The following is a 576,716-nucleotide window of genomic DNA, read 5'->3' as shown; positions in this document are numbered from 1 at the left end:
AAGAGTACTAATATTAAATTAAATTTTTTGTTCCTGCACAAATCTGATTCCTCATTCGTTCTGATATTTTTGACGTTACTTTCTCCTGAGAAACTCGTTGAAAGCACTGGACCCCACCGTGAGAAGGATGTAGTTTCAGATAGTTGGATGTAAATTTTGGCATTCATATTAATAATGTAATAATATTTAGGCCTGCTTAGAATACGCTGTATAGTTTTCGTTTCGGTATCAAAGTAATCCTTCTATAACCATCGAGTCAGTACCCAGTATCAGTCGTTTGATATATAGTACAAGTGGTGTAGTTGTTGTCAAATTAGTTTTTGTAACACCTCTCACTCCCTCTTTTTTTAAAGTCACCGAAACAGTTACACATATCTAAAAATAGCAATTTTTCTAACTTTTGTTCCTCATGAATAAATTTCTGAGCGGAGGGCCATGGGCAAAGAGTCCTCCGTGTACCCGTGTCACTTCTCCCCTTCCCCTGTCCCCGTCGAGTAGCGAATGGAGCGCGGGAGAACAGCTGTTGGCCGGCCACGGTCGTCTAGCGGTTCTAGGCGCGCTGTTCGGAACCGCGCGACTGGTACGGTCGCAGGTTCGAATCCTGCCTCGGGCATGGATGTGTGTGATGTCCTTAGATTAGTTAGGTTTAAGTAGTTCTAAGTTCTAGGGGACTGATGACCACAAATGTTAAGTCCCATAGTGCTCAGAGCCAATTGAATTTGAACAGCTGTTGATAAGTCTCTGAGTAACCTCGCATTTATTTTATTTATTTTTTTATTTATTTACTCGTTAAGTTCCGTAGCACCAAACTGAGGAGCAAATCTCCAAGGTCATGGAACGTGTCAGTACAAGAACTTACACCATAAAACTAATAACACACTGAAATAAATGTTCATTAACCTGAAAAAATGTCTGTCCATAAGTTTAAGTAAACGATATCAGCAATACAGTAAGAATCAACTTATTTTTTAAGGAACTCCTCGACGGAATAGAAGGAGTGACCCCTGAGGAATCTCTTCAGTATCGATTTGAAAGCGCGTGGATTGCTGCTAAGATTTTTGAATTCGAGTGGCAGCTTATTGAAAATGGATGCAGCAGTATATTGCACACCTTTTTGCAAAAGAGTTAAGGAAGTCCGATCCAAATGGAGGTTTGATTTCTGCCGAGTATTAACCGAGTGAAAACTGCTTATTCTTGGAAATAAACTAATATTGGTAACAAGGAACGACACTAAGGAATATACATATTGAGAGGCGAATGTCAAAATACCCAGACTCGTGAGCAGAGGTCGACAAGAGGTTCGTGAACTCACACCACTTATTGCCCGAACCGCCCGTTTCTGAGTCAAAAATATCCTTCTAGAATGGGAAGAGTTACCCCAAAACATAATACCATATAAGTGAATGAAAATAAGCAAAGTAGACTAATTTACTTGCCGAAGTATCACTTTATTTTGATACCGTTCGAATAATAAAAATGGCAGTATTAAGTCTTTGAACAAATTCCTGAACGTGGACTTTCCACGACAGCTTACTATCTATCTGATCACCTAGAAATTTGATTGTTCAGTTTCACTTATCATATGCCCGTTCTGTGAGATTAAAACGTCACGTTTTGTTGAATTGTGTGTTAGAAACTGTAAAAACTGAGTCTTACTGTGATTTATCGTTAGTTTATTTTCTACAAGCCATGAAACCGAGTCAATGTTGCACACAACATCCTTTACTACCAAGCTAGTGTCATCAGCAATCAGAAATATTTTACAGTTACCCATAATACAAGAGGGCATATCATTTATATAAATAAGAAACAGGAGCGGCCCCAATACTGATCCCTGAGGCACCCCGCCCCCCCCCCCCCCCCCCCACTTAACAGTACCCCACTCAGATCCCACATCACAGCCGTTATCAACATTGTGAATAATGACCTTATGGTGCCTGTTGCTAAAGTAAGAGGTGAACCAATTGTGAGCTACTCCCCTTATTCCGTAAATGTCCAACTTCTGGAGCAATACTGTGAGATCAACACAGTCAAATCTCTTAGTTAAATCAAAAAATACGCCAAGCGTTCGAAACTTTTTGTTTAGCCCATCCAGTACCTCACAGAGAAAAGAGAATATAGCATTTTCAGTCGTTAAACGACTTCTAAGGTCGAACTGCACATTTGATAGCAAATCGTGTGATATAAAATGATCAATTAACCTTTCATATACAGCCTTTTCGATAACTTTTGCAAGCACTGATGACATAGAAATAGGTCTCTCTAATTAACTTTAATTGTCTTTCCGCGAGATGTATATAGTTTGGAGAGACATGTTGTTCGGCTCCTCTAGGAACACGTGCTCTTGAACTTTTGACAGTAAACCACATCATGATGCATAACGCCTTTCTTGTAGCGTCTGCCACTCTAGATGAGTAGTATCTTCGCGACACTTTTCCACTTGTTAAGCGAACCAGGGACAAAACTCACCGCCCTTCTTCACGTCTTCTCTACGTCCTCCATAAACGGAACCTGGTAAGGAACCTGGAGTGAAGAGCAACTCCCAAGAATCGGCCGAACGAGGATTCTATAAGCTACCTTCTTCAGGTGTTCATACGTACTGAGGGTTCTGCCTCTCCTACGATTACTTTTATGCGGTTGTCACTGAGGCGACTAATATTGTATCGGACCTCCTTTTGCCTGACGTGGAGCAGCATTTCCGCGTGGCGTGGACTCCACAAGTCACTGCAAGTCCCTTACAGAAATACTGAGCCATGCTGACTCTATCCGTCCATAATTGCGAAAGTATAGTCGATGAAGGTTTTCTGTCGAAGCAACTTCTCGATTATGTTTCATACATGTCCGATGGGATCCATGTTGGCTGATATGGGTGGCCCAACCATTCGCTCGAATTGTCCAGAATGTCCTTCAAACCTGTCGCGAACAACTGTGGCCCACAGACAGGGCGCGTTCTGATCCATAAGAAAATCCCTTCGTTGTTTCGGAATACGAAGTCCATGAACGGCCGCAAATGGTCTCCAAGTAGCCGAACATAGCCTTTTCCAGTCACTGATCGGTTAACTTGGACAAACGAACCCGGCCCCCACCATTATGGAGACACCACCAGGTTGCACAGTGTCTTGTTGACAACTTGGGTCCGTGCGTTCGTGGGGTCTGCGACACACTCGAACCTCACCATCAGCTCTTACCAACTGAACTCGGGAAGCATCCGACCCGGCCACGTTCTTTCCAGTCGGCTAGGGTCTAACCGATATGATCACGACCCCAGGAGAGACGCTGCAGGCGATGTCGTGCTGTTAGCAAACGTACTCGGGTCGGCCGCCTGCTGGCGTAGCCGATCAAAGCTAAATTTTGCCGCATCATCCTAGTGGATACGTTCGTACGTCCACATTGATTTCTGCAGTTATTTCACGCAATGTTTCAGCACTGACAACCCTACGCAAACAACGCTGCTCTCGGTCGTTAAGTGAAAGCCACTACATAGTCCGTGCTGAGAGCTAATTCGTGAAATCTGGTATTGCCGGCACACTCTTGACGCTGTGGATCTCGGAATATTGGATTCCCTAACGATTTCCAAAACTGAATGACTTGTGCGACTGCCATCAACTACCATTCCGCTTACAAAGTCTGTTGATTCCCATTGTGCGGTCGTAATTACGTCGGAATTCAAATGATAGCCCCGACGGTGCTCTGGCCTTCTATCCCTTGTGCGCACGATACTACTGCCGACTGTATATGTGCATATCACTGTCCGATGTCTCTTGTCACCACCGAATGTTGCCAGATATTTAATATATATGGGCTATTATTCGGCGGTAGTGTAATCAATCAATAATTGCTCTTTCACGTAGGAATTTTTTAGGAGCAATTAGTTTTTTTTTCCTTTTTACGGTCGAATTTTGATCCCCGCACCAATCCTCGACCGTATAGGCCTTTTCCTGCACTTCGTTCCGATTTTCTAGAGTTGCGACTTCTCTAGAGACAACAGTAATTTCCGATAATAGCCTCATGGAGCTTCCGGCCTTACCCACTATGCCATTTATCTACAGGATGCATGACAGTTTTTTAAGAAAAGACGTTGACATGGGTGAAAGGATGGTGAAAGGATATGACAGTAAAAGCAAAAAACGTTCCGAATGTGTGGTTACTAGACACTACTCACTCCAGTATAAAACATTGTTCTAGTTGCTAGTTGGTACCGATGTGTGCGAAATGTAAATTTTTCATTTAAGTCACCACCAGTTCCGTTTCAGTCTGATGTGGTAGTTGAAGGCGGAAGAACGAAAGCCGAAGTTTTAAATTTCACGTTTAAGAACTCGTTCACACAGGAGAATCGTACAAGCAAACCGTCGTTTGCCTCTCGAACTGAGTCTCGTATGGACAACACAGTGATAAGCCACTGAAGGAGTTGAAAGAAAATAAATCACCAGGTCCGAATGGAATACCAATTCGATTCTTCAAAGAGTACTCTACGGCATTGATCCCTTATTTACCCTGCATTTCCGCGCGGTGTAGCCGCGCTGTCGGGACGCCTTGCTACGGTTCGCGCGGCTCTCCCCGTCGGAGGTTCCAGACCCCCGTCGGGCATGGATGTGTGTGTTGTCCATAGCCAAAGTTTAAGTTAGTTACGTAGTGTGTAAGCGTACGGACCGCTGACGTCAGCAAGTCGGTCCCATAGAAACTTACCGAAATTTTCCAAATTTTTTACCTTGCATTCAGCCGGCGGTGGTGGCCGAGCGGTTCTAGGCGCTTCAGTCCGGAACCGCTCGACTGCTACGGTCGCAGGTTCCGCCCACGGATCAGCACGCCTTTACTAAACATCGCTCTTGCGGAACTCAGCTGGCCCTTTTCTCACATGATATACTGAGAAATAAGGATGAACGCAACAGGCAGATTCTATATTTCTAGATTTACGGAAGGCATTCGACACCGTGCCCCATTGCAGACTGTCACAGAAGATTCGAGTACATTGGGTAGGTTCACAGCAATGTGAGTGGCTAGAAGACTTCCTAAGCAATGGAACCCAGTATGCTATCCTCGATGGCGAGTATCTGTCAGAGCCAAAGGTATCGTCAGGAGTTCCCTAGCGAAATGTGTCACACCGCTGTTTTTTCTCTGTATACATAAATGATTTGGCGAATAGGGTGGGCAACAATCTGCGGTTGTTTGGTGATGATGCTATGGTGTGCGGTAAGGTGTCGAAGTTGAGTGACTGTAGGAGCATAGCAGTTGACTTAGACAAAATTTCTAGTTGGTGTCTAGAGTGGCAGCTAGCTCTAAATGTAGGAATAAGTGAGTTAATGCGGATGAGTAGGAAAAACAAACCCGCAATGTTCGGATTCAGCATGAGTAACGCCCTGCTTGACCCACCACGTCGTTTAAATATCTGAGCGTAATGTTCCAGTGGGATATGAAATGAAACGAACCTGAGACGATTGTAGCAGGAAAGGCAAATGGTCGACTTCGGTTAATTGGGAGAATTTTAAAAAAGTATTGTTGCCCTGGAAAGGAAACAACATATAGGACACTAGCGTGACCTGCTCTTGAGTACTACTCGAGTGTTTGTGACAGGACCAGATCGGATTAAAGAAAGACATCGAAGCAATTCAGAAGGGGACATACTTTGGGAACTCAAATGGGAATCCCTGAAGGGAAACCGACAATTTTTTCGAGGTAACCTATTGGGAAAATTTAGAGAACCGGCATTTGAAGCTTTCTGCAGAAGGATTCTACTGCCGCCAACTTACATCGCGTAAGGACAACGAAGATAATATACGATAAAACAGAACTCATACGGAGGCATATAGATAGTCGATTTTCGCTGGATCTATTTGCATGTGGAACAGGAAAGGAAATAAGTAGTAGTGGTACAGAGTACCCTCCGCCACGCTCCGTACGTTGGATTGCGAAGTATCGAAGTAGATGTAAATGAGCTCCAACTTCACGCATGGCGTTCCTCTACAACAAATAAATACTGCATCAGCGTGTTCAAAAATTGTCCAAATGGCTCTGAGCACTATGAGACTTAACATCTGAGGTCATCAGGCCTCTAGAACTTAGAACTAGTTAAACGTAACTAACTTAAGGACATCACACACATTCATGCCCGAGGCAGGATTCGAACCTGCAACCGTAGCAGTCGCGCGGTTCCAGACTGTAGCGCCTACAACCGCTCGGCCACAACGGCCGGTCAACAGTGAGTGCCGTGTTACAATGTACAGTACGTAAGTACTCGTAACAGGTGATGGTCCACAAGTTTCCCTCGCATCCGGATGTAATACTGCACTCGACACTACAGTGTGTTACGAATATCGTCTCGTAACGTATAACTACAGTGTCCAGTTCATTGGTCCAGTTCTTCAACACCATCAGGTAGACAAAAAGATCCATTGAGGTCAAGCGATGTTGCAAGCCAAGCTACATGCTCTGATGGGGCCCATCCGTCTCGGTTCACAGTGGCGAATTAGATATCGCCTTATATCAGCAGTAAAGCGTACCAATGCTCCATTCTGCACGTACCACATACTCCATCGTTGCGTAAGAAGCGTGTGTGGAATTTGTCCCCAGTTAGGTGGGCACGCAGTGGTAAAGTTTACATTTTTAACATATTTCTACTGACCAGGACTGGCCTGGGCAAAGGGAAAGGAAGGCTGCAACCGTAGGCCGCTAGAGGAACGTAGTCACCTTGTTTGCTAGGAAATGCAGTTGTGTTAAATTAGATTTATGTTCCGCATCTGCAATATTATGGCACTTGTCGATGATAAAACTTAAAAGTTAAAAAGAGCGACACAAAAGCCTCTAAAAAGTAGAAAAAATATATATATCGCCTCTTTAAGTTTAATAGAAGTAGTAATATTCTCATCCACGTATAGTCGTGTCAGGAGACCCCTAAGTAAAGAAAAAGAAAAAGACGCCAAGAGCAGCTATCTTTTCTAGAACAGCAGACTTTCGTTACCGCTGGGTATAAGCCTGTTCTGTTTGGCGTCATCTCTTCCAGTCCTTCGCGTCCCGAGCCCACAGCTCAGAATAGCTAGTGAACTTATAGTTGCCTATTATACACGGAAGGGCCAAAGAAACTGGTACACAGTCCTAGTATCGTGTAGGACCCCCGCGAGCACGCAGAAGTACCGCAACACGACGTGGCACGCACTCGACTAATGTCTGAAGTAGTGCTGGAGGGGACTGGCGGTATAAATCCAGCAGGGTTGTCCACATGTCCGTAGGAGCACGAGGTCGTGGAGATCTCCTGTGAACATCACGTTGCAAGGCGTCCCAGATATGCTCAGTAACGATCATGTCTGGGGAGTATTTGAATCCGCATGCCTGTACCACTTTCTTTGGCGCTTCAGCGTACGTTGCCTAGGTAGCTGACTTGTATTTAAATTTCGTACCTTATCATTTTTAGATGTATTATGTGTTTATTTTATTTACTTAACGGTCCCCACATGCTACTACGCTGGGATCAAAATATTACTACTTTTATTAAAGAGGCGACATATGTTATTTTTGTCTTTAATGCTTTTTAAACTTCATATTTTACCAGTAGGCAGGGTACGATGGACACAGTATCCCTACATTCACACTGTGGTGCCACCGCCAGACACCACACTTGCTAGGTGGTAGCTTTAAATCGGCCGCGGTCCATTAGTACATGTCGGACCCGCGTGTCGCCACTGTGTGATCGCAGACCGAGCGCCACCACAAGGCAGGTCTCGAGATACGGACTAGCACTCGCCCCAGTTGTACGGACGACGTAGCTAGCAGCGACTATACTGACGAAGCCTCGCTCCTTTGCCGAGCAGATAGTTAGAATAGCCTTCAGCTAAGTCAATGGCTACGACCTAGCAAGGCGCCATTAGTAACATTGCATGTATCTAAGTTGGATGGATGGATTAAAGTTAAGTATTCCAGAAGCTACGTACTTTTCTTTATAGCATTCATAACGTATCCTGTTTCAGACCTCACGCACCCTGCTTTGGCTTAGCGCGTGCCTTTCGGCTTCCTCTCATTGTGTCTAGGCTGTCTTGTTTAGACACAACACTCACAAATACCTTCCGGGGCGAAACATGAAATTGCGACGCGTGATATTTTTTACTTATGCGATTTACGTGTTTTTTCTTTTGATTGACGTATATATTTTTTAGTATACGAGTATATTCAGCTACCTTAGCTAACATATGCAATGAGGAGTGGTGGTAACTCTAAAGCAAGTAGGAAGAACCGGCCGGAGTAGCCGAGCAGTTCTGGGCACTACAGTCTGGAACCGCGCAACCCCTACTGCCGTAGGCTCGAATCCTGCCTCGGGCATGGATGTGTGTGATGTCCTTAAGTTAGTTAGGTTTAACTAGTTCTAAGTTCTAGGGGACTGATGACCACAGCAGTTAAGTCCCATAATGCTAAGAGCCATTTGAACCATTTGAACCAAATCGGAAGAAAATGGCCTGCCGTAGCGTCCTCTTGTAATAGGCTGCCTGAGCTATTAAGGCCAAATCATTTGATATAGTACTGAACTATAGACCTCAAAAAGAACTACAAAAAAATTTGCGAGAGTATATGTTTATCTTCTACGGATGAGTCATAATGTTTCTTTTTCTGATTCGTACGTGTTGATACGAGCGACTTCTAAGGCCAAAAATTATCATTGTTGGTCAACCACAAAAGATAGGTCAACCACAGAAGATAATCATATCTTCTCTCGGACTTTTATTTTTTTTAAGTCTACCACGAGGTACTATGTAACTATATCTAGCTCATATATTTTACGTAGCATATATCGAGAGGGCGCGCTGGCGGATAAAAATTTCACTTAATTTAGCGGATAAAATTTAAACACCTGAACAGACATTAATGGAAAATAGCTAAGAACCATCCCTATTAAACCAGGTTTAAAATAAAAAGAACTGTATTAAAATCGAACCTTTCGTTTGGGAGCTACGATGCCACAGACATACACCCCTCTGTTAAAAAGATAAAGTGGTGAAGCCACATCTTAGAATGTGGAATAGAAATTGCTTTACTGTATATGTAAATTGAAGGTGGAGGTGGGGGGGGGGGGAGAAAGGGAAGGAAACGAAAGAGTCTATTGATGTCAGCTACATCGGGTCCGCCCCCCGGTAGCTGAGTGGTCAGCGTGATAGACTGTCCATCGTAAGGGCCCGGGTTCGATTCCCGGCTGGGTCGGAGATATTCTCCGCTCAGGGACTGGGTATTGTGTTGTCCTAATCATCATCATTTCATCCCCATCGACACGCAAGTCGCCGAAGCGGCGTCAAATCGAAAGACTTGCACCAGGCGAGCGGTCTGCCCGACGGGAGGCCCTCGTCACACGACATTATTTTAGCTACATCGGGATTTCACGCGGAATCAGCGGCGACCAGCGAAAATGTGTGGCAGACCAGGAGCCGAACTCGGGCTCTCTTTGCGTAAAACGCAGTTGCGTTAAGCGCTGCGCCACCCAGGCACAGCGTTTATCGTATCTGCGAGGACCATCCCGGCTCGCCCCCTCGGCCGACCCACACTCCCACCTGTGTCCGAAAGGGCAGACACCACGCGTTCATATATAATGGAATTGCTTTACTTTTCTATAGTTTGGATGTTATGCAAAGTGCTTAATTCGGCGTTGCACTATTACGAGCTGGAAAAACAGTCACTGGAACGTCATTACAACACCAAACACAAAGACGCACTATGCACTTGTCCTCTGAAGAACGGGGTGATGTTGGCTGAACTGAAGGTGTCCATTAGCAAAAAAGGCACGCAAGGATGAGTAGAGTAATGACAAAATCCTTTGGTCGACATCGCCAATTACATGAGTTTATTAAGTCTCTTAATGCAAATGGAGAATAATTTGTTAGCAGACATGACGAACAAGATTGATGCTATTAAATGCAAATGAATCCTACGGTAAAATCAGCTTGCACTTCATGACGTGCAACGTTTCCCGAAACTCAGGGCAGTTATTTGTGGACCATTAATTGAAACGTTAGACAACTTAATGTTAAATGCATGTATGAAAAGCTTTTTTGTAGTTTTCCTCGCCGTATTACAATATCTAATGTACTTGGGAAATTTATTGCTTTGGAAAAGAGAAAAGAGGTCATAATAAACGCTAGTGATAAAATACTTAGTATGAAAGTACGCTGGAACGTTCGCGTCTTAGACGCAGTCGCACTGTGTTGCAAACACGTCTTCGTTAGCTTCCCGCCTGCGTTGTCTCCAGCATACGCCCGTCTCGCCCACACACTAGGGATTGCGCTTGTCGCTGAAACAATCGGTTTTCGGTTATTTCTGTTTAGTTTAACACCAGTTTAACTTGACTGTCAAAGCCGTCCAAAGTAAGCGGTTTCTGTAATAACCGATTTTCGATTTTTCCCTATTATTACCCGCAATAATCGTAGAATAGATAATAAATTTTGACTCTCGCTGTTTCAAGATACATAGAATCAAAATATTAAATTAAAACGATAAATAGCCACGCGGGATTATCCGAGCGGCCTGGGGAGCTGCAGTCATGGACTGTGCGGCTGGTCCCGGCGGAGGTTCGAGTCCTGTCTCGGGCATGGCTGTGTGTGTTTGTCCTTAGGATAATTTAGGTTAAGTAGTGTGTAAGCTTAGGGACTGATGACCTTAGCAGTTAAGTCCCATAAGATTTCACACACATTTGAACATTTGAACCAGTCTCCTCCTTCTCCTACACGGTCTATACTGAAAAAAAGATTACTTCTTACAAGCAGATTTCCGGCGTATCTTTCTCATAACCATGGCATGAGCAGAAAAAAAAATGCCTGTAACCGACACCAAACAAAGACCGAAAAATAACGATTATTCAGAACTAACCGCTCTGTTTTTTCCCATTCTTACTACACACCCCTTTCGGTCTAGCTCAGTGATGGGGGGAGTGGAGCTCAACACGTTTAATGGGACTTTCTTTTACCTATTACAGCGTACTGTGACTGACATCAGTTTTCACGATTAATTATGAGTTGTAATCAGTAAAAGCCCTGTTAACTCCTCTAGGTTACGCCCGAAGCTCGTTTTACTTCTCAATATTTCTGTTCATTATTCAAAAGCGACATGCTTTCTTCTATTTGCCAGGATATAGTCAATTCTGTGGCAGAGATGACTTACGACAGGGCGTCTCATATAAAACCTGTACGTCTCACGCCCGAGATTCTAGTAACAATGAGCTGAATAAAAAAAAGATAATAGTAATGTTAAATAACATATGCTTACTTGTTTATAAGAGATGCTGGAAGTGGTGGCCTTGTACGTCCAGACATCACTGACTTCGTGTGCTGACGTTACCAGCATCTTGCTGCAATTCTGCAGGTGTGATGATGTTAATTTCTCTAGTAATGTTCCGTTTAAGATCGTCTACTCTGTGTGGATTGTCAGCATACACTTTGCTCTTTAGTGTGCCCCGCAAACAAAATCACATAATGTTAAGTCCGATGACTATGGGGGTCAAGTGTGTCTTTAGGGAATACGTTGCTGATGTCGTCGAAACTTTGATGGATGTCTGAGCGGTTGTTGGAATACTGCATACAGTTTCTCTGCACCCGTTAATCCTGTATAGAAAGAGTTAAAGATCTCAAGACATCTGGCATCTGCGAGGTCTAATTGAAAAATAAGGGGCCAATAATGCACATTCGAGAAACGCACACCAAACATGTTCTCTGAGTGTAAAATTCCTCCAGGCGGAATATCTGGGCTGTTCTGCGACCAGTAACTGTAATTCTAGGATTTCACATATCCTGAAAAGAAAAGCAGATCTCGTCTGACAAGAAGTAAAGCAAGGGGTCCAAGTAACAGTTAGGAGTTGGTGTTAACAACCAGTTATACTAACGAACTCTTTTTCCTGATCCTTAAATTTCAACTCTTGCACCACACTCACGCGATAGGCTTTTATAATAACATATCTTTTAGTACACAATAACACAACAGGTATGTATGGGGTACGCGAATCTACTGTGCTAACCACCCTACCAATTTATGGCGACTTCTCGTATGTCGACGCAAATTCTGTTTATATTTTGCGGGGTCCTCACTGTCAGTCGCCTATTCCACTGGACATTCCAAACGGATCCTACGGCCATCCATTTCTGATGTGTTGGTAAATGTGCCAACACCTTGTAGATAGAGGCGGCCTAAATGCACGCTATCTAACGCAGACGGGCGTGAATTCTGGAACAGCATAAGAAAAGTATGCAGCTCCTCGAATACTTATCTTTTATTCTTTGATGTGAATACATCGTTCTGATGAGACATTTCATACGATAACTGTCAGCTATGTAAGGCTAATGGCGCCTTGCTAGGTCGTAGCCATGGACTTAGCTGAAGGCTGTTCTAACAGTCTCTCGGCAAATGAGAGAAAGGCTTCGTCAGTGTAGTCGCTAGCAAAGTCGTCGTACAACTGGGGCGAGTGCTATATCGTATCTCGAAACCTGCCTTGTGGTGGCGCTCGGTCTGCGATCACACAGTGGCGACACGCGGGTCCGACATATACTAAATGGACCGCGGCCGATTTAAGCTACCACCTAGCAAGTGTGGTGTCTGGCGGTGACACCACATTTTCTAGTACAGATCTTGAATAGTGCTGGTCGTGGGGAGTTTCCTACCAGGATACGTCGCTTGCTATATTTCTTTACATTCCTTGATGGAACCTGTCGTTATGTACCTCACCACAATATCAATTCGCTGTTGTAATGCTAGCTGCTCCATTTCTGTAACAATTCATCCATAGGAGATTCTCACAACAACTGATGCACAAACACACAGCTGCATTTAATTTTCCGATAAAATGCAATGTAGCCACTTCACCACCAATTTGACTAGAGAGACGTGCAGGTTTAAGTGGGACGTGCGGTCCTAAGGCATCGCCTGCACACCGACCACCGCAGCGCTGCCAAATGGCTTAAAGAAGGCGCTGACCCGCGCGCCAGTGGAGAGAGCGGGCAGAGCCACACCTCCAGGCAGACAGAGCTCAGCGCCAGTTGTCAACGCTGACTTAACCAGCCGCCCGTCACTGGCCGGCCCAGTTCCTTTGCAGACTTCGAGAGCGTCGGTACTGAGTAACGGAAAGACGATAGTTCTCCTGTGTTCTGCAAGTGGTAATAGTGTTTAAAAGTAATAGCATGTACGGGGCACAGGAACTACATCCAGCCACCTCATAACGAGAAGTTATGTTCCTTCACTTTTTAAAAATTAAGTATTCTATTACTTTGCAAGTATTATGTACAGATCATTTTGGATTCGTGCTACCGGCCACCGCAACTTCTGCCCTTCCTCGTCTCTGTCGGTGCCGACTCCCAGTAGCCGATATAACTGTATTTCATACACTTGTATTATATGAATTGGGTGATCACGCAAAGCTGTTCCCCACACTCCGAAAGTGAACACGGCATTAATCGGGGCGACTCGTATCCAATGCTTTCTTTTGCTCTGTAGGTGATCTCCTTCAAATGAGGTGGTACCGCTAATGGAAGAGACATCTACATCTCCACTGATACACTGCAAATCACGCGTAAGTGCCTTGCAGAGGATTCATCGAACCACCTTCACAATAATTGTTCCAATCTCTAACAGGGCGCGGAAGAAACGAATATCTATATGTTGTGTACATAGTTCTGCGTAGTCAGCACGTACACAACTTTCCCATTAGAGCGCGCCCCGCTAAGCACAACAGCGCAGGCGCAGCGCTAGTCCGTCTCCGCACTACGAGATGGCGCTGCCTTAGAGATGGACCAAATTCTGCTTCCGCCGATCCGCGTATTAATATGAAACGCAGCCAATGGGATTGCTGCTAACGTACAACCTTTTCCCCTCGCGGATCAGACTCGTGCAGTGATACCAGAATGCACGAGGTCTTATAACGAGTGTACAGACCTCCAATTAGTCAGTCTGCATTAGTCTGCACCAGTCTCTCCAGTCTGCATTAGTCTGTACCAGTCTATAGTCAAGTTTCAGTCTGCACCTAAGAAGATTATCATATTCCTGTACATAACCATGAGGATAAATGAATAGACACTTTGTCAAGTATCAGAGATATGTGAGAATAAGATTAACGTACCAAGACCAATGGAACTTCAGATTGTCAATTGTAAACATCATCCAGAATCAAGTTATGTAATGTCTATGCTTTTTATTATTTTAATAAATGTGTCTGAAAATTAATCAAGTTCTGTTTAAAGTTGGTCACCGTCAATCTGGTACTCTAAGCGTTCAAGTGGCATTTCTATCGTCTGACCTAACGGCAGAAGATAAACACGCCACGATAAGACCACGAGACACATTGCTGACACTCGCCTACTTAGTTAGAGCGACAAGTCAAATAATCTGATTGTGTGTGTACCGAAGGTGTTACAGTACGCACACCACACTACATCTTCCCTTGCGAGCTCTGATTTCCTTTATTTTATTATGATGATGTTTTCTCCCTGAATAGCTCAGCATCAACAAATTATTTTCACATTTGGAGGAGGAAGTTGGTAGTTGAAATTTCGTAACAAGACACCGCCGCAACGAAAACACCTTTGCTTTAAAGGTGTCCATCCCTAATCCTGTACCATGTCCGTCACACTGTCAGCACTACTTGGCAGTAATATAAAATGTGCTCCCATTCTTTGAACTTTTTCGATGCACTCCGTTAACCCTATCTGGTAACGATCCCAGACTTCACAGCAGGCCTCCAAAAGAGGACGAATAAGCGTAGTGTAGTAGGCAGTCTCTTTAGTAAATCTGTTACGTTTTCTAAGCGTTCCGCCAATAAAAAGCAGTCTTTAGTTCGCCTTCCCCACAACATTTTCTGTGTGTTCTTTCCAATTTAAATTGTTCGTAATCGTAATTCCTAGGTATTTAGTTGAAACAACTGCCTCCAAATTATACTGATTTATCATGTAACAAATGGTTCAAATGGCTCTGAGCACTATGGGACTCAACTGCTGAGGTCATTAGTCCCCTAGAACTTAGAACTAGTTAAACCTAACTAACCTAAGGACATCACAAACATCCATGCCCGAGGCAGGATTCGAACCTGCGACCGTAGCGGTCTTGCGGTTCCAGACTGCAGCGCCTTTAACCGCACGGCCACTTCGGCCGGCAATCATGTAACAGAGTTTAATGGATTCCTTTTAGCACTCATGAGCACTTTTCATTATTTACGGTCAACTGCCAATTTTCGCACCAATCAGATATCTTTTTCTCATTTCGTTTTGCAATTTGTTTTTGATCTTCTGATGAGTTTACGAGACTATAAACGACAGCATCATCTGCTAACAAACTAAGACGGCTGCTCAGTTTGTCTCCTAAATCGTTCATGTCGATAAGGAACAGCAGAGGACCTGTAACATTATCCTGCGGAACGCCGGAAATTACTTATGTTTTAGTAATTTATTAGTTTAGTAACTTGATTGCAAACCCCTTGTGAGGTGCGCTGTCAAAAGCCTTTTGGAAATCTAGAAATACGGAATCAATTTAAAATCCTTTATAAATAGCACTCAACACTTCGTGTGTGTAGAAATAATAACAATGGCTGGTTCTAGGCGCTACAGTCCAAAACCACGCGACCGCTACGGTCCCGGGTTCGAGTCCTGCCTCGGGCGCGGATGTGTGTGATGTCCTTAGGTTAGTTAGGTTTAATTAGTTCTTTGTTCTAGGGGAGTGATGACCTCAGAATTTAAGTCCCATAGTGCTCAGAGCCATTTGAACCACTTGAACAATAACGATGTTCTCTTAATCGGTGTTGACTGTGTGTCAACAGATGCGTTTAGCACAATGTCAGATGATGTTCTATGCTTGCCTCTGGATTTAAACAGGTATTTTCGCCAACATATCGCAGGTAAATAATAGTCATCACCAATTATAATTGCATGAATTGGATACGTGTTTGAAATTGAACTTAAGTTTTCTTTGAACCTTTCAGTAATTGCATCATCTGAATACGGAGGTCGGTAAAAGAATTCCACTACTATTTTATTCTGGTTGCTAACAGTGGCCTCAGCCCATCCTAACTAACGTGAAGTACCTGTTTCAATTTCGCTACAAGATAAACTACTTCTAACAGCAACAAACACGCCACTGCCAAGTGTGTTTAGCCTATCCTTTCGGAACACAGGTTCTTCAAAAACTTTCAGTTGAACTTATATCCGGCTTTAGTCAACTTTCCGCGCCTACAACGAGTGGAACATCAGTGCTTTCTATCAGCGCTTGGAGCTCTGGTACTTTCTCAACACAGCTACGACAATTTACAACTGTTGTACCGATGGTTCCTGTATCTATGTTCCTCCTATGTTCGACCTGCATCCTTTGAGGCTGAAGCCCTTTTTGTATTTTCCCGAGACCCTCTAACCTAGACAATCGCCCAGTCCATGACACACAGCCCCTGATACCAGTGTAGCCGCCCCCTGTGTATAGCGGACTCCTGACCTATTCAGTGGAATCCGAACCCAAGCATCGTATGGTTCAGTTCGAGGAATCTGCAGCCTCCAAGGTCGCAGAACCGTCTTAGCCTCTGATTCAGACCCTTCACTCAGCTCTCTACCAAAGGCCCGCAATCGGTCCTGTCGACTATGCTGCAAATCACGATCTCTGTTTCCATCTTGCAACCAAGACAGGCAGCCTTTACCACTTCTATAGGTGCTTGAAACCACACAGAATCTCTTCCAATCGAATGTGGCACACATCACTGGTACCGACGTGAGCCACCACTTGTTGCTGGCTGCACCTTGTGCTCTACATGGCATCCAAAGGACCCTTTCCACTTTCGGGATGACTCCACTAATGTGCGCACAGAGTGCACATTAGATTTCTTCCCCTCCTTGGCAGCCCTGTCCCTAAGGGGTCTCTTAATGCGCCTAACATTGGAGCTCCCAACTACCAATAATCCCACCCTATGTGATTGACCGGATCTTGCAGCCTGAAGGTTCCCTCTGAATCAGGGCAAGCAACTGCATCTGGCTAAGAGAAAGTGAAAGCCACAGACAACACCTGGAACCTGTTTGTCAGACTAACTGGGGAGGCCTTTCGTGCGGCCCCTGGGAAGTCTTTCGTCGACTGCTCCGCCCCAAGGCGATCTCCCACTGAACCACAGGTGAGTGGTCAATCTCAGTGCGAGCAGTAACTGGTCTGACGAACGGTGAGGACCGATCGGCGGACTCAGATGTGCTGGACGTTCGGTCGATACCCACGGCCGGCCCACAACAGTGATGCCCATTCACTGTTCTGATAGGTGGCAGCACTATTCGTGGTCTTCAAGTTGGCGTATATAACGGAAAGTGCATTCTAAGCAGAGAGATCTCATTGAGTTTGTATTGGCAGGAACCAAAATAATCGCAGATACTCACAGACGCTTGCAGAAAGTCGACGGAAACCTGGCAATGAACAAAGATACGGTGAGTCGTAGGGTCAAGCATCTGTCATCATCGCGACAAGGTCGCGCTACAGAGGGCCGGTCAGAGACATCTCTGCATGAAGTCAGGATAGTAGTCGGGTACCTGTGAGGCGTCTCCGACACTACTAAAAGATTCTCGAAGTTCAACCATGTTTACAGTCGTCTTGGTCCACACCGGCATTGTAGTCGATGCCTCATGCAACTGCGTGTTGGGTTCCTGTTGAATGCTGACGATGGATTCCTGTTGACGCCTGCCGATTCAACTCCTCATCTGCAGGCATAGACGAAGAGTGAGTGACTTCATGCCGCGATGTGCAGCACGAATGGTCTTGTAATAGCTGCTGGAGTGTGCTCGTAGCCACTCCGAATTCTGTGTTCACCATCGATGACCCATCCGTGATGTGGTGTTGTCGACAGGCGTGTCCTACCGGCCAGGTAGGTTTTGAGCACTCAGAGGTGCCTAGGTGTTGAACAGGAACGTGGACCCCACGCGAAAGAACTTGCCCCCCTTCTAACAGCCGTGTACCGCAAGTCTCTAGAGGAACGGAAGGTTCCAAATGATTGGAAAAGAGCACAGGTAGTCCCAGTCTTCAAGAGGGGTCGTCGAGCAGATGCGCAAAACTATAGACCTATATCTCTGACGTCGATCGGTTGTAGAATTTTAGAACATGTTTTTTTGCTCGCGCATCATGTCATTTCTGGAAACTCAGAATCTACTCTGTAGGAATCAACATGGATTCCGGAAACAGCGATCGTGTGAGATCCAACTCGCTTTATTTGTTCATGAGACCCAGAAAATATTAGATACAGGCTCCCAGGTAGATGCCATTCTCCTTGACTTCCGGCAGGCGTTCGATACAGTTCCGCACTGTCGCCTGATAAACAAAGTAAGAGACTACTGAATATCAGACCAGCTGTGTGGCTGGATTGAAGAGTTTTTAGTAAACAGAACACAGCGTGTTGTTATCAATGAAGAGACGTCTACAGACGTTAAAGTAACCTCTGTCGTCCCACAGGAAATGTTATGGGACCATTGCTTTTCACAATATATATAAATGACCTAGTAGATAGTGTCGGAAGTTCCATGCGGCTTTTCGCGGATGATGCTGTAGTATACAGAGAAGTTGCTGCATTAGAAAATTGTAGCGAAATGCAGGAAGATCTGCAGCGGATAGGCACTTGGTGCAGGGAGTGGCAACTGACCCTTAACATAGACAAATATAATGTATTGCGAATACATAGAAAGAAGGATCCTTTATTGTATGATTATATGATAGCGGAACAAACACTGGTAGCAGTTACTTCTGTAAAATATCTGGGAGTATGCGTGCGGAACGATTTGAAGTGGAATGATAATATAAAATTAATTGTTGGTAAGGCGGGTACCAGGTTGAGATTCATTGGGAGAGTCCTTAGAAAATATAGTCCATCAACAAAGGAGGTGGCTTACAAAACACTCGTTCGACCTATACTTGAGTATTGCTCATCAGTGTGGGATCCGTACTAGATCGGGTTGACGGAGGAGATAGAGAAGATCCAAAGAAGAGCGGCGCGTTTCGTCACAGGGTTATTTGGTAACCGTGATAGCGTTACGGAGATGTTTAGCAAACTCAAGTGGCAGACTCTGCAAGAGAGGCGCTCTGCATCGCGGTGTAGCTTGCTCGCCAGGTTTCGAGAGGGTGCGTTTCTGGATGAGGTATCGAATATATTGCTTCCCCCTACTTATACCTCCCGAGGAGAGATTAGAGAGATTAGAGCGCGCACGGAGGCTTTCAGACAGTCGTTCTTGCCGCGAACCATACGCGACTGGAACAGAAAAGGGAGATAATGACAGTGGCACGTAAAGTGCCCTCCGCCACACACCGTTGGGTGGCTTGCGGAGTATAAATGTAGATGTAGATGTAGAACCCAGCTGCCGGCCTCTGCGCTGAAGTCCGGTGCTGTCAGAACTCCGCGATGTTGTGTTGTCGGCAGACAGTTAGCTTCTCCATCAGCTGTGGTAGGCTGCGAACAGTATGGAGTTCATCAGGCAAAGACCATCATGTCAGGTACATCTTCGGCTGGTTTTTAGTCTGTTCTAGAGTATCTAGGACACAGATCCGGTATGGTAATCATGGAATCGAGTGCTGTTATTGTGAACGACATAGAACACAACTTACGTGGCGAGCTCAAGTATTTAAAAGGAGCTAACGCGAGGCCAGGACGCGATGTTGCGTTCCTAATGACCGCGTGTGTTCTTCTTATTCTGCTATATTCGCTTAACAGGCTCTTAACAGCTGTGTAGGTTCTTTAATACCGGTTCTTATGAAACAGGTACAGTTTGTGTCGACACCTCTTACGAGCTAACGTGTGTAACGTTCCCGCTGGGTTTCTGTTCCATGCTATCTTCTGCTGATCTCGTTCTCTGTCTCGGTGCGGAGTGGTAATGTGCCCAGGCCTCACCCACTTGCAACACAGTGCTTATTTCCTCGTTCTGTCTCTGACTCTGGTGTGACTGCACTTTCCTTGTAGCAAGGTGAATCAGTTTTACTAAAATTTTCCGAGTATCAACCCGTTACTATTCTGCGCCGTAACACACCCTTCTTCTTTAACAAAATCCTTCCTGATTTTTCCCTGTTTTATTTATTACTACCTACAAGGGAACCTCCCCATCGCAGCTCCCTCAGATTTAGTTACAAGTTGGCACAGTGGATAGGCCTTGAAAAACTGAACACAGATCAGTCGATAAAACAGGAAGAAGTTGTGTGGAACTATGAAAAAAGTAAGCAAAATATACAAACTGAGTAGTCCATGCGCAAGATAAGACACATCAACGATAGTATGAGTTCAGGAGCGCCGTGGTCCTGTGGTTAGCGTGAGGAGTTGCGAAACAAAAGGTCTTTGGTTGAAGACTTCCCTCGAGTGAAAAGTTTACTTTCTTTATTTTCGCATTATGATCTGTCCGTTCGTTCATTGATGTCTCTGTTCACTGTAATAAGTTTAGTGTCTGTGTTTTGCGACCACACAGCAAAACCGTGCGATTAGTAGACGAAAGGACGTGCCTCTCCAATGGGAACCGAAAACATTTGATCGCAAGGTCATAGGTCAACCGATTCCTCCACAGGAAAACAAGTCTGATATATTCTATACGTCACTGGTGACGGCATGTGCATCACATGAGAGGAATATGTTGTCGACCCACCTAACTTGTACACTTGGCGAATGGGTAAAAACATTCTTCCACCTTCCCGATTTAGGTTTTCTTGTGGATGTGACAATCACTCCCAAAAAAGTGATTAAAACATGAGTTTGTCACATAATCTGCAACAAATGAATGAAACAGTTTCACAGTCGCACAGTTTCCCCTGAGCTCTGTCAAAACGTGTTTTTAACGTTTTCAAATTTTTCCATGTGTAGACAGTCAAATCCTGCATACTTCCAAGCAAATCTGAACATGTCCTGGAATTTTGGAGAGCGAAGTTGATTATGTGTCAGTGCCTGAACTTTGATAATTGTCCGAAAATAAAAAACGAAACTCTTCACTCGAGGAAAGACTTGAACGAAGGACCTCTCGTTTCGCAGCTGCTCACGCTAACCACTTTTTTTAAATTATTATTATTCTCATTTTGTCCGTTTTCGTTCGTTGTATGTGCTCGGGGTGGACGTCGTTCAAGTTCGTCTTTGATCGGTGAACTAAGTTTTTTTATTACAGAGGGCTGCTAACCCTCTGACCGAACACGCTGAGCTACCGTGCCGGCGACCACTGGACTACGGCGCTACTAAACTCATACTATCCTTGATGTTGCCTATATTGCACATCAACTCACTTTGTATATTTTGCTTATTTTTTTTCATAGTTCCACACAACTTCTACCTGTTTTCTCGATTGATCTGTGTTCAGTTTTTCAAGGCCTAACCACTGTGCCAACTTATAACTAAATCTGAGGGGGGGGGGGGGGGGCGATGGAGAGGTTCCCTTGTCAGATATACCAACCCTATATTTTAAAAAATTTGTTTACAACTGTCACCTGTATTGCTTCGCAAAGAAAGTATTGAATCTTAATTATCTAAATTTAGTCATATTGCCATGCTTAACTATGTTATTTACAGTTTCGTCTTCGATTACTTATTACTGATATGTATCCACTCTACAGGTATCTGATGATTGGTTGCCTTATTTGAATGAGATATCATGCACTTTATAGAAAAGTAAGTTACACAAATAAATACTATAACCGAGATTATGCCTATCGTTGATAAACTGTACGTGACTGTGTTTTGTCTGGGTTTCTTTTGATATTATTTGACGTGTTGCAATACTTGATTGACTGAAAATTGTCCTTTTTCTAAAGTTATTACTTCTTGTATTGATTCTAGCAAAGCTGAATCTAAGATATCGCTAGTAAAAGTTAGGTTTTTATTAGATATGCAGTGGTTGCTATGGCCAATATACTCGTAACTTTGGTTGGACACATCATTCACTATTGGGCATGTGATGGTAGCTGGAAGGTGAAATTGTCTTCTTGCTACCTCACACCTGGTTCATTAATTAACAATACATTCCCTTGTAATTCTAGTTTCACTTCCCAGGTTCGTTTACCTTTTCTGCAGTAAGTGAAGATTACTGTTTCTGGTGCAAATATAGACTAAAGCTAATTATCTCAAGTTTTCTGAAATCTTTTCTGAGACTCTAAGACATTTTCTCGCGCTCTCCTGCTTCCATTTTCCCCAAAAACAACTGTAGTTCACATGATTTGTTGTTCGTCTATATCACTCTTGTTGGGTAAATAATAACATTTTCTGTAATAAAGTCTTCGAAATCTGCTACAGATATGACGACGTGAGCGTCTCTCTGTCTAGAAGTTAACAATATTTCATGAGTTTGCATCTATATCCATTTCCGATGTGACCTCTTTCCATTGGATATGGATGTACCATGTAACATCGGTGCTGTGCGTTTATTCGTACTACCGGAAATATAGTTTTAATGTCTAGTCTAGCCTGATCAGTATCTACTCTTATATCAGGTATACGATAAAATAAAGATGTACTCTTACTTGTTATAGGTACGATGTGTTGTAGTCCCCTGGAAAGTCTCTATGGTTTCTGCAATGCCATCAGCACTTGATGTGGCTTTAATAACGTTGAACTCAATTGCCCATCAATAGCGTGATGTTTTGCTTCATGCAACATTTCGATCTCGATACTTGTGTCGTGTAATATATCTGCCAAAATTCGTAATTAATACTTTTTCATCTAGGCTGCGTAGCCGGGCTTGTATTTTTCTTCGATCACTGTTTAAGACATTCCTTGTGTTACGGGCATGTTGTTCTACTTCTAGTGTTTTGTTTCGTACATTGATTATTTCTTGCTCCATGTTTCCTGTCAGTGTTGTGAGCCAATCTGCTTTTGCTTCTTACCTTCTGCCGACTCCAATACATTTCCAGTTATACTGTGCTGATATCCTCGGTGTCCTCTGTTCCAAACTCAGATTTTAACAATTTCTCTCCAGCATTTAACCAACCAAGTTTTTACGTATTAATGTTTGTGGTATAGTTTCTGCGGTCTGCTGCAACTGGGTCCTCAGTTTCTCATACGAGAGTTTTAATTCCTGATACTCGTTCTGCCTACCTTGCAATACTCCTCCTTTTTCTACTTCCTTTCGTAACCTGAACCTAAATCTATTCTTGCAGTCTTCGTACATCATTTCTAACTTCCCTGATGTTAAATGTAAACGCGAATATCCATCTGCGACTCATTAGTAGAATATCTGATTGCCCAGCAAATAAAAATCCATTGCATAGCGGTTGATTCCGTATGATAACTCTTCTCTGCAACGGTATAGTAGCGCTATACTCAGAAAAGGGTTTCTCTTCAGTGCCTCGGCACGCCACCTGAGAGAAAGGGAAGCACCACCAATCACCGTCCTCCTATATGCAAGTAAATAAACACAGAACATTACAGGTACAGAAAATTAAGACTAACATAAGTCAAAAATGGCTCTGAGCACTATGGGACTCAACTGCTGTGGTCATAAGTCCCCTAGAACTTAGAACTACTTAAGCCTAACTAACCTAAGGACAGCACACAACACCCAGCCATCACGAGGCAGAGAAAATCCCTGACCCCGCCGGGAATCGAACCCGGGAACCCGGGCATGGGAAGCGAGAACGCTACCGCACGACCACGAGATGCGGGCACTAACATAAGTAACAAACAAATACGATACGTGCTTTGTGTCCCAGGACTTACGCTACTTACTTCTATATCTAAGTGCATAAAGTACGATTCTCTGAATTTGGTGGTAAGAGAGCCCCGTGGCCAACCCTTCAACAGCTGAACACAGATCAAGGCTTCAAACAGGTAGGTACATTGAATTGTGAATCAAAATAGAAAAATTTAATGATCCTAGAACAAGAATTCCAATTTCACTCCTGCCAAAACGTTTTTCTTTTCTTTCTGCTCTCCACTGTATTCATATTTGTGTCTTTGTCTTGGTGTAACATCCGTTTGCAACAGCAAGGTGTAAGGACGGGACCTATAATGTCAGTTGGCTCTGCACAGCTACTCTATTAGGTGGCTTTGGAAAGGGAACCACAAACGTTTGATGATGAGGTTACAAGTCATCCGAATCCTCCAACGGAAAACACGTCTGATGTGTCTTACACAGCATTAGTGACAGTGCGGGTGTCATATGATAAGAATCTCTTGCCGACGCACCTAATTCGGACGCCAGGTAAGTGAGTGAGATATGCCTCCTTGTCCGATTTAGGTGTTCGTATGAATGTGAATGTAATCACTCCGAAGGAAATGATGAAAAAATAATAGTTCGTCAAATAAGCTGCTACAAATGAACGCAACAGTTTCACAATCTTACAGTTTCTCTGTGCTCTGTCAAAACACATGTTTTTAACGTTTTTGAATCTGCGTTCCGTTTTCGAAGTTTTTGCTCTTCAATTCCTTTCTTGTAACATAGTTCACTCCCGTTTATTTGTTGTTTTCATTTCTGTCACACGTCTGTATGGTATTTCACCTGCTGTCACTATTCATCATATTTCCTTCCGACGATAACTTATTCTTACCACATGACTCATATTCTGTAACCATGGTACACTATGACAACAGCCAAGAGTACAGAAAGAGAATAAACATTTCAGTGATCGAACAGACCGACATTTCAATGATCGAACGGACAGCTCATAATGGTGTGAAAATAATAAAAATAAATATAAACGGCACGAACGAGTTTCAAACTCAGGTCGTGCTTTACAGTCCAAAACCGTGACCACTTAGCAAAGACACCACGGCTGATAATTTGCGGTCAATATTACACTTGTTAAGCTCGGACCGTTTACTGTTTTTATTTTGCTTCTTTTTCACAGTTCAGTACACTTTCTTCCTGTCTTCATGCATTATTTGTGTTCAGTTTTCTATGGGCTATACACTGGGCCACATTGCCACCAAACCTCGGGGGTTTAGCCGTTTCATAGTGTGATACGAATTTACAGCCTTGGTCCGTAATAATGACTTCTGGCAACCGAATTTTAATAACCAGTTGTTTACAATTGCCTGTGCTACCGTACCTAACAATGGGAATGGTTCCTCAGCTTCTGGTAGTCGTTGTAAATGAATTTTCTCATGACTAAAATCTGCTCGTTGTGGACGTAGAATGCAGTTCCTTGCATATTGTTGTACATTATTGCGACGTGTTTTCCGCCAAAATCTTTCAGCTACACGTCTATCAGTTGTCCGTTTGCCTTCGTGACCAAATAGTGCGTGGTCGTGCGCTTGACGTAATACTTCCACGCTCAGCGCTGCAGAGACTATAATGCGAGTTCCGAAATATGTAGATTTGCATAGCAAGTCTTCTTGCGCTTCAAACTGACGCTGCATTGGAAACAATTGACATTCACTGTCAGCAGCGTGTACCTTTATCCAGTCTCTCTAGCTTCCACCCTCTACTTGGAAAGCAGCTATCATTCTACTTAGAACATCACCATTTGTGCGTTTACCACATAATTGAGCTCACTCAATTTTAATGGCCGCTTGTTAATCGACTTGATGGGGCTTTTAACCCTAATAACCATTTTGAAGATGCGTGGTCTGTAACTACTTTGAATTTACGACTGTACAAATAGCAAGCAAAATTGGAGACTCCGTACATAACTGCCAACATTTCTTTTTCAGTGGTTGAATGATTAGTTTCAGCATTATTCAGTTGTCTGGAGGCATATTCCATCGGATGTTCTTTAATGTCAACATTTTGACTTGAGACACAGTCCAAAGCATCGTTGAATGCATCACACCCAAGTATGAACTACTGTTCAAAGCCATGTGATGTTAACACAGGATCTTATCTTAATATCTTCTTGCGTTTCTCAAACGCGTCTTGGCATTGTGATATCCACTGATAACTAACACCTTTTCGTAGTAACTTAGTTAATGGTCGTGCAGTTTCAGCGAATCCCTTCGCGAACTTGGGATAGTAATTGTATAGCCCAGTGAATGATTGTTGTTGTTTAGGAGCCTGTGGTGTCGAAAAACAACGTAAGGTTGAAGTAAGTCAAGGATCCATCCTCACTCCGTCTTGATGGATAATATACACAAGGTAAGTTATATGTGTCTGAGCAAAATGGCATTCCTTCACATTTAGTGTAAGGTGTGCTGCTTTCAATCTACTAAACACTTCATTCAGACGTTTAACATGACGTCCTATAGTTTTTGAATAGACGACTATATCATCAAAATATACCATACAGATTTTCGATCTTAATGCACAAAGTACACCATCTAATGGTCATTGGAAAGTGTCTAGAGCATTTTACAATCCAAATGGCATTCCTCGATATTGGTAATGACCTGAATTTGCTGTGAAAGCAGTTTTGTGTCTGTGTTCGGGAAACTCTTCCAGTTAGTGATAACTACAACTAATATTAGTCACTGAGAAATATTTACATTTTCGTTTGTAATATATCTGTTATGTTCAGTATTGGATATGTATCCGTCGCTGATCGTGCGTTGAAGTAACGACAGTCACAGAAAAATCGATATTTTCTGTTACTGTCAGCTGGTTATTTTGGGTACAAGGAAAATATTTGCCGACCAAGAGCTATAGCTGTATTGGGTAATATCATCATCACGCAATTGCTCATCTATAAATTCTTCTACTAGTGGCTGTAGGTGTTTCGCTCTCCTGTATGGTGTCCTGTAAACTGGTGGATTATTGCCTGTTGGTATACGCTGTTGTGTGATAGGTATTGCTGGTAGTAGACCATCAGAATTTAATACTTCTGAATATTCTAACAACAAAGCTTCCATGACTTCTGGTTCACTATGTTTCAAGTGACGAACCTTGTTACATGGCACAGACGCATTCACGGTGTAAGGTGGTGTGCTCTCATGACCTTCGTTTCTTACATACTCAGTCCTCACAATCGTATTCTCCACATCAAGACGCTTCATTCGAACCCAAACTCGATAAGGTACAATCAATTTTGTCTGGATTCATGTAAGTGATATGTAAATCTAGTAAGTAAATTGCAAGTGCACACCGAGACACCGAGGTTGAAAAAGTCAAGGCTGGCATACACAACATTACGGCCACAGGAATGTACATTCTAAAGGGGCAACCAGCCCGCTGGGAGGCCCGTCCCTTCAGAGGGGTGGGTCAGCGCACACGTACTTCGTCCAGAGCGACCGCCCAGAGGGAGGACAGCTTTTTCCAGAGTGGAGGGATAACGACCCCCGTGTTTGACTTAAAAGCAGATTCCGCTACATTGTGTGGGAGCGCCCAGAAGATGCATTTTTTGACAGACCGACTGTATAGTTACGGAGTTCTCACAGGAGGACAGTATACACCTAACGGAGATGCTACATATTTTCGCATTGGACGACTTAAACGAAACGTCATTCTCCCATTTAAAAGAGCAACGCTGATTGGCGGAATATTTGTGACACAAAGAGCCAGAGGAGTAAGGGAAGACAGCGAATGATATACCCTTGCAATTTTTCCAGGAAAAGGAGCCGTTCTGTAGTCGCTCCTGGAGCGGAAACATGTAACGAGAGCGAGTGCTCTCGTAAGTGTACACAAAGAGCGAGGAACAAAGTCTCTCCTCAGTACTTCACTGGGGAGCACCTCTGTCGATAGCGAATCGGACTGATATTCTATATTGAGTCGCTCACGATTAAGTGTTGTTCACTGTGTTGGCCGCCACACTTATTGTGCTCTGTGAACGTGGACTGAGTACTAGTTAAATGCCTGCGAGCGAATATTGAGTGGCATCCCAGTGGACTAGTTATCTGACTGGTGTACCCCGCCAATAGTTAGACTAGGGGTGGATAGGAGTCCTTGACTTCATCAAGGCGTAGGAAGAGTTTGATTGGGAAAGGTCAATCCACATAGAAAGAGATAGTTGTGTTATTTGTCAGCAGTGAGGGACGCAGGCAGCAGCCGTCGCAGCTCACAGTATTGTGTGCTACAGCGTATTTGAGCTCCATCTGTCCTCCATAACACTACACTCCATTACATTTCTCATGCGACAGCCTTGACCGTACATAGAAAAGTTATTCAAGTTGTTGCACGCGCGGCTCTCAGCCATTCTACTGAGTAAACAATATTCTTAAAGAAATGGGAGAAAATAACCTTTCCATACTTTGTGAAATAATAGCATTCCTATCCATAAGAGACAATCTACTGTTCCAAAAAGAACCATGAAATTTATTATTTTATAAGAAAAAGTTCCACTTGCTTTCTCAGAATTTTTTGCAATAAATAATATTTTTCGTTTGTTTAATGTTTTTCTTACACTAACTAGCAATACTCCAGTGCCCAAGTATTCCAATAGTTATATAAGAATATAGAATTTTTTGTATCTTTTCCTTACAGCAGACGACTCCAGAAGATATTTGTTGCTGAATATTTTTCAAGCAGTTCTTGTTGGTATATTAGGAGCGTCTGTCTGACTTCTGTAGTAGTGCGAGGTGGAAATTGTTTCTTGCAGGTTCAAAAATGGTTCAAATGGCTCTGAGCACTATGGGACTCAACTGCTGAGGTCATTAGTCCCCTAGAACTTAGAACTAGTTAAACGTAACTAACCTAAGGACATCACAAACATCCATGCCCGAGGCAGGATTCGAACTTGCGACCGTAGCCGTCTTGCGGTTCCAGACTGCAGCGCCTTTAACCGCACGGCCACTTCGGCCGGCTTTCTTGCAGGAGCCAAAGGGTACTTGTTGGATCAATCCATTGCGCAACTTGACAAAATAAAACCCACACACTCACAACGGTTTGTTTGATAATGTGATCACAGCTTGACCCTTCGATATCCTCGTCTTTGAGTATCTCTAAACACGCTGTAAATAATCATTTCGGAGACTCACTTCATTTGTCACGAAATTATCCAAGCTTACCAAATTCAGTAGTTCCCTTTAATGTTGTTATGCGCGGAACGCTTCTTTGTATAAAACAATGCACTTCATCTAATGCTTCATTGATCTACAATGGCTCAACCACATATCAGCTTATACAGATACCCAAACCAGGCCGGCCGCGGTGGTCTCGCGGTTAAGGCGCTCAGTCCGGAACCGCGCGACTGCTACGGTCGCAGGTTCGAATCCTGCCTCGGGCATGGATGTGTGTGATGTCCTTAGGTTAGTTAGGTTCAATTAGTTCTAAGTTCTAGGGGACTGATGACCACAGAAGTTAAGTCCCATAGTGCTCAGAGCCATTTGAACCATTTGAACCCAAACCAACTTCCCTATACCAACAGGTATTATGTCGTACATAATCATCTTTAATATACATGTAGGCAGTTCAGTTGGTGACATCTTAGCGGTCATGCACCTTGAGACACTGAAACATTTACAGCTGTTGGGCCCATTGAAAACAAACCCCCACCAAGTTCAGCTGCGCGCTGTGAAAGATTAATTTTAGCATAGTGCCTGTCCAGGAAATCGAGTGCAAGAATCGCCGAATACCCTTGTCCCACAGTTGGCAACACTTCTATATGGTTACGAAACTTTGTAGTTCCAATGCTAAAAATGAGCTGTGCTGTGCCCAATGACCCCAATTCATATAATTAATACGTTGGATTCCCTAGTCTCCTCCTGCCCACAAGGTATAGACTAATATCACAGATATATATTCAGACAACAGATTTATACTCTTAACATATACAAAGCCCATCAAACAACAGTCGATTTCTGTCTCAGTGACTGCAGTACTCTGACTTACTGGGAATGTTTTCCGACGGACGAAAGACTCCAGTTTATGTTTAACGTTTCCCTTTGACTATTTCCTTTACTTTGCTTGTAATTCCCACACATTTCCGCTTTGTGACCAAAACGCCCACATCTGTGGAACTGTAGTTGAATGAAGTGCATCTTCAAATGCCCTTTCTTCGCACAACGATGACAATTCCTTTCACAAAAAAAAGTCGCTTATCAGTGTGTATTAATATCTGTCTCCTGCGGAAGCCTGGCAATACGCAGTGCTGCAGCCAAATCCGCTGGCTTTTACAATCGGACTCTTCGTGAAAACTCCACAGTAATTCCCCGCAAAAGACATCGAGTGATATGTTTTGGGACTCCGTGAGTGTGGCGCCATCCGCGTCGGGATTTCCCGTCAACTCATGTGTCTGCGCCCTTATTTTACGGATTCTGTCTGAAAAAATCTTTACATCTCGTTTGCTTTCTGTATCAACCCGCTCAACTTTTTCTGAAAACACCTGGCACATTCTGCTTACGGTGTCTCTGACGCAGACCTTCCGGTAAATGCTCAAATGCACTTGCTTTGCTCAGTGTGTCATAATACTTCACGTACGTCTTCCCTTCACCTGTAAGGCGTAAATAGGCAATCCGCAGCGTAATTTCATCTGATAAATTACACATTCTGGCTGTAGCGAATACATCATTAATGAATACCGTGACGTCCTCTGCTGTTTTGCCAGAGGAGTTAGCTGTTGAAGAACCTACTGAAAAGTAAGGCATTGCTACTGACAAATTCACTCAAACCCGTCTCTGAATGTCCTCGCGCGACCCGCAAATATTCTAACTGTGCCGCCAATTCTTCATGGCGTAACCTTCTGCTGAGCGTTTTCCTCTAACAAAAATGGTTCAAATGGCTCTGAGCACTATGAGACTTAACTTCTGTGGTCATCAGTCCCCTAGAACTTAGAACTACTTAAACCTAACTAACCTAAGGACATCACACACATCCATGCCCGAGGCAGGATTCGAACCTGCGACCGTAGCAGTCGCGCGGTTCCGGACTGAGCGCCTTAACCGCGAGACCACCACGGCCGGCTTTCCTCTAACAGTTGTGGCAGTTGATCCATTAAAGCGGTTGTACCATCACTTGTAGTATCTGACCTTGTGCCTAGCGGATCTGTACAATTTACTCACTATCTTATATGTGTACCAAAATTATATGCGTCAACATATACCGGAGAGGAAAAATATGAGTTACACTGTACGAAACGAGACTCAGTTACTTCTTTTGCCTGATCATCACCCAGCGAAACTCAGTATACTCCTGTACATGACCATAACGTCTGCAAGTAGAGCAAGTTATCGGTACAAACTTAGTGCATAGTCCACTATAAACCATTAAATTACAAATAGGACATATCACTGGTACCAAGTACGTTTCCTTACAATTGCGTCTAATGTCTGGTAAATCAACGGGCTCCGTTGCTCTTACAAAAGATACATTTGATGTAGCACGTCCATCAGTACGCCTAACTTCAGCAATGCCACAAACAAAGAAAAATATTTTTTGTGTTCACCGTTTTGTGGTTGTTATTGCTGTGAACTATGGACTGTGGAAGCAGACCAATGCGTTAGAATTCCAGGCACAGTAGTCCAACACCTCCGATGCTGGTTTCTCTAATGATGGAGTCGGAGTGCACACTTCTGACATCAACTTACAAAGGGGCCGAGCGGAGGCACCCATGCTTAAAGTCAGGATAGCATTTGGCTACCGGTAAAGCGTCTCCGACGCTAATAAAACAGTGTCAAAGTTCAATTATTTATTTACCATGTTTAAAGTCGTCTTGTTCCATACCGGCCTTGTAGCCGATTCCTCATTCAGTTGCGTGTTGGATGACTGCCAAGTCAGGTCCTCGTCTGCAGGGCAAGACGAAGAGTGAGTGACCTCTCTCCGCGGGGTGCCGGCGCGACTATGGTCCAGCACGAATGTTCTGGTACTTGCCTGAAGAACCAAAGAAACTGGTACACCTGCCTTACATCGTGTAGAGCTCCTGCGAGCACGCAGAAGTACCGCAACACGACGTGGCATGGACTCGACTAATATCTGAAGAAGAGTGAGCGTGGGGTTGATCTGTTATTCTGTTATTCTGCGCATCGGATTAATCTGAGATGTCCCCTTTACCCTGTGGCTCCTGCAAGATGCGATTTCCACCCCCACACTACTACAGAATTCAGACAGACGCTCCTAACGTTCTAAAGAGAAATGCCGGAAAAACTTTCAGCAATAAATATCTTCTGGAGTAGTCCGCTGTAAGGAAATGACACAAAAATTCACAAAATTTCTTACGTAACTAGTGGGATACTTGGGTACTGGAGTAGTGCTAGTTAGCGTAGGAAAAACATGAAACTAACGAAAATTATTATTTATTTTGCAAATATTCTGAGAAATCACAATGGCACTTTTAATTATGAATTGAACAAGTTATATCCTGGTTGTTTTTGGAATGTGAAGCTACCTCTCAAGAATAGGATTCGCTAATGAAATTTCTATTCAAAGTTTAAGATTGTTATTGACTTGGCAGAATGGCTGAGAGGTGCGCCTACTCAACTTGAATAATTATCCTTTAGAATGCTGCTAGGTATAGTTGAGGATGTCGCGAGTGAAATGCAGTGAAGTGTACTGTTGTGGAGGAAATATGGGGCTCGCAATAGCTGTAGCTCACAACACCATAAGCTGCGATGACTGCTGTCTGCGCCGCTCGCTGCTGACAAATAAGATAATTCTCGTTCTATCTGGATTGACCTTCGACAGTCAAACTCTCCCTACGCCTTGTTGAAGTCAAGGATTCCTATTCGCCCCAAGTCTAACTATTGGCGTTTTACACCAGTCAGATAACCAGTCCACCGCGATGTCTCTCAATATTCGCTCGCAGGCGTCTAACTATAACTCTGTCCATTCACACCACACAATAAGTGTGTCGACCAGCGCAGTGAACAACGCTTAATCTCAAGGACTCAATATAGAGTCGCACTTCGATTCGCTCTCGACAGAGGTGGTCTCCCAGTGAAGTACTGAGGAGAGACTTGTTCCTTGCTCGAAGAGCGACAGCGGAAAGGCGCCTCTCCACACCAGACGTGAAGGGGTATATCTTTCAGTCTCTTCCATTACTCCTTCAGCTCAAGGCGTCAGAAATATCGTCTGCTAATCAGCATTGCTCTTCTAAAACGGGAGAATGACGTTTCGTTTAAGGTGACCAATCCGGAAATCTGTACTATCAGCGTTTGGCGTTTGCTGTCTCGATCTGAAAATCTCTGAAACTGTGTGCTATGTGTAAAGAATGCATAGGTTTGACGCTCCCACAGAACGTAGTGGAATTTGCTTTCAAGCCAAACACGGGTTCGTTCCCCCTTTCACTCGGGGACACAGTGTCTACTCCACGGGTGGCCGAGGTTGACTCGTCCTCTGAAGGGGCTGGCCTCCCGCTGTGTGGTTTGCCTCTCTAGAACTAAAAGCTCCCGTGAATGTCGTGTCTGGGATGTATGTGTGTACGCAAGCCTCGAGATTTTCAACCCCGGTGCGCACTTGTTATTTGCTTATCATTTACATGAATTCATACAACATTGACTTTATCTTATCGAGTTCGGGTTCGAATGAAGCGTCTTGATGTGCGGAATCTGATTGTGAGGGCGGAATATGTAAGCAATGAAGGTCAGGAGACCACGACGTCTTACAGTAGGGCTGGAGGGAATTGACACCATGAATTCTGCAGGATTGTCCATAAATCCATCAGTGTACGAGGGGATGGAATTCTCTTCTGAACCCACGTAGCAAGGCATCCAAGATATGCTAAATGATGTTCATGTCTGGGGAGTCTGGTGGTCAGCAGGTGTGTTTAAAGTCAGAAGGATGTTCCTGGAGCCACTCTGTAGCAATTCTTGACATGTGGAGTGTCGCATAGTCCTGCTGGAATTACCCAAGTCCGACATAATGCACAATGCACGTGATTGGATGCAGGTGATCAAACAGGATACTTACGTACGTGTCACCTGTCGGAATCGTATCTAGACGTATTAGACATCCCTTATCACTACAACAGCACATGCCCCACGCCATTACTGAGCCTCCACCAGCTTGAACAGTCCTCTGCTGACATGCAGGGTACATGGATTCATGAGGTTGTCTCTATGCCCATACATCCTCGATACAATTTGAAACGAGATACGTCCGACCAGGCAACATGTTTTCAGTCATTAACAGTCCAATATCGATGTTGACGGGCCCAGGCGAGGCGTAAAGCTTTGTGTCTTGCAGTCATCAAGGGTACACGAGTGGGCTTTCGGCTTCAAAAGCTCATATAGATGGTGTTTCATTGAATGGTTCGCACGCTGACACTTGTTATGGCCCAGCATTGAAATCTGCAGCAATTTGAAGAAGGGTTGCACTTCTGTCACGTTGAACGATTCTCTTCATTCGTCGTTGCTTCCTGTCTTGCAGGATCTTTTTAAGGCCGCAGTGGTATCGGAGATTTGGTGTTCCACTGACTCGGTACACTCGCAGCCACTTCATCACTACTTTGGAGATGCTGTGTCCGATAAACACTACGTTCAAACTCACTTAAATCTTGATAACCTGCCATTGTAGCAACAGTAGCCGATTTAACAACGTCGCCCTACACTGTATTTTGTTCTTTTGTTTTTTTTTTATATTGGCATTGCCGACCGCAGTGCCATATTCTGTCTGTTGACATGTCTCTGTATTTGAATACGCACACCTGTACCAGTTTCTTTGGCGCTTCAGTTTAGCTGCTGGAGTGTTTTCCATCCCGCTCCGAATTCTATGTTGACCCCTAATGACCCGTCCGTAATATGGTAGTGTCGGAAATCGTGTAGTCGTTCGACCTCCTTCCTACCGGCCATGTAGGTTTCAGCAACTGGAGGTGTCTATATGTTGAATAGGAACGTGGACCCGACGAGGCCCGCCGCGTAGATGGGCCGCATGGTTTGAGGCGCCATGTCACGGATTGCGCGACCGCTCTCACCTTTGAGTCCTCCCTCTGGCATGGGTGTGTGTGTTGGTCACAGCATTAGGTGGTTTAAGTTAGTTCAAAGTAGTGTGTAAGTCTAGGGACCAACGACCTCAGCAGATTGGTCCCGTATTAATTCACACACGTTTAACATTTTCCCAAGGGGTACAGCTGCCGGTTTCAGTGCTGAAGTGTCAGCACTCCGCGATGTGGTGTTCTCGGAAAACAGTCAACTTGTCCATCAGTAGTGCTAGGCGGCGAACAGTATGGAGTTCATCAGGCAAAGAGCATAATATCAGGAATATTTTCGGCTGGTTTGTAGAATGTTCTGGAGTATCTAGGACACAGATTAACTACAGTATCTCAATCATGGAAAAGAGAGTTATTACTGTGAACGACATCGTTCCCAATGATCAACTCTTTGGGAACTGGAGATCTCAAATATTTGAAGGGAGTTACCATGAGACTATGACGCAATGCTTGGTTCCTAGTGGCCGCATGTGTTCTTCTTATTCTGCTATATTCGCTTAACGGGCTCTAAACAGCTGTGTAGGTTCTCTGATACTGTTTCTTATGAAACACGTACAGTTTCTGTCGACATTTCTTATGAACTAACGAATAAGTGTGTAACGATTCTGTTGGTTTTCTGTCCCGTGTTATTTTCAGGTCCTCTCTCTCTCTCTCTCGATGCGGTGTGGCAACGTGCCCAGACCTGACCCACTTGCGACATACCGCTTGTATTCTGGTTTTGTCTCCGCCTCTGGCGTGACTGCAACTTGCTTGTAGCAAGGGGTATGAGTTACTATAATTTTCAAATTTACAACCCCTGCACCGTAAGAGCGTAAGCTTGTCCGATCTGCCGCGTTCCTGCCGGTCGCACTGAGCTGTGACTCCTGCAGTGTTGGAACGCGCGGACACTCTCACTGGAGGTGACAGGCGCTTCACAGTCTAACTCCTCTCCGTACAACTGGATGTCTCTGCTGGTAGCGTTGACACACCCTTCCACGCGCGACGGTACTTTTAGGTGTGTGTCCACTGGGTTATTCGCTAGAAGGGCATAAACAGCAGTGAAGAATCATGTGTGTGGCACTGCCTGCGCGTTACTAGGCTGATGGTGACAATTTTTTGTCGAACATCTTCATAGGCGGCGAAACATTGGGTTCATCACTTCGAACTGGAAACGGGAATTCACGGAATTTCTTGAAAGACATCATGTTTACTCCAGTGACTTAAAATTTTTATTTCCACTATTGCAATTTCGGCCTTAGGCCATTATCAAGTGCAGATGTTTTGGCTTTAAGCCCTGTCTACTTCATACAAGCTAACACATTTATATGTCGTCGTCATTTGCTGTTATACACATTCGTAACGCTGCTAAGTAGTACAAGCACACATGTCCATACAGCGTAAAACAGCACAGTCTGCTTTGTCTTAGTGCAAAAGTTACTTCTAATAGTGGAACGAACGTATATATGTATAGACTGTGATGTTTTACGATATATGGACATTGTTTACGTGCAAAGAGATTGTTTACGTGCAAAGATCTTCCAGAGTCCTTGACCGTGGCATTTTGCTATCTCAATAAGACGAAGAAATGCGAAGCAGGCTCTGCAGTGTGGAAAAACAAAAAATCAGTTCTAATAGCCTGTTCTCTATAGGAAAAAAAAGAATGATACGAATGAACAAGTTAGTTCTAGTCTCTCAAGAATTACAAGTGAACATAACGTGCTTCAAAGCAGTTTGTGAAAAGAAGGAAGATATTGCGTGACCATGAGAGTAACTGACACTCGCAGAAAAGGGGTGCGTGTGTGGCAAGCGTACCAAAATTGTGACAGAGTCGGTTTTCAGTGCAGAGACCGGTAGCACGTGGTGACGGCATTCGATTATCGAGTACACCTTCTCACGACACGACCGAGTTGTTGCCGGGATTGAACTCAGCACGTCCGACTCCAAACGTCCTTTCTATTTTTATGTAACCACCCACTTGCTTAGTTTAGTGTTCACGTGTTTACCTACAGTGGAGCGGGCCCGGCTTCGATTCCCGGCGGTGTCGGAGATTTTCACCGCTCGTGTACTGGATGTTGTTGTCCTCATCATCATTTCATCATCACGGACACGGAAGTCGCCCAATGTGGTGTCACCTGAAATAAGATTTCCAACACGGCGGCCGAACATCCCCTGATTGAGCCTTCCGGCCATCAATGCCATACTATCATCATTTGCTTTTCTTTTAACTGTCTAGGCCATTCTGGGGTTTCTTATTCAACAACATACTTTGCGCTTATCACAAATCTATTTTGATCGTATCAACCAATGATAGTATACTTTTGCAACACACCGTTGGTTTTAGAATGTAGAGAGTAATTGATTTAAGGGGAGCCGGAACGATCCATCTCCTCCATGTTAACTTTAGCAGATAGAAGGAACATTATTTCTAAAACCATTAAACATATTGTTCTGAAATTCGGGCTACATGTTCAGTGAATATTTTTATACAAAGTTATAATGCCATGTTAAGAAGTGTTTATTGTTTTTTGTTTTATAATTGTTTTAAACAGACGCTTATTTTTTCTATAAAACTTTGCACTTTTTCTTCTGTAGCTCTTGAATTATGCAATATTTTTTTTGTACTGTTTGTTATAAAAATGAAGGAAAAGAAGTAGACAATATTGTGTATAAATTTCATTGATATAATGTTAGCAGTTCTTCAGAAGATGTTCATAAATGATGAAAATTTTAAAGTTATGGGAAATGGCTTTCAAAGATTTTTACTACATTCCTGCCCCATATGACGGATTATCAGCATCCTATTCTTTTTCCAGTATTAGTTTCCTTTTCACTAGTCTTTTCTTCCCTTTTGCTGCATGTTGTCGGCTTTTGTTTCTTCTTCCTGCACCTCTTAGTCTATATTCATCAATTAGGTGCATTGTGGAAATGGTGTTGTGTTCTGGTTGGCCAGTTGCCACTGCATCATACACTCCAAAACGCAATGTTTTTATCTGTACAAACACTATTTTGGGAATCCTGATCCAAATTAAATTATTTACACTTCCATTTGGATTTTGTGTTTTCCCATGTAAACACTTTTCCAATAAACTTGGCTGTGATAAATCTCTGAATATGGGCTTAATTGCATCAGTTACAGCATTTGACAAACTGTTTTTATGGGAATACTCCTTTCCTGTGGGGCACAGTGCACGTTGTAGGTGCTCATTTGTTGATGCAGTATGAAAAAATAATGCACGTACTGCTCTCGTCATATGCTCAACGCTTCTTGTATTTTACCTGATTGCACACCCATAATATCTCTGCAATCTATCAATTGCTTCATCTGTCAATCTTCCTCTTACTCCAAGGGCCTTACCATCACTAAACTTCTGGGATCCTAATGTCTGCTTTAGTTTCCGCAAGCGAGTCTCCATGCACTTCAGCCCATGTCCAATGCACTTCTGTTTTTTAATGTGAATTTCATTGCCGTATGGTTTGAGTTCCTCTACAGCTTTATATCCCTTAGAATCACCATCTCCTAGATAGTTAGTGTATCGTACATTGTACTACACCTGTGATCTACTTCCATCGCCCCACTCGTGCCGTGAAAATTTGCTTCACAACTTTCACTATGCTCGTCCTTAGTATTGCCCTTACATCTACAATGATAGCAACAGCAATTACTTTGCAACTGTCTCCACTGATAGCCGTCACAACTCCATTTAGAGATTTATGACTTCTACGTTGCCATGATCCATCTAAAGCAACAGTTAAATCTCTACAATTACCATTATCTGTCACAGCTTCTTCAACTGCTTTCTTCGTTGTTGCTTGAGAATATCTTCAGTAGAAGATCCCACCAATTCACTATAAAATCCAAACTTGTATGGTGGATTTGGCAAGTTCATAATTCCAAATAACGTTGTCCCTGCAGCACTGCCCTTGCCAATGCAACGCAAGCCATGCACTAACCTAACATTTATATAACACACCTTCTTTCCCCTATTACCACTACGAGGAATATTGTTAGAATTAGAAAACGAAACTTCTACAGCATATTTGTGACACTTCAACAAAATTTTACATGGCAAACCAATGTGTTAAATTATTTTCAATTCCAGTCCTCTTTCTTTGCAAACTTGGTATAATACGTTACGTTTCAAAATATTAGAGAGCAAGGAAATGTTAATTATTTCATTCACATCATTACTGTCCCTTTTGTAGTTTTCAAATTTTTCTTTGCTGTCACAAACTTTCTTGCTGGAAGAAGTTCTATCACATTCATTTGGAGTAGTCGGTGAAGCAGTCTGAACAGCATCTCACTTCGAAACAACAAAAGATTTCTTCTTCCACTCATGGCGCATTTTCTTAAACACTCTGTTGCTAAAACGGGGCATATTGGTATCCACAAACCAAATACGTAAAACCGGTAGGAGCAAAACCATGAAATACGCAAAATTGAACAACTAAACAACACAAAGCAAACTCCACAAGACAACACATACGGTATAGCGTTTGTGTTTACCGATATGAACAGTCGCTTGTCACAGAGATGAAGCCATACAACGTTGGAAAACAAAACACTGTCTAATTCCACGAAGATAACCTGCTTGCAGCCAGCGAGCGGCGCCGTCAGAGATGACACACCAAGTCGCTACAACAGTTTACGCGGTGCGTCAACTTTGCAGCGATAAAAAACACACTTAGAATTCACTTAGAATGGTGAAACTTGATTTGTTTTATTCAGAAAAAAAAACAAAAAAAACACAATTTTGTCATTTTCAACGTTCCTGCTCCTCTTAACAGGGGAAATTTTCGTATTATGTTTTTCAACTCAATGTGCGCGCAATCGACCCTTGGTTTCCTGTCACAGCGCTGGTGATTTCTCCGTCTGATTGAACTTATAATAGGATTTGAAGCTAACATGTGCACTCTAACTTTATGTGGGCTGAACGTTGCGAATACTAATGTTTCACTACGTACGTGAGATGTACACTGGAGAGGTCTACGATTTATAATGTATTTATGATATGGCACTTACAGTTTTCCTATATTTTTCGTGCATAATGAAGTACAGAAATTTCCTTAGCTGTTGCGACCTTTATTTTAGCATTTCAATTCGAAGTCCTCATCGTGAACGTAACATCTAAACTGGTGGAATGAACTTGTTGCAAGTTATTAGGCTGGTGCGAAAGTTCGTAGAGTTTCTTTTTGCATGTTGGTATTGCGGATGCTATGAGTTTATTTATCGATTGTATTTCTTTTATTTGCAGTTCATTGCAGTTATTTGAGTTTACGAATTGTCATCTTGTCATTTGGAGATAGTGGGTGCAACTGTGGACGCTAGAAACTGGAGTGCCAAGTGGAGAAATTGGAACATTCCGACATATTCTTCCGTTTGAATCTAACAGAGGGGTGACAGCACCGGGGGCAATCAGAAACAGTTACGGTGTGTGTGTGGGTAATGTCAATGAACAGATGAGGACAAGAAAATGGTTTTCTCGTTTTGAGGGGGATCGTTTTGACATTAGTGACTCTTCACGTTCAGGAAGACCTTCGGTGTTTGATGAAGATCGTTTAAACACGTTAATAAACAATGACCCAGGCCAATGTACTCGAGAACTGGCAAGTGTGATGAGCTGGTGTCATTCCACAATAGTGCAGCATTTGTATGCAATGGGGAAAGTAAAAATCAGGTGTATGGGTACGCCATGGTGTAAGCCGAAAGCACAAAAATCTGTGGGTGGCCATATGTGCATCTCTGGTTGCTCGTCGTCAGTTGGCGGATGAGCAGCACCGACCACTCCTGTCCTGTATCACCGAGCGAGGTGGCGCAGTGGTTAGCGCACTGGACTCGCATTCGGGAGGACGACGGTTCAAACCCGTGTCCGGCCATCCTGATTTAGATTTTCCATGATTTCCCCAAATGGCTCCAAGCAAATGCCGGGATGGATCCTTCGAAAGGGCACCGCCGCTTTCCTTCCCCATCCTTCCCTAATCCGAGCTCGTGCTCCGTCTCTAATGACCTCGTTGTCGACGGGACGTTAAACACTAATCTCCTCCTGCTGCTATCTCGTATCGTCACTGGTGACGAGAAAAGGTGTTGTTATGTTATCGGAAGGAAAAGAAAGGAATCGTTGAGCCCAAACAAAGCAGCAACTCCCCGCTGCGGAACAGCGGCTGTGTACTGTACTATGAATAGCTCCCTGCGATACAACCATCACTGCTGACGTATATTGACGACAACTGAGACGTCTTGCCTAGTAGATCAAGAACAATGACTGTACTATAAGACTGATGAACACATCGTAACAGCATGTTCGATGCGATGCCTTCCTTCATATTTTTAGGTGGCCAGTGTAAGTAATACTTGCTGCACTTTCCACAAGAATACTACCAAACTGAACATTTTCTATCATGATCCATTTGTTAAACGTAACCTCACTTCTTGAAAAAGTTACGCTAACGCATTTTACGGACATTTAGTGGCAAGACTAGCATTCAAAAACGAGAGTTCCTCAGAGTCGTTATGCAAGAGAACACTAATTCAAGTCATTAAAATTTTGTGTTTTTAGTGATCCACAGCTTCCATTTGTTTAATAAATGTAAACATGGTCCGTAGTCGGCTGTAATAAGATATTACAGCTAACTAACCTAAGGAGATCGCGCACATCTTTGCCCGTGGCAGGATTCGAACCTGCGACCGTAGCAGCAGCGTAGTCCCGCACTGAAGCGCCTAGAACCGCTCGGTCACAGCGGCCGGCCATTGTCTCTATACATCGCCTTGTGTAAATAACACTTTAATCACTTCACGTCAAGATAAAACGTTACTGCACAAAGCCGGCCGGAGAGGCAGAGCGGTTCTAGGCGCTACAGTCGGGAACCGCGTGACCGCTACGGTCGCAGGTTCGAATCCTGGTTCGGGCATGGATGTGTGTGATGTCCTTAGGTTAGTTAGGTTTAAATTGTTCTAAGTTTTAGGGGACTGATGACCTGATAAGTTAAGTCCCATAGTGCTCAGAGCCATTTGAACCCTAACTGCACAAAATTTCTTATAATTACAAGGTAAATGACGGCAGCTGGTTGCTTGTTTTCACAGATTCACATTCATTCAAAGAGTTAAAGACCCCTGCTAGCACGTATCATAGGCATTTTACCTATATTGCTGGCGTGTCTGACATAGTTGATATACCTGTATATAGTCAACGACCGAAGAAAACAAATGGATATAAAATATTGTATACAATACATGGCATATCACTGGGGAAACTACATTATTTCAAACATAATATTAACAAATCTTGTCTTAATTTGAGGTGTGTAAAATGTTATTTATATATGGCGGTGTATGCAGACAATATAGTGCGTCTCCATTTTGGATTTACAGGTGCTTGAAATGACAAGAAGTCGAAATTAGCTAATGGCACTATTAAAAAAATGATATTACAGCCTACTAAGGACCATGTTTACGTTTATTATACTTCAAGTTGTTGACTCTTCATCCTTTGCTTGTTACGCAAATGTCGTATGGCATTGCTGACTGGGATATGGCATGGGCTGGATTCGGCCACCTGTCGGAACGGGTGTTCTTGTTCGGCACACATTGGCCCCTTTCCTTGTGAGAGTTGAGTCGTATGGTATTTGTAGAATATAGGTGAGTGTAATAGATGCGTGTATAATTTAGTGTTGTGTTTGCGTTGTATGAATACGATTAGAGAATGGAGGCGGTGAAACGGCGTGCCGGCACACCTGATAAGTTAAGTCCCATAGTGCTCAGAGCCATTTGAACCATAGCTCTCGAGTAGTACCAAGGGGACCATTGAGTTTTAACGTCCCCATTCGACGGACGGGTGACTAGAAACAGTGTCACACGGCCTCACTTCATTATAAACTGCAGAGATAACTGAAATTCATCCATGACATTGGCAAAAAGACAGGTGATCCGTCACTTCAAGCTACCACCTCTCCTGCTCCTGACGAAACAGTGGCGACGAAGATTTCATTCAGCACCAGGTTTCGAACCTGTTTACCTTTGCGGTGAACGCCGACGCACAGGCGTGCCGTAGCCTCCTCTGCAGCGGAGGGACACGTTGCATAAACGTTTCTTACCTCGATAGTTCATGTGTTAGGGATATTAGTAAAATATTCATATACAGTTACAAATTCCGTTTCCTTTTGTGAACGAAACCTACAAAGAGTGAATATTTCACTCGTCATTATTTGTAGTTTCACTTACAAAGTTATCATGAAAAAAGTAACCAGTCGTTTGTGTTTTTGTGGTTGAATACAGTTTTGCTTCACTTACAAAATTTTACTAATATGTAACTTATTATGTATATAGACTGAAGCGGCGAGTGAAAATTTGTGCCAGGGCCAGGAATCGTACCCGGGTGTCTTTTTACTGCTTACTTTTTTTTTTTTAAGAAATCTTATTTCGTTCGTCTTAGTTCGGTGCTCGGTGCATTTGTTAGGGGCGGACGTCCTGAGACACCCGTTTATATTCGTCGTTGATCCATTAACTCAGTTTTTCTTATTGCAGAGGGGAGCTAACCCTCTGATCGAACACGCTGAGCTGTCGTGCCGGCGCTAATCTTCTCTGTATCGTTCCAGTTTTAGTATACGTACCGCCGTGGTCTGTTGGATCGAACCCGTACCGGAGTGTGTCGCTTCGCGAGTGTCCAGCGGCGCCTGCAGCTGTTTATACTCTGCAATAGAAAAGGAACGTCATGGAAGATCAGCCACGGCGACGCACTTCACGTTTTGGATTTTCGTACGGATACCAGCGACCACAAGTTCACGAATTAGTCGATTGATTTTACGATGAACAGGGATTAAGAGATGAATAAGTTCTAGCATGCTCGTATGATTTCCTTGCGAAAGTGGTTTAGGTCAAGCAGATCAACGACGAACCGTGCATACGTGTGATTCCGCTAACACGGGGGTACTGCGGATTTCGTAAGTTCTGGGGGTGAAGTTTCCGTTGGTGATGCTGGCCTAGGTCTGCGCACGGTCCGCGTATTTCATTTGGCCTTTGAAATCAAATTAGAAAGAATCCGATAAACTCTCTCCGAGTATGGTAACATTCATGTCTAGAAGTGGACAAGTAATAACCATTTTAACGAGGATAATGGTGTCAGGAACGTGAAAATCGATCTTGAGAAGCACATCCAGTCCAGTGCCCCCGTCCTAGGATTCAGGGCTCTAGCGGTGTATGTAAGCCAACGATAACATTGTAACACTACCATCGATATTACCCATTTCTGTCTTATCCAACTTCTTTGTAAGTTTTTACTTAATGTGACTTCTGTATAGCCATGCTCTTTGATGTAAAATCTATGTAAATTTTCTATTTACGGTAAGAAGACACATCAAGTTCCAAACAGACACAGTTCAAAGTCATTCACAGGAAGCTTTCATTCACAGCCTTCACCAGTAAAAGAGAGGCACACACACACACACACACACACACACACACACACACACACCACAAGCATACATACCTCACACAAACACCACCGCCAACTCCAACACTTCGTCCTAAGCGACGATAAGGTTTGAAGAGTTCCACATATTTTTCATAAGAAGACAGTTAAAGATTCACCAATGTTCAGTTGCCAAGGAAAGATTTAAGATATTAAGCCTAATTATTGCTCTTTTTGAAATCTCTGTACAGCATTACAGGTACATCCAAAAGCGGTAATGATTCATAACAGGTATTGGCTACAAGATTTCGATAGCCCAGGTTGGAAGTAGCAGTATGTATAATTTCATGTGTATGTAGTTAAGAGCATTTCCATATTATGTTACGACTAAAATGTTCAGCATTGATCTAAGCCTACTGACGGATTAGTTTCTGGGTCCACTTGTTAATTGTTATGCAAGACTTAGGTTTCATAGTTCAATTACAGTGTTAATGAAGTGCTCTTGCCGCTCTCTAACATTTGTGTACTATAATGAGCAACTTGGTACAACCATTCAGACTATGCTAGATCCGGGTACCACATGTTCCATTTGAGCTAACTAGTGTAAAGAAGAGAATGCTCCTTGAGAGCAGAAATAATAATAAGAATAGAGAAAGTAATTGCCTGACAACCATTTCAAGTACAGTATTTTCAGTAATTAAGCTGATAAAAGAACTTCTTGTTCATGTCAATATTGCGCCATTAGTAATTATTTACTTACAATAATCGTTAACTTTCACCTTTTATATATACACTCCTGGAAATGGAAAAAAGAACACATTGACACCGGTGTGTCAGACCCACCATACTTGCTCCGGACACTGCGAGAGGGCTGTACAAGCAATGATCACACGCACGGCACAGCGGACACACCAGGAACCGCGGTGTTGGCCGTCGAATGGCGCTAGCTGCGCAGCATTTGTGCACCGCCGCCGTCAGTGTCCGCCAGTTTGCCGTGGCATACGGAGCTCCATCGCAGTCTTTAACACTGGTAGCATGCCGCGACAGCGTGGACGTGAACCGTATGTGCAGTTGACGGACTTTGAGCGAGGGCGTATAGTGGGCATGCGGGAGGCCGGGTGGACGTACCGCCGAATTGCTCAACACGTGGGGCGTGAGGTCTCCACAGTACATCGATGTTGTCGCCAGTGGTCGGCGGAAGGTGCACGTGCCCGTCGACCTGGGACCGGACCGCAGCGACGCACGGATGCACGCCAAGACCGTAGGATCCTACGCAGTGCCGTAGGGGACCGCACCGCCACTTCCCAGCAAATTAGGGACACTGTTGCTCCTGGGGTATCGGCGAGGACCATTCGCAACCGTCTCCATGAAGCTGGGCTACGGTCCCGCACACCGTTAGGCCGTCTTCCGCTCACGCCCCAACATCGTGCAGCCCGCCTCCAGTGGTGTCGCGACAGGCGTGAATGGAGGGACGAATGGAGACGTGTCGTCTTCAGCGATGAGAGTCGCTTCTGCCTTGGTGCCAATGATGGTCGTATGCGTGTTTGGCGCCGTGCAGGTGAGCGCCACAATCAGGACTGCATACGACCGAGGCACACAGGGCCAACACCCGGCATCATGGTGTGGGGAGCGATCTCCTACACTGGCCGTACACCACTGGTGATCGTCGAGGGGACACTGAATAGTGCACGGTACATCCAAACCGTCATCGAACCCATCGTTCTACCATTCCTAGACCGGCAAGGGAACTTGCTGTTCCAACAGGACAATGCACGTCCGCATGTATCCCGTGCCACCCAACGTGCTCTAGAAGGTGTAAGTCAACTACCCTGGCCAGCAAGATCTCCGGATCTGTCCCCCATTAAGCATGTTTGGGACTGGATGAAGCGTCGTCTCACGCGGTCTGCACGTCCAGCACGAACGCTGGTCCAACTGAGGCGCCAGGTGGAAATGGCATGGCAAGCCGTTCCACAGGACTACATCCAGCATCTCTACGATCGTCTCCATGGGAGAATAGCAGCCTGCATTGCTGCGAAAGGTGGATATACACTGTACTAGTGCCGACATTGTGCATGCTCTGTTGCCTGTGTCTATGTGCCTGTGGTTCTGTCAGTGTGATCATGTGATGTATCTGACCCCAGGAATGTGTCAATAAAGTTTCCCCTTCCTGGGACAATGAATTCACGGTGTTCTTATTTCAATTTCCAGGAGTGTAGATAGTAATTATTATTGAGAAGCAGTTGTTGAAAAACGATTCATTTCCCTTCTGTGTTGTTCATGGCGAATCACTGTTACATTCCTTCATAAATTTCGCTACTGTTTGGTATATATTTTTTATTAAACGTTAATTCAGTCTCAAGTAAAGCCAGCGGCAGCAGTCAACTTTTTTTAAGAATCGTGGTAGTGCTTGGTACAGTTACGCCTAATTAGGCCAGCGATCGTTTCCTTTAGCTTAATTGCAGTTTACTTTATTACTTGTAGGAACTTGGTATTCTACAACTGTTTCACTTCAGAATAAATCTTTAGAGAAACAAAAACAGTCCGATACCTTTCTATTATGCACGATCAAAGCACTAACATTACCAGTGTACTGCTAATTTAGTAGTAGCCGGCAGTGTTACAAAATGGCTCTGAGCACTATGGGACTCAACTTCTGAGGGCATCAGTCTCCTACAACTTTGAACTACTTAAACCTAACCAACATAAGGACATCACACATATCCATGCGCGAGGCAGGATTCGAATCTGCGACCGTAGCGGTCGCGCGGTTCCAGATTGTAGCGCCTAGAACCGCTCGGCCACTCCGGCCGGCCGCAGTGTTGCAACATGTGTCCATTGTCGTTCCGCCGGCCATTTGAAAACTGGCTGCCCTTGCGCCAAACCGGTCCCCAGAGGTTTACAAAAGCTTGTCTGACCTGCAGAAGCGTAGAACAGGTGCACTTACGCTCAGCGGAGAGACTGATATCCGTGACTGCGTGGGAAACATGGTTATAGCGGGTAGAAGAGAGTGTGCTGACCATCCCAGTACAGCGGTTTCACCGCGAGGTGTCAGCTGCTCCGCTTCTGACTCACGGAAGTACAAGTTACTGCGGAAGACGCAACACCCAAGCTCATCCATGACATGAAATGAAATGTGCGTGAATTTAATTAACTTTCTTCTATCAGTAAATATCAGTTGTCAGCTTGTTTAGATCGTTTCCGAATAATCTTGGACGTTTCTGAATACTTCGGCTCTCTCCGAATGTGTTAATGCCCGTGAAGCAAGGACGCCCATTCCGGTGGACAAGACGGTATGAGTCGTCATTCGTCTTCCAAAGTATTAAAAATAATTCATAGACCCTCATCGGTTTGCCTCCCCCCTCCCCCCCCCCCTGCAAATTGTCGTATGGGCGCTCTTGTCGTAAGAACAGGCATTTCATAATTATAATGAAAAATCAGCTTAGTAACGATGTCCATCACATGATCTCCTCAGCATCCAGTACAGTATGTAACCTAAAATATTTTATAAAATATTTCTGCCCCACGTTACGGAGTTTTATCGCGGTGACACTTTCCACCAGCATAAGAACATTGATGACACCTTTCGATGGGTACGTGAGCAATATCTTTCCTTTACAAGAACTACAATCTCTTATAGACGTAAGCAAAGACAGTGGCATGTCAGACGAATTCACAGGTAAAAGGCACAAACACGTAGGACATTTAAAGACTCTTCTTGCTTGAAGCATTGCGTAACCAGCTGGATGATAAACTAGACATTCTCATCAACTGATGACATGAAGTTTGTGAATGAGTATGGGAATGTTATGGTACTTTATTTGTAAATGCCCTCCTTGACGACATAGATTGTACATTTCACAATTACGGGTTTCGGCCGTTGCCATCTTCAGACCTGTTACGAATAGAAAAACAGTGGAGTAACTAACTAAATTCAATTCACTGAAGCCAAGGTTTCAATTATAGGTGTGACCTTATTTTTAAACATTTTGTTCTGGCTTTTACACACTTAAGTGATACTTACTTGCCAGACTAGTAGCTTTCTATTATTCACTCTACAGGTCTTATGTGAATTTTGAGTACGAGTTTTACTTTTACTAATGACGTAGCCACCGTCCACATGGTGGAGTCAGACGAAGGCTCTGTGAAGTTATGTGAGTCATACAGCGTTTTCTTAATTATGTCCTCCACCTACAAAACTCTGTTCATTTGCTGCGAATGTCTGTTTAATTTCCAAATTACCTACGACATCAACGAAAACACATTGTAACGTGTGTAAGTTGAGGAATTCTATTGTTGACTGATGTTAAGTGCAATACCGAAATGACGTCCAAGTGGATGCTGATTAAATTTTTCTGTCAGGACATAGCTGTGAAATCTTTTCCACATGTATTCAGATTTCCTTAGGTACTTTCGAAGGGCTACTCCTAGCAACTGAAGAGTTCTTTCGGTAGCAAAATTATTACATCGGACAGAACTCTTTTCCAGTTCATTAACGTTTTGTGAACCTGTGAGTTTTTGTGCAAAGCATTTTCATGAAACGAAGAGTTAAGTGCGTTTAGTAACTTATTCGTATATCTAACAAATGATACCTTTGATTGACTGCCTTCGAGCCCTATTGCTTTATTTTCTTTGAAAAATTTTATATCGTTGGCCTACTGAATTACTGCAGATGTGATCATATATCCATCGTTGAAATGACATCGGGTTCAAGTGAGTGAAAGTTACCTTGTGGCAAACTTTTAAGCAAGTGAATCCTGGAGAATAATCCTGTTTATAAACCTTTCGATAAAAATTATAGTTGATAATTTTATCGTTAAAAAGTACATCAGTTTAAGCACTGAAGTTATTTCTAACGCCCTTTATTACGTGAACAGCGTCTGAAAATTCCAGAATTCTTTTGATATCATCATCTGCATTTGACACAGAGGAAGTAACTTCTTTGTTTTATGCCACTAATTCCCAGACAATGCCATACCTCTCCGTTTGACTGGTTGCCGTCGGAAGTGTCGTAATTATTGTTCCGGCTTGCTCTAGCTGGATAATTACTTGAATCCATATCTGCGAGACGACGTCGCCAGGAATTGCGCTGCGGCTTGTATACACAGCAATAGGGTGAATAGAGTTATTCAGCTGTGGAACGAACAGAGCGCGATTTGCAAGTTTATTCTTACAATCATCTAAATTGACGAAACCATTTTCTTTCAGCGAAGTGCAAGTGAAATTCAATTTTTCTTGGTGCTGAACTTCATCGAAAGCCAGCACGCCTAGTCATTTGTCTCTATCTCGTTCTTCCGGAAAAAATTCTTAATTGCTCCTACAGCGTATGTATTACTCCGTTATGAGCATTTTGAGACCATATTTTAAATTTCTGAGATGTGTTTCGGAAGGAAGTGGCAAGAATCGATGCCTCAGACAAAGTCTGTATTGTGGGCCACTTCATTTTTAAGAGAACACTGCCCAGAAGAAACTCGTTACCACACCGCACTTATTTACTGTTTTTCAGTTGGCGTCTCTTCGATATAATGTCAACTATGATTTTTAGTTTGTTACTGAGTTTACAATGATCTAGAAGATTTGACTGAGGCGTCTACAATGATCTAGAAGGTTTGACTGAGGCGTCTTACGTTTTTTATCTGAGAGTTGCTTTCGCAGTAGTCTGACTTCGGCATTCGCTATTATTAATTTATTACGTAACAGCGTATCTTCCAATTCCTTACATTCTTTCTAAAGAAATTGCTGCTGCGTCCGCGACTCACTCGTTCCGTGCATTTTCCTCGACGGAATAAACACTGGGAGACACAGCAACGTCATTCTGCTCAACATCTTCTTTGTGGCAGCTTCTCTTTTCATAGTATTTTGCTGGCGATTTTCTTTGCTGTAATATTTCGACAGATGTTTCGGTAAATTGGGGAATAAATGAGGGACCGCTTCTGGTTTTAGATACCACCATTGTCTTGGAATTTCAGATTGTTTACCGTCAGTGGCACAGAACTCTCCTTTTGTAATAAGTTCGTCACCGAAAAGTGAATCACACACACAAAATACCTATGAATCTGATTCCTTTATTTCAGAGGAATTGCTCGCACCATTATGAAAATTCTATTTCGTGTTACCGAGGTTCAAAAAATGTTTACTTTGACTTTCTCGGTAGCTAGATCTGCATGTTGCAACGAAACTCATGGGCATTTTTCGTTCTTGTTCTTAACTATAGTTCTTAACACCACTTTTTCACCGTAGGCTTCAACTCTTCAACGTTCACTCACAAAACCGTAAACAATTTCACAAAATAAGCACACAAAATAGCTGCACACACCTTCCCGGTAAAGCGAAATCACACCAAATCGAATGTCAAGCGACTGCGCTGCTCGTAGGTAGCCGCCGACCACTTGTCCTAAGCTACCTGTGTCAATGCACGGGGAGTCGGTAGACTTTCCTTACGGTAGCTATGATACCGTTTCCGCGATTCACAGCCACAGTGACGTACATCCGCCACAGCGGATACGAATGATGAACTGACCCTAAAACCTCGACAGACTCAGAACAACGGAGACACGCCGCGAAGTTATGGGCCCCTTCATTTGCCGTCTCAACTGCATCAGTCTTCAGTCTCAGAAGGGACCTAAAACCAGCCTTCTGACAGGTAACGTAAATGGCACTGACAAAGATGCACGTCAAAAAAGGACGATAAAATCGAGGTGATCAACTCGAAAGCACGTTGAGGAAGAAAAATTGCCGAGAACAATAAAGCAGTGAGAGAAGCAACACAGAAGATAGAAGTCAGGTCGCGCGGGCATGCGTAGAAGGCCGACACCCCGGGACCTGAACCAATGGACACCACCCACCCGCATAGGCCGCACGAGACACCTTTGGCCGAGGACACTGAATATTGAAGTCCCTTCCTTACTACTTAATTTTTACTTTATAATTTATAAATAAAATTGTCGTATCGGCCGCCACAGCAGCCGTCAACTCGGCGCTGCGTGGTACAACACACGCGGCACACAGCGAGTACCGCTGGCGCCGCACACGATGTCAACAACTGGCGCAAGTGAACGCGTCGTCGTGGGGTTAGCGGCAGCGTACACACCACTATCGATGCGGATTACCTTGGCGGCCCTGCCATTGCTAGTGAGCAACCGTATAAGGGCGCCATCTACCAACACACTGATCCATTTCTGTTGTGTTCTGTCCGCACTATAACACAACAAATATTCCGTGATAACCAAATTTATTTGACCTTCTGTCCCTCAAAACAAAACTTAAGTTCGACTACACAACACTTCGCTGGCTGTAGCGCCAAGGAGAAAGCAGAGTCACTAGTAGAGAATACAAGTCCAAACCACTGCCAACCAGTCGATACCGACGCGTCGCAAGTTTCCAGCCAGGGAGGCCACAGTACGGTTCGGTCGTCGTGAATCCAACAGCCGGGTTGTAACACAGTCATCGGCGAAGATTGAACTGGTTAAACGGGATCCGTATCGATAGTGGTGTGTACGCTGCCGCTAACCCCGCGACGACGCGTTCACTTGCGCCAGTTGTGGACATCGTGTGCGGCGCCAGCGGTACTCGCTGTGTGCCGCGCGTGTTGTAGCACGCCGTGCCGAGTTGACGGCTGCTGTGCGGCAGCCGATACGACAACAATAAAATTCCTTACTACATAATGCAAGTTTGTTCAGCTGTGACTGTTAATATAAATAGAATAGAATCTAACTTAAAAATTAAATATTTATTTGTATTCCGCCGACATAGATATGGAGTTGATTCATGAGGCCGTGTCACCAAGGATAGGTAAAATAACGGGAATGATGCCATCGTAAAAATTGGCAATGAGGCTGGCGAAGTGCCAGTTCTGTTTAAAGTAGGTGTAGATTATAAACGTAAACGGAAACGGTATGGGGTATTGCCATGCAATTACTGGGTTAGCTTTTATTGAACATCGATGCTCCAACTGGGTACACTGGCAGAAAAGACAGGAATGACTTTTTTTCACAATGAAATTGTGAAATTATTAACGAAGGCTCGTTTGAAGATCATAATGGGTGGGAATTTTAACTGTGTTTTACACAAAGAGGACCGAAGACCGAATTTTATTTATTATCGAAAGCTGCAGAATGTAATTGAAGGATTGGACTTGAAAGATACCTTGTGTCATCTACGCCCACAGGTGAAAGGACGTACATATGTTTGTGCCCTTTCCGCAAGTCGTCTGCTGGGTTTTATGTGCCTCGAGATATTTCAAGAAATTCTAGTGACTGTGAGATATGGTCGCTTTGGTTTTAATAACTGTAACCTCCCCACTGTAATTGTTTCTGTATGAAATGTATCCCTACTTTACCTCCCACTCTATAAAAGTCTACGTATTACCGAAACTATGTCCCCGCATATCGTTATGCAACTTAAACTCGTATTCTAACCGTTGACTAAACTGAACCTAATTTGAAGTGAACCGCTACTTTTTTGAATGCATCTTGTTCTTATATTAAATGCGCGACTGAAGTAAAATAGTTATCTGGCCCTAAATAACATTTCCGCTTACCTCGCGCCTTGACAACATTGTTGCAGATTTCCCCAAATCACAACAGCAGACAGAAAGCAAGCAGTGGCTAAGCTAGATTTCTATTTCTAAATAAAATTTAAGAGTGTTGCATACCACGTGTGGTAATGTGTAATGACAAACAACGGGGTGGGGAGAGTAACTACTCCTATGAAATGATATTCCAAGACAACGATTTTAGACTGAAGTACGTATTCAAAAAGATAGAGTAAAGCTTTTGACCTTCGCTCATAATACAGGTCTAAATAGTATATTCTTAAACAAAGTTAACAATGATGTAAAGATGGTGCAATGTCAACAGAGAATGTATCTAAAAATCATACAGATTATTCAGTTAATATGTTAATGCATGACTCAGGGAAGTGGGGTGGGCTTTCTCTCAGCTCTGAGCAAGTGAACAAAGTTAATTAGCTCCCAGCAAAAATTTCTGCAAACTATCTGCGCAGTGGTTCAGTCATACCTCAAACTCCTTCCCTTCCAAAAATAATTATATTATTTAAAATTTATATTCCTTTCGCTTTCTAATACATACATCTTATTCATCCTTGCTGCCCTTTCAAATAAACCTTTCTTCATCTAACAGATACAATCACAATCCAAATCAGCGCTACAGAACACGTCAGTCACCTACCACACTCCAACTAAGAATAGATCAGGCTGCACAGATGCAAAGATTGCCACGAGAAGACCAAAGATTGTTAAACAGTAATGTAACTTATCCTCTTTCTCTGACGTGCACATCGATAACACACGAAAATCGAAATAACATGACCACCTAACATACGAGTAGTACTGTGCATACCATGTAACGGTTAGACACGTTCAAAAGAAAAGTTCTTTGGGGCGTGGTGTGTGGTAACTGAATGTGTCACTTCTGGACGACGCATAACTGAAACGAGATAATGTTGCTACGTGGCGGAAATGCTTCCAAAGGCAAACACGATACACGGACTGTATTGTTTGGTGGACGGAGCATGTGAAACCTCAAATTAAGAAATGTGTCTTTCAATTTTCCAGAGGCAAAGCTTGCTGGAGGCAACGAACTTCAGAATTTTATTTCGCCGGTCTCCACCAGTTGTATAACAACCCTTCTACGCTGTCAGACAGCCAGACCAGAAAAAAACTCACCAAAGCAAAAACTACTGAACACTGGCAAGTACACGAGTACGGGCGCGCACTTCCGTCTGTACCACGTCACAGCGTAAAACAGACGAGGCAAACTAGAACTTACTGAGTAACATAAATATAACGGAGAAAATGTATATGAAGAACAGGATGCGATTAAGACCTACGTTGTAAATCATTCTAGAAAACTTTACTCCGAACAGTGAATTGATGGGGGAGTTGGAGATGAATGCAACGGTGGATCAGGATGACAACGAAGAACTTTCAGTGGATAGAACTACTTCGAAAGTGAAATCAATCAACACATGCTCTCGACGAAAAAAGCCTCTGTGCCTAGACGGCTTTCGAATCGAATTTTATATTCACTAGTGGGGTGTGATCGGCGGAGAACTGACAAAAATGTGTAACGACTTGATATCCCCAGATCTTCGCGGGACGCATGGTCATTTTCGTACCCAAAGCGTTGCGACAGAATACATTCGATGACTTTCGGCCTATTACTTTTCAAAGCGCGGATTTCAAGATTTTTCCCTGGTTATCAGCACCGCACTGGAAATAGTTCTTAATAAAATGCTTGGATCCTACCAGGCAAGTGAGGCTAATAGACATTGTAACTGTTTTGTTCTGTGTTGTTTTTGTTGTTGTAAACTGCACTGACTTCCTACCCTTAAACTTTCATATGCGTCTCTGTTGTCATGTGAACTTGTCAATGCAAGTGGTGTGTTTACGTAAACGCTATCTACTAAAAAGAGTCACGAAATGTCTGAAATTATATAACTATTTTGCAATTGACTTTTTACAAAAATAGTTAGAAAACTTAAAACTGTACACTAAAGAATTTGTCCTCTGAATTTTTGTACCGTGCAGTCCAGTGAACAGTGCTATAATGTGTGACGTCATAGTACGAGACTTGCAATTGCAACACGCAAGACTAACACAATAAAAGTTCTACATGAAATTACTAAACAAATTTTGATTGAATAAATGTCCAAAATTCTGCTATACAAATTCCCTATAATTTTTCGTATGCAAACTGTCTAAAATTCCGAACATCAAATGATACACATGCGTCTGTAACACTACACTGTAAGAAAAAGAGTGTTTGGAAAAGTAAATAAGTTGTTGACTAAACATTACCTGAAATGAACCCCATAACAATTTTGAAATGCAAAGCTTAATTTAAATGGTGCTGTTGTGTCCTGACTGTAATGTTAAACTGGCCTTAACGTTTTTCATGGCTTACCTTGCGGAAACGAAAACTCGGTACTACTCGATAGTGGCGCAAATAAAAATACAGAGCAGCAGCAAACCAAATAAAGGAAAGAAACCTTGCCCAGTGCAGTGCAAGGAAAAACAACTGTGCCAACGACATCATGCTTTACTTTGAACGGCGGTGTTCCACTCATTGCAATGCGGCGACACACATTTACAACACAAAATTTTCGTGAGGAGACGATGGTAGAAACTTGACTTACTAAATTATTGAAAAGAGACTAGCATTCAAAAACTCTATTATAAATAATGAAATTCATTCCTTGACAATTACAACCACCTTCACAAAAATAACTTCTTATTGAATATTACTCAGCCGTATAATACATTTATCAAATGGTGAACAAGTGGCGAAACTATATCGTCTCGACAGTCAAACTAACTTAACAGAAAAACTAAAGAGAAAATCCTGACAATTTTCGTTTCACAAATTTATCATAAATTACGTGTGAGTCAGTAGTACAGCGACAACGTTACCTGAATGTCTTTACTCTTCTCAGATCAATCTTTACCAAATCACATTTCCAAAAACCAACATCCTCTGCATTTCTATCTCTGTGCTCTGCTAGTTATTTCAAGACTGCACAGCAGCGTAACCAGCACCTGACTCCCCCACTTAATTCTCACTGACTGATACTGGCAAATACAATGCTGCATACCGCCAAAGAGCAAACAGCTTGTTCTCAGAACCTCTGTGGTGTAACATTGCGACTATCAAAGACTTCTGTTTGAAAAATATCCAGTGTACAAATATGAAGTATGATACATCGATTAAAGAATGCATTCACAACACTTTCAATGAATGCTAAAAATAAGCTAGTAACGTTGTAACGTTCTATGTTAAACGTTCTATGTGAATATTGTGATAGCACACATCTTACCTGGATACGCAAAACCAAATTGGCGTTAGTATTTTTCGATGTTGATATGGCTTTTGACAGAATTAATGATGGATTGTTACTGAGCAAAATTACAAAAATGGGTTTTAACGATTGATTTAGACAACTTATAAATAAATGTATTTTGGTACATCTTCTCGCCTGAAGATTGTCAGTTCTTCCTTTTTCCCGTCGAACAGGCCATGCGACTTGCAGTGACCTTATTGCGATCGAGCCGTTACTAAAAAGTTGCACGCCACCTTAGTGGGCCTACAAAAGCTGAACACCAAAACGGTCTGACGTTCCTATGCTGACGATATCAGAGTGATTATCGACACAAATGAAGAGCTAGAGACAGTGCGGCATTTTGTGGAACAGTGTGCCAACGCCTGCGGTGCAATAACCGCACGTCAAAATTCTGCTACTAGGTCACCATACTAAACACACACTTCTTGGCTGGAGGAAATCGATGAGTTGCCGCATATTAGCTTGGTTGTTACACTACATCCATGGGAAATGGAAAATATGAATTGGGAACAGAAGCTCAATTTCTTACGTGCCGTAATCAAAGAACGCAATATGCGGACGTTACACAGGGTCCAGAGAGTATTACTCGTACATAGTTATGTTATTAGTGAGGCCTTTGATACTCCTACATTTCTGCCAATCCCCACCGACATAGTGAACAAAATTTTATCGTTGGCAAGGCGGCATGTCTGATGGGATATTACTTTTAATGTCTCCTTCGAAGCTACCTCGTTAGTTTGTTCGGAACAGAGATGGACTGGGCATCAAAGATGTTGATTCTCAACGTACAGCTATCTTTTTAACTTGTAAATCTAGAATAATACACAGCAACCGAAATGGTATTACTGGAAGTCTCTTCAAACTATTATGTCCTAATATTTATATGGTAAAGACATTGCTTTCCCCGAAAGTCGATAATAATTTTTTTCTTTTGTGCATTACCTTGTCATAGTACGTCTGTATAATTTATTTCAACTATTCCTTATTTTTTAATACGTCACATTGTTTCTTCATTCATTTTGCTACTGTTTTATATTTTACATTGCACGAATATGAATATTCTGGTTGTATATGCTTTGTAAATCTATGGTCAGGCTCGGAGAAGTATTGTGTCAGAGAGAGAGCGAACGAGTGTCGATAGAGAGCGTGCGAGTTGTTGTGGTACGCGGCCGGTTCGCGGGTGGAAAAACGTAAAAAGTTCGGCGTGAAAGATGGTGATACGGGGAAGAACAATTAATTACAGTGCGTCCGCTGTGTTAACAGGAAATCGTGCATTATTAAGTGAACAGTAAAATCTGAAAAGCATATCGAGTGTTTGCGGTGACGATTTTACATACTGTATGAACTTGTGACAATTAGCCATGAATCAGACACCATTGTCGTGTGGAGACACTAACTGTGAAAGTGGAACAAACCAAAATGTTAAGTAAAATAACAGTGCTGTAAATTGATCAAGAAAGACTTATTATATCGTCCAAACTGTCTTAAAGACGACGACGTAAATTGAACCGATGTTTAACGGACTGTTATAGTGAAAAACACAGGTAACTGTTTTCTTGTGACAACACGGTGAAAGAACTGTACGAAGTATTGGCATTAACCGGATATATATCTTAAACGCTAAAAACGTTGCATAATTCCGACCTACCCGCACCGCGTGATTAATAAACTTTTAATAATCAAACGTCGCCCGCTTAACGACAAGGCGCATACCGGAACTATTATTATCGCGCCAGTGCTGCCAGCTGATTCGACTACAACGGAGACGTGGACCACCGCTGTAACTGGAATGTTAATGAAACAGGAGGATCCATCATTATCCTCACGCCACGAACCAGGATTCACTTCACACATCGTCCGCAAAGACCACCGCTGACGTCATCGCACTGCCTAAGACATTAAAAGAAAATTATTACGCTCTCTCTCATTTCAAAATTAAAGACAACTGCAGTCAAATTAACTATTTAAAAAGTACTGTCACAGTTACTCAATTTCGTTTAGTCCCAATAAATATTCATTCCATTATTTCGTTTTGTTGACAGTGATTTTTTTTGACCAGCCAAAATTAAAGTTCAATTAATAATAACCTTTCAAAATTCTTCTCAGACATTTTGCTGCTCATTATAATTTTATTTTCATGTTTGTTTGTAACTTCTTTTGGAGGGAGTACATATTTTATTTTTTGTGTAGTAAAATTAGCTACCATAAAATTACGTATATTACAAGCTGATGCTGTCCGCCATTACTGCTTGAAAACTGCACCTATTTTCTCATTGGCTGTCAGCTTCAAAACAAAAGTACATATTTCGTGGGCATCTAGCAGATGCGCGATGTCTATGTAGGCCCCTACAATAATTTGTTTTTACTTTTGCATGATTACTGGAATTATATTGACTTTAATTGTTCATTTGGCCCCTGTTAAAGCGATTTATCGCATCTATATAATAATTCTACTGAATTACGTAATTAATTTTTTTATCGTGTAAACATTGGCATACCATATTTAGATTAAAATTGACGTCTTACTGGTCTCACATAAGATTCTGCACGTTCTGACAAAGACTATTCCAAATTTTTTTTTTTTCCATGACTAACAGGGGTAATCAGATTCCTTGTATAGGTCATGTTTTATTATTTGAGAGGGTTCTTTTTTTTTTAGAAGTAGAGAACCAGTTTGTGTGTGTGTGTGTGTGTGTGTGTGTGTGTGTGTGTGTGTGTGTGTGTGTGCCACATTTATCCCTACTGGGATAAGTCGATAGATATTACCGCTCAGTTATTTTCATGAACACCAGCGACACTTAAATACCACGGCAATCTATACGGAACCAACAAAATACAGCTGTACAACCCCACTGAGCAGAAATGCGTAGGTGATTGGTGGAAAAATAAATCGATGAATAGCGGCAATCCAATTCTTCTTTCAGTAGTTGTTTCAGCTTCATACGATGCTGTCAGTGATGCGATCCCAACGGTAGGGAGGCTATACAAAATCAGGCTACGGCCTATCCCACATTGTGACAGATGCAAGCTCATGGGAAAATTGACACACATATTTTATTGAAGAGATCAAACTCAGATATGGAACTGGACGAAAAGCAACAAGCTGTCATTAACAGAACGTTAGAATCTTCGATAAAATTTTAGGACGTACTGCAGCCGGACTGGCAGCTGTATCCAAGAATAAAGAATAACATCTATATCTGGCAAACTGACCAATACATGCTCAAGTATAAAACAGCAACGTTAGAATATTATCGGATGTATCTGATAGAGGAATGCCATTTGATCACGAAATTCAGAAATTACAGAGACATATTTCAGAATTTCTTATCCATAGCGTTACATGTAAGAGTTTAAATTTTATGAAACTATTTACAAGAAATTTCATTATTGTTATTAAAATTTTATTTTTATTATAACTGTTAATCTTATCAGTTTTTTGGTCTGTCATTACATCATAATATGTGGATTATTTGAGATATAGAAGGAACATGACTACAGGTCTCGACAACGCCCAAGGCTCCTCAGGGGTTTTGCATTGCTTTTTGGTCAATATATAGTTATCAAAGAAGGCATGCAAATTTGTGATTCAGTACAAATAGGTAACCTCGGAGAAGGATTTAGCTTATCAACACTTTTTATATCACTTTACAAGAGCTTTCTAGTTTTAGTATCCAAGAAGGCTTTTGTGGTGTCACCGCCAGACACCACACTTGCTAGGTGGTAGTTTTAAATCGGCCGCGGTCCATTAGTACATGTCGGACCCGCGTGTCGCCACTGTGTGATCGCAGACCGAGCGCCACCACAAGGCAGGTCTCGAGATACGGACTAGCACTCGCCCCAGTTGTACGGACGACTTTGCTAGCGAATACACTGACGAACCCTCGCTCATTTGCAGAGCAGATAGTTAGAATAGCCTTCAGCTAAGTCAATGGCTACGACCTAGCAAGGCGCCATTAGTAACATTGCATGTATCTAAAGAGTCTCACTTGTATCGCCACAATCTCCAGATGTACCAAAAGGATGGATTAAAGTTAAGTATTCCAGAAGCTACGTACTTTTCTTTATAGCATTCATTACGTATCCCGTTTCAGACCTCACGCCTTCCTGCTTTGGCTTAACGCGTGCCTTTCGGCTTCCTCTCATTGTGTCTAGGCTGTCTTGTCTAGACACAACAGCTTTAAGAGGAAAATTTATTTTTATTTTTGTCATACCTTCCCACTAATAACGAGAACACACAAGGTGCAAGGTTCTTCGATACTCTCATTGCGCAATGGTGCAACCAAACTGGGAGCGCGGCGGTTTCGGCGAGCGGCACTCTCAAAGTTGAGAGGTGCCGCATTCAGCAGACAAATTGTGGGAAACCGAAGCACAACAGAAATTACGAAAAGAAACAGAGGAAACTGGAAAGCGTAACTTCGAGAAGGCGAACATGAAGCCATGACTGGGTTGAGATTGCGTGGTGCGAAAATCAACTGGCTAACCTTGGAGATTAACATCTTTCCTTTGACAGAATAATAAAAAAAATTTTATTTTGCATTTATGGTCCCTGAAGTCGACGTCGATGAAGGCGATTTTTGCCGGAAAAGAAAGAAAGGTGGTTAGCATCACTGCCTCTAAATCGCAGGGTCACCGTTTCACGGCCGGTTCGGCGATTTTCCTCGCTCGAGTACTGGGTGTTCGTGTTTTTCTAATTACTTCGTCTCATCTCCGCAAATACTGGCAGGTCGCTTAAGTTGCGTTTAATAGAGAGACCTGAACCAGGCGGCCGAACAATCCCAGGAGGGGTCTGCGGGCTGATAGTCTGACATGATCATTTTTTTTTAAGTGATAGAAGTGAAAAACACTGCCACCGCAGAATCTCGCTTACATTCATCTGTACGACACGAAAACTAAATCTGGGCTTAACGTTCGCCGCGCTTGTCTGATTTTAACAATACTTTGCGGCTACCGCGAATAACAATTGACTGAACCCTCATGTCAAATAGCCACATTTCCAAGACTTGTGCGCATAAAAATGAAAGTTTCAGTTTACGTTTTGTTTTTAGATTTCAACATTTTTTTTCGTACAAAGACTTACTTACTGCGTATTTTGTGCCTAATTTTGTGTACGTACTTTACGTCTACGAGCTTGACTACTGAGGTCAGTCTTTCCAAAGTTAAGGCCACACGAGTAATTACCTTGAACTGGCAGCATGTTTAAATCGTAAAGACGACCATCAGTAAGGAAAAAAGTGTACATTGTCGTTTAATTACAATATACCTCAAAGGAATGCGTCAAGCGGAGACGTAATATCGTGAGATAGATGGTAAAAGTGATACGTCCCACCAGTCAAACGAGTCTTACACGTGTGCGTTGCCTCCAAGGAAAACGGCTTACGTTAACTAAAATATTTTGCCGTGTACGTCGTGCGTGCTACATCTTACAACGACACCGCTGTCACTATTCGAACCATCCGAGGTCACGACAGCACGCCCTCGCCGGGGGCGATCGATTCTAAGCTAGTCTGTTCGGATCCTGGTTACGAAAGGAATTTTCACCGCCAGTATTTGGCCGTCAAGGAAAGAAGAGGAGATGGCGTAAGGTTCCTGATCACACACTTAGTGCCGTGGGATGGGAACGAGATGTTCGGCGCCTCCTTTGGTGTTATTCTGGTGGAGCAGAAGCCAGGTTTCGTCGTCTCCCTTCTTTCATCACCTTACAAGAAAAACCTGACACCACACTATACGCGCCCATCGACGCAACAAATGCGTTAAATTTAAAGCGATGTACCAGCACAGCACTCCCGCTGTAGTTCAAGGAAACGGACTTTCCTTGAAAGCCGCTCCCAAAATAAAAGACTCTTATATCGGTTCACAACATATCACATACTCAAATGCGAACAGGCAAACCTTACGTGAATAGTGGCAAAGTCAGATTCCTATGAATCGCAAGTCCTAAAATTAGATTCAAGCTTAGTTCTTAGGATAATACGTATTTATATTTCTTTTGTTACATGTAACGTGTGTACCTAACGTGCGAGGGAAACTCTCCCACCAGCGATGATGAAAAGTTTTCTTCTCTGACAACGCAAAGTAGCGATCCAACTTCTCAAGGGATAAGCTTCATCTGGAGAAGAATAAATTTTAATTTACCTGTCAAATACCTAAATACTGAAAGCGTAAAAATCATAACAACTAGTGAGCAATGGAAGATGAACACGTGTAAGAAATTCCATGTGTGAGGTTTATATGTGTATAAAAAGATGAATGTCTGTGTGCTTTCTTTGAGGAGCAAAGAGCCTATGAACTCTGGACAAAAACTTGAGGCCACAAAGATGGCCCTTATGAACTCTGTAGAAAGGAATACAATGAGCATAATGTATAATCCCGATTGTAAACTTTGTAAATTTACTGTCTTAGTTTCTAACTTTTTCTGTGTATCTTTGCTTTAAGAATTCAGAATAAAAGCTCACCATATTTGTGTAACCTTAATAATCAAATGACAGAAATACTATGTTTGATCCATGTAAATCCGTAAAGTACTCAATCCCATAATGTTAACGGCGACATGTGAATCTTGATTTCCAAGATTCCCATTGAAGGCAATGTAACATTATGTGATTGCCATACCATTTTAAATGATTCACTAACCGAGCAGTCGCTCGGCAACAGCTACAGCTAGCAAATAAGGTTGCGAGAATGTACAAAATGAACGTCCTGTGGCGTGACGTATTTATTGTGGTAGCGCCGTCAGAAATGCAGTGAGCTATTGACTTTGAAAGCCGCTGCGCGAAAGGCGGACATAAGAAGAACGCTTTTACACATTCTTTTTATGTACGAGATATTCTCTATGAACAGTTACTAACTCTTTTGTCTCTTGTAATTAGTGTCGGACACGTATGTCTTGCCGGACGGAGTGGCCGTGCGGTTCTAGACACTGCAGTCTGGAACCGCGGGACCACTACGGTCGCAGGTTCGAATCCTGCCTCGGGCATGGATGTGTGTGATGTCCTTAGGTTTAACTAGTTCTAAGTTCTAGGGGACTAATGACGTCAGAAGTTGAGTCCCATAGTGCTCAGAGCCATTTGAACGTATGTCTTGCCACCATATTATTATTATTATTTAAAAATATTATTTTAGTGTAATATGAAAGTGCCATACTGCATAGCAGTAGATTTATGTGAGGAGCTATATTGTGCGACGTGTATCTAGACCTACACAGTAATGTAAGTTCGTTATCTATTGATTGCCATAAATTCAAAGTTAAATGGAACTCGTGTATGGACTATTTTTCTAGTATGGAACCTATGTCTCACTATTTAATGACCATATGTATCAGATTTTCATTTATGTTTCTGCAAAGTTTGATGGTTCACTGTCAGGAACTGTTTCTTTGAAATCGGACGGAAGTTGCACACCACGAAATATTTTCTCCGCATTTTATTCTACTGGTAAATGCATGATAAACTTCAGTCGCTTAAGAAATTCATGTTAAGCTATAAAAAAACAATTTTGTTTTCAATAGTCATTTACCCTCCTGTGCAAAGCAACTTCTGACAGATCAGACGATTCAACAAGAAACAGACGCACACAGTCGGGGTAAAATTCCTGACCAGTAAAGCTACTCAAAACCACTACAATAACGTGTCTATTGGCCTAAAATACAATATATATCGATATGTACATTTCTCTGCAAATATATTTCCACCACCGAGTATAGCTGTATGTTAATATATAAAAGTAATCATATTGTTATACGGTCAATATTGTGTACCAGTTACGTTCCTTCCAGGGTAGGCTGATACAATAGCCCCATACTGAACAACCATATACAACGATTCCCTCGACGAAATCTCCGTACCAAAAGACTGGAAAGTTGGACGGGTCAAACCAATATTCACCGAGCGAGTGGCGCAGTGGCTAGCACACTGGACTCGCATTCGGGAAGACGACGGTTCAGTCCCGCGTCCGGCCATCCTGATTTAGGTTTTCCGTGATTTCCCCAAATAGCTCCAGGCAAATGCTGGGATGGTTCCTTTGAAAGGGCATGGCCGACTTTCTTCCCCGTCCTTCCCCAATCCGATGAGACGGATAACCTCGCTGTCTGGTGTACTACCCCTAAACAACCCAACCCCAACACCAATATTCAAGAAAGGTAGTCAGAGCAATCGACTAAATTACAGGCTCATATCATCAACACTGATATGCAGCAGGATTTTGGAACATGTATTGTGTTCGAACACTAAGAATTACCTCGAAGAAAACGGTCTATTGAGTCACAGTCAACACGGATTTAAAAAATACTGTATTGTTCTCGTGAAACACGACTAGCCCTTTACTCGCACGAAGTGTTGAGTGCTATTGATAAGGGATTTCAAATTGATTCCGTATTTCTGGATCTCCGCAAGGCTTTTGACACTGTGAAACAGAAGGGGCTTGTAGTGAAATTTCCTGCTTATGGAATATCTTAACAGTTATGTGACTGGATTCGTGATCTCCTGTCAGAGAAGTCACAGTTCATAGTAACTGACCGAAAGTCATCGAGTAAAACAGGACGAACTTCCTGGTTTTCCCCGAGGTAGTATTATTCGACCTGTGCTGTTACTTACCTATATAAACGGTTTGGGAGACAATCTGAGCAGCCGTCTGAGGTTGTTTGCAGATTACCCTGTCAAACAAACAAACAAAAAATGTGGGTGAATTCCTAAGGGACCAAACTGCTGAGGTCATCGGTCGCTAGACTTACACACAACTTAAACTAACTTATGCTAAGAACAACACACACGCCCATGCCCGAGGGAGGATTCGAACCTCCGGCGGGAGGGGCCGCGCAGTCCGTGACGTGACGCCTGTAACCGCGCGGCTGTCACTGTCATTTATGCACTAGTAAAGTCTTCAGAAGATCAAAACAAATAGTAAGACGATTTTGAAAAGATATCTGTATGGTACGAAAGTTGTAAATTGATCCTAAATGACGAAAAATTGGAAGTCGTCCACATGAGTGCTAAAAGGAATCCTTTAAACTTCGGCTACACGATAAATCAATCAAATCTAAAGGCCGTAAATTCAAATAAATACCTACGAATTAAAATTACGAACAACCTAAATTGGAAGGAAGATATAGCAAATGTTGAGGAGAAGGCTAACCAAAGACTGCGTTTTATAGGCAGGACACTTAGAAAATGTAACAGATCTACTAAAAAGATCACCTACGCTACGCTTGTCCGTCCTCTTTTAGAAAACTGCTGCGCGATGTGGGATCCTTAAAAGACAGGACCGACGGAGTACATCGAAAAAGTTCGAAGAAGGGCAGCACGTTTTTTTTATTATCGGAAATATGGGAGAGAGTGTCACTGAAATGATACAGGATTTGGGGTGGACATCATTAAAACAAAGGCGTTTTTCGTTGCGGCGGAACCTTCTCACGAATAATCAATCACCAACTTTCTCCTCCGTGAAAATATTTTGTTGACGCCGACCTACATAGGGAAAAAATATCACCGTAATAAAATAAATTAAAGACCGCACGGAAAGATATAGGTGTTCGCTTTTTCCGCGCGCTATACAAGACTGGAATAATAGGCGGCCAAATATGATTTGCAGATGTAGATCTAGATGAACCTGACCTTCGGGATTTCCCAGCCGGCAACGCTTTACGGGTTTTCCATCCTTTATTGACACTTGATGCTTTCTCTGACGATCTCCTGAATAGGTAATTATCGGATCTGTCGCCGAACTATTGTACCAAATTAACTAGGCGAATCCAGCACCATATGATATTGTGCCACGTAATCGTTTCAGAATATGTGTCCATACTCTATTTTTACCCTGATGTTGTATTTTAATGAAGCGATTTTTTCCTCTCTCTAAATCTACACTTCCTGCGTAAGGCTATCCTTTACTATTAAATTCTCCACAGTATTAGTCTCTGGTCGCTGAAGAAATTTCGTTTTCGAGTCTCACTATTGTTTCGTCCTTCATCACTTTCCATGCTATTCTCCATAACAGGTCGACGTTTTATCCCGTAATTGCTTTCAGAAATATGCTGCAATTTCTTCTTGATAACAGATATTTAATTCATTATTTTAATTTCATTCGTTGTCGTATTTCTGTGCATAGCTCTTGGCATCCCTGGAACCGTTTTTAAATTTCTTTCTGCTTTAAATCTCCGCTGTTCGCTCTGGTTACCAGTCCGACTTACACAAATATTTATTCTGCCTCACTCTCATATTACGGTTCCCTCGCACTGTTCGTGACTTTTCTTGGCTTAACGCAACCAGTGGCTGTTAAGAGTCATGTCTCCTTCACAGTTGATGTTGCACAAATCTTTCAAATGGTTCAAATGGCTCTTAGCACTATCGGACATAACATCTGAGGTCATCAGTCCCCGTAGAACTAAGAACTACTTAAACCCAATTAACCTAAGGACATCACACACATCCATGCCCGAGGCAGGAATCGAACCTGCGACCATAGCAGTCGCGCGGATCCGGACTGAAGCGCCTAGAGCCGCTCGGCCACCGCGGCCGGGGCTCTAATGTTTCCATGGGCGCTTTTTTAGACTTATGATTTCTGTGATTACTGAAACTCCACCTAAGTTAACCGGATCAAATACTAGTCATTCTAGCGCTGTGGGTGCACGGAAGACGTATAGAAATGTTTCCACATGTAATGGATTAGGAACGAGATGTGGGCAGAACAGATCAAACTAGTGAACAGCCATAACGTTGATTTTATTACACTGAAGAACCAAAACTTGTACACCTGTCCAATAACGTGTAGGGCCACCGCGAGCACGCAGAAGTGACGTAACGCGACGTGGCGTGCACTCGACTAATGCCTGAAGCAGTGCCGGAGGAAACTGACACCATAAATCCTGCAGAGTCCTCCATAAATCCGTAAGAGTACGCGGGGGTTGAGATATCTTCTGACAGCACTTTGCAAGGCATTCCAAATTTGCGCAATGATGTTCATGTCTCGGGAGTTTGGTGGCCAGCGGAATAGTTTAAAGTCAAAAGAGTGTTCCCGGAGCCACTCAGTAGCAATTCTGCACGTGTGGGATGTCGCAATGTCCTGCTGGAATTGTCCCAGTCCGTTGGAATGCACAATAGACATGAATGGATGTAGGTGATCAGACAATATCCTTACGTACGTGTCACCTGTCAGAGTCGTATCTAGACGTATCAGGGGTCCCATATCAATCCACCTGCATACGCCCCGCACCATTACAGAGCCTCCACCAGCTTGAACAGTACCCTGCTGACATGAAGGGCCAATGGATTCATGAGGTTTTCCTCCAAACCTGCACACGTCCATCCGCTCGCTACAATTTGAAACGAGACTCGTCCGACCAGGCAACATGTTTCCAGTCATCAACAGTCAAATGGCGGTGTTGACTAGCCGAGGCGAGGCGTAACGCTGTGTGACGTGCTGTCATCAAGGGTACACGAGTGGGCCTTCGGCTCCGAAAGCCCATATCGATGATGTTTCGTTGTATAGTTCGCACACTAACACTTGTTGACGGCCCAGCATTGAAATCTGCAGCAATTTGCAGAAGGATAGCACTTCTGGCACTTTGAACTATTCTCTTCAGTCGTCGTTGGCCCCATTCTTGTAGGATCTTTTTCCGGCCGCATCGATGTCGGAGGGCTGATGTTTTACCGGATTCCTGATATTCACAGTACACTCGTGGAATGGTCGTCCGGGAAAATGTCCACGTATTCACCACTCTGGAGATACTGTGCCCCATCTCTCTTGCGCCGACTGTAACACCAACTGAAATCTTGACAACCTGCCATTTTAACGGCAGTAACCGATCTAACAACTGCGCCAGAGACTTGTTGTCTTATATAGGCGTAGCCGACCGCAGCACCGTATTCTGCCTGTGTACATATCTCTGTATTTGAATATGCAGGCCCATACCAGTTTCTTTGCGCTTCATTGTAGTAATCGCTGCTTACGCAATTTGTTCAACATGAGCATCGGAGACGCTGTCTAGATGTTGTACAGTGCCCGATTCGCATTTGGTAGTCATAATGGACGCATTTCGGGTTCCGCCGGACAGGTCAGGAGTCCACTACACGCAACAAGCGGCTACACGGGTAGCAGGGGTCGTGTGGCGTGGGCTGGGCGGTTTTTTAGGTTAGATGGCCTTGGGAAAGTACAGAAAGGGCAACAGCCTCAACGGGTGCGGGGCAAAGTCAGGACATGCGGGGACCAAGCAGCAATCGGTATTGTAATTGTCAACTGTCGAAGCTGCGTTGGTAAAGTACCAGAACTTCAAGCGCTGATTGAAAGCACCGAAGCTGAAATCGTTATAGATACAGAAAGCTGGCTTAAGCCAGAGATAAATTCTGCCGAAATTTTTACAAAGGTACAGACTGTGTTTAGAAAGGATAGATTGCATGCAACCGGTGGTGGAGTGTTCGTCACTGTTAGTAGTAGTTTATCCTGTAGTGAAGTAGAAGTGGATAGTTCCTGTGAATTATTATGGGTGGAGGTTACACTCAACAACCGAACTAGGTTCATAATTGGCTCCTTTTACCGACCTCCCGACTCAGCAGCATTAGTGGCAGAACAACTGAGAGAAAATTTGGAATACATTTCACATAAATTTTCTCAGCATGTTATAGTCTTAGGTGGAGATTTCAATTTACCAGATATAGACTGGGACACTCAGATGTCTAGGACGGGTGGTAGGGACAGAGCATCGAGTGGCATTATACTGAGTGCACTATCCGAAAATTACCTCGAGCAATTAAACAGAGAACCGACTCGTGGAGATAACATCTTGGACCTACTGATAACAAACAGACCCGAACTTTTCGACTCTATATGTACAGAACAGGGAATCAGTGATCATAAGGCCGTTGCAGCATCCCTGAATATGGAAGTTAATAGGAATATAAAAAAAGGGAGGAAGGTTTATCTGTTTAGCAAGAGTAATAGAAGGCAGATTTCAGACTACCTAACAGACCAAAACGAAAATTCCTGTTCCGACACTGACAATGTTGAGTGTTTATGGAAAAAGTTCAAGGCAATCGTAAAATGCGTTTTAGACAGGTACGTGCCGAGTAAAACTGTGAGGGACGGGAAAAACCCACCGTGGTACAACAACAAAGTTAGGAAACTACTGCGAAAGCAAAGAGAGCTCCACTCCAAGTTTAAACGCAGCCAAAACCTCTCAGACAAACAGAAGCTAAACGATGTCAAAGTTAGCGTAAGGAGGGCTATGCGTGAATCGTTCAGTGAATTCGAAAGTAAAATTCTATGTACCGACTTGACAGAAAATCCTAGGAAGTTCTGGTCTTATGTTAAATCAGTAAGTGGCTCAAAACAGCATATCCAGACACTCCGGGATGATGATGGCATTGAAACAGAGGATGACACGCGTAAAGCTGAAATACTAAACACCTTTTTCCAAAGCTTTTTCACAGAGGAAGACCGCACTGCAGTTCCTTCTCTAAATCCTCGCACAAACGAAAAAATGGCTGACATCGAAATAAGTGTCCAAGGAATAGAAAAGCAACTGGAATCACTCAATAGAGGAAAGTCCACTGGACCTGACGGGATACCAATTCGATTCTACACAGAGTACGCGAAAGAACTTGCCCCCCTTCTAACAGCCGTGTACTGCAAGTCTCTAGAGGAACGGAGGGTTCCAAATGATTGGAAAAGAGCACAGATAGTCCCAGTCTTCAAGAAGGGTCGTCGAGCAGATGCGCAAAACTATAGACCTATATCTCTGACGTCGATCTGTTGTAGAATTTTAGAACATGTTTTTTGCTCGAGTATCATGTCGTTTTTGGAAACCCAGAATCTACTCTGTAGGAATCAACATGGATTCCGGAAACAGCGATCGTGTGAGACCCAACTCGCTTTATTTGTTCATGAGACCCAGAAAATATTAGATACAGACTCCCAGGTAGATGCTATTTTTCTTGACTTCCGGAAGGCGTTCGATACAGTTCCGCACTGTCACCTGATAAACAATGTAAGAGCCTACGGAATATCAGACCAGCTGTGTGGCTGGATTGAAGAGTTTTTAGCAAACAGAACACAGCATGTTGTTATCAATGGAGAGACGTCTACAGACGTTAAAGTAACCTGTGGCGTGCCACAGGGGAGTGTTATGGGACCATTGCTTTTCACAATGTATATAAATGACCTAGTAGATAGTGTCGGAAGTTCCATGCGGCTTTTCGCGGATGATGCTGTAGTATACAGAGAAGTTGCAGCATTAGAAAATTGTAGCGAAATGCAGGAAGATCTGCAGCGGATAGGCACTTGGTGCAGGGAGTGGCAACTGACCCTTAACATAGACAAATGTAATGTATTGCGAATACATAGAAAGAAGGATCCTTTATTGTATGATTATATGACAGCGGAACAAACACTGGTAGCAGTTACTTCTGTAAAATATCTGGGAGTATGCGTGCGGAACGATTTGAAGTGTAATGATCATATAAAATTAATTGTTGGTAAGGCGGGTACCAGGTTGAGATTCATTGGGAGAGTCCTTAGAAAATGTAGTCCATCAACAAAGGAGGTGGCTTACAAAACACTCATTCGACCTATACTTGAGTATTGCTCATCAGTGTGGGATCCGTACCAGATCGGTTTGACGGAGGAGATAGAGAAGATCCAAAGAAGAGCGGCGCGTTTCGTCACAGGGTTATTTGGTAACCGTGATAGCGTTACGGAGATGTTTAATAAACTCAGGTGGCAGACTCTGCAAGAGAGGCGCTCTGCATCGCGGTGTAGCTTGCTCGCCAGGTTTCGAGAGGGTGCGTTTCTGGATGAGGTATCGAATATATTGCTTCCCCCTACTTATACCTCCCGAGGCGATCACGAATGTAAAATTAGAGAGATTAGAGCGCGCACGGAGGCTTTCAGACAGTCGTTCTTCCCGCGAACCATACGCGACTGGAACAGGAAATGGAGGTAATGACAGTGGCATGTAAAGTGCCCTCCGCCACTCACCGTTGGGTGGCTTGCGGAGTATAAATGTAGATGTAGATGTAGATTAGCACGCCTATCAAGTTTCGCTGCCATACGAAAGTTACAGTCAACACTGCACCCCGTGAATAGCTGCCCTTTAGTCATAAGCACCCGTTAAGTAGTGTAGTGCTGGTCCTGGGAGGTCATGGGAACTTCTACCGCTGGCTTAAGTCGCGGCAGTGAAGCGGTGTACATCTGCCTGATGTGACAGAGTGACAGAAAGGAGCTATTATGTTTGGATGTGCGCGTCACTACATCGTGAATGAAGCTGCCCGATTTGTTGGCGCATCAACGCGGACTGCCGAACGTGTCCACAAGTAATGGTGTACCACTCGCAGACATGTAACGTTGCGTAGAACAGTGGGCGAAGCCGACCGGATTTCCTGCTATAAATGAATGCAAATCTGCCTCACCAAGTTTCCGACGAAACATTACAAAGGGAACTGCAAGAATAGTCTTTTGGAGTCGGTTACCTCGCAAATGACCATTCTTCACAGTGGCACGTAAAGCTGCACCTCACCAGTGCAGCATACAGCGGAAAAACTGGATAGTGGCTGAGAGCAGACGGTTAGTGTGGTCTGCGTCGTTTCAAATGGTACAGGGCAATGAAATGCTTAACCGGCTGTGTGTGTGGAGGGTGTAATCAGGCTGGTGGTAGTTCTGTGATGTTATTTGGGTGTTTCTCTTGCCGTGATTAGGACCTACTCATTCAGGTGATCGTGAACCTGAGCCAGGATGTTTACTTCAGCTTTATCGGTGACCAATTAATGACCTCTCTTCTACATCTTCCCTTTTTCGTGCTGAGTATGCTGTAGAGGCTCTCGTCTTCCAGAATGGTAATTGCGATATACAGTACACAGAGCTGCGGGCGTAAGAACCCGATTTGACGAACAGTGGGCACGCTGACTCACTTAGAATGGCCCGTTAAACCAGCTGATTTTAGTCCCCCTGAGAAGCCTGTGACAGTTTGGAGCAGCGGGTGAAACGTGCCCAGCAGTGAGATTATTCCAGGGATGTGATCATCACTGAAAGGCCTCGTCTTGGTATTCCATAGCTGACGTAACTGCTGGACACTCTTCCTTGTGGAACTGAGACGGTGTTACACAGCATTAGTGTAACGCCTGCTGGGGTAACTGACCTGACAAAGTGATTTTAGATTATATAGTTTCGCCGAACAATCTGTATGGTGTCCTGCGCTGATAGCTTATCATCTGCAAACCAGACGATGTAAATGTGAATTTCGTTGGTGAGTTAGCACATCCCTTGATATTTTTTTTTTTAAACGTGATTTTGGTTTGGCAAATGTTTTGCGTATATATTTGTTATTACTCACGTTTTGTTGTGACTGATACTACTTCTTTTGCGTTCTGTGGGCACTGCACAAGCATATTAATGTCCTTTTGTCTAATTTCGTTTTTACAAACGCCTTTTCACTTTGCAAAACACGGTAGCATTGTTGTTTCCTAACCCCGTCGGCGTTCATTTGTTCTCGAGAGAGTTTGGCGCCGAATTTGAATTTTGTATACTCTGTCTCTCTCTCTCTCTCTCTCTCTCTTTGTGTGTGTGTGTGTGTGTGTGTGTGTGTGCGTGCGCGCGCGCGCGTGTGTGCGTGTGTGTGTGTGTGTGTGTGTGTGTGTGTGTGTGTGTGTGTGCATAAGCTCCTTTAGCTGTTTATGTTGCCTTTTCTGTATTCCTTTAAATTTGTTAAATAATGTGCCTTTACAGAGTGTAGTGATTTTATTTAAAACTTGTTTGCCTTCTGCTATTGTCTTCTTTATTTTATGTTCTCTTCTATTGTCAGTTTGTGGTACAGGCTGTGACTGGATTTCAGTATTTTTAAATCTGTTGCTATCGTAGTTCGGTGGTGGTTATGGACTATTAGGTGTATAAAATAAATAAAATAAATAAATGAAAATATATTGTTATTAGTTATTGATTATTCTATCTGTATGATGGTGATTGTGATTGCAATTGTATTTGCTTATCTGGAACGTGGACGTTTAATTATTCGATATCAGACGCTTGACAATGGCTTTTTCGTAAAGGCAATGTTACTCGTAGTTGACCGTGAAATAAAACTGAATAATCGGACTTCGTAATTAAATCGTTTCCAAAGACTGCTGAGGTAGGTGCGGACTCATAATCTAAATCTCAATATACGTCGTACAGAGGTGATTGTCTACTAAACATCAAAAAGTTACACAGTTAGTTAAATCAGATACATTCAATGAATAAGCCTACAGTTCATAATCCTACTTACTTTTATAAATATAAATTCTTTACAGAATCGAATGCCTAGTGTGGTTGCAACTCGCAGTATTCTTCTATAACATGAAATATGGCGGTGTGCCAGAAAATAAAAAGAAAATACGTGCTTCTCGCACCACTTCAACCAGAGCTCTCCCTTTCTTAATCAAACATAAGAGTAACGTAATTGTGCTTTTGTTTTATCAGCGACACAGCGCTGCAGTTGTGTGCCATAGGCTTTATTTATTTGTCACTGATTATTTATTTAATTAATATTTCGCGTTTCCGCGGAAACTCACGCTCGGCATGCAAATGTGCCTTTATATTGCCCCCTGAATTGCGAGGCGAAAGGACACACCTGCAGGCGAGCAATTCACCTAAAGGCACAAGAAAATCTAAGTTATCTACAACTATTTACATGACTTACATTACACATTATACACATTATATACAAAATTTGAAATACGCGGGTGCGCCGTAAAAGTTCTAATGTTGGCAGATAGAGTGTGCGCATGCGCAGAAGCGTCTGTGTAACTTCGGCACTGCCGTTATATCGTACAGTTAGATCACGCGGCACAGTATTGCAGTTCATATTGTTTGTGTGCGCGCGTTTTTCAGTCGTTGCACAAAGAAAATATTCAACCAAGATTACATATGAAGACTACATTCTATGACAGGTAACTTAGTTTTAAATTTACAATATTTGTTATAACACAATACAACTTAGATTGTTGAATGTTCTTAGTTACATAGTATTGTTTTGAAATACTTCAAAGAAAAATGTCCGTATTTTTCAGGTGCGTTGACCTATACACATCGTGTCGTTATTACAGTTCATATTCATCCGCTGCACAATAATTTTTTACAGGTTAGCATCGTCGTGGTAAAGTTTTTTGATCACAGTAACATCGTTGTATAACAAATTGATTAATACATAAGCGTGTCCATTTCTCATTTCCATTATAGTCGTAGTGATGCAGTTGGTTGTGACTAAAAGCATTGCTTATTACAGATCAGACGTGACCCGTCGAGTAATTGGTCTACGTGCAGTTCGTGTTTTACATTCCGTGGAAGCTTGGTTGCAGAACCTCGGACGGCACATAGCTGGCGTCGATCCTTGGACAGTCCAGGTAAGAGTGTCCGTCACATTTCGAGAACATTTCATTCCCTGAAGTTCCAACCAAAATTCTTCCACCCGTCATTGTTTTCTGGACAGGCACTTTGTGTCCATTTAATCCAGTTAACATCTTGAAGTTGGGTACTGTAGTAATATCACTAGACGATGCACGAATTATGCACTTCACATTTTCAGTTTTTTTTTGCTGAATATAGCTCACCTAAATGTTCGTAGTTATTAATCAAGGAAATCGTTCATCGCGTTTACATAGATACGCTGCATAATGAATGGCATTAACCGTTTCCTTCACATAGGTTTCTGCGTAGTTGCAGAGTTAGTAATGTTCGTTAATGTCCGTGAACAGTGGTTCACTATGCAATGTCTTTTTGGCACTCGTTTTGTTCAAATTTTTACATAGTAACAGTTACACTATACATCAGTTAAAAAAAAAGTAATTATACATACACACGTCACATACTTTCTTAGCATAAACATAATATAGTTGCACATAAACATGTTTACATCATCATTACATCGCTATAGGTTATTACATTGTGTCACATTTGATTACATGAATTGCAGATATTTACATCCTCTTTAGCGGTTTTGCTGGGATATTATCGATGTTTTTTGTGATGTCATCTGAAATTAAGATAGGTTAGACACAACATTCATTACATCAGTAGGCAAGACCAGGCGTTTTCACAACTCAATAAATATTCAAAATAGTAAGAGAGAGAAAATGTTCGATTCCTCGCGTTTTGTGCGTGTGTGTAGAGTGTCTGTGTGGCCTTGACTACTGATAGATGCTTTTCATGTTGAGAGATGTGCGTCTAATCTATTTCTCAAAGTAAAAGATCGCTTCACAGATGACGTCTGTCAGTTCGTCAGGTGTCACACCAAGTCAGTGGTACCTTCAGTAACAAATGTTCCGTGAAAAATTAATATGTCATCCACTGCTACGTAATCATAAATTTTACTTTAATATTCCGTCTTTCAGGTGGAGGCGCGCGCTGAAAGAAGAGTTCTTCTGTCTTCAACTGCGTCACTGGAACCGCTGAAATGAAAATTTCTATACTACTTGTTATCTGTGTTGTAACAACAGAGTTTTTCGAGTTGCTTAGCAATATTTTGATGGGTATGACTTTGACATTATTCAGCATGAAATGCTCTAAGATCTCGTTGTGCGTATAGCCCAATAATTTTGTTAGTTCTAGGATGTTGTAACAGATACGCACCAGGATACGGTATGTTAACAATTATATAAGGTCCTTCATATAGCAGACGCCACTTAGCGTTGCGTCGTTTGAGTGCTACAGATTTATGATGAGTACGAAGTAGTACAAGCATTCCTACCTCGAATTTTTGTTTTCTTTTTATTATGTTTCTGTGATGTTTGTTTCGTATTTGTGCGTGATGTGTCAATGTAGTCAATACTTCTTTTATTTTCTGTTCAGGTGTGATTTCCTTGTCTGACAACTTAGGTAATGGTTCTATCCACTGATCGTTCTGTTTGCAATTGAACATGATCTCGTTAGGTGTGTAATTTGTATCGTAAATATTTAAGTTATTGTGTACGTCTTCGAAAAGACTTAGGTAGGACACCCAATTAGTATGTTTTGATGAAATATAGGTCCTCATGAATCGATTTAATTCTCGGAAAAGTCTCTCAGTCGCGTTACATTGTGGACTAAACCTCGAAATAAATATACTTTTAATGTTATTGTCCTTCAAGAAATTTCTCCATTTGTACCCAGAGTAGTATGCTGCATTATCTGATAGAATTGCTTTAGGTTTTCCCACGTGCGTCAGGTAATCACTTGAGAATCTTCGTATTATAGCATTTGCAGTGGCGGATTTTAAAGCATAAAGTTTTACATGTTTAGAAAATATATTGTAAAAAGCTAAGATATATTTGACGCCTCCAGAGCTTGCTGGATGCGGTCCACTGATGTCAGTACACAGAATTTCCAGGGGTTTACTGGGTAAAATAGAATGTAAATCTGTTTTTGTGGATAAATTCTGAGGTTTTGATTTTTGATATATGACACATGTTTTTAGTTCCCTGTAAATTTTTCTTCTCGTATTGCTAAAATAACAGTATGTGCTGAGCTTTGCCAAACACTTTTTCGTCCCATAATGACCCCAAACTAAGTGTGTGTGCCAAATTAGATTACGTTCAGACTCTTTGGGAATGCATACACACCAGTTAGTAGCATTTGGATGTCGGCGGTAAAATAACACATCATTGTGTAACTTGTAATACTTAGTCAAAGGATGATTGTGTTTTTCTACCAGTAATGTTATTATCTTATACCAGTGAGGATCAGATTTTTGTAATTCAGCCATGTTTCTGCACATATCAATATAATATTGGTGATACTGCTTGTCTTGCATTAAGAGAATCCTGTAGTCATTTATATTTTCTAAGTCACTGTTGGTATCATTCATACCTTGTGGAAGTCTAGACAAAGTGTCAGCAATGGTGTTGTCCTTACCTCTTATGTACTTAATTTCAAAAGAGTAGTTCTGGAGTGTAACTGCCCATCGTGATAGTCTAGGATGTACAAGCTTACAAGTTAACAAAAATGTCAGGGCCTGGTGATCGGTGTAAATTACCGTATGTTTTCCAAATAAATAATAATTGAATTTCTTGAATGCCCATACTATGGAAAGTGTTTCTAACTCAGTAGTGGAGTATGTACGCTCACATTCAGTTAGAGTGATACTCGCAAACCCAATAATTCTTATCTGTTCCTCCTCTTTATTCTTTACAACTTGAAATAAGCAACAGCCCAAGCCAGTACGTGAAGCGTCACAAGTCATACAAAAATCTAAATTGAAATCTGGATGGCTCAATATGTTAGCATTCACTAAAGCATGTTTAATTGTATTAAAGTCATTCTGGCACTGTTCCGACCAGATCTAAACTTGATTCTTTCTGAGTAGATTTAGCAGATGTTTACTGTTCAAAAGTGGTTGTGGCAAAAAACGTCTGAAAAATGAACATAGCCCAAGGAATGATTTTAACTGCTTTTTAGTTCGAGGGCTAGGAAAGTTTCTGATAGCATCTAATTTACTGGGATCCGGACGTATGCCCTGTGAATTAATGATATGTCCTAAATACTTTATCTCACTGCAACCAAATTTTGATTTTCTTAGGTTGGCTGTGACTCCAGCTTGTGCAAATTTTTCTAAAATTCTTTGAAGAGTGTCAACTTGTTCATTCCAAGATTGTGTAGCTATCAGTATATCATCTACATAGCGTGTGACTGTCTCAACTAAATCGTCGCCAAGCACGGTATCCAGGGCTGTAATGAATACCCCAGAGCTGACATTCAGTCCGAAGGGTAGAACACAAAACTGATAGGTTCGCCCCCCGAACATAAACGCAGTATATTTCCGAGAATCAGGAGTGATACCCACCTGCCAAAACGAATTAGCGAGATCTATTGTGGAAAAATATTTTGCATCTAGAAATTTCTGTAATTGCTCTTCTAAATTTTCAGGTTTTGTGTGAACCGGTAAAATTATTTCATTAATAGCTCGTGCGTCTAACACTAACCTTATGCTTCCATTTGATTTTTTGACAACAACTAGAGGACTACAATAAGGTGAGGTGGATGGTTCAATGACCTTCCAGTCTAATATTTGTTTTAATTCTTGCCACACAGCAGGTCGTTGAGATAACGGTGCGTTATATGTCTTATGGTAGAAGATCTTGTGAGGCTTAACTTCAATCTTGTACACATACGTGTTGATAACACCTAATCGTTTGGTAAAACTTGTAAATATTTGGATAACACTTCCTGTAGTTTTATACGTTCATGTACACTGAGAGCTGTAGCTTCACTTATCTTATGATCAAGCAAAGTTTTCAAGTCCATTAGCTCTGTGTCAGATGAGTGTGTTTGCATGTCTTGAATGTCATTGTCAAGTACTAACTGAACCTTGTACCCTGTACAGTGTTTGTCATGCTTTAGAGTTCTCCTGTCCAAATCAATAATAATTACACTGCCTTTATCATTTAAAATACATTTACCTTTGGAGAAGTCTATAATGCAGTCCTTCTCGCTCATAATATCTACTCCTAATATGCAATTTGTCACAAGGTTTTGTACAACCAGGAATGGCCATTGTACGGTTCCATTACCTATTTTAACGTTTACAAAAACTTGCTTCGTAACCCTACATGACTTATTACCTAGTGCAGTAGTTATTTTACAGTTTTGGGCAGGAAACTCAGGCACAGGTTCCAATTCACACATCTTTTTATAGAAATTAAAAGACAAAACGCTCACAGCTGCACCTGTATCTAGGATAATAGTAGTTGGAATCCCACCTACTACACCAGTAGTAGATGCTAAAACAATTTCATTTGTGTTTAAACGACATTGTGTACTGTCTTGTAAAAGTTCATCTGATATATTGTTATTGTGGTTGTATCTTATAAATAAAACAGGTAGTTTTTGTTTAGAATTACTCGGCATATCATTATTCTGTTGTTCAAGTGTGGTGTCAAATAACTGATTAACATTGAAGTCGCCCCCCAAGAATTCTTCAGCCACGACCTGGGGCAAAGTAGTGACTGTTTCTAGTTTGTTAGATTAGCATTTGTACTAGGTACTGACACAGATTGAGGTTGTGCATCATGTGTCATTTCTATTATATTCACATTCGGATATTGCCTATTATGATCTCCAAACTTTTGCGGTTGTTGTTGCTGTTGCGCATTATAACTTACCTGTCGGTCGTAAGGTATGCTCCAATTTTGACCTGGTGGCTGCTGTGGTAAAGCAGAGTTTGAATGAAAGTACTGATCGTTACGAGTCCAACCTTGATGCTGTCTTGGCTCGTAGTTACTATTATTTCTATTTCTGTTTGTGTTTTTGTTATTACCTTTGTATCCGTTGTTACCGTTGTAGTTATTACCGCGGTGCCTTTTGTATGGATTGCCGCATGAAATGTTATTACTGTTGTAACTATTGTTTGTATTGGAATACGCGTGTTGATTTTGATTTCCGTACTGAGACGGCATGTGAGTTTGCTGTTTTTGTTGTACCGCGTATCCAACTGTGGGCGCGCCAGAATTGTGTTGGCAAGCCTGCATGTTTTGCATACCACTAGTGTAAACATTGTGGCTGCTGTTTTGCCGCGCGAAGCGCTGATCTTCAAGTAACATGTCAACCGAATCTAAAGCTGTTAAAAAATAATCTGAATCGTCATCCGGGATATGTAGAAGATTTTCCTTAATGTTGAAAGGCAATTTGGCCTTCAACGCTCGGAGTATATCACGCGTTGCGACTGGTTCGTCTAAAAAGTGTCCCATGTTCAAGTATTTTTCAAAATATCTGCGTAAGTTACCATTTTTACTGTTAAAAGTTTCAGGTTCTAAAATTTGTCTTCTGAGTCGCTCCTGGACGGATTGCGACCAGAATTTGTTCAGAAAAGCACGCTCAAACTCACTGTACGTGGTACACACGTCAGCTTGACTGTATGCCCAGACAGCTGCATCGCCTTGGATGTAACCGACAATATATGAAATCTTTTTCCGGTCACTCCAAGTGCGTGGAAATGCGTTACTAAAAGATTTAAGAAAAATCACCGGATGAATGGTTCGTTTTTCTGGGATAAAAATCTGAAATTGCCTGTGTTTCATTAAGCTTTCATCTTCCTTCGCATTGTGATATGGATTTATTCCACTGTAATTACTGGTATGTTCAGCTGGCGAGTAATTACGATAATGTTGCTGTGGTTTACCATGATAATAGCTTGTGTTTGTGTTTCCACATCGTGGTATGTGTTGTAGTCGTGGTGTGTTTTGTTCTTGTGTATTTGTCGTGTGCGGAATGTGTGTATCATACTCGAATGTATATTGGTTTCTGAACTGTACATTTTGACTGATATTTTCGTTACATTCAGACTGTAGTTGATCGGTGAATTGTCTCATGGGTGCAGTGACGGATTGTACTGCGTCACCGATCAGCTGTTTGTTATTAGTAATGTATTGCGCTACGGAGTCGTGCACAATTGTTGGTAAATTTTCACGTAAGCATCTATCAAAATGTTTGTCTTTGTTCTCAACCCAATCATGAAATTCTTTATTAATATTTTGAAAATGAGCTGTGGCATCTGATTGTAAGATGTCAGTCAGGTGTTGTTCAACATTGTCAAATTTATTCTGTACGTCAGTAATTCGTTTTTCAAGATTGTCATGTACTGAAGGATATGTTTGAATTTGTTCAGTAAGAACTTCACACGTGACATTAAGGTTTTTTACTTGTGTCTGTAAAAGTGCTACGTCAGTTGTAGTCTTTTCTTGTCTCGTATTGAGCTGGGAAAATTTAGTACTGAGTTCGGTCATCTATTTGGTCAGTGTGGCGTCTATAAGTTCCACACGCTTACATAAAGTGTCATTACCTATCTTGATTGCTATGAGATCAGATTTGATTTCGTCATTTTGTGTTTTTAACTGTTCATTTTGTGTCTCTAATTGTACCTTTAAGGTTGCCATGTTTTCGGCGTTTTGTTTCATTAGCATTTGTAACATGTCGGCAATGTTTACCGTTTGCAAGGTCTCTGCCCCCGCCGCGTCATTAGACGTGACGTCATGCATTAACATGGGCTCTGATTGAGATTTTGAAATTTTTGTAGTGGACGGCCTATTGTCAAAATTTTCGTCAACACTTGCGTCAATGTTTGATGAATCGTCACTACCGGTTGCTGTCGTAAAGTCATTTTCTAACACTTGTCTCACGTCCGAGTCGGATTGCGTCTGAATAGTACGTCCTTGATGTTCCATTTTTGCGTATTGTTTTCTAGTTATTACCATGCCACACGTGATATATGTTTCAAGAAAATTTTTGACACTGATTTTAAAATAAAATGTAGTTGAGTATGAATCGCTCGTAGCAACAATGGCTGTCTGTTAATTTAAAAATGTAAACTGAATTTGAGATTATTGGTAGTGGCTGCTGGCCATGTTACATGATATCGTACAGAAGTCGGCCATATTGTACACTCGTGTATTGGTATTGTTGCATACGTTATTGTTTAGGGAAAAGTACTGAGAATGAAATTTATCACTGAAACTGTTATGCGGAAAAGAAACACTACAGAATTTACTGAAAAGCTAATACACTGAATTATACGTCTGGTCAAGCCTGCTAATGCAAAGATGCTGCGTCTTACCTTATTTGGCTGGAAGTTTCATTGCGTCTTCCCGCAAAATTTCAAAATTGGAAAATATCTTCAGATTTTGTTATCTCTCATACATTGACGTCCAGGTCCAGAAAGTTGATTTTTTACATGAAACAAAGAGAACAATGTAACAAATGACAAAATAACAAGTCCGACACGCAGTCGCCAATATAAAATAAATAAAATAAATAAATGAAAATATATTGTTATTAGTTATTGATTATTCTATCTGTATGATGCTGATTGTGATTGCAATTGTATTTGCTTATCTGGAACGTGGACGTTTAATTATTCGATATCAGACGCTTGACAATGGCTTTTTCGTAAAGGCAATGTTACTCGTAGTTGACCGTGAAATAAAACTGAATAATCGGACTTCGTAATTAAATCGTTTCCAAAGACTGCTGAGGTAGGTGCGGACTCATAATCTAAATCTCAATATTACAATAATTTGCCAGCCATGCCAATACGTCGTACAGAGGTGATTGTCTACTAAACATAAAAAAGTTACACAGTTAGTTAAATCAGATATATTCAATGAATAAGCCTACAGTTCATAATCCTACTTACTTTTATAAATATAAATTCTTTACAGAATCGAGTGCCTAGTGTGGTTGCAACTCGCAGTATTCTTCTATAACATGAAATATGGCGGTGTGCCAGACAATAAAATGAAAATACGTGCTTCTCGCACCACTTCAACCAGAGCTCTCCCTTTCTTAATCAAACATAAGAGTAACGTAATTGTGCTTTTGTTTTATCAGCGACACAGCGCTGCAGTTGTGTGCCATAGGCTTTATTTATTTGTCACTGATTATTTATTTAATTAATATTTCGCGTTTCCGCGGAAACTCACGCTCGGCATGCAAATGTGCCTTTATAGGTGGTCGGCAAATGTGCTATGGGTGCTGTTACTTTTTAGGGCTCTGAGGTATTTGACGTATCTTGTTTTAAAATTCCTACATGTTTTTCCTACGTATACGATTGGAAAAGGTAGCTCCTGATCTCTTGAATTTATCTATGGGTGTCTTATGTTGTTTAAAATATCAAGGGATCTGTTAACTCGCCGATGAAATTCACACTTACAGATGACAAGCTATCAGTACAGGACGCCATACAGATGATCCTGTAAAACCATATAATAATAAAGTCACTGTAAGAAGAAAAACGAACAAGAACTTTCATTAGGTCTCACTTTGTTAGATCAGTTACAACCTAAAATTTGCTCACTTTTTACAGTTTTCAATAAACATCACCCACTGATTATGGCACAGGGGTGCCGGTACATGTTGGGATAACAAGAAAGAAACAGTGTTTTTGCATAAAAAGCGGAACCTGTATCTAATAATTTAACTGCAAAGACGGATAGAATGACAAGAGTCGCCGATCCAAAACGGAATAAACGCATGTGGTCTTTCCAGACGCCGCAATGTGGGTAGCACTGTGAGAACTTCTTCCACAGCTGGTAGACCTCCAGTACCACACTGAGATACATGTTTTTCATTTTAGTATGAACCAGAAACCACGATACTTTAACTAATCGAACGCCCTTGTATAAAAAAGCTTCAAACTTCTAAACACATTACAAATGAGCTAATGACGCAGTGGTTAGCACACTGGACTCGCATTCGGGAGGACGACTGTTCAATCCCGTCTCCGGCCATCCTGATTTAGTTTTTCCGTGATTTCCCTAAATGCTTTCAGGAAAATGCCGGAATCGTTCCTTCGAAAGTACACGGCCGATTTCCTTCCCCGTCCTTCCCTAACCCCAGCTTGCGCTCCGTCTCTAATGACCTCGTTGTCGACGGGACGTTAAACACTAATCTCCTCCTCCTCTTAAACTTCTGACATTAAGCACGTTAGCAAGAAAAAGTTCGGAAAAGAGATGAAATTATGTTCCAAGCTTGTTGGAAGCTGTACTTGCATAATGAAAGAGAGGGTGAGTGTATTCCGGGTAATTTGGGCTCTGTTTCCAGCTAGTTTTTCATGTTTATGACGGCATAGCTCCTCAAATATGCATCGTACGATATTATAGTTTAGGTGATACAATCAATGGTACATGCGGATGCTGTCTGCAAAAGTGTTGCTAATTGAGTAGTTAATAGTGAAGAAGTAATAGTGGGTGGTTGCTGTCGATGGGCCACCTAAAGTAAATGTGCAATAAAAGCCTCAGAAATTGTAATAATTATTTTATTTTCAAGGGTACCTAGAACATTGTCTTTTGCATTTCACTATGATAAACACGGGAGTCATAAATATTCACTGTTAATGTCAGATTTAAAAAATGAAAAGATGTCATCTGCCGCATTGGGCCAGGCAGTTCCCATGAATAGCCTATAGTGTAATACCTTTTAAATATTGCACACATATAAATAAGTAACATCTCATATTTTATTTGTGTAGGAGGTTTTTGTTACCATCCGAAAGCGAATAACATGTATTCGAAACAAGGAGGCTAAAACTAGATACGTCACCTCCGAAGGCTTGAAGATAATTGACTGTTATTAAAACACTTACAGAGTATTAGAACGCTCTTATTTAAATTTTCTTCATAGTGTCCTACGTAGGCTTAAGATTAAACAAAATTCGAAGTGGCTCATTGGAGGCGACTCGTTACGGCCTCGAGAAATAATACCTAGTCTCCGTGCACAGCACTTAATTTTATATTGTAAATATGACAAAATGGTGTGAATTGCTCGTATTTTTCAGCGGTGGCTGCAGAAATTTAATCACAATTACTGTATCACTACGACGTTTCTATCATTCATACTAGTCAACTGCGAGAAAGTAGTGCAAACCTGACCTTCTCTCAGAGTTGCCTTGTGCCTCCGTGGAGCAACTGACCACTATGGTGGCGAATCTTTGGCATCACGGGGTGCTCCTTAACGACATCTCGAATGCTCCCGTTGTGAACATCCACAGAGAAATCGAGCCATCCCATTGATGGAACCGGCCCATAGGCATTAACCTTAGACTAAATTGTAACGCCATGCTGATACGGCATTTTTACTGTGTGAACAGTGAAAACGTAGTGAGCGATCAAATTTTTTCCTTTCGTCATTTTGCCGCAGGTGTTCGTAGAAGTTTGAAACTGTGTGTAAGGCTTGTTGTAAGACACGAAGTGCTCGCCTTCTCAAATAATGCGTGCATATAGTCCGCGCCATTAGTTACGCTACTTCAATACATATATAACATTTCTATCCGTAATACTTCTCGCACTGTGTTGAACCTCTTAATTAGTAGATTGTGAAAGCATTTTTAATTTTTAAGTTCGGTCAATAATGAAATGTTGAAAATCAAATTTTTATCGCCTCTGCAACTCGGACCAAGTGACAGCGAACAGAATCATTGGTTTAGTAATACAGGTCTGCATGACTCTACGACTTGGAACGCTAGCCGATGCCTGGTGCCTTTGATATGGGTAAAAAAAAAAAATTGGAATATCAGACTTTCATATGCAGCAGGATTTTTTAACATATATTGTATTCCTATATTATGAATTACCTCTAAGAGAACGGTCAATTGACACAGTCAACACCGATTAAGAAAACATCGTTCTTGTGAAATACAGATAACCCATTACTAACTCGAAGTATTGAGTTCTATTGACAACGGATTTCAAATTGACTCCGTATTTCTAGGTTCTGAGAAGGCTTTGGCACTGTACATCAGAAGCGACTTGTGATCGAATTATGGAATATTGTATCTGAATTAAGCGACTGAATTCGTGATTTCCTGTCAGAGAGCTCACAGTTCGTAGTAATTGACAGAAAGTCATCGAGTAAAACAGAAGTGATTTCTGGCGTTCCCCAAGACAGTGCTGTAGGCCCTCTGCTGTTCTTTTCTGTATAAACGATTCAGGAGACAATCTGAGCATCAATTTCAGGTTGTTTGCAGATAATGCTGTCGTTTATCTTCTAGTAAAGTCATCCGTAGATCAAAACAAATTGCAAAACGATTTCGGAAAGATATCTGAATGGTGCGAAAATTGCCAGTTGCCCCTAAATAATGAGTGCTAAAAGGAATTCGTTAAACTCCGGTTACACGATAAGTCAATCAAATGTAACGGATGTAAATTCAACGAAATACCTACGAATTACAATTACGAACAACTTAAAGTGGAAAGAACACGCAGAAAATGTTGTGGGGAAGGAGAACCAGGGACTGTTTTTTATTGGCCGAACACTTAGAAAATGTAACAGATCTACCAAAGAGACTGCTACACTACGCTTGTCCGTCCTCTTTTGGAGTACTGCTGTGCGATGTGCGATCCTTACCAGATATGATTAACGAAATACATCGAGAAAGTTTCAAAGAAGAGCAGCACGTTTCGTATAATCGAGAAATAGGGCACAGGGCGTCACTGACATGATACTGGTTTTGAAGTGGAAATCATTAAAACAATGGCGGTTTTCGTTGCGACGGAATCTTCTCACGAAATTTCAATCACCAACATTCTCCTCCGAATGCAAAAATAGTTTGCTGACGCCGACCTACATAGGGAGATATGATCATTATAATAAAATAAGGAAAATCAGAGCTTGCACAGAAATATATAGGTGTTCGTTTTTTCCTTGTGCTGTTAGAGAGTGGAATATTGTGAAAGTGGTTCGATGGACCCTCTGCCAGTGTGATATGCAGAGTTTCCTTGTAGATGTAGATATGCCATTGTACTGTGTCCGGCATAAACCGTCGTCACAGCCTATCATGGACGGAGGACACGCTTGACGTTGTTGAGAGTGCTCTGCCTATGGAATGGGGCCGTTAAGTTGGGCTGCAGGCGTAACTACGATGCTGAGTTGGCTTGCTCCGCTTTGACCCGTCTCTCATTAGCAGCAAACAGACAGCGACTTCCCTCACCTTCACTTCCCTGTAGTGCAAAGCGGTCCAGTCCGTTTACGACCGCTTGCGCGCTTCGGTCGTTTGGGAATCCTAATGACGTGTGACTTCAGGAGCGGCGACGCAATGCAGTTACGCGTCTCCTGCTGCGGTTACAGCTATCTCGTTTCTCCCGATAAAGGAGGTGTCCGAACTTATATCGCCTGCACAGCTCCTACGTCTATATCCATATTCTGCAAGTCACTGTGAAGTGCGTGGTAAAGGGTACTTCCTACTGTACCAAACAATGAGTTTCCTTGAAACTTCCTGGCAGATTAAAAATTGCGGAGACATGGCTTAGCCACAGCCTGGGGGTTGTTTCTAGAATGAAATTTTCACTCTACACCGGAGTGTGCGCTGATATGCACGTGCCCGCGAAAGGCAAAGGTCCCGAGTTCCAGTCTCGGTCCGGCACATAGTTTTAATCTACCAGGAAGTTTCATATCAGCGCACACTCTGTTGTAGAGTGAATATTTCATTCTAATGAGTTTTCTCGACGTTCCATTAGCGTATAAAGCGGAAGAAGAATGAGTATTTAAATACCTCTGTGCTCTCCTCCGATCTCGCTTTCGCTGTCCCTAAGTTAGGGGTCGTAAAAGAACTGCACCATAATCCCTAGACTCTTCAACTAATGCTGGTTCTTGAAACTTTCGCCGAGTTATTACGTGTAATATTTTGTTTCGGGGAAACCATTGCTTTCTCGGCTTAAGTTTATTTTGTTATTTGCTTGTTTCATTGTCCTCTACTCGCCCCTTTCGTTTGTACCTATAATAGTCAAAAACCGTGTATAAGTCCAGGAGTGTAGTTGTCTGTTGGTGTGGAAAAACCGATCATGAATGTATACCAGGAAAAAAAGCGTCCGAAATTTAGAGCCCTGCTGACGAAGTCACGTGACAGTTCCCTACAAATGTTCAAATGTGTGTGAAATCTTATGGGACTTAACTCCTAAGATCATCAGTCCCTAAGCTTACACACTACTTAACCTAAATTATCCTAAGGACAAACACACACACCCATGTCCGAGGGAGGACTCGAACCTCCGCCGGGACCAGCCACACAGTCCACGACTGCAGCGCCTTAGACCGCACGGCTAATCGCGCGCGGCAATTCCCTAGAGGGAAGCTATTTCACGTCATGGCATTACCAGCCTTCCAGACTGTGACGAGATGGGACATTTTCACCTCTGGAGTTGGACACTTCCTTAATGTTCCACGTGGTCCTCTCTAGTCTCTACCGCTTCGTGCACTGAGGCGATGACGCCGGATCTAATGGCCTTTAGATGATGAGGAAAGATGCGATCGTAGAGTGGCTCTAATCTGACGTGGAACATTGTGCTGACTTTGCTAACAACAGATATGTTCGCAGACAGCATTATTAGCGCTCTTTAGTGTCTTTCTATGTGGCACGAATAAAGTATTATATAACAGGCGATACTACAAAGAAACTACCCTATACCAAACACTGCGCGTCGTCTAGGGTGACCTCTGACTCAAGACAAACACGTTTAGGTCTCTTCTTTCCAGACGAGTAAATCTGTTCTACGAAACCGAAAGAGTTGAAGCTGGACACATTAATTTACCGTATTTTATAGTTCTGATATACGTAAGAAATGCGTCGACATTCGAGACTGATAGCAAACGAACTTGCCCCTTGGGGGGAAAAGCGATAGGCCGAGTGCTTTAGATCAAACTGGACATTAACCGAGTTCGGGCAATATTTCTTCCAGTTTGCTATTGCTGAAATTCTGTTATCGAGAAGGAAACGTGATCTGAGCTATAGGCCTCGCTTCAGCCACATGCATCATTCCTTACTCTACAATTAACAGTAAAATTAGCATAATTAATAGGGATTAAAACACCGGTATTTATTACTCTGTCATTCGTTTGTTTATTGAAAGTAGAATAGGGCGGAAGTTCCTTCATAGGCAGACTTCCGAAGAAGGCGATAAAAATATAAATATATAAAAATATAAATATATAAAAATATAAATGAATAATTATCCTGTTGCTCAGAACTATATCGAGGTGCTTTGAAAGCTCTTGACAGAAAGCGTCCGATTAAGATTACATTTCTCTTATCATTTATAATTTTTTCTTCGTTGTAATTTCATGCCCCTCTTCACACACGGACGGAATGCAATATTTTAGTTGCAGAGTTGTCCATAGTAAAAAAAATTGTAATGACAATTTTTTGCCACATTGGATGTCATAATTTCGACTACAATATACTTTTGTTTTGTAATTTTCACTACTAAGAATTTCTGTTGTACAGTTGTTCTTAATATGTACTATAAACTGCATGCTGTTATACTAACCCAAATCTGATCGTCTGATATGTTGTATCATCACGTGAAATTGCGATGAGGTCGAAACTGTACATTAGTGAAAAAAGGTAAAAATGACATGATATTTAACCTATTATTATTGCTTTTTTTTTGTTTTAAGCCTACTGCAGTTAAAGAGTGGTATTTTTACCAGATTTGTTTAGCTTCCATTTCTTTCATCTGTGAAGCATCTTCTGTGATCATTCTGGATGACGGTATCGTATACATAGTACGTCTTCAGATTTTGGTATTTGCAGGATAAGAACACATGACAAACTTTCAGGGTATGAGATGACGTGAGCCCTGTGAACCACGCTTAGCCGGATGGTAACACTATCAGTCTGTGGATATAAATCTGTGCACACTGCCTTCCTACAAATGGCAGATCCCAACGTACCATCAGCCTTCCTTCTGACCAACACATCGAGGAACGATAGGCAACCATCCCTTTCGACTTCCACCCTAAAGCAAATATTCTGCTGGATTGCATTCAGCTTTAACTCTCACTTCCATGAGGCCAAGCAACAAAAGTATCGTCTACACACCTGATAAAACACGCAGGTTTCAATGCTGCCATTTCCAAGCCCTGGTCCTCGAAATTCCTTAAATAAATTGGCAATAACAGATGACAGTGGGCTCTCCATCAGAACTCTATCTATCTGTTTATAATACTGGTCACTGCATAAAAATTAAGTGGAAGTCAACACGTGTCGGAAGAGGTTCGTTAATTCAACATCAAACCTAGCCTCAGTTGACCGTAACAAATGAGACAGGCGAACCTGAGTGAAGAGAGAGAGAGATCACGTCAATACACTCTGAAATATAAACTTGAGAAATCAGCCGAGTTCTTAATGTGATGAAGAGTCCGAACTACCAGTGGGCTCAAAAGAATGACCCGTGACCTTAGAGATGGAGATCAAATTCTGCATGGAATCCTGCTGTCGAACATCAGCGTGATAAAGTTAATGTAACCTCACCTGTTGGTTACTAATTTTTGTAATCGGTAACTTCCGATGTTCGTCATCTTTGGTTGTATCATGGTGCTCGAATTTACAGTGCGATTGTGTGTTTGTGTGTGTGTGTGTGTGTGTGTGTGTGTGTGTGTGTGTGTGCGTCTTTTCTTTTCACGTATACTCAGCGTTGTTTCAAATTTCCTTAGACAGGCCCTAACTCATTGCATTTTTGCCTTGAAAATGACTGCATGTGCACACCTGTCGAAATATCGACGGTTGTCAAAGACTTCTGCTGGTTGGATTCCGATAAGTTATTTGAACATTTTGTTCGCCGAGAACAACTCAGCTTTCAGGAGGCTAGCACAGTTTCCAGGGCTGCGTCATTAGTACAAAGATACATAATAACAGCTTATAAATATTTAAAAATCTCTTTATTATGTGTGGGATTACTCAAAGAAAACAGAATGGCAGCAGTCGTGGAAAATTCTTCTTTCAAACGGCGTAGCTGTTGTAAAAACGATTGTCTCTGCCTCTCTCATTCTGCACATGCAAAGACAATGCGATTGACGTCAGCTTCTGTAGTGTTAATGTAGTCCCAAAATGTGGTCAGAGTATTTGTGGCGAACTGGTTGAAAGTTTACACTTCTTCTTTTTGTCACTCTTTTCAGTGTACAGCAATTTAACTGTCGCTTTTGTACGTAAAGTTTCTGTGTATTGTGTAAGACGGTAAGTTGGAGTGTGTTACAAGCCTGAGAAAGGCCCGTTAGTTTGTGTAAAGAAGAGTTATTTTAGTAGTGTGGGGCAAAGGTACGGTTTGGTGAATACTTTTTCATCATGATTTACACTGAGCACCAAGTCGAGATACGTTTCCCTGAGATAAAAGGCGAGCGAAAGACTTTTATCTTTGTTGATTCGTGTTAGTGACGAACTGTCGGTTAATCAGTACAAAGCTGTTAGTGACGAATGAAAATTTTACTGAAGTCATTCTGAACACCGAACTGTCGCTTAATCAGTACAAAGCTGTGTTTAAAAGAGTGAGGGCTAGTTTCCGCCCCTAGTTTTGAACTGAATAACAGTCCGTCGGCTACATATCTTAATACGTAGTTAAGGTGCCGTCATTGTTAAAGTGCAATGTGTATGTATCAGTTTCTAACTTTTAATGCACAGTCCCATATCCAGTCTGAAATACAACTAATTTCTTTTGTGAGTTATGCCGTTAATCGATGTGACGAGGCTGCCGTACCTTTCTATTTCAGCTTTGGTCATTACTTTAGTAATTATCAAGATGGCCACCGCCATCTTGCAGCAGACCAACAATCTTCGAAAACAGCAGAGCGTCGGATCCATAGTACGTCCTTCCCGGAGGTTATGACACAGGTTACCATGCAGGTTACACAAGCGAATACGTCTGACGTGAAGCCCGACACAATGTTTGTTTATATCACATAACAAGAATCGTCATCCTATTAACAGATAGAATGAGACGAATTGCATAGACAGTGATAGTGATTCTCTTAAGAAATAGGTAATAGTGTTAATTCGAATGTCAGCTGTATCAGTAGTACTTTTCTCTCGTAATGATAACTTTATAATCTGGTGATATTATCGTAATCGTATTTATCTCAGATTCTACACAATGAGTAATGTCTTCATACTTCCTCTCTGTCACGCCCTGACGCCACGAGAATTATTTATTGAAAATAATTTTTAGGGGGGAGTTACCAACAAAATTAAATATATAGTAATTTACTTAGGTAAATAAAATGAAAACTAGATCTTGTTGTGAAGCGTAACACAGGACGTTCGTGTGCTTAGCAGCTACTTTGAGTCTACATACAGTGGAGACATTAGTTCCCACTGCAATTAAGTTCTAGTCAGTATTACGATTAATTTAAATGCAGTTATGATTTAGATTGTCGTACGCTACTTATACGGGCACTAAGTGTCACTTCGTTATTACATCTGATCTGAAGTTTTGCAACATTAATATGCCAACACACGTCAGCAAATTTATTCAGTTCAGCTGTTCTCTGTATAATCATGGCAGAAAACGTGTCCGCGAAACTCCCGCACATCTACTTTGGTAATTTTAACTGGCAGCATCTATCCCTACAGAAGCAACTATATATCATACTTCGTGTATTTTATTAGTTATATGTTTTGTTGTATTCTTTGTCGTAAGTGTGTGTATGGTAGCTGTGATCATAGCAGTCAGGTGTAAGGATTTAAGCTCATTACAGTGAATACATCCTCTCAGGTTGGAAGCTTTTTGACTAAGTGGAATTTGACAGAAGAGACGTCGTATCTCGATTCATATTTAGGTAACAAACTGTTGAGGCGTGTTCATTCTGTGATGAGCTATTTCATGTTAATGGAACGATGAGTTCAGAGAATCTTAGTTTACATTAAATGTAGAAAGAGTTGTGGTTACGTATATTTTTGCTGATTATGTTTACGGACTCCACAAAATTTAATGAAACAGACCTAACCCGAAGGGTGGTATGAAACAGAGTGGCCAGAAACCAGTTGTAAGAGCGATGGGCCGATTTCACCTGTACCGGGAACCTGTTGTTCACGTGCAACTGTCGTGGGCGGCTCGAAGGTCAAAACGCAACTAACGGAATACCAAATTCTGTCCGCATTTTCAGAGTTCTCATGAACTCTGTAAGCACAGTCTGGTTTTGGAAGCTGGTTTGCGGTTCCACGTTTTCCTTAGTCTTTCGTTTTCATGCCTTTTAAGAAAATATAAGTGAATACAATAGGTATTATTTCCTAATATCGTTCCTATTATCACGATTTTGTAAGACTCTAAAACTGATTATATTAGTTATCAATAGTTACTTTTTCTGAATTAGTAGCGTTAGTGACGTGGAAGGTACAGGTTCCTCACACAGTCCACTCACTACACACATATGTTGTGTTTTGTCCTGTACAGCGCTGATGATAAAAGTGAGTCATAAACGTAACAGATTTTAAATATCTGAAGAAAATGTCTTCTCCAAGTTATAGATAGTACCTGCAGCAGTCGATAAATTGCTTCATTACTTGCTTGGATACGGGGTAACTGAATTACTTTACAGCACATCGCAATGGTAACTACACAAGGCCCGCTGTAATGCTCAGCACAGTATTATTATTCTTACTATTAGTTCCTGCGATCAGACACAAAGCATTAACACCCTGAAGTCTTCCAATTTCTCCCAGTTCAGAGGTAACAAGTGCTGCAATCAAGTGATTTACAACAGTAGGTATAGTGCACACATTTTCACTTTGTTGATTTTAAATAGGGTTGCAGTATTCAATGGAGAGGAGTAACGCAGGGGAAGTACGTTTTGTAGCAAGTGTCTACCCTTACTGTGAATAGTTAGCTTTCTTATATGAGAACGAGTTGCAATGCGCCACGAATTCTTTCTTCAATCATACTAACAAACCCTTGCACACACACACTTGCACACACACTCACACACAAACAAACTAACTAAATATCATTAATCTTTCATTATTCTAAAAATAAAAATGTTGTAGGAAACGTCTTTCATCCAACAGTTTAGTTAGGTACTAAGGTTGGTAGCTGGTCATAGTGTGTAGTGTGGATGAGGAGGGGAGCAACAGATGGCAGGGGTGGGCGGGGGGGGGGGGGGCTGAGCGAGGGCTGCGATGCTAGCTAATGTCTGATTGCAATCAGGGGTAATGATCTAACAAAGGTTGGGGACCACTGGTCTAGGCCCTCCAACCTGGGAAAACGTTCTCTACAGTTCCCGAAGCGAGAAGCGCTGACTGGAAGCGACGCTAACGTAAATGTTTCTTGACTCGTCCGACCCGCGCACCAAATACTATTTTATTTTCTGAGTGCTTTCCCATATGGAGCTCCTGCTTCTGACAATATCATTTCTGACCAGCCCATTATGACGAAATCGATGACGAATAGGTCGGGAGCCCTTTTAAGTACCACCGTAGGATGCGTGTAGTCTGGGTATTCCGGACACCTTTTCCGCAAAACCTAGCTTTTCACTCAACTCAGTGTTTATGACGTCATACCTCATGAAGTATGTATCGTACAATGATGTACACTGAAGAGCCGAAGAATCTGGTACACCTGCCTAACATCGTGTAGGGCCTCGGGGAGCACGTGGAAGTGCCGCAACACGAGCTGGCATGCACTCGACTAATGTATAAAGTAGTGCTGGAGGGAACTGACACCATGAATCCTGCCGGGCTGTCCATACATCCTTAAGAGTACGAGCGGGTGGATAACTCTTCTGAACAGCACGTTGCAAGCCATCAAAGATATGCTCAATAATGTTCGTGTATGGGGTGTTTGGTGGCCACCGGAGGTGTTGAAACGCAGAAGAATGTTCTTGGAGCCACTCTGTAGCGGTTCTGGAAGTGTGGGGTGTCGCATTGTTCTGCTGGAATTGCGGAAGTCCCTCGGAACGCACAATGGGCTTGAATGGATGCAAGTGATCAGACAGGATGCTTGCGTACGTGTCACCTGTCAAAGTCATATCTAGAGGTATCAGGGGTCCCATCTCACTTCAATTGCACGCGTCCCACACCATTACAGAGCATCCACCAGCCTGAACAGCCCCTGCTGACATGCAGGGTCCATGGATTCGTGAGGCTGTCTTCATAGCCGTACACGTCCATCCGCTCGCTACAATTTGAAACAAGACTCGTCCGACGAGGCAACATATCTCCGCCGGCCGGTGTGGCCGAGCGGTTCTAGGCGCTACAGTGTTGTACCGAGCGACCGCTACGGTCGCGGATTCGAATCCTGCCTCCGCATGGATGTGTGTGATGTCCTTAGGTTAGTTAGGTTTAAGTAGTTCTTAGTTCTAGGGGACTGATGACCTCACATGTTGTCCCATAGTGCTCAGAGCCATTTGAACCATTTTTTGAACATGTTTCCAACCATCAAAATTCCAATGTCGGTGTTGACGAGCCCAGGCGAGGCGTAAAGGATTGAAATCTGCATAAATTTGTGGAAGGGTTTCACTTCTGTCACGTTCAGCGATTCTCTTCACTCGTCGCTGGTCTCGTTTTTTCAAGATCTTTCCCGGCCGCAGCGATGTCGAAGATTTGGTGTTTTACCGGATTCCTGATATTCACGGTACGTTCGGAAGTGGTCGCACGGGAAAATCCCCACTTCATCTTCGGAAAATCCCCACTTCATCTCCACCTCAGCGATGCTGTGTGCCTTCGTTCGTGCGCCGACTATAACGCCACGTTCAAACTCACTTAAGCCTTGATAAACCGCCATTGTAGTAGCACTAACAAAAAAAGAAAAAAAAAGTGTGTGAAATCTTATGAGACTTAACTGCTAAGGTCATTAGTCCCTAAGCTTAGACATTACTTAACCTAAATTATCCTAAGGACAAACACACACACCCATGCCCGAGGGAGGACTCGAACCTCCGCCGGGACCAGCCACACAGTCCATGACTGCAGCGCTAGACCGCTCGGCTAATCCCGCGCAGCGGCAGTAACCTATCTAACAACTGCACGTGGAGTCTTATATAGGCGTTGCCGACCGCAGTGCCGTATTTTGCCCTTTTATATATCTCTGTATTTGAATATGCATGCCTTCAACCGCCTACCCCAACCCGACGACAAAATTCGCTATTCTCCCTTCCAGGTTTAACAGAACGCTCCAATATATACTCTGGATAAATGTGATATAAACAAACACAAACGCGATGACTGCTCTGAAGCCGTAGCAAACGTACTCTGGTGTTGTTAAGCTCTTGGAAGTAGGCCATACTTACGTATTAGATGCCTTATTGCTAAGTTACGTTAAGTGAAACTTTAAGATATTCCAGTGTATTAACAGCCATCAAACTTTTCCTCAATCATGCTTTAGCTATGAAGTTTTTATTTCAAAAATTGTGTACAGTCACAGTCTTTGTACTATTGTGCTCTGTCGAGCTGTTAATACGCGGTATGAAAATGGCCTAGTCTGCTTCCTGCTCCGTAGTGAAATACGCGTCTGGAACCAAAGGTTAAGAAGTCCCGAGAACTATGTTTCTCTTAATGTTCACGTAAATTTACAAAAAAAAATCGTCTTCGTAGTTTTCCGAGGGAGCGTATTTGATGGAGCTGAGATACACAAACGCCATCATCCAGGCGATTGCCTGATCGGAACGTGCACCGCGCCGCGGGCGCAGACTGGTGGAAACAGTATTATGCTCTGATACACATTTTCCTACGCTTTCATGGGGTCTGCGTGGAAATCGAAGACACCACGTCAGCTGCGGACCACCTGCATTTCATACTTGATGTCTTCCCAGACGACGATGTTACCTTTCAGCAGTATAACTGTCCGTGTCTCGAAGCCAGAGTCGTGCTATAGTGGTTATAGGAGCACGATAGTGAAATCACATTAACGTTTTGGCCACCACATTCGCTTGATGTGAATCCAATGGTTCCCATCTGGGTCGCCATCGGGCGTGACCAAAGTGTACACAAATCATTGGCCAGTTACTCATGGGAATCACGTGACTTGTGCGTAAATAACTGGTGCCACGTTGCTCCTCAAATCTACCGACAAACTGTAGAATCGAGGATGCGCGGGATCGTTGATGTATTCCGTTACAAAGATGGCCCAATCAACTATTAAGCAGGTGATAATAATGTTTCGGCTCATCAGTGTATACAGAAGATGGCAGTCAGTCCACCTTTCATATAATTTTGTGGTTTGTATATTGCTGTGGCTTTATCAAGGTCGGCAGTGTCTTTTCGGTGTCTGCATTTTCTCATATGTTTCCTTGCCTGGGGGGATGATCGCCGAGGGACCTGTGGTGTCACCGCCAGACACCACACTTGCTAGGTGGTAGCCTTTAAATCGGCCGCGGTCCGTTAGTATACGTCGGACCCGCGTGTCGCCACTATCAGTGATTGCAGACCGTGCGCCGCCACACAGCAGGTCTAGAGAGTCTTCCTAGCACTCGCCCCAGTTGTACAGCCGACTTTGCTAGCGATGGTTCACTGACAAATTACGCTCTCATTTGCCGAGACGATAGTTAGCATAGCCTTCAGCTACGTCATTTGCTACGACCTAGCAAGGGGCCATTACCAGTCACTATTGATGCTGTAAAACATGTACCGTCACGAGCGATGTTCACCAATTATGGATTAAAGTTAAGTATTCCAACAGATACGTACTCTTTTTGCTAGTCTCATATCCCTAACCTGTTCCAGACCTCACGCCAGCCTGCGTGAGCTAAAACGCGTGCCTTTCGGCTTCCTCATAGTGGCTTGGTTGTCTTGCCAAGCCACAACAGGACCCATAATTATAATGGGTTTTAGTCTCATGTTTATTACACTTTATATTCACCACACAATGTGTTTGTGATCAGCTGTGCTAAACATGGATGAATGTTGGGCTGAATGAATTTGGGCGTAAAGCAAATGCATGCAACTCGGTGAACTGAGGCGGACTTGCTTACTTTAGTTTTGCAGTATAGGCCTCTAAACAACATCTTAGTTCGGTTTCAAAAGCTGGCTTGCTAAGACGCTCGGGCGGCGCGCCGTGGCATTTATCTGCGCTTGTTTCCGTGCCGAGCGCCCGTGCGATTGGCCCTCTTAGAGCCACGCACTAGGGACGCGTTCGTTAGAATTTCAGACGTTCAACAGTGGGTAGTTACTACCCACCTTCCACACGGAGCACGTCCATATCTCGCCACTGACCTCTAGCATCAGCCGCCCGCAGTTAACGTCAACAAGTGTGTGGGCCTGATGATGACCCTGTTACAACGTTGAATGTAGTTGCCAAAATAAAATCGACACCTTCAATACAGCCGGAGGAACTTCTTCATTTTAATATAAATTTATGCCAGCTGACGTCCCACTGTCCTCCATTTCAGCTATGGATGTACGAAGATATTCTGTATTCTGATTGCAGGAGATACTTGGTACCATGAAAGAATTCGATTTGTTGATCGGTCGGTTCATCCCCTCCAGGTTTTTTCTGTCTCTATGCTCAGAGGCGAGGCACACTGTTCTGAGACAGAAGTTACTGCGTCGCGGAAGAGTCGATTCGGAGAGGACTCATTGTACTGGTGTGTATGATGGACCTCTCGCGTGCGCAGTTAAACTCTGATTTTGCATCGAAATTGCTTCAGAGTTCTCGTGTAGAGACTCTTGTGTAACTTCAAAGTCATTTATTAGCAGCACTATGGGGTTTGCTATCGTGCAACTAAATTCAGACGGGGCAGAACGTGCGCTTCACGCGATCACGACTGAGTTTGTGCACCGTGGTCTCATTATCTCTATTAGCTGCGACGCACAGGCTGCTTTAGACGACATAACATTGGCGATAAAATGGTGAATATTATTCTCAATAATTCTGGAAATGTCTCATATTTTGCTTGTGAGCGTATGTGCGTGAATGTTGCGCTCCCTGACGCACCCAATCAACAGTGATTACCAGTGGTTAACACAATCTGTTATTGCGGAACCATAGTGTTAGCATTTTATACATATTGCTTATTTAATGCAGTTCAGGAATACCCCCTAATTTTTAAATGAAGGCCTCTGAGTTTAAATTAAGTTCTTAAAACTTTGCACTAATGTGCATACCTGCACGCTGTCCTTGCTCCTGCGATCACTGACTTCCCTGTAAGACAGAATTACTAGAAAACATATAGGGAAATTCAGTCCCTGATTGGTCGACCTGAAGGACTGTTGTTGGATTTCCGTTGCGCGTTGTTTCTGTTGTGACTTGGCAAGACAGCCAAGTCACTATGCGAGGATGCCGAAAGGCACGCGTTAAGCTCACGCAGACTGGCGTGAGGTCTGGAACAGTTAAGGAATTTACAGTAGCAAATAAAGTACGTAGATGATGTAATACTTAACTTTAATCCATAATTGGAGATCATCGCTCTTGTTGATACATTAATAACAATCTCAATATAAACTGGTAATGGCGCCTTGCTAGGTCGTATCAAATGACGTAGCTGAAGGCTATGCTAACTATCGTCTCGGCAAATGAGAGCGTATTTGTCAGTGTAGCATCGCTAGCAAAGTCGGCTGTACAACTGGGCGAGTGCTAGGACGTCTCTCTAGACCTGCCGTGTGGAAGCGCTCGGTCTGCAACCACTGACAGTGGGGACACGCGGGTCCGACGTATACTAAAGGACCACGGCCGATTTAAAGGCTACCACCTAGCAAGTGTGGTGTCTGGCGGTGACACCACAGTTTCCTTGCGACAGGAGCTAAGGCTTAATTAAGTCAGTTAATATTTCGGGGGCTTCAGACTGCTACGCACTCAGGGTGAGGTAGACAATATTATGCTCGCAGCCACAGAAGGTCGCTGTTATGGGCGAAAGATCGCCCCACCAAAGAATTAAGATTAAATATTTAGTTGACTTAGACAGTCAGGGAACAGTGGGCGTCTTCCAGTAGCGCTAAACGGCTAATCTGGTTCACGCTTGTGGTTCACTGTGCACGATCCGAGTTGCAGGCTACCTATCAACGGCTTCCAGAGCCAAGAAAAATTTTATTTCCAGTATTTCATGTAATTATTGACCGAATTTAAAAGTTTAATATGCCGTCATCTGCTCATTATGAGGTGTAATCTTACGCTAAAGACTAAACAAAATAAGACAAGCATTAGAATTAGAAACTGTGTGTGGTTGTATGTGTTGAGGCAGCATAGCCCAATGCGTAGCAAATTACCCAGAATATATTCATCCAATATTACACTACTGACCATTAAAGCTGCTACACCAAGAAGATGATGTGCTACAGACGCGAAATTTAACCAACAGGAAGAAGATGCTATGATATGCAAATGATTAGCATTCACACAAGGTGGACATGAAAAAAGTTTCCAACCGATTTCTCATACACAAACAGCAGTTGACCGGCGTTGCCTGGTGAAAATCTGTTGTGATGCCTCGTGTAAGGAGGAGAAATGCGTACCATCACGTTTCCGACTTTGATAAAAGTCGGATTGTAGCCTATCGCGGTGGCGGTTCGTCGTATCGCGACATTGCTGCTAGCGTTAGTCGATATCCAATGACTGTTAGCTGAATTTGGAATCGGTGAATTCAGGGGGGTAATACGGATCCCTACGGCCTCGTATCACTAGCAGTCGAGGTGACAGGCATCCTATCCGCGTGGCTGTAAAGGATCGTGCAGCCACGTCTCGATCCCTGAGTCAACAGATGGGGACGTTTGCAAGACAACAACCATCTGCACGAACATTTTGACGACGTTTGCAGCAGCATGGAGTAGCAGCTCGGAGACGGTGGCTGCGGTTACCCTTGACGCTGCATCACAGACAGAAGCGCCTGCGTACTCAACGACGAACCTGGGTGCACGGATGGAAAAACGTCATCTTTTCGGATGACTCCAGTTTCTGTTTACAGCATCATGACGGTCGCATCGGTGTTTGGCGACATGGCGGTGAACGTACATTGGAAGCGTGTATTCGTCATCGCCATACTGGCGTTATCACCCGGCGTGATGGTATGGGGTGCTATTGGTTACGCATCTCGGTCACCTCTTGTTCTTATTGACGGCACTTTGAACAATGGACGTTACATTTCAGATGTGTTACGACCCGTCGCTCTACCCTTCATTCGATCCCTGCGAAACCCTACATTTCAGCAGGATAATGCACGACCGCACGTTGCAGGTCCTGTACGGGCCTTTCTGGATACAGAAAATGTTTGACTGCAGCCCTGGCCAGCAGATCCTCCAGATCTCTCACCAATTGAAAATGTCTGGTCAATGGTGGCCGAGCAACTGGCTCGTCACAGTACGCCAGTCACTACTCTTGATGAACTGTGGTATCGTATTGGAGCTGCATGGGCAGCTGTACCTGTACACGCCATCCATGCTCTGTTAGAAGACTTAATGCCCAGGCGTATCAAGGCCGTCATTACGGCGAGAGATGGTTGTTTTGGGTACTGATTTGTCAGGATCTATGGACCCAAATTGCGTAATGTAATCACATGTCAGTTCTACTAGTATAATATATTTGTCCAATGAATACCCGTTTATGATCTACATTTCTTCTTGGTGTAGCAATTTTAATGGCCAGTAGTGTATTTCTAATCTCTAGTAAACCGTTTCACGCTGTTACCGCCGCAGCGTGAAGAAAGAAAACAGGTTACCACTTACTACATTTTTGCTGTTATTGCTGTGTTTCTGCCGCATCAGGCAAACCTTCAGTTAAACCGTTTCTCGCTGTCACCGTCCGCAAAATAATGAGAGAAAAATACATTACCGCTTACTATATTTTAGCTGTCCCTGCAGTGCAATTGCCGCATCATGCATTGTTGCGTCACAGAGGTTGGGGTTGGGGGAGGCGGTTCGACTTTCGTTGGAGTAGCATGTGGCGAGCTGTGTAGGTGAACGGCTAGGTTGTCCTCATTGTACTCATCCAGGGAGCTTCGTAAGGAAGACCGCTATTATCACCGGGAAAATCGCTTTCTACCACCAGCACGGCGTCAGGGTCAGGGGGGGAAGGGGGGGGAGAGGGGTAGGGAACCGGCGTGGCGGCGGGCGGCTGCGCGGCTACCGCAGCAGCATGGCCTTGGCCGCCTTGTCCAATCCCGTCGCGGGTCCAGGCGCTATTTAGCAGCGCTGCACCACTCCGCCTGCTGCACGGCACACAAACGCCGTCACGCCGGCCCGGGACTCACTGGCAGGTAGGCGGCCGCTGCTAGCGTTGTGTCCCAGTGTGTCGCACCACTCGTAGTGCACACTACCACCTGTGCGACTACACCGAAAGACGCTATTTCATTTGTGATTTTTAAAATATTTTTCCAGTGTGCACATTTCTAGAGTGGACTTCCAAGGCCGCAATTTTTTTCCGACTCTAGAGTAGAAACGTCGGAAATTTATCACGGTGTATATAGGGTGTTCGGAAATTCTCGTTACCGACTTCTAGGACTTCTAAGGGGAATGAGTACATAATATTTTGAATAGGCAGTCCAGACCCACTTAACCAAAACTTTTTGAAAATTTCTTCTCGGTATTCGTCATTTAAATATTCCTCCTTGTAACACTCCTTCTGGTAACATCCCTTTCCACGTTCAAACGCGTTAGTTAGTATTACTTTAATCGAGGCACTAACGTATTATTTGCCTGTATTTCTTGCTGCTTTTGTATGTTCCTTAATCCAAGACTCTCTCCTTATCGGTTTTTTTCAACCACACTGGACCTGTTGTGCTGTAGGGCATTTGTATCTTTGTCACGAATATTCTAGAAAGTTACACAGGCTGATGTAACTTACTCCGACATTGGTTTTATCACTTCGTTTATGATAACAAAGCACCAAATTTTAAGTTGAAAGCTGCTGTAGGATACTTACCATCGTTAAGCAGCAATAATCAGCAATACAATGGTTTCATCAATCTGCTGTTCTGATCCCTACACTTAATTGATTGCATCAGAAACTGAAGAGTTTATAGACAAAACTATGGCGGATTATTTTAACCAATAAGACGAAAACCAGCACAAAAGCTGATGTGCCCCTTTTCCAGCCAACGCCTCAATTACTTTTCTCTTTTAATCTTGTATGTTCTACCTCTTGCCAGCACCAAATGTTTATTGAATATCATCATTCTCTCACGGTTTCGAGTGAGAATTTTTAAGTGTTTTCTACTATTTTTTTTTTTTACTTTAGTTTGGTCCAGTCGGTGCTGCCAACGTCCTAAATACTACTAGAAATTTTTATTTCAAATTTTTACTCAATACCTCGTCCAAACAAAACAAGAGAGAAAACAGTGTTTCGTAACGTAGTCATGTATGTCAGACGATATGAGTGGAGCGGATGGTTACTTTTCTCTTTTGGTGACTTGCTGATTTACGTGTTAAGTCCGTGGCTTAACAGCGCAGTTTTCTGCAGTGTGGGATAAGTTTATGGGTGTGATGTATTTTCCGGAAGGGATGTGACTTATCACAAGGAAATGAATGTTGCACGTGTTATAATTTATATGTAGCACCCACAAGTTGCATGTGACTGGCGGAGCTCCATCTTCGTTATGTTAGCTACAACTTGTAGCTTAATGTGAATCTGAAGTACTATGGCGAAATCATAGTACATTATCACCAGTGTGCTGCTAATAAATGATTACAGAAGAAGTCCGTTATTTCCCTTTCTGTGTTATCACAGTTAGCACGCTACTGCCACCATTTGTCCTGCAGTAGCGCAGCGCACAGGGGACATGGTTGTATCATGCCAGTAAAGTTACAACAGTTACACCAACATGGCGTCTTCATGCGATGTCGTTGTCCCAGCTAAGATGTAAGACGTAGTCTTGAGAGAGGTTGTGTAGAATTACTGTCAAACGCGCTATTATTATATGTCATCTAACTAATGAAGTCGGTAGTTTACAATGATTATTATAAACATATTCCATCAGATAAAATAGAAAACGGACTTGTACAACGCTACATAAAGATATATACGCCTATCAAGTTCACACGATCTATCAGTCAAAATTCAGCCTATATCTTTTTGTAAGTGAAGAATACATGCTATTAATGTCACAAGACGATTTAGACATCCCTAAATTCTAAATACAATCCTATTTGCTCTTAGATCGGCGAGTTTAACCTCACACATCTTACCAGCTTTCGGTTGACGCGATCTCTTCGTTCGGCCTTCACTGGCGACGATGCACCAGTTGATTCTTGTCTCCTTAGTATGTCAAGCGTTTATCCAAAATTAAGTGTAAAATGAAGGTCTACTCACGTCATAGCAGTGCAGTAGTGATAGCCTCATGCTGCTAGTTTGGAATATATTTGCAGATTAATTTGGCGCACGGACAAGATGATAATCCTCTCTAGTTTTTACTACAGAACCCAACTATAATGCAAGCAGTTTCCTGTTGGCGCAACTTCAAATGCTTTTTCATGCTAGCTAGCAGCATCTCTCTGTCGTGATTGCCCCATATCACCTTGTGACTTCTTATTCTGTTATTGCTCCCTCATTAAACTCAGACATAATCTGTAGGTATAATGCAAAGGCACAAAGAGCAAAAAAGCTACAGTGAATGTGTGTAACGAGTGGGGTTAAGCATTAGCGAAGTCTATACAGTTTCTCCGACTATACGTACATTTGCTTGGTTTTCCTTCCCTACGGTGTTTACCTGTAACTACTGGCGCGATGATGTAACTGAAATAAGTGGAAGGTATTTTTGTTCTGTCATTGCACCTACAAAAAAGCGTGATTTTTTTCACCAGACGTGTTTCGCTTTACTGAGGTAAAGCAATGTCAGTGGTCTGTAATTAAGTTATTTACATTTTGATTAGCTTTTAAATCGAAAAACAGTTCGTTAAGAATAAATTGATTTGTACTTACCGTGATTTTCGGTTTATTTCTCGCTTGCATCGGGGAATTCCGTCTGCTAGTATATCGTTGTTTTTCTGAGTCAGACACTGATAATTTCGGTCTAATTTTTAGATGTTCTGCTGGACTATGCATTTATTATGTTTTTCACAACAAACTTTTATGCACACCACTGTATTCTGTTTGTTTTAGTACTTCAAGTATGTGTGTGTGGTTTGTGTTTTGTAGTGTTGCCAACAAACCATTCCTCGATTTTGTGTTTGACCTACAAAATTTTTAAAAATTAGATTATTGCGTGTGTGTAATTCAATTTAATTATGTTTCTGTATATTTATGTACTGTATAACAGTAGAGATGGAATAACGATGGAGGTTTTTTTTGTAGGGGAGGGGGAAACTATAATGAGTGGACGTAAGTATATAGCAGCATGATGGAGTGTGAGCTACAGTAGAAGTTGGGGAACGAGAAGTGACATGAAACTATGAGTGAGGTGGAGGGGTGGGGTTGTGGGAGAGTGGTAGGGGGTGAAGGATGGAAAAGACTCTTTCCTTTCTCATGTAATTTCATCAATTATTCTACATGAATGACCAAATAAATATTGGAATCCACTCACAGTTTCTAGTCACTTCTCGCTCCTCACCTTCTCCTGTAACTCACACACCATCATACTTCATACTGCTATATGGTTTCCCCTACCCTACAAAAAGAAACCTTCCATCGCTATTCCAACTCTACTCTTACACAGTACATAAATACACAGAAACATAATTAAATAGAACTACACACATACAACAATCTAATTTTTTTTTAAATGTTGTAGGTCAAAGACAAAGTAGTGGAAAGGTTATGGTGGCAGCACTAAAAAACACAAACCACAACACATATTTGAAGTACTAAAACAGATAGAATACAGTGGTGTGCATATAAGTTTGTGGTGCAAAACATAAGAAATGCATAGTGCTGCAGAACATCTAAAAATTAGATCAAAATCATCTGTATCTAACGCAGAAAAACAGCGATGTGCTAGCAGACGGCGTTTCCCGATGTAAGCGAGAAATCAGCCGAAAATCAACGTAATTACAAATATATTTATTGTTAACGAACTGTTTTTCAATCTAAAAGCAAATCAGAATCTAAATAACTTAATTACAGACCACTGACGATGCTTTGCCTAAATAAAGCGAATCGCGTCTGGTGAAAAAATATCACGCGTTTTTGTAGTTTCAACTACGGACGATCCTCATTTTAACTTTCACTTTTCAGCATACATTCCGCTTTGATATGTACGAGGCAGATTGTATACTATAATTTTATCGTTAAACTATTGATGGGACTGCACATTATACTGTATGTCTGAAATGCAATTCTTTTCCTACACTAACTCTAACTCAGTGGGTATTTATAAAGGCGAGTTCAAAGTCCGCCTGAAACACTCTAGATGTTATTCAGGGACGGTTCCCAATCACACTCAGGCGACAAAAGTCGTGGAATACCTCCCAATATCGTGTCAGACCTCCTCTGCGTGGAGTGGTGCAACACCTCGACGTGACGTGGACTCGAGTCGTAGGAAGTCCGCTGCTGGAATACTGAGTCATGCTGGCTCTTTAGCAGCCCATAATTGCGAAAGTGTCGCCAGTGCAGGATGTTGTGCAGAACTGGCCTCTCCATTATGTCCCACAAACGTTCGACGGGATTCATGTCGGGAGATCTGGGTGGCCAAGTCATTCGCTCGGATTCTCCAGGATGTTCTTAAAATCAATAGCGAACAATTGTCGCCCAGTGACATGGCACATTGTCATAAACAAAAATTCCATCGATGTTTGGGAACATGAAGTTCGTGAATGGCTGCTAATGGTTTCCAAGCAGTCGAACATAACCATTTCCAGCCAGTGATCCCTGTAAACACAGCCCACACCATTATGGAGCCGCTGCCAGCTGCACAGTGTCTTGCTGTGAACTAGAGTCAATCGATTCGTGGACTCTGCGCCACATTCGAAACCTGTCATCAGCTCTTATCAACTGAAATCGGGGCTCATTTGACTGGGCGAGGGTTTTCCAGTCGTCTAAGGTCCAATCGACTAGGTCATAAGCCTAGGAGAGGCACTGCAGGCGATGTCGTGCTATTAGCAAAGGCCCTAGCGTCGATCGTCTGCCGCCATAGCCCATTAACACCAAATTTCGCCGCATTGTATTAATAAATAACTTCGTAGTACGTCCAACAATTATTTCTTTGGTCATTTCGTGTTGCTTGTCTGTTAGCACTAACAAATATGTAACGCCGCTGGTGTCGGTTGTTAAGTGAAGGTTGTCGACCACTTTGCTGGCCATGGTGAGATGTAATACCTGAAATTTGGTATTTTCGCTATACCCTTGACATTGTGGATCTCGGAATATTGAATTCTCTAACGGTTTCCAGAACAGAATGTTCCCTGTCTCTAGCTCTAACTACTATTCCGCGTTAAATTCTGTTAAACTCCAGCGTTCAACCACAATCAGTCAGAAATCTATTCACACGAATCACCTGAGTACAAGTGACAGGTCCGCCAAAGCACTGCCCTTTTATACCTTGTGTACGCGACACTACCGCCCTCTGTATATGTGCATATCGCTACCCGATGGTTTTTGTACATTTGTATAAGGGACCTATCCTCTCCGGTGGTTTGTTGCAGAGTGATAACGTAATTATAATTTACTCGGATTGTTAATCCATTTAAATCTGTATTAGTGAAAATATCTTGACAACAATGGAAAGGCTTGTAATATGCAATCACCAATGCGTAACACAAAACAGAGAAATGCGACAGTCCTCATACTAAACACGTGTGGTTGCCGTCGCTCCGCGAACAGCTCAGCATAGTATCGTTGTGTCTTCCATTACACTCAGTGAATCCGTACGCGACATATGCAGGATGAACAAAAATTCCAAACGAGTCAGTGTTCTGTTCCCAGCCTGGTCGGAGATTTTCTGCGGTCGAGGACTGGGTAGTCCTTATGTTACATCGTCCTAACTGGCAATAAAATCATCTCATATGCAATGTCGTATCGTCTTTCCATTAATGAGATAGCTGAATGGGCACGAACTGAAACCCAACAAATTGAAATGAAAAAAAAGTAAAAGAAAAATGGAACTCAACTGATAAACTTTTTTAAGGCGGTACTTTGAACAAAAACAAGAAAAAAGTCTAGTAAACAGTGGCTGTAAATTATATACCTAAAGAGCTATGAACAAATCTTCGCTATTGCAAAACGCGTCTCTTCTAAGAGTTCTTACGGTATGAATTTTAGAGTCCATTTTTGATGGACATATTTTCCTTGTCTTGGTCAATACTACCTCCTCACAAAATATGGAAAGCGAAGACCTTGCAGTAAAAGAGATGTGTTTTACATCAAGAAGATGAACAAGTGTTTGTAGCTATTGAGGCATGCATTTTAGTGCCAATGTTTACTAGAAAAAAATCAAATGGCTCCAAGCAGTATGTGACTTAACATCTGAGGTCATCAGTCCCCTAGACATAGAACTACTTAAACCTAACGAACCTAAGGACATCACACACATCTATGCCTGAGGCAGGATTCGATCCTGAGACCGCAGAAGCAGCGCGGTTCTGGACTGAAGCGCCTAGAACTGCTTGAACATAGCGGCCGGCAGCGTTTACTATACTTTTTCTTAATTTTTTTGCTTTCTACTATCTCTGAAAGTTTGTCGTCGCAGTTCTGGTTCACACTGTATATCGAACAACTATGCATTAGTAAACTTACCCACACTGCTGTGTACCATTGTCAACGTACAACTAGCACTGCCGGGAAAACAAACGTGAGAGAGAACCGAGCAGTGCTGAATGCATACTTGAATACGAACAGTCAAATGGGCATTACTGTTGTAAATAGCAAGTTCCGTAATTGAATGGAACAAGTTTCTTTCCAAACAAGTCACCCAGTGCATTCTGTCGGCGTCTGCACCGCTGTGTAGATACACCGAAGAGGCAAAACAGTGCGACCGCCCGTTTAATAGCATGTTGTCCATCTTGGGAACGCAGTACAACAGCGATTCTGCGTGGCATGGATTTGATAATTCATCGGGAGATACAAAGCCGAAGATCACGCAGTTACCCTAAGTTATTGACCAGGACTTCGTAGGACTAGAGCTGGCGCCCGATAGTGTGCAAGATATTTCCCAGTTGGGTACAGACCAGGTGAATTTGGTGACCAAAACGTCAATGTGAATTCATTTCCATGTTGGTCAAATCATTGTACCAAGAATCTGACCTTGCGATACTGGCAGTCATCAGCTTTATATACAAGGTGCAAGGGGTATAAGCGGAGATATTTTTACACTGAAGATCCAAAGAAACTGGTACACCTGCCTAATATCGTGTAGGGCCCACCTGAGCACGCAGAAGTGCCGCAACACGTCGTGGCATGGACTCGACTGATGTCTGAAATAGTGCTGGAGGGAATTGACACCATGAATTTTGTAGGGCTGTCCATAAATCCGTAAGGGTACGAGAGGTTGGAGAACTCTTCTGAACAGCACGTTGCAAGGCATCCCAGATGTACTCAATATTGGTCATGTCTGGGAAATTTAAATTCAGAAGAGTGTTGCTGAAGCCACTCAGTAGCAATTCTGGACGTGTAGGATGTCGCATTGTTCTGCTGGAATTGACCAAGTCCGTCGGAATGCACAATGGACATGAATGAATGCAGGTGATCATACAGGATGCTTACGTACGTTTCACCTGCCAGAGTCGTATCTAAAAGTATAAGGGGTCCCACATCACTCCAACTGCGCAGGCCCCATACCATTACAGAGACTCCACCAGCTTGAACACTCCCGTGCTGACATGCCGGGTCCATGGATTCATGACGTTGTGTCCATATCCGTACATGTTTCGTTGAATGGTTCGCACACTGACACTTGTTGTTGGACCAGCATTGAAATCTACGGTCGTACTGCAAAATTCCCACGTCATCGCTACCTCGAAGATGCTGTGTATCATCGCTCATACGCCGACTATATGTGTGTGTGGATTCCTAAGGGACCAAACTGCTGAGGTCTTCGGTCCCTAGACTTACACAATACTTAAACTAAACTTATGCTAAGAACAACACACAGAACCATGCCCGAGGGAGGACTCGAACCTCCGGCAAGAGGGGCCGCGCAATCTGTGACATAACGCCCCAAACCGCGCGGCAACTCCGACTATAACATCACATTCAAACTCACTTAAATTTTGACAACTTGCCATTGCAGCAGGGTTAAACGATCTAACAACTGCACCAGACACTTGTTAGCTTTTATAGGCGTTGTCGACAGCAGCTCCATATTCTGCCTGGTTACATATCTCTGTATTTGAACACTCATGCCCAAAGCAGTTTCTTTGGCGCTTCAGTCAACATGTGGCACCTGCATATCTGCACACATCAGTGTCTTGGTTGTTTTTTCTCTGCGTCGAACAGTCTTCCTACAAACACATAAATTATACGATCTGATGTTTTATGCATGGCCGTAAGTGGGCCGGGAAGTGAACGACGCCTGGCAGTACAGACTTCCCGTACTGCATCCATACGCCCACACGTCAGTATCTAACCCACTGTCGCGGGGAAAATGAAAATTTATTGCTTACCTGTACTAGCCAGCCTAAAACCAAGAGTTCTAATAGCTGTAATTGTTAGTCCGTAGTTGACGTAAATGCTGATGTAATGTTGTGCGGTACACCGTCATAAGTCACCAATAGAAATATCTGCACTTATACCCGTTACACCCTGAATACACAGGGTCCCTCTCCTATGGTCCACAGGCGCTGTTCCTCTCGTGTTTCTCCAGATATTTGCAATTTCTTTTTTGTAAGGTGAAGGTAGAGTCATCCCTAATATGCCTTTCATGCGATGCCCAGAGTCGATGGAAACCGCCGGTCGTTACCAGTTACAGACAAAATGACATTTAAAGCGGAATTTTACGCGCTCTTTCGATAGAGCTGTCCCATGTTACTCCAGTGCGTCATTCGTTTCATCGATTTGTGTTGAAAAGAACAGTAAAAGACGAAAAGTAAGCAGTACTCCAACAGCGACTACGCAGCGCCCTGGCCAGCGCTGAGTGCTACCGCTACTTGCCATTTGCATCATTCTAGCAATCTGTTATATGTATAAAGCAGAGTGTATACGTAGGCTCTCATCCAAAGCCAATGGGTTGATTTCAGGCAAATTTGGCTGCACCGTGGGGCTTATAACCTCCCAACTCCAATAAGACCAGAGATACGGGCAAAAACGCGCTTTTTCAGCTCCTGGTGTGTAGGCTGGCCGGAATGACTGGCATATTGTGTAAGAACAGTATTGGCCTGCCAAATTAACTTGCTTTGCAAGACAGCTCATATGTCAGTGGCAAGAAAGTTTTCTGGGCCCCAACATGTTCACTGCCCTGTATGCAAGGTGCGTTGTGTTGGAGTAGTATCAGCTTCCTTTATTGACTTCCTTTGCATGGCAGCCTGTACATCAGGGGCAAATAAATGATTTTCATGAGTCTGTTATGGAGCCAACCTGCATGACAGGTGTGTTGTGGGAGTAGTATCGGCCAGCTGTATTGCAGGGATGCATAACCTGATGAGCATGGATGGGGAAAGTGACAGAGTGAGGAGGAGAAGAAAATGAGCAGAGAGAGAGGTGGAGTGCATTAGATAGATGGAAGGTGTATAGGAACAGTAGGTGGATGGAAAATGAAGAGGGAGAGGCAGATATGGAAAGAGAAATGGAGAGGAGGATGTGGTAAGAGGCCAGGGGGAGTGAGATATAGTCAGTGTGGAGGAAATGGCCAATTAGAGGGGAGGAAGAGCTGAAGAGACAGAGAGCTTGGGTGTGAGAAGACAGACAGAGGTGGGTGGCTGAAGTGGAGAGACAGAGGAAGCAAAGAATACAGAGAGGGTTAGGAGGAGCCATGTTTAATATATCTGTCCTGCGCGTATGCGGACGAAGCAGCGGGGAAAAGGCTAGTAACCAATACAGATGACCTAGTCAAAACCAGGAAAAAAAATCTGCATCAAATTACCGTATCGCCGCAATGCGGTTACGTAAACGCTGTTGGCCAGGTTCACACACACAGCCTCACTACTCCATAAGACTGTATTGGTACCCAGAATGACGGCGACATGATTTTGTGCTACTGTGGACGTCGCAATGGGCCTGTTGTTGGTACCAGGGGCTTCAAGGAAAAGGCAAAGACTGGTCTCCACATCTGTAGCCACAAGGAAAACACAGAGGACGTGCTCTTCGGCACTTAACAAGGGCTTATGACGACTGCTATGTGGCAGCGCTCCGCTTTCGTTTCCAACAGACACTGTGACATCGTTAACGGCGGAGCTGAGCGTCCAGTGGTTCCACAGCGCCTGGACGAAGAACCCTGGTCTCGTAGTGAAGAACATCCGTGTGCTTTCTGACCCCTACCTCGTGCATCTGCCATACTGCAGTCAGAAAAAAAAATGTTGCGGTCAATCTGTACGTGTTTGAAGGCTGTTATACTAATTTCTGGTTATAAACCTTACGTCACTGACAAACTTGTGGCGGCTCCGTTTATAAAAATAATAAGGACTGAATCTCAAGCGTTAAATTTCTGAAAAAATTTAACTTAATACAGTTGGTCTCGGTTCAGCCATTGCTAAAAGGGGCCTAAAATTTAAAAAAAGAACTATGGAAACCTTAATTAACCAGTGTAAGTATCATAAGAGGGACCCTGGAATTCGCGTCTCATTGTTGTCAACTATTTTTCGTTGCTCCGAACGCTGAAAAATATCGGAGTACTAAACACACATGAAAGAGTGAGTAATTGTCTCAGCTTCACGTAGCAATAAAAAAATACACACTGTGCAAATTGATAGAAAATACAATAATCTCACTATCGCCTTAGTTCATTTTGTAAAGGTGATGATTGACTGGCTACTGTATTAACAACAACTTGTACATTCTTTCAATGGCAGTACATGCATTAAGTCTCGTAGTAATAACCTCCTAACAGCCTTCAATAAGGAATCCGATATAATGCAATCAATAGCTCTGGTATATATATATATATATATATATATATATATATATATATATATATATATATATATATATATATATATATATATATATTAAATTCCCAAGAGACAAGAATGATCGTGAAATAAATGTAGAAACAGACGAATCTCACTGGTTCCGTGACATAAGCTACAAATTATTCATGAAGAATTACTTTCGAATATAACTGCAGCCTACTCCGCTGAATATAATCACATATTCGTGCATGAAAGCATATGTTTCTGTTGTCGTCTGTTCTTATGATGACGGGCGCTTTGCTTAACAAGTAAAAATTTTTTATAGAGTCTAATAATTCACCCATTCTTCCAGTTCATTCACTTTCCTAATAGACGAGTATTTAATTGCAGAAAACCAGAAGTGAATGTGTTGCAGGTTCTTGCCGTTTGTGCCTCAGATGTAGCAAAAACTGTGGAAATGGTTTCTTTCGTAATGGGATATAGTTGTATTCCTATTGACGTTTTAGTGTGACATCTGTGTAGCTTCCCTTTCAGTACAGTTGTGGTGGTTTATTTGGAACATTAAAATAATGTGGATGCAGCGTACAAAAATTCGTGTTGTTTGGTGGATATACGACGTCTTTCTGCAAAAGGTCTGGTTGTCTGGTTTTCACTAGCAACATTTTGTTCTTAAAGGAAGGCGAGGTCTTCGGTAAATACCTGTATGTTATAAGAGAATCGTAAATAAGTGTCCTATAATGTACGTTTCATACTTCCCAGGAGCATTAGGAAACTAAAGAAAGACAATTGTGATGTCATTTTGTTTAGTTATTGTCGATTTTTTATGGCTCTATATGCACTCCCTATAGAAAAAACTATGTTACCAATCAATATAAAAAATACTATTCACACTCATATGATATCGAAATCACACCTGTAGTTTGGTGGTCGCTTCGACAGAGCCCATGCAAATGTTTTAATTTCATGATTTTGTTGGTTCTACTGTACAATCATTGTTTGTGAATTCCTGCCTCTGAGACATATTCATTGGCCTTTTGTGTGATGTATTTCCCGGCTCTCGAGCTCTGGAGGCTGGGATATTACGTTTACGTGAAACAAATATTTCGAAAAGTCATTAAAAAAACAATTTTCCCAACTTCTCGGTCTGCTCCCATCAGTACTTTCAAACTGATGTTTTGTTAGCTTTACAACTGAAGTAAATATCCTGCCGGGAAAAAATGTGTGTACGTTGACCCTTTACAGTCATTCTACGAAACAGGGACCTACCAGACCAGTACAAGATCGTAACACATCATTATATGACGTCCACATAATCAGACTAATTCCTCCCATCACATAAACTAAGAGTTATTTCATTTCGTTCGTGGTTTTTATCCTGCTGTTGGTACTAAAAAAACCGTGTGACTACCTTTTGAAATTGAAATTAGGAACGAGTATTTATTATGCATAATCTACAGGAAAATGACAAGCATTTGTAAAACTGCTCCAAAATCAATTACGTGTCAGGTTGGACAAGTATCTCTGCTGTCAAAATAGACTACATGTAGTGACGTAGCATCCAGAAGAAATTGCCGGATGTCACTTTAACTCTGTACATATACGCACCATCGGCGGATATACAAATGAGCAGAGTTGCAATTCCCTGTGACATGTTGAACGCCGACGACACTGCATCACTATTGTTCGTGTCTGTTTGGATATATCCCGAAGCGTTAAATAAACTGGTATAAACATGCGTATTCAAATACAGGGATATGTAAACAGGCAGAATACGGCGCTGCGGTCGGAAAAACCTATATAAGGCGACAAGTGGCTGGCGCAGTTGTTAGATCAATTATTGCTGCTACAACGGCTGGTAATCAAGACTTAGGTGGTGTTATAGACAGAGCACGAGCGATGAGACACAACATCTTCGAGGTAGCGATGAAGTGGTGATTTTCCCGTAAGACCATTTCACGAGTGTGAATATTAGGAATCCGATAAAACATTGAATCTCCGACATCGCAATGACCGGAAAAAAACATCCTACAAGAACAGGACCAATGACGACTGAAGAGAATCGTTCAGCAGACAGAAGTGTAACCCTTTCGCAAATTTCTGCAGATTTTAGTGCTGGGCTATCGACCAGTGTCAGCATGCGGACCATTCAACGAGACGTCACCGATGTGGGCATTCGGGGCCGAAGGCCCACTCGTCTACCCTTGATGACTGCTCGACACAAAGCTTTGCGCCTCACCTGGCCCAATCAACATTGGACTGGAAACACGTTGCCTGGTGGGACGAGTCTCGTTTCAAATTATATTGAGGGGTTGGAGGCGTACGGATATGGAGAGAACCTTATGAATTCAGGGGACTGTTCAAGCTGGTGGAGGCTCTGTAACGGTGTGGGGCGTGTGGAGCTGGATTGATATTGGACCCCTGATATGTATACACTCCTGGAAATTGAAATAAGAACACCGTGAATTCATTGTACCAGGAAGGGGAAACTTTATTGACACATTCCTGGGGTCAGATACATCACATGATCACACTGACAGAACCACAGGCACATAGACACAGGCAACAGAGCATGCACAATGTCGGCACTAGTACAGTGTATATCCACCTTTCGCAGCAATGCAGGCTGCTATTCTCCCATGGAGACGGTCGTAGAGATGCTGGATGTAGTCCTGTGGAACGGCTTGCCATGCCATTTCCACCTGGCGCCTCAGTTGGACCAGCGTTCGTGCTGGACGTGCAGACCGCGTGAGACGACGCTTCATCCAGTCCCAAACATGCTCAATGGGGGACAGATCCGGAGATCTTGCTGGCCAGGATAGTTGACTTACACCTTCTGGAGCACGTTGGGTGGCACGGGATACATGCGGACGTGCATTGTCCTGTTGGAACAGCAAGTTCCCTTGCCGGTCTAGGAATGGTAGAACGATGGGTTCGATGACGGTTTGGATGTACCGTGCACTATTCAGTGTCCCCTCGACGATCACCAGTGGTGTACGGCCAGTGTAGGAGATCGCTCGCCACACCATGATGCCGGGTGTTGGCCCTGTGTGCCTCGGTCGTATGCAGTCCTGATTGTGGCGCTCACCTGCACGGCGCCAAACACGCATACGACCATCATTGGCACCAAGGCAGAAGCGACTCTCATCGCTGAAGACGACACGTCTCCATTCGTCCCTCCATTCACGCCTGTCGCGACACCACTGGAGGCGGGCTGCACGATGTTGGGGCGTGAGCGGAAGACGGCCTAACGGTGTGCGGGACCGTAGCCCAGCTTCATGGAGGCGGTTGCGAATGGTCCTCGCCGATACCCCAGGAGCAACAGTGTCCCTAATTTGCTGGGAAGTGGCGGTGCGGTCCCCTACGGCACTGCGTAGGATCCTACGGTCTTGGCGTGCATCCGTGCGTCGCTTCGGTCCGGTCCCAGGTCGACGGGCACGTGCACCTTCCGCCGACCACTGGCGACAACATCGATGTACTGTGGAGACCTCACGCCCCACGTGTTGAGCAATTCGGCGGTACGTCCACCCGGCCAACACCGCGGTTCCTGGTGTGTCCGCTGTGCCGTGCGTGTGATCATTGCTTGTACAGCCCTCTCGCAGTGTCCGGAGCAAGTATGGTGGGTCTGACACACCGGTGTCAATGTGTTCTTTTTTCCATTTCCAGGAGTGTAGATACGACTATGTCACGTGACGCATACGTAAGATCCTGCCTGATCAGCTATATGCATTCATGTCCATTGTGCATTTCGACGGAATTGGGCAATTCCAACTGGACAGTGCGACACCCAACACGTCCAGAATTACTACAGAGTGGCTCCAGGAACACTTTTCCGCTGGCCAGCAAACTCCCCAGACTTGAAAGTTGTTGCGTCTATCTGGAGTGCCTTGCAAATTGCCATTCATAAGAGATTTTCACTTCCTCCTACTCTTACGAATTTATGGACAGCCCTGCAGGTTCAAGGTGTCAATTCCCTCCTGCGCTGCTTCAGACGTCAGTTCAGTCCATTGCGGCACTTCCGCGTGCTCGCGGGTTTATTGTCAGCCGTGGAGGATTCATGCTGTCAGTAGCCTCCAGCACTACATCAGACATTAGTCGAGTCCATGCTACGTCTTGTTGCGGCACTTCTGCGTCCTCGCTGTGGCCCTACACAATATTAGGTAGGTGTACCAATTTCTTTAGCTTTCAGCGTGTAACGGACTTGAATAACGCCAGATGTTGAGTGATAACTCCGACTGACACGGAATTGCCACGTATTCGTATGTGACAGTGATATCAGCAATTGACAGAGTTTGAAAGGGGCCTCATTGTGGATCAATATTTGACCGGCTGGTTGAATCATGCCCTATTCAGATTTGTGGAGAACCGGATGTGACAGTGGCCCGGTGATGGACTGTGTGGGAACGTGAAGGCAGGCATCCTCGGCGTCAATATTCCAACCGACCACGTCTGACCACCAGAAGGAAAGACCACGGAATAGCCCATCAGACACATCGTAACACCTACACATGTGTCTACCATTCCAGAACATGTAATCTACTTCCTGCAGACGCCGTCCCGCCTCGTTTGTGGGAGACTGTCACGAGCGGGCGTAGGAAATTAGGCTGCTGTTGACACCGCAACACAAACAGCTGTAGATGATAATTAATTATCATTTATTCTAGAGAAGCTGCACAGCCATCAATGGTATCTCTTCTTTCAGAACAGTTACTGTCTTCATATACAAACGGCTGTTTTGAAGCGGTGTCACAGAGCGACGTAGTGCTATGTGTGCGGCGCGGCACGTTACTTTTTTTTACCACCCTGCCAGTGTCCACACACGTAGCCAGTTTATGGTATGTACACCCGTTACCGAAGTTAATAGAGTTCACCAGATCGTTTAGTTATGAAAATGCTCGCTCAAATTTTGTGCACTCTGCTCTACAAGTAATACCTGTTTCAGTCTTAGATCGCACAACAAGCCACGCGGTTTTAACTAACAGTCCAAAGCAATAATTTTGATATTCCGTCCGAAATTCCACACGACTTCCTCTATACCGTTCGCTTAAATACACTTCGTACTACTTCGCGAACTCGTAATTAGCATTTTTCCGCGATTTTACGGTACTTTCGTCGGAGCTGCTTTCAATGAGATGTTACTAGTTCTAACCCTCAGCCCCGACCCCCCTAGATCACACCAAAGGCTTTGTTCCCGGCATAGATAGGCGTGAGCCTGCATTTTTCTGATTGGCTGATATCACAAACAGCAAATCAGGTTGCAGTATCATCCCGCGCTAACCTGCGCTTTACTTCAATGACCAATCATAGTAAAACATTTCTTTCTATGGCAATTGCTAAATAAACAAATTTTGGAAAGTATCAAATGTAAAATTACTCCTGAAATTGATTAGTTTGTGTTCTACTCACGATTTATTAGTACCATAAACTGACTGCACATTTAATTATAGTAAATCCCTTGTATAGTTTCACTGGTACTTCGTGAATAAACAAAACAAATTTCATTTACTTCTGTTCTTCTTCACTCATACAACACTCACACTGCTAATTACTACACATATAAAACAATTATAACTAAGGAAATACATCAAATATTAATCAAACATAACTTTACAACTTTATTTTGACTACGACTGCTAGCACTGTCCATCAACTGCTGACCTCTGCCGCCTACTAGTACAACTACGTGCAGCTCTGTAATTCAGGTCCATGTCAGCTGCTGACATTTGAGGATGACTCATGCCTATAACGTTATCGTCCTAACAAGTAACAGGAGCGATGCGAAGGCGCTACGCCTCATGTGGTTGGCACTGGACTCGCATTCGGAAGGACGATAGTTCGAATCCGTCACCCCCAGGCGGATTTAGAGTTTCCAACATTTCCCTGCATCTCTTGAGGCAAATGTTCTTCCTTTGAAAGGTCACGACCGATTGCCTTCCTTCCTTGGTCCTAGCTAATCTCCCTTTTTGCTTTTTGGTTGGTGCCATGATAGTGAAGCAAGGACTCCTTGTGAATGGCATCGCATTGTGTTCAGTGAAGAATCTCTGTTCTACACTACCCTGGAAGACTATTGTTGTCGAGTACATAGGCGACGTCGGAAGAGGCCCAATTCCAGTAAGGTGAGAGGCACAGTGGTATCACTCTTGACTTCATGGTGTAGGGTTTCATAACGTATGACTTCACGTAACGGCTGTTAGTGACTTAGCAAACTCTGAAAGCACAACGCCAAGCCACGGTCATCCTACGTCCTCATGTGTTAGCTCTCATGTGACAGTAGTGAGGTAACCGTTTTCAACAGGACACTGCTCGTCCGCACGTGGTACCTGTCCTTAGGAACTGCATGTTTGATGTAGAGATGCTCCTGTGGTCCCCAAAATCGCCAAATATCTTGTCAATAGAACGTGTGTGGGACTAGCCTGGACGTCCAACTGTGTCCCAGCGCCATTATCCAGGATAACAAGGGCTAGTTACAACAGTTGTGGGCTAACTTCTTTCAGAAGAGAAAACTACTGCTTCATGATAATCTTAGCAACCCAATCAGTGCATGTATCCAAGCCAGAGGTGGTGCAGTGCCATACTGATAAGAGGGCTTGTACTGCCAACTTCTTCGCAAATCTGAGTCGATTTGGTAACGACTTATCAACTCATGAAGTTTTATTTCGTTTCTCCTCCATTTCTGGGTGCTTCAGTTTCTTTTGTCAGCCTATATACAGATTGTAACGGGTACAAGTGGAGATATTTTTGCATGTGGTGTCTTTAATGTGTACACACGTCAGTATGGTGGTAGTATCTAATAGTCTTTTCGCAAACATGTCACATAATTTAGTAACTGATCGCCCACGTGTCAACACTTTAAACCTGACCTGCTGCCCAAGGTAAATTAAGCATTAATAGCTTGCTCTTGCCATATGTACTTGGAGATGTTAAAAAACCTAAAAGCATATTACTAATAATAGCTATAATTAGTAGTTTGAAAATTAGGTAAATACTGTTGTTATGTACAGCACACTGTTCGAAGTGACCAATAAAAGTATCTGCACTTATAGCTGTTATACCCTGTGTATATTTATAAAACACACACACACACCCACACACACACACACACACACACATATATATATATATATATATATATATATATATATATATATATATATATATATATACAGGGTTATCACAAATGATTGAAGCGATTTCACAGCTCTACAATAACTTTATTATTTGAGATATTTTCACAATGCTTTGCACACACATACAAAAACTCAAAAAGTTTTTTTAGGCATTCAAAAATGTTCGATATGTGCCCCTTTAGTGATTCGGCAGACATCAAGCCGATAATCAAGTTCCTCCCACACTCGGCGCAGCATGTCCCCATCAATGAGTTTGAAAGCATCGTTGATGCGAGCTCGCAGTTCTGGCATGTTTCTTGGTAGAGGAGGTTTAAACACTGAATCTTTCACATAACCCCACAGAAAGAAATCGCATGGGGTTAAGTCGGGAGAGCGTGGAGGCCATGACATGAATTGCTGATCATGATCTCCACCACGACCGATCCATCGGTTTTCCAATCTCCTGTTTAAGAAATGCCGAACATCATGATGGAAGTGCGGTGGAGCACCATCCTGTTGAAAGATGAAGTCGGCGCTGTCGGTCTCCAGTTGTGGCATGAGCCAATATTCCAGCATGTCCAGATACACGTGTCCTGTAACGTTTTTTTCGCAGAAGAAAAAGGGGCCGTAAACTTTAAACCGTGAGATTGCACAAAACACGTTAACTTTTGGTGAATTGCGAATTTGCTGCACGAATGCGTGAGGATTCTCTACCGCCCAGATTCGCACATTGTGTCTGTTCACTTCACCATTAAGAAAAAATGTTGCTTCATCACTGAAAACAAGTTTCGCACTGAACGCATCCTCTTCCATGAGCTGTTGCAACCGCGCCGAAAATTCGAAGCGTTTGACTTTGTCATCGGGTGTCAGGGCTTGTAGCAATTGTAATCGGTAAGGCTTCTGCTTTAGCCTTTTCCGTAAGATTTTCCAAACCGTCGGCTGTGGTACGTTTAGCTCCCTGCTTGCTTTATTCGTCGACTCCCGCGGGCTACGCGTGAAACTTGCCCGCACGCGTTTAACCGTTTCTTCGCTCACTGCAGGCCGACCCGTTGATTTCCCCTTACAGAGGCATCCAGAAGCTTTAAACTTCGCGTACCATGGCCGAATGGAGTTAGCAGTTGGTGGATCTTTGTTGAACTTCGTCCTGAAGTGTCGTTGCACTGTTATGACTGACTGATGTGAGTGCATTTCAAGCACGACATACGCTTTCTCTGCTCCTGTCGGCATTTTGTCTCACTGCGCTCTGGCGGCAGAAACCTGAAGTGCGGCTTCAGCCGAACAAAACTTTATGAGTTTTTCTACGTATCTGTAGTGTGTCGTGACCATATGTCAATGAATGGAGCTACAGTGAACTTATGAAATCGCTTCAATCATTTGTAATAGCCCTCTATATATGTTCTTTCAGACATGCGCACCATGCTACAACTCGTTCGGGAATCGGCGAAATGCCGCGACTAATGAGAATAATGGGCAATGGGCACTACATTAGTATTGTGTGGATAAGTTGAGAATTTGGGTCTGACGGGAGGCCGTGCAACTGCAATGACCACTGTGTCTTAGCGGCTCAGTGGTCAGAGCGTCTACCTAGCAAGAAGAAGTCTTGGGCTCGAATCCAAGTTCGGCTTACTTTCTCATTGATTTCAGTTAATGCTTGCTCGCAGTCAGTGTCTGTAATTCTTTGTGTTTTAATATATTTATAGGTTCTGCAAGCTGTTACGCGTTGTATCGGTGAGCGTGTAATCATATCCATATTATTGAATATAATCGATAGGTGACCCTTATCTGTCCTATTCTTTTCGCATACTGAACGAAGGAAATCGACGGTGTATGTACCTCTGTACGTGCTCTAATTTCTGTTAACTTACTCTCACGACCCATACGCCAGATTTACGATAATGGCACCATGATGGTCACTCCATCTACTTTGAACACATGTTTGTAGAATTTACCCAACAGTGCCCTGGGAAAACTAGGTCGTTTAGCTTCTATTGTTTAAGTTGGTCGAAGAAAATGTGTTATAAACCACAAAAGGAGAAATGTACCTAACTTTTTGAATTTTACTAACATCTTTGCTACAATGGAAAAGTATGTGCGTCCTGAGAACTTAGTAATAACCTTTTGGAATTATACCTAAGTCCTTCCTTTACTGACAGTTCTGTTTGATTCAAAGTTGGAATCCAATATCATTTTTGTAATGTCTAATCCAACAAACATGTCTTTTTTCAATTTTGATTCTGGTAGATTAGGAACTTTCTCACAGAGATCATTGAAATGTTCTGTATCTTTGCTTGAGGCCTTACAAGTTGTTTCATTACGCCCAACTTAATTTGTGGAGACAGCAATAGTAATTATATGCAACATTGTAGGATACATAGAGGAATCTGCGCCATATGTCTTAAAATGTTTATTTTATATTATAAGCAATTGTATTTATGCTCATATTGGAATTAAGAACACTAAAAACTACAAGAATAAGAAATTTCCATCAAAAATGTGTTTTCATTGTTGTGTTATGAATTATTTTAATTTAAGCCGGATGTCTTTCTGTCATCAGTTGCCCTGAGGGACGAAAGCGGAATGAACTATTTTTTGATAATCTTCTAAGATTTTTTTCTGAGTATTAGTAGGAGAGGCGTTCAAAAAGTAATGCGACATCGCTCTTTCTCAGAAAATTCGATAAAAAAAAATTCGGAATTTGTTGTGAGACGTCGTCGGATATTCCCGCTTCAGACTATGTACTTTCAAAAAGTTCCCATTGGTGACGGCGCTAGATATGGCATTCAAAATGGAGTCTGTAACGGATGTACGTTGCAAGCAGAGGGTCCTCATTTGGTTTCCTTTGGCGGAAAAGCAGAGCATCGCAAATATTCATCCATCGCAGATAATCATAGGCTTTTTCAGAATGCCTACGGTATCCTGCCATTAAACAAAAGTACGGCGAGTCGTTGGATGAGGTGTCTGTTAGCATCGCAACGAGGTCGACCTCCCGCGTGCCGGCCCGCCGCACAGAGCTGCGACTCCTGCAATGGTGGAACGTGCGGACACTCTCATTACAGATGTCGGACGAATCACAATCAAGCACCTCCCTGCTCAGCTGGAGGAATCTGCTGGTAGTGCCAACACACTCGTCCACAAATTAGGGTACTCTAAGGTGTGTGCCCGCCGGGAGCCTTGCCGCCTAACAGAAGACCATAAAGAGCAAAGAAGGACCATCTGTGCGGAATTGCTTGCGCGCTACGAGGCTCATCGCGACGATTTTTGTCGACGTGGTCACAGGCGATGGAGCATGTGTTCATCTCTACAAACTGGAAATAAATTGGCAATTCATGCAGAGGCGTCGTACCCTCTCCTCCAAACGAAAAGTTCAAACCCGCACCCTCAGACTCTGAAGGAGTTATTATGTTCGACGTCCTTCCGCATGGTGCAGCGATCAACCCTGAAGAGTCTTGTGTTACCTTTAGGAGACTGAAGAAACGACCTCGGCTTGTTCGTCGCCACAGTATAATGTACACGTGCTTCTCCTTTTCCATGACAATGCAAGCCCTCACACAAGTCTGCGCACGAGGTAGGAGCTGACGAAAACTTCGTTGGACTGTTCGTACTCGTCCACTCTACAACCCTGATCTCGCATCTTCGGACTACCATCTCCTTCGCTCAATGAAGGATGGACTCTACGGGAAGGGGTAGGTGGATGATTGGCGGGTTGTTGATGTAGCAAGACGTTTGATCCGCCGTCGACGAGAAGAGTGGTTAAACGCTGGCATGGAGGCCCTACCAGTAAGGTGGCGTAACGCTATCTCACTGAAATGAGGTTATATTGAAAAACTGGGTTTTATAGCCAAAATAGTGGTGGACAATGTCAATGTGATGTATTGGAGCCCAGTATAAAACAAACCTGCTTTCAGAAAAAAGAGTGGCGGAGGTGATGGTATAACTTGGCTTCTGTCAAGGCGAGTATTGGAAACCGTTTCAGACTACAGTCGTGGTGCCCGGTATATCAGGTTAAGGTTGAATAACGCCACGCGAATTCGATCCGTCCTTGATTCACAGCGCAGGACCCGCGCTGCGCCCGAAACAAGTGGAGCAGGCCGCGCTGCAACCCCTCTCGCTCCACTCAGGGACGGCGCGGCCGCTCCTGCTCGTGTTACATTCTGATACCAAGCCAGACATATCTTAGGCCACCATTTCAGTTGTTATAATTTGTATACAACATTGCCATAGATAATAGGCATGATGACTGCGGTAGTCCATCATCTCTGCCCGTCGTACGATTCTAAATTAATATACTTCCCTCTACAATTTTCACCCCCGCTGCTCTACCCACTCCCTCCCCCCCCCCCCCCACACACACACAGACACACACACTTTCCTCCCCTACTATAATGGTGATCTGTTGATGCCTCAGAATGTGTGCCCTCAACCGATCCCTTCATTTACTCAAGTTGTGTTGTGCCACAAATTTCTTGTCTTTTCAATTCTATTCATTTACGCGATCTACCCATCTAGTCTTCAGCATTTCAAAAGCCGCTATTCTATTCCCTCCTAAACTGTTAATCGTACATGTATTGCTTCCAAACATGGTTACAATCCAGAAAAATACTTTCAGAAAAGGGTTCCTACCACATAAATCTATATTCGACGTTAAAAAATTTATCTACTTCAGACAACCTTTTCTTGTCATTGACAGTCTACATTAAATGCTCTCTCTGTTTCCGTCATCATCAGTTATTTTGCTACCCAAATAGTAAAACTCAACTACTGTTGCCAGCTCTTTGGTTTCCATATATTTTGAGGAGGTAGTATCCACGAAAAAACTGTCAAGCTCTAAAACGTATACCCTAAGAACAGAAGGCATTTTTCAGTAGAAAAATGTTTTTCACAGTAGCGAGGATGAGCAAGGGCGTACACCTCTACAGGTATGCATTTTAACAGCCTATATTTACTAGACTTTTTTTCATTTTGGCCCATACTACCTCCTCAAAGTTACCTACCCTACAGACTGAGGAACAACGAAACCGATACAGAGATATCAGAACGATTTTCACATACAACCTTTGATTCAGTCCTTTCTGGACCAGGGTCCTTATCCAAAATGGATACATTTACCCTTTCCCATTATTCGTGATAGCTTGTAACATCTTCAGGGAATTACCCTATCTAACTATAACTACATATACTCACCAAACAAAATTTAAGTAAGTCTCGTAAAAGAGAACACCGCCCCGTCTGGAGCGCTGTAGGTGGTATAGAACAGGTACCAGGAAATCACGTGACCCACACACGCTGACACAATTCATGGAGGTGAAATGATGTTAATGTGTCACACAGCTGTTACGCAATCAGCGCTCTATTATCAGTCGACGTGGGACGTGACAGCATGACAGGAAGGACCTACCCTGTTCGGTCGTTGCCATGACCAAATCATAAATCAAGTTGCCCAAATTATTGGTATATCAATGTCCAACACGTCTTTGACGTATAATGTATCATGCTAAGACATGTGACACCATAAGAACAGTGGTCGCTGAAAGATCATGGCAGCGACTGGAGGCGAGTATCGCATCTTGTAATCACGATCGATTTCCGTCCCACCAGAAATTACTTACTTCTGTCTCTGTATGCGAGTCGATGTCAACAGGTTCCCGAGCGAAAGTGCAATGGACACTTACAGACTGCTACCTGGCTAAAGGCCATTTCTCACAACGGCACATGAAGCTGCCCGTCTTCACTGGGCGAAACGACTCATAAAATTGACAGCAGTTGATTCGGTGCGTGTTGTGTTGTACTAAGAGTCACGATTTTGCCCCTTTTCAATTGATGCAAGGTATCGACTGCATCGACGTCCCAATAACGCGTTTAACCTGCAGAGTGCGGAGGGCATAATTCAGGCCGTAAACAGTTCTGTGTTATTTTGGGGCGTTCTTCGTCCAGTGAGTTAGAAATATCCACTCAGGTTACTGTGCACATGAACCCAGCTGTTTATCTCAACATTTTCGATGGGCAAGTGTTGTGACGTGCTTCTTTTTATCTCCTCTAAACACTCTAAAACACTGTATATGTAGCTTTTTACACCGTGTGTAACATGGATGATCAGTTATGTTATGTCGACAACATAAAAGGTGGAAATAGTCGGAATGTGCTGTCCAGAGTCCAGGAAACAAACATGCGGTACTCGTAAACGTCCGCCCAAAATAAGTTACGATCAGCCGAAGTCCCATAAAGGAATCAGACAACTAATGGCTCATCGGTTTTGCTCACCTGTCTCACGTAACAGCACGTACCGTGTAGTAACGAAAGCTGTTCTAGTACTTGCTCTTCGAGAAATCAAGGTTCAAAATTCTACGAAACTGTTGAAGACCGTACGAGAGCGCCATCCGTCAAGCTGAGGTGTTTGCACGGCAGGATTAAGCGGCAGACCAAAAGACTGCCCGCACTGCGTTCGAGTCTTGCTCACTTTTATCCCTCCAACGGCGTTCAGGACGAGATATAATAGAGGTATTTTTGTGGACTGGCAAGACAGCCAATCCACTAGGACGGGAGGCCGAAGGGCACTCGTTTAAGCTCACGCAGGCTGGCGTGAGGTCTGGAACTGGACAATGTCTTGAGACTAGCAAAATAGGTACGTAGCTTCTGGAATACTTAACTTTAATCCATAAATGGTGAACGTCGGTCTTGCCGTTACATGCATCACAAGATAAATAGCAAATGATAATGGCGCCTTGCAGGGTCGTAGCAAATGACGTAGCTGAAGGCTATGCTAAATATCGTCTCGGCAAATGAGAGCGTAATTTGTCAGTGAACCATCGCTAGCAAAGTCGGCTGTACAACTGGGGCGAGTGCTAGGACGTCTCTCTAGACCTGCCGTGTGGCGGCGCTCGGTCTGCAATCACTGATAGTGGCGACACGCGGGTCCGACGTATACCAGCGGACCGCGGCCGATTTAAAGGCTACCACCTAGCAAGTGTGGTGTCTGGCGGTGACACCACAGGTATAATAAGGAAACGTGATGCAATAAACATTTGTTTATAAATACAATTAAGCGCGATATCGCTGATGTTATTCATAGCACCTGCAGCCCACTCTGACTTCGCTGCCATACGCTCCTGAATGCATCCATAGATAAATGTTTAGAAAAGAACAGAAAATGACGTGACTTGAAACCAGTACGAGGAGACTACTAGTCCACCGTCTCAGCCGCTGCTCGACTGCCGGCGCTCTCTTGCGATATTCAGTAGGTCTGAAGTAATATAAACAGCGATTTCTCGGAAACGATGGAGAATTACGTGGTATTAGATGATCGTTTGTTACACCTAAGCATGTTCTTCGATCTTGGAAAACTGAACAAAATCCGTATCTGGCTGTGTTTATCAACTGAAGGGAGCCTTTCTGAGACACAACGGGGGCAGACAATGCGGAGCGGTGAATGAGTCACTCCGCATTTAGTCACACCCCACGTGACTGTCTGGGCCGCGGCTGTGCCTCCAGAAACTGGTTTTTCGTGTTCTCCACTGGCCTACCTGTCCTGCTCCCAGTCCGGAATAAAATACACCTGAAAGAGAAGAGATATTCCTCAGAAGTGGAAGTAGTAGTCGGATTTTATGGAAAACAGACAGTGAACAACTCTGTACTTCACTTAAAGTAACACATGAGCGTTGTTGTTATGATCTTCATTCCAAGGGACAGCGGCTCGTGGCCTTTTGGTTAGCGTTGCAGATTCTCGATCATGCGGCCGCGTGTTCGATCACCGACCGGGTAGGGGATCTTCCCAGTTCGGAACTGAGTTTGCGTGTGTCCTCATTACCACTTCATCATGATCATTGACGCGCAATTCGCAGTAATAGCGTAAAATAAAAAGACCTTCACCAGGCTGCCGAATCATCCAGAATGCGGTCTTCCGGCCGTAATACCACACGCACATTTCATTCCAGTTCTAAGAGTAGTTTCCTGCAACTCCCCATGCTAGCCTATTCTGTGCAAGCCTGTTTATCTCTGTCTCACTGCTGCAGCCTACGCACCGATCTGTATCACGAAATGGCTTAAACTGTCACATGGTCCCAGATGCAGGTAGCCTATCTGACGGCCTTCAGAAACAAAAATAACCGATCAAATTAAAAAACAATTAAAAAGCGGTTATAATCTACTCATTAAGAGGAATAATCTTTTGTTAAAGGTTTAAAACAATAAGTCAAGTATGGAAGTTAGAAACTGTGAATATGTAGGCAGCGTAACTCATGGTGTGCAAATTACCCAGACTATAATCACACGAGGGGTGTTTAATAATTACGTAACGCACTACTTTTCTTAAAGCAGGTTGGTTTTATTTATGATCCTATTACACAATATTATTATTCCCCACTCTATGAATATTTGCGATGCCCTGGTTTTCCGCCAAAACAAACTCAATGACAACTCGCTGCTTGGAGCGCCCCTGCTATTTTGAATGCTACGTACAGCACCGCCACCTGTCGGAACACCATGAAACTATAGCGGCTGAAGCAGCAATATTACGCGAGGTTCCACAATAAATTATGAATTTCCTCAAAGAAAATTCGTCGAAACAAAACGTGTTGTATTACTTATTGAATGCCCCTCGTACATTATTTCATAATGACAGCACTTAGTAACTTCCGACAAACCTCACACGTAGGTTCAAACCTTTTCCAGAATTTTTGTCGCTGACATAACACACCCTTCCCACCCTCCCGCCACCCTCACCGATAAAACAATGAAAGTGAAACTGTCTCTATCATACTACTGTTTCGCTGTTCACGCAGTGAAACTTTAGCATCAGGTTTGGCGTTTTAATTTATTACTTCTTTACTACTGACTATTCTCAACACATTTTGCAGACACTCTCTACATATACCACTAAATGTATCTGTAAAATTATAGCCCGCATCTCGTGGCCGTGCGGTAGCGTTCTCGCTTCCCACGCCCGGGTTCCCGGGTTCGATTCCCGGCGGGGTCAGGGATTTTCTCTGCCTCGTGATGGCTGGGTGTTGTGTGCTGTCCTTAGGTTAGTTAGGTTTAAGTAGTTCTAAGTTCTAGGGGACTTATGACCACAGCAGTTGAGTCCCATAGTGCTCAGAGCCATTTGAACCATTTTTTTTGTAAAATTATATCATTGTACGACTCATAGTCCACAAGATATGTCGAAACACTGTGATGCGTGAAAAACTAGCTTTTCTTAAGGTGGCGCGCAAATTAACCACACTGTACTCATCCAGACTGAAGCTGTTTTATGCATGGGAGTTTGATTCTTTAGAGACCCGTGTGTGCGGAGAGTTACTGGTTTGACTGTAATTATTACAGTCAAGACTTCTTCTACAGTTTTTACTCGTTGCGCTTCGCTCCCTTACCAAGTTAACGATTCCTTCATATCTCAGAGCGTGTCCAACAGACCCTTCCTTTGAGTCGAGTTGTACCATAAATTTCCTTTTTCCCCTATTCGATTCGGTACCTCCTTATCAGTCATTCTTTCTACCCATCTACTCTTCAGCATTATTCTGTAACAATACACTTCAGTGGCAAGAATTTTGTTTTTGTCTTTAATCCCTACTGTCTACATTTGACTTCCCTACAAGATTCCATGCAAATAAATATCTGCTTGAAATACTTCCTTACAGACTCATATTGGACATTAACAAATTTAAGTAAGACCCGTCTACTGCTTTTAGTCTCTCACTTCCTAATCTAATTTATTTAGCTCTCCCTGATTTAACTCGACCACTGTTCGTTATCGTTGTTTGACTTTTGTTGATGCCCATATTACAACTTCTTTTAAAATCACCACCACAACTGCTCCCACAATGTCATTGGTTAGTTAGGTAGTTAGTACTTGCGTGTTCCATTGGTTATCTGAACGATTCTTTTGTTGAAGTAATGTGTAACGATTCAGTTTACAGGATACGTATACATGATTAATGTTAACAATGATTTTTAGTCCTACTGATGCAACCACAGTGGCTACCGGTTTCTGAGTAGAAATTCGTCAATGGAGTAAGAGCTATCCAGGAGAAATGATTTTAAATTAGATTTAAAACTTACTTCATTTCCTGTTAGACATTTTATGTCATTGGGCAACCCCTAAAGTTATAGTTGCGACATATAGTCTTTCCGAGCAGTCGCTGACAACTTAAGCAATAGATAATATACGTCATTTTTGCCTCTAGTATTCTGAGTATGAACATCACTGTTCTTCTCAAGATGTAATGGATTATTTACAACGAATTTAATTAGCGGATACATGTAACGTGACAGCGCAGTTCAAATGCCTAGCTCCTTGAAGAACTACTTACATAACGTCCGTGGGTGTACACCACATACACTCCTGGAAATGGAAAAAAGAACACATTGACACCGGTGTGTCAGACCCACCATACTTGCTCCGGACACTGCGAGAGGGCTTTACAAGCAATGATCACATGCACGGCACAGCGGACACACCAGGAACCGCGGTGTTGGCCGTCGAATGGCGCTAGCTGCGCAGCATTTGTGCACCGCCGCCGTCAGTGTCAGCCAGTTTGCCGTGGCATACGGAACTCCATCGCAGTCTTTAACACTGGTAGCATGCCGCGACAGCGTGGACGTGAACCGTATGTGCAGTTGACGGACTTTGAGCGAGGGCGTATAGTGGGCATGCGGGAGGCCGGGTGGACGTACCGCCGAATTGCTCAACACGTGGGGCGTGAGGTCTCCACAGTACATCGATGTTGTCGCCAGTGGTCGGCGGAAGGTGCACGTGCCCGTCGACCTGGGACCGGACCGGAGCGACGCACGGATGCACGCCAAGACCGTAGGATCCTACGCAGTGCCGTAGGTGACCGCACCGCCACTTCCCAGCAAATTAGGGACACTGTTGCTCCTGGGGTATCGGCGAGGACCATTCGCAACCGTCTCCATGAAGCTGAGCTACGGTCCCGCACACCGTTAGGCCGTCTTCCACTCACGCCCCAACATCGTGCAGCCCGCCTCCAGTGGTGTCGCGACAGGCGTGAATGGAGGGACGAATGGAGACGTGTTGTCTTCAGCGATGAGAGTCGCTTCTGCCTTGGTGCCAATGATGGTCGTATGCGTGTTTGGCGCCGTGCAGGTGAGCGCCACAATCAGGACTGCATACGACCGAGGCACACAGGGCCAACACCCGGCATCATGGTGTGGGGAGCGATCTCCTACACTGGCCGTACACCACTGGTGATCGTCTAGGGGACACTGAGTAGTGCACGGTACATCCAAACCGTCATCGAACCCATCGTTCTACCATTCCTAGACCGGCAAGGGAACTTGCTGTTCCAACAGGACAATGCACGTCCGCATGTATCCCGTGCCACCCAACGTGCTCTAGAAGGTGTAAGTCAATTACCCTGGCCAGCAAGATCTCCGGATCTGTCCCCCACTGAGCATGTTTGGGACTGGATGAAGCGTCGTCTCACGCGGTCTGCACGTCCAGCACGAATGCTGGTCCAACTGAGGCGCCAGGTGGAAATGGCATGGCAAGCCGTTCCACAGGACTACATCCAGCATCTCTACGATCGTCTCCATGGGAGAATAGCAGCCTGCATTGCTGCGAAAGGTGGATATACACTGTACTAGTGCCGACATTGTGCATGCTCTGTTGCCTGTGTCTATGTGCTGCCTGTGGTTCTGTCAGTGTGATCATGTGATGTATCTGACCCCAGGAATGTTCCCCTTCCTGGGACAATGAATTCACGGTGTTCTTATTTCAATTTCCAGGAGTGTATTATTCTTACTGCTCGATTTTGTGTAATCAATGCTTTCTTTCTAAATGGCAATTTACCTCAGAAAATTATTCCGCACGATATTATTGAGTGGGTTTTTTCAAAATTTAGAGAGAGCCCATTCCCAGAGGATCACTTGATAATTCGTTGGAAAATATCATTTAACAACTCCTCTGTTGCTTTCTCTCTAATGGAATTTATTATAACACCTGTATCGCCTGCTAAAAACGACAAGCAAATTATACGAAAAAATATAAAAACAATATTATTTCATTACTTCGCAGCGGACATGTTTTAATTCGCACTGTCTTTTGAAATTCCGATGTTTAGCAGCAATTTTCCGTTTAGTACTAACACCAGATTGAGGTAGAGACATGCGGAATACAAGAGACTTACGGCAGTTAATAATCGTTACATGAGACAGAAGTAAAATAATCTTTTAATAAAAACTAATACTTTCTTCAACAATAATTTAAATTAATGAGCATCTTGTACTCGGAAAACGGAATGTTCCATGTTAAGGTAAATCAAGCAAATGAAATCAAGCCAACCAGTTTTTATGATTGGCGATTGCTTTCACTATTGTAGGCAGCGCTGGACAAAAACTACAAATAAAAACCTTCCATAAGTCTTATCGATCTACGCCTTCGAAAGTAGGGATGAAAAAAAATTGAAATCTGCACACTCAACAGTCAGCGAATAGGGTTACTGAAACACTAGGTTTGCTGAATATCTATGTGTTTACAAAAAAGTTACATGTTTTGTGTGTCCCCGCCGCAAAATATATATTTTCTGGTCGGAAGTGCCCTGGCAGCTATTAGCGGACTTAAGTATGGGATGCTTCCACCATTTGCCTTTATGACGACTTAAACTTTGCTGGGGACACTTTCAATATGACGTCTGAATGTCTCTGAAGGAATGTCAGGCCACTACTCGTCGGGAGGCGAAAACAGTGAAGGTGTGACGTTGGACGCTGGGATAGAGAGCGAAGTCTACGTCCTCAATCATTCCAGATGTGTTCTGTTGGGTTCATCTCGGGATTCTGGGCACGACAGTCCATGTTACTGTCCGCAAGATATTGCGTCAAAAAATGGCTCTGAGCACTATGGGACTTAACTTCTGAGGTCATCAGTCCCCTAGAACTTAGAACTACGTAAACCTAACTAACCTAAGGACATCACACACATCTATGCCCGAGGCAGGATTCGAACCTGCGACCGTAGCGACCGCGCGGTTCCAGACTGTAGCGCCTAGAACCGCTCGGAAATTGCTGCTTTCTGACTGGGGTACATCGTGTCTGAATCGTTTCTCTAATGTACGCAGTACTCAATACTGTACATGTGTTCAGATTCTGCAATCAGCGTTTTCTTAAACGCGGTAAGGTGACCACACCCTAACCACGGAAAACACCCAGTTTCCGTAACACACCATCCTCTGTCCACTTTTGCTACTAAACACGATGGCAGGTAATGTTGTCCAGGAGTTCGTCAAATCCAATTTCTTTCCGCAGGTTTGCCACAGGGTATAGCGTGATTCATCATTCCAACCCAATCGTTTCCAGTCATCTGCTGTCCAGCAGTATCACTCTTCAAAATTGGTTCAGCATCACTTGGCATGAGCTACAGAAATGTGTGGCCCATGAGGACCTCCTCGACCATTGTACCTCATTGCTTTTAACGCCCTACGTACAATTACTGTACTAGATGGACTTCTGGTAGTACTCCAGAACTCGCGACTGATTCCTTTCGCTGATATAATGCGTATTTTAGATCCATCTTCTGCGATGCTCGACGCTCCCTGTTGGTATGTACGTGAGATCGGCCTTGGCCTGGTTTTCTGTGGTTGTTGCTTCGCGTTTACCCTTCACAGTCACATACTAAGAGTCAACTTGGAAAGCTTTAGAAATGTCCATGAAGGATTTGCTACTCAGGTGACGTCCAGTAAGTGGTCCATGTTTGAAGTCACTGAGCTCTTCAGACCGACCTACTCTGGTGTGGCTGCTTCCTTACTGACAACACTATACTCCCCGCCTCCTTTCATACCACTCGGTCACTCTCTCGGGACATCTATTGGTCAATTCCGTGTTAGAAAGGGGTGTCCGGATACTTTTGAGTAGATATTGTATTTTTCACAAGCCGCGAAATTTGCCACCGTTGCTGTGTACATAAGCGTGCTGACATCCTGGCACTTCCTTTATTCTTACAGGATACCAACAATGACACACGATCACAACTTCGTCCCTGCGACGCCTGAGCAGGTGGAGACCATCAGGAAGCAGCTGGGGACGGACGAGGAGGACATCAAGAAGACCATCGCGTCTCTGCGAGACTGGCTCAGAATGCAACCGCATCTGCCCGACGCGATAGGTCAGCCACCTTTCTCACTATTCTAGTTCACTCTTCTGAGATCCCCAGCAACAGATTCCAGTTCCGGAATTGGTTCTTTAAACTACTAATCGGCACTTCAGTTTGGGACGTAGCGCTTCTAAGCAATGTAGCTATTAAATTTGCTTTAATTCACGTCTATGGCAACAAATTTTTTTTGTCATACAGGTTTCGGTCTATAATGACGATTTTCAGATCTGTTTTAGAGAAACTTGTCCTAATATACTGGAATCGTGTTTCTATAAAACAGATCTGAAGACAGTCATTATAGACCGAAATCGGTTGTCTGATGACAAAAACATTTTGACAGTAGACATGAAGCAAAGGAAATTTCTTCTGTATTCGAGTCACTGTTCTATTCTCGACCATGAAGCATCTTGTGATTGTACACTATTGGCCATTACAATTGCTAAACCAAGAAGAAATGCAGGTGACAAACGGGTATTCATTAGACAAATATATTACACTAGATCTGACATGTGATTACACTTTCACGCAATTTGGGTGCATAGATCCTGAGAAATCGGTACCCAAAACAACCATCTCTGGCCGTAATAACGGCCTTGATACCCTTGGGCATCGAGTCAAACAGAGCTTGGATGGCCTGCACAAGTACAGCTGCCCATGCAGCTTCAACACGATACCACAGTTCATCAAGAGTAGTGACTGGCGTATTGTGACGAGCCAGTTGCTCGGCCACCATTGACCAGATGTTTTCAATTGGTGAGAGATCTGGAGAATGTGCTGGCCAGGGCAGAAGTCGAACATTTTCTGTATCCAGAAAGGCCCGTACAGGACCTGCAACATGCGGTCGTGCATTATCTTGCTGAAATGTAGGGTTTCACAGGGATCGAATGAAGGGCAGAGCCACGGGTCGTAACACATCTGAAATGTAACGTCCAATGTTCAAAGTGCCGTCAATGCGTACAAGAGGTGACAGAGACGTGTAACCAATTGCATCCAATAGCATCCGGGTGATACGCCAGTATGGCGATGACGAATATACGCTTCCAATGTGCGTTCACAACGATGCCGCCAATCACGGATGCGACAATCGTGATGCTGTAAACAGAACCTGGATTCATCCGAAAAAATGACATTTTGCCATTCGTGCACCCAGGTTCGTCGTTGAGTACACCATCGCAGGCGCTCCTGTCTGTGATGCTTCGACAAGGGTAACCGCAGCCATGGTCTCCGAGCTGATAGTCCATGCTGCTGCAAACGTCGTCGAACTGTTCGTGCAGATGGTTGTTGTCTTGCAAACGGCCCCATATGTTGACTCAGGGATCGAGACGTGGCTACAGCCATGCGGATAAGATGCCTGTCATTTCGACTGCTAGTGATACGAAGTCGTTGGGATCCAGCACGGCGTTCGGTATTACCCTCCTTAACCCACCGATTCCATATTTTGCTAACAATCATTGGACCTCGACCAACGCGAGCAGCAGTGTCGCGATACGATAAACCACAATCGCGATAGGCTACAATCCGACCGTTATCAAAGTCGGAAACGTGATGGTACGCATTTCTCCTCCTTACACGAGGTATCACAACAACCTTTCAACAGACAACGCCGGTCAGTTGCTGTTTTTGTATGAGAAATCGGTTGGAGACTTTCCTCATGTCAGCCCGTTGTAGCTGTCGCCACCGGCGCCAACCTTGTGTGAATGCTCTAAAAAGCTAATCATTTGCATATCACAGCATCTTCTTCCAGTCGGTTAAATTTCTCGTCTGTAGCACGTCATCTTCGTGGTGTAGGAATTTTAATGGCCAGTAGTGTAGCTATTGTAGTCGGGCCTATTGAGGAAGCCCGTACCTGGAAACCAATAGGTCGCGTGATCGAATACAGGACGGACTATGGAATATTTGCGTCTGCCTCCAACCTAGCTTTGCCCTTCGAGTGATGTGTAGATACGTAGGTCCGCAGCAGTGTTAGGATTGCCAGGGTTGGTTAGGGAACACAACTAGCCGGAGTGGTGTGGGACTGTAACAGTTGCACCAGGACGTTGACCAACACTGAGTTATTATTATTAGTATTATTTAGCTACTGCAGTGTACTAGAACATATTCTGAGCGCAAACATAAAGACGTGTATCGAACAGAATGGCCTCCTCAGTGCTAACCCACATGGATTCCGAAAACATCAGTCATTTGGAATCGAACTCGTGCTTTTCTCACATGAAGTTCTGAAAGTCGTGGGTAAAGGATGCAGCATTTCCTGACTTACTAAAAGCATTTGACTTGGTACCACGCCAATGTTTATTCATGAAATGAGTTATCAAACAAAGTGTGTAACTAGAAATTCGATTTCTTAATAGGGAGTATGCAGAACACTATAACGACCTGGAAAACAATGTTAATAATAACTTTATATTTTTCTAGATTATGTAGTTATCGATAATCAAGTATTTCCTGCAGAAAAACTGTTGTAATATCCAACTGATCACCGACGTTGAGTCTCTACAGCTTAAGTTTCATATGCACTTGATGATGGCCAGCAGTCGGATGCGTGACCGTGCAGTTGTCGAGCACTGTTAGCAAGCGGGGTGCTCTCAGGCCCCTGTCAGGCAAACTGAGAAGTAGCGGCTCCGGTCTCTTAAACAAACATACGGCCGGGAGAGCGGTGTGCTGACTACATGCCCCTTCATGTCGGCATCCAGTGACGCCTGTGGTTTGAGGATGACACGGCGGCCGGTCGGTACCGTTCGGCTTTCATGGCCTGTTTGGGTGGAGTTCTGTTTTTCTTTTTTTACAATGGCCTAAGATAAACGACGAAACCGGACTTGAGGGCTTAATAAAGTTCTCATTAAGCAACTGGAGCGGTTTTTCAGTAACTGAACAACAGCTGCAGAATCAGCATCCTCCAAACATACAAAAACTAATCATCATAGTACATGATCGTTTTGGTGGTCCAGGTATTATGGTGTGGGAGTGCTTAATGGTGCATGGACATATTGATCTCCACATCTTTGAGCATGGTAATCTCACTGGCCAAATTTACTGTGAGATTGTACTCCTTTCCCCCCCCCCCCCCCTCCCCCACGCAAGTTTTCAGGGGTTCATTCGGCAATGACTTCTTTTTTGTGGATAGCAGTGTGCAACCACGTCGAACAGCGCGGGAGGGAGAGGATATTCGGCGAATGGACTGACCTGTCCATCCCCCAGCTTAAATCACACTGAGCACCCATGGGAGGAGCGTTACAACACCTCCACCTGCACCATTGACCATGCAGTAATTGTCCACCTCCCTGAAAGAAATATGGAACCACCTGCACCAATGACCATGCAGTAGTTGTCCTACACCGTGATGGAGGTATGGAACCACATGCACCAATGACCATACAGCAACTGTCCACCACCCTGACGGAGATATGGAACCACTTGCACCAATGACCATGCAGTAGTTGTCCACCAACCTGATGGAGGTATGGAACCACATGCAGCAATGACCATGCAGCAGTTGTCCACCACCCTGATGGAAGCATAGAACCACGTGCACTGATGACCATGCAGTAGTTGTGCACCACTCTGATGGAGGTATGAAACCACCTGCACTAATGACCATGCAGTAATTGTCCACCAACCTGATGGAGGTATGGAACCACATACACCAATGACCATGTAGTAGTTGTCCACCAGTGTGATGGAGGTATGGAGCGCCTTATCACAAGAACTCCTTACTATCTCCGTACAGTGCCCAGCCTGTGAACACACTGCAGAGCATGGGTTGCTGTTCGCTGCATAACACACGCTGTTAAGAACCGTGACCCGCCTTTGCTAAAGTCTAGGAGACTATCGTATATCGCGGCGGCTCCAGCGTAATTATTATCTTTGAATAAAAGTGTTTTTTATGTTCGTCTTATTGTGTATTTCTTTCCGTTACAGTCTGCACTATGTTGTAGCAGTTCTTTCTATGTATGGCCCAAGTTTCATCGAGCTATGTTGCTTGGAAGTGACACATAACGTGAAAATTACTTCTGTCCTTAAGTTTGGCACACTGGTGCATTAACCTCAGCCTTTTTGCAGATTATACAGTTATCTATAATGAAGTACTATTTGGAAAAAGAAGCTCCGGAAAAAACCACTTGATAAAATTTCAGTGAGGCGCAAACTCACTTTAGATATCCAGAAATATGAAACTGTGCTTTATAAAAATTGCAGAAAAATGGTATCCTACGACTTCTATATCTGTGAGTCTCAACTGAAATTAGTCAACGCGTAGAAATATCCGGATGTAGCAACTTTGTAGAAATATGAAACTAAATTATCACGTAGGCACGATACTAGATAAACCAGACGGCAGATTCCAGTTCGACAGAAGGATAATGAGACAATTCAGTCACTCTACAGAGGAGACTGCTTATCTAAGCTAATTGGCACTAACAGGACGTACTGAATGTAAGCGAAGAACGACAAAGCGAATGGTCACAGGCTAGTTTTTACTCGTGGAAGAACACCACGGAAATTCTCATAAAACTGAAATGTCAGGGGTAAAGTATCCTGAGAGATGATAGTTACAGAATTTCCAGAATCAGTATTAAGGGCAGCACAGCGTAGTATGGCAGTGAAACATGGACTGTGGAAAAACCGGAAGAGAAGACAATCGAAGCCTCGAGATGTGGTGCTAGAGAAGAACTTTGAAAATTCGGTGGACTGATAAGGTAAGCAATGAGGAAGTTCTTCGCGGAATCGGTGAGGAAAGGAACATGTGGAAGACACCGACAAGAAGAAGCGACAGGATGATAGGACACCTGTTAAGACATCAGGGAATAACTTCCATGGTACTAGAGGGAGCTGTAGAGGGTAAAAACTGTAGCGGAACATGGAGACTAAAATACATCCAGCTAATAATTAGGGACGTAAGTTGCAACTGCTACTCTAAGATGAAGAGGTTGGCAGAGGAGAGCTATTCGTGCGGGCCGTATCAGACCAGTCAGAAGACTGATGACCTAAAATAATTAGTGGAGTAACTACAGGAATACACTCCAGGCCGCTACGTATCGCTGCCGTCAGAACCACAGGATTTGACGCAGAGAGAGGAACTGAAACAGTTAGTTTTCGTACGCTCCATACCCAACTGGAACAGGGAGATCTCTTGACATGTGGTACCGTGCCAAGTGTCCTCTGCCATGCACATCACAGTGTTTTGGAGAGTATGACTGTACTTACTGATGAAGTAAGTTCGAGCTGTCGTAGCACCAAATAAACCAAGCCAATCTTAATTCGAGGAGAGTTTTTATAAGCACCTTATGCGTCATATGAAACTGTTGCAGTAAGTCATCTGCTTCCATTGGGCTGACTGCGAGAGATTGGGTACCTAAAGCACGAGTAGCTGACTTTTGGGAAGGTTCCCAGCACCAGCTCTACAGTATAGTCCAGAATGTTAGGCGGTTTTCCATGATATCAACTAACTGTTCTCAGCACATCACTGTGTAAATAGTTATAACGAGAAGTTCCTCCAGGAGGCAGCCGCTAGCAGGGAAGCGTAGTTAGAAAATGAACAGGAAGCTACTACAGTGCATTTACTTCCTGAGGTAGAAGGTACTTTAACTATAAATACTAGAACGATGGTAGACAGATTTTGGAAGCTGATCAGGACAGCAGGGAAATGGACGAATTGAGGTTAAGAAGAATACATTACTTGATCAACAGTATTCCGAGAGCCCTATGTAAAGTGGAACTGACCACTAGATGCGACGGCAAGCTGACCTTATAGAGTAAAATTCAGTAGGGAATAATGTGTTATCAGTAGACGGCCAGTAACAACAGAATGGTAGGTCAACAGAGCTCATTGACTTCCAACGTGGTTTAATATTGGATGCCAAGTGAGTAATAAATTCATCGAGGAAAATTTTTCAAATCACTGTTGGTGATATTATTGTTAAGTGTAAACGCGGAGGAACAACCACAGGCCCGCCAGACCTCGTATAGTTTCGCCAGAGAGTATCAAGCACTGCAAAATGTTGTAAAAAAATCGCTTGAAATGAGGAACGGAATCACTCGCAGGTTCCAAAGTGCTATCAGCACTCCAGCTAGCAGAATGACTGTACGTAGCGAATTAAAAATAATAGGGTACAACGGTCGACCAACTCCTCATAAGCCAATTGGTGGTGTAGAGAGCCACGCTTCTGGACAGTGGATTACTGGAAATGAGTGTATCAGAGGGCTGATTTACGCTGTGGCAATCTGATGGAAGGGTTTGGGTTTGGCGAATGCTTTCAGAATGATACCTGCCATCACATTATTGCCATACAGCATTACAGCATTCTGGACTGCGTGCTGTAGAGGAAGAGTTTAGACACGATGATTACGTCAACATGACAATGCAACCTGCCGCACTGCAGCATCCGTGGGGCAATCGTTTATGGAGAATGACATTCCTGAAATGCACTGGCCTGGGCGGTGTCGCGACCTAAATCCAACTGAACGCCTTGAGTAGGAACGTCGCTCCACTGCATCCAACATGATTACTTTCTTTGATTTCGGCTCTTGAGGATGTGTGGGCTGCCATTCCTCCACAAACATTCAGACACCTCACTGAAAGTGTCCCCATCAGAGTTAAAGCCGTCATAAACGCGAAAGGTGGAGACAACCCATATTAGCTGTCGGTAATATGCGTCCAGTTACCTTTGACCAGATAATGTATGTAAGCTCCGTCCTTTATATTTTGCTGCTCGAATGTTTTCTGTGTACGAGAGCAACAAGCAGTCCGTCAAGGAGGATTTCACAAATATATATTAATTATAGTAATTTGTTTACCTCGTTTACCAAACGTGCCCCACTGATCAACAACTGTTCCCGTTGAAGCAACAACAAGTTTTACACATAATCATACTGTCGAATCAGTCTTGAGTCATATTTAAACATTAAATTGTAATTGAATTATCATAATGGAAGAGGATCAATGTGTTGTAACTGCGACCAGGACGGTCGCGGGGTAGCACTGACGGAAGACGCGGCGGGACCCGCGGAGAGGGCCGCGAACAGCAACACAACGGAAGAGGACGGACACGACCAACGTAGGACACAACGAATACGACGAGACCGAACAACAGAGTCACAAGGAAACAGACTAGTACACGAACCAGAAAGAAAGCAGTCTAGCGCAAGCGAGGTGTAAACCGACATAAGCGAAATCAGAGTGACTGGATTAGCGAGTGGCTGGCGCTTAAATACGCTCTCGGGGGCGCCGCTATTGGTAGCTGGGACCACGTGTTCCGCTGTGGCGCCCTCACTCTAAATGCGGGCTAGGAGGCGCGCGCCGCCACAGCTTACGGTGCAGAGGCCTCTAGGGGTCTTCGACATCCATGACGCCTGGCGCGGATTCAAATTCCGCGACACGCGGTACCAGACAATGGATGATAGCTAACTCGGTACTGTAGTGCCAAATTAAAGACAAGACAGAAGCACTAAGGAAACAGTTGTGAAGTGGTCTGAAGAAAGAGGAAAACTGAAAGAATAATGGAAGAAAAGCAAAAGCAAATGAGAGGGAACTGAACCTACCGATTGTTCCATGGGTTGCCAAACCAGAAGCGTAAAAAGCAGTTATATATTGTTAGTCACTGAAATGAAAAATAAAAAGCAGATACAACGTTTCAAGCATGTGGAGCTCTATACATACGAAATACACTCTAAAACATAAATTTAAAAAGGCTAAAAAGCGATGCAACACGAAAGTGTCATCTGAATGGGTAGGTGTGATGTATATGTACAGACAAACAAATTATTACAGTTCCAGAAAAGACGGATGATTTATTCAAGAGTAATAGCTTCACAAACTGAGCAAATCAAAACGTGTCGATCCACCTCATGCCCTTACGGAAATGATTTGTCCCAGGGAGAAACTCGTGTTCCCCCTCAGACCTGTTTCAATTTTTGGAAGGTCACATTCTCGGATTCCCCAGACTTTACACAAAAGGTGATGGCATAACTTTACTCTGAATTCCGCTGCTCCAGTTTCATAACTCACAACAAAAACATAACTTCACTGATGGCGCTCTCAAAAATCATGTGCTGGGTGTACGGAGCTACAACTTAGACAGGGTCTGAAAGCAATGAACACACTGCCTACACAAGTGGAACAACACAGCACTGTCAGATCCCTTGCAGTCTTGCTAATCTCATTACTTTTCTCACACACCTTGTAGACACTGCCGCCAGTCTTTGACTGCAGTATCTGTCTTCAGGTTCAAGCTATTAATGGAATTATGTTTTCTGCAATGACTGGCTAACCGTTTGTAATAAATATTATTTCCATTGGTTACAGATGACGCCCACATCGAAAGGATGTACATTCACTGCAAGTGTAGCACAGAGAAGGTTAAGAAAGGGTTGGATGCCTACTTCTCAATGAGGAACAGGTATCCAGAGATCCTTATGAATCGCGACCCTTTGGGGCCCGACATTAAACACACCATGAAACACATGTAAGTACCGACGAAATCCATATCTCATTTCAAAAGCATGAAAATTCTTTTACCATCAAATACTTATTACTGTGGTAACAGATTTTAAAATCCGTCTTTGCAGCGACTGAAAATGTTTGTTTATTTTACCATTTTTTGAGTCGTCAGTCTTCTGACAGGTTTGATGCAGCCTGCCACGAAATTCTCTCCTGTGCCAATCTCTTCATCTCGGAGTAACACTTGCTACCAGCGTCCTCAGTGATCTGCTGCATTTATTCCATCTCACTTTTTGCCCTCTACAGCTCCATCTGGTAGCACGGAAGTCATCCCTGATGTCTTAACAGATGTCCTACATACATACGTACATGTCCTACATACGTACATACATACTTCAAGAGATATGACGTCACAAACAGTGAGTTGCCTGAAAAACTAGGTTTTGCGGGAAAGTAGCGCAGAATACCCAGTGTTTCAGAATGATAGAACTTACAAGGGGACCGCGCCTATTCGTCGTCACCGATTTCGTCCAAATTTATGGTAGGCGCAGGGTTATCGAGAAATGAAAGTGTTGGATCCCAGATGGAAAAGTATTTACAGAAAAAGTAGCATTTAAAGCGCGGGTCGGACGAATCATGAACCATTTACGTCATCGTGGCTTCCAAAGAGCGGTTCTCTCTGCAGAAACAGTAGAGAATGGTTTCCGAGGGTCGTAGTGTCTAGACCCACCTTTGTTAGACAATCACCCCTGAGTGCAATCAGACATTGGCTAGTCCCCTCACCCTCGCCCCCCTCCCCCTCTATCTGTTTTCCCTCCTCCACCCCCACATTATCACCAACCTATTATTTTTATTTTTTTCTGCTGGTTTGAAGCGGCCCGCCACGAATTCCTCTCTACATCTCAGATTAGCAACCTATGTCCTCAATTATTTGCTGGATGTATTCCAATCTCTGTCTTCCTCTACAGTTTTTTGCCCTCTACAGCTCCCTCTAATACCATGAACGTCATTCCCTCATGTCTTAACAGATGTCCTATCATCCTGTCCCTTATCAGTGTTTTCCCCATGTTCCTTTCCTCATTCCTTACCTTATCAGTCCACCTAATTTTCAACATTCGTCCGTAGCACCACATCTCAAATGCTTAGATTCTCTTTTGTTCCGGTTTTCCCACAGTCTATGTTTCACTACCATACAATGCATTACTCCAGACGTACATTCTGAGAAATTTCTTCCTCAAATTAAGGCCAGTATTTGATATTAGTAGACTTCTCTGGGCCAGGAATGCCCTTTTTGCCATTGATAGTCCCTTTTTGATCTCCTCCTTGCTCCGTCCGCCATTGGTTGTTTTACTGCCTAGGTAGCAGAATTCGTTAACTTCATCTACTTCGTGACCCTCAATCCTGAAGTTAAGTTTCTCGCTGTTCTCATTTACTCTACTTCTCATTACCTTCGTCTTTCTTCGATTTACTCTCAATCCATATTCTGTACTCATTAGACTGTCCATTCCATTTCAAAGAAGCTTCTAAGAGAATTTCAAGGACATTACATGTATGGGACTTAACCAAACTGTACCAAGATAACAGCGCCACAAATCACTGTCCCGCCATGAAGAGGAGAGGTTCCAGAAACCCTTGCCGCAAAGTACACACGTAACTCAGGTACAGATAATATGTTTACATCACGGCTAACCAGTTGCTCGAAATGTTGACCTTAAGCACTGCTACACGCTGTAAAGTTGTTCTGAAGAAACAATATTGCACACTGAATTTCATGTGAAGTTGATGGCAGCAGAAGCCCTTAGTATAAGGCGTTTCATGCCTTCGGGAGCCATCAATTTTTGCTAATAAGGCTCTTGTTTTAATTTCCGATACAGGTAAAAGTCTGATAAGTGTGCAGACCATTTTGCGTTCCCTGCACGCCCGTTGCAATCCTCTCCAAATGATCTCTTTAGAGAGTCTGTCATTACGTGTGTAGAATGGGAGGGACATCCGTCATGATGGTATCACGCCGAGATATTTGAGCGCATTTAGATTTCATCAATAAATCTGGAAACAATAATGCACGCCGAGATATTTGAGCGCATTTAGATTTCATCAATAAATCTGGAAACAATAATGCATAAATAACACGTACCAAACTCTGATAGAAGAAGAGCGTTGTTTTCATCCACCTCTTTTAGTCAGCGTGGATTTTCAGCCGATAATTAGTACATATTGCGAAGATCACTTACCCGTGGTTTGAAAACGATGCTTCATCCTCAAACAAAATTTTCGTACTAACATTTGGAGAACAGTAATCAATTTTGGAAGTCATTGACTTGAAACTGTACACGCAGCGAAATGTGCAGAGAATAAAATGAGACGGAATGTAGTATTCGCAGAATGATCATTTGATTGGTCCCTCTTGCACTTCGGAGATGCCTCTTAGTGACACTTGCATTGTGTGGTACTGCTACTAAAATAATACTTTCAATTCCTACACGAGTTGCTCTTCTTTTTCCCTGGTGTATTGTATTCTGCGCACTTCCAGTTTCTAGAATTATTTCCTAATGTTTCCAAAGTGAGATCGTGAGTGTTTGCCACGATCTGGATACCTTTCAGCATACGACCGAACCGCTGGTATAATAGTTTGGCGGCATTTGCCATGGATGATATTCACCTTTACGACTGCCGTATATATTGCGACTGCCTCAATAGCTTTATGAGCAAGTTATCTGATTGCTACAACAGTAGAACATCGACTGACGGACTTCAAGCGCACAGGTAAACATTGGTACAATACCTAAGTTACGTGTTTGTTAACATTTGGTATAACAGCGCAGACGTTATTGGAACCTCTTGTCTTGACAAAGGGACAGTAGCCTGCGGCGCTGTTCTCTTTATACTACTTCATCAATTCCCATACATGTTATGCTGTTGAAATTATTTTAGAAGCTTCTTTAAAATGTCACAAAAAAAATACAAACTCGGTGTCGTAATTCGGCATCTATAAACGATAAAAATTACTTGCGAAAGTAAAAACATTTAGCATATTGTCCGCTATAACTGGACGAAAACCTCAGCCTTTTATATTTATTCATTCGTGATATATTATGGAGAGGGGGGGGGGGGGGCGGTCTGTCGTAGATGTCTCGCCCTGTATACAAAAATTTACTTTCTCCTGCCGCTCTCTTACTGGTTTGTTGACTTCCCCTCTCCCTTACTCTGCAACACTTCTAGCTGAGAACACCTGCAGGTTTCGTTCCTGATGCTACCTCTGCCACCGAGACAAGAACTTTCAAGTTAACTTTTATTGATCTGGATATAGTGGAAGAATGTTACAGTTAGGGCAGCAGATCCAGGAGACTCCATCAGTAGCATCCCACCATTTAATCTTGTAATCTGTTTGACGTAACTGTGTTGAGACTAACTTCGTTTACTGCAGATCTCTTAGGCTGCCAACTCAGTGGCGAACCGCCTATAAACAGCAAAAAAGCCGACAACAGTTAGCTTCCACAACGCTTTCGCAGTACCAAGGTTACCCGGCGGTGTTGGCGGAATGCTGACACGTAGCTAACTAGTTAAAGTAGCCCAGTTCAGGGCCGTTTACCCTATCGCCGCTCTCTAAGGAAGCACCGGTTCCGTGAAGCGGGAGCGCTGATATATACTGGTGTCATAACGACAAAGTGACTGGCAGTTAGTTGTGTACAGGCCAGTTACCACAGCAACAACCAATCAGAGCACGAGTGTGGTCGCACAGTTGTCATATCGCTCTGCTAAGACAGCTCCTGGTCGCCGGTCTGCTGCGGGCGACAATGACGGTCTTTCAACACAACTGTTGTGATTCGTTCTTTCATGCTGCAGGTTACGTCGCAGAAACAACTACCAGATACTAATCTGATCACGTATCTCTTCAACCAACTTTATTGTTTCTTGCTATTATCGGTTTCGAATGTTTTGTTGATCAGATGGTGGCATTGTAATTGCAGGACGAATTGTTGATCAGGTGCTCAGTGCGTTGAATGCAATCATGTCCTACAGCGAAAACATTTCAAACTTAAAATTTTTCAAATAGAAGTGAAAATCGGGGATAAATTCAGTTATAATTATACGGTAAACGTGGACAGTGCGTTCGTAATTTTGATTAAAAAACACGCAACACAGTGATAACAACATGTTTGTTCAAAGCAAAATTTTGTGTTACACAGAAAGTTGTTGGCATTCATAGTAACTAGGTAAGAAATATTTAACGTTTTAGTACATTTATCATACAATTCTATCTTAAACTTATTCTCAATTTTGGTTTCTTTTTAAAAAAAATTACTGGCTTGAAATTTTTTCATTGTAGGGCAACATGGCATTCGAAGTATTAAACAGCTGAATAACAGTACGTCCTCTAAACAAATTGCTGCCAACTAATGATGAACAAAATGTTCATCATGACTAACAGCAATAAATATGTGAAAGAAACATTTCTTCAATTTAGCTGCTTTTAAAATATATAATAGAGCCACAGAATCCGAATGACGTCATCTACTGGTGAAATACCTTTTATACTTTGTTTCTCTGCACCGTACGTTTATTTTACGGAGTATGTGAAACTATCTCCGTAATCACATAAGAAAGTGATAAAATTATTTGCATCCTGCAAAGCGGACTCAACACTACACGTTAACAGCGGAAGTGTGAACATAGCACGGAACAGCTCTGCTCCTGTGATCGGAGCCATATTGCACTTCCGCGCAGCGGTGAACCCATTGCTCTTCCGTGGTCTACTGTCACTCAACAATTTATTCTCATGCAGGCACAGAGTCTGGCGCAGAGCAGGTTTTTTTGTCCAGTCCATGAACCACTCAACGGCATGAAAGGAAGGCCAAGAACGACAAAATATTACTGCGCGATGTTTATGTCCGGGACGCGTCAGTTAGTATGGCTCTGAGCACTATTAGACTTAACTTCTGGAGTTATCAGTCTCCTGGAACTTAGAACTACTTAAACCTAAGAAACCTAAGGACATCACACACATCCATTCCCAAGTCAGGATTCGAACCTGCGACCGTAGCAGTCACGCGGTTCCGGACTGAAGCACCTAGAACCGCTCGGCCACCGCGGCGGCAGTGATGGACAAAGAGAGGGAGAAGAAGGAGAAGATGGACCGAGACAATGGTAGAAGGGGATTAGGGCGTATATCCATTTCCTGTATCAAGTAGAAACGTGCGCTTTCTCTTTTGCTACTATCACATTTAACCAGATTGAGCCACAACAATGTGTGGCCAGGAACAGCTAGCAGAAACATAATGACACTTAGTTTCCCTTCAAGGAAATACATTGCGCTTTTCCTTTCCAGTAAAAGGAAATTCAGATTTTGCACTTATGCAATGTATTGACCGCTGATGCAAACTTCTAATCAATTTATCGTATGTCTCACCTACCTTCATCCTCCGCACATGGACCATTTAGTGCTTTGGCAGTTTCTCACCAGTTTTATTTCCTTTATTTCGACATTTTTGCTGTGTGTCTCTTGGATCCTAGAAAAACCTATGATACCTATATTTGTTCTGTCGGCAACATTACGATCTGTTCAGAACACTCCACCACTCATGCAACCCCTGTTAACAACAGACGTGGGCCAGATGGCAAATGAAAGATTTCTGTAATGATAGTGTCGAAGCGGAGAAGATGCGAGCTTCCTTTGACGGTTTTCTAAAAGACCGACAAGCAGCTCAACACTAGTCAACACTAGCGAATCCGAACCGAACACAACAGACTTCATCTCGCTCGCGCTCGCCTACTGTCTATACGAGAGAAAATCGTCGTTCGCTGGTTGTCGTTCGCTCTGGGTAAGCCACACTTCGTGTTTTACACAGCTTCTGCCGCTGCCTGTTCCCTAGTGCGCCTTGCGTCCGTGAGCAACTTCACATAACCTACGGGGACAAATTATGACTCTTTGGTGTCGTACAGTTAATCATACCATGCCTCAATGGACTCTTATTTTGCCAATGATTCCACCCTACAAAATTCCGTTAATCTATGCTTGCCTTGCTAAATATGGGTATTAAGAAGAATGCACAGAAGAATCTGCAATAAATTTGTTGTTGTTGTTGCTGCTGCTGCTGCTGTTTTCAATTCTAAGACTGATATGTTGCAGCTCTCCGTGCTAGTTTATTCTGTGATAGCCTCTTCATCTCTGCATAACTACCGCAACCTACAGCCACGAGCCAAAACATTAAGACCACCTACTTAATGGCTTGTTTATCCATTTCTAGAACGAAATATGAATCGTGATTTATTTTCAAAGAATATTCTTAAGAATTTATTTTATTTACTAGCGATTCATCAAGAACATTAGCACATTTAATCACACCATGCAAGCATGGAAGTAGTTGCCAGGGAGTAACTGATGAAATCATAACCTAATTCCTTTTAACAAATGGGAATTCTATTCACTTAAATAGTGCCTCAAAGGATTTTTTTTTAAAGAAACAGATTTAAAATTATAATCAAAAAGCACCCTCTAAATATCAAAGTTACAATTTATTCAGGGGCAGAAAGAAACAAGTTTTGACTGTATGAGGTTTCGGGGAGAGACCTTGCCGCTCCCTTTTGACATGGCCGTAGTTACGACAGCTCACAACAGCCTCTGAAAGTCTACACTGATGCAAATCTTCAACACACCAATTGCTTTAAACTAAGAGTTTTAACAATTTACACAAGCACACAAACTATGCACCCCCCATAGGAGGAATGGAAACGGTACAAAACACTAAGAATTAAAATATTAACCTTGCCACCGAAGCTGCAACTTGATTTTAACTTCTAAGAAAATTCTTACGGTGAAAGGGTGGCAACTTTATATACTAAAATTGTCATTTAAATAAAAGTCCATGAAATGCAATCTTACATAAAATTCTACAAGGTTGGCCAAACAATAGTTAAGATGCTCTACAGTACACAGATACCACCTCTCAAGAACATAGGCAATAATATCAAAACATATTTCAGGTATTAGGCCGTTACCCTCCAAGCAATAAAGTCGTTTACACACTAAATCCAACAAACATGACAGAGGCAGCTACTAACCTACGGTAGATTGATAGGGAGATTACCGAACAACCTGAACCGCAGGTTTCTCTAACCCACCCCTACTCCACAAGGGAAAAACGGACCACCCAATTTATAAACAACTACCTTCCCGCGGGTGGGAAAACGGAGAAGAATGGTGGGTCGACCACAAAGCAAAACGGCTGGTGACCTTAGTAAGAAAACAAGTAGAATTTAACAAGAGTAAATCAAACAAGATATCACCAATCACTTCTAATAGATTGCGATTTCTCGATAAGGCCTGGCGCAGCACCCCCAAATCGCTCTTCCGAACCTTCCGCTGCCAGCCGCTTCAACGGACGCAGGAAGGTGCGCCGATCTCCCGTCTCACGGCGCCGCAGCTCGCACCGGCCAGACCGATGTCGTGGGTTGACTCCCGTTGCTCTCGTGTCGACCGCGAAGCCACTACCCCTCGTTGTACGCCGCGGCCCACTGGACTCACGTGGCGACCTCACATGCGCCGACGCTCAAGACCGACAAGTCATCTTGTGTCTCAGTGCGCGACCGACCAACCAATCGATCCAACCGCCAATCACCACTGCCTGAGCAGACTCGAGCAGACTGGCGGCATAACGCGCAGACTGAGATGCAGGAACTAAGCCCCGACCGAACGACCACTCGCTGAGTTCTCTTACTGGCGGAGAGGAAAGACTCTCATTTTGCCGCCTTTAAAGGTTGATCCGCACGACAAACATACTAGCACTCCGAACGACAGACAGACACTAACTGCCTAACAAATGCGGACGAGAGACAGACTAGCAAGCTGGGCACGAGAGACTGACCCAACCGACCGACTGGCGAGCTCATAGCGCCGCTTAAACGCACGTGAACAGGCAGCCTTTCCCCTTTCCCACCAGACACCAAAGCTGCGATTGCCACAGCGGCGCCACCGCCAGAAACGGAGGGCGACTGCTTCACACTACGCGCTGCGGCGCGCTCTTCAAAACAGCAGTTTTTACCACGGCTCAAAATACATCACTGGTTCTGCGTACGACGGATCCGACATTTTGTTGGTAGGTTTGTGGACGTATTTGGCGGTAGATGTGTACGCACAGGTCATGTATTCGTGTAGATAACGGGCAGCCAACTTGCGTACTCGATGATGGACTGAAGCATGGCTCTGCTCCGGAACACGAACAATTATACTGCTGAAAAATTACATCCCCGTCTGGGAAGACATCAAGTATGAATTGATGCAGGTGGCCCGCAGCCATCAGCATGTCTTCAAAATGGCTCTGAGCACTATGGGACTTAAGCATGCCTTCGACTACTTCGATAGGTACCATGCAAACATGTCTCCCATAGCATAATGGTGCTCCCACCAACCTGCATCCGTGGCGCACTGCACGTTTCGAGCCGCCGTTTACCTCGATGTCGGCGTTTGTGGACACGACCATAAACCTAATGTAGCAAAAATGTTTCACCCGAAGCTCCGATACATTTCCATTGATCGACGATCGAATGCCGATGGTCCTGTGTACATTGAAATTGACGATGTCATTGGATCAACATGTTAAAACGTAGAGGTGGTCTGCTGCGGAGCTCCATGTTCAACAACATATGATGGAAGGTGTGCTCCGAAATACTTGTGCAAGCACCAGTATTGTGTTCTTTCGGCAGAGATGCCACAGATCATCATCTACCCCACTTTACAGACCAGATAAGCCTCCAAACCCCGCCTTCCTGAGGAGTCATGGACTTCCAAACAATTATTGCCTAGTGGTACTTTCACAGTTTTTCTACGTCTTTCCGTAGATTCTCATGATAATAGCGCTTGAATATTCGACCAGCTTCGCCATTTTCGAGGTACTCGTCTACAGGCTTTGCGTAATAATAACCTACCCTCTGACAAATTCGCTTATCTCAATGGATTCCCAATTTTCAGCCCGTATTTTCGCTATCGTGATGCCCCATCCGTCTCTACTGCGCTTACACACTCTTCATAGCGCGTCAAGTGCCAGCAACGTCACCAGGGGGCATCCACCCTCCAGGTAGGCAGTGGTCGTAATGTTTTGGCTTACAGTGCACATCCGTTTGAGACTTGTTACTACGTTCAAGACTTGGTGTTCCTCTACAGTCCCCCCCAACACAAGCACGCACTCACGCACAGACACACACACACACACACACACACACACATACACACACATTTTCTTCCATTACCAAGTTATCAACTCCTTTATTGGGCAGGATGTGTACCGTCAACCGACTCCTTCTTTTAGTCGAGTTGTGTCATAAATTTCTTTTTCTGCAGTTCGATTCATTACCACCTCTTTTGTTAATCGATTTACCAATCTAATGTTGAGCATTCTTCTGTAGCACTCCATTTCAAAAATCCTCTTCTGTCTTCTTGTCTGAACTGCCTATTGTCGACATTTCACTTCAGAACTCTTGTTAAATATCATCAGACTTATATTGATATTCAAGCTGTAAAGCTCCACGTTCTGATGGGCTAATCGGGACCAACCGCCGTGTCATCCTCTACCAGTGGCGTCACTGGATGGAATATGGAGGGGGCGTGGTTTCAGCCGGTGTCGGCATTCTTGATCTTGGAGCCGTTACTTGTCACTTAAGTGAGATCTTCAGTTGGCCTCGTGAGGGTGAGTGCACCTGGTACTAGTTTTACGAACTAAGGAAAATCCTCGGCAGTACCTGGTAACGAAATCTCTCGTCTGAGACCACTCAGTTACAGGCATGCTAAATTGATATTAGATGTTAAGAAATTCCTTTTTTTTAAAAAAATAAATGCCTTTCTTGTTACTGCCAATCTAAATTTTATATCCTCTCCACTTCGGTCATCATCAGTTATTTTACTGCTTAAATTGCGAAACTCATCTACTACGAACTTAAGATTATCTTTTTCCAATCTAAGTATCTCTCTATTTAATTCTATTACTCTTCATTACCCTTTTGTCGGTGTTCTTTTTATCTCTTCTGAAGACATTGTATAATCCTTTCATCTATTCTTCCAAATTCTTTGCCGTCTCTGACAGAATTACAGTGTCAATGGAAAACTTCCAAGTTTTTATTACATCTCCATGAACTATAATTCCCTTTAAAACTTCACCTTCGTTCCCTACACTATATACTCAATGCAAAGATTAAATAACGTCGGGAAGAGGTTACAACGTTGTTCAAAAATGGCTCTGAGCACTATGGGACTTAACATCTGAGGTCATCAGTCCCCTAGAACTTAGAACCACTTAAACCTAACTAACCTAAGGACATCACATACATCCATGCCCGAGGCAGGATTCGAACCTGCGACCGTAGCGGTCTCGCGGTTCCAGACTGCAGCGCCTATTGAAGCGCCTAGAACCGCTCGGTCACACCGGCCGGCTACAACGTTGTCTCACTCCCTTTTCATCGATGCCTTACCTTTCATATCCATCGACTCAACAGCAGCCTGGTTTCTGTACAACTAATAGGTAACATGTTCCCCGAATTTTATCCCTGCTACCTCCAAAATTTGAGAGTGTAGTCCGATCAACATCGTCAAAAGCTTTCTCCTAATCTACAAATGCTATAATCGTAGATCTGCCCTTCTTCAGTATGTGCACTAGAATAAGTCGTATGGTCAGTATTGTATCACGTGTTCGTACTTTTCTCCAGAACCCACTCAGATCTTCCTCGAATTCGGCATCTGCTACTTTTTGTATTCCTCTGTAAATAATTTCAATCAATATTTTGAAACCATGATTAGCTATCCGGATGGTTTAGCAGTATTCACACCTGTCAGCACATACCATCTATAGAATTAGATGTCTGAGAGTATTTCGCCTGTCACATATCTTGCACACAAGATGGAATAATTTGTCATGGCTGGCTCTCCCGAAGACATCAATTATTCAGAACGAATTTCATCTATTCAGGGTTCTTGTTTCCACTCAGATCTCTCAGTGCTCTGTCAAATTCTTCTCACATTATAGTGTCTCCCAGGACATCTTCACCTGCTTCTTCTTCTATGATACTGTCCTAGAGTATATTTTTCCTTATATAAACACTATATGTATTCCTTCCAAGTTTCAGCCTTCTGTACTATACTTAGTACTCGCTTTCCATCTGAGCTCGTGATATTCATACAGCTGTTTCTCCGTCATCCAGTGTTCTCTTTGATTTTTCTTGTGTGACACCTACCATTCCCCTAGCTGTGCCTGCTTCTACAGCCTTGCATTTGTCTTCTAGTGAGTCCTGCTTTGCGGTTCTGCACTTCCTGTCAGTCTCATTCTTAGACACCCTTATTCATTTCCTTTGCTTCTTTTGTTGCATTTTTATATTTTCGCCTTTCGGCAATTAAGTTTGATAACTTATCTCCTATGGTATCTAAGGATTTCTGCAGGGCCGTGTCATTTTACCTATGTCGTCCACTGTTGCCTTCCTTATTTCATTTCTTAAGGCTAACCGCTTGCCTTGTCTTGCATTCCGTTCTCCGTTTGAGTCCAAGGGTGCTTGATGCTCCGTCTGAAACGTTCAATAACATGTGGTTCTTTCGATTTTTCCACGTCCCACCTTCTTAATTTTCTACTAATTTGCAATTTCGTAAATTTTATATTAAGTTCATAATTAATAAATTCTGGTCAGAGTGCACATATGCCCACTCCACTAAAATCTGGTTTCAAAATCTATGTCCTTCCGTTATATAATCAGTCTGAAACCTTCCAGCGTTCCCATGTCTCTTCCACATAATCAGTCTTCTTTCACACTTAAACCAAGTCTTAGCGGTGTTAAAATTATGCCCTTTGAAAAATTGTAACAAGGGGCTTTCACTGTCATTCCTTCCACTTAATATAAGTTCTCTTACTACACTCCTGGAAATGGAAAAAAGAACACATTGACACCGGTGTGTCAGACCCACCATACTTGCTCCGGACACTGCGAGAGGGCTGTACAAGCAATGATCACGCGCACGGCACAGCGGACACACCAGGAACCGCGGTGTTGGCCGTCGAATGGCGCTAGCTGCGCAGCATTTGTGCACCGCCGCCGTCAGTGTCAGCCAGTTTGCCGTGGCATACGGAGCTCCATCGCAGTCTTTAACACTGGTAGCATGCCGCGACAGCGTGGACGTGAACCGTATGTGCAGTTGACGGACTTTGAGCGAGGGCGTATAGTGGGCATGCGGGAGGCCAGGTGGACGTACCGCCGAATTGCTCAACACGTGGGGCGTGAGGTCTCCACAGTACATCGATGTTGTCGCCAGTGGTCGGCGGAAGGTGCACGTGCCCGTCGACCTGGGACCGGACCGCAGCGACGCACGGATGCACGCCAAGACCGTAGGATCCTACGCAGTGCCGTAGGGGACCGCACCGCCACTTCCCAGCAAATTAGGGACACTGTTGCTCCTGGGGTATCGGCGAGGACCATTCGCAACCGTCTCCATGAAGCTGGGCTACGGTCCCGCACACCGTTAGGCCGTCTTCCGCTCACGCCCCAAAATCGTGCAGCCCGCCTCCAGTGGTGTCACGACAGGCGTGAATGGAGGGACGAATGGAGACGTGTCGTCTTCAGCGATGAGAGTCGCTTCTGCCTTGGTGACAATGATGGTCGTATGCGTGTTTGGCGCCGTGCAGGTGAGCGCCACAATCAGGACTGCATACGACCGAGGCACACAGGGCCAAGACCCGGCATCATGGTGTGGGGAGCGATCTCCTACACTGGCCGTACACCACTGGTGATCGTCGAGGGGACACTGAATAGTGCACGGTACATCCAAACCGTCATCGAACCCATCGTTCTACCATTCCTAGACCGGCAAGGGAACTTGCTGCTCCAACAGCACAATGCACGTCCGCATGTATCCCGTGCCACCCAACGTGCTCTAGAAGGTGTAAATCAACTACCCTGGCCAGCAAGATCTCCGGATCTGTCCCCCATTGAGCATGTTTGGGACTGGATGAAGCGTCGTCTCACGCGGTCTGCACGTCCAGCACGAACGCTGGTCCAACTGAGGCGCCAGGTGGAAATGGCATGGCAAGCCGTTCCACAGGACTACATCCAGCATCTCTAAGATCGTCTCCATGGGAGAATAGCAGCCTGCATTGCTGCGAAAAGTGGATATACACTGTACTAGTGCCGACATTGCGCATGCTCTGTTGCCTGTGTCTATGTGCCTGTGGTTCTGTCAGTGTGATCATGTGATGTATCTGACCCCAGGAATGTGTCAATAAAGTTTCCCCTTCCGGGGACAATGAATTCACGGTGTTCTTATTTCAATTTCCAGGAGTGTATTTTTCCTTCTCTTTCTGTTCCTCCCATCTATTTCCAGTCACTCAATTAAATTTTCGCCTCCCTTAATCCTCTTAATGATGTCCTTTATCTCATCCACATTCTTTCATCTCTCCATCATCCACAGGTCTGGTTGGCGTATGAACTCGACCTACCGTGGCAAGTGTTGGCTTCCTGTCCATCGTGGCTACAACAATGCATTCACTATCCCTACTTGCATTCCTGTTTTCTTATTCATTATTAAACCTATAAAAATTTATAAATGTTCTAACATAGCCACGCGATTAAGGGATCCAACGTCCTGCACTCCAATCCGTAGAATGTCATTAGTCCTTCATTACTTGGATGAGTAAAGAACCAGTTATGTTTAAAAAAGTGGTGTTTTCCATATTGTTGCTGATTATATGTCAATAGTTTTCTTTGAGGTACCACATAACAATGGAACACAGTGTATTTTCCAAAGTCCTAGTACATATCGATATGAATGACATACCCTTATAGTGCAGCGGACTACCTCTGTTTCTTTTCCTGTGTATTACTGTGACCTATGAAAGTTTCCAGTCTTTAATCAAACGAACGATTGTTTATGGTGGAGCTTATTCATCAGCCTACTATGAAAGGAATGTAATTGGTATACAATCTGCTCTGAAACAGTTTGCTTCATTAAGTGACTCAAGTTGCTTCGCTACACCAAGAGTATGGCATGCAGTGGGGGTGTCCCTCTTTTATGTATAAGATTTGGGTCATTTCCACATGATGGGGAGGGGAGGTAGCGGCAGAGTGCATGCAGAATAACGTGGCGAGTAGGTGCACAGTCATTTGGGCATGCGTGGGGAGAGTGCCAGTGTTGAGGGTTGTGTGTTGACCATCCAAAAAGATCTACTGTCAACTTTGCTTCAGTTAATATCTAAAAATAATTCTGCAGAAATGTAACTAAGGCAGCGATTTATTTTCGGCTTTCTTCTTTACCATTTTTGTAACTTTTGGAGAAGCGTCAGGGGCGAATTTTTAGTAAAACCTACATTTCGCTTCTTACCATGTAAAAATTTCTTTCTTTTACCAAAACACAGCGGATATTACACAGGATCATCTCACTATCATGTTGTGCAGACTCAATTCTGAAAGAATTCTGAAACAGCAGTTCATTAATTTTAGGACTCGAAGATCCGAGAAAAAGTAAGGTCAACAGCTTATGAAAAAGCTCATCCACGGTACAAAAATAAATGTGTATGGCTTCATTTATTTTGTTCCAAAGCCCACTGCATTTCTCATTTCAACAGCTAATGATGGCCCCTTCAGAATTACATTCATTTGACAAGTCTGTTGTCAGTGGAATAACATGGTAGATAATGAAGTTTTGCATAGTAACCACATGGAAAATATTCTCCTCTTTGTGTGTTATAATTTGCCCAAATATGATTTCGGTAGCTCCATCCGTTTATGAAATATTAGGAATACTGTGGATATTTCATTCTGGCGTTTTCATTGGGACACGCGACCGCTGATGTGTGTGTGTTACATCGGATTAATTTTCTCGAGATTGGTGGCAGATAGAGACCTCCATACAATTCTAAAGACGTATTTCATAATATGGCCCAATCGTAAAATCACATCTACCCTTACTTTTCTTCACAAACTTTTTCGCGTAGTGTCTTACTTAAATGCAAATACCACAATAACTGTGACCAGTAACTAAATGTTGGGAACTTCACCATTAAGCTGAAATATAAAGCCGTAAGTAACACAAAAATGATTTTTTTTCGTGAATAGTTTCCGTGAAATAGTTTGAGAAAGATTGCAGGGCGCGCGCCTCGATTCTACCACCATGGTATGTCACCGACTGGCTGAAAGCAGGCAGACAATGTCAGCTTCAGCTTTCGAAGAAACGAATGAGTTTTCCCAACGATTTGGACGAAAACTGTTCACTGCGCATCGGCCACTGTATTGTTCACGGACTATAGTACTAGGGGTAGTGGTGGTTCTCGGACACTCAGACTATATCCACCATCCCAGGACATGTAAGCAGACATGAAGAGACTTGGGCTATGTCTGCCATGTTTCATTTTTTGTTGGAAGGGGTAGGGACAGGTTCTTATACAAATTATAAGGAAAAAATTGAAATGAAGTCCCATGCTTCTTGACAGAGCTTAGGGGAACGATGCAGGAGACCCACACCGCCGTACTAGGCAAGGTCCTAATAGAGGTAATGGGAATTAACGGTTCTTATGAGGACGACACGACAAGACCCAGTTACCTTGGGGCAGGTGGAAATCCCTGCGCCCGCCGGGAATCGAACCCAGGACCCTGTGCTCGGGAAACGAGAACGCTACCGCTAGACAACGATTGACGGCCAGTTACAAAAAGAAGTATTCCATATTTTGAGGGATGGCAGTGCTGACCAAAACAAGACAAAAGTGTCCAGTAAACATTTGCTCTAAAATGTATACCTTAAGAGCCATGAGGGCGTACTTATCTTCACTACTGTGATACACACCTCTTGTACCGAAAGTCCCTTGCTCTTAAGAACGACCTACACAATGCAGTAAACAAATGAGGACACATACTGCGTTATTTTCCATGAATACAATCTGGTACCGAGCGCCGTGCGTCTCGAATCCGCGCCAAACGGCATGGACCTCAGTTACCAGTAGAAGTCTCTGCAGCTGTCGCGCCGTAAGTCGTGGCTGCGCACGCTCGTGGCCCGCGTATAATGTAAAGGCGTCGGCACACGGACCGTGCTGTCGAACGTTAACGTTCAGCGTGCCAAGTTCAACGTGCTGCTGAACGCTCAGGAATGATGTGACTTGTGCATACGGTACGTGGACCCTGACGTGGTATACGCGATCGCAACGCACTCCAGGGGCAGTTGAAGGACGTTTCAAGCTCGTAAATCACAATGTTTGCTCAACGGGCGCGCGTAAAATTCCCACTTTAGCTCTATTAAAACGCACATTTCCTCCATCGTGCACGAAAAGGAAAGTACCATGTCCACTCAATAAGGACGCAGGGTTGTTAAAGTTCCATTACAAACAGTGCGGTACAAATTTGGAATACTTCTCCGCATAACAGAAACATTATTTCATCATTCCCACATTTTGGTAAAACCCCAAGGTCAGTGTTACTTGATCACTGTTCCTACCCAGTAGCAGACTCTTTGAAACTTGTGAATTACGAAACGTAAAAGAAAAAGCAGCAAAATATATTTATACAAGTAGCGCAAGCTGTCCTGTAGATTAAGCCAATCGAACAAAGTCACCCCTCAAAAAAGTGAACTTATATTTACATAACATCAAATATTATAGTATATACTTATATTAAACTAATAATAAAGTATCAGAACCTAATTACACCGCGAATGTTAGGAAAGAAATTTGGAAGTGGCAAAACGCGAACCCGCGCCCTCACTTACAGATCAGTTTTTGTTTTTTTTTTTAGTCTCGTTTTGTCCGCTTTTGTTCGTTGCATCTGCTCGGGGCGGACGTCGTAAGCCATCCGTTTAAGTTCGTTGTTGATCGATTAGCTCAGTTCTTTTATTACAGAGGGCTGCCAACCCTCTGACCGAGCACGCTGAGCTACCGTGCCGGCGAGTTCAAGCCACTGACGCTACCCATTACGCTAAACCAACATCACGCCCTGTGAATGTAATCAAATTGTTGTACCCTTGCTGAAAACCTTACTCGTAGCTATGCTACTATTTGGAATTTAATTATAACAAATTGACGAAGAACAGTGCGTTTTGGGTGGAACTTCAGTGTGTCGTTGCCTTCAAATAGCCTACTCTCATAGCACAAAAGTTGCAATAATTCTTTTGCCACGAATATGATGTTTCTCATTATTTTGTTGGAACGAATCACACAGTTAACAACGGGTTTTCCAGTGATTCTCAATTTGCTGGTGCTCAGAAACGGCATATATACATATAGGCTTGAAATGAATGCCAACTCTGTACCGAAGGCAGACGGCGTGCGTGTGACGTAGGTGGCGTTGTGCCATCTCATTGGTCAACGCTCAGACGCACGCTCAGGATATCTGACACGCCAGATATTGCTCTGCACGTTCGGAAAGACTCCCGAACGTGCTATTTCACGCTATGACGTCAGAAACTCGGCACGCTCAACGCTCAACGTTCGGATGCACGGTCCGTGTGCCGACGGCTTAAGGGCACCAATGTAGAGCACGTCGTCCCAGAAGCCAATAGCGACGTACCCTATCATGTATTTAATCACCTGCCTCTCTCTCAGCGAGGCCGTCTGATAGTCGCGTGAGTCTCTAGATATCTCGCTTACAGACATCGTGTTTACTTATTTCCGTGTACTAGTGGACGTTGTTGATTTCGTGAGGTTTTCGCTTGTGACCCCGTTACTTCCTGCTTGTTGCTGCTCTTGGTGTCTTGCTCAGTCGTCTGTCGTTGTGCATGTCCATCGTTTCGCGTTCGTCCATCTTCTTTGTTCGCTGGCAGCTCCCGTTCGGTCCCGCCGCGCTTTCGTTCACGGCCACCCCACCACTTTTACGGTCGCGGTTGCAACATACAGCACGCAGCGAATATCTGTTAGTGTTGTTACTGTAAACTGTGATCACCGTTCTGGGTAAGTACAGAGCATACCCCACAACGGAAGCAGTTTGGGGTTAGATACGTTTGTGACATATTTTTGCTTTACAGTGTTATCTTTGCACTCACGAGCATAATGAAAGCGTGTTATTCTACACGGGCAATGGCAAACGTAAGTTTGTCTTATGGTCTTGCAAATGGAAGCAACTCCCGTGCTCGTGTCCTGTATCTTGAAAAATGATACATTAGAATCTCTGCTGTTTCATCAGGAATGGGCAAATGATATTCTCGTTCTGACGGACTCGAGACTTTCCGATTCGCCATAGCATTCGATACATTATTAAGTATGTTCCAACAATTACGTGACATTTGAGTCAAGCGGCACGAGTGCGAGGGATATACAAGAAATTATGAAGTAGCCACAACAATAAGCTATAACATTACTTAAAATGTAACAGTTTCGTGAGCAAAGGAGGAAACTACATTAAATTTTACGCTGAACAAAGTCCTACTTCGTTTGAACAAATTTAGAATAGATTTCTCATAGACTACCGGTATGTATGTAAATATAAACATTTATGCTGATTTTTAAGTAAAGGTAACAGACAAAGACGAATATATCATATTATTAGTTTAAGAGAGGCGGTAATGGTTTACCGCGTACATTGCAAATGAGCATTTCAATCACTGTTCACTTACTAGAATAACAAATAAAAGCTTTAAAAAAAATTAAATCAGGTTTAAAACAAGATGGCAGGATTCAGATTAAACAATCAAGGTGATTAATCAAGAATTAAAATGCCGAACAAACGAAATGTGTCGTAATAAAATGATTCAGTTCTTATCGCGAGAAAGAATTATAGCGGCAAGAGCCATCATGGAGACAGAGCCAGCTGTCGACGCTTGATCGCGAGACGAGCGAAACCTCGACATTTGGAGAGAAATCGCTGTGTAGGACGATGTTGTTCGCGGTGTCTCTTAGCTGACTTTCGAACAAAAGAGTTTCCACTTAACTGATACTGCTGGCGAGCCCTCGACATCCGCTTCGTTAGTCTATGATCCTTGAGCATGTAGTCCAGTAATTGGTGTCGTCTTGCTGATTTCCTTGACCTTGAGCGCCAGTTGTGAATGTAACAGGTACGCTCTGTGTTTGCTGAATTAATTCCGATCTGTGCATCTGTGAAGAAAATAAAACACGCTGCTTTCCATTAGCGCGTGCCTTAACTTCATGTCATAATGTTTGTTACATGCTTTGGCAACAGTTTCCAGATTTGTGATACGCAATCGCGGCGCTTTTCACGGTATTGTGCAGTAAATCATTAGTACGTGGTTTAACCCGAACAATAAGTGCCTCGAGCAAATGTCTACGCAATTACTTCAATCACGTGGCGATCAGCACACCATACATTCGTAGTTAATGTTCTTCGTATAAATATATGACACGAAAATGTGTTCTCATATTTTCTGTTTCATTCCATAGTCTGTGGTATGCAATAAGCAGTTTACGCTGTCTAAAATCGAAAACAGTATCTTTACGGTGTGCACACGGCTTACCGGTCCGCACATCAAGGTTTTATGCTTAAGGAGTCATTTCGAAGTTCCGGCAAACGAGCAATAGGACAGGTAAAATCACTACTTCTGGAGTCGCGGTATATTCCAAGATCAAAAATATAACACTGTCCCAACACCGATATTTTTCACCTGCCACGAACACAATATTAGCAGCACATACGCGTGGCACGACAATCAACTCTACCTCCACTCTCTTCTTCTCGCTCCTGACTCTTTGTTGATATCATTCCTGTCGCTCTGTCGATACAGTTCTACGTATACACCTCGCTCCACGTAACACTTTCAAACATTCTCATTATATCGATTTACAGTTCTGTACAAAATCACAATTTCATATTGCTTTGTTCATAGAAAATGGTTTCAAGTAACATGTTAACAATATCGCAATAATTGAAATTGGCAATAAAATTCATAACAACTACATTATGTAAACACAAACATAATTATGCTGAGAATTAAATTTACAAAAGTCATTCTGAACTAACCTTTTGAATGTATGATGAAAACAAAGCAGGAACAATGTGAAAGGAAATGTAGTAAAAAGGGAAAAAATGTATATTAGCTGGTAGTGATATCTTCACAACTTACAGCACTGAGTTTATGTTGCATTTCCACATAACGTGTTAAATGTGGTTAGTACTGGTTCGAGAATTTGCAGGTAGCCCTGCCACTATCGTGCCTGTACTGTTTCGACAGGAAGTTCGCGGTGATGCCTCTCCTTACAAAGGAGCTGTACCGCGTGCACATCATCGGAGGCATAGACCCAGACCCCACGTGGGTCTCGTGGCCTAAGCACGGAAAAACCGCCTCCATAGCCATTGAGATGATGTACTTTGATGACTATTCCCTCGGAGACGTCATCATCTACGACATGACGAATCTGAATGCTGGACACATCTTACGTACAGATATCAATATTATACGGGCACTGGAAATCGGCTACAAGGTCAGTACCCTCATAATATTGCTTCACCTGTAGATTGTAGATATAATGCTACCTTCCTAGGAAGTTGTGATATGGTACCCTTTTCCTCACACATAACTGGCGCATAAGAGGAGAACGGCATTTTATCACTTGGAATTGTGTATCTGTTGATAAAATATATGTGCCCACAAATGATGTCTTCATATACAGATAATTTATAACTCATGATAAATTTTAGTTATAGACCACTAAAATGTGGATCCATAAAAATTTTAATTTGTTGAAGAAGTTCAGTTGGGAGCACAAAAATGCAGCGTATTTTCATAACGCATTGAACCCCTGTTGTCAGATCATCATAGGACAAAATCGCTCTAAATATCAATCTGTCATTCACTATCCCAGAAGGCGCTACCGCAGTACTAACTCACTACCGACCCAACTATATTCTTCAAGTACTTCACAGGCCCTTCCAACATACTCTCCAAAAGCAATGGTGATAAATACCTATTAGACAAATAACAGGAAGGCTTCATCATGTATCATAATACGACATCTCTCTTAGTATAAAAAACAGTTTGCAGTGGACATAAATCAGGCGACTATCACAATATTAATCATGATGGCTACAATTTACTAACTAGCCTAAATTTTTCTTTCATTGCGGTGTACTGTTCGCGCTCGTACTTGACGTTCCAGCACTGATGCCTAAAAACCTGTAACTAGAAAGTCTCAGAAAGGACAGGTGCTGTCTCTGGCACTTGTCTGGAATGGGTACTGGTTCACAGTTCACATTTCCACCGACAATTACATCTAATGAGAATGTAGTCACGTTCCCTCTCAATATCTTCTTTTATTCCTCAGCTTTCAGTAAACCAGGTGATTGTAACACGAAACGGAGGGCCTAAAGTAGACGACATTCCTCAGAATTACTGGTACCATTGGACAAACAAACCATAAAAAGCATGTTCTTACAGATTTGAATACTGTGGAACCATCAGTTTAGTTGCAAAATGTAAATTTTCACGGCCGGAAATATTACGATAATTGAAATATTTCGGGAAATTGTGCCGTGGTTGATGAGCAAGAAATTCATCCGACCACGGCGTTATAACCACGGACATTTTAATAACTGTAGTCATTAGTTTAACCAGTTGACTTTCGTGTCAGTCTTGTTTGAGCGTTATTAGTATTTCCCTGCTAGGTTACGACAGACAGATAAGGGAGTACCCCTTCTCTCTAAGCACCGTCCTAGTGGGACCATTAGATTTTTAGTCTGGAACATGGCTGTCACCTGCGCCTGATGTGGTGTTGTAAAGTGTGGCTGTCATTCCATGGTCATGTTAGACACATGTGACTCACATGTGGCAGGCGACTTTTTTCTATTTGCCTAGGAAGTAAGAACCTGAGTCGTCAGCAGACACCGCCTGTAGTGCCGCTCCTCTCTCGGCGACAATGAAGTTGGGCAAAGACTGCAGCTTCACTTTGTTTAGCATGTTTAAGTCCGTCTACGTCTACGTGGATACTCAACAAACCACACTTAAGTGTTTCATCGAACCACCTTCACAACAATTCTCTATTATTCCACTCTCGAACAGCGCGCGGAATAAGGAACATCTTTCCGCCCGAGGTCTGATTTCCATTTTATTACGATGATCGCTTCTGCCTATGCAGGCCTGCGACAGCAAAATATTTTCTTATTCTGAGAAAAAAGTTGGTTATTGACATTCCGTGAGAAATCTCGCTGCAACGAGAAAGGCCTTTGTTTTAACGATGTCCACCCCAAATCCTATATTATGTACGTGACACTCCCTCCCCTATTTCTCTATAATAGAAAACGTGCAGCTCTCCTCTGAACTTTCTCGATGTACTCCGTTGATCCTATCAGGTAGGGATCACACACACGCAACAGTACCCCAGAAGAGGACTGACAAGTGTAGTGTCTGCAGCCTCTTTAGTAGATCTGTTGCGTCTCGTAGGTGTTCTGGCATAAAACGCAGTCTTTGGTTCACCTTCCCCACATTTTCTTCGTGTTCTCTCCAATTTAAGTTATTCGTAATTCTAATTACTAGGTATTTAGTTGATTTTACAGCCTTTAGATTTGACTGATTTATTGTATAACCGAAGTTCTGCCAGACAGCTGCTGAACAGGCAATGCGTAGAATTCTAGAGTGCGAGAGTAAACAGAAGAAAGAAGAACGTAATGAGGAGCAGCAGGAAGTATTTTGTCAGTTCCACCTAAATCTACGTTAAATTTTATGCAGTTATCGCACATACCGCTTGTTTATGTCCACGTATATGTAATAATACAAAAATATAATAATTCAAAGAAGGTAATATCACGACACTTCCATAAGTTTCGCATCTACCGTAAAGTGTGTTGGTGAGTTGACTGGAAAAGTTCATTATGAATAGTCTTAAGATTTATGCTCTTGATGTTGAAATGTTCGTGAAAATGTTGTACGCTTCTTGGTGTCCAGCTCGTAAGTACTTGTTGAAAGACGTTTTGCTGTACACCATGAATTGCATGTAATACGTAATTTTATAATACTTAAAATTTACTTGTAGCTCATGGTGCACAGCAAGGTGTCTTTTACCAAACTGAAATATTTAATGTTGCAATGCCATTTATTCCCTGTAACTTAATGTCTTTTCCACAAGACTAAACAGGCAATAACAAACACAAAAGCATTAACTTGACTGATTTTTTGCAGACTGCCTACTGCCGAAGGCTGAAAGCATTCCACATTTTAAATGCGGACAAAATTATTGATTTTGTCATGAAAATTGTGAAGTCAGCTCTATCAGAAAAGTTGCAGAATAGGGTAAGATGTTCCTAGAAAATATAATTTCTTCAAAAAAAAAAAAAAAAAAAAAAAAAAGTGGTGTTGCTTTGCTTTAAATTTTATTACATACTGTTAGTATACTGATTCCTACAAATTTGGGAAAGTTGTGTAGTCAGCAATAGCTCAAAAGCAGTTGAGACAAAAGTTGACTGTATTGTTACACAGGAGCATGTGACAAAAACACCTTATAAAAGCAACAGGGGGCTCATAGATTTATGTAACTTTTGTTAATAAAAATTATAAAATTGTCCCTCATCAATTAATCAGATTTAAATGATGCTAGGTTCAATGTAGGTGCCACCACAAATTGTTAAAGTTCAGTGTAATGATTAATTTTCATTTACACAATAGGGAATGATGGCTGATGATTAATATCCATTATGTAGTTAAGTGAACTGAAGTTGGCTCGAGAACCCATGATAGTGGTCAGCAAACATACAATGTAATTAAAATAACAGAAAAGCAAATGTCCACTGTTAAAATTTTTCAGATTTAACACTATCACAACCAAATGTAATATTGATAAACAAGCGATGTTACGAGGATAAGTGTTGACCAAGAGTGAAATCAGCAGAGCCCTACTAACACTGAGTTAAATTTTGACTCAGAGCAAGTAATTCCAAGACCAATCTTGTTTAACTACCGATAAATATAAGTCCCACTGAACTATTCGCAGAATAAAATCTGAGTCTTGGACAGTGGTGATTTATCTAAACCCAGCTGAACTACTGCAGAATGTCTCTAAGTATTGAGATTGTCACCTTGGAAAAACTTCTAAGTCCAAAAAGAGAATGTCTATACAACCATCCAGATCGACAGACGTTTTGCCTCTACATCTTAATGTGTAACAGGCAAGATAACCAATGTTTAACTGCTACACTCCCTTCCCTGGGCGTTCACAGCATCTACGTCACTTCATGACTTAAAGCAGCTTTCAGCCCTATTTTACAATTTTTGTACAATAATGCAATTTTAAATCTGTGTGCACCATTAGATACACCATAGAAATCTGAACAAAATGACAAATCATTATCTATTCCACCTTAGGTATTTCCCCCACAAATTTTTGCTAAACAAATGTATTTTTATTCCAGTGTTAAAATTCAGTTTTTGCTCTCTATGTCTTGAATATGTATTGTGTATACATATATGGCATCTCTTTCATACACAAACTGACCTGTTCTTCCCATTGTTGCAAGCAGGGCATAACTATGCAGAATAATGAACATTAAATAGAAAATAAAATTAATGACAGATCTCTTACACTGAAGCGGTAAAGAAAATTACATAGGAATGCGTAATCAAATACAGAGATATGTACACAGGCAGAACATGGCCTATATAAGACAACAAGTGTTCAAATGGTTCAAGTGGCTCTAAGCAGTATGGGTCTTAACATCTGAGGTCATCAGTCCCCTAGACTTAGAACTACTTAAACCTAACTAACCTAAAGGATATCACACACATCCATGCCCGAGACAGGATTCGAACCTGCTACCGTAACAGCAGCGCGGTTCCAGATGAAGCGCCTAGAACAGATCGGCCACAGCGGTCGGCACAACAAGAGTCTGGTGCAGTTTTCAGACAGGTTGCTGCTGCTATAATGACAGGTTATCAAGATTTAAGGGAGTTTGGATGTGGTGTTACAGTCGGCGCACTAGCGATGGGACACAGCATCTCCGAGGTAGCGATGAAGTGGGAATTTTCCCTTACGACCATTTCACGATTGTACCGTGAATATCAGGAATCCGGAAAACTTCGAATCTCCGACATCGCTGCGGCCGGAAATAGATCCTGCAAGAACAGGACCAACAACGACTGAAGAGAATTGTTCAAGGTGATAAAAATGCAACCCTTCCGCAAATTGCTGCATATTTCAATGCTGGGCCATCAATAAGTGTCAGCGTGCTAACCATTCAACGAAACATCATCGATGTGGGCTTTCGGACCCGAAGGCGCAGTCCTGTACCCTTGATGACTGCATGACAGAAAGCTTAACCCCTCGCCCTGGCCCATCAACACCAACATTGGGCTGTTGATGACTGGGAACATGTTGGCCGGTTGGACGAGTCTCGTTTCAAACTGTATCGAAAGTATGGACGTGTACGGTTAAAGAGGCAGCCTCATGAATCCAAGGAGCCTGCATGTCAGCAAGGGACTGGTCATGCTGGTGGAGGCTCTGTAGTGGTGCAATTGGAGTGATATGGGGCCCCTAATACGTCTAGATACGATTTTGACAGGTGACACGAACGTAAGCATCCTGTATGATCACCTGCATCCATTCATGTCCATTGTACATTCCGACAAACTTGTACAATTCCAGCAGGACAATGCGACATCCCATACGTCCAGAACTGCTACAGAGTGGGTCCAGGAACACTGTTATGAGTTTAAATATCTCCAAGCTCGTCAGACGTGACCATTATTGAGGATATCTGGTGTGCCTTGCAACGTACTGTTCATAAGACTTCTCCACTTCTTCGAACTCTTACGGATTTATGTAAAGCCCTGCAGGATTCATGTTGTCAGTTCCCTCTAGTACTACACCAGACATTTGTAGGGTCCGTGCCACGTCGTGTTGCGGCACTTTTGCGTGTTCGTGGAGGCCCTACACGATATTAGGCAGGTGTACCAGTTTCTTTGGGTCACCAGTAGTGGTGATGTGGATTTATGTCTGCCCGCATATGCTGCCTTTGTGGTAGTGTAACTATACTGATTTATAAAAAATGCTGATTTCATTGAAATGTGCAATTAAAATGTCACTCAGTAGTAAATTATGTAAATAATATAATACGTAATTAGTTCAGCTGATGCACATCAATGAGTACAAATATTTCATAGGTTGTTCTCTTTTGGGCAGTAAAACTTACGAAGTTATTAATTATTTACTAAATTTCCATCAGAATATCCTTGACATGTTATCTTCATAGTGTATCTACTTATTGACAGGTTCGGCCTTTTTTCCTCTTTAATGTGGATATTCGTGCTTTGCTGTAGTAACAGTAGTTTGTCCCACACGTATACAAATGTGTACAAAGTCATTCGCGTCTTTGTGACCGCTGCCGGGCGGACCTGACGTCACATCCTTATAGCTCGCGGGTTTGACAGTTGCACATGGCGCCACCGACGCTGCTCCACGGTCATCACGGCCACCAGCCAGCCGCCAATGACGCACTAGCCTCCACGCCACACTGCTCGTAACGCAACTGCCGCTCTCGACCAAAACGATCACTTCAACTAGCATACAGAACGTTGCGTCAAAAGTGCTTTTTAAAATTTCCACATGCAAACCAGCAGCTTTCCAACCCATTTCTGGCATGGGTCTACAGCAGCTGACTGCATGTCTGATACTAGGAACGCTTTTGACGCTGTGCCAAAAAGAAAAAGACAGTCACAGTAAGAAGCATGGTTCAATATAAGAAAGGGCCCTAAGGCCCTAATTCGATCAGGTTAAATAATAAACATGGTTACATGGCGTGAAGACGCAATTTATCTGACGGTCTTCAGCGAAAGGCTAGATGCGTGGCTTTGTTGAAAAGTGATGCCTCTTAATTTTTTATTCTGCCCTCGATATTAGTTGATGTATTACGTGTCATGCATATTACCCGATCGACTTACCCGCTTCACTCACGTAGACTGCAGCCCTAGGTCGCTAGAGTGGTCCGAATTCTAGCGCTCGACGTGCTGATGTGTAACCATGTCGGTGAGTGAGAAACAGATTTCTGTAATCGAGTTTCGAATTGTACGAGTTTGTCCACACATGTATGACAACGCCATGCCACACACGAGCACTGCGACATCTGCAATAAACCGACGCCTTGGGTTCACTGTCATCGACCATCCTCCATGTAGTCTCTACCTGCCCCCATCCGATTTTCAACTCTTTCAGAACTTACAGAAAATCTTCGTGGTCTTTACTTTGATAGCGATGAAGAGCAGCAAGCAAATATGCCGTTGTCGTTAAGGTCAAAAAGTCAAACATTCTACAGTGACGGTATGGCTCAAATGGTTCAAATGGCTCTGAGCACTATGGGACTCAACTGCTGTGGTCATAAGTCCCCTAGAACTTAGAACTACTTAAACCTAACTAACCTAAGGACAGCACACAACACCCAGCCATCACGAGGCAGAGAAAATCCCTGACCCCGCCGGGAATCGAACCCGGGCGTGGGAAACGAGAACGCTACCGCACGACCACGAGATGCGGGCGTGACGGTATGAATAAACTCGACTCTCGTTGGGAGAAATGTGTTCGTCGCCAGGGCGACTATGCTGAGAAATAACTGACATGAAGAATAATGATGTAGAACTTTAATAACTTTTTGTTTTATTTAAAAAGCCTTAAGAGTTTTCACATAAAAAATTCGGAGCCCCTACTTTTCAGCGCGTCCTTGTAGAAGACTAAATACTCGTTTCTTTGTTTTCTTTTGCCTGTTTTAACAATTTTAAGTCAGTATCTCCAAAAATTTCACGTAAGATGATTATACGAAAGATCTTGCTCCTCGTCTACAAGTAATTTACCGTAGATCGCTTGAACAACGAAGGGTACCTAGCGACTGTTAGAAGGCGCGAGTCTTTCCCGCTTTTTAAGAAGGGCCGTAGGACAGAAGCACACAATTGTAGACCTGTATCGTTGACGTCAATTTGCTGTAGAATTATGGAACATGTTTTATACTCAAGAATTATGACTTCCTTGAAGAAGGAAAAACTACTCCATAAAAATCAATATGGATTCCACAAACAGAGATCCTGCGAAACTCAGCTCGCTCTGTTCCTCCATGAGATCCACGGTGCCGTAGGCAGTGGCGCTCAGGTTGACGTAGTGTTCCTTGACTTCACGAAGGCATTTGTCCCGTAACGCCGTTTACTGCAAAAATAGGAGCTTATAGAATATCGGAGCAGATTTGCGACTGGATTCAAGGCTTCCTGTCAGACATAACTCAACACGTCGCTCTTAAGGGAACAAAATCGACAGATGTAACTGCAATTTCCGGTGCACCCCAAGGAAGTGGGATTGGACCGTTACTGTTTACAATGGTTATAAATGATCTAGTAGAAAGCGTCGGATGCTATCTAAGGCTGTTTGCAGATGATGCGGTCGTCTATAACAAAGTAGCATCTCCAGAAGATAGTAAAAATTTGCAGAATGACCTCCAGAAAATTGACGAATAGTGCAGGCTCTGGCAGCTGACCCTGAACGTAAATAAATGTAATACATTGCACATACATAAGGAAGGAAATCCGCTACTGTATAGCTACACTACTAATGACAAATAGATGGAAACAGTACCTACCGTAAAATATCTAGGGAAACAATCTAGAGCGACCTTAAGTTGAATGATAACATGAAATAAGTAGTGGGAAAAGCAGATGCCAGACTCAAAGGGAGAATTTTAAGGAAATGTAACTCATCCGCGAAGGAAGTGGCTTATAAGGCGCTTGTTCGACCCATTATTATTGTTCATCTGTCTGGGATCCCTGCCAGATAGGACTGGTAACACAGATAGAGGAGATCCAACGAAGAGCGGCACGTTTCCTCACGGGATCGTTTAATTGGCACGAGATCGTTACGGAGATGCTCAACAAACTCCATTGGCAGACTTTCCAAGAGACGCGTTGTGCATCACGGAGAGATTTAATGTTGAAATTTCGAGAGAGCACTTTCCAGGAAGAATCGGACAACGTATTACTTCCCTCTACACACGTCTCGCGTAATGACTATTTGCGAGTGGAACAGGGTTGGAGGGATCAGTTAGTGATACAAAAAGTTCCCTCATGCCACACACCATTAGGTGGCTTGCGGAGTACGATGTAGATGTTGATTTTTCAAATTTGGTTATATTCCTACATATAATTATTCATATACAGTGGGCATTGAGCGTATTGGATCTTCTAGAATTAAAATAGCTAGGCAAAATGTACAATTATGTCCAATAGCATGTGTTCGTTAGCTTATAAAACGTGTTTTGCAGTGAGGTACGTATTCTGTATCGCTTTACACCGTCTATGCACCATTCTTTTTAAGATATTACACATTGTAAAACAAAACAGGTGACAAAGTCGCCTAATCACTACAGATATTTACATCTTCAGATGTGATAAAAATCTGCAATTAGTTTCGTCATGATGTATAAAACTAGCTATATGCAATCTGAATGCCATGAAAATGGAATAAAATGTGTCAGTAAAATATGCATCATGTCGTCACGCCGGTCGTTGTGGTCGAGCGGTTCTAGGCACTTCAGTCCGGAACCGCGCGACTGCTACGGTCGCACGGTAGAATCCTGACTCGAGCATGGATGTGTGTGATGTCCTTAGGTTAGTTAGGTTTAAGTGGTTCTAAGTTCTAGGGGACGGATGACCTCAGATGTTAAGTGCCATAGTGGTCAGAGCCATTTGAACCATGTCGTCACATGATAAAGGAGGCGAGTTTATTCAATAACCCCGGCGATGGATATGTGGTAGATGTTTGCACGTTGTCTAACTGTTTTAATATTTGGTGTTATTTACTGGGAGAGAAGACGCCACTTGTTTATAATCCTTGTCCGAGTACTGTGGTATTGAACTACTGTGCCATTTATTAATATTATCAAAACAAACTTAGCTCTGGAATTCCAGCAGTGAATGCCTCTAAAAGAAATATTGTCCTGTTCCAGGTACACGTCCATTTACCAGGATCAACGACGCTGTTTGACCACGTGCCAAAGGAGTATCTGCCGGATGAACTAGGAGGCACGGCCGGCCCTTTCGACAAATTTGCCTGTAAGTATACACAGGCTGAGATCGATTTACATGGAGAAAGAATATGAGAAAATCATACATTTATATCACATTATTTTTATAAGTTCAAGTATTTCATGTTAGACCCACAGTATTTCAGTTTTTTCCTCTTCTTCGGAGTGTGTGCCACAAATAATTTTAAATGAAGCCAACATTTCCCATCTAACTTAGTGAGATTTGTTAAGACCTCATTGTGGTCATGATACGTACCTCCAACTAGTTTCGCTTTATAGTGCTTACCTCTAACTTCAGATATCATGTCAGATACCACAAGTTACAAATTGCGTTTCTTACTGAACCACCTAGAGTTTAGGACTGATCGCGCAATAATAATTGTACTTATATATTCCAGAGTTAATACGGACGTCAAAAATTATGACTGACATTTAAGACCAGCTGTAACAGTGTGTATTATTATACAGTTCATAACAGTGGAAATCTGTAGAAAACACTTGACATCACCAACACGAAATGAGAATTTAACAGTGTGAATGTAAACTAGGGACAGGAGACAGTAGTGAATATGATATTGGATGCGGAACATGCTCGAGATATTCTGGACGAGTTACGCTTTTAACAATTTATTAAATAAAAGGAAATATGTCTAATATTTTTGTCCTAGCTACTAGAGCCGCTTTAAGCTGTTTAAATAGCACAAATTAACAAAGACAGAAATAAATCTCACAATACGAGAACGTAAATAATCGCGGTCATAGCTCGAGTCATTTGCCACCCACCCAAGACTGGTTTAATACAAACTCTAAATACACACTCTTAAGTTACATATTGAATGTTCTTCAAGACATATACGTATTTTTAAACTTTAATCGTTCTGAAATAACGGAAACCTGACTTTTTTTAAAAACAACAACAATCCATTTGCTTTGGGCCTTTGTCCCACTTCAACACACTACGGGTTTGACGATGTTAGTGTCAGAGGATCGCCAGATACCCTTCCTGTCACCTCCTCGGGCCCCCCGGGATGGAATCAATGTATCCCATCTGTCTGCGTCTAGTGTAGTGCGAACGTGTTGCAAATGTCTGTGAGACATGTAACTGAGGCGGGACATGGGGATTAGCCCGGCATTCACATAGAAGGATGTGTAAAACCGCCTAAAAGCCACATCCAGGTTGGCCAGCACATCCGCCTGCGGATTCGATCCGGGGCTGACGCGGAGCGCAGCCACGAATTTTCCAGAAACGAGGTAGGTAAGCAGATAACAGGACCGAATACTCCCAAACTGACACATTGTATGTCGTATTATTGACAATAATATAATTATTTCTGCCACGTTCCTTATCTCCTTCCCCTAGCCCTCACATGTTTTAAACAAAAGGCATTGATTCACTCATGCACGTTTTGTGCGTGACCTTGAGCGGGACTTAGTCGTTGGCGATGTGCCGGCTGATCTCAATAAGATAAAAGATAAAACTTTTAAACATACAATACACGCGAAAAAATTTTACATATTCTGCTGGAACTTTATATGCTTTCCTTTGCGTGCTTGGTGTATTCATAACATTTAGAAATGCTACCTGCTTCAAACGGGAGGATTCGGTCCCATCGTGTTTCAGACCCTTGCGGTCTTGGCAGGATTCGGTACCATTTTTCTGACCGCGGAAGGATTCGAGGCTGCTCCTCCTAATGTTTTGGAACATGACTAATACGTGTTTCTTTATTTCACATGCCTTTGAAATGTTTAACCATGTAGTAGCGTGATTAGGAGGCGAGCTATTGTCGTACACTGTAATTGTGAATCTGACCTCTGCAATAAGTTATCCGTATCCTCTCACTCTCTTGTGCTCTTCTGTACAACGAACTGATAAGACCAGAATCGTGCTGCAGTGGCTTGAGGAGCGTGGTAGTGAACACAATTCCATATCGTCCACCTAAAATGAACCCACTGCAACTCGATGCCGGACGCCCTCTCGTGGCCCGTAATTTATGGAAATTGCGTGACCTGTGCTTAGGCATCTGGTTCAACAAACCACCAGAAACGTATCAAGGGGTTGTCTTACCGATTCCAAGCACATTTAGTGATTTTACCTTTTGATACAATACAGTCTCACCAGTATTTCACAGTGTTGTAATTAGCTTTGAGCAATCTATGCTTGCATTGTATATTCTCGACAAAACATTGGGAATATTACGTCACCGCTTGCGACGTGAATCTTATGTCTGAAGGTGGCCAACAGCTGGTCGAAACAGGTTACGACATTCTGACATGAGCATATGCATAGTAAAAGCAGGATGTGAATTTTTTCTTCCTATTCCCATCAATTGAAACATTTACGCCGGGCGTGGCGGCTGAGCGGTTCTAGGCGCTTCAGTCTGGAACCGCGCGACCGCTACGGTCGCAGATTCTAATCCTGCCTCGGGCATGGATGTTTGTGATGTCCTTAGGTTAGTTAGGTTTAAGTAGTTCTAAGTTCTAGGGGACTGATGACGTCCGATGTTAAGTCCCATAGTGCTCAGAACCCTTTGAACCATTTTTGAAACATCTACACTTAGTGATAGAACATCCCATAATTGTAGGTAACTGACTGGAATTTCAGCGTTTCCTTTGAAATATCCTAATATCTTACCAGGTCACTTAGCTGGTTTTGCGTTCCTCTCTGTGGTTGGGTCTACATATTGGAGGTCCTGGCCGTGCTGATCAGTCTAGAGACATTTTAATAGTACAGTAAGCACAGAAAATTTAAGCTAGAGATTTACAACTATGTGTTAAGCTGCGGTCTGAATCCTCCCAGAAAAACTGATCGGATAGTTCATTCGGCAACCGTACGGGGCGCGAATATTCAGGTAGCAGACGGTTTAAGTAGAATGTTTGAATAGAAGACTGAGGAAGGTCACCGGAACACCTCGGTGTTGGGAAGTCAGCCCCAAAGCATGAACCTCATCCTACGCTACTTCCCAGCCTTTTCTTGGGGGAATTAACCGATACCAGGAACAGGGCGTGGCCATCTACAAAACAAGTAAATATGTAGCGGTGCGGTTTTTCCGACATAATAATCAACACATGAACTATGTCTGAGTTACGCGTTTTTGCTTACATTTGGTACAGTATAGCTTTGGGGCCTCCACTTCTAATGACGGGACGGTGATTGACGCGTTTATATCGTTCCTGTTTGATCAAGTTCTATATCGTTGGAGTCATTGTAGAGGAGTCTGTAGTAATAAATCTATTCTTTCCATTAACAAAGGAAATTGACGGGTTTATCCATTGTTCGCTATAGCTTTGTGAAACCTTACCTTTGTACATATTTAATTGTTCTAGATTTATATGGGGCGGCTTATCTTAATTGCTTCACCGGTATACTCCTGTTGAAAATTGCGAATACCGTATTATGTACAATTTGTGAGGTTACCAATGCTGCGTCTCGATCGATACGAGAACAAATATAGCCTTAGGTGCGACAACGCATGGTTAAGTGTGTCTGGTTTCAAGTATGAGTTTTACAGAGTTTTACGCCAAATAATAAGTGTCTTGTGTGGAAAAATACTATCGAACAACCGATGTTTGCAGCAAAAGAGAGAATTGGAACGCTTTGATGCACGAGCCGTAAACAGGCTGGTGTCCGCTTCATCGCGAAACACCGTCACTCACACAACACTGTTCGCTGTGCGGATCGCATTTAGGGGGAATGACAGGGTGACGGACGAAAATACTGCTCAAATTCAGGACTTTTTTTGTCTCAGTACAGGAATGTAGTAGACAAATGAGGTTCCCTGCAATGGATAAAGCATACATTGGAGTTTGTATTGGTTTTTTTTGTGAAAAATATTAATGTCTTCACTGTGTCATTCGTATTTTCCCGAACTAGCTCCGAAAGGAGGCAGATCGACGACTGTAGCTGTAACTCCAGTTTTGGTTATCTGAGAGTTGAAATTAACGTATCACACTGATCCTTGCAGACGTAATTTTAGTTGATCGTAGGGATTTGATTAAAAAACGGGCGAAATTATAGATATTTGACAGAAATAACCACTTTTGGACCCCTCTTTTCCGGCCGAAGGAGATACTAAAAATCAACATAAAATATAGACTACGTTGAACTGAAAAGAATTAAATTTGCTTCAAGGTAGACCAAAAAATCATTAAATTTGGATGGAAATTGTAGCGTGAGCGACGACAACATTTGTGAAAAACATGGTTTTGAGAAAAACATGTTTAAAGTTTGACAAGTATTTATCGTGTAAAAAAAGGGAGCAAGCTTGACTCTTAATGATTATCGTCGGTGTCTGGTCCATGGTAACTGTCGCCTCGGCTAGTGGATGGCCGCTTTCTGCTAATTTGACTTGATGATTGCTCATTTTCGTCCTCAAAGCCGTTTTAGACGCTGAGCGCATCGCCGCTGGTGTTTCTGTCTTCACAGAATCGTCGCACTTTACCGGCGATTTTGATTTGAAGGGCATTTGCCACGTGCATTAATGCTGTATGGCCTACATTGAGTAGACATACGGCCAAATTTTAAGCAATGTTGACAATTTGGCTTCAGCTGGATGTCATTTTTGGAGCGTATTTCAGTATGACACTATTGAAACTTTCATTCACATTTTGAGCAAAACAACCCAAACAACGTTCCAGTAGATCAGGGTTACTCAAACGGGTATAAATATGGAGCGTGACCGCGGAACCGGTTCTCTAACGCCGAGGCGTCCCGTGTACGCTCGGCTTAAAAGGCTCACAGAATCGTTACATTTCGGAGCTCGCACATAATACTTCTCCACTGTATATACATTCGAATTCCAAAGTAAAAAATTTCGAGTTTTTTCGACCGTCGCCCTGTCCTTCTCCCTTAAGCCTACGATTGACTTCCTTCGCTAAACTGTTGCGCGCGGCTGTTTCAAATAGTGTGAACGCACCTTAAAAGATTCAGACATGAATTAATGACAACCCTTGGGTGTATCCCCCACAGAGGTAGCTAGTAGAAAGAAAGCTTTGTTCGAGCGCATACAAACGCACTTGCAAAGACTTAAAAACACCGATAGAATTCCCAGTCTTTTTGCCCGGCACAACATGGAATTCTGGTTGCTCCACGCAACTGCATCGTACGATACACTGGGATGGAAATGTCAAGTCATCTGTTGTGCCTCAAAAATTTAGTTTCTCGATGAAACATTTACTTATCGCATAAAAAATTAAAACCATTATTTTGGAATCCACGTATATTTTCCGGTACCCAGATTTTGTCATTCGATTATGGGCGAACTATTCGGTAAAGGAAATGGTTTTCTGTGTGTCTTACAGTCTCATACAACAGTTTGGTAACGAATTGGTTTTGCTTTCGCAGTTGCCCATAGTTATAGTGATATTTCGAAATTAAGTGGAACACAGCGCATATTTTGAAAAGTTTGCTGTGAAAACTGTAGTAAACGTTTTTGGAAGCTGACTATTAACAGCCGACAAGTAATGTATAAAACGCATGTTTGACCATCAGCTGTTTTTTATTTATTTAAAACCCAAATATCGACCGGTTTCAGTCGGAGACTATCCTCACGAAGTATGGTTAACATAGTTTATGCCACAATATGACATCTGTGATTACTTAAATAATGACCACGTCTGAATGTACCGCATACCATTGATTCCAGCATGACACACACGACTTTTAAAGGCAAACATACTAATAACACGCGTAAACAGAGCAGAACAGATCAGAGAGTCCTGCTCTGTTTATGCATGTTATTAGTGTGTTTGCCTTTAAAAGTCCTATGTGTTATGCTGGAGCCGGCCGGGGTGGCCGAGCGCTTCTAGGCGCTACAGTCTGGAGCCGCGCGACCGCTACAGTCGCAGGTTCGAATCCTGCCTCGGGCATGCATTTTTGTGATGCTAGTAGGTTAGTTAAGTGTAAGTAGTTCTACGTTCTAGGGGACTGATGACCTCAGAAGTTAAGTCCCATAGTGCTCAGAGCCATGTGAACCATTTTTTTGTTATGCTGAAATTCATGGCATGCGCTACATACGGGGTATTGCCATAAGAGCGTGCAAAACTGTAACAGGACATAGAGAATACTCCGTTGAACGATTAGAGATAGGGAACCTGAGGTCGGAAAAGCCAGCTTCAGGATGTATGGAAGTAAACTTGTCTATCACTTCGACTAACATTAATGTTTTCCAGCTTATTTACGACTAACGCGTACTGTGCTGTTTATTTCCTGCAAGGAAGCAAGGAGGATGATCCTGATTACGAAGAAGTCATGATCCGGGTTTTGTTTACCTTTCTTGTCCATAAGATGGCTCTGTTGTATCGTATTTACAGTGTCCAGTGACAGAATGTGCTATGAATCAGCGACGGGCCCATTCCTCACTCAGCGTTATTCAGAGATGTACAATACACTGGACGAGTGGCGGAACAGTACTTCCTGGTTACTGGATTAGAAGGGGAAGTCCTATTCCACGAACTGCGAGGTCACCTGACCTGAATTCCTTTGATTATTTCCTAGGGGGACATCTAAAGACACTTGTGTATGAGGCCCCAGTGGAGAGGGAGAAGAAATTAGTTGCTAGAATTGTAGCTGTCTGTGACGTGATTCCAAACACGCGAGGGATATTTGTCAGGATGTGTCAGAATCTTCTTCACCGATGTCATGCTTACACTGTGGTTGATGGCCGTCAGTTTCTGCACATTTGTAAGACACAGTACAAATGGTACATTCATTGTTTCCATGATGATATTTGCAGTTAAGTAATGTAAGTAAGAAAAGTACGCAGTAATGTGAATTTATTCCCGTTGTCTCCTTAAGCTGGCTTCTCCGACCCCAGGCTCCCTGTCTCGAACTGTTCAGTGGAGCTTCCTCTACGTCCTGCTAAGTTTTTGGTCGCTCTTCCCGAAACACACTGTATGTTACGTGGCTATCATTTAAGTAATGGAAGATGTGATGTGGCTTAATCTGTTTTAACCCTAACCCGTGAAGATCGTACGTGACTGCAACAGATATTTGGGTTTTAAATAAAAAAGCAAGTGATGTTCAAACATGCATTTTATACAAAAACCGCTAGTTACTGGCCAGTTTTTACGTTTGGTGCATTTTAGGTTATGCAATACTTCGTACCAAATGGGGCTAAAAAAAAAAAAAAACTCCAAACAGGCCTTGAACGTACTGACCGGCCGCCTTGTCATCCTCAGCGGTCACCGAATGCGGATATTGAGAGTCATGTGGTCAGCGCACTGCTCTCCCGGCCGCTGTCAGTTTTTGTGACCCGTACCGCTACTGCTCAACCACGTAGCTGCTCACATTGCCCACGAGCACCCCGCTTGCCAACAGCGTTCGGCAGACCCAGACAGTAACCCATCCAAGTAACAGCCAGGCCGGAGGGCGCTTAACTTCGGTGATCTGACAGAAACCAGCGTCACCACTGCGGCAAGGCCGTCGGCCACCAAATGTATCCAAAATATCGAAATTGTTTTTAACGGTGAGAGGAGAGCGATATCTCTTTCCAGTCTCTAGTAAATATGTGATACATTTGGAACTTTCAAATAACTTCCGGGAATTCAGCCAGGTAACACTTTCAGCGACCGCCGATATTTCGGCGGGAGAACACCCCGCCATTTTCAAGGCAAACTGCAACGGACAGGCGACGTACATGCAAATTTAATACCTCGGTTCTCGGACCCAAGCAGGAAAGATAACACACACACACTGAACACTAGTGCCACCAAAGATGGCCAAAGTCAGAGCTATCGATAGTGAGACTATGAATTCGCAGGTGAGGTAGCATTGAGTCTGTCCCTCTGTTTCTTGACAAGGGAGAGAGCCAGATTCCAAACAGAGTTTAAACAGAAACCTCCATCCCTGTTAACAAGGTTGCTCGCTAATTTAATCTCAACTGCCTCCCGAATCACACTGTCCCAATAGCTGGACGTGCATGCCAATATCTCGGTGTTATTATATAACATGGAGTGACCAGTATCCAAGCAATGTTCGGCGATAGCAGATCTATTTGGCTGCTGTAATCGTGTGTGCCGTTTATGCTCAGTACATCTGTCCTCCACGGTCCTGATAGTTTGACCAATATATGCCATGCCGCAGCTACAAGGGACACGATATACACCCGCCTTACGCAGTCCAAGATCATCCTTAACGGAACTCAAAAGTGCTCTAATTTTAGATGGAGGTCGGAAAACACATTTCACATCGTATTTCCGTAAAATACGACCGATCTTATTGGACGTGTTTCCTACGTAAGGCAAGAAGGCAGTAGACTTAGGTGTTGACTCAGAATTATCATCAATCACCTGATGTACAGTTGGTCGATAGCGCAACGCACGTTCAATCTGTCTATCACTGTAACCATTTTGACGAAATGTAACTTCAAGATGGGACAGCTCAGCTGGCAAAGTCTCAGCGTCAGAAACGATATGTGCCCTGTGTACCAAGGTACGAAGTACCCCTTCACGCTGAGCCGAATGGTGACAACTATTAGCTTGTAAGTACAAGTCGGTGTGAGTACGTTTCCTGTAGACTGCATGTCCCAATGATCCATCATCCTTCCTCCTAACCAACACGTCGAGAAAGGGAAGGCAACCATCCTTTTCCACCTCCATCGTAAAACGAATGTTCGGGTGGATCGAGTTCAGATGTTCTAGAAAGACATTCAAATTTTCCCTACCGTGAGGCCAAACAACGAAGGTATCGTCAACGTATCTATAGAAACAGGCGGATTTTAAAGGCGCCGACTCCAATGCACGTTCCTCGAAGTCTTCCATAAACAAATTTGCGATCACAGGAGACAACGGACTACCCATCGCAACTCCATCTGTCTGCTCGTAATACTGGTCATTAAATAAAAAGTAAGTGGATGTCAACACATGCCTAAAGAGATTAGTTAAATCAGCACCAAACCTGGCTTCAATTAACCGCAACGAATCAGACAGAGGAACACGAGTGAAGAGAGAGACCATATCGAAACTCACTAAAATATCAGAGTCATTCAGCCTCAGTCCCTCCAAACGACGTAAAAAATCAGCTGAGTTCCTGATATGATGTTCACACCGTCCTACTTGTTGACTCAACAGAGACGCAAGATGCTTGGATACACGATATGTCGGGGCGCCGATGTTACTCACTATAGGACGGAAAGGAACCCCTTCCTTATGAACCTTTGGAAGGCCATATAACCTAGGGGGAACCGCACTATAGGTGTTAAGCCTCTTGATTGTGTCCTGCGACAAACCACTTTTCTTCAGGAGGCTGTTGGTCTTTCTCTCAACACTTTTCGTGGGGTCAGCATCGATTCTGCGATACGTTGAATCAGATAGTAAACGTTGCATCTTTTGTACATAATCATGTTTATTTAAAACAACGGTGGCATTGCCCTTGTCAGCAGGTAAAATAACAATACTGGGATCAACCTTGAGAGAGCGTAAAGCAGCCCTCTCTGCTGCTGTTACATTATTCTTGGGTGGACGAGCCCTAGTCAAAACACGGCATGTGTTTTCCGACCTCCATCTAAAATTAGAGCACTTTTGAGTTCCGTTAAGGATGATCTTGGACTGCGTAAGGCGGGTGTATATCGTGTCCCTTGTAGCTGCGGCATGGCATATATTGGTCAAACTATCAGGACCGTGGAGGACAGATGTACTGAGCATAAACGGCACACACAATTACAGCAGCCAAATAGATCTGCTATTGCCGAACATTGCTTGGATACTGGTCACTCCATGTTATATAATATCACCGAGATATTGGCATGCACGTCCAGCTATTGGGACAGTGTGATTCGGGAGGCAGTTGAGATTAAATTAGCGAGCAACCTTGTTAACAGGGATGGAGGTTTCTGTTTAAACTCTGTTTGGAATCCGGCTCTCTCCCTTGTCAAGAAACAGAGGGACAGACTCAATGCTACCTCACCTGCGAATTCATAGTCTCACTATTGATAGCTCTGACTTTGGCCATCTTTGGTGGCACTAGTGTTCAGTGTGTGTGTGTTATCTTTCCTGCTTGGATCCGAGAACCGAGGTATTAAATTTGCATGTACGTCGCCTGTCCGTTGCAGTTTGCCTTGAAAATGGCAGGGTGTTCTCCCGCCGAAATATCGGCGGTCGCTGAAAGTGTTACCTGGCTGAATTCCCGGAAGTTATTTGAAAGTTGTATACGCCAGGAGAAACTCAGGTCTCACATTGTTTACCTCTACGGGGAGGAAATGTATCGGTGTTTACGTAAGTTGGATAAACTTCGTAGCTGTCGAGTTAGACTGCAATGTGCTTTGTCGTTTTTATTGAGGTGTCGTGATGAAAATCATGTCCCAACATTTGCTAAGGTTGTGCACCATATTAATTCTCCTGCCGCCAACCGAATTAAGCAACGTGCTGGCTTGGCTCTTGTTCGCGAAAGGATTCGTTTTACTCGTCGACGTTTGGATTCTGTTTCCAAAGAATTGTATCGTTTTCATTTAATGGTTGCATCTGAAGTGTCTGATTTCACTTGGGATTGGTTGGACGGTGCCTCATGGACCCAAGCTGACTGGGAGTACAACTCCGTTACTGCCCGGCATTTGGCAAAGTTTGAACGTTTTCATCGCGCGGAGTCGGATGTTATATCTCGACGTTCTGTGATAAATCTCACAGAGAAATCTTTTGACGACGCAACCTTATCCGTGCTAGGGAAAGGATTAAATTTTGCACCCACTCCGAAGAATTTGCCGGTAGTTGATTTTATTAGTTCAATTGAACAGGCAGTTTGCAAACTACCTCCTGACGCTGCAGAGGAAGTTAGGAGGGAGGCATGCCGTGTTTTGACTAGGGCTCGTCCACCCAAGAGTAATGTAACAGCAGCAGAGAGGGCTGCTTTACGCTCTCTCAAGGTTGATCCCAGTATTTTTATTTTACCTGCTGACAAGGGCAATGCCACCGTTGTTTTAAATAAACATGATTATGTACAAAAGATGCAATGTTTACTATCTGATTCAACGTATCGCAGAATCGATGCTGACCCCACGAAAAGTGTTGAGAGAAAGACCAACAGCCTCCTGAAGAAAAGTGGTTTGTCGCAGGACACAATAAAGAGGCTTAACACCTATAGTGCGGTTCCCCCTAGGTTATATGGCCTTCCAAAGGTTCATAAGGAAGGGGTTCCTTTCCGTCCTATAGTGAGTAACATCGGCGCCCCGACATATCGTGTATCCAAGCATCTTGCGTCTCTGTTGAGTCCACAAGTAGGACGGTGTGAACATCATATCAGGAACTCAGCTGATTTTTTACGTCGTTTGGAGGGACTATGGCTGAATGACTCTGATATTTTAGTGAGTTTCGATGTGGTCTCTCTCTTCACTCGTGTTCCTCTGTCTGATTCGTTGCGGTTAATTGAAGCCAGGTTTGGTGCTGATTTAACCAATCTCTTTAGGCATGTGTTGACATCCACTTACTTTTTATTTAATGACCAGTATTACGAGCAGACAGATGGAGTTGCGATGGGTAGTCCGTTGTCTCCTGTGATCGCAAATTTGTTTATGGAAGACTTCGAGGAACGTGCATTGGAGTCGGCGCCTTTAAAACCCGCCTGTTTCTATAGATACGTTGACGATACCTTCGTTGTTTGGCCTCACGGTAGGGAAAATTTGAATGTCTTTCTAGAACATCTGAACTCGATCCACCCGAACATTCGTTTTACGATGGAGGTGGAAAAGGATGGTTGCCTTCCCTTTCTCGACGTGTTGGTTAGGAGGAAGGATGATGGATCATTGGGACATGCAGTCTACAGGAAACGTACTCACACCGACTTGTACTTACAAGCTAATAGTTGTCACCATTCGGCTCAGCGTGAAGGGGTACTTCGTACCTTGGTACACAGGGCACATATCGTTTCTGACGCTGAGACTTTGCCAGCTGAGCTGTCCCATCTTGAAGTTACATTTCGTCAAAATGGTTACAGTGATAGACAGATTGAACGTGCGTTGCGCTATCGACCAACTGTACATCAGGTGATTGATGATAATTCTGAGTCAACACCTAAGTCTACTGCCTTCTTGCCTTACGTAGGAAACACGTCCAATAAGATCGGTCGTATTTTACGGAAATACGATGTGAAATGTGTTTTCCGACCTCCATCTAAAATTAGAGCACTTTTGAGTTCCGTTAAGGATGATCTTGGACTGCGTAAGGCGGGTGTATATCGTGTCCCTTGTAGCTGCGGCATGGCATATATTGGTCAAACTATCAGGACCGTGGAGGACAGATGTACTGAGCATAAACGGCACACACGATTACAGCAGCCAAATAGATCTGCTATCGCCGAACATTGCTTGGATACTGGTCACTCCATGTTATATAATAACACCGAGATATTGGCATGCACGTCCAGCTATTGGGACAGTGTGATTCGGGAGGCAGTTGAGATTAAATTAGCGAGCAACCTTGTTAACAGGGATGGAGGTTTCTGTTTAAACTCTGTTTGGAATCCGGCGCTCTCCCTTGTCAAGAAACAGAGGGACAGACTCAATGCTACCTCACCTGCGAATTCATAGTCTCACTATCGATAGCTCTGACTTTGGCCATCTTTGGTGGCACTAGTGTTCAGTGTGTGTGTGTTATCTTTCCTGCTTGGGTCCGAGAACCGAGGTATTAAATTTGCATGTACGTCGCCTGTCCGTTGCAGTTTGCCTTGAAAATGGCGGGGTGTTCTCCCGCCGAAATATCGGCGGTCGCTGAAAGTGTTACCTGGCTGAATTCCCGGAAGTTATTTGAAAGTTGTATACGCCAGGAGAAACTCAGGTCTCATATTTGGAACTTGTCTGTGGCAACACGACTGTCGCATAGATAACCATTGAATCACGCGATATTTATTGCAATGTGACGTATAGCATATTTGGATCACCTTCTACATCTACATCTACATTTACACTCCGCAATCCACCGAACGGTGTGTGGCGGAGGGCACTTAACGTGCCACTGTCATTACCTCCCTTTCCTGTTCCAGTTGCGTATGGTTCGCAGGAAGAACGACTGCCGGAAAGCCTCCGTGCGCGCTCGAATCTCTCTAATTTTACATTCGTGATCTCTTTGGGAGCTGTAAGTAGGGGGAAGCAATATAGTCGATACCTCATCGAGAAACGTACCCTCTCGAAACCTGGACAGCAAGATACACCTCGATGCAGAGCGCCTCTCTTGCAGAGTCTGCCACTTGAGTTTGCTAAACATCTCCGTAACGCTATCACGCTTACCAAATAACACTGTGACGAAAAGCGCCGCTCTTCTTTGGATCTTCTCTATCTCCTCCGTCAACCCGATCTGGTACAGATCCCACACTGATGAGCAATACTCAAGTATAGGTCGAACGAGTGTTTTGTAAGCCACCTCCTTTGTTGATGGACTACATTTTCTAAGGACTCTCCCAATGAATCTCAACCTGGTACCCGCCTTATCAACAATTAATTTTATATGATCATTCCACTTCAAATCGTTCCTCACGCATACTCCCAGATATTTTACAGAAGTAACTGCTACCAGTGTTTGTTCCGCTATCATATAATCGTACAATAAAGGATCCTTCTTTCTATGTATTCGCAATACATTACATTTGTCTATGCTAGGGGTCAGTTGCCAGTCCCTGCCCCAAGTGCCTATCCGCTGCAGATCATCCTTCCTGCATTTCGCAGCAGTTTTCTAATGCTGCAACTTCTCTGTGTACTACAGCATCATCCGGGAAAAGCCGCATGGAACTTCCGACTCACCTTACAGGGAGTGTAGTTGCTACCTTCAAACATGTGGTTCGTAGACCTCCACACACACATACGGTTTGACAAAGGAGGATAATAATTCCACATTGGTTTCAGGTGTCTCTATGTGTCCACGCATTTTGTTTCTAAGTTACTTCATCCGTTTTTCTCAGTGCAGAAAGTAGCAACTGAGACACATTTATGATAACACAGGTACATGTGTAGACCACTCACTTGTAGCTATAAATTTTCTACGAGACTGAAAAATTAAATTTCCCTCTTTATTCCAGATGAATTCATCGGGAGAGCGGAGAAGAAGCGAGACTGGTTCGTGGAGCAGGACCGCTACACCTCGGACGAGAGCAAGAGGCCCCCAGACAACCACTACACCGACGACATGTACGGTGTGGCGGGCTCCTTCAAGAAGCTCTCAGTGGACTGACGCCGTCACAGTTCCTTTTTGTAGATTCTGTCACTTGTGATAGAAAATTGTGATATATACGTCTCACGAGAGGTCTTACTATAGATTACAGAGACCTCTGTTACCACACTGCACTTTCCGTGTAAAGCTTTCGTCGGCCTCTGTTTTGAAATGTGGATGAATTCGGAGAAAGTAATATTTTGTTCCATTTTTTGTTTTATATTCCTCTCTACATTGATGTTTATTCACATGCTACAAACAAACCATGTATACTTCGGAAGTGTATCCAACAATGCATCAAAATTTTATGTCATATGTTTCATACCCAAGACATCCGTAACAGTTCCATGGCATGAGTCAGTTTATATGCCATCATGACCAGTGACCTCCCTGATTCTTACACGGTGAGTGTTATTACCATTTCTTTTTGCACAGTTTCATCGACTTATGTGCTTCTTATCGTCAATAGTAGCAAAGCACATGTAACCCTTTTCACAGCTGACAACAAACTAAATATCCGATATGGTACTTTCAGACATGTTTACCAACCGAAGAACGAAAACCTGGAGCGAATTGGACTAACATAGCATATGAAAACGCAAAATTCACAGTTTTTTTCACACCTCGTACAGATATGAAAGGTTTGACTATATGGCATTCCCACCACCATGGGTATAGTTTATGGTTTCGACTATTGTAATATTACTAGCAAACCAGATAATGCTTCGCAATTGCTAAATATCTATGGGAAAATTATATATGTCCTAACCTGGGGTATACCTGGGAATAGCGTCACGACGCAAATTCGGATCCTCGTTGCAACTTCGTCCACTTTAATTTGAAAATATGCAACTTCGAGTTATAACAAGTTTTAGAGAATACGGCTTAAAGACCCAGTTGTCTTCTTTTTTTGTTTTTATTACTTCTAAGGAGCTGGTTTTCTGAACTGTAGTTCGTGAAATGGGAACATACACTTGTCACGTGAAAAATTAGTCCAATTCCTTAAATACGGTGTTAAAGTGGTTAAAGCTGAGTGTAGCGGAGAAAACAAAACTGCACATCTATCCTATTGTACCGGGTATCCCTCCTTGGCGTCGTCAGGCCCATGTCCTCTCCTATTTCGGCTGACATTTATGATTTAGTGTTTACAGGTTTCAGCTGGAGTCGGCCCAAACAAATACTGCTCGTCACGTCTTTTGTGTGACGTCGAGGGTCTATGGAAAGCGGCAACTTTTTTCCTGTTTCAAACAAAATGATTTTTAAAGAGGAGTTTTACCTGCCCTTTCGGCATAGCGGTCCCAGATTAAACTAGTCCGATGTCCGTTGTATAGATATGTATTAACACGGACAATAAGTCAGGAAGAATAACCAGCACTCAAACAGCAACTGAGCGATGCTATCGCATTGCAGTGGCAGCTAGCGCGCGCCATTGCTTTGCTGAGTATAGCCTATGTCCGTCACAATGTTTGAACGTCGTGTAGAAATTTGAACTACATCGTCAAGAACTTCTTGAGTTTTGGAAACAACTTTTCCCCTTTTTTATATTATTATACAAATATAGAGTCAGCAGTTCTGTCTGGCTCGATGTCAACTAAATGACAGTTAACTCTGCGTGCCAATTCATACTTGCAAAAACCTTGGGTCTCACGCTAATCAGGCAATTTCCCTCATAATTAAAAAATTAGCACTGTGACTGTCTGGTGCGTCAGATCCTCAACTTTTAGGTACTAAACGCGGATATGTTTTCCTTAAACAAGTTACAAACAAAGTGGCATGAAAATTCAACAATTTTCAAGAATTTATTTCATGAAATTGTACTTTTACGCTAGGCCCCAACATGTACAAAAACTGGAAAAGGAAGTTTTGTGTTTCATAAGTTATAAGTAACAGAAACATTTGTCGCAACCTCAGTGAGTGAAACAAGTAATTGAGAAACCGTGGAGTGCTATTGAAACAGAAAGTAATTTTTAGTTTTTATTTGAGCATGAATATCACACAAAGTTACTTTAAGTCTATTTTACAGTCAATGTTTTTTTTTTTTCTCAAAGCACCATTCACTTAATTTCTGTAACTGTTAAGTGCTATGTTGACAGATCCGTATACCCTGTTCTTCAGTATAAATCTTACAGTAAGGCTATTTAAACCGTGATGTTTAAGAATTAAATCATTTATTTACGAAGAAATAAATTTCCTACATGTCGAACTATTCTATTTGCAGAAACGTAAGTGAAGGTTACACAAAGCCTGTAACATCGCACATAGATAACATAAACAAGCCCTACCACTTGTATGTGTAAATCTCTTTATCGCGATCAAATTTTTTCTTTTGTCACAAAATATAGCACTATTCACATTCCGGGTTCACAACATACTGACATACTCGTTAGTCACTAATGCAATGAAGCAAATGCAAGTAATATATTTCAGATTTCCTTCTCATCCCGTTCATATCATACGACTGGACTGGGTTTGTCCAAATAGTTCATGCGCTTTTAAGCTGTGAGTTCTGCAAGCGTTGCCTACTATATTCGGTGTGTTCTCTTCTGCAGGAGAAGGTGGAAGATCGTAGGGGTCGTCAGGTGGCAGAGTAGGAACTGCATGTGCAAAATTACAAAGACTATTAAACTTTTGTGTTAATATTTTGAACAGCAATTTTATTTACAGTGTACAACTGAAAATGATCCTGGTAGTGAAAAAATTAACAGTTTTACCTAAGTTCACTAAGAAACTCACCTTTCTTCAGATGACGACAGTCAGGCAGCAGTGTAAACTTGTCCAGTTTTGGTGTCAGCGAAACACTCAATTTTGTCTATATCATGTGACTGAAATCGTAGCTCACGCATATATAAACGTAACAAGGAGGTTACTGTTTGTATCCTGAAGACTAACTGGACTTTATGTGAGTGTATGTTATGATTCTCAAGAATGCGGAGTAGTTTATCAGTAGAACAGTATCTGAAATAAGTGACAGTTCAACACGAAAAGTAGTCTACTTCGCATATTTTCATACGCTTATGTCATATGGTATTATTTTTTGGGGTAATTCTTCTGATTAAAAAAGGGTATTTTTGGCTCAAAAACGGGCTGTTCGAGCTATGTGTGGTGTAAGTTCGAGAACCTCTTGTCGACCCCTATTCAATAGTCTGGGAATTCTGACATTGCCCTCCCAGTATATATTTTCTTTAATGTCGTTTGTTGTCAGCAATATTAGCTTATACCCAAGAGTTAGCAGCTTTCACTCAGTTAATACTAGGCATAAATCAAATCTACGTGTGGAATGAACTTCCTTAACTCTTGTGCAGAAATGAGTGCAGTATTCTGCTGCATCCATTTTCAATAAGCTACCACAAGTACTCAAAAATCTTAGCAGTAGCCAAAACACTTTTAAGTCTAAACTGAAGAGTTTCCTCATGGCTCACTCCATCTATTCTGTCGAGGAGCTCCTGGAAGAACTGAAAAATTAAGCAAATTCTAGTGTTAACATTGTTGATTTTCTTTATTTAAACTTACGAATTGTCGCCTGAATATGTTACTTATATTTCATTTTATCTGTTTCTACTATCGTGTTATAATTTCATGTATTGACTCGTTCCATGACCGTGGAGACTTCTCCTTAAATTGGTCGCACGGAACAATAAATAAATAAATAAATAAATGAAAATAAATACAAAGGAAGAACGAATATCATTCACACTTATTCCGGGCCGTTTTGTGGGGATGATATTTACTCTGTTCACTGAGTACATCCACTTCACACGTTAACATCTTGTCAGACTTGAAATTGAATGTGCTGACCTTCGAACATGAGAGTTAACGGCCTTTACCAGCAGGAACGCGGTACTTCATGTTACCGCAATGTAACAGGGATATCTAACTGTTCTTACTAGTAACAGCCCACTGCCATACAGCAGTGTGGTATCAGACGTAGATACTGTCTTACTAGTGTCGCACAGTCGGTACTGGCAATGCAAGTTTGTGTTGGACGCCAATAGCGGCCGTGCGCGATCCAGCTGACTCAGTGGAGCACGCCTGCTTAACCGACACCTGCACTGGCTCTGGACAATGAGCGCCCTCCGCCGCCACAATGGTGCATGGTTGGTGGCAGCCACATCACCCATTTGCAACGAGGCACAGCCCAGTCGCAGCGGAGTCGCCAACGAGATGCAGCAAAGCGCCGCCCCGACCAACTTTCCTACGACGTCAGCTGCTGCACTACTCTGTAGCTCACCTCTCCTTACCGTTGTGTACGACGCAGTACACAGCAAGCAGTAACAGTTATAATAAGTGCAGAGGTGTGCAGGTTGAGTGTATATGAACTTATGACTGTACAATAATCAAAACTCTATAATTGTAAAATAGCGTTAAACGACAAAATTGACAGAATAAATTGCTGTTCGGCCTTCTTCCAGCGTATAGCACTTGGGAAGCAGTTATTGCCTTGTTTGAGAACATATGTACCAAACACCCTCATTCAGTAACTTTGAACACATCAGATCACTCAATGACGGGCCGAGTCATACAACAACTACAAAAGATGCATTACTCTGGTTCATCAGTTATTCTTTTACTGTTATGTCACCCCCTCGCTGCGTATGGATGGGGTGAGCTATCAGCAGCGCAGCATCCTGCTCTGTAGCCAAAAGCTTTTAAAAATATAAATAAAGATGGAATAAATGTGAAAATATACAGAAGGTTTTAAAATCTGTAAGAAGAATGAAGCTGTTGGTTTTTACACAAAAACATTAATTACGTTGCTTTTCTTTGTGGTTTAAATCGAAGGACTATAATAAAAGAACAAAAAAATATATATATATATTTAAAATATACTGCAGAAAAGGCGGCGATCTTCTAAAAGACAGCACTGCAGTTTCACTTAAATGTCGAAGGACCTGTAAAGAGAGAAAAATATTAGGCGAGGAGAAAATGTCTTCTATATAGTAGAAGGATGTGGGTAAAAATATATAGGCTCGTTGGGTAGGAAATAATCGAGATGAGCATAGACGTTGGGCTGGACATGGGAAGCTAAAGGGTGAGGTAGGCATCCATTGGGTAACAAATAGGGAGAGATGGAGAGAGAAGAGGGAGGGGAAGCCCTAGTGTGGAGCAGAACAGGTAGGGTAGAATGATATAGCTGGTAGGCTGGATAAATATTGGGGTAGATTTCATTGTTTTGGAGAGGGACTTGGTCGAAGTTGAGTTGGTATAGAATATAGAGCATGTTTAAATGCGAGGATGGTGGGACATGTTGCGTGGCAACATACATGGATTGATCAGCAGAGGTGAAACAATGGAGTTATTAGAATGAAGTTTGTGGATGGTAAAGAATATGAGGAGATGTTTAATTTGAGTGGGGAGGGGTGAGAATTTGAAGAGATGGTGCAGCATCCACGTGGCTAAGTGGATGCAGAGAGTAAAGCGAGTTCATACGTTCTGACTTACAGAAATTCGGTGGAGCAGATGTTCCTGCAACATTTGCATAGATTGGAATGGGTTGGATCAACTTATTGAAGGTGTGGAGGATACTGGAGAGGTGAGATCCTCAAGTTCGGCTACCAATAGCTTTAGTTAATTGTGAGCTTTCTGTTGGATGGTTAGTAGGTGGACATTCCATGTTAGTTGCCAGTCGAGACGTACGTGAAGAATTTTTAGCACTTTAGTTAACTGGAGTGGATGGTTGTAAAGCGTAAGGTAGAAATGAAGGTGGAAGCTATATGTGGCTCGTTGATGGGATCGTTGGGACTTATGAATTGGAGGGTAGAGGACGAGCAAAGTAGTGTCATTAGCATACTTAAAGAGTTGGACTGCTGGAAGTGGTCTGGACATATCGTCAGTGTAGAGGAGATACAGCAAAGGGTGGAGCCTTAGGTACAGCTGCAGAGGGATGGTATATATGTGCACTAGTGTTGTTAATAGTGAAACAAGTTTGGTGATTAGATAGGAAGGATGCAGTATGACAAATGTAGTTAATTGAAGTTGAAAAGGAGTTCAGAATTCCGTGCACATTCATACGCTTTCTCTAGGTCGAGGGAGATGAAAACAATATTGAACTGTGATGTAAGAGATGAGTGATGTACAACAACTGGCCTTCAGAGAGGAAGTTCGGATCGAAACTACACTGTAACAGGAAGGGGTGGTGTTGGTTCAAGTGATCGATACACTGGGAGAGGATACATTCAATAACGTCGCTAATCACTTAGGTGAGACTGATAAGAGTAGTTGTGCAGCTTGAGGAAGAGTGTAATTTGGAAATTTTCTGCAGTTCAGAATAGTAATCTGTAGAGAGGATCATATTACTAAGGGATACAGGTGTCTGTTCGTTTAGGAGTCGATAGTTAATGCCATCGTGAGTAGGAGCAGTGTTGCGTTTCTTGTGAATTACTTATTCATTTGCTGTGATTAGTTCATTAAATTCTGTTTGTGGACTGTTTTCCAAGTAGTAGTAACAGGGAGCCATAGGTAGGACAGTATTATTTGGGTGTTCATGACTATTGAAAATACGAAGTAATCAAAATAAGGGTCCTCAAGAGTGGAGATGACGTTTGAGAGCTACAATGCAAAGTGATCCGCTTTGTTCAGGTTTTCATGTGGGGGATGTTTATTGTGGAGGAGCAGATGGGGAGGGTTGGAACTACTGCCGTTGAGGAGGAGTTAATGCGGAGTGTAGCACTGAGCCTGGTGCATGTCCAGTGCCAGTCATAGCGTTTTATGCAGTTAACACGTTCGTCATTTGTCTTCTCATGTACAAATGGTGTTTGAGTGGATCTCAGTCATGAGTCCGTAGGAAGGAGTAGTATAAGGGATGGGATTCTATGAGGAGGAAGAGTAGGGTTTGTGGGGCGAGGGTGAGGCGACGAGGATAAATTATCTTGGCAGCAATTTGTGCAGAAATAGCGTCTGACGAGGTCTGCTGCAGGAAGGAAGTGGCACCAAGGATATCACGGTCTCTGGAAGATTAGTGGGTGGCTTCCAGTCTTGATATCTGTGGATTACCAGCAGGCATTCCAGTTGGTGCAAGACTAGACTTGAATAACTTTGGGATGGAGTTAGGGATAGGATGCATGCATGGGGATGAGGTTGTGAGTAAGGGATGGTAAACAGAACCGGTCATTTAAAGTTGCGTTGGGGACTGCCACAGTGAGGTGTCCAAGTAGGTTGGGAGAATCTAAGACGACAATGGAGTTCCTTTCAAGATCAGTGTACGGGGGGATGAGGAAAATGTCACTTTTTATTCTGTGAGCTGACGCCACTGATGGACTTCTGCAGGGGTTCTCTATTGGCTGTTAATGTTGGTAGCAATAACATAGACAGGGCATGCTAGATGTTGGTTAGATATACATGTTGGCACAGGTAATGTTCAAGATTTTGAAAAATAGGGTAAGATTAAGGAGTCCGGAGAGGGAACTATACATGGGTTGTGGCTGAACAGGAATGTTCTTATGGTGACTGTATGCAACACTGCCTCTGGCTACGGGAAGACAATTGTCTGTACGGTGATGGATATAGGGAGAGGTGCGGATAGTTGATAGTGTCGAAGGAACGATTCACTAATGGTGAAGGCATGGTCGTCGTATTGGGGCAGGGTATGTATGAAAAACGGCTTTTTGGTTCGAAGGGGATGGAAGTGTTGGTACAATGTGCTGTATAACTGTCGCCCCATGGTGAGAGAATAGTGAGTGGATTGTGCAAGCGGGGGGGGGGGGGGGTGTATAGCGTTTTACCGTTTAAACGAGTGTGTCGAGACAAGGGCAAATGCAAAGTGGAAGTGGTTTTATGAGTGGGTAATTTGAGTAGTGAGGTGAAATACAGATAGGGCTGCAAGAAAAATTTGTTGGAAAGTATGCGGTCGTTGGAAGGGTTAGACAGTCGACAATGAAGAATTAGATATCTTCGGCGGTGGTTGATGGGGAGAGGAGTTGTTAAGATGAATAATTTCGTATTTCTTCTTCTAATGTTGCTACTTCTGCTGAGACTGGCGAAAGAAACCTTGTGGCTGCTTTTCGCCAGTATAATCTCTTTCAACACCTTGGTTCACTTTAAATAATTAAGTGGCTTTATGAAGTAATGTGCACCACGATTTTGTATGTTGAAGATTTTGAAGAATAGAGCAAGAATATGGTGCCAAGTGAGAGTATTGTATAAGGGTTGTGACTCCACAGACGGCATTTGGTACGTCCTCTCTATTCCGAAGCTAACAGGCTGGTTCATTTATTTCGAAACAAGTGAAACTACGACAGCGGCAGAGACAAATTTCCTCAAGTAAGTGCCTAAACGATGAGATACGACGAAAACGATATCTATCACCACAAAGCCAAACAGAGTGAGTTCTGCCACATACAAGGAAATAGGGTATACCACAGGATCCCCATCTATGGTATAATTAAATCGGTTACAGATTTAAATACTGCCGTAAATCATTTTCACTTGGTTGCCTTATAGAATGAATGAGTGTTTGTGTGATTTGGCTAATATTTTTGTAGCTTTAAAGTAGCTTTCAAAATTTAACACGTTAAATGACTCTATTGAGCATTAATGTGAAATGATCTGGACTTTAAGAGGAAACTCTAATATACCTATTATAACAAATCTCCTACTAAACATAAAAGAACATTCTCATTCACCTATTCTAGCTCTTAATGAACTATTGTTTGCACCAGTAAATATGTTCCTGCACTTGTAGGCAACAATGAAGGAGAAAGGTAACCTTCCCATAATGTGTCACTACCCAGTAACACACTCGCTGAAATTTGGAACTGCTACAATATAGTATAGAAGATAGTTGAAAGGAATAACTAATGAGAAGAACCCCAATGACACATTCGTTCGAAGACAGTTATTACACTGAAGTCATCGCTATCAATGATAGTCGTGTAGCAATTATAAAATGCCCCACATGGTCCTTACTGCGGTGTGTGACCCTCATAGACGGTAATGCCTATTCCACAACGTGCTCCCATGCTGGCAACAGCGTTAATAAGGAGTGCTTGTGGTAGAGCGTTCCATTTCTCCACCCACGCGGTTGACAATTGGCGGATCTTCGCTGGTACATGTGGACATGCTCCAATACATCTACCCCATCGCATCCCTCACGTGCTGGATGGAATTTAAGTCAGAAGAACGGGTATGCCAGACCATCGCCAAATATTCTCTCGTTCCAAGGGCCCCTCGACCTGCGCTGTTCGATACGTTCACGCACTGTCGTCCAAAACTGTGTAGTTTGGGCCAAATGCAGCTCTTCAAGAACATACATGGGTAAGGAGTACAGTGTCACAATAACGTTGACCGTTGAGTGTATCAGGTTTAAAGATTAGGAAAACGGTACTCCCATGTAACCTTATGCATTCCCACACAAAAGCACCCTTAAAGATACTATGGTGCAACTGTCAATTAACAAATTCTCACCTACGCTCTGGGTAATCTCCAATACTGCAGTAGCTATAAAAGAATTTTTGCGAAAATCTGCTCCCCCAAAATTTGCTGCAATTTACTGAGTTCCTGAGAGTGTAGCTAATGGTTAGGCAATGCCGAGAGAAAATTCAAGAAAATCAGGTTGACTTCCACTGCGCTCTTTCAGAATTACATATTTATTGCGCAAAACTGTAACAAAACTAACTCACAAAAACCTGTTGGAAAACTGAGATCCTGATGGTTGATTCACCATTGTTCATATGCACTGCAGCGCCAAAGAAACTGGTATAGGCATTCATATTCAAATAGAGAGATATTTAAACAGGCTGAATACGGCGTTGGTGTCGGCAACGCCTAAAGACAATAAGTATCTCGCGCAGCTGTTAGATCGGTTACTGCTGCTACAATGGCAGGTTACCAAGATTTAAGCGAGTTTGAACGTTGTTTTAAAGTGGGCTCACGAGCGATGGGATACAGTACGTCTGAGGTAGTGTGAAGTGGAGATTTACCCATACGACCATTTCACGAGCGTACCGTGAACATCACGACTTTGGTAAAACATCAAATCTCCGACATTTCTGTTGCCGGAGAAAGATGCTGCAAGAACAGGACCATTGCAGCTCTTCTGCAAACTGCTGCAGGTTCCAGTGCTGGGCAAGCAACAAGTGTCAGTGTGCGAACCATTCAACGAAACATCATCGGTATGGGCTTTTGGAGCCGAAGGCCTACTCGTGTACCCTTGATGACTGCATGAGACAAACCTTTAGGCCTCGCCTAGTTCGTCAATATCGACATTGGACTGTTGATGATTGTAAACATGCAGCATGGTGGGACGAGCCTCGTTTCAAATTGTATCGAGTGGATGGACGTGTACGGGTATGGAGACAACCTCATGAATCAATGGAGTGTGCTTGTCACCAGGCAACTGTTCAAACTGGTGGAGGCTCTGTAATGGTGTGGGGCGTGTGCAGTAGGAGTGATATGGGACCCCTGATTCTTCTAGATACCACTCTGACAGGTGACATGTACGTAAGCATCCTGTCTGATCATCTGCATCCAGTCATGTCCATTGTGTATTCCGAAGAGCTTGGGCAGTTCCAGCGGAACAATGCGATACCCACATGTCCAGAATTGCTACAGAGTGGCTCCAGAAACAGTCTTCTTAGTTTAAACAATTCGTCTACTCACCAAACTCCCTAGGCATGAACATTATTGAGCATATCTGGGATGTCTTGCAACTTGCTATTCAGGAGAGGTCTCCAGCTTTGCAAGGTTCAGGGTTTCAATTACTTCCAGCACTACTTCAGCCACTACATGCCATGTCGTGTTGTGGCACTTCTGCATGCTTGCTGGGTCCCTGCACGATATTAGGCAGGTGAAACAGTGTCTTTGGCTCTTGAGTATGTATATAACTGCTTATGTCATCCATTATTAGAATCAAGAAATTTGTGGATAACAGTCAAAAACTTGTTTGTGTATACTGCCTGATCACATCCTGTTATGCTTTATGTTGCACATTGAAACATGAAGTTTTACATGGCTTTTAGGTTTCAACATTGAAATTCATAAAATATGTTCAGTAACAATGCTTTCTGTTAAGTTAGATCATAATGATAATTAGGTGGAAAATGTTCCTAATATTTGCATGAGTTTATTCCTTGCAGACTAATGTAAAGTTGGTTTTCTCATTATCTAAAAGGTATTCTGGAATGACAGAATAAGAATTATTTGTGTTTTATGTTCAAGTATCGATTAGAAAAAGTCCAAGGTCAAAACGAAATTAATGTCAGAATATGAACCTTGGTCCTACACTTTCTGTCGTACTTATACTATTGATCATATATTGGTACATTTCAACCCCGCCCCCCCCCCCCCCCCCAGCAAGAATATCGTGGACTAGGATCACACAGGGTACTGTATCAAAAATTAAACATTGATCAGTTGCCAGATACTTAGTATAAAATTCCACAAAAGTTCAGAGTCAGCACAGCATGAAGTTGACTTCTGTGAACATGAAATGTTATAGCGAGTGTACCAGATCAAATACGCAAAAATTATGGATACCTGTTCAAAGCACAGCTTGGCACAAAGATTCAAATATCAACATTGCCCATTTCCACATAATTTGAAAAAGAACTAAATAAATCAGTCACAGAAAACCACAAAAAACACACATTCTCTTGTATTATATGCTTGTTTCACTGGGTGGGAAGATTCCAGTCCATTTGTGACAGCACCTCCACACCTCCATCCTGATTCATTATGTTCTTCTGTTGCTCCCAGGCATACCGTCTATATGTTTAGTAATTTCGGCAAATACATACAATTGATCTTTAGTGACTATTTACCACTCCAAAATACAGAACATAGTGTATTAATAAACAGAACGGGAAGCAATTATATGCAATTGATGTTCAAATACTCAGATATTGTAATTGTTGTGAACACTCTAAAATTTGGTTACTATTACATAAAAATGGTTTCAAAAAGAGTAGCTTTATAACAAGATAAGTTTCGGTCAATTCATCTGCCAAATAGGGTGCATGACTTCTCAAATGGCATATGTGGATAACATGTGCACTCTCAAATACCAGCATTAAGTCAGAATGAAACTTAAAATAGTATGTAGATAGCATGATAATTAGTTCGTGTTTTCATTGACATAAGTATTATTCAGTTTCTTGACATTTTTGTATATTCATTTTGATATTACACTTGCTCTTTATGCAATGTATTCCGTAACTCATAAAACACAAAATATTAAGTAATAAAGATTTTTGGTAGGAAGGTAGAAAAACTGTGCAAGCACATGGTTTTATACTAGTGTCACTCCTGTGACAGCAACGTGATGTGTATATTATGAAGTGACAATATTAACAATTAAATAAATCCTTCCTTCAGCTTTTCAGTACTTTACAATTGTGGTTACCTAAGGTATCAAACACTATGCATGTACGTGCTTTTGTGCAAGTATTCCTCCCATTGATATGTAATACATCAATACATGGAGTGTGTAAATTATTCGACTGTCAATTATTAATTCATTCAGACATGTCTCTACAAGTGGTAGCTTCAACGAAATTTTTTTTCAGCCAACACTTTTTCTGATTCAATAAAGATACATTACAGTAGGCAACTCTTACTGTAGCTCATCCAAAGTAAAACATATTTCAGCTTCCCTTAAATGTACCATGTAAATGGCTCACATTGTACTTGTAATACAAATATTCTTTTGACATAACTTGCTGAAAGTACACTCATCATGATTCAATAATATCCTTACATTTCAACACTTTGTGATCTCCCACAAATTATTCACGAAGTTATACAGCTACACACCTCTCAAAGTGCAATAAAAGTGAAACTTGTATATACATATCAGTCCCTCAACAAAAAATAAACTCAAGTTTAAAACTTAGTGCAGTACAGTTAACGTCACTGGAAACATTCATTACCTTTTCCAGAATACTGTGTACACCAAAACATGCAACCAATGGACACTAATAACTCTACACGACTCCCAAAATGCTGCAGAGTATCAATAAATATGTACCACCTCATAATGAATTGCTATGCAGTTCAAAACTGGTAATGGGATGGTAAAAGATCTGAAGAATAAAACAAAAGGCGACTGATTGCAGTAATTTCATGAAACCTGAAATGAAGTATAAGTTTGTGAGTGTGCCACTGAGACAATGTGTCTTTACTATAGTAAAAGGTGAAATGGTAGTGCAGTAATTTTCCATAATATACAACAAAACTCTCCTATTATCCTGATCCCTGCCCATTGATCTTACAGTATGTGCATAGTGAACAACACATAAATACAAGAAAGTGTGAATTGATGTATCTGACAAGAATACAGACCAAATGGTTTCACAAATTGCTGTGACTCACATCACTCAATCTTTTCTGCGTATTATTCAATACATCTTTGCATAGATTCTGCATGTGCACTATAAAACACAGATAATTCATATTTTTTCAGTAAGATATTTCCAATAACATAACAGACCATGTACATTCAGTTCAGTTAAACTAGTGTGTGTAGTATAACAGTGTAAAACTGTATATTTGAGACATTTTATTGATAAACTGACTTCTTCCTAAAGTATACAGACACTCAGCAGCATGATGGCTAGATAAATAGTGAGAAGTACTATTGATCATAGTCACTGTGTACTACTAACTTCATTTTTCTTCTATTAGTAGCATAAAAATCATGTGAAATAGCATATAAAGTCAGTATGTATCTATAGGTAGCTTCAGCTGAAATATAAGTTTAATGTTTCACAGACTATTCACGTCCTTCTTCCTCATCTCAACTGAACTGTAAAATTATCCACAGGATGTACATAAAATATATGACTTAGATTCACAGCAATATCATTATAATAAGTACCTTGTACCAAAGTCATCCTCACACAGTAATTATTTAAACAAATTAGCTCCCTTGTGGCTCAACAGCTTAAAGAAATATTTCTTTTGATATCAACAGCAAGCCTTGTGTGTGGCTAATTGTTTTGAAGATTGCCACTGTGAGTGATTTCACCTATAAAATTCTGTGTGCACATTTAAATATTCATTTCAGGTCAACTCAGCACAGCTTAGTTTTAATGAACTCTCCAGTGTCAAGCAAAATGTGTCTCAGATATGTAATATTACTAGTGACATTACGTTCTGGGTATAGTTGAGTAGCTGACAAACTGACAAACTCACAGAATATGAATAAGATAAAATTAGTACAGAAAGCAAATAAAATTCCAGCAGACAGGTTGAGATTCTTTTCAAGACTGATATTTTCATAATCCTTTTCCTTCCAAATATGCAAAATGACAGTAATTCCACAGTATTAATCAAATCAAAATTGGCATTCACTGGTTCTGACATCAGCAGTGGGGATAGAGTAAATGGACAGTAAGAGAATAACTGTACCATCAGAAGGTTAAATTACAGGAGCAAAAGATTGAGAGCTGGATCTCTAGATCGATTTTTAATATGTGAAGAAAACACCTTTCCCTGAAGTTGTATTGACTTTATGAAAAAAAATTATACATCACCATGTATTCAAAAAATATCACATGACACTTCATTTTCTCTCTCCTTCTCTATAAGCTTTTAGTTGTCCTATATTCCATAAGCTAAACATTTTTCTTGTTTTAGTATAAATCAGTCTTAAGCATTTGGATAAGGATTTGATATCACTTCAAATTGCCTGATATATATGTCAAAAAGTTACTAGTTTCATTGCTAACAGCTCTATATCTTTCATTGGTTTCACGAGAACCATGTCCCCAATTCTGAACTGTGTAAATTACTTTTATGTCATGTCCCTGTTATAGTACATTGACATGTGGTTCCATGTCCTCATAACACTTTATTCCCTTTCCTGTACAGCTAAGCTTTTACATTCAGGGAACACCATTAACTCATACAAAATGTTGTCAGGGTTTCTGTTGCACATAATTTCATAAGGAGAAAATCCAGTACTGGAACGCTGTAAACTATTTAAAATGTCTTTAGAATCCCTCACATAATCTATCCATTCACAATGATTTTTCGTGCCGTATGTTCTAAACAATATATCTATCTCTCTCATGTACCTTGGGATTTATACCAAGGAAATAAACAGAAATTAATGTGTGTTTTATGTTTCCATTCCTCAAAAAGTTTTTCCAAACTTTGGAAGTGAATTCTTCCCCTTTATCTGGCAGTATGGTTTTTGGTTTTCCTGCTTTCTGAAAATAGTCTTTACACATATTGGAGATAATGCTCTTGCTAGTAGTTTCTCTTAACAGGTAATGTTTGATGAATTTTGAGAATACAGCAACTATAGAAAAAAATACCTGTAACCATGTTAAGATTTTTATAACTATGCAAAGAAATCTTCCACTACTAATTCCATTTGTGTTTTTGGTAGAACATCTCACATATAGCCTCTGCATGTTTGATTACTAATTTTTGTTTCCTGACATCTTTCACAAGCAGCTAAAAGATTACCAACTCTCCTTCTCATGTTATGAAAACACAAAATTGTCTTGAAGTTTCTGTATATAGTTCAGTGCTCCACAGTGGCCACAGCTTTCATGTTCATACCAAATATGTGAGTCAATAAATTGTTCTGACCAACATAATTTCCACTTTTCACTATCTGGGCTATTTCTCCAAAAAAGAGTCACAAAAAAATTTAAAACACAGTTGCACTACTTCTTTTCCCTTCATACTGACATAGCTTCTTAATAGTTTCCTATCTGAATCATAATCTTGATTCCACATGATGTCCTTACAAATCTTAGTTATCTCCTTCTCATCTTTAATTCCCCTCTTAAAAGTAATTTTGAAGTTTTCATTACTTTTCCCCCATTCTTCTCATTCTCATCCCCCAATGGTAGTCTAGACAATGCATCAACAGTCACTTTTTTCTCTACCTTTCATATATCTAACGGTATAATTAAAACATTGCAGAAAAAGTGCACACCATGTTATCTTATTCAGGTAAAGTTTCCAGTGCTGTAAACAGTTCAGTGTTTGATGATCTGAACACAAAATGTTTTTATGCCCTAACAGATAATCTCTGAATTTGAAAAATGCCCACTGAATAGCCAGTAACTGTGTAATTTTTTCATGTTTCTGTAAAGTTCTCCTCTCAAATGCAATTGAAAAGTGTTCCAGTTTCCCATCTCCAGATTTTTCTGGAAATAAATGGGTCCCAATCCCACAATCACTACTACCATGCATTATAGAAAAGAGCAGTGAAAAATCAGATCTGTGTAAGATTTTGCTATCAAAAAGTTGTTTCTTTTTTTTCTCAAAAGCTTGCTGACAATTTTCAGTCCAAACCCAATTACTTTTTTCTTAAGAAGGTTATTCAAACATGGTGCATTATGGGACTGTTTCTTACATATTTTCTGTAGAAAATGGTTAACCCAGAAATGTTCTTGTGTCTCTTTTAGTTCTAGGTTTAGGAAAATTTTCTATAGCCAAGATTTTCTCTTCATTGGGTGAAATTCTATCCTGTGTTATCCATGGTCCCAGAAACTTCAATTTAGTCACTGCAAACTTGCATTTTTCTAATTTTGATGTAATTGCCCCTTTCCTTAATGTCTCCTCCACTTCTCTTAAAATACTGCAACTTTTCCCCATTACTGGTATGTCCTCTTAATATTCAGTTAGGTTATTTAACTATTATTAGTTATCCCCAACATATAATCCAAACCCCTTATGGATGAGTACAGACCCAGACACATTTAATCCAATAGATAGTACACAATATTGGAAACATCTCCCACCATATAAAAGGTTGTGTATTTCCAAGAATCAGGTTCAGCAGAAACTTAATGAGAACCAAAAGTAATGCAAAGAATAGATATATAGGATATCTTTTCGAATTTATTTAGAAGATCATCGATATTCTATGGATGGTTTGTTTCTTTTTGCAAATATTTATTTAACTGTCTGTAATCACTCTCCCATTTCTTTTTTCCACAATGATGAAAGGATTGTTGTCTTCACTACAACCCCTTTCTATGATTCGCAGCGCTTCATTTAATGTAGTTCCCTCTGAACGTCTCCTATTTTTGAATCTAGAATATAGTAAGGCTTAATGACGTATGGCTTGTGAGATTTCAGCTTTATTTAACACTGATAGTTCTTCACTGTTCCTGGTTTCTAACTAAACACATCTTGATAATCAAATAAAAATTGTTTCAATTCCCACTTTTTTTTTTGTTCGTGGTGAAGCTTACTAGCCTCATTAACTTTCGAATTCATGAGTTCATAATACTCATCATCATCATGTCCCTCATCACTACTGTAGTCTTCTTCAATTTCATAGCACCTGTCCTCATTACAAACAATCTCGTTTATCTGATTATCTGACTCTTACAATTTAACATGAAAATTTTCATTTCCCCAGTAATACCACTCTTTGATTCTGTTAAAACGTGTTCCTCACTTTCCCAACTAAAGTGTACTTTTGATTTAACGATCAGTCAGTCCCCAAAATTAAGCCCTCTTTAGATCAGGAATTACATGAAAGGTTTGTACAAACAATACACAAACAATTCCAAACTGAAGCTTTATTTGAAACTTTACTGTTTTACTGCACCTACTGCTCACTTCAGGTCAAAGCCCTCTTTTTTTTTTTTTTTTTTTTTTTTTTTTTTTTTTTTTTTTTTTTTTTTTTTTACTTGAGTCTTTGAAGTATTTGGCGTTGGACTGGGATTCGAATTCGGATCTCCTGTTTCGTGGTAACTGACCCACACGCAACGATATAGTTCGATCATTTCGTTGTTTTTTCGAAGATTGCTGATTCCTCTAGGTTTCCACGAAAGGCACGTATGTGGGTTCAAATCCTAGTCCAGTACAAAAAAATTAATGGTTTCGTTCCAAGCCCTAGTATATTAATTTCTCTTCATGTGTCACCAACAATACACTGTTATTTCCAGGCAAACATGCAAACATCTCGCTACTGGTGAGCAAACAGTTCGTGGATAGATAAAAACGGCGGTAGTTGCCACCTTCGATTCTCGGTCAGGTGAAAAAAATTGTTTCCTCATTTCAGATTGAAATATCTCAATGCTGTCGAAGCAACTCGATAATTCACATCTAATTTTACTTAATTAACAATCTGATTACTAGGTGGCTTCGAGTACCCGTCACAAAACTTTACGGCATTGCACTTCGTTTTAAACACGTTCAAACTTTGTTACCTGAAATTATATTAAACTTTTTTCGTCATTAGTTAACGGGGGGTGCGTGTCTTGACAGGATTCCAGTCAGAGCACAAAAATTTTCAAATTCAAATTTTCTAAGTGCTATTGGTGAAAACTTTGATATTTTTTGATTCGTCGTGCCTGGTCACCGAAGACGAACGTTACTACGATCGGGTTTCGGTCAGGCACGAGAAGCTTTGTTTCGTTATAATGTCTACAGATGGTTGGTTTCAATCCAGATCCAGGACAAAAGTTCGTCATGTCGTTTGAAGTTCGGACGTTCGACAAATAATTGCTCGATCATGAGTACGGAAGAATTATGGGTGATACGATGTTAATTTTGAGGTTTTGATAGAGTGCATAACACTCTAATTGCGTCGCTTTCAACTTCTTAGTTCAATATCCAGTTTATTACGAGACCACTCATATCAGAAAAGACGTTTCACAGATGTGGAAAAATCCTTTAAAGAGCAAAAATACTTCGAATTGTCAGATAACTTCAGAAGTCCCGATACTATCTCAAAATATGCTGTTCATTAAAGTATTTAATTTCTCTTAAAACCTGCTGGAATGACTTACGTGACTGAGTTAGCTCAAATTCTGATGAGTGTGACACGGCAATGATTTTGAAATGTCACTTATTCTAACGAAACTAAGTTTACGGGCATTAAGTACTGTCTTGTCTCTAATGACGTCTTTCCTAGTATTTGCAACACCGTGGAGTTGATTTACATCGGGGGTGAGTAACTTAAAGAATAATTTTGTATAGTAAGTTCTTGCGGTATCCGTTTTGTGTAGTCAAACGACCGAGCTGCAGAGAGATTAGAGGGCCTGCGAGACAACTACGTTATGTTGACAGCATGGAAAATCAGGCGAAACGCAGTTCAGGTCGTTGGGATACTTTCGGGTATGAGAGTACACGGAAGATCATCCTCAGCGTAGTTAAAACAAAATTAAGAACGGATTTCGAATAAGTCAGCAGCAATATGAGCAACCGAAAAACTGCGGATGTTCAAGGGATCACCAGGCACGCTTTTCACAAAATCTGGTGTTCGCTTGTTTTAAGTACGCTCTGTACAACACGTGCGTGATAGTGATGTACTGCGTTAAGCACATCAAACTGCGCGCGACACAGACTACAGTGATTTCAAGGGAAGCAGTGGATGGATCATAACTTTAAAGCGTGTTGCAGACTTAACCAATGGGGAACCCAGGATGGTGTAATGACAATATTATGAAAAGGATAATTGCTACCTACAACATAGCGGAAATGGCGAGTCGATCAGCGAGTACCATCTCCGCTAAATGGTAAATAGCAGCTATCCTTTTCATAATAGTACTAGAGAATTGGAAGACGTAAGATAACGCAGTTTCAAACAAAGCGTCAACTTGACGATGGACAGCAAACCACGGAATCGGTGGATGAGATAAATAAACTGTAGATGGGATTAATAAACTTATTCCCACCTTCGGTAAGAAATTTGCTTTCAACTCCGACCAGTCAGGGTCTGAAGAGGAAATGAATATGAAACGAACCCTGGAAATTGGAGGCACCAAGAGAGTTGTATCAAGATCAACAATCAACAAGGCCTGAACACATTCGTATGCACTTATGCCGATTGTTAATCTGGATGATAAATTGGTTGGAATGTTATTTATTGTGTTGCGGGAAGTTGGAAGTGTTCTGCCCAGTATGATTCTTTCGCATGTGGGTGATTTTGCAAGGGCAGTAGAAAATATTTAAGTCACAGCAAACCACTGTGGAAAAATTGGCGTAAGAGAAGTGTAACTGGAGTATGAGCACTGCTTTTGATCAATATCTGGTAAAATTACTTTTTTTTTTTTTTTTTTTTTTTTTTTTGCTTGATTCATTGTCTGCGTGTAAAATCCATACTCGTTTGGAGCAAACTATCATTTCTGAAAAGTGCATGACATGGCTATTCATAACACTTGGAATCACTAGACAAATTCAGCTCCCGATGTTTGTTTCTTTTCCCATGCCTACTAAACATATTATCGCACTATCTGCAGCTACACCTTACAGGACAGCCAGTCTCACGATAATCTCCATCCGGGGCCGGCCGTGGTGGCCGTGCGGTTCTAAGCGCTTCAGTCCGGAACCGCGCAACTGCTACGGTCGCAGGTTCGAATCCTGCCTCGGGCATGGATGTGTGTGATGTCCTTAGGTTAGTTAGGTTTAAGTAGTTCCAAGTTCTAGGGGAATGATGACCTCGGATGTTAAGTCCCATAGTGCTTAGAGCCATTTGAACCGTTTTTTCTCCATCCGGTTGCATACCGTGACACCCCAGCAGTTTTCATCACTCCATTATACCGATATGATTCAATATACATTCTTTAAGAGTGAATACCTAGGCGAACGTTCTGCATGGTTTGTAGCTCCCAAGAAGTTTTCTGCTGTGTTGGCAGAAAAGCCAACACCTTGTTGCTAGAGGAGGCCGAAATGCACGCGTTTAATTACACGCAGACTGGCGTGAGGTCTGGAACAGTTAAATGTAATTAATATAGCCAATAAGCAGGTTGATCTCTGCACCTGCTGGACGCACACTCATTTTCTATCGCTCTCCTGATGCCTTCCTCTTCTCTGTTAAAATGATTGTGGTGTTTCTGAATATCTATAGCTTCCCTATGCATACCTGCATATTAATGCGATGTCCTGGCTAGCACGCTCGTATCACTAAATTTTGTTTCATGATCACCGTCTTTAAAAACATGTTCCGCTACAGCTTAAAGTTAGACAAGATACGGCGGTCGATACACCACACCCATCCTGAAAGCAACAACACTCCCAATGCCATCCTAGCATCTCCCAACCTTCGTGGATGCCTCACAACAGAAGTCATCAATCTGATTGGAAGTGACCACCTACCTGTACTCCTCCCCATATCCTACATTCAACCTCATCCCCATGCACTTCCTATCAATCAATGTGTCAATCGATTACCGTCAATCGAGAAAAATGACGTTAGTCAGAGATGGACTTACAGTCGGCCCCACGTGACGTATGGTGGTGCCCTCTATGCGCTCTACATAAACGGGACTTCTACGGCCTGGCAGCCAATCATTGACTCAACTCGGAAGATGTTACACGCAGTTAGCAACGAAACGTAAGGAACAAGAAGCTTTACAGATGGAGCACGGCTTCACAGTCCAGAGGTTTTAAGTAAAGCAGACGCCAGCCATGAAAGCCTACATGTTATGATTTTCGAATTCTATCCACAAAGCTCTCTATTCCTTTGTTTTGCCTTTGGGACATGGTGTTCCCAATAGAAAAAGCAACTGTTCTACTTTTTAAACCTTTTGTGCAAACTTTTTTCCATTCTTCAAAATTTAGTGCATTTCGTAACTTCTCGTGATATACTACGTTCGCCTTAGCTTTCCGGACTAACCGTAGCTTTGTCATTTGCAGCATCTGTTGATATGGCCAGGAGCCAAGTTTAGCCACTGCTAACAAAACAGTAAAAAATTGCTTCTATGTCCTCGCTTGGCTTGCCAGAGAAGGGAGTCACAAGGGCGGCTGCTGATGAATCTAGCACGGAAGGGGTTGCACTAGATGTGGACCTTGACTCGGATAATCGACGTCACAATTCGTTAGTGTCAGACCTCAAATGGGCTACCTGATTAAGTAGGCTCTGAATAGCTTCGTAGTTGGAGACTCCTTGTGTCTTACTGTCTGTCATTGTAATGTTTTCCTGTTTAACAAATGATTCTTACAACAAGTATACTTCATATGACCACAAGAACATAGACTCAGGTATACAACAAGAAACGTTACAAATTTTATTACATTTTCGATCAAAAAACATCTAACACCATCCGAAAAGACCTTATCTAGTGTCAAATCTTTCTGAAAAAGTGAGAGCTTTACATCGTTTGTCGTTTGTTTTTTACACTGCGAAAGTGTTCTTTGAAAAAGAAGAACATAAGGAACCAATTTTTCACTCGCCCATGTACTGAAACACTGTCCGCCTGCTAATGATTGTAGTCTGCTGTCTGTGAGCTGGTTGCGGCCCGTCGCTGGTGCAAGCGTTATGAATTTCTGGTACCACAAATTCCCTGTCATGTACAGCTCAAAATAGAGCCGGGGTTATCTGGCAACAAACGTAACGGGTCGGGGTTTAGTGACTCTAGATATTGAGCGTCAGTGGTAGAGAGGAGCAAAGGTCATTATTTTGTCAGAAGACATAAGACCCTTGAAGCAAACAGACTAACTCATTGTCTTATAACTCGCTCAGTTCCTCGCGGCTGCGGAGCGGCGGAGTGGTAGTTTGCAGATTCCGGGTTCGACTGATACGGCGAGGACTCGTGTTGCAGCGGAGTGCCAGGCGATTCACTAGTCCCTCAGAACCGGGCCGGTGAACCTCTGCGGCAGCGGCGCAGTCTTCTCCTTGTGAACTGGCTCGTTGCGTATTAACAAGCGGATAGGCGTGACGCGGAGTGCTCCGTCCCGAAATCGAACCAGCGACCCTCAGGTTCGGTGTCTTCTGGCGGAGTTCATCAGCATATAAGTTCACAGGCGACCCATTGGGTGAGGCCGCAGTCACTTCATCTTCACCAGCCACCTGGGTAAGTACCACACGAACTTTTATATGGTATCATCTGAGATGACACCTTCTGCGTTGACTTACTGGCGCGTTAACGACACCTTCTTCTGTCGTACAGCTTAGCGGCCAAGTTGTTTTAGCGAAGTATGACGTTCACTGACTGACCATCGTTCTGCCCGTCCACGCGACGTTTTCTCCTGTCTTCTTTCTCCCCTCCAAGGACCACCTAAAGGAGCACCTCAAAGGACCCCCCTATACCTGTTTGCCGGAGGTATTTATTCTGTGTTTTTGCCAATGTCGCTAAGTTTCTGAGTTGGCGACTAATTCTTCGGTCGTTGATCTATGCTTCTCAGATTTCAGATATCGTTTACTTATTTATTCATGGAAATATCTGGCATATCACAATAAGTATATGTTTATTATTTACCTGGCTGTCTTCAGCTGGCATTTTGATGCCATAATTTCGTTCCTTTACTTACTCACGTATGAGATGATCTCCTTACAGCTATTTTTATGAGAGACTGCTCCATTATTACTACAAATAGGTATATATACACAAAAATTAATGGAAAGAAGCATAGTAGGTTTATTCCATTTATCTTTTGCTGTTAAAATTTCCGCACATTCTTCAAAATTTATTCAGAAGCATCAGCGTAAAATACCAGAGATAATATTATTATTTACTAATTAATACTAAATGATAAATTTATTATAACCTACTGTGAGACACGGCTGAAGGTTAGGTTACCCAATCAGGGTATCTATACATTATTTCTTCAGACCATTTTGTGGTCACGATTTTCACTAGGGTATGACCATTTTAAGTTCGTAGCATAGAGTTACATTGTTTTACCGTTGCAGGAAGAGCACATGTCATCCTCAGCGACTAGGAGTGAAATCTCTTTACATTCCAATTATAATACTAGTACAAATAGTGTATGTCAGGACTCATTACAAATACAGCTTCCACTCACTGCCGTGAGGAAGTAATTTATATGTTAGGGAAAGATATCCTCATATCATGACAAGATCACATTCCATTAATTAAATTAGTCCCACTGTACATGGTTCTGCATTTTTATTATTATATGATGAGAGACTTGCTTAAATCCAAAAAAGTGGAAGTGGAATATTATCAAAAAAGTTTGTAAATGAATAATTCTTGACGTTTTCTGAGCAGGTCTTCAGACTAGAATATTCATATTTATTTAATCAGCTGACACCATTAAACTTAGATCCATGTGGTCCGCATTACTTGTTCATTCAGACCTATGATACTGCTAGTATTTGTACTTTTATTGACGTAGGTAGATAACCTTTCCTGTTCTACTTGAGACTGTATATGTTTTATTACACACTAATTTCATAGAAGCCCTTACACACCTGTTAAATTGCCATTAGATAAATTTCGCTCTATATGGAAGGCGGGCCCATTCGTCCCTTCCCCACATTCCACACTCTCGACCATCCTGCGTCTAAATATCTTGATCCTGTCGTTTGACTTCGATTCCCTTTTACAATCTTATCGCAAAAATTGCAGTGATCATATACCTACCCTTTCTCACTACAAAAAATGTATACATACTGAATAACAGCAACTAGCCTCCAATGTATTTCAGTTACTTACAAAATAGTACTAAGATTCGTTTAGTACAACATAGGTAAAGCACCTCAGAGACAACCTAACATGTTATTCGCTTCAGAAGAGTAGAATAATACTTCGTCACTTTTGTTTTTCCTTAGTTCACACATAATTTGTAAGCATTCAGCGGTGCCTAACTGAAAAAGTAATAAATGTGACCTCATATAGAGAACTGTTGTTTCTGCGCCCGATGCTAATTTTCTACTTAAAATGGTTCAAATGGCTCTGAGCGCTATGAGACTTAACATCTGAGGTCATCAGTCCCCTAGAACTTAGAACTACTTAAACCTAATTAACCTACGTACGTCACACACATCCATGCCCGAGGCAGGTTTCGAACCTGCGACCGTAGCGGTAGCTCGGTTCCAGACTGAAACGCCTAGAGCCGCTCGGCCGCACCGGCCGGCTTCCTACTTCATTATGAGTGAAAGTATTTCTTAAAATCTCTATGTGAATAAAGTCCTTTAATCTTTTTTTCAGTGGGATATGCCAACAAGTACCTGAAATCATACGGAATTAAACTGCTCCCACCAATTCTGGTGGTACGTTGTTTGTCTAATGTGGTAGGGTCTGCAGCATGTGTGATACACTGAGATGACAAAAGTCATGGGATAGCGATATCCGCATATACAGATGGCGATAGTACCGCGTACACAAGGTATAAAAAGGCAATACATTGGTGGATCTGTTTTATAGTCAGGGGATTCATGTGAAAAGGTTTCCAACGGGAAATAATAGACTTTGAAAGGGGAATGGTAGTTGGAAGAAGACGCATGAGACGTTCCAATTCGGAAATCGTTTGGGAATTCTGTATTCCGATATCCACAGTGTCAAGAGTGAGGAACCGGGGTCAGTAGCTTATGAAAAAGCACACACTCGTAAGAAGAGAAACGTATAATATCTCGTATATTGTTCCAAAACACATAACATTTCTCGATTCACTAGCTGTTGATGACCCTTAAAACGTACATTCCTTCATCAAAAAAGTGAGTAATTAGTGGAATAACGAGGCAGATTTGCGTAGTGACCATATGGAAAAATACTCCTCTTTCTGTATTCCACCACTGGGAAAAATCTCATTTCGATATTTCTAACCGTTTATGAATTATGAGGAGTGTTGTGGATATTTCACTCTTGCTTTATCACTGGCGCGGTGCGATCGCATGAGATCAGTTTTCTCGAGATTGGTGACAGACAGACACCTCCATCTAGATCTAGAGAAAAATTCAATATGTTATAAAAAAATTTCGTACACAGCGAAATGTTTTGTAAAATGCACGAACCGCAAAATCTTACAGACTCCTAATTTTCGTTGCAAACTTATTCGAATTTCACGCACTGACGTATTTCAATGTAAATACCGAATAACTATGACCATTAATGAACCTGAGATATAAAGCTAGAAGCAGCGCAAAATTGAATTTTTTCACGGAATATTTTCTGTAAAATCGTTTTAGCAAGACAGGCCGAAAGGCAAACAGAAAAGAATTTTTTCACATCCAGTAGTAAGCGAATCTGCAACCATCAGCACTGCAATTCGTTGCTTTAACTGCGTGGCTACTTCCACTCTTATGCTTTGTTCTAGCTAATTCAAGAGAGAAGCAGGCTGACTTCATTGCCGAATGATACGGGCGTAAGCAGTAAATGCATGAAATTTTGGAAGACTTCCTCTATCAGGCTTCACTAAATTCCTTTCCATTGAACTTAAAAGTTTTAAATGCGTTTCTATAATTAATAATAAACCATTTGCGGAAAAAAATGTATGTGAAGTCACTAGTAACTTCAGTTAATACTCAGCAAAGACGACCTTTCGAATTTAATGATTTTTAAACTCTTAATTACGTAAAAGTAACAGGTATTTTTTTGTGAATATTGACTTAAATTTTTTTATCTCGTAATCAATCACAGTAACAACAATAAGGACCATATTTCTAACTAAGGAAAACCGCCTGTTATGAACTTGCTTTCCACTTGGATGCGTCCTGGTGATTCTTCAGTGAAACAAAATCACTAAAGCCGAAACAAAAGCCACTCAATAATTCCAAAATAACAAATTCTAGCTGTAAACAAATCACACCGAACTGAACGAGTAGCCATATCCAAACCTAACCATCTCTCGGTATAGTTGTCGAAAAATCGGCGGCAGGACCTATCGGTATCGGGTCTCAAAAGCTTACAGAGTAGCAGCTTCGTATAAAGAACCTAAAATAACGTCACTACCGTGCATAACCTACCGAACCAATCAGTACGAACGATACAGGGCAGGTGCCCTGGCGGGAGCCATCACATCAGATGGAATTCGCCACTCTGTTCCTTGAACTACTCCATCACACTGCTGGCCTTGCGACATAGCGCATTATCTTGCTGAAACATGTCGCTGCCATCGGGATACATGATCGTCGTAATAGCGTGTACGTCATTTGTAACCAGTGTACGATACTCCTTGGGCTGTCATGGTGCCTTGCACGAGACCCACTGGATCCATGGACACCCACGTTAATGCGCCCCTCAGCATAAAGGAGCCGCCGTCAACTAGTCTTCGTCCCATAGGACAGGCGTCAAGAAGTTGTTCCCTTGGAAGGTAACTGAGTTGCCGCCCCCTCCAATAGGCATGATGAAGAAGGTATCGAGGTGTCAGACAATGAAAGGCTCCGCCACTGCACCACCGTCCATTGCCGATGGTCACGTGCTCATTTCAGTCATAGTTTCGGTCGTGTCATGGTGTTAATGTCGTCTCTTGCAGAGGCATATCGTTACGAGTGGTCGGTGCATTTTGTGTTCATACACACTTGTATTCTGCACAGCGTTAAAGTCTGATGGTAGTTCCGCCACAGTTCGCTGCCTGTCCTACTTTACCAGTCTATCGAACTAAGAGTTTTAGGTAAGTTAAAAGAATAAGATCTTTTAATAGTCATGATTGATAATGAAAAAATTAAATAATACTAGTTTCTGCTCATTCTACAGCTATCTTAGGATTTGAAATAATAACAGAAAATTACCTAGGGGAAGGTACAAGAAGGGAAGTGTGTGACCCATTTAGAGATGTAATCAAACTAATGGGCTATGTGTGCTCGTGCAGGTCCACAAAGCTACGTGCCGATAGGTGGCGTACTAGTACACACATTTACAATAAATGACAACGCTTAAGAATGAGATTTTCACTCTGCAGCGGAGTGTGCGCTGATATGAAACTTCCTGGCAGATTAAAACTGTGTGCCCGACCGAGACTCGAACTCGGGACCTTTGCCTTTCGCGGGCAAGTGCTCTACCATCTGAGCTACCGAAGCACGACTCACGCTCGGTACTCACAGCTTTACTTCTGCCAGTACCTCGTGTCCTACCTTCCAAACTTTACAGAAGCTCTCCTGGTAGAGCACTTGCCCGCGAAAGGCAAAGGTCCCGAGTTCGAGTCTCGGTCGGGCACACAGTTTTAATCTGCCAGGAAGTTTCAACGTTTAAGAAAACACTACAATTTGGTCGAGAAAAATCCGATAAATCACTAAATTTACTATTAACTGCCCGTCATTTCTACTATTTATCGATTACTACTGATGTGGGATAACTACAGAGAAGGCTCAGTGCAGAAATGGCACCTCTAGAAATAGTTATTATAGATCTGTCTTTAAGTCCAGAGTCGATTTTTGTTGTTTAAACTCTTATCTTTCTTCATTGCTCCTTTTGTCCCTTGACCAAGTTGTGTCAAATGCCATAAAACCTAAAAAAAAAATACACTGAAAAGTCAAAGAAAATGATACACCTGTCTAATATTGTGTACGGCCCCCGCGTGCACGCAGAAGTACCGCAGCACGACGTGGCGTGGACTCAACTAATGTCTGAAGTAGTGCTGGTGGGAATTGACACCATCAAATCTGCAGGGCTGTCGACAAATCCTTGAGAGTACGAGGGCGTGGAGATCTCTTCTGAAGAGCTCGTTGCAAGGAATCCCTCATACACACAATAATACTCACGTCTGGGGAATTTGGTGTCCAACGGAGGTGTTTAAACTCTGTTCCTGGAGCCACTCTGTGGCAGTCCTGCACGTGTTGGGTGTCGCATTATCCTACTGGAATTGCGCCCCTCGGAATGCACATGGACATGAACGGATGCAGGTGATCATACAGAATGCTTACGTACGTGTCACGTGTCACAGTCATTTCTAGACGTATCAGGGGTCCCATATCACTCCAGTAGCACACGCTCCACACCATTACAGAGTCTCCACCAGCTTGAACACACCCCTGCTGACATGCAGGGTCCATGGATTCATGAGGTTGTTTCCATACCCGTACACGTCCATCCGCTCGATTCAATTTGAAACGAGACTCGTCCGATCAGGTAACGTGTTTCCAGTCATCAATAGTCCAATGGTATTGACTGGCCCAGGTGGGGCGTGAAGCTTTGTGTTGTGCAGTCGCCAAGAGTAGACGAGTAGACCTCCAGCTTCAAACGCCTATATCGATGATGTTTCGTTGAATGTTTCGCACGCTGACACTTGTTGATGGCCCGGCATTGAAATATGCAGCAATCTGTGGAAGGGTTGCACTTCGGTCTCGCTAAACGATTCTTGCGTTCTTGCGACATCTTTTTCCGGCCGCAGCGATGTCGGAGATTAGATGTTTTACCGGATTCGTGATATTCACGGTGCACTCGTCAAATGATAGATTAGATTAGATTAGATTAATACTAGTTCCATGGGTCATGAATACGATATTTCGTAATGATGTGGAACGAGTCGAATTTTCCAATACATGACATAGTACGTGAAAATCCCCACTTCGTCGCTACCTCGGATATGTTGTATCCAATCGCTGGTGCGCCGACTATAACACCACGTTCAAACTTATTTAAATCCTGATAACCCGGCATTGTAGCAGCAGCAGCAGTGTCTAAACCTGCGCCAGACACTTGTTGTCCTATATAGTCCTGCCAGTCGCAGCGCCGTATTCTGTCTGGTTACATATCTCTGTATTTGAATACACAGACTATAGCAGTTTCTTTGGCGCTTCAGCCGGCCGAAGTGGCCGAGCGGTTCTAGGTGCTTCAGTGTGGAACCGCGCGAACGCTATGGTCGCGCAGGTTCGAATCCTGCCTCGGGCATGGATGTGTGTGATGTCATTAGGTTGGTTAGGTTTAAGTGGGTCTAAGTTCTAGGTGACTGATGACCTCAGATGTTAAGTTCCATAGTGCTCAGAGCCATTTGTACCATTTCTTTTTCTTTGGCGCTTCAATGTATATGTACTACAGAACTAAAAAAAATTGTAAACAGATTTCAATTAAAACTATTTACCTTTTATACTAAATGTAGTCCTACCAAGCCTTCGCCATTTTTTATAAGATCCACGCCTGCATTTCTAATTTACGATCCACCTGCCCCCGGAAACGCAATTACTAATTAAAAGTTATTGAGACAGAATCTAGGAAGACAAATTTAAGTGGTCTTAATAATGTATGTCAAATATTAAGTTGTCACAAAGATTCGTAGCGCTTTTCCATAAGTTTAATGACCACAAAAGATACACGTAATAGAGACTTTAGACTTAGCTAACATATTCTTCTTCACTATTTACAACAGTCTGTCAACGCTGGGGTAAATTTTCGATTCCGCGACTGTAGAAGTCACGTGGGTTTGAGGTGAAGAACTCTTCGAGCTATGTTCGGAATTCATTCTCATTCGGAAATTAAGTTCTTTGAAGGTTGTTCGATGGACAGCGGAAAATTTGGAAATCTGCATTTGCAGTATCAGATGAATAACGTGGGTACGGAATGACTTCGCAACCCAACTCCTGCAAGGCGTTTTGTTCAGTCTAGCAGAATGCGCGCAGGCGTTATCGTGAAGTAGTATTTTGTGGACTGGCAAGACAGCCAATCCACTAGGACGGGAGGTCGAAGGGCACGCGTTTAAGCCCACGCAGGCTGGCGTGAGGTCTGGAACTGTTAAAGGAATAGAGGCCAGCAAAATAGGTACGTAGCTTCTAGAATACTCAACTTTAATCCATAATTGGTGAACATCGGTCTGACGGTACATGCATCACAAGATAAATAGCAAATGATAATGGCGCCTTGCTACGACGTAGCAAATGACGTAGCCGATGGCTATGCTAACTATCGTCTCGGCAAATGAGAGCGTATTTTGTCAGTGAACCATCGCTAGCAAAGTCGGCTGTACACCTGGGGGCGAGTGCTAGGACGTCTCTCTAGACCTGCCGTGTGGCGGCGCTCGGTCTGCAATCACTGATAGTGGCGACACGCGGGTCCGACGTATACTAACGGACCGCGGCCGATTTAAAGGCTACCACCTAGCAAGTGTGGTGTCTGGCGGTGACACCACATAGTATAACTTCACTAACCATTCCTGGTCGTTGTTCTTGGACTACGTCTGCAATTCGTATCATTTGTTAATAGTAAATATCAGCAGTGATAGTTTCACCATGGGGAAGCAATTCGTGGAACGCCACATCGTCGCTTAGCTACCAGATGTATAACATTATAATTTGTGGATGCGCCCAGCTCTTTATATGCTGAGTTGCTTTGTTTGGGTTCAACCATTACTTTGTTTTCCTGATGTTAGCATAGAGGCACCGTTTCCCGTCACCAGGAACGATGCGGAATAGGAATGGTCGGTGTGGTTCACGAGCCAACTGATCACGAGCAACCAGAGCTATACACGTGGTACACACTGATTTTTGTGATTTTGGCTTAGAGCATGTGGTACTCATACTGTACAGTCGATTTTGAGCGTCCCCCATTATATGCATATGTCGCACTATGGTGGAATAATCACATTCATCACATGTGCCAGTTATCGGGTACAGGGACGTGGATCCTTGCGGATTAATGCATCAAACGATCTTCGTGGAAACCTGAAGGTCTTCCTGAAAGCGGAGAGTCACTAGCGTCATAACTATCCTCCTTAAAAGGAGAAAATCATTTCTTTGCAGCGCCCTGTCCAATGCCATCATCCCCACACACTGCACAAATGTTTCTGATCGCCCCCGCTGCTGTCACCCCTCTACTGAACTCAAACAGAAGAATATATCGGAAATATTGGCACTCCATTTTCTAGTCTCCACAGCAACGCTCACCATGTCCAAGTGACAATATTTGAACTCAAATAACAACAGTGAACCACAAATAAAGTTGACAACCGATAAATAAACCCAGAGCAACCGGAATACCAACATCTAAAACAAAAACGATAAGAACTTATGCAGCAACTTAAAAATAATAATATGTTTTATATACCTTTATCGTTCCTATTTTTCCAAGACTTGCACAAAATAGCTTGAGCACGTGGAGTCTAATCCTTTACACTATTAATTTAATCAGTACTAGTTACTTTCAGTCACGTCCGTTTATTTCTGCAGGTACAATGACGACTATAATACATTTGCGTGCGCTTCTCTCTAATGGCGCATTAGAACTCTTTTCTCCAAACAAATAACACACATTGCGTTCCTCTGCGGACGGCAAAACTTAGGGATGTAGGCAAAGACGGCCATTTTTATCGTTATCTGTGACTTAACGTTACCTCATACCCAAGTTATTCATTGAATTATTACTTTAACATTTTATTGAAAAATTACGACGCATCATATATCCACGATGGAAGGTGGAAAGCATACGAGATATGACATCATCTGCTGGCGGAGTGAACGGCACAGACTTATGGGACAGACAGAGTAAGTTTTTTTCGTATATGTGGGACCCTAAAGCAACTCTCAATTGACAACGCTGCAAGATGGCAGCGACTCGGCTGAAAGTCAGAGAGGAAATTCCGCTTGTAATACGAACCCACAATCGTTTTGTGCCCACGGAATGCATTGTCAAATTTTGGTATCAACCGTAAAGGGTTGATTTAGGACCTTCAGCATTCCTCCTCTTTAGCCACGGGTGCAACGCAAGGACATTTCAGGTGATACGCATGCGAGTAAACGAAACACCACTGACAAAAATAAAATTTTCTCTTGTGTTACTTCATTTTTAAAATAAAATGATACAGATCGGATCTTGTCGGCGGTATTTTCGTGGCCCTTTGGAACTGCTGCAAACTTATCGGTGTACTAATGTGTGCCGGAGCCATAGCTGTTACGTAGTGAACTGTTTATTGTTGTTATTGTTGTTTTGTTGGGCATCAAATGGCATCCTGGTGTAACGAAAGCTTGCGTCTGGAACTGATGCGTGCGTACAACGAGCTGATTCTTCACTACTATAACTTAGTACAGTCAAATTAGTATTTATAGAGGTAAAGTTAAGAACAGGGTGGATTTTTGCACAGACCCCCTTATATCTTTCTAAACAACATATTAAATGTCAACAATCGGAGTGGAGCTTCGTCAGCCTTATTGCAAAATGGCAGCAAAAAATCACCTTTTCGCATTTTTATAGAAAACAGTTGCATTTATGAGCAAAATACTTGGGTACAAAAAAAATCTACCAAAAAGGTCATATGTATTGTTTTCATAAGATTAATGGTTCACCTTCAAAACGATGCTTATATTCTGACCGTACTATGCGGAAATTCCATTTCTCACAGCGGGTGTCAGTGTAACTGCTGTAGAAATAGCATGGAGTGCTAGGTAATAAGGGTTTCATTATAATTTGTTTTGTTTTAATGATTGTTCATGCACGCGGAAGCGCCAAAGAAACTGGTATAAGCATGAGTATTCAAACATAGAAATACGTAAACACACAGAATACGGCGCTGCAGTTGGCAACGCGTATATAAGACAACAAATGACGAGTGCAGTTGTCAAATCGGTTACTGATGCTACAATGACAGGTTATCAAGATTTATGTGAGTTTGAACGTTGTGTTATAGTCGCCGCACGAGCGATGGGACACAGCATCTCCGAGGTAGCGATGAAGTGGGGATTTTCCCGTACGACCATTTCACGAGTGTACCATGAATATTAGGAATCCGGTAAAACATCAAGTCTCCGACATCGCTGCGGATGGAAAAAAATTCTGCAAGAACGGGACCGACGACGACAGAAGAGATTCGTTCAGTGTGACAGAAATGCAATTCCTCCGCAAATTGCTGCAGGTTTCAATGCAGGGCTATCAACAAGCTTCAGCACGTGAACCATTCAACGAAACATCATAAACATGGGCTTTCAGAGCCCAAGGCCCACTCGTATACCCTTGATGATTGCACGACACGAAGCTTTATGCCTCGCCTGGAGCCATCAACACCGTCAATCGACTGTTGATGATTGGAAACATGTTACCTGGTCGGACGAGTCTCGTTTCAAATTGTAGCGAGCGGGTGGACGTGTCTGGGTGTGGAGACCCAAACACATGAATACATGGGCCCTGCATGTCAGCAGGGGAGTGTTCAAGCTGGTGGAGGCTATGTAATGGTGTGGAGCGTGTGCAGTTGGAGTGATATGGGACCTCTGATACGTCTAGATAAGACTCTGACAGGTGAAACGTACGTAAGCATCCTGTCTGATCACCTGCATCTATTCACAGCCACTGTGCATTACGACGGACGTGGGCAATTCCAGCAGGGAAATACAACACCCCACACCTCCATGATTGCTACAAAGTGGCTCCAGGAACACACTTCTGAGTTTAAATACTTGCGCTAGCCACCGAATTCCACAGACATGAACATTATTGAGCATATATGGGATGCCTTGCAACGTGCTGTTCGGAATAGATCTCCACCCCCTCGTACTCTAACGGATTTACGGACCGCCCTGCAAGATTCATGGGGTCAATTGCCTCCATTACTACTTCAGACATGAGTCGAGTCCACGCCAAGTCGTTTTGCGGCGCTTCTGCATGCTCGCGGGGGCTCTTCACGATATTAGGTAGATGTACCAGTTTCTCTGGCTTTTAGTATGTAATATAACATTACATACATAGATTGGCCTGTGATCTTCCTGCGACTCACTATCGTAACCTTATTGACCGTCAAGACCGTGGTCTGTTGTTACACCGTTTCGTTCAGCTGCAGGTGTTTCAGAACCTTCTTCTTGCAGTACAGTTGTGGAGCATCTGTTAAGGCAAGATAAGGTTCGACAAAAGCTGTATATTTTGGAGAATTGTAGAGCAGCCATCCTACAACTACAAAGAGACCCACATCCTTTTGCACACTTGCAGCTTATCAAATCAGCATGCAGTCTTGGCTGGAAGGCTCTCAGTAGCTACTGAGACTAGTTTATACACAGATTTCCTCCACCTCTACCCTTGAGGGGACTTTAAAACACCCATCTACAATTGTACCTGTAGGACTGATGTCTCGCCTCCTTCTCTGTTGGGGGAAGTAGTGGAAGCTAGTTGCTGAGGTTAAGATGCAGTGATAATGCAACCTAATAAGAGATGTTTCGTTGACAGAATCCCGGTACAGAGTATTAAAACAGTGACAGTCAGCCTAAAAAATGGCATGATACGACGCACATGGATCCTTAAATACTGACACGGCAGGTACCAAATATTTGCATTTCTTCATTACTCTGAAGATTTTCTTGTTTCATTTCATGAATGCTGATATGTATTGTCTCATCCACTTAAGGCATGGAGGAACAATACATGTTCCGGGAAGTTCTCATTAGCTTGCAATTCCTGTGGTGAGTGCAATGTTTGTGCCTTGTTTTCAAAAAAATGTTCAAATGTGTGTGAAATCTTATGGGTCTTAACTGCTAAGATCATCAGTCCCTAACATTACACACTACTTAACCTAAATTATCCTAAGGACAAACACACACACCCATGCCCAAGGGAGGACTCGAACCTCCGCCGGGACCAGCCGCACAGTCCATGACTGCAGCGCCCCTAGAGGGCTCGGCTAATCCTGCGCGGTGTGCCTTGTTTTCCTTTCATACTTTAAGGAAGGTAACTTATTTCTGAGGCGGAGTTAATGCTACAATCAAAAGGAACAAATCCACATCCTCACCTATTACAACAGCAACTTAATCAGGTGGCTTAGAGTTCGTGATCTCAGCAGCTGTCTGGACTATTAATGTATAGACATCGTCCTTTGCTAGTGTCACTTTGATCCCTTAAGTTTTACAGATAACAGAGTTATGAAGTGTGTTTTGTTTGCATCATTTCCGAGGAATTTGTCCTGACTGATCGGAATTGTCATGGTTTCAGTGACAACCAGTTCCACTGAGTGCTTCATAGTAGCTCTCCTTTGCTGTTCTACAACGTTTGTACTACTAGTGCTCTCAGAATGCCGATGAAAGAGAACAATAATGCTAGGTACGTAGTAGTGCTGAATGCAAGAGATGTATTTTCCGCAAACGCCACTGAATATTTCCCCTTGTTTCCGTATGACACAGTGCCCTATGTAACCAACATCAATCACATGAACACAGTTTCCTAGATTAAGATTTTCGTTCTTTATAGATTACAAGATCGTATAAAGAGAAGACGTTTGTGTCTTGCCCATTCTGTTTTCAGTACACATAGAAAGTGGTCATGGTGCCAGCTAATATTCGAAGTACCCCTCCGCTTGTTCTGATGATGGATATTCCGTGGAACAAGAACGCGGGATCAACAGGTATCGTTTTGACAGCAACCTCCACTTCGGAATTCATAGCAGCTAATGGCAGAACACGATCAAAACTTTTCAGGTTCGTAACTTTTACCTTTCTCCCTACAGTACTGCTCATTAGTGTCTGTCCGGCTTCCAAGGGACGATTGCAGTTTATTGTTTCGTATCCCAGAAGACCGGTTGTAACTGACGTCAGCTACCTTAAAGTCATGAGAGAGCCTCTGGAAAACTTTAGCTATATCTTCGTCATCTGTTTGGATACGTGATGGTCTCATCTCTATGCGCAGGCTATAGGAAACAAGCAAAACCCCAACAAAATTTTCAATAGCATCATACACACCATGTGCAGCACGAGGCCCAAAATTCATCTTTCTTTTACGCTATCAGTTATTCCTCTGCCGTGTTAACACAGGTCTGCTATACTTTTCATAGCCTTCATGACGGTTTGTTCAATTATTATATCAGTCCACGTTCACTATAAATACTTCTCTGTCAGCCGAATTGTAATGAATCCTCCCTCATCAACGTTTTATATTTTTTTCTCATTCATAACCGTTTCCAGAAGGATCATTTCTTGAACATACAGCTGGCAAGACTTGGCATCAGGAAAACGACCACAAGCGTGGAAGTAGGGTATAATGCCTTTGATGCATTTGAGGTGTAGGTTCCATTTACCCATTTTTCCAGCTTTGATAAAACTCCATGTGGTAGTACTGTACCAATTACTTTGTCGTTTCGCCTTTCTTCGGCAACTCTTCTAATATGCATTCAAAGAATCGTTTTAGATTTTTAAAAGTCTCATTATTTTCTAAATCTTGTAGATTTTGACGACCCGTTTTGAATATTAGAGGCAACATCTGTTTTACCTCGTTCACGACATCCTTTGTGCCTGGCACCTCCTCCATTTGAGAAAAGATCTCATTTGAAAAGCTAACATGAATCAGCTGGTAACTTCTGATGGCTGTAACATATGTGTCACTCTCACGCATTAAGTCTGTTTAGCGCATATATGATGCCTAATAACTCTTTAAGGCTACTCCCAGCCATGGTGTAGTCAATGCACCCAAGGAAGGATATGAACTACCCCCCCCCCCCAATCTTACCACAGCCTTAGGTAAAGAGACTTGAATACCTTACGATGAGGCACTGATTATATATTTGGCTTTCACATACAATGCCGGGTCAAATGTTACAAAGCATGTTTTCTGACCTGTTTCTGAAGTTTGTTGTTCTGCCGTAGATATGGCAGTTTGAAGACCACCACAACTAATGGCCGGTAAATCAATGAAGGACTAGGAGACTATTTGAAACTGTTCAAAAGCCAATGGTTTTCGTATTTCTTGCATGAAACCACTATATCCTCCTAACTTCGGAATCACCAGGTATTTTCCAGCTGTCTAAAACACATTAGCTGTGGCTAGTTCTGTGGTGTCACCGCCAGACACCACACTTGCTGGGTGGTAGCCTTTAAATCGGCCGCGGTCCGTTAGTATACGTCGGACCCGCGTGTCGCCACTATCAGTGATTGCAGACCGAGCGCCGCCACACGGCAGGTCTAGAGACACTTCCTAGCTCTCGCCCCGGTTGTACAGCCGACTTTGCTAGCGATGGTTCACTGACAAATTACGCTCTCATTTGCCGAGACGATAGTTAGAGTAGCCCTCAGCTACGTCAATTGCTACGACCTAGCAAGGCGCCATTAGCAGTTACTATTGATGCTGAAAACATGTACCGTCAAGAGCGATGTTCACCAACTGTGGATTAAAGTTAAGTATTCCAGCAGCTACGTACGTTCTTTGCTACTATAAAGTCCTTGTCCTGTTCCAGACCTCACGCGAGCCTGCGTGAGCTTAAACGCGTGCCTTTCGGCTTCCTCATAGTGGCTTGGCTGTCTTGCCAAGCCACAACAAGTTCATTCGCATTTTTCTCGTAGGGCTTTACATCCAATCAGAGCCAGAGTTCTAACATATAAATCTGTGTTATCGAGTGGGGAACCGTGTCAAAGACCCTGTTTTGACGAGTTGCTCTGAACTGATGAAAGAAGAGGATCGAAAATTTGAACATCATCGTAGCTAGCTAGCACACATTCCAAAATATGGTATCATGTCTGGAAGGTGTTTGGATTCATGCTTCCTATGTAGAAATACTGACACTCCAAGAAAAAGAAGAGATGTGAATGTTCGTGGTCTAGCGGATGAAATGATTCGATTTCCAATATTCACACATTTTTTTGCCGTGGGTTCCGCTAGCTCGTTCCTTTTTTCTCACTGTCGCCTTTTCTAAAAACTTTCTCAAAGACTATGGAATGGCGTTTTGTGCATCTTTCAGAAATTCGTCTATTGGGGAATTTTTCAGCTGTTTTGTAGAAGTTGGACCTAATGTCCTATCGTATGATTGCAGCCGCTGCCCGTAATAATCGGAAGTCTTTCGTCCGCGTCTTTCTTCTATCCACCTCCATACCAATAATTTGTTAACATTTTATAGTCCGTCTTTCTAAAACAAGCAGTAGAGTGTTTCTTTAGCCGGCCGAAGTGGCCGTGCGATTAAAGGCGCTGCAGTCTGGAACCGCAAGACCGCTACGGTCGCAGGTTCGAATCCTGCCTCGGGCATGGATGTTTGTGATGTCCTTAGGTTAGTTAGGTTTAACTAGTTCTAAGTTCTAGGGGACTAATGACCTCAGCAGTTGAGTCCCATAGTGCTCAGAGCCATTTGAACCATTTTGTTTCTTTAGGTGCATTTGCTACTATGGCCTCTTCACCACATTTCTCTTTAGTAGAGTCCAAACAGTCCTTTCATTTGGGACATAACTGCCAGCCTGCTCAATCAAGTTTTTAACTGAAAATTGACACTCATCACTGTCTTAAATTATATAGAAGACTGTATCCTTTAATTCATCTACTTCAACAGCAGGAGAGCGACGTGGCCGTTTATTTCCATCCGTGGGTCCCTTATCACCTTCAAGAAAACAGATCTGAAGAAACACTCCATCTGCTGCTACCATGTCAGTGACGTTATGAAGTGTTTTTAACACTTTTAATCGACTCATCGTTCCCTTCCTAGTTGCTGCAGTTAGTGAATCTTTACCGGCTACAGTTTCAATTTTTGTTAATATCCGTCATCTTTGTACTGGTTTCTTTATCTCCTTTTGAAATGTTTCCTTGCTTATTTCTTCCAGGCAAAACAAACATTTGTCTTGAATAGCTAAATCTGCAACTGACCTTAGTTTACTTTTGGTTGGTGATATTAAGTGTGGGTGTTTCAATGGAAGTTTGAAGTCTCTTAAAATTCTTGATAGTAGTTTCTTTAGTATAATCTTTCCGTCAGTCACCGTGGAGTTTCGCACCCAGTGAACTATTAAAAGGTTCACTTTTCCGTCACCACGTCTTGCTCCGGCACTTATCAATTTTGGAATACCTTAATCCGAACTGTGCACGTAAAAATGTAAATGTGGTGTGATAGGGCCTCCCGTCGGGTACACCGTTCGCCGTGTGCAAGTCTTTCGATTTGACTCCACTTCGGCGACCTGTGGGTCAATGGGAATGAAATGACCAAGAACTCTAATGGATATGACGGGGTATCTAGCAGAATACTGAAGTATTGTTCCACGTATATTAGCTCAGTACTTAGCCATATCTGTAACTTTTCCTTTAGCAGTGGTCGGTTTCCTGACCGATTAAAGTACTCGGTAGTGAAGCCACTTTATAAAAAGGGAGACAGGGATAATGTTGACAATTATAGACCTATTTCTATGCCATCGGTGTTTGCTAAAGTTATCGAGAGGCTTGTATATACAAGGTTACTGCAGCATTTAAATTCACATAATTTGCTGTCAAATGTACAGTTTGGTTTTAGAAATGGCTTAACAACTGAAAATGCTATATTCTCTTTTCTCTGTGAGGTTTTGGACGGATTAAATAAAAGGTTGAGAACGTTAGGTGTTTTCTTTGATTTAACGAAGGCTTTTGACTGTGTTGACCACAAAATATTACTGCAGAAGTTGGAACATTATGGAGTAAGGGGAGTAGCTTACAATTGGTTCGCCTCCTACTTTAAGAACAGAAAGCAGAAGGTAATCCTCCGCAATATTGAGAGTGGTAATGATGTTCAGTCCCAATGGGGCACTGTTAAATGGGGCGTTCCCCAAGGGTCGGTGCTGGGGCCACTGCTGTTCCTTATTTATGTAAATGACATGCCTTCTAGTATTACAGGTGATTCAAAAATATTTCTGTTTGCTGATGACACCACCTTGGTAGTGAAGGATCTTGTGTGTAATATTGAAACATTATCAAATAATGTAGTTCGTGAAGTAAGTTCGTGGCTTGTGGAAAATAATTTGATGCTAAATCACAGTAAGACTCAGTTTTTACAGTTTCTAACCCACAATTCAACAAGAACTGACATTTTAATCAGACAGAATGGGCATGTTATAAGCGAGACGGAACAGTTCAAGTTCCTAGGCGTACGGATAGATAGTAAGCTGTTGTGGAAAGCCCATGTTCAGGATCTTGTTCAGAAACTAAATGCCGCTTTATTTACCATTAGAACAGTATCTGAAATAAGTGACATTTCAACACGAAAAGTAGTATACTTCGCATATTTTCATACGCTTATGTCATATGGTATTATTTTTTGGGGTAATTCTTCTGATTCGAAAAGGGTATTTTTGGCTCAAAAACGGGCTGTTCGAGCTATGTATGGTGTAAGTTCGAAAACCTCTTGTCGACCCCTATTCAATAGTCTGGGAATTTTGACATTGCCCTCACAGTATGTATTTTCTTTAATGTCGTTTGTTGTTAGCAATATTAGCTTATTCCCAAGAGTTAGCAGCTTTCACTCAGTTAATACTAGGCAGAAATCAAATCTGCATGTGGAATGCACTTCCTTGACTCTTGTGCAGAAAGGAGTGCAGTATTCTGCTGCATCCATTTTCAATAAGCTACCACAAGAACTCAAAAATCTTAGCAGTAGCCCAAACACTTTTAAGTCTAAACTGAAGAGTTTCCTCATGGCTCACTCCTTCTATTCTGTCGAGGAGCTCCTGGAAGAGATAAAAAATTAAGCAAATTCCAGTGTTACATTCTTGATTTTCTTTATTTAAACTAACGACTTGTTTCATTTTATCTGTTTCTACAATCGTGTTATAATTTCATGTATTGACTCGTTCCATGACCATGGAGACTTCTCCTAAATGTGGTCCCACGGAACAATAAATAAATAAATAAATAAATAAAAATTAGGACAACACAACACTCAGTCCCTAAGCGGAGAAAGTCTCCGACCCAGCCGGGAATCGAAGCTGGGCCCTCAGGATTGACATTCTGTCGCGCTGACCACTCAGCTACCGGAGGCGGACACTGTGCACGTAATTCCTTTAGTAAGTAGTCCATCATTAATCAAACACTTCTCATGATTATGCATTATAAATATGATTATTTTTCATTTTCAACCATCCTGCGCAATAAACGATTAATACTGAAGCAACCAGCTCATCATTACATTGCATTCTATTTCTGCAATATAAAGATAGTGAAGAATTAATAGAGTAGCTCTCAACGAGACTGTGTACAAGAAAGACCCTTAAACATATAACCATAGAAAGTATGACAGAGAAAACTCAGTTTAGATTATTGTAGGAGACCGTATGAGAAGATTTACAGGTTGCAGGCAGGCTCTGTTTCGTAATAAGATATCAAATTCAAGGCCTTTATGGCCAGACCGTTCTTCGACGAATCTCTTCATCGGACGTTATCCATAGATAATTTTGTATTCTTAAATTTTGTGCTCAAGTATTTTCCTCGTAAATGCAACCGTTTAAAAAAGAAGGGGGGGGGAGGGGGGAAGGTGATATATTTGTCGCCTTTTTCTAATATTCCGGACAAAGCTCCAGCTCCATCGATGAGAACTTTGAGTATGTTGTGTAGAATGGTATAAGAAAGGTCTGTGTGAAAATCCTTCTTACTACTTTTTTCTCCTAAACGTCAAAATATGCCCTAAATTTACTGAGCTAATTGTGGTGTGATGTTAAACTTAATTGTGTGAGTTTTACATGACTGTGTTTTAACGTAACCATGAAACCAATTTCAAGGGAGGAAATTCCTACGCAGTTGAAAGCTTTAAACCAACAGCTAACAGCAAGTATGTGAAAGCCACTGCAAAAGTTTAATAAATATTTTAAACGTTTAAGAGTCATTCCTCTCACACTCACAGAATATTTGTATCAGAACGAGCCCTATTTGAAAATGAAGAACAAACCGCCTTCAGTCGCAAGTTGCGTTTATTTACTGCACTATGCATTTCGAGCCCTGGAGGCTCATCTTCAGGTGCTTTTTAGTGATTTACATGAGATTTTTTAGTTGTTTGCCTGTTGATATTACATTTTTGTGTTGCACCATGGTATACTCTAGATATACAATAGATCTGCAATATACCATGTTGTAACACAAAAATGTAATAGCAACGGGCAAACAACTGAAAAACTTGATGTAAATCACTAAAAAGCGCCTGAAGATGAGCCACCAGGGCTCGAAATGCATAGTGCAGTAAACAAACGCAACTTGTGACTGAAGGCGGTTTGTTCTTCATTTTACGAAAGTAAAACAGTCGCGGACGAAACACTGAAAAACAATGGATAAAACTGAGCTTGATTTAATTTCATATTATTTCCTATAGCAACTATCAAATTTTAACTTGAATGACGATGTAAGAAAGTCCTTCCCAGAAACCTTATTACTTGCGTGTGTCACTTTTCTACCTTTCATAGTAACTGATCGACACCACGCGAAAACGATATGTATGTTGTCAGCACCGAGCAAGAAGGCGAAATATTATTCTCCCCATACCGCTCCTCAGCCCTGTGGCAATCGTCAATCAACCTTCCGAAGCACCCTCCCCCACCTCAGGGTTCATTACAAAGTGAAAATACCACACACTGAGTTGAGGAAAGTCATGGGATACATACTAATGGAATATCGGACGTCCTTTTTCCCGGCGAAGTGCACCAGCTCGATGTAGCATGGACTCAAGAAGTCGTCGGACATTACCTGCAAAAACATTGAGCCATGGTGCCCCTATAGCCATCCATAATTACGAAGGCGTCTCCAGTCGAGGATTTTGACCTCTCGATTATGTCCCATAAATGTTTTCGATCGGACTCACGCTGGGCGATCTGGGTTTCCAAGTCATTCTCTCGAGTTGTCCAGAAAGAATTGTGGCCCAGTGGTAAGGCGCACTGTCAATCATAAATATTTCATTGTTATTTGGATCCATGAAGCCCGTGACTGACTGCAAATGGTCTCCAAGTAGTCGAACATAAACATTCCCAGTCAATGATCTCTCCAGAGAGCTCAGTCCATTCTATGTAAATATTGCCCACAGCACTACGCAGCCACCACCGGCTTGCGCAGTGCCTTGTGGACACGTAGGTTCGTGGGTTCGTGGGGTCTGCGCCACAATCGAAAGCTACCATCAGCTCTTACCAACTGAAATCGGGACTCATCTGACGAGACTACGGTTTTCTAGTAGTCTAGGGTACAACCGACACGGTCACGGGCCCAGGAGAGCCGCTGCAGGCGACGTCGTCCTGCAAGCAAAGGCGCTCGCGTCGGCCGTCTTCTGCCACAGCCCATTAACGCCAGGTTTCGTCGCACTGTGCTAACGGGTACGTTCGTCCATATTCCAACACCGAATTCTGGGGCACTACTGCTTGTCTGTTAGCACTGACGCTGTTGCTTTCGGTCGTTAAGTGACATTTGTCCATGGTGAGAGGTAATGCTTGATGTTTGGTATTCTCGGCACACTCTTGACGCTATGGATCTCGGAATTGCGACTGCTGCGGTCGCAGGTTCGAAACCTGCCTCGGGCATGGATGTGTGTTGTGTCCTTAGGTTAGTTAGGTTTAAGTAGTTCAAAGTTCTAGGGGACTGATGACCACAGCAGTTGAGTCCCATAGTGCTCAGAGCCATTTGAACCATTTTTGATCTCGGAATATTGAATTCGCTAACGATTTCCGAAATGGAATGTCCCATGCGTCTAGCTGCCACTACCATTCCGCGTTCGAAGCCTGTTAATTCCAATTGTGCGGCCGTAATGAAGTCGCAAACCTTTTCACGTGGATCACCAGATTCATGTTGGCCCTGCTAACGCACTGCCATTTTATACCTTGTGTTCGCATACTACCGCCATCTATATATGAGCTTATCGCTATCGCCGGCCGCGGTAGCCGAGCAGTTCCAGGCGCTTCAGTCCGGAACCGCGCCACTGCTAAGATCGCAGGTACGAATCCTGCCTCGGGCATGGATGTGTGTGATGTCCTTAGGTTAGTTAGGTTTAAGTATTTCCAAGTTCTAGGGGAATGATGACCTCGGATGTTAGGTCCCATAGTGCTCAGAGCCATTTGAACCATTTTGTCGCTATCCCGCGGCTTTTGTCATATCAGTGTAGGTGGCATGCCGAAATTTATAAAACTGTCACGTGCCAGGTAGTGACAAAAAGTCTGGAAATCACTGCTTCAGCCTATTACTTCACCTACATTTTTCGGTCTCAGAAGCTGTCGTTCATGGTGTAAGGCAGTCGCTAGCCTCAGATGGTTCCAGCTTTTAATAGCGACGCATGCATGCTCTTGTTCATCGTTGGCAGAAGTGGATTACGAATGGTGGTAACAACGTGAAAAAAATGAAAGGACGCGGCTGAAACTACGTTGCATTTAACTGTATTGTTGCGAAGTTTTAATCTGCCAGGAAGTTTCATATCAGCGCACACTCCGCTGCAGAGTGAAAATCTCATTCTGTATTGTTGTACTTTCAGTGCCTGTTGTACAGTCCATGAAAATAAACGGGAGGTATTAGTTTCGCAATGGCCATCGTATTGGGGATTCTTTTTGTCGTTCATAACTTTTTTTGACGTTGGAACTTGTTACCAGGTAGGGTTCAGAAGTAATGTATGCAAATAAATGTAAGTTATTTGGCCTTTGGAGGTAAACTGCGTTACTTCGGAAGGTCACGGCAGAAAACTCCCGATGAAATACAAATTTCTAATTGTCCTCGATGCAGTAAGCTATGACGTGTAGTGAGAAAGACAACTATTATCTCTGAGAAAATCCGTGAAGATGGAAAAATCGCCTCTGGCTCCCAGTTTGCTGTGAAGGACAGAAAAGGAAAGCAGAAGAGATAAACCGGTGTGGCAACAGGCAGCTCCGTCATTACCGCTAGGGGCCTTGGCTGTCGTGTCCCGGGCTCGTAATATTTTTGCCTGCTCCACCGCCCTGAGATCGAGACTTCTAAGACGCCTCCTGACAGCGACCACGCACGCCGCGCTGCTGCTCCGAGAAACGCTGCCAGGTATACGTCCTCTGCTTCCCTCACTAACACACTGTGCCGCACGTACGCTACACACATGTATTTTTATTTTTACTCGACCTACTAAGTGCTAGACTCTCCTTCCATTTGCTTTTTCCAATAATATTTCATGCGCTAGCTGATGTGCCGTCTCTGTTCTTCGTGGAATTTCTTTTTCTTTTCTGTCGCTTGTATCTTCCTTTTCTCCATCGTCCAGTTCTCAATATTACTTCTGTCTATAGTCCTGTTCTGTACAGTGGGGGTGTCATTTTACAACACTTCCTGCAAACGTGACGTCATTTTGACACAATATCGACGACTGGATGATCTGCTATCGCCCTTGTGACAAGGAAGAATTGTTCCTCATTCACTCGCAGCAAATTAAGCAGTCCTCTTAGGTTCCTGTTTAACCACAGACTCGCAAACCGCTACATATTTATTTCATCCTTCGTTGTCTAATCAGACGGAAATGTAAATAACATCGCACATTGTAGTACATACTTCTGTAACATTCATAAGAAAGTTCCAAAATGTGTTAACATGCCGACCGGGGTGGCCGAGCGGTCTAGGCGCTACAGTCTTGATACTGCCTCGGACATGGATGTGTGTGATGTCCTTAGGTTAGTTAGATTTAAGTAGTTCTAAGTTCTGGGGACTGATGACCTTAGAAGTTAAGTCCCATAGTGCTCAGTGCCATTTGAACCATTTGTCAACAACCCTAACATGAGAAAAATATTTACACGTGGCGAGATGCGAACCTACACCTTTAGACTCCAGATGTCATGAACATCATCCACTACGCTAGTACTTGGTTATGCGGTATGTATCTCCTGTCTTGTTTATCATCGTGCCTCCTGAAGACTTATATCGTTATTAGCTGACATTTAGTGATAAGGGTTATAATCTCCCCCTCCTTCCTAATTCCCGTTATTACCCACAATAAGCAAAGTCTTTAAAGAAAAATTTAGAGGAGCGAAGATTACAATAAACTTTCCAGTTTACTTACCTTTTCGTGCAGAGTCGGTTCTCGTTCTTCTTGTCTATGGATATGATCCCTGAAGGTGAAATTCTCACATTTTAGGTACTCATGGTTGAATTGATCTAAATTAATTTTAAGGTTGTTGTTGCGCAATTTTTGTTGTTATGTTAATATATTTTGTTAGATTTTAGTTTATCATACTGTCTTTCGAATTTACAGGATAACAAAGCAGAAATTACTCTGTTTGCCCAAAATACAAAAATACGTCTGATCACATCAGAGGCATGGTTTAAATGGTTCATATGGCTCTGAGCTCTATGGAACTTAACATCTGAGGTCATCAGTCCCCTAGAACTTAGAACTACTTAAACCTAACTAACCTAAAGACATCACACACATCCATGCCCGAGGCAGGATTCGAACCTGCGACCGCAGCGGTCTCGCGGTTTCAGACTGTAGCGATCAGAGGTATGCTTACTACTACTCCACTTTGCGGTAATATTCCAAAGGTTTTAAAATTTTTTCACACATTAATTTCTATTAGTTTCGATTATTATTTCACTAATAAATCCATAAATAAACGTAATAAACAGTACTAGATTGCGTAATTAGTAATAGAAGTTTTAAGTGTGCCAAATCATTTGTAATTTAAAATGTTTCCAAAAAAATTAACTGTACATTCGGAACTAGTATTTAATGATTATAACATCCAAAATAAAGTAATTCCTTTCCATAAATTTTACCTTCAGATATAACATATTGTGTATAAAATTATATGAAAGTTTTCAGAAAAGGAGCTGGATAATATTGACCTGTCCAAAATTCGAAAACTAATACTGGTATCGACAACTAGTGTCGAGGAAAATCAATGCTAGAGGAGGATGTCCCGTTACAGGGCGACCTGTCAGAGATAATTTTTCAGTGCTCCGGTATCTTGAAATGGCGTACTACAAATTATAATACAAGCGTAGTTAATGCTTAATTTGTAAGTCACTGATGATAACAACTAACTTTTGAGAGAGAATTGCTATATGAAGGCATTAACCGCCGATAACTGTGACGTTTAGTTACAACAATAATTATAACAAATCATTCCAAGAATGGCGTGTTTTATAAATCTCTGATATGCGTGGATGAAGTCTCGTGAGAGGCCCGTGTCCAACGCTAACGAAATTCGATAACAGTGTCTGCAGTAACCGATACTGCACAAGAAATGGGAGATGAGTGCCACGTGTATTGCGCGACTCGGTTAGGTATTCTTTGATTTTGTCAATTACCTGGTCTCTGCATGGTTCGTAGGGAGTTTTGCATAGTATATCAGTACCCTCTTTCTCAGTCTGCTTGAGTGCATGTGTTTTGCCGGCCGGTGTGGCCGAGTGGTTCTAGGCGCTTCAGTCTGGAACCGCGCGACCGCTACGGTCGCAGGTTCGAATCCTAGCTCGGGCATGGATGTGTGTGATGCCGTTAGGTTAGTTAGGTTTAAGTAGTTCTAAGTTCTAGGGGACTGATGACCTCAGATCTTAAGTCCCATAGTGCTCAGAGCCATTTGAGCCAAGTGCATGTGTTTTGTATGAATTTAGGATTAAGTATCGTTTCTGTAGAATATATTGTAGGTGTAGCTAATGCTGACATTTATATATATTTTTAATTTCCTTTTCAGTTTTTATTTATTTATTATTTTTTTCAAATGTGGGTTAGTAATTTTTACCCACCACATTTTACACATCACAATAATAGAAATTCTTCTGCAGAATAGAAGGAGTTGTCAAAGAAACCTTTGACTTTTTCCGTAACCGCAAAACGAAACCCAACTGGTTTAAAGAAACTGAGAAAGACGCAGTAGAATTAAAGGTTTCAGAAAATTCACTTATCGATCGAACAGCTAAATTAATTACTAAAGATGAAAACATCAGGGTCCAAGACAAATCTACACAAAATTCCAAATCCTTCATCTCGGAAGAAGAGAGGAAAAGAAGATCAGAAAGAATGAAGAAATACTGGGCCCTAATAAAAGAGCAACGCACAAAGAAATGATTGATCCAGCGTACCCCAAAGAGGGTGAAATGAAAGAAGAAGAAAGTAGTTGTCAAGGAGAAACTTTCTCAGTTTATTAGGAAATTTTACTACGCTGTCTTTCAGACATTTTATATTACTGGGTAAGTCATAAGAAATTTTAGTTGCAGCATTGAGCACCCCTTCTTGTGCTAAAGGCAACCTTAATGTAGAATAATGAATGCCATTTTTTCTTCTGTTGGAATGTCCACCATTATTCCTTTTGAACTGGAGGAGATTATTTACAACTAACTTCATGAGGGAATAAGTATACTGTGAAGACGTAGTAAGAGTGCTGAACTCCTCAAACAGATGTCTACAAGATTGTCGTGGGTGAGCAGTACACATAATTCTTACAGCGTATTTTCGAGTGAGGAAGATTTTCGTTTTTAAAGATGAGTCACACCAGAACATTATTACGTATCAGGTTACTGAATGAAAATACGCGTATACAAAACATGTCAATTACTGATTTATCTCTCCTCAAGATTTGCAAGGGTTCTAAGTGCAAATGTGCCTCAAGTAAGTGGTTTAGGAGTTCCAAAATGTGCTTATTCCACTTTAAATTCTCATCAATATTGACACCAAAGGATTTTTAAGTTTCCACCCTATTTATTATTTCCTTTCCATGTGTTACACTTATCATTGGTGTAGTACGCCTAGAGGCGCACAACTGATCACCGATACGTTCAATGGTAGTTTTAAGAACAATGTTTACTATTTCATCTGTTTCTGTATGTGTACTTGGATTCATTACAATACTCATGTCATTTGCAGAAAGAACTAATTCTGCTTGTTCTACATTAAATGGAAGATCGTTTACATGTATGAGAAACAATAGCGGACGTATAACTGAGACTTGGGGAGCCCATTGTGATTTATCCAAGGTCTGAATAATGACTCCCGACTACAATTGTTGAATTACTAAGTACAACGTCCTGCAGGTTTTTACTTAGATATGAAATCGTCCATTCGTTGGCTATACCATCAATCCCAAAACTTCAATTTACCTATGAGAACACTATGATTCGCACTGTAGGATTTCAGTCTGGGTACGTGCTGTACCAGTGTATGGATTGGTCATCAGCGAATGCCAAACAGACGATTTTGATTTCCTTCCTCTTGCTTAATGCCATGCTGTGTCACAACCAAATACGTGCACCATTCTATTATGAATTTTTTCCTAGAACCAGGTTAAATAACGTAGGTGGTACACCGTCACCTAGTCGCACACCAGTCTTGACGTAGAAAGGATATGAAGTCTCTCCCATGAATTTCACTGTGCTTTGAGTGTCCGTGCTTCTTTGACGATGTCGATGGGCAAGTTCATGCAACAGATTATAAGAATCTCGTGCGAACGATTGATTCATATGCTTTTTTTGAAGTCTGCGAAGGTGCAAACCCATGGTTTGCAGACAGTCGGCCTATTTTATTCATGGTTGTAATTTTCAGCAACCGTAGCATTATTTTTTCAAGATTAAATTCAGTCATCAGTTGCACACAAATTTTTGTTATGCTTTCCTGGTTTGGACAGATTAATTTTTCATCTTCAGAAGCTTTTTATTGGTTTAACAGATGTCTATATGTTCTTCATAGAAGCATAATATCAATGGAGGTCAAGAAAACATTTTGTATGTGCTTATAAACACTTATTGACCATAATCGCATCCAGCATGTACATTTCTGGACATACCATGGGATTACGCCTCTATAAAGAAGATGTTGACATCTGCTAAACCAATACTAAGCTTCTGAAAATGAAAAATTTATTTGTCGAAAACAGTAAAAAATAATAAAAATTAAATTGCAACTCGTGACTGATTTTTATCATGAAAAAAAAAATTGTCTAAGTTTGCGCAGGAGTTTCAGGCTCAAAATCTGCTCTGGTCCTGAACGTCCTAAGCGGAACGCTCGTTGATGCTCATCTACAGTGTGCAGGTAAGGAAAATCAAAGGGGAGGTACCTCCGTCGCGGAAGGGGGATAGCAAAGGCACCAGGGGAAAAGATCAAAAAGGCAAGGCGTGTGACCGCCACCGGCTAGTGCGCACACAGTCGTACAATACGCGAGCTACGGGACAGCTGACACGCCGTCCAGAGTGAAGCTAACCTGGCGTGGGAGAAATAACAAAAAAGTCTCTTACGAACCATGTAACCGTATCTGTGGCATAAGAAGGAGACGCAGTAGGCTCGATCGCACGTAAGAAGAGGTTGCACTGGTATGAAAGAGTCTTAATCTAGTGCCAAATAAGTGCTGTGTGTGAACTACGTATGTAAAGAGGCTGCACAGATTACGTAAACGTGACATCTTTCTCATCACCTTCCCGCAGAGTACCAGTTAACTATTACGAATGCATGGATCTGCACTGGTGTCGAATGTGTGAACACAGCTGTGGTATCCAATATGGATGTGTAGGCTGTCACCGCCCAGATTCATGCTGTCTGGGACAGGTTCCCTTTCCAAATACTCAAATTTGGGCTCTGGTGTCACCACACGGGTAAAATATTACATAAGAGCTTAAGAATCATTGACAAAGGCCTAACGCTGTTCATTATATATGAAAAAGCTTTCTATAGCAGGTATAAAAAAGTGAAATATATAACGTTACTACTTTAATACACTGAAGAGCCAAAGAAACTGGTACACCTGATTAACATCGTGTAAAGCACGCAGGAGTGCCGCAACATGACGTGGCACGGACGCGAGTAATGTCTGAAGTAGTGCTGGAGGAAACTGACACTAAGAGTCCTGCAGGGTTGCCCATAAATCCATAAGAGTATGAGGGGGTAGAGATCTCTTCTCAACAACACGTTGTAAGGCATCCCACATATGCTCAATAATGTTCATGTCTGGGGAGTTTGGAGGTCAGTGGAAGTGTTTAAAATCAGAAGTGTGTTCCTGGAGCCATTCTGTAGCAATTCTGGACGTGTGAGGTGTCGCACTGATCCGCTGGAATTCCCCCCTTCCGTTGGAATGAACAATGGACATAAATGGATGCAGGTCATCAGACGAGGATGTTTACGTACGTTTCACCTGTCAGAGTCGTATCTTCACGTGTCAGGGGTCCCATATCACTCGATCTGCACACGCCCCACACCATTACAGAGGCTCCACCAGCTTGAACAGTCCCCTGCTGACATGCAGCGTCCATGGATTAATGAGGTTATCTCCATACCAGTACACGTCTATCCGCTCGATACAATTTGATACGACACTCGTCCGACCAGGCAACATGTTTCCAGTCATCAAAAGTTCAATGTTGGTGTCGATGGGCGCAGGTGAGGAGTAAAGCTTTGTGTCGTTCAGTCATCAAGGGAACACTAGTGGACCTTCTGCTCCGAACGCCCATGTTTCGTTGAATGGTTAGCTCGCTGACACTTGTTGATGGACCAGCATCGAAATCTGCAGCAGTTTGCAAAAGGATTGCACTTCTGTGACGCTGAACGACTCTGTTCAGTCATCGTTGGTTCCATTCTTGCAGGATCTTTAAGGGGTTCGTCATATTCACTGTACACTCGTGAAATGGTCGTACGTGAAAGTCCCCACTTCCCATCGCTCGTGCGCCGACTATAACACCATGTTCAGACTCCCTTAAATCATGACAACCTGCCATTGTAGCAGCTGTAACCGATCAAGCAACTGCGCCAGACAGTTGTTGTCTTGAAACTTCCTGGCAGATTAAAACTGTGTACCGGACGAAGACTCGATCTCTGGACCTTTGCTTTTCGCGGACAAGTTCTCTACCATCTGAGCTACCCAAGCACGACTCACACCCCGTCATCACAGCTTCACTTCTGCCAGTATCTCGTCTCCTACCTTCCAAATTTCCCAGAAGCTCTCCTGCCGGCAGGTTTCATATCAGGGCACACTCCGCCGCAGAGTGAAAATCTCATTCTGGACACATCCCCCAGGCTGTGGCTAAGCCATGTCTCCGCAGTATCCTTTCTTGCAGGAGTGCTAGATCTGCAAGGCTCGCAGGAGAGCTTCTGTGAAGGTTGGAAAGTAGGAGACGAGATACTGGCAGAAGTAAAGCTGTGAGGACGGAGCGTGAGTCGTGCGTGGATAGCTCAGGTGGTAGAGCACTTGCGCGCCAAAGGCAAAGGTCCCGCGTTCGAGTCTTGGTCCGGGACAAGGTTTTAATCTGCCAGGAAGTTTTATATCAGCGCACACTCCACTGCAGAGTGAAAATTTCTCACTTATTGTCTTATGTACCGACAACTGCGCCATATTCTGCTTGTTTACATTTTAATACGCGTGCCTATACCAGTTTCTTTGGCGCTTCAGTGTAGTTACAAGTCAAATGTATGATTTCATATTTTGTGGTAGTTAGCAGTTTGGCGACATGTTATGACCAAGTTATTTAATGATTCTAAAAGTTTGTTTCCTTGTATGTTTATGTAGACGGGCGATTTATGTGTGAATCTACCATTATTGTTACTTTGTGGCTGTCCATATATGGACAGAAGTACTTTTGGAAGCATGTTGCCAAACGCTTAAAGAACATAATAGTACACGTTACCATGAGCATGAGGTTCCACTAATGATTTTCACTACTGTCCTAAATTGCTAAAGAAGACTTCCATTTAAGTGATGTATGTCCCCTCGAACTTTGAAATCACTGTAAAAACATAGACAGAGTAGAGGGAAATGGGTTGATAAATTTATTACGAAGTCTGAAAACTTATCCGTGTTTAGGAACAGTAAAACGGTTAAAATTCCTCTACTTCTAATGGAATTGGCGGGTTCAGTTTCCAATAAACTCAGTACAGTTAACTTTACTATTGTGTTTCTCAATTCATGCAACTATTACGTGCTTACACTTGTTTCAGTGTCTCTAATGAGTCTTGTTACTTCAACTAGTGAAACTACAGAGTAGACTTCATTAGATGCCGTTTTCCTATGCGAACATTTTAATTAAGCTTAGAGTGAATATATAGATACCTAAACGCACAGTGCACTACTTCGCCAGACAGGAGGGTGGCTCATACCAGGACCATACCCGCGCAGCTGAATAGCCACCGTTCGTCTGTTACGCCGGCGAGCGTGAGTGTGGTTTTTAGATTTTCCACATTCACTTATTCAGCCTCTTCTGCTGGTCCCCCACCTCCATTAAATTTTGTCATATATTCGCCATTTTTACCAGCACCTACAGCCTTTTGAGTTACAAGGGTAGTAATCGTAATGTAATTGAATACATTAATTTTGCATATATAAATTGAAATGTTTAACTGTATTTAAATTTTATAATTAACAGCTTAATGTTGCGAGGATTAAAATAAAAAGGGAAAATGATGATAGCACCTGGAATTTAACCCGAGCCGAGAAATTGCTCTCCCTCTGAGTAATGATTTTGCATTTTACTCATGCCCGTTAATTCCTAACCTCCCTGCTGTCTTCACTGTTCGAGCGTGGCGTAGTTTTGATTTGAAGATATTGCATTTCCACGTATACCTGTTGTACTGTTGCATTATCCCTTTTTGCATGTTTTCCATAATCTGCTTCCAGTTCTTCGTGGTCATTTTAATGGACATCTGTCTATTATAATACCCAATGTTTTGAATACAATTGAGAGATGTCAATTAAACATGGTCACGAAGAACTGGAAGCAGACTACAGAGAATATCCACTGTCCTATCCCTTAGTACTCTGAGAGTTTCGAACTCTCTGATGTTTAATTATTTACACTTTGATTCTCATTTTTTCACCTGAGGCCGTATTTGGCAGTTTCAGTATTTATTGTATCTATTACACTTATGAGTCATAAGAGAATCGCAACGTCATTAATCAAGTGAGGTTCGCTCTTGAAGAGGTCAAACCAGTTGGTTTGTCATTAAGTCTCCTCAGAAGTGGTTCCAGCGAAAGCTCAAAAGGCGACATCCAAAGCGGACTTCCTTGTGACACACTTCTTTCTATTTTGATGGTCTTTGTCATTTGTTCATTGATGAAGGATGTCCAATGAATGACTAATGTCAAATGATTAATGACCGACCAAAAAATCAGCAACAATTATAAATATGCAGACCTCAACAAAAGTTTGGAATATCATAGAATTTGCTCAATGACTTCTTATAGTATATCGATTGAGGTTTGTACAATACCTTATTAACAAAATGAACATAATTCCTTCTGGAAACAAGAACGATTTCGGTTAGTTACAAAAAAATACTTACTGAACAAAGCAAGCTATCTCTTAAGAGTACATCTTGAAAACAAAAACATTGCAAATCTTTATTTAATGACGATGATTATTAATGTTTAGTAGTGAGTATGTCCTCCCCTCTCAGTGATTAGTTCTTCCACGCTCTGAGGCATTCTCTGGATGAGACCATCAAATTTACGTGACGGTATGAGGTCCCATTAGTCAGTAGCAGCTTCAGTGACGTCCTGGTGATTATCAGGTGGATTTGTAAGTTGTGCAGTCATCACCTTCAACAGGTCCCATGCATGATCAGTTGCAATCAGGTCTGGGACTATGCTAGCCAATGCATTCGTTTGATGTTGCATCTTTGAAGATACCGAGACACTGCTAGAGTACGGTAAAGTCTTGTTTTGTCATCGACTAAGATGAAGTTGTCACCGACTTCACTTCTATAGGGCATTATAAACGTTTGTAGGGTCTCTTGTAGATATCGAGGACCGGTCGACTTCCCGTAGACGGGTATCAGAGGGTCCGCTGTCCCATCATTATTGCATCCCAGAACATTAAACTTCCAACTGCAAACGAATGGACTTCCTCTATGTATTGGCGTTCCGGGTGTCGTCTAATGCTTCTCCAAATCATAACATCTCTAATGTCTAGTCGCAAACGAAACCTGTTCTCGTCAGTAAACATGACTATAGCCCATTCGGCAATGGTCCAATGTAAGGGCACAGGTCCATCGACTGTGTCGGTTCCATTGGTTCAGTGCAAAACTTCTCATTGGTCTTCTGAAATGAAGACCATCCTGATGAAATCTTCTACGCACTGTTTGGTGTGAGATAAGCGTTGCTGTTGCGTGGGCGAAGTCATTCCCAGTACTTCTGGCAGTTAATGTTGGGCGCCTGTGAGTAGACAGTTGGAGGAAACGATCCTACATTGGAATTGTCATATGAGGACGACCAGTGTTGTTCACATTTCCCGTCTCTCCATACTTTCTCCACATCTTAGACACACCACTTTTTTTGACATGAAACAGATTGGCAACCGATCTTGCTGTGTATGACCTACTGAAAGCAATGCCACTATCCCGACTCTATCAAAGTGTTGTATTCTCTACATGGCGTGTTACTGCAGTGCTGAACACAAACTGAGTGAAGCTGTTGTTTATACCGGACTGCTCGCGGTGTGCCGCTGCGGCAGTGCGATGGTTACATGACCGGAAAACGACCACAAAGCAGGTCAGTATAAACACCGTCCAGTATATGGGCTCTAACTGGGTCATGCAAGAGGTGCTTAGGTCAATGACACCTCTAGCGTCGTAGACTACATTTTATGGTACTTTTGCAAACTTTTGTTGACCATTGTAGTACAAACCTTTAATATAAGGAATTTTGCTCACTAACGAGCTGGACACTCTCACCAGAACAAATTATTCACCTCGTACAAGATAATCACGACCGGGTAAAAATTTACAAATAATTAAGTTGTTAAGTAACGCCCTGAAGCTGATTATTAAACATAAGAACAATAACAAATACACTGGTAACCACTGAAAGGTTGCTACACTGAGTCACAGCGCCGGAGATGGCGCCGAAGATTTTTATTCCGCCACCTCCACTGGGCGCAGTAGTAGTTCAGAGGATGTCGAGAGCAGTCGTTGTTCTGAAACTTCCTGGCAGATTAAAACTGTGTGCCCGACCGAGACTCGAACTCGGGACCTTTGTCTTTCGCAGGCAAGTGCTCTGCCATCTGAACTACCCAAGCACGACTCACGCCCGGTCTTCACAGCTCTACTTCTGCCAGTATCTCGACTCCTACCTTCCAAACTTTACAGAAGCTCTCCTGCGAACCTTGCAGAACTAGCACTCCTGAAAGAAAGGAGACAGTGGAGACATGGCTTAGCCACAGCCTGGGGTGATGTTTCCAGAATGAGATTTTCACTCCGCAGGAGAGTGTGCGCTAATATGAAACTTCCTGGCAGATGAAAACTGTGTGGCCGACCGAGACTCGAACTCGGGACCTTCACCTTTCGAGATACTGGCAGAAGTAGAGCTGTGAGGACCGGGCGTGAGTCGTGCTTCGGTAGCTCAGATGGTAGAGCACTTGCCCGCGATACAATTGTCAGAATATATTTGAGAAAGGAGATGGGGTTTTGATTTATGTTGCTGGTGTAATGGAATATTTTCGTCAATATGTAATACGGTAAAAAGGTATTACAGTTTCCTTTAATAACAACCCTCTTGCTCACATGAACAGTCAACAAAGCATCTGGCTCGTGTTCATTTATTAGACTTGCAATTCTGGTTTCTATGTGCAAGTATAGTATTTCATTGTAAGTGGTGTTTAAAATATTTTGTCGTATTGAAAAAGAACCGAGCCAGATACATGTACGTTGAGTCACACTACCACACACAGAACAGTTACACTTTTGGTTTGTTCTTTCGTAGCTTTTATAGTTGCAGGGGACTTAATTAATCAATTGTGTTAATGGAAATTCCTTGTCAGTCTTTATTTTTATTTTATGCAGTCAGATTGCGTGCTAATACTAGTCAGGGCCAACCGGTTACGAGACTTCGTAACCGGTCACACAGCTACTAAAATTATTGCATTTATTCATTAATATTAGTCTTTTCTTTTTAATTAAGCCCCCATGCAGCACTCAGAATAGGAGGCTGTATAGGCTCAGTCAGGGGAATCTGATCCTCTTGAACGTTTGGAATTTTCAGATTGGGCCAAACTCCGCACGAGATTGTACCATAAGGTTGGCTACAGAACATGCACATGTCCACCGAACTAGGACCACAGTATAATGATTTCAAAGCGAGTACTACACTGTCGCAGTACAATAGTAAATTAACCAATCTGAAACCGGGTATAGTCCCTTGGCGGACGTCCGCAATTAGTAATAGACTTGCATAGGTGCAGGCGTTGTCTGGCTACAAACGATTCTCTTCTCCATGAGCTGGTTCCCACACGGCCGCCTGTCTACGCCCGAGTAGACGGATAGCGGTTGAAATGATGCCATCCAAATGCGGGTGTGCCAGCCTCGCTGCAGAGTGGGTTCAGGCTGTCTGTGCGTTCACCAAACGAAGAACTTCCTGGAGCTGCCGCTCGAGATAGACTACAGCTAATTCCGTCCAGCCACCCGTGTGCTGTTCAGATGGAGCAAGCCCACTCTTTGCACCCGGGCTGCGTGATCGCCCACAGTCGTCTGCAAACCCAGGACTCCGCGAACGAGACCGCCTCCAGCCGGTGGGACTCGCTTCCCTTCAACCAAATAAGCCCTGCCACAAGATGCCTCGCTACACCGCGTGTTCGTCCGGAGCCCGAGCGTCTCCTGGCGCTGGAAGTTCGCCAGAATTGTGTCTGTGGAAGCAAAGAGCGTGCTGCCGCGACCTGTCGATTCTCGCAGCGTGGCTCACTGAAATTAGCTAAAGTGCCACTATTCTCATCGTTCGTAATCTCTCTGTTAAAAACATGTACCATTTAGACTGTCGAAGTTATGTCTGTTTCATCAGAGTAGCGTAGTGATTCGTAATGCTGTTCGATCTTTCGGACAATTTAATTTTGGTTGGCGAGTAACCTCCCATTGTTTGTTTCTCAGCCTAGAACGAATGTGTTTGTGAGGATTCTCTGGTGCCTGACTAAATGATACATTGATCTCAAATCGTCTTCTGTAACAGATTTGGGTATTGCTTTTATCTTGAGAAATTCCATTTTCTTCCGTTTAATACTCACTATTTCAGCTTTTATTCGTTTTTTCCCTGTCTCTGGGTGTCTGTTACACTGGATGTATCACACATCTCCCTCATTACTGCGTAGAAGATCTCGAAAGTCCTTTCAGTGTCTCTTGATTTCTGAGATGCATAACAAATTAAACTTTGACCTAGTATCAACTTGGCAAAAGTTGTCCGCCATTCTGCTTTAGAAAAAAATTTATTTATTTGGACTACACTGGTATCATCTTGTTGCGATAAATTCAATTATTTGGTTGCTTTACAGATGAGAAATGTTGAGCATCCACTGGAATATATGCATTTCAGTGAGCTGTTTATCTAAGTTTACAGTTGTTGTAAGCGCACAGTGGCCAGAGAAAGATGCCAGTATCACCTCAGTTGCAAGGATTGTTTCACATATAGTTTAACTGTGCAAAGATGAGGTGAAGAAGGTGTACGTCACTAAGGTGTGATCCTTCAGTTCCCAAGTGTCTTGTCAGTATCTAGTCGAAAAGTAGGTCACGCAGCACCTTTCAAAAGTTGAAGTTCGTTTAATACACAATTAAAAATCACAAGATACTGAGTAGTTTTTGTGGCTTCTTCTCGTGAGTTTACGATCATTGAGCTCTCATTTAAATAGATGGCTGAAAGAGTCAGCCTACAGGATCCCTCTCATCCAGGATCGCGCGCCACAAAGGGCGCAGATTCACCACGAGATGGGGAAACTCACAGTCGTCTATTGTCTATTGAGGCCTAAGCGCTGTAGTGTGCGAGTGAAACAGACGAGAACCTACGTCATAGGGAAACCCAGTAGAAGGCTTTTGTGGCCAAAGAGACGTAGCAGTGTTAAATATGGCGGACCTAAGATCGGCCATAAACGGAAACATTTATGAAAACTGTTTAATTTTGTGGTAATGCAGGGAATCAAGCCCCAGTAATTTTAATCTGCTATCCTCCATAATTATCATGGTGATCGCAATAAAATTTGAATATTGATCATATCTATAATACACTCCTGGAAATTGAAATAAGAACACCGTGAATTCATTGTCCCAGGAAGGGGAAACTTTATTGACACATTCCTGGGGTCAGATACATCACATGATCACACTGAATGAACCACAGGCACATAGACACAGGCAACAGAGCATGCACAATGTCGGCACTAGTACAGTGTATATCCACCTTTCGCAGCAATGCAGGCTGCTATTCTCCCATGGAGACGATCGTAGAGATGCTGGATGTAGCCCTGTGGAACGGCTTGCCATGCCATTTCCACCTGGCGCCTCAGTTGGACCAGCGTTCGTGCTGGACGTGCAGACCGCGTGAGACGACGCTTCATCCAGTCCCAAACATGCTCAATGGGGGACAGATCCGGAGATCTTGCTGGCCAGGGTAGTTGACTTACACCTTCTAGAGCACGTTGGGTGGCACGGGATACATGCGGACGTGCATTGTCCTGTTGGAACAGCAAGTTCCCTTGCCGGTCTAGGAATGGTAGAACGATGGGTTCGATGACGGTTTGGATGTACCGTGCACTATTCAGTGTCCCCTCGACGATCACCAGTGGTGTACGGCCAGTGTAGGAGATCGCTCCCCACACCATGATGCCGGGTGTTGGCCCTGTGTGCCTCGGTCGTATGCAGTCCTGATTGTGGCGCTCACCTGCACGGCGCCAAACACGCATACGACCATCATTGGCACCAAGGCAGAAGCGACTCTCATCGCTGTAGACGACACGTCTCCATTCGTCCCTCCATTCACGCCTGTCGCGACACCACTGGAGGCGGGCTGCACGATGTTGGGGCGTGAGCTGAAGACGGCCTAACGGTGTGCGGGACCGTAGCCCAGCTTCATGGAGACGGTTGCGAATGGTCCTCGCCGATACCCCAGGAGCAACAGTGTCCCTAATTTGCTGGGAAGTGGCGGTGCGGTCCCCTACGGCACTGCGTAGGATCCTACGGTCTTGGCGTGCATCCGTGCGTCGCTGCGGTCCGGTCCCAGGTCGACGGGCACGTGCACCTTCCGCCGACCACTGGCGACAACATCGATGTACTGTGGAGACCTCACGCCCCACGTGGTGAGCAATTCGGCGGTACGTCCACCCGGCCTCCCGCATGCCCACTATACGCCCTCGCTCAAAGTCCGTCAACTGCACATACGGTTCACGTCCACGCTGTCGCGGCATGCTACCAGTGTTAAAGACTGCGATGGAGCTCCGTATGCCACGGCAAACTGGCTGACACTGATGGCGGCGGTGCACAAATGCTGCGCCGCTAGCGCCATTCGACGGCCAACACCGCGGTTCCTGGTGTGTCCGCTGTGCCGTGCGCGTGATCATTGCTTGTACAGCCCTCTCGCAGTGTCCGGAGCAAGTATGGTGGGTCTGACACACCGGTGTCAATGTGTTCTTTTTTCCATTTCCAGGAGTGTAGTTTAGGATTTAGTGTTAAAGTGAAATTAACAAGTTTAGTAACAAAGACCTGAATGCTAAAATCTGGACGCTTTGTCGACGTGTCATATCGAAGCGCATCATTAAAATGACAAACGTTGTAAATATCAACTTTGTAACTTCATTTGTTTAAAAGATATAGTAAATTTAAAGTATCAGTTAAGGATCAGATCTCTGGCCTCTCTCGTGATAGGCACGTTTCATCCAGCACCTACTATCGATCTTCGTGGCACATCTTTCTCGACTGGTGTGCTGACAACATTTTTGAGAATCTGAATGACCTTATCATATCACTTCAATGACGAAACAGTACCATCATCTCTCTAAGCGAGAAAGTGCTTGTTCTTAAGACAAAACTTGGACTTTGAAATATCCAGGTGGAGAATGGTAACTTCGAAGTGCTCTCTTATCTGAATGGTTTCATGAAGGAAAATGAGATAGATGTAGGTAAAATTAGCAGAACTGGTGTAGTAAATCCCGAAAATCTTAGTCAATAATTCGAGGATGACTGGATCCACAATCTGTTCGATAAGATCATAACAGACCACATGTCAACAGTACACCACCAGGAGCTAACACAGCTCACAAGTAACAGAAAACTTCGAAATGAATTTAAATTGAAATTTTTTGGGTGCAAAGTCGAAATGAATATCCCAGTTTAGCAACAGGGGCAGTTGACTTGTTACTGCTGTTCGCATCAGCCTACTTGTGTAGGTTGGTAATGGCATTAATCAAGATGAAAAATCGATATCAAAGGCAGCTGAAGGGGTATGCGAGTTGCTGTTTTAAAGACGCAACCAAGACTAGATCTGCGTTCTTCACAAATTCATGCACACACATCACACGAAATGTGTAAATGACAGAAAAAGGTCGTGCGGTTCTAGGCGCTGCAGTCTGGAACCGCGAGACCGCTACTGTCGCAGGTTCGAATCCTGCCTCGGGCATGGATGTTTGTGATGTCCTTAGGTTAGTTAGGTTTAACTAGTTTTAAGTTCTAGGGGACTAATGACCTGAGAAGTTGAGTCCCATAGTGCTCAGAGCCATTTTTTGACATAAAAATTCGGAATTTTGGTGTGCAATTTTATTCTTGTTTATTTCCATTTTGAACGATCACTTCGGATATAACACATATTAAATTGGCATTTCAGTGCTAGCACTGTTCTGTTGTGATTTGTTCGCCGAGATCTTTCTAATATTCAAATATTTTGAATGAACCAAAAGCATTATACACTCCTGGAAATGGAAAAAAGAACACATTGACACCGGTGTGTCAGACCCACCATACTTGCTCCGGACACTGCGAGAGGGCTGTACAAGCAATGATCACACGCACGGCACAGCGGACACACCAGGAACCGCGGTGTTGGCCGTCGAATGGCGCTAGCTGCGCAGCATTTGTGCACCGCCGCCGTCAGTGTCAGCCAGCTTGCCGTGGTATACGGAGCTCCATCGCAGTCTTTAACACCGGTAGCATGCCGCGACAGCGTGGACGTGAACAGTATGTGCAGTTGACGGTCTTTAAGCGAGGGCGTACAGTGGGCATGCGGGAGGCCGGGTGGACGTACCGCCGAATTGCTCAACACGTGGGGCGTGAGGTCTCCACAGTACATCGATGTTGTCGCCAGTGGTCGGCGGAAGGTGCACGTGCCCGTCGACCTGGGACCGGACCGCAGCGACGCACGGATGCACGCCAAGACCGTAGGATCCTACGCAGTGCCGTAGGGGATCGCACCGCCACTTCCCAGCAAACCAGCAAATTAGGGACACTGTTGCTCCTGGGGTATCGGCGAGGACCATTCGCAACCGTCTCCATGAAGCTGGGCTACGGTCCCGCACACCGTTAGGCTGTCTTCCGCTCACGCCCCAACATCGTGCAGCCCGCCTCCAGTGGTGTCGCGACAGGCGTGAATGGAGGGACGAATGGAGACGTGTCGTCTTCAGCGATGAGAGTCGCTTCTGCCTTGGTGCCAATGATGGTCGTATGCGTGTTTGGCGCCGTGCAGGTGAGCGCCACAATCAGGACTGCATACGACCGAGGCACACAGGGCCAACACCCGGCATCATGGTGTGGGGAGCGATCTCCTACACTGGCCGTACACCACTGGTGATCGTCGAGGGGACACTGAATAGTGCGCGGTACATCCAAACCGTCATCGAACCCATCGTTCTACCATTCCTAGACCGGCAAGGGAACTTGCTGTTCCAACAGGACAATGCACGTCCGCATGTATCCCGAGCCACCCAACGTGCTCTAGAAGGTGTAAGTCAACTACCCTGGCCAGCAAGATCTCCGGATCTGTCCCCCATTGAGCATGTTTGGGACTGGATGAAGCGTCGTCTCACGCGGTCTGCACGTCCAGCACGAACGCTGGTCCAGCTGAAGCGCCAGGTGGATATGGCATGGCAAGCCGTTCCACAGGACTACATCCAGCATCTCTACGATCGTCCCCATGGGAGAATAGCAGCCTGCATTGCTGCGAAAGGTGGATATACACTGTACTAGTGCCGTCATTATGCATGCTCTGTTGCCTGCGTCTATGTGCCTGTGGTTCTGTCAGTGTGATCATGTGATGTATCTGACCCCAGGAATGTGTCAATAAAGTTTCCCCTTCCTGGGACAATGAATTCACGGTGTTCTTATTTCAATTTCCAGGAGTGTAGATGGAAAAAGGTAAACTTTAATTAATTTGTGAACTAAATTTTAAAGAAATATGTACATTGTGAAATTCACATACTTGCCCAGTTAATAACTACGTGTACAACCAAACTAGTTGTAATTTGTAACTTTCACCACCGTTGAATAATAAAGAGGTATGATAATTTTAGAAGAGTATAATTATTATTATTATTCATTCTTGCAGTTATGAGAGACAAGTAAATAGATATAGTTTTTGTGCCAAGCATAAGAAGTGCAGAGGAAGGAAAGAAAGAAAGAGTGGCGGGCTGAAATAATGTATGTTTCAGAACGGGGTTCTGAGAGCCCCTGGCCTAGCCAACATAAACTGCGGTGGTTTAGCAGTGTCAGGTCGGTCGGAATGCACGTCAGGCAGAATATTCCCTCTCATCTGAATGTGGATATGGGGCACGTTATCTTACACCCGGTTCCCTGCTTCCACTGAAACCGCATTATAATTCAACTTCTGGCTAACTTACTGCTCTTGAACTGACTCCAGAAACAAGGCAGGAATCGAGTGGACAGCCACAGTGGCTGTAGTTAACAATCTGTTCTTTTAGTCTGTCTCGTTAGTAAGTGGTACTCGCGTTGTCAAGCAGCTTGTTGTCATTAGTAGTTGTTAAATGAATAGTAAGTAGCTACCACTGCGGGTGATTAGTGACAGGGGCTGTGTGATGAAAGAATGTACTGGTCAGTTCTTATGAAGTAAGACAGCACATTGACGATGTAGGAGTTTCCTTAGTTCTGAGAATCTGACGTTAGCAATAATTGTTCACCGGAAGTATTATCTTGCATAATATGAAGTATAAATATTGCAATAAAGGCTGGTGTCCATCTGTATTACTCTGTGCATCCCCCCCCCTCCCCTCCAATCCCATGGGGGCATGCCACCCACTTTGAGGGCTAGACCAGTGATCATTATGGAGTTGCTTTACTTCCTCATACTTGGTTTTGAATAACCATTCTCAACGTCATGGGGCCAATTAAATACCCGTACATTTTTGTACTTACTGTCAGCGTTTGAAATTATGTCACTACGCCCACTCACTGAGGAGCCACGGTGACCGAATTCCGGTTTCCCTCGATGTTTGAGCAGAACCCATTCCAGAAACAGATGGTTCATGAGTTTGACGATAAACAGTAGATTTCCTTGTCGTAATAATCAGTGATTGATCTGATGTGATTTCTATAACATCCACGATCCGATTGTGCACTTCTAATGAACACTTCTGGACGGCTTGTTCAGTGCGAAACAGAGCGTGGATTTCCTGGGGAAAATTCTCGCCATCATCATGACTAATCAGTGGCAGAAACTACTGACATAGCAGAATACAGGTAATGCAGTTAGGGATACCTTCTAACATCTTGTCGAACCTCCTTCTGCCCGGCGTACATGAATGGAGTCAACAAGTCGATGGAAGTCCCTTACAGAAATATTGAGCCGTGCTGTCTCTACAGCGGACAGTTTTAGCGGACGTGATCCAGTGCAGCATATTGTGGACGAACTGACCTCTCGATTATGTCCCATAAATGTTCAGTAAGGCCACATCATTTGCTCAAACTGTTCAGAAATTTCTTTAAGCCAATCGCGAACAATTGCAGCCTGGTGACATTTTTTGGGAACACGAAATCCATGAATGGCTGCATATGGTCTGCAAATGGCGAAACACAGACATTTCTAGTCAATATTCGGTTCAACTGGACAAGAGGGCCCAGTCCATTCTGTGTAAACACAGCCCATCCATTATGGAGCCACCGCCAGCCTTGGACATTGCGTTGTGGACAACTTGGGTCCATGGCTTTACTGGGTCTGCGCCACACTCTAACCCTACCACCAGCTCTTATCAACTGACATAGAGACTGAGCAGACTAGGCCACAGTTCTTCAGTAGTCTATGGTCCAACTGAAATGGTCACGAGCCCGTGAGAGGTGCAGGAGGCGATTTCGGGCTGTTAGCAAAGGCACTCGTGTCGATCGTCTGCTGCCATACCCCACTACGCCGAATTTCACTGCACTGTGCTAGTGAATGCATTTGCCGTACGTTTCAAATTGATTTCAGCGGTTATTTCACGCAGTGTTGCTGGTCTGTTAGCACCGACAACTTTACCCAAAAGGCACTGTTCACGCTCGTTAAGTGAAGGCCGTCGGCCCCTACATTGTCCGTGGCAAGAGGTAATGTCTGCAAGTTGGTGTTGTCGGGACACACTTAAAACTGTGGGTCTTTGTATATTGAATACCCTAAATAAGTAAGCACTCCGTCTTCAGGCCACGAGTGGCATACCGGGACCAACCGACCGGCGTGTCATCCTCGGTGGAGGATGCGGATAGGAGGGGCGTGGGGTCAGCACACCGCTCTCCCGGTCGTAAGGTGGTATTCTTGTCCGAAGCTGCTACTATTCGGTCCAGTAGCTCCTCAATTGGCATCACGAGGCTGAGTGCACCCCAAAAAATGGCAACAGCGCATGGCAGCCTGGATGGTCACCCATCCAAGTGCCGACCACGCCCGACAGCGCTTAACTTCGGTGATCTCACGGGCCCCGGTGTAGAAACTGCGGCAAGGCCGTTGCCATTGAATACACTTACGACCTCCTAAATGGAATGTCCCATACATCTAGTTCCAACTAGTATTCCACATTCAAATTATGTTAATTCCAATTGTGCGGTTATATTCTCGTCGGAAACTTTTAACATGAGTCACCTGGATATTAACGACAGTTCCGCCAATGCGCCTTGTGCACACGATACTACAACCATCTCTACGTGTGCAGAATGCTGTCTCATGACTTCTGTCACAGTGTGTAACAGACAGACAACGAGTATACACTAAACACATATACAGCATGCAGAGTGGACAGCTACCTCTCGTGGCTTGTATATGCTATGGTTGGGTGTACGTACGAAACGTTCGAGCTGCTGGACAGCTAAGTGGCGCTCGCCACTAGGCCAGGGCACTGATACGTCAGCTCAAATTCTATCCTTGCACAATACTTTACACACACCGCACTTTCAAAGATAAATACTGTCAAGGCGCTGTGGCTAGCGTAGCACCCTCAGCAACAGAAGGCCGACGTGACATCAGACCATGCGGAGTTGAAAACAGACAGTTACGTCCCTTCCCTGAGTTGATCGAAGCGTGCCTGCCCACCTTTTCAGCACTTCACACTAGTTTCTTGTCGTCGCTGAAAGAGCACGACAAATTATGTGTTCGTCCGTTTTACTTGCATACCAAAATGCAATAGAGAATAAATGGTGTAATTTTAGTGCGAGTTTCGGCTTGCATTTGAAGAGAAATCGTATAAATTTAATTCCATATGCGTGCCTTCAGAGCAGCTAAGTCTGCATTTGAAACACTGAACACAATATCTTTCAGATAGCCACACAGCCAGAAGACACAATGATTAAGTTCAGCTGAAGGGGACGGTCAGACTGTAGGGAAAAGGCGGCTAATATTCAAACGTGCGTGAAATCTTATGGGACTCAACTGCTAAGGTCATTAGTTCCTAAGCTTACAGACTACGTAACCTAAATTATCCTAAGGACAAACACACACACCCATGCCCGAGGGAGGACTCGAACCTCCGCAGGGACCAGCCGCACAGTTTATGACTGCAGCGCCTGAGACCGCTCGGTTAATCCCGCGCGGCTGGCGGCTAATAATTCTAACATTTTCGAGATGGCGCTTCAGCAGCTGCTTTACTGGATGTGCAATGTGCGGAGGTGCGTCATATTACATAAAAATGATGTCATCCACACATCCATGCTGTTGGAGAGTTGCAATGACGTGGTTGCTCAAAAGACACTCATAGCGCTTACCAGTGACGGTACAGGTAACAGTACCGGAAGCACCTGTCTCTTCGAAAAAATATTGCCCTATGATGAATGATGCGGTAAACCCGCACCACACAGTGACCTTTTCAAGATGATGTGGTACTGGTTGATTTGCGTGTGGATTTTTCGTTGCCCATATTCGACAATTCTGTGTTGACATGTCCTGTCAGCTGGAAGCCGGCTTCCTCTGTCCACAAAATCTTCTACTGTCAATCATTTTCCACTTCCATGAGAGCAAGAAATTCTAATGCAAAGGTCTCTCTTGCTGGCTGGTCGACAGGAAGCAACTCGTGCACATGGGTAATTTTGAATGGATTGCAAAGAAGGACGTTTCGTTGGATTTTACACATCGTGCTCTCGGGTATGTCCAGTGTTCGGCCAATTCTCCGTGCACTACACATTTGCGGGTCGTCTCCTCCTGCATTTCTGTGGCCACTGCTTCCACTGATGCCAATTCAAGTCGTTTCCTCACTCTACCAGGCTGCACACCAAAAGAACCCGTCTTTTCGAATTTCCGAATCATTTTTTTCCATACCCACGGCAGTCATCGGACCAAAGCCCTTTTTCAAACCCTTCAGTGTCCGAAACTTCTGCAGAGCGACGTAGGCACAGTCATCATTCTAGTAATATAGCTTTACAAATAGAGCGCAATCCTGCATTGAGACAGTCATGGTGAACGTCGCAGACGCGAAAGGAGGAAAAGCCGTGTACACGGCATGTTCATACCATCTTCAATGGTTAGTACGCATGACAGGTGTTTTCATAGAGCGTCATCTGTTGATCAATTTTCACACTACTTTTTTTATTCTGCCATACGTTTTCCCCTTCTCGGATAATACTCCGTTGCAATTTGGCGTCATTCTGACCAGTGGTGTTATTTCTACAGCGTTTTGAAAGTTTAATTGTAATCACCCTGTGTATCTCTGTTATTGGTTATTGCCTGAAAAAAATTCGGGGGTTGTTGAGGGGTACCTTATGAGCATCTTCGTATCTTTTTGCCTGTATTGCAATGATAAAAGTGCATGTAGAACAAATATAAAAGGGTGTGTGCTGTGTCTTGTTTTCACTCGCTCACACTTGCTGTTAACAATAGTAAGGCCCTCCTTAACTCGTTGGCCTCAAGTTTGCATCCATTACTGGTTGATTCTGTCTAGGGTTTTGTTTTCCATCCATGTTAATTGTGATTGTGATTGACAGGAATACGCAGCAGTACTGTAGATCTGCTTACTGATGAAGATTTGGCTAATATGAAAGTCGGTTATGGCTTCACTGAACGCATTGTCACAGTGTATTAGCAACATTACGATGCTATGCTGAGCTGGTCCCACACCAGTGGCAACCACATTACCATCCTGAGGGCTGTTGAATTAGTCTGTGTTGTGTTTTTTTACGTTCTGATTATTTCATTTTACAGGCTTCTTCACTGAAACAAGACTCATTACGGTAACAAACCGAATAAATATGCATCACATTATTATTGTGTAGTGATCCAGCAGAACCTTGGGTCCCTTATACCAAAATACTCACTAAGTATCCCTGAACGATTTGGAAAATTTGTCGGTGGAGTTCTGAAGGTAGCAGGAATAAATCAAAAAGTTATCTGTAAACTGTACAGAAGCCAGGCTACAGTTATACAAGCAGAAGGCGCTTCTCCTCACACAATTCGTCTTCGAGAAACGTCTCATAACTGTTGGGCGTGTGGTTTATGCAGCGTATCACAGTCTTATCTGAGACACCAGCCACTCGAACAGGGCTAATTCTGACCGTGCTTGGTGTCCTCGATAGTTCCTTCCCTTGCTATTTCGCGTGCAAGTCGGGTTATAAGACGATTATTTTTCTGTCGGCTTAGGACGTTCGTATCGTGCCAATTTTAAGTTTTTCTATAACCAGATTTGTACCTTACGGATCTACTCATTTGTTAACGTCCACTGTTTTGTCGGTCTGGGCTCTGCGATTGTTCGCAGTTGCCAGATCTCGAACCATTTTCGGACAGGGTTGCCGATTGGCTGACAGCACGGCACAATGACTTCTCACGCTACTCGTACGTTAACTCTCGCTAGCCACCTGGCGAGAAGTTAGTGCTTATACAACTCTCCTGACCTCATGAACGAGGTAAACGTTGCCAAGAACAGCTGAGAACTACTTTAGCATCGTTATCGAGATGGTGAGCGGCAGTTTCCTGTTTAATATTCGCAGTATATCAGATTGCGGCCTGGGAACCGGTATGATTATTTTCAGTGAAGGGCGGGGGGAGAGGGGGGGGGGGGGGTTCGATAGCTCTCCTCATTCAAGGCTGGAATGTACAACACACTGATATTTTAAAGGAACTAACCAGAAAGTATGAAACCAGTAGCACATTATATAACGTGTAAGCTGCGTCAGAAACTCTAATTTGTGTTCAATTAGACACATTAATTCGCATAAAATATAATAAAGAACATTTGCTGTAGGTGGAATGAAAGGTATATTTGAAATTTGATATTAAATGTTGGGTAATACATCTCCACGCCTTGGGAAGGTTCTCTATGCAATACCGGAATGTACATACTCAAACTAAGACTTGTTTAAGAAGTGCGTCTTAACTGGGCAGTTGACTATGAAGAGACTATGAAAAAATTGATAAAGACATCAAAAGTCTCCAGAATGAGATTTTCACTCTGCAGCGGAGTGTGCGCTGATATGAAACTTCCTGGCAGATTAAAACTGTGCGCCCGACCGAGACTCGAACTCGGGACCTTTGCCTTCCGCGGGCAAGTGCTCTACCATCTGAGCTACCGAAGCACGACTCACGCCCGGTACTCACAGCTTTACTTCTGCCAGTATCTCGTCTCCCACCTTCCAAACTCCTGAAAGAAAGGATATAGCGGAGACATGGCTTAGCCACAGCCTGGGGAATGTTTCCAGAATGAGATTTTCACTCTGCAGCGGAGTGTGCGCTGATATGAAACTTCCTGGCAGATTAAAACTGTGTGCCCGACCGAGACTCGAACTCGGGACCTTTGCCTTTCGCGGGCAAGTGCTCTACCATCTGAGCTACCGAAGCACGACTCACGCCCGGTACTCACAGCTTTACTTCTGCCAGTATCTCGTCTCCTACCTTCCAAACTTTACAGAAGCTCTTCTGCGAACCTTGCAGAACTAGCACTCCTGAAAGAAAGGATATAGCGGAGACATGGCTTAGCCACAGCCTGGGGAATGTTTCCAGAATGAGATTTTCACTCTGCAGCGGAGTGTGCGCTGATATGAAACTTCCTGGCAGATTAAAACTGTGTGCCCGACCGAGACTCGAACTCGGGACCTTTGCCATTCGCGGGCAAGTGCTCTACCATCTGAGCTACCGAAGCACGACTCACGCCCGGTACTCACAGCTTTACTTCTGCCAGTATCTCGTCTCCTACCTTCCAAACTTTACAGAAGCTCTTCTGCGAACCTTGCAGAACTAGCACTCCTGAAAGAAAGGATATAGCGGAGACATGGCTTAGCCACAGCCTGGGGAATGTTTCCAGAATGAGATTTTCACTCTGCAGCGGAGTGTGCGCTGATATGAAACTTCCTGGCAGATTAAAACTGTGTGCCCGACCGAGACTCGAACTCGGGACCTTTGCCTTTCGCGGGCAAGTGCTCTACCATCTGAGCTACCGAAGCACGACTCACGCCCGGTACTCACAGCTTTACTTCTGCCAGTATCTCGTCTCCTACCTTCCAAACTTTGCAGAAGCTCTTCTGCGAACCTTGCAGAACTAGCACTCCTGAAAGAAAGGATATAGCGGAGACATGGCTTAGCCACAGCCTGGGGAATGTTTCCAGAATGAGATTTTCACTCTGCAGCGGAGTGTGCGCTGATATGAAACTTCCTGGCAGATTAAAACTGTGTGCCCGACCGAGACTCGAACTCGGGACCTTTGCCTTTCGCGGGCAAGTGCTCTACCATCTGAGCTACCGAAGCACGACTCACGCCCGGTACTCACAGCTTTACTTCTGCCAGTATCTCGTCTCCTACCTTCCAAACTTTACAGAAGCTCTTCTGCGAACCTTGCAGAACTAGCACTCCTGAAAGAAAGGATATAGCGGAGACATGGCTTAGCCACAGCCTGGGGAAAGTTTCCAGAATGAGATTTTCACTCTGCAGCGGAGTGTGCGCTGATATGAAACTTCCTGGCAGATTAAAACTGTGTGCCCGACCGAGACTCGAACTCGGGACCTTTGCCTTTCGCGGGCAAGTGCTCTACCATCTGAGCTACCGAAGCACGACTCACGCCCGGTACTCACAGCTTTACTTCTGCCAGTATCTCGTCTCCTACCTTCCAAACTTTACAGAAGCTCTTCTGCGAACCTTGCAGAACTAGCACTCCTGAAAGAAAGGATATAGCGGAGACATGGCTTAGCCACAGCCTGGGGAATGTTTCCAGAATGAGATTTTCACTCTGCAGCGGAGTGTGCGCTGATATGAAACTTCCTGGCAGATTAAAACTGTGTGCCCGACCGAGACTCGAACTCGGGACCTTTGCCTTTCGCGGGCAAGTGCTCTACCATCTGAGCTACCGAAGCACGACTCACGCCCGGTACTCACAGCTTTACTTCTGCCAGTATCTCGTCTCCTACCTTCCAAACTTTACAGAAGCTCTTCTGCGAACCTTGCAGAACTAGCACTCCTGAAAGAAAGGATATAGCGGAGACATGGCTTAGCCACAGCCTGGGGAATGTTTCCAGAATGAGATTTTCACTCTGCAGCGGAGTGTGCGCTGATATGAAACTTCCTGGCAGATTAAAACTGTGTGCCCGACCGAGACTCGAACTCGGGACCTTTGCCTTTCGCGGGCAAGTGCTCTACCATCTGAGCTACCGAAGCACGACTCACGCCCGGTACTCACAGCTTTACTTCTGCCAGTATCTCGTCTCCTACCTTCCAAACTTTACAGAAGCTCTTCTGCGAACCTTGCAGAACTAGCACTCCTGAAAGAAAGGATATAGCGGAGACATGGCTTAGCCACAGCCTGGGGAATGTTTCCAGAATGAGATTTTCACTCTGCAGCGGAGTGTGCGCTGATATGAAACTTCCTGGCAGATTAAAACTGTGTGCCCGACCGAGACTCGAACTCGGGACCTTTGCCTTTCGCGGGCAAGTGCTCTACCATCTGAGCTACCGAAGCACGACTCACGCCCGGTACTCACAGCTTTACTTCTGCCAGTATCTCGTCTCCTACCTTCCAAACTCCTGAAAGAAAGGATATAGCGGAGACATGGCATAGCCACAGCCTGGGGAATGTTTCCAGAATGAGATTTTCACTCTGCAGCGGAGTGTGCGCTGATATGAAACTTCCTGGCAGATTAAAACTGTGTGCCCGACCGAGACTCGAACTCGGGACCTTTGCCTTTCGCGGGCAAGTGCTCTACCATCTGAGCTACCGAAGCACGACTCACGCCCGGTACTCACAGCTTTACTTCTGCCAGTATCTCGTCTCCTACCTTCCAAACTTTACAGAAGCTCTTCTGCGAACCTTGCAGAACTAGCACTCCTGAAAGAAAGGATATAGCGGAGACATGGCTTAGCCACAGCCTGGGGAATGTTTCCAGAATGAGATTTTCACTCTGCAGCGGAGTGTGCGCTGATATGAAACTTCCTGGCAGATTAAAACTGTGTGCCCGACCGAGACTCGAACTCGGGACCTTTGCCATTCGCGGGCAAGTGCTCTACCATCTGAGCTACCGAAGCACGACTCACGCCCGGTACTCACAGCTTTACTTCTGCCAGTATCTCGTCTCCTACCTTCCAAACTTTACAGAAGCTCTTCTGCGAACCTTGCAGAACTAGCACTCCTGAAAGAAAGGATATAGCGGAGACATGGCTTAGCCACAGCCTGGGGAATGTTTCCAGAATGAGATTTTCACTCTGCAGCGGAGTGTGCGCTGATATGAAACTTCCTGGCAGATTAAAACTGTGTGCCCGACCGAGACTCGAACTCGGGACCTTTGCCTTTCGCGGGCAAGTGCTCTGCCATCTGAGCTACCGAAGCACGACTCACGCCCGGTACTCACAGCTTTACTTCTGCCAGTATCTCGTCTCCTACCTTCCAAACTTCACAGAAGCTCTTCTGCGAACCTTGCAGAACTAGCACTCCTGAAAGAAAGGATATAGCGGAGACATGGCTTAGCCACAGCCTGGGGAATGTTTCCAGAATGAGATTTTCACTCTGCAGCGGAGTGTGCGCTGATATGAAACTTCCTGGCAGATTAAAACTGTGTGCCCGACCGAGACTCGAACTCGGGACCTTTGCCTTTCGCGGGCAAGTGCTCTACCATCTGAGCTACCGAAACACGACTCACGCCCGGTACTCACAGCTTTACTTCTGCCAGTATCTCGTCTCCTACCTTCCAAACTTTACAGAAGCTCTTCTGCGAACCTTGCAGAACTAGCACTCCTGAAAGAAAGGATATAGCGGAGACATGGCTTAGCCACAGCCTGGGGAATGTTTCCAGAATGAGATTTTCACTCTGCAGCGGAGTGTGCGCTGATATGAAACTTCCTGGCAGATTAAAACTGTGTGCCCGACCGAGACTCGAACTCGGGACCTTTGCCTTTCGCGGGCAAGTGCTCTGCCATCTGAGCTACCGAAGCACGACTCACGCCCGGTACTCACAGCTTTACTTCTGCCAGTATCTCGTCTCCTACCTTCCAAACTTCACAGAAGCTCTTCTGCGAACCTTGCAGAACTAGCACTCCTGAAAGAAAGGATATAGCGGAGACATGGCTTAGCCACAGCCTGGGGAATGTTTCCAGAATGAGATTTTCACTCTGCAGCGGAGTGTGCGCTGATATGAAACTTCCTGGCAGATTAAAACTGTGTGCCCGAACGAGACTCGAACTCGGGACCTTTGCCTTTCGCGGGCAAGTGCTCTACCATCTGAGCTACCGAAGCACGACTCACGCCCGCTACTCACAGCTTTACTTCTGCCAGTATCTCGTCTCCTACCTTCCAAACTTTACAGAAGCTCTTCTGCGAACCTTGCAGAACTAGCACTCCTGAAAGAAAGGATATAGCGGAGACATGGCTTAGCCACAGCCTGGGGAATGTTTCCAGAATGAGATTTTCACTCTGCAGCGGAGTGTGCGCTGATATGAAACTTCCTGGCAGATTAAAACTGTGTGCCCGAACGAGACTCGAACTCGGGACCTTTGCCTTTCGCGGGCAAGTGCTCTACCATCTGAGCTACCGAAGCACGACTCACGCCCGCTACTCACAGCTTTACTTCTGCCAGTATCTCGTCTCCTACCTTCCAAACTTTACAGAAGCTCTTCTGCGAACCTTGCAGAACTAGCACTCCTGAAAGAAAGGATATAGCGGAGACATGGCTTAGCCACAGCCTGGGGAATGTTTCCAGAATGAGATTTTCACTCTGCAGCGGAGTGTGCGCTGATATGAAACATCCTGGCAGATTAAAACTGTGTGTCCGACCGAGACTCGAACTCGGGACCTTTGCCTTTCGCGGGCAAGTGCTCTACCATCTGAGCTACCGAAGCACGACTCACGCCCGGTACTCACAGCTTTACTTCTGCCAGTATCTCGTCTCCTACCTTCCAAACTTTACAGAAGCTCTTCTGCGAACCTTGCAGAACTAGCACTCCTGAAAGAAAGGATATAGCGGAGACATGGCTTAGCCACAGCCTAGGGAATGTTTCCAGAATGAGATTCCCCAGGCTGTGGCTAAGCCATGTCTCCGCTATATCCTTTCTTTCAGGAGTGCTAGTTCTGCAAGGTTCGCAGAAGAGCTTCTGTAAAGTTTGGAAGGTAGGAGACGAGATACTGGCAGAAGTAAAGCTGTGAGTACCGGGCGTGAGTCGTGCTTCGGTAGCTCAGATGGTAGAGCACTTGCCCGCGAAAGGCAAAGGTCCCGAGTTCGAGTCTCGGTCGGGCACACAGTTTTAATCTGCCAGGAAGTTTCATATCAGCGCACACTCCGCTGCAGAGTGAAAATCTCATTCTGGAAACATTCCCCAGGCTGTGGCTAAGCCATGTCTCCGCTATATCCTTTCTTTCAGGAGTGCTAGTTCTGCAAGGTTCGCAGAAGAGCTTCTGTAAAGTTTGGAAGGTAGGAGACGAGATACTGGCAGAAGTAAAGCTGTGAGTACCGGGCGTGAGTCGTGCTTCGGTAGCTCAGATGGTAGAGCACTTGCCCGCGAAAGGCAAAGGTCCCGAGTTCGAGTCTCGTTCGGGCACACAGTTTTAATCTGCCAGGAAGTTTCATATCAGCGCACACTCCGCTGCAGAGTGAAATTCTCATTCTGGAAACATTCCCCAGGCTGTGGCTAAGCCATGTCTCCGCTATATCCTTTCTTTCAGGAGTGCTAGTTCTGCAAGGTTCGCAGAAGAGCTTCTGTAAAGTTTGGAAGGTAGGAGACGAGATACTGGCAGAAGTGAAGCTGTGAGTACCGGGCGTGAGTCGTGCTTCGGTAGCTCAGATGGTAGAGCACTTGCCCGCGAAAGGCAAAGGTCCCGAGTTCGAGTCTCGGTCGGGCACACAGTTTTAATCTGCCAGGAAGTTTCATATCAGCGCACACTCCGCTGCAGAGTGAAAATCTCATTCTGGAAACATTCCCCAGGCTGTGGCTAAGCCATGTCTCCGCTATATCCTTTCTTTCAGGAGTGCTAGTTCTGCAAGGTTCGCAGAAGAGCTTCTGTAAAGTTTGGAAGGTAGGAGACGAGATACTGGCAGAAGTAAAGCTGTGAGTACCGGGCGTGAGTCGTGCTTCGGTAGCTCAGATGGTAGAGCACTTGCCCGCGAAAGGCAAAGGTCCCGAGTTCGAGTCTCGGTCGGGCACACAGTTTTAATCTGCCAGGAAGTTTCATATCAGCGCACACTCCGCTGCAGAGTGAAAATCTCATTCTGGAAACATTCCCCAGGCTGTGGCTAAGCCATGTCTCCGCTATATCCTTTCTTTCAGGAGTGCTAGTTCTGCAAGGTTCGCAGAAGAGCTTCTGTAAAGTTTGGAAGGTAGGAGACGAGATACTGGCAGAAGTAAAGCTGTGAGTACCGGGCGTGAGTCGTGCTTCGGTAGCTCAGATGGTAGAGCACTTGCCCGCGAAAGGCAAAGGTCCCGAGTTCGAGTCTCGGTCGGGCACACAGTTTTAATCTGCCAGGAAGTTTCATATCAGCGCACACTCCGCTGCAGAGTGAAAATCTCATTCTGGAAACATTCCCCAGGCTGTGGCTAAGCCATGTCTCCGCTATATCCTTTCTTTCAGGAGTGCTAGTTCTGCAAGGTTCGCAGAAGAGCTTCTGTAAAGTTTGGAAGATAGGAGACGAGATACTGGCAGAAGTAAAGCTGTGAGTACCGGTCGTGAGTCGTGCTTCGGTAGCTCAGATGGTAGAGCACTTGCCCGCGAAAGGCAAAGGTCCCGAGTTCGAGTCTCGGTCGGGCACACAGTTTTAATCTGCCAGGAAGTTTCATATCAGCGCACACTCCGCTGCAGAGTGAAAATCTCATTCTGGAAACATTCCCCAGGCTGTGGCTAAGCCATGTCTCCGCTATATCCTTTCTTTCAGGAGTGCTAGTTCTGCAAGGTTCGCAGAAGAGCTTCTGTAAAGTTTGGAAGGTAGGAGACGAGATACTGGCAGAAGTAAAGCTGTGAGTACCGGGCGTGAGTCGTGCTTCGGTAGCTCAGATGGTAGAGCACTTGCCCGCGAAAGGCAAAGGTCCCGAGTTCGAGTCTCGGTCGGGCACACAGTTTTAATCTGCCAGGAAGTTTCATATCAGCGCACACTCCGCTGCAGAGTGAAAATCTCATTCTGGAAACATTCCCCAGGCTGTGGCTAAGCCATGTCTCCGCTATATCCTTTCTTTCAGGAGTGCTAGTTCTGCAAGGTTCGCAGAAGAGCTTCTGTAAAGTTTGGAAGGTAGGAGACGAGATACTGGCAGAAGTAAAGCTGTGAGTAGCGGGCGTGAGTCGTGCTTCGGTAGCTCAGATGGTAGAGCACTTGCCCGCGAAAGGCAAAGGTCCCGAGTTCGAGTCTCGGTCGGGCACACAGTTTTAATCTGCCAGGAAGTTTCATATCAGCGCACACTCCGCTGCAGAGTGAAAATCTCATTCTGGAAACATTCCCCAGGCTGTGGCTAAGCCATGTCTCCGCTATATCCTTTCTTTCAGGAGTGCTAGTTCTGCAAGGTTCGCAGAAGAGCTTCTGTAAAGTTTGGAAGGTAGGAGACGAGATACTGGCAGAAGTAAAGCTGTGAGTACCGGGCGTGAGTCGTGCTTCGGTAGCTCAGATGGTAGAGCACTTGCCCGCGAAAGGCAAAGGTCCCGAGTTCGAGTCTCGGTCGGGCACACAGTTTTAATCTGCCAGGAAGTTTCATATCAAAAGTCTGATGGATGGGACATAAGAAGGAGACAGAGTGACCATAACTGGAATCCAGACCATACGAAATGGATAACAGCTGGTGGGCAGATATGCTTGATACCTTGGCACGTCGTTTGGGTAGCAGTCCTTTTATCCCTCTTGTAGTCACAGTATCTAATCAGTTTCTGTACTACAGTTGAAAGAGGTAAGGAAGTTCGTCAACGAACTCTGCCCTGGAATATATTTGTTCACTATCCTATGACGTCTAACCTATCAGATCGGTCATTAATGACATCAGGAAGAAAGAAACCCTTGTTCCTTACTGGACATCTCAAATAATTCTTCCAGTTCGTAAGTCTGAAGCAGTGCCTGGTAGTTGTTATCTAATTCTGTTGAACTGTCTGCTGTTCGTATCAGTCTGCGATCAAGCTCAAAATCTATACCCATATCTCATTGATTATTTCATCGTAATCTAATTTTTTGCGGAACAAAAACTGGTCTGGCGTAAAGTAACAGACACGTTTGGCTACAAGATGAAGTTGTTTGAGAGTGTCCGTTACATGTCACATCAGTCATTTGGTCACATTTACTCTGTTAGCTTTCATCGTCTGATTCAAGTTGTTACATTCGGCTTCCTGTTATAAATTATCCCCAAAATTAGCACTAAAATGTATTGGTAACTAGAACCACCTCGTACTCATACTGGCTTGACAAGTTTAGTGAACGACAGCTTCCGTGATGTAACCCCACGAAATTTGGTACGAGACTAATCCGTAACTTAGTTTTTGACATTTTCTTCAAAAATCAAGCTGAAGAATTTGGGATATCACGGTCGAAGACAAAATACACTGCAGGAAAAAGTACTCCCTTCTAGAAGTTTTCAGTTCACTAAAGATTTATTGTTGAAACGGTGCATATGGGGTAAATAAAATCATTAAGATTACATATTAGTAGCACAAGCGATTCTGAGGTACCAGGTATTGACTCATCCTGAAACACCAATATTAGTACGTGGTGTAGCGTATGCGTGCGGTGATGCAGGCAATGACTTTAGCGTCCATTCGATCGATGGTAAATACTGTCCTGAGATATGTTATACCAAGCTTACTCAACTTGACCTCACAGTTTCTGTAGTTTGCCGAGTCGCACGACTGGACACAAGTCCGAAGATCGTGCCGGCCAGGGAAGTTGCTGCACGTCTAGCAGACCACGTTGAGTTTTACGGGCAGTGTGTGGGTGAGCGTTTTTCTTTTGGAAAAATCCATCATTTTCCTGCTGAAAGAGCGACAAAAGAAAGGCTCTAACCACATTCTGCACGTACCGACCGCTGGTCATCGTCCACTCCAGAAATACCAAAGGTGAGTGAGACTTGTAGCTCATCGCACCCTAGATCATAATTCCTGGGATGGGTCAAAAATGGTTCAAATGGCTCTGAGCACTATGGGACTCAACTGCTGAGGTCATTAGTCCCCTAGAACTTAGAACTAGTTAAACCTAACTAACCTAAGGACATCACAAACATCCATGCCCGAGGCAGGATTCGAACCTGCGACCGTAGCGGTCTTGCGGTTCCAGACTCCAGCGCCTTTAACCGCACGGCCACTTCGGCCGGCTTGGGATGGGTCCAGTGAGTCTTTGATGAATATACTAGACAGCGTTCACCGGGGCTACATTGTACTTGCAAACGGCCATCACTTCCATGCAGGCAGAATCTACTTTCATTGCTGAAGACCACGCCGCGCCAGTCCAAATGATCCTCTGATTGCACCAGACGAGCCATGTGCTGTGGCCTTCTCCACCAGACATCACGGCGCCTAGAGTATCAGCAACCAAACTGACAGCCTGGAGCCGCGGGTTGCCCGCCTCGCAGGCATACAGAAGCACTACACAACTGACAGGCAATATTGATGACGGCCACAACAACAACCACAACAACAACACCACAGCAAAGACAGCAGCTGCCCACATAAACATGAGGAAGACGTCGCTGCAGATCCCGGAACTATTTTCACACGTCAAACCACGTGATGGAAAATAGTTCCGAGCTACTCATCCGCCGAAGCGCTATAAAGGCCGGCGCTCGGACGCACATAGGCTCTCCTTTGCCCATGGCATCTCTGCTCCCCCCTCTCCCATTCCCCTTCCCATTCCTCCTCCTCCACCTCCTCTCTTGGCAGGTCCCCGGACTCGTACACGCTCAGTGAACATTCGCGCGCCGGAGATCATCGCCGTCAGTGTTTCGTGTGTGTGCCTTCGTTTGTGTGTAGTGTTGTTCGCCGTCACGCCCCCACCGTTCACGTGCCGTCGCCATCATCCATGTTCTGTGCATCGTGTCGCCCAGTGTTAGTGATGTTTCTCGTCCAGCGTGAACGGCTACATGTTTTTTCGATTTTTAGTGTCTACATTTTTTTGCCCACCGTTTTTACTGTCTACTCTGTGCCACATTTATGTACTACTTGTTGTAACACTCAAGGCTGAAGAGCGGCGTATTGTGCTGCTGCCAGCCCGCCTTTGTATAAGGTGTTAAAATAACAATAAAGAAAAAAAAAAAAAACGCACATCGGCAGTTCATCGACCGCCAGCAGACGTGGATAGCTGCCGCCCCGGCAGCCCGGCTTGGATCTTCTCGCTGATCTCTGGATTAGGCTCGGTATATCGGAGAAGTCTCTGGTGGGGACTAGTAGGGAATTATTTCAGTTGTTTTCTACATTATTCTTGCATGTAGTTGTGATTGGAAGACGGATCACTGTTTTGTGTTGGTGTTATACCTCGAGATTTTTTTTTTTTATTTTTTTTTTTTTTTTTTGAACAGTCCAATAAACTGTTTTCGGACTTTGATCGCTAGTTTCTTCTGCTTACGCAGACATAACACCATGCACGTAGATTCTATGGCGTGACTGGAAGTCGGCTAGGGTTGTGCATGGCCATAGTCCCACTACTAATAACCGGTTCACAGCAGTTCGTGTTTAGTCCTCTGCGCTCGCAAGCCCATTTATCTGCGTCGTGGTAGCTGTTCGATCTGCCACTGCCGCCCTTACAATACGATGATCCTGGCATCTGCGTTGCGTGGGCGTCCAGAACTGCGGTGTGAAAATGTTCATGCGACCGCTAATACCAGCATTGTTACAAATGGCGCGGTACATCCAACTTGTATGGCATTTCTCCGACAGGACAATCCCAACATTCGGATGTCCACAATTTGACCCCTTCCAGACTCGCTAAGTTGGCTGCAGGAAACACGACTACGTCTTAACAGCATGGTTGTCTGCTTGCTTCATACGTTTGCACCACACTTAAATCTTCTAGCTGTGAGCCTTCCCTGTCGAAGTGTAGACACAGATGGCACTTTGGTAGCTACGCCACTGCGCTATCTATTGGACGGCATATGCCATCACTGGATCAAAACTAACGTTGCCTTTCGAGCTGCACTAATTTTTTCCCACAATGTACCTCGATAAAGGTAACTTGTTCAATCTAAACGACTATCTGTAGTTACTAAAATTTAATTAAAACGCTAACAAAAATATATCGCTAACTTAAAAGATGATGTCTTGACAAAATCAGATTCCGGATTTGTATCAAATCAATCGATGGCTATTTTTTGACATGTATATCAACCACACTGAGTTCAGTTTGTATTTTGACATCTTTATAACGATTTTCTTTCTTATACACTCCTGGAAATGGAAAAAAGAACACATTGACACCGGTGTGTCAGACCCACCATACTTGCTCCGGACACTGCGAGAGGGCTGTACAAGCAATGATCACACGCACGGCACAGCGGACACAGCAGGAATCGCGGTGTTGGCCGTCGAATGGCGCTAGCTGCACAGCATTTGTGCACCGCCGCCGTCAGTGTCAGCCAGTTTGCCGTGGCATACGGAACTCCATCGCAGTCTTTAACACTGGTAGCATGCCGCGACAGCGTGGACGTGAACCGTATGTGCAGTTGATGGACTTTGAGCGAGGGCGTATAGTGGGCATGCGGGAGGCCGGGTGGACGTACCGCCGAATTGCTCAACACGTGGGGCGTGAGGTCTCCACAGTACATCGATGTTGTCGCCAGTGGTCGGCGGAAGGTGCACGTGCCCGTCGACCTGGGACCGGACCGCAGCGACGCACGGATGCACGCCAAGACCGTAGGATCCTACACAGTGCCGTAGGGGACTGCACTGCCACTTCCCAGCAAATTAGGGACACTGTTGCTCCTGGGGTATCGGCGAGGACCATTCGCAACCGTCTCCATGAAGCTGGTCTACGGTCCCGCACACCGTTAGGCCGTCTTCCGCTCACGCCCCAACATCGTGCAGCCCGCCTCCAGTGGTGTCGCGACAGGCGTGAATGGAGGGACGAATGGAGACGTGTAGTCTTCAGCGATGAGAGTCGCTTCTGCCTTGGTGCCAATGATGGTCGTATGCGTGTTTGGCGCCGTGCAGGTGAGCGCCACAATCAGGACTGCATACGACCGAGGCACACAGGGCCAACACCCGGCATCATGGTGTGGGGAGCGATCTCCTACACTGGCCGTACACCACTGGTGATCGTCGAGGGGACACTGAATAGTGCACGGTACATCCAAACCGTCATCGAACCCATCGTTCTACCATTCCTAGACCGGCAAGGGAACTTGCTGTTCCAACAGGACAATGCACGTCCGCATGTATCCCGTGCCACCCATCGTGCTCTAGAAGATGTAAGTCAACTACCCTGGCCAGCACGATCTCCGGATCTGTCCCCCATTGAGCATGTTTGGGACTGGATGAAGCGTCGTCTCACGCGGTCTGCACGTCCAGCACGAGCGCTGGTCCAACTTAGGCGCCAGGTGGAAATGGCATGGCAAGCCGTTCCACAGGACTACATCCAGCATCTCTACGATCGCCTCCATGGGAGAATAGCAGCCTGCATTGCTGCGAAAGGTGGATATACACTGTACTAGTGCCGACATTGTGCATGCTCTGTTGCCTGTGTCTATGTGCCTGTGGTTCTGTCAGTGTGATCATGTGATGTATCTGACCCCAGGAATGTGTCAATAAAGTTTCCCCTTCCTGGGACAATGAATTCACGGTGTTCTTATTTCAATTTCCAGGAGTGTATATTTGGACCTTCCGTTCCTATGTCGCCCCAGTTCAGGTTCAATAACTACATGCATGCAAACAGAACCGTCCCTATGTTATGGTCGCCAAAGTCTAATTTGGCCCACTGAGTCATACCGAAAACTGGTCTTGAGTGTCATTTGAAGTTGTACAAATGACTGACGAAATCTTCTCGGTTCATCAGACGAGTTACTGCGTACTGTTGTCGCAGCATTTCGACGAGTTTCCTTGTCGTGTCGTCATCTTCAGGCGAACTGTTGTGTTCATGTCCGGTTCGTTTCTTTACACCCGATGGGAATCTGAAGCCCATTGGCTATAAGAGAACATACTTATAAGGAAGTGCCGTTAGGAAGACGAGAACCTGCGACCTTCGTAGCACTTAGCGCTTTCCGAACGATAGCAATAGACAGTTTTCTGGTCTCCGAGAAAAGAATCATATGTTGATAACAATGTTTTTTTTATCTTTTTGAGACATCAGTTTTTAAAGCGGCCTGCCACGCATTCCTCTCCTGTGCAGACCTCTTCATTCCAGAGTAGCGCTTGCAACCTAGGAGGGTTGCCCAGAAAGCAGTGCACCTCATATTTTTTCTCAGACGAAAAACAGTGCTACAATGCAAAACATTAGGGATGTGTTTTTTGGAGTCTACTGAGTGTGCGCGCCAAGTTTCCGACACTTCGAACAGATAGCGTAGCTGCAGGACAATTTCAAAATGGTGTCTGTAGGTGACGTATGTTACAAGCAACGTGTCATTGAATTTCTCACTGCAGAGAAAGAGGAACAATCAATAACGCTTGTGTAGGATCTATGAAGCATCTACTGCCAACAGAAGTACAGTTAGTCGCTGGGCACGGAGAGTGGGGTCATCCGAAGGCGGTTCGATGGAACTCCACGATTTGTAGCGTTCCGGGAGACCATCCATGGCTGCCACACCTGACATGTTGCAGCGAGCTGATGTCATTCACGAGGACGGAAGCATTACGACTCGGCAGTTGGCGCTGCGTCTGTCCATCAGCAAAGGAAGCGTGGATGCACAAGTCTGAGGACTGCTGAACACGTCGCAAAACATGGTTGGACAGTGTTACCCCATTCACCGTACAGCCATGACCTAGCTCCCTCGGACTTCCACTTGTTTGGGCCATTAAAGAATGCCATTCGTGGAAGACATTTTGAGGACAATGAGAAGATGATTTACACTGTCTCCGCCACCATCCTCAATTATCCTCATACATCCTCAATTATTTGCTGGATATATTCCAATCTCTGTCTTCCTCTACAGTTTTTACTTTCTGTAGCTGCCTGTAGTAACATGAAAGTTATGTCGCATGTCCTATCATCCAGTCCCTTCTTCTTGTCAGTGTTTTCCATATATTTCTTTCCTCGCCGACTCTGTGGAGAACCTCCTTTGGGCTTGCCTTAACAGTCCACTTAATTTTCACCATTTTACTATAGCACCACATCTCAAATATTTCAATCCTCCTCTTTTCCGATTTTTCCACAGCCCATGTTTCACTACCATACAACAGTGTACTCCAAAGTACATTATCGAAATTTTTTCCTCGAATTTACGGCTGTTTTCGATACTAGTAGGCTTCTCTTAGCCAGGAATGCCCGTTTTTCCAGTGCTACTCTGCTTTTTATGTCCTCCTGCTCCGTCCATCATTGGTTATTTTGCTACCTAGGTAGGAGAATTCCTTCACATCATCTACTTTGTGATCACCAATCCTGATGTTAAGTTTCTCTCTTTCCTATTTCTGCTACTTCTCATTACTTTAGCCTTTCTTAGATTTACTCTCACTCCATATTCAGTACTCAATGGACTGTTCATTCCATTCAGTAAATTCTCTAACTCCACATTCACTGAGGATAGCAATGTCATCAGCTAATCTTCTCATTGTTATCCTTTCACCTTGAGTTAAAAACCCAGTCTTGAACCTTTGTTTTATTTCCGTAATTGCCTCTTTGTTGTATAGAATGAACAATAGGGGTGAAAGGCTACAAACATGTCATACATCGTTTTTAATTCTAGCACTTCGTTCTGGGTTTTCCACTCTTACTGTTCTGTTTTGTCTCTTTTACGTATTGTATATTACCCATCTCTCGCTATAACTTACACATATTTTTCTTAAAATTTCGAACATCTTCGACAAATTGACACTGTCGAACGCCTTTTCCAGGTCGACAAATCCAATGAATATCTTGATAATTCTTTAGCTTCCATTATCAAGTGCAACCTCAGAATTGTTTCTCTGGTGCCTTTATGTTTTCGAGAGCCAAACTGATCGCCGTCCAACACATCCTCAGCTTTCTTTTCCATTTTTCTGCTGATTATTCTTGTCAGTTACCTGGATGCATGAGCTATTCACGCACTTGTCTGCTTTTCTGGCTTCTGACTTGTGTGGATGATATTTTCTCGGGAAGTCAGATGGTGTGTTGCCAGACTCATGCATTCTACTAAAAAACGTGAATAGTAGTTTTGAGCCACATCTCCCAAGATCGTAGAAATTCTGATGGAATGGTATCAATACCTTATGGCTTTTTCCACCTGAAGTCTTTCAAACCTCTTTCAAATTCTGATACTAATACTGAATCCACCATCGGCTCCCTATTGACTCCTGTTCTTCTATCACGTCATCAGACAAGTGCTCCTCCTCATAGAGGTCTTCAGTGTATTCAGACCATCTATGTGCTCTTTCTGCATTGCAGTGGAAATCCCATTACACTCTTAATGTTAATACCCATGCTTCTAATTTTCACTTTTGTACATGCTGAGTCATTCCTTCTGACAATTTCTTTTTAGATTTTTGCTTTAACATCCCTGCACTTTTTATCTATTTCATACGTAACTGACATGAATTTCTGTATTTCTGAATTTATGTGTACTTTTTGTACTTTTTTCTTTAATCGATAAAATGAAGTATTTTTTGTGTTGCCAAGATTTTTTCGCAATTACGTTCTTTGTGCCTATGTTTTTTCTTTCCAACGTCTGTGAATGTTCCTTTTAAAGATGTCCTCTCCTTTTCGACTGAACCGTTTTCTAAGCTATTCCTTATCGCAGTATCTACAACCTCAGAGAACTTGAAGCCTATCTGTTCGTTTCTTAGTAGTTTCGTACCCTACTTCTTCGCATATTTATTCTTCCTGACTAATCTCTTAAACTTCAACCTAATCTTGACCACTACAACATTGTGATTTGAGTCTATATCTGCTCTTGGATACGCCTTATAATCCAGTGTCTGATTTCTGAATCTCTGCCTAACCATGATGTAATCTAACTGAAAGCTCCCCGGATCTCCTGGCCTTTTCCAACCGTATTCCCCCCCCCCCCCCCTCTTCTTCTTTTTGAACAGAGTAATCGCTATTACGGACTTAAATCTATTTCAGAACTCAGTCTTCCTCCTCTCCAGTTCCTTTCCTTCTACTCCTTCCCCTACAACAGCATTTCGATCTCCCATGACTACTAGATTTTCATCTCCCTTTATGTACTGAATTACCAGTCCAGTATCATTCTATACTTTCTCTACCTCTTCATCCTCTGATCGCGCCGTCGGCTTGTATACTTGTAGTATCGCTGGCGGTGTTGGTTTGCTGTCGATTCTGGTGAGAACAACCCTGTCACTATGCTGTTCTCAGTAACGTACTCTCTGTCCTGCCTTGCTATTCATAAACGAATCCAACTCGCGTTATGCTATTTTCTGCTGCTGGTGTTATTACCCTATATTCATCTGACTAATGCTTATATTAACATTAACTTAATTAGTCACAGTCATTTTAATGGCAAAGGATTAAAAAATACAATACCAGAGGCATGAATGTGCTACTAGTTTGTCTGCCTAGCTCTCTGTTCTTTTTACGACAAGAACTTTTCTAAGCGTAACGCAGCTAACTGCTGTTTGTTCATTTTCTGTTAAACCGTGTTGTATTCAGCAAAATAATCTGACGTCAAACATGAATACCGTGGCTGAAAGCAAACTGCCCTCTACAGAAAATAGTTGCTGTTATTGAGGTGGCTTGCTTGCACACAGCACTTTGTAGTGAAACACCAGAATAAAGATAACAAAACCAGTAGCTGTGGTGAAGTCCAACGTCGTTTATTCAACACATACTACCTGTTTCGACACAAATGATGTCATCTTCAGCCAAAAACGTAACCTGAGATCCATAACAGTAATGACAAAGACCAAAGGCGTTCTCAAATGGGAACAGTCATCAAGCATGTACTCTTCGTGAGCAGCGGGGCCAAAATTAACTGGATTCTGTATCTTCGTAACAGTAACAAGCTCAGCTGCATACTCTGTTCGTTGCTCCTGCTGCTGCTGTTCCCATTTGAAAGCTTCATTGGTCTTAGTCATTGCGGTTGCGGAAGGCAGGCTACACTTGGGGCTGAATATGACATCATTTTGTGTCGAAACAGGCAGTATGTGTCGAACATACGAGGTTGGATTCCAATACAGCTGTTGGCTTTGTTATTATTCAAATACTTCATGTCTGACTGCTGTCCCAGTTTCCTTGATCGATTACCAGAGACTATACAGCTTTGTCACAGTGCGAAACAGGGTAACATTAGTGTAAATATTGTGTGCTGCAGTAGCCGGCCGGGGTGGCCGAGCGGTTCTAGGCGCTACAATCTGGAACCGCGCGACCGCTACGGTTGCAGGTTCGAATCCTGCCTCGGGCATGGATGAGTCTCATGTCCTTAGGTTTAGGTAGTTCTGAATTCTAGGGGACTGATGACCTCGGAAGTTAAATCCTATAGTGCTCAGAGCCATTTTTGTGTTGCACCTGTGTGAAGCTGACTTGCACTGCTTTGTCTTTAACTCTGGTCTAGTCCTGAGTCCAGCAAACGATAACTACGATCACGTGTACGATGTCCAGTCCGGCTCTTCTTGGAAGAGATTGTAGACACTGTCCTACCCAGAAATGTGTGATATTGTTTGATTTGATGATTCTCCGTTGACAGTGTAGCTGATAGTGATTGAGAGGAGCCCTGTGTTCGCTTACGTCCACGTTTGGCGGACTGATGTTTACTTGAGAACTATTTGAATGATTTTTTTTTCAGCTTCGGTTCGTGCCCATGCAGCTATCCCAGTAGTGGATAGACGACAGAGCGTTTAAGGCGACTTCGTGCACGTAATGACGATACTAATGTAAGGACAATACAGCACCCAGTCGCAGACTATAGAAAATCTCCGATGTGAGCAGGAGTCTTCCCTGGCCCCCTTGGTTAGCAATCTACCGCGCTGTCCCAGCAGCTACTAAGGCAGACATTTGAGAGACGTACGGCGGAAGCATGAAAGTAGACCTTGTCCAGCTGCGCCCTCTCTGGAGGCTAGCTTTAACTCAGCTGGGGCCCTCTCTGGAGGCAGACCTCGCCGTGAGGTGTCCTGACTGTACACGGACACAACCCGCATCTTCTGGAGGACACGGCCACCACAAAGACTTAAAGCTACCCTAACATTACTTCAGTTAGAGACAGAATTCTCGTACTCACCCAGGTTCCTCTGCCTAGCATGCCTGCTGGCTCCCTCAGAAGTCACCTCGGGCATCTAACCTGGCTCCACTTCTCTGAGAACTACGTTCACATTCGTTGGTACTGCTTCATCAGTCCTGCCTTGACAGCTTCTTGAAAATGGCGAGTTTTATTCAGTTCTGTTCTTATCAATTGCTGTAATACGTTACCTGAGACGTGCAGGAAGTGAGTTATTTTGTGGTTGTAACATACCAAGAAATGACGGGATTCGTACCAGAAATATTCCTCACGGAAAGCTGCATCCACCCCATGGGACGGACCCCTTTACCACATATCCACGCAGCATGTACGCCTGGAGAAATTTATCCAGGAGGAGCCGAAATTCAAAACTTACTGGTTTTAACACCTTGCCGTACCATTTAGTTTGACGAAATCCGTGCCCAAGTATTGGAGACGACGCGTGCGCCACACAATCGCAATGCGCGTCGACTTGGGGATACCCGTTACCTAACTCCACGTCTATTTATTTCACGAGACATTCGTATTTGCTCTTCCACACATTAACAAATATGGTTCAAATGACTCTGAGCACTATGGGACTTAACATCTGTGGTCATCAGTTCCCTAGAACTTAGAACCACTTAAACCTAACTAACGTAAGGACATCACACACATCCATGTCCGAGGCAGGATTCGAACCTGCGACCGTAGCAGTCGCGCGGTTCCGGACTGAGCGCCTAGAACCGCTAGACCACCGCGGCCGGCCACACATTAACACTAATTTAATTCTTTATACAGGGTGTTACAAAAAGGTACGGCCAAACTTTCAGGAAACATTCCTCACACACAAAGAAAGAAAATATGTGGACATGTGTCCGGAAACGCTTCCTTTCCATGTTAGAGCTCATTTTATTACTTCTCTTCAAAACACATTAATCATGGAATGGAAACACACAGCAACAGAACGTACCAGCGTGACTTCAAACACTTTGTTACAGGAAATGTTCAAAATGTCCTCCGTTAGCGAGGATACATGCATCCACCCTCCGTCGCATGCAATTCCTGATGCGCTGATGCAGCCCTGGAGAATGGCGCATTGTATCCCAGCCGTCCACAATACGAGCACGAAGAGTCTCTACATTTGGTACCGGGGTTGGGTAGACTAGAGCTTTCAAATGTCCCCATAAATGAAAGTCAAGAGGGTTGAGATCAGGAGAGCGTGGAGGCCATGGAATTGGTCAGCCTCTACCAATCCATCGGTCACCGAATCTGTTGTTGAGAAGCGTACGAACACTTCGGCTGAAATGTGCAGGAGCTACATCGTGCATGAACCACATGTTGTGTCGTACTTGTAAAGGCACATGTTCTAGCAGCACAGGTGGAGTGTCACGTATGAAATCATGATAACGTGCTCCATTTAGCGTAGGTGGAAGAACATGGGGCCTAATCAAGACATCACCAACAATGCCTGCCCAAACGTTCACAGAAAATCTGTGTTGATGACGTGATTGCACAATTGCGTGCGGATTCTCGTCAGCCCAGACATGTTGATTGTGAAAATTTACAATTTGATGACGTTGGAATGAAGCCTCATCCGTAAAGAGAACATTTGCACTGAAATGAGGATTGACACATTGGTGGATGAACCATTCGCAGAAGTGTACCCGTGGAGGCCAATCAGCTGCTTACAGTGCCTGTACACGCTGTACATGGTACGAAAACAACTGGTTCTCCCGTAGCACTCTCCATACAGTGACGTGGTCAACGTTACCTTGTACAGCAGCATCTTCTGTGACGCTGGCTTTAGGGTTATCGTCAACTGCACGAAGAATTGCCTCGTCCATTGCAGGTGCCCTCGTCGTTGTAGGTCTTCCCCAGTCGCGAGTCATAGGCTGGAATGTTCCGTGCTCCCTAACGCCGATCAATTGCTTCGAACGTCTTCCTGTCGGGACACCTTCGTTCTGGAAATCTGTCTCGATACAAACGTACCGCGCCACGGCTATTGCCCCGTGCTATTCCATACATCAAGTGGGCATCTGCCAACTCCACATTTGTAAACATTGCACTGACTGCAAAACCACGTTCGTGATGAACACTAACTTGTTGATGTTACGTACTGGTGTGCTTGATGCTAGTACTGTAGAGCAATGAGTCGCATGTCAACACAAGCACCGAAGTCAACATTACCTTCCTTCAATTGGGCCAACTGGCGGTGAACCGAGGAAGTACAGTACATACTGACGAAACTAAAATGAGCTCTAACTTGGAAATTAAGCGTTTCCGGACACATGTCCACATAACATCTTTTCTTTATTTGTGTGTGAGGAATCTTTCCTGAAAGTTTGGCCGTACCTTTTTTGTAACACCCTGTATATAACACTTCAAAACATAAATTTTTACACACAAACAGTACTCTATAATTTCTATTAATCTTCATGGTGGTCTTCACGTGTGTCTTCTACAGAGACAATGTAATAACATGACTCCTAAATGTAGTTTTTGTTAACATAAAATGTAATTATCAGAAGCAATGGTCCCTTTGAATGAATTTTTAATAGAAAATACCTACAACTGTAAAAGCTAGTAGTCCTGCGTGGTTTGGTAGTTTCAAAAGCACTGTGTCAGATGTAAAGCAACTTCACTCTCCGTACGTTCCCACGTCCTTCGTTTCATGCTTTCTGTTTCATGCAGTCTTTTCACTTTCTTTCTTTGCGCCGAGTCGATATGTTTCGGGAAATGGACCCAATATGTTGTAGTTGAAGAATTGCGTGACGTTGTGGTGTCACAGCCAGACACCACGCTTGCTAGGTGGTAGCTTTAAATCGGCTGCGGTCCATTAGTACATGTCGGACCCGCGTGTCGCCACTTTCAGTGATAGCAGACCGAGCGCCACCACACGGTAGGTCTCGAGAGACTTACTAGCACTCGCCCCAGTTGTACGGACGCCTTTGCTAGCGACTACACTGACGAAGCCTCGCTCCTTGGCCGAGCAGATAGTTAGAATAGCCTTCAGCTAAGTCCACGGCTACGACCTAGCAAGGCGCCATTACCTTCATATTGCTTGTATCTACAGAGTCTCACTTGTATCGTCAAGAGCGATGTACAACAATGATGGATTAAAGTTAAGAATTTCAGCCCGCATCTCGTGGTCGTGCGGTAGCGTTCTCGCTTCCCACGCCCGGGTTCCCGGGTTCGATTCCCGGCGTGGTCAGGGATTTTCTCTGCCTCGTGATGGCTGGGTGTTGTGTGCTGTCCTTAGGTTAGTTAGGTGTAAGTAGTTCTAAGTTCTAGGGGACTTATGACCACAGCAGTTGAGTACTTTTCTTTATAGCATTCATTACGTATCCTGTTTCAGACCTCTCTAGCCTGCGTGAGCTTAACGCGTGCCTTTCGGCTATTTCCGAGTGGCGTGGCTGTCTTGCTACGCCACAACAGACGTAGTGACGGTTTTCCACGCTTCTCGTAGTCTGGCAATTCGACATCCTTTTTAGCATTACTTCTGCTATATTTATTAGGTAATCAGCGTAAGATTCCTTTCTCTGACCATGTGTTCGATTTTGGATAATGTGCGCATTGAACAGAGCCACATCCAACGTGTAAAAAGAAACTTTGGCCAGACTTTCGTGCTCACGAGTGTGACTTGGGATGTTGATGTTTGGTTCTCATTTGTTCCCATGAGTCAGACTCGTAGAAGTACGGCAAGGGTGTAATACACTGATGTGATAAGTCTTGAGATACCTCCTTTTTACGGGCGCAGTGCAGAAACTCGTCTCAACGAGTCGCTGCAAGTCCCCTGCAGAAATACGTAGCCTAGCTGCATCTACTTTTCTTCCGTTGCCCCTAAAAATCCTGCCTTCTTTGTTTTTCAGTTCAAATGGGGTTTCTTGCTTTGGTGTCCTAGGGATCTAGATTTACATGTTTATCGATGACATTCTTCTAGCAAGTAGCGGATTAGTTGCAAGTGGAACTCCGCCAGTGGCGTGTCCTCTTTCTTTTTTATTTCAAAAATTATTTTTGCATTCAGCAGAAAAAAGTCAGTCAGTTGGAAGAATACCCTTCCTGTAACATTTCATTGTCTTTCGATTTCACTGTACATAACTTAACATCATGTCCGTATCATCAACAGCATCCACTGACTTATTGTAGCTCAGTGCCGGCCGAAGTGGCCGATTGGTTCTAGGCGCTACAGTCTGGAACCGCGCAACCGCTACGGTCGCCGGTTCGAATCCTGCCTCGGGCATGGATGAGTGTGATGTCCTTAGGTTTAAGTGGTTGTAAGTTCTAGGGGACTCATGACCTCAGATGTTAAGTCCCATAGTGCTCAAAGCCATTTGTAGCTCACAAGGGGAGGCCGCCAATTGTGAAATTCAGATTCGATTCATACTGCGCATACTAAAAGCTCATGGCCAGAGGTGTAATGTGGCAAAGCACCAATATGCACTTCTCACCCGTTGTCGAAAAAATCGACAGTTAAAAGAAACCGTTGCGGTGAAATACTCTCTACGATTAACGATTTTCTACAGCGTCGTGGCGCAGCGGTAAGTGCTCGGGTTCGTAATCCGAAGGTCGCCGGATCGATTCTCGCGCCATGCAACTTTTTTTATTATTAGTTTTTTTTGTAATTCAAATATATATATATATATATATATATATATATATATATATATATATATATATATAACTATTAATGAATTTCTTATGCATGTTGGTGAAGGCGGATCGCTCTCCAATTGTACCGACTCCATTTTTCCGTTTGTTTGACAGGGTGTACCAAAGCTCTCACGTCCGCACTGATTTTCGCCGATGTTATGAGTTGCGCTAGGGACCGCATCTACCTTCTTTCGAAGTTAGCAGGCAACTACGCTGTTTTGCGGCGGCTCGTTTCGGCCCATTCGGCCACTGTCCTTCAAGTGTAACGAGCGAGTAACGGAGTTTATATTTCATACCTGCCACAGCAAATTTGTGTTCGTGGGGTTTCTATTCTAAGTCGAACGTTTGACTTACCGTATACGTATTCGTTTCGGAATATCGTTTCTACGTCTTCCGTTAACTATACGTGGCTAACATTGTGAAGACAATTAATAACATTTGTGAAATACAACTTTGTTTGCGGAAAACATAATGATGTTCGAAGACGCCAGTTTTTCCACGACAAACGACTTTCAACAACTTATTATATGCATAATTGTGGCAACTGATTGCCGGGAATTATATATATATATATATATATATATATATATATATATATATATCTGCGCCACGACGCTGCAGAAAATTATTAATCGTAGAGAGTATTTCACCGCAACGGTTTATTTTAACTGTCGATTTTCTCGACAACGGCTGAGAAGTGCATCTTGGTGCTTTGCCACATTACACCTCTGGCCATGAGCTTTTATTATGCGCGGTATGAATTGAATCTGAATTTCACAATTGGCGGCCTCCCCTTGTCAGTAGGTAAGTGGGGTTTCAATTTATTTTTGCCTGTTTTATGCTCCTGCTTCTCAGTTTCAACAAAATCTGGTCCGTTTATAGTTAAAATCATCCATAATTTTTTTTATTGTCCATCCGTTTGGGAGCCAACAGTATACCACAGAACTTGAATTTTTTTTCCTTTTTTTTCAACTTGTTAGGCAATAGTAGTAAATGTTTCCTGTTCTTATGTACTGTTACAGTGTTATTAGCACATTTCTCATGGAGCCATAGGAATAATTAGGAGCTCGGATACCAACTGTCTAAATAGAACGTATGACCTTTGTTGAGGTATGGCAATTATAAACTCACAACAGCTTCGAAAGATTTTCCCCAGTCAGCGTTTCCGAATTCTATTTCCGTGGTGGCGCCAGTTAGACAATATAATCTAGAATATAATTACTTTGTACGTCACAAATAACGAAAATTTTAATTCCAAATCGATTATTTTTTGTATACACTGCTTAAATAAGAGCTGCTCTTTGAAAATTAGGAGACTTTCATCTATTACTGATTTTTCGAAAGGAAATATGGCCTTAGGAATTTTTTTTTTCTGTGTGTGCTCTACAATGAGCCGCATTTTACAAGAGATGAGGCCGAATTGTCACTAAAGGGGAATAAACGAAGAATCAGTTTGTACCGTTCCGTGGACATTATGTGTAAAAATACTGGTTTTTGAAGCAAAGAATCTGGTGCCCAATATTCATTCACTCATAACTTTTTAGTTCTTGGCATAAGAAGGTAAAACGCCAAGAAGGAATAAAATTCTGCAGGTTCTATGTGCTTACATTGTTCCAACTTGTTGGATACTGAGGCCATTTTCTGGGTAATAAATATGCAATGATTATTTATCCGCTTACAAATGGCAGAGACAAATTCAAACGACATAAAATGCAAAAAGTCTAAATGACTTTTTGAATTATCGAAGTCTATGCGCTCACCGCTAAATGTTTTCACGAAATGGAGTTTCGTCACAGTATGATTATCCCACCAATCATACATTCTCTTTCGTTACTAACAAGGGGAGGCCGCCAATTGTGAAATTCAGATTCGATTCATACTGTGCGTAATAAAAGCTCATGGCCAGAGGTGTAATGTGGCAAAGCACCAAGATGCACTTCTCAGCCGTTGTCGAGAAAATCGACAGTTAAAAGAAACCGTTGCGGTGAAATACTCTCTACGATTCATAACTTTCTACAGCGTCGTGGCGCAGAGGTAAGCGCTCGGGTTTGTAATCCGAAGGTCGCCGGATCGAATCTCTCGCCATGGAACCTTTTTTTTAGTATTTGTTTTTTGTAATTCAAATGTGTATATATATATTTTTAGTATTTGTTTTTTGTAATTCAAATGTATATATATATATATATATATATATATATATATATATATATATATATATATTTGAATTACAAAAAACTAATAATAAAAAAAATTTCATGGCGCGAGATTCGATCCGGCGACCTCCGGATTACGAACCCGAGCGCTTACCGCTGCGCCACGACGCTGTAGAAAGCTGTTAATCGTAGAGAGTATTTCACCGCAACGGTTTCTTTTAACTGTCGATTTTCTCGGCAACGGCTGAGAAGTGCATCTTGGTGCTTTGCCACATTACACTTCTGGCCATGAGCTTTTATTATGCGGAGTATGAATCTAATCTGAATTTCACAATTGGCGGCCTCCCCTTGTAAGTTGCACCTATCACCTCACCTTCTTTTCCCTCTTTACAAGATAACCTTCTGGAAAAGTTCTTCGTGGTGTTGAAGAATCAGCAGTTCCTCCGGACACATCCGGATCTTCGTCCGAAGTATCACTGCCGTCTTCATCACGACTATTCTTGAGAATTCCCACAATTTCCTGGTCCGATAAATTACGTTCCAACATTGCTGTCACGTCTCCCTATCTGCCTAGAGTATATGAATGCCCGTAGATGTTTGAAATACTATCGGCTGAGCATACAAGTGCGCCATTAGCCATCTGGGCATTTTACCTCCTGGGAATACATGTTTGCCCCTAGCCGTGAAAGGATTAAGCAGATGTTTCAGCGGGTGAGCGATATGGGGTGTTGTCCCATATTGCAGGACAACAGCGGTTTCCATACAGTTGAGGAGATCTGGATAACATGCAGGTGACACGGATTGAGCATAAAGGTGCTTGTGAATCTACTCCACACAGTCACATACGGCGCATGCAATGGCTGTTCGAGCACATGACGTGCTTTAACAATAGCTCAGATTCGGCAGTTCTGGGTATTCACTGCACCCTGCAGCGTAAAATGTGCCTCGACACTCCGTGGAATATTGTCCAGCCACATCCATGTCCACAACAGAAATCGAAGAGGAAATTCAGCATGTTGGTGCGGATCATAAGGTGTCATTTGCTGCACCGTCTGGATCTCGTACGGGTACCACTCTAAAACAGACTGCAAGAATCTGCATACTGCTGAGCACAGGGTGGACATTTCCCGTGACACTTTACGAGCACTAGCACTAATCGGGGCTCGTCCTGCACTGTCAGTTACAGTTACAGTTACAGCAACCCGTCTGTAAATTTCACTGGAACGACACATCTTCCTCTTCCAGGTGCCACACCAATCTCACCCCTGTTGTAACTGATCGGTTAGTACGGGTTATTCCTTATTATTGGGAATGGAAATACTTATTGCTTATGAAATTAACGTGAGAAGAGTAGGGTCGCCACCGACTCTAACCATACAACTAATCAAAGATTTGGTCGAGTCGGAAAATAAATTAATTTGATCACAGACCAAAAACTCACAAAAATACATACGTACTGATGTCGCTCATAGGGGATACGATGTAATTAATAGTGTTCCCCGTGCACTGTTCACTACAATCAAACATTTAAAATAAAATAGCACATCCAAGAACACTGCGCAGAAGATCAGCTCCCAGCAACACACCTGAAAATAAGACTTAATCTAAAGCATTTGTTATAAAATACAAAGGGAGACTAATCACTGGACCTGTGCATAAGGAAACGCTTTGGATGTGCTAACGGGAAAGCTACGAGGTGAGTGGCTTAGGTGGAAAAATGTAATCTCGGAACACAAGAGAAAATTGTAGATAAAATCATTTATTCCTAAGATAAGGATGTGAGGCATCTACACGATTCCTGATAACACATGGTTTGTGGAGACACAATTTCTAGGTATGGTACCAAATTCCAACAATATCACATCACACAATCATGTTAACATTATCTAAAACAAACATGCGATCGGACAGTTAGTGATGCCGGTAGCCCAACAACTATAATGTTCTACCACGTGGTTGGCTCCCCACGGACGAAAGACACATAAAGCAAGGAAAATTTATGAGAAGGCAAAGCTCTAAATTTTTAGAAAGGTTAAAGCTTCTGCAGGCACAGCTGAAGGCAAACAGACATTCATACAGAAGCGAGTGCTAACTTCTTATCGACACCTTTGTGTGGCGCTCTTCCGGCGGATTCAAGTCTGCTACAGAAATTTGCTAAAGGAAAAATCTGCCAAAGTTTTGCATTCCTTGCTGCGACAAGGCAAAGCAATCTTCCAGATTTGAAAAGCGAGACCAAAAGCTAACAGCTCTCCCCTCGCCAAGTAACAGCGCGCCACGCGGTCAGTCTAACTCACCCTGCCTCGACTGGAGCACAGCTGTGGACGCTTCCCGTACCGGCGGCAGACTGCCTTCCGCTTCTCCAGCCTCTTCCACGCTCCGCGTGGACCGGAAAACCCAAAGATGCCATTTCCGCCACCAACCTAACGCAGGTGGATTTCTCACAAGTAGCGTAAACCTCTTTGCCGACTTGACCACTACGAGAGTTGGCTATTCTGTACAACTCCTGCTGAATCTGTACAACTATCGCAGACTTTCTGCAGCAGACTACGCCACCGTCTAGCAACGTGACACACAACCACATTCATTCAATCACACTACTATGAGAGTAAAGAGAATAGATAAACGAGGAAAAGAAAGAGAAATGGTAATGAAAATGGGCTACCGGACTAATGAAAAGTGGATACAGGACCCTTTCACTGTTTTCGAATTTTATTATCATCTTCTTCAAACCATTTAACGACATCTGGCCTCTCCTCTCAGAGCTTTTACCCGGCGATACTCTCTCAAAGTAGCACTGTAATTGTTACCGTTCACATACAGCACTTCCGCTAACAACGCAGGGTCTCTCTTCTCTATATTCATATTGTTCACGCACGTTGTGGCTTGTGAATTGACAGCGCGGATGTCATACCGTCGTACAAACAGTGGCAAAAATTGGAATTAATTTTTAAGAACGTGAATCGGTTCCGGATCAACACATTATCACACTACCAAGTTTTCCTGCCATACAGCAGTTACAGCCCTCGCTGGACGACCGTGAATCGCTGCACTTCATTCATAACCACCCGGTATCACGAGCCGAACGAATTTCTTATACATCTTCTACAAGGTTATTAAGGAACCGGGTACACCCTTTTGCGCGCCGTTCAGGTCGTTAATCTCTTTTGTTAACGACGCTGCCACATTAGAAATTTTAACTTTCATGGGCATAACTTCTTGCTTTGCAGAGGAAACACTAACTTGACTGAGAACGGCTGACGTAGTTCCAACTAATGTTTTCATGTTACTGAATAATTCCGCTGATGGATCTTTCGGTTCAGTTCTCTGTGTAGCTTGTCCAACATCCATAGCGGCTGTCCGAACATTGCCTTGTTCGGCAATACCGATCTTGATTTGTCTAGTTTTTTTTTTTCAGTAACAACCAAATATTCTCAAAAATTGAAAAATTTAACTAAGTGAGCATTAGAACTGTAATGATTACTTCTAATATTCAGATCCACTTGTTTTAAATGAGATAGCTACGCTAAAACACATTAATAAATAATAAACAATGTTGGAGCGCTTAATGTCTTAGGTCATGTGGCGCATTTGTTCCAAAAAATCTGCTCTTGCCATTCTAAAGTCTGTACACTATAATTTAATTTTGAAAGATTAAATTAATTTTTACTCGTTGCAAGTCTACCAAATCGTGGTAGCAACTACGGTGAAATTATATCAACTCTTTGCTGATTCCAACTACGAAGTCCTTGATATTTACAAAAAATCTCTTTTCCTTGTACAATTACTAGACTCCAGTGGTGATACTAGGCATCAGCGCTCTTACAAGTACGTGTAACAGAGAAATTACGAACATAAAATACACATCTATACAATCAAAAAGTTTCATTTAATTGCCTACTACTTATAATATTTGCCTCGTAGTGTCTGTTCTCATCGAACCGCCTCTTTCGATCAAAATATGTCAGAACACTTTTAAAGAGAATATAGTGATATTATATGAAATTGAATATTATGATGTAAGTGCTGATTCTCGACACATCATCTGCTTTTGGAATGTACGCAGTAGCAATATGCGTACCGATCGCATAGTGACCAATAATGTTATAAACTGTGGTACCCTAGTAAGATTATCACTTCTTCACAAGAAAATACTTCAAATTCCACTTTTCTTCAACATTTCGACGCTTGTCAGCAATTTGTCATTCGTTTATTACTACCACTTAGCTTTGACAGAGACATGGCAGATACAAAGGGCTGAAATAAAATTAGTAATTGCTGCCTGACATAAGAAATAGAACACTTTAACAAAATTAACAGTAAATTGTAGCGCACGATATAACTGTATGCTTTGAACTGCGAAAACGAAACAATTCAAGTCAAGGCGCATCGAACAAATGAAATAAAACCATCCTCTATTATGTTTCTTGGCAGCTGCTTTCACTCTTGGCAACGATACTATACAGTGATTTTAAGGAAAGGCGCGATATGCTTTACTGGGCCATTTACACGAATGCAAGGAGGAAAGAAACGGGTAGATTTGCCTACTCATCAGTCAGTGAAACCTGAAAGTTTTGCTGAAGATCTGTTCGTACACGAAATGAAAAACCCTGGTCCAGTGCGAGCATCACTCGTGCACTGACGGTTTCGCACAAACTTAATTACGCATATAGACAGTTCATCCATTCCGGGACTCGACATTTCTGCCTGTTTCGACACTGAACTGGCAAGATATCGGTCCCAAGGATTACAAGATTTTCGAGAATGTTTTAAATTCAATAATTTAAATGTGACATAGTCATGCAGGAGGCAGGTGATCATTACTAAAATAATTGGTAGTTCTGCGTTCAGGCTGAGCGGGTCGCAATGTTAGATGTCAAAGGAACTAGTCCGCAAATATTAGTTTGACATACAGCTTGAAACGCCATATCTACATGCAGTATTCGCTCCTGGATATATGATGATGGATAAATTCCCCAACGTAACATGTGCGCGATAAAGTCACGCCTCAACTGACGTTTGCCTTTTATCTTTGGAACGCAGCTTGCCTGAATGCAAAGATAGTGACTGTATTAATTTCAAATTTGAACTCTGATAATAATGACAAAAGAAAACTTTTTGGTATGATGTGATTACTAATAAACAATTTTCGGGAAACTTTGGTTTACTTCTACTATGAAATCTTGATTCTTTCCAAATTTCATGATTCTAGGCGAAACGGAAGTACCTTATAGGTTTTAAGGAGCGAGTTTGGAACTGTCGAAGTACGTGTCATAAATGGCCGTATGTTTTGGTGCCGTTGACTTAGAAACTTACATTTGTTACACCGCCGAATTCCTATAAACCTTTGTATGTGACATAAATTTCAATTTGATACGTCTACCAATTCCTGAGAAGAAGAGTTTTTAACATTTGGACAGGCAGACGCCCTCCTGCGGGAAAGAAGCGGTTGTTACCGACTGAGACACGGAAACGCAAAGAAACATTCGCTTTAGAATGAACAAAAAAAAGTAGCTGGTCATATTGCGTCGAAGAGCAGCTGTATTTGGAACGAGCGGCGAAATTTGCACCCACGCTCTGTACATTTTGAGAACTTTGAGTATCATCGGTGACTCTGGCAATGCGCCCTTGCTTCTGCTTACAGAATACCAGCCAGCAATGAGCGATCGCTACAGCTTCATCCCTGCGACGCGGGAGCAGATGGAGACCATCAGGAAGAGACTGGGAACAGATGAAGAGGACATCAGGAGGGCCATCACGTCTGTTCGAGACTGGCTCAGGATGCAGCCGCATCTGCCCGACCAGATGGGTCAGTCAGCTTTGTGACTACTCTAGTTTACTCTTCTAAAATCCCCAAACCATAATTCTGACTCAAGAGTTGATTCCTTCAAGTATTCTTTCGCTCTTCAATTTTGAACAAATCATTTCCTTACATTGCTGTTACAGTGGTAATTAATCAAACTGATGTTAGTGCTGCTAGTGGTCTAGGGGTAGCGTCTTTGATTCATAATCAAAACGTGTTCGGTCCCGGGTTCGATCCCCACCACTGCCTAAATTTTGATAAATAATCAGCATTGGCGGTCGAAGGCTTCCGGCATAAAAAGTCAGCCTCATTCTGCCAACGGCCTTGTCAAAGAGGGTGGAAGAGCGGATAGAGGTTCAGGGCACTGTCTTGTCCTAGGGGTGGGAAATTGCCCCTAAAGGCGGAAGAATCAGCAATGATCAACGACATGAGGATGCAGAAGGTAATGGAAACCACTGCATTAAAGACACGTAACGTGTATCCACAGGACATGTGGCCTGTATTTGAAGAAGTGTCATGATGATCTCTCCATTGGCAAAAGATTCCGGAATAGTCCCCCATTCGGATCTCCGGGAGGGGACTGCCAAGGGGGAGGTTACCAAGAGAAAATGATTGAATAATCAACGGAAGGATAACGTTCTACGAGTCGGGGCGTGGAATGTCAGAAGCTTGAACGTGGTAGGGAAACTAGAAAATCTGAAAAGGGAAATGCAAAGGCTCAATCTAGATATAGTAGGGGTCAGTGAAGTGAAGTGGAAGGAAGACAAGGATTTCTGGTCAGATGAGTATCGGATAATATTAACAGCAGCAGAAAATGGTATAACAGGTGTAGGATTCGTTATGAATAGGAAGGTAGGGCAGAGGGTGTGTTACTGTGAACAGTTCAGTGACCGGGTTGTTCTAATCAGAATCGACAGCAGACCAACACCGACAACAATAGTTCAGGTATACATGCCGACGTCGCAAGCTGAAGATGAACAGATAGAGAAAGTGTATGAGTATATGGAAAGGGTAATGCAGTATGTAAAGGGGGACGAAAATCTAATAGTCATGGGCGACTGGAATGCAGTTGTAGGGGAAGGAGTAGAAGAAAAGGTTACAGGAGAATATGGGCTTGGGACAAGGAATGAAAGAAGAAAAAGACTAATTGAGTTCTGTAACAAGTTTCAGCTAGTAATAGGGAATACCCTGTTCAAGAATCACAAGAGGAGGAGGTATACTTGGAAAAGGCCGGGAGATACGAGAAGATTTCAATTAGATTACATCATGGTCAGACAGAGATCCCGAAATCAGATACTGGATTGTAAGGCGTACCCAGGAGCAGATACAGACTCAGATCACAATAAAGTAGTGACGAAGAGTAGGCTGAAGTTCAAGACATTAGTCAGAAACAATCAATACGCAAAGAAGTGGGATACGGAAGTACTAAGGAATGACGAGATACGTTTGAAGTTCTCTAACGCTATAGATACAGCAATAAGGAATAGCGCAGTAGGCAGCACAGTTGAAGAGGAATGGACATCTCTAAAAAGGGCCATCACAGAAGTTGGGAAGGAAAACATAGGCACAAAGAAGGTAGCTGCGAAGAAACCATGGGTAACAGAAGAAATACTTCAGTTGATTGATGAAAGGAGGAAGTACAAACAAATTCCGGGAAAATCAGGAATACGGAAATACAAGTCGCTGAGGAATGAAATAAATAGGAAGTGCAGGGAAGCTAAGACGAAATGGCTGCAGGAAAAATGTGAAGACATCGAAAAAGATATGATTGTCGGAAGGACAGACTCAGCATACAGGAAAGTCAAAACAACCTTTGGTGACATTAAAAGCAACGGTGGTAACATTAAGAGTGCAACGGGAATTCCACTGTTAAATGCAGAGGAGAGAGCAGATAGGTGGAAAGAATACATTGAAAGCCTCTATGAGGGTGAAGATTTCTCTGATGTGATAGAAGAAGAAACAGGAGTCGATTTAGAAGAGATAGGGGACCCAGTATTAGAATCGGAATTTAAAAGAGCTTTGGAGGACTTACGGTCAAATAAGGCAGAAGGGATAGATAACATTCCATCAGAATTTCTAAAATCATTGGGGGAAGTGGCAACAAAACGACTATTCACGTTGGTGTGTAGAATATATGAGTCAGGCGATATACCATCTGACTTTCGGAAAAGCATCATCCACACAATTCCGAAGACGGCAAGAGCAGACAAGTGCGAGAATTATCGCACAATCAGCTTAACAGCTCATGCATCGAAGCTGCTTACAAGAATAATATACAGAAGAATGGAAAAGAAAATTGAGAATGCGCTAGGTGACGATCAGTTTGGCTTTAGGAAAAGTAAAGGGACGAGAGAGGCAATTCTGACGTTACGGCTAATAATGAAAGCAAGGCTAAAGAAAAATCAGGACACTTTCATAGGATTTGTCGACCTGGAAAAACCGTTCGACAATATAAAATGGTGCAAGCTGTTCGAGATTCTGAAAAAAGTAGGGGTAAGCTATAGGGAGAGACGGGTCATATGCAATATGTACAACAACCAAGAGGGAATAATAAGAGTGGACGATCAAGAACGAAGTGCTCGTATTAAGAAGGGTGTAAGACAAGGCTGTAGCCTTTCGCCCCTACTCTTCAATCTGTACATCGAGGAAGCAATGATGGAAATAAAGTTTCAGGAGTGGAATTAAAATACAAGGTGAAAGGATGTCAATGATACGATTCACTGATGACATTGGTATCCTGAGTGAAAGTGAAGAAGAATTAAATGATCTGCTGAACGGAATGAACAGTCTAATGAGTACACAGTATGGTTTGAGAGTAAATCGGAGAAAGACGAAGGTAATGAGAAGTAGTAGAAATGAGAACAGCGAGAAACTTAACATCAGGATTGATGTTCACGAAGTCAATGAAGTTAAGGAATTCTGCTACCTAGGCAGTAAAATAACCAATGACGGACGGAACAAGGAGGACATCAAAAGCAGACTCGCTATGGCAAAAAAGGCATTTCTGACCAAGAGAAGTCTACTAATATAAAATACCGGCCTTAATTTGTGGAAGAAATTTCTGAGGATGTACGTCTGGAGTACAGCATTGTATGGTAGTGAAACATGGACTGTGGGAGAATCGAAGCATTTGAGATGTGGTGCTATAGACGAATGTTGAAAATTAGGTGGACTGATAAGGTAAGGAATGAGGAGGTTCTACGCAGAATCGGAGAGAAAGGAATATGTGGAAAACACTGATAAGGAGAAGGGACAGGATGATAGGACATCTGCTAAGACATGAGGGAATGACTTCCATGGTACTAGAGGGAGCTGTAGAGGGCAAAAACTGTAGAGGAAGACAGAGATTGGAATACGTCAAGCAAATAATTGAGGACGTAGGTTGCAAGTTCTACTCTGAGATGAAGAGGTTAGCACAGGAATGGAATTCGTGGCGGGCCGCATCAAACCAGTCAGTAGACTGATGACCAAAAAAAAAAAAAAAAAAAAAAAGTGTGTTTAAATGCTATCGCGTGAGACTGCTACAGACTATATTTTTTATGATTTTTAAAATTTAAGTGGAGTGTAGAGTAATGACCAGTTATAGAGAGACAGAATTTTCAGGCAGATCCCAGGCTCTCAGGGAGACTCAAATGGGAATATTTTGGGGGGAGATTTCCAGTTGTAGAATTTAGCTTGCAAACAAGGAATACCCCAGGAAAACTTTGTAACAGATTCGAATGCTTCGCTGGCAGGCTGTATTTCCATAAACCGAGCACAGATGAATGTCGGAATCGTTTGTGGCACTAGCACTACGTACTTATATGAGTTGCTTGGTTGATCCTGAACGTCAGCAGACTCTCCGCGACGTCAAGCAGTTGTAAATTATAGTAACGAAGTGCTCTTCCTGGGGACAGCAGTGAACAGAGAAGAGTAAGTAAGAGCTGAATCAACAGCTCCTGCAGTAAATTTGGTCCCTGAGGCAGAAGGCACAGTAAGTACGAGTAGAGACCAAAATGACGGGAAGAACGAACGTTGGACAGTGTTTTGAAACAGGTGTGGACAGCATCCGGCTCACATAATCACGGTTTCGAGTGGCAGGCAGGCCTCGTAGGCGAACGGAATAGCCTGTATGGCAGGCGTGGCTTCGCAGGACCCTTCAGAGCACTCTTGTTGACGTCGAAGGCAGTGTGCTTGGGTAAGCTCAGAGAACGTCTGCGATGAACAACAGCATAGCACTTCCTACAATGAAGGCAGGTGGTGTGAATAATTGCCTATGGATAACACTGCAGTAGCCAGCGCACATGCCGAATACTACGATGGCTGGACAGTTTGCCAGTCACCATCATGTTAGCTCAGCAAGCTGTAGGTAGCAGTTTTCTCATCGATAGTTGCAAAGTTGGAAGGTCACAGTGACCAGGTGTGTTCACCAGCACATTCGGAGGCAGAAGTCATGTCGATGAACAGTGGCAGCTTATCAGTGGTTCGGCCTACTAGCTGCTCCATAGTAATTTAAAGACTGCCTCAAAGGCTCACAAGCCTGAGTTTTTCGTACTACTAGTCTGAGACAGTGACATTATGTTGGGCCAGTAACGAACGAGTGTGGCCTACGTTTCCGAATGGCTCTCGGAGCTGCAAGTTGTAGCTGTCCCGCCATATCAGCAGGCTGGTAGATGTTATTGTGAAGCTTCCACTATTTCTATCGAACTCATGCTATGCCGTTACAAAAATGTGCTTGCTTCTCCATTACATCTACAACGATACTCCACAATCCACCTTACGGCGCGTGGTGGAGGGTACCACATACAACCACTATCCATTTCCATTCTCATTCCACTAGCAAACAGAACGAGGGAAAGTGAGTGTTCATGTGTTTCCAAATGAACCCTAATTTCTCTATTTTGTCTACCTGGTCCTTACGTGGAATGTATGTTGGAGGCAACAGAATCGGTCTGCAGTCAGCTTCAAATGCCGGTTCTCTATAGTGTCGCCTTCCCTCCAGGGATTCCCGTTTGAGTTTCCAAAGGATCTCAGTAACACTTGCTCGTTGTTTGAACCTATCAGCAACAAATCTAGGAGCTTGCATCTGAATTTCTTTAATGTCTTCCTTCAATCCCACCTGGCACGAATCCCAAACACTCGAGCGGTAGTGAAGAATAGGTGGCATTAGCGCCCCATATGCGGTCTCCTTTATAGATGAATCACACTTTCCTAGAACTCTCCCAATAAACCAAAGTTGACCACTCACCTTTCCTACCATAATCTTCACATACTCCTTCCATTTAATACCTCTTTGCAACGTTTCACTCAGATATCTAATCGATGTCACTGTGTTAAAGGGGACACTACTACTGCTGTACCCGAACATTACGGGTCTGTTTCTCCTACTCACCTGTTTCTTCTACTCATCCACATTAACTACTTTTTTTTTCTTTTCTTTTAGAGCTAGCTGCCACTCATCATACCAGCTCACTGCTGAGGTCATGATGCCAAGTTTACGATTCAAAGTACGGCAATCTCTTCCAAGTGTTCCCCACAATGTCAGCTTCCTGCTTGTTTGTCTTTTTGATAGCGACAAAGGGCGTGGGCCAGGCTTACCTTGCTCATTGCTCACTGGAGGAGAATTTGAGGCGATTTTACATTTATCTATAATACATTTCTGCCTTGTAACGGCGAGTTATGGAAGTGGTATGTGGAACCACTATATAACTACAGTAAAAGAAACTATTTGAAGTATGGTGCTATCAAAGAATATTACAAACCAAGTGAAGTAGTGAAGTATGAACTTAATAAATACTGAATAGAATAAGAGTCGTATTCACAAAATTTATTTGGCGTCAGACATAAAAGTGACAGGGAGAGAGCCCCGTACTATCGAAAGTTGTTGTTATGCTTTAGCTTGCTTACTCGAGGCACCTGCACAGCCTCGTCACATGTTGAATAGAATGAGGCGACAGAAGTTATAAGATTGCGATGCGCACGTATACAGATGGGATAGTATCGCGTACACAGGATATAAAACGGAAGTGTATTGAAGCTATAAGGTGAAGCTGTAAGGTGATCCCCGTGGAAAGGTTTCCACGTGATTATTCCCACACGACTGGAATTAACAGATGTGAACGCAAAACGGTAGTCGGAGCTGGACGCATCGGACTTTCCACTTCGAAAATCGTTAAGGAATTCTGTATTCAGAGATCCACAGTGTCAAGAGTGTGACGAGAATACCACATTCCAGGCAGTACCTCTCACAACGGACAACACATTGGCGGACGGTCTTTCTTAATAGCCGCGAGCATAGACGTTTGCGTAGAGTTGTCAGTACTAACAGACAAGCAGCACTGCGTGAAATAATCGGAGAAATCAATAAGGAACGTACGAGGACGTATCCGTTAGGACAGTACGGTGGAATTTGTCGTTAATGGGCCATGGCAGTAAATGATCAACGCGAATGACTGCTCACTGCACGGCATCGCCTGCAGCACCTCTCCTGCGCTGGTGACCATATCGAAAAGACGCAACACGACAAGAAAACCATGACGTCGTCCGATGGGTCCGGGTATCAGTTAATTGATGGTGGTATTCCAGTGTGGCGGAGACCACACGAAGTCACGATCTCAGGTTGTGAATGAGGCAGTGCGCAAGCTGGTGGTTAATGAAATGACACTGTTTTCATGGAATCGTCTGGCATATCTCAACCGATCATTAAAAGGTTATGTTCGGCTATTAGGAGGCCATTTAGAACAATTCCTGGACATCATGACCCCAAACAATGATGGATTTTATACGGATGACAATCCTGATGTCAGTGGGCCACAACTGTTCGCAATTGACTTGAGGAACATTCTGCAGAACTATAGTGAATGATTTGGACATCCATGGAACATGCGTGCGACAGAATCGAGAAGTCTGGTCCTACACAGGATCCTGCACCGGCAACACCTTCTACATCTACATCCATACTCCGCAAGCCACCTGACGGTGTGTGGCGGAGGGTACCTTGAGTACCTCTATCGGTTCTCTCTTCTATTCCAGTCTCATATTGTTGGTGGAAAGAAGGATTGTCAGTATGGCTCCGTGTGGGCTCTAATCTCTATCCTCATGGCCTCTTCGCGAGATATACGTAGGAGGGAGCAATATACTGCTTGACCCCTCGGTGAAGGTATGTTCTCGAAACTTCTACAAAAGCCAGTACCGAGCTACTGAGCGTCTGTCCTGCAGAGTCTTACACTGGAGTTTATCTATCATCTCCGTAACTCTTTCCCGATTACTAAATGATCCTGTAACGAAGCGCGCTGCTCTCCGTTGGATCTCCTCTATCTCTTCTATCAACCCTATCTGGTACGAATCTCACACTGCTCAGCAGTATTCAAGCTGTGGGTGAACAAGCGTACTGTAACCTACTTCCTTTGTTTTCAGATTGCATTTTCTGAGGATTCTTCCAATGAATCTGTCTGGCATATGATTTACCGAAGATCAACTTTATATGATCATTCCATTTTAAATCACTCCTAATGCCTACTCACAGATAATTTATGGGATTAACTGCTTCCAGTTGCTGACCTGCTATATTGTAGCTAAATGATAAGGGATCTTTCTTTCTATGTGTTCGCAGCACATTATACTTGTCTACATTGAGATTTAATTGCCATTCCCTGCACCATTCGTCAATTCCCTGCAGATCCTCCTGCATTTTAGTACAATTTTCCATGTTACACTCTCTCGATATACCACAGCATCATCCGCAAAAAGTCTCACTAAACTTCCGATGTTATCCACAAGGTCATTTATGTATATTGTGAATAGCAAACGGTCCTACGACACTCCCCTGCGGCACACCTGTAATCACTCTTACTTCGGAAGACTTCTCTCCATTGAGAATGACATGCTGCGTTCTGTTATCTACGAACTCTTCAATCCAATCACACAATTGGTCTGATAGTCCATATGCTCTTACTTTGTTCATTAAACGACTGTGGGGAACTGTATCGAACGCTTTGCGGAAGTCAAGAAACACGGCATCTACCAGGGAACCCGTGTCTATGGCCCTCTGAGTTTCGTGGACGAATAGCGCGAGCTGGGTTTTACACGATCGTCTTTTTCGAAACTCACGCTGATTCCTACAGAGTAGATTTCTAGTCACCAGAAAAGTCATTATACTCGAACATAATACGTGTTCCAAAATTCTACAACTGATCGACGATAGAGATATAGATCTATAGTTCTGCACATCTGGTCGACGTCCCTTCTTGAAAACGGGGATGACCTGTGCCCTTCTCCAATCCTTTGGAACGCTACGCTCTTCTAGAGACCTACGGTACACCGCTGCAAGAAGGGGAGCAAGTTCCTTCGCGTACTCTGTGTAAAATCGAACTGGTATCCCATAAGGTCCAGCGGACTTTCCTCTTTTGAGCGATTTTAATTGTTTCTGTGTCCCTCTGTCGTCTATTTCGATATCTACCGTTTTGTGATCTGTGCGACAATCTAGAGAAGGAACTACAGTGCAGTCTTCCTCTGTGAAACAGCTTTGAAAAAAGACATTTAGTATTTCGGCCTTTAGTCTGTCATCCTCTGTTTCAGTACCATTTTGGTCACAAAGTGTCTGGACATTTTGTTTTGATTCGCCTACCACTTTAACATAAGACCAAAATTTCTTAGGATTTTCTGCCCAGTCAGTACATAGAACTTTACTTTCGAATTCATTGAACGCCTCTCGCATAGCCCTCCTCACACTAAATTTTGCTTTGCCTAATTTTTGTTTGTCTACAAGGCTTTGGCTATGTTTATGTTTGCTGTGAAGTTCCCTTTGCTTATGCAGCAGTTTTCTAACTCGATTGTTGTACGACGGTGGCTCTTTTCCATCTCTTGCTATCTTCTTTGGCACATACTCATGTAACGCATATTGTACGATAGTTTTGAAATTTGTCCACTGATCCGCAACACTATCTGTACTTGAGGCAAAACTTTTGTGTTGAGTCTTCAGGTATTCTGTAATCTGCTTTTTGTCACTTTTGCTAAACAGAAAAATCTTCCTACCTTTTTTAATATTTCTATTTACGGCTGAAATCATTAATGCAGTAACTGCTTTATGATCGCTGATTCCCTGTTCTGCGTTAACTATTTCAAATAATTCGAGTCTGTTTCTCACCAGATGGTCTAATATGTTATCGCCAAGAGTTAGTTTCTGTTTAACAGCTCAAGGTAATTTCCGGATAATGCACTTAAAAAAATTCCCTGGATTCTTTGCCCTGCCACCCGTTATGAACGTTTGAGTCTCCCAATCTGTATCTGGCAAATTAAAACCTCCACGCAGAACTATAACATGGTAGGGAAAGCCTACTTTCACAATTATTGGCGGCTATAAAGGCACCATGCCTCAGTATTTGTGCAGGGGACTTGCAACGACTTGTTGAGTCCATGTCACGTCGAATTGCCACACAACGCCTGGCAAAAGGAGCTCCAACGCCATTTTCATACGTATCACGTGACTTTCTTCACCTCAGTGTACATTTATCCAAAATTTACGGCCAGATGATGATTAGCAACGACCTGCAGTAATTTGTTTGTAGAAGCTTTATAACACATAATTGTATGAAGATTGTGCGTCACAACAGATCACTGACCACTTGCCCTGATCTCTCTTGAACTCCGGCCTAGTCCATTTAGTGAACGGTAACTATAATAAGAGGCAACGGCCTTGCCGCAATGGATACACCGGTTCCTGTGAGATCACCGAAGCTAAGCCCTGTCGGGCGTGTCCGGCACCTGGATGGGTGACCATCCAGCCGACGCGCGCTGTTGCCATTTTTCGGGGTGCACTCAGCCTCGTGACGCCAATTGAGGAGCTACTCGACCGAATAGTAGCGGCTTCGGTCAAGAATACCATCATAACAACCGGGAGAGCGGTGTGCTGAACCCACGCCCCTCCGCATCCTCCTATGAGGATGACACGGCAGGCCACTCGTGGCCTTGAAGACGGAATGCTTTAACTATGATAACGTGTAGAAAGTGCAGTCTCGATTTTCTTGTTGGTGACTGTAGTTGAGTCCTGATGCAGTCTTGTGTTGCTGTTGATACTGTCTTGATAGGCCGGCCGCGGTGGTCTAGCGGTTCTAGGCGCTCAGTCCGGAACCGCGCGACTCCTACGGTCGCAGGTTCGAATCCTGCCTCGAGCATGGATGTGTGTGATGTCCTTAGGTTAGTTAGGTTTAAGTAGTTCTAAGTTCTAGGTGACTGATGACCACAGAAGTTAAGTCCCATAGTGCTCAGAGCCATTTGAACCATTTTTGAACTGTCTTGATACGGGCCTTGCGTAAGCTTTTCTCCGCGTTTGATGGGCGGATGTGCAGTTGGGAACTGCTTGTGTGATGCAAGGTGGAAGGCGGAAGCAGTGTGCCCTGTGTTGCATGCCAGTCTTAAGTCAGTTGCTCCTGAATACTAGCCAGCTCGTCACTCTTCCATGTGCAGCTACGATCCGTAGCTTCTGCAGGGTACAGCAATAACTGAGGACAGAAGCCTATGTAAGACGCTCACCGAGAGATGACACAGGTTAGTGGAGCATTCATTACGGCACCCAGAAACAGTGAACTGTCGCTGGAAGGAGAAGGTCACAATTAGTAGAGGCTGACCAGGTCTAGAGAGGAAGCTGGGTGAAGCAATGACACACATGTGTAAAAAATAGCACACGATGGGAAAAGGTGGAGGACAGCATCGTACCAGGTGAAAGTCTGAAAATTTAAATAAAAACCTACCTTCCAGTTATAGCTGTTACAGCATATACTGTTTGATTAGTGAGAAGTTTTGCGTAATAACCCACACGTACATTTGTTACAGAAGATGCATTCATCGAAAGGATGTACATAAACTGCAAGTGTAGCATAGAGAGGGTTAAGAAAGGCGTGGACAACTTCTTCTCTATGAGGACCAGGTATCCAGAGATGTCGATGAACCGTGACCCTATAGGACCCGACGTTGTGACAACTATGGAGCACCTGTAAGTACCCATGAAATCGATCCACAAGTTTTATGTTCTCTTGTCAAATACTGAACATTCTTTTGCAATCAAATAACTGACGGTATAAATTCAAGTGCGAGGAATAAAACTGGAAATGTGTAAGGCAATAATGTAGATTATCGTCCTGTTTTGCTTGTACTTCTAAAAACCGTAATTAGTTTTTTTTTCCTTTCAAAAGAATTCAGCAAAACCTAAATCTGTTGCGACCTCCTCATGGAGATTAAATTCCGAACCCAATATGCCCCGACTCAGAGACACGCAACTAATTTTTAACGTTTAAAGCTGCCGAATAATGACACACTGTATTTCTTAAATGAAACTAATTTTTCTATAATTTTAGAAAGAATTTTAGAAGAACGGTTCAACATAATAACATGTGTCGAATTTGGTTAGATAGTGACCAGATAACATTGGCGAAAATTACTGACGTGCCGTCTGGATAAAAAGTTCTTATGGTCATGACTGACACGTCAAGTGCTCAGCATTTTGGCTTTGTTCACTGATACTAGTAATTCCTAACAGACGAAACAGCACGATGAATTTCATCTCTACTTATCATGTCACGACATTTCATGTGTTGCGATGTCTTCAGATTCTCCTTAGGATTAAAGGGTGGAATCGACTGAATGAGTTTGGGATACCAGTACAATATTTAACTCATTTACTAATAACATGAATACGTGAGATCATACAGATTAAGATTTGTCTTGATCAGATCAACTGGCTACAACCATCATATTCACAAACTGAAGGTCCCCATCATTAAATATTAATAAAACCACAAATTATTAATAAAGATTTGCATTAAATAAAATTTAAATCAATTTTAACATCATATAGTCATAAACAGAACACTTTCAAAGTGAAATTTTAACAACAGAAACAAATTACTTTCGGAAAACTCAGATTGATAAAAATTTAAATTAATTTTTACATCGTAATTACAACAGTCTAAGAAAATGAGCCACCATAAGGAAACTTCAGAGATACATTAAGTCTAAAAGATCAAATTCTACCATAAATGCTTTAACAATTAAGAACATTATTTTTCTTTTTTCAAAGAAAACGGATGTTTGTCGTTAAAAAACTGCCATAAACATACACCTTGTCGTACGATCCTCAGTCACATTCGCACATAAAAGGCTCACGAAAACGCCACAGAAACTAACCTAAAACATTTCCGTAAAGAAACAGAAAGCAACTATCTATTATTCTATCGACGACACAAGCTAACCATGGTAGACAGGACCAGTACAAAACATCGTTAAAACGTCTAGCAAACCGACTGTTCAAGTGTTAACATACAGTCGGTAGAAAACGTGTATCCTACACAGTAAACACAATACATTGTGGGAAGCCACCCCACATCATCAGTTATTAATCCCTTCTAGGGACGCACTGTTTGTGAGTCGCTTTCAGAAAATGTGGTTTTAGTAAATACCAGATTACGGAACGGTACCTGTTAGTGCATAATGCTGCATGGCACAGCCAGCTACATACACGCCATGGACGTAGTATAAAGCCGTATGTCACATACCCAAGGAACCCCAGCACATTCCAAAATGGTTCAAATGGCTCTTAGCACTATGGGACTTAACTGCTGAGGTCATCAGTCCCCTACAACTTACAACTACTTAAACCTAACTAACCTAAGGACATCACACACATCCATGCCCGAGGCAGGATTCGAACCTGCGACCGTAGCGGTCGTGCGGTTCCAGACTGTAGCACCTAGAACCGCTCGGCCATTACGGCCGGCCAACACATTCCAGCCAGTATCCGTAAGCCACAGGTTCCAGCGACTCAAGTCTGTTCATCTCAGTAGGCCCACAATAAATGCTATCCGTGCTGGCGATCTCACACAGACACGCCCCCTCTCGACTTGCACCAGACTTCTACTGGTGGCCCACCAACACCGTCAACACTCATGGCGTCTCTCACAGGCCACTCTGTCAGTCTTCTGCACCGACAGATGAACGCCTCCTCCGCCAGACATTCACGCCACTCTAGCTAACGGGTAACCACAGAAAGTGGTGCCAACCTAGGAAAGCTGGGCAAAACAATGCGATACTTGTCACACCCCGCAGATAAATGTCCGTACGTGTTAAGGCATATGGAAGTAAGAAAAAGCCGTATAATTAAAAACTCCGTGGGTAAAGAATCAGCTAATCTTATTAGCTGATTAAGAAGCTTGTAAATGTTCAGAAAAAAATACACCTATGTAGCCGATCGCAGCTTTAATCAGATTAATAAGTGCCCGTTTGATTTAGGAAATGGAGTATTCATGAAGAATTCAGGAATACGTTAGAAACAACAGATATATGTAGCGAAGCAAACGCGATTTCATTATTACATGAGATCCCTGAAGTACTCGACAATTTATGGTTATTTGTGCAGATTCAAGGAGTACAGCAACCACAATGTGTATACTACTATAAAGACTGAGTTGTCGAAAGTAATCAAAAGAACTATTAGGAAGGGCTCACAGGCCGAAATTAGATTTTACGATCTCTTGTATCAACTGGAAGAAGCTAACCAAGTTGATTGGGTGGTAACATATGCAGACGATATCTTGGGATGTGGTGTCAAGGAGCTCAAGAGCGTAATTGGGGGATGGTAGAGTGGACGTCTTCCAGACGCAGGAGTGGTGTGTAGATAACAAATTGAACATAAAGCAGCAGAAAAATACACATTAACTCTTAAAAGGTCAATTTTTATTATGCTGTAAAACTATTGTTATGAAGCATCTTTAGCTCCAGCGCACAGTACTTTAGTGTCCAGTTGTATGAAATGCGTAAATTATCACAATGTAGCCATAGAATATCACATAAAGCAGGCAAGATTACCTCCACACAACTAGAAGCCACCGCTGTAAGTGGTGAGGACTTTCCACGATGCCATTATCTTCACAATCATAAACTTTGCAGCAAGTGTCTTGGCACGGACACTTCTGTTCGCACAACAGGAAAATCCTGCGACGTGCACAAAAGGGTGTGCTCCTCAAACTCACAGGAGCCTTTGGCATCACATCAAAAAAAGTTTTGTTGGTGATTCTCCAGATCTGTCGAGTGGACATTACATCGAAATATCGTATGATCTCTTACTGAATACGTAAGAAGATTTGGCAAAAGCCCAACAAACGATAAAAAACAAACAACAAATAAGATGAAGGGAAGTTTAATTTTATCTTATATAAGATGAAAGTTTGTATTCGCTAATGTGAACGAGCATAACTTAAGTGGGGCTCATCACAACTGCAGTCTTCGTTTCATTCCTTAAGGAATTTGTATTAAATCATACTTACACTCTGGGTGCGGATGTTCTTCTAAATACGAGCAGAAAAAGCTATTATAATTCAGATAATTATTAAAAACATAGTAAAATTTGTCGAATTGAGTACTCATCATATGTACACATAGAAAATCAACTATTACTAAAGGAAAAGGTACTTTGTAATAAAACTATGGTGGTATACATTTCAAAAGGTCACTGACAGATGGCACTGGTGTAACTGCAAAAAACTAAATTATCCCTTCCTTCCAATTTTCAGGCTTATATACTTTAAGAGCATGGAAAGAATCTTTCGTTATGCATTGTGCCCAACGCCCACTGTCTTTTAATTCAACAGAAGCACACTCATATGATCACAGAACTATGGAAATTTCACTTGATCTCCAGTCCATACAGAACGAGAACAGTGTACTCAAAACCACGTTAATAACAATACCACAAAGAAGTACGGCCCGAGACAAAACTGTACCACGAATAAATTAACCAAATAGGACGTAAATTTGTGGATGTGACCTGCATGCACACACAAACAATTTTTTTGCAGTTTCAGAGAAACTGGATGCGATATTCAAGAGAAAGAGCTTCTCAAACTGAGCAAGTCATTAACGCGCTGGTGCACCTCTGACCCTTAAGGAAGCAGCTATTCGGCTTGGCACTGATTGACAGAGTTGTTGTATGGCCTCCTGAGGGATGCCGTGCCAAATTCTGACAAACTGGCGTGTTGGATCGTCAGAACCCCTAGCTGGTTCGAGGACTTTACTTATAATACTCTTAACATTCTCAGCTGGGTAGAGATCCAGTGGTCTTGCTGGCGAAGATGCAGTTGACCAGCGTGGTAAAAGGCCGCAGAAATTCTCGCCTTGTGCAGGAGGGGATTTTCTTGCTGAAATGGAAGTCCAAGGTGGCCTGCCACGAAGAGCACCAAAACGGAGCATAGAATATCGACGACGTACCGTTGCGCTGTAAAGGTCTCGTGGATGACAACCAAACATGTCCTGCTATGAAATGGAATGGCACCTCAGCCCGTCACTACTGTACGGAGGGTGGCATCCATTTTGGTATCCCACTGCTCTCCAGGGCACTCTGTTCGGAGCGGGACTTACCACTGTAGACAATTCTACTCCAGTCATCGAGATTCGAGGCTACGATGACCATCAAAGACCTGTCTGGAGACCCCTCAGACAGCAGTAGGGTACCAACCCCTACTGTTGCCCGCCGTGCGGCCGGACAACCAGAAGTAAGGTCTGGGGTGCCACTTTATTTCATAGGAGGACCCCTCTGGTTGTCTTCCGTGGAACCCTTACAGCACTGCGGTACGTTGACGATATTCTGTGTTCCGTTTTGTTGCCCTTCATGGCAAGCTATACTGGGCTTAAATTTCAGCAAGATAAAGCCCACCGCCACGCGGGATTAGCCGACCGGTCTCAGGCGCTGCAGTCATGGACTGTGGGGCTGGTCCCGGCAGAGTTTCGATTCCTCCCTCGGGCATGGGTGTGTGTATTTGTCCTTAGGATAATTTGGAATAAGTAGTGTGTAAGCTTAGGGACTGATGACCTTACCAGTTAAGTCCCATAAGATTTCACACACATTTGAGCATTTTTTTGATAAAGCCCACCCACAGGTAGGTACAGTTACTACAGCTTGCCTTTGTGCTTGTCAAATCCTACCTCGGCAGGCAATATCGTCGGATCTCTCCCTAATTAATAACATTTGGGGCATCGCGAGTAGGGCCCTCCAAACAACTAGCGATTTTGACGATCTCACAGCCAATTGTACAGAATTTGGTACAATATCCCTCAGGAGGGCACCAAAAACTCTATCAGTCAATCCCAAAATGAATAACTGCTTGCATAAGGACCAGAGGTTACTAAATTGCTCAATTTGTCAAACTCTCTCTCGTGAATAGATCACCCCAATTTTCTGAAATTGTAATAATCATTTGCTATCTCTACAGGTACATCACAACTACCGATTTCCTCCCCAGTTGGATAATTCTTTCGTAGCGTATTTTTTTGTCTTGAAACGTATTTCTCTTCAACTGTCATCCTGACTAATTAAGCTCTATGTTGAATATTTTTTTTTTTTTTTTAAAAACGCTACAATTGTAAATAGTTCTTTTCTACAGTTTTGAAAAGGCAATTTAGAAATCATGTGAATCATGTACTTGACAACATAGCACCATTTGACACACAAATATGTAACAAAAAAGTATTATTGTGAAGCATTTAAGAATGACATCGTTGGCATCATTGTGATGTCACCATATAATAACAAAACAAACTGTAGGCCTACAAAGCAATAGTTGCCAAAAACACGAAAACTGACATTCTTTTGAATTAAATGACTTCAAATTGTTTATATAATTTCATAGTATGTTGTTTATTTTATAAATATAACAAACATGATTATACTTTATATATTTCAGTTTAATGTAACCTACAAACTTTCTTTCTAACAGTAGTGATCACACATTTTATTCAACAACCTATAGTCCACCAACTTTTAACTATGTGCAGCCATGCATTTAAAATGTCAGGCAGTTTCAGAAGTTTTTCATGAGGTATTAGCATTTTATGCTCAGCAGTCAGATTATATTTTATAATTCGTACAAAACACTTTAGTAATTTTTCTCATACTCATGTTGACCTTCACAAAGTTGTCAACCAGAATCAAATACTACCAGTATACTAGACCTATTGCCTACTCTTCACGAAATATTGAAATATTGAAAAAGTATGCATGATAAACAATGACTCTACTTTCATGTTACTCAAGAATTTCAATCAGCAGATTAAATCAATCTGTGGGAGGTTTTAGTGAAAATGTTAACTTCAGTGATGGGTCAAAAAGTCGCAAACTGCCAAATCAGTGTTTCTAGTACATGCTTTGGTAAAGATTCACAAAAAAATTCAGATCAAATACTTTTTTCTTGAGATTCTGTTGTATTTGCACTGAACATAGCAGTGGTAAACTAGGGCACTTATGATCTCACAGTACCATTTAATTAAATATAAATGACACACCTTTCTGGGACTAGAAAGCAAAATATAACATTTATTACCTTTTATGTTGGGAAACCTCTTACATACGAAACACTGTTTATATTTACGAAATTTTCAATATATCTGAAGTGTTTTATGCAAACCAAAGGTGGAAATTAGAAAACAATTTTTATTAGATTATTAAATCTGTGGTATCCTATGCTGTATTACTGCTTTTTTAATTAGCTGAAGATAAATAGATATTAATTACTGTCATTTTGGGAAATATACATACATACATTCTGAAAAATAAATTTGGATTTTTACGTAAGAGGATGTCAGACTGATAATATTTTGCTGTTTATTATGTCTATAGTCAGCTGATGTTAGGAACTCAATACATCAAGATCCTTACTGCATTAATAATGCTTGAGAGAAACGAAGATATTAGATTTTTGCAAGCTGTGTCCACTCCATTACTGATGTCATGTCATTATGAGAGAAAGGCTCAGTGGGCGATGGTGTTTGTCAAACCCAGAGAATAAACAAATTATGAAAAATTATGCAAACTAAAGGTTGTATAAAATGTATGAAAGATCAGTAACAGCATCAAATATATTTCTTGGGTCAAAATGGACGATATGTAACTTTAAATGAATTATGAAGATTATGTTCAGAGCATTTTTCTATTTCTGGTATATTCATGGAATTAAACGTTTATGGATATTCTATGAAATTTGTATTGAGATGAAGTTTTGTGAACTATTCTGCATTTTTTTAGGTTTATTTAATGATAATAGGGTGACGATGTATTAGGGACTTATTTGTACTCTGTTCTGTAATGTACTGTGCTTTTGTTTGTGATGGTATACTATGGAATATAATGTATACATGGTGTATATATATATGGAATATAGAGATTCGAGCACGCACGGAAGTTTTCCGGTAGTCGTTCTTCCCACGAATCATACCTGGTTTTTCCCCAAAAACTTATGCCATAGCTTGCAACTGATTGGAAATAACTAAAGTACACCGCTCTAATACGTTCCTTGCTATACATACCTTGAATATTATTTTTAAGGCAAAACATGCTGAGCTAGGTTTCTGAGTAAGATATACACTGTGTTCATTCCAGTTTAAACCTTGGTCAATTAGCATTCCCTGAAACTTTGTGGTGCACGCTTTTTCTATTTGTTTGCTATCCAGCATAAGGCACACATTTTCCCCTTGACACTTGCTTCCTTACTGTATAAAGTTTGTTTTCTTTGTATTTAACGTCAGCTCATTTGATTAAAACCATGACTGTATGTATGAGAGCATTTTTTCTGCTGTAGAACACAATAATTCTTTTATATCACTAATTATGGTACTTGTGTCATCTGCAAATAGTAGAATTATGGCTGAGCTGTCTGAATCCTATATATCATTGATATAAATTAGAAATAACAATGGGCCCAGAATGCTGCCCTGTGGAGCACCTATTTGAATTTGTTTCGGTTTCTGTCTCCCTAGGATAATTCTTAGTTCATCACTCCGATCAGGTTTCTGTCAAATTCTACATATTTTGAATTGCCAAATATATCCTGACTCACATCTATTACCGCCCACTCACTGCTGCTTTACTTTCTGCTTCTTTATTGTCGTTTATTTTAGCTATATTTGAGAGCACAACACCTTGTAAAATACCAAGACTAAGTTTCTTCGTGTATTTAGCATCTCTCTACCTCAGAAGTCTCATGTGAAAATCATATGGCTGTTCCTTTACCTTCATTTACTCGTGGTCTTTCTACGAGTAACTGTTTCTCTCCAAAGAGTTGTCCATCATAGCCATTTTCCTCTGCAATATTTCTTAATGACTCAATATTTCAATTCTACCTAGCAATATTCTTATGAAACATGAAAATTATATTTATGCTGCAGCCAAAAAGGCATATAAATCCTGGATTAAGCACCCAGTGTAAAGATCCCCCACTAATTTTCATTATTGGAAACATTAACTTTAAATTGCATTTCTTTTAAGGGAAGGCATTTCATATGCAATGTTTGTAGATAAAATTGAAGAGAGGAATCTTGACACGTACTGTTAATTATTTACTCAAATTGCCAATGGAATATGTGTCCAGCGGCGGTAAGAACAACATAGTCTTAATACAAATCATTAGGCCCTGGGTTGTTGAAACAACATGGCAGAAGTTAATGACATGTTTTCAGATTATAATGTTTTATTTCCACGTAACATTAATCAATACACAGTCAGAAACACTTTCTAAAATCACAGGGTAAATATCAGCTCAGAATGCAAATAAAAGTTATGAACAGATCCATTGCCCTTTTCACCACAAGCCAAAGGTCTTCACATCGTGTTCACTCTCATTGATGTGTAACGACTCTGATGCAGTTTCTGAAAGCAAGAATGGATGATAGGTCGCCCTTAGTTATTCAATTTCCTTTTCTTTTCTTCCAATGTTTGTGATCTTCGTTTTGCATAATTTAGCGTTTGATCTTTTCGTAAGTGAAATGGTTTTCGTCACCATCTCAGCAAGTTCATCTACGACAGTACAAAAACTGAATGGCAGTATAAACTCGGGATTTTCAAACGCGACGTAAGGCAGAAAAAGGAAACGCTAATATTTGTAATTGACTGCGATATTTATTGCGGTTTTACATGATATTTGGTAAGACTATGCGTTAGAAATGTGTGAGACTGTTGTTGACTGTCTCGGATACACAAACTACACAGGTGAAGTGTTTGTACACTCATGTTCAGAAAAACAGATGACAGTGAAGGACTAGAGATAGGGCGTTAGTAAGTTCTGCGGAAATGACTAGGTTTTCAACCATATCAGCCAGCAGGTTCAAGGTCAGCATCGATATCACGGAGCCACACCGCCTACCGGTAATATGTGTCTGCGGTTCTCATCGTCGCTATAAACCGAAGGTAATGGATCAGTGTGACTTGAGCAGACGTGCAGGATGCCTCGAGGAAGTATGTGCGAACCGTACCGTCAGAGCAATGAGTTTCAAAGAGGGTGCATTATTGGCATGAGATAATGTGGTGCATCCATCCGGGAAACTGCTGTCTGTGTGGGACGAAGTGTTTCGATAGTACAACGGGTGTGTGCAGAATGGTTGACGGAAGGCTGTAAAACATGGTGGGGTGGGTCAGGTCGCAGCATCCAGACTGCCTCCCTAGAAGACTTCATCCAAATGGTGTTTCAGGACAGATTTGTGTCTTCCTCGACTCTGGTGCAACAGTGGAACAATTTGACACATCATACACTATCGAGAGTGGCAGTCTTTTGCTATTTATTACAATATGGATTTTCTGATTAACTTTGACGGTTGTGCAGAAACATGCTAGATTGCAATGGTTCATCGAACGACGTCACTAGGGTCAGGAATGGTATCAGATAGCGTTTTCGGACGAATCCAGCTTCTGTTTGTTTGAACATTTTAGTTCGCCGCAGGCAGGGACAGCAGCATTACAGTGACAAGACATACAGCGCCGGCTCAAGGCCTTATGGTCTTGGGTGCTACTGGGTACAACCACAGATCATAGTTGGTGGGTGTCCAGGGCATTGTGAGCGGTGCCACTTACGTGAATGACATCCTGCGGCCTATAACCGTACTCTTTGTGCACAAATCCACAGACGCAGTTTTTCAGTAAGACAATGCATGACCACACGATGCTGAAAGAACACGTGAGACTTCTTGGTGTCACAGTATGTCACCCTTTACCTGGCCTGTCAGGTCACCAGACTTGTCGCCAATCGAAAGTGTGCGGGATATGGTTCAAAAATGTTCAAATGTGTGTGAAATCTTATGGGACTTAACTGCTAAGGTCATCAGTCCCTAAGCTTACACACTACTTAACCTAAATTATCCTAAGGACAAACACACACACCCATGCCCGAGGGAGGACTCGAACCTCCACCGGGACCAGCCGCGCAGTCCATGACTGCAGCGCCCAAGACCGCTCGGCTAATCCCGCGCGGCGGAATATGGTGAAATGACAGGTGCAGTGCTGTCATCCAAGCACCACAGATGAACTTTGGAACCAGGTTGCGCAGAATGGATGGCTATACCACAGGGCGCCATTCACGCCTTGTACGCATCGATAACATCCATTTGTGTGGGCCCATGGCAGACCCTGTGCCTACTCTGCAACAGGATGGATCGAGGCTATTGAAATGCTAATCATTTCTGCTGAACGTCCTAATGTACATGTCCCGTGAATATGAACGTCCTATCTCTAGTAATTCGAGGTGTTTGCTTTTCCTGAACATGAGTGTACAACTACGCCTAAACGCACCTAATTATAAGTTCTGGTTTTTGGGCACACAGCAAGTTAAATACAGTTGATATTATTCTGTGTGGGTAACTTCTCACTGTGGTGCCTACGATGTGCCGACAGGAAGCTGGTGACGATGCCTCGCCTCACGGAGGACCTGTACCGCGTGCACATCATCGCGGACCCCGACCCGGACCCTGCGTGGGTCTCGTGGATAAATTACGGAAAAGTCGGCTCCATAGACCTCGACTTGATGTTATTTAATGACTACTCCCTCGGAGACATCGTTATCTTCGACCTGAAGAACGTACACGCCGGACACGCCGTCCGCTCTGACATCAACATCATGCGTGCTATGGAATTTGGCTACAAGGTAGGTTCTTTCAAAACATTGTTCCACATACAATGTTCAAACGTCACAAATATTAGCTTTCTTGGAACATGCAGTACTTAAGAAGAATTTGGTCTGTATATGTAATTTGCACATAAGAAGATGAGACGAGTAACATTATCCTTTAGAATTATATATCAGTTGCTAGTATTTCTACATATCGTAATCACAGCTGTAGACCGAGCGAGGTGGCGCAGTGGTTAGACACTGGACTCGCATTCGGGAGGACGACGGTTCAATCCCGCGTCCGGCCATCCTGATTTAGGTTTTCCGTGATTTCCCTAAATCGCTCCAGGCAAATGCCGCGATGTTTCCTTTCAAAGGGCACGGCCGATTTCCTTCCCCGTCCTTCCCTAATCCGATGAGACCGCTGACCTCGCTGTTTGGTCTCCTTCCCCAAAACCAATCAACCAACCACAGCTGTAGACAAGGGCTGAAATCTGAGAACGAACTTAAGTGTCGGTTGCAGAACAATCGTGCAGATATTGACGTAGATAACCTTGTATAAAACATTCTTGATTTCCTTGCATCAGCAGGCCTGAGTAAAAACTCGTGATTTTGACGATTGCAGTAACTGACAATCGTTGCATTTGAACGACTTGAAAAGTGCAAGTGCTCATGTTGGTTGGCTACATATCAGGCCAATAACATCATCTTAAATACATGACATCATCAAGATGACGGTGGTGGGAAATTAAATAAAGCAAGCTGGTGGAACTCGCTGTGTTGTTCTACTGGGATACTCGAAGAAAATTCAATCACAAAAAATTTCGAAAACTCGAAATTAGCTCACTTGAGCTAGCAGCCATTGTGGCACCGTGCTCAAAAGCCTCTGAATGACCTGAAATAGGCGTTATTTTCAGAAGTGACGATATTGATAATATTCCAGTATTTCCATGTCAAAAATGCTATCACTTCATCTGAATTTTGCGTAAACTGGCTTCAAAATCACAGTTACTGGATTATGTATCATAAATATACGAAGATATCGACTATACTGGTGTAACTCGCCATTTCGGTCGTTCGAGCACTGAATTGTAATGCACAATGGACCCTCAAGTCAGTTATCTCAAATTCTGAATTGCTCTATAAGACACAAAGTATATCAATACTACGGTATTTCCAAGTCTAAAAATACATCAGCTTCAACTGAATAGTGAAAAATGCTATCATGTTAAAAAAAAACCGTGGGTACTACAGTATTTTCGTATCAAAAGGTAGGGCTTACGCACCTAGAATTCCATACAGACTCAGTTATGTATGCAGATAGTTCATCCATCCCAGGAATCGAGGATCTCGACGATTTTTGCCTGTTATCGATATAGATACAGACAAGATAAAAGTCTACCTATTCCTGAGAAAAAGGGGCCTCAATGAAAGGACAGAATGAGTCGGGCAACAAATGACAAAAAGTACTTTTTCAAGTCATTTAATTACTAATTAACAATTTTAGACTTTTTTCCCTTTTGCTTGTACTATAAAACTTTACTTCTTGCCTAATTTCATGATTGCAGGTCAACGGGACAGATCCTCTTTGTTTTCATGAGTGCATTTGGAGTACAAAACGAGTAACACAAGTGGTCGTATCTTTTGATTGCATTGACGCAGAATCTTACCTTACATTACACCGCTAAGGGACTAAAGACGTTAGCATCGTAAATTTCAAACATGATAAGTCGACCCGTTCTTGAGAAAAGGGGTTCTTAACAGACGGGCGAACGGATGGTCACATAGCAAATGACCAAAAATTTCGTTTCGTATGTTATAGTTATAAATTAACAATCTTCGCATTTTTTTCCTTTGCTTGTACTGTGGAACCTTCTGTCTCACCGAATTTCATTATTTTATCGCAAGAGGAAGTACTCTATAGGTTTTAATGTGTGAGTTTGCAAGTATCAAAATATATGACATAAATGTCCACATTGATCACAATGTCTTAGAAGCTTCAGTTCTTTACACCCTCGAAGTACTGTGAAACGTAGTACTGTAATATATGAGATAAATTTCAACTTGATATATCTGCCCATTCCTGATGAAAGGGGATTTTAGCAGACAGACAGATAGAAAGACAGGTAACAAAATTATCGTATAAGGGTTCTGTTTTTACCAATAGAGTTAAGGAACCTAAAAATACGTCAGCTTCACCTGAATTGTATAAATTAATGCTCTTCATCTCTCTCTCTCTCTCTCTCTCTGTCTGTCTCACAAACATACACACACAATGTTGATGAACTTACAGCTTAAGCAACACTTGTAAAAAATCACCGTTCAATATCTATACCATACGTGGTATAAGGCACAATGGACTCTCAAAAAAATAGCTCACTACCAAACTGAGCTATAAAAGCACAATGCTTGTCAAGTGGGACATTCTTAATTCAAAATCTAAAATGTCCATAAAAATATGTCATCAGCACAAAAATGCTAGGTTTATTTGATGCATTACAAAGTCATTTACACACGAACACACACACACACACACACACACACACACACACACACACACACACATATATATATATATATATATATATATATATATATATAACCTAAAATATAATTGTGGCCTCTCAAGTTAATTGTCTCATGCTATTTCCTCATTTAAATTGTTACACAACACATGTTGCTAAAAATAACATCATAAGCAGGTAGTTGATACTGTATTTTTAGCCCTAAATAAAGCAACATATCAGAACAAGCCTGACCAAATTTACAAGCATAAAAATACTCGATGACTAAAATACTATGTGAATTAAACAAGCACACAAACAAATATGCAGTCAGAATTACTGCCAGATACTGGAAAAATGCCATTAATGTGATTCTAGGCCTAAATGAAATTGTGAATAAAATTAAACCTGACCAAGCGTTATTGCAGGAGGGCTGAAGAAGATAATAACATACACACTGCATACATCAAATATCGCAATGCAATTTTCACATTTCTAATGTCCATCAGACATGGTAATATTGTTTTTTATTACATTGGTCCAGGAACACTGCAGATAATGTGCAGAAACAAACGTTTGTGGAAATCACTAATATTTACCGATTGTAACTTCGTGACAAGGCTCTTTAAAACTGTATTTTCATAACAAGGCACTATATACTGCCAAAAGTTAATCGTACAGCGCCTAAATATGCTATCTGCAAAAAACATGGGTGCTAATTTTAATTTATTATAGTTTTTGCTATAATATGGACAAGGAACAAATTTTATCTAAAAGTGATGATCTAGATGGAATCCCCAGCAATGGATGTCCCCAGTATGTTACGTCTCAGTTGTTGATACACCAAGTAGTTGACACCACTGACACCCACTAAACATACACTCTGTCAACTACTGTCACTAGAATATTGTTTGCTCTCCAATAGGTGATATGGAGATGGAAGTGCTTTCGCAATTTTGACATCAAATTGATCTGTAAATCAATTAAACTGATCAATTAATTACTCCCAAGCCCCCCCCCTATCCCGCCAGATGATGTCACGTGTTTTCCTCAGCTGGCACATGGGTCTCAACCCCCTCCCTCTCCACCCTTCCACCTCCACCTCCACCAACTACCTTATTGGCGGGAATTTCGAATTTTGGTGGGAATTTTTTTGTCCCACAGTTGTGTTGACGTCCCACCCTGGGAAATTAAAAATGGCGGTGACATTTCCACAACACAAAACCTGGTCCTTCTGGCCTGAAATCCCAAGTGCAGCCCCCAACGTGTGCAAACTGACGAGATGGAGGAGAGGAAGGTTACGTTAATGTATTTTATTTATTTTTGGTTAAGAAGCTGAAGGTAAGATCGGTCCCAATAACGTAATTAATCATAAAATCGACCCTAGTAACACAACTACAACAACTACATACATAGCGCTACACAAAGAGTGCCTAAAATCCCTATACAGCTAAAAAAATGACGATGCCATACAACTCGTGTTATAATGCTGGGAAAAAGTTTCACGATACCACTCAAATCTAGTGGCAGATATATGCAAATCCCACTCTTCACCTACGAGCTGGTGGGGATAAGGCTAGAGTGTAAAATACTATCCCTATTCTTTTTGAAGGGAAATATGTTCAACTGACGAGGTGCCGATGTTGGACAGAGAGGAGTTTAATAAGTGTATTAACTGTGAACATACAACTGACGACTATATCTATCGCTGTTTTACATTAGAGTTCGCTATGGACGCCTGCTTGACAATCACCCTGCAGCCGAGGTAATTGAGGCCAATGCAGACTACCACAACTGGTGGCAATTGCATCACTGCTCAAATTACACATCGAAATTGTGAAAAAAAATACTACTCATAATGAACAGATCATAATGCAACACATGTTCTGGGGAAAATCGTCATCCTAAAAGATTGGAGAGTAGGCAGTAGTTCAACGTGTGATCTCCTCAATGTATGATCAAAAACTGCCGCAAATTAGAGGCTCTCACCTCCCATCATCCCTCCCCCTCCCTCCCTCCACCAATGTCGGACAGGCTTTTTCAGATGGTCAACTGCTATCACCAAGTGCCTTGCGGCTTTTCTGTGGCCAAGCGCCATTCCACCAGTGGAGCAGAGACACCCAGCGTGCCTTGAAGCGACGGTCCTTTCCCAGCAGAAAGGCATGTAAACCCCACTAATCAACGGGGGATAAATGAAGTACACCCCACGCCACATGCTGTGTGCTGTCTGGAGCACAGATGCCTAGGATGACCACTCACCCACCCACACACACTCACCCACCCACCCACCCACCCACACACACACACACACACACACACACTTATGTACACACACTAGATTGCCCAAACCCACTCGACAGTAGTGCCAGCTGTTATAAATGTTGAAACGTTACACTATAACCAACGTATTTAATGTCAACGCACTTCCTATAGTCGAGCATCTACTAAGAACAAGACAATCATGGCGATAATAAATGTTCTCTTTCCAAAGAAATAGGTGCAGTCCATATTCTTTAGTTTTATGAGCAAAATCGTTATAGTTTACAAATTCGACTGCAGGATAAAATTCCCATCTCATTATTTTACAACATCCAGTGAAGTGCACCACTGCCCATTACAAATGATCAGACTGCAGTGGGCTATACAAACCACTCTGCGTAAAATTGGGAAACATTTCAGTCACATGATATAACATTAGAGAATATAATCTTTAATACCATTAGCTCACATGTCGGAAAAAACACTATCATTTTACGTTCAACAACAAGAAGCTATAACTGAAGAGCATGTTGATGTTTAGTACACTAAAGCATGTTCCATTTTACTAATGCAAAGTTATATCACACCTGAATTTACGAAACAAATCTGTAATAGCCTGTCTTGTAATAGAACACCTTTTAGAGTTCGTCTCTTTCTCTTCCGTTACGTCGAAACCAGCAACCATCTGAGTGCTTAAATTTGATATTTTTGCTCTATAACTCCCCTCTACCGACATATCTGTAATGTTTCTATCATACAGTAGATTCTTGCATTCTAGTTTTGTACGCAATTTGATCATCACAGGATGTTTCACACAATCTACTCACATGTCGGGGAAAAAGCACTATGATTTTTACATACCACAATAATTCAAGTGGTATCTACTTTATAATTAAAATGTTATGAAGTTTGAAATAGCGCAGGACTTGCGGTAACATCTATTTTCTTAACAAACAATCGTGATGATAATAATAGAAACTGTCATGATTTCAAAAGAATAGATACAGCGTATTTCTACAAGTTTTATGGGCAAAGTTGGTGTAGTTTTGAGAGAACTGTCTGCATTCAAACTTTTAACTGTTATACCACTCCTTGTGATAGAACCTCCTATAAGACTGCCGTGCCTTTCTCTTCAGATATATCGAAGAAACAAACACCATCTGTGTGTTGACATCGAGCATGTAAAATATACACATATCACTCCCCTGGGGCACATGGCCAAGCTGCCTGAAGTTTTGTTGAGTTTACGGGAGGAAGACCATATCTGACACACTATCAATCACTAGGGAGGGTTCCTGTATTGTTCCTTCATAAGCACTTCAATACATAGTTGTTGCAGCTGTAACACAGAAAAGTAGTCTATGAAAACAGCTTTGTAATCTGTCACACATTTTGTTTTTTCTACCAAGACGTCGAGGTGTGTGTGAGCTGCTAAACCGACATTAATACGTTTCGATCCTATGGCTCTCCATTGACTAATTAGGGGGACATCGTGTGTGAAATTCGTTGCAGTTTGACATTTTCTGTTTTCTACTCCATAGTGTACTTCGGACTTTCCTGAACATTTTGGTGTATAATACATTAAAATCAGACAATTGTGAGAGCTTCAAATAATATTTTGAATGTTGACATGTGATTGTCAAATTTCGCGCCTACGCGTATACTGCCACAGTTAGCAGTCATATATTGGAAACTACGCGGTGTAGAAGGCTGTGAATTGCTTTGTTTCGTGCCTACTCCTACGTCTCAGAAGTTGGCATTACGAATAAACAAAGCAGTCCCTTGTTTCTGATACCAGTTTTCGTTGAGAGTAGTGAGATCGTCTGCTATTTTTGTAGTAAGCTAAATTCTATTGCTTTTTATACGTAAATAAAGCGACTAAGCGTAAAAGTACGAGTAAATGCAAATCTGTGGGTAACAGATATGTGAGACCTGCATTTTCTTCTGAAGTACTTGAAAACATATGTGTTAGCAATGAAGGAAACCACGATAATCTTTCTGAAGTGACCACGCTCCATGGTGCATCGAAAAGGAAAATAACTTTAGAAATGGGTGACAGTGATAAAAGTAATGATATTATGGATAATGTCATTATTGATCTGCAAATCCTTCCACAAGTTCTTTCAGAAACTGTCTCTTGCTATGTTTGTGGTGGTGAAGTTAAACTTTGTGAGGATATTGGAGCTAGAATTGGTGTTGTGTCTAAATTAATTATTACATGTAAGAAGTGTCAAAACTAGAAAGCATTTAATTCTTTATCAATGTGTTCAGGTAATGAATTGTATGAAACTAATGTGAGACTGTTCTATGGCCTTAGATACATTGGTAAAGGTGCAAGGGCTGGTAATGTTCTCTGTTGCCAAAACCATCTTCTAGGTGTACGAAATATGTAACAGCAATTGGGGACTCTGTACATGCTGTGGCTGAAAATTCAGTGGTTGCTGCCACATCAGAAGCTATTGAACAAAATGAGGGTGACAGAGGCACGTGGATGGAACGTGGCAAAAGCGTGGGCTTAGTTCTAAAAATTGTTTTACATCTGCAATAAGTACTGACACTGGTAAAGTTTAGGAGTTTGAAGTTGTCAGTAAGTACTGCCAAGGTTGTACAGTGAACCAGAAGAACAGATTACTTCATAAGCAGTAGTGTATAAAATTTTATGATGGCGCAAGTGAAGAAATGGAGGTAAAATGGGCAGATAACATTTTCCAGCGTTCGCAGGAGGAGAGAGTTGTCACATGTGTGAATTTCTTAGGTGATGGAGACTGGAAGGCTTTCATTGCAGTACAAAAGAGTAAGCCATATGGTGTTCCTACACAAAAACTTGAGTGTGTACGACATGCAAGAAAAGGATTGGAACACGTCTGCATAACGTAAAAACCAATCTGGGCAACACAAAACTGTCTGATGGCGAGACAATAAAATGTGCTGGAAGACTAACAGACAAAGTAATTGATGAATTACAGGAATATTATAGGACGGACATTAGAGATAACTGTGATAATTTAGAGTAGATGGAAAGAGCTGTGTGGAGCACTTTCTTTCATCGAATATCAACCAATAAAGAACCATGTCATCCTTTGTGTCCATCTCCACCAAACACTCGGTGTAAATATGGGCAGGCCGAAATTCTGGCACCCTGCATGACTTTACACATAAACATTCTCTTCTTTTGTCAGTAATGGAGGCAACAGCGGAAAGGTCGGGGAAGAAGGCCAATGTTCACTCTGTCTGCTTGCCGGGGGGTCTCATCCGAGATGTGGAGGAGGCCCTGCCGGTGGCAATAGAGAGCACTGGGTGCAACCGACTGCAAATTGCTGCTCATGTCGGCACTAATGACTCCTGCCGTCTGGGTTCAGAGGTCATCCTCAGTTCATACAGGCGGTTGGCGGAGTTGGTGAAGGCGGAAAGCCTCGCTCGCGGGGTGGAATCTGAGCTAACTATTTGTAGTATCGTTCCCAGAGCCGATCGCGGTCCTCTGGTTTGGAGCCGAGTGGAAGGCTTAAACCAGAGGCTCAGACGATTCTGCGGAGATCTGGGGTGCAAACTTCTCGACCTCCGCTATCGGGTGGAGTAGGTCAGGCGTGCACTACACTCAGGAAGCGGCCACAAGGGTAGCGGAGTGCATGTGGAGTGCACATGTGGGTTTTTTAGGTTAGGGAATTCCCTCCCTAGGCCCGACAAGACGCGGCAAGATACGAGTAGGCAAAATGCAGCAGGGAATAACAATATTAATCTGCTAATAGTAAACTGCAGGAGCGTCTATAGAAAGGTCCCAGAACTGCTCTCATTAATAAACGGTCACAATGCTCACATAGTAGGGGTCTAATAGGGACAGAAAGTTGGCTGAAACCAGATGTAAACAGTAATGAAATTCTAAACTCAGATTGGAATGTATACCGCAGGGACAGGCTGGACAGTGAAGGAGGAGGCGTGTTTATAGCGATCAGAAGTGCAATAGTATCGAAGAAAATTGACGGAGATCCGAAATGTGAAATAATTTGCGTGAAGGTCACGGTCAAAGCAGTCTCAGACATGGTAATTGGATATCTCTATAGGCCCCCTGGCTCAGCAGCTGTTGTAGCTGAGCACCTGAAGGATAATTTGGAAAACATTTAGAGTAGATTTCCCCACCATATTATACTTCTGGGTGGAGATTTTAATTTGCCGGATATAGACTGGGAGACTCAAACGTTCATAACGGGTGGCAGGGACAAGGAATCCAGTGAAATTTTTTAAAGTGCTTTATCTGAAAACTACCTTGAGAAGTTAAACAGAGAACCTACTCGTGGTGATAACACATTAGACCTTCTGGCGATAAACAGACCCGAACTATTTGAAACAGTTAACGCAGAACAGGGAATCAGCGATCATAAAGCTGTTACAGCATCGATGATTTCAGCCGTAAATAGAAATATTACAAAAGGAAGGAAGATTTTTTTGTTTAGAAAGAGTGACAAAAAGCAGATTGCAGAGTACTTGACAGCTCAACACAAAAGTTTTGTCTCAAGTACAGATAGTGTTGAGGACCAGTAGACAAAATTCAAAACCATCGACAAATATGCGTTAGATGAGTATGTGCCAAGCAAGATCGTAAGAGATGGAAATCAGCCACCGTCGTACAACAACCGAGTTAGAAAACTGCTGCGGAAGCAAAGGGAACTTCAAAGCAAACATAAACATAGCCAAAGCCTTGCAGACAAACAAAAATTACGCGAAGCGAAATGTAGTGTGAGGAGGGCTATGTGAGAGGCGTTCAATGAATTCGAAAGTAAAGTTCTATGTACTGACTTGGCAGAAAATCCTAAGAAATTTTGGTCTTATGTCATAGCGGTAGGTGGATCAAAACAAAATGTCCAGGCACTTTGTGACCAAAATGGTACTGAAACAGAGGATGACAGACTAAAGGCCGAAATACTAAATGTCTTTTTCCAAAGCTGTTTCACAGAGGAAGACTGCACTGTAGTTCCTTCTCTAGATTGACGCACAGATGACAACGTGGTAGATATCGAAACAGACGACAGAGGGATAGAGAAACAATTAAAATCGCTCAAAAGAGGAAAGGCCGCTGGACCTGATGCGATACCATTTCGATTTTACACAGAGTACGCGAAGGAACTTGCCTCCCTTCTTGCAGCGGTGTACCGTAGGTCTCTAGAAGAGCGTAGCGTTCCAAAGGATCGGAAAAGGGCACAGGTCATCCCCGTTTTCAAGAAGGGACGTCGAACAGATGCGCAGAACTATAGACCTGTATCTCTAACGTCGATCAGGTGTAGAATTTTGGAACACGTATTATGTTCGAGTATAATGACTTTCCTGGAGACTAGAAATCTACTCTGTAGGAATCAGAATCAGTTTCTAAAAAGACGATCGTGTGTAACCCAGCTCGCGCTATTCGTCCACGAGACTCAGAGGGCCATAGACACGGGTTCCCTGGTAGATGCCGTGTTTCTTGACTTCCGCAAAGCGTTCAATACAGTTCCCCACAGTCGTTTAATGAACAAAGTAAGAGCATATGGACTGTCAGACCAATTGTGTGATCGGATTGAAGAGTTCCTAGATAACATAACGCAGCATGTCATTCTCAATGGAGAGAAGTCTTCCGAAGTAAGAGTGATTTCAGATGTGTCGCAGGGGAGCGTCGTAGGACCGTTGCTATTCACAATATACATAAATGACCTTGTGGATGACATCGGAAGTTCACTGAGGCTTTTTGCGGATGATGCTGTGGTATATCGAGAGGTTGTAACAATGGAAAATTGTACTGAAATGCAGGAGGATCTGCAGCGAATTGACGCATGGTGCACGGAATGGCAATTGAATCTTAATGTAGACAAGTGTAATGTGCTGCGAATACATAGAAAGAAAGATCCCTTATCATTTAGCTACAATATAGCAGGTTAGCAACTGGAAGTAGTTAATTCCGTAAATTATCTAGAAGTACGCATTAGGAGTGATTTAAAGTGGAATGATCATATAAAGTTGATCGTCGGTAAATCAGATGCCAGACTGAGATTCATTGGAAGAATCCTAAGGAAATGCAATCCGAAAACAAAGGAAGTAGGTTACAGTACGCTAGTTCGCCCACTGCTTGAATACTGCTCAGCAGTGTGGGATCCGTACCAGATAGGGTTGATAGAAGCGATAGAAAAGATCCAACGGAGAGCAGCGCGCTTCGTTACAGGATCATTTAGTAATCGCGAAAGCGTTACGGAGATGATAAATAAACTCCAGTGGAAGATTCTGCAGGAGAGACGCTCAGTAGCTCGGTACGGGCTTTTGTTGAAGTTTCGAGAACGTACCTTCACCGAGGAGTCAAGCAGTATATTGTTCCTTCCTACGTATATCTCGCGAAGAGACCATGAGGATAAAATCAGAGAGATTAGAGCCCACACAGAGGCATACCGACAATCCTTCTTTCCACGATCAATACGAGACTGGAATAGAAGGGAGAACCGATAGAGGTACTCAAGGTACCCTCCGCCACACACCGTCAGGTGGCTTGCGGAGTATGGATGTAGATGTAGATGTATTTACATGGAATTGGCAAATCCTGAGCTACTAAAGAAGTGTTTACATGGGAAGACACATATTGTGAATGATACCTTCAATAATGTTGTGTGGTGCCATGTGCACAAAAATATATTTGTTGGCCTTATGACTCTAACGTTAGCAGTGTCTGATGCTGTAATAACTTTTAATGGTGGTAACTATGAAAGACTTAAGGTTCTGGAGAAGTTAGGGGTAAGATTTGGACAGAACACAGCTAAAGAAGACTGTGGGAACTGGATGAGCTTTGTGTACGTGAAGCAGAGTTAGCTGCTTAGCAAATGACAAAAGAAGCAGGAAACAAAAGGAGGAGGCCAGCACTGGGCTGTTGTGACACTGAAGAAGACACAGACTATGGGCCAGGGCAATTATAGTGCATAAAAGACACAGAAATGTAATCTGTATAAGATTTTGTAATAAAAAAAGTTTCAAACCTCAATACTAATGAACTACATTTTTTGCAATAAATGACCCGTTTTCTAAAAAAGTACTGATGGAAGAGACATGAAATTTTCACAGCATGCTAAGTGTGAGTTTCAACACATATGGAACTAGAATAATTAAAATATCTTGAGTTATTTTGTTTTTATGTTAATTTATTTACAAAATTCTGTCAAAAAGAGTGTATGGAAAAAAAGATAACATGTCCCACAATACAATTTTAGTAATAATTCTAGTTCAGTGTATCTAGAAAGATGTATTCAATAATTACAGAAAATTGTAAATTGGTGGCTTAGAATATTTCCATGATAATGGATCACAAAATTGGATAATTTGACGTTGGTAGCATAGGACATAGAATGTCCCCTTAACAAAAACATTTGATAGAGCTGAGCATTCTGATCATAACGCCATGTTAAATACATTCCAAGTATGTGAAGATGTATGGATGAATGGTGAACTACGTAAAACTGCTTTTTGGTAGCATAATATAGTGTCAGAATAACGTCACAGGAAACGCATTGTTTACTTTATTAATTCCGCTCAACAATTGCACTTTAAGTTGTAAAGTAGATTAGCAGTAGTGACCACGTATGTTCTGCAGTGTTCTAGAACAAAATTTTCACATGTGATGAGAAGAGAAAAATAAAGGGACTTCTGCAATTTCTCGCCATAGGGCTTGATAACACTGCTAGTATCCAAGGCTGAAGTATTGTCGACTGTAACAATTCTATATAATGTGCCACTCTTGTCCCCGCATTAGCCGTTGTATTGTAGCAGACTGTGAAACATGGCAGCTGAATTGTCGATCTGCACCAAGGAGGAAACGAGGGTAGTGATTCGATTTTTGTTTGTGGAAGGTGTTCACCCGCAGAAATATTTCGTCGAATGAAAGAGCAGTATGGTGACAGCTGTTTATCATGACGCGAGATCTGCGAATGGATAGAGCGCTTCACTCAGGGAAGGTAAGGCAGGCCATGGACGTCAACAACTGGGAACAATTTGAAAGTCGCTCAAGGTATGCTTATGAAAAACAGACGAGTCACAGTGGACGAAATCACCAATACACATCAGTCACGGTTCAGCGTAGTCCATCTTGCACGACAGGCTAAATTTTCGGAAAGTGGTCTGCAAAGTGGGTACAGAAAGGATGGTCAGCGAGGCACAAGGCACAAGGGATGGATGCCATTAGTAAACATTATCATTGCAAGGGAGATTGATTTTAACAGGAAATTTTTACTGTAAATGATACGTGGGTGCATCATCACGAACCTGAAAGCAAGGCCGCGAGCATGGTTTGTAACCACCCATCATCACCAGGAGTTAAGAAATTTGACGTCAGTCATCAGCTGCTAACACTACTCTGGGACATGGCAGGAGCCGTAGCGGTTCATTTCACGCCAAGAGGCGTGAACAGTGAGAACTATTTGATGTGTTGCGAACTAAACTGAAACCTACTATGAGACCCAAACGTCAAGGAAACTGCGAAAAGGCGTCATCCTGCGGCAAGATATCGCTCGGCCACGTTCTGCCAAACGGGTGGTCCAAACAATAAAGGAGTTGGGATTCGAATTCCTGGAATGCCCTCCATACACTCTGCACCTGGCTCCCAGCGATTTCCGTATGTTTGGACCATTGAAAGAAGCGCTCAGGGGAAGAAAATTTGTAGCCGATGCGGAAGTCATTGATGTGGTTCAAAATTAGTTACAAGGGCAACCAAAATATTTTATTTGGTGGAATCAAATAACGTGTGAAACGTTGAAAAAAGTGAGTTAAAGTGCAGGGCGTATTCGGATAAATTTAAGGAGTGGTACCAAGACTGAATTAAGCTCGTTGACTAACCTGTAAGTTGTATCTGTAGTGCTAATAAGAAAGCTGTCTCTTCTTTGGTAAGTAGTACAGACAATTTAGATGTGGAAATGTTTAACTTTACGGTTCATTGTCCTTGCAAAGTGAGGTACAGAAGCACAAATATGCGAGGCATGCGTTTTTTTTCCCTTAATCTTACAGAACAATTACGTTATGACACTAGCGCCAGATATACAAGATATCGACCATCCATCTCTGTTTTATTTCACCATTATCTCTCCCCATGTTCATCTCTGTCTTACTCCACCAGTTTCCTATAACCATGTTTAGATCTTGTATTCCGAGCGTTATGATCGTATAATTGTGTATTACAGCAATATGCAGTTTAAGTGATACAAAGCAATAAAGATATCGTCAGAACGCCTACTTCTACATCTACTTACATACTCGACTGTTCACCTATAATGCATATCAGAGGGTACCTTGTACCACTACCAGTCATTTCCTTTCCTTTTCAGCTCAAAAATGGAGCGAGGAGAAACTACTATCTTAACGCCTCCGTACAAGCCCTGATTTCTCTTACCTTAGCTTAGTGATCCTTAGGCGAATGGTTTGCTTCATTGATGAGCTACAATTTCCAAAAATTCTTCGAATATACCGACGTCAACTATTCGCCTTGCCGACTGTCACCTTTTTGTGCTCGTTCCATTTCATATTGCTTCACAGCATTATGCGTAAATACGAGTATTCAATCGATGCGACTGTCTCAGGCATCTCACTACTAACGCTTTATTCGATCATGGCACGATATTTTTCCTACTCATCTGAATTAACTTTTATTTTTCTACATTTACGGAGTATATATATAGAGAGAGAGAGAGAAAGAGAGAGAATGAGAGACATCCAACCAAACTTCCCTGGGGCGCTGCTGGCGTACACTTGTCTCTGACAAACGGTCACCATCGAGGACAGCATATTGGGTTCAGTTACTTAAGAAGTTATCGAGTCACTCATATATCTAGCACCTGACTTATATGCTCGAACCTTCGTTAACAGCATGCAGTGAGGCACCGTGTTAAAGGCTTTTTGGAAATCTGGGAATATGAGATATATCTGCTTAATTCCGTCCATGGTTTTCAGGGTATCATGTGAGAAAAGGGCAAGAACGATGCTTTTTAAATCCCTGCTCATTTGTGAGAAAAGGCTTGTTCCTCTTCAGGGAACTCTTCTACCTCAGGGAAATTTATTATATCTGAACTAAGAATATGTTCAAGAATTCTGCAACAAACAGATACTACGGATGTAGGACTGTAATTATGTAGGTTCGTTCCCTTGTCATTTTTGTATGCGGGGGTCACCTGCACTTAACTGCAATTGTTTGGGACTCTGCATTGGGCGAGAGATTCACGATAAATGGAGTCTAAGTAAGAGATAAGTGCTGCAGCATACTTCCTTTAAAACCGAAATGGTGTTCCTTACGGATGGTGACTTCTTTGTTTAGAACTCTTTCAAAAGAATGGTTCAAATGGCTCTGAGCACTATGGGACTTTACATCTGTGTCATCAGTCCCCTAGAACTTAGAACTACTTGAACCTAACTAACCTAAGGACATCACACACATCCATGCCCGAGTCAGGATTCGAACCTGCGACCGTAGCAGTCGCGCGGTTCCGGACTGAAGCGCCTAGAACCGCTTGGCTACCGCGGCCGGCCTTAGAACTCTTTCTGCTGCTTCTCTACATCAGGGATGCCTATTATTACTTATTACGTCCTTCATATGAGATTCTGTATGACAGTCGAACAACGGTATGTTTCTGTATCCCCCCTACATGAGTGATTTCTTAAACGCGAAATTTAAAACTTAAGCTTTCCTTTTACTGTCTTCTGTTGCCACGAATTTCTACTACGTTTTTCGTCATCTGTGCTTTCTTCTTTGAACCGAGAGTGCAACAATCGCTGCTTTCTCAGAATTCTCCGAATTTTGTTTTCAAATCATTGTGGGCCTCCGATAGCTGAATGGTCAGCATGACGGACTGCCGTCCTAAGGGGCCCGGCTTCGATTCCCGGCTGGGTCGGGGATTTTCTCCGCACAGGGTCTGGGTATTGTGTTGTCTTCGTCATCATTTCATCCCCATCCTGCGTGCAGGTCGCCCAGTGTGGCGTCGAATGGAATAAGACTTGCACCAAGGCGGCCGGAACTGCCCCGTAAGGGGCCTCCGGGTCTATGACGCCTAACGCTCATTTCCATTTCCATTGTGGGCCTTTCTCAATCTTAATCGAATTATTTGTCACATACTTCTCCAGATCACAATCTACAACCCATTAAACTTTGCCCATAATTCCTCTATGTTCATCGTATTGAAACAAATTGATGTCCACTGTCTAATTGGGATGCCAATAATTGCTTATCTACTCTTTCTAGCATACCTGCAATGAATCCATAGACATCGCAGTCTATACTTGGTAGATCAAAGGTTCCTCCAACTAATATGGTATTATCTGAATATTCCCGCGCTGCTGAGCGTGGACTTTCTATGAACGCCTCTATAAGGGATACGGCTGAGTTGGGTGACCAGCACAAACATCCGATAATTGACAATGATTGACCTACACGTTTACTGGTGCCCAGATAGCTTCACAGTCAGACTCAGTTTTGGCCTTGGACCACACAACATGGTGTGGTGCCTAATCTGTCTTTTTCTATATGCATTCCATGCTCCCCTAAACATTTCGGAGCTTGCTACATCGGGTTTCTGCCAGCTCTCTGTTCTGAGAACTATTTGAGCATGATGAATTTTTGGAGTGTCATTATGGAACATTCTTACGAATACTTCGACTTATACTATTGAAATTGTAACACTCAAAATGTCTGTACTTTGTACGAGGCCTCATTTCTCTCTCTGCACACTCACTGGCGAGTGTTCGTCAGAGGATTTCAAACTACTGCAAGGCCTAAAAAATCCCATGGTCACAAGTACTCTGCTATCCATGTAGTGTATAGTAAACCTTTTCTCTACCAAGTGGTGTCCCACAACCTTCCACCTCTAATGCAGGCCTAGCAGTCTACTGACAAGACCACCACGGAATTGTGGAACATTTGGTTGAGGCCTTTCACATGGCTCCAAACCACAGGACCCCGATTAACTATGGGAACAATGAATTCCAGAATAAGATTTTCACTCTGAAGCGAAGTGTGTGCTGATATGAAACTTCCTGGCACATTAAAACTGTGTGCCGGACCGAGAGTCAAACTCGGGACCTTCACCTTTCGCAGGCAAGTGCTCTACCATCTGAGCAACCCAAGCACGACTCACGGGCCGTTCTCACAGGTTCACTTGTGCCAGTACCTCGTCTCCTACTTTTCAACTTCAGAGAAGCTCTCTTGCGAACCTTGCAGTAATAGCACTCCTGGAAGAAGGCATATGCGGAGACATGGCTTAGCCACAGTCTGGGGGATGTTTCCAGAATGAGATTTTCACTCTGCAGCGGAGTGTGCGCTGATATGAAACTTCCTGGCAGATTAAAACTGTGTGATGGAAAGTAGGAGACGAGGCACTGGCAGAAGTGAAGCTGTGAGGACGGCCTGTGAGTCGTGCTTGGGTAGCTCAGATGGTAGAGCACTTGGCCACGAAAGGCAAAGGTCCCGAGTCTCGGACCGGCACACAGTTTTAATTTGCCAGGAAGTTTCACAATGAATTCTACTTGCACCTTACAAACGAGGCCCGCACTCTTCACCACTTCTGTCAGTTACCCATAAGAACTGAGGATGGCCTCATAACCTAAGCGACAGGCGTCGTTGTTGACGACATGAGCTGTAACCTCAAGATAACTACAGCCTACACCTTCGATAGCCGCAGGCAGTGCCTTCTCCACATCCCAGACGAGAGTATCACGCAGACATAGCGAGCATATATTGGACTTCTTTCGAGCCCTCGACGATAATTCCCTAAGGGTCTCCATAACGCACCTAACACTGGAGCCTTCGATAGCTAACAAACCCCTCCTCCTGCGTGCCTGCTTGGACCCTGCTAGAGGGTAAAATGAGGAGACCAGACGACCAGCCTCCACAATGATTCTCCCTCCTAAAATTATGCTTGCTCATTACGTTTGTCTTTGGCTATTTTGTGTATTTTAGAGCCCATACTTGGAGCATTACGATTTTATTTGATAGCTGCATTATTATATTCATCAGTTTACACTTAAATCGGACTTTGGCATTATAGGCTGCAATCGGTAACGTAGCTGCCTTACCAAAAACCTTGTTTCTGTACACAACCTCCAGTATACCTACTCCAAATGTAGTTAGTATGTCAATGGACAGTTTAAACATGAAAATGGCATTGTGAAATTTGAAATGTACATTGTGTGTGTTATTGTAATCTTCGTCCTTCCTAAAATGGTTTGTCTTTAGATTTGTTTTTGTTCACACTCTCATTTAGCATAGAATACATTAGCTGGCAGTACGCATAATCCATACTGCCACTTGTTTGTGAACTTGCCTACTTTGCTTAGTACTTTAGCCAACAGTTTCATTTGGTACCTCGCCGTGTTTATTCCGTAAAAAATACTGTTACCTATGTGATTGGGACGTTATTTTTAGCCACAGTGTTTTGACACAACTTATATGTGATATTAGAAAGGGAAGCTTTTAATCAGAGAAAAATGACGAATGAAAAGACCTTTCAACCGACTAAATTTCCATTTGATATTTTATTTGAGCAACCAGTTTCTTTGAAATCGATGGAAGGCTTTTAAACATGGCGTCATAGTATCTGCGAGCAGAAGTGAGTTAGTTAGGCCATTTCAAAGTCTTTCGATTTTTGAAGATTTTTTCTTCTGTTTCAGTTGTTTATCAGCTTCTCACTTCCATAATTGGGTTAGCCCGCCATCTTGCTCTTTTGAATTTAACACCACCACACTCTTTAACACAGCATTCATTCAAGGCCATTGACAGTGTAATTGCCCGTGGCATGTAGCCATCCCACATTAGCTCTTGACTTATGGGGTCACTGAAGAGCGAAGTTAGCCGGAAGTAATATTGTTATGTAGCTCTTACATCCGTCATCTTCGTAAGCAGCAGCTATGAGCTGGAGATGATCATTTAATGCTACAGTTTTTACTCAGGTCTGATGTGGGCCGAAATGCAAGAATGTTTTTTACATATATTGAAATCTTTAAATATATCATTGTAGTTTGTTGTACACCACAAAAATATGGACCTGCTAAAAATATTCTGAAGACATTTATTTAACTGCAAGAAAATGTATCACATTCTGGTATCGTTTTAAATATCCTCCATCGACTCGCCACCGAACGATAAACAATGTGGACTGCAACCTGTCTTACCAGAACCCAAAACGTACCCTGCTGCAGCTCTCCCCGACTACCGACAAGACATTATTCTGTTTGTGCTGCGCAAGCCTTACAATGCACACTCCATGAGCGGTTTATTTTTTGGTGTCGAGAAATCACATTCTAAACAAGTATCAAGAAGACTTCAGCAACTATCATAGCAGCTCGCCATAGACAGACAAGAGCTGACTATCATAATCTTTCTGAACTCAACACTGTGGATGTCTACATTTTAGTCACCATCATAAATTTTACTGCCAGCACAGTACAATTTTTCTTCTCATACCTGATGTTTCAACAACTGTGCCTAATGCGTGTAACTACAAAGTTGCATTGGCAGCAAGTACCATCAGTAGCAGCTTTTTAGTTTCGTTACTGGCTCTGATTTCTGCCACCAGTGATGTCTCAACCCCCTCCCCTCCTCCTTCTTCCTCACTGCTTTGGGTAAAACTGGCAGGAGAAATCCTAGATGGCGTAATAGATTAGTTCTTCTATGCAAAGAAGGTGTGAGATTCAGACGTCAGTGTGAATGACCGACTTTTGATAAGTGAAAGTTCAGGTTGGACCCATCACGTCTCTTGGTCTTCGTTCTCACGGTGGACAGTCCCTCACAACGTTTTCACACCGGTCGGGTTCCAGTATGGAGTTCCAAGAATGGTATTATGTGTAAATTTTTTACCTTCCGGTTTTTTCGGTATTTTCCATTATTTCTATGCACCTCGATTTTCAGTTACATGGTAATAGTAGTGGTAGTGTGCTTATACATTCACCTCACTGTAGATAAACATGCAATCACAAAGTCACTTCATCCACACACAGACAACAAAAACAACAACAACAACAAAACACACACACACACACACACACATGCAAAAACATGTAAACAGACATGTAAAAGCACATCACAGACATACATGTAACCATGCATGCAATCAAGTACATACACACAGTACACAAACGTACACATTCACACTCCCTGCCACTTACCGTGCACACACTAGTACTTTCACAAGCTTCCACCAAAACACTAGACATGCACAAACATGCACTCATATGCACACTTTGTATGATAAATATCTCTTCATATGTTTGATGAGGTTAAAATATTTTTGAAGTAAATGATATGTTGCACTGATAAGACTATCATATTAGCAGCTGCTCATAAACTGTGTTAGACCTAAAATATACAGCGATAAAGACGAAGATTATTGTGAGGGTACATCAGAAAGTCACACTGTAGCCACATTGTAATAATGATCCATCATCATGCTTGATAAGCTCTAAACTGGATACGCAGGAGTCGATGTGTGTCTCTGCTGTGGCTAGCCATATGAACATATCTTATTACTGAAAGTGACTACCAGCAGTAGTGCAAAGACAGAGTAGTATTAGTAAACGTCAAAATGGAGGGATAGATACCGTTACTGTACACCTCAGTAGACACACACAGCTGAAATTTTGACATATGTACGCATATTATGAGTCACATGCCACTTGATACTGTTGCTTTTCACTGATGGAGAGTATTGTACTTCAGTAAACCTTTCAGAGTTCCTCCCCCTGACCCTGCAATAGAGGTTTAATATATTTTCTTATTTCATTTTCAAATGATGCCATTCAGTTTTTATACGCTGCAGTCTTTTTTCGAAAATACAAAAATTACACTGAAAAATTACTGTTTTCCAAATGGGTATGGGTGTGTGCATTGTACTTAACGTAAAGTTTAAGTTACATTGAGTAATGTGTGAGGCTAGGGACCGATGACCTCAGCAGTTTGGTCACATAGGATTTTAACTTAAATTTCCAATTTTCATATACCTAGAAACATTTATTCGATTGAATTTTAAAAGCATTGCTGTCGAGAAAATCTTGTCAATACTGTTTTACTAGTCTATGTGTTACATTATTATTCTACCACACGTCAATAATCAGTAAGTGAAATTAAAACAAATTAAGTGGAAGTATTATTAAAAACAAGTTGTCAGTTACATATATTTTGAAATACAAGCTATTGGAAACTAAAACTAATTTCAGTTTTCAGGACTGGTAAAATAGTTAAGACTTTAAAATATTACATGTACCATGATAAAAGAACCTTGTTCTGTTTCAGGGTAGAAGATGACATACAACCAACGAAGTACAGCTTAACTTTCCACATGTCATAAAAATTGTTCTAAAAGTATTTGCCGTTTTACTCACGGTGGAGTACTGTACAAGAAAAATTAACAATATATTCCAAATAACTTCAAAGCACCGTACAGCACTTAAACACGTAGAACGCGAAATATTTGTAAATACTGCACAATGCACAACCTCATGTCTAACAACAACAAACACTAGAAAATGGCAGAACTGCTTATGGCCTTCCCGTGTACACTCCTTCATATGATTCAATCGCTAGACCGAAGTACTTACCACAACACATTGTGTGTTCCTATGTGCACTATCCTCTAGGTACAATAATCTCCCATAATGTATTCAAGTCAACCTTCAATGTGGCTCAAAGCTTTCGATTGCTGTGCTGAAACCTTGATAGGCCTTCCTGTTGGTTTCGATTGATTGCATTTCCGCTGATTTTTTATTGTTATACGAATTAACATGTTTCGGCTCAAGCCATTACCAGAATCAAATTAAGAGTCACATGTCCACAGTACGGCTATACATATGAATTTGACGAGATAAAATGTATCAACAGTCTTCTAACGTGACTCTGATGATGGTTTGAGACTAAACGAGCTAATGCATAAAGTTAAAAAATTAAGGTGATCAAGGTGAAAAATTGCATTAATTGGTACGCATAAAGTGTATGACTTAAAACAGCAAATCACATGAAGACTCAATAGCAGGGTCTACCAGGTGTGACCACATTGTCAAGTATGTGCACGAGTTTTTTGCGTAGAAGAAATGACCTACATCTGCCACCATTAATTTTTATGCCGCACAAAATATTTTGTTTCTGCATTCTTGGACTGTTGGCCCAAAAGCTTTAGCTGAAGACTGGAAAAGTGAGGGGTTAAGGTTACTTTACCCACCGGAAGTGACCCCTTCCGTGGCGGAAAACTGAACTGTGGAACAGTAGCCTCTCTAGGCAGATACTGGTGTTCCCTATAGATCGTTATCAGGTCATCTATTATTCTATATAATTATCAATTATGTGCCATCGTCCCTGTCCCAATACTTATTCTTTGCTGCCGACCTACCCTCACATTAAATACAGATCCTAATAAGTTCAGGATAATGTTATATTATAGAGATGGGTAGAAGATATTAATTAATCAAAATCTGAAACTATTCTGGTTCATTATTCATGTCCTATGAGCATACATTTTCATAAATTCTTCCAAACTGGAAAAACACAATTTTATGTTACTTTGTGAATACACTAGCAGTAATATTAGATCAAACTCTAAACATGGCTGGATACACTTAAAACTTGCGAAAAGAATTAATTACTCCACGCACAGCGAAAATCAACTTCTGGAAGCATTGGTCATTCAGCAGTTCACTACAGCAATGACATACTACAAAGGTATTGTCATGAAATCTAACACTACTCCTGAAACGAAATAAATGTCTCCGTGACATTTACCATTCTGATCGTACTTCACCAACCTGCCTACACTTATTTTCACTACATAGACAAAATGATAGCTTCATTCATCCTTGTACGTGACAGTGGATGCTTGTCAAACGGAACCGGTCGTGATACATTTTACTGAGCAAGTGAGTGTACTACATTGCTCGGAAACAACCTTCCCTTCGGTCTCTCACATAGCAGATTCACATTTCAATCTCTGAAAGGTAGCTAACTAATGGCTTCCTTAAATAACAGTAATGTTTCACTTGTTTCAAAGTAGTTACTCATGTTCCAGGGCGCATCGCTATAAAAAAGCCTATGAACATTTCAGTGTCTTACAACCCATTACTATCAGAACCTTTTTACTTCACCATTTTTGTCATATTCACATCAACATTTCAACAGTTATTATAATTAATGTTATTATTATTACCTTTATAGTTATTTCTCAAACACTATTGTTTCTACTCTCTTAACTCTCCCACTACCAGTGGAATTACAGTGGCTGTTTTGGCATTGTTTATATCCAAACGTGGCCTCACCCCTATTAGGCAGTTGTTTCACACACCACTTATGTATCTTCATAATTATCTATAATAGTACAATAATATAAAAAGGTTTTGCTACTCACGTCAAGCCTGTTGGTTTGGATAGTTGAAACAGTTCACAGTCAGTTGTATTAAGATTTATACTCGAGTCACTGTAATTTTTAGTGTTCAATTTCAATTGGTCCTTTGCACCTTATCATCTGCCACATATGAGTAACCATACAGGATATTACAGTAAACAACAACTTTGACTTAACTTGACTATCTGATTGTTTTCTTTTTTTCAGAGTGCCTATTGCCGGAGGTTGAAAGGATTCCATTTGGTGAATGCGAACAAAATAACTGATTTCGTACTGAAAATTTTGAAGACAGCTCTCTCAGAAAAGTTGCAGAAAAGGGTAAGAAAAAATTACTCACTCGACTTTTCATTTTGTTATTCACTGCTCTTATTCCTATAAATGAGGGAAAATCATACAACAGGCAATATTTCTGGAGAATTGAACGCAATTGAGACCAAGTTTGACTCCTTGATCTCCAGTATGCGCCAGTAATACATCTTTGTTGCGCAATTAAAACATAATTTTTCACGCCACGACTCGAAATCTAATAAAATATCTCACTGACTACATCCATAATGTGATGTCAACGTGTTCTGTGCACAAAATACTTAATAATGATTGTATGTATATGATATGAAAAGCTTCATTCGTGTAGCCCATCTCTTGTCGCAGGAGGAGCGTTTTTAGTGGACATAGCAGTGTAGATTTCCATCAAATGAACTGGGCAAAGCTAGAACTCGACTGAAAGTATATTGGGAAGGCCATGAGGCTTTCAGTCGCGTAGTCCAAGGGTGGTACAAGTACAATGTCAACTGATGCCAAGTGTAAGACACCTGAGGGTGAAAGAGCTACAACACTCATTTTCTACACTGCCCAAGTCATATAAACTCAGGGTCGAGGTTTAGATATTTTACGACCGCGTGCGTAAACCCAACGTACATGGTTTTCCCGCAGTTGTCTCCTTGCCTCCCCACTGTCAGCTAGAAGTGTAATCCTGCAATGTGTGAGATTACACAGTTTGGGGAGACACACGATGGGATCCAAGTTTGACAAGATCCAAATATATTCTGGTAACTAAATACTTTAAATTTTGGACTGCATTGTTCACAACTAATATACCGATAGTCGCTGTAATCATCCATTAGCACTTCAGCCATGGTCTCCGCTGAAACGTAGCGAAGTCCACCGTTGAAAAGTGAACCACTTGGTACAAATCCCTGGAGCACAACACATAAAGTCCAGGCATTAGTCAGTTCTTGTGGAGTACTTAGTCTATCTCTCGAGAGTACATGCAGCCGGTTGCGACACGGTTGTTCGATGATTTATCTGGAAGATATACGGTCGAAAAGTATCTACACTCATGATATTTGGTTAAACCGATTATACGTTCCTCTATCATTTTTTATGTTTCCATTGCTTGTCCCGTAACTCACCCGATGCGGTTGATTGTTGCTCTGTCGACACGACACCCGATTTCGGAATTTGCCATTGTCAAATAAATCACCTCCAGTGAACTGATAACACTGATATGAAATACAGAAGTTTCGTGGTATGAATGTTAATTACGTAAACTGCGTTCTGCACTCACGGCGCCGATACTGCACCATACATGCACCACGGAAGCTAACCCACGACTCTTTTACAACCGCGCTCTGCGTTCACCAAAGGGCAAGTATCGACAACTGCATGGGGGATGGGCAACTGCCTAATAAGCAGTAGATTCCGGGATCGTGTTAACGGTACAGACAAATTGTCACTCATTACAGCTGATGCTGCACAAAATCTGCAGCTGATTTCAATAACCCTTTCGCTTTCCTCCCCAACCCCCCCCCCCCCCCCCCCCCCCCGCCACTCAAACCTCCGGTCAACCTTCAGCTAACATAATTTAGTAAATGTTCCTGCTATATAATAAGCTTTGTGAATCCCCACAAGGTTGCAAATGCCTCTCTCCTTGTGGTTTATTTACATCCCCGCTTAGTTAGAGTCATGCTCACAAATGGAATAGTTTGTGTATCGCCGGGATAGAACTCCTCCACTTGGTCCAGATGTCCACCCAATCCAAAATCCGAACTGTCTCAGGCCAAATAAAAACTCCTTATTCAAGTCTTGAAGTGAAAGTAACTGCATATTGCACAGTTGTTTTTTAATCTCTTCTAAGGCGCATTGGAGTTCGTCAGTCCATTGCCACAGAATCTGGTTAGTAAGATGCAGATGTAAACACTCTTATCGCTTGGTGTTGGCGGTGCGCCAGCGGGGACGCGCACACTAGTTCTGCTAGTGTGCGCGTCCGGGATAACGTTCCGCTGGCCGCTAAGTCCTTGTCTAAGGTCAGTGTCCGCGCACAGTACATAAGCGAGCGCGCTCTCGCGCTCCCCTTATTCTGTGTCTTGCTGCTGCACAGGCAACTGCATTGAACGCCGCCAACATGCCCTACAGGAGGAATCGTCGTAGCCGCACAACAGTCTACAAAACCATAGAAAACATTGAACTTACAACAACATCAGGAGACAAGAAAAATCGCATTCCAGTGAAGAGTGTTGCAGCCCACGCTCTCGTCGATGGACCTTGTGTATTTCTTGGATGTTCCCTTAATTTTAGCTTGGATATAAACGACACTTTCTCACATGGAAATGGATGGCTCACCGTTGCCATAGTGAGAGGTGGTAGCGGAGTTCCTAGTGTACCTGGTCTTGAAAGTTTTAATGATAGAGATGTAATTGCCTATCGTACCTATCATATGTTTGAAATTGGTAGTAAAGATTTTGGTAAATCAGCTTATGACTCAACATCTCCTCTTGTCTTGTATACTCGTAGCAAAAGAAAAATTAATCAAAATGACCACTAATAAACTCCCTATACTATCCACATCGCCTGAGAATTCCTCTAAGCTGTGTTTTGAAAGTGATGTGCAGGAAGTTCCTTAACTACTTGTAATTTTTTCTCATCGGGTTTGTATCCTTGTTCATTAATTACATGTCCAAGAATCTTAATTTCATCCATTCAAAACCAGACTTCTCTAAATTTGCCATTTCAACTGCCTATTCAAAAGTGATGAGTACCTCTTATTTTTTCTTAACATGTTCTGGGTCAGAATAAAAATATCAGCTACACACATTGTCACTTTTTTAATTAATTTTTTACCAAGGACTGTGTCCAATGATCTTATGAAGCTGAGGCAGAAACATTCGGGCGAAACCGTAGTACACAGTACTGGTAGTTCCTTACTTCATACAAGGATGCTGTGTACTTCATGGAATTCTTGTGCAAAGAGATCTGCCAATATCCCGGCCTCAGGTCAATACTAGAATGAGATTTTCATTCTGCAGCTGAGTCTCCACTAATATGAAACTTCCTGGCAGAGCGAGACTCGAACTCGGCTTTACTTCTGCCAGTATCTCGTCTCCTACCTTCCAAACTTCACAGGAGCTCTCCTGCGAACCTTGCGGAACTAGCACTCCTGGTAGAAAGGATATTGCGGAGACATGGCTTAGTCACAGCCTGGGGGACGTTTCCAGAATGATATTTTCACTGTGCAGCGGAGTGTGCAGTGATATGAAACTTCCTGATTAAATTTAATTTTTAAACTGTTGGCCACCTTCTGTTTAACACTACCAACAAGCTATTGCATCTTGTTTTCCTCATTGCACACCTGTTCTAAATGATGTGCCTAAGCATCATGGTTTGGTATAATGGCCTGCACCCTACGTTTACACTCCTACATTTCCCTAGTCTGCCTCACAAAGTGCTCATCATAGACCGCAACTTTTTTGCCGAGTCCCTTTTGTACTTCATCGATATCAGATTCGACTGTCTCAAAACGTTTCGTATTTTCTACGACCTGCCGATCTAACTGAGCTGTGAGTGCGTCTGTCTCCTGTTTACGTTTCGTCACCCACCTTATTTATAACTTTGTCAGTTTGATCAATCTTTGCAGTTAGTTCCTTGGTACTCTGATCTATTTTACAAGTGTTTTCTTCATATCCCAACATAATTTCCATTAATGTCGTTAACATGTCAGACTCAGACCTTCAGTCTTCTCGTCTGAATGCGTCCAGGAAACGTGACCAATCATCACCTCGACTTTGCATGTCTATTGACAAACTACAGTCCCTGAACAATGCATCATTTGTGATCTCGTTATCTGACATCATGAAATAATATATTTCACGCAAGCAGCGAAAAAAATATAACTGAATCACAATAATTGACTTTTACAGTACATGAAACATAACAATAAATCCAACTGCAATGCTTTAATAGTTTCAGCTTCGTATTCAGTGCTCAGAAGTAAATCAGACATAGAGAACAATGAAATAATATAGGAATGAAAATATATTTATACGGTGATTCAGTTCTGATTTAGCACTGCATTACCAAATCATCATATGCTAAAGCGAAAACACTGGACAACGACATTTATCTTACTGATACAAAGTTGAAATACAAATATTATTAGTTGCCGTAAGTACCTTCACTAGTAACCGTCTGCGTGTGCTGAAATTGTCTAATCAAAGTTTTTTTTATCTGTCATTCCGGTGTTTAATTGCATAAGAAATCGATGGCTTGCATCAACATTTACATTAGACAACTGTCTGCTCAGCGTCGAGCGCTGTGTCCATTACGTCGCGCCCCTACATCGCTGTGAGCTTATTTTAAGTCAATCATTATTTTTAAATTACGCGGTATGTATGACTTTCCACAACATTCAAAGATATTTTCGCTGTTTATGACCATGACATTCACAATTTTTAAATTAAAAATCAAATCGGCGTTTCTTCACCAATGATGACGAGTTCTAAAACGCATGTTGACTTGTAAGATACCTGGAGATAAAACAAGTAAATCGCTCGCGTTGTACGCTGCCCCGTCACATAAACACAGAATCAAGGGTTAGATATTTTACGACCGCTTGCCTAAAACCCACATGACTTGTTTCCCTGTGACTGTCTTCTAGCTTCTCCCACATCCAGCTACAAGCATAGTCCGGTAAGGTTTGTCATTTCACACGTTTCAGAGAAGCACGGTAAGATCCAAGTTTATCTGACAAGATCCATAAAATATACATGAAATGTATTCATAGTTTCGAATATGCATAACCATCAGCTTTACAATGGAATGACGACAGTGAAAACTTCTTTTGGGCCGCGACTCGAATCCGAATTTACCACTTATCGCAAGCGGTCGCCTCACCGTTAGGCTATCTGAGCTGGCCAGACCCAGCCTTCCTCATGTTGTCAACTATGTGTCAGCAACTTGCAATCGTAGATGCACGATGTACACTTCTGGCCATTAAAATAGCTACACCAAGAAAAAATGTAGATGATAAACGGGTATTCATTGGACAAATATATTATAAGAGACCTGACATGTGATTATATTTTCACGCAGTTTGGGTCCATAGATCCTGAGAAATCAGTACGCAGAACAACCCCCTCTGGCCGTAATAACGGCCTTGATACGCCTGGGCATTGAGTCAAACAGAGCTTGGATGGAGTGTACAGGTACAGCTGCCCATGCAGCTTCAACACGATACCACAGTTCATCAAGAGTAGTGACTGGCGTATTGTGACGAGCCAGTTGCTCGGGCACCATTGACCAGAAGTTTTCAGTTGGTGAGAGATCTGCAGCAATCGAACATTTTCTGTATCCAGAAACGCCGGTACAGGACCTGCAACATACGGTCGTGCATTAGTCTGCTGAAATGTAGGGTTTCGCAGGGATCGAATGACGGGTAGAGCCACGGGTCGTAATACATCTGAAATGTAACGTCCACTGTTCAAAGTGTCGTCAATGCGTACAAGAGGTGACCGAGACGTGAAACCAATGGCACCCCATACCATCACACCGAGTGATAAGCCAGTATGGCGATGACGAATATACGCTTCCAATGTGCGGTCACCGCGATGTCACCAAACACGGATGCGACGATCATGATGCTGTAAACAGAACCTGGATTCATCCGAAAAAATGACGTTTTGCCATTCGTGCACCCAGGTTCGTCGTTGAGTATACCACCGCAGGCGCTCCTGTCTGTGATGCAGCGTCAAGGGTAACTGCAGCCGTGGTCTCCGAGCTGATAGTCCATGCTGCTGCAAACGTCGTCGAACTGTTCGTGCAGATGGTTGTTGTCTTGCAAACGTCCCCATCTGTTGACTGAGGGATCAAGACGTGGCTGCACGATCCGTTACAGCCATGTGGATAAGATGCCTGTCATCTCAACTGCTAGTGATACGAGGCCGTTGGGATCCAGCACGGCGTTCCGTGTTACCCTCCTGAACACACCGATTCAATATTCTGCTAAAAGTCATAGGATCTCGACCAACGCGAGCAGCAACGTCGCGATACTATAAACCGCAATCGCGATAGGCTACAATCCGACCTTTATCAAGATCGGAAACGTGTTGGTACGCATTTCTACTCCTTACACGAGGCATCACAACAACGTTTCACCAGGCAACGCCGGTTAACTGCTGTTTGTGTATGAGAAATCGTCTGGAAACTTTCCTCATGTCAGCACGTTGTAGGTGTCGCCAGTTGCGCCAACCTTGTGTGAATGCTCTGAATAGCTAATCATGTGCATACCACAGCATCTTCCTGTCGGTTAAATTTTGCGTCTGTAGCACGTCATCTTCATGGTGTAGCAGTTTTAATGGCCTGTAGTGTATATTCCCTACCGCAGAGACATTTTCATTGAAAGCTGATTGGCCAGTGTCGGCGGATAGATACGATACTGCGGTGCCTGTGTTATTCCAAATTACTGTGCAATGCCCCTTCTGACACGTATGCATTAATGTACCCCAACACCACCTACAGAGAGGTCCAGTGCATCAGCGAGGTGCTAGACTGTTATCCGTCGATCATTTCGAATGAGAAATTCCGCACATTCCAGTACTGCAGGAGTCACAGCTATGTGGTGCCAGCTGGCACGAGGGAGATCGTAGATGCGCGACCTTACTGCGATGATGAGGGAAGCCTCGCCCATCGACTCACCATGCTTTTGTTCACTGCCAGGTCTCTGTAGATATTCTTCAAACACCTATGAGTATCTACGATACTCTGGTTTCCCCCCAAAAGAGACTCAGTGACAGCTGTCCGGTTGGAATGCATCTTCATTGCAGACGCCATTTTGAAGGCAACATATAGCGCCGCCACTTATCGGAAGATCATGAAACTATAGGATCTGAAGTATGAGTATTCCACTATGTCCCAGAATATATTCCGCATTTCTTCGGCCGAAATTGACGGAGAAATAATATATACACTCCTGGAAATGGAAAAAAGAACACATTGACACCGGTGTGTCAGACCCACCATACTTGCTCCGGACACTGCGAGAGGGCTGTACAAGCAATGATCACACGCACGGCACAGCGGACACACCAGGAACCGCGGTGTTGGCCGTCGAATGGCGCTAGCTGCGCAGCATTTGTGCACCGCCGCCGTCAGTGTCAGCCAGTTTGCCGTGGCATACGGAGCTCCATCGCAGTCTTTAACACTGGTAGCATGCCGCGACAGCGTGGACGTGAACCGTATGTGCAGTTGACGGACTTTGAGCGAGGGCGTATAGTGGGCATGCGGGAGGCCGGGTGGACGTACCGCCGAATTGCTCAACACGTGGGGCGTGAGGTCTCCACAGTACATCGATGTTGTCGCCAGTGGTCGGCGGAAGGTGCACGTGCCCGTCGACCTGGGACCGGACCGCAGCGACGCACGGATGCACGCCAAGACCGTAGGATCCTACGCAGTGCCGTATGGGACCGCACCGCCACTTCCCAGCAAATTAGGGACACTGTTGCTCCTGGGGTATCGGCGAGGACCATTCGCAACCGTCTCCATGAAGCTGGGCTACGGTCCCGCACACCGTTAGGCCGTCTTCCGCTCACGCCCCAACATCGTGCAGCCCGCCTCCAGTGGTGTCGCGACAGGCGTGAATGGAGGGACGAATGGAGACGTGTCGTCTTCAGCGATGAGAGTCGCTTCTGCCTTGGTGCCAATGATGGTCGTATGCGTGTTTGGCGCCGTGCAGGTGAGCGCCACAATCAGGACTGCATACGACCGAGGCACACAGGGCCAACACCCGGCATCATGGTAAGGGGAGCGATCTCCTACACTGGCCGTACACCACTGGTGATCGTTGAGGGGACACTGAATAGTGCACAGTACATCCAAACCTTCATCGAACCCATCGTTCTACCATTCCTAGACCGGCAAGGGAACTTGCTGTTCCAACAGGACAATGCACGTTCGCATGTATCTCGTGCCACCCATCGTGCTCTAGAAGGTGTAAGTCAACTACCCTGGCCAGCAAGATCTCCGGATCTGTCCCCCATTGAGCATGTTTGGGACTGGATGAAGCGTCGACTCACGCGGTCTGCACGTCCAGCACGAACGCTGGTCCAACTGAGGCGCCAGGTGGAAATGGCATGGCAAGCCGTTCCACAGGACTACATCCAGCATCTCTACGATCGTCTCCATGGGAGAATAGCAGCCTGCATTGCTGCGAAAGGTGGATATACACTGTACTAGCGCCGACATTGTGCATGCTCTGTTGCCTGTGTCTATGTGCCTGTGGTTCTGTCAGTGTGATCATGTGATGTATCTGACCCCAGGAATGTGTCAATAAAGTTTCCCCTTCCTGGGACAATGAATTCACGGTGTTCTTATTTCAATTTCCAGGAGTGTATTTCCTTGCTTATTGGATCATACTCATAGTTTTTGATCTGTAATCGAACATTCTACAAAGATTTTAGAGCTTAGTACAAGACAAAATGGTACCAGCTGTAGAAGAAATTACTATGAGGAGAGTTGCTTTTTCCTACACTCAGTAGTCTTCTGACTGGTCTATGCCAATCCCCTCCTCTTAGAGTAGGAGTTACACCAATTGTCATGGGTAATTTTATTGTTTGCGATAGGCACTTCTAACAGAACAGATTGACTGCTATAATGAAAGAATAAGCTGTGAGCTGGTTGGGAAGCAGGTGATCCACGGTCGCTCATTTGCGACAGTCACTCAAGTGCTAGTAAGTCAGTGAATCCTTAAAGAGCTGTCACCCACTTCGCTTCAGCTATCTGACCAAGACTCAATCCCAGACTCAGACTTCCATATTTCGTCGTCCATGTGTCGTAACTATACTCTTACATCCTGTTAATGTTATTCCTGTACGGGGGAAACATGTTATTTGATAGCCGAAGAGGTTAAGGCAACAGCTAGTGATAATCCGGAAATCCAGCTTCCAATAATCCCAGCCCTGCACAAATTTTCATTGTCGTCAATCCCTTAGACGGCTGGATGTGGTTCGTATAGACATTTTCAAGTCAGCTTACCTTGGTTACACTGTAGATCGCTAAAGCTGGAATCGTACCAAAAGACATTCTAAGGCAGGCTACCGATATCTACCAATCACAATGACGGATCGAAGCCCATCTTTCATAGTTACGTTGCATTGTAATACATGTGTACTACTTTACATCTGCGGAGCCGATTTAAACTAGTGAGTAAAAAAAAAGAAAAAAAAAAGAGGACCAAATATCCATATTTGGTGTAAAGTAAGCTCTACCTTATTGGCTAAAAAGGGTGTATATTGTGTCCGCAAAGTCTCTCCGCAGCAGCAAACCAAACATGTCCCGCCTTGCGCTACGCATAGCCGGCCGCTGTGACCGAGCGGTTCTAGACGCTTCAGTCCGGAACCGCCCTGCTGCTACGGTCATAGGTTCGAATCCTGCCTCGGGCGTCGATGTGTGTGACGGCCTTCGGTTATTTAGGTTTAAGTAGTTCTAAGTCTAGGGGACCGATGAGCTCAAATGTTAAGTCCTATAGTTCTCAGAACCGTTTGAACCATTTGCGCCACGCATACGGTTGTCAGCACTGCTAGTGGTTGCAGTTAATTTGGAAGAAGGGATTCAACATTATCACAATTAAAACAATGCAATTAATTGATTATAGTAATTACAATTAAATACACTGCACTCATCAATATCAGAGCAGGTGCTAGAAATGGTGGTGGTTAGTGTTTAACGTCCCGTCGACAAAGAGGTCATTAGAGACGGAGCTCATGCTCGGGTTAGGGAAGGATTGGGAAGGAAATCGGCCGTGCCCTTTCAAAGGAACCATCCCGGCATTTGCCTGAAGCGATTTAGGGAAATCACGGAAAACCTAAATCAGGATGGCTGGAGACGGGATTGAACCGTCGTCCTCCCGAATGCGAGTCCAGTGTGCTAACCACTGCGCCACCTCGCTCGGTGCTAGAAATATTCTTCTCTTTCCTGAAGGCATAGTTAACCACGTTTACATTTTTTTTACGAACCCGTTTACCAGTAGTTTACGTGTAATCGAATGCCCATAATTAATTATCGCTGTCTTCAGTTCATCTATTGTCTTTGTGTTATTTTGATACACAGATCCGCTGAGTGTGGGATAAGAGACTTTTCTTAATTATTCTGTCTCTATAGATTTCTTCTAAAAGTCGTAGCGACTAGTGTGCCGTACGAGTACTAGTGTTGTCTTGTTGGAAAAATAAATGATTGACCTCATTTTTATTCATCTAAATAGATAAATTACCTGGGAACAATAGACATCAGAAGTGGCGGTGGTATCGAAAGAGATCTGGCTTATAATTCGCACAAGCATTACGACCACCCACTCTCGGATTTTCTCTGCGTGCAATGGTGTCTCTCTTAAGGCATATTTTCTGATGACCAACTTCGTGAATTTTGGAAATTAACGTAGCCAGATCGGTGGAACCAAGCCTGATCAATGAAAAAGGTTCGATGTGAAACACCAGCTCCATATCAGTTAAAAAATCCCTGAAACCATTCAAAATACGCTACCATATTTGTTTCGCATGGTCCATGCTATGTAATTGTTGCAGAGCAGTAATTTTATACGGATACAGCCGCAATTCTTTGGTTACGGTCTTCTGTGCTGTCGTACGAGTCCTTAGCATCTTGCGCTATCCTCACTAATTTTGTTGGACTCTGCGACATGATGTCCGAAATTTCGTCGAGTTTTCGTTACGTTTAAATTGTGGTCCTACCGGTACGTGGTGCATCATGCTGTTGTATGGGATTTGCGAATTATGTCACGTACAGTGCCACGAAGTGGACGAAGCTGCAAAACGCAATCTAAATTGCCGCCTCACGTGCTCTTAATGTTGCCTCCAGTACGGAAAACCTCTTTCACTTAAAACCCTCTCGCTGTAATACTACGGGTTCTCAGTACAAGCAGGTTACGCAAGAACTAGACAGAAACACAACTGACACCTGCGATGCACTCGCAAAACTACTTCCCCCACCCTACCACTGCAGGTCCACGGAACAGGCGCAGGCGAGACTGCCACCCTGACGCTCCCCACAGGGCGTGATGGGAGACACGCCGCCGCGGAGAGAGTTGGCGGCCGCACGGTACTGGCGTAACGGACTGTAGCCCCACAAAGAACAGGCAGTGTCACCCGCTTTAGATAATCTATTGTTTGTGTTCTTTCTCTTTAATACCGGGTGATCAAAAAGTCAGTATAAATTTGAAAACTAATAAATCACGGAATAATGTAGATAGAGAGGTACAAATTGACACACATCCTTGGAATGACATGGGATTTCATTAGAACCAAAAAAATACAAAAGTTCAAAAAATGTCCTAGAGATGGCGCTTCATCTGATCAGAATAGCAATAATTAGCATAACAAAGTAAGACAAAGCAAAGATGATGTTCTTTACAGGAAATGCTCAATATGTCCACCATCATTCCTGAACAATAGCTGTAGTCGAGGAATAATGCTGTGAACTGCACTGTAAAGCATGTCCGGAGTTATGGTGAGGCATTGGCGTCGGATGTTGTCTTTCAGCATCCCTAGAGATGTCGGTCTATCACGATGCACTTGCGACTTCAGGTAACCCCAAAGCCAGTAATCGCACGGACTGAGGTCTGGGGACCTGGGAGGCCAAGCATGATGAAAGTGGCTGCTGAGCACACGACGACCAACTACGCGCGCAAGAGATCTTTCACGCGTCTAGCAATATGGGGTGGAGCGCCGTCCTGCATAAACATCGTACGTTCCAGCAGGTGTTTATCAGCCAGGCTGGGGATGATGCGATTCTGTAACATATCGGCGTAGCTCTCACCCGTCACAGTAGCAGTTACAAAACCAGAATCTCGCATTTCCTCGAAGGAAAAAGGCCCGATAACGGTAGATGTGGTAAATCCAACCCATACCGTGACTGTCTCGTCGTGCAATGGAGTTTCCACGACAGTTATAGGATTTTCGGTAGCCCAAATTCTCCATTTGTGGGCATTAACAGACCCTCGGAGCGTGCAATGAGCTTCGGCGGTCCACAACACGTTACTCAACCAATCGTCATCTTCGCCATCTTTTGAAGCGCTCACACCATAAATGCCCTCCGCTTCACTAAATCTCCAGGTAACAGTTCATGATGCCGATAGATTTAGTAAGGATAGCATCGGAGGGTACGCCTCAGTGCCAACGAATCAGTAGTGTATGGAATGCCGGTGCGACCTGCGACTGCACGAGCGCTGACTTCCCCGTGCATAGACGAACTCGCAACAGTCTCCATTTCTTCCTGAACTGTCTCAGCAGCATTACGCCTTATGCTCGGTCGGCCACTACGGGGCCTATCGTCTAAATAACCCGTGGCTTCGAACATCGAAATCATTCTCGCCACAGCTGCATTTGTCAACGGACCTTTACCCGTTCGAATCCCCTTCCTATGGCGATAGGATCGTAACGCTGAACTATCACATTCCCCATTCTGATAATACAGCTTCACTAAAAGCGCCTTTTCAGGTAACGTCAACATGCTGTGACTGCTGGCGCATCTGATTCTCTCTCTCATTACAGCTCCTTTCATACACGATTGTCATGCGCCGTCACTGACGTTTTGCTGTCCAGCACCATCTGTCGGACATTTTGTGAACTTTCTTTTTTCGGTTCTAATTAAACCCCATGTCATTACAAGCATGTGTGTCAATTTTTACCTCTCTATCTACATTATTCCGTGGTTTATTAAGTTTTCAAATTTACACTGACTTTTTGGTCACCCGGTAGGTACAGGTTCTCAACTGAAATATCACGGATTCAGTTCGGAAAAAACCATTTCCTTTAAGCAGTCGGTGACTGATTTATTACAAAGATTTTTATACACAATCATTCTTTTCAGACACAGTCATAGCTGGTTATGGCACAATGGCCGTCTTTAGATGTTGAGGCACTGCATTTGGTGATCAAATGTTCATGCGTTGTCAAGCTCTTTCACATGATGAGAATCATTGGGAAACCTGAAAACGGACAAAGCGTCACGAATGTAGCCCAAACGTTTGACATTGCTTACGGGAGTCCCGGACCACAGGCACTTCTGCCCCAAGGAAGTGACATGGTCGACCACGGTCAGTGCAGTGGCAGATAACCACTACACTGTACAACAGGCGGGAAGGGACCAACATGAAAACAAAGCGTGCAATTGCATTACCATTTAACAGGACTGCAAGTCACACAATCTCAACTCCACAGTAGCACGGAGACTGCATAGGGGTGGTCTCCCTGCCAGAGGAACAGTACGTTGTGTTCCGTTGGCAGCTGCTCATCGGTGGCACCGTGTTGTGGTGGTGCCAAGAGCGTAGGGACTGGACCACGAGGAGTGGGGTTGGGAGGACTTACCATAAAGATCAGATTCAGTCTGAGTAGTGATCCCGGGCGTATCCTCATATGGCGAGAGGTGGGAACAAGTAACGCAGTAAGGGACATAGTCGTTTGGTGGTCCAGAGGCGTAACGTTGTGGGGCCACACCGGTTTCCAAACTTTTGAACGCGGGACACTCACCGGTCAAAGTTATTCTGACACTGTACTCCTTCCACGTGTGTGTCTTTCCAGGGGTTCGCCACTGATTTCATTTTTACGGATGACGGTGCGCTACCTCTTTGAACAGCAGAGGAGCCTTTTGGAAAAAGACTGGCCATTCCCCAGAGTTAGCAGAGAAGGAGGACCTTTTGGAAAAAAGACTGGCCATTCCCCAGAGCTATATCGCATGAACCACGTGTGAGATACTTTACGGAGACGTTTTGCCACACTTGCACTTCCACCACGGCCATTCAGAACAGCGCTGGTGGAGGTATGGAACGCCCTACTAAAGGAACTCTTTACTAATCTTGTGGCCCTCATGGAATATGTTGCAGAGCATATATTGGGGTCACACGTCGTGTTAAGAATCGTGTCCCAGCATTCGTCTTCAGATGAAACTATCACTTCTGGTCGTCTCACTGTGTATTTCTTTCCATACTGTACTGTAGCAGTTCTTTCTGTGTATGGTCAAAGTTTGATTGAATTATGTTGCTTAACAGCGACAGACACATCATGCAGATGTTACTTTGGTCGCTGTAGTTTCGCACAACACTGCATGTTATTTTCATAAGAACCTGACTTCCTGTACCAATAACAAATCATCAACTTCATTTTTCAAATTTGCTTTAGATGACAATGTATCGATTTTTTATGATTTTCTCTGTCAGCTCTCGTTACTCGCTTTTTAGTTTTCTCATAATTTTCTGGCAATCAGTTTCATGTCCGTGAGGATATTTTTTCTGATTATTCGACTAATTTCTTTCTGCAAAAGTTGTCTGTTGAGCCCTTCATTGAATGTAATCACAACCTTATTTTATAATGTGTTCATTTCTTCGATGGTATTAATTATTGGATGAAGTGACATAAAGTGAGCGAGGTGGCGCAGTGGTTAGCACACTGCACTCGCACTTGGGAACAAGACGGTTAAAACCCGCTTCCCGTCATTCTCATCTAGGTTTTCTATGATTTCCGTAAATCGCTATAGGCAAATTCCGGGATGGTTTCTTTGAAAGGGCACGGCCGACTTTCTTCCCCATCCTTCCCTAATCCGATGGCGCCGATGACCTCGCTGTTTGGTCCCCTCCCCCAAATCAACCAACTAACCAAGTGACGTAAGATACATACGATTGTTTCTTCCTAAGTCTTCCTCTTTGCTTAGACTGAAGTCAGTTAAGTTCGCTAGTCATACTGTCAGTGTAGGCGTTTCGCTCCTGTTTATCATGTTTCCGACCCTCCGATTTTTCATTTTGTTCTTGCTTGTCTCTTCTCTCTTACATCAAGCCTTGTGGGACTTTGCATTTTATCTGATAGTACTGAAGATTGACAACCTTCATGACAGATCAACCTACTCTCTCTTCACATCTCGATGTTTCCAAAAATTGTCTTCTGTTGAAGCATCTAAATTCACGGTTGTTGATTATATTAGAGTTATCGACTAAAAGGATTTTTTTTCACAGAATACACATAACACACCAATCTCGGAATAGATCTCATGTATGCTCCAAGATTACAAATCGCAACCTGTAGCTGTTCTGTTCATTAGGAAACGAAATAATCATCATGTTATCTCACTGACAGTTTTTTAGAAATATATTGCAATATATACTGCATGTTGGAGTGCAAGACTTTTGACACCTCAATTAATTGGTAGCTTATATAGTTTAAAAAGAGAAATATATGAAGTGAAGTAATATACACGGGAAATCAATAGTCTGTGGTGGCAGCAATAACAGGATTTCTAGTCAGATGACTACACAGTTACCAACACAACATCAAATAGCGGTAATGCAGGAGTTGGACTAATCATAAATAAGAACATTGTAATCTGGGTGAACTATTACGAACATCGTAGTGAATGCATTATACCAGGTGGTAGAGACAGATAACCAAGACCAACTGCGATAGTACAAATTTATATGTCTACTAGCTCCCAAGAACATGGAGACATTGAAACAAATGTGCGATGAAAAAATATGCCTTTTTCAGTTCGTTAAGGGAGACGAAAATATAAATTCATTGGGGATGGAATTCTGTACTAGAAAAAGTAAAAGAATGAAAAATAGTAGGAGACCATGGACTCGGGGAGAGAAATGAAAGGGGAAGACGCCTGGTAGAATTTTGCACAGAGTACAATTTAATCATTGCAGACACTTGTTTTAATAAATTGAAGATACAGCAAGGCTTGGGGTAGAATATGAACTGCGAACCATTCTTCCAGCAAGTTAATTACTATAGTTTCTGGCACAGCGTTTTTACGTACAGTACTTGGTTCCTATGTGGCCCACTCCAGGACACTGTCACCTGTTGCTTTCACTCAACGTCTGTCGATGCCCCACGTAAATATGATGTTCACACACTGTACCCGTAAACGTGTTAATTTTCTAGGTTCACCTGACTTTTAGCTATCTTTATATTTACTGGCTTTTCTCTTATTCGTAGTCACTGGTTATTTGTTGTGAAATTGACACAAAATGTCATTGCTACTGGGCGTCAGTGCACGAAGATAATAGTTTATGTAACACTTGTGGGCCTAATCACAGAACATTGCTCAAGTGAATGGGGTACATATAAAGAAGGAGTAACTGGGATTTTGAACGTATGCTATGAAGGGCAGCAGGAAATGGTCACAAGTTTCCTTGACCCGCTGGATACCGTTACGGTAATGCTGGACAACCTCGACTCGCAGACGCTTGAAGACAGACACCAACTATCCATTGACAGTCAATTTACGAAGTTTCAAGAGGCAATATTAAGCTACGAACTGAGCCATATTTGGCAACCGCATACGTGTAGCTCACTTAGGGACTGAGAAGAAAGTTTACTGCACGCATATACAGAGTGGTCAGCAAAAGTCTCAAAAACTTATAAGTGTGATGCAGGGTTAAGGGAAAAAAATCGGTACGTTTCCGAGTTTATTAGCTTTGAAGTCAGCCGATCAGGGTTACGCGCGCAAATCAAGCTACATGCGAAATACAGTTAATGTCTGTTGTTCTCATAGCGTTGATGACAGCGCACGAAAATGCACAGCCTTTGACTCGGGTTCAGTCCTCACTATCGTCCCACGTCCACCTTTTTTAGCCCTCGCTTGTTCGGTTTTAGGTAATCCAGTGAAGAACACGTTCGGCGATACCGTCTCTGGCAGACCGCTCGAAATTGCACTCGTAACGGCCTGACTGGCTACTTCAGTGCGGAAACGGCACAACGTAAAGATTTTTTTCTTAACAATTATTTCTCAACACAAGCTACACTCCTGCACAGTTACGTCCTTTTCGGACAGTTTCTGACCACGCTGTATATATTCAAGCAGTCATTATCGCACCAAATGGGAATGGAATGGGAACAAACCGCTGATATGTAGTAGTGTGGAAAGTACCCGCTGGTTTCATTTTATATATTTTTTTACTTACACATCAAGTTCCGTAGGACTAAATTGAGGAGCATATGTCCTAGGTCATTTAAGGTGTCAGTACATGAAATTACAACATAAAAGTAATAACAGATAAAAATAAAATGTTTATGAACCTGAAAAAAGTCAAGCCATAAGTTTACACGAACGCAATCAACAATACAAGAATCAGCTTAATTTTTCAAGGAACTACTCGATAGAACGGAAGGGGTGACCCATGAGGAAACTCTTCAGTTTCAATTTGAAAGCACATGGATTACTGCTAAGAGTTTTGAATTCTAGTGGTAGTTTACTGAATATGGATGCAGCAGTATACTGCACACCTTTCTGCACAAGAATTAAGGAAGTCCTATAAAAATGCAGTTTGATTTCTGTCGAGTATTAACTGAGTGAAAGCTGCTTATTCTTGGGAATAAGCTAATATTGTTAACAAGGAATGACAGTAGGTAATATACATATAGCGAGGCCAATGTCGAAATACACAGACCCGTGAACAGGGCTCGACAAGAGTTTCATGAACTTACACCACTAATTGCCCGAACCGCCAGTTTCTGAGCCGAAAACAGTCTTTTAGGATGTGAAGATGTTACCCTAAAATATAATACCAGACGACATAAGCAAATGAAAGTGAGTAAAGTAGACTAATTTTCGTTTCGAACGATCACTCACTTCAGATACCGTTCGAATAGTAAAAATGCCAGAAGTAAGTCTTTTAACATGATCCTGAACGTGTTCTTTCCACGACAGTTTACTAACTATCTCAACACCTAGAAATTTGAACTCTTCAGTTTCACTAATCATATGCCCGTTCTGGGAAATTAAAACGTCAGGTTTTGTTGAATTGTGTGTTGGAAACTGTAAAATCTGAGTCTTACTGTGATTTAGCGTTAGTTTCTTTTCTATAAGCCATCAAAGTATGTCATAAACTGCAGTATTTGAAACCGAGCCAATGTTGCACACAATATCGTTTACTACCAAGCTAGTGACATCAACAAACAAATATTTTAGATTTAATCGTAATACTAGAGGGCACATCATTTATATAAATAAAGAACAGGAGTGGTCCCAACACTGATCCCAGGGGCACCACCCCCCCCCCCCCCAACTTGACTGTACCCCACTCAGACCCCACATCACAGCCATTCTCAACACTGTGAATAATAACCTTTTGCTGACTGTTGCTAAAGTAAGATGTGAACCAATTATGAGCTACTCCCCATGTTCCGTAATGGTCCAACTTCTGGAGCAATAATTTGTTATCAACACAATCAAAAGTAGGTAAATCAAAAATTATGCCTAGCGTTTGAAACCTTTTGTTTATCACATCCAGTACATCACAGAGAAAAGACAATATAGCATTTTCAGTTGTTAATCGACTTCTAAATCCGAACTGTGCATTTGTTAGGAAATCGTGTGATTTAAAATTATCAATTATCCATACATATACAGCCTTTTCAATGACTTTAGCAAGCACTAATGGCATTGAAATAGGTCTAAAATCGTCTATATTATCCATTTATCCTGTTTTATTAAGCAGCTTTACTACTGACTACTTTAATCGTTCAGGAAACTGACCATTCCTAAAGGAAAAATTACATATACGGCTAAATACAGGGCTAACATGTGCAGCACAGTACTTAAGTAAGTCCTTAGTATTCAGTGATTTAACTATTGACTCAATCTCCCCCTTGTCTGTATCGCAGAGGAGTATTTCAGACAGCAATCTCGGAAAGGCATTTGCCAAGAAAGTTATCAGATGGCCTGTAGAAAATTTTTTTTTTAATTCACCAGGAATCCTCAGGCAATGGTTGTTAAATACTGCACATATATCTGACGTATCAGTAAGAGAAATATTTTTACTACAAACTAATTTCCTTCCACAACTGACCATATGGTTTTAATTTTATGCTGTGAATGAGCTATTCTATTTGCATACGACATACTCTTTGCCTTCCTAATAACATTTACAGCACCTTACAGTACAGTTTGCAATGGGAGGCTGTAGCTTGAATGTCACTACTTCTAACATGTTGATATAATTTACGCTTCACAGTGATTTGCAGAGTGTGGATATTGACGCAGATGTAAGTGCACGATGGGGCTTTTGTCACTGAGACTGCGTAACTGAAAATGTTGCTCTGTTTCAGATACACGTTCATCCCCCAGGAACGACGACGCTGTTTGACCACGTGGCAAAGGAATATCTGCCGGATGAACTAGGAGGCACTGCCGGTCCTATCGACAAATATGCCTGTAAGTATGCGACGACACTAGAGATCCCCTTAGAATGGTGGAACGATACTTTGAAGTTCACAAACTAATATCTCGTGATAATTCTGTTGCTTTCACTGTGGGCACTTGTTGATAAACTATTGCTTGCAAATACACACTTTTTCGCAATTGTTTCACAAACTATTTATTTTTATGACCCAGGTTTCAGGTTAGTAGCCCATTGTCTTCCATTATTACTGAAAGAGATAAATATGCTGAGATTCTTTCGACTCTTTGGTTAGAGGACTGTGCAATCTTCTTTTACTGCATAACGAGTGCAAATAACGCTGTACTGGGTGGGATGTATTAGTGCCGAGTAGTGCGTCTTGTGCTGTTGTCTAACAGACGCCTGAATAGTTAAATGACAAAGGTGCAACCGCAAGTGCCATAGTCGACATACTTAAAGCAGACCGCACTCCATGAAAGTAAAAAAAAAGGGGAGTTGTCATTCCGTCGCAGACTTGAAGTAGACGTCCGCCATCTTACATATCCCAAAAGATTGGCGGCATCGCCCTCATACACTGAAGTGCCAAAGAAACTTGTACACCTCCCTAATATAGTGTAGGATCCCCGTGAGCACGCTCAAGTGCCACAACGCGATGCAGCAGGGACCCGACTGATGTCTGAAGTAGTGCTGGAGGGATCTGACACCGTGAGTAGTAAGTGGGAACGTTGAGCGCAGTCGCAGGTTACTTAATGATGATGTTATTCATTTTCTTATAAACTCTTTTCTCTTATAAACTCTTCAACTAGCCACTTACTTACCAATATTTTGTAGAAACGGATGCAAGCCACAAATTTTTAAAAATTTTCAACTAAAATTCTATGCTGCGAATCTTATGTCAAAGTCCTTTTACCATACATCACTACATACATAAGTGTATCTTTCGGAATTTTATCATTGAAAGTTGCACACTGCTTCATTGTAGTTTTCTGTGTAGCTAAAACATTCATTCTTCTAGACATATTTATAACATAGACATTTTTATAAGGAAATAACTCTCGACAGATCCACAGAAAAGTGCAAAACATTCACTATCGAGCATCATCCACGCGTTTCCGCGTTCAGGCCTCTGCCCTGTATACACGACACTTCACGAAGACTAAGTTCAGAATTAACTGAACCGCTTCATTTTTTTCGAGTCGTTATTAAATACACAGGCGAGGATAGAAAATGTTTTCTCTAGTGGCTAGCACTACCCATGCATAACGTACTTCTGACTTCGTGAGATTATGGCCATATCCTTCAGTCGACGTATCTGCAGTGAGTTTTGACAGATTAAAGAAGTTTCCAGTTCTACATATCTAGTTAGTATTTGTGTGACAAACCTGGTTCGAGAAAAAACAAAATTACACAGATTTCTAGTTCAATATTTTAAATAGTATTACTCAGAATAGCTGTTAAACAGTTTAATTAGATTATTATCAAAGTTTAAATGATCAAAATCGATGCAGAAATAGCAGAGTTATCGTAATATTAATTTTCTGCGTCCAGAGACATCTATCGAGAGCTTGCTTAACTGCTGCAAGACAAGTGTAGCTGAGAGCGACAGAGACAGAGAGATAAGAGGCGGAGCTAGTTATCTGAAGGTCGCGCAGCTGTTATAAAAGTCTCCAGTTTCTGTTAGTCACCAGTGGAGTTTGCGATCTCATACGGACAGGAGTTATGCAATTTCTAGCGCACGCTGCGGCCAGACGCAGTCTGAAGACTGTCAGCAGACGTCGACACTTAATAATTACACAACAAACTCTCCATCATGAAATTCGTTATCATTATTTTTAGTTCTCGTCATTCTTTTATATTTTAGTTTAATTTTACCAACTTTAAAAAATTTTAAGTCCCAGTTATCCATTATTTTATTGAATCTTTCTGGCAAAATAATTTTAAGCTTATTATCGAGCTCAAGACGAATTTTATCACCATATCTAGTCTTTAAGCGTTCACAGTCAGTAATGTAATAGTGCTCGCTTACATCACGCTCACTAGTCTTTTTAAACAAATTAGAATTTTTACATTATTGAGACTATTCAGTAAAGTGTCCATTTATATAGAATAAAATTTTAATAATCTTTTAAATTTTAATCTTTACAAATATGACTAATGGATGGGATGAATTTCAATTTGACATATTTGTCGAAAGAAGTTATAATACAAGAGAGAAACAAGCCATCATTAATTATAGAACACTTGAGAAGTCAGAGGCATAGTAAACATGTTAGTGCACTAAAGAGAATTTATGGAGAAGAATGCTAAAAGTACTTTGGTAACTATGAGGAAACAGATATAGAAATATGGGAGCAAAAAGAAAATTCCATTTCTCTCTTTTCTATGACAGTAAAACAAACAGTAGATTTTAATTTACCAATTAATAATCTATGTACAAAATTACATTAAAGCTTATTCATTATTTTTGAAAGTTTATCACTCTATAACCAAAAAGTTAAACAATCTAGAATACAACAAAATACAACTAACTACTTTATTCTATTTGTATAAGTCATGTGGTATGAATTTTTTATTTACATTAGAAGATATAGATAATTTTTAATAACCATAAGGCACTGTATCATAGTTATCTAAAACAATTCTTTTATGATACTGAAACGAAAATTCTTTCATAACTTGTTTGTTTACCAGATTTTTAGTATCAATATCTCATGTTATCGGATTGTATTCTAACTGTATCTTTTCTTTAACTTCACTTTCTATTAACCTTATCATTGATTCGCGATTCAACTTTTGAATATTTTGTAATTTAGAGTAAAGCCTTTTACCTTCATTTCTGTCTTATTATCGTTTTTCCTGTAATAATAATTATTTGGACCTATTGAAGCCCAATCTGTAATCCAATTATTTCCTAATTCATCTGTCCAGTCACCTTATATACAACCTGTTTCCACAGTATTTTTACCATCATCAATATATACTACAGAATCAGTATCAAAATATGCAACAGATTCTCCTAGTTTATCTAACATATCATACAATCTAAGCCTTGCATTTGATGTAGTGAATTCAGCTATGAAAATATAAGTAGCTGCATTGTTTTCCACATAATAATCTTTGAAATTGTACCTCATCTGAACCATCTGCTCTATATTAAAATTTACATCTAAGTTATCTAATCGATCATCCAGTAATATCTCATAAAATCGTTGCAAATCTGTCACATATTCTGTTTGACTCATATTTTGCCTTTGTCCTAATTTGTCCCATAATGAATTAAGACATATCTTATCAACCACTCCTTTTCCAGGATTTTCCTTTATTCTATCACGATTCAAGTCAATATCCAACTTCTCTTTAACTATTTTGATGTATTATTCGTCACTATCAAAATTATGAGAACTAGTTTCTAATTTTATTTACATAAAGTCTTTCACATAATGTTTAAACAGGAGATTGCTTTTATTTTTAAAATCCCATACTTCATAAACTTTTAAAACTTGATATCCTTTTTCTACAGCTTTCTTTACTTCACCAGTCATGCAAGTTTCAATAAAACTTCTTTCTTTATTACTGTGATTGCATCTACTTATTTGTTCTTCTACACATTTGACACACACACAGGAAACAATAGTTTTTCATTTTTATCGATTTGCATGCATAAAGGTAAAACAGGATGATAAAATCCTTTAGGAGCTAATACTTTACATTTTATTAAGCCATACCAATTTTAAGAATAATATCTTGGTCTATATGTTTTTCTTGGATGTTGTTTAAGATAGTAATCATAATATTGCACAGTAGGATAAATACCACATACATCAATATATCTAATTTTTGAGCTAATACCATCTGCTTTAGCACTTAATTTTATTGCATTTGTTTGTCCACCATAAAACACACCTCTTGGATTCAATGGTTCAATGACTTCCAGTAATTGCTTAAGCATTTTATACTCTTTTGAGTTCATCCAATCACATTTCCACATTTCCACTAAATTGTATCCAGCATTCCGTAATTCTGCACTTCTTCTTAAAGTCTTTTGATAAATATCATTCATAGTTCCCTTATTTTTGTTGGTAATTCTTTCACTTATGAAACATTTTTTACATCCATGCCAATAACAACCAAGGTATTGATAAATAGTGTTAGTTTCTTTATCAAAACGATCTACTTTTGCTCCTGCAGTTCTTACTTCTCCACCTTTAAGAGCATGTGAGATATTATTGTTGTTTAAACTGTTCAACCAAGCTATTGATTGTTTACTGCAATTCTCCTTCTGTTCTTTATCCAATACAGCGATTGTATTTTCTGGTAAATATTTCGATCTGTAAATTGCCATACAAACGCCAGCAATTGTTAAATAACAGAATGGATCAATGTTAGCAATTTCCAGAAACTGTTTTCTTGATTCCAAACAGCCTCTTCTTAATATATCTACATCATAATTACAATACTCGTTAATTTCTTTCTTCATATTTAACACATAATTTCTTTAACTCTAGAGCTGTGCCATTTGAGAAATGCTTCTCTATCTTTCGGTTTCATAGTGTCAACACAGTAATAACTAGTATCAGGCATTGGTCCTATGCAGTTTTCATTTTCTGGCGTATTGAATAAATGTGGGAAGTAACCTTTCTTCAAATCTTTCAAATCAAAAGTTTTTGGAAAACTACTATGTGGACCTTGTACAAAGTTACTACTATCTATAATTTTTATACCCTATTGTTTGATCTCCAATAACATTAGTTTAGTTCCTGTGTAGATGGTATATGGCCTTGTTGTATTTTCAACACAGTACTTCAAAATGAATTGGGAATCATAACCTTTTGCATAGTGAGCTATGAATGTGTGATAACTGTTGTTTGCAGATATCATCCACTTACAGAATTCATCATTTGTCTTAAATTTATAAACAGTATCACCTTTAAAATTGTAGACAATTATAAGATTTGGAAAGTGTGTTCCAGTTTCTTGAGTTGCTTTGTAATGAAACCATATGTATCTCTCAGTATAGGTACAATTCACTTTCTTAGGGAAATCTTTTTTTACAACATTAAAATCTTCACCACCGACTATTTTATTGCATTTGAAAATTTGAAGCACTGGTAAATATAAAAATCTTGGAATTCTCCATTAACATAGCAACATTCTTTACTACAATTTGGGCAACCTTGCACTATAAATACTTCACCAAATTTTCTTTCACAGATACCACCTTTTTGAAATACAGGTTGCAATTAACATTTATGATTTCCAATTTCCAGTACTTGTTGACAATTTCTACAAAGTTCAAAGCCACATTTATGTTCTTTAGATCTTAAACAAATCTTTTTACATCCTTCACACATGTAAGCTGTATCACAAACTTCTTCGTTACTGTTCAAGCATGCTTCATTATTACAGTATCTATTGCATTTCTCACAGTAAATCTTATTTTCTTCACTTTCATGTTCCGGACTTTTGCATAATATGCGTACTTTTCGCTGCACTTTACATCTGTGAGCATCATTGTTGTTATAGAGCTTGTTGCATTTATTACAGAAGTATACTGATCCCAAGAGAGCAGTCATACTATTAATTACATCAAAATGGTTGTGATCTTTGTACAGATAAATCTTAATTTCTTTCTCACAAGCACTATAGATAACTGCATTAAAATTTTCAGCACATACAACATTTATTTGAATATCCAACAATTCTTCTACATTTTTAATGTCATCTAAAGTAAATCCTTCTTCATTGTATTTGCCCAACTGATTGCATAATATATTGGTTAACTCCTTATGCAATTTGTATTTATCTCTTTCTCTGATTTTCTTAATCTCGTTTGTAGTTAGTTCTTTTCCTAAAATATTATTTGTTTGGTATGTCAAAACCACAATTACAGCTCTAGGACAGCAGAGATTATCATCATTTTTAATTCTTGTGATGCATATCTTAGTCATTTTGTCTTCAGCCAGATTTATTATTTTTTTACCTTAACTGCCTCTGGGAATTGCTATCTGAATATTAATTGACGTTTCTGCTATATCAACAGTTTCATATGATGTTAAGATATCCCTCATTTTATAGTATAAGACTTTAATAGATTATTGAGTATTATTTGATGCTTTATAACCTGTAGAAATTGGATAAAACATTTTTGGGTTATTGACTGTTATATTCAGTTTATCTCCTTTCCTGAAATTTGTCCTCTTTTTAGCTACTTCCATGGATTTGAGTGCTTTCGTTATATAATCTGTTCTCTCACTAACAGTATCGAGTTTTGCGATGTTAGCATCGTTAAAAACAATTTTATAGTCAACAGACCATGCTTTAAATTTTTCATTAAATTTAGATCTAATATCTTTCTTCTCAAATAAATGGTTTTTAGTTGGCTCATCATCCTTTTCTTGCTCAAATATTTTACTACTAACTGGGTAAATTTGATATAACCTCACTATATATTCCTCTCTCCTCAATTCTATAAAAGTAATTTATATTTGGTACACGCTTTGGTTTTGATCTAGTTGTTTGAAATACATCTGGATGAAATTTTAACTGTTGTAATACAATGGCATTAATTAACTCTGATTTCTTTAATGCATTCTCTCCTTTTATACCAATATTCTTAGCACTAGCTTTGAGTTCAGTTACTTTCAATTTTCAAGAGATCTTGTGGGAAGAGGTAAATTATTTGAAATAATTAAGTTGATAAGGCCATCTTTTCTAAGTGCGCTATATCCTTGTAAATTATTCATTCTGCAATAATCACGAAGTTGAGCAATTGTAAAACCTTTCAGAAATGCCTACATTTATTAAGGATAAATTTTATTAGATTTGAAAAATTAGAAATTAGCAGCAAAGGTGACTACTAATTTATTTAAGATAATTTTAATGGATTTGAAAAATCAGAAATCAGCAGCAAAGGTGACTACTAATTTATTTAAGATAAATTTTAATAGATTTTAAAAGTTAGAAATTAGCAGCAAAGTCAAATTTTTAGTAGACTAAGTATGTAGTTCATATTTAATGTGCGTATTTGTCTGTAAATCTTTTTTGAGGTCGCTTTCAACTACTTCTTTTCCACACTCACACACTATTTTCCTTTTATGTCTATATTCTGGTTGACAAGTCTTACATCTACTTGTGAGCTTGTCCCTAGATATATGACGTACGTAAAAACAGCCAAGATCTTTAATTTTTTGACAGCCAATTATTTTTTAAAAAGGTTTTAACTGCTGTTGTTGCTTGTGAAAAGAAAGAAAATCTTTCATGTCCTTAAACATTGCCAAAGGACTCTTATAATTAGATATAAACTGTTCAAAATAGTCTTTTTTGATATTATATCCATTTCTTGTAAACACTTTATGAAATTCTTTACACATATATGAAAGCTTATCCTTTGAGCATTTGTGTGAATAAAAGTTATCAATTGATTTCTCTACATCACATTTTTACACTTCTTGTGCACTTCCATTTATTGAGATAAGATTTCATTAATAATTAAAAATTTTTATTAATAAATAAATCCTCTTTCATGTTGCTGTGGGATTGATAGCTGTGTAGACAAAGTATTTACACTCTTAATTTTCATTCTATCACTAGTATTTCTACTGCCTTTTTTTTCCTTTATGAGTTTTTAGTACAATACACACTTCACGAAAAGGAAATTATTATCTTTAATGATACACTTTTAAAGCAATTGGAGACATCCGAATAGTTACGAAAATTTTAATTTACTAATGTATTTTTATTCTATATTAAATGGAAACATCTAATGCAGTTGTTGCATGTTCAGAATTTAACATTTTCGAATTCATTCAAGAAAGGAAGTATGAATTAAGTTTAGGAAGTTGGGTCAATGACAATTGGATTCCTTTGTTTGAAGAGAAGAACGAGTTAATCACCAACGACATTCTTAAGTTTTTGTATGGAAATACAGTATCCTCCTCCGGCTGCAGCAATGTCGGACATTTGATGTTTTACCGGATTCCTGATATCCATGATACAATTGTGAAATAGTCGTACAGGAAAATCCCCAGTTCTTCGTTACCTGAGAGATGCTGTGTCCAATCGCTGATGCACCGATTATAACACCATGTTCTAACTCACTTAAATCTTGATAACCTGCTCCTGTAACAACAGTAAGCAATCTAACAGCTGCTCCAGACACTAGACTTACATGTTTTGCCAGCCGAAGGCCCGTGTTCGACCTGTTTACATATCTCTGTATTTGAATAAACATGCCTTTACCAGTTTCTTTGGCGCTTCATTGTGCATGGAGGAAAGATAATTAAGGGAGGTGGCACTACAGACTCAAGTCATAGATAATATCGAATGTTTTTTTTGTTCTTGGATGTGTATTTGGTCCATAATACAACACTGTAAGAGTGACGTCATGGGCAAGTGTCACTGCTGTGAACTTGGGGGTAGGAATGCGGTGAACCTAATGTTTAGGACTAGTTACGACGGCCGACATCTGATTCAAGTTTGTGTCGCAATGGTACCTACCCTATGTTTTTTAGCTCAATGCATTTATACCTACTTGGTTAATCTCAGTGATATCTCCTCGTGACGTCACTCTGAAGTGCCCTTTCTCAGTTTCGACCCTTCAGTATACTTATCGACTTTCCAGGCCGTATCCCAAATAGTATTTGGTGCTTTCATTGTGCAGAAATGTAGTTGTTTCATAAAAATGCGTCGTTTACGGATGTACTAATCGATACGATCGTAATCCAAAATTTATGGGCTAACAAAGAGCATGTACGTAAGTTTTTCGCAAACGTGAACATTATAAATATTGTGCATACTACAGGCATTAAAAACAGTTTTCTATCACCTCGATTCCGAGAGTTTCGCAACCTGTACAATAAACTGGAATAGAGATCAACATAAACATCATTTCCTCCATTCCGAACAACATCGCTTTGGTTCACTTCGAGACACCTGGACACTTCCCTTGTTGAGAGCCCTTCCTGGCACAAAGTAACAACGCGGACGCGATCGAATCGTAATTTTGGCTGTCTAGGCATGGTTCAACTACAGACAACAAGAGCTGTGTTCCTCCTTCCTGTTGGAATGACTAGAACTGATCCACTGTCGTACCCTGTCCGTCTAAGAGGTGCTGCTCGTGCATGGTTGTTCACATCTTTAAGCAGGTTTAGTGACATCTCTGAACAGTCAAAGGGACTGTCACTGTCATACAATATCCTCAGTCAACGTCTATCTTCAAGAGTGGTGGAAACCAGGCTGATGCAAATTTTTTTTTTTTTTTGATCTGTGCAGTTGGAAGCAGAAAATGTAACGAACAATAAGCAGTACCAGTAAGCAAGCAAGCATTGCTTTCTCTGAGTTCCAGCTTCATTTGCTATCGATATAAATATAGTAAACGGGAAGTAAACCGATTACAAAAGCATTCTTTTCACACCACGTACTTCTCTTCTTGATTACTCGAGATACATCAACAAAAAACAAGTTACGACAACGAGGCTATATGTGATGTATCACTAGAGTAAATAAGCATTAAAGGACAAAAAATCGTTCGAAATTGCCTTCCTTACACTAAGTTTTTCATGAAAGCACCGTAATTTTTAATATTAAAAGAAGGTGTTGCGTGCACACGACAGAATTAGGTGAATAAGGAGCAATCGTAAACAATCTGCTAATGCTTTGGACAAATTAAGATGCTTCAAACCAACGTACCGTGTAAGTTTATAGCGCCATCTCTCTTCTTTTTTTACTTCCATGCGCCGCCAGGCACAGTATTGTATTATCGGTGACGTCTCCACTATTCTTACTTCTTATGTCAGTGCTAAGTGTAATAAAACTCAGAAGGAGCGACCCTGGTTTCAATGATTCGTGAAGGTAGTAGTGTTCTAACCTGGAATATTTGTTGTTAACTGTATTGCACCATCTTAGGCACGTAAGAGAAATTTCATTTTTGAAGTTAAATAGATGTAAGAAGATTACTCTAAATATTTATGAAACTAGTTTTTGACTTAGAAGATCCATATTCATTGTATGTATAACAGACTGAGGCAGCATATAATTCGTGGAAGACTTTACATCTACATCTACATGAATACTCTGCAAATTGCACTTAAGTGCCCGGCAGAGGGTTCATCGAACCACCTTCACAATAATTCCCTATTATTTCACTTTCGGACAGAGCGAGAAAAATAACGAACCCTTATATCTTTCCGTGCGAGCTCCGATATCCTTTCTTTTATTATGATGATCGGTTTTCCCTGTGTGGGTGGCGTCAACAAAACATTTTCCCATTTGGAGGAAAAGTATGGTGATAGATATTTCGTCAGAATATCCCGCCGCACCGACAAACGCCTTTGTTTTAATGATGTCCACCACAAACCCTGTATCATGTCAGCGACACTCTCTCCCCTATTTCTCGATAGTAGAAATCGTGCTGTCCGTCTATGAACTTTCTCGAAGTGCACCGTTAATCTGGTAAGGGTTTCACACCAGGCAGAAGTACTACAAAGGAGGGCGCACAAGCGTAGTGCAGGCAGTCTTTTTAGTAGATTTGTTGCATCTTCTAAGTATTCTGGCAATAAAACACAGCCTTTCATTCGCATCCCGCAAAACATTTTCTATGTGTTCTTTCCAATTTAAGTTGTTCGCAGTTGTAATTCCTAGGTATCTAGCTGAATTCACGGCCTTTAGATCTGAGTGACTTATCGTGTAACCGAGGTTTAACGGATTTCTTTTAGCTCTCATGTGGACGGCCTCACACTTTTCATTATTTGCGGTCAATTGATAATTTTCGCACCATAGAGATATCTTTTCTTAATCGTTTTACAATTAGTTTTTCTGTTCTGAAGAGTTAACTAGATGATAAATGAGATTGTCACCTGCAAACAACCTGTGACAGCTGTTCAGATTGTCTCCTAAACCGTTTATGTAGATATGGTACAGCAGAGGGCCTATAACACTATCTTGGGGAATGCCAGAAATCACTTCGGTTTTACTCGATGACTTTCCGTCAGTTACTACGAAATGTGATGTCTCTGACAGGAAATCACGAATCTAATCGCATATCTGGTGCGGTATTCCATAAGCACGCAATCTCATTACAAGCCATTTGTGATGTACGGTGTCAAAAGCCTTCTGGAAATCTGCAATTTCGACACGGTTGTAATATTTCTCTTGTCATCACTGGACAATTTAACTTGCAAATCGCATTCACTCCGCTCACGAACACCGAATTTATATGTGACAAATCACCGTTGCACACAGCCGAGCCCATGACCTCCCTGCACCGCCTAGACACTATTTCTATGTAAAGATTTTCATGGGGCGCAGCAGCATCTTGAGACCAACGTATAAGATGGGTGAACTTCATCAAGTGAGTGGAACTGTCCACATGGTGTGAGTGATGAAGAGTTAAAGCTATAGCGGCAGATCATGCAGTAATGTCGCTCAGTATTAAAGATGAATAATTGCATCTTGACATCAGAACAAAATTTTATCTTTGGACATCAAGTGTAATTATTCGTGATGCTTGACAATGATGCTATTACTAAAAATTCAAGTACCTACGAAAGAGCTACTTTAAAGGTTAAATCTGTTACCCAGCAGGACCAGTTGCGCCAACGGCCTTGCCGCAGTGGTAACATGGGTTCCCGTCAGATTACCGAAGTTAAGCACTGTTGGGCTGGGCTAGCACTTCGATGGGTGACCATCCATTCTGCCCAGCGCTGTTGAGTAGTGTAGTGCACTCAGCCCTTCTGTGGCAAACAGAGGAGCCGCTTTATTGAGAAGTAGCCGGCTCCGCTCACGAAAATTGACATACGGCCGGGAGAGTGGTATGCAGAGGACATGCCCCTCCATATCTGCATCCAGTGACGGATATGGGCTGAGGATGACACGGCGGCCGGTCGGTACCGATGGGCCTCCATGCCTGTTCGGAAGGAGTTTAATTTTTTTTTAGTTTTATCAGTACCAGTTAGTGAACTATTGATTCAAGAGCTGAAATATCCAGCTACTTCGAACTTTATAATTTTCTCCGCATGAAATGGCATGCTCAGTGCGAGTGCGTACTGTGTAGTCGGAACTCATTAGATCACACACACCACTTGCTATTAAAACCACTTGACCTTGCCCATTACAAACACTTTCTTATGGATACGTACAGTTCAATAGCCAAATAACAAAATAAACAAAAACACACATCCTGTTCTGTACATAGTTCCGCGTAGTCAGCGCGTACACAACTTTCCCACTAGAGCGCGCCCCACTAAGCACAACAGCGCAGGTGCAGCACTCGTCCATCTCTGCACTACGAGATGGCGCTGCCTTAGAGATGGACGCGCGAGGTGTTAAACAAGTGTACAGACCTCCAATTAGTCAGTCTGATTTTGTCTGCACCAGTCTGTACCAGTCTGCATTAGTCTGTACCAGTCTATAGTCAAGTTTGAGGCTGTACCTAAGAAGGTTACCATATTACTGTATGTAGCCATGAAGATAAATGTATAGACACTTTGTCAAGTATCAGAGATATGTGAGAATAAGATTAACGTACCAAGACTAAAGGAACTTCAGATTGTCAATTGTAAACAGCATCCAGAATCAATTTACGTAATGTCTATGCTTTTTATTATTTTAATAAATCTGTGTGAAAAGTAATCAAGTTCGGTTTAAATCTGGTCACCATCAATCTGCTACTCTAAGCGTGCAAGCGGTATTTCTATCGTCTGACCTAACGGCAGAAGATAAACACACCATGATAAGACCACGAGACATATTACTGACACTCGCCTACTTCGTTAGAGCGACAAGTCAAATAATCTGATGGTGTGTGTACTGAAGGTCTTACAGTACGCACACCACACATCCACACACATTTCGGTAAAGGCAGAGAGATAACGTACGTAGACTATTACAGTGAGAGCTGCCCTGCGATAATTCTTGATCGTTTCAATTAATTTTACTGTGGATATCTGGTGAAATTTGATTATATGGAAAAACACTGTTTAGCACTTGTTTGAGCACATCAGATATGAAAAATCTGCAAATCAATGCAGTTAGGTAAACAAGTACTTATAAAAGGTAACATAGGCTGTTGCTATGGAAAGAACATGTTAGTATACTATGCTACTTTCCTCCTCAAAATCCCACAAGCATTGTACAGTAAGAACTGTTGTAGGCCAGAGGCTCCACCAGACAATGATGGTCCTGCACTCACGTTCTGTTGTTCGTTCTTCTCGCCAGAACTTCATAGATAATAAATTGCCAGGTTTTCAAACTAAAAACATGGGAGATTTTGGAACTGTGCACAAAGTAGTCCCATGGTGAAAGTATCGGTATGTTTGATCGTTAGGAGGCCGCTATGTGTAACTGTACAAAGATAATGGGTATTTCCCAAAATGTTTACGCACTGAAACTCATTTTACAAGACAGGCTGAAAGTTTACGAGAATTCATCATTGTACAGGATATGTAAAAGATATGGTTAAAACAACCTTCATAGCATTATCGCTCTATATATATTTATTGTAATGTTTAATTACAGCAACTTTCATAGAATCATAGCACTATTCATATTTGTGAAAATATGTAATTACAAAATCCTTTATAGGATCACAGCCCTATTAAAATTTACCATTTGATTTGCACTTGTTAAAAATGTGACATTATATTTTACATGTCTGAAAAACTCTCTACGAGAAAAGCTGATTTTTGTAACTATTTGTAATCCAGCTTTAATATGCTCAACAGAAGTTCTGTTTGTTACAGCAGTCAATTTGTGAGACATCGATGAAAACACCCTTTCCGTATGAGCATTTGGTCCTGGAATGCTCATTACAGGCCACGACATTTTTTCCAAATGTGGCACATTATTTCCTGTGTTATGATTGTTGCATTCTACCAGTCTATCAATATCCTCCTGATACCTGACGGCAGTTGTCATAAATTTATTTGAAACAGATTTTATGTACCTGTTAAACCTGATAGTGAACAGGAAACCAGAAAACTTTAGAATTTTTTAAAAAATATCATCATGTTCAGAAATGTCGATTACAGTGGGCGCTCGGTCTCGGCCACATATAAGAAAGCTTAAGAAATAAGGTGAAAGACGTAGGAAAAGTACTTTATTTGTACTTTATTTAACAAAATACAGTCTTATTAGGCAGATATTACTTGAGTCATACTCCTATTATGAATTTAAAGAAAAGAACGTAAACTATGAGAATTTAATTTCTGATGATACACACAGAAACATTTGTTCTGTGATGTCAGAGGAAATCTGAACAGCCTCTGCCTTTATTTTAGTTTTCCTCACGAAGCTAGTGATCTAACACTGCATGCTGTTTTCCAACTCCGTTATTTCTGGCAAATTGGCTGCAGTATCAGAGCGTGATTGTGAGGGCAATAGTCTTCGCCTTTGAGGAGTAGTCCTCCTGTTCTTCATCACAATGCTGTCCCTCTCGGTCACTTAACAAATGCCCTGCAATTCTTAATTTGAAATCAAGATACTGCAGGATACCTTTCTTTTGCTCATCATTCACAGATCTATGAAGTGAAAAATAGTATCTATGATCCACTTACTGGTGCTGATGCAAATCCTGTACAACCTCATGATCTTGTCAATCATGTCTGTGTTATCCATATTTTGATTGTAGTAGCTGATTACATTTGGACTGGGAGCATGACTGTATCCGCCATTTTTCTTCGACCACCTTTTACACTGATTGATAGGGTGCTTCCCAATCTTGCTCGATGCCGCTGTCGCTGGTTTTGGTCATACCGTTTTACAACAGAAATTAATCTTCTCTTACTGTCTGGCCAACAGAACCACGTCCATGATTTGCAAGAATCTTGTCTGCTGTTAGATGGACTGCTCTGGGTATTCATAGTTTCATTATTGTTCCAGAAAATTATGGTAGTAACATAACATATACTTCGCTTACAAAAGATAATAATGTTGTATCATACACTGAAGAACCAAAGAAACTGGTACACCTGCCTAATATCGTGTATAGCCGCCATGTGCACGCAGAGGTCCCGCAACACGACGTGGCATGGACTCGACTAATGTCTGATGTAGTGCTGGAGGGAATAGACACCATGTACCTGCACGGTTGGGAACTCTTCTGAAGAGTTTCAAGGAATCCCGGAAATGCTCAAAAATGTTCATGTGTGGGGAGTTTGGTGGCCAGCGGAACTCAGAAGAATGTTCCTATAGCCACTCTGTAGCAATTGTGGGATGTTGCATAGTCCTGCTGGAATTGCCCAAGTCCATCAGAAGGCACAATTTACATGAATGAATGCAGGTGATCAGACAGGATGGTTACGTACGTGTCACCTGCCAGGCTCGCATCCAGATGTATCAGGGGTCCTATATTACTGCAACTGCACACGCTCCACACCATTACAGAGCCTCTTTCATCTTCAACAGGCCCCTGCTGACATGCAGGATCGATAGATTCGTGAGGTTGTCCCCATACCTGTACGTGTCCATCCGCTCGATACAATTTGAAACGACACTTCCCGACCAGACATGTTTCCAGTCACCAACAGTCCAATGTCAGTATTGATGGACCCAAAGCTCTTTGTCGTGCAGTCATCAAGGGTATACGAGTGGGCCTTCAGCTTCGAAACCCCGTATCGATTATGTTCCGTTGAATCATACGCATGGGGACGCTTGTTCATGGTCTGGCATTGAAATCTACAGAAGTTTGCGGAAGCGATCCACTTCTTTCACGATGAACGATTCTTTGCACTCTTCGTTGATCTCCTTCTTTCAGGGTCTTTTTCCGGCCCCAGCGATGTCGGAGATTCGTTGTTTTACCGGATTCGTGATATTCACGGCACACTCGTGAAATGGCCATACGGGAAATTCTCCATCGGTACCTCGGAGATGATGTGTCCCATCGCTCGTGCGCAAACACCACGTTCAAACTCACTCAAGTCTCGAAAATCTGCCATTGTAGCAGCAGTAGCCGATCTAACAACTGCTCCAGACACTTGTTGTCTTATATAGACGTTGCTGACCGCAGCGCCGTGTTCTGCCTGTTTACATTGAATTTGAATTGAATATTGTGTTTCACTATGTATGCCTATACCAAATTCTTCAGTCCTTCAGTGTATAATGAAATTCAGAAACAGTAGCAACAAGAAATGCATAAAAAATTAGCGAAGATATCCACGACTGAAGCGAAGGAATCAGTGTTCGAAAACGTGCCAGTAAGCCCCGGCGCCCATTGCAGTGGACATTAGTATTTTGTGAACAAAATTAAAGAAAAATGCAGTACTATGAAAATTTGCTTCACTGCATAGGTATATAAACAACGCGTACAGACATTGTTACAATAAGTACATATTTTTATTAAAGAAGTTTAGAAAAACATACATTAACGAAGCAGTGTCAGCTGCCAAGTTAACACGTCGTAAGGAAAGCTGCTGTTTGGTGTGATGGGGTCGCAGTGACCGTTTGTCCCGCCAGCTGACTGTGCAATACCAGCCATTCAAGTGGAGGAAAGGTATTGCGAGGGCAAAAGCAGAATCTTTTGTAACAGGACACTAAACACTATGTCCATTATAATGGACATCAGGTCTTAAGACGATATAATAAATCAATACTTTACCTGTAGTTGATGCATGCTGAAAATATTGTCTTGCACCACCATGTGCTAAGCTTAATTCCCTTCCGCAAAAGAACGAAAAGCTTTATGTTTGTTATTTATTACTGATCCCACCCAAAAATAAGTCTTTCCCAAATGGGGCAGATACACCCACATCTTCTTTGGTAGCTTCGTCGCGGGATCCTCGTCATCACTTTAGTTAAACAGGTGTACCGAATACAGTACAAACTGCACACTGAATTGAGATCAAGTTGCCAGTGTACACGCTACCGAAGCAGAAGACGGAAGTTTCCTCACAGAAGCTTCAAGCTTGCCAATGTGAAAAAGAGAGAACTCAGAGGTGATAAACAGGAAATATCGATTGTTGATTTGGGAACGATAATATTTGAATGATACGGAAATGTTAGCGTAAGTAAACAAATGAATAAAACGCCATAAAACACGAGGCAAAACATTGTCCAATACGTCAGATACGTGAGATGGGTCGAATATGGGAGACCTGTCGAAAATTGTGGTGTGCATACTGTAAGACCTTCAGTACACCCACCATCAGATTATTTGACTTGTTGCTTTAACGAAGTAGGCGAGTGTCAGCAATATGTCTCGTGGTCTTATCGTGGCGTGTTTATCTTCTGCCGTTAGGTCAGACAATAGAAATGCCACTTGCACGCTTAGAGTAGCAGACGCACTTTAAACAGAACTTGATTAATTTTCACACACATTTATTAAAATAATAACAAGCATAAAAATTACTTAACTTAGTTCTGGATGCTATTTACAATTGACACTCTGAAGTTCCTTTGGTATTGGTACGTTAATCTTATTCCCAAATATATCTCTGATACTTGACAAAAGTGTCTATACATTTACCTTCATGGCTATGTACAGGAATACGGTAATCTTATTAGGCGCAGACTGAAACTTGACTATAGACTGGTACAGACAAATGTAGAACTCGTACAGACTGGTGCAGTCTAATGCAGACTGGTACAGACTGGTGCAGACAAATGCAGACTGACTAATCTGAGGTCTGTACACTCGTTATAATACCTCACAGGTTAATGTATCATTGCGTGAGTGTGATCTGTGAGGAGAAAAGGTTCTACGTTACCAGCAATCTCATTGGCTGTGTTACATACTAATATGCGGATCGGCGGAAGCAGAATTTGGTCTGTCTCTATGGCAGCGCCATCTCGTAGTGCGGAGACGGACGAGCGCTGTGCCTGCGTTGTTGTGCTTAGCGGGGCGCGCTCTAGTGGGAAAGTTGTGTGCGCGCTGACTATGCGGAACTATGTACACAACAAAAATACAGCAGATAGAAGAAAACGAGGGTAAAATATGGGAGACCTTGTAACATGCGGCAGGCTTGTAACCCTTGGAAGATAATGCTAGCACTTAAAATAACAATACCCATTACTGGCGACGACGTTAACTGTGCTGACAGGAATGACAACATAAGAGCAAGGTATAGTGGTGATTAAAGGAAGGTCATGGCGTCTACGCCCTCATTAACCTTGCAACCTGTGTGAATGGTACACAGCTTCATCTCTATGCACACGAGCGAGTAACACCTGCGCATGCTTACAGCGGGACAGCGGGGTCATAAATGGTTGCAGTGCACACACGGCAACAACCTATTAATGCTAGAGTGGAAGACAACCAAGGCAGAAGAAAGCAGGTATGTCTGCTTCTTTTGTTTGTGAATACATTAAGAAACGTAACAGCAGGTTTTGAACTCACCCAATGATTAGTTCACGGCTGGTGAAAGGAGCGTTCGTGACATTGTTTATGGATTTACAAGAAGATGAAAGTAAATTCTCTGTTTTCGAACGTATCATGGTTGTTTGATGGATTAACAGTAAAAACCAGCTGTAACGTCAATGATGGATTTTTTCCAAATATATGGGTAGTGGTTGCACTCTAATTGATCTGCGTTATCAAAACAGAATCGGCCATACAACACTGTGTAAAATATAAAGGAAAGTTGATAAAGCAATGTGGAACTATTGCACAAAGAGTGCATAGCGAAATTCACAGCAAAAAAGGTGGCTGAAAAAATGCCAGGGCAATTGAGAAGCGAGCTATGTGATCTGGACATTGAAATCTTATCAACCTGAGGAGGAATTTGAAATAACAGTAGAAGAAATGTTTTCGCTTATTACTTTATAGACAGTGTGGGAAAAGTACCATGGCAAGACAAATAGTCATAGTAACATTGAATCAGTTTATTCCCAGACATGAAAGACTATTCAATTTATATCACTATTCAAATGTGTGCAGTTATGTATTTTGTGGCAGATATAAAACAGAGCACTGATTACATTGAACCGACTGACGTAAGAGACTTTATTTTAAACTATTTTTGTTAGTTGAAGATTTTGTTAATTCCAGCGAAAGGACTCTCGCCAGGGATAAAAGCATTTGCTTCTTAGCCTATTTCAAGCTTTAAATGGCCACATTCGAGCAAAAGCTCCATCTCTAGAACACAAACACAAAACAGTTGAATTGTAATGTATTCCTATATCATTTAGCTCTTGATTTTGTTTCTTAAAGAACCCTCAAAAAACTTTACGCCCACTAGAAATCGTGCTGCTCTCTTCTTCACCGAACGAGGTGGCGCAGTGGTTAGCACACTGGACTCGCATTCGGGAGGACGACGGTTCAATCCCGTCTCCGCCCATCCTGATTTAGGTTTTCTGTGATTTCCCTAAATCGCTTCAGGCAAATGCCGGGATGGTTCCTTTGAAAGGGCACGGCCGGTTTCCTTCCCCATCCTTCCCTTGCTTGCGCTCCGTCTCTAATGACCTCGTTGTCGACGAGACGTTAAACACTAATCTCCTCCTCCTCCTCTCTTCTTCATCTTATCGTGTTACTTCTTGGGAGATGTGTCGCACATTTTGGGGTACTTTTTCACCGCTTCAATGACCAATTCCACGTCCAAACCTGCTGCATCCATGACAGGCGTTGGCGGGTGTTTCTGGGGTTTGCACCGCCCCATTCACCTATAGTACAACGACTGTTGCTTCGCGGCAGCCGGTGAGATCAGTTTATTCCCGTGATGTGTGCAGCTCAGTCGTTTCACACGCACTACAGAAACGCGCGAGGAAATTACTCTGCGAACTCGTCATGTGCGTTGCGCATGAAGCCGTCTTTCTGCCCTATATTTTTGGTCAAATTACTTTTGCGCACACAGTATATTCCTGCTGTGGCGAGCGGCGGGCGTATACCCTTTGAAGCGCTCAAATTCGTGAACCTTTCTTGTTAGTTTAAGAACTGTGCCGATATCGTGTCTTCTGACTACTGTGCTGATACGATCTGCGACAGTTTTCGCGAAAGGGAGGAAAACTTTGCTTGATTCTCTTTTTCACTAGGATTTACAGATGTTGCTGACCTTGTTTAGGTTTGCACTGGTATCTGAATCTAACCTCTGATGATGTCTCCAGCACTGGAAGGCAAAATGCTAGGCAGAGAAATATGCCTAGTACTGTGGCCCAGTGCCCATAAAACCAAAATCGCCGAAAACGGAGATGCATTCGTGCATTTGTAGCTAGTAGGAATAATTTCTAGACACTGAAAAATTAAGTGTACTTTCTTATTCCAGATGAATTCATCAGGAGGGCGGAGAAGAAGAGAGACTGGTTCCTGGAGCAGGACCGCTACACCTCGGACGAGAGTAAGAGGCCGCCAGACAACCACTACGCCGATGACTTGTTCGGAGTGGCGGGCTCGTTCAAGAAGCTCTCAGTGGACTGATGCCGTTACTTGTGGACAGTAAACTGTGATACACAGGGTGAACCGGGAATCCACCAACAAAATTTCAGAGTTTGCTTTGTCATATTTCTTGAGTGTTTTGGTACAGCGGACACATGGTCCCCGGTGATGCGTTACTGAGTACTAACATTCAATTTGATGTTTTCCTGCTGTTGGGACCTTCAGTCAGACGACTGCTTTGATACAGCCCTCCCTCTAGTCTGTCCTGTGCAACCTCTTCACCTCTCCATACGTACAGAAAATTACGTCCATCTGGACTTGCTTACACTATTGTCAAGTATTGGTCCCGCTATGTAGTTTATATACCCCCACCCACACGCTCCACATACACACATAAACAAACTTCCTTCCATGACGAAATTGACGATCCCTTGATTATAACTGTGGACGTGTCATTTCAATCGAACCATTCCTTTAGTGGAGCTGTGCACTTACATTAATTATTCAACACACCCATCAAACCCAGAGCATTCATACTTCAATCACTCCTGGTCTCTTCTTGTCTGAATATTTAAGCGTCCACATTTCACTTCCGTACAATACTACACTCCAGACAAATACCCTCAGACGGAAAACTTAAATTATTTATATCCGTTGTTAACTAATTTATTTTCCTCACAAATGCTTTTCTTTAATTGCCAATTCGTATTTCATGTTCTCCCTACTTCGGCCAACGTCAGTTATTTCACTGCCCAAGTATCAAAAGGTATCTACTACTTTCACTATCTCATTTTCTAATTTAATTCCCTCAGCTAGCGTAATATAATTTCCTGAATTTTAATTCCCTTTCCAAATTTCTCCATGACTCCCTTTACTGCCTCAGTATCCAGACTGTGTTATATCTATGACAGCAACCCTGTTTCACTCCTTCCTGAACTACCGCTTTCTTTTCATGTCTTTTGACTCTCACAACTGCATTCTGGTTTCTGTATAAGTTCTACATATTTCGCTACCTGCAATCTCTTCCTTCTGCCTTCACACCTTCCTTGAACACTGTCAAAAATTTTTCTCTAAATATATAAACACTATAAAAATGGCTTTGCCTTCACCTAATCTATTTGCTAAGATAAATCGTAGGATCAAAATCGTTACATATGATTCTACATTTTTAGAGACTCCAAACGAATCTTCCCCAAGGTGAGGTTCTACCCTATTCAGCAAATCATTCGTGTCAGTATTTACTAACCATGACTTGTTAAACAGATGGCTCCCTATTATTCGTCCCTGTCAGCACCTGCCTCCTGTAAAATAGAAATTGTTACAGTCTGGATATCCAGCCACCCTCCCCCTTTTGCTTTGTACCACTATTCCACTGAAAAATTTGGTAATTGAGTTAATAAAGCACGTAAGTCATAATTACATTATTATTCTGCAACCAGCCACTGAAGAACACGGGTTCTTAATAGCAAAATACTTGGGAAATGTCCTTCAACAAGTTCTGAAATGTTGTCAGTGGTTCGGATTCACCTAGTTATGTCATACAGGTGTTCTTCCATAGGGAATAGGTCAATAAAACCTCTGTCTCAAATATGAATCTTGTGTGAAAGTGAAGAAATAATAATAAGATGTTCCCTATCCTCGATCTTACGCATTTTCTCCTATTAAACTTCCTTCTTCTTTAACTTTAATAAAATCAGGCTCGAAACGAAAGAAGACAAGCTTCAAGATGTTCCGTTCAGAGTCATCGTCACTGGTCGTCTGGAATTGTTCCTACTTTACGTTGCTTAAGTGCGTTGAAGATCTGTTTCTAGCAGTGGTAAAGCCATATTGACTCAAAAACTCTCCACTCTTCCTGCCATCATGGATTAGTCCTAGTAAACACGAGAAATACACGATTGAAAATACCTCTCTCTCTCTCTCTCTCTCTCTCTCTCTCTCTCTCTCTCTCTCACACACACACACACACACACACATATACGTAGTTCCACTCATTTCAAAGAGTTTTTTGTTCTAGTAAGTAGAGATTTACTTCTGCAGGAGACCGAGCAGATACTACTACATACATAAAATGTTAGATTACTTTAATAAACTATGAACAACATAAAATACCTAGTTTTGGAAAAACTCCATGTCGGCAGGACTGAGATACGTATTTGTTAATGTCGCTGACGGTATAACTTATCACTTGATACAGTATAGGACGGTAGACATCTGTTAATGTATACTCGATTATTTACCTCGATCTACAATTCCGGCTTGTGACGCGACTCGCACTGCTGGTTCTGAAGTAACAAGATGGCTGTCGTCGTAAGCGATGATCGCTGAGCGGTCTGAGTGGCATTATGCCCTGACGTAAGCAATCTTCCACAAACGGCGGCGTATGGAAACTTTCGAAGCAGTGTCTACGCTTACGTCTCTCATTCGTTGCTGCGTCAGGCAGCGAGTGTCCTTACTTGCGGTTTCGTAGTGAGGTACAAACTTTGACGTGAAACCAACTCTATTCACACACTTTCACTTCAAATTTCCTCGTATATTATCATTCTTTTACCATCACTTACAGATTTTTTACTTACAAATTTAGTAATCGTAACTAAATTGAATATATTAATTTAGATGCATAAACTGAACTGTTTAAATACATATAATTTTGATAATAAGTCGATTAACATTGCTTGGAATAAAATGTGATGTCTAAAAGAGGAATAATGGTAACAGCAGGAATCGAACCCCAGCTGATGAATTACCAGTCGGTGAGTTTCACAGCTGGGTTACGGCACCGACACGCTAACTGCTGCTCAGAAATTCCTTTACAGTAAATTTTACCTTTCCCTGCAGCCCACTGAAGGGAAATATTCCCGGAAGTTGAAAGGGTCATCTGCCTCCTTCTACTCACGTAGTTTGAGCCAAGTCGGTGAGCCCCACCGTACTATTTTAATCAGAGTAGTGTAACTCATTTAATGTTGTTCGATTTATGGGATAATGTTGTTTTGGTTTGTGAATAACCTCTCACTGCCTGTTTCTGTGTCTTCAATGAGTGTGCATCTACGGTTTCTCTGGTGTTCTAATAAATGGTATGATGTTGTCAGTTCGTTTTTTTATAAGAGATTTAGATTTGCCCTTCAGACCTTCCATTTGTTTCCGTTTAATACTCTCTAGTTTACTCGTTTTTTTCCTGAATGGGTGTGTCTGTGACACGCGATTTATGATACAGCTCCCTCAGTATTCTGCAGTACAATTCAAAAATTATTTAGTGTCTCTTGGTTTTGAGGCCCATAATAAAATAAACTTTACCTTATTTTCCATTTGGCTAAAGTGACCCACCATTCTGCTTTAGAAGATTAGTTATTTACTGAGGGTAGACAGGCATGCCACTTGGCACTGATAAATTCGACTATTTAGCTGTTTCCCAGATGGGTAATGTTCAGCTTCCACTGGCTTTTATACAGTTTGTATACAAGTTCACAGTTGCTTTAAGGGCACAACAATCAGGGAAACAATCCTTAATAGGTTTTTGGGGCTCCTTCACAAGAGATAAATAATATCTTCTTTGTAAAAAGTAGATGTCTCTGACCTGTTAATTACAGAGGCATCATGAGGACTGCAACGTATCCCTCGTCCTCGATAATGTGTACTGGAGTGCTCTCTCTTAGTAAGATAGATGAACTTGTGCACTGATCAGGTGCTGCATTCGATATCATTCTAAAACTATATCCTGATATATTGAATAATAGTTACTACCTGTAATAGAACTATATCAGCTTCTGAGTCAGTGATGAACTGTTGTAAAGGTGCAACTTTTAATTCAGATTTGATTCTATTAATATTCAGAGAGAGTGTTTCATAAGCTTGAGTCATAGTCACAGAGAAACTCAGTCAATAATTCTTACTAGAATATTGTTCCCTTATTCCATTTTCATCTGAATACCAGACTGGGATTCTTTACCATGAGGCTCGATACTGATGTCTTTGGAGTCCTAGTTTTTGTTTTTCTTCTGTACTACATTGACTTTTGTCTGGATTCCGTACTACACTGGTCAGCCAGATCATTATTACCACCCACCTTACTAGGTGGTCCACTTTAGGCATGTATAACAGTGGCGACGCATCGTGGCATGAAAGCAAACAGGCCTTGGTAAGTCGCTGGAGGGAGTTGTCACCACATCTGAACACACAGATCACCTACAACAAAACAAATAAACACCATCCGAACAGACTTTGAAGTTTCAACGGGACTTACCTGCCGCTGTGTCATCTCCAGCCACTAGGTGTCACCAGATTCACAAGTCACCTAATTCCGGTAAATTCTGGAGAGGGAGGGGATGATGAGCTCTGACGCCACGTTCAGTCACATCCCAGATCAGGTTCAGACCTGGTGAGCTGGGGGCAAGCACATCAAGTGGAACTTACTACTGTCTTTCTCGAACAACTCCATCACACTCCTGGCCTTGTAACAAGACGCATCATATTGCAAAATTCGACAGTCGTCGGTGATCATGATAGCCATAGTGGGGTGTAGATGGTCTGAAACCAGTGTAGAATACTCCTTGGACGTAATAGTGCCTTGTACGAACTCCACTGGACTCATGGATGTTCGCGTAAATGTTACCCAGTGCATAATGGAGCCGCCAACAGCTTGCCTTCATCCCACAGTACAGGTGTCAAGAAGCCATTCCTCTAGAAGACGATGAACTGGCCTGCTACCATCGGCGCGATTAAGGAAGTGTCGAGATCCATCAGTTGCGGAGACCCATTGTTCACCGAGCGAGGTGGCGCAGTGGTTAGACACTGGACTCGCATTCGGGAGGACGACGGTTCAATCCCGCGTCCGGCCATCCTGATTTAGGTTTTCCGTGATTTCCCTAAATCGCTCCAGGCAAATGCCGGGATGGTTCCTTTCAAAGGGCACGGCCGACTTCCTTCCCCGTCCTTCCCTAATCCGATGAGACCGATGACCTCGCTGTCTGGTCTCCTTCCCCCAAAACCAACCAACCAACCCATTGTTCACTGCACTATGTATTCAGACATAATTGTACTCTGTCCAGCAAGAAATGGTTCTAATGGCTGTAAGCACTATGAGACTTAACATCTGAGGTCATCATCTAAGGACATCACAGGCCGTGCGGTTAAAGGCGCTTCAGTCTGGAACCGCGTGACCGCTACGGTCGCAGGTTCGAATCCTGCCTCGGGCGTGGATATGTGTGATGTCCTTAGGTTAGTTAGGTTTAAGTAGTTCTAAGTTCTCGGGGACTATTGACCACAGATGTTGAGTCCCATAGTGCTCAGAGCCATTTGAACCATTTTTTAAGGACATCACACACATCCATGCCCGAGGCGGGATTCGAACCTGCGACCGTAGCAGCAGCGCAGTTTCAGACTAGATTGCCTAGAACCGCTCAGCCACAGCGCCCAGCATTAAAGTCCGATGTTAGTTTTGCCACACTTCACTGCCTGTCTTATTTTATCAGTCTGCCCAGCCTATGACGTCCAATATGTGTAATGAGGAGTGGTCACCACACCCCACGACCTCTGCACTTGGTCTCACCTGGGTTTCACCATGTGGTGAATCTCATCAGAGCATCCTCGAACACCCGACAAGTCGGGCAGTTTCCGAAATGCTCATGCCAAGCATCTGGGCCATCACAATTTGCCCTCGGTTAAACTTAAATAGATCATGCGCCTTCCCCATTCTACAAATGGACAGCTCACTCTCTGACACTGCATGCATCGTGTGTATGTCTGACCGGCAGTCATTCCTCACCAGGTGTTCCTCCTATCGCCTGGATGGGTTTATATCGACAGTTATTCAGTGGTCATAATGTTCTGGCTTATCAATGTATACCCTGTGTGCCAGTCAAGAATATCTTAGAAGATGGTCAATACCAGAACCAAAAATGTTCTTTGAATCGCAGATGTACCTTCCTCTGTAGTCAGACTGCTACCGCTTTCCCATTCATTCCCTGCTTGTTTGTAGTAACGAAGTCCTTTCTCGTGTTTGTTTTGTGCCTGGGACGGCAACTCTTCTATTTGTGCACAAGCACTAATTGCTTTGTGTTGCTTATCTACAGCTCGTACTTGCTGTTGTGCTAGCCCGCCCGGTTGGCCGTGCGGCCTAACGCACGGCTTTCCGGGCGGGAAGGAGCGCCTGGTCCCCGGCACGAATCCGCCGGGAGGATTTGTGTCGAAGTCCGGTGAACCGGCCAGTCTGTGGATGGTTTTTAGGCGGATTTCCATCTGCCCCGGCCAATGCGCGCTGGTTCCCCTTATTCCACCTCAGTTGCATTATGACGGCGATTGCTGCGCAAACAATTTCTCTACGTAAGCGTACACCACCATCACTCTACGACGCAAACATAGGGGTTACACTCCTCTGGTGTGAGACGTTCCCTGGGAAGTCCACCGGGGGCCGAACCGCACAATAACCCTGGGTTCGGTGTGGGGCGGCGGAGGGGTGAAGTGGACTGCGGTAGTCGTCGTGGGGTTGTGGACCACTGCGGCTGCGGCGTGGACGTAACCTCTCCGTCGTTTGTAGGTCCCCGGTTAACATACAATACATACAATACCGTTGTGGTTGTTTTGGAAATTGAAAATTTGTGATAAGGACTAGGCTTACGCACTACTTAATCTAACTTAAACTAACTTACGCGAAGGCCAACACGCGCACCCAGGCCTGAGGGAGGACTCGAACATCTAACGGGGGGAGCCGCGCAAACCGTGACAAAGCGCCCCAGACCGCACGGCTACCTCGCGCGGCCGTGCTTGTTTTGTTTTGGTGACTTGTTGCTACACGTGCTGCACCTAATAGGCCTCTACGTGTTGTGGGTCGACAGCTGCCTACACGTTCGTTTGTGAGACTTCCTACACTGTTGCCTCGACAGCTTGTACTCTATTTTTCAAAACGTCCGTGTCAATTACAATCTTCGGACTCCCTTTCTGTATGATCTGCTCTAAATCGGTACGTCTTCGTTCATGCTACTCCCATCACAATTTCGAAGCCTCTTGTTCTCTAGTGTATGCACTTCAGGCAGGAGGGGTGGCTTTTTTACTTTCGGTTCAGAGGGTAAAGAAGGAAAACCTACAGATGGTAATTTTGGCTGCTGTTGTAACACCAAGCTAACCTGTCTCCATCGAGCGGTTCTCCATCAGGATTTCAGCTAGGTCAGTTTCCAGGGATGCCCTGACGAGTTCATTTTAAAAAGAAGATTCTTTTTGGGCAATTCGTTTTTTGCTGTCCACTTTCAATATAGATTAACCATGTTCCTACCTGTTGTCTGCAAGTAACAAGCGCCCTGTATCCATAAACAATTACATGAGTTCTGCCTGAGGTGCATTCCATCCGATTGACTCCGCTAAAACACTGCAGTTTATGTTGGCTAGACCATATTTCGCTACAGCTACATACTTGGTTAAAATATCTTTCAAACAACAGTTTTCAACCTCAGGGGGCAAAGAAAACGTACATACTTTTTTGCACTCTATGTGAGCATTTTAAATTATGGCAGTGCACACCGAAGCAGTACGGTGACGAAATCCATTTTCCTCTCCATTTTCGAGCTGAATCCAGGGTTCGAGAGCTCCACGAAAAAACGGCAGAGTTCCATGTTGTAGAAAGCAGTGTGAACTTGATCTGACGTGACTTCCATAGCTTACGCGATCCAGTCGTATCTATGCAATGAATTCGGTTGAACGTTTCTGTATGACTTGTCGAATTTGGTACAGATATTGCAGTTCCAGGAAAACATTGTTCACGTCTCCCTGATTTATCAGTGGTGGAAACTGCTGACACAGCAGAATGCAGAAAACTGTAACAGGAAAACAACGAGTAAACATTTAATGGTCACACAGAACACAGAGTAGGCAACTACCATTCACAGCTTGCCAACGCAACGGCAGAGAGGACGTACAGCACGTCATAGGTGCACGATGTCGCAAGCGGAAGTGATCACTGGGCCACGAACCGGTATCTCAGCCGCTCCTCTTGCACAAGACTTTACACGCACTTTCAAACAGAAATACCGATCTGGTGCTGTGAACATCATCGCAGCACAGTGTCTGCAGGGTTGACGTCGCATTAGAGCGTACGCAGTTGAAAACAGACAGCTGCGTCCATTTCTGAGTGTAGCACGGCTGACCGTCATTTCGGCTCTCGTCTCTGGTTGCAAGTTATCAGGGAGGGAGCGCTAGGAAACAAGTTTTCATCCATTTTATTTGCGTACTACCATGCATTCAAAGGAAAAATGGCGTAATTTTAGTGGGACCTGCGGCTAGCATTCGAAAAGAAATGGCGTAATTTTAGAGCGATATCTAGAGTGTGCTGTAGCACATGATCACCAGCTACCACTGCCTTTGCCAGTTAATGGGTCACATCTCCTCATGCTGAAGCTTTGCATTCTGCTATGCACAATAACTGTGACTGTAATAAGGATGGTATTCTTACGTTGCATGGTGTGTGACAAGTAATGACTTTATTGAAACTTTCTCGCAGATTAAAACTGTGTGTCGGACCGAGAATCGAATTCGGGACTTTTGCTTTTCGCGAGCAAGTGCTCTACCAACTGAGCTACCCAAGCACGACTTGAGCCACCTCCTCACAGCTTCAGTTCTTCCACTACCTCGCCTCCTACTTTGGTAGAGCACTTGCCCTCGAAAGGCAAAGGTCACGAGTTCGAGTCTCGGTCAGCCACACAGTTGTAATCTGCCAGGAGGTTTCATAACAGCGCGCGCTCCGCTGCAGAGTGAAAATTTCATTTTGGAATTACTTTATTGTTTTCCTCTCTTCCTGGATATTGTTTTCCTTTCCAAGTGTCGAAACTGTCCAGATTAAATATGATTTTCGAAAAGAGCGCTGTGTCACGCATTTGTTTCAATATACACTAGTGGAAATGGAAAAAAGAACACATTGACACCGGTGTGTCAGACCCACCATACTTGCTCCGGACACTGCGAGAGGGCTGTACAAGCAATGATCACACGCACGGCACAGCGGACACACCAGGAACCGCGGTGTTGGCCGTCGAATGGCGCTAGCTGCGCAGCATTTGTGCACCGCCGCCGTCAGTGTCAGCCAGTTTGCCGTGGCATACGGAGCTCCATCGCAGTCTTTAACACTGGTAGCATGCCGCGACAGCGTGGACGTGAACCGTATGTGCAGTTGACGGACTTTGAGCGAGGGCGTATAGTGGGCATGTGGGAGGCCGGGTGGACGTACCGCCGAATTGCTCAACACGTGGGGCGTGAGGTCTCCACAGTACATCGATGTTGTCGCCAGTGGTCGGCGGAAGGTGCACGTGCCCGTCGACCTGGGACCGGACCGCAGCGACGCACGGATGCACGCCAAGACCGTAGGATCCTACGCAGTGCCGTAGGGGACCGCACCGCCACTTCCCAGCAAATTAGGGACACTGTTGCTCCTGGGGTATCGGCGAGAACCATTCGCAACCGTCTCCATGAAGCTGGGCTACGATCCCGCACACCGTTAGGCCGTCTTCCGTTCACGCCCCAACATCGTGCAGCCCGCCTCCAGTGGTGTCGCGACAGGCGTGAATGGAGGGACGAATGGAGACGTGTCGTCTTCAGCGATGAGAGTCGCTTCTGCCTTGGTACCAATGATGGTCGTATGCGTGCTTGGCGCCGTGCAGGTGAGCGCCACAATCAGGACTGCATACGACCGAGGCACACAGGGCCAATACCCGGCATCATGGTGTGGGGAGCGATCTCCTACACTGGCCGTACACCACTGGTGATCGTCGAGGGGACACTGAATAGTGCACGGTACATCCAAACCGTCATCGAACCCATCGTTCTACCATTCCTAGACCGGCAAGGGAACTTGCTGTTCCAACAGGACAATGCACGTCCGCATGTATCCCGTGCCACCCAACGTGCTCTAGAAGGTGTAAGTCAACTACCCTGGCCAACAAGATCTCCGGATCTGTCCCCCATTGAGCATGTTTGGGACTGGATGAAGCGTCGTCTCACGCGGTCTGTACGTCCAGCACGAACGCTGGTCCAACTGAGGCGCCAGGTGGAAATGGCATGGCAAGCCGTTCCACAGGACTACATCCAGCATCTCTACGATCGTCTCCATGGGAGGATAGCAGCCAGCATTGCTGCGAAAGGTGGATATACACTGTACTAGTGCCGACATTGTGCATGCTCTGTTGCCTGTGTCTATGTGCCTGTGGTTCTGTCAGTGTGATCATGTGATGTATCTGACCCCAGGAATGTGTCAATAAAGTTTCCCCTTCCTGGGACAATGAATTCACGGTGTTCTTATTTCAATTTCCAGGAGTGTATATCTGCTGTTCATTATCACCTGAAACACATCCACAGGTTGGGTATAAGGTGGTTGCTAATAAAGTGATCGCATTTGGTTTGGCTTCTTGCCCCAAAAAGTTATGCGTCGGTATTTCACTGAAAATAGTGCACAATATTGCATATGCCAATGCTGTGCGCTGTGTGTCTTGTTTGCATTCGCTCACCACCTACTATTGACAATAATAAACTTAACTCGTTGCTCTTAAGTTTTTATTCAGTACTGGTCGGTTCTGCCTAGAATTTTGTTTTCTGGCTGTGTTAGCTCTGATTAAAGGAATACACAGCAGTACTGTAGATATCCATTTGCTGTATGACTTCACTGAACGCAATCTTCCAATGTGTTATCAGCACTACGACACTATGCTGAGCCATTCTCGCACCTGCGGCAACCACACCACCATACGTTCGCATCTGAAGGCTGTTGCATTAATCTCTGTTCTGCGTTGTAGGTTTGGTTACTGCATTTTTTAGGCTTCTTCATTGTTGTGAAGTTATTTTCATAGAAAGAAGGCTCGCTGAGGTAAAAAATCGAATAAATCTAAATTATATCATTACTCTGTAACGAGCCATCAGAGCCCCGTACACCAAAATACTCACAATGCATCCCTGAACAACTTCTGAAAATTTGTCGGTGGAGTTCTGGTCCATCCTGTAGATTACGATTCTGAAGGTGGCACGAAGAAAATTTGCGCGTCCAAAAGTTATGTGCAATTTGTACAGATGCCAGTGTACAGTTACACAACCTGGACGCCCTTCTTCTCAAACGTACCGTCTTCTGGAAACGTCTCATAATCGTAGGGCATGTGTTTCGTTTAGCGCCTTATAGCTTTATCCAAGCCACCAACCATTCAAGCGTCGTTAATTTTGACAGTGCATAATGCTTCCGTGAGTTTATTCCCCTGATGGTTCGCGTGCAAGTCGGATTATAAGGAAATTTTTCTCTTATCGTCCTCGGGCGTTCGTATTTTTTCATTTTTTAGTATTTATGTAACACGATTTGTATCTTACGCATCTCCTCACTGGTCAACGTCCACTGTTTTGTCGATATGGGCTTTGCACTTATTCGCAGTCTTCAAATCTCGAACCATTTTCTGGCAGGGTTGCGATTTGCTGACGGCATGGAACAGTGACTTCTCACGCTACCCGTAAGCGAATTCTCGCTAGACGACTAGCGAACAGTTCGTGCTTATGCAACTCTGTTGACCTCATGAACAATGCCAAAAGAACAGGTGTGTGCCATTATCGAGAAGTCGAGCGGTAATTTGCTGTTTAATATTCGCAGAATATCAGACTCTTGCCTGGTAACCTGTATGATTACCTTCCGTGAAGAGGTGCATGGGGGGGGTGGGGGGGGGGTGGGGGGGGGGGAGTCTGAGATAGCCCTCAACGAGTAGCGCATTTTATAATGTGTAAGTTGCATCACAAACTCAAATTTGTCTTCAGTTTGACACATTAACTCGCTTAAAATGCAATAGAGAACAATTGCTGTAGCTGGTAATAAAAGCTATATTTGCACTTTGATATTAAATCTTGGGTAATGCACCTCCACGTCTTCTTAGTTATCTGTGCGATACCGGAAGATAAATAGATAGTCAAAATAGAACTTTTCCTTTAAAAAACAAAAGGAAACGTAGGTAAAAGATACGAAGAGGGTTGATGCAATAACTGCATCTGGAATGCAGGTCAGGTGAAATGGGTAACAATCGGTTGGCGGAAGTGTTTGGCAGCTTGACACCTGTTTTCGTTAGCAGTCATATTATTCAACCGTTTAAATGTCAGCAACTAAATTAAGCAATAATGTTTTCCGCCAGCGCTCTCTCTTGATATACCCTACGTAATACACAACAGCTACATCAAGTTACCTAGCACCGGACTGTAGAGCCAGAAAGATCTTAACGAAAGTCCGGAAGAGCATATGTTTATTCTTCACGGTTGACCAGCAATGATGGCTTTTGTCTTTGGAAGTAGCCTCTATCATCACCTACAACACAGAAAAGGATGACTGTGTCCCATCTGTACAAGATAAACATACGCCCTGTTTTGTAGTTCTTTTCGAGGTCTACAATTTAGTACTAACTCAAATGATTTTACCCTAATAGTTTAGACGTCTAGCGCAATGGCAGGCCACTTTTTCGGCCTGATTTACAATTATTGCCAGTGCATATTACTTATGTAACCTAAATTAGCTAAATATATACTAAAATACAGTCAATGAATATATGTGAAACTTAAAAACACAAGTATGTAAATCGCATAGGTGAACAAACTTTGGTAAGAGAACACCGCCTAACTTACTTTATGACATTTTCTTTAAAAGTCATACTGAAGAATTTAAGATATCACGGCCGAAGTAGGAAGGCAAAATACTTTGATACAGGTAACTTGTTTCATCTGAAGGACGATGATTAATTACTATGATTTAATTAAAACGTTGATAAAAATGTATCAGTAACTTCGTTGATAATTTGTATTGACAAAATGTGATTCGATATGTGTATCCTATCAACCAGTAGCGATCGTTGGATATGCATATCAGCGACAATGGGTTCAGATTCTATTTTGACTTTTTTATAGCGATTTTCGTTTTTCTATGTCCCCTTGTCATCGTGATTCAATAAGGTCATTGTATGTTTTGCAAACTAAACCGTCTCTCTGTGATGGCCCCCGAAGTCTAATTTGGCCCTCTGATTGATACTGAGAAGCGGCCCACAGTGTTATTTGAAATTGTACGAATGATTGATGAAATATTTTCGGTTAATCAGAGAGCCGTGCCATGCTGTTATTATAATGTTTCGACCTATTCCCTAGTCGTCATCTTCAGGCGAAGTGTCGGGTCCATGTCCGGTTTGTTTCATTACAGCCGCTGGGAAACTGCGAACCATCGGCTATAAAAGAACGAACTTATAATAAAGAAGTGCCGTTAAGCGGACGACAACAGGCAACCTCCTTAGCACTTAGCACCACTCTCTTACGGAAGGCTGACGCTAGAGCGTATACTGGTCTACTCATCGACGAGGAACGCTTCAGATATTGATAACAAAGGTATGGGTAATAATAATTTATTAATGACAGTCATTTTGTAGCAAAAGAATGAAAAATACAGTGTCAAAACGCGTGATTAGTTCCTTCTTCCACGTGAAATTTTCTAAGCGTAACACTTCTAACCGATGTTTGGTCTTTTCTTCTTGGACGGTATTCAACAAATTAATCTGACGTTAAACATGAATAAAAAGAGCCACCTACTGCAGAAAATAGTTGCTGTTGTCGAGGAGGCTTGCTAGCTCGCAGCAAGTACCCTGCCCTCACAGAGGGCGATATAGGGTAACATTAGTATGAACGTGGCAGTAGTTTAATGTTGACTTGCACTGGCCTAGTCCTGTGTCCAGTCAACGATAACTACGATCACTTGCACAGTGTCCAGTTGGGCTCTTCTTGGCAGCGATTGTACAGGATGAAAATTATTGAACTTCATGAAATAAAATCTTCACAGCTTCTGATTGGTTTGCGTTATGACGTCTAAACTGCACGGATTGCCAGCGGACCATGATGGGAATTTTGATGTGAATGTGGTTTGGTTTAGCAACGAGGCCCAGTTTCATTTGGATGGGTTCCTCAATGAGCAAAACTGGGGCGTTTGGGGGACTGAGAATCCGCATTACGCGATCGAAAGTCTCTTCATCCTCAACAGGTGATTGTGTGGTGTGCAATTTCCAGTCGAGGAATAATTCGTGCATTATTCCTTGATGGCACAGTGACTGCCGACGGTAAGTGAAGATTTTGGATGATGATTTCATCCCCATTCTATCAAGTGACCCTTATTTCGGCAAGATGTAGTTCTTGCAAGACGGAGCTCGACCCCACCGAATCAGGGGAGTGTTTGTTGTCCTGGAGGAGAACTTAGCGAACGGCGCGCAGGCTCTGGGGTGCCCAGGGGACACTGCCATGGGCCTCGATTGGCCGCCAGATTCTCCAGATCTGAACACACGCATCTCCTTCTTTGGGGCTATATTAAAGACAAAGTTTACCACAATAACCCCTAAAACCATTGCTGAGCTTAAAACAGTCATTCATGAAGTCATCCACAGAATGGATGTTCCGACAGTTCAGCGGGTCGTGCAGAATTTCGCTATTCGTCTGCGCCACATAATCGCCAATGATGACAGGCATGTCGAACATGTCATAACCTAAATCCGAATACCTATAGTGACGTTTACATGTTCGATAAAGTGTGTGCACACCAGAGTTTGTAACTAATTTATGTTTTTTACATATAATTCAATAATTGTCACCATGCATACACAATCCTGCCTCGAAATACCGAGTGATCCAGTTTGAAACTGTTGATGATGGTCTGTTGATACTGTCGGTTATAATGATTGAGAGGATCCGTATTCGCTTATTTCAACGTTTATCAGATGTATGTGAACTTAGGACTGTCTCAGTGACGTATGGCGGAAGCTTAATAATAGGTCTTGTCCATTTGCTCCCTCTCTGAAGCCTAGCTTTAACTCAGCCAGAGTCTAGACGCTGACCTCGCCGTGTGGCGCTGTGGTGGCCTCTTTGTACATGGCCACAGCCCGCATCTTCTGGACATGGCCACAGCAAACACTTAGAGCTCCTTTAACTGTAATTCAGTCAGAGGTAGACTACTCGTAGCGTACTCACCCAGCTTCCTCTTACTGGCGCTACAGTCCGGAACCGCGCGACCGCTACGGTCGCAGGTTCGAATCCTGCCTCGGGCATGGATGTGTGTGATGTCGTTAGGTTACTTAGGTTTAAGTAGTTCTAAGGTCTAGGGGACTGATGACCTCAGAAGTTAAGTCCTATAGTGCTCAGAGCCATTTGAACCATTTTTTTTTTTCCTCTTACTACAACGCCTGCTGGCTCCCTCTCGGGCATCGAACCTTCCTGCACTTCAAGGAGAACCACGTTCAAAGAAACTGGTACTACTTCATCAGTCATGAGTTTACAGCTTCCTGAAAAAGCCGTGGTTTATGTATTTCTGTTCGTATTAACTGCACACGTCAACGAAATAGGGATACTGTTCCTACAGTACTACATTACCTGACAGATATCCAAGAAGTGGATTACTTCCTGGCTGTAACAGATCTAGAATTGATTTCTTCGCTCTTTGAGACGTATTTGTTTATTACATAATAAAAATGAAACACCTACAACTACCATTTTTAACGCTATTTTATAATATTGCACCCAGTTTCGGTGTCTAAGTACACCATCTTCAGGCCTTAAGTGACGCTGGCGGGATGAACTCCAATCGTACATACGATCCCATCGGTGGCCAACATCTGTGAAATTGAGTCCGTAGAATACTGTGAAACAGATGTTGTGTCTGTAACCATCAACTACCAACATCAAAACAACGTCTGTAGGTGATTCGTTATATTACGTAAGTGAATGGCCGAAGTAGAACAGACCATCAATCACGAGGACGGACATACAAAAACTATTGGTTTATTGGCTATTTGTTTCTAGTTTATTCTTCTTTGATCTCTTTCTCACATTTATAATCATTTTAGAAACACTATTTTATTTTAAATCGATACCAAATCCAGTATCAAATGTGCTCTTTCTCTAGGGATATCTTTTTGCTTTTTCGATCTTGGCACTTTGCTTTTGTTTGAACTGTGGCCGTAACGTTTTATAAGTTCCGCAAAGTCTATTTTACTATCAGCTCTTTGTTCCATCATTGTGGAACAGCACAAGTGTTTTACTGTGAAGAGCAACGTGGAGAGACCATACTTCATCACAGTGTTTTTCTCAACTTTTACGCACGATGGATCAAATAAACCGGTAAACCTTTGGTAGTACCTTGCGAATTCGATTCAGTTTCACCGCCAGATTTCCGAGAAGGTTTTAACTGTGATTATTGCTCTTTTTTTAAGGTTGCGTCATATTAGATGCACTCTTCCAGCCAGCACACGAACAGTTTCCAATACACTACGACTATGTCTACGAAAGTGTAAGAGTACGTAATACACATCAATGCAGGGTGTTACAAAAATACTTTTACATATTCTGAGGGCAGGTTCCTTCTACAAAGTAAAGACAAAAGGTCTAAAATGCTTACCTTACGAGCTTTACAGTATTGCGATATTGTGAAGTACATCTCTTCTACTGCAAGTTCTTTGTTTTCCATATTTTGGGAGGAAGTAGGGTTGAGCAAAGCAATATAACAATGTGCAATGAACATGGTCTCTAAAATACATGGCTTAAGAGCTGTAAGCACTTGTTGCATAGAAGAGATGTGATTCGCAGTAACGAAGTGAAAAAAATACTCGTAGCTCTTGAGGTTTTGCATTTAGAGCCCACATTTGCTTAATATATTTTTCTTGTTTTGGTGTACAGAACCTGTCCCAATATATGTAAAAGTATTTTTGAAGCACCCTGTATAATATATCATTGTGGAGCTTGTGGCGCAATGAAACCTTCAGATCCATTTCACCTGTAAAATGTTATACTGAAAGCAGCTTCCGAAGCTAACTCGTTTCACTGTGAATGATGTATGTGCTGGGTAAATTTATTTACTTGATAAATAATCCGTAAGGTTAGAAGTTTTTAACCAGCGGTATTCGAATCAGAGGTATACCTCTTGATCAGCTGCATGCGTCCCACTGGACCGTCCCAATTACGACGACCCATCCACGCAGCAAAGACGCCCGCCGAAATTTGTCCGAGAGGCGAAATTCCAAACTCAGTCGTTTTAACCCCTTGCCGTATCATTTAGTTCGACAAAATCCTTGCTCAAGACACGTAGACGACGCGTGCGTAACAGGACAGTGTGAAGCGAGACACAGTCCCAATGTGAGCCGTCGTCCGAATACCCGTTACCTAGCTTCACTTTTATTTCTTTCACTTGATACTCCTCTTACAGATGTTAACTGTAATTTAATTATAGTTATACAATACTTTAGGTAATTCTTCAAAATATAATTTTTTACACGAAGACTATACCTTAATAGAAATTACAGTCTTCATGGGAGTCTTCACGTGTGACTCCTTCAGAACCGATGTAATATTACGACACCGAAACGTAGATATTGTCAATATAAACTATAATTACAACAAGAGATACCGCCACCCCCCCTTGAATGAATTTTGAATAATGAAATACACTGAAGAGCCAAAGAAATTGGTACACCTGCCTAATTTCGTTGGGCAACCACGAGGACGCAGAAGTGCCACAACACAGCGTGGCATGGACCCGACTAATTTCTGAATAAGCGTTGGAGGGAACTGACACCATGAAGCCTGCAGGGCTGTCCGTAAATCAGTAAGATTTCGAGGGGGTTAAGATCTGTTCTGAACAGCACGATGCAAGGCATTCCAGATATGCTCAACTATGTTCATGTCTGGCGAGTTTGGTGGACAGAGGGAGTGTTTAAACACAAAAGAGTATTCCTGGAGATGCGCTGTAGCAACTCTGGACAGACCCATTGTCCTGCCGGAATTGCCACAGTCCGTCGGAATTCACAATGGATATGAATGGATGCAGGTGATCACACAGGATGCTTACACCTGTCAGAGTCGTATCTATACGTATCAGGGGCCCCATATCACTCCAGCTTCACACGCCCCACACCATTACAAGGGGCCTCGACCAGGTTGAACAGTGTTCTGTTGACATGCAGGATCCATGGGTTCGTGAGGATGTCTCCCTACCCTTACACGCCTATCCGCTGGATACAACTTGAAACGAGGTTCGTCAGACTACGCAACATGTTTTCAGTCATCAACAGTCCTATGTAGATGTTGACGGGTCCAGGTGAGACGTAGAACTTCATGTTGTGCAGTCATTAAGGGTTTACGAGTGGGCCTTCTGCATCGAAAGCCCATATCGGCGATGTTCCTCCGAATGGTTCGCAAGCTGACACTTCTTGATCGCCCAGCATTGAAATCTGCAGCAATTTGCGGACGGCTTGCAGTTCTGTCATGTTGAACGATTCTCTTCAGTAGCCGTTGACTCTGTTCTTGCTGGATCTTTTTATGGCCGCAACGATGTCGCAGATTTGATGTTTTATCGGATTCCTGATAATGAGAGTACACTCGTGAAATGGTCGTACGGGAAAATCCCCACTTCATCGATACCTCGGAGATGCCGTGTCTCATCGCTCGTGCGCCAGCTATATCATCACGTAACTCTCTTAAATCCTGATAACCTGCCATTGTAGCAGCAGCAACCGATCTGACAACTGCGCCAGACATTTGGTGTCTTACACTCCTGGAAATGGAAAAAAGAACACATTGACACCGGTGTGTCAGACCCACCATACTTGCTCCGGACACTGCGAGAGGGCTGTACAAGCAATGATCACACGCACGGCACAGCGGACACACCAGGAACCGCGGTGTTGGCCGTCGAATGGCGCTAGCTGCGCAGCATTTGTGCACCGCCGCCGTCAGTGTCAGCCAGTTTGCCGTGGCATACGGAGCTCCATCGCAGTCTTTAACACTAGTAGCATGCCGCGACAGCGTGGACTTGAACCGTATGTGCAGTTGACGGACTTTGAGCGAGGGCGTATAGTGGGCATGCGGGAGGCCGGGTGGACGTACCGCCGAATTGCTCAACACGTGGGGCGTGAGGTCTCCACAGTACATCGATGTTGTCGCCAGTGGTCGGCGGAAGGTGCACGTGCCCGTCGACCTGGGACCGGACCGCAGCGACGCACGGATGCACGCCAAGACCGTAGGATCCTACGCAGTGCCGTAGGGGACCGCACCGCCACTTCCCAGCAAATTAGGGACACTGTTGCTCCTGGGGTATCGGCGAGGACCATTCGCAACCGTCTCCATGAAGCTGGGCTACGGTCCCGCACACCGTTAGGCCGTCTTCCGTTCACGCCCCAACATCGTGCAGCCCGCCTCCAGTGGTGTCGCGACAGGCGTGAATGGAGGGACGAATGGAGACGTGTCGTCTTCAGCGATGAGAGTCGCTTCTGCCTTGGTGCCAATGATGGTCGTATGCGTGTTTGGCGCCGTGCAGGTGAGCGCCACAATCAGGACTGCATACGACCGAGGCACACAAGGCCAACACCCGGCATCATGGTGTGGGGAGCGATCTCCTACACTGGCCGTACACCACTGGTTATCGTCGAGGGGACACTGAATAGTGCACGGTACATCCAAACCGTCATCGAACCCATCGTTCTACCATTCCTAGACCGGCAAGGGAACTTGCTGTTCCAACAGGACAATGCACGTCCGCATGTATCCCGTGCCACCCAACGTGCTCTAGAAGGTGTAAGTCAACTACCCTGGCCAGCAAGATCTCCGGATCTGTCCCCCATTGAGCATGTTTGGGACTGGATGAAGCGTCGTCTCACGCGGTCTGCACGTCCAGCACGAACGCTGGTCCAACTGAGGCGCCAGGTGGAAATGGCATGGCAAGCCGTTCCACAGGACTACATCCAGCATCTCTACGATCGTCTCCATGGGAGAATAGCAGCCTGCATTGCTGCGAAAGGTGGATATACACTGTACTAGTGCCGACATTGTGCATGCTCTGTTGCCTGTGTCTATGTGCCTGTGGTTCTGTCAGTGTGATCATGTCATGTATCTTACCCCAGGAATGTGTCAATAAAGTTTCCCCTTCCTGGGACAATGAATTCACGGTGTTCTTATTTCAATTTCCAGGAGTGTATATAGGCGGTGCCGACCGCGGGGCCGTATTCTGCCTGTTTATCTCTGTATTGAATACGCATGCCTATATCAGTTTCTTTGCCACTTCACTGTACCTACAACTGTAAAAATTAATAGTCATGCGTGGCATGGAGGTTTCAAAACAGCTGTGGTAAATATAAAGAAACGTTTCTCTCCGTACACTCCCAGGTCCTTTCGTTTCGTACTTTCTATTTCCAGCAGCCTTTGCCCTATCCTTCTTTGTAACGAATCGATACGTTTCGGGAAAATTTGCGTTTGGAATCGTTGTAGTCGTAGGAGCGTATCACCTAGTGACTGTTTTCCACGCAATTCGTAGTCTGGCAATTAGATATCTTTTAGCATTACTTCAGCTATATTCATTCGGTAATCAGCGTATGTTCCCTTTCTCTGACCATGTATTGCGTTTTGAATACAGCCACATCCGGCACGTAAAAATAAACTGTGGCCCAACTTTCGCTATCGCGAGCATGACTCGTGATGTTTACATTGGCTGGGCACTTGTTTCCATGCGTCAGAGTGGTCAAAGTACGGCAACGGGATAATATCGGGTCTGACCTACATTTGCCCGGAGTAGTGCAGGAAATCGACGTTGCATGGACTCAAAAAGTCGTTGGAATTCCCCTGCAGAAATATTAAGTCAAGTAGGCTCTATATCCGTCCATAATTGCTAAAGTATTGCTGTTGAACGATTTTGGGCACGATCCGACGTCCCGATTATGTCCCATAAATATTCGATGGGCTTCATGTCAGTCGATCGGGGTTGCCAAATCATTCGCTCGATTTGTCCACAATATTCTTCAAACCAATACCGAACAGCCATTTTCAGTCAATGATCGGTTGAGTTTACCATAGGATCCAGTCCATTCTACGTGAACACAGCCCTCACTGTTCTGGAGGCACCAGCGTCATGCAAACTGCCTTGTTGACAAATTCGTTCCATGGCTTCGTGTGGTCTGCACCGTACTAGAACTCTATCATCAGCTCTTACCTACTGACGTCGAGACTCATCTTACCAGACCACGGTTTTCCAGTCGTATAGGGCCCAACCGATACGGTCGTGAGCCCAGGAGAGGCGCTGCAGACGATGTAGTGCACTGGGCAGAGGCACTCGCGTCAGTCCTCTGCAGCCACAGCCCCTTAACGCCAGATTTTGTCACACTGTCCTAACGCATACGTTCCTGGTGCGTCCCAAATTCATTTCCGCGGTTATTTCACGCAGTGTCGCTTGTCTGCCAGCACTGACAACTGTACGCAAACGCCGCTACACTCAGTCGTTAAGTGAAGGTATTATCGGCGCAGGTTTGACACGGAATAGGATCACGGAATATTGAATTTCCTAACGATGTCCGAAACGGAGTGTCCCCTGGGTCTAACTCTAACCACCATTCCGCGTTCAAAGTCTCATAATCCTCGTCGTGCGGCCACAAATAGGTCGGAAACCCTTTTACATGAATCACCTGAGTACAGATGACACCTCCGTCAATGCAGTGCCCTTCTGCACCTTGTTTTCGTGATACTACCACCATCTGTATATGTATTTACTGCCATCCCATGACTTGTCACCTCAGTGAATCACAGATTTGGTACATTTAAAAACGTGTCGTAATCCAGTGACTGAATTTTACAGGAAGTACACAAAATCAATTAAATTTCAAATGATTTATTGTAATCCACTTGGTATTTTTAAGGTATCTTACATTTATACCTAAAAGATAATTTCTATGTTAGGATGAAAGTGGAAATTAAAATCCTCAGATGTAAAAAAGTAAGAACGACTGATAATGTCTTGACGGATATCGAAAAAGCTAACGAACAAAAAAAAAAGGCCAAATTAATATTCCTCGAAGAGAAAAAGAGTGAACAAACACTTAAAATAGCTTAAAAACTTTTTTCCGTGTACGAAAAATTGTTTTGTAACAAAACTTCTCTCACGTTAATGGCTGTGTTCCACTAATTTCCTGCTTTCTGGTTTTAATGTTGGCCAGCACCAGGTAGGCTGAAAAGAACGTGTTATGACAGATTTTTTGCTGTGGTGAGGTAAACAGTAGCCTAAGGAGTTAGACGCACGTGTTGAGGTGGCCCCACTGGTTCTTGAAGGCCACGCCAGTAGGTGTCTTGCTGCCCGCCTATCAGCAGGTGCATGCTGCGAGCTGCGACTGCGCGACTGTGTGGCTTCGTGAAGGCGACTTCGCTGCCCTCATCGGGATTCGTGACTTTTTCGCAAATCGGTGAGTAAGATGGCTGCAAACGCTTGTAGGAATTCTACGGTACCGTGCACTTCCGACAGGAACGCGCAGACACCAACAGGATTCGAAATCTTCACTTGGATACGGGATGTTTTGTATGTAACAGGAACAAGTGTCAACAACCATCGAAATTATTATAAAAATGTATTAGTTAAGCAGTCATGAGGTGCATGAAGGTGCTTTATTCGCAACTACCGTTTTCACGTCAGTGTAAACACATCTTCAGGCTTATCTGTCAGGAATACAAATCACCGTGTTAAATTTGTGAAATGGTTGAAACACAGACTCATGGTGTTGGCATTCAACAAAAGACAATGACAATTACTCATAATAGTTATATTTCCATAATACAGATGGAGTATTACGGAGCCCCAGCTATTCTGAGGTTATCCTCCTTAAGAGTCAAATCTAATGACAGGTCGTCATAATAGAATTGAGTACATCCGGAAACGCTTGTCAAAATGTACAAATCATGAATGTTGGATGAGTCAGGAATAGAGAATCTCAGGGAAAACTAATCATTTGAATGGGATACTACTGTGGAGATAATATGGGTAAATATTAATTAACGTCTAGGGAAAGAATTGTTCGTACACAGGAAATATCATTAAAAAAAGTAATTCTTCAGTATGGAACCAAAATGTCGAGAATGTAACAGATCGGAAAAGTAGTTTCCCGGATAACACCCCGGAAGATATATTATAAGGTCCGATAGACAGCAGTTGTAAAACTTAATAGTCCCATGTAATGTTCGTACTTTCGCCGTATTGTTAACGTGCCGATGTGCTGCAAGTGGTCCATGGAGGCTAGCAGTACACCGGTAGGCGCAAGGCCACGGTGCCTAAGAAGAAAATAACACCCACGAACACCTGCAAGGAGGAAATCCTAACTAGGAAAATAACCGATGGCTGGGAACGGCATTACGTAACTTAAAGAAATCCGTAGTTTATTGTCGGTATAAAATAGAAAACAGAACCCAATACGCTTTACATCAATACCTCAATGTTATAATATAGCGAAGGAGTAGTATTTGAGTATTATACATTCGCTAAATTAGTCATCTTTGTAGCTACCGACGACAATTCAGGTAATCAAAATTCTGTAGGACATTGTAGTGTTTCGATTCTGTCTGGTTATTAAAATTGAACCTAGGGCTCTCTTAATGCCTTCATCGTATGTATTTCTTCACAAGGATTTAATATTTTCCTTTTGTTTCCATAAATATAACATGCAAATTCTTTTCAATACTGGAAACAGAGTGACCCGTTTCTTTGAGACAAACTAAGATAGCTAATTTGGGACTGGCGAGGTTTAGGTGTTCTTCAAATGGCATATTAAAATTGCGCCCAATCTGACCTGTACATTAGTGAGGGCAGTCATTGCAGCCAATCTCAAAAACCCCAGGGCCCTTATATTTATTTTATTGGGCATTTTCACTATACCTGTATCAACTACCAACATTCCTTGGAATAAAGCATACTGGACGGATATTTTCCTTCTTAATTGTTGTAAGTTTTATGACAATTTAAATGGTATTGAGTGTTGAGTGTTGTTTGCGTTTTTCACAGTGTCTCTAAACTGTGGTTGCCATCATCAGAAAGTTGTTTGTTTTGTATTTGTCACGAGACGAATAAGTAGGCATGCAGTTATTCGTCAACCCCCATTCGTGTTTCCTCAAGTAAGCAAACCACCCTATCTGTGAACGATTAGTGACGGAAAATGTACAAATGCGAAAATTCAAGCGTGCTGACGGCAGCATTACTGTGAAACACACAGAATACGGATTTCGAACTGTGCAGATTTTCAAAATACCTTTCGAACATCCTAACCAGGATGCGTTAAGTTAACACACAGAACTTCTCAGCGCAACAAATGAAAGCTGGTCCTGTGCCTGTACTGCTGTCGCGTCGACAGCGGTGTTCTGTCCACTCGAACTGACTTACGCGTGCACATTCCATCTCGCTTGTTCACTGGTCGATGCACAGTGACGTGACGTAAGTCATGGGATAGCCATACCCACACACACAGATGGTGGCAGCATCGCGAACACAAGGTATAAAAGGGCAGTGCACTGGCGGAGCTCCCATTTGCACCCAGGTGATTCATATGTAAAGTTTTACGACCTAATTATGGCCGCACGACAGGGATTAACAGACAACGGAATACTGGTTACAGCTAAACCCATGGAACACTCCATTTCGAATATCGTTAGGAAATTCAATATTCTGACATCCACAGTGTCGAGAGAGTGTCGAGAATCCGAAAGTAGAGGCGTAATGTCTCACCACAGACAACGCAGTGGCCGGCGGCCTTCGCTTAACGACCGAGAACAACGGCGTTTGCGTAGAGCTGTCAGTGCTAACAAACAACCAACAGTGCGTGAAATAGCCGCAGAAATCAGAGTAGGAAATCTACGTACGTATCCGTGAGGACAGGACGGCGAAATGGCGTATATGAACTATAGCGGCAGACGACCGACGCGAGTGCCTTTGCTAACAGCACGACATCGCCTGCGGCGTCTTTCCTGGACTCGTGACCATATGAGTTGGACTCTAGACGACTAGGAAACGGTGGCCATGCCAGATGAGTCCCGACTTCAGTTAGGACGAGATGATGGTGGGATTCGAGTGTGGCGCAGACCCTGCGATGCCACGTACACAATATTTCAACAGGGCATTGTGCAAGGGTAGTGATAGCGCCATAAATGGGTCGGCTGTGTTTACATGGAACGGACTGAATCCTCTGATCGAACTGAACCGATCATTAATTATAAATAGTTATGACCAGCTATCTGGAGCCCATTTTCACCCATTCATAGACTGCATGTTCTCAAATTATGACGCAGTTTTTATGTGTGACAAAACGTCGAGTACCTGGATATAGATGTTCGCGATTTGTTTGACAAATATTCTAGACAACTCGAGCGTATGATTTGGCCACCCAGATCGATCGAAATGAATCCCATTCAACATTTATGGCAAATAATCGAGGGATCAGTTCGGGCACAAAATCCTGCACCGGCAATACTTTCGCAATTATGAGCAGCTATAGAGGCAGCATGGCGCAATATTTGTGCAACGAACTTCCAACGACTTGTTGAGTCCATGAAATATCGAGTTGCTGCCCTACACCGGACAAAAGGAGATCCGGCACGATGTTAGGATCTACCCCACGACGTCTGTCACCTCAACGTAGGTCGTACATATTATAAAACGGATAAGAACGGACAAGCGGAATTTTTAACTCTGTGGAGCACCTTCGGAATGATAGCCCCAATACAGGGCGGCGACCTGTGCAACTGTCTAGTGAACGTTCCATTGTCGGCAGAACTGCGTCACAACCTCTGTTGAGCGAGAGAGTTCAAGGTGTTGTGGCACTCTTCAGAACCGCCGCAGGTTCAACAGGTAGAGGTGAAGGTTCACGTTGTCGAACAACCGCAGCCTGATGAAGTTGAAAACCCAAATTCAGTGTATCTGATCAAGAAGCAATGTAAGCTCGCTTGCCGTCTAAGGTTCTGGAAACCAAAAATGAACAGCAAAAGTAGCACCGGTAAAGACGCTTCTGATACCGTGGACTGCAGTTACGAGAGTGACCAGGAGGGATCTCAGCCGTCTCCGTTCGTGAAACAAACGAACGAAGCACGTAGCGCGGACACAGGGAGCAGCAAATCTTGCAAAAACTTCGACGTGAGAAACCAGTAACATCGGAATAGGACGAAAGCGATGACCTCTCTTCGACTGCGCCCCAGGGTTCGCGGCAGCACTCGTGCAGCGAAGGCCACGAGCAAAATAAAACACGACAGGCTGCTGCAAGGTCCAGAACGGCGCCCACGACATATACGGCCCCTGCAACGAATGGTAGTCGGCTTGCCCGCCACACTTCGTTTACCCTCGGCTCCGCGCAAGGCATACGAGAAATTACGTAATGGAAAACGTGCCCACTGAAGGTCGTAACTTTGTCGTGTGCTATCGAGAGCATGCATACATCAAAACGTGCGGTCTAGAATTATTAAATTCGTCTGAAACAGTTACTTGCTCACCGCCGGAGGTCACTGCCAGCAATTGTAGCCCAGCAGTGTTACGCGCTGTGAGGTACGCACCACGGCCTGTGTTTCTCGTAGGACTCGGGTCCGAAATAGGAAAGCTCACTGCCAACGGTCTGGGTGAAAGAGTGGAGATGGAAGAGAGTGCAGGAGCAGACGTTGAACTGCCATTTTAATACGTCTTCCTGTTCTACATATGTGCCCTGCAGTGCATCGGAATGATTTCGTTGTTACGACTCTGAACATGAATAAACTTGAATGTTCCGCTCAACTACTGTTAAATGAGATGTAGCCCTTTTACAAGATGTGAGCACCGCTAAAATCGTGTACCGTCCAGGTTCAAAAACTCTTTTAAATCTCGACCAAGAATCCGAGTGAGGGACCGCAATGGTAGTCAACCAAATGCTAGATTTTAAAAAATGTTTCCAGATTCCCGAACGGACATTGCGTGCGGAAGCCGTACAGTTTCTTAATATTTAGGCTCCGACACGAAGAGACAATAGTCGAGCTCGTTACCACTTTTCTAACTTGTGATCACCACTGCAAGGCCGCATCGTCGTCGTAGAACTGGAAGGTGAGTTTAATCAATGGCCACACGCGAGTAGATTTCCGCCTGCGGCCACTTCAGCGGGTATGTCTCCGACGGACCTGACACGCCCATTTGAGGCCCTTCGTTTCCCACAAACGTGCAGACCCCGCCCGTAGGATTTATAGTCTCTCCAATCTGCCGCAGGCCGGATCCGTTCGAGATTTTGCGATTTACCTGCGAACCAAGGACCCGTGCATACTCGACAGACCAGAGGGCACGGGTGACGGTTTACAGAGGCAGCACCGGCCGCAGTGGCCGAGCGGTTCTAGGCGCTTCCGGATGGAACCGCGCGACCGCTACGGTCGCAGGTTCGAATCCTGCCTCGGGCATGGATTTGTGTGATGTCCTTAGCTTAGTTAGGTTTAAGTAGTTCTAAGTTCTAGGGGACTGATGACCTCCGCTGTTAAGTCCCATAGTGCTCAGAGCCATTTTACACGGGCCGCGACTGGGGCTCACCGCAGGTACGTTTTATAAGATTTTTTTTGTTTGTAGTACATTTTCGCAGCTTGAAAGCATGGACGATGCTAGGAACATACTTGTGGCTGTCGCCGACTCTTTGGGCCTTTGTGAAGTAGAGTAATTAGTAATACCTGTAAAATACTGGACATAACACAGTTATGTTATCACATCAGGTAATGAACATACACTGCTGGCCACCGTAAATGCAACACCCCGAAGGAAGCATCCGAATCAAGTGAAATTTACACCATGGGTTTGCAGCGATGAGATATGCAACTGATTAGAATTTCAGCGCAGACGCACATCACGCGCGACTGTGGCGCCACCTCATAGCGCCATTTAAGGCTTGGCGATTTCGACGAGTGTACGTTCGGCACGTGTGTTTACCTTGTGGTTGTTTCACAAGACGATCAGTTATGCCTCGTAGACAACAGCGAACATCGTTTGATCAAGTATCCGAGCTCGACAGAGGAAGGATAGTGGCTTAGCGAGATTGTGGATTATCATACAGAGGAATCGCTAGTCGTATTGGACGAAACCAAACAACTGTAATGCGGATATGTGACCGTTGGATGCAGGAGGGTACGACGGATCGACGTGGTCGATCGCATTCACCTCGGTGCACCACTGCACGTGCTGATAGGCAAATTGTGCGCATGGCAGTGACGGATCGCTCAGTGACATCCCGAACCATAGCACAGCACATTGCGTCTGTAACGCATCATCCAGTGTCTGCGCGTACCATTCGACGCCGTTTACAGCAGAGTGGTCTGTCCGCAAGACGTCCATTGCTTCATCTACCATTGACACAGAACCACAGACGTCTCCGTCGCCAATGGTGTGATGACAGACGGATGTGGACGACAGAATGGAATGACGTTGTCTTTACTGACGAGTCACGCTTCTGTCTGCAGCACCACGATGGTCGGATTCGAGTGTGGAGACACCGTGGAGAGAGGATGCTGGACAGCTGCATTATGCACCGCCACACTGGTCTTGCACCGGGTATTATGGTATGGGGCGGTATTGGATATTACTCTTGCACGCCTCTAGTACGCATTGCCGGTACTTTAAATAGCCGGCGATACATATCCGAGGTGCTGGAGCCAGTTGTCCTTCCTTACCTTCAGGGCTCGGCCACAGCCCTATTTCAACAGGATAATGCGCGACCACACGTGGCACGTATTGTCCAAAAGTTCTTCGTCAATAACCAGATTGAAGTGCTTCCCTGGCCGGCTCGCTCTCCGGATCTTTCGCCGATAGAAAACATGTGGTCCATGGTTGCTCAACAAGTGACCCAGATTACATCCCCAGCTGCCACACCAGATGATCTTTGGCAACGTGTGGAAGCTGCTTGGGCTGCTGTACTCCAGGAACACATCCAACGTCTCTTTGACTCAACGCCGAGACGTGTGGCAGCGGTGATCTCCAACAATGGCGGCTACTCTGGCTACTGATTCTGGCAGGAACCACATGTCACAGACGTCTGTAAACGTAATCATTTGATACTTGGTCAACATGTTATGTACAAAATAAATTTTGTTGTGCTACCTCTTGTCTTTCTTGGTGTTGCATTTATGGTGGCCAGCAGTGTATTAGAAGCAACATTTTATTGCTGCTCGCTATAGTGTTGGTTTATCCAACTCATCCCCATCCCCCACCGCCCCACCCCCTTCACCTCTTTCACGACTCTTTGAAGAGATCCACACTTTTCTGAGATTATTTCTGAGATTATTTACGGTATGTTAAAACCTTCTTGGTATTTGTAGCAAAATGCACATTTTTGTCAGTAAATGCGTTTCGTTTCATTAAAATAAAGCGTTATCATGGTCAGTAAGGAATGATATTTACAATGTGGCTTGCCTTCTCCATCTAAAAATAGTTCGCAACCAAAGATGTAGATGTTACTTGAAATATGTTATTTCTGACTTTCGCTCACGCTGCCGGCTTGCATGTTTTTGAGGTATTCCCCCGTTTTGCGCTGTTGTTAGTGTTTATAACACTTTGGTCCACAGTTGGTACACCGTCTATAAATGTTTCAACCATTTCCATTGCACGCCCTATTTCTCACATTCTTCTTTGTGAAATGATCATCTGTCAGTTTTCACAAACAATGTATTTCACGGAAGAGTTATACAGGTTTTTCGATGTGGTCATTGATCCACCCTCTTTAATATTAATTGTATCAACTAAAACTTGCATTCAGCTGAAAACCACTCATTCATCAGTGACAAATTTCGAGTATCACCTACATTTCTCTGGTAGCCATGTTAAAACTTGCTTCTTTTGGAGAAACAGAACTGAGTTAAGACAATGTCGCCTCGCTGACATCCTAATGCAGTTGCACCTGCAACAGAATACTGAAACAGTGGTTTATTAATTGAGGAACTAACGACAAATCAGGTAAAAGCTTATGAGAAAGCGAATTCTCGGTATAAGTACAGAAGTATCCGTTAGGGCGGTGTGGCGAAATTTAGCGTTGACTGATTATGGGGCAGAACGACTGGCGCGAATGACTTTGCTGTCAGCACCACATCACCTGCAGCGCCTCTCCTGAGGACTGGAAAACCGTGGCCTGGTCAGATGAGTCCAGGTCACAGTTGGTAAGAGCAAATGGTAGCGTTCCAATGTGGCGCACACCCCAAGAAGCCATGGACCCATGTTGTCGCTGTGCAAGCTGGCGGTGGCTGCGTAATTCTGTGGTCTGTGTTTACATGGAACAGACTGGGTCCTCTGGTTCAACTGATCCGATCATTGTCGAGCGAATGATTTGGCCAACCAGAGTGCTCGATAGGAATCCCATCTGACGTTTACGGCGCCTAGTTGAGACGTCAGCTGGTGTAGGAAAGCCTGAATTGGCAACACTTCCACAGTTGTGGAAGGCTGTAAAAGCAGCATAGCTCAATATTTCTGCAGGGGTCTTCGAACGACTTGTTGAGTCCATTCCTCGTCGAGCTGCTGTACTATGCCGGGCGAAAGGAGGTCCGACACGATATTGAGGGGGGGCGGGGGGGGGTGGGGGTATTCCACGGCTTCTACGTCTTCATCTACATTTATACACTGCAAGCCACCCAACGGTGTGTGGCGGAGGGCACTTTACATGCCACTGTCATTACCTCCCTTTCCTGTTCCAGTCGCGTTTGGTACGCTGCAAGAACGACTGCCGGAAAGCCTCCGTGCGCGCTCGAATCTCTCTAATTTTACATTCGTGATCTCCTCGGGAGGTATTAGTAGGGGGAAGCAATATATTCGATACCTCATCCAGAAACGCACCCTCTCGAAACCTGGACAGCAAGCTACACCGCGATGCAGAGCGCCTCTCTTGCAGAGTCTGCCACTTGAGATTGCTAAACATCTCCGCAACGCTATCACGCTAACCCTGTGACGAAACGCGCCGTTCTTCTTTGGATCATCTCCATCTCCTACGTCAACCCGACCTGGTACGGATCCCACACTGATGAGCAATACTCTAGTTTGAACGAGTGTTTTGTAAGCCACCTCCTTTGTTGATGGATTACATTTTCTAAGGACTCTCCCAATGAATCTCAGCCTGGTACCCGCCTTACCAACAATTAATTTTATATGATCATTCCACTTAAAATCGTTCCGCACGCATACTCGCAGATATTTTACAGAAGTAACAGCTACCAGTGTTTGTTCCGCTGTCATATAATCATACAATAAAGGATTCTTCTTTCTATGTATTTACAATACATTACATTTGTCTATGTTAAGGGTCAGTTGCCACTCCCTGCACCAAGTGCCTATCCGCTGCAGATCTTCCTGCATTTCGCTGCAATTTTCTAATGCTGCAACTTCTCTGTATACTACAGCATCATCCGCGTAAAGCCGCATGGAATTTCGGACACTATCTACTAGGTCATTTGTATATATTGTGAAAAGCAATGGTCCGATAACACTCCCCTGTGGCATCCGAGAGGTTACTTTAACGTCTGTAGACGTCTCTCCATTGAAAACAACATGCTGTGTTCTGTTTGCTAAAAACTCTTCAATCCAGTGACACAGCTGGTCTGATATTCCGTAGGCTCTTACTTTGTTTATCAGGCGACAGTGCGGAACTGTATCGAACGCCTTCCGGAAGTCAAGGAAAATGGCATCTACCTGTGAGCCTGTATCTGATATTTTCTGGGTCTCATGAACAAATAAAGTGAGTTGGGTCTCACACAATCGCTGTTTTCGGAATCCATGTTGATTCCTACAGAGTAGATTCTGGGTTTCTTGAAATGACATGATACGCGAGCAAAAACCATGTTCTAAAATTCTGCAACAGATCGACGTCAGAGATATAGGCCTATAGTTTTGTGCGTCTGCTCGACGACCCTTCTTGAAAACTGGAACTACCTGTGTTCTTTTCCAATCATTTGGAACCTTCCGTTCCTCTAGAGACTTGCGGTACACGGCAGTTAGAATCGAATTGGTATCCCGTCAGTTCCAGTGGACTTTTCTCTGTTGAGTGATTTCAGCTGCTTTTCTATTCCTTGGACACTTATTTCGATGTTAGCCATTTTTTCGTTTGTGCGAGGATTTAGCTTTTCTCACTTCAGTGTATTTAGGGATACTTTAACGCGGCAGTTCTTTTTCCTTATGGGGATGCTTCGATCTATGGTTAAGTAACATATAGGTAGGGGTAAGGCCAGACCTACCACGTTCACGACCATACTAATATCAGTAAGCAATTGTGCGACAGGTGTTATAAAATGATTTGTATACTCCCCTTTCCTTTCTGTTACGCGTAGCTCGTGGTTGCTCTTCATATTTTGACATCCCAGTCCAACACAGGGTTCGAGGTTGATTCCTACGACAAGAGAATGGTTCGACTCTGCTGACAACGCGTCAACTCTGCTTTTGCTAAAACGAGAAACAGTGTTGTAGGCTCCCGGTGCTGCGAGAGGGGGTCGGGTTCATTGTTCTGCATCGCTCCTCTCCACTTTCTCAGCCGAATATCTCGTTTTCTTTGCACTGGTGATGCACCTCTGATGGTGTTAGATTGATGGGTCACTAAGGGAAATAGCCTTTGTGAAGTACTCGACTCAAAATGCCCTTTGCAAGCAATCCCTTAGCAGTGTTCGCTTGAAAATTGGTTCAGGCGGACCAGCATTCACTGATAGTACCAATACCTATTCGCTTTGAAACAGATTCTTATTGACAGGGCGTGATAATTGTGTCTGGCCGCTGTTCGTTAGTATCTTTTTACAACCACTGTACTTACATCGCCAAACATGGATGTCTGTAGTGATGTAGGCTGAAGCAGTGAATTAAAATTTGTATCAGCACCACTAACTGCTGCGTCAAACTGGCACTCTGGCTGCGAGATCTGCATGGATTACCCTAGGGCGCCTCCTTTCCCAATACAAATTCCAATTCAGTCTTCACCTTGTTGCTGTTCCCCTTCTGAGGTGTGAACTAGAATTTGTATTGGTGAGGGAGACGCAGCACGGTAATTCGTGCAGCTGTGGTAGCCACAGTACCAGTGTGGCGCAGCAGTCAGTGCATATGCCTAATAAGCAGAAGTCATGTGCTTTACTGGGCTACGTGTGCAAGGAGGAATGAAAGAGATAGATTTTCCCACTCATCACTCACGCACTGTATATAAATACTTCATACATATCAGTACTCGAGAACCCCGACGATTTTTGCCTGTTTTGAAGCTGATACTGGCAAGATATCGGACCCAAGGACTACAAGGTTTTGAAGAATGTTTTAATTTCAGTTATATCATCCAGGAGGCAAGCGACCATTATTTAAATAATCGTAGTTTTGAATTTAGTCTGAATGGGTCGGAATGGTAAAAGTTAAACAAACTTTTTTTTGAATATTTGTTTGACATACAACTTGAAACGCCTTATCTACATGCATCAATCACTCCTGGGTATCTGATGATTAATAAATACCGAGACGCTTCTTACGAGCAATGAAGTCACTTCTTGCCTCATGTTTAACTTTTGTCATTGCGACCCACATTGCTGTAATTTCAGATTTAGCGTCGGATAGTAATGACAAAAAGAAAAACATTTTCGTGTTATATAATTACGAATTAACAGTTTTAGAAATTTTCTCTTTATATGTAATGTTAAACTTTCCTTCTTGTCAAATTTCATGATTGTAAACGAAAGGGAAGTACCCTGATGATTTTGACGAGTGCGTTTGCGAGTACCAAATCATTTAACTTAAATGGCTGTGTATTTTGATTATACTGACTTAGAAGATAAAGTTTTTATGATTCCAAAGGCCTACAGACCTTTGTATTTGATATAAATGGCCATATCGTTCGGTGGCATTGACTTAGAAGTTTACATTTATTGCACCACCAAACGCTTATAGACCACTGTATGAGGTGTGATTGGAAAGTTTTAAGAATGGATCCGCTACTACTTACTGGTATGGCGGGCAGCTACACCGTGGGTGGGGAGTGAGTCATTGCCTTATCCTTGAACGCCCTCTGACAGGAAACTGAGTTTCTTTTACTCAGTTCACTATGACAGCAAGTTGAGTGCGGATCTGTTAGGGTTTACTGTCGGATTGTGTCTGCTTGAAAATGGACGTAAAAACTGAGGAACGAGTTTGTGTGAATTTTTTTTTAAACCGGGAAATCAGCTTCTGGGACTTACGAACTATTAAAAAGAGCTTATGGAGATAATTGTACGAGGGATATTTGGAAAGTAAGGAACGATCGGTCGCGAATTGGAAAATATGATGAAAATCTGATGAAGCTTTGCAAAGATTCGTTGGACACTGTGTCTAGTACGTCCGTCGATCGCATCATGTCACTCTTTTCAGTTCTGAGCTCACAGTCAGAACGTAAAGATGGCTGGAAGTTAGCGTCTCCCGCCAAGTATGAGGGCCTGGCGACAGATTTCGGCAGAAGCTATGCAATCCACATAACATAGCTGTCATGCGGTTCGTTCCACACGACTATTCTCGGCCGCATTCAGCAGGGGCAATGAAGATGCTCCTGCAGCATTTTCGATGGGAAGTGTTTGATCACCCACAATACAGTCCGTAATTAGCTACCCCTGTGGTTCATCTCTGCTCAAATGAACCACTGGCTATGAAGACAATATTTTAACACAGACAACGAGCTGCAGTCCAGAGTACACAATTTTCAAAAAGCACTGGCGGCTGTCTTCTATATTAGAGAATTCAAAAGTTGGTACAACATCACGACAGATGCCTAAGTCTGAGCGGCGACTGTGTAGAGAAGTAGCTGGAAGGTGTAGCTAACCGTTGCAAATAAAACAGTTCTGATTTTCACTGTGGTTTCCATTTCGCGAGCTATCGTTCCTTACTTTCCGAATAGCCCTCGTATGAGCCAGTCAGATGTTTTTGTCTGGTTTAACAGATTCAAAAATAGCCACGAATCATTAGAAGATGAACCACGGTCCGGCCGTCCATCCACCTCAAAGACGAATGAAAACGTTGTGAAAATTCGCGTCTTAGTGCGCTCAAATCGTAGACTTACAATTAGAGAGATGGTTGATGAACTTAATTTAAGTTTCTATGCAGTTCGGTCAATTTTAACTCAAGATCTGAACATGCGTCAAGTGTCCTAAAAATTCATTCCAAGTGTTTTCAAGTGACTAGAGACAACACCGACTTGAAGTGTGCCAAAAACTGATTAATCGGACTAAAAATGACTCAGATTTGTTAAATATGGTAATTACAGGTGACGAATCGTGGGTATATGGGTATGATCCTGAAACCAAAGTGGAAGCCTCCAGGTTCACCAAGTCCGAAAAAAGCACTGCAAAGTTGGTGGAAGGTGAAGACAATGTTGGTGATTTTTTTTCGATTCTACCGCCTATTGTGCGTCATCTATTTACCCCTGGAGGACAGAAACTTAACTAGGAACACTGCAAATGTGTCCTTGAGCGTTTGCGCGAAAAGGTGTGGAAAAAAAGGCCTTCATTGTGGAAAGACAGGACTTGAGTGCTTCAACGTGACAATGCTCCGGCTCATCGTGTCTTCTCCATCGTTGAATTTTTGACCAAATTCAAAATTTCTGTGCTTCTACAACCGCCATATTCCCCTGATTTGGCCCCTGCACCCTTCTCCCTTTTTCCTAGACTGAAATTTTCACTGAAAGAGAAGCTGGGACGTTTGAAGACATCCAGGCAAATACGGAGAGCGTCCTTAACACACTTCAGGAAAAAAATTCCAGGAATGTATCCAAAGATGGAAACACCTTTGGAGTCAGTGTGTTCAGTCAGAAGGGGACTATTTTGTAGGAGATGCATCACAGTAGCATATAAGCACCACCATTGTACAATTACAAGCCCATTCCTAAAACTTTCCATTCGCACCTCGTATGTGACATAAATTTAAACTTGATACGTCTACCCGCTCCTGAGACGAAGGGCTTTTAACAGCCTGATGGACAGACGAACAGACAAAATGATTCTGTATTACAAAATTTGAATTGGGGGGGGGGGGGGGGGGGGGGGAGCATCTCGTGCTCATGCGGTAGCGTTCTCGCTTCCCACTCCCGGGTTCGATTCCCGGCGGGGTCAGGGATTTTCTCTGCCTCGTGATGGCTGGGTGTTGTGTGATGTCCTTAGGTTAGTTAAGTTTAAGTAGTTCTAAGTTCTAGGGGACTGATGTCCATAGATGTTAAGTCCCATAGTGCTCAGAGCCATTTGAACCATTTTTGGTGGGGGGGGGGGGGAGGAGGAGAAGGGAAAGGCAGGGGAGGTACTACTGATGGGATTGGAACCCATGATCCCATAGTTACTAAGCAGTTGCTTTCGCCAATGTGCCATCTGGACTCAGTGTTTATTGTAACTGCACGGTCTATCTCAACGCGCCACTCGGCCGTTCGCACTCCCACCTCGCGCCATGTCCATGTCCATGCTCGACGTGCCTGTTAGTTTGGAATTCCCGCAGGAGGTCGGACGTAATTGGGCATCTGTACTGAAAGTGGTAAATTCATTGCCCATCTATGCGAATAAATTGTATGAATGCATGGTGTCTGTTTCCGGACATATCCGAAAGAAAAGAAACCAAGCATCGAGGCGAGTCAATTATATGAATGCGTGATGTCTGTTTTTTCGGGCATGTCCGAAGGAACAGACACCACGCATTCACATAATTGATTCACCTCAACGGGCAACGAATCCACCTTCTTGAGTGCAGATGCACAAATACACTACTGGCCATTAAAACTGCTACACCAAGAAGAAATGCAGATGATAAACGGTTATTCATCGGACAGATATATTTTACTACAACTGACTTTAAATATTCACCTAATTTGGGTGCAAATATCCTGTGAAATAAGTACACAGAACAAACACCTCTGCCCTTAATAACGGCCTTGATGCGCCTGGGCATTGATTCAAACAGAGCTTGGATGGCGTGGACAGGTACAGTTGCCCATGCAGCTTCAACACGATACCACAGTTCATCAAGAGTAGTGACTGACGTATTGTGACGAGCCAGTTGCCAGGCCACCATTGACCAGACGTTTTCAATTGATGAGAGATCTGGAGAATGTACTGGCCAGGGCAGCAGTCGAACATTTTCTGTATCCAGAAAGGCCCGTACAGAACCTGCAACATGCGGTCGTGCATTATCCTGCTGAAATGTAGGGTTTCGCAGGGATGGAATGAAGGGTAGAGCCACGGGTCGTAACACATCCGAAATGTGACGTTCACTGTTCAAAGTGTCGCCAATGCGAACAAGAGGTGACCGAGACGTGTAACCAATGGCACCCCATACCACCACGCCGGGTGATACGCCAGTATGTCGATGACGAATACACGCTTCCAATGTGCGTTCACCGCGATGTCGCCAAACACGGATTCGACCATAATGATGCTGTAAACATAACCTGGATTCATCCGAAAAAATGACGTTTTGAAATTCGTGCATTCAGGTTCGTCGTTGAGTGCACCATCGCAGGCGCTGCTGTGTGTGATGCAGCGTCAAGGGTAACCGCAGCCATGGTGTCCGAGCTGCTATTCCATGCTGGTGCAAACGTCGTCGAACTGTTAGTGCAGATGGTTGTTGTCTTGCAAACGTTCCCATCTGTTGACTCATGGATCGAGACGTGGCTACACGATCCGTTACAGCTATGCGGATGAGATGCTGTCGACTGCTAGTGATACGAGGCCGTTGGGATCCAGCACGGCGTTCCGTATTACCCCCCTGAACCCACCGATTCCATATTCTGCTAACAGTTAGTGGATCTCGGCCAACGCGAGCAGCAATGTAGTGATACGATAAACCGCAATCGCGATAGGCCACAATCCGACCATTTATCAAAGTCGGAAACGTGATGGTACGCATTTCACCTCCTTACACGAGGCATCACAACAACGTTTCACCAGGTAACGCTAGTTAACTGCTGTTTGTGTATGAGAAATCGGTTGGAAACTTTACTCAAGTCTGCACTTGTAGATGTCGCCAGCCGCGCTAACTTTGTGTGAATGCTCTGAAAAGCTAATCATTTGCATATCACAGCATCTTCTTCCTGTCTGTGAAATTTCGCGTCTGTAGCACGTCATCTTGGTGGTGTAGCGATTTTTATTGCCAGTAGGGTACCTCCAACTTCCTGCAGGAATACAAAAATAGCGGCCTTAGAGGAAATGGACAGGGACCGCAGGTAGGTGACAGTAGTACTATAGATATTTGTATGTGACATTAATTTCAACCTGATACACCTCCCTGATCCTGATGAACAGGCTTTTTATCAGTCGGACAGGAAGACAAAATATCTCTTTTACGTAAATTACACTCCTGGAAATTGAAATAAGAACACCGTGAATTCATTGTCCCAGGAAGGGGAAACTTTATTGACACATTCCTGGGGTCAGATACATCACATGATCACACTGACAGAACCACAGGCACATAGACACAGGCAACAGAGCATGCACAATGTCGGCACTAGTACAGTGTATATCCACCTTTCGCAGCAATGCAGGCTGATATTCTCCCATGGAGACGATCGTAGAGATGCTGGATGTAGTCCTGTGGAACGGCTTGCCATGCCATTTCCACCTGGCGCCTCAGTTGGACCAGCGTTCGTGCTGGACGTGCAGACCGCGTGAGACGACGCTTCATCCAGTCCCAAACATGCTCAATGGGGGACAGATCCGGAGATCTTGCTGGCCAGGGTAGTTGACTTACACCTTCTAGAGCACGTTGGGTGGCACGGGATACATGCGGACGTGCATTGTCCTGTTGGAACAGCAAGTTCCCTTGCCGGTCTAGGAATGGTAGAACGATGGGTTCGATGACGGTTTGGATGTACCGTGGACTATTCAGTGTCCCCTCGATGATCACCAGTGGTGTACGGCCAGTGTAGGAGATCGCTCCCCACACCATGATGCCGGGTGTTGGCCCTGTGTGCCTCGGTCGTATGCAGTCCTGATTGTGGCGCTCACCTGCACGGCGCCAAACACGCATACGACCATCATTGGCACCAAGGCAGAAGCGACTCTCATCGCTGAAGACGACACGTCTCCATTCGTCCCTCCATTCACGCCTGTCGCGACACCACTGGAGGCGGGCTGCACGATGTTGGGGCGTGAGCGGAAGACGGCCTAACGGTGTGCGGGACCATAGCCCAGCTTCATGGAGACGGTTGCGAATGGTCCTCGCCGATACCCCAGGAGCAACAGTGTCCCTAATTTGCTGGGAAGTGGCGGTGCGGTCCCCTACGGCACTGCGTAGGATCCTACGGTCTTGGCGTGCATCCGTGCGTCGCTGCGGTCCGGTCCCAGGTCGACGGGCACGTGCACCTTCCGCCGACCACTGGCGACAACATCGATGTACTGTGGAGACCTCACGCCCCACGTGTTGAGCAATTCGGCGGTACGTCCACCCGGCCTCCCGCATGCCCACTATACGCCCTCGCTCAAAGTCCGTCATCTGCGCATACGGTTCACGTCCACGCTGTCGCGGCATGCTACCAGTGTTAAAGACTGCGATGGAGCTCCGTATGCCACGGCAAACTGGCTGACACTGACGGCGGCGGTGCACAAATGCTGCGCAGCTAGCGCCATTCGACGGCCAACACCGCGGTTCCTGGTGTGTCCGCTGTGCCGTGCGTGTGATCATTGCTTGTACAGCCCTCTCGCAGTGTCCGGAGCAAGTATGGTGGGTCTGACACACCGGTGTCAATGTGTTCTTTTTTCCATTTCCAGGAGTGTAAAAGCTGAGAAAAGAAAGGAAAGGGGCTATTGATGTCAGCTGCATCGGTACTTTATGTGGAATCAGCGGCGACGAGCGAAAATATGTGCCAGACTATGATTCGAACCTACGATCTCGTTATTACTAAGCAGTTGTGTTAAACTGTTCACTACTGCGCCAGCCGGACACAGCGTTTATCTCAATTACACGGACTATCTCGGAACCATCATTCTCGTCTAATGTCACCTATCTGCAATCCCTGTCTATATCCTCCATGCCCGCTACTTAGAAATTTCCACATGAAGTCGGACGTAGTTGTGCATCCGAACTCAAGGCGGTGGATTTATTGTACATCGACGCGAATAAGTTTTGTGAACACTTGTTATCTGTTCGTGTGGACATGTCCAAATGAAGAGACACCACGCATTCCTATATTTGATGCGTCTCGATGGGCAACGAATCCACCTTCTTCAGTGCAAATGCCCAACCACGTCCGCCCTCCTGTGGAAACCTCAAAATATCGGACAGGGCCGGCAGATGGGTGGCGCTGGCTGGGAATGTGGGTCGACCTAGAGGCGTGCTGACGTAGTCCTTGCAATCTCAATAAACACCTGTCCGTGTGGCGCAGTGGTTAACGCAGCTGTCTAGAAAGCAGAAGACCTCAGGTTCGAATGCCGACCTGGTACAAATTTTCACTCGTCGCCACTGAATTCGCATCAAATTTCGATGCGGTTGACAGAAACAGCTCCTTCCCTTTCGTTTCCTCTCCCCTTCCTCCACCTTCACTTTACATAATATGAATCACGGATGCGGATTCCACGTGGTCTCTGTTCTTTCGGACATCTTCAAAAGAACAGACACCATGCATTGATATAGTTGACGCAATAAGGGTTCCGTTTTCACCGATTGAGATACGGAACCCTAAACACTGTTTCTTTTCGAATGAGCAAAGAAATAACTGGTCATATTGCACCGAAGCAGAAAATATCTTTGTCACGAGAGGCGAAATTTGCACCCAAGGTCTGTACTTTTGAGAACTGTATCACCGGTCCCTTTTTGGCAGTACGCCCTTGCTTCTGCTTACAGAATACCAGCCAGCAATGAGCGATCGCTACAGCTTCATCCCTGCGACGCGGGAGCAGGTGGAGACCATCAGGAAGAGTCTGGGGACAGACGAAGAGGACATCAAGAGGGCCATAGCGTCTGTTCGAGACTGGCTCAGGATGCAGCCGCATCTGCCCGACGAGATAGGTCAGTCAGCTTTCTGACTATTCTAGTCTACTCTTCTAAAATCCCCAAACCATAATTGTGAGTTTCGAGTTGATTCCTTAAACTATGATTTCGCTCTTCAATTCTGAACAAGTCGTTTCCAAACGTCGCTGTTACAGTGGTTAACTAATCAATCCAGTCCCAGTGCGTTGAGTTTGCTTACGTGAACTGGATCTGTCATAAATATATTATTTTTTGAATAATTTTTAGTATCTAAGTAGAGCATAGATTAATGACCAGTTGCAGAGTCACGGACTTTTCAGCCAAGTGTCAGGCAATCTGTTAGTGAGTCACAGAGAGACCTAATTGGAACGTTTTGGGGGCAGAATTTCACTCATACAATTTACCTCGCAACCACGAAAAACCTCCGGGAAACCTTGTGACAGACTCGAACGCTCCATTCGCTGGTTGGATTTCGATAAACCGAGCGTACCTCAATGTCTGGAAAGTTTCTAGCACTACATATGTAAACTGATTAAGAGCTGAATCAGCAGCTCCTACAGTAAATTTGGTCCCTGAGGCAGAAGGAAAAGTAAGTACGAGTAGATCCAAAGTGACGGGAAGAACGAACGTTGATTGGCTTTTTCAAACTAATGTGGAAAGTAGGAAAATAAATGAACAGAGGTTTAGATCTGATATTTCTGTTTTCGTTAAACCTGTTAAGATGTTCCAGTTATGCAACTAATGCTTTCTTTTGTTTATTGGTACTTCATCTCCCAGACCCATATGGGCAGGTAGTGGGCTGTCAGTGATACTGTCACTCGGCTGTTCACCCAAGTGGATAAGTAGTACGCACACAGGCGAAAATGCAATAAATTTAAAGATGATAGATTTACAAGTGATTTTAAAATTCGTTAAGATGAAGGTTTTATATAAAATAAACTTTACTTTCATCGTCGTCAATTGTAAATAGGAATACTGAAAATTGAAACAAAATCATAAGAATGCATTTGAAAGAAAACTATGACTTTAAGATTAGGCATTAAACTCTCATTGAAAATGAAGGGGAAATGGAAAAGCTCCGAAGGGGAAGTAAATAGTGACTTGATTAGGTAGGGTGGAACTACAGTTGGTAGGATGGGTAAATGTCGGGACGGATTTCATTGCCTTTGGGAGGGAGTCGGTTGAAATTTTGTTGGGAGGGGATGTGGAGAGTTTACAGGTGTGGGGTTGATGGAATGTGTCGGTGTAGGCGCGGCAGTTTGCCAGGATTGACTATCAGACGGGAGACAACAGAATTATTGGAGTCGTGTTTGCGAGTGGTGCAGATTGCTCGAAGGTATTCAGTATAAGAAGGGGTGGTAATCTGACGTGGTATAGGATCCATATGTTGGTAGGTAAACGTATGCTATAATTACGGCAAAGTAGATTATCCATTGCACTTAATGATTCAGGAAACAAAGATATGGAAGGTTAAAAAAAAGAGTGAGGTGATGTAGTGGGTTTCCTTAGAATGGAAGGAGTACAGGTAACGGGAAATTTATCAATGAATGGCGCAAGTGCACGGAGAGCACTGCATGTCCGCCGCAATTACGACTCTCAATCTGGTCTTTGGGACAGTGGCTGCCCCCTCAACTCACCGGTGTTGCACAGTGAGGCTTCCACTTGCTAGATAGTGGCACCGGTAAAGGGGTGTGGCGTTCCAGACCGTGCGTCATCAACCAACGACATCCGTTCGCTTCCGCCACGCCTTGACTCTTGCCACGGACGTTCAGTGTTCTTCGTATACTTGTGCCATTCTTTGATGAATTTTTCTTGACCGTACTCCTTCCGGTGTAACTAAACGCACTCTCCTCCATTCTGCCCTTCTTTTGAAGCTTTCATTTCTCTGTTTTCAGCACAGTGGACGTGCCCGACCTGTAGTCACGTGGGTGTGCACCCATATCCCTCTAGCGGCGAGTTTGGGTCCTCTTAGCTGGCAGACAATGGCGCTACTATCTCTACTGCGATTTTCGTTAGCGTCTGGTTTGTTTCTTTTTTAATGCTCCTTGTAGACAGAGGGAACTGCCATGCAATTTTTGCATAGCAGGTGATGGATTGGCTCAATATTATATAGATGAGGGGGAGATTGGATGCGTGTAGCCCCTGTGTGCGGCCAGTCAGTAGTTTTAGATGTTTTATTCTACAGAAGTCATGGGTTAGCGATATGCAGGTACACAGATGACGGTAGTACCGCGCACACAAGGTGTAAGAGACAGTCCATTGGTGGAGCGTCATTTGCATTCAGGCGATTCACGTGAAAAGGATTCCGACGGGATTATGGCAGCACAACAGGAATAAACAGACTTCGAACTCGGATTGGTAGTTGGAGCCTGGCGCATGGGACATTCTGTTTCGGAAATCGGTAGGTAATCCATTATTCCAGGATCCACAGACTGAAGAGTGTGCCGAGCATACCAAATTTCAGGCATTATGACGGCCAATGCAGTGGCCGCCGGCCTTCACTTTACGACCGAGAGCAGAGGTGTTCGGGTTAAGTTATCAATGCTAACAAACGAGCATTCCTGCCCGATATAACTGCAGAAATCATGTGGAACTTATGACGCCGTATCCGTTCGGACAGTGCTGCGAAATTGGTCATTAGTGGGCTAGGGCAGCATGTGCATTTGCTAACGGCACGACATCGCCAACAGCACCTCTCTTGGGCTCGTGGCCACATTAGTTGGACCTTAGACGACTGGAAAACCGTAGCCTGCACAGATGAGCCCCGATTAGAGTTGGTAAGAGCTGTAAGCAGCCATGGTCTAGGGGTGGCCAGCACTGCAGCTCAACATGTTCGATCAGAGGCTCAGGTGCCCTCTGTAATAAAAAAAAATTGAGTGGATGGATAAAATACGAAATTGTACAAGCATCATGGGACGTCCACACCGAACAAATACAACGACCAATAACGAACAAAATGACGTGAACAAAAAATAAAAAGGAGGGTAGCGTCTTCATTACTAATCGAAACATCTGCATCACTCCAACGCTTAAATGTTGAATAAAAATCTCAACACTGGCGTTCAAAGACCTCTGGGATAAGAAATCGCCCTCATTCTGGTAAAGGCCTTTACAAAAAGGGTGGAGCAAAGGACAGAGGTTCAGGACAGTCTATTGCCCTTGGGGTGGTGCAGCAGAGAGTAGGTTGCTGTGACTAGTTCAATCTATGGTTATTCTCATCAGAATTTACAGCAAACCCAACCGACAACAATAGTTCAAGCATACATGCCGCCGCCGCAAGTATAAGGTAAAGAAAAAGAGAAAATATATGAGGACACTGAACTGGTAATTCAGTATGTAATTGGAGATAAAAATCTAATAGAGATGGAAGATTGCAATACGGGTGTAGGAGCAAGTGCAGAAGAAACAGTTACGCTAGTATATGCGATTGGTAGTAGGAATGAAAGAGGAGAAAAGCTACTTGAGTTCTGCAATAAATTTCAGCTAGTAACAGCGCGTACTCTACTCAAGAATCGCAATAGAAGGAGGTATACTTGGAAAAGGCCGCAAGATATAGGAAGATTTCAGTTAGATTACATCATGGTAAGGCAGAGATTCCGAAATCAGATATCCAATTTTAAGGCATACCCAGCAGCAGATATAGAATCAGATCACAATTTAGCAGTGATGAAGAGTAGTCTGAAGTTCAAGAGAGTAGTCAGGAAGGATCAGAGCGCAAAGAAGTGGTATTCGGAAGTACTAAATGATAAGAAGGTACACTTGACGTTCTCTGAGGCTGTAGACACTGCGATAAGTAATAGCTCAGTAGGCAGTTCAGTATAAGAAGAATGAACGTCTCCGAAAAGAGCAGTTACGGAAATTAGGAACACGTCGGTACAAAGAAGGTAACTGCGATGAAAGCATTTCTTAATGCTTCAGTTGATCCAGGAAAGAAGGAAATACAAAACGTTCAGGAAAATGTAAAAATATAGTTTACTTAGGAATGGAAGAAACAGGAAGTGCAGGGAAGCTAAGGCGAAATGGCTGCAGGATAAATGCGAAGAAGTCGAAAATGAAATGACTCTCGGGAGGACTGACTCAGCAAATCAAAACAACCTTTGGTGAAATTAAAAGCCAGCGTGGTAACATTAAGAGTGCAATAAGAGCAGAGGTTCAAATGGTTTAAATGGCTCTGTGCACTATGGGACTTAACTTCTAAAGTCATCAGTCCCCTAGAACTTAGAACTACTTAAACCAACTAACCTAAGGACATCACACACATCCATGCCCGAGGCAGGATTCCAACCTGCGACCGTAGCGGTCGCGCGATTCCAGACTGTAGCGCCTAGAACCGCTCCGCCACCCAGGCCGGCGCTAAGAGGAGAGAGCAGATGGGAGGAAGGACTACATCGAAGGCCTCTATGAGGGAGAAGGCTTGTCTGATGACGCAATAGGAGAAGAAACAGGAGTGGATACAAAAGAGATAGGAGCTTCAGTACAAGAATCAGAATCTAAAACAGCTCTGGAAGACTTACGAACGAATAACAATTTCTAAAATTGTGAACGGAAATGGCAACACAACGACTATTCACATTGGTGTGTAGAATGTATTAATATGGCGATATACCATCTGACTTTCAGAAGAACATCATTCACACAATTTCGAACACTGCAATAGCCGACAAGTGTGAGAATTATCGCACAATCAGCTTAACAGCTCATGCAATCAAGTTGCAGATCACAGTAATATACGGAAGAATGGAAAAGAAAACTGGGGATGTGTTATGTGAGATATATTGGATAACAATTAGTTTGGCTTTAGAAAATGTAAAGGCACCGCAGAGGCATTTCTGACGTTGTAGCTAATAATGGAAGCAAGACAGAAGAAAAATCAAGATACGTTCATAAGATCTGTCGACCTGAAAAATCGTTCGACATTGTAAAATGGGGAAAGATATTCGAAATACTATATGGAAAGACGGGTAATATGCAATATTATAAGAACCAAGAGGGAATAAGAAGAGTGGGAAACGAAGAACGAAGTGCTCGGAATAAGAAGTATGTAAGACAGGGATGTAGTCTTTCACCCCCATTGTTCAATCTAGTCACCGAAAAAGCAATTACGCAAAGGTTCAAGGGTGGCAAGGGTGGGAATAAATTCATGGGGTAAGGGATATCAATGATAAGATTCGCTGATGACATTGTTATCCTCAGTGGAAAGGAAGAAGTATTACAGGATCTGCTGTATCGAATGAACCGTTTAATGAATACACAATATGGAGAGTAAATCGAAGAAAGATGAAAGTAATGCAAAGTAGCAGAAATAAGAAGAGTGAGAAACTTAACCCAATACTGGTGATCACGAAGTAGATGAAGTTAAGGAATTCTGTTACTTAGGCAGTAAAACAACCAATGACGGACGGAGTAAAGATGACATCAAACGCAGGCTACTACTGGCAGAAAGGGCATTCCTGACCAAGAGAAGTCTACTAGTATCAAATACACGCATTAATTTAAGTAAGAAATTTTTGAGAATGCACGTTTGGAGCATTTCATCGTATTTTAGTGAAATACGTATTGTGGGAAAACCAGAAAAGAAGAGAATCGAAGAATTTGAATGCGGTGTTGCAGAAGATTGTTGAAAATTAGGAGGATTGACAAGGTAAGGAATGAGGAGGTTCTCCAGAGTATTGGGAAGAAAAGAAACATATACAAAACACTAACAAGAAGATGGTAGGACATCTGTTAAGACATTAGATAATGACTTCCTTGGTATTGGACGAAGCTGTAGAAGGTAAAAACTGTTGAGGAAAACCGAGACTGGAATACACCCAGTGAACGATTCAGGACGTAGATTGTAATTACTTCTCTGAGATGAGGAGGTTGACAATGAAGAGGAACTCGTGGCGGCCCACATCAAACTATACAGTAGACTGATGATTCGAGGGTGGTGCAGACCCCACGAAGCCACGCATCCAAGTTGTCAACATAGCACTGTGCAAGCTTGTGGTGGGCTCCATAATGGTTTGGGCTGCGTTTGCATGGAATGTGATTGGGTCCTCTGGTCCATCTGAACCGATCATTCACTGGAAATTGTTATTTTCGGATACTTGGAGACCATTTGCAGCCATTCGTGGACTTCGTGACCGCAAACAAGGACGGAATTGTTATGGATTACAAAGCGCCATGTCAGCGGTCACAATTGTTCGCGATTTGTTTGAAGGACATTCTGGACACTTCGAGCGAATTATTTTCCCACCCACTGAATATTTATGGGGTATGGACAAAATCCTGCACCGTTGTTTACCTTTTTCAAGCATAAAATTGCACGAGTTACTTAACTACGTATTCAGTAATAGTTTCACATAGAAGGAGTCAGCAGCATTAAGTCATGCTTTCTACAACGAAACCGTAGGCACTACAACATTTCCACTCCGTCTCTTTTGCCTTCCATCACATGAACAGTCGAGCAAATCACGCTTGTTAATTGCTGACCAGAATAACACACAGAAGAATAGTATCAGTTTCGTTTCAGAAAGGGAAGAGATACCAGTGAGGCAATTCTCCCATTGTGCTGTAAGATAGATTCAAGGAAACAGGATAATTTCTAAGAATTTGTGGATGTAGAGAAATTCTCAGACAATGTAAGACGAAATCAGTTGTTGTCAATCCTTAAAATATTGGGACAAAAATACACAGACAGACGAATGTTCTGTACAAACTCCAAGTGTGAGCAATAAAATTGGAAATGTGTAAGACGATGTTGCAGCTTATCATCCTGTTCAACTTGTAGGTCGAAGGAACAATAAAAGAAGTGAAAGAAAATTTCAGAAAATAAATACTCGGCGGTTATAATTAAATAGGGCAGCTTACTGAGGTCCAGTGTGAACTGTAATTATCGTATGGCAGCGTAAAGTGGCAGAGAGTTTAGAGTAGTATTAGACTTAGTACGTTACCACGGGACCGATTTACGCTGGAAAAATTAGTTACAATTTTGCCCACAAAGTGCAAATCTGGCGCTGTAAATGCAAGAAAGACGTTCAGAAATGTTTCCATATCGAATGGATTAGGACGGCATGTGGGCGGAGAAGCTCCAACAAGGATGAAAGGCAGATGTTGATTCTATTATTAACCGCCACTTACACATTTCTTGAATATAAGAGCGGGAGACGTCGACGAGATGGTGTACACCGCCAGATTTGCCCCTGGTGGCCGACGGTAGTTACATTCCACACTGGACTTCCGTGGGTAGCAGCACTTTAATGATAACCCGCTGGTGTAAGTTCAAGGGGGACAGCAGCGAGTGCTGCTAACGTTAGCAGACGATGTACACCTTCTTGCCAGATGTAAGAAAGACTTGGTAGACCTGTTGAAGGGAATGGACAGAAGACGTAAAATGAAATGTAGCCTGAGGATAAAACAGGACAAACATGAAGAAAATTGGGAGTACTAGGAATGACATAATGACTTGATTAGAAAAAAATATGGGAAGATACAGTATTAGATGTAGTGAAATAGTTTTTCTCTCAAGATATCAAGATTACACAGTCTGGTCGAAGCAAGGAAGACACCAGGAGCTGATTCGCACAGACGAAGATCTCTTTCTTCAACAAAGTACCTCTCTTCTTACTGATGTGTTGCGGCCCATCACGAATTGCCCTGTTGTCCCAACTATTGAATCACGAAGTAACGTCCAAATTTATTCACCGAATGTATTCCAACCTCTGTCTCCCACATCCCGTACAGGTGTCTCTAGTACCATAGAAATTACTGCCTGGTGTCTCAATACGTCTGCTATCATCCTGTCCTTCTTTGTTGTCAATGTTCTTCATATGTTCGCATTCTCGCCGAGTCTGCAGAGACTTCCTCACCCCTTATCTCATCAGTCCACCTAATTCTCAACATCCTTCGGTAGCATCACATCTCAGACGCGTTGATTCGCTTCTGCTCCGGTTTTCCAGCCGTTCAATACCATAAAATGCTGTGATCCAAATGTACGTTCTCAGCAATTTATTCCTCAGATTATAGCAGATGTTTGATACTAGCAAACTTCTCCTGGCCAGGAATGTCCTCTTTGCTTGTGATAGTCTGCCTTTAATGTCCTTGGTTCGTCTGTCATATTTTATTTTGCTTCCAAGGAAGTGATTTCCTGGACTTGGTCTACTTCGTCATCCCTAATGCTGATGCTTCATTTACCACTAAATTCCGACTAAAATTTCTTGGTAGTTGACATTTCCAATGTTGCAGCTGTTTTCCTCCAATCAGAGCGCTCAACGTCACGCCCGAACCGTTCGCCTTGCCAAACTGCCGCAGTAATTAGTACACTCCCTGTTCCTTGTCTGATGTTTTTGGATTTTGAATCCAGGGCCCACCCCTTTTATTTCGTATTTCATTACACGTGATAATCACATCAAAAAAACATCGCACACACACACACACACACACACACACACAACTATGTTAACGAAATCCACATGTCTCATACACAGAACTTAGCAAACACTGATGGATCCTTTCGCACAAGACGTGGTTCAGCGTCATTTACACAATTATTATAATCACAAAGATCGGGTTACATTAGATAAGCTTCGCACGACATGGCTTGAAGGCCAATTTTTGAAGGCTGTCAATTAACCGTTGCGCCTGGGACACCAGGCATAGCATAGTGGTTAGCGTTGTAGAAGATTTAAGTTGTAATCTCATCAAATACAACGGAGTTTTTTACTTTTTCTAAATCCTACTGAATTTTGACCATACTTTCTATCCATTTAATTGTTTTAAATGTATTTTTTTATTTCTAACACTTCGCCGTGTCGTTTTCATCACCATACTGACTTTTTTATTTCTTATTTTTTTATGATTCTGTTTTTGTTTGGAATCTGCTTGTGTCGCTTGTAATCTGCAATCAAGTGCCAACTGGGATTGTTCATCTGTTGGTAACACGGCACGCCGTGTAGCCAGTGTGAGGATAGCTTCAGGTAAACAATGACAGCGAGAAATTACAGTTTGCTTTTACCGCTAAAACTGAAATTTTGCTGCGGAAGATTGCTATGCAGGCGAGCGTATTATGAAATTTTTCTTTCCTGAGCTTGCCCGTAGTGGTTAGTCTTAAGAGCAATGAACAAAGCGATCGTGATTTCAGTTTGTCCCACAGATTGTTGATCACCATTTTCAACACTGGACGTTGAGCTTAGGTTAGGACATGACTTTAAATTCAGGGCTACAAAACCCGTCGTCTGTCCCATTTTAGTCAGTAGTAACCTAAAAACTTTCGGCTGAGGATCTGCCATTTCCGTCATACCTTGTGGCGGCCACTTCCAACATTGCTCTGCGTTATACTCTAACAGCACTTGTGAAGTGACCCACCTGTTTGTGTGTCGCCTACAACCCAGATGTAGCCGACAGCTGGCGTGGCAACGCTGCAGCGGCAAGTGACAGACGTCAACTATCAAGTAATTTTAATCGGACTGCAGTCACATTATTGCTACTCCACGTCACTTTTGTCTTTCTTCATTTTACTCTGAATAATGTTGATTCCATTCAACACGTGCAGTAACTCTTCTTAACTTTCACTGAGGATAGCAATGTCACCAGCGAATCTTATGATTTTCACTCTGACCTTTCTTGCATATCTATACATAGATAAAGCAGTAGGGGCGAAAGACTACATCACTGTGTTACACTCTTTTTGATATGAGCATCTCGTTCCTTGTCCTCCAATCTTACTGTACACTCTCGGTCCTAAACGACCTAGATAATGCACAGACAATTAATTGAATATAAAAAAAGTGGTATCACAAATGTGGGGTAATACCCCAAAAATGGATGAGAAATGTTGAACGTATGACGTCACCGGATGACGTACCTCGCCATACGTGCTGCGGCTGAGCGTATCTGTCTCTCGCAGCTGCTCACCCAAACACTGTGGCTCTGGGCTCACGTGTGCGACTTTAGCACATGGGATTCATGTTTGGGCTACTTCGTTGCATCAGTCAATTATGTGTTTACTTTGAGGTAAGATTTAATATTTTATTTACTGGTCTCACGGTCTTCGCTGATTTATTGCTAAGTACAGCACAACAAAACCGACCATATTGTGTCACAAGCCAAACACTATAAGCTTCGGAATCATTTACCAGTAAATAATCTACGTTTTTTACTGAATAATGTATGTAAAGAGGTGAAAGAAACACAAAATAAGAATAGCTTCTAATTGGTTGCAGTGAGGACAATAATTTCATAACTTCAACGTTAACAAAACGGCTTCTAAAAAGGCACCGTTTGCTCGAATGCAAGCAAGTATTGCATTGCTCAATCATCTCATCACGCCCAAACTCAGCCACTACATGTTCGGAGAGGTACGTTATCTGATGATGTGACATTTTTATTATTTCTCATGTCTTCTTGGGGTGTATCCTAACATTTGCGATTGCATGTATTTTATATTAAATTGCATGCTTCCGCGTCATCTTCGTCGCTTCAAGGGTTGTTACACGTTAATAAAACTCGTCCTGTTTTTTACATGGGTTGGACAAAAAGTAGTGCCAACACTGCTGTAACATGAAAGACGTGGGTCACATGGCATGCCCGCTGTCTGTAGCTCATACCAGAAGGTTATCTGAAGTAACGCTGTAAACGGTGACGGCTGTGTTTGCGCCAGTTGCAGTGTGTACTGCCTGAAAGTGCGGAACGCCACTAGTTCACTAAGAATACGTTTAGGAAACACGAACAACATGAGTGTGTCAAGACTAAAGTAACACGTGGACGGAGAGCGCAGCAGTGTATTTCATTCAGCCACTGCATCCGGAAATGCACGATGCCACATGGCGAACCCCGTGCACGAACTGCTGCATATGTGGGGTGAAAAATGCTGGAACATTCATCGCATTCATCGTATACGAGTCCATGCGATTACTATCTGTTCACCAAAATGAAGGCACCTCTTCGTGGCACATGCTAAAACAATAGAGAAGGCATCATCCGTGTCATAAGGATGGATATTCTGACAATGTACGACGCCTTCCACCTGTGTGGGAGAAGGTGATCGATATGAGGCGCGATTATATTGAGGGAATATTGCGACGTAACACGGCTACTGAAGGTACTGATAAAATTCCACCGAGTAGGATGTTTCAAATCGCTTTTCATGTCCTAATGCTTCTGCAAGCTACCCCCTGTGGTACTGGTTTACAATACTCGTGTGCTCCGCGAAATTACCGGCCCCTGTGAGTTATTGCTGGGGGGGTTAATAATTTTCAGCGGGTGGGTTCAACTTACCTGTAAAAATTTGAAAGCAACCGATAACGCAAACTTTATAACCACTAGAGAAGGTACCTGTGCTGGGTTTAATGGGGAGTATAGAGCATTAATCATTTTTATTTGTTGACCCAGAATGCGACTGAGGTAGGGACTAATTGGGGTTTCTCTATCATCTGCAAGGGATATTTTATAATTTTCTATTTTCAATTTTCTAGGGAGGTTTGTATGCTTTAGGTTTTACCGATTGTTTAAGTTGCTAATGATAAAGGGACGAAAAGATCAGTAGAGGATCTCGATTAATTGTGATTTACTGACTACCTGTATGAAAAAGTAGCAATGTATGTATTGGCACTAGCTAGTGCCCATTCATATGCAACAGCAGGGGCTCTCCCACATCATGACAAATAGTCTCTCTAATAAACAGCATTTACTTTCACCATGTAGTTATGGAAAGGGAGAGGGGAGCGCAGACCTGGCTTTAGTGGAATTTTATGCAGGCACGCAGTTATACCTAAACCTATGCCTTCCATTGATATTAAATTTAATTACTACAGGTCATCTGAACTCGGTCAGGTTGGAAGAGTATCTGCCTATTTATTTCACACTTCATCAAAACGTCTGCCAAAGATGTGGTAGCAAATGGTCCACTTGACTCGGAATGGCAATTTTGGTTTAATCTTGCGTCCCGAAACAACACGACGTTACTGAACTGGGGGCGCAAGAACATTCACTACCAGGTGGCGGGAAAATCTTTTAAGTCTCGATCCTAACAGAAAATGTCAACAAAATCGACTAATCACTTTTTGAGACTATTTGCTGATAATGGACCTCTTAATAATTAATCTTTGATTAACTCCAAGTCACAAATTAAACTAGTACAAAAATATACAGTGGCACATTAGGTAAGTCACAAATTTCACGGGAAAAGCAACATTGTATTCTAACACATAAGATCAATAAATAAATAAACAAACGCCGTTTGGAGCATTCTCTCCTGCTTTTTACCACCTGATTTATTTCTGCAGAGAAAACCTTCTCGCTTTTAATTCTCTTCCACCGGAAATTTAATGAGAAAAAATGTTCCATTTGAATATAATTCGGTTAACATCTCTCATTAAAGTCTAGTATGAATTATAACCGTATTGCCACTACTTCACATTCAATCCATGTGTGCCCGTAGATTCCGCTTTCTTTCCTAATAATTTCGGATTTCTACGCCAGATATTGACATGGAATCTTAGGAAAAGGGCACTCAGAATATACGGCTGGAGCACAGTTGAGACCTTTTCTCTTGTTGGATGACGGAGCATAGAGTGCAATGGAGCAGACCAATCAGAGTCCCGGGTGCTGATGATACAACATCAGCAGAACAAGAATTTGCTGCACCAAAGTTTACAACCGTGTAATCTCCTCTGTGGCGGCGTCCAGGCCGGCGACGGTGCGGCACGCAGTTTCGAAACTTGCTGACATTGTCCCAGAAAACTCCAGCCGACGTCGCTCTCGGCAGCCGGCTTATGTAATCGCAGTCTCGGGTGGAAGGCGGGGCTCGTAGCCGAACGACGTAGTCTGTATGCCAGGCGTGGCTTCGCAGGATCTCCAGAGCACTCGCGTTGACGTTGAAGGGTAACCTCTCAGCAAGTCTGCGTGCTGCGGAGGTGAACAGGAGCATAGCACTTGCCCTCAAGTAAGGCAGGGGGTGTCAGTGACTGATAAAGGATACCGCTGCAGTAGTTAGCACACCTCCCGAATACTACGAGAGGTGGAGAGTGTGTCAATCACCATCATTTTAGCTCAGCAAGCCGTAGGTAGCAGTCTCCAGATCTTATCATCAATGGTTGCAGGGCTGGAAGCTCACAGCGACCAAGTGTTGTCACCAGACAGGTAGCACTCTCGGAGGCAGAAGTCATGTCGGTAAACATTAGCGGCGCATCACTGGTTTGGCCTACTAGCTGGTGCACAGCAGTATAAAGACTGCGGCAAAGGCTCGGAAGTCCGAGCATGTCTTAGTACCAGTTTGAGGCAGTGACACTATGTTGGGACTGTGATGAACGAGTGTGACCTACATTTCCGAATGTCTTTCAGAACTGCAAGTTTTTGCTATTCCGCCATATCAGCAGGCTGATAGGTGATCTCGCAAACCTTTTACTCTTTCTGCCGAAATCGCGCTCTGCTTTTACAAAGATGTATTGCTCCTACATCGGTATTCCGCAATTCACCTTACGGCGCGTGGTGGAGGGTACCACGTACCACAACTAGCCATTTCCTTTCCTGTTCCACTCTCTAACAGAATGAGGGAAACATGACTGTTTATATGCCTCCATATGAGCCCTAATTTCTCGTATCTTGTCTACGTGGTCCTCACGCGCATTATAGGTTTGGGACAATAGAATCGTTCACTTCAGGGATTCCCATTTGAGTTCCCGAAGGATGTCCGTGGCACTTGCATGTTCATTCAACCTACTTGTAACAAATTTAGCTGCCCGGATCTCTATTGCTTCAATGTCTTCCTTTAATCCCACCTGGTACCTATCCCAAACATTCGAGCAGTAGTCTCCTTTACAGATGAACCACACTTTCCCAGAATTCTCCCAGTGAACCAAAGTCGACCATTAGCCTTGCCTACCACAATCCTCAAATGCTTGCCCCATTTATTATCGCTTTGCAACGTTTCGCCCAGATATTTAATCAATGCCACTGTGTTAAAGAGGACACGACTAATGATGTATCCGAACGTTACGGGTTTGTTTCTTCTATTCGTTCACATTGAATAACGTTTTTCTGCGTTTAGAGCTAGCTCCAATTCATCGAACCAACTCACTGCAAAGGTTATGTTGCCAAGTTTACGATTCAAAATAAGGCAATCTCTTCCAAGTTTGTTCCGCTTTCCGCAATTGAGTTGGAACTTGTTGTACCGTTCCACATTTTTCTCATTAAATTTCCGGTACGAGAGAATTAACAGCGAGGAGGTTTTCTCTGCAGAAGTAAATCAGGTGGTAAAGAGCAGGAGAGAATGGACCAAACGGTGTTTGTTTATTTATTTATTGATCTTATGTGTTAAAATACAAAGTTGCTATTCCCATGAAATTTGTGACCTACCTAATGTGCCTCTGTTTGCTTTCTGCCTGTTTGCCTTTCTGGTGGCGACACAGCGCGTTGGCATAGCTGCACAGCCTCCTCATAGGATAAATACAATGAGGTGACAAAAGCCATAAGACTGCGATATGCACGTATACAGATGTCGATAGTATCGCGTACACAAGGTATAAAAGGGCAGTGCATTGGCGAAGCAGTCAGTTGTACTCAGGTGATTTACGTGGAAAGTTTTCCGACGTGATTATGGCCGCACGATTGGAATTAACAGATTTTGAGCGCGGAATGGTAGCTGGAGCTAGACACATTGGACACTCTATTTTGGAAATCGTTAGTGAATTCTGTATTCCGAAATGCACAGTATCAAGAGTGTGCCGAGAACACCAAATTTCAGGCATTACCACTCACTCGAACAACACAGTGGCGGACGGTCTTTCCTTAACGTGCAAGAGCAGTGGCGTTTGCGTCGAGTTGGCAGTACTAACAGACAAGCAACACTGCATGAAGTAACAACAGAAATCAGTGAGCGATGTTTGGCAGTCGACGATCGATGCGAATGCCTTTGCTCACTGCACGACATCGCCTGCAGCATCTCACCTGAGCCGGCCGCGGTGGTCTAGTGGTTCTAGGCGCGCAGTCCGGAACCGCGGGACTGCTACGGTCGCAGGTTCGAATCCTGGCTCGGGCATGGATGTGTGTGATGTCCGTAGGTTAGTTAGGTTTAATTAGTTCTAAGTTCTAGGCGACTGATTACCTCAGAAGATAAGTCGCATAGTGCTCAGAGCCATTTGAACCATCTCGCCTGACTCATGATCGTATCGGTTGGGCCCTACACGTCTGGAAAACTGTGGTGTGGTCAGATGAGTCCCAACTGCATTTAGTAAGATCCGATGATATGATTAGAATGTGGTGGAGACTCTACGAAGCAATGGATCCAGATTGTCAAAAAGGCACTGTGCAAGCTGGTGGTTAATGGTACGGCCTCTGTTTCCATGTGATATACTCGCTCGTCTGGTCTCAATCGATCATTGACTATAAATGGTCATGTTTGGTTATTAGGAGACCATTTGCAGCCATTAATAGTCTCCATGCTCCCAAACAACAATGGAATTTGTATGGATGGCAACCCGCCATGTCACAGGGCCACAACTGTTCGCGACTGAACATTCTCGACAGTTCGAGTGAATGATTTGACCATCCATGGACCTTTTATGAGACATAATCGTGAGGTCAGTTCGCTCACAGAATCCTGCAGCGGCAACATTTTCGCAATTGAAGTTAAAATCTTCTGGGTTATTAGGCCGCGTCATGTCTCTTCTAAAATGGTTGACGTTTCGACCCCTCTCCTGGGACATTCCTCAGGATCTTCTGGTATCCACTACTGGTAGAACACTCTAGCATCCTGAGGAAGATCCCAGCAGAGGGGTCGAATCGTCGACCATTATAGAAGAAACATGACGTGGCCTAATAACCCAGAAGATTTTAACTTCAGTGACAACGGCCACGAAAGCCTGCAGACTTACATTTTCGCAGTTATTGATGGCTGTGGAGACAGCATGGCTTAATATTTCTGCAGGGGAATTCCAACGACTTGTTGAGTCATGCCACTTCGAGCTGCTGTACTCTGAGTAGCTGTACACTGTTAGCCAAAAGGAGCTCCAACACGATATTAAGAAGTTTCATATAACTTCCGTCACCTCAGCGGACATTTAGCAAATATTTATGCTGAAATAATGATTGACAACGATTTCCAGTAGTTTATTGAATAAGCTTTATAATATGTAATTGTAGTATCAAGATTGTGCGTTGCCGTAGTTCATTGTTCACTTGCTCTGACCTGGCCTAGTCCTGAATTCAGCGAAAAATAACTACTATTACGTGTAGAAGATCCAGTTTGGATTTTCTTGTTTGCGAATGTAGTTGAATCGTGACGCTGTCTTGTGTTACTGTTGATACTGTCTTGATACGAGCCGTGTGCCTGCTTATATGGGCTTGTGATGGACAGATGTGCGTTTGGAAACTGTTTGTACGAGGGTTGGAACTTAAATAGTGGCAATTATTTATTTACAACCGAAACAAAAGAGTTATATGTTTGCACATGTTACTGTCTTTCAAATTAGTCACCCGCGTTGTGTAGAACCCGTTGCCAGCGATGTGGAAGGCGTAGTATACCATCAGCAGAGCATGTTCGGTTCATGGTGCGAATGGAGCGGTCTGTTGCCTGTCGACGCTCTGGAACTGTTCTGAAGCGAATGCCACGAAGTGGTTCCTTCATCAAATCAAAGTCACCTGCGACCACCTTTGCGAAAGAAGCGGCGGCACTTTCTGCGCAACCCACCCACCATTTTGCACGACAATGCGAGGGCGCATACAGCGCAAGATTTGGCAGCTCTGTTCGGTCGATAGGACTAGGATGTACTGTATCAACCACCATACTCCCCGGACTTAAGTCCTTGTGACTTTGATTTGATTCCGAAGATGAAGGAACCACTTCGTTCCATTCGCTTCAGAACTGTTCCAGAGATTCGACAGGCAGTAGACTGCTCCACTCTTTTGTATCGGTTGTGAATAAATAGTTTCCACTATTCAAGTTCCAACCCTCGTATGATGTAAGGCGAAAGTATGAAACGGCTAGTGCCAACTCATCACTCTTTTATGTACAGCTACGTTCCGTAGCTTCTGGAGGATACAGCAATAACTAAGGACGGAAGACTACAGAATACACTTACCAAGCGCTGGCACAGGTTAGTGGAGCGTCCACTATGGCATCCAGGAACAATTAACTGTCGCTGGAAGGAGAAGTAGAAGGTCAGAATTAGTAGAGGCAGAGCAGGTCTAGAGAGGAAGCTGAGTAAAGTAGTGAGTTAGAAGTGAAAAAATTAGCACACGATACGAAATGAGGGAGGACAGTATCGAATCAGATGAAAGTCTGAAAACATCATTAAAAACCTACCTTCAATTTATAGCTATTAAAATACATTTTCTGTGACTGCTTTGAAATTCTGTGCAATAACCCACGTGTACATTTGCTATAGATGACGCACGCATCGATAGGATGTACGTAAACTGCAAGTGCAGCATGGAGAGGGTTAAGAAAGGATTGGATGCCTACTTCTCGCTGAGGACCAGGTATCCAGAGATGATGATGAATCGTGACCCTATGGGAGCCGACGTTGTGAGCACCATGGAACACATGTAAGTACCGATGAAACCCATCCTACAGTTTTGTGTCCTCTTTTCAAATACTGATCATTCTTTTTCAGTCCAATAGCTGACAGTGTAAATCCACACATGATAAATTAAACTGGAAATGTGTAACGCAGTGCTGCAGCTTATCATCCTGTTCTACTGGTACATCGAAGAAACAATAATACGCTTTTCTTACTGAATTGACCTAAATCTAAATATGTTGCGACCTCCTCATGAAGATTAAATTCCGAACCCAACATGCCACGACTCAGAGATACGCAAGTATTTTTAACGTTTAACGCTGTCCAATTATGACTCCCTATTTTTCTTAAATGGAACTAATTTTCTGCAATTTTGGAAAGAACATTAGAAGAATTCTTGCTGCTGCACACCCGAAACTTAATGGAACATTAGAAGAATTCTTCGAGAAAGTAACGTGTATGTAATTTGGTCAATTAGTTACAAGATAACAGCGGCGCAAATTACTTGGAAATTTGGAGAAAACGTCTGCTACACAGTGAACAAAGTAAACAAAGTCGAAACAGAGATACAATTATTATGGTTATTTTCATGTCTGGCACGTCAAGTGCTCAAAATTTGACCTTGGTCACTGATACATTCAGTTCCTGACAGACGAAACCGCACCCTGCATTTCGTCTGTACTTGCCACGTCACTGGCCCTCGTGATACGGTATTTCTTTTGTTGAGAATTCCTCAGTGTCTCCTTTGTGGGCCCTTAGGATTAAAGGCTGCAATCGATTGACTGAGTTTCGGTTACCAGTACAATATTTACACATTTATTGATAACATGAATAAACAGAATCATATAGACAAACATTTGACTTGATCAGATTAACTGGCTACAACCATAAGATTCACAAACGGAACGTCTCCAAGGTTAAACATTAATAAATCAATAAATTGTTAATAAAGTCCCGTATTAAATAAAGACTTTAAAATCATAATTACTACCTCTTCAGGACAATCGGTTACAACTACTCGAGTCATAAACAGAACACTTCCAAAGTGAAATTTTAACAACAGCAACAAAGACTCAGATTGAATCAAATTTAAATTAATTTACATCGTTATTAAAGCAGCCTAATAAGATGTTCCGAACCCAAGAAACTTCAGAGATACATTTAGTCCAAAAGATAAAATGTCTACCATAAATAGTGTATCAATTAAGAACATTAGCTTCCCTTTTGCAGGACCACAGATGTTGAAAACTGCCATAAACATGCACCTTCTCAAAAGGCCCTCAGTCACATTCTCACATAAAAGGCGCAAGAAAATGCCACAGAAACTAACCTGAAACATTACAGTAAGGAAACAGAAAACACATAGTATTATTCTGTTAATAACACAAGCGAAATGTAGTGGACATGACCACTATAACGTATCGCTGAAATGTCTAGCAAACCGACTGATCAACTGATAACATACAGTCGGTAGAAAAACTGTACCCTATACAGCACTCGTACTGTGGACAGCCACCTGACCTCAACAGTTGTTAATACATTCTAGGGGTGCACTCTCTGTGGGTGGTTGTTAGAAAATGTGGTTTTACTAAGTACCAGATTACGGTATGGAACCTGTTAATGTATAACGCAGCATGGCACAGCTATATATACACAACTCACGGACGTGGTATAAATCCGTACGTAAGATATCCAAGGAACGTCAACGCATTACAACTAGGTATCCATAAGGCACTGGTTCCAGCGACTCAAGTCTGTTCATCTCAGCAGGCCCACAATAAATGCCATATGTGCAAGCGACCTCACACACAAACCCGACTCTTGACTCGCGGCCAGGCGTCTACCGATGGCCCACCAGAACCATCAACAGTGGTGACGTTGCACACAGTCCTCTCTCTCCACTCAGCTCTCTGCAACGACAGATGAACGCCTCCTCCGCCAGACAGTCATGCCACGCTAGCTAGCGGGAAATCACGGAAAGTGGTGCCAACATAAGAAAGCTAGGCACGCCTTGTAAAGCGGTTGCTTTAATTTTCCCAATAGATAAAAGTCCATAGGTGTTAAGACAGATGGAAATAAGAGAAAGCTATATAATCAAAGGGTTTGTGTGTAGAGAACCACCTAATCCTATAAGATTATTAACACGCTTGCAAATGTTCAAAAAATACACCTATGTAGCATATGGTAGCATTAATCAGCTTAATCGCTGTCAATTTGGCTTTAGGAAAGGGAGAAGTATTCCTAAGGAATTCAAGAAGGCATTCGAAACAATTGGTAAATGCAAAATAATAAACGCGATTTCATTGTTACATGAGATCTCTTGAGTATTCGACAATTTATATTTATCTGTACAGATGCAAGGAGTACAGGAACCCCAATGTCTATACTATTATAAGGACAGACATGTTCAGTGGTCAGTTGGCATGCAAAAAGTAATCAAAAGAACTATTAGGGAGTACCCACAGGGGTTGACACGAGGTTTTAGGATCTTATAATCGAACCTCTCTTGTGATAATTGGAAGAAGCTGACCAAGTCGATTCGGTGGTGACATATGCCGACCAAAGCTTTGGATGAGGTGTCAGGGAACTCAAGAACTGAACTTGGTGAATAGCAGATGTGGCGGCTCACAGAAGCAGTGATGTTGTTTACGCAAAGAAACTGAACATAAACCCACAGAAAAATAGACACTTACTCTTAAAAGGCCAATTTTTATTATGTAGCAATACTACAGTTATTTTACTAAAACATCTTCATCTCCACCTGAACAGTAACACAGTACCTTAGAGTCCAATGGGATGGCATGCATAACTTCTCACAACATATTCATAGACCATCACACAAACCGAGCAACAATACATACAGACCTATAAGGTACCGCTGCAAGCGTTGATGACCTACCATGATGCCGTTATCATCTGTTTTGTAGCAAGTATCTTGACTCACAGACTTCTGCTTGTGTAGCTGGGCAAATCCTACTCAATACACAAATGGGTGGTGGGTGGGCTCCCCTAACTCACAGGAGCCTTTGGCATCACACAAAAAGAGTTTTATTGGAGAGATTCTAGATCTATCCAGTGGACTTACGTCAATGTATCGAGTAGCCTCCCACTGGCTACGCAAGTGGAGTTGACAAAAGTCCAACAAACGATAAAAATCAAGCCATAAATAATATCAAGGAAGACGAGTTGAAAGCAGAACAACAGGGACAATAGTGAAAGAGATTGATGAGTCCATTTCTTTATCTTGGTTATATGTGAAGAATGTTCTCAATTCACTTAATATTCAATTACACTCTGAATGACAGTCGTATTACATTTATAAAAATTGAATTAAAAAGTTCCATCGATCAACTCAGTTTTCACATGGATTAGCTTTTGTGAAAAACACTGTGTTTTTATTGATGTTTTGTTTGGTCTTAGATAAGATGACAGTTCCTATTCGCCAATGTGAACGACCATAAATAACATAACTGGGTGCTCATCACAAGCTTAGTCTTCGTTTCATTCCTTAAGTAATTTGTATTAAACCGTACCTACACTTTGGGTGAGGATGTTGTTCTCAGCATGAGTAGAAAAAGCTTTTAACGTTCAGATAATTATTAAAAACATAGTGAAATTATTTGAATTGCATACGCATCATGCGTATGCGTAGAAAATGAACTTTTACTGAAAGAAAAGATCATTTTTAAAAAAATTATGGTGGCATACATCTCTTTACGCCACTTGCGGGCTGACAAATGGCAAGGTGTAAGTGCAAAGAAACATAAAAACACATTACCCTTTCTTCCTGTTTTCTAGGTGTTATATTTTTGAGAGCGTGCAAAAATATCTTTGACTGTCGCTGTTTATTGTCACCAAAACCCAATTTCGTTCAGTTAAACACAAACACGCTCATATGATCACAGAATCACGAAAATTTTGCTTGATCTCCAATCCAAACAGAATGAGGACAGTGTACATAGAACAACTTTAAAAACAATATTACAAATAAATATTCTGGGAGACAAAACCGAGCCACGAAGGATTTAGCCGAATGGGACGGAAATTAGTATATGTGACGTGCTTGTACACACAGGCAAATTTTTGCAATATCAGAAAAATTCGATGATTTATTCACAAGAAAGTGCTTCGCAAACTGAGTAAGTCATTACAGCACTGGTGCACCTCTGACCCTTAAGGGAACAGTTATTCGCCTTGGCATCGGTTGACAGAGTTGTTGCATGGCCTCGTGAGGCATATCGTGCCAACTTCTGTCAAACTGGGGCGTTGGATCATCATAATTGCAAGCTAGTTCGAGGATTCTGCCACTAATGCTCTTAACATTCCCAGTTGGGTACAGATCCAGTGGGCTTCCTGGCGAATATAGGGTTTGGCAAGCATAAAAAAAGCAGGAAAAATTCTCGCCGTGTGTACGAGGGGATTTTCTTACTCAAATGTAATCCCAAGTTGGCTTGCTACGAATGGCAACAAAACGGAGCATAGAATACCGTCGACGTATCGTCGTGCTGTAAAGGTCCCGTGGATAACAACCAAACGTGTCGTGCTACGAAATGCAATGCCACCCCAGCCCGTCACTACTGTATGGTTGGCGACAGCCACTTCGGTATCGTACTGCTCTACAGGGCAGACACGTCCTCACTGGTCGTCAGGGTTCTGTCCGATACGGAACTCATCGCTGGCGACAATTCTACTCCAATCAATGAGGTATCAGGCCACGATGACCATCGAAGAGCTGTCTGGACAGCAATAGGATATGAACCTCGCTGTCAAGCCCGAGGAAAAGGAGTGACAATCTGGGGATCCAGATTGGGTGTCATCTCCGGAACTCTGACAGCACTGCGGTACGTCGACGATATTCAGCGCCCCGTTTTGTTGCCCTGCATGGCAAAGCGTCCTGGACTCAAATTTCAGCAAGATAAGGCCCCCTGCACATCGAAAGGGTTCCTAAAGATTGCCTTCTAGCTTGCCAAATCCTGCCTCGGCGAGCAAGATTGTCGGACCTTAACCGAATTTCGAGCCCTGTGAGCATGGCCTTCCAACCAGCTCGGGATTCTGACGATCTAACGCGCCAATTGGGCAGAATTTGGCACAACATCCCTCAGGAGGACATCCAACAACTCTGTCAACCAATTACAAGAAGAATAACGGTTTAACTGCTTACATAAAGGCGAGACGTGGAGCAATATTTTACTAATTTGCTCAATTTGTCACACACTCTCTCTTGAATAAGTAATCCATATTATTTGAAGCTGTTATCATTTGTTTGTGTGGATAATTTTTTTTTTTTTTTTTTTTTGGTCTTGAAATGTATTTCTCTCAAAAAGTCTGACTCATTAAGCCTTGTGTTGAATTGTAAATAGTTCTTTTTACAATTTTGAAAAGGTAATTTCGAAATCATGTACTCGCCAATATAATACCTTTTTGACACATAAGCATGTGCATGCGACAAAAAAGTATTATCAGCAAGCTTTAAAGGAAGGCATCATTGGTGTCATTGTAATGTCACCATACAACGACACAGCACATTGTACAAAACAATTCTTCCCACAAAACTCAAAAGTTATCCTTCATTTCACTTAAATGACTTCCTATCGATAACATAAGCTCAAAGTTTGTTTGGTAAATATTACAACTATGAGCACACTTAATATTAAAGTTGTAATGTAACCTAGAAACATCTTTTCTAATAGTAATGGTCCCCTCATTTAGCTGAACACAGTACATTCCACCACTTTTTAACTATGTGCAGCCATGCATTTAAAATGTCAGATACTTTTAGAAGTTCCTTATGAGGTATTAACAGCAAACACATTATGCTTAGTACATCATACAAACAATATCAGTAATTTTTCTCGTTATGTTGACCATCATGAAGTTGGCAAAAAAAAATTTAGATACTGCCAGAACATCAGACCCATTACCTACACTTCATTAAATTATTAGCGTAACCACAGACCATTATTCTACACCAACATGTAGCATAAATTCGCCTTGGTCATTTCCCAGAATTATGCACAGTATACTATCGCAATATGTCACAGAAAAGAGCACAAATAAGTCCCTAATACATCATCACTCTATTATCACTAAATAAACCTCAAAAGTGCAGAATAGTTCATAAAACTTCATGTTAATATAAATAATATATACATCATAAACTCTCCATAAGCTTCAGATAATTCCATAAATACACCCCAAGTAGAAAAATGCTCTAAATCCACATACCTCATTCATTGTAACATATTACGAATTTTGAAACCTGAATTATATTTTTCATCGCAAATGAACTTTCAAGCATCTTATATATTATTTAGTTTACATAAGCTGTTTATTTTTTTGCTTTACCTGCTTTGCTTTGACAAACACCATCTGTCCCTGAGCCTTTCTCCCTCAATAACATCACAACAATAGTTAAACTGACAAAGTTTGAAAAAATATAACATTTTCATTTCTGTAGATGTTTTGTGTTGCTGACATCAGCTGACTACAAACACAATTAACACTAAGATGTTGTCATCTTACTTCCCCTTATGTAAAAACCCAATTTTTTTTTAAATGCATGTAAACTTCCTAAAATGGCAGTAATTCAAACCTATTTATCTTCAAAAAAGCAGTAATGAAACATAGCATACCATAGTTCAAGTAAACCAATAAAAAAATTATTTTCTCGCTTCTACCTTTGGTTCGCATAAATATCACACACTTCAGATACAGCGAAAATGTCAAAAATATAAATATTATATGTAAGAGGTTTGCAACATAAACGATAATAAGTGTTATACACTCCTGGAAATGGAAAAACGAACACATTGACACCGGTGTGTCAGACAAACCATACTTGCTCCGGACACTGCGAGAGGGCTGTACAAGCAATGATCACACGCACGGCACAGCGGACACACCAGGAACCGCGGTGTTGGCCGTCGAATGGCGCTAGCTGCGCAGCATTTGTGCACCGCCGCCGTCAGTGTCAGCCAGTTTGCCGTGGCATACGGAGCTCCATCACAGTCTTTAACACTGGTAGCATGCCGCGACAGCGTGGACGTGAACCGTATGTGCAGTTGACGGACTTTGAGCAAGGGCGTATAGTGGGCATGCGGGAGGCCGGGTGGACGTACCGCCGAATTGCTCAACACGTGGGGCGTGAGGTCTCCACAGTACATCGATGTTGTCGCCAGTGGTCGGCGGAAGGTGCACGTGCCCGTCGACCTGGGACCGGACCGCAGCGACGCACGGATGCACGCCAAGACCGTAGGATCCTACGCAGTGCCGTAGGGGACCGCACCGCCACTTCCCAGCAAATTAGGGACACTGTTGCTCCTGGGGTATCGGCGAGGACCATTAGCAACCGTCTCCATGAAGCTGGGCTACGGTCCCGCACACCGTTAGGCCGTCTTCCGCTCACGCCCCAACATCGTGCAGCCCGCCTCCATTGGTGTCGCGACAGGCGTGAATGGAGGGACGAATGGAGACGTGTCGTCTTCAGCAATGAGAGTCGCTTCTGCCTTGGTGCCAATGATGGTCGTATGCGTGTTTGGCGCCGTGCAGGTGAGCGCCACAATCAGGACTGCATACGACCGAGGCACACAGAGCCAACACCCGGCATCATGGTGTGGGGAGCGATCTCCTACACTGGCCGTACACCACTGGTGATCGTCGAGGGGACACTGAATAGGGCACGGTACATCCAAACCGTCATCGAACCCATCGTTCTACCATTCCTAGACCGGCAAGGGAACTTGCTGTTCCAACAGGACAATGCACGTCCGCATGTATCCCGTGCCACCCAACGTGCTCTAGAAGGTGTAAGTCAACTACCCTGGCCAGCAAGATCTCCGGATCTGTCCCCCATTGAGCATGTTTGGGACTGGATGAAGCGTCGTCTCACGCGGTCTGCACGTCCAGCACGAACGCTGGTCCAACTGAGGCACCAGGTGGAAATGGCATGGCAAGCCGTTCCACAGGACTACATCCAGCATCTCTACGATCGTCTCCATGGGAGAATAGCAGCCTGCATTGCTGCGAAAGGTGGATATACACTGTACTAGTGCCGACATTGTGCATGCTCTGTTGCCTGTGTCTATGTGCCTGTGGTTCTGTCAGTGTGATCATGTGATGTATCTGACCCCAGGAATGTGTCAAAAAAGTTTCCCCTTCCTGGGACAATGAATTCACGGTGTTCGTATTTCAATTTCCAGGAGTGTATTCTGCTTTCCAGGCCACAAGTGGTTTGTCATTTTCGTTTAATTAATTGGTACCATGAGATAATAAGAACACTGCACAACTACGTTATTGTGTCATGCACTAGTAAAAACAAGATAGATTGACAGTAGGAGGTAATTGTACAAGGATAGAAGAAAACATGCACTACAGAAATTTTAAATTATTGAAGTAATATTGCAAGAGCATTGAGGTCCTGGTTTGTGATCCTCAAAGAATGTTCCTGTTACTGTACCTCAACATCAATCTCTTGGTCTCCATCTAATTCAGACACTGTTTCTGTTTCAATGACAATTTACCACTACTGGGTTCAGTGCAAATACAGCACAGAGCCCAGGAAAATATGTAAACTGTCTTTGAGCAGAGTCTCTGGGATTCTCTACCAAAAGCATGTACTAGGAACACTGGTTTGACAGAGATCTATCCATATTGTAGTTTGCAACTCTGTTGACCCACCGTTGAAGCTAACATTTTCACAGAATTCTCCCATCGATAAAAATTTATCATTGAAATTATTGAGTAACATGAAAGTACAGTCATTGCTAGTCATGCATACTTTTTCATTGCAAGGTTCTGCTATGTTTTCACATAATCTCTTGAATACTGTTATCCTAAAACTTCTAGAAGTACATACTGCTGCTTTTCTACTTTGTGCAACACTTTAGTCAGTGTTTGGTGGGGCTGTGTTAACACATGATTCTGGCACAAGAGCACTACTGCTTTCTACAACTGACTGTTCTTCTTTAACAACAGACTGAGTTTGTTATTAATTACATTTACTCTGCTATCCAGTAAGTTGATTACTTATTTGTTCACTGTTTGTCTTTGTAGTAGATTTTAAGTTTTCTGGTCCTGAAACTAAATTTTCTCCACTGTATTTTATTTCAGACACTGACAGGATACTGCTAGATTTCACTTGGTCACTATTACATTTCATATCTGTTTGCATATCTCCCTCTCTCCCTGAGATAATTCTTTCTTACTGCACAACACTGATGAGGTGTCCTATCAACATCTACATCTTTTCCATAGTGAAAAATATCCTGACTCACATCTATTACCATCCACTCCCTGCTGCTTTATTTTCTGCTTCTTATTCATTTTAACTACATTCGAGAGCAGAGTACTCCACAAAATACGAAGTTTAATGTTTTGCCCACCTCCTCTCTTCCTCTGAGGTTTCTTGTTAAAATCGTGTGGTTCTTCCTTGTTCTCAAAACATGTGTCTACCATAGTATTTTGCAATTTTTCTTACTGCCTTACTATTTGGGTTTTACTGTGTAATATTCTTATGATACACAAAAATTATGATAATGCTTGAGCCTAAAAGTCTGTGAATCCTGGGTTCAGTAGCCACCTGCAAAGATTCTCCCTTAATTGTCAACATCGCAAATATTCATTTTAAAATGCATTTCTTTCATGTGTAAGTCTCTTCATATGCAATGTTTGTAGATAAAGTTCAAGAGAGGAATCTTGACACAAATTGCTAATTACTTACTTAACTCACCAATGTCATCAGTGATAGTCTTAATACAACTCATTAGGTCCTAGGTAGTTGAAATGACAGGATGGAAGTTAGTGACATGTTTTCAGTTTTTGATGTTTTATTTCCACTCAACTTTAATCAATACACAGTCACAAACACTGTATGAAATCGCAAGGCAAAAACTATGAATTCACATATACGTTATGAAAAATGCATTAGGTACTGGGAGATGAAGAAGCTAGCACAGGATAGAGTAGCATGGAGAGCTGCATCAAACCAGTCTCAGGACTGAAGACCACAACAACAACAACATGAAAAATGCATTGCCCTCCTCACCTCAACGAGTTAAAAGATCTGCACATTATATTCACTATCTCTGTAATGTGGCTAATGCTATTTGTGCCAAGCAAGAATAGTACATACGTCGCTGATAGTTCTGGAAGTTTCCAGAAAGTTCTACAGGCAAATTACTATCCACGTGACTTTCGTTTTTCAGTTTTGCAATATTTTCAATTCAAAGCTTATGTTTGCCATATGTAAATTCTTTTAGAGATTGATAGCTAATAATAGTACTGTCAATTTGAACGAGATATTGCCAAAGTTATTTGCATTATGTTAAATTGATACCTTATCATGTATTGATTGTAAATCAGTAACAGTGTAAATACATACAATTGTCTTGAATGACTTGAGATGACTTTCCAAAAATAGAATGAGTGATAGTATTCTCTTTCTCATGCTTTTACTTGCATTTAACGGAAAACTGATTTTGATGGTATAATGTTGTACCATATGAAACTATGGATATATAAATGGAAAAAATATTTGTAAAGCAAAGATTTGCCTGAGTGTTAGAAAACTTCATAAATGTCCACAATTGTTAACAAAGGACGTATCTACATTAACATTAACACCACCTATGATGAACATCCTCCCAGTCTTCTAAAATTGCCAATGATGTCTGATGAGCCACCGAATTATGTGAAACAACCACTTTAAAATTAATTTCTGCTTGTTATTTGATGAACTGATTCGGACGTTTCATTTCTCAAAACCGAAAACTTGAGATGTTCATACTGTATGACAGCGACTGGAGAAACAGAAATCACAGATGATAGTCATATTGCAACAAAAGTTGATCAGCGAGTACCTTCAGCAGCAGTTCCCCCGTTATGCACACGGTTATACACTCAGAATATAGTAAAGACCTTGGCAGAGGCATCTATCTTGGATGGTAAAGTGTGTTCCATGTTTTCTACTCTACAATAAGTCAGTACAGCTTCAGTTTACTTCCTGGTCTGTCTGAGAAGCCGTTTATGTACTTGGAGATCACAACACTTCTATGGGGCGTTTCTGTTATCACCTTTGTCTGTGATGAACTCTCGCCGCCCATGACAATGTACTGGTTTCTGCCATTAAATAAATCTACGAGACAGTTGCAATTTGAAATATGTATTATGTATTCTAGAAATAATATAAAGTGTCAATAACAAATTCTCAGTTTACAAGCCGAGCCACTTAGAATAAAACTCTCGAAGCTTCAATAGCTGTTTCTGCCATCGTCATCTGGAGTTAAGATCACAGACTGCCGATGCTGGTACGGTGTTCTGCTTATATACTGGTAGGTGGAGACACTGTTCCACAATATATATTTGTCCTCGGAGATTTCTGGGATGGCATGTTTCAGTAAAATCTTCTTGGTATATGAGCTGCATCAATGCATGAGCAGAACACTGTGGGGGTCCTGGAAGTCAGTGATCTTAACTCCTGATGACGATGTTACAGGCAGCTATCGAAAGCTCCTGTGTTGTAATTGAAGTGACCTGATTTGTAAGCCAAGAAGATTTTATAGAAGCATGACACCACAAACATGCCTTATAAATCCATGCAGATTTATGAGTTTGTGTCGACGGTACTCAATGAATATGAGATTGGAATCCTCCCAACTATGCAGCATTAGATCTATGTTAAGAATGTTGATCCAAAAGTCCTTCTCTTTTGTCCACCTAATACAAGTTAAAACCGTCCACCAACGACAAAATATTGGAGTTTGTTCAGGCATATTTTCTGATTGGTTTGGTATAAAGGATCTGCGGTATTAGTAGAGAGTAACAATTTAATTGTGAGTTATTGGGTTTGGTCTCACAGTTACCATTGTTTTTGTAAAAATATCTTCAAAGTAGTTGAAAGGCCTCTAACATGCAATCAGTAAAACGTACAACATAAATTACTGAGTCTTGTATACATAGTTCCGAATAGTCAGCGCGTACACAACTTTCCTACTAGAGTGCGCCCCGCTAAGCACAACAGCGCAGGCGCAGCGCTCGTCCATCTCCGCACTATGAGATGGCGCTGCCTTAGAGACGGATCAAATTCTGCTTCCGCCGATCCACGTATTAATATGTAACGCAGCCAATGAGATTGCTGCTAACGAAGATCCTTTTCTCCTCGCGGATCACACACACGCAGTGATGCCTCAACGCGCAAGGTATTATAACAAGTGTACAGACCTCCGATTAGTCAGTCTGCACTAGTCTGCATTAGTCTGTAGTCAAGTTTCAGTCTGCGCCTAATAAGATTATCATATTCCTGTACATAGCTATGAAGAGAAATGTATAGACACTTTGTCAGATATCAAGACCAAACGAACTTCAGATTGTCAGTTGTAAACAGCATCCAGAATCAAGTTACATAATATCTATGATTTTTATTATTTTAATAAATGTGTGTGAAAATTAATCACGTTCTGTTTAAAATTGGTCACCGTCAATCTGCTACTCTAAGCGTGCAAGTGGCATTTCTATCGTCTGACCTGACGCCAGAAGATAAACACGCCACGATAAGACCATGAGACATATTGCTGACACTCGCCTACTTCATTAGAGCGACAGGTCAAATAATCTGATGGTGTGTGTACCGAAGGTCTTACAGTACGCACACGACACTGAGTAATGCAACAATACTCACATCATTGTGCTGCTCATCCATTGGATTCATTTAACTCATAAGCATAACGATCTTCATCAGTAACCCTATCAACATTGCTGACTATCACTACAACCAACACTGCCAGCAGAAGAAACTCCGGACAGAGCCGACAAGAACTGGATGTAACGTAAGCTGGAGGGCGAAGAGTAGAAGTGGACATTATTATTGCCAGTATCAAAATACTGACAGTGAACGGAATGAGTTTCTGAGGCACACGCACTACAAGTACTGCTGCCATTTGTGCTGTTGTCTAGTTATTTTCAGTGCAATACAGGCACAAAGATCAGTGGGGGTAAGAAATCAAACGAAATGCTGTTACGCTCTAACGAGCAACTTGAGATAGTGATCTCTTACATCTTAGTAATCAGAAAGTATCTCTGGACAACCCCCAAAATTTGTTGTTCTCGTTCGGGAATCACTTTCACAGGGTGGGGCAAATAAAAGTGGTCCACAGAACAGAGTTCCTGGTACAGAGGAATACAGCAGAGAAACGGAAATACAGTACTAACCTGAGTATATCAGATGTTGAAAGAGACCACCATTCATCTGTGGGCACTTTTGGGCCCAAGTCAACAAGTTGCTGAATGCGGATCGAAAATAGACTGCTGGACTGCTGCAGTTTCATCCATAATGTTCTGCTGCAGTTATTGAAGACTATGAGGGTTGTTGCGATACACCTTAGACTTGAAGGCTTTCCACACACTGACAGATCAGGTGGCCTGAGTGGACACTACGGGCCGTGACCAGACTGACCTTTGTTAACAACTGCGTCACACGTGAAGACTGTGGAAACGTGCTGCAAGGTTGGACCAGCTGTACAGACAGTGGTTCCATCCTGTTGGAAGTAACTGTAGGCCTTTTCCTCCTCCGTTAATGCTGCCACAAATTCACAGTCAGTTGTATCCACTGGTCTGGGCCACTTTTACTTGCTCCACCCTGTATAAGTAAATGCATAAACAGACGGAATGTTCCTCCCATCTTCTCTGATTTCACATGGTTTCCTCAATTCCCTTTTATTTTCTTTTGATATTTGGGACCTGCGTTTTCCAAAATATAGCATTTGATATTTGCGTCAGTGACAAATTTATCTCACATTCTCAGCAACCTCGATCACAATAGTACAAAAATCGAGTAATCGTATGCATTCACAAGGTTCAAACGCGCCGTGAGTTACAATAAGATATTAATATTTGTGGTTTATTGTGATATTTATTGCAATATTATGTGGTCTTTCGCAAGAGTGTGCGTTAGATGATGTCGTCGTCGATTGTCCGATACACAAAGTGGAGTGTTTGTATAACTACGCCTAAAACCGCCTAACTGTAAGTTTTCTTTCAGATGCATACAATAATTTACGTACAGCTGGTACTCCTGTGGATAACCTCTCACTGTTGTACCTCTAATGTGCCGACAGCGTGATGCTGACGATGCCTCGCCTTACCAAAGAGCTCTACCGGGTGCACATCTTTGCCGACCCCGACCCGGACCCCATGTGGGTCTCCTGGACAAATTATGCAAAAACCGTCTCCATAAACCTCGACTGGATGCTATTGAATGACTACTCGCTCGGAGACGTCGTCATCATGGACCTGAAGAACACGACTGCCCGACACGTCCTCCGGTCTGATATCAATATGATACGAGGTATTGAATTTGGCTACAAGGTAGGTTCTTTCAAAACATTGTTCTACATACAATGCACACAAATCACAAATATTACCTTCTGTGGAACTTGTAGTACTTAAGTAGAATTTTGTCCATATAACGAGACGAGTAACACTACCCTTTAGAATTCTGTATCAGTTGCTTGCATTTCCTCGTATCAGAATTACAGCTGTAGACATGCTGAAAACTGAGACAGAAATTTCTCCCAGGTTTCCTTCTCCTGGAAGCACTTAAGTGTGAAATACAGAATAATCCTGTAGATGTAGATATAGATAACTGTGTATAAAACTTTCTTGGTTTCTTTGCAGCAGCACACCTGAGTAAAATCTTGAGTTTTTGAGGTTTACGGTAATTGGCTAACTTTACATTTGAACAACCTTTAAAGTGCAAGTGTTTTGTGAGTTGGCTCTATACGAAGACAGTAACGTCACAATGACCTTGAATGCACGACATCTTCAAGTTGTGAGAAATTCAAAAAAGCAAGCTAGTGGAAATGACCCAGTTATCATAGTGTTACATTCGAAAACAATTCAGGCACAACAAAGTTCGAAAACTCGAAATTACCTCACATGTGCCAGCAACCATTATGACCCAATGCTCAAAAGTCTCTGAATGATCTGAAATTTGCGTTATGTTCAAAAATATGTAAGGATTTTGACAATACTGCAGTATTTCCATGGAAAAATTGCTATATCTGCACCTAAATTGTACGTAAATTAGCGTCATCTTCAAAACTATTCTTTTATTTGTCAGAAATACACGAAGATATTGACTATACCAGTGTAACTCGGCGTTTCTGATCTAATTCAACGGTTAAGCAGCAATTGTGTAAGTCCATTATTCGATCTCTGTACCATACTTGGTGTAAGGTATAAACGGCTCTCTAATCAATTATTTCTGCGTCTGAATTGTCCTACAAGACAATGTTTACTAATACTACATTATTCCACAGTCTAAAAATACATAATCTTCACCAGAATAGTGTAAAATAGTGTCATGTTCAAAAACAATTTGTCAGAACCACAGTGTTTCCATAAAGAAAAATAGGACTCAAGCACCGAAAGTTCCATACAAATTTAATTATATAAATAGATAGTTCATCCATCCAAGGAGTCGGAAATCTCGAAGATTTTTGACTGTTATCGATATCGATGCAGACAAGATAAATGTCTGCTTATCCCTGAGAAAAGTGGTTATAACGAAAGGACAGACAGAGTCGGGCATCGAATGACAAACAACAAATATTTTTTCGTGTAATATAATTACAAAATACAATAATTACAAATTTATTCATTTTCTTGTACTGAAAATCCCTACTTCTTGCAAAATTAATGACTCTAGGTCAACAGCGAGTACCCTCTTGCTTATGACGAGTGCATTTGCGAGTATAAAAGGTGTAATATAAGTAGTCGTATCTTTGGACAACATTGAGTCAGAAGCTTACATTTATTACACCGCCAAAGGACTATAGGCCTTATTATGCGAAACACATTTCAACTTGACTCGTCGACCTGTTCCTGAGAGAAAGGAAAAATGACCAAAAATTTATTTCGTATGTTATAATTATCAGTTAACGATTTTCGGATTTGTCATCCTTTACTTGCCTTGCAGAACCTTGCTTCTCTCCAAATTTCATTATTCTGCGCCAATTGGAATTACATTCTAGGTTTTAACGTGTGAGTGTGAGTATCAAAATATATGACACAAATGGCCATATCTTTTGATCACATTAACTTAGAAGCCTCACTTTTTGACACCCTAAAGGGACCGTGGTTCGTAATGTCGTAATATGTGATATAAATTTCAGCTTGGTACTTCTTCCCGTTCCTGCGGAAAGAAGTTTTTAACAGACAGACGGACAGATAGACCGACCACAAAGTGATGCTATAAGGGATCTGTTTTTACAGGTTGAGTAAAGGAACCCTAAAATCACGTGAGCTACACGTGAGCTGTATAAATTAATGCTGTTTATTTCTCTCTCTGCCTCACACAAATACACAAACAATGTTGATGAACTTACTAGTTAAGAAGTACTTATCTCTTTACCATAATTGGCGCAAGGCACAACGGACATTAATGAAAGGTGGTTCGCTACTAAATTGATGTAAAAAAATCATAAAGCTTGTCAAGTGTCACATTATTAGTTCGAAGTCTGAAGTATCCACAAACATACGTCATCAACTTAAAAATGCAATGTTTATCTCAAGTGTTACAAAGTCTATTTCCCAAACACACGACACACACACACACACACACACACACACACACACACACACACACACACACACGCCCACACACACACAAACACACACACACACACACACACACACACACACACACACACACACACACACACACACACACACACACTCACAATCACACACACAAATATCCATCAAAACTGAATCATAAAACAGAGCTGTGGGCTCTCAAATTCATTGTGCCATGCTGTTTCCTCATTTAGAAGGTTACAAAACACATTTGGCTAAAAATAACATCATAAGCAAGTAGCTGACACTCCACTTTTAGACCAAAATGAGGAAATGCATTAGACCAAACCCGACCAAATCTAGAACCTTAAAAACATATGCTGGCTAAAATATTATGGATCAAATGGTTCAAATGCTTCTGAGCATTATGGGACTTAACATCTGTGGACATCAGTCCCCTAGAACTTAGAACTACTTAAACCTAACTAACCTAAGGACATCACACACATCCATGTCTGAGGCAGGATTCGAATCTGCGACCGTAGCAGTCGCGCGGTTCCGGACTGAGCGTCTGAACCACTAGACCACTGCGGCCGGCTATTATGTATAGTGGACAAGCACACAAACAAATAAGCATTCTCAATTGCTGCGATCTGCTCGAAGAATGCAATTTATGTGATCCTAGCCTAAATGAAAGTATCAGTAAAAACAAACCTGACTAAATGTAATTGTAGTGGTTGGGGGCGGGGGGGGGGGGAGAGAGTAGACAATAACATATTAACTATAATTGTCAAGTATCACTGTGTTATTTTGACATTTCAAATGTCCATCAGACATGCTAATATTGATTTTTATTACAGTGGTCTTGGCACATTGAAGACTATGTACAAAAACAAACGTTTGAGGAAAGCAGTAACATCGATCGATTAGAACATTGTGATACGCCTCTTTAAACCTGCATTTCATCTACACACAAGTGCAAATTTTAATAGTTTTGTTGTAATATAAACTAAGAACAAATTTCATGTAGAAATGGTAATGTATGGCTTACTTGTTACAGGTAAGCTGGAACACGACAAATATTTTACATTTTTGCTGAAAAGCGTCGATCGATAGGGCTTTTTGTTACAATTCTGGGGTAACATGATGACGTATGAGGGAATATACGGTGTGTATATATATATATATATGTATATATATATATATATATATATGTATGTGTATATATATATATATATATATATATATATATATATATATATATATATTTGTGTGCGTGTGTATGTGTGTGTGTGTGTCAGTATATCTACAGTGTCCAGTGTCTCAGACCAAAAGCTCAGTTTCTTACCAAGGTGCATAAGTCTCCAACTATCTATGCTGCAACTGAAGTTGAAGTCTTACTTAAAGAAATGAACTATGTAGACAGCAAAATTATAACCGTACTCTATGGGGCCAGAGCCATCCGAAAGCTGCTGACTGAACCAAGACTGAGTAAAATGATAATATTGGGAAACATGTTTTCGGCGTTGATGCACTAGCAACCAGGTCTTCCAACAGCTTCATCTTCCCTGGTGACGTATTAACAAAACATTTGCTAGAGGTAAGCATTCTGATCATCTTGTCATGTTAAATACATTCTAATCGTGAGAAGATGTGTAGATGAATGGTGAACTAGCTGAAACTGCATTTTGTGAGCTTAAAATAGTATCAGTACAAACGTCAGACGAATAACAATGTCTAGATTAGTAATTCCAGTCAACAACTGCAACGATAGTGACTACGCGTATTCTGCAATGTTAAGGAACAAATTTTTATTTATTAGAATTGTGATAAATTTAAGGAGTGGTACTAAGACCGAACTAAGCTAGTTGACTAACCTCTGAGTTGTATCAATACCACCAATAAACAAGCTGTCTCTGTTTTGACATGTAGTACGGATAATTTTGAGGTCGAACTATTTAATTTGAGGGTCCATTGTGCTTGCAAAGTGAAGTACAGATAACAAACTTTGATCATCAACAGCTGTTGCTTAACCTGTAAGTTTTGCAAATAGCACAAATTTGCGAGTCATGTGTATTTCTTTCTTCATGTCACAGAACAATTACGTTATGACGCTAGCGTTTCGTATACAAGATCTCCACCGTCCACCTCAGTTTTCTTCCACCATTGTCTTTGCCCATGTTTCATCTCTGTCTTTTTCCACCAGTTGCCTGTAGTTATGTTTACATCTTGCGTTCCCAGCGTTGTAATCGATTAATTGTGTATCACAATGATATGCAGTTTCAGTTTACAGTTTCTTGACAGCATAATATTTAATCGACGTGGCTGTGTCAACCAACACACTACTTAAGCTTTATTCGAACGTTACATACACTACTGGCCATTAAAATTGCTACACCAAGATGAAATGCAGATGATAACCGGGTATTCATTGGACAAATATAATGTACTAGAACTGACACGTGATTTCATTTCACGCAGTTTGGGTGCATAGATCCTGAGCAATCAGTACCCAGAACAACCATCTCTGGGAGTAATAACGGCCTTGATACGCCTGGGCATTGAGTCAAACAGAGCTTGGATGACGTGTACAGGTACAGCTGTCCATGCAGCTTCAACACGATACCACAGATCATCAAGAGTAATGACTGGTGTATTGTGACGAGCCAGTTGTAGTTGTAGTTGTAGTTGTCGACACCGGCACCACCCTTGTGTGAATACTCTGAAAAGCTAATCATTTGCATATCAGAGCATCTTCCTCCTGTCGATTAAATTTCGCGTCTGTAGCACGTCATCTTCGTGGTGAAGCAATTTTAATGGCCAGTAGTGTAATATTTTTCCTACGCAATTGGATTAACTTACATTTTTCTACATTTAGAGCAAGCTGCTACACGTCGCACCAACCAGAAATTCTACCTAACTCAGCTTGTATCATCCTACAGTTACTTACAGACGACATTGTCCCGTACACCAGAGCGTCACCTGCAAACAGCCGGAAATTGCTGCCTGTCAGGTCATTTATGTATGTAAAGAATAAGTACGGTCCCATCAAACTTCCCTGGGACACTCCTGGCGACATCCTTGTCTCTGATAAACAGTCGCCGTCGAGGACAACTTACTGAGATCTAGTGCTTAAGAAGTTTTCGAGCCACTCATGTCTGGGAACCTGCTTTACATGCTCGAACCTTCGTTAACAGTACACTATGTGATCAAAAGTATCCGAAAACATACGTTTTTGATATTAGGTGCATTGTGTTGCCTCCTACTGACTGGTACTGCGTATCAGCAACCTCTGTATTCATTAGAAATCGTGAGATGTCGCGGAACTTACGAACTACGAACGTGGTGACGTGGTTGGGTGTCACTTGCGTCATACGTCTATAAGCGAGATTTCACCAGTCCTAAACATCCCTAGGTCCACTGTTTCCGATGTGATAGTGAAGTGGAAACATGAAGGGACACGTACAGCACAAAAGCGTACAGGTCGACGTCGTCTGTTGACTGACAGAGACCGCCGACAGTTGAATAGGGTCATAATGTGTAATAGACAGACATCTATCCAGACCATCACACAGGAATTCCAAACTGTATCAGGATCCACTGCAAGTACTGTGTCTGTTAGCCGGGAGGTGAGAAAACTTGGATTTCACGGTCGAAATGCTGCTCATAAGCCACACATTACGCCGGTAAATGCTAAACAACGCCTCGCTTGGTGTAAGGAGCGTAATCATTGGATGACTGAACAGTGGAAAAGCGTTGTGTGTAGTGGTGAATCACGGCACACAGTGTGGCGATTCGATGGCAGGCTGTGGGTGTGGCGAACGCCCGGTGAGCCGGCCGATGTGACCGATCGGTTATAGGTGCTTCAGTCCGGAACCACGCGGCTGCTACGCTCGCAGGTTCGAATCCTGCCTCGGACATGGATGTGTGTGATGTCCTTAGGTTAGTTAGGTTTAAATAGTACTAAGTTATAGGGGACTGATGACCTCAGATGTTCAGTCCCTTAGTGCTCAGAGCCATTTGAACCATTTGAACGCCCGGTGAACGTTATCTGCCAGCGTGTGTAGTGCCAATAGTAAAACTCAGAGGCGGCGGTGTTATTGTGTGGACGTGTTTTTCATGGAGGGGGCTTGCACTCCTTGTTGTTTTGTTTGGCACTCACAGCACAGGCCTACAGTGATGTTTTAAGCACTTTCTTGCTTCTCACTGTTGAAGAGCAAATCGGGGATGGCAACTGCATCTTTCAACACGATCGAACACCTGTTCATAAAGCACGGTCTGTTGCGAAGTGGTTACACGACGATAACGTTCCTGTAATGGATGGCGTGCACAGAATCCTGACCTGAATCCTGTAGAACACCTTTGGGATTTTTTGGAACGCCGACTCCGTGCCAGGCCTTACTGACCCATATCCATACCGTTACTCAGTGCAGCACTCCGTGAAGAATGGGCTGCCATTCCCCAAGAAACCTTCCTGCACATGACTGAACGTATGCCTGCGAGAGTGGAAACTGTCATCAAGGCTAAGGGTATGCCAACACGATATTGAATTCCAGCATTAGCGATGGAGGGCTCCACGAACTTGTAAGTCATTTTCAGCCAGGTGTCCGGATACTTTTGATCACTTATAGTATGTAGTGAGGTACCGTGTTACTCGCTTTCCGGAAATCCGGGAATATGACATCTACCTGTTACCCTCCATCCATGGTTTGCAGGATATCGTGTGAGAAAAGGGCAAGCTGTGTTTTGCAGGAACGATGCTTTCTAAATCTATGTTCCACTCGCAAATAGAGCGAGGGTAAGACGACTGTCTATATTCCACCGTACGAGCCTTGATCTGTCGTACATTATCTTCGTGGTCCTCACACGCAATATGTGTTGGCGGCAGTAGAATCGTTCGGCAGTCAGCTTTGCTCACAGCGATAGCCTGTCTGTGTTTAGGAAACTCTTCTGTCTCAGGGAAATTTACTATATCTGAACTCAAAATATGTTCAAGAATTCGGCGGCAAACAGATGTTAAGGATATAGGTCTGTAATTATGTGGGTCCGTTCTTTTACCCTATTTGCATACGGGAGACACTTGCACTGTTGTCCGGTTGCTTGGGACATTGCAGTGAGCAAGAGATTCACTATAAATGAAAGATAAGTTGGGAGTCAGTTCTTCGGCACACTTCTTTCAAAATAAAATTAGAATTCGCTACGGCTTCCGACTTCTTGATTTACAACACTTTCTGTTGCTTCTCTACCCCAGAGATGCCTATTATTACTCATTACGTCCTTCATATTGGATTCTGTACGACAGTCGAACACCCATGTGTTTGAAACTTCCTGGCAGATTAAAACTGTGTGCCCGACCGAGACTCGAACTCGGGACCTTTGCCTTTCGCGGGCAAGTGCTCTACCATCTGAGCTGCCGAAGCACGACTCACGCCCGGTACTCACAGCTTTACTTCTGCCAGTATCTCGTCTCCTACCTTCCAAACTTTACAGAAGCTCTCCTGCTGATAACAAATTGCTTCGACGTCTTCCTTCAATTTGACCTGGGATGGATCCCAAACACTTGAGCAGTACTCAAGAATAGGTCGCACCTTCGTCTTATATGAAGTCTCTTTCACAGGTGAACCACTCTTTTCTAAAATTCTCCCGATAATCCGAAGCTGACATTTCGCATTCCATACCACACTTCTGTCATGCCCGTTCCGCCGCATATCGCTTTGAAACGTTACGCCCAGACTTATAAACGACTTGGAAGAGTCAAGCAGTAATAATATATCCGAACATTACGAGTTTGATCTTCCTACTCATCCGAATTAACTTAAGTTTTTCCACATTTAGAGCTAGCTGCTATTCATCACACTGACGGGGAAGTTTGTCTAAGTCGTCTTGTATCTTCCACTAGCCACCCAACTTCGACGTATTACTGGACACCGTGACATCATCAGCAAAAAGAACGCAGACTGCAGCCCACCCTGTCAGTCAAATCATTTATGTGTACAGAGAACAACATGGGTCCTATCACACTTCCCTGGACCACTTCTGACGATACCCTTGTCTCTGATGAACACTTTCCATTGAGGACAACATACTGGTTTCTATTATTTAAGAAGTCTGCGAGCCCCTATGTGTAAACTTATTCCATATCCTCATACCTTTGTTGCCTGCATTGGGGCACCGCGTCAATTGCTTTTCGGAAATCTAGAAATATGGAATCGGAGAAACTGAGTTTCGTACGAGAGTTGCTTCGGCGAACCGTGCTCATTCATGGACATAAGCTTCTCAGTCTCAAGAATGGTTATTTTATTCGAAGTGTGAATATGTTAAAGGGTTCTGAAAACAGAAGTTAAGGATATTTATCTGTAATTTCACGGGTACATTCTTTTACCCTTTCTATTTACTGGAGTCACCTGCGTTTTTTTTTTTTTCCAATTCGCTTGGGATTTTGTGTTGGACGAGAGATTCACGATAAATACAAGTTAGGTAAGGGGCCAATGCCATAGAATATTCTCTGTAAAACGGAACTGGGATTCCATCTGCACCTGGTGCTTTCAAATGTCTAAGTTGTTTCTCTACGCCAGGTATGCTTATCTCTATGTCGTCCATACGGGAGTCTGTACGATGGTCAAATGACGGCAAGTTTGTACGATCTTCCGGTGTGAACGATTTCTTGAACGTGAAATTTAAAACTTCGAATATCGTTTTGCTGTCTTCAACTGCCACACCAGATTGGTCAACAAGGAACAGAGTGGAAGCCTTAGACCCGCTTAGTGACTTTAGGTACGACTATTCCTGCCTCTATACTGACCCTTTTAATAAGGTCAGGCCTGTTTGTAGCTACAAGGCCTAAAATATTTCCATTGTCTGTGGGCTGTAGAACTAGTCACTCGAGATAGTTTTCGGAGAATGTGTCCGACGATACTTCAGAAAACTGTCTCTCTGCACCATCTAGAGTGACTCCATGGACGTCGCAGGCTAGCCGTAGTAGATCAAAGTCACCTCCATCTAATACTGCGTGATCTGTATATACCTGCATCACTAAGCGCAGGCTTCCTTCGAATGCCTCTACAATTGAAACGGCAGAACCTGGCGGCCAATAAAAACGACCGATAATTACCGTTAGTTCACCTACGGCTGCTACATGTTTCCAGATAACTTCACAATCAGACTCAATTACCCCTTCATAAGCACATTTTTGTCAGCTGTAATCAACGCTCTCCCTGCTATTGTACATAATCTGTCTCTTCGAGATACATTCATTGTCCGGTAAATATTTCGGAGCGTACTACAGCGGATTTCAGTCATCTGTCTGTTCTGAGAACAATTTAAACCTGACGAATTTCCTGGAGGGCAGACAATTTTGGAACTATTTTATGGCTACTTCCACTACGCACTGTTAAAATTGTGACAGCCAAAACGTCTTTACTTCGTACGAGGCCTCATTTCCCTCTCTGCACATTGACTGGAGGGCTTTCGTAAGAGGACTTCAAACTGCTGCAGAGCCTAGGAGAAACGCCGTGATCACAAGTATCCTGCTACCCATGTAGTTGCTTCTTATGCATAGTGTACCCCTGCCCTAGCTAGCGGAGTCCTACAGTTCTTCGCCCCCCTAATGCAGGTCTGGAAATATACTGACGAGACCATCACAAAACTGATGGAATCTTTGGTTGAGACCTTTCACTGGGCTCCAAACCGCACGATAACGGTCAACTCTGGGAACAATGAGCTCTGCTTGCGCCCTACAAACGATTCCATCACTCTTCACCACTTCTGCCAGCCACCCATAGGAATTGAGTACGGGGGCATGCGCTCATAACCCAAGCGGCAGGCATCCTTGGTGGTGACATGAGCCACAACCTGAAGATAATTGCACCCTTCTTAGCTGCAGGCAGGGGCCCTTCCGCAACCCGGATCAGGTTCCCAGGCAGACATACCGAACATATATTGCACTTCATTCAAACACTCTACGCTAATTGCGTAAGGGGCTCCAAACGCGCATAACACTGGTGCCTTCGATAGCTAACAAACCCCTCCTCCTGTTTCACCGCTGGGAACCTGATAAAGACTGAAATGACGAGGCCAGGCGACCAGCCACCACATTGACTGTCCCTCCTAAAATTATTGTTGTTCAGTAGGTTTGTCTTTGGCTACTTTGTGAATTTTAGATCCCATATTTTGGAGATCTGCGTTTTTATTTAATAGTTGTGTTATTATATTTAGTAGTCTACATTTTACGAGAGCCTTGGTACTGAGGGTTGCAATCGGTAATATTGCTGCCGTCTCCAAAAGCTTGTTTCTGTACATAACCTCCAGTAAGCCTACTCCAAGTGCAGTTAACATGTCTGATGGACAGTTTAAAATAAAAATTACATTGTGACACTTGACATGGACATTGTGTGTACTGTTGTACTCCTCGTCCTCCCTAAAATGATTTGTCGTCAAGTTTGTTCAGCACAGGATACATGAATTGCTTTCCTCCAGTAAATGGCTGTACACCCAATTAGACTGCCATTTTTTGTGTGCTTGCTAACTTTGCTTAGTATTTTAGTCAGCAGGATTGTTTTGGCATCTCGCTGTAGTTAGGTCGAAGAACAGAATGTCAGCTACCTGATTGGGACATTATTTTTAGCCAAAGTGTTTAGTAACAATTTAGATGTGGAATTTGAATGGTAAGCACTTAATCTGAGGAAAATGTCGAATCAAAACAGCTTTGAGCCATATAAATTTCCAATCGTCATTTTATTTGAGCAACCAGTTTCAGCGCTACATTACGCAATCTTCAGCACCCCTAACAAACGCGTAGGAAGAATCCCACCTCTGGTCCAGTCACTGACAGGTATCCGTAGATGCTCGACACATTGAACACTTTGATCATCACCTGCCGACCGAGGTCGATCAGAAGGCGTGAAGATGGCGTAATGTGGAGCCGAAACTACTTGCTCAAATAAGATAACAAATGGAAATGTAGGCGGCAAAAGATGTTTTGATTCAGGACTTTTTATTGAACAACCAAGGTCACGCAATCATCTGTATAAAGATGGACTCACAGAGAGTTACTTTGAGACTCCATAGTTTCGTACTAGGCACCAGTTTTGACATGTGTATGTGTGAGTGTGTGTGTGTGTGTGTGTGTGTGTGTGTGTGTGTGTGTGTGTGTGCGCGCGTGTGTGTTTTTCTGATGGAGTCACTTTGTGTAGTTCAGTTGAAGCTTGAGTATTTTTCGCCACTGAAATACTGTTGGAATTACTCACGTTTTTAGAACAGTTTGGACGTGTAAATGTTTGATTTTAGGTTCCCTTGTGCCCTAATCAATTATAGTATACAGATCGAACGATGGACATTCACATAAGCTGCTTAACATATAATTAGTTCAGTAGTGCCAAGTCACTCCAGTACTGACAAAATCTTCGGTGTCGCCAGTGGTGGTAAAAACGTGTGTGTATGCATATGTGTGTGTGTGTGTGTGTGTGTGTGTGTGTGAGAGAGAGAGAGAGAGAGAGAGAGAGAGAGAGAGAGAGAGAGAGAGAGAGACAGAGAGAGAGAGGGAGAGAGGTAGGGAGAGAAAGATGAATAAAGCCAATTGATGCAATTGACTTGAAGCCTGGGATCTTTTTGGCCTAGAAATACGGTAGAGTTGCAATATTCGTAATTTTTAGAACAACTTAGATGTGTAAATATAATATTTGATTTGAGGGTCCATTGTGCTGTTCTGAGTGTCTAACACAGACATCAAACGATGGGCATTCACAAGTGCTGCTCAACCTGCAGCTGGCTAACTAATGCCGAGTTACACCATTACTGGCAATATTTTCAAGTATTTTTCGTAAATAATCCAATAACTTCGAATGTGACGCCAGTTTATGCTTTATTCAGGTGAAGCTTATGCATTGTTGACATAGAAATACTGCACTATTATGTTTTTGAACATAACACAAATTTCAGATCGATGGAAGACTTTAGGCTGCTAGCACAAGTGAGTCAGTGCCGGCATTTAAAAGTTTCTTCGATTTTTTGAATTTTTATATTTTGTTTCAGTAATGTTTGAGTGTCCCTCTAGTATAACTGGGTCAGTTACACCATCTTGCTCTTCTGAATTTCGCACCACCACCCTCTTGATGATATCATGCATTCAAGGTTATTGTCGATGTCATTGCTCCTGGCATGTGGCCAACCCACAATAGTGCTTGCACTTTTCGAGGTAACTAAAGCGCAAAGTTAACCCAAAGTAATGTTGCTGTTCTACTATTACATTTGTCATCTTCAGGAGGAGCAGCTGTCACTTGGGGATGATCATTTAATGCTCAAGTTTTTGTTCAGGTCTTACGTGGCCCGAAAACCAAGAATGATTTATACATATAATGAAGTCATTAAATAAATCATTATATTTCGTTCGGAATCACTAAAATATAGATCTGCTAAAAAATTTAATGTGCTAAAGACACTTATTACACAGCAGGAAAATGTATCACATTTTGATATGGTTCTAAAACCCTTCCTTCGATTCACCACTGAACAATACACAATGGAGACAGCAGTCTGTCGTTCGAGTACTCAAGGCGTACACTGCCGTAGGTCTCTGTGACTACCACACGATATATTTTGCTGGCGCTGTGCACGCCCTTATCACACAAACACCATAAGCAGTTTGTTAACTTAGTGTTGACAAATCACCTTCTAAGCAAGAATCAAGAAGACTTCACCAACTGTCATAACAGCTAATCCTGGACAAGAAAGAGGTGATTATCACAATCTTCTTCGATATGTCAGTCTCTATGTTTTACTTACTGTCATAAAATTTACTGACAGCACAGTACAGGGTTTCTGCTCATCTGCTCATACCTGATGTTTCAACAACTGTGCCTATTACGTGGAACGACGAAGTCGCAATGGCACCAGGCACCATCAGCAGCTTTTTTTTCTTTCAGTTACTGCCTGACAGCTCTGATTTCTGCCACCAGTTATGTATCTGCCCCCTCCCCTTTTCTCTCTTCATCACTGCTTCAGGCATTGGTAGGAATGACCGACTTGTGATAAATGGAAATTGGACCAATCACGTCTCTTGGTCTACATTCTCATGCTGAACAGTTCCCCCACAAAGTTTTCACACTGGATAGGCCTGCGAATTGAGTTCCAATAGTGGTATTATTTGTAAAAATTTTATCTTCTCCTTTTACCGGTATTTTCCACTATTTCTCTGCCCCTTGAGTGTCACTTATGTAGTTGTCGATGTGGTAGTAGTAGTTGTAGTAGTAGTAGTAGTAGCAGTTATGTGCCAATACATTCAGCTCAATGTTCATATGCATTCAATCATAAAGTCATCAAACCCAGACACAGAAAGCAACAACAATAACACTAACAAAAACAATAAAACAACAGACATGAAAACATACAAGTAAAACACACCACAGACATATGTACAACCATGCACACAAACAGCATACATACAACAACACCAAAACCTACACATTCACACACCTCCATCAAAACGCTGGCACGTGCATAAACATGCAATCACATGCTCACTTTGTACATTAAGTACCTCTTCTTATGACTGATTAGAGCAAAATATTTTTGAAGTATATGATATATCAGACATCATTTGATCTGTTGCACTGATCGCAAGACTAGCACTTACGCAGCTCCTTGTAAACATCATGAGAACTAAAATATACAGGGATGAAAAGGAAGATTGTTGTGATTGTTCAGGAGGCATCAGGAAGTCGTACTGTAGCCATATAATAACAATCATGAATCATCAAGGTTGATGAGCTATAACCCGGAAATGAAGGAATCGATGTATGTCTGTATTGTCGCTGACCATGTGAACATATCTTATTACTGAAAGTGACAGCAGTTGAGCGAAAGCATGATAGTGACTATATTAATAATGTCAACATGGATGGATAGATATGGTTATTGTGCTTCTCAATGGGCACACACAGCTGAAGTTTTAACACATGAGTGCATATTATAGGTGGCATGCCACTGATTCTGCTACTTTTCACTGGCTGACTTTATAATAGAAGTTTAATGTATTTTCATATTCCGGTTTTAAATGACAGCCTTCAGTTTTTAGGTACTACAGTCTTTTCCGAAAATACAGAAGATACTCCAGTAAATTACTGTTTCTCCTAATGTGAAAACGTGTTCGGAGGCAGAACATGGTCTTGTACTTGAAACATATATTCGATTGATATTTAAAAGCACTGCTATCGATAAAATCTTGTCAATACTGTACCACTCATCAATAATCAGTAAGTGAAATACAATTAAGTAGAAGAATTTTCAAAAACTAATTACCAGTTAAATACATTCTGGAAAAGAAGCTATTGGTACAGACAGAAATTTCTATTTTCAAGACAGACAAAATCCGTAATACTTTAAACAAACTCGGTGCATTAACAAATATAATATGTTCCATGGTAAAAAGAAACTATTTCTCTTACAAAGTACAAGGTGATACACAACCAATAGGGTACGGATTTAAAAAGCCATCTTTTGTTTCAATATACTAGAAATATACAACCAATGAAGCGTAGCTTAACATTGCATATGTAATATAAATAGTTCCATAAATATATAGCATTTTACTCACTATAAAGTGCTGTGCACAATATATTCCAAATAACTTTAAAACACTATATAGCACTTAAACATGTAGAACACGAAATATTGACAAATGCTGCCCCAGACACAACCTCATGTCCAACAATAACAAAAACTAGAAAATATCGGGAATTGCGTATGGTCTTCTCATGTGCACTCCTTTGTATGATTCAGTCGGCAGACCGAAGTACTTACCACAACACATGGTATGTTCCTGTGCACACTATTGTCCAGGTAGAACACTCTCCCATAATGTGCACAAGTGAACCTCCAATGTGGCTCAGAACTTATGGCAGCTGCAGTGAAACCTTGATAAGGCTTCCGGGTGAAATAGATAACTGTCGCTAATTCTCATTTCCATCATGTTATCTGCGTAAGACCCAAAATAAGACGTGTTTCTATCATTTATTGTACTGAATTTCACGTATTAAGAAAGTGAACCATGTCAGCTTTCCAGTAAAGAAACCTTATTTAATGCTAAATTGAAAGTCTGTTTTTCTGCTATTTCATCAACAAAGTAAATAATCGCAAAAATTACAGCAACTAGGTTATAACCTAGGAAGATCAAACGCAGCACTTAACAATGTTTAATGGAATTTTTTCGCCATGATTGTTTTAACTCTTTTCATAATTATACACCTTAAGATGTTTTGGCTCAAGCCATTACCATAATCACATTAAAACTCGCATTCCCACAGTACAGCTACACGTGTGAATTTGACGAGCGAAAGTGTATCAACAATCTTTAAATGTAGCTTTCGTAATCGTTTAAGACAAAACGATTTAATGGATATAATTAAAAAAATAAAAAGTGATCAAGATGGAAAATTACATTATCTAGCAACAGTGATTGTGGACCGTTTTTTTTGATTTTGTGTCATTTAAATCCACTTATACTTTAAATATGAAGTATACACTGAGATGCTCTAATTCAGCAAAACACGTTAAGACTCAACACTAGGGCCTACTGGGAGTGACGACAATCTAAAGTACATGCACACAGTTTTTACGTGGTAGAAATGACTCATTTCAGCCATGTTTAATTTTTATGCAGCATAAACATTTTTTACTTCTGCACACTTGGGCTGTTTGAGACTGGCAAACTGAGGGGTAAAGGTTATTGAGCCACCAGAACTGATGCCTTCTGTGGCGGAAAACAGAACTGTGGACCAGAAGCCTCCCTAAGCAGTTAGTAGTCTCTCCTATGGCTCGTTATTAGGTAGTGTATTATTCTATATGATTATTCACATCATTCAGTGCCTAATCATATCATTCAGTAGCTATTGTTTGCTGCCGATCTATCTTAACGTTTAAATACAGATCATAATAAGATCAAGATTATCGAGATGGCTTCAAGACATTAATTAGTCATAAACCAAAACTCTTTGAGTTCATTATTCAAGTGTAATGAGTGCACACCTTCAGGAATTCCTCCAAATTGGACAAGTATAACTTTTGGTACTCTGTGAATACACTAGCAGTAACATTAGGTCAAACTCTAAGCATAGCTGAACACATTTACAACTAGCAAGAAGGCGTAATTGCTCCATGTATAGCAAAAATGAACTTCTGGAAGCACTGGTCATTCAGTAGTTGCTTACAGCGATGACATACTGCAAAGATTTAGTCAGGAAAGCTGACAGTATTTCTGGAATAAAATAGATGCCAACATATCATATATCTGTGACATTTACCATCTTAATTGTACACTTATTTTCACTATACAGATAGAGTGGTAGCTTCATCCATCCTCGTACATGGCAGTGAAATCTTGACATCCAAAACAGGTCGTGATATGATGTTCTGTGCAAGTAAATACACTATCTTGCTCAGAAGCAACCTTTCCCTCGCTGTATCACACAGCAGATTCATGTTTCAAACTCTGAAGTTAGCTAATTAATGGCCTCTTTAAATAACTATAATTTCCTTTTGTAAATGGTAGTTACTAGTAATCCAGTGCCCTTGACTATAATACAGCCTATATACATTTTAATTTCTTACAACACATTATTATCACTTCCCTCATTTTTGCATTAACATTATCAACAGTTATTATAACTAATACTACTATCATTACCTATATAGTTGTTACTCAGTTGCTGTTGTTTCTAATATCTTTACTTATTCCACCAGAAGTGGAATTACAATAGCTATTTCGTCATTGTTTGTATCTAAACTTGGTCCCAAGCCTATTACCCAGTTTCACATACCATTTAGATGGTGACAAATATTGAACTATATGAAAAAAACGTAAATTAATTACAAACTACGCCATGTATACACTTTATTCAACATGTAAACGTCACTATCGATATTCGGATTTCGATTCTTACATGTTCGATATGCTAGCCATTAATGGCTATGATGTGGGGCAGGCGAATGGCGAAATTCTGCATGACCTGCTAAAGTGTCTGAAAATCGGTGCTGTCTATGACCTCTTGAATGGTAGTTTTCAGCTCAGCTATGGTTTTGGGGCTATTTCTGTGCATCTTGTCTTAAATATGGTCCCACAAAAAGGAGGGCGTGTGCTGAAGTCCAGAGAATATGGCGGCCAATCGAAGCCCATGCCAGTGGCCTCTGGGTACCCCAGAGCCAGAATGCTGTCCCTGAAGTGCTTCTCCAGGATAACAAACCCTCTTCCGCTTTGATGGGGTCCAGCTCCACCTTGCATGAACCACATCTTGTCAAAATAAGGGTCACTTTGGATAATGGGGAGGAAATCATCTTCAAAAACCATCACGTAAAATTCGACAGTCTTCTGGCCAAGGATCATCGATTATTCTGTGACTAGACATTGCACACCACACAGTCATCCGTTGAGGGTGAAGAGAATACTCGATCACGAAATGCAGATTCTCAGTCCCCCAGATGCGCCAATTTTGCTTATTGATGAACCCATCTAAATTAAACTGGGCTTCCTCGCTAAACCAAATCATATATGTGAATAGTTATTCTCATCATTCCTCACAGCCAGCTGTGCAGTTTGAATGTCCTAGTGCAAACCATTCAGAAGGTATAACGATTTTATTTTCATACAGTTCAATAGTTGTTGCTCTGGGTGTATATTGGTAATTATCTATAACAGTACAAGAAATAGAAATTCAGGAAGATATACTCAAAAACATCCACAAGTTTTGCCACTGCTGTAAAGTCTGTTTGCTGAATAGTTGAAACTGTCCATCGTGAGTTGTTTAATGATTTATACTTGTGTTACTGCAATTTTTAATGTTTCATTTCCATCTATCCCTTGTATCTTAACATCTGTCAAATGTGAGTAAACATACAGAGTACTGCAGTATTAAACAATGTTGGCATAACTCGACTGTCTAATCGTTCTATTCTTTGCAGACTGCCTATTGCCGGAGCTTGAAAGCATTACATTTGATAAATGCTGGCAAAGTAGTTGATTTGGCAATGAAAATATTGAAGGCAGCTCTCTCCGAAAAGTTGCAGAAGAGGGTAAGAAATGATTCATTTTGTTATGTATTTCTCTTAGTGCTATAACTGAGGGGAAATCATATAACAGGAGTAGAATATATCTGTAGGTTCTGGCTCACTTTCCATTTTCTAACTCACTCACTTGTTTCCCTTGCTCATCGACTAGTAAACGAAAACTTATCCAGAACCTACAAAAATATTCTAATACAATCCACTTTTCAGGTCTAACTTGCTTAATTTCATTTAAATTACTTAGAGCACTTAATAAAAATGAATATTTGTTCATATCATATTCACCAATTTTCAAAATAATTATTGTTTTCATATAAAAGGGTAACATAGGAAAATAAAATTTAGTACTTTTTGTAAAAATTTTGCTAATTCTTTCTTCTTGAGCTGTGATAAGATTTTTATGATCTGTTGTTTGATACGTGACTTACTTACAGTTGTATCACATTCACAAGCAACTTTAATTTCCTGATGTCCCAATGTACATTCTTTACAATTTTTGTAATTCACTAACATTCTTCTTCTCTAGACAGTCAGCATACTGCTTTAGCTGTTTGGTATTGTCCATTTAAAGATTATAAAATTTAATAGGAAAAAACTAAATTCATTTTCTAAAACTGTGAAGCAGCCACCACATTGTCGTTTTATGGACTCCTCTGACCCTATGTACACAGCTCTACATGAAGACCGACTTGTGTCTCAACAGAAACGCTTCATTTATCCGAGCTGTTATTAAGTACCTAGGTGAAGGTGTTGACTGTTTTGACAAATGGCTAGCTCTCCTCCAACTACTGATACTTCAAAAACTTGGTGAGATAATGGCCAAAATCCTTCAATCTACATACTTGGTTTAGAGGTATGACAGAGTGAAATAGCTTTAAGATTGTATATAAAGTTGATATTCGATTGACAAAGTGCTACTTTCATCAGTTTATTTCGTATGAATAGTTTGTTATGAAATTATATGGAGTTACATCAGTGTCTGATTTGAGTAGTGTAACTCGTTTAAAATCGAGAAATGCGTCATATGCTTTGAGAAAATTATTTAGATGGTTAATATACCACATTTCCTGTGGGAAATCTTCGTTTCTTCCATTTTTCGATTATATGTTCTGTAGTTTAACGTGTTCGAATAATGAAGAGTCAAGTAACTGATTTTGACCCTACATATCTAAGAATTACAATTACAAACACTTTGAATCAGAATGAACACACATAAATTGATGTGGGGAAGGATAAACAATGATTGTGTTTTATTCAGAGGACACTTAGAGAATGTAACAGATCTACTAAAGAGAGTGTAATGGGATCCTTTTCAGGTAGGGTTGACAGAGCACATCGAAAAACTTCAAAGAAGAGCTACACATTCTGTATTGTCATGAAGTAAGGGACAGAGTGTCACTGAAATGCTACAGAATTTGCAATGGACATCATTAAAACGAAGGCTTTTCTCACGAAATTCCAATCACAAACTTTCTCCTCTGAATGCGAAAATACAATGTTGACGCCGACCTACACACTGAGAAACGATCAGATCTTACATGGAAAGACAGAGATGTTCTTTCTATGCATGCACAATACGAAACGGGAATAACAGAGAATTGTAAAAGTGGTTCGATGACCCTTCTGCCAAGCTCTTAAATGTGATTTCCAAAATATCCATTCAGATGTAGATGTAGATGCAGATTTTTGCGATTTGTCTGAAATGTAAAAAACACAAAACATAGCATATCAAATTCAACTGACTTATAGTAATTTGTGATATCTAGTTTGAAATTTTCTTGTCACTCAGTTCTGCAATTTATACAGTTTGTAGTTCATAAACATTATTTGTTGATAGTTATATTCTTGCTCCAGGATTGTTCAATTGCAATAAAATTAATCATTTGTATGATTATTCAAAAGGGTTAGATCAACAAAAAAACAAGAATTTATAAGAAGGTGTGAAAAAATAGAGCATAATCACAATAAAAAATTACTACTCTTATTGGAAAAAATGAAGAAATTATTCCATTAGATCTGTGCCAAAATAATTCAGTTATTGTATTTGATGACAGCATTCTTTAAAATCAAGATGTAGTTACAGTATATTTTACTTGAGGAAGATATAAAGGAATAGACTGTTATCATTCAGTTCCAACTTATTCAAAAATACCAAAACAAATAGTCAAAGATAACTGTAATGTTTGAAGATTTTCAGAGAACATGACAAATTTAAATCCTGTTTTTCATGAGTTTGTTTGTGGTGATTTAAAATTTGATGATTTTAAAGGAATTTGTGGTTAATATTGGAATCATCAATTTAGAATTTTTACAATAGACATGATTGGAAAACCGAATGAAGGTAATTCAGAAAAAAATACAGAATTTCAGAACAACATAAACCTTAAAGAAGAATGTGTAAACATAAACATAATTGCTTAAAATGTTTAATTAATGTTTCTTTATCTGTAATAAATGTTTGCAAAATACCACATAGACATTGATAAAAAACTAAACAGAATAAAAAGAAATCTGAAGAATGGAAAAAATAATTCAAGATCTTGAAGAAACAACCACAAACAGAATATGAAAAATATAATAAAGAAAAGAATCAGTTATTGATACTCTTGAACAAGTTAAACAAGGAATGGCAGGATTAGGTGACAATGTTTTGAAAACTATTGAATAAAATAGAGAAGTTGAATAACTGTTGGTTCCTTCTCATCAACATCCTCAAGTAGAATAATGTGGAGATTTATCACCAATTACAAAAATTCAAGATTGTCTGATGATTTTCTTGGTAAGTGTGACTATACATTAAGTGAATCAGACATTCAAGCTGCATTGAAAACATTTGAATACGAAAAAATAGGTGCTGTTAAAAACATAAAAGAGGATGCTCTTAAAAATATAGAAGGGGATGAGTTAAAAACAATAATGTTAGTGAATGAACGTTAAAGTATAATAATCATAGTGGAGAAGCAACTTTTGGATTAAAACTTGTTCACGGATTCAAATTTGTTGAACATTTTGCAGTTGATTTCGATCTGAATTAATTAAAAATTGGTGGAAAGTTATACAGAGGCACAGATGATCTAATGAATCATTTAACTAAAAAACTGTTTAGTATGGAAGATACGGGTGAAAAATTTGATTCTCTTGATTTATCAAACTATGCCATCATATTTTACAATAAACTGATACAAGAATTAGTTGCAGTCTATATTAAATATCACCAGATTCAGAATATTCCAATGCAAAGACAAGTTAAAAATATACAGAGAAAGCATTCGAATATATTTGGATGAATCATAATCGAGATTTACTCGATAGATTAGCAGTAATTCGTGTTAAAGTATCAGCTTGAAATTAAAATTATCATAATCAAAAAGTTTGGTTAGCACTGATGTTAACAAAAAACTTTAATAATTTCATAATCGATAATCCAAAAATAATTTCATATTTTATGTGGTTTTTAAATAATTTAGCATATACGCTTTGGAAAAGTGGAAAACATGGTAAAGTATTAGGAAACCTAGCTGTTCAATAATTTACCAATGCCAGAGATGTATCAACCAGGATTTACTTACAGTGGACCATTTACAAAGCTTCAAGAAAAACTATTGCATGGTGATCCAGGAATAAATAAATTAGATGAAGCTTGTAAGAAACATAATTAGCCTATCTGGAACATAATGATTTAGAACCTAGATATCGAACTGATGAAGTACTTCAATCAGCTACGAAAGAAAGTATATACAGTTCAGATGCTAGTTCGAAAGAGGAAATTCCAGCTACTGCAGTTAGAGCAAGAATATATGGAAAACTTAACTTATGTATGGGAATTGAACAAGATGACAATGGTTGGGAATTATAAAATTAATATTTGTTTCCTTTGGTAAAATATGCTATATTTAAATGGATGTGATGCATGTGACAATATTCAATATTACAAATCACATTGACGATAAAATATGTATAGAAAGTGCGACTGTAATGTTATGTAGAAGAATGGCTCTTCCTTGAGATGTTGCCAGAAAAGGAAATCAAAAACCAATTTCATCTCATATGAGCAATTTAGGAATTGAGTGTTTTAGAACTGAACCTATAAGATCTGTTGTTGTTTCATTAATGACAGAACTTAGAGTTGACAAGCTGAATGAAATAGAGAAGTATAATAAATCAACTTAATTGAATGTACTCTTCGCATATTATTAATAAGGCGAAAAAATGGTACATTAGTAGATATTACTATTACAGAAAAATAGAAGTAGACTTAGAATGCAAACAAAATGTAATAAGCAAAAACCACTCAAAGAACGAATTATGTAGTTATGTAGAGTAGAATTATAAAAATTATTATTCCTTATAAATATTTGTCTATGTAAAAGAATAACTTATCAACTGATGCTATCTTGGTATTCAATGGAAACACTAAAGCAAAATAAATTAAATTTATCCTGAATCATATCTCTACAAACTGGAATTAAATACATAAGAGACAGAATATTACTAGTAATTAATGCACTTTTTCTTCATATAATGGAGACCTAAGATTTCTAAACCAACTTCCTATATGTAATTGACAATTAGTGTTTCGAAAATAATTCAAAAATATCATCACAGATGATTCTGTATTAGAAACAACATTAGCATAATCTGAAGCAGACCCTTACCATTCTTTAAATTCTCAGGTTTGATACTCCTTGACCTTAGATTATTGGTTAAATTTTCAACCAATGCCAACATACTGGCTGAAATTCCATGTCGAATAAAACACAAAATTTCATTATTAATTAATACATCTGGTCACAGTATTATAACATTAGCCTATTCTCAAAATTTATCATTGTTATCACTATGAGGATCATCAACTAATAATATCATCAAAATGATTAGTAATAAACTTTTCATTAAATGTTTTAATAACGCTTCTACACACAGTATATTTAATTTGTTGTTTTACCTACGCATCAATACTCTCTATATGAAAAATATGATTACAGCTTATTTTTATAAATTGGTGATTTTCATTACTTAAGCCAAAAATAATTTTTGATTTAAACTTATCTTTAAAATCTATTAAATAACCTTCATACGATTTTTTCACCTGGTATATCATTCCAGTTGAATTTACCTTGAAATTCTCTCATAAAATCTTCAGACATTTCTTATCCATATGATAAATTCTACCAGTGTAATTGATCTTGTAATTCCTTCAGAAATAAACAGACAATACTTGTTCATTTGATGTATCATCCATACTTACTTGATCTTGAAATTCCTTTATAAAATTCGTCTATAATTCTTGTCTGTATGATAAATTCTCCCAGTATAATTTACTTTGATATACCCTCTTAAGATCTTATCATTATCCTTGTCTAGATAATATATTCTCCCAGTTTAATTGTTCTTGAAACTCCCTCATGAAAGCTTATGTATATGAGCCCAATTGAATTTATCTTGAAGTTCTGTAATAGATTTTTACATACCATTTATACAATTGTTGAAAATATTATTTACATGTAAGATGAATCATCTAAGTAAAGTGTTCTTTTTAGTTTCTGAATGATTCATTTCTTCTTTAATGTGGCATGAACTCGCATTTGATTCATTAATATTATAATTCATTTCTTCATTAATAAGATCAATAAATTATTGTTTTCTCATTTTAGAGTAACATCTAAGACCTAATTCTTATGCTCTAAGTATCAGTTCGTTGGATTTCAGATTACTTAAGTTCGCCATTGAGGCGAAATAATTTTATTAAATCTGTAAGAAATAACACAATTCCTTGAATCAGAACTTGTGTTAATTACATATGATATTTGTGCATTTCAATATAGAATTACAGACCAGAAAACTTACACCTGTAAAAATACACATTTCAATTTGATTTATGGTTAAATCTCTAGTCTCATTCAGACAAAAACAACAATTAACTCCACAAAATAATTCAAAGGAGCTTCATGTCTGTAAAAATTTTCAGACCTAGATAATATAAGTTTTCAATATAATTTACAATCAAATTCATATGCTAATTCACACTGTAATCTTCAAATTACTTCAAAAAAGGTCAACTATGAAACATTTTTACAGACTTGTAAAAATAGATATTTTAAATACGATTTAGGACCAAATTCATACATCAATTCACAAGAAAAACAGAATTCAAGTCCTCAGATTCTTGTATATTAACGAAGATAGTGCTGCTATTGCTTATTGTTAAAACAGTACTTTCAGTAGTGCCAGGTGTAGGCCAGGAACAAGATGACAGAAATATAGCAATTTAATATTTAAATGAGTTTCGTTAGTTAGATATTCAAATGGATGAATCAATACTTGCTCAAGGGAATGATGATTTATTAAGAGAATCAGTAATGTTGTTTCCCTAACACACAATCTTGAGGTAAATGGTGACTTGAATGAAGAAACTTTAAGTTTTATAAACAGGCCAAAATGTGGTGAAAAAGGTTTTTTCGGTAGTTGTAGAACTAGTATCTATAAGTCGAAAAAGAAATACGGATAATGGAATTATAAAGGAGCAAATAAAGAAAGATTAGGAGTAGAGAGGTAGAATTTCGTTTATTTGAAAAGATATTAATACTCACCATGTAGATGATATTAATAACACTAATATTTTAATTACAAATTAAATATTAGTACATACACATAAAATATCTGCTGATTGATTTTCATAGGAACTGGATGGAAAAGAAAATGTGATAGGTCACACATTTTTTTTCCAAATAGTAATGTTGTAGAAATACATATGGATTGAGATGCAAATTGGAATGTGGAAATTGATGAAACACACAAAAATATCTAACCAATTTATTTGTAGTTTTAGGTTATTAAAAGGGACCCTCATTAAGTTTATATCATTCACATATTTATGAGTCAATAACGAATCCATTATATAACAGTTCTTATTTAGAATTATTTCAAGATGATATTGATGGAAATGAAAGTTTATATGGTACAAGAATATCAACACAAAAGACTATACCAAAATCTACATCAATAATATCAACAGTTAAATGAATCAGTTAAAGAAGTAACTGAAATTAATATACTAGATCACTTATTAATTATAAATCGATATCTATATTTTAATGATAAGTGTGTACGAATAGATATTCATATGAATTTACAGTTAAAAACTAATAGGTTAATATTTTTACATCTAGATTTACAAAAATAGATGGAATATACCGAAGACCAGGTTAATAAATAATATTATTTGTTCAGAATATCATATATATGGATAATTTACAAACATTACAATTAATTCTGGAATCTCCAAAGGCAATATATAGTACAGGATGATGTAAAAGGTTTATTTTAAAATGTGTAGACAACACTTCCAGTAGTCCATTTAATTGTTTAATGAACTTATTTATACATTTTATACATAAATCATGTGGAATTGCAGCTAGAGATTTTCCAGGTTTACCTATAAGAATGAATTCTGCACAAATACATTAATTTATTGTTGAATTTTTTTAAGGATGGTGCTGTTTAGAAAGGAAAATTATTTAGAAAAAATGTAATTGGCATTGGTGCAGGTGATTTATCTTTTTTCGATATTAAATATACAACATTATTGCATAATGCAATAGATTTATTAAAAGGTACAATAGAAAAACTAGAGAATATTACTTTTTCACTAATTTAGCAATTTTTTTCTACATATATGGAACACGGTCAGCAACCAGAGCAGTTTCTGTGACATCCAAATTTGTAAATACTGTGATGCTGAGAAGTTAATTGATGATTATACATCACATAAATATACAATGCGTGGACAGTGCAATATATAGACAATGTGTAAGTAAATGTCATGTAAAAATACAATGATAATCAAATTGCCCATGTATTTGGAAAAAATATTTCTAAATATTATTTAAAAAATTTTTTACAACAAATTCCAAGTGAAGAACATTCGAAAATATTATTGTCAATGGGAAATGAGGAAAAACAAGAAACCAATACAGCCACGAAGAAACATAATGAATCCCAAGAGGTTTTTAGAAAATTCTTCTTATTAAGATAAGTGTAAAAAATGTGTTTTGGAATATGTGGAAAACAAAATAGGTCAATTATCTCATACTTAATTTTAAGTATCTATTAAATGAGACTTCTCACTGATTGGATTTTGAAAAATTGATTTTTACAAATCTAATGAATTTTATTTTCTGTGAATAGAAGGCCACATGGAGCAATTCACAGATCTTCAACCTTATGATTATTGCAAAAGAAATGATATAAGAGGATGTCATTAATTAAATAAATCTGTTCTAGACTGATTTATTGACAGACATCAAATCACAAATATAAACCTACCAGGAGGAAGTCTTTGGAAACAACTACGATATCATAAAATGATGATATTTTCAAAAATATAAAAGATAAAGCATTGAAAGAAATATTCTCGTTTCCTAATGACATCTTTTAGAAACAAAAAAACTAGAACTAATATTGAAGATAAACCCATGAAAAAAATATTTTCACTTTATACTGAGGGGATCATGAAACAAAAAATTAGAACTATTAAACAAATATTATTTTTGGGTCTAATTTATTTGAGAAACCAAGGGACAGAAGAACACTTAGAGATTATCTAGTTGATACAGCATTTAAAACTGTATATTTTATAAACTATAATTTTGAAAATAGTATAAATTCAATTTAACCTAATCATTTATATCTGTTGTAAAATCGAAAGGTATGAAACTGGTCAAAGATAATCAAAGAATACAGATTGAAAAAACTTTATGAGTATTTTGTGAGTACGAAATGCAGATAAGCAAATATGTTATGGATTTTCACTTCCAGACAAAATACTGTTGGATCAAAAAAGAAAGAGAGATGATTAAAAAATTTAAGATTGGTAAACAAAGCACTTTATAGAGAATGGGAGATTTTCAAACACATTGATCAGGATGGACATTAAATAGAATCTTTGGTTTACTACTGGGAATTAACAGATACATTCAATTGAAAGTATCATCTTACTTCAAATTATCAGATAAACCAAAAAATAAAAAGTCATGTATTGATGTAAAAATCAAAGATAACAAGTATTTTTCTTCGCCTATAAAATCAGCTATATATCCTGTAGAATAAAATTTGGAAACAGTTAGGAAACATAAAAATGTTGGTCTTAATCTTGATGACAAACTTGAAAATTTTGAGTTTAATGTAGTGTTTGATCATATCTGAAAACTGAAAATAAAATTAATGTGTCTATCAACGTCTATTCATTTGATGAAAGCTATCAAGTGTATCCATTAAAAATTACAAAAGTGTGAAAGAGAAACATGTAAATCTCCTTTATTTCAAGCAAAGAAATAATTCACACAATTGTACAAAAAATTTCTTTGGGCTTGTTGAAGTCAAATTAATAAACACAAAGCAGTAAAATTTATTTGTGGTATGTGTTTAGTCCATTTCAGTAGTAAAGAAAAATTAGATAAGCACACATCAACCTGTTTAGGTAACAAATCATTAAAATCAGAAATGTCAGAGACACATTCCTATGTAAGACTCAATAATTATCAACATACACGAAAGGTTTTGCAGCTGTTACTTATGCTGATTTTGAAATATTGACAATGCACAACAAGCTACCAAATCCAAAAACTTTGTGTAGAATGAAATATCAAAACCTGAACGAAGTGGCTTCTGTTATATATTAAATATGTAAATAGACACTATGAAGACCATGTTGTTTGAAGAGTATCAAATTGTCATAAAAAATATTGAGTGCCTAAATACAGAATTTGAAGAAAGTAAAACAAATGTATTCCTTACAAATGAAACTATTAACTCCAGAAAAACAATCATGATATGCAAGATCGAAAAAAATATCCATTGTGTAACTGTTATTATTCAACAAAACATAAAAGGATTCATCATCATGATCTTTTGACTGGAAAATTTTAAAGTCCATTATGTAATAAATGTAATTTACAGTGAAAACAGCGGAGTTTTGTACCATTTTATTTACAAAATTTATCAGGATATTATTCACATTTGTTGGTGAAAAATTTGGTTACGATAGGAAGAAAATAGATTTAATACCAAACAAAATGACAGATTTATTAGTATTGGTAAGTGAACAGAGAGTTTAAACATTAGATACACATTAAAATTTATTGCTTCTTCATTTGATAACCTTTCATAGAATTTGAAAAGAATTCAAATGAGAAACATATGAAAATTTTCCTATAAGTGTTATTCCATTTAGTGATCAGAAATGGTCTTTATCAAAATGATTACTTGGATTCTTGGGAAAACTTTGGAGAAAGAGACTGTTCCTACTAAATGAGGAATTCTATAATGAACTGATCGACTGTGAAATAAGAGATGAATAATACACATATGTAAAACTACAGGTGAATATCATGATCTATATATTAAAACTGATGGATTGTTATTGATTAATTATTTGAAAATTTTGGAAAAACTAGTATAAAAGCATATGATTTAGATCCATGTTCATATTTCACTGCACCAGGATTATCTTGGGACACAATGTTGGAAGTGATTAATCAGCCACTTGATTTAGTACATGATTATGATATGATTTAATTGTTGAAAAGAGAATAAGAGGAGGATTATCACAGTGCTGTAAATGATATGTCAAAACAAACAATAAATATATAAAGATTTTTTATGGTAAAGAGATATCAAATTATCTAGCATATTCAGATGCAAATAATTTACATAGCTGTGCTATTAGTCAGTATTGACAATATGGTGAATTCGAATGGGACAATCCAGAATATTTTGATAATACAAAGGTAAATGAAATTTCAGACACTGATTAAATCACATACTTTTTTGAAGTTTTTTTACAATGTTATAAAGAATTCCATGATTTACATAAATATTTATCACTCACTCCTGAAAATAAAATTGTATCAGGATGCAGTCCTAAGACAACTTCAGCTGTCACTCGAACTGGAATAAGCGAATTGTTAATTACTTTACTAAACAACAATAAATATGCAGTTGATTACAGAAATCATAAGTAGATCAATCGGTGTGATATTAACAAAAATACATAGAGTTTAAAAGTTTAAACAATTGGAGTGGTTCAGGAAGTATATAAATTTAAATACGGAAATGAGAACTAAAGCAATAAATGATTTTCTATAAGATTTCTATAAACTAATCAATTATTCGGTCTTTGGAAAGACAATGTGAAATGTTAGAGATAGAGTGGATACAAAATTAGTCTGACGTGGAGAAAATCTAATTCATGAATAGCAAACCCAAACTTTAAAGCAATAATTATATTTAATGAAAATCTTTTACTATTCATATGAATAAGATGAAAATAACTTTTGGTAAATCCGTTTATGTTGGTATGAGTATACATGATTTATCTAAAAACTGATTTATGATTTTCATCATCAATTGGCTTTCATGCTTTCATTACAGCGTGTGCTCCGTTTTTTTACTGATTAGTTATCCTAAAATATAAATAATACATTAATATAAGCATGTCGCAAAGATCGTTGAGTTATAGATTTGCATTGGGATGTGACTCACGTGAAACATTGGTTTGGAGTACTCGTATTCATAGTTTTCGTCCAGCAGACGAAGTTGGTAGTTTTCAGTGCATTCACATAATTGCACACATGAACTTGCATTACTGAGCGCTTCAGTTTCGTCACTGAATGCATTTCCACCACATTTCTATCGTTGCACATGTAAATTTGTATCACTGAGCACTTCAGCTTAGGCACAGGACAGACTTCAAACATGCACCACATGTTTTGATAGCTACATAGTGTTTACAAACATATGGGTATCAAAGATCCTATGTAGTATTACAAAGATGCTACATGTGTGGAATAAGATCATATATTCACTTATGCAACTGAAACACCTTTCACACCAGTAGGGAAAGATGCTGACTTTGTGAATATTAGAATGATAACTGCTATACTAATTATAAAGATGTTCCAGTTCAATGATATATATATATATATATATATATATATATATATATAGGGTGGTCCATTGATTGTGATCACATCAAATATCTCACGAAATAAGTGTCAAACGAAACTACTAGAAAGAACGAAAGTTGTCTAGCTTGAAGGGGTAAACCAGATGGCGCTGTGGTTGGCCATAGGTCAAACGGATATCAACTGCGTTTTTTTAAATAGGAACTCCCATTTCTTATTACATATTCATGTAATATGTAAAGATATGTGAATGTTTTAGTTGGACCACTTTTTTCGCTTTGTGATACATGGTACTGTAATAGTCATGAACATATGGCCCACAATTTTAGACAAACAGATCGTAACAGGTAGGTTTTTTAAATTAAAGTACAGAACGTAGGTACATTTGAACATTTTATTTCGGTTGTTCCAATGTGATACATGTACCTTTGTGAACTTATCATTTCTGAGAACGCATGCTGTTAGAAAGTGATTACCTGTATATAACACATTAATGCAATAAATGCTCAACATGATGTCTGTCAACTTCAATGCATTTGCCAATACATGTAACGACATTCCTCTCAACAGCAAGTAGTTCGCCTTCCGTAATGTTCGCACATGCGTTGACGATGTGCTGACACACATTGTCAGGTGTTGTTGGTGGATCACGATAGCAAATATCCTTCAACTTTCCCCACAGAAAGAAATCCATGGACGTCAGATCCGGTGAACTTGCGGACCATGGTGTGGTGCTTCGACGGCCAGTCCACCTGTCATGAAATATACTATTCAATACTGCTTCAACTGAACGTGAGCTATGTGCCAAACATTCATCATGTTGGAAGTACATCGCCATTCTGTCATGCAGTGAAACATCTTGTAATAACATCGGTAGAACATTATGTAGGAAATGAGCATACATTGCACCATTTAGATTTCCATCGTTGAAATAGAGGCCAATTATTCTTCCTCCCATAATGCCGCACTGTACATTAACCCGTCAAGGTCTCTCATGTTCCAGCCATGTCGCAGCCATCGTGGATTTTCCGTTGCCCAATAGTGCATATTATGCCGGTTTACGTTACCACTGTTGGTGAATGATGCTTCGTCGCTACATAGAACGCGTTCAAAAAAAATCTGTCATTCTGCCGTAATTTCTCTATTTCTCTTGTGCCCAGTGGCAGAACTGTACACGACGTTCAGCTTCGTCGCCCTACAATTTCTGGTGCATAGAAATATGGTACGGGTGCAATGGATGTTGATGTAGCATTCTCAACACCGACGTTTTTGAGATTCCTGATTCTCGCGCAGTTTGTGTGGTACTGATGTGCGGATTAGCCGCGACAGGAACTAAAACGCCTACTTGGGCATCATCATTTGTTGCAGGTCATGGTTGACGTTTCACATGTGGCTCAACACTTCCTGTTTCCTTAAATGACGTAATATCCGGCGAACTGTCTGGACACTTTGATGATGTCGTCCAGGATACTGAGCAGCATACGCAGCACACGCCCATTGGGCATTTTGATCACAATAGCCATACATCAACACGATATCGACCTTTTCCGCAATTGGTAAACGGTCTATTTTAACATGGGTAATGTATCACAAAGCAAATACCATCTGCACTGGCGGAATATTACGTCATACCACGTACTTAAACGTTTCTGACTATTACAGCGCCATCTATGGCAAAGCGAAAAAAGTGGTCCAACTAAAACATTCATATTTCTTTACTTACTACACGAATAAGTAATACGAAATGGGGGTTCCTATTTAAAAAAAACCGCAGCTGATGTCCGTTTGACCCATGGCAGCGCCATCTGGTGTCCCCCTTCAAGCTAGACGAGTTTCGTTCTTTGTAGTTTTTTCGTTTGATGCTTATTTCGTGAGATATTTGTCCCTATCAATGCACCACCCTGTAAGACCACATGTTATTCATTTACACTTAGCGTACTTTGGACGGTGGAAATTAATTTTTGGAATATTTTCAGGAAAAGTGTGTTAGTCAGCTCAGTTTTTTCATTAAGAATATGGTCTGTAGAGCTGTTTTTGTGTTTCTATTTATGTTTCTTCCAATATATTCATAGTGGCCCCGAATCTGCTAGATGTAAAATTTTTAAGTTGTTCTCATTGTTTCTCACTGAATGGTTTCCTTCAGTACTATGGGCTGCAATTGCAGATTTGCTCAAGTTGCCAAGCCTTAAAGCATCAATGTGTTTTTTGCATCTAATTTCGAAACTAATGCCTGTCTGTCCAATGTAGAATTTTTGGCATGTATCACATTTGAGCTTATATATTCCTGATTTACTGTAGGGGCTCTTGGAGGTGTTTACAGCATGGAATACTTTTTGTTGTAATTTATTATTTGTGGAAAAGCTGATTGTGATATTTTTCTTTTTAAATAAGTTTTCTACTTGGTATGATAGTGGGCCTATGTATGGGAGAGCAGCATATTTAGGTTTGGCTTTTGTGTCACACTAATTTGGCTTATAGTGCATGTTGTGTCAATTGCTGTTTGTGGCTGGTTGCCGTCTCAACACCATCAACATTTGTCTTCAAATAACAGCCACAGTCACCAAGCATGTCATCATACGACAAAATCACATCAATTTTTATTAATTTTTATTAATTTATCTAATTTAAATGAAATTAAGTGACTTAAACCTGAAAAGTGGAACATAGTAGGATATTTCTGTAGGTTGTGGATAAGTTTTCATTTTCCAGTGAACAAACGAGTGAAACGATTGGATGAGCTAGAAAATGGAAAGAGATCAAGAACTTTCACAGATATTTTACTAATATGGAATATTTTGGGAGGAATGAACCCAACTGAGACCAAGGTTGACTATGTTATTATCAAAGGAGTGCTGAATGAAATTACCATGTGCGAAACAGGAGTGCTTCAGCCTTTTTTGTCCATTCTGTACTTAACAGATAATCGCATGTCTGATGCTAGGAGGGCATTTGGTGCTGATACAGTGAGAGGAGACAGACATAAGAGTCAGTGTCGTGTTGAGGCGCCGTTTACCAGACGATCTTTAGGGAATGGCTTAGCGGAAGTGGCTAGCTGATTAAATGGTCGTCCTTCTGTTGTAAACTGCATGTGGCATCAATATCTAAATCATCCCATATAAGCACAGTCTTGAGCTTCAGCGTGCACCAGCTACAGGACATCTTTGTTACACATTTGAAACATAACGTTTCACGTCACGACTGCAAATCCCGTCAAGCACTGCACTGACTACAACCACAGTAAGTGTGGTGTGACCAAGTCCTGTGCACAAAAGACATAATAATGATTGTATATATATGACCTGTCAAGCCTTGGCAGCGCCCGTGTGTAGAGAGCTCCAGCAAAGCAACGGAGCAAACTTAGAATTCGGCTGCAAGTGATAACGCCATGTGGTTTTCAGTCGGGTTGACCAAGAATAGTACAAGCACAATGCCCACTGACTCAAAGTGTATGACACCTGGGAATGAAACAGCTATAATGCTCGGCTTGTACACTACCCAGTTCGTATAAAATGAGAGTCAACGCACAGATATTTTACGACTGCGTGCCTAAACTTACATTGTCATCACACAGTTGTTTCTTGCCTCTTGCCTCTTACCATGATGTTCCCATTACTTGTCGCATAGCCGACCCGACCTAGTCGATTGTTGTTCTGCCGACAGACACACGATTTGAGAATTTATCATTCTCGAATTAACCAGCAACAGTGAACTGTCAACGCTGATATGAAATACACAAGTTCTGTGTTATGAATATTATTTATGTGAACTGCATTCTGCACTCTCGTCATCGATACTGCGAGATACATGCACCACAGAAACTAACCCACGACTCATTTACAATGGCTCTCTGCTCTCAGCAGAGAGGCGACTATCAGTACCCGATTGGTGGTAGGCAACGATACTGCAATATGTTTACGTTTCCGTGCAGAAATATTTCAGAATTGTGGACGAGATTTTCGAAAAATAAGGAACGATGTCCATTCTGTAGTGGTGGCTGGGAGGAGGGCGATGCGTCCCATCCAATTGTTACAGATGTAACTAGATGATGACCATGAAATTAGACCCAAACATGAGGAAATGTAAGATTACAATCGACATCCAAGAAATCGTGTATATCTAACGATCTGCCTACAGTGTAGCCTATTATAAGGTAGCATAATATAATGTTAATCAATTTTGAAATGCCAAAGACAATGAAGGTAAATGTAATAAAATATAATATCATTAAAGTTACGGCAATGGCAAGTACAGATGCATTAACGTTACACAAGACGTAGACATGTTTTACACTGAAAAGCTAAAGAAACTGGTACTGCTGCCTCACATCGTGTAGGGCTCCTGCAAGCATACAACAACACTATGTGGCATGGAATCGACTAATGACTGAAGTAGTGCTGGAGAGAACTGGCACTATGGATCCTGCAGGGCTGTCCATAAATCTATAAGAGTACGAGGAGGTGGACTCTTCTGAACAGCACCTTGCAAGGCATCCCAGATATGCTCAATAATGTTCATTACCAGGGAGTTTGGTGACCAGAGGAAGTGTTTAAACTCAGAAGAGTGTTCCTTGGGCCAGTCTGTAGCAATTATAAACTTGTGAGATGCCGCACTGTCCTACTGGAATTGTCCAAGTCTATCGGAATGCACAGTCGGCATAAATAGATGCAGGTGATCAGGCAGAACGCTTATGTATGTGTGTCATATCCAGATGTATCAACGGCCACATATCACCTCAACTGCACACACCCCGCCACACCATTAGAGAGTCCCTACCAGCTTCAGCACTCCCCTGTTGACATTCAGGGTCCATGGATTCATGAGGTTGCCTCTGTACCCGTTCATGTCCATCAGCTCGATACAATTTTAAACTAGACTCGTCCGACCAAGCAACAGGTTCCCAGTCATCAACAGACGAATGTCGGTGTTGACTGGCCCAGGCGAGGCATAAACATTTGTGTCGTGCAGTCATCAATGCTACACCAGTGGGCATTCGGATCCGAAAGTCCATGTCGATGAAGTTTTGTTGAGTGGTTTTCACGCTGACACTTATTGATGGCCTAGCATTGAAATCTGCAGCACTTTGAGTAAGGGTTGCACTTCTGTCACGCTGAACGATTCTCCTCAGTCAACGTTGGTCCCTTTCCTGCAGGATCTTTTTCCGGTCGCGTCGATGTTGGAGATTTGATCCTCAAATTCACCGTAAACCCGTGAAATGATCGTACGGGAAAATCCCCACATCATCGTTACCTTCTAGATGCTGTGTGCCATCGCTCGTGCGCCGACTACATTACGTTCAAACTCACTTAAATCTTTATAACCTGCCATTGTAGCAGGCACTTGTTGTCTTTCATAGCCATTGCCGACCGCAGTGCCATGTTCTGGATGTTAACATGTCTCTGTATTCGAATATGCGTGTCTGTACGAGTGTCTTTGGTGCTTCAGTGTGCATTGCCAACAATTCCTAGAAAAAAAAATGCATTAACTCCTCGCTGTCTACACGAAAAAAAAATCTTTCACTGCTCATAGCACTCTTCAAAGCACTGCACGAGTGGGGTGTTCGTTATGTGAAAGTGTGGGGAGCATTGGTCTATTGCTGCACCGCCCACTTGCAGAAGCAGATTACGCGGCCCCTTCTACGCCATACGACAGTCGCAGTTCACAATCATCAGATTGTCATCTCCGCCTAGCAGTAATCCGTAGGTGACGTACATGAAACATGCGTAGCAGCGCACTAACGCAGCTGCGCTCCTCCAATCTACTCACCATACATTTAACTTACGTCCAACAGTAATAGCTCTTTATAATATACACAGCAGACCTTAAAGAGGAAAAAATGAGTATCAGTAACATCTGAATGATTTTATCTGAGACAGCATTCATCGCAAATGTTGTGCTCATCGTAAATGTGCACTGTGTTGGCTAAATAGAATAGTAATTCATATCTCTGTTAGAGAAAAATTATCCAAGAAGCCAACATATGAAAATATTTGCAAAGTGTAACTCTAGCTATATGATTGCTTCGCAACAAAAATATATATACATAACAAATCTCACCATACACACAAAATATAGACAGAACTGCAGATTACGTCGGTACCTCTCAGTAACCCACAAAGTATCAGCTATTCGTGGGTCATCACTCTGCATCTCTAAATAGAAAAAGAAAATTCTTACTCATTTGTTGACAGAAATTTCAGTAAACTCTTACATGCTACGCAGAAACTGGCAATGTATCACGCTGGGTATCCACAAAGTCACACACATTACAGAATTATGTCAGTTTACATACTGACTGGGAACCAAAAGTATGTTAGTCTTTAAGACTGCTCAGAATAATATGGTTTCACGTTCTTCAAATGGAGTTTGCCCATATGTTTATCAGATCTCACGACAGTCTTTGGACACTCAGTGCCTATAATACAATATGGACCTTGTATTTAAGATCGATTTTCCGTATCTTTTCGTTCACCTTACTTGAGCGTCTATGATACTCAATTAACACAAGATCCTCTGTCTAATACTTATTTGGCTGTACTCTCCTCCACGGCGTTTCTTTCTTCAGTGCTTCGCCTCGGCTAACCGTTCCATGGCCAACTCTACCTTCTCAATCCACGTTCTATTTGTGGCCGGAGAATTACACACATCACAAAACGTTTTGCATCACTTCGGTTCAGAGAGTTCCGGAACCTGTACAGAAAATTGGAACCGACATCAACATCATTTCCGCCCTTTCCATTGCTAATGAAAACCACACAATGCATCTTGTACCAGCATACAGCGAGACCTTCAGACGTGGTGGTCCAGATTGCTGTACACACCAGTATCTCCAATACTCAGTAGCACGTCCTCTTGCATCAATGCATGCATGTTATACAGATCCTAAGAAGGCATAAGCAGGTTTTCTTGAGTAAGCCAGTGGTGATATAAATGGCAGAATGTAAGCTGAAGCTCAGAGAATGTGAGCCGTTTTTCACGGAAATTTATGGTTCCATAGTCTATATGTGAAGTGATAGAAGAGAAGATTCAGAAGATTCGAAGGTTGAGCGTTATCGATCAGCCGATCACCCAGTATAATAACACATTATTTGTGGTAGAAAAACGAGATGGTGATGTCACAATCCTGTTGGATGTACGCTCAGTGAACAACATATTAATATTCCACAGATGGACAAACCCAAAAATTTATATGGATTACTCCACAAGTTTCTTGTTCAAAAGGTGGGGTTACATGAGGAGATCTCCATGCACGACGATTCCAGGTAGCACACAACATACTAATATGGAGGAGGGAGCCACCAGTAATGTGTGCAACCGTTTGGCTTAAATATTTCTACCTCAGCTTCATAACATCACTGGACAAAGTTCTCACTGAAAAATTAATCAAAAATGTGACCACATGTGTAGATGCTGTTTTAATTGCAACCTGCTGTTTGGAAAGATATATTAAGATAACTGAAAAGGTGTGCATCGCTTCTGAAGAGGTAGGTGTAATAGCAAATTTAGAGAAGTCGGAACTTGGAAGGAGAGAAATTATGTTTCTGCGATATGTTCACAATGCACAAGGAATTAAACCTGATGACGAAAAATTACAAGCAATTGAGGACTTTCCAGAATCTCGTTGTAAAAAATATTCTTCGTCGCATACTATCCACAATCTCATAAAGGCACTGTTGAAGTAGATTGTCCCTTTCTTCAACGGTGATTCGGCTTGGATCCCTCACAGTAGTTGGTGGGTCACGTCGTCCATAAACAGCCCTTTTCAGTCTATCCCCGGTATGTTCGATAGGGTTCATGTCTGGAGAACATGCTGGTCACTCTAGTCGAGCGATGTCGTTATCCTGAAGGAAGTCATTCTTTAGACGTGCACGATGGGGGCGCGAACTGTCGTCCATGAAGACGAATGCTTCACCAATATGCTGCCGATATGGTTGCACTATAGGTCGGAGGATGGCATTCATGTATTGTACAAACGTTACGGTGCATTCTTTGACCACCAGTGTCGGCCCCATGTAATGCCAACCCAAAACCGCAGGGAACCTTCATCTTGCTGCACTCACTGGACAGTGTGTCTGAGGCGTTCAACCTCACCAGGTTGCCTTCAAACACGTCTCCGACGATTGTCTAGTTGAAAGCGTACGCGACACTCATCGGTGAAGAGAACGTGATGCCAATCCTGAGCGATCCACTCGGCATGTTGTTGGGCCAATCTGTACCGCGCTGCATGGCGTCGTGGTAAAGATGGACCTCGCCACGGATGTCGGGAGTGAAGCTGCGCATCATGCACCCCATTGTGCACAGTTTGATTCGTAAAACAATGTCCTGTGGCTGCACGAAAAGCATTATTCAACATGGTGGCATTGCTATCAAGGTTCCTCCGAGCATAATCCGTAGGTAGCGGTCATCCACTGCAGTAGTAGCCCTTGGGCGGCCTGAGCGAGGCATGTCATCGACCGTTCCTGTCTCTCTGTGTCTCCTCCATGTCCGAACAACATCGCTTTGGTTCTCTCCTAGACGCCTGGACACTTCCCTTGTTGAGAGCCCCTCCTGGCCCAAAGTAACAACGCGGACGTGATCGAACCGCGGCTTTGACCGTCTAGGCATGGCTGAACTACAGACAACACGAGCCGTGTACCTCCTTCCTGGTGGAATGGCTGGAACTGATCGGCTACCGGACCCACTTCGTCTAATAGGTGCTGCTCATGCATGGTTGTTTACATCTTTGGATGGGTTTAGTGACATCTCTGAACAGTCAAAGGGGCTGTGTCTGTTATACGGTATCCACAGTTCTGGGAACTGTGGTGATGCAAAACATTTTTGATGCGTGTTCTTAAAACCTCCAATAGTATACTTTTAGGCCCTTGGTTAATCAGAAGTTCCTAGTTTATTGTTTAAGTTCCACAGATTCGTAAAAAGAGATATAAGTAAATTTTAACATTTCACCTTACCTCTAGCGTCCCTCTAGCGCCCCCATGAGTTGCGTAAAATTACAGAGAGATTTTCGTAGTTCATCAAGTAAATCGATGGCCACAAATCTTTTCTTGGTATTATACGATGCATAGATCCTTCGCGTGCAATGGTAGTTGTCTTCACCTTCTGACGTACGTCACATTTGTGGAGAATCTTGTGAATCTTTCCATTCATTTGAAAGAATATACACTCCGTCTTGCATTTCTGTAAAGATTTGTTTGCACCACAGCAGGCATTAGCGAAGTGCGTATACCACACCAGCTTCTCAGTTGCGTCTCTCACAACATACAACCCCCAATCTTGTGATGGGCTCATCCACATGACAACAAATAATGGTGTGATGAATCGAATAGTACTTTCTCAATCTCTCTTCCTGTGCACAACCATACTTCACCGTAATATTCTTCAATGATGCTTGGTTGTTTTGCTCCCTTCGAATATTCTTTAATAACTTTGTCATATGTTTTTTGTATTGCGTTCCTTTAATTAAATTAATGCTCAATTCCTTCTCTATAGCGTGTTTACCTTGACATCTTGTACACCCAGCGGCGGCCTCAAAAGTGCATCTGGAATCATGTTTTGGCTCCCAGGTCGCTAAATAACACTAACTAGTATTCTTGCAAGTTAACTGCCCATCTAGGGTAATTTGCTCTCGAGCAAGAAATACAATATTTTATGGTCTGTTACAACTTAAGTAACGGTACCTCTTATATAATATCTAAATTTTTTTAATCACCATTAGGCTGCAAGCGCCTCTCTCTCTATTATGTTATATTGCCGTTCTCTCTTACAGTCCTGCTCACGGATGAACAGTTTACATGATGTTGGTATTGGCCTTATCTGCTTGTTACAGATGTGCACTGATTCCAAAATCCGGAATGTTACTGGCCAAGTAAAACTCCTTATTCAAATATTGGTGTGAAATCAAATGTGGACTACACAGTTCCTTTTTAATTAATTCAAGACCCATTGGCATACCTCAGCCCACTAATACAGCAATTTTTTTGAACAAATTTAAGAGTTGCAGGTTGTAAAGTAATGGGCCACTAATGAACTTCCTATGTCATCAACATAACCTGAGAAATTCTCTAAACTATTTTTTACAACGAGATTCTGGAAAGTCCTCAATTGCTTGTAATTTTTCGTCATCAGGTTTAATTCCTTGTGCATTGTTAACATATCGCAGAAATTTAATTTCTCCCCTTCCAAGTTCCGACTTCTCTAAATTTGCCATTACACCTAATTCTCAGGAGCGATGCACACCTCTTCAGTTATCTTAATATATCTTTCCAAACAGCAGGTTGCAATTAAAACAGCATATACACATGTGGTCACTTTTTTGATTAATCGTTCAGTGGGAACTTTGTCCAGTGATGTTATGAAGCTGAGGTAGAAATATTTAAGCCAAACGGTAGCACACATTACTGGTAGCTCCCTCCTCCATAGAAGTATGCTCTGTGCTACCTGGAATCGTCGTGCATGGCGATCTCCTCATATAACCCCACCTTTTGACCAAGAAACTTGTGGAGTAATCCATATAAACTTTTGCGTTTGTCCATCTGTGGAATATTAATATGTTGTTCACTGAGCGTGCATCCGGCAGGATTGTGACATCACCATCTCGTTTTTCTACCACAAATAATGTGTTATTATAGTGCATGATCGGCTGATCGATAACGCTCATCCTTTGCATCTTCTGAATCTCCTCTTCCACCATTTCACATACTGACTATGGAATCATAAATTGCCGTACAAAAAATGGCTGACCTGCTTATGCCTTCATAGGATCTGTATAAAATTTTTCATTTTTGGCCAGTTTTCATGTTCTAGGGACTTGATTTTGTGTTCAGCTGTACGATCAAGATTTCCTGACATTGCCCTCCCTTCGCATTTCCATTGCTTCTTACATAATGGTGCGATGTCTCCCTTTGTGGTAGTCTCTGGTGCTGTTTGCAGATCAGATAAATAAGATGACATAGTCACTCCTACCACTTCTCTATCATTAATTCTCCCTTTAAAGCCAATAATGGTTCCCTTCTTTCCTCTGAATTTCTACACAACCTCTTCCAGAATTCCAATAAGCTTTCTGCTTTGATAACCACTCAACGTCTAAGGTTAGGAGTAATGGCAACCCAGGCACCACAAGTGCTGATACATCACAATCTTCATCATTTTGCTTCATTGTAATTAAGACCTGCTTTTTAATTATCTTGATTTTGCCCTCGCATCTCCTGTAATATATATTCTGTGCACTGGGATGTTTGTATTTTTCTTCCATACTTCATCAACATTATGTACGACTTTTGTGACGCAGCATTAGCTTGAAAATCTGAGTCGACCAAAACATGCATCCAAGTTCAAAAAATATCGGCTTCTGCTATAGGCTGCATAATTTCACCAGGCTCTTCATCATTTTCCTACATCAAATCGTCCATCAGCTCAGTTACATCTACCCTCATCGTATTCATATAGCCAATGGTCCTACGTCGTGTGTTCCTGACTGGACCGCATCAGGAACACAATCTACATTTCCTAGCATGTCAGGGTCGTTGTTTGCATCTCGTTCCCTGTCATCCAACAGACCTTCCTGTATTGTTGTGCGCTCTATGTTGTGACGCGCGTAGCTGCCGCACTGTCCGCAGTAGCCTCTTCAAACTCGAAAACTTTGTTCAAATCTTCTGTCTCCGTCTCAATTACGACGTTGGTCATTACATCCTGTATGGTTATGCGATCGCATACCGGTGTCCTCTCGCTGTTTCCTGACAGCTCTCTATCGTAATCAGATCCTTCTTTTCCTCTTTGTTCATACAACATATCCAGTTTTCCCAAAGCCGACGCCATCGTGTCGACATCGTTCTTGGGGATCACCAGCAACTTTTACTGAACTGCTACCGACAATGTATTTTCAGTCTTAATTGGTTTGTCTAAAAACAGATTCCTTTCTTAATAATCTTGGAAAAGCGTCTTCAGATGTCTGTAATGTCCTCTATCAAACCTTCTGAAATCATGTAAACTGTTTTCCTCACCACTCTGCTATTGTATGGACATATGTGGTTTTAAAAACTCCTGTACAAAGCACACGTCTCGCGTTTTTGTCAGATTCTTATTTCCCATCTACCGGCTTTGTCCTCCGTTCTCCATGCAACAAATCGTATCTTCTGGTGTTCGTTACACAGCTAAGGTAGCACACCCTTAAACTGATCCAAATAATCTCTCAGATACCAACATCTGTCTGGATCAAATTTTCTGAAATTTCCGATACTAAGGAAGACATTGTCATTTTGTATAGCCAGTACCTAGTTTCCTCTTGTACCTCCATCACATTCACTTCATTGTTTACCTGTTGCCCTATCTCCTGCTTAACACTGCCAACATGTGATTGCATCTTAATTATCTCATTGCACACCTGCTCCATATCGCATGCGCGAGCATCTTGGTTCAGTACAATGTGCTGCACTCTATGTTTACACTGCTGCATTTCCCCAACCCGTCTCTGAAAGGGCTCACCGTAAACCGCACCTTTCTTGCAGAGTTCCTTTTGCACTTCATCGATATCAGATTCGACACTCTAAAAACGTTTCGTATTTTCTGTGACCTGTTGATGTAACTGTGCCGAGAGTGCATCTGACTTCTGGTTACATTCGTCATCCACGTTCTTGACAGCTATGTATGTTTCATCAGTCTTTGCTGTAAGGTCCTTTCTACTTTGGTCTCTTTTACTAGTGCTTTCTTCACATCCCTACTTTAGCATTTCCATTAATGTTGTGAGCATATCAGAACCAGACCCATGTTGTTCTCGTGTGGGTCTATCCAGGATAGGTGACGATTCGGCACCTGGGCTTTCCATGTCTACTGACAGACTGCATTCCCGTATACAGGAGTCTTTCAACAGCTCACGATTGCCTGCTTCATTTTTTATCTCTATCGGATCATTTTCGCCTGACGAGTCCACTTCTACATTCTGATAACTGTAGCTGCATTGATCACGTTATCCGACAACATGGACTAAAATATTTCACACAAGCAGAGAATATAGGAAACTGAATCACAGTAACTGTCTTATACAGTACATGAAACAGAAGAGTAATTCTAACTGCAACGCTTTACTCAGTTCAACGCCGTATTCAGTGCTCAAAGGCACACCAGGCATACATTGAACTAGTGTAGGAATGAGCTTATATTTATACAATAGGTTCACTTCTGATTTGCCACTACAAAAAGACTGGGCAATGACATATGCCAAATTGATTAATGAGTGCCAAGTTATAATACAAATATAAGAAGTCGCGATCAGCACATTCGTTGGTAAATGTTTGCATGTGCTGGAATTATACGATCAAAGTTTGTTTTGTCAGACAGTTAGGCTCCAGTGTTTTAATTGCGTGAGAGATCGCTTTGTTGCAACAACACTTACATTACACAGCTGTGTGCTCAGTGGCGCGTGTGTGCGTCCACTACATCGTACAGCTACATCGTCATACTGACACGCAGCAGTGCCTTCTGTTGTCCGTCCTTTGAATCACTGCAATAGTCGCCTTGTAGTTGCTCATGTTGCTCCTAGGTATCACATGCTCACAAGTAACATAGCATGAACAGTGGCATCACTCCTCAAAACAAGTTCTTTGCACCGCACAAAGATGTATAACTGCAGTCCAAGCTCCCTGCTCCATGATACGCACTGGCCATCTGACATCTCACAACAATCAAAATCCCGGTCACTGTTTATTCTAACAAGTTCGTCACCATTTCTAAATTATGCAATCTATCTGATATCACATGAAAATCGGGAATATGTCCACTGTTTATGCTCAAGTCACTTAAATTACGATGTGTATCTGACATCACACAACAATCAGAAATATATTCACTGTTTATGCTGAAGTCACTCACAATTTTTTAATTAAGAACCGAGTTGTCACTTCTTCAACGAAGATTACGAGTCTCTAACCGACGTCGCTATGTAAGACGTCTGGGGCATTTCAACTATAATGTTCACGGTGTACGCCGCCCAAGTGACGTAAACACAAGAGAGAGGTCATTAGTCCCGTAGAACTTAGAACTACTTAAACCTAACTAACCTAAGGACAACACACACATCCGTGCCCGAGGCAGGATTCGGACCTGCGACCGTAGCGGTCGCGCGGTTCCAGACTGAAGCGCCTAGAACCGCTCGGCCACAAAGGCCACAGGAGAGAGGGTTAGATACTTTGCGACAGCTCGCTTAAACCCCACATACATGGTTTTCTCCCGGCTGTCTTTTTGCTCCTCCCTCTGCCAGCTAGAAACAGAATCCTGCAATGTTTGTCATTCAACAGGTTGAGGAGACACAGAGTGAGATCCAGTTTTATCTGCCAAGATCCAAATATACACACGAAATGTATTCGCAAGTGCAAATATGGGTCATCGTCTGATGTATAATGGAGTGACGACAGTGAAAATATGTGCCAGACTGGGACTCGATCCTGGATTTCCCGCATATCGCGAGCAATCGCCTCAGCATTAGGCTATCCGAGAATGCCTCATGGCCAGATCCCACCTTCCATGCGTGATCAGCCATGTTTCTGCAACCTGTGCTGGTGCATCCTTTTCGTATGTTCCCGTGCAGGGGAGACATTTTAATTGAAAGCTGCCTTTGTTATTCCGAATTACGATGCAGTGTTCCTTGGGACAAGCATGGATGCATTACCCCATCTATCAACGGAGACGTCCAGTTCATCAGCGAGGTGTTTGACTATTATCTTTCGATCATCTCGAGTGAAAATGTCTACACATTCTAACATTGCAGGAGTCACAGCTGTGTGCTGGCGGCTGTCACGAGGGAGATCAGACAGGTGTGTGTGACCTTGCTGCTGTAATGACAGACGCCTCGCCCAACGACTTGCCATGCTTTTGTTCACAGCCGTGTCTGTATAGACATTCTGAAAGCGCATATGAGTATCTGCGATGTTCTGGTTCACCGCCAAAAGAAACTCAGCTCTCTGGTTGGAATTTCCCTCCGTCATAGACGCCGTTTCGAAGGCTAAATATAGCGCCGTTACCTATCGGAACCCCATGAAACTATAGGGGCTGAAGCGGGAACATTCCACAATGTCCCACAACCAATTCTAAATCTTTTCAACCGAAACTGGCCGAGTAAAAATGCATTGCTTTACTTATTGGACCACAGCTAGTTTTCAATTTGTAATCAAAGACAACAGAAAGACAAAAAGAAAAGTGGCTATCTTCTTCCAAGTCACTCTCCTTCTCTCAGACCAACAGTTACACATATTATAGTTGTTAACATTATTGTTTTCGGTAGATACTTTTAGCGGATTAGATTCACTGGTATAATAATGGAATCAGCGGTGAGTTGGTTGCAATGCAGCTGATCCATGTTCGTTTAAATTTTTTATACTCAGATGCTAGTAAGTCACTGAATAATTGCAAGGCTGTTACCCACATCGCCTCAGGTACTGGAGCATGACTCACGGCTGGACACAAACTTGCTGCCCATGTGTCAAAGCTATACTCGTACATCACATTAATGTTATTCTCGTACAGGAGAGGCAACCTTGTCCCGTCTGTCCCCAGATCGGTCTGCCGCTGTGGTTGCCCCGGTTGCTGCCAGCAGTGGGGCTGAGCTCTCGCCTGTGGTTGATTGGGAGGTCGTTCCAAGGCGTGGCAGGCAGCGAAAGACGTCCCCGGTGGCTGATCAGAAAGCCTCCCCGGCGCGTCTGACAAACAGGTTTCAGGCACAGTCTCTGGCTGAGCCAGATGCAGCTGTCTGCCCTGTTTCAGAGGATCATTCTCAGCCTTCCAAGGTCCGGGCAATCGCAGAGGGTGGGCTTATTGGTAGTTGGGAGCTCCAATGTTAGGCGCGTAATGGGGCCCCTTAGGGATATGGCGGCTAAGGAGGGGAAGAAATTCTGTGTTCACTCCGTGTGCATTCCGGGTGGAGTCATTCCTGAAGTGGAAAGGGTCCTTCCGGATGCCATGAAGAGCACAGGGTGCAGCCTGCTGCAGGTGGTGGCACATGTCGGCACTAATGACGTGTGTCGCTTTGGATCTGAGGAAATTCTCTCTGGATTCCAGCGGCTATCTGATTTGGTGAAGGCTGCGGGTACTGCTTACGAGATGAAGGCAGAGCTCACCATCTGCAGCATCGTTGACAGAACCGACTGCGGACCTTTGGTGCAGAGCCGGGTGGAGGGTCTGAATCAGAGGCTCAGGCGGTTTTGCGACCGTGTTGGCTGCAGATTCCTTGACTTGCGCCATAGGGTGGTGGGGTTTCGGGTTCCGCTGAATAGGTCAGGAGTTCACTACACTCAGCTGGCGGCTACACGGGTATCGGAGGCTGTGTGGCGTGGACTGGGCGGTTTTTTAGGTTAGAAGGCCTCGGGAAAGTACGGGGTGGGCTGCAATCTCAAAGGGAGCATGGCAAATACAGGACGTGCTTGGATCAAGGAACAGTCGGAATTGTAGTTGTAAACTGTTGTAGTTGTGCTGGGAAAGTCCCTGAGCTACAAGCGCTAATAGAAAGCACAGAAGCTGAAATCGTTATAGGTACAGAAAGCTGGCTAAAGCCTGAAATAAGTTCTGCAGAAATTTTTACGAAGTCTCAGACGGTGTTCAGAAAATGTAGATTAGGCAGAATTGGTGGAGGAGTGTTTGTGTCTGTCAGTAGTGGTTTATCTTGTAGTGAAGTCGAAGTAGGTACTCCGTGCGAATTGGTATGGGTGGAGGTTATACTTAACAGCCGAACTAAGTTAATAATTGGCTCCTTCTACCGACCCCCAGACTCCGATGATATAGTTGCTGAACAGTTCACAGAAAATTTGAGTCTCGTAGCAAATAAATACCCCACTCATACGGTTATAGTTGGTGGGGACTTCAACCTTCCCTCGATATGTTGGCAAAAATACTTGTTCAAAACCGGTGGTAGGCAGAAAACATCTTCCGAGATTGTCCTAAATGCTTTCTCCGAAAATTATTTCAAGCAGTTAGTCCACGAACCCACGCGAATTTTAAATGGTTGTGAAAACACACTTGACCTCTTAGCCACAAACAATCCAGAGCTAATAGAGAGCATCATGACTGATACAGGGATTAGTGATCACAAGGTCGTTGTAGTTAGGCTCAATACCGTTTCTTCCAAATCCACCAGAAACAAACGCACAATAATTTTATTTAAAAAAGCGGACAAAGTGTCACTAGAAGCCTTCCTAAGAGACAATCTCCAATCCTTCCGAACTAACTATGCAAATGTAGACGAGATGTGGCTCAAATTCAAGGATATAGTAGCAACAGCAATTGAGAGATTCATACCTCATAAATTTGTAAGAGATGGAACTGATCCCCCATGGTACACAAAACAGGTCCGAACGCTGTTGCAGAGGCAACGGAAAAAGCATGCGAAGTTCAGAAGAACGCGAAATCCCGAAGATTGGCTAAAATTTACAGACGCGCGAAATTTGGCACGGACTTCAATGCGAGATGCCTTTAATAGGTTCCACAACGAAACATTGTCTCGAAATTTGGTAGAAAATCCGAAGAAATTCTGGTCGTATGTAAAGTACACAAGCGGCAAGACGCAGTCAATACCTTCGCTGCGCAGTGCCGATGGTACTGTTACCGACGACTGTGCCCTTAAAGCGGAGTTATTGAACGCAGTTTTCCGAAATTCCTTCACCAGCGAAGACGAATCGAATATTCCAGAATTTGAAACACGAACAGCTGCTAGCATGTGTTTCTTAGAAGTAGATACCTTAGGGGTTGCGAAGCAACTCAAATCGCTTGATACGGGCAAGTCTTCAGGTCCAGATTGTATACCGATTAGGTTCCTTTCAGATTACGCTGATACAATAGCACCCTACTTAGCAACCATATACAACCGCTCGCTCACCAATAGATCTGTACCTACAGATTGGAAAATTGCGCAGGTCGCACCAGTGTTTAAGAAGGGTAGTAGCAGTAATTCATCGAACTACAGACCTATATCATTGACGTCGGTTTGCAGTAGGGTTTTGGAGCATATACTGTATTCAACATTATGAATCACCTCGAAGGGAACGATCTATTGATACGTAATGAGCATGGTTTCAGAAAACATCGTTCTTGTGCAACGCAGCTAGCTCTTTTTTCGCACAAAGTAATGGCCGCTATCGACAGGGGATCTCAGGTTGATTCCGTATTTCTTGATTTCCGGAAAACTTTTGACACCGTTCCTCACAAGCACCTTCTAATCAAGCTGCGGGCCTATGGGGTATCGTCTCAGTTGTGCGACTGAATTCGTGATTTCCTGTCAGGAAGGTCGCAGTTCGTAGTAGTAGACGGCAAATCATCGAGTAAAATTGAAGTGATATCAGGTGTTCCCCAGGGAAGCGTCCTAGGACCTCTGCTATTCCTGATCTATATAAATGACCTGGGTGACAATCGGAGCAGTTCTCTTAGGTTGTTCGCAGATGATGCTGTAATTTACCGTCTAGTAAGGTCATCCGAAGACCAGATCAGTTGCAAATCGGTTTAGAAAAGATTGTTATATGGTGTGGCAGGTGGTAGTTGACGCTAACTAACGAAAAGTGTGAGGTGATCCACATGAGTTTCAAAAGAAATCCGTTGGAATTCGATTACTCGATAAATAGTACAATTCTCAAGGCTGTCAATTCAACTAAGTACCTGGGTGTTAAAATCACCAACAACTTCAGTTGGAAAGATCACATAGATAATATTGTGTGGAAGGCGAGCCAAAGGTTGCGTTTCATTGGCAGGACACTTAGAAGATGCAACAAGTCCACTAAAGAGACAGCTTACACTACACTCGTTCGTCCTCTGTTAGAATATTGCTGCGCGGTGTGGGATCCTTACCAGGTAGGATTGACGGAGGACATCGAGGGGGTGCAAAAAAGGCAGCTCGTTTTGTATTATCACGTAATAGGGGAGAGAGTGTGGCAGATATGATACGCGAGTTGGGATGGAAGTCATTAAAGCAAAGACGTTTTTCGTCGCGGCGAGATCTATTTACAAAATTTCAGTCACCAACTTTCTCTTCCGAATGCGAAAATATTTTGTTGAGCCCAACCTACTTAGGTAGGAATGATCATCAAATAAAATAAGAGAAATCAGAGCTCGAACAGAAAGGTTTAGGTGTTTGTTTTTCCCGCGCGTTGTTCGGGAGTGGAATGGTAGAGAGATAGTATGATTGTGGTTCGATGAACCCTCTGCCAAGCACTTAAATGTGAATTGCAGATGTAGATGTAGATGTAGATGTAGATGTAGATGTAACCAGAGCTGCTAAGGTGACCTATCACGTAAAGCGGGTAATCCGGGTTCGAGTCGCGATCCGGCACAAATTTTCACTGTCGTTGTGGTGTCACCGCCAGACACCACACTTGCTAGGTGGTAGCTTTAAATCGGCCGCGGTCCATTAGTAAACGTCGGACCCGCGTGTCGCCACTGTCAGTGATCGCAGACCGAGCGCCACCACACGGCAGGTCTCGAGATACGTACTAGCACTCGCCCCAGTTGTACGGACGACTTAGGTAGCGATGCAACACTGACGAAGCCTCGCTTATTTGTAGAGAAGATAGTTAGAATAGCCTTCAGCTAAGTCAATGTCTACGACCTAGGAAGGCGCCATTAACAGTTGCTATTATTTATAACATACCGTCAAGAACGATGTATACAAATGATGGATTAAAGTTAAGTATTCCAGCCGCTACGTACTTTTCTTTATAGCATTCATTACGTATCCTGTTTCAGACCTCACGCCAGCCTGCGTAAGTTAAGCGCGTGCCTTTCGGTTACTCGTCACTGTGGATTGGCTGTCTTGCCAGTCCACAACAGTCGTCATTCTGTTAGGCATCTGCAGGTGGATGATATTCGCAACTCGAATACATTTCTGTCGACTTACCTTGCTTATAAAGTGGACCGCTGACGCCGGTGGCAGTTGTTGACAAAAGACAGTCTACAGGAAGGTTACCAATATGTACTAATCACAATTCGGGAACGAAGCTCAACTTTTATATTTACGCCGCTATTTACTATATGTATACTATTTTAAATCTCCAGCGGTGACTTGCGATCTTAAGAAAACAGAAATGATGCCCGCGACGTGTCGGAATGCCGTTCAAACCGAAATTAGGCCCTGCTCCTGGTGACCAGCGGGACCAGCTGCTGCTATCGCCTCTGTAGGATCAGGTCTGCATTATGCGCTCTTGACGCCCATCCAGCTGTATCAATTATAGCACAGATGTTAAGTAGCACGCACTAAGTAAAGTTGTCCCCAGTTTTTGATGCGTGATATACGAGTAGCTTAGGGGCTGAAAGGGATGTATTAGCGTAAAGAGTCCGTAAGCCTGCTCGTTGCTTGGAAATCCGACAACAGTTTCAGTGAGGTTGGACAGAAACCCCGCCGAACACAGACAGTGCCACCAAGTTATGATTATCTGTTATTTGTCGTGTTCGTCTTTAATAGGTTCCAGTTCTCAACTGAGAGGTCAAGAACTTGGAAACATAATACCTGGTTTAAGTAGACGGTGACTGACTTACTATAATTTTTTTTACACACTCACAATTTTTTTTAGAGACAATCAAAACAGGTTTCGGCCGCAATGACCATCTTCAGATCCTAAGAACATACGTAGTCAAGCTCTTTTACGCGGGGAATATCCTCCAGAAAGTAGAAGAAAGACAAGGTGTGATATATGTAGCCCAGGAGTTTGATACTGCTCACAGCATCGTTCGAAATGCATGGGGCATGTTCCAAACCACAGGCACTGCTACCCGAAGGAGAAGTGGTCGACTATGGTCAACTGCAGTGGTAGAGGCACTGCTACCCGAAGGAGAAGTGGTCGACTATGGTCAACTGCAGTGGTAGATGGCCGCAACACTGCACAACCACTTCGAACGGTGAGTGCAAATGGAATCACATTTAATAGCACTGCAAGGGACGCAATCTCACGTTACACTGTGGCGCGGCGACCGCATGGGGTTGGTCTCTTTACCTCACCACTAGTGCGTTGTGTTATGTTGACAGCTGCACGTCTGCGGCGCCGAATTTCGATGTTGTCAAGAGCATAGGGACTGGGGGTTAAGGCTCGGATGCTCTTCTCGGATAAGAGCTGATTCAATGTGAGTAGTGGTTGTGGATGTATCTTCAGAAGGTGGAAATTGGGAACACATGCAGCAAGGACTATTGTCGAACAAGGTCGTTTTGGTGGTCCAGAGGCATAATGCTGCACAGACGATCACCGTTCAGTGTTCTTCTGACACTGCACTCCTTCCACGCATGCGTCTTCTCAGGGGTGAATTCGGCTCTTATTTCATTAGTCCGAATGACAGTGCGTGATCAGTCGAACAGCGCAGCAAGAGGAGCTCTTGGAACGAGAGGACACTCGGCGAATGGACTGGTCATTCCACCAACTTATATCCCATCGACCATGTGTGGGTTTCTTTGTCGAGACGTATTGCAACACGTCCACATTCTCCACAGCAGTTCACTACAGCGCTTGTGGAGGAATGGAACTCTCTGCCACAACAACTCCTTACCATACTTGTGTCGCTTATGGAGCACGTTGCAGAACATGCACCGCCACCCATGTTGATCACACATTCGATTAAGAACCATGTCCAGGTTTTTGTAATGTCCAGAGGACCATCACAAATCGTGATGACTTCAGCGTAATCATTGCCTTCGGATGAAATTGTCGGCTATGGCCGTCACGCTGCGTATATCTTTCATTTACGTTATGTGCTACACGCTAGCAGCTTTCTCTGTGTATGTTCAATGTTTCATAGAGCTATGTGATTTTGTAATGACACGCCATACAGAAGTTACTTTGGTCGCTGTAGTTCTCCACAACACCGTATCTGCTTTTAATAAGAGCCTAATTTCCTGTTACAGTAACAAATCATCAACTTTATCTTTGAAATTTACTTAAGTTGACAATCTTCCGATTTTTTTTATCATTTCCTCTGTCAGCTTTTGTTACTTGTTTTTTAGTTTTTGCACAATTTTCTGGCAGTCGATTTCATGTTCGTTACGATATTTTTTTCTGAATATGTGACTGTTTTCTTTCGGCAAAAGGTCTCTACTTAATTGTTGTGTTTTATGTAAAGTGACGTAAGATACATACCTTTTTTTGAGTAAGTCTTCCTCTTTGTTTGGACTGAAGTCAGACAGGTTTGTTAGTCATAGAGTCAGTGTAAGTATTTCATTCATGTTTACTGTGTTTGCAACCCTCGTATTTTTTTCTGTTTTATTCTTGCTTGTCTCTTCTGGCTTACATCAAGCCTTCAATGTGGAACTTTTTCATCCAAGATTAACCTGTCCTGACTGTCTCCGCACATTGTGGTGTTCAAAAATGGTGTTTTGTTGAACCGTCGAATTCAATTTTGGTGATTTTCTTAGAATTATCGAGAAAAGAATTTTTTCTCAGAATTCATATAACACACCAACTCATATGTCTCATATATGCTCCCAGATTATAAATCGCAACCTGTAACCATTCTGCTCGGCAGGAAACAAAATATACTGCAATATATACTGTACGTTGGTGTGAAAAATGTTTGATACCTGAAGCGGGTAAGATGCTGAAGCAGTTTAAAAAGAGAAATGTACAAGCAGAAGTTAGATACAGCAGGTGTCAATAAAGTGTGGTGGCAGCAAGAACAGGATTTCCAGTTGTGTGAGTACACGGTTGTCAACCCAAAATCAAATAGCGCCAATGTAGGAGTAGGACTAATCATAAATGACAAACTTGGATTTTGGGTGAACTATTCTGAACAGCACAGTGAACACATTATGCCAGTTAAGACAGACAGAAAGCTAAGACCCACTTCCGTAATACAAGTTTGCATACCTAATAGCTCCGGGGAGGATGGAGAGATTGAAAATTATGTACCATGAGATAAAGTGCCTTATTCAGTTCGTTAAGGGAGACGAAAATTTCATTTCATGGGCGAATGGAATTCTATATTAGAAAAAGGATAAGAACGAAAAATAGAAGAAGACCATGGACACAGGGAAAGCAATGAAAGCGGGAGCCACTTGGTAGAATTTTGCACAGAGCACAGTTTAATTATTGCAAACACTTGGTTTAATAACCATGGGGGGTGATTCTATACTCGTAGGACAATTGAAGATACCACAAGGTTGCAGGTACAACATAACTACAAATCATTCTTCCAGCATGTGAATTGCTGTTGTTACTGGCATAGCGATTTTATGCTCAGTGCTTGGTTCTTATGTGGCCCACTTCAGGCCAGTCATCTCTTGCGTTCACTGGCGTCTGTTGATGCTCCCTGCCGCCGTTGGATAAGCAGCTGAGCAGCAAGTCGTATACTCCTAGCTCACTCATTTGTTACATAGTTTAATTCTTAATTTCTTTGCGTGTTTTTGGTACTTGCATTGTTTAATTCATAAATTTCGGGCGTATTATAGTATTTGAGAGTTGTAGCATCGCGTTTTAGTACCTGAATAGTGTAAATTCGCGTAGTCGTTTGTCTACTGTTTTGTTTTGAACGGCCAGTGTCGGTTGGTCGCAGTCAGTGTGCTCCCTGCCGCCGTTGGATAAGCAGCTGAGCAGCAAGTCGTATACTCCTAGCTCACTCATTTGTTACATAGTTTAATTCTTAATTTCTTTGCGTGTTTTTGGTTCTTGCATTGTTTAATTCATAAATTTCGGGCGTATTATAGTATTTGAGAGTGTAGCATCGTGTTTTAGTACCTGAATAGTGTAATTTCGCTTAGTCTCCTTCCGCCGCCGAGCAGTGTCAGCAGTGCGCAAGTAGCAGCATTACTGCATTTACTAGGCAATCTTGTATTTTAATAACCGTTTAAATTTTGTCGATTTGTTTGCGCTCTCTGTAGATTAGTTCAGACGTTCTTTGCAAAACAGTTTTTAGCATGGATAGGGACTGCAACTGCTGTGTTCGGATGCAGGCTGAGTTGGCATCCCTTCGCTCCCAGCTTCAGGCAGTGTTGGCTTCGGTCACACAGCTTGAGGCTGTTGCCAATGGGCATCACTGTGGGGGTCGGGATGGGGGTTTGTCGGGGACGGCCAGCTCGTCCCACGCATCCCCTGATCGGACTGCGACTGTGGTTGCCCGGGATACTGCCCGCATTGAGGCTGATCCCTCACCTGTGGTAGAGTGGGAGGTCGTTTCAAGGTGTGGCAGGGGGCGAAAGACATTCCGGAGGGCTGAACGGAGAGCCTCTCCAGTTTGTCTGACGAACCGGTTTCAGGCTCTATCTCAGGCTGATACTGATATTCGGCCTGACATGGCTGCTTGTCCTGTTCCAGAGGTTGCCCCTCAGTCTGCAAGATCCGGGCAGTCGCAGAGGGTGGGCTTACTGGTAGTTGGGAGCTCCAACGTCAGGCGCGTAATGGGGCCCCTTAGGGAAATGGCAGCAAGAGAGGGGAAGAAAACCAATGTGCACTCCGTGTGCATACCGGGGGGAGTCATTCCAGATGTGGAAAGGGTCCTTCCGGATGCCATGAAGGGTACAGGGTGCACCCATCTGCAGGTGGTCGCTCATGTCGGCACCAATGATGTGTGTCGCTATGGATCGGAGGAAATCCTCTCTGGTTTCCGGCGGCTATCTGATTTGGTGAAGACTGCCAGTCTCGCTAGCGGGATGAAAGCAGAGCTCACCATCTGCAGCATCGTCGACAGGACTGACTGCGGACCTTTGGTACAGAGCCGAGTGGAGGGTCTGAATCAGAGGCTGAGACGGTTCTGCAACCGTGTGGGCTGCAGATTCCTCGACTTGCGCCATAGGGTGGTGGGGTTTCGGGTTCCGCTGGATAGGTCAGGAGTCCACTACACGCAACAAGCGGCTACACGGGTAGCAGGGGTTGTGTGGCGTGGGCTGGGCGGTTTTTTAGGTTAGATGGCCTCGGGCAAGTACAGAAAAGGGCAACAGCCTCAACGGGTGCGGGGCAAAGTCAGGACATGCGGGGACCAAGCAGCAATCGGTATTGTAATTGTCAACTGTCGAAGCTGCGTTGGTAAAGTACCGGAACTTCAAGCGCTGATAGAAAGCACCGAAGCTGAAATCGTTATAGGTACAGAAAACTGGCTTAAGCCAGAGATAAATTCTGCCGAAATTTTTACAAAGGTACAGACGGTGTTTAGAAAGGATAGATTGCATGCAACCGGTGGTGGAGTGTTCATCGCTGTTAGTAGTAGTTTATCCTGTAGTGAAGTAGAAGTGTATAGTTCCTGTGAATTATTATGGGTGGAGGTTACACTAAACAACCGAACTAGGTTAATAATTGGCTCCTTTTACCGACCTCCCGACTCAGCAGCATTAGTGGCAGAACAACTGAGAGAAAATTTGGAATACATTTCACATAAATTTTCTCAGCATGTTATAGTCTTAGGTGGAGATTTCAATTTACCAGATATAGACTGGGACACTCAGATGTTTAGGACGGGTGGTAGGGACAGAGCATCGAGTGACATTATACTGAGTGCACTATCCGAAAATTACCTCGAGAAATTAAACAGAGAACCGACTCGTGGAGATAACATATTGGACCTACTGATAACAAACAGACCCGAATTTTTCGTCACTGTAAGCGCAGAACAGGGAATCAGTGATCATAAGGCCGTTGCAGCATCCCTGAATATGGAAGTTAATAGGAATATAAAAAAAGGGAGGAAGGTTTATCTGTTTAGCAAGAGTAGTAGAAGGCAGATTTCAGACTACCTAACAGATCAAAACGAAAATTTCTGTTCCGACACTGACAATGTTGAGTGTTTATGGAAAAAGTTCAAGGCAATCGTAAAATGCGTTTTAGACAGGTACGTGCCGAGTAAAACTGTGAGGGACGGGAAAAACCCACCGTGGTACAACAACAAAGTTAGGAAACTACTGCGAAAGCAAAGAGAGCTCCACTCCAAGTTTAAACGCAAACAAAACCTCTCAGACAAACAGAAGCTAAACGATGTCAAAGTTAGCGTAAGGAGGGCTATGCGTGAAGCGTTCATTGAATTCGAAAGTAAAATTCTATGTACCGACTTGACAGAAAATCCTAGGAAGTTCTGGTCTTACGTTAAATCAGTAAGTGGCTCGAAACAGCATATCCAGACACTACGGGATGATGATGGCATTGAAACAGAGGATGACACGCGTAAAGCTGAAATACTAAACACCTTTTTCCAAAGCTGTTTCACAGAGGAAGACCGCACTGCAGTTCCTTCTCTAAATCCTCGCACAAACGAAAAAATGGCTGACATCGAAATAAGTGTCCAAGGAATAGAAAAGCAACTGGAATCACTCAATAGAGGAAAGTCCACTGGACCTGACGGGATACCAATTCGATTCTACACAGAGTACGCGAAAGAACTTGCCCCCCTTCTAACAGCCGTGTACCACAAGTCTCTAGAGGAACGGAGGGTTCCAAATGATTGGAAAAGAGCACAGATAGTCCCAGTCTTCAAGAAGGGTCGTCGAGCAGATGCGCAAAACTATAGACCTATATCTCTTACGTCGATCTCTTGTAGAATTTTAGAACATGTTTTTTGCTCGCGTATCATGTCATTTCTGGAAACCCAGAATCTACTATGTAGGAATCAACATGGATTCCGGAAACAGCGATCGTGTGAGACCCAACTCGCCTTATTTGTTCATGAGACCCAGAAAATATTAGATACAGGCTCCCAGGTAGATGCTATTTTTCTTGACTTCCGGAAGGCGTTCGATACAGTTCCGCACTGTCGCCTGATAAACAAAGTAAGAGCCTACGGAATATCAGACCAGCTGTGTGGCTGGATTGAAGAGTTTTTAGCAAACAGAGCACAGCATGTTGTTATCAATGGAGAGACGTCTACAGACGTTAAAGTAACCTCTGGCGTGCCACAGGGGAGTGTTATGGGACCATTGCTTTTCACAATATATATAAATGACTTAGTAGATAGTGTCGGAAGTTCCATGCGGCTTTTCGCGGATGATGCTGTAGTATACAGAGAAGTTGCTGCATTAGAAAATTGTAGCGAAATACAGGAAGATCTGCAGCGGATAGGCACTTGGTGCAGGGAGTGGCAATTGACCCTTAACATAGACAAATGTAATGTATTGCGAATACATAGAAAGAAGGATCCTTTATTGTATGATTATATGATAGCGGAACAAACACTGGTAGCAGTTACTTCTGTAAAATATCTGGGAGTATGCGTACGGAACGATTTGAAGTGGAATGATCATATAAAATTAATTGTTGGTAAGGCGGGTACCAGGTTGAGATTCATTGGGAGAGTGCTTAGAAAATGTAGTCCATCAACAAAGGAGGTGGCTTACAAAACACTCGTTCAACCTATACTTGAGTATTGCTCATCAGTGTGGGATCCGTACCAGGTCGGGTTGACGGAGGAGATAGAGAAGATCCAAAGAAGAGCGGCGCGTTTCGTCACAGGGTTATTTGGTAACCGTGATAGCGTTACGGAGATGTTTAGCAAACTCAAGTGGCAGACTCTGCAAGAGAGGCGCTCTGCATCGCGGTGTAGCTTGCTCGCCAGGTTTCGAGAGGGTGCGTTTCTGGATGAGGTATCGAATATATTGCTTCCCCCTACTTATACTTCCCGAGGAGATCACGAATGTAAAATTAGAGAGATTAGAGCGCGCACGGAGGCTTTCAGACAGTCGTTCTTCCCGCGAACCGTACGCGACTGGAACAGGAAAGGGAGGTAATGACAGTGGCACGTAAAGTGCCCTCCGTCACACACGTTGGGTGGCTTGCGGAGTATCAATGTAGATGTAGATGTAGATGTAAATATGATGCTCACCCACTGTATCTGTAAACGTGCTAATTCCTTATGTAAACGACTGAAATAAATTTGCAAAGATGTTTACATGACATTTAACTATATATTTACTGTCACTCCTATGAAGTCTCTCCTTCATAGTCACTGTATATTTCTTGAGATACTGACGTAGAGTGTCATTTGCTAACGCCGATGAAAGAATACTGGGAAAATGGCGTCAGTGTACAAAGATAAACGTTAACATGGTACTCGTGCGCCTCGTCCCAGAACAGTGGTCAAGTGAGTGGGATTTAGGAAGTACAGCGTGCGTACCGTATGCAGGGTGGTCAGAAGCAGTCTGTGAAGCTTCTAAGGGCGTTGAAGAGTAGGTCGTACTGAGCTACAATCGTTAAGGGAAAATTCAGCACTTTGCGTCGTTTCCGTGTTAATTGGCCTTAAAGCTAGCCAATCGGGTCGTTGCGCGTGTAAATTCAAGGGACCTGCCAGATATATAGCGTAGATGAAAGAGCACGGGACTGTTCAGCTTTGGCTCGGGTTCGATCCTTACTATCGTCCCATGTCCAATTTTTGTATCGCTCTCTGGTTCGGTCTTACAACAGCAAACAAAGAACACGTTTGGCGACACTGCATCCGGCAGACCGCTTTAATTTGCACACGCAACGACCTTATTGTTAACGTCAATGCTAATTAACTCTGATACGGCTGAACGTGTCGAATTTTTTTTATCTTATCAGTTATTTCTCAGCACAAGTTACCCTACAACACCGTTACCTTCTTTTCAGGTAGTTTCTGGGCACCTTGTATACATTTTAGCAGTCACTCTCGTTCTGTATGCTAATGGAATGGGAGGAAAACGCTAATATGTAGCACGGTGGGACGTACCCTCTGGTGTACTCTCCACACCATTTTGCAGAGTATGGATGTTGATGTAGGTGTAAGTACAGGATGTGGTTTTGTCACTGAGACCTTGTAACAGGGAATGTTGCTCTCCTTCAGATACACGTCCATCCTCCAGGATCAACGACGCTGTTTGACCACGTGGCAAAGGAACATCTGCCGGACGAACTAGGAGGCACTGGCGGTCCTATGGACAAACTTGCCTGTAAGTATGCACTGACAATAGCGATCTACTTAGAATGGTGGAAGGATACTTTAAAGTTCATAAATTCATATCTCGTCGTAATTCTGTTGCTTTCACTGTGACCACTTGCTGAATAACGATTACTTGCAGCTACACACTTTCTGCCACTCGCTTCACAAACTATTTGTTTTTGTGACCTTGGTTATAGATTATTATTCCATTTTCTAGCATTATTACTGAAAGAGATGCATAATGGGGAAAACGTAAGTCTTTGTACCATAAACGCTGAGATTCTTTCGACTTTGTAGTTCGTAGTCTGTGCAATCTCCTTTTATTTCGTGTGTAAACCTATAACAAGTGCATATATATAACAAGTGGAAATAACTCAGTGCTAGCATTTCGTGCTGTTATGTAACACGAGTCTGGAATTCTGAAAGCGAAAGGTGTAGCTGTTTGCGCCAGAGACTTCATACATACCCACGAACATAACATTACTAGGCTGGCAATACCGTATAGATATCACTCATTTCAGTGAAATCAGGACTTAAGAATCGCAATATGCCTCCGACCACAAGGAAGGAGTAAAAAGCTGTTTATCTAGAATCTGCCAGGAAGTTTCAGCTGTTTATCTACTAATGAAACAGTCGTAATAAATGGCGATAAACTGAGATAACCACGTTACCTTTAGAGTTTTAACATAATGGTCAATGCATGTTTCGTCTTTGGTTGTAATATTTTGTACAGCAGGTGGAAGATGAAGCGAAAGGAACGCATCTCCATGCACGCAATTGTAGAAACGTCGTATTTTTGCTTTTGTAATATACGTAACCCTAAATAATTACATCACAATTTGTCTTATCTAAAGTAACGGGGGTGTTTACATTCCTTACGTGTTTAATAAACCTAGTGTTAACAGACATATCTGAATGTTCTGTTATTAACCAGTCTTGATAATCTTAGGCTTTTCTTCGAGTAGTATAAGCACAAAGTGCTATTTACCATTGAGTGTTCTTAAGAAATCTACAGTCTGCTTTAATCGTATGTATGTATTACTTGATGTTCTTCTCATAACACGATTCTACAATGCATGTGCTAATCTCCACTAGTACACAAATATTTTTTCAAGTGCAGGACTTGCTTAGACCACCTCGTGAAACTTACATCATTTCGTTTCAGAAGATCGTAGTAGTACCATAAACGAATTTCCTGATGTCGCCAACATACCTCACGAAACGTCAGGCTTCAGTAAAAGATGTGTGTTTGCCGGTCTAGTAATGTGTTATGTCTGTGCACTTTCGCAAACGTCGTCTTGAAGGTAAGAAAAGAAGGGAGATGGCGCTATAGACTTACGCTGTACGTTGTTTTGAAGCCAGAGTGGGCGGGGCCTGCCGCCATCTTAAATAGCCGAGTACATTAGCACACTGCTCTTTGCGATTATTTCTTGTTCAGCATCTCTGTCGCGTGCACGCAACATCTATCTCAAATACTAAAGATTACAGTGCTTACGAGAATAACATAGCATCAGGAACGCAATTCCGAACTTTTTTTTTTTTTTTTTTTTTTTTTTTTTTTTTTTTTTTTTTTTTTTTTTTTTTTTTTTTTTTTGTAGTTGGGTGAGTATTTGCTCTAGTATTAAGAGACACGTGGCTTCGTTAATGTGACTTGCTTTTCATTGATATATTTCGAATACACAAAAACAGAAGGAAGTGATGTCAAAGGCATGACTTCATAATACACTTAATTCCTCCTTTGCTGTTTTTGTCTCGATAGTAATGAAGCTGGAATTCGTATGCACAACATTTTTAAAGTTCACAGTTGCAAAAAACTTGCGAACGTGTCCTTTGATATTCCGTAAACGTCTGCAATAAGGAAAGAAGCAAGGCATGCTATCGTACGTTGTGCATATTAACAAGGAGAACGATTATTGAAATGTCAAGGAAACAGAACTGCATAGAGGTACACCTCCAAGCAGAATAGAGTTCTTGTTTTGTTAGATTATTAGTGCATTAGTTTCAGTGTAGTTGACTCATCTTCTCACTTTGAAATCTTATCTACAATGCCTCACTCAGTGTCTGACCAATGATGGCAATTTAAAGGGTAAAAACCCGATATAATTTTTATATATGTGTTCCAGTAGTGAGCAATGCTATCATTGTGATTAAGTGAACTCACTCAAACTGTTAGACCCCGTAAAATGGACATTTTGGTTTAACATGTATGTAAGTCATCTTTTAGTAATGATAGCCTAACCAGTGTACTGGTCAGCGGTCGCATAGGTGCACACTTCCTCTCTTTTCACTCAGTTTTCCGAGTACGCCAGCGAGTACGGACGTGATAAGACCGTGTTTGCGCTTCGGTCCTAGCCAGCATAAAATGGAGAAGTTTCTCAAAAGATCTGTACAGCTCTCCATGTTTGGTACAAGTGATAGTAGCGGATGAAAATCATATTCGAAAAAAATATGTTTTTATTTTGCAAAGCACTGTCTGCGAACACTAATGACCACTATTTGCACGACATGTTTCTAGAAAGCACTCGAAACTACAAGATCTATTGGACCAAATGTATCGCCATTTCTACTAATGGTGCTAAAGCTGTGAATGGCAATAAAAGTGGGCTCGTTCTGAAATTAGAATCAGTAATATCAGATGATTCGTGGACACACTGCTCTCTTCATCGACAAGTTCTGGCAGCTACGGTTTTAACTTTTGATTTAAAAGATGTGCTTAAAGAGGTGATCAAAATTTGTGAACTCTATTAAAGGTACAGCGTTGCAAATTCGACTGTTTGGAATCATTTGGGAGGACATGGAGTCGCTGTACCAAAATCTCCTTTATCAGGCAGAGGTCAGGTGGCTTTCCAAAGAAAAGGTAGTTACACGAGTTCCGGAACTAAAAGATGAATTGTTAATGTTCTTACAAGGTTTTAAATCGAGATAAGCAAATTATGTTTGTGACCTTGTTTGGATATTAAAATTAGCATTTCTCGCTGATCTTTTAACCACCTAAAATTTTTAAATAAAAGCCCGAAAGGGATACATCAAATGGTGCCTTACAAAACTTCGTTTGTGGTCAATGTCTTTACAAATGATGATGTCTGAGTGTTTCCCTTCCATTCAGAAGAGTGTCGAAGAAACTGCAATCGACCAGTCGGTTGTAGTAAGTTCTCGCATTCCTTAACGATACAAAGTTTGCATAATTTGGAAGAGAAACTATTAAGTTACTTTGCAGAAATGAACTCTGAAGCTGGCAACGGGCATAGATGGATTGTAAATGCTTTTCTGGATGTGTCATTACAACTGGTTCGTCTAGCCGGCCAGAGTGGCCGTGCGGTTCTGGGCGCTACGGTCTGGAACCGAGCGACCGCTACGGTCGCAGGTTCGAATCCTGCCTCGGGCATGGATGTGTGTGATGCCTTTAGGTTAGTTAGGTTTAATTAGTTCTAAGTTCTAGGTGACTGATGACCTCAGAAGTTAAGTCGCATAGTGCTCAGAGCCATTTTTGAACTGGTTCGTCTGAGCATGAGGATGAAAGAAACGCCTATAAATTTTGCTGCTGACAGCATGCTTAAAATGGAATTTAATTCGCAAGAGATTGTAGTCTATTGGATGAAGAGAGAAGATGAATATTTACGGCTGGCAAGGGAAAATTTGAAATTATTAGTGGCGTTCGCCAATTCTTACCTGCATAGGCTTCAATAAGAAAACGATTTGGTAATTTATGTCTTAAAAATAGAGCCACTATTCGACAAGCTGTTTATAAATAAAGAGTTACAGCCTCTGCATGGAAACTGTTGTATTTTTATTCTGGTTAAGTTGCACCAATGGCAGATTCTCTGGTGTCAACCTGTTATTGAAAAATTTTAGAAATAATAGTATCCCGAGAAGTGTAAAACATGATTCAAAATAATTCAAGTGAGAGACGGTGGTCATTAATAATAAAATTGCAGTTGTGCCGGTAAAGCACTGTGTATCTGCTAATAATCACTGAATCCTACCGTTATTGTTGCTGACTTTACTCTTGATGGTGTGGTTTATGCTCCGCAGGAAAGAAATGGCAGTGAGATGACAGAAAATGCGGAAGGATAAGTATCCTAATCTCTATATCATTGTTACTTGGCCCAGTCACTGTAATTTGACCATCTATTACAAACCTGAATAAGCACCTCTTGCAGAGCGGACCACTGCTAGCAATGTGAGAAGAAAGCCACCTAGGTTCTGGAAGATACCGACAGGGACATGGAGCCACGCCAGCTCCAGCGCTGGAGCCAGCTGCATTTGGCTTGTCGGTCGAGTATCCATTGCGAGAAGAGATCGAGTCCCACAGATTGACTGGTTTTAACTTAGGGAGTTTGGTGACCAGAAGTGTATTGTAAACTCAGCCTGGTTCTTTTCGAAGCACACACGTACACTGCGAGCTATATAACTCTTTGCATTGTCATACTGATAGATGCCAACGTACAGAGGAAAGAATGGAATGAATGTAGGGGTGTACATGGTCCCCAGGGACAGACACATACTTGTGTTGTTCCATTGTTCCTTCCAGAATGATAAGGTCACCCAGGGAAGGCAACGAAAGCGTTCCCCAGACCATAACGCTCCTTCCTCCGACCTGGACCCTTCCCGCGATTGTTCCAGGGTCGTACACGCCAACTGCTGTCTGTCCGATGGAGCTTCAAAAGTGATTCATCTGGAAAAACTACCTGCAGCCATTCTGTGGACGCACAGTTGCGGTATGGGCGTGTAAACTACATCCTTCGTCCCCGATGAACAGCAGTCAACGTGTTTGCATGCACTAGGTGTCTGCTGAGGAGGTCCATTCACAGCAACGTTCACTGATCCGACGTTGAGGAGTCACTGCCGGTAGACCCTTGGTTTAGCTGGGCCGTCATCTGCCCAGCAGTTGCCCATTTATTCGCCCATAGCCTTCCTTCACCCCTTCCGTTTATGGCCCGTCGTGGACTACAGTTACCTCGGTGCCAGTTTTGGATAGCGCCATTTTGTCATGCACAGTACGCTTTAACCACGGCGAGATTCGAACAGTTTACTAAATTAGCCGTTTTTGACGTCAGGTAAATGGCTCCGTTTCCGCGCTGCGTTGTTTTCCGCACTCGCTCCCGCCGCCGAGCCACGCTTTATACACCCTCTACTGCTAGTGCTGCCACCTGCGGTCTGTGAGTTGTTGTCATACGCTGATACTGAACATTAATGTGACATTAATGCGACTGGACCGTGTATTATTATGATGAACAAAGTACAGTCACACCTTCTATAAAGAGTGATTCGCATAACGATCAATACACAACGTAATTTTGTATAAGGTTGAATCACTTAACGGGCTATGATTCGCATATCGAGTCTGTTCAGAGCCTTAATTTTCAGTCTTCGGTAACCATTTCTGTGGTGTTGGCCGAAGAGCCAACACCGCGTTACTAGAGGAGGCCGAAATGCACGCGTTTAAGCTCAAGCAGGCTGGCGTGAGGAGGGAAGAACTATACTGACGTGAGGTCAGGAACATGACAAGGAATTAGAATTCAGAAAGCGGACGTAATTACTTTGATACTTAACTTTAATCCATTAATGATGAACGTCGCTCTTGACGGCACATGATTCACAATATTATCTGTTCAGAATACTTATAGTAACTGAATTTGGCGCCTTGCTAGGTCGTAGGAAATGACGTAGCTAATGGCTATGCTAAACTGTCGTCTCTGCAAACGAGAGCGTATGTAGTCAGTGAACAAGCGCTAGCAAAGTCGGCTGTACAACTGGGCGAGTGCTAGGGAGTCTCTCTAGACCAGACCTGCCGTGTGGCGGCGCTCGGTCTACAATCACTGATAGTGGCGACACGCGAGTCCGACGTATACTAACGGACCGCGGCCGATTTAAAGGCTACCACCTAGCAAGTGTGGTGCCTGGCGGTGACACCACAATTTCAGATACCTCTTCAGCGGCTGTAGTTGGGCAACAAATCACACGCTGATGTATGATCTTCCGCCGCGAACAAAAAATTTGTGGTAAGGACTTATGGGACCAAACTGCTGAGGTGATCGGTGCCTAAGCTTACACACTACTTAACTATCTTAAACTAGCTTACGCTAAGGACGACACACACACACCCATGCCTGAGGGAGGGCTCGAACCTCCGACGGGGGTAGCCTCGCGGACCGTGACAAGGCGCCTCAGACCGCTCCGCCGTGTACAGCAGAAGTTCTGATCAGTGACAATGATGCCGATATTCCTGTATTCAGGTGTACTGTGAGCGGTGCTCCTTGCGCCTTAGTTGTTATTTCTAGTACATCCACTTTGTCCTCCTTGCCGAATTTGCAAACTCTCTGTGACGATATTGCATGCTCTCCTAACTTGGAAGGCCCATGTTAATTCATGGTGTTGAAATACCTATTTATGAATTCCATTTGAGACTTGTCTGCTGATAAGCAACACGAATTCAATAAATCTGTCCATAAACCAATAAGTTGGGAGATGTTTCATTCAACTAGTCGTCTTCTGCTTTTAGCACTCATTTTAAACAGTAGGCAAAAACAATCGTCTTTAGAAAACTTTCTGGTGAAAAAGGATGTATACTATTATACATTAATTTACTGTTTTACAAATATTATTAGTACCTTTCGGAATGGAACGTTGTGCCCTACTTTTATGTGGATTTCTCAGAGCAATATGTTTCACATAACAAGTGTTTCATGTTGCAAGTAAGACCCAGAAGCGAATTATGCTCGTTAAGCGTGATTCCACTGTATAATCAATTTGTAAGGAAGTAGGTCTTCTTTCGAACTTCTCCAAGTTATTTACTGTATCTTTTTCACTTAGTTGTCTATCAGTTCATGAAAAAAGGTTTCAGGTTTTGCGTTTATTCATCGTTAACAGTCTTACATTCTTTTCAGTTCGGAATTAATGTTAAACGAGGAGTTATGTAATTGTAATAGATTTTTGTTTATAACGGATTTGATGGTGAAATACTGTTGATGAAGGTGGTTTTGATAGTAATTTGATTTATTTAATTTAACTGATATTGGCTCTGAGGCTTTTTCCATTTTCTTAGATTACGTTTTTTGTACTAGGCTGGTTGTTGTACTTGCGTTCATCCAATTTCAAAAGAAGACAAAATTTCTTTTTAATCAGTTGCTACAATTTCTGGTATATGTTACTATAAACTATGTATTGTAGTAGAATTCAAAAGATTTTTTTTAATTGTATAAAGCGCTGTCAAGATAACAATGGTTCACTTCATCGAAATCACAATTAACAACACGAAAGAAATGAGATGTGAACTAGGCGCCAAGCAACGTCGACTTCGTACTAAAAAAAAAAAAAAAAAAAAAATCAATCTGACGTGAGGTCAAGCATCCTAGATGAGATCGATAGAAATTGCTATACTTCATGCCTTCTCTCACTGATGCCAATCTCAGGGATATATTGCTTTGTTCGAAACACGGGAGTTGAAATGAATTCTAGCAACCATGGTGAGAAGTCTTGCACGTGAGCTGTGAGTGTGTTGTTGCAATCATTTTGTGTCACGTTTCACCACGAGCGATATATTCAAGTTCTGTGTAATATTTTACCACAATAGTTGAGCGGCACGAAAGCTAAATTGTCAGTACTGCACGGAATTCTGGACCCGCACCGCCGTTCTGCCCTGGGGGTATTGTGATCCCTCCCGTCTCCCAACAAACCTCTCAGTAAAAGAACTCGCTAATTCAGTCCGTACAGCGCTTAGTGGCCCTTGCTGCCCTATTTCCATACTGCAGTTATCGAAGATTTCGAAAAGCATCGTGTCACTTCCGGCCGCTACAAGTCTTTGCGTATTTGACGTGTTCGACAGGTTTAAACTAAATTAATGTTCATTACTACAAATAAGTGCCGCAACTGAACCTTAATGACTTTACAATGTGCTTTCATTACGTTTCTGCCATAGCTGATGATGCATCATAATAAAGCCACTCTGGAAATTCTTGTTGTATCATTTAAAGTGGTTAAATTGTAATTACTCCTGCGACTGCGACACCCCGAGCAAGACTTTGGACCCCCCAGAGGGTACTGACCCGCAGATTGAAAAACACTGCCATAAAGAAACATAAACATTTATGAATGTCATTTTTTACTGATCCCAACCAAAAATATGTTTTCACCAGATATAGTGAGCGCTCTTATTTGGTAGTGTCTTCGAGGGATCTTCGTCGTCACTTTACCTGCCCACAGTTAAACAGGTGTACCGAATACAATACAAACTGCACACAAGACTGGGATCGAACTGCCCGTCTTCACGTTACCGAAGCAGGAGAGGAAAATATCGTCGCGGAACCTCCAGACTTACCACATGAAAAACAGACAATTCAGATATGATAAACTGGAAATGTCGATTGTTGATTTGGGAGCAATAATCTTTGAATTTTGGCATAAATGAATAAATGAAACTTTATAAAACACGAGGGAAAACATTATCAAATATGCAAAAATTGTGAACTACGTAAAATACGGATAAACCGTAATATAAGGGAGACCTATCAAAAATACGGAAGAGAGAAGAAAATGAGACTAAAAATATGGGAGACCCCACTAAATACGTGCGACCTGTTAGTCCTACAGCTAACACTTGCACATAAAATAACAGTAATCACTATAGCTAACGACGGTAACTGTGTTGACGGGAATGGGGACATCAGCCCAACACACAGTGGTGACTAAAGGAAGGGCATACGCTCTATGCACTCTTTTAACATCACAACCTGTGTGAATGGTGTACAGCTTAGTCTCGAAGGACACGAGTGAGTAAAAACTGCGCGTTTTCGCAGCGAGATAGCGCCGTCAGAAATCGGTTTAATGCACACAAAACGGTATTGCAGTGATGGTCGGGCAACAGTACTAGACTGTAAGCCAAACATTATGCACGTAGGCAGAAAAAAACAGGCAGTGTTTCCTTATTTCGCTTATGACTACATCAAGAAATGGAACAGCAGGTTTTTAACTCACCTAATAGTTAGTTCATTGCTTCGTAAAGGAGCTAAAAAATTCAAATGGTTCAAATGGCCCTGAGCACTGTGGGACTTAACATATGAAGTCATCAGCCCCCTAGGCCTAAAACTACTTAAACATAACTAACCTAGGGACAGCACACACATCCATGCCCGAGGCAAGATTCGAACCTGCGACCGTAGCCGCAGCGCGGTTTCGGATTGAAGCGCCTAGAACCGCTCCGCCACAGTGGCCGGCCTAAAGGAGCGTTCGTGTCACTGTTTATGGATGTAATACTCAGTCGGTATCGGTGCCGGGCATAGACATAAAAACTATTACTGCATTTTCTAGACAGGCAATCAGACAAAAATATAAAGCAATGAGCACAGACAATTTCCATTGTTTTTTGGTATTTATTGACACCAAAACAGCTTTATAGAATCTAAACATAACAATGGCCTGTTTCAAAATTAATATCTCACTTCTGCCCAGTTTCAGATTGTAATGTATATGTCAACTGCTAGAAAAAACTTTAAATAATACCTTTGGAGCTTAAAAATAGAGAAAATTTACGTTCATTAGTGTTCAAAATATAAAACAAAAGAAAAATTAATCAGGTAAGTTTCAGTTCAAGGTAGTTTGACAAACTCTGAATTTTAATAAATTTTCATTCATGCACTCACAGGTTGCAGACTGAGTTATATCGGTTGAGCCCATAGAAAGTGATCTGTTTTGTTCCTTCAATAACTCGTTGACATTCATCATCACCTGATAATTATGAAGTTCAGACTCAGTATCGTGTTCACTATTGCGTTCAGGATCACTTTCGTTGGCAGTTTCAGTATCAATGTCTAATATCTTCCACCTCATGTAACCATTGTTACTGTTGCTGTTACAACATAGTCCATAACGTGTGTAAACGACAGCTGTAACTACTGGTATAACTTGGTCTGTACACCTTGGTAGCATGATGACAGATTCACTGGATAAGAAAACGGTCACCTCGCTACTGACAACAGTTGCAAGGTGTTGTGGCACAGACGAAGCTAAGTTAAACAAAAGATACATAGACATCTGACTTTAACTGCGCCTAACCAACACTGATTGGTTAGAATGGGCCAGTATGGCCCCTTGCTTTTGTACCACATTGTATACGTTCCCGCAGACTTCCAGTTGGTGGCAGAGCGGTTCTAGGTGGTACAGTCTGGGACCGCGTGACCGCTATGGTCGCAGGTTCGAATCCTGCCTCGGGCATGGGTGTGTGTGATGTCCTTAGGTTAGTTAGGTTTAAGTGGTTCTAAGTTCTAGGGGACTGATGGCCGTAGATGTTAACTCCCATAGTGCTCAGAGCCATTTGAACCATTTGAACTTCCAGTTGGTTTCTAAGTTTGAAGCACTTAATACCTTGTAGATCTTGATGTCTGCCTGTGTCGGAAAATCCGTAGGACAGTAATCAGCTTTACACGTGCCGAGTCCACCAATCAAAGAAATCGAAAGCAGTGGTATGTACAAATCCAATATCGATATACTTTGCACTCAGTCACCTTACCTGTTGCGACCACATTTCATACCCCTTTCCTGCGAGATTTTTCCGGTGCAGAAAGAATATTCGAAAGGTCTTCGTAAAAATTCAGTATCTGAGACTTCCACCAACACTTTTTCGACTTATCATACAAGCCAAGATTTCACGACCGGTATTTCCGCCTTTGGTGAATTCTATTTTATGGCCATTATGTCACTGTAAAAGGCACATTTCTTGGCACTTGGCCAAAAGTTTCGTCCTACAGTCCTAGAGGCATTGTCAGAGCATGTAAAGACTTAGATAGCACTATAGGCTCAAACAAACTCAGGAAGCTGACACATATCCACGCAACTGTAGGTTCGTGACGTCATGAGACCGCTGCCTAATATGGCGGAGTACCGCTGGCGTATGCTACGGAGCTTGTAGTGGGGAGGAATTGGCGCTGTTTGTCTTGTTTAGCACTAACGTTCACAACGTATGTAATTTCGATCCTTCTTCTTTTCTATTTAAATTGTTTCTGTGCTTTCGAATTAATGTGGCGTCTCAGCACGTCATAGAGTTGTAATCACTGGATCTTAATTAAACCATAGCAATAGGGAAACGAACGAGGTGGTTATCTCAGTCGCAGAGCACACGATCTGCTACTGCCAGTTTACCTGTACTTCTCAGACGACAGTTGCTCTTGTACGATATTGCAGTGCTTGTGTTATTCTGATTACGATACGAAGCTCCTTGGACATGCAGGCATGCAAAATCTTATTTATCTGCCGATACCGGGCAAACGGCTTTCAAGCACAGTGTCTGACCTGTACGGGAAAATACGTGATGGATGTACGAGTACAGGTCGTAGACGCATGGTTGGCGGCATATGGCAGTTTCGATAGGGTTGTTAGTCGTGTACGGAAAGCAAAATGGTAAGGCGACCGCTCGCGATAGTCGGGAAAACCGGGTACAAATTTTCACTGTCGTTATTCCGTTCTACAGCTGACGGCAGTCCTTATTCGCAATTGCGAATTCATTTGACTTGCTCTTGTGTTACTTAAGCTTGGTGTTAATGCTTCTTTTTTGTCTTTCTTAACTACACTTGAACGGATGTACACTAGAGCGCATGTACGGAAAAACAATTTGACTGAAAGTGTAGGGCAGAAAGACAGCATCAAACGAAGGAATTTGAACATAGGAAATAGGGATCCAGTGAAAACGGGGGTCAGTTTAGACATTTGCTACGACATACTTACGTTAATTGTAGGTACTCTTTGTGTAATATCAATCTCATCTTTCGTTTACTTGACCTATTTAAGACATACTGAAACATCAAACACGGATATGTGATTGTTTTCATTTTTAAAGAAACGCTGTATGGTATGACAGCTAGGTGCAGTTCCCATGTATCACGTGATTTGAGTTTTCTTGTTCTCATCGTGACAATTGGTGAGTCCAAACAAATTGTTTACCTGTACTGTTTCTATGAATTCCCTTTTATTTTGAGTAAAGACGTCCATATGTCAGTTTTCGTGCAGCACAGAAAATATGTCACTGCGCCCCTAGTTCCTATACTCAAATTCGTTTGTTTGCTGCGGTCTTGGTGCCCTACACTTTTGGCCAAATAGTTTTTCCGCACCCTGTATGTTCCTGCTGTGGCAAGCGGCGATAGTATAATATGCAGTGCTCAAATCCACCCATCATTCTTGTTAGATAAAAAACGGTGTCGGATCTGTCTCTTCTTAGTACTATGCTTATGCAACCTGTGACATTTAATGCGAATCGCGAATGGGAGGAAAGCTTTCATTTTTATTGTTTCTTTTTCACTATAATTTCAAGATGTTGTCACCTCATTTAAGTGTTTACTGGTATCTGAATTTTTGTGGTTTCTGATGATGTCTTCAGCGTTAGAAGACGAAACGCTTGGCAGAGAAGTATACCTTGGACCACAGCGTAATGCCCGTAAATCTAAAATCACCGAAGACAAAGATGCATTCGTTTAGCTGTCACTTGTACGAATAACTTTTCTTCTATCTGAAAAATTGAATGTAACTTTTTATTTCAGATGATTTCTTCAGAAGAACGGAGAAGATGCGAGACTGGTTCTTGGAGCAGGACCGTTACATCTCGGACGAGAGCAAGAGGCCTCCTGATAACCACTACGCCGACGACTTGTTCGGAATAGCGGGCTCCTTCAAGAAGCTCTCAGTAGACTGACGCAGTTTCATTTAATATTGTAGATTCTGTTACTTGTGATAGTAAACTGTGATACACAGGGTGAACTGGGAATCCACCAAAAAAATTCCAAGCTTTTTTGTGATAATTTCTACTTTGGTGTAACGGACCCATGGCCTCCGGTGGTTCGTTAGAGAATAACAACATTTCGTTTGACGTTTTCTTGTTGAGGTCTTCAGTCGAAGCCTGGTTTAGTACAGAACCCAATGCTACTCTATCCTGTGCTCAAACGTCTTCACCTCTCCACACGTACAGAAACCGCCGCCCATCCCACCACTTCCTTCCACTACCGAACTGACAATTCCTTGATTCCTGTGAATGTCTCATATCAACCAATACCTTCTTTCAGTTGAATTACACGCTTTCATTATTTATTCGACCTACCCATAAAATCTACAGCATTCTTCTGTAGCACCACGCTTCGGAAGCTCCTGTTCTCTTCTTGTCTGACTATTTAATCGTCCACGTTTCCCTTCGATACAATGCTACACTCCACATAAATACCTCCAGAAACAAACCCTAAATTACTTATATTCATTGTTTAAGAGATTTATCTTTTTCACAAATGCTTCTTTTGCGATTCCCAGTCCGCATTCTATATCATACCTACTTCCGCCATCGTCAATTATCTAAATGCCTAATCAGCAAAATGGTCAGTGTCTCATTTTGTAAACAAATTCCCTCTGTTCGCCACATACAATTGCCTGAACTTTAATTCCGTTCCAAATATCTCATTAATTTCCTTTACTGCCTCAATATCCAGACTGAATTACATGTACGAAAGGCTACAGCCCTGTATCAATTCCTCCTAAACTACCGATTTCCCTTTGTGCCGTTCGAATCTGGTAACTGCAGTCTGTTTTCTGTACAAGCTCTAGGACTTTCAGTAACTGCATTCTTTCCCTTTTACCTTCACGGTTTCCCAGCCAACACTCTTTAAATCTAAAAAAATCTTAAAAATGGGTTTGCTCTACTCAGTCAATCTAAGTCGTAAGATCACTATCGCAACAAAAAAAAAAAAAGTCGGCTTCCACCAATTTCTCCATTCTTCTGCAAATAAGTCGTGTCAGCATTCTGACACCAACTTGTTATACAGATGGCTCTCTAATATTCGCACCTGACAGCGGCTGCCTTCTTTTAATCAGTAATAATTACAGATTTCTCACCTGATCCCATTTCTGCTTTGTATCCATACTACACTGAAAATATCTGGTGATTGGGATAACAAAACGAATAAGTCATAATGAAATTATTACTCTGTGACAATCCACCAGAGATCACGGCTCCTTTATACCAAAATAATTAGGAAATGTCCTTGAACAATCTCTGGAATTTTTGGCAGTGATTCAGGTTCACCAGGATATGTCGTACGCGTGTTCTTCCACAGGGACTAGGTCTATGAGACCTCCACAATCACACTGCATGCTCCCTGTGTCTAATATGTATCTTGTATGAAACTGAAGACATAATAGTATTGTGTTTTCGATTCCTCGATCTTACACATTTTCTTCTTTTATATTCCCTCATACATTAACGTTAGTAACAACAGGCTCGAAACGAAAGAAGACACGCTTCAAGATCTTCTGTTCAGAGTTATTGCAATCATCATCACTGAATGTCTGCAACTGTTCCTACTGTTGTTTAAGTACGCTGAAAATATGCTTTTAGCCACGACAGTACCATATTGACTCAAAACTCTCCAGCCTTCCTGCCAACATGGATAAGTCCTGGCAAACACGGGAAATACTGGTTTGAAAAGATCTCACTCCCCCTCCCCCCCGCCTCTCCCTCTCTCTCTCACACACACACACACAAATACATCTCCACCTGTGTCAGATATGGTTCGTTTCGTCGTCCACGGGACCCAAAGGGAACATTCACAGACTGTCGTAAAGGACTTTCACCCAGTTTCTCTTACATCCCATCGTGTAGGAGAATAATTACGAACTATATAAGGTTGGCGAAGAATGTCCAAGGTCATCCTCAACAGACTTAATAACGGATTTTGCAAAATACAGAAAAAGGAATGTTCCACACACAGGTCCAAACATACGGCACTGAGACACAAACTACGACAGCAACTTGTTTTTGTACTCGTACTTGAGGAGCGATGCAAAGAATCCACGACATGAACAGCCGTACCATAGCAACACTGTTTCTGAGAATCTCAAAGTATTCTGACACTTCGTGAAATAGCTTAGTGATCTAAACCTTCAGAGCAACGTGTTGTATAACAATGTCCTGTCTAAACAGAAGAAAACAGACCGAAAGCAATACAAACGTTTGTTCATCACGATCTGATTGAGAGAGAAACTTACAGACGACTCATGCAGGAAGAAACACCCTGGTTTGCGATCATTTGAAAGCAAATAGTAAAAAGGCATAGGTCTCGGACTGACCACGGCGCGCATTCATGATTTACCATTCCAAATCCCCAATGAAACTGTTGTGGATTGGCAGGAGAGCAAACCCACTAATGTTAGAGGAAGCCGAAAGGCACGCGTTTAAGCTCACGCAGGCTGCCGTGAGGTCTGGAACAGGACAAGGAAATTATAACTTAGAAGAACGGACGCAGATGGTGGAATACTTAACTTTAATCCATTAATGTTGAACGTAGCTCTTGTCTGTACATTATTTACAATATCAATAGCAACTGAGAATGGCGCCTTGCTAGGTCGTAGCAAATGACGTAACTGAAGGCTATGCTAACTATCGTCTCGGCAAATGAGAACGTATTTTGTCAGTGAACCATCGCTAGCAAAGTCAGTTGAACAACTGAGGCGAGTGCTAGGAAGTCTCTCTAGACCTGCCGTGTGGCGGCGCTCGGTCTGCTATCACTGATAGTGGCGACACGCGGGTCCGACGTATACTAACCGACCGCGGCCGATTTAAAGGCTACCACCTAGCAAGTGTGGTGTCTGGCGGTGACACCACAGAAACCATTAGAAAACTGCTGGCGCCCTACAGAACTGAATCACAAGTGCTCCGGGAAAAATGATAAATCAACAGACGTTACAACGTGGACAATGCGGTTCGCGTAATGTGCATCGATTTTAGAACACACAAAACATCTTTGTTGTTGGTTGTAGTAAAGCTAGATTCACTACTTCAGGAGGCCGAGCATATATTACAACATACACAGGATATTAGATTACTTTATCTAACTCTGAATAACATCAAATACCTAAATTGGGAAACAATCCATGTCCACAGGACTAACATACGTACTTTTTACTTTCACTGCGCCAAGACGTAAGTAATCTTCCAGAAGCGACGGCGCACGGAATCTTTTGAAGGCGTGTTTCTCATTCGTTGCTGTACGAGGCAGCGGTTGCCCTTACTTGTGGTTCAGTCATGAGGCTTCAACTTTGACTTAAAACCAACGCTTTTCATACGTTTCATATTAAATGTCCTCGTATACCATCCTTTTTTTACTAACACTTACTTTCGACTTACAAGGTTAGTGATAGTAACTAAATTGAATATATTAACTTACACATATAAACTGAACTTTTTAAATATATTTAAATTTTGTAATGAATCGTTCAATATTCCAGTGAATAAAATAAAATGGGAAAAAGAAGAATAATGGTAGCAGCAGTAATCGAATTCCAGCTGATAAATTGCCAGCAGGTGAGCGTCACAACTGGGTTTTCATTGCGCCACGCTTTAGACACCACTGACTCGTAGAGAAAATACTGCATGAACAAGCTCTAACAGCACTGCAATACGTAGGTGAAAAGCAACGTCGGACAATGTACCTCACTCTTGTAATACTACAATAAGCTGTCCTGACAAGACCTTCCTACACTCTTCGACGTAATCTGTGTATCTTGAGATAGTCGTCTGTATTAACGACGTCACGTAAGATTTGATATTCAGCTTCTCACGCTGTAAATCACGCTACAGCTCGCTACGACATTGCTATGTACTAAAGAATGGACACAGTAGCACTTTTCGTGGTGTAATGTTGTCCGATAAATGGATATTAATTTCAAAAGCGCATTTGGCTCTCAGGGTTCACTAACTTCGAAAGAACTACCACCAAAGTTAGTATCAGTCACCAGAAAAATACTAAATGTGTGTGTCTACGGGGAGTAAGGATGATGTATTTACTTTACCAACAACAGCAACCTAAAGTGAAGCTTTGACAACACATCTAAACATTTTCTCAACGATATAAGTAACAGTAACGATAACTTTCATATATAACATATGAATCCGTCATATAGATCCGTCGCCTGTTGTAGTTCCTCCTCTTTTAAAGCTTCAATGAATAATCGTAAATACACTCTATTAGTGTGAACGTTCTAAATTTTTACGTGTACTGAAGAATGCGCTCACATGGCAAAGATAGAATTTAATATTGTTTAACTCTCTTTGTCAGTCAACGATTATTATAATAATGTCCTTGACTGTACTGAAATTTTACCGTTATAAACTAGTTTGTTAATCTCAATCTTTCAGAATTAAATGGAATAACTTTCCATTTGTAATTAATCACTTTTCAATAAAATGTAAACTTGCTTTTCGTATCTAAATAAAGATAATTATCTTTCTTTCCGTTCCAAGTTATTATCTGAAAATTACTATTCATTTTCTTTAATCTTCACTTTAATTTCTTTAAAGTTTGCCTTTATCAGTATTCCAGCCTTTTACTTTATTTGCCTTTGGAATTAATTTATTATACAGAAATATATTTAAGATATTAGTCTCCTTTGAAGTAAGCATTTGATTATTTTTTGTCAGTCTGTGTATTAAGGACAAGGCTGGTACTGACATTTTCGGTTTACAAACGTTAGTTCTTCATTTCCTGCAATTAATTGTTTACAGGTACAAGTCAGCGTTATACTTTACGAGTGCTGGTTCTCTATTCCAAACCCCCCTAAACGGAAATGTAATAAAAAAATAAAACAAAAAACCGAAATTTCACCGTGTTGCGTTTTTGGGGGTTGCCTAACAAATGGTTCTTCATTTGTTGTTTAGGAACAAGGAGAAAAGCTATCAGATCTTCAATCAACTTTCGACTGTTTCTCAATAAGCAACTATTACGTGGGACGACCGTTCTCTTGAATACAGACCACACATTCAGCATCCAACGTAATTTAAGGAACCTATACGACGCTCACGCCGAAGTCACATACTAAATCCTAACCCAAATATCGCCAAGTTACTCCTCCTTAGTGCTTGCGTACATCTATTAACCACAATAATACAATGCAACGCTACTGTCCCTTAGTGCATGCTAAAATAACTAAACGACTTCGCGTGAACACGTCTCTTCACTTACACCATCCAACGGAAAAGCTCACAAAAACACTGAAACACGGTTTACCTACAATCTCGTGTCTATTAAAGCAGTGTAACGCATCATTAATCACAACTAGAAGAAACTAATCCGATACTTCACTAAATAGGAGCCTTTCCTACACCTGGCGAATCTACACTGTACAAAATCCGGCGAAATAATCATTTTCTACACAAGCCGAAAATCCTCTCAAAATATCTTTCTAAACGACTTAGAACTGCTTTGAACACACTTGAAATATATCCCCATTGCAAACTAATTCACGTATCGTATGTGTGAACTGATGTCATGACACTCTTTAGATAATCTCTCGCGCGGCTCATTGGTGAACAGTACTCGGATGCTACTCTGAAATTCTGAGTGTACTAGCCAAGAACCATTATCTGTGAAAAACAAACCACGTCAATTCTCTCTCTAACAGTAACTGCGTCTTCTTTGCAGTCGGCGGCAAACGTTTGCAGGGGCCAGCTGCATCGTAGTTTTTTATCTTTGCCGCACGCCGCGATTTAGCAGTCGGCTGGCCGTAGCAAACTCGCTGACTTGACAGGACACAGCTTCTCTCGACCATCAGCTGTCAGATATATGAAATATTGTAACACAAAAATACAAGAAAACTGTAGAAAAAACTTAACAAACTCTTCATTCTCCTAACATTTAAAACTCGATAGTACGTTGAGACAGTACAAACAAGAGATGCGCATTTTTCGAGCTGAAAACTGTTTGGCGTATTGAGACACCGATACGCAAACTGGTCCTCAAAAATCCCTCACATTCTATTCACAGATCCTTCCAGTACGTTTTGCCTTTTCCTAGAGAATACTCAGGTGAAATATTCCCAGAAGCTGAAAGTGGCATCTGACTACTTCTACACACATAGTTTGAGCCAAATCGGCGAGCCCTATTCCATCATTGTACCATTTCGCCTATTGAAGCTTCGTCTCTTTAATCAGAGTACTGCGAGAGTTTTCGGACAACTTTGTTTTGGTTTGTGAGGAAACTCCCATTGTCTGTTTCTAAACCTTCAGTGAGTGTCCGTCCACGGTTTCTCTGATTCTGAGTAAATGATGCATTGTTGTCAGTTCGCCTTCTATAAGAGACTTTGATTTGTTCTTGATACCCTGCATTTGTCTCCGTTTACTACTTGTCAGTTTATTCGCTTTATTTCCTGAATGAGCTTGTCTATCACACTGTAGTTATGATACAACTCCCTCAGTAGTGTATAGTAGAATTCAATAATCATTTAGCGTCTCTGGTTTTTTAAAGCCATAATACATTAAACTTCCTCTTATTTTGTATTTTGCTGCAGAAGCTCACTATTCAGCTTTATTTACTGTGTATTTAGATATTTAGGTGTCATCAATAAATTCGGCTACTTTGCTGTTTCTCAGATGCGAAATGTTGAGCGTCGACTCGTATCTATACCTTATGCTCAGCTGTTTATCTAAGTTTACAGCTTCTTCAAGGGCACAATATTCAGAGAAACAAGCCAATATTACCTCAGTTGCAAGGACTCTTTCACGTATGGTTAAGGATTCTGTCTAGCTAGCTGCGCAAAGATGAGGTGAAGAACGTATATTTCACTAAGCCGTGATTCTTCGACTCCCAAGTGTCTGTCCGTAGTTAAAAATCATCAGCTATTAAAAGGTTTTTGTTACTTCTTCCTAAGGGTAAATACACACATCAAAAAAAGCTTTGCATCACCTAGGTGCCGAGAGTTTCGGAACCTTAACAGAAAATTGGAATACAGATCAACATTAAACATAATTTCCGCCCTTTTTTATTGCTCATGAAAACCACACATTGTATGTTGGGCCACCATACAGCGAGACCGTCGGACGTGGTGGTCCAGATTGCTGTACACACCGGTACCTCTAACACCTAGTAGCACGTCCTCTTGCACTGATGTATGCCTGTATTCGTCGTGGCATACTATCTGCAAGTTCATCGAGACACTGTTAGTCCTCATTGTCCCACTCATCAACGGCGATTCGTCGTAGATCCCTCAGAGTGGTTGGTGGGTCACGTTGTCGATAAACAGCTCTTTCCCACCTACCCCACGCATGTTCGATAGAGTTCATGTCTGGAGAGCATACTGGCCCCTCTAGTCGAGCGATGTCGTTATCCTGAAGGAAGTCATCCACAAGATGTGCACGATTGGGGCGCGAATTGTCGTTCATGAAGATGAATGCCTTAACAACATGCTGCCGATATGGTTGCACAATCAGTCGGAGGATGGCATTCACGTATCGTATAGCCGCTACAGCGCCTTGTATGACCACCAGCGGCCTACCTCGGCCCCACATAATGCCACTCCAAAACATCAGTGAACCTCCACCTTCCTCCACTCGCTGGACAGTGTCTAAGGCGTTCAGTCAGGGTTGCCTCCAAGCACATCTCCGGCGATTGACTGGTTGAAGCCATATGCAACACTCATTGGTGAAGAGAAAGTGATGCAGTCCATTCGACATGTTGTTGGACTCATCTGTACCAAGCTGTATCGTGTTGTGGTTGCAAAGATGGACCTCGCCATGGACGCCGGGAGTGAAGATGCTCATCATGCAGCCTACCGCACAGAGTCGTTACACGACGTCCTGTGACTGCACGAAAAGCGTTAATCAACATGGTGGTATAGCTGTCAGGGTTCCTCCGACCCATAATCTGTAGGTATCGGTTATCCACTTCTGTAGTAGCTCTTGGGCGGCCTGAGCGAGGCATGCCATCGACAGTTCCTGTATCTCTGTATTCCTTCATGTCCGAATAACGTCACTTTGGTTCACTCCGAAACGCCTGTACATTTCCATTTTTGAGAGCCCTACCTGGCACAAACTAACAATGCGGACGCGATCGAACCCCGGTATTGACACTCTAGGGATGGTTGAACCACAAACAGAACGAGTCATTTACCTCTTTCCTGGTGGAATGACTGGAACCGATCGGCTGTCGGACCCCCTCTATCTAATAAGCGCTGCTCATGCATGGTTGTTTACATCTTTGGGCGTATCTAGTGTCGATATTGTGTACTGGTGTGCTCTCTCTTATTAAGATAGCAGCACCTGTGCTTCCTTCATGTGTTACATTCGATACTGTATAAAACTAGGTACTGATGTATTAAAAAAACTTTCTGATATATATATCAGCTCCTGATTCATAGTTAAACAATTGTGGAGATGCTGTTTTTATTCAGATTTAATTCTCCTAATATTCAGAGACAGCGTTCCATGAGCTTGAGCCATAGTCACAGAGAAGCTCAGTAATGCTGACTAAAAGATCGTTCTCTTATTCCGTCTTCATTTGAGTTTCACATTAGGGTTCTTTACATTTACGCACAATACCGATGTCTTGGCACTCTATGTTCCTGCTTTTCTTCTGTACTGCATTGATTTTGATGGATTGTGTTTACATCGAGCAAAAAATGGTTCAAATGGCTCTAAGCACTATCGGAGTTAACATCTGAGGTCTTCAGTCCCCTAGACTTAGAACAACTTAAACCTAACTAACCTAAGGACATCACACACATCCATGACCGAAGCAGGATTTGAACCTGTGACCGTAGCAGCAGCGTGGTTCAGGATTGAAGCGCCTAGAACTGCTCGGCCACAACGGTCAGCTACATCGAGCAGCCGGCACATTATGACCACCTGCCTAATAGCCGGTACGTCCCCCTTTGGTACATATAGCAGTGGCGATGCTTCGTTGCATGCGAGCAATGAGGTTTTAGTAGGTCGCTGGATGGAGTTGGCACCACTGCTGCCCACACAAGTCACATGATTCCCGTAAATTCCGGGACCGAGGGGGGGGGGGGGGGGGGGGGAATGAGCTCTGACGTCACGCTCAGTCACATCCGAGATGTGTCTCAGCAGGTGACTTGGCCTATTTAGCAGATCACAGGAGCAGATCCAGTTGCCGCCTTCCAGGCGGGATTCAAAAGACGGGGAGTAAACACTTAACGGTTACTCCATCCATTCATGTCTTGCAAACGCAACGGCAGAGAGGTGTATAGCACGTCAGAGCTGCAGAGTTTCGAACACGGAAGTGATCACTGGGCCACGGCACCGATAACAGAGCTGCTCCTCTAAAATCCTTCACAGTCTACACTTGCACAACACTTTACAGGAAATTAAAAAAAAACTGACATCTTGCTGTGAACTATGTATCACCCCAAAGTGAATACAGACAGCTGCGTCCCTTCACTGAGTTGAGTGTACCACGGCTGACCGTCATTTCAGTACTCGACATTGGTTTCTAGTTATCGTGGAGACAGCGCTACAAAACACGTGTTCGTTCATTTTATTTGCATATCAGCGTACATTCAAAGAAAAAGTGGTGTAAATTTAGAGGAACTTCCGGCTCGCATTCGAAGAGAAATGGCGTAATTTTAGTGCGATATCTACAATGTGCCGTAGCGCATGATCACTGGCTGGCACTGCATTTGCCTCTGAGTGGGTCACATGATCTCATACTGAACCTTTGTCATTCCGTTAAGCACAATATCTGTGACTGTAATAAGAACTGTTAAGTCCAATCTAGTTGTCAAATACGGAGTGTCTAGGAAACCGGCTTTCTCGGATCGCTAGACAAAATTCAAAGAAATCGTATTAGTGAGTTTTATTAGAAAAGGAAAAGATTGCAATACTTAACTTTCACTATCACACAGAAGTGTCGCAAGCAACCGGCGACATGCAAAATGAGCAATGTTCTCCAGTGTAATCAATCCTAAGTCAGTGTAAGTTCCAAAGAAGAGCGGCGCGTTCCGTCACAGGGTTATTTGCTAACCGTGATAGCATTACGGAGATGCTTAATAAACTCAAGTGGCAGACTCTGCAAGAGAGGCGCTCTGCATCGCGGTGTAGCTTGCTCGCCAAGTTTCGAGAGGGTGCGTTTGTGGATGAGGTATCGAATATATCGCTTCCCCCTACTTATACCTCCCGAGGAGATCACGAATGTAAAATTAGAGAGATTAGAGCGCGCACGGAGGCTTTCAGACAGTCGTTCTTCCCGCGAACCATACGCGACTGGAACAGGAAAGGGAGGTAATGACAGTGGCACGTAAAGTGCTCTCCGCCACACACCATTGGGTGGCTTGCGGAGTATAAGTGTAGATGTAGATGTACGTACATTGTACAAGCAAAATAACTAGTGCCGATGCTGCAATAGAACTGGGCGTCGATTATTCGGGTGCGGCGCTTATGTCCTCTTCGCATAGAGGCCGCTGCTGTCGCGTTGTCGTCCTGGAGAGGGGTCGGTCAGCGTGCGATTGGCTGACGTCTTCTCACAGCCATCTCTTCTCTGTCATTCTCGACTGGCGTGCCGGCGCTTGACTTTATACTGTAAAAGATGGTATTCCCAAGTTCCATGATGTGTGACAACTAATAAATCTATTGTTTTTCTTTCTTCCAGAATATAGCTTTCCTTTCTTCTTTGATGATGATCAATGATCGACACGAGTGAGAATAAATATGAATTTACAACACAGTGCTGTGTCATGTATTTCCAACAGTGTATTTCTGCTGTTGATTATTCAGGGGATGTTGAAGGATACCTTCCGAGCATTTTGGTACAAGATTTCTTATAAAGTGACTACATTTCGTTTGGTTTCTTGCCGCAATTAGCTATGCGTTGGCATTACACTGGAAACAGTGCACAGCAGTGCAAATGTCAACTGCGTGCGCTGCATGTCTCATTTCCATTCGCTTACCACTTCCTGTTGGCAGTAAGGTACTTAACTCGTTGTCTTCTGGTTTGCGTTCAGTAGGGGAAGGTTCTGTCTAGGGATTTGCTTTCCGGCCCCGTTAGCTGTGATTAACAGGAATACACAGCAGTACGATACATCTGTTTGCTGGTAAACATTTGGTTGAGATCCAACTCGTGTTTGGATTCACTAAAAAGAAATTTCCCAGTATTTTCACAGAAACGAGGCTGATTGCGTTAAAAATCCGAATAAGTCATAATTACATCATTATTGTGTAACGATCCGCCAGAGATCGTGGGTCCCTTACGCTAAAATACTCACATTGCATCCCTGAACAACCATTGAAAATTTGTAGGTGGAGTTCTAGGTCACTCAGTAGATTGGCATTGCGAAGGTATCAGAAATAAAATTCACGGATCGAAAACTTTCCTGAAGTTTTTACGGAAGCCAGACTACAGTTGTACAAGCTGAACTCCGTTCTTGTCACACAATTCGTCTTTCTAAAAAAGTCTCATAACTGTGGTACATGTGTTTTAATGCAGCGCCTTGCAGCCGTATCTAGGACAAAAACCATTCCAGCGGGGCTAATCCTCGCGGTGCTTAGTGTTACCGTGAGTTTATTCCCTTGCTGGTTGGCTTGCAAGTCGGGTCACAAGGCGAGTTTTCTCTCATCCTATTGCGCCACTTTTCAGTATTCCTATAACACGATTTGACTCAATTGTCAACGTCCACTGTCTTGCCGGTATGGGCTTTGCGCTTTTTCGCAGCGTTCACACCTCGAACCATGTTCGGACAGGTTTGCCGATTGGCCCAAGATGCAGCACAATGACTTCTCAGGCTGCTCGTTCGCGGATTCTCGCTAGCCGGCTAACGAGCAGTTAATGTTTTGCAACTCACCTGACCTCGTGAACAAGGCAAAAAGAATAGCTGGGAACTCTTAGCGCCATTATCGAGATTTCTAGAGGCAATTTGCTGCCTAATATTTGCAGAATATCAGATTGCGGCCTGGGAACCTGTGTGATTACTTTCAGTATGACATTACATCATGTGCAAGTTGCATCGGAAACTCAAATTTGTGTTTCGTCTGACACATTAATTCGCATAAAATGCAATAAAGAACAATTTCTGTGGCTGATAATAAAAGCCGTATTTGAAATTTGATATTAAATGTAGCGTTGTACACTTCCCCGCCTTGAGAAGGTTCTCTATGCAATTCCGGAACGTAGATACTCAAACTAAGACTTATTTCAAAAAGATACGTTTACACTGGGTAACTGTCGGTGAAAGGACTGCAAAAAAATAGATAAAGATCTTGAAAGTACGATGGATGTGACATAATAAGTAAACAGAGAGACTGCAACTGGAATGCAGACCAGGCGAAAGGGATAACAGCTGGTGGCCAAATATGCTTGAGCTAGACACCTCGTTTCTTTAACAGTCCTTTCTAACCCACTTGCAGGCAGAGTACCTTAACATTCTTTGCACTTCAGCTAAAGAAGTTGAAATCCTCAACGAAATGTGTCCTGGAATGGATTTGTTCACTATCATATGATGTGTAACCTACCAGATCGGTCATTAATGACATCAGGAAGAAAGAAACCCTTGTACCTTACTGAACATCTCAATTCCTGCAGTTCCCAAGTCTAAAGCAATGCCTGGTAGTTGTGATGTAATTCTTTTGAACTGTCTGCTGTTCTTATCAATCTGCGAGCAATCACACAATCTATACCGGTATCTCATTGATTATTTCATCGTCGTCTAAATTTTCGCGTGACAGAACTAGCCTGGAGTAACATTACAGATAGTTTTGGCTACAATATCAATTTTTTCTGAAATCGTCCGTTTCTTTTCATATCAGTCATTTGGCAGCATTTATTTTGTTAGTTTTCATCGTCTGATACAAGTTGTTACATTTGGTGTCCCGTTACAAATTAACCTTAGCATTACCATTAAAATTTATTGGTAGGTCGAATCATTCATAGTGAAATAACAAGTTTCGTGGACGATATCTTCCGTATCGCGATCCCACGAAATTTGGTACGAGAGCACTGTGTAACTTACTTTTTGACATTTCCTTTAAAATCATGCTAAAGAATATGAGATATTACCGCCGAAGCAGGAAACCAAAATACACTGCTGAAAATAATTTCTTTCGCGCTTTTAGAGACTTCCAATTCACTCAAAATTTATTGTTGCAACTGTGCATATGGAGTACAGGAAATCATTGCATTTACAGATTATTAGCACAAGCAGTTCTGAGGTACCAGGTATCGAGTCGTGCAACAACATCCATACTAGTATGTGGTGTAGCCCGCGCGGGCGGTAATGCAGGCGCTGCTTCTGGCATCCAGTCGATCGTACAGATGGCAAATGCGTTCTAGGATACGTTATGCCACTTGTTCACATAATTCTGTAAGAGATGTAAGTTGACGAGCCGCAAGGCTGGACACAACTCCGGAGATGGTGCGGTCCGGGGAAGTTGCTGCACGCCTTGCAGAAAACGTTGACTTTCACGGGCAGTGTGTGGGCGAGAATTATCCTGTTGCAACAACAAGTCACCTTCCTGCTGCAAGAACGACAAAAGAATGTGTTTAACAACATTCTGCACGTACCGAGCGCTGGTTAGCGACGACTCCAGAAATACCAATGGTGATTGAGGGTTGTAGCTTATCGCACCCTAGACCATAAGGCCTGGCACCAATGTGTCTTGTATGGATGCACGCTTCGAGACAGCGCTCAACGAGGTTATACCGTACGCCCAAATGACCATCACCTGCGTGCAGGCAGAATATGTTTTCATCACTGAAGCCCACGGCGTCCGGTTCCATCTTCCAAGCGATCCTCTGACGGTACCAGTCGAGCCGTGCCCGTCGATGCTGTGTGTGTGCCCCTAGTCCCACTGCTAATAACCGGTTCGCAGCAGTTCGTGTTGACTCGTCTGGGCTCATAAGTCCTCTCACCTGTGCTGTGGTAGCTGTTCGATCTGTCACTGGCGCCACTACAGAACGACGATCCTGGCATCTCCGTTGCGCGGACGTCCAGAACCTCATCTACGGGTGTAAGAATGTGCACGTAATCACTAATACCAGCGTCGTTGCACAACTGACGGAGAACATCCAACCTGTGTGGCAATTCTTAATAGGACCATCCCGCCAGTCGGAAGGCCACAATCTAATAACCTTCAAACTGGCTCAGTTGGATGTAGAAGGCACGAGTTCGTCTGCGTGGCACGCCTGCTTGCTTCACACGCTTGCACCACACTGACTCTTCTGGATGAGAACATACCCTACCAAAGTGTAGACTCAAATGGTGCCCCCTGCTAGCTACGACACTACGCTTTCTGTTGGTGGACGGCGTTGAACCTATTGCACAGGCCAACGGAAATATTTTTTAAGAAAACTTTTTTTTACTTTTAGATCTGATCTTTAGAGATTTTTATGAGCTCAGTCGAATCTAGCCTTCGTTTATTTTGTATCAGCCATAGTTTTCGAGCAATATACTTTTTACTATGTAGTATAAAATCGTATACTATACGGTAAACAGGGAAATTAATCAAACCCTTTGTTACATCAGCATGGTTTGTATTTGCAGCAAGCTACTTAAAATAATGATATGTGTTAATAGAAGTTTCACTTGTCAGCTGTGTGGTATCGATAGCTACGATGCCACGGCGTAGGTACAAGTTCTTAGGTTGGCACTACGACACCGACACCGACGGCAGCGCCCTCTAGCCGGCGCTGTGCAGCTCTACGAGCGCCGCTCCGGGCTCGGCCCATTTGATTCCGAGGAGACGACCAACCAACATTGTTTCTATTTCATAGCGGGCGAGCCACTACAGATTTGCCTTTATAATTTCTAGCCGATGTTGGATTTAATGTACAGCTTCGCACCTACCTGCTCGTATCAGCCAAAGTTAAGTTAGAGTTTATGAATTCAAGTTATTTGGTAGTGAGATAGTAAAACCATTTCTAAGAGTAGTACCGAGAGATTTTTGCCTGACCTGTTCCTACTCCCTTTCTACATTCGGCCTACCCTTCAGTTTACAGGAGCAGACCCACGCGCCGCCTACGCCTACCAGGCGGGACACAAAAAGCTGGAATTGGTTTGTATTTTCTTTCTCTTTTTTCACTGAAGCTTCTTCTGTAGCTTTTTCTACGATGAGTCGCTTGCTGAACTTCTCGGTGAAATGACCAACAGTCGTCTCCATCATGTTGGTGTTCCAGCGGCCTTATTAGCGTTTTTCCATCACTTTAACGTCCTGGTGAAAACGCTCTCCTTGCTCCTCACTAACATCCTCGATATTGTCCTGGAAGTAATCAAGGTGACTATTCAAAAACTGAACTTTCAGGCTCATTAAACATCCTAAAGTTTTAAACTTCTTTAACATTATAGCTACAATAGAAACATATTTTGGGTCTTTTTAATGTCCTAAGAACTTTGTAATGACTTGCTTGAATGATACCCATGCTTCATTGTGGATTTAAAGTTAACATCAAACACAGATTTTCTAATGTCACGCCAAACAAAGACGCCTTCTTTTGGTTTAGCTTCTGAAAGGTGTGGAAACTTTTGGCAGAGATACTTAAAACATGGTCCATCTTTAGGCAAATCCATTAAAAATTGTTTCATTAGGCCTAACTTTATATGTTGAGGTGGCAGGAGTACGTTTTTTGGGTCTACAAGGTTTTTGCGTAAAATGTTCGTCTCACCAGGTTTTAAAGACTCTCTCGAGGCCAGTTCTTTCTGCAGCAGTGTTGATCCCTAGCCCTACACAAGAAACGTGGAAACTTGTTAAAGCCACGTTGCTGACCAAGGAGCATGCACGTTACTTTTACATCGCCACATATTATCCAGCCATCAGCAGAATAGCCCATTTTATTTAGCACTATTTATAGGTTTTCATAGCTTTCTTTCATATGTACAGAATGTCCAACAGGTATAAATGCATACATTTTACCATTGTATAATAAAACAGTCTTTAAACTAGTTTTCGACAAATCAATAAACAGCCTCCAGTCTTCCTTTTTATATTCGATATCAGTCTCATTCATCAGACAGGGGGTATCTCAGCAGTGCACTAAATCGCCTTCTTGTTGAAAAAACTTGGAAAATTGTTGCTCTCTCTTTCTGTACATGTATTTGCTGGTTCCAACTGCCAATAAGTTCTTTTCTTCTAATCTAGAGCCAAGCGCTTCAGCTTTTTCTTTTGTTAAGGTCAGATCCCTAACCAAATCGTTAAGCTCGGTCTGAATATACAATTTGGACTCTAGACTTTCTGTATTACAATGGAATTCATCGTCATCTGGTTTATCTAAATCAGACTGTACACCAGAAAATACTTCTTTTGAATAGAATTTAAATCATCTGGTGGCTCAGGAACTGGTAAATCTACACCATGCCCTACTGGTCGGATGGTGGACGGGAGATTAGGTCAGCATACTACCTTCTTAGTTTTCGAATTATGACCAGTAATATCAACACTGCAAAAGTAGCAATCATTGGAATGATTTCTTGGCTCACTCCATATCATAGCAACAGAAAATCTAGAGGCTATTTTCTCATTTTTGGACCATTTTCTCATATCTTCAACCCACGGATAACATACCTTATGTGGTGCCCAAGATTTATCTTGATCACCAAGTGTAGATCCAAAGAATGATAGATAAAACTTTTTCACAATGTCTGTAATGTTTCTTTCGTGTTTTTTAATCACAAATTCACCACAAATATAACAAAAACTGTCAGCAGAGTTTTTACAACCAGGATTAGACATTGTCCTGAGCACATGTATAGGAAATGGGAAAGTGAGGTTAGGTTGACAGTAAACAAAACACCATCTGTTAACACAAAAACTGAATCGACCTTTTTTGCCAGCAAATGTTTTTCAGCAATGCTACTAACACCATCTAAATTCATTACACCTCCTTTTTAAATTATTTTAACTTTATTAAAGCTTTTAAATTCTTTAAAAAATCGCTTAATTTAATAAATTTAACTGTAAAATGTGAAGAAATGGTAGGTGACCCAGGTTTTTATGTATCATATTTGGATTTACAACCCTAAAAACCATAAGAATAAGGTATTTTCACCAAAAAGTTCTTCCATTGTTTGCCTGAGTTACCAGTCATCTACTATCCCACAGGCGGCATACGCCATCATTGGGTCAAAACCGACGTCGTCTTTCCAGGTGTACGAATTTTTTTTTCCTGCGGTGTACCTCGATAAAGGTAACTTGTTTCATCCAAAAGACGTTGTGTAATTACTATAATTTAATTAAAACGTTGATAAAAATGTGTCGCTAACTTCAAAGATATTATGTCTCAAAAAAATACGTTCCCAGATTTGTATCCTACCAATCAATAACGATCGTTTGACATGCATATGAACCACAATGAGTTCAATATTTATTTTGACATGTTTACAGCGATTTTGGTTTTTGTATATTATTGGAACTTCTGATATCATGTTATCCCGGTTCAATAACTACACTGTAAGTACGATTTGCATGCAAACAGAACAGTCGCTCTATAATGGTCTCGGAAGTCTATCTTGGTCCACTCAGTCATACCGAATAGCGGCTTTCAGTGTCATTTGAAATTGTAAAAATGGTTAATGAAACCTTCTCGATTTATCAGCTGAGTCACAGCGTGCTGTTGTCCCAGCGTTTCGGTGACTTTCCTAGTGGTCATCTTCGTGTGAAGTGTCAGTTCTATGTCTAGTTCGTTTCCTTACAACCGCTGGGAATCTGCGACCCCTCGGCTATAAATGAACGAACTTATAAAGAATTATCAGTCTTCTGATATGTTTGATGCGGGCCGCCTCGAGTTGCTCTCCTGTGCCAAGTTCTTCATCTCAGAGTACATCTTGTAAACTACATTCCTAATTATTTGCTGTGTGTATTCCAATTTTTATCTTACCCTACAGTTTTTATCCTCTACAGCTCTATCTACTACCATGGAAGTTATTTCCTAATCTCTTAAGAGATGTTCTACCATCCTGTCCATTCTTTGCGTCAGCGTTTTCCGTATACCCCTCCACCAGCCAATTCTGGGGAGAACTTCCTCATGCCTTATCAGTCCACCTAATTTTCAATATTCATCTGTAACACCACATCTCAAATGTTTAGATTGTCTTCTGTTCCGGTTTTCCTACAATCCATGTTTCACTACCATAGCAAAAGACTTGGAAGAACAGTTGAACGGAATGGACGGTTCTTGAAAGCAGAATATAAGATGAACATCAACAAAAGCAAAACGAGGATAATGGGATGTAATCGAATTAAATCAGGTGATGTTTAGGGAATTCGATAAGGAAACGTGACACTTAATGTAATAGATAGTTTTGCTATCTGGGAAGCAAAATAACTGATTGTGACCGAAGTAGTGAGGCTAAATAATGAACACTGGCAATGGAGAGAAAAGCGATTCTAAAGAAGAGAAATTTGTTAACATCGATTATAGATTTAACTGTCAGGATGTCCTTTCTGAATGTATTTGTATGGAGTGCAGCCATCTATGAAAGTGAAACATGGACGACAAACAGTTAAGTCAAGAAGAGATTAGAAGTTTTGGAAATGTGATGCTACAGAAGAATGCTGACGATTAGATGGGTAGATCACGTAACTTAAGAGGAGATACTGAACAGTATTGGGGAGAAGAGAAATTAGTGGCACAACCTGACTATAAGAAGGGATAGGTTAGTAGGACATGTTCTGAGGCTTCAACTGATCACCAATTTAGTACTGGAGGGAAGCGCGGAGGCTAAAAATCCTAGAGGGAGACCAAAGAGATGAATACAGTAAGCAGATTCAGAAGAATGTACGCTGCAGTAGTTACTCGGAGATGAAGAGGTTTGCACAGGATAGGGTAGCATGGAGAGCTGCATCAAAGCAGTCTTTGGAGTGAAGGTTACATCATCAACAACAACCATGCTATCTGATGCTTAGGACTCGATTTCGCAAGTGATCTGCGGCGTCTGATTGCCCTCAATCGCATGCCTTACCCGGTCTTAAGCCTTCCTAAGCTCTTTTAAATTATTACTCCTATACTGTCTCCCCCACCTATTTCCTGTTGACTCCTGTACGTTCTTCTGTCACGCCATCAGACAAGTCTTCCTCCTCACAGAGGCCTTCAATGTACTGTTTACTCCTACCAGCTCTCTCCTCTGATTTGCTGTGGAATTCACATTGCAGACTTAATGTTATCACTCTTGTTTTCAATCTCGTTGAAGGTTATTTTGAATTTTCTATAAGCTGAGTCAGTTCTTCATTATAATATCAATGGGTGTCTTCGCATCTGACTTCTTCAGAGACAATGCAACATCATGACGTCTAAACGTAGTTATTGTCATCATAAAATGTAATTACCAGAAGAAATGCTCCCCTTGAACGAATCTTGAATGAGAAAATACCTACAACTCTAAAAATTTGTAGTCCTGCAAGGCATGGTAGTTTCAAAAGCTCTGTGGTACATGAAAAGCAACTTTCCTCTTCGTATATTCACAAGTCGCTTCGTTTCGTATTTTCTGTTTGAAGCAATCTTTGCGCTTTCTTTCTTTGCGTAGAATTGATATGTTTCGGGAAATGGGCCAAGTATTGCGTTTCGAGTCGTTGTAGTCGAAGAAGTGTGTCACCTGGTGATGGTTTTCCACTCTTTTCGTAGTCTGGCACTTGGACTTTTTTAAGCATTACTTCTGTTATATTTATCGATAATCAGCGTATGTTTCCTTTCTCTGACCGTGTATTGGTTTTTGGATAGTTTACGTACTGAATAGAGCCACATCCAACACTTTGGCCAGACTTTCGTACTCATGAGTGTGACTCATGATATTTATGTATGAGACGGCCGGAGTGGCCGAGCGGTTAAAGGCGCTACAGTCTGGAACCGCACGACCGCTAAGGTCGCAGGTTCGAATCCTGCCTCGGGCATGGATGTGTGTGATGTCCTTAGGTTAGTTAGGTTTAAGTAGTTCTAAGTTCTAGGGGACTTAGGACCACAGCAGTTGAGTCCCATAGTGCTCAGAGCCATTTGAACCATATTTATGTATGCTTCGCATTTGTTTCCATGAGTCGGGCTCGTAAAAGTACGGCAAGTGTATGACAGACTGAGGTGACAAAAGTCACGTGACAACTCCTGATATCGTGTTGGACCTCCTTTTGCCCGGCCTAATGCTGCAACTCAGCAAGTGGTTGCAAGTCCCCTGCAGAAATATTGAGCATAGCTGCCTCTGTAGCCGGCCATAAATGGGAAAGTTCTACATCTACATCTACATACGTACTCCGCAATCCACCATACGGTGCGTGGCGGAGGGTACCTCGTACTACAACTAGCATCTTCTCTCCCTGTTCCACTCCAAAACAGAACGAGGGAAAAGGGGCTGCTTATATGCCTCTGTACGAGCCCTAATCTCTCTCATCTTATCTTTGTGGTCTTTTCGTGAAATATAAGTTGGCGGCAGTAAAATTGTACTGCAGTCAGCCTCAAATGCTGGTTCTCTAAATTTCCTCAGTAGCGATTCACGAAAAGAACGCCTCCTTTCCTCTAGAGACTCCCACCCGAGTTCCTGAAGCATTTCCGTAACACTCGCGTGATGATCAGACCTACCAGTAACAAATGTAGCAGCCCGCCTCTGAATTGCTTCTATGTCCTCCCTCAATCCGACCTGATAGGGATCCCAAACGCTCGAGCAGTACTCAAGAATAGGTCGTATTAGTGTTTTATAAGCGGTTTCCTTTACAGATGAACCACATCTTCCCAAAATTCTATCAATGAACCGAAGACGACTACCCGCCTTCCCCACAACTGACATTACATGCTTGTCCCACTTCATATCGCTCTGCAATGTAACGCCCAAATATTTCATCGACGAGATTGTGTCAAGCGATACACTACTAATGGATTATTCAAACATTACAGGATTCTTTTTCCGATTCATCTGCATTAATTTACATTTATCTATATTTAGATTTAGCTGCCATTCTTTACACCAATCACAAATCCTGTCCAAGTCATCTTGTATCCTCCTACAGTCACTCAACGACGACACCTTCCCGTACACCACAGCATCATCAGCAAACAGCCGCATATTACTATCCACCCTATCCAAAAGATCATTTATTTAGATAGAAAACAACAGCGGACCTACCACACTTCCCTGGGGCACTCCAGATGATACCCTCACCTTCGATGAACACTCACCATCGAGGACAACGCACTGGGTTCTATTACTTAAGAAGTCTTCGAGCCACTGACATATTTGGGAACCAATCCCATATGATCGTACCTTAGGAGTCTGCAGTGGGGCACCGAGTCAAACGCTTTCCGGAAGTCAAGGAATGTGGCATCCGTCCATGGTTCGCAAGATATCATGTGAAAAAATGGTGATTTGCGTTACGCAGGAACGATGCTTTCTAAAGCCGTGCTGATCCATGGACAGCAGCTTCTCTGTCTCAAGGAAATTCATCATATTCGAACCGAGAATATGTTCGAAAATCCTGCAACAAACCGATGTTAAGGATATTGGACTGTAATTTTGAGGATCCGTCCTTCCACCCTTCTTATATACAGGCGTCATCTGCGCTTTTTTCCAGTCGCTCGGGAATTTACGTTGGGCAAGAGATTCGCGATAAATTCAAGCTAAGTAAGTAGCCAATGCAGTAGGCTACTCTCTGTAAAACCGAATAGAAGTTTTGCTGGTGCAGGATTTTCTGCACAAACTGACCTCTCGATTAGGTCTCATAAATGGTCGACGTGATTCATGTCGGGCGATCTGGGTGGCCAAATAATTCACCCGAATGGTCCAGAATGTTCTTCAAACCAATCACGAACAGCTGTGAAATCGCGTACTGTCACCCACTAAAAAATTCCATCGTTGTTTGGGAATATGGAGTTCACAAAGGGCTACATATGGTCAACGATCGTTTCAGTTGGACCAGAGGACCCGGTTCGTTACACGTTAACAGAGCCTTAACACAGCCCACACCGTTACGGAGCCACCACCAGCCTGCACAGTGGCTTGTTGACAACTTGCGTACATCGCTTTTTGGGGTCTGCGCCACACTCCAAACCTACCATCAGATCTTACCAAATTAACCCAGGCCACGGTTTTTCAGTCGTCCATGGTCCAGCCGGCATGGCCACGTTCTCAGTACATCTACATCTACATCCATACCCCGCAAGCCACCTGACGGTGAGTGGCGGAGGGTACCTTGACTACCACTATCGGTTCTCCCTTCTGTTCCGGTCTCGTATCGTTCGTGGAAAGAAGCACTGTCGGTATGACTCTGTGTGGGCTCTAATCTCTCTGATTTTATCCTCATGGTCTCTTTGCGAGATACGCGTAGGAGGGAGCAATATACTGCTTGACTCCTCAGTGCAGGTATGTTCTCGAAATTTCAACAAAAGCCCGTACCGAGCTACTGAGCGTCTCTCCTGCAGAGTCTTCCACTGGAGTTTATCTATCATCTCCGTAACGCTTTCGCGATTACTAAATGATCCAGTAACGAAGCGCGCTGCTCTCCGTTGGATCTTCGCTATTCTTCTATCAACCCTATCTGGTACGGATTCCACACTGCTGAGCAGTATTCAAGCAGGGGGGGGGGGGGGGGGGGGAACAAGCATACTGTAACCTACTTCCTTTGTTTTCGAACTGCATTTCCTTAGGATTCTTCCAATGAATCTCAGTGTGGCATCTGCTTTACCGACGATCAACTTTATATGATCATTCCGTTTTAAATCACTCCTAATGCGTACTCCCAGATAATTTATGGAATTAACTGCTTCCAGTTGCTGACCTGCTATATTGTAGCTAAATGATAAGGGATCTTTCTTTCTATGTATTCGCAGCACATTACACTTGTCTACATTGAGATTCAATTGCCACTCCCTGCACCATGCGTCAATTCGCCGCAAATCCTCCTGAATCTCAGTACAATTCTCCATTGTTACAACCTCTCGATATACCACAGCATCATCCTCAAAACGTCTCAGTGACCTTCCGATGTCATCCACAAGGTCATTTATGTATATTGTGAATAGCAACGGTCCTACGACACTCCCCTGCAGCACACCTGAAATCACTCTTACTTCGGAGGACTTCTCTCCATTGAGAATGACATGCTGCGTTCTGTCATCTAGGAACTCTTCAATCCAATCCACAATTGGTCTGATAGTCCGTATGCTCTTAGTTTGTTCATTAAAAGACTGTGGGGAACTGTATCGAACGCCTTGCGGAAGTCAAGAAACACGGCATCTACCTGAGAACCCGTGTCTATGGCCCTCTGAGTCTCGTGGGCGAATAGCGCGGGCTGGGTTACACACGATCGTCTTTTTCGAAACGCATGCTGATTCCTGCAGAGTAGATTTCTCGTCTCCAGAAAAGTCATTATACTCGAACATAATACGTGTTCCAAAATTCTACAACTGATCGACGTTAGAGATACAGGTCTATAGTTCTGCACATCCGTTCGACGTCCCTTATTGAAAACGGGGATGACCCGCGCCCTTTTCCAATCCTTTGGAACGCTACGCTCTTCTAGATACCTACGGTACGCCGTTGCAAGAAAGGGGGCCAGTTCCTTCGCGTACTCTGTGTAAAATCGAACTGGTATCCCATCAGGTCCAGCGGCCTTTCCTCTTTTGAGCGATTTTAATTGTTTCTCTATCCCTCTGTCGTCTATTTCGATATCTACCATTTTGTGATCTGTGCGACAATCTAGAGAAGGAACTACAGTGCAGTCTTCCTCTGTGAAACAGCTTTGGAAAAAGACATTTAGTATTTCGACCTTTAGTCTGTCATCCTTTGTTTCAATAGCATTTTGGTCACAGAGTGTCTGGACATTTTGTTTTGATGCACCTACCGCTTTGACATAAGACCAAAATTTCTTAGGATTTTCTGCGAAGTCAGTACATAGTACAGGCGCTGCAGACGTTGCGGTGCCGTTACCAAAGGTACTCGCGTCTGTAGTCTGTTGCCATAGTCAATATTGTCACCTCGGTGTATAAATGATTTGCTAAAATTGAAACCGTGTCGTGTCCCAGTAACTAAATTGAACAGGAACTATAGAATATTTATTGCGTCTCAAATGCCTATTTGTTATCCACTTGGTATTTTTAAGGTAGCTTACTTTGATACCCAAAAGATAAGATGAATTCAATATTATGATGAAAGTGGAAATTAAAAATCAAGTATGTAAAAAAGTAAGAACGACTGATAAAATCCCGCTGAATTTCGAAAAAAGTAAGGAACAGAATATGTGAAATTAAAGTTCCTCGAAGTGGAAAGAGAGTGAATAAACACTGAAAATAGCTTACTCACTTTGTATGGTGCACAAAAAATTGTTTTCTTACAAAATTTATCTCACGTTAATGGTTGTATTGCATTACTTTCCAGCTTTCTGGTTTTAATGTTGGCCAGCATTACGAAAGTTGAAATGTACGTGTCTGAATGCTTGATTTTTTTGCAGTAATTAGGTAAAGAGTAGCCTGAGGCGCTAGACGCGTTTGCCGAGGTTGCCACACCGGTTCCCTGGAGGCCACGCCAGTAGGTGTCTAGACGGCCGCCCGTCAGCGTTCGCGTGCGGCGAGCTCAGACCATGCGACTGTGCGGCTTCGTGGAGGCGACTTTGCTGCCCTCAGCTGAGTTCGCGAGTTTTTGGTGATTGTTTCGGAAATCGGTGAGTGAAACAGCTGCAAACGCTTGTAGGAATTTTACGGTGCAATGAACATGGAGCGCGCAGACGCCGACAGGATCCGAAAACCGCGCATGGATACGAGATGTTTTCTAGCTAACAGTAACAAGAGTCAACACTCAATAACCATCGAAATCATGATAAAAATTATAGCAATTAAAAAGTCAAGAATGATAAGGTTCATGTAGGTTATTTGTTCACAACTATCATTTTCAGGTCAGTATATACATATTACCAAGTTTATCTTTCAAGAATACCAATCACTGTATGAAATTTTTGAAGTGGTACAAATACACAATTACAGTTTTGGCAAAACAATACAATTAGTAAGTGGACTGTTACGGAGCCCCAGCTTTTCTGAGGTTATCCACGTTAAGAGTCGAATCATAACGGTGGACTGTGATAATAGAATTCAGTATACCGAGAAATGCTTGTCAAAATGTACAAAGCATGACTGCTTAGTGAGTCAGGTCTAGAAAAAAGTGAGAGAACAACTAATAATGAATGGTACGCTCTTGTGAACGGGGTTAAAATTGCTAAAAGTTAACTAACGTCTAGGGAAAGTATGGTTCGAACATGTCAAATATTATCCAAAAAATAACACACCAGTATGGAATCAACATGTTGGGAATGGAAGGGATATGAAAAACAGCTTCCAGGATAACATCCTGTAGGATATATTATAAGGTCCGGTATACACGAGCTGCACAAAACAAATGAAGTAAAACTTAAAAATCCCCCAGAATGTGCGTACTTGTGCCGTATTGCTAACAGCCCGATGTGGTGTAATCGGCCCATAGAGGGTAGCACTACAACGGCAGACGGAAGATTAAAATGGTTCAAATGACTCTGAGCACTATGGGACTTAACATCTGAAGTCATCAGTCCCCTAGACTTAGAACTACGTAAACCTAACTAACATAATGACATCACACACATCCATGCCCGAGGCAGGCTGCGACCGTAGCACCACCGTGGTTGGACTGAAGTGCCTAGAACCACAGCGGCCGGCTCAGAGAACAACAAATTAAAGACACGAAGAGCTGAAAGGAGGAAATCACAGCTAGGAAAACAACCGAAGACTGGGAACCACATTACATAACTTTAAAAAAGTACATAGTTTATTATAGGCATCAAATGGAAAACAGAACATAATCTGTTTTACATCAGTACCTCAATATTATAAATTATCAAAGGGGTGGTATTTGAGTATTATACAGTTGCTAAATTGAAGTGAAAATGATCCTTGTAGCTAACGGCGGCAATTCAGGAAATAAAAATTCGATAGGATATTGTAGTGTTTTGATTCAGCTTGATTATTCAAAACTGAAACTAGGGGTCCCTTTACTGCCTTCATGATATGTGTTTCTTCCAAAGCATTTAAAAAGTTTCCTTTGGTTTCCATAAATATAACATGCAAATTCTTTTCAGTACTGGAAATAGAGTGACCCACTTCTTTTAAGTAAACTGAGATAGCTAATCTGTGACCGTCAAGGTTTAGTTGTTCTTCAAATCGTATATTAAAATTATGCCCAGTCTGACATATATATATATATATATATATATATATATATATATATATATATATATATATATCTGAGGACGCTCATTGCAGGCAGTTTCATAAACCCGAGAGCCCTTATACTTATTGTATTCGGCTTTTTCACTTTGCCTTTATCAGCTACCAACGTTCCTTGGAATAAAGAATGCAGGACGGATATTTTACTTCTTAATTGTCACAACTTTTTTGAGAATTGAAATGATATTGAATGTTGAGTGTTGTTATCGCTATTGACAGTGTCTCTAGGCTGTGGTTGCCATCCCCAGAAAATTGTATGTTTTGTATCTGGCTCTGGTTCAAATGGCTCTGAGCATTATGGGACTAAATGTCTGACGTCATCAGCCCCGTAGAACGTAGAACTACTTAAACCTAACTAACCTAAAGACATCACACAAATCCGTGCCCGAGGCAGGATTCGAACCTTCGACCGTAGCGATCTCACGGTTTCAAACTGTAGCGTCTAGAACCTCTCGCGCACACTGGCCGGTCTTTTGTATCTGCCATGAGACGAATGTGTAGGCATGTAGTTAGACGTCTACCCGCATTCGTGTTTTCTCGAGTTAGCAAACCACCATATCTGCGAACGGATACTGCCGGAAAATGTCTAAATCCTAAAATTCAAGCGTGCTGAAGGCAGCAGTACTATGCAACATTCAGGATACTGCATTCGAACTGTGTAGATTTCCAAAACACCTTTCGATATCCTAACCATGAAATAGCTAATTCTTTACGTTAGCACAGACAACTTGTCAGCGCAACAAATGAAAACTGGTCCTATGGCTGTACGGTTATCACGTCGACAGCGGTATTCGGTCCATTCGAACTGACTTACGCGAACACATACCGTCTCACTTGTTCGCTGGTGTATGTATACTGACGTGCCATAAGTCATGGGATATCGATATCCACATACACTGATGGTGTTAGTATCACGTACACGACGTATAAAAGTGCGGTGCATTAGCGCAGCTGAGACTTTGAACGTGGAATAATAGTTGGAGGTAAGTGCAAGCAAATTTCATAAATTGTTAGGAAATTCAACGTTCCGAGATCCACATTATTAACAGTGTGCCGAGAATACCAACTTTTAGGCATTGCTTCTCACCACGGACAACGCAGTAACCGACTGCCATGACGGCCATCATTTAACGACCGAGGGCAGCGGCATTTGCATGGAGTCATCAGCAAGCAACACTGCGTGAAATAACCGCAGAAATGAATGTGGGACGTACGACGAACGTGTACGTTAGGTAAGTGTGGCGAATTTAACGTTAATTGTCTATGGCAGCAGGCGACCGGCGCTAGTGACTTTTGTATCAGCACCAAATCACCTGCAGCGCCTCTCCTGAGCTCGAGACCATATCGTTTGGACCGTAGACGACTGGAAAACCGTGGCCTGGTCAGGTGAGTCCAGATTTCAGTTGGTAAGAGCAAATGGTAGGGCTCGAACGTCACGCACACCCCACGAAGCCATGGACCCACGTTGTCAACGACACACTGTGCAAGCTGGCGATGGCTGTATAATTCTGTGGGCTGTTTTTACATGGAACAGACTGGGTCCTCTGGATCAACTGAACCAATCATTGTCGGGCGAAAGATTTGGCCACCCAGATTGCTGGACAGGAATCCCGTCGAACTTTTATGGGACCTAGTTGAGAGGTCAGCTGGTAGACACAAGCCTGCATCAGCAACACGTCCGCGTTATGGATGACTGTAGAGGCGGCGCAGCTCAATGCTGCTGCAGGGCCGCAAAGTTTTAAACATGGCTGTTTGGTTCAGTGACCGTTTCTAAATTAAAATTGAAACGAATGAGCCCTCGGTCACTATTATTTGCAGTCTTACTGACCAGGTTTCAACGCTTCTAAGAGTGCCTTCATCAGAATTAAAACAGTTAAAATGGTCTATAGCATAGTTACAAATTTATAGGAAAAGACAATGTTTGCTCTTTAGTTATCTCCTACAATTCTGAATAGATTTTCAAAACCTTAGATTTTATTGCGAAAATAATACACTCCTCGAAATTGAAATAAGAACACCGTGAATTCATTGCCCCAGGAAGGGGAAACTTTATTGACACATTCCTGGGGTCAGATACATCACATGATCACACTGACAGAACCACAGGCACATAGACACAGGCAACAGAGCATGCACAATGTCGGCACTAGTACAGTGTATATCCACCTTTCGCAGCAATGCAGGCTGCTATTCTCCCATGGAGACGATCGTAGAGATGCTGGATGTAGTCCTGTGGAACGGCTTGCCATGCCATTTCCACCTGGCGCCTCAGTTGGACCAGCGTTCGTGCTGGACGTGCAGACCGCGTGAGACGACGCTTCATCCAGTCCCAAACATGCTCAATGGGGGACAGATCCGGAGATCTTGCTGGCCAGGGTAGTTGACTTACACCTTCTAGAGCACGTTGGGTGGCACGGGATACATGCGGACGTGCATTGTCTTGTTGGAACAGCAAGTTCCCTTGCCGGTCTAGGAATGGTAGAACGATGGGTTCGATGACGGTTTGGATGTACCGTGCACTATTCAGTGTCCCCTCGACGATCACCAGTGGTGTACGGCCAGTGTAGGAGATCGCTCCCCACACCATGATGCCGGGTGTTGGCCCTGTGTGCCTCGGTCGTATGCAGTCCTGATTGTGGCGCTCACCTGCACGGCGCCAAACACGCATACGACCATCATTGGTACCAAGGCAGAAGCGACTCTCATCGCTGAAGACGACACGTCTCCATTCGTCCCTCCATTCACGCCTGTCGTGACACCACTGGAGGCGGGCTGCACGATGTTGGGGCATGAGCGGAAGACGGCCTAACGGTGTGCGGGACCGTAGCCCAGCTTCATGGAGACGGTTGCGAATGGTCCTCGCCGACACCCCAGGAGCAACAGTGTCCCTAATTTGCTGGGAAGTGGCGGTGCGGTCCCCTACGGCACTGTGTAGGATCCTACGGTCTTGGCGTGCATCCGTGCGTCGCTGCGGTCCGGTCCCAGGTCGACGGGCACGTGCACCTTCCGCCGACCACTGGCGACAACATCGATGTACTGTGGAGACCTCACGCCCCACGTGTGGAGCAATTCGGCGGTACGTCCACCCGGCCTCCCGCATGCCCACTATACGCCCTCGCACAAAGTCCGTCAACTGCACATACGGTTCACGTCCACGCTGTCGCGGCATGCTACCAGTGTTAAAGACTGCTATAAAGCTCCGTATGCCACGGCAAACTGGCTGACACTGACGGCGGCGGTGCACAAATGCTGCGCAGCTAGCGCCATTCGACGGCCAACACCGCGGTTCCTGGTGTGTCCGCTGTGCCGTGCGTGTGATCATTGCTTGTACAGCCCTCTCGCAGTGTCCGGAGCAAGTATGGTGGGTCTGACACACCGGTGTCAATGTGTTCTTTTTTCCATTTCCAGGAGTGTATTTCGGAACTGCATGAGGATCCGACTCCAGAATTACAATAAGAAGTCAGGTCAGCCATCAATAACGCAAAATTTCTTATCAAACCTTTTTCAGGAGAACATGCTCATTAACATAAAACCTCAGTCCCAAAAACTTCGGTCTCAACTTAAAATCCACAAACCTAACCATCCGATACGCCTGATATCTAATACTATGAATAGCGCGTACCATGATTTCTACATGAAATTCTGAAAAAAGTCATTCGTTGTCGAGAACAATTATTCCGTCCCCAATAGCCACGCCTTAGTCCAAAAAATAAAAAATTTAGAATGCGGTTCAGACACCATGCTGTTTTCATTATACATAAAAAATCTTTATACTCGTGTCCCTGTACAGGAAACGTTTACAATCGTAGAAAAAAATTACGTCATTTCGAAAAAGATCTTTTAGATGAACACATCACTGACCTCATGAATCCCATCACGGTCGCAGTCAAGTACAACTAATTTTAATTTAATGAACAACTGTACCAGCAATCCGACGGTCTCTCTATGGGAAATCCCTTACTGATATTCTCATCAACTCTCTAGAAGAAAAGTTTTTTTACTGTTTTTCAGTTACATCACTAGGCATTCTCTCCTACTTCAGACACGTTGATGATATTTTAATCATCTTTCAGTGATCTTCATGAGAAAACATCTTTGACCATCAAACTTGAGAACGAGGCCCGCCAATTAAACTTTCTTGACTTGGTACTTACAATGGAAGATATAAAATCCCATTCAGTATTTTTCGTAAAGAAACATATACTGACCAGATCGTACCTGCATCCTCCATTCATCCACAGTCTCATAAAAACGCCTTCTTTCATTCTGCCATTCTCCGAGCTACTTCCATTCTACTTTCGAAAGAAAAGTTCAACGACGAAATCAATTTACTCAAAACGATAGCAGTTAATAACGAGTATAAAGCTAGCATAGTAGATGATATCCTTAAAAAGAAAACTACTAAAAGAGTTACTACGGTCGGCACCTCTATCATTCAATCCAACGCAAAAAAATGTTTCTCTATTCCTTTCGTGGGGCACGGCTCCTATCACATCCAACGCCTTCTCCGTTGTAAATACAACTGCAACGTTGCATTTTCTACCAATAATAATTTGAAAAAAACCTTCATTCATGATTTAAAACCGATTCGTCCCCCTTTAGAAAGTTTTGGCGTCTATAAGATTGCCTGCGATATGTGCTCTTCTTACTACATAGGACAAACAGGACGTGCCTTTACAGCCAGATATAAGGAACACCTTTTAAGAAAAAATGGCAGTAGTCCCCAAAATTCGTCTTTCGCCGACCATCTAATTACAGGTCACGTGCCTAAAGCTATTTGCGATATCAACATTTTGCACACAGATAAGAAAGGATGTAAATTAGACGTTCTGGAAGAATTAGAGATGTTTAAACTTCTCCAAGTGATAATCTCATTCCTCATGAACAGCTGTAGTTGCGTAATAAATATTTCTTCAACGGTATGAAGCCGTTACTTGACATTTAATTTCGCGTCTCCTTGTGCAGTTGACCGAAATGTTTTTTTTTTTCCATCTAAGTTAACTCATAATGTTTCATTTACTAACGGTTTACTGGCAGTATCTCGTTATATTGCTTTCTACCAGCCTTCCTGTATTTTCTATAATGACATTTTTATGCTTCAAACTGTACTGCTAAGCTCTGATGCAGGCGGAATGGTACTTCATCTGTCACTGTTAAAATATTACCTTTTACATTATGTACTGAACAATATTCATTATAATTCTCGTGTGTCTACATTTGAATATTGAGTAGCCAAGTTGTACTTGCGGCTACCAGATGGAACTCTCGATGCATTGTCATGTTGACTTGCCCGCACTTCTTAACGCGGGCACCTCACTCCGTTGCAGCCTCTGGCTGTACAGGTACGAGCAGCCCATTGTAGCTCGCCTTAACGCATTCCTTTTTATATATTTTGTGACTAAAGCCCTTCTGGCCTGTTAATTATTTTATTTGTAACATGTAAGTACTGCCTCTGTCGTTTATTGTTAGGCAGTACTTACACTTTTTATATAAAAAATGTGTTTTCCTATAAATTTGTAACTGTGGCATAGGCCATTTTAATTGTTTTAATTCTGATGAAGGCGCTCTTTGAAGTGTTGAAACCTGGTCAATAAAACTAAGAATAATAGTGACCGAGGGCTCATTTGTTTCAGTTCTACTGCAGGGTCTTCCAACGACTTGTTGAGTCCATGACGCATCGAACTGCTACACTGCACCGGGAAAAGGAGGCCCGACACTAAATTTGGGAATATTGCACGACTTTGGCACTTCAGTGTGTTTTTCGGACACTTGATTTTTTTCTTACGGGATTGCTTCCATCTATGTTTAGGTAATATACAGGTGGAGGTAAGACCAGAAGAGCCACGTTCACGACCATGCAAATATCGGCAAGCCATTGTGCGACAGGCGTTATAAAATGCTTTGTATACTCCGCTTTGATTTCTGTTATGTGTAGCTTGTTGTTTCCGCCGTATTTTGAAATTAGTGAAGAGACTAATTGTTATCCAACACAGGGTTAGAGTTTGAATCCTACGACGCCAGGGGGGTCCAGCTCTGCTGACCACACGTCAACTCTGCTTTTGCCAGAACGAGAAACACTGTTGTAGGCTCCCAGCCCTGTAGGAGGGAGTCGGGTTCATTCTTCTGCATCGCTCCTCTCCACTTTGTCAGCCTAATTTCTCGTTTGTTTATAGTGGCGTTGCCCCACTGATGCTGTTAGGTTGATGAATCACTACGAGAGATAGCCGTTGTGAAGCACTCGTCTCATAATAGCCATTGCATGCAGTTCCCTTAGCAGTGATCGTTTGGAAACTGGTTCAGACGGGTAAGCATTCATTGACAGCATCAGTTCCTGTCTGCTTAGACAGGACAGGGTGTGATAATCGTCTCTGGTCGCTGTTGGTTAGGATATTTTTACAGCGACTGTCCTTACATCGTGTGACATGAATATCAGATGTGATGTAGGTTGAAGCAAAGAATTAAAATTTGTACCAGTGTCGGTATTTTAACCCGCGTCTCCTGCTTCCTAGGCAGCGACACTAACAGCTGCACCTTAATGGCAGTGTGGCTGTCATATGTGCATGGGGTGCCCTCGTATGCCGCCCTTCCCTATACATTTCCAGTTCACGCCTCTGCCCACTGCTCTTCCCCTTCTGGAGTGTGTCAGTGCTGGCGTAGCTGCCGCTTTGTGGGGGGCTCGCGCGAGTGGGGCACCTCGTCAGCCGTGTGTCGCTGTAGTTTGTGAGCACAACGCAGCCATCTAGCTACGGAAGCTCAGAGTAATAAGTCTACGGCGAAATTTTTGTTCCCGTTCGGATATGACAGGTCTAAACTTTGTGAAATCGACGACTGGTTGTTCGAGAAGATAGGCTTACAAGACGATGTCGTTCACGGCTTGGCATATGATTTCCTTGGTAATGCAGTGTTTGTTAAAAGTGCGAGACGTTGAAACAAGTACCCGGATTATGACGAAAACAGCAGGTTTCGCGAACTTTCTTCATTCCAATGGTGAATCTTGTTCAATCGTGGCCAGCTATGCTGGTTTACGGTTGCGATCTGTGCACATATTCAACCTCCTATTTGAACTGAAATTCGATCTCATCAAACAAGCGTTAACGATCTATGGAATGATTTTGCAGGTTACTGGTGGAAATCGACGGGCAACAAACATTTCAGTGTTGACAAGGGTGTGCGAAATGCTACAGCTGATCTTCATAAGCATATCCCGCCGTATATTATGGTTGAAGGCTTGAAAGCCTCGGTTGTTTATGACGGCCAAACAAGGACCTGCATACTATATGGATCCAGGGATTATCTTGAGGCAACCTGTCTCCGTGTAAAGTCTTTACGGAGGGAAAACCAGGCAGTCACCTCCGCGGGCAGTGTGCGACGTCAAGAAAAACTGTTGTATGTCGAAACCTTGTCAGCTCAATTCCAGGAAACTTGGAACGGGCAGGGCCCTGACATATCATGTCAGGAAGAAAACGAAGGAAATCAGGATTCAACTGCACGTAGCGTATTGAGGAATGAACAGAGTTCAACGGTTACCCTGCCAAAATGTTCGAGTCAGGTCTCTCGAGGACAGACTAATCCCCAGATGTTAGACGGTAGCATGGCACGAGGGGAAAAAAAATTGGAGTGCTTGTTAAACATCCCGATGTATCACAAGGTTGCAATCCCAATGATCTTCCAGCGTCATCAGCAGGTAGTGACATGCTAGTTGACGAGGACACAAACCCAAAAACGCAACATTCAACGACCGGTCCGGTCAGCCAGTATCAAATAAGGACAATTCAAAAAAGTCTTCTAAACAAGCAAAACGGCCCCCTAGAATACAAAGTCAGAGACACAGTAATTAGAAAGGAAAAGAAGAAGCACCAGAGATATCCCTAAGAAATCTCAGACAGTTTAAACGGCAGTTGCAATGAGGGTAATGGCTCCCATTCGGAATAATAACGTACAGATGGAGATAATCACATGAACACAACCGTGTTAGCATCATCCATGTCTCTTCCGGTACCGAACACGCTTTGGTCGGAAGATATTGAACAGTAGTAAACAGTTATATGCGGACTTACAAGATGGCTGCAGTTAAAGTCTACCGGATAAGTTCGGCGGTCATCTTTATGCCGCTGACACGGATGTTGCCATGTTAGAAGAGGTTGTATCAACTAGCGGACATAACAGGTTATGAAACCATCATCAACATCGGAAATGAAGGAAGAACAGCAGTTTTAATCATAACATGTAACGTTTCACGGCCGGCGTCTTCATTAATTAAGACTTCCAGGCTGAATTGCAGTGGTCCGTATATAAAACTTCTTCTCCTTCCTGACGTTTCGTTGCCGGCTGGGGGCAACATCTTCTGAGGTGAGTCGGCGATTGGCTGCTAGGCGCTGGAGGTCCCACTTATATAGAGCGCTTAGATGGCGCCACCACTCGTCACGTGCTTTCGACTTTAAAACTAATTCTGGCTAGTGCCACCTCTCTCTCGATTACAAGTAATCGATTGTCACTTCGTTGGTACAAAGTCGACCGCCATATCTTGTCTAGTTTTAACCCTTCAGAGATAGTTCTCCCAATTGATAAATAAACGTATTCCGTCTCTAACTTTCATTCTGGCTGCTTTTTTTATACAAAAGCAAGCTCACATCTGAATCATGGCACACCATAACTTTCCCACGGTCTATTTGTACAAGTTTTTTTTATGAAAAATGACATTTTAAGTTTTAACGAATGTCCCACATACACTCTCTCAATCATTCTCACCCACTCACACAACAAAATTTAATCAAATAATAATTTTGACCGATTTTTGTATTACATAATGCACAGTGACTAAAGTGTTAAAAAAAGAAAATTCTAATTAATTGATTTTTATGCAATGGTAACTTTGTAATGGCTTCAAATGATAATGCTAGTCAATCTCTATTTGTTCCCGACATGGTTTTAAGAAACAAGCATTGGTTTTAGGACTTTTTGGTTATTTTCTTTATCTCCGGCACTATAATCAATAAAACTCTGACATTTTGACAGCATCATTCCATTAATGACAAAACGCTGTATACCAAACTTGAACAAAATCGGATAACAACTAATATGGATTATTTAGATTCGTAGAAGGTATGAATCTCCATATTGACTGTTACGCTATGCAGTTCTTACGGCAGGCAGCGTCAGCTGCGCTGTGAGTAAAGCAACATAAAAAACATAGCCAATCTGTAGCCACCGTACCAAACGGCTGCGTGCCTTACTGCAACGAATGCACCTGGTAATAAATTGCTACGTTACAATGTCCTACAAGGAACTCACACCATTGGAAGTGGCAATCTGTTGTTTATATTAGCTTAATTACTACTCCAGTTTTGTTCTACAATTTAAGGCATATGTGGGAACAAAGGTGGGAATACATGGGAATAACGGAGCAAACTTGTGACAGGTATGGAGGAGGCATTGTAGCCAGACCTTGGAATCTTCGACCCCCGCCCTCTTTACCTCCGCCTACCTGGTGCTGAAAATCTTCTCAAAGTCAATAAAAATAGAAAAAAAAGATATATTACAAGAAATGTGAATGGTTGACAGGTGTGGGGTCGGCATAGTGGCCATGTTCCCCCAGTGGAAAAAGGAAAAGATAGCGTAGTGGTTAACGCCTGAAAAAAAGGTGTGGTGCAGTAGTTAGCGTATTGCCTAGTATGCGGGAGACCCTGATTCGAATCCTAGCGCTGGTGCAAATTATAGTACATTGCTTCAGGCTACACCATTATCATAGATAAAGTTGAGACTCAGTAAGTCTCAAGCAGATATTTTATTATTCATCAGTTGTTCGTTCTTTGTTGTGACTTCTTGCGCATCAAAGTATTCTTAGATTAGGTGATAGCTGTAATTATTTATTCTCGTAATTTCTGTGTCTTTATCTATAACTGTAGACTCTTTAGTGAAAAGCCTTTAAAGTACTAATAGGTACTAGCTACTGACTCTGACAACAAGCAGCTGGTATGCACAACACCTTTACTGTATTTTGACACTTCAGCACATATGAAATGTTGTTATGCCAACTCCGACTCCACCTCTTTAAATCATCGTGGCTCATTAAACGCTCAAAAAATAATGCTTTGATTCACATTTTTCATAGTGACTAATAATGTTATAAGCTGTGGTACCCGAGTAACATTACTATTTGTTAAGCAGTTTATGTGTTTTTCAATTCACAAGGAAATACTCCACTTTCCACTTTTCTCGAAAGTTACGACATTCGTCAGCAATTTACTGTTGCTTTGTACTAACACTTTGTTTTAACAGCGACATGACGAATACAAAGGTCTGAATAAAATTAGTTATTGTTAATTTAATAAAATTAACAGTAATTTGCAGCATACCACAGAACTGCATATTCTGAACTGTGAAAACGAGTCAGTTCATGTTAGGTGCACATACACATCAAATTGAACCATCCATTATTATTTTTCTTGGCAGCTATTTTCACTGTTGGCAACGGTACAAGACAATGATTCTCAAAGAACGCATATTCTTTACTGGTCTATGTGTACGAAAGCGAGGAGGAAAGAAAGAGACATATTTGTCCATTCATCAGTCAGTGAAAACTGAAAGTTTTGCCGAAGATTTATTCGTATACAAAATAAAAAGCTGGCCAGCTCCGATTGGGACTGAGGGTTCCTTACAGTCTTCATTATGTATATAGACAGTTCATCCACACTGGGAATTGAGAATCTCGACCATTTTTGCCTCTTGTCGACATTAATAGTGACATCACATCGCTTCAAGGATTCCAACATTTTCGAGAATGTTTTAATGTCAATACTACAAATATGACATAGAGCCTTGCAGGAGGCAAGTGACCATTATTAAAATAATCGGTAGTTCTGCAGGCTGGCTGGTTCGCAACGGTAAAAGTCGAATAAAGTAGCGCGCTAATATTTGTTTTACATACAACTTAAAACGCCATATCTAATTACAGCTATCCCTCCTGCATATCTGACGATGGATAAATTGCGGAATGTGTTGTATAAGCAATAACTTCACTCCTAGCCTGATATTTGACTTTTAACGTTGCGACAAAAATATTTTTATTTCAATTTTGGCGTCGATAAAAACGACAAAAGAAAATTTCTTTTCGTATTTGCAGTTACGAATTAACGACTATCCAATTTTTTGCTTTACCTGTACTGTGAAATCTTGCTTCTTGCGCAATTTCATGATTTTGGGCGAGAGGTAAGTCTGGATGAGTCAGTTTGCGACTGTCAAAATACACTCCTGGAAATGGAAAAAGGAACACATTGACACCGGTGTGTCAGACCCACCATACTTGCTCCGGACACTGCGAGAGGGCTGTACAAGCAATGATTACACGCACGGCACAGCGGACACACCAGGAACCGCGGTGTTGGCCGTCGAATGGCGCTAGCTGCGCAGCATTTGTGCACCGCCGCCGTCAGTGTCAGCCAGTTTGCCGTGGCATACGGAGCTCCATCGCAGTCTTTAACACTGGTAGCATGCCGCGACAGCGTGGACGTGAACCGTATGTGCAGTTGACGGACTTTGAGCGAGGGCGTATAGTGGGCATGCGGGAGGCCGGGTGGACGTACCGCCGAATTGCTCAACACGTGGGGCGTGAGGTCTCCACAGTACATCGATGTTGTCGCCAGTGGTCGGCGGAAGGTGCACGTGCCCGTCGACCTGGGACCGGACCGCAGCGACGCACGGATGCACGCCAAGACCGTACGATCCTACGCAGTGCCGTAGGGGACCGCACCGCCACTTCCCAGCAAATTAGGGACACTGTTGCTCCTGGGGTATCGGCGAGGACCATTCGCAACCGTCTCCATGAAGCTGGGCTACGGTCCCGCACACCGTTAGGCCGTCTTCCGCTCACGCCCCAACATCGTGCAGCCCGCCTCCAGTGGTGTCGCGACAGGCGTGAATGGAGGGACGAATGGAGACGTGTCGTCTTCAGCGATGAGAGTCGCTTCTGCCTTGGTGCCAATGATGGTCGTATGCGTGTTTGGCGCCGTGCAGGTGAGCGCCACAATCAGGACTGCATACGACCGAGGCACACAGGGCCAACACCCGGCATCATGGTGTGGGGAGCGATCTCCTACACTGGCCGTACACCACTGGTGATCGTCGAGGGGACACTGAATAGTGCACGGTACATCCAAACCGTCATTGAAGCCATCGTTCTACCATTCCTAGACCGGCAAGGGAACTTGCTGTTCCAACAGGACAATGCACGTCCGCATGTATCTCGTGCCACCCAACGTGCTCTAGAAGGTGTAAGTCAACTACCCTGGCCAGCAAGATCTCCGGATCTGTCCCCCATTGAACATGTTTGGGACTGGATGAAGCGTCGTCTCACGCGGTCTGCACGTCCAGCACGAACGCTGGTCCAACTGAGGCGCCAGGTGGAAATGGCATGGCAAGCCGTTCGACAGGACTACATCCAGCATCTCTACGATCGTCTCCATGGGAGAATAGCAGCCTGCATTGCTGCGAAAGGTGGATATACACTGTACTAGTGCCGACATTGTGCATGCTCTGTTGCCTGTGTCTATGTGCCTGTGGTTCTGTCAGTGTGATCATGTGATGTATCTGACCCCAGGAATGTGTCAATAAAGTTTCCCCTTCCTGGGACAATGAATTCACGGTGTTCTTATTTCAATTTCCAGGAGTGTATGTGGCACAAATAGCCGTATCTTCTGGTGGCATGAACTTAGAAGGTTACATTTATTGCACAACCTAAGGCTACAGACATTTGTATGTGACTTGAACTTGATATGTCTACTCGCATATGAGAAAGAAGGTTTTTTACAGTCGGACAGACAGATAAACAAAGTGATTCCATATTATGTAAATTGGAGGTGGAGGTGGGAGAGAGGAGGGGAAATGGGAGGGACCATTGATGCCAGATGCATCAGGACTTTATGCACGATCAGCGGTGACGACTGAAAAAGGGTGCCAGACTGGGATTGTAACTCGGGATCTCCTGCTTAATCACTGCACCACCTGCACACAGTACCTATCGCAATTACACGAACTGTCTCGGCACGCCTCTCGGCCCATCACATTCCCACCTAACGCCACCTGTGTGCAGTCCCAGCCCAGATCATCCAAGCCTGCTACTTTGAGATTGCCCACAGGAGATCGGACGTAACTGTGCATCCCAACTGAAAGTGGTAGAGTCATTGCGCATCGAGGCAATAAGACCGGTTAATTCTTGTTTCACTCTAATATAACAGGTTTTAGTGTTCTGTACCTCAATCGGTAAAAACGGAACCCTAATAGTATCAACTATATGAATACTTGATGTCCGCTCTTTTGGACATGTCCGAAAGAACAGACACTCCGTATTCATATAGTTGATCCTATAAGGGTTCCGTTTTTGCCGAATGAAGTAAAGGACCATAAAACCTGTTTATTTTCGAATGAACAAATAAATGATCATTTTGTGCAGAATCAGCAAATGTATATGTCGCAAGCGGCGAAATTTGCAACCACTGTCTGAAGTTTTGAGAACTTTGAGTGTCGGTGCGACTCTCTGGCAACGCGCCCTTTCTTCTGCTTACAGAAAACCAGTAATGAGCGATCGCTACAGCTTCATCCCTGCGACGCGGGAACAGGTGGAGACCATCAGGAAGAGTCTGGGGACAGACGAAGAGGACATCAAGAGAGCCATAACGTCTGTGCGAGACTGGCTCAGGATGCAGCCGCATCTGCCCGACGAGATAGGTCAGTCAGCTTTGTGACTCTTCTACTGTACTCTTCTAAAATCCCCAAACCATAATTCTGAGTTTAACGTTGATTGCTTAAACTATTATTTCGCTCTTCAATTTTGAACAAATCGTTTCCAAACATTGCTGTTACAATAGTGTGGTGAAAGTGCGTATATGAACTGGATCTGTCGTACGAGACTGCTACAGTAATTTTTACTATGTATAGCACAGAGTAATGACCAGTTTTAGAGGCACGGATGTTTCATCCAAATACCAGATGAGTTGTTTAGTGGGACACTGAGGGACCCAGTTGGGAACATTCTGGGGCAGATTTTCAGTTCTAGAATTTACCTTGCAAACAAGAAAATCCTCTGGGGAACCTTGTGACAGACTCGAGTGCTCCACTCGCGCGTGGGTTTTCGATAAACCGAGTATAGCCCAATGTCGGGATGGTTTCCAGCACTAACACTGCATACGTGCTGATCCTAAGCGTTAGCGGTTTCTCCATGATATCAAGCAGTTGTAAATTTAGAAGCGAAGTGCTCTTTCAGAAGACAGTAATAAGCATAGAAGAGTAAATAAGAGGTGAAACTGCAGCTCCTGCAGTAAATGTCGTCTCTGAGGCAGAAGCCACTGTAAATACGACTGCAGTGCAAAATGACTGTAAGAACGAATGTCGTTTTTTGAAACTGGTGTGGACGGCGGGAAAATAAACGAACGGATGTTGAGATCATATACTTCTGATGTTTTTGTTAAACTTGTTAAGATGCTCCAGAAATTCAACTATTACTTCCTTTTCTTTATTGGTTTCATCTGCCTGTCCCATATGGGGAGGTGGCAGGGGATAGGGCGCTGTCAGTGATACTGTCAATCGGCTCTTCGGCCAAATGGATATGTAGTACTCACAAAGACGAAAATGAAATAAATTTAAGACGACGCAGTTTGAAACGCCCTGCCAAACCCGCAGGACAGTACATGTAGTTGGAATTGTGGAAAGGGGCCACATTTAGCGGCTGTCAGTTACACTCGAACACATATAACTTTATTTATTTGACCAAACGTTACAGTAGAAATTCTTGAACTTGGTTATCGGCTGAATACGCCGCCCTATCTTATGCCTAAAGGGCACAACCACTTTAATTTAAAAGGAACGGCTAAAAGCCATTAACTCAACATTCAGACGCCAAAAATAATATTTAGAAGTCAGAAGACCACACGTTAAATCACTTCTATAATTTGACTGAAGGCCCAAAACTCCAAGACTTAAAAAGGAACAACCTTAATTTAAAGACGGCTGAAGGCCGATGATTTAAGATTCAAGGTAAAATTAAATAAAAACAACACAAGGCAGAAGGCCTTATCTTCAATTAGGCTGAAGGCTCCAAACAGTCTTTAAAATTCAAGGTAACATAAATTTAGACAACAAAGCCTTACCTTAAATTAGGCTGAAGGCCCCTAACAATCTAACACTTGACAACAAAGTGTAAGTAGGCTGTTTATGTTTTCTTATTGGCAACGTTACGTAGCGCTCTGTATGGAAATCACTGGCTGTGCTGTGTGCAGTCTGTGGCTAGCTTGCATTGTTGTCTGCCATTGTAGTGTTGGGCAGCGGCAGCTGGCTGTTAACAGCGCGTAGCTTTGCGCAGTTGGATGTGAGCCGCCAGCAGTGGTGGATGTGGGGAGAGAAATGGCGGAGTTTTGAAATTTGTAAGACTGGATGTCATGAACTGCTATGTATATTATGATTTTTCAACACTATTAAGGTAAATACATTGTTTGTTCTCTATTAAAATCTTTCATTTGCTAACTATGCCTGTCAGCAGTTAGTGCCTTCTGTAGTTTGAATCTTTTATTTAGCTGGCAGTAGTGGCGCTGGCTGTATTGCAGTAGTTCGAGTAACGAAGATTTTTGTGAGGTAAGTGATTTGTGAAAGGTATAGGTTAATGTTAGTCAGGACCATTCTTTTGTAGGGATTTTTGAAAGTCAGATTGCGTTGCGCTAAGAATATTGTGTGTCAGTTTAAGCACAGTCTTGTATAATTGTTCTAAGGGGACGTTTCACATGTCGACCCTTAGCCGAGGATACCTCACTGGAATCTTCTGATTTTTTTCTTGTAGTTTGTGTAATTAGTGTAGCTATTGTTTGTTGCTATCGCATAATTGTAGAGAGAATCTCCTTTGTAGTTGCAGTCTTTCACTGTTGTTGTGGCATGCATGTAGATTTGCACCAAGTATTTCGCAGCTGCGCTTGCAATTAACTAGATATTATTTTCAGTGTTTTTCTGGGTTATTGTGACAATAATGGCGTGTGAAAAACGTAATACTAGGCTCCAAAGTAAACTGAGAAATGACAGTGAAGACGAAAGCAGTGTGTTAGCGCCACCGAGTAATGAATTAACTAATTCTCAAAGTAGTAATTTGGTAATTGTGCATAGGGAAATGGAGCGGGCGGCAAATAATGGTGTAAACTGTGAAACAATTAGTGAACAGGGAAACATTATCGATCGATCGGTCAGCAACAGTTCGCCTGAGGAATCCGAAATGACAGGACACAATCTTGCAAATACTATAGATTCAGGTTTTGGGTCCTCACCGCTTTCTCAAATAAGTCAAGACACATTTTCTGCTTGTCAAAATGTGCATGTGCCGGTGCAACTTCACTGCCGAAAAGCACTGAGGAACATGTTTCAGACACCAGTGCATTGTTATTACAGTTAATGCAACAAATGGGACAAAGGCTACAAGAGTTAGACACAACACTTGAACAAAATCAGAAACAAATGGGACAAAATCTTCAAAAGTTAGACACAATGGAACAACATCAGAGACAAACACAGCAACAGTTAGACGCAATGGAACAAAATCTTCACACCACGCTTGAACAAACACGTGAAGATTTCACTACTGAGTTACATAAAATCGAATCGAAATGTCAAAAAGTCTGTAATGACGTAAAAACACAAATTTGTGAGCATTTCCAACCTATTTTTTCGCGTCATGAAAATGCATTACAGAATCACGAAGCAGCCATAAAAGAACTGCAAACTATTGTTCATGAAAATCATGAGACCTTGCAAGCTAAAATTGACTCAGCTGCATCTACCGATTCGGTTACGCAACTTGGAAAAACTCAGGAAAACTTAAAGGACACAGTAGATACTCTGAAAATTAGTTCAGAAAGACACATGGAGGAAATTAGTTCATTATCAGAGAAAGTAGTTGAACTTTCGGACCAGAAAAATAATTTATCTATGAAGGTAGATGATAATCTGAATGACACAAATCCGGTAGTCCTTAATGGCACAGAAGAGTGCGAACAAATTAGGAAATTCAAACAAAATCAGAATCAAATTAATACGCAACACCAAAGAGAAATCCGGGAAGTACAAGATCAGCTGACACAGGTAATACAAGAATTACGTATTTCAGAGGACACTCGCGCCCCAATACGGGAAGAGGGACGTAGAAATACGGAACAGCCACAAAATAACAACACAGCGCATTTCGGAAATTATGAAAGAAATTGGCAAGGTGCACCGAACTTTGAAATGGAACCGCCGAAACGACGTAACAATGACCGATATGCGACAAGCCAACATGATGATTTTGACTATAAGCTGTTCATTACTACACGTAAATCTAAAAAATTTAAGAATTCTGACAACGACATTCATCCACAAGCGTGGCTCCATCAATTCTCTCATTGTTTTCCTCCCAACTGGTAATCAGAGCACAGATTAGAATTTATGTGTGGCTATTTAGAGAATGAACCAGCTGTAAGAATGCGATTGGTCATTCACGATTGTCACAGTGAAGGAGAATTTTACCATGCCTTCCTCTCAGCATATTGGTCTCAAGCTACACAAGACCGAGTAAAACATAGCATCATAATGATGAAACATTTCGAACAATCTGAATTTTCCAGTCTTGTGAAATATTTTGAAGACATGTTACACAAGAATCACTACCTGTCTAACCCATACAGCCCCTCAGAACTCATCCACATTTGCTTAATCAAATTACCTGAACATTTACGACATATTATTTTGGCAGGACGTTGCAGAGACGACATTGAAGCTTTTCAGGGACTCTTACAAGAATTAGAAATTGACACTGACAATCGCGGAACGCGAAAACAGGAACACAACAATTACAGGTCACATCCGTCGCAATTCCGCGATGAAAGATATAATAACTGGACACGACGAGGCTATTCTCACAACACAAATCGTGACCAAAACAGACACCACCCGTATGACAACCATTGGCAGAGTAATAGTTACAGAGAAAGTTCGCATTTCCGTAGTAATGAATATGACAGAGACAATCATAGAAACAGACAATATGGTAACCAGAACTATTATTATCGAGGGAGACAGAATAATTTCAGATGCAACAGCTCAGCGCGCAGTTACGATTCAGGGAGAAATTCTCCACCACGTGACCGACAAGAAAGAAACTATGGAATCTACCGACATGACGACAGACGATATGATCGTAACGGCAGAGCTGAATTGCATCAGAACTGGCGGGATTCAAACAGAGCAGGGCCCTCTCGACAAGGTGAATTTGTTGAAGTTAGACCTCCAAATCCCAATAACGACGCGCGCCAACGAAGAGACAGACAATGACTCGCACCGCACGCAGCCACGTGCGCCGGCTGCGCTTCAGAAAAATAACATAGACGCTAACCTTGAGAAAAATTTGAGCATTCTTTACCGATGTACGATATACCACATGATAATTCCATTACAGCTGGAGCTCTGCATACTAGGAAGAGTAAAGGCTTGCACCACATTTCACGTGTAAAACCGTTTATTGAAAGATAATCTGCTTTTTAACTTAGTCTTTGCCATAAAATTTTTCACTTCACACTACTAGTACAATTTGTCACACTGAGAAACTGTTAACATGTAACAATGTTTTGAAGTTAACTATCCAGTCTAGAAACTAGGGAACATTTTTAAACAGAAATTACGAACGCATTGTTATAGTGAACAGAAGTCACAGTGTTATTGTTTGTGTACATTCATGCTTGTTAGTTGCACGACTATGTAACGACTATAAGGCTTACATACTTAGAACATATACTGGTATTGCAACATTTTGGTTTACTTGAAAATACATTTTGGATTTAAAGTACTTTCTGTGAGATACCAGATGACACAGTGGTTAGTTTATGTGGCAGCTACACGATTTTATCATGACGCTACTAATGAGTGACAATTTACAATGTTGCTTTTGCGGTGTTTCTGTTTTATATCTGCACAGTTTTTCTGTATTATTCTGGAAAGTAAAACATGTTTTAGTAGTAACTTTTGTGGTATAGCTACAATGAGACTGCCTTTTCCGAGGCACAACAATACGTTACAGCACAGTACTTTCTTCATCACAGCAATAAGCGTAATAACTAAGATATCTATACACAAAGCATTTCACTTTTGTTTATCATGAGGTAGGTACATTGGCTCCTGCAGAACTTAGCTTTCGGAGGACAATAACTACAACACTTCCACAGAGATTATCTTACAACAAGACGCACATTTAGCGCTACAGGACACGTATTTGAGTGATTAATTTTGCACTTAAATCATTTATTTTTAAAGATATTTGAAGTACAATGATACAAAGGTTTTCCGTGATACATTTCATTCCATTGCTGTAATCTGTAACACCTGAGGGTATAATTACATTAATCCTCAGGGGGGTACATGTTTACTTTGGGTACCATGTGTTTGGCAAGCACAAGAAGCCCTAGCTAATATGGTATTTGCTTATACAACTTTACACATCGGTACCATATTTTTCTAACACACAAATTACACAGCTATCTGATCATTTAACTGAGAGATAAACATTTTTTTTTCTACATCAGTGACACATGTTTAAGCAATTACACAGTTGGGTAACTTCACACTTATGAAATTGTATTTTGTCTGTACTTTGTGAACTGTTCATATTTTTCGGAACCATGGTGATACTATGAGAGCTTTGAATGATGTATTTGGTATGGGATCATGATTTTTAAAGTACGTTTGAGGTAGATGACACTTTTGACATGAGCAGAAACTTTTTTTAGGTTTTGACATTATTGCAGAAAGCTACGACATTTTTGAGATTTGACTGAGGTGTTATGATGTTATTTTTATGATGACGATGTGTATTATGCTGTTGAGGTATGTTCATGATCAATAAGATGATGCTACCGTGTATGAGGAATTTGATTATGCTACGTATTTATTATGATGAAATATTGAAGAAGTGTCGACGAATACATATATGAACAATGAGCAGTGGTTAGGGACTCTGATTTGTGGAAAAGGATTTTGGAAACCAAGAATCATACTTTAAGAGTTATGAAATGTACGTAAATGCGTGAATGTATTACAATGCCGACGAAATTTTTTTGGACACTGTTATATCAATAGGATTTTGTTTCTACAGATTTGTAACGCAAATTCTTGAACTGTGAAATATTTTTATATGAGACTGTCACTGTAGCGGAATCTGCTGTCGTAAATATTTCGGTAAGAAAGTTAAGTGACCACCTTCACGTAATGCGTTGTGGGCCCCCAGCTGCGTGACAGATGCCTGGAGAAAAAAAAAAGAGGCCATTATCCTCGCTATTGACATTTCTTTGTAGAAAGCATCATAAATACGACACCCTCAAACTTGAAAACATGATTACACTGTAGAGTTCTTAATTTATGGTATTAACTGAAATGAAATGATGAGAAGCATTTCATGTCTATTGTCTTGCTAGTTGAAAGATTGTGAAATGCCATATGGCTAGTGAATGACGTTTCACGTCTTGCTTTGCCTATTTTGTTTAATATCTAGTTCCTAGCTTGACTGCAGCATTGGTTAAAATAAAATTTTATAGATGTACTAATACAAATATTTTATTCCTACAGATCCAGTAAGAAATAACTTTATGATGGATGTACTCCAAAAAAATGAGGGAGCACAAAAAGACATTTCCACCTCACAGGAATTGCATACATAATTTTTGTCAGTGACTTGGTAACTTGTCTGCTAGAGCAAGTTACAGTGATCCATCACTCTAGTGTTAAGATGTGACATAGGTATTAAACATGGCCCTTTTTACTGTAATATTTTTTCTGCTTGAGCTTTCTCATGTTTAGATATAAGTTATTGCATTTGCTGCGGCTGTTTGCCAGGCATAGTGCTACTAAATTTCACTTTGTATTACTCTGTTAAGCTAGTTTTACTACTGATTTATTTTTCTCGTTGCTGCACATTGGCTCATATTAGTTGTAATGTTGCATTGCTTGGTAATTTAGATTTACTGTTGCTTGCTTTGCCAATTTGAATTTTTGTCATTGATGTTTGTGTTAATTTGTTAGCGCTGCTGCATTGCCTCATCCCTTAGTTTATGCATCTGAGCTCAGTAGATTTAAGATAGCTTAAGAGGGGGTAGCCTATAAGAGAATGAGTTGCGATGAATTTGAAGAAATGCACTGAGAGGTTATATGAGAAAAGTACAGAAAACAGGTATAGATAGGACTTTTTGGAAATAATGAAGAACGAAGGGAGATCTCCAAGAAGTAAAGAAAGTTTTGTTTGCAAAATACTGCAGTAAAACAATCCCTGTCCTTTCCTTGTGTTATCCCACTATGTGTTTGTGTACCCTTGTGTATTTATGTTCTTCCTGTCTTTATATGTTTATCTGATAAGACTTATGTTGTAGAATTTTTCTAATACTCAGCTACATGAACTATGATGAGGAATACTGTTATCCTCTCATATAATTTGCATTAATAATATGTTATTTACTTTGTAAAGATGTTAGACATTATTAATTCTGTTCTGTTTTAATGCTCATGTGTGAAGTTGATGTTTCAATAATTATTCTGATCTTTTATATATTTACTTATGTCATAATTCCTGTAACACTCACGTATATGTTTATTTGTATTCTTTTGTAAAGCCCCTATTACTACAAATGTTATCTGTATTATTATGTTTTTAATGATGTTTTCTGTATCTTTGTAATTCTATTCTCATGTTATAAAATTGTAATTGACACCAGTTTATCAAATTAAGTAACTTATAACCATTCATTTCAGTGCACACATTTCTGTTGGTCATAGTATATGCACAATGTGTGAAAAAAAGAGGACTGTTAGTGTTTGCATGTGTGTTAATAATTCAGCAAGGGACTGGATAACAGCATTGCTGGTTCTAAGGACATTTCAAAAAAAATTTTGTGAGTGCACTAGTGGTGGTGGTTCATGGACTTGCTAAATTCTCCGCAAGACTCTTCAATGGTGATTGTGCACCTGCACAGTCACAGCAGATGGCTGCTAGCCATCTCTACAAGGACTACAGTGGGTCTACACCTTTGATGACTCACCAATACCATTATTTCTACAAGGACTGCACTGGGTCTGCACCTCTGGTGGCCCATCAATACCGTAATCTCTACCAGGACTACAGTTGGTCTGCTCTGTGATGACCTACCTACCAATATTCTTCAAAACTTCGACTGACTCTGCTGTAGGTTTGCTCTGTTGTGGCCCATTACCTGTCTGCATGTCGAGAGTCTGCACTGTCTTTCCGTTGGAAGGACAACACTACTTCAAGACTGCATGGAAATCCACTACTTCCGTGTGCATTTTCTTTTACTGCTCAGACTTTGAGAAAAACACTGCAATTTTACTGTGATGAATGATCAGGACTGTCTTTATGGACTGTGAGAAAATTTTAGCTTATGACCAACATTGTATCAATAAGTGTGTGCATTTGATATCTTTGTTATTGTAATTTTTTCAAATCTGTATTGGCCAGTGCCCAAAACAATTTGTAAAATTTTTGTGGGGTGCATGGGGGCTATGTAAGTGGGCTGTTTATGTTTTCTTATTGGCAACGTTACGTAGCGCTCTGTATGAAAATCACTGGCTGTGCTGTGTGCAGTCTGTGGCTAGTTTGCATTGTTGTTTGCCATTATAGTGTTGGGCAGCGGCAGCTGGCTGTTAACAGCGCGTAGCTTTGCGCAGTTGGATGTGAGCCGCCAGCAGTGCTGGATGTGGGGAGAGAAATGGCGGAGTTTTGAAATTTGTAAGACTGGATGTCATGAACTGGTATGTATATTATGATTTTTCAACACTATTAAGGTAAATACATTGTTTGTTCTCTATTAAAATCTTTCATTTGCTAACTATGCCTGTCAGTAGTTAGTGCCTTCCGTAGTTTGAATCTTTTATTTAGGTGGCAGTGGCACTGGCTGTATTGCAGTAGTTCGAGTAACGAAGATTTTTGTGAGGTAAGTGATTTGTGAAAGGTATAGGTTAATTTTAGTCAGGGCCATTCTTTTGTAGGGATTTTTGAAAGTCAGACTGCGTTGCGCTAAAAATATTGTGTGTCAGTTTAAGCACAGTCATGTTTAATTTTTCTAAGGGGACGTTTCACAAGGAACTTTAATTTTGAAGTGGCTGAAGGCCCATGACTTAAAATGCAACTAAAATAATTTTTATCAGGCAGAAGGCCCAAGACTTTATCTTTAAACAATATATCAATCAGGCTTAAGGCCTTAACAATCTAACACTTGAAAAGCAAGGAACATTTAATTTCAAAATGACTGAAGAACCATGACTCAAAACACAACTAAAATAATTTTTAGCAGGTAGAAGGCCCAAGGCTTTATCTTTAAACAATATTTTAATCAGGCTGAAGGCCCAAACAATCTAACACTTGAAAAGCAAGAAACTTTAATTTTAAAGTGGCTGAAGGCCCATGACTTAAAACACCACTAAAAACCATCGGCTATGAGCCATACAAATACACACAACAGACAAAAAGAAAAGGAAGTGCAGCTAACGGCGCTCAGAAGTTTCGGGGGTCGACCAGCGCTTGAAATACTAACATTCACTTAGGTGAGACAGAGAGCCGGCCCAACCATTCTCCATCCGGCGACAACCCAACCAACAGGCAGCCAACGGACCCACTGACAAGGTAACTTGCGATCCACTCGACCAGCGCACAACTGGGAGTTCAATGCAAACGTAAAAGGCATGGACGCCCACAACGAAGCATACATTAAGCTGTTGAACTACACACCATGCTGGACAGCGACAACACGGTGAGGAAAGGACACTGCCTAAATTTACGTCAACGGTCAGGTCAGGTAACGGGAACGTTAATGGGCACAAGGCAGAAAATTCCGCTGGTGCACTATGCATTATGGTTCTGAGCACTATGGGACTTAACATCTGAGGTCATCAGTCCCCTAGAACTTAGAAGTAATCAAACCTAACCAACCTAAGGATGTCACACACATCCATGCCCGAGGCAGGATTCGAACCTGCGACCGTAGCAGTCGCGTGGTTCCGGACTGAAGCGCCCAGAACCGCTCGGCCACCGCGGCCGGCCCGCTGGTGCACTTCGATTGCAAATAACCAAATACAGTTTGACTGACAACTGGAACATGCACATTGTTGCTCATGGGAATGTCCCAACAGCCAACAACGAGAACGAAACGGCACAATCTGAACAGTCTTGACTTGCTGGTAAATTACATCCAAATTCAACTTTACTGTCCAGGGTCGGTGAGCCACAGGCCTCCTAACAATGGGAACAGCGCCACACACTCTGACACTGCATTGAGACCGCCAGCGGGCCCAGCCAAACCACGCCCCGTGGAGATTTCCTGGATGCTCCACACCAACCGACCGAATGCCACACATCAGCACGGAGACAGCACTAAAATAACTGAGCAGTGACATCACAAGCTACATACAGTTTCACAAACACTTGCACGATGGACTAGACAATACTGACGGCAGCGAGTGTGCAATAACAAGGACGAATCACGAGTCGGCACACGCAGGCAACTCATAAGCGATCGCTGGCCAACATACGAGTACACGTCGTCCGACAAGACGACTTATCTTCGACCAACGAAAGTGGACCGTACTCAAGTGATAGGCAGCGGCAACCGTCGCGCTAGTCATGGCTGTCCGGACCTCACTGCAGCCGCGCCCCACTGAACTTCTGCCGCGTCCTAAGTCAAACACTGCCAGGTCCGAACTGCACTCCTGGCGCCTCCCAACTCACTGGTAGATCCGAACTAACCCCGTACACACGACAACTGGGAAGTAATAGCAGTCAGCAAAGATAATACGCCAGGGCTTATATGGATAAGCGCCGCTGCTGCCGCTCACGGGCAGGCAAGGTGGCAACTCAGTGACGCCAGTAATTGAAATTAACATAACAACGTGGTAGTACAGTAAAAACAGGATGACAAATGATATATGGCACGAACACAAGCCACGCACGGCTCACAGTTAAAACTGATTTTAAAATTTGTTAAGAATAAAAGATAAAACAAAAGAATAGCAATGCATTTTGTGGTATCCACCACCATTAGATCTCCGCTCCATTACGCGCGGTCGAGAAACGCATCGTTGGCCGCCACTTGCCGATGCGCGGTCCGCAGGCGGCCTTCGCGCGCGCGCTCTTCAAGCCACAGCAGGTTGCCGACCAGAACACACAGCGATTGGCCGCCAAGAATATACAGCGACCCCAGCCGCCGACTCTATTAGCTATGAAGCCTTATTTAACACCACCACCGACGTCTACAACGCATCCCTGATGATCCACAGTTCGATTACTCCCTCTTTCCGGATATCCGCGATCGAACTGACACCTCTGACCCTCCCCTCGCTCCTGGTTTCTATACTTGGACAACATTGCACACACGGACCTCAATACTCCTATCACTACACAGGATCTCATCGCTACACTCCGCACGAAACGCAACACCGCTCCTGATCACGATCGTGTCACCTACCGTCACCTTCGTGAAGCTCCTGTCTCTTTTCTCTCCACCCTGGCCAGGCTCTACAATGTAGTCCTGTCCACCGGTTACTACCCCGACCTGTGGAAAACCTCCCGTATCCTCATGTTCCTTAAACCCGGCAAACCGCCGTCCGCCGTCTCCTCCTACCGTCCCATCAGCCTTACCTCGGTCTTCAGCAAGGTCCTGGAATCTATCCTCACCCGACGCATCCACCAGCATCTCCGCCAGCACCGCCTCCTTCCCGTTACCCAGTGTGGCTTTCGGCCGTCCTTCTCTTCCGACGATCTTCTCCTTCACCTCACTCATCTCCTTACCGAACAGCTCAATTCCCGTCGCTCCGCAATCTTCCTCTCTCTTGACTTCGAACGCGCTTATGACCGCGTATAGCATTCCGGTCTCCTCTTCAAGCTCCAAACCTTCGCCCTTCCCATTAACTACGTCCGTCTGATCGGTTCCTTTCTCTCCCGCCGTCCTTCCTATGTCACCATCCATAGCACAGATTCCTACACCTTTTTCCCCTCCGCCGGTGTGCCCCAAGGCTCCGTCCTCTCCCCCCTTCTGTACCTGTTGTACACGGCGGACTTGCCGCCGCCGTCACCCCCCGTCCACCTTCTCCAGTTTACCGATGACACCGCCTTCCTTGCCCTTGCCCCCACCCTGCAACGCTCCCAACGCCTTCTCCAATCCCATCTTGACCGGTTCACCGCTTGGTGCAACCAGTGGTTGCTCAAGATCAATCCTTCCAAAACCCAGGCGATCATTGTAGGCAAAACCACCCCTTCCTTCCGCCTCCTTGATTTCTATCTCACCATCTATGGCCGTCCCATCGCCCTCACTCCCACCCTTAAGTACCTTGGCGTCACCCTCGACCGTCGTCTCTCCTGGACTCCCCATCTCCAGACAATCCAAGCCAAGGCACGTTCCCGACTCCGTCTCCTCAAGCTCCTTTCCGGCCGTACGTGGGGTCTGGACCCCTCCACCATCCTCCACACCTATAAATCCCTCATCCGCCCTATCCTTTGTTACGCCTATCCAGCATATATCTCCGCTCCCCCTACCTTTTATAAATCCCTCCAAATCCTTGAACGCCATGCTCTCTGCCTCGCCTATCGCATCCGTCTCCCCTACCCCACGCGGATCCTGTATGATCTCATCACCTTCCCCCACCTCCTCCTTTTCCTTGAAAGGATACGGATCCTGTACACCTCCCGTAAACTTGATCCTCCTTACCCGCTCGTATCCCCGATCCTCTCCCGTCCCCGCCCGCTGCCGTGCCTGTATTCCCACATCCCGCCCGGTCTCCATCTCTCCACCCTCCTTACCCTCTCCCAAGGTGGCTTCCGCCAGCTCCCTCTCCCTGATGATGTCCTCGTCCCCTCCATCTACCCCTCCTATCAACTTTAACCCTGCCCCGCCCCCCACTTCCGGTGTAATTTCCTCTCGGCACCCTCCCTCCCTTCTCTTCTCTTCCCTTCTTTTTCCTTTTCCCCGTCCCCTCCCTCCCCACTCTTCCCCCGGGCTTTCCCTCCCCCTTCCTCCCTCCCCCCTATCTCCCCTGCCCGTGGCATCTCTGCTCTCTCCTCTCGCTCTCCCACTCCCCATCCTCCTCCTCCACCTCCTCTCTTGGCAGGTCCCCGGACTCGTACACGCTCAGTGAACATTCGCGCGGCGGAGATCATCGTCATCTGTGTGTCATGCGTGTGCCTCGATTTTGTGTTTAGTGTTCTGTGACCGTCACGCATCAACTGTTCACGTGTGCCGTCGCCGTCATCCGTGTTCTGTGCGCCATGTCACCAAGTGTTTCCTGTTTTTTCGGGTCCATCATGAACGGCTTCCTGTTTATTGTTTTTTAAATCTCCTTTTTTTGCCCGCCGTTTTTACTGTAGTGTCTGTATCACCCGTATGTCTTGTTATTGTTCCGCTTAAGGCTGAAGAGCAGCGTACTATGCTGCTGACAGCCCGCCTGTATCAGGTGATGAAAATTACAATAAAGGGAAAAAAAAGGTCTACAATGCAGTTCTCATCGTGCTACGTTCTGTCCACAACTCGGAATAGCAACGCTGCGGTGGCTGTTTCGTCTCTCGGAATGGTGTACCTGCTGCTCATGTTGACCTGGCTGCTCTCTGAACTTAGAAACTGGTTGCCATAATGGAACTTGGTCTTCCATGTTGCTGGTCCTTCACATTTGATGTTTTTCTCTGTGCGCCGTTGAAGTTTCGAACGTACTGGCAAATAGCAGAGCCGTAGTACAGTGTCAAAATGGCGTCTACATACGACTCACGTTACAAACAGTGCGCAGTTATTTTAATTCTTGTGTGCAGAAAAAGTACCGTCGTGAACATCCACAACCGTTTGTGTGCAGTGTATGGCGATGCTGCAGTTGATAGGAGTACAGTTAGGTGATGACTAAAGAAAGTTACAGCGCCAGGAAATGAAGAAATAGAGCTTTATGATCAGCCACGCTTGGGACGTCCTGTCACAGCCACAGCTCCAGACATGCTGAATCGTGCGGATACCACTATTCGTACCGACCGGCACATCACAACTTGACAATTGGCTCCACAGCTGCCGGTCAGCATTGGAGGCGCGTCTGCAAAGATCGAGACTCTCGGATATTCATAGAGGTGCTCACCCTACAGTCAAGACTTTGCACCTTTGGACTTCCATCTCTGTGGGTCGCTTAATTCTTTCAGGGGCAGTGGTTATCAATGTTAACCACACATTTTTTTTACTCTTTGAAGGGCAAGAATTTTTTTAAAAATGAAAACACGTGATTTGTCAAAAATATAAAATCTCTTAATAAACAAAACAATTTATTTAATTACAGTTTTACAATATTTTGCTTACTTTTTTAATTACAGTCAATTAAATTGTAGTTACCTCTACTAACCATCACCCATAATACTCATTAGTTATTTACTTGCCGAGAATTTTTGAGAGGTAAAATTTTGAACAGTTTTCTTAGGAAATTATTTACACAAACAACTCAAAAGTACATCATTATTGAGAATGAAATGTTTGAAAGCAAGATTTGCCTTTTCGTAGACAAAGAGGCACATTACATGAAGAACACATCCACACTGTTCTAACAGGAACAGCATGTGTGCTGCATACTCCACATCTTCTTGATGTGGCCTGTTTTGGCTGATGTGCACTACCTTCCAGTTTGATTTGTTTGTCCACGTGTGGTTTATGTTTAAGGAGAGTTACGCTCTTCACTTTTTGACTTAGGTCACTGCGATGGGCAATTGCCTTGGCAAGCAGTCCCTCGTACCCTTTCCTTCGGAAGTCTTTATTCGTGAATTGTTCCATTTCAATTTCTTTGTGTATGATAAACGCATTCACTACACATATATCAATAAAGTGGAAAAATGCCTATGCCACCATTGTTTACTTTTGCGCTCACAACCATACTCTCCTTTTAGATGATCAAAATTGTCGACAAAATTCATGCTCCTGTTACAGTCACTCAATGCACGGGCACATGCCACTACAGTAGCTGATCCATCTTTTTTCTTCCGATTTACACTTTTGGTGTCACTGGGATCATGCATAGTAGAGATCAAATTCACAGCTCGTTCGTCCATCCACTTGCAAAATGCTACACCATTATTGCTGACTTTGTTGTCAAAGCCCCCTCGTTTCATATTTTTATTTTCCTTCAGTTTTGGGAGGAATTTACGTGTAGGGTTCACGGTTCCAACTGCAAATGTTTTCTGGACTTTTGCTAGGAAAAAAATTATCCATGGAAACAACATGACTCTTGCCATAAAGTTCTTCACATAAATCTGTTACTACCCGTGCACCCAGTACCAGTTCAGACTTCTCTGTAGATAGTCTTCCAATACAAATTTGGAACTTCAAATTATATGCAGATTTATCACACAGCATCCATATTTTATAGCCTCTTTTCACAGGATTGTCCCTCATGTATTGCTTTATTCAGCTTCTGCCTTTAAATTTCACCATTGACTCATCAATTGCTACTTTTTGATGAGGCTGATAGCATTGTGAAAACCTTTTATTTAACATTTCACCATTTTAAAAAGTTTTTCAAAATTGGCCTGTCCCCTTTTAGGCATAGTACAGTTGTCATTTGAATGGTTGTGACTGAGGAGAAAACTGTATCGTTTTACAGTCATCAAGTCACATACATGTGACTCATTTAAATCTGGAGAGGAAGTCCAATAATCTCGATAACTTCGTAATTTTTTGACACTCATAAATAAATTGATGCCTCAGAAAACCCTTATCTCATCTTCAGTAGTTGGGATGAAAGGCTTTCGTTTTTGTGTGGCGCACAAACTGGTGTGAAATGTAATATGTTTTACCATTTCTTCCAAGTTTGTTCTGATTTCCACAATGTCACCTTTCTGCCTGTTTGTCTTTTAGATTGCTACATGGGGCGTTGGCCTGGATTACCTTGCTCATTGCTCGCTGCAGAAGAATTTGAGACAATTCTACATTTTTTCATAATACATTTACGCTTTGTGACAGCGGTGTCTAGAACTGAAATGTGGAACCACTGTACGTCTAGAGTGAAAGAAACTGGAAGTATCTGAAGTACGGTGGTATCGAAGAAAGTCATAAACCAAGAGAAGCAGTTAAGTATGAAATGAATCAATACTAAATCGAATAAGTGTTGTATTCAGCAAATATTCTTGGCGTCAGACATAGATGTGACAGCATGAGAGCCCACTACTACCGAAAGTTCTTGTTATGTTTGGCTTGCCTACTCGCAGCTACTGCTCAGCTTCGTTACACTGAGGCGACAAAAGCTATGAGATTGCGATATGCACGTATGAATATGGCGGTAGTATGGAGTACACAAAGTATAAAACGGTAGAGCGTTGGCGAAGCCGTCAATTGTACTCGTGTGATTCATGGGAAAAGGTTTCCGACCGCATGACTGGAACTAACAAACTTTGAAAGCGGAATGATAGGAGGAGCTAGATGCATGGAACATTCCACTTCGGAAATCGTTAGGGAATTCAGTATTGCCAGATCCACAGTGTCAAGAATGTGCCGAGAATACCAAGTTTCAGTCAATACCTACACTCCTGGAAATGGAAAAAAGAACACATTGACACCGGTGTGTCAGACCCACCATACTTGCTCCGGACACTGCGAGAGGGCTGTACAAGCAATGATCACACGCACGGCACAGCGGACACACCAGGAACCGCGGTGTTGGCCGTCGAATGGCGCTAGCTGCGCAGCATTTGTGCACCGCCGCCGTCAGTGTCAGCCAGTTTGCCGTGGCATACGGAGCTCCATCGCAGTCTTTAACACTGGTAGCATGCCGCGACAGCGTGGACGTGAACCGTATGTGCAGTTGACGGACTTTGAGCGAGAGCGTATAGTGGGCATGCGGGAGGCCGGGTGGACGTACCGCCGAATTGCTCAACACGTGGGGCGTGAGGTCTCCACAGTACATCGATGTTGTCGCCAGTGGTCGGCGGAAGGTGCACGTGCCCGTCGACCTGGGACCGGACCGCAGCGACGCACGGATGCACGCCAAGACCGTAGGATCCTACGCAGTGCCGTAGGGGACCGCACCGCCACTTCCCAGCAAATTAGGGACACTGTTGCTACTGGGGAATCGGCGAGGACCATTCGCAACCGTCTCCATGAAGCTGGGCTACGGTCCCGCACACCGTTAGGCCGTCTTCCGCTCACGCCCCAATATCGTGCAGCCCGCCTCCAGTGGTGTCGCGACAGGCGTGAATGGAGGGACGAATGGAGACGTGTCGTCTTCAGCGATGAGAGTCGCTTCTGCCTTGGTGCCAATGATGGTCGTATGCGTGTTTGGCGCCGTGCAGGTGAGCGCCACAATCAGGACTGCATACGACCGAGGCACACAGGGCCAACATCCGGCATCATGGTGTGGGGAGCGATCTCCTACACTGGCCGTACACCACTGGTGATCGTCGAGGGGACACTGAATAGTGCACGGTACATCCAAACCGTCATCGAACTCATCGTTCTGCCATTCCTAGACCGGCAAGGGAACTTGCTGCTCCAACAGGACAATGCACGTCCGCATGTATCCCGTGCCACCCAACGTGCTCTAGAAGGTGTAAGTCAACTACCCTGGCCAGCAAGATCTCCGGATCTGTCCCCCATTGAGCATGTTTGGGACTGGATGAAGCGTCGTCTCACGCGGTCTGCACGTCCAGCACGAACGCTGGTCCAACTGAGGCGCCAGGTGGAAATGGCATGGCAAGCCGTTCCACAGGACTACATCCAGCATCTATACGATCGTCTCCATGGGAGAATAGCAGCCTGCATTGCTGCGAAAGGTGGATATACACTGTACTAGTGCCGACATTGTGCATGCTCTGTTGCCTGTGTCTATGTGCCTGTGGTTCTGTCAGTGTGATCATGTGATGTATCTGACCCCAGGAATGTGTCAATAAAGTTTCCCCTTCCTGGGTCAACGAATTCACGGTGTTCTTATTTCAGTTTCCAGGAGTGTATCTCACGGACCAACACAGTGGCCGACGGTCTTTACTTAACGACTGAGAACAGTGGCGTTTGCGTAGAGTCATGAGTACTAACAGGGAAGTAACACTGAGTGATATAATCGCAGAAATCAATGAGGGACGTACGACGAACGTATCTGTTAGGACAATGTGGCGAACTTCGTCGATAATGGTCTGTGGCAAGAGACGATCGACCCTGGCGGCTGCAGCGCCTCTCCTGGACTCGCGACTGTGTCAATTGCTCCCTATAAAAGCGAAAAACCGTGTCGTGGTCAGATGAGTCCCGATTTCAGTTAGTAAGAGCTGATGGTAGGATTCGAGTCTGGTACAGACCACACGAAACCATGGACCCTTGTTGTCAACAAGGCAATGTGCAAGTTGGTGATTAATGGTGTGGGGTGTTTTTCCCTGGAATGGACTGTGCCGTCTGGTCTACCTCAACCAATCATTGACTGTAAATGGTTGTGTTTGGTTACTAGGACACCATTTTCAGCCATTCGTGGACTTCATGCTCCCAAACAACGGTGGAATTTATATGGATGACAATCCGGCATGTCATCGGCCCACAACTGTTCTGGACAGTTCGAGCGAATAGTTTGGCCATCCATGGAACATTTATGGGAGACAATTGAGATTTTAGTTCCTACACAGAATCCATCGCTGGTAACACTTTAATACTAGTGACGGCTCTAGAGGTAGCGAGGCTCAGTACTTCTGCAGGAGGCTTACAGCGACTTGTTGAGTCCACGTCATGTCGAGTCGCTGCACTACGCTGGGATAAAGGAGCTCCAACACGATATTAGGAGGTATGGTGTAACTATCGTCACCTCAATGTACATTTACGCAATATCTACGGCCAAATGGTGATTAGCAAAGATTTGCAGTAATTTATTTGTAGAAGCTTTGTAATAAGTAAATTTAGTATGGAGATTATGCATTAACTGAAACTTCCTGGCAGATTAAAACTGTGTGCCGGTCCGAGACTCGAACTCGGGACCTTGGCTTTTCACGGGCACGTGCTCTACCAGCTGAGCTACCCAAGAGCGACTCACGCCCCGTCCTCACAGCTTTAATTCCGCCAGTACCCCGTCTCCTACCTTCCAAACTTCACAGAAGCTCTCCTGCGAACTTAGCAGGAGAGCTTTTGTGATGCGAAAGGCAAAGGTCCCGAGTTCGAGTCTCGGTCTGGCACACAGTTTTAATCTGCCAGGAAGTTTCAGATCAGCGCACACTCCGCTGCAGAATGAAAATTACATTCTAGAAACAACCCCCAGGCTGTGGCTAAGCCATATCTCCGCAATATCCTTTCCTTCAGGAGTGCTAGTTTCTGCAAGGTTCGTAAGAGAGTTTCTGTGAAGTTTGGAAGGTAGGAGATGAGGTACTGGCGGAATTAAAGCTGTGAGGAACGGGCGTGAGTTGTGCTTCGGTAGCTCAGTTGGTAGAGCACGTGCCCGTGAAAGGCAAAGGTCCCGAGTTCGAATCTCGGTCCGGCACACAATTTTAATCTGCCAGGAAGTTTCAATCATCGCACACTGTAGAGTGAAAATTTCATTCCATACATTAACTGTTCACCTGCTCTGATCTATCTCGAACTCTGGCGTAGTCCTGAATTTAGTGAATGGTAACGGATTTTCTTGTTGCTGCCTGTAGTTGAGTCCTATGCTGTCTTGAGTTTCTGATATGAGCCGTGTGCCAGCTTATATCAGCATTTGATGGACGGATGTGCACTTGGAAACTGTTTATGTGATGTAAGGCGGAAGCATGAAATAAGTATCATTACCCTATGCGCCTTCTGATGCATCCTATCCTTAACTCAGTTGCTCCTGAGTACTAACCAGCTCGTCACTCTCCTCTGTATAGCTATTTTCCTTATTTTCTGGACGATACAGCAATAACTGAGGACGGAAGACTATGTAAGACACTAACCAAGAAATGGCACTTGTTAGTGGAGCGTCCAGGAACAGTTAACAGTCGCTGAATGGAGAAATAGAAGATCAGAATTAGTAGAGACAGACAAACTGTAGAGCAGAAGCTGAATAAAATAAAGCGATAGAAGTGAAAAAATTAGCAAACGATAGGAAAAGATGGAGTACAGCAACAAACCAAGTGAAACATTGAAAACTTAATTAAAATCTACCTTCAATTTATAGCTATTGTTTTTGTGATTACTGAAAAATTCTGTGTAATAACGCACGTGTACATTTGTTACAGAAGACGCACGCATCGAGCGGATGTACATAAACTGCAAGTGCAGCATAGAGAGGGTTAAGAAAGGACTGGACGCCTACTTCTCGCTTAAGACCAGGCATCCAGAGATGATGATGAACCGTGACCCTAGGGGACCCGACGTTGTGAACACCATGGAACACGTGTAAGTACCTATGAAACCCATCATAAAGTTGTGTGTCCTCTTTACAAATACTGAACACTCTTTTGCAATTAAATCTAAAGATGAGGAATAAAACTGGAAATGTGTGAGCGAGTGTAGCAGGAAATCATCCTGTTCTGCTTGTATGCCGAAGAAAAAAAATCGTTTTTTTCTTTTCTGAAGAAGTCAGAAAAATCTAATCTGTTGTGGCCTCATCACAGAGATTCAATTCCGAACTCAATATGCCACAGCTCAGAGATACGCAAGTAATTTTTAACGTTAAAAGCTGCCGAATTATGACTCTCTGTAGTATTTATATGAAACTAATTTTCCTGTAATTTTTGAAAGAAAATTAGAAGAACATATCGACAAAATAACATGTGTGGAACTTGATCAATTAGTGACAAGATAACAGTGACGTAAATTACTGACATACCATCTGGAGTAAAGGTCTGCCCATACGGTTATTATGGTTATTTTCATGAGTCTCATATCAAGTGCTCAACATTTTGATCATGGTCACTGATACATTCAATTCCTGAGAGACAAAACTGCACGCTGAACTTCATCTGCACTTATCGCGTCATAGGCCCTCCTGAGTATGAGTTACCAGTACAATATTTACACATTTGTTGATAAAATGGATAAATATAATCACACAGCCAAAGATTTGACTTGACCAGATTAACTGGATACAAACATCCGATTCACAAACGGAATGTCTCAAATCTTAAATATTAATAAGGCAATAAATTGTTAATAAAGACTCACATTAAATAAAATTTAAATGAATTTTAGCACAATAATTAGGGCCTCCTCAAAACAATCAGTTACACTCACTGGAATCATAAACAGAATATTTCCAAAGTGAAATTTTAACAACAGAAACTAATTATTAGTGGTAGACTCAGACTGAATTAAATTCAAATTAATTTACATCGTAATTGAAACAGCGTAAGAAAACGGAAAGGTCCAAGGA

General features: G+C 42.5%; 3 protein-coding genes across 4 annotated transcripts; all 3 read left to right on the top strand.

Annotated features, from left to right (window-relative positions):
• The first annotated feature begins 101,130 nt into the window (after positions 1–101,130).
• LOC126484059 (retinol-binding protein pinta-like) lies at positions 101,131–185,877 on the top strand. The gene is made up of 7 exons (XM_050107409.1): positions 101,131–101,219; positions 132,938–133,098; positions 141,383–141,542; positions 161,640–161,889; positions 164,580–164,690; positions 171,368–171,473; positions 185,439–185,877. The coding sequence occupies exons 2-7, from the start codon at positions 132,948–132,950 to the stop codon at positions 185,588–185,590; spliced, it is 930 nt and encodes a 309-aa protein (XP_049963366.1). The 5' UTR covers positions 101,131–101,219; positions 132,938–132,947; the 3' UTR covers positions 185,591–185,877.
• Positions 185,878–207,911: 22,034 nt separating this feature from the next.
• On the top strand, positions 207,912–516,587 carry LOC126484055 (retinol-binding protein pinta-like). 2 transcript variants are annotated; one of them, XM_050107405.1, is made up of 7 exons: positions 207,912–208,272; positions 411,390–411,554; positions 428,879–429,038; positions 443,122–443,371; positions 461,531–461,641; positions 502,306–502,411; positions 514,926–516,587. In XM_050107405.1, the coding sequence occupies exons 2-7, from the start codon at positions 411,404–411,406 to the stop codon at positions 515,075–515,077; spliced, it is 930 nt and encodes a 309-aa protein (XP_049963362.1). In that variant the 5' UTR covers positions 207,912–208,272; positions 411,390–411,403; the 3' UTR covers positions 515,078–516,587. The 2 variants fall into 2 exon arrangements, with proteins under 2 accessions (XP_049963362.1, XP_049963361.1); XM_050107404.1 differs by lacking the exon at positions 207,912–208,272 and adding an exon at positions 392,928–393,042.
• LOC126484056 (retinol-binding protein pinta-like) lies at positions 230,661–372,464 on the top strand. Its single transcript, XM_050107406.1, has 7 exons — positions 230,661–230,730; positions 285,909–286,073; positions 296,877–297,036; positions 307,744–307,993; positions 331,284–331,394; positions 350,456–350,561; positions 370,713–372,464. Exons 2-7 carry the CDS (start codon positions 285,923–285,925, stop codon positions 370,862–370,864), a joined length of 930 nt encoding a protein of 309 aa, XP_049963363.1. The 5' UTR covers positions 230,661–230,730; positions 285,909–285,922; the 3' UTR covers positions 370,865–372,464.
• Positions 516,588–576,716: the final 60,129 nt, after the last annotated feature.

Source organism: Schistocerca serialis, chromosome 6, assembly GCF_023864345.2.
Source record: "Schistocerca serialis cubense isolate TAMUIC-IGC-003099 chromosome 6, iqSchSeri2.2, whole genome shotgun sequence".
Classification (NCBI taxonomy): Eukaryota; Metazoa; Arthropoda; class Insecta; order Orthoptera; family Acrididae; genus Schistocerca; species Schistocerca serialis.
Note: the sequence above shows the minus strand (reverse complement) of the source record. Positions and strands in the feature narration are given on the sequence as shown.

What these genes read in the sequence shown, in the direction of transcription:
- LOC126484055 (XM_050107404.1), top strand. Translation starts at nt 392,955, where the DNA reads ATGCTGCGAGCTGCGACTGCGCGACTGTGTGGCTTCGTGAAGGCGACT. An exon ending in GTGAGCACCATGGAACACAT is followed by an intron (nt 429,039 to 443,121) that starts GTAAGTACCGAT and finishes ATGTGCCGACAG; the next exon opens with CGTGATGCTGACGATGCCTC. An exon ending in CCGAAAAGTTGCAGAAGAGG is followed by an intron (nt 461,642 to 502,305) that starts GTAAGAAATGAT and finishes GCTCTCCTTCAG; the next exon opens with ATACACGTCCATCCTCCAGG.
- LOC126484056 (XM_050107406.1), top strand. Translation starts at nt 285,923, where the DNA reads ATGAGCGATCGCTACAGCTTCATCCCTGCGACGCGGGAGCAGATGGAG. An exon ending in GTGACAACTATGGAGCACCT is followed by an intron (nt 297,037 to 307,743) that starts GTAAGTACCCAT and finishes ATGTGCCGACAG; the next exon opens with GAAGCTGGTGACGATGCCTC. An exon ending in TCCTATCGACAAATATGCCT is followed by an intron (nt 350,562 to 370,712) that starts GTAAGTATGCGA and finishes TTCTTATTCCAG; the next exon opens with ATGAATTCATCAGGAGGGCG.
- LOC126484059 (XM_050107409.1), top strand. Translation starts at nt 132,948, where the DNA reads ATGACACACGATCACAACTTCGTCCCTGCGACGCCTGAGCAGGTGGAG. An exon ending in GCATCTGCCCGACGCGATAG is followed by an intron (nt 133,099 to 141,382) that starts GTCAGCCACCTT and finishes CATTGGTTACAG; the next exon opens with ATGACGCCCACATCGAAAGG. An exon ending in CCCTTTCGACAAATTTGCCT is followed by an intron (nt 171,474 to 185,438) that starts GTAAGTATACAC and finishes TCTTTATTCCAG; the next exon opens with ATGAATTCATCGGGAGAGCG.